The sequence below is a fragment of the Larimichthys crocea genome, chromosome XX (assembly GCF_000972845.2).
Source record: "Larimichthys crocea isolate SSNF chromosome XX, L_crocea_2.0, whole genome shotgun sequence".
Lineage (NCBI taxonomy): Eukaryota > Metazoa > Chordata > Actinopteri > Sciaenidae > Larimichthys > Larimichthys crocea.
In genome coordinates this window covers 9312817-9889532 of record NC_040030.1, presented here as the reverse complement: position 1 = coordinate 9889532, position 576716 = coordinate 9312817, and the positions used below count along the sequence as shown (strand labels likewise).

Here is a 576716-nt window from a genome sequence, read left to right as displayed (position 1 = left end):
CAGCCTAACGGAGGGGCCCTGGTGGCCCACGCCTACACATCCCAGCTCTCCTCTCTCTCCATGGGCCAGAGGCAGAGATTCGCCCAGGAGTTTGTCACCCTCGCTTTCAGTGAGGACTCATCCCAGGTGCGGCGTAGATATTGGTATTGATATCAGATTGATCCACAGATGTTGGCTGATATTTAAATGTATTTAAATTACACCACTGAACATGTTTTTCAGGCAGCTCACTACGTCATGGGAATTGTCCACGGAGAAGCAAGCTACCTGCCCGACTTCTTGGACTACTTCTCGACCAAGTTCCCCTCAGCTCCAGTCAAAATGGAAATACTGGGAAAGAAGGACATAGAAACCACCACTATGGCTAATTTCTACTCTCAGGTCAGTCACACACGCATCACTCTTCAGCTGTCTCTATCAAAATAAAGCTGTAGGTACAAAGAACACGAAGCAAATGGTGAGCTCAAGTTCAAGTTAGCAAGGGCCAAGTACCTCCAAGCCTCTTATTTTCTATCATCTGTGTGTATACATTTTTTTTTGGCTGAATATAGAGTATCACAACTGTCCCAGGACCTGTCGACAGTTATGTGATTCATTCAATCAACGGTTGTCTGATGTGAAAGTACCAGAAGTTTGTCGTCTTCTGACACAAGGGCCACACCGTAGGTGGAGTGCAACAGGAAAAGATGATTGCACGATATGGTTACAACCATCTACACAGCGTTTTTTTTTTTGTTGTCGTTTTCAAACTTTCACACATGCAACAGGTTCACTACACACACGGCTGTTTCTGGTCAAAATGTGTCATGCTGCCGACTCTGGTATAGAGCAGGGAAAAGGTTTTGGCTCGAGACTCCGTAGCTCTGCATCTGTTTGTTACGTTTCTGAATGGTTTGACAGGAGCAACGTTCAAGAAAAATATCAGATGAGGGTGTGCCACAACACACAGTGCATAGAGACTTGACTGGAGGTTCAAGTTCAGCATGGACCAAAAATATGGATGGTGGAGAGGTATTGCCAGTTCACCTCCTGGGCATTGCTGAGGAGCAAGGCACTGAACCTCCCTAACTGCTCGCAGGGCGCTCCTCAGGGGGACTGCCCATCACTCCACCATCTCTCTCCACATAGCATGTCTATGAGCCCTTGTACTGCATAGCAGAGAGTGAGAATATGTGTGTAAAGAGAAACAGATACAGATATACCTCACCTTGTTATCCTCGAAAACACAGATTCACAAAGAAGAAAGGCTGATAATAATAGAGGATAAGAAACACAGGAGATTTAGATATAGTACAAGGTGGGAGAGGATGAAGGGATGCTGGGGGAAGGCGAGAAATCAATTGAAGGAAAAGGACCCAGATGACTACTGTGTGCGGCTGAAGAAGTTGCATTGTTGAGATTTTTAACCATCTGGTTGAAGCATCTGCCTCCATCTGTCCAGCATTAAACAGCTTTTGGCATGTCTGATTTCTCTGAGTAAATGACAACATTAACGACGACGAGTTGGGCACGCTGCACAGGTGGGCGCGGATCTCAAGAGAGGAAGTCAACAACGTATTTAGAGAGCGACAGCAAAAGGTGAAAGGTACGGGGCATGACCGAAGATGAGAAGAGAATAGGACACAAGTAACAAAAGGTAGCAGGAAGTGTGAGGTGACCGCTCGAAAAAAAAGGCGTTTATCTTTTCTTTTGAAAAAAGCAGAAGCTGTAGTCGGACACAACCTTTTTGGGGCTAACTGGAAAAACAAGAAGTGTGTGTGTTGCTGGTTGTGTCTGGATTGTCTACTCAGAGCACAGCGACACAGCCAGACCTCTTCATTTACAGTTTCTCCCATGTCTATAGTTCAGTAATGAAAAGCCTTTTGTTGCCTCAAACCTCCTGAGTGGCTTTGTATAGAGATACTGCCTGATCTTTTTCAAAGTGAGTGCAGACAGCACCAGCTACCAAACTGTGTGAATGTGAGTGTGTGTGTGTGTAGAGCAGTTTATGCTCTGTATCGCTCTCCTTCCGGCTATTTTTTATCGTTATGAAATATTCATAATGTTATTCTGTGTTTTTGTTTCTGTTTTGGCCAGTCCTGCTTCAACAAACACATCCTTGATCTCCGCGTCTTTCTGAATAAATTCAATCCAGATAGGGAATTAATTAAACATCTAAACTATCCGTTGTCTAAATCGAGTTTTTTTCCCCTGCAAACCTGTGTCCCGAACTGTCCCTTTAAGAGTAGTGTTCCTTGCAGGGCTAACGTCATTGTCCACTGGTCTTGTTAATTTTTCCCCCTCCCTCCTAGCTCTCAGCAGTGACCTTGGGAAGTAGACATACAGTCTGCACAGACACAGATGTGAGCATGCACACTGTGCACACTATATATATACACACACAGCACAGGTGTACACACACAGATTAATGATTTCTCTTTACACGTTTTTTTCTGCGCCTTTCTTTCTCTTCATCTCCTGTTTTTTTTTTTTGTGTCTCCCTCCCTCTGTGTTAGTCTCTCTCTTTCATCCCTCCACTCTGCTTCTGGCTCTGTTGTTTGGTTCTAGCTGAAAACGACTGGACGGATGTGTGAAGGGGGAAAAAACAACAAGAAATTTGAAACGGCTTGCAAAGTTGTGTGCGTGTCAATTTTGCTTAGCTTCTTCTCAGTATTGCTTTTCTCATGTGGGCTGCTGGATAATCACTCAACTCTCCATGTCTGCATATATTGTAATCGCTAACAACCTGTGTGTGTGTGTGTGTGTGCATGTGTGTGTGCGTGTGCGTGTGTGTGACGTGATGTTCAGAATCTGACTGCAGGTGTCAAAGTTGCTTTGCTGCTGCATGTGCGCAGTTTGTATTCAGCACCTGACTGAAGGCATTTTCAGTGGTGCTAAGGATTATGGAAGATTACAGCACTCCATTTTCTCAGGGCAAGTACAGCCTGACAGTCAATACATGAGGTGCTTCAACGCCGAGGTAATTTAGTTTTTTTCTGTCGAGTCATTGAGTGTAATAATATCAGAAGATTAATACAAAGCAAAAGAACAGACTGCTGCCGTTTAATGATATGTTAATCTGAGCTCATGTCTCTGAGCTCACAACAAAGGGCATAACAGACTAATTAAAAAACTTATATATGGAGATGTATGTTATATTATATACAAAGAATTCTGTTGTAATTTTAATCATAACTTTTATAACTTTAGTATATAATCTAACAAACTATTAGATGATATAATCTAACAGGATTTGGCGCACCCTGGCATTGCCTGCAGTGGACATATTAACCTACGACACCAGCAGTTCTCATTTACATTTATTTATTAGAAGTCTTTTTATCCTGCTCAGCTGAAAGAAAATGTGTTTTACCGGAATAAAAAATAAGAAAAGCAGTTTTCACAAAACAAATTTCCACCTACAACAAAGCTCTATCTAATAAAATCTTGAAAAACCTTCATGCATCCAATGAATTCTTGTATAAAACATTTATTTTAACACCTGTGTATTATGTAAGATGATGACACTGTAGCATAACATAAAATATTTGCTTTAATTTGGGTCTGGAGTATTAATAAACAAGAAAATGTGGATTTTGTTGAGTTATAAATAAAAAAATATTTAAAAGTTAAGCTCCAAATGAACAAATGGAAGAACGAACACCAGCTACCATGGTGGTTTTATTAAGCGTGGCCATGTTAGGATATCATAAGAAAGACTAACGCTAGCTCTTGTGGGAAATCCCCACAAACCTTCAGAACTCTCCATTTGACAAAAACACAAGTTTCATTTGTATATCAGTTGACAGTTCAGTTTCGGGTTAAACATCAACACATCCACTTTTATCTTCTCTGACTCCATCTCCGGCCTTCACCACCGTAGGCGTTCTGCTCCTACATGTTTCGTATACTCTAACCTGGAGGCAGCACTGTAGCACGCGGCCTCGAAACCAGTCTCCAACACAGTGTTTACAAAACAAGCCTAGACTTTGACGTTGCATCCTGGCGTCCCCACTGCAGCATTAAAAAAAAAGCGTGCTTAAGCTTTGACACAGTCCCGGTGTCAACATGGACTTAAATGGAGAGGGAAAGCAACCGTTACATTATATTAATTCAAAGCGTGTTTGTGTATTCACATGCCTGCGTTGTGTGGGTAAGCCGAGGGAGAGATTATGTAAGAAAAGTTTTGAATAGCGATTGTGTGTGAGGCATCAACCAGTAGCCAGAAGCTCTGTTGTGACGCAAGCACAGTAATAGACTAATAGACTTAGTACCCCGGAGACTGTCTGGACATAATGATTTGGAAAGCGTGACACAGAGAGCTGAGAAAGAGAAGGAGATAGGCTTACAGAGGTCAGGGCGAGGTCAGATGGAGTAGTGAGACAGCGCCATGACATGAACTCAGCCAGAGAGAGTGAAGGATGTGTTGAGGTGAAGAGGGAAAGTTGTTATAGAATTAACAAGTGGTCACAGCGGCCGGGCCAGAGACGGAAAAGAGACCAGGAAGAGAGAGCTGTTTGATCTAATAGACTTCCCACCGGGGACGTGGGTATTATGAGGGAAAGAGGCAGAGGAGGAGATGGAGAGGCTTACGGAGACAAGAGAAAAATAGATCATCTGAGTGAAACGGCAAGAGTAAAGTAGAGAGGGAGTGAGATGATGTGTGAGACTTCAAGATCTTCAAGAACACTGCTTTTAGTTGAAGACAGTGACGGCGGCGGAGAAATGACAGTGATGATAATTATATATAATAATGTCGGCTTCTTTAATCTTGCGAATTTGTGGACCTGGAGTACCAAATAAGATTCAGTACTGTAAATGAAAGATAGAGAAGATTGAGAAAAGAAAATGCGTCCCAAATTTTTATTGTTCGAGTATTTATGTTGTTGTGCAGCTGTTTCTTGCTTTTTAAATGAAGCTTATTATCAGGCTTAGCAATAAAACAAACAAGTAAACATGATGTTGGTAATCTCTACCCATTGAGTGCGTGTTTACGCGCACGTACACGGAGGTGAAGAAGGACCAGAGCATCTTGAACAGCACCACTCGGAGGAAGTTTGTGACATTTCCTGTTTCCTTCTGTTTGCCTTCACTTATTATAGACAAGCTGTGCTAGTGTGTGTGTCTGCTGGTGTGTGTTTGAGTGTGTGCGTAAATCACTGGCTGTTAAATTTATCTGTTTATTCAAGGCACAGGAAGTGTTTCCTAATACTGGGACTGTCCTCTTTGTTGGGGTTATTCTGCTGTTAAATTATGCATACACACTCGGATACGAACAGAAAATAGACACACAATTACAAGTATGCAGGAAGATAAATGCACACACACACACACATACACATGCTGGCTTTGTGCACACATGTCATGCTTACAAGGATTTGTGTGCTTCCACAAACACACTTTCCTCTCAGTATGTAGGTCATTGACTCAGTGAGACTATTTAAAGTTGTGATGTGTTTACGCGTGCGAGTATTTCAAGCTATTAGTCATCATCGTCTTATAAGGATATCACACAGCGTCGCGGCACAGATGCAGTGAAATGAAGTGAGCAAACAAACACACGTGACTTGGCCCATCAACGCATGATAAACTGATTTATTTAGTTAATTTGTCGTAGATAGAAAGTAAAGTCCAAAAGGCATGTAATTAGACCAATTTGCAAGTGAGCATCTAGTGGCTCAGGAGCTTAGTCTTTTTAATTTTTCTTTTTCATAACAAAGACACACAATAACACACTGAGTGACAGGAAATTAATCAACAACAATTCTGTTAATCAGTCTTTCAAGTCGTTTATCAAAGATAAATGTCCTACAAGCTTCTGAAATATGCAGATGTGATGCTTTTCTCTGTTTTTTAAAATTCACTTTAGATGAAATATCTTTGGTTTGTTCAAACAAAACAGATCTTAAGATGTCACTTTGGGCTATGGCACTTTTTTGTGAAGAAAAAAAAACAGATCATAAATTAGATCAGACTCATTGATAATTAACATATTAATACTTGTCAAATTCATTATTATGTTTGAGATAGAACAATAAATAATATTTATTTACTATTAACTCCCAAATATTGATCTATATCAGCTTTAAAAATCCAGTGTCAGTCAGGTTATAGTTTCAACAAATATTATTATTGTTTGCTAAACATTTCACTGGCTAAAGCTCATTATGAAGACCATGTCTGCCTGATTAGCCGTGTCACTCAATACTGTCTGTTGTGATGAGTCGTCACTTTTAGAGTCCCATAATCCCAGTTTTATGGTCAGTTATCACTAATAGATCATTTTGAAATAGTGGGTAAACACAGGTGTCACCAGTGATGCTAATTAAGGTCTGGTTCCATTCAGGTCAAACAGAGTCGGGGTGCTGCTGAGCTGCATGTTGCTTCACTGGAACGTCTCCGCTGCGCTAAAAGGAACGGAGCCATAATTAGCATCACTGGAAACACCTGTGTTGACCCGACTCTTTCATGTCAAAATGGCCGCTGTGAAAAAAGGTCTATTATCCAGCCTGCATAAATAACCCGGGCGAACATGTCCTCACTAAAAGAAACACACACACACACACACACCTGAGAGCCGTTGTGATCTACAGATCTTGTACGTTGGCCTCTGAGCAGCTGTTCCTGGGATTTAGTGCCTTGCTCAAGGACACACCCGGGAGCTGCCGAGCACATTCCCCTTCGGTCTTTTTCCAATGCGTTGTTCTCATCTTCATTACTTTACCTCCCTCCACCTCCCATCCTCTCTAACCTGCCCTCAGCTCTCCTCCTCCCTCCGTCCCTCCGCCTCCGTCCTTTTTTTTTTTTGTCTCTTTAACATCTTTGCCTTTTTAATCTCATCTGGTGTCTCCTTCCCTATTGTCCCCTCTTCTCCTTCACCACTTTGTTCCTTTTGTCCTTACTCTCTCTTTTACCTTCCAAATCATGTTATCCTCATTTTCACCCGCTTACTCTCGTCTCACCTCACTCCCCTTTGAGTTATTTCCATCCTCCCCTCCGTTTTCCCTCTCTTTCTCTCCTCTTCCCCTCCTGCATTTGTTTTTTTTCCCCTCTTTCACAGCTTGTCTTCCTAAACTTCCTCTCACCACTTCTCTCCATCTGTCTTTGTTCTCCTCATTCTTTTTCTCCCGTGAATCCTCGCTCTCTCCTCCTTCTCCTCCGTCTCTCTTCCCTCGCTCGCTCTCTTTATCTCTGCCTTGTTGTCAAGTGGTGACTCACTAGAGGCGAGCAGCCAAGGATCTGGCCAACACACACACACACACACACACACACACACACACACATCCTGATCAGCCAGGAGTACAGCATGCAGGCCACATGCTGCACGTACTGCACACACAAAGACACTGTTGAGAGCCAAGGGTATGGGACACGGGTTAGACACACACACACACACTATGCTCTGTCAGCCAAGTGAAGAGCAGCAAACAGTCTGTTGAGTAACACCGGTGGAGCAGAAACATCAAGTGAAACCTCCAATACACACACACACACACACACACACACACACACACACACAGACACTGTCTATTTTGACACCCAGTAGTGATTAACAGCTTCCATGTCAGTGTCTAGTTTCATGTTCCTCTGCCCCCCCTGTTGTCTTGCAGTCAAACAATATTAACTGTTAGAAACATCTCTACATTACACCGCAACCTGTTAGCATGTTAGTTATGCTTCTTATTTTTCGTTTGTTTGTAGTGAATCTAGGAAGAAACTGTTCCCTCAATTCCCTCAATAATACCTCCATATATATTTAAAAAGACATAAAAAGGAAGAACTGTCCCTCTGTTGTAATTTCATCAGAGTAGATCTCACACATGGCCACATAGAACAATGGTTCCCAAACAAGTGGCAACCTCCGTGGCTATGAATAAAACAATCTCCAGTGGTCACAAGCAGACATTGTTTTATTTTAACGTATCACAGGCAAATAGGGTTGGGAATCACCGTCCTAAAAGACAAAGAATATTAAGCGTATTTGTTAATATTCAGGATGACCTTAGAAGGGGAAATTAAACCAGGACATGCCACAACTACAGGGGAATTTAGGCTCCATAACGACAATAGAAACGCTGTGTAATGTTATGTCTTGCCCTGTAGTGGTTGTTGTTAGCCTCTATTATTATCTGAGCTTAAGCAAAGGGAGTTGAACTGTGCACAAAGTTTACTAGGGTTAGAGGTTAGAGGAGAAACCTGAATTGAAATGTATACTCTCTTTTGTGAGGCTCTCTTTAAAGAACATTTAAATACTGAGGATGTAATAAAATGTTTGTTGCTGTGTTTTTATTCGCCCGCACCTCTTTCATATGAATAAAACTAGATTTCGCCCCAGACTTGCCCGCTGTTGTGTTAAAATGACATTATAATAACGTTGCGTTTCTCCTGTGCTCGCTGCAGGTGAAGAAAACGTACAGCAATGGTACATACAGAGCCGGAGCAATGAGACAGATCAGCTTGGTGGGAGCCGTGGATGAGGAGGTCGGGGATTATTTCCCAGAATTCCTCGGCATGCTGGAGGAGTCAACCTTCCTGAAGGTGAGTAAGGACGGGATGAATATGGCAGCAATGCTAATCAGTAGCAGAACCGGCAGCTGGATGGTGAAGGGGAAAGTGACAGAGGTGTAGATGATCTCAGAAATATATATTTAAAAAACCCCAAAATAGATTAATTTGAAAACATATTATATTATCAAAATAGTTCGAATTGAAATAAACTATTAGGTGCACTAAAATGTAACCGCGAGATAGTAAACCAAGGTAAAATTAACAGGAAATATTAGGAAGGGAAGTGCAGATCAGGAGTCTCTCTTTTCAACCAAATTAGCTCTGGTTTTTGAAATGTAATATAAATAATCTTCTTATTAGGAATAAACCTTCTGTGTGAACTGAACACAGCTGAATAAAGTCGGCCTATGCTGCTGTGTTTTTAACGGTGATACTTTGAGAGCCAGATATTTTCTGAGGTGGTTTGCAGATTAAAAAGTAAAAACAACAAACTGTTAAAGCTTTAGTAGGAACCTTCAGGAAACTTGTCGCACTTGAACTTAAATGATATTTTTGTCATTTGTCAACAAATCCTGTGAGGAGCTATTTTCAGCACAGGATTTTCACCCATTCTGTGGTCTAGTGAAGACAGGAGGTATATGTGGGATTAACTCAAAATAAATGACAGTAATCACGTTCGTGGTAATGGAGAAACGAGTCAGCCAGTTCAATTGTTTGTGTTTTTAATGGAGCAACAATGGAGCTGAGAAATAAGCTTCATAATTAGCCTTTGGATACACAGACAATACTTTTCATTTGTTTACAATAAGAAAAATATATAATATTATACACAAGACTTACTCAATTTGTACTTCAGTGAAAACGTGTTTTGGGCAGCTGTAATTTTTTGAGAAAAGAAAATGGCAAAAGGTTAGTTTATTTATTATTATGTTAATGTCCCTCATTTGTCTGGCAAGTTAATATTTTCTCTTCCATCTCCGCAGTACTTTCGGCTTCAAAGTTAAACATACGTTTCCTCTCCTCACAAAATTCAGCTTCATTGTGTGTTGTATATTTGATTCAAAGAGTCTAAACAAAACTCAGCCAGGCTTCCTCTGATTGTTACAGTAACATCTCTCTCTGTGTCCGAGGATTAGTCTGGAGGCTCAGTTGGCTGACACTGTGCACACACAGCACTCTCTCCCTGAAATATAAAGCAGGCTTTGGTTACTCCAGGCACAATTTATTTGCTCGTTCCTCATAAATATTTATTCTTAATGTCCGGTAATGCAGCTATAAACGACCAAATATTTTTGATTGCATTCACACAGCTGATTTTAGAAATGCCACAAACTGAACAGATGGAGAGATACCGCGAGACACAAACATCAACAGCACACCTAATACTCTCAGTGGTGGCTGGCAAAGAGAAGGCGTTAAGTGGTGTTTCAGAGTGATTAGTTGCAGCTTCTCTTTCTCTTTTTCTTCTCTTTTTAAAAAAGAAACAGACCACCACAACACCGTGTTTACTGCTGTCCCTGAAATGTTTGCTATTCTGTGTTGACACTTCTCAAATCCGCTGCATGCCAGCGCGGAGGAGTGCCGCCATATGTCGAATATCAAAAGACGTACATCCTCTGGTGCTTCCTATCTGTCGAGGGCTCTGATTGTGCAACTTCCAAAGCATTTCAGGGAACCAGTGTCAAGTTTTGCTACCGCAAGATCATAAAATACTTGATGAATCGGTTAATAACACGCTGCTTTGATTCTTTTCCCTCATGGTCTCTCTTTTGTCTGTCTGTCTGTCTGTCTGCAGCGGACTCTCCCATGGGGAACGTTCTCCAGCCTGAGGCTGATGAATCCCACAGAGAGCGACGACGGTCCTATAATGTGGGTCAGACCAGGAGAACAGATGATACCTGTAGCTGATATACCAAAGTCACCTTTTAAAAGAAAGCGGTGAGTCCAGCAGCAAACAGTACACAAATACATAAATAGACACATGCACACACACACACACACACACACACATAAACATAAACATAAACATACATACACACATAAATGACTGCAGCCAATATTTTCGATCCTCTTGCACTGCAGTGAGACAGAGACAGAATTAGCAGGGATTTTTGTCTCTGTGAATGTTGTTTGTACTGGCTACAAGTCTCAGCGGTGTGTGTGTGTGTGTGTGTGTGTGTGTGTGTGTGTACCTTATTGAGCCAGCTGTACAGCCCACAAAGAGTGATTATGGAAAAACAGCACCATAACACACTCAACACATTTGAAGCGGCCGCCGCAACGGCAGCACGACGCTTTGTTGTAGCTGAGAAGTGCCGGATGAAGCAATTACACCCTCTCTGTTTGTCTCTGTCACAGTGTCATTGTTGCTTACACATAAGCTCTCTCTCTCTCTCACACACAAACATGATTTTTGTGATAGAGCCCATGTGTGTAGAGAGAGTGTGTGTGTGTGTGTGTGCGTTGTTTTGTGTGGTATGTGGCTCACCACTCAGATGAGATCATCGTTATGTTAATAGAGTCGACATCAGACGCTACTTCACATGGCAACCGGCCAAGCACGGGACAACGCACACACCGCACACATTCCCTCCATGCAGCAGTTATTCCTCTCTTGTCTCTGTTGATCGGTTGGTGTGATGTTAGAGCTGAAGCGATAAGTCAATGACAGAAAAAACAGTTTTGCTCATCAAGTAATCGCCATTTTTTTTAATGCATAAAAAACAAATATTTGCTGGTTATATCATTGACTGAATATCTTTGGGGTGCTGAAACAATTTTATAACCCAACAGATTAATACAAATAAACACTAGTCGCAGCTGTGTTTGATTATAGCCTCCAAATTCAACCAAACAAATCTGCGTTCACTCAGATTTTTCTAGTTGAATAAAAGGGCACAATAATGGAAGTAATAGTCACTTTATTATTATTCATCCCGCCTGTCTACAGCCTGTAAATCATACGTGCATACACATGTCATGCATCAGTTGGCGTTGGAGGGTGTCTGGACGTTGTTTGAAAGGCTTTCAGGAAAGCGTGTAAACGTTTGCGTGCTGTCAGAAACACTCGTGTGACAGCTGGGGCTGAAAGAATCTTGTTTTTATACAGACACAGATGGATGGATAGATGGAGACGGAGAGGTGGTTAAACAATTCCCCTCTCTTCTTTCATTCTTGTCCCGTCTCATCCCGTCACTTGATGAGAAATTACCCCGAGACGCGAATACAAAGTGACATCCACACAGCAAGGTGCGCTTTTCTCAGACGTCACCTCCTTTTGGCTCTCAGATCTCTTCTCAGTTTCTCATTTACCTCCTCCTTCAAACTTCCTTTTCTTTCCTCCACTCATGCCTCATTCCTCTGCCCTTGTCCTCCTGCTGCCTCGTAATACCTTCCCCCGTCTTTCTTTCCTGATTTCTCTTCCGATGTGTCTTTTGCTTCCTCCTCTTGACCTCTCTCTGCTGCTTTAAGTTGATTTATGGCAGCGTTGCTGTGCTGTTGTTTTCAGGAACTCTGAAAGTGTGTTTTAAAGAAAGTAAATATGCCATGGCAGTGCAAGTGTTTTTGTTTATGTCTGTCTGTGTGTATAAAGAAAAAGACATAAAAACAGTGTGACAGACACAGAGGAGGACATGTTGTTATCTGCAGTGAGACCGTATAACGTGTTGAAGGAAGGATGGCTGCTTGCGTACTCAGCTACTTTTTCTTGGCGCTTTCAGTGAAAAGGTCAAGCTGTTATGCATTTCTGACAGCACCGAAGACTCAAAGTCTGAGAATTCAGCTTGATTATAGTGGTCAGACGTTGAAAATAAACCAAAATATTTCAGCTTTTAGTCAAAGAGAGCCAGAGATTTACAATAATTGCATAGTAACAGCAGCAGCCTTGGCCAGCAGCAGTCACAAACAGGACGCGGGCCTGACGCAGAACACGCTGTTCCTGTTTAGATACAAACTGCATGACGGATGACATCGGGAGCCGCATGGCTGTCAGCCTGCTCAGTCTCAAGTAGAACAGAAACGATCAGTCGATTAATCAATCGACAGATGATTACTATGCCGCTGTTTCACGATCACTTAATAATTGGAGTCTCTTTTAAAGGACCAGCGTGTAAGTATTTAAATATATCCAATATAAATAAATTCATTCACCAACATTCGAATAGCATCAAAAAACTATGAGATCACTGGAATTGAACTTAAAACAAGTTGTGCATGTTTTCGATATCAGCCTGCAGTCAACATTCATGAGTGCGAAACAGGAGTGCCCCTTTTTTCTCTGGTTCTTGAATCAGTCAACACTAAATCATCTTGGTTTTAAATAAATCTGCCTCCTGTATAAACTATCTGTAGCTGAAAAGAGTCGGCCTATGTTGCTGTATCTTAATATGATATGAGATCTGTTGGATGAAACAAGACACTTAAATCTCCCTTCAGTCAAAAATGTGTTTAGCTCTATGAGTTCAAGACTTGATGAGCTTGTTTGTGGTCGCTCATATCGCAACTAGTTTGAAAGCCAATCACGGTCCAGAATGCAACTTAGACTGTGCGATGTGGAAACTTGAAGCCCCCCCCAGTAAACATACACTACAAATTAAGACTTAATATTTTCTATTATTTGGTTAAAAAACTGTATTGGACACAAATGATTCTTCAAAGTTGAGTATTTCATGTCTTGTTTAAAGATGTCTGTCATCTTCTAAACTAAACAAATCAATTATAAATCATCAAATCAACAGAGATAATCATTGGCACACGTTTCCTGTAGATAAGTGTGCGAAACATAAATGTGATGTACAACCTCTTCAGGAGTGTGCGCTGCAGCTTTAAGATGTACATTAACAGTGTTCGTCGTCAGAGATCGTGGTTCCCTCTCCCTCCTTTTTATTACTGCCTTGTCCTTCTCCTCCCGCCTCTCTCCTCCTGTTACCCTCCTTTATCTCCTCTCTCTTTTTCCACACCACTCCTCGATCTCCCACTCATCTCCTCCCTCCCACTTTATTTGCCCATAAATGCACAGGAATCCGTCCTGACTTGGTGCAGTACACACACACGAGCACGCCGCATACTGACATAGTACACGGTGTAAGAAGAGCCGGAGCTCAGTTAGAGACGGTAGACTTTCACTCTGGATGTGCACATTCAGCACTCCTCCTCCCTTTACACCCTCTTCTTTTCAGTGTTTCACTTACCAGCTCTCCTGGTTTTACATTCATTACTGTCAGCCTGCAGTCAGCCCTGACACACTGTGCTCTGTGTGAGTGTGTACTATTTTACTCCGCTTCTTTCTTTCTTCTCTTCCCACCAGATCTCCTGCCTCTCTCCTCTTATCTCCAAATGAATGAATGCGCAATTAGGCGTTGAGCACCGGTAGTCGTGTTGCTTTTCTGTCTGTGTGTGTGAGACGCTCTCGAAGGAATCTCTCGCAGACCCTGTGTGTGTGTGTTTATACTCCTGTTTGAATCTGACTGCAGCTACAGTGTGAGTCACTGATCCAGTACTGAGCTGACTGCAGTACTCCTATTGTTTGGCAACATGGCTTCTTGCACACACACTGGGAGGCTGAGGGGTAAATGATCCATGTGTGCACGTATGTGTACCTACTCCATTTTTACTCTCCATTATTTTATTATTTCTTTCCACATTTCTGATTTTTCATTCTCATTTTCCTGCTACTAGAATTTTGTGTTTAGAATTTAAATAGATAGTATATTGGCCACGCAAGGAAAGTAATTTGTGGCACCGGCAAACATAGAAACACAAAATGATTTGCCTCAGAAGAAGAATATGTTTGTCTAAAGATAGAAATGTGTAATGTGTAACATGTCTAGAATACACCACAGGGATGTTTTATAATGTCCACACAATGTCCAATGTGTGTTTTCATCCTCTACATCACAACCATTGTCAGGATGCAGCTAACGATTATATTAATTATGGATTAATTTCTTTTTTATAGATTAAAAAAATTAATTAAATTAATGAATTAATTAGCTTCATCATTTAGCCAATAAAGTGTGAGAAAATGGTTTCAAAAAAACCTGTTGGTTTGTAGTTCACCTGGTAGAGCGTGCGCTCCATGTACAAAGGCTCAGTGCTTGCTGCATCGGCTCGGGGTTTGAATCCAACCTGTGGTCCTTTGCTGCATGTCATCCTCTCCCCTGAATTTCCTGTCACTATTAAAGAAAGGTTCAAAAGCCCAGAATCATCTTAAAATAGCAGTTGTATTAAAACATCTTTAGTTCTCTTCGTTACACCAACAGATCAAAACACAAAGATATTCAATTATAAAACAGCTCATTCTCACATTTAAGAAACTGAAACCAACAGTAGTCTGTCAGTTAGGATTACTGTATCACAGCTGCTTGAACAATTCTTGGATCCTTATGGACGAGTACAGACCTAAAAAAATCAATGGAACTGATGTCAGAAATTGCATCATATGGACACATGAAGGGGAAAACTTTAAGAGGGCATGGTGATCGTATCTTTGCTATATAGACCTCTGGGACACTGAAGATCTAGCATTGAATGTCTATTTGTGTTTATTTTTAGAGGATGTTAATTTATCACTGGCTTTATATATATTTTTGTACTATATGTTGGATATACTATATTTATATTTACTTATGCCAAGTTTAATTTTTATGTCATTGCTACGAAGTAGAGCTGAAACACTTTTTGTTTACATTATTTGCTGATGAATATATCAGAAGTCTTATTCTGGCTTTGAAATGTGAATAGTTGCAGATTTTCGTACTTTTCTGTGACATAAAAGTGAATATTTTTGATTTTCTGAGTTTTAATATGACAAAAACAAATACATTTGAATATGTAAACGCGGGCCCTTTTTCTGAAATTAAAAGACCGACCATTAATAATCAGCTGACTAATTCTTAAAGATAATCATCAGTTGCAGCTGTACTGAAAATGTCACCTGAATACACAAGAAGAGTGTTTTTCTTTATTTTTTATCCATACTAGTGCACTAGGTTTTCATCCTCTGCTCCTCGTGTCACACTGTGGCGCCTGGATTACATCAACGTCAACCAAGATAACAACAATTGCAGCAGATAGAGCCACCCGGTGCTTTCATTTTGCCACAGCAGACAGGAAACAAAGCAATAAACAAAGCTGGGAAGTGAGCTGCCTTTAGTAATTTTCTACTTTCTTTAGACAGCAGGGAAGCAGAGACGGGGGAGAATCATGTGGACACATCTTGTGTGATTTTTAACCTTGCGCTCTGCTGTTTGTTCATTTATCTCCTTTCGTAGCTCCACCAATGAGGTAAAGAACCTGCTGCAGTCGCTACCCAGGGCCAGCGAGCCCAGAGAGATGCTGTTTGAGGACCGGACTCGGGCCCATGCTGATCACATCGGTCAGGGCTTCGAACGTCAAACCACGGCAGCCGTGGGGGTGCTGAAGGCTGTAGGGGCAGGAGGAGAAAGGTAGGAAGCGAAGCAACATATGATACGGTGTGTTTTAGAAACAACACACACTCACCAACAGATACAGTGTAATCCTTCTTACTGTGTCCTCGCCCTCCCTCCCTCCTTCACTTGTTTTCAGCTCAGAGCCTCCTCGTGTAACCAAAGACGTCGTGTGTTTCCACGCTGGTGATTTCCCTCATGTAGTTCAGAGGCTGCAGTTGGATCTACACGAACCTCCGCTGTCTCAGGTGTTACATTACACACAAACACACACACACAACAAACACACTCATACAGGAGCTCATATATTAGATTCACCCCAGTGAAGTCATCCCTATTACGTATGGGTTGTTCACTGTTATGTCACTTTAATATAACACTTGCTGTCTAACACTGGGTAAGGTGTTGTAACCTCAAACACAAGTAGAGTTAAGATAATCTGATGTTGGATACTGCCACCTGGTGGAGAGAGGTTGAACTTTAGGAAGTTAGACAAATGGTCTGGAGCAAAGACTTTAAATATTTTAAATATAGAACATGTATTTTTGTTAAGTTTACTCCGCTCGGCGTCAGTATTATTTTACAGGGAATCCTTGATTATGTAAAAATGAACAGGAAGATCAGTTCAGCATTAAACAGTCGATACAGTCTGTTGATCAAGTGCACTGGTGAAGCAGCAGTCGTCTCACAGAAAGAAGTTTCCTGGTTCGAAGCTTGGCTGTGGCTCTCCTCAGGTACCCGTGTCCAAAGACCTGCACTTATCAGGTTAATTAGTGTCTCTATGTGCCCTGTGATGAACTGTCGACTTGTCCAGGATGTGCCCCACTTCTTGCCCAAAGTCACCTGGGATAGGCTCCAACCCCACAGTGACCCTGATGAGGATAAGTGATTACAGATAACGGATGCATTGATGGATGGATTTTAAAGCCTGTTGACTAGTTTGAGTTTGTAGGTGTTTGTTTAACTTATTCTAGAGAGTGGACGTGAGAATATCGCAGGCTATTTGAAGCTGCAAGGATGTCCAGGAGATGTAAAATATAACAGGAATTCAAATGTTGTGAGCTTCAAAATAGATCTCTGTGTCAAAAGATGGAGGTTTCATTTTGAAGTGTGCCTCCTCATTTCTTCACCCTCTGTCTTTGCAGTGTGTGCAGTGGGTGGACGATGCCAAACTAAACCAGCTGCGTCGCGAGGGCATCCGCTACGCCCGCATCCGCCTCTGCCACGATGACATCTATTTCATCCCTCGCAACGTGGTCCACCAGTTCAAGACCGTTTCGTCCGTCTGCAGCCTGGCATGGCACATCCGCTTAAAACAATACCATCAGGGAGAGGGGAAAGAGGAGGAGGAGCAGGAGGAGGAGGAGGAGGAGGTGAAGGAAGAAGAGGAAGAGGTTGAGTTAAAGGAGAAAGAGGAAGAAACAGTGCTGGAAAAAGAGGAAGAAGAGGAGAGGAGGAGAGAAAAGAAGGAAGTCAAGGAAAGGATAAAAGAGGAGGCCGAGGAGGTTGATGTGGCAGGAAACAGGACGTTGCCGGCTGTAAAAAAGGAGGAACCACATCCACCTCTCTCGTCTCAGCCTGCTCCCTCAGCGGACTCTAATGTGAGCAGTGCTAGAGACAAAGAGGAGGAGACAGCAGGAGGGAAACCCAAACAGCAGGTTTCACCACCTGCAAAGGTGAAAGCAGAACTTTCAGCACCTCCTCTGTGCAAGACTAAATCCCCTTCACCTCTCCCCCCCGCCCCCGCCTCTCATCCTCCTCACCAGGACACAAAACCCAAAGCGGTGTCATCAAAGCATCATCATCATCACCACCACCATTACCATTATTCGAACGCCAGAACAACACCTTCCAGTACAAGTTCCCCCTCTTCAGCTCCTAAATCTCCCATCTCAAAGTCTTCCTCTCCTTTGTCGCCCGCAGCTCTGCGCTCCTCTTTTGCTGCTCCCAATCCATCTCCTATCTCTTCTCTATCTTCCTCTGTCTCGACCTCCGCTACATCTTCCCTGACCAGTCCCAAACGTGCAGCTGACTCTTTCTCCACACTCCCACCACCTCCTCCTGCCGTGTCTTCAGCGTCCCAGCTGCCTTCCTCTTCTAAGTCAGACCAACCGAGAGACTCCCATCGGCTAAAGCCAGACGTCCCTTCGGATATTCTGGTGTCATGCGGGTTACCCGCCACGGACGTTCAAACACACACCTCTGCGAGCTCACAAGCCGACACACGGACACACACAGTGGCTCGAATGCCGACAGACTCGTGGACGCACCAGGACAAATGGACTCGTGTTGCAGACTCCAGGACGTCTATGGAGCCACAGACACATCCGCCGCCAGACACCGGGAGGCCAGGGATGTACATGCAGCAATACACACCCCAGCATCTCCCTCCACCTCCTCCTCCTCCTCCTCACCACCACCACCCTCACATGCTTCCGCCGTCTTTCCCACCTCTCCTGCCACACTCCCATCTTCCTCACAGGCCTCCGATCCTCCCCCCGAGTTCGCCTCTCCCCGCACAGGCCCAGACTCTGAACTCTTATCTCAGTCAGAAAGCGCCGCCGCATTCGATTCACATAAGCCAGCTTCACCTGCATCCGCCGCACCAACCGAACATCACCACGCAGTCTCAGCCGTATTACCAGCCTCCTCTAATGGGCTGCCCGTCGCAACCGAACACTCCCCACAGCAGCTCCCAGTCTCTCCCTCCTCACCTGTCTCACCATCACCAGTACATGAACCCGCACGCCAAAACCTTCTACCCCTCACAGCACCCCCACTTCCCCTCTCACCACTTCCTGCCTCCTCAGTCTTTCCTCTCTCAACCGCCCGGCTCTTACCCGCTACAACCGCAATACCAACCCTCAGCGCCACCTTTCCCTCATCCCCCGCCTCCCCCTTCCTCTTCGCCGCCTCCTCTACCACCTCCGCCTCCACCTCAGCCTTCTCCCTCTGTCCACTCCCCTTCCCCACAGCATGAGGAGGAGCATAAACAGATTTTATAGTAAGTTTTTTTTTGTACATAAGGATGCTGTTTTTAAATGACTGTAAATGTACAAGGGTTTATTTTGGTTGTGTTGTTGTAAAACGATGTAAAAAAAAAAAAAAAAGGAAATAAGGAGGAAGATGGTTTGAACACAGTAGTTTATAAAGCAGAGTCGGACTTTAGTCACCCCCAGACCTCTTGACTGGACTTGTTTAGGTTGTACTGATGCTTTGGTTGTGCTTGGGTTCAAAAACGTTGAAGAAATGATTGCGTTTATCGGTCGTATTACTTTTTCCAATTTTGTCTTTTTTTAATTCAGGCTCGAGGTTGTCTGAGAAAACTGCTGTCTGGTTCTGTTTTTATTTTATTTTTAAATGAGCATAACCTTGAAATATCAGAATATCAGAGGTAGGAAGGAGAAAAAAAAGGGTTCTGCAGACTTTGTGTCAGATATTTATATAAAAAAAGGTCAGGACGACGACCTTTTTGTGAAACTTGCAGCTAATGCTTCCATTTTGTGGCTTTTTTTTCTAGTGTATTCTTTGTGCCCAGGACTGTTTATGTAAAAAATGATGGGTCAAACCTCGATATTATACAATACTTTAATGTATTGACGTAATATTGCTACATTTTCTTTATCATATCGTATTGATACATCTTAATTAATACAGTCTATTGCAGTACTATTCCCTAATATTGTATTTTGAGCAATACTGCTCTGCAATAATCTGCTGAATTTAAATGCAAATGCATTTTCCATCATGGCATGGTGACAAAAAGTCCGTATTTTTATTCTGATTCAAAGTTACTGATAAAAAGCCAGTAACGTCCTGTTGACTCCTGTTCACTGAGACGTAATTAACAGGCATCTGAAGTGATTTTTCTAACGAGTTCCAGTGTTCAAGAATAATATGAGTGCAGTTTTTAGTGCCACTAGACAAAAGAAACCCCTGTGTCATAATCAGTAATAGTACAACGATTAGAATAAAAAGTAAAGAGTCACAATTTAAAGGAGTGCTTTGGCATTTTGGGAAATGAGTCATAACATATTATTATATCTGAAGTGTAAACATAAAGCTGGATCTGGATCTAACCTAAGCTAACCCACTGCTGCGGCCGGCTTCGTGTCAGAATGGTAAAACACTTATCCCAAAATGTCGGACTACTCCTTTAAAGCATCACGATTATCTTGTACCTGTAGCCCTCAACGTCTGTGGCGGAGCTCTTAGTGTAATTTCGCTGCGTTGGATGTGCACCAGTGTCCTAATTTTGGAAACCGAGCACTTGCTGGTCAGCCAAGGACGAATTCGACCCAGCCAAGGCTGCTGCTGCACAGACGGGCCTTCAGAGTCTCAGGAAAACAAAACACAAATATTTTAGTCTCCGAAAAAAAACAAAATATTTGTTACCTTTTAGGCTTTATGGTACTTGTTCAGGGTCATTGAATTAACATTATATTAGTACCTATGCAGCTACATTAAGAGCTCGCCATGAGTTAACTTTAGATCTCACAGCATCTGGATACGAACAGATCGAGCAGAGCAATATCAAGACTTTCCAAACGTGACTCATTACAGCACTTTGAAACATGGAGATATCAAGCAGCTAATGTTATAGAAGATACTTCATGAACGGCAGATTATCTCAGATTACCAACAATGTCAGGTTCTTCCAAGGTGATTAAACATTCAGGCCTGAGCACTTCTTTTTATTTGTATTCTTTACAGTTAGTGCTCAAAGACAAACAGAAGGTACACTGTTGAGAGTTCATTCCCAAAGCACTATTTATCTTTTTACCTGAAGTCCAGTTTCTCTACAGTGTGGAGCATCCTTGTCTGTTAAAATGTTTTATTTATCAACCAGGGACTGGAGTGACCTCTTGTGTTTTTAAAAAGTACAATAAATTATTAACAATGAAGAGTATATGTTTCTCCAAATGGCGAATTATCTGATTTCAGAGTCAAACTCTTTCTGCCTCAGAGCTCGTCCCACACCTGTGGGACTTTGATGTTGAGAAAATTGATGTCTTGATTTTTAACGTCAAATATTTGGAGTACAGCCCACTTGCTAATGTAGCCCACAACGTTTCCCCAGTGCCTGTCCTTAACTGTGAACTACTAAATGGTCCAGAGCCATCCAGAGAATGAGTTCTGTCCTTTTTCACGGGAGTTTTTAGGAGTTACATTTTAAATTTTTACTGAAAATGAAAATGCCTTAAATTGGTATATAAAAGCCGCTGTAAACTCCAAATATCCGCGGCGCAAGTTGGGATGAGCCAAACTTCAGCAGCTCAGCGGATCCCCAAAAAGCAGGCTTGTGTTTTTTTTTTTTTTTTATGATTAGTCTCACCGACGGGCTGGAAAATCTTTAAAAACATTAAAACATAAAACTCTCTTCAGGACTTTATTTCAGAGACAGAACTCTTCACTTTGTGGCTTTGGGGAGAGCAAGGTGATAATGAAGCACTTGATGCCAGTTACAAGGCGCTCTGCAGCTCTTTTTATGCTTTTGGTTTCAGATGTTACACACGAAAAAAAAACCCTGACAGGAACTTATATATATTTTTTGTACAAATGTGACAAAATTATGGTTGAAAACAAAACAAGTCTTCAGGGGCTAGTGTTGTTTTCACAGAGTTTATTTATCTCAAGGTTTTCGGTTTGTTTGTTTTCTATTTTGTTTCTGTGATTTTTAACTGTCAGCACTGTAGTGTACATAAGAAGTTTTGTAAAGAGGAAAAAAAACTTGTAGTGTGGTTTCTACTTTAAATATGAGCCTAGCTAATAAAAGGTTCAATGTATGGAAAATGTTGATGTTTCCTGTTGTGGTGGTCTGTCTTCTAAAAGATTTTGGGAAAACATTTGTAGTCAAATAGGGAAAGAAAATATCTGAGGTTTAAAGATGCTCTGTGGAGTTTTTGACCACTAGTAGCACTGTGGAGCAAATTTTTTTTAACAAGCAGGGCCCTGTTTAGTCTGTCCGTGGGCGGCTGTGGCGCAGGAGGTAGTGCCAAAAACTGCGGCTTCACGTCACAGCTTTGGAAGTTGCCGCTTGGTTGCAGCTTGCACAACAACGGCAACAAAAAAAAGAAGAAGGCTGCTTGCGACAAAGACGACCTGCATGATTACAAATATAAAAATTTAGGTTTTGCATTTGTTTTCGGAGGAAATGCACTCCACACGTTTATGTTTTAAACATAACTTTTTATTGTTTACCTCACAGGGCGGCTTTAAACAACCAAAGCCAAACACAATACTGACATATTACATGCATAGTATATATACGTATATACATTATATGTGTAATCAGTTATTAGGTTTAGGGGTCAATCACTTTTTCACATAGGGGCAAGTAGGTTTGGATAGCTTTTTATCTCTTAATAAATGAAATCATCGTTTTAAAAACTGCATGTATCTGTCTGATATTAAAATATTAAAAATTAGAAATCAGGAAGGTGTAAATACGTTTTCACAGTCGCGTTTCTAAATGTTTTCTGGCTGAAAACAGCTGCTTGCTGTGGCCAAAATAAGACGCTTTAAAGCTGCAGAGCTCAGGGAAACCTATCTGATCTGTTATTAAAATAAAATATTGATTATTACTGGTGTAAGATTTATGTCATGTCAATACTAGAAATACCTTTTCTACCAATTTGCTTGCACCTCAGACCACTTAAAACCTTTTATGTTTGGATGGTGGTTGGTTAATAACCAAACAAACTATAGGCTGCCTTCACCTTTGTCTAATGTATACCTGCCTTTGTTTTCTCTCTCTGTATTGCCGTTATATAAGCCACCCACTCACTGCAGTCTGCAGCAATGAGCTCAGCACTTTTACCAGGCGAGATGCGAGCAGACGTCTCACACACACCACAATGCAGCAGCCTCATAATTCAGGGCCGGTGTTTGTCAGGTCAAATACACCTCACAGCAGCCTTTTGGCCTTTCTTTTCATCCCATCGTGCACTCTCACACACGGCAGGAATGCCAGAGGAGCTCCGCTGACCTTTACAGTGAGTGGGAGTGAGGCAGGAAGTTGAAGCCGAGACAAAGAGTTTTTTTTTTTTGGAGGGAATACTCGGAAAAACTTCATGGAACCACGTGAGTGTGTTCGCACAGACTGTGAAGTCTTTGAGGAAACACTACTGACTCAGTCACATCATATTATTAATTATCCATAAACAGTACTTAAGTTGTGCTTTTACTATTTTTTCTGCCCCATAAAACACTGGGCAGATGTTTTATTTGATTCAGAAGCAGTGGTGGAAGACAGAATCAAATTGAAGTACCAATGCAATGATGTGAAATACTGATGCATCGATGCATTTAACTAGTTTGGAATTACTACTTTATATACTGTACAGTTAGTTTAGGCCCTCCAATAGGGTCACAAGATTTTTTTAGGGGTTGGATTTGTCCAATATTTGCTCTTTTTGTGAAATATTGGATAACTTTACCTCAACAACAGTTATAAAGATGAAGCCATGTGAAAAGTTGTTTCTGGCGGAGCGTCTGAAAAGTGACGCCAACTACTAGACAATAAAGCATTTTTGTAAAGGGCCACAAGCTAAACAAGTTGGGAACAACTAATCTAATCCTGAGCAAAGCGTTTTATCTGTTTATAGTTACTAGAACTATCAAAGTAATGGAGTGGAAGTATAAAATCACTTTTTGAATTGTACCAGCAGCGCTTCAGTTGAGTGCCGGCTGAAGTAAATTTACAACGTGTGAGGAATTACATGCATGTAATGATTACAAGCTCAACTAGCCGTATCACATTAAGCACTCAGGCTGTTATTTCACGGTGTTTTTGTTTCTTTTGAGCACTCCTAACCTCCATGTACAGTAGACAGTGTTAAAAGGTTGTGGTGTCTGACTCAAGCTGTTTCCACTGTGGAAACTGGCTTCAGGTTAGCCTTCAGGAAATGTGTCCAGTACTGTGCTTTTTTGTTAATAATTTCTATCCATAGTTTCAGTTCCTCTAGTGAAGACAGCATCAGGACAGGAAAACTGGAAACATTGAATCGGATACAGCAAAATATCTGCACATTAAAATGATAAAATAAGTACTGATGTTTTAACGTAGACTGAAAAGACAAAGACTTCAGTGTCTGTGTGTTAAAAGGGCACACACACACACACACACACACACACGCACTGCTGTTGGCTCTGTGGTTGCTTCATAGTTCATTTTAGGTCACGTCCCAGCAGGATTTTCCCCACAACCACTTCGTTTTGCATAGTCTGTAACTAATGGCGAACCTTCTGTACACTTAAATGTGAATTCATATCATTATCACGACTACGACTGCTATTTTAATTTAATTATGAGACAAACAGACGCAGTTTAATGTACAGAAACCGTTTATTTTTTTTAAACAAGACATGCATTTATTATCAAACACCCTCGATCTCGAAACGCATAATCCTTCTCATTTCTACAATCGTGCAAAACAACGCAAAGAATGTATTCGAAATACTGACGAACAATCAAAATGGCACAAAACAAACGTCACTCGTGCACAGTGTCAACTGCACCGTAGAGCTGGAATATGAAACAACGGTGGTGGAAAGTATTTTTGAAGAGCGAGCTCTGTCTTAATTCTGAATATCACTTTGGTCAGCAGATATAACTCACGTCAAGGGTTTGCTCCTTGTGAACTTTGTACCTAATAAGAGCTTACTGATTTTCATAGAGCACATGATGATTTACATGGTACAAAAGAGACTTTGTATTGCTCGCCTGTGGGACAAATTCAGATACAAAGTTGTTCCAGGATGTCTTTTATGTGGAGAACAATTTCTTTAATTATCGACTCCTTTATGCGCTCGCAGCCAAAATCAAGCTGGCGTCATGAACGACTTGGAAAATAATATTCAGCCAGCTACTCTCCACCACACCATACCTAAAGCATGACTAATGTTTACACTCCACGATTCTGGTACCAAGAGTGATCGTTAATGTTATGCAGCTTAAATAAAGGAAGTGAAGATTCGCCAAAATAACATTTGGTTCCTCTGGTTCTTTAGAAAAGCAGCTGTGTTAGCTTATGTACAGTGAAAAATAAACACTAGAAAACAATACTGAACATCTCGAGTTCAAAAAGCAAACATTAGAGGACGTTAATGTTTCTTCCAGTGTCGGCTTCACAGTAGTTATACATATAAGTTGATCCCCTTAGAGTATTTTTTGTCTTTATGAAGAAATATATATTGATCATGGATTGAGACGGATTTGATAGCAGCTCTTGGGTTGCGCAGAGTTCCTGCCCTGTTGAAGCCCTTACAGCAAACTCCACTGAGGTCTGACCACACTATCATTTTCATTTTTACACAAAGTCTCTCATTCTTAACATGAATAGCAACGTCTGAGAACCTGAATCCAGTCTGGAAACAAAATCAGGCCAAAAGAAAAGCTCAAATTTCACAAAGTTATGGTCATACAAGCACAAATCTATCCTCAACAATCATGACGGAATGATTCATGTCGAGGTTTGCACCAAGCGTTTTTACGCCTCTCTCCTCTCAGGGAAGATGTTCAGCCCCAGCTCCACCAGCGCCCCCAGTAACATGGTCCACAGTGGTATGCACACGAACGTCAGCTTGACGTCCGCCAGCTTCTCCAGCTTGGCGCACAGCGTCAGGCAGAAGCCCAGCTTGAGCAGCATGGCCGTCAGGTACCAGGCACGCAGACGCAAGTCTGGGGAGCCGTTGCGCGGGTCGTAACCGGGCTTGCAGCGGCCTGCCATCTTAATGGCGAGCATGAGGATGAGGATGCCGTCAAAGACCCAGACAGGGAGGAAGATGAGGAACCAGTTCCACTGCACCTGCAGGAGGGAGATTATGTCCGTTACATAGTCAAGACTTTTATTAACTATTTCTGTCAGTGTGATGGATCATTTATAGCTTTGGAGAGAAGATGGTGAACTTCCTGAACCCTGGGACTGATCATATATAAATGAAACACAGTGGGGACGATTTTAAACAAAGATGCTGATTTTCATTTATATGCCGACGATACAATTATTTATTGCAGTGTGTGAAATTCTGCTGAAGCTGTTATGCTTTTAGAGGAAACCTTGTCTCAACTGAAACTTGTTCTTAATGCTGACAAGACAAAGTTGTTTACTAATGCCAAGAGTAGACCACAGAATATTCCTTCAGCTGTCACTCTTGAAGGAAAAGTGGTCAACTTTTATAATTACCTGATTCTAATTGACTCTTTGACTTTTAAGCCACTTGTACAGCTGCTTGCTTAAAAAACGACGACTTAGATTAGGTTTTTATTTCAGAAACAAGCTGTGTTTCTCTTTTAATGTAAAAAAAAAGAGACTCGTTGCTGCAACGAATGGGGGGTCTTTTGTATATGTAGGCATCGACACAGGAAGACTGGGGATCAGTGATTCCTGAAGGGAACCACACTACTCTTATAACACCGGGATAACGGCATTATAACTAATATGAAAGGAATGAAAAGGATAGTAGCATATCAAATTATTGCAGAAAACTTCATTCAGTGTAGCGCTGTTTATAGATCAGTGCTTTGCATCTGATATTTGATTTATCATATCGAGATCTCGATTTAATTAGGCCGTTATCTCGGAAAAACAAAGTCTCGTTATCTCAAGAAAATTAACTTATGGGAAAAAAAATGAATACATGACCACTCAGGGCTTCCGTACTAACTCAGAGGGGACCTCAAAGATCTGATTTCTTTGGACGACATTGAAGGACCTGGAGACTGAATCGTGGGGACGTTGTTGCTTAAATTGATACACTTTTTATTATTTTTTCTAGATTGCTGTGTTTTAATATCATCCGTGTGTTTTGCATCTGTTTTAATCGACTTATTCTTAGTTTGTGCTGCTGTTTGTCTCAGCCAGGACTCACTATCTTAATGGGTCCTGTTTAAATAAATAAAATAAATAAGCTGTAGCTGTACATAACTAAAACACAAGATGAACACCAGGGCACTTTCTTGCTTGGCCCCCAAGCTGCAAGTTCAGCCTCAATAAATAAAAGAAACTTGTTGCACTTTGTTGCATTTATTAATGTTTTCCTCTTAAAATGTGAAGGACTGTTGCATCTCCTCAGATCATCAGAGTTTGACCAAACAGCTAGAAACAGTCCTGATGAACACTTACCTTCCCGTCCAGTTTGAGGACCAGCATGATGAGGAAGACCAGGGTGAAGACCCAGGTCAACAAGACCCTCTGAGCCAGAGACATCTCACTGACTGGAGACAGAGAGACAGACAACACACAGACAGAGGCCGGACAGGAGAAGACAGATGATGATTGTTACAAGGAAAACTGAGATAGCGACGTTTAAATAGCAGCTAGATACAATTCAAGGTGTGGCAGTGTTGGCTACAGTAAACAGCATGTCACTCACACAGGCTGGAGTCAATATAAAGTATAAATATAAAAGTATTTGTCCTTTATCGTGACTTAGCTCGTTACCATGACAGCTAGCTTTTACAAGACCAATTTAGCATTTGAGCTAACCCTGTTTTATTGACTTACTTACTTCACTGCGTTTCTAGCTCGTTGGACAGCATGTTCGTCTCTACTTCTACTTTTTTTGGCGTCCACCAAAACTCAAAGTTTTAGTAATAATTCACATAATTATCAGCGGACGTGTCCGGTAACGACAACAGACAGACCGAGCGGTTTTTTGTTTTTTTTGTCCAGGTCCGTTATCTCTGTTTTGTCCCGCCCCCTTTGTGAAAGCCTATTGGTCCCCTGTTGGCTACGTCACGCTTGGGTTTAAACGTCAATCACTCTGCGGTGTGGCCGTAAAGTTTTTGCAAAAGCGCAAGCACGTTGTAGTGAGTTTTAACCGCCACTAGAGGTAAGTAAAGCTCTTTCTATTAACTCCCCGACGCTTGTGTTTACACGCGATTTACTGCGCCACAACATAAAAACAGCGACTTTGTGTTGTCGTGTTTATTGTTTTGTTTTTTTAAATCGTTAATTTAACGCGAGCGAACACTCGTTTCTTTTTCTCCTCGTTTACCCAACCGCCCATAACGGTTATTTGCTTAATGTGCAACTGCGCGTTTACACGGTGGCTTACGGGCAGATGAGGGGGGTTGAAGTTGTATTTTCACAGTGAGAGAGAGAGAGAGAGAGAGAAAGGGAAAAGCTACTGCTCCAAACATCGGTGAGCAGAGATTCAGCATCTCTTCCCAAAGACAGCGCACATACGAGGCTCGCTAGTTAATGCAGCGTTTAAAATCTTAATCCTTTTTTTTTTGTTTTTGTTTTTTTGTGGAAACGCTAGTTTGGTGGTGTCCGCGGACACAAACCTCGCTGTGTCAAAAGAAAAGGTAAGGACCGAGCGGCTTGCATGGCATGTTTGGACACCAGATAACCAGGATTTGAGAATTAGGGTCAGCTGTGTGGGCTCTTTGTGCCTGCCGGTAGCTTAGCCGACTGTGTAGCATGATATGAGCTAGCTAGGAGAAGCAGCAGCAGGAGGTGGTGGAGGAGAAAACACCGTGTCTGCATCTACATGGAGGCTAGCTGCAAGATTAGCTGTCTCTCTTGCACAGCTCATGTCCTTTTTAAATGGGGTGAGACACACAGTAACGTCAGGTATCTGCTCATTTTCTGTACTGTACTGCACTGCTGCAGCATTTCCCCTCTCCTATCACACTCTAGCCTGTCTCACAGTGGGTTTTTAAAGCCAGGTGCTTGAATTCCTTGAAAATGCTTGAATTTCAATTCAGTGTTTTCAAGGTTGTGAAAATTTTTTGTGTGATGTCTATTTGTCGCTGTTATTGCGCTATGGTAGTTACACAATACACCGCTCACAAGCTGAGAATACAAGCCAATTCACAATTAGTTAAAAATCAAAACAGTCACTCTACCACCATATGAAATAATGCTAATTAGACCCATATTATTATGCCATACAGTGGCACCGCTGCGCTTACCATGACCATCATGGCAAACACAACTACTGTAGTAGGCTACCTATTTAAAGGTGCTGGAAAAATGGAAAAACTGGTGCTTGAAAAGTGCTTGAATTTGTTCATGAAAAAGGCGTGGGAACCCTGTAAAGCATTAATCTCAATCAACAAATGCCACCCATGCAGTAAAGATTGTCATGCACTAATTAAATTGATCACAAAGACACTAGATTGCCTGGGTTTCATCAGAGGTGGCTGCCCCCTTAAAGTATAAGAAACATTGCATGTGTGGGAAGATGTCGTGTTGCTTGTCTTTCCACAGACCCCGTGTTTGGGACCCTGAGGGCTTTACCGCCTCGGCTGGACAGCTTCCTGGAGGAAAGAAGCCTGCAGTACTGATTAAAAAGCCAGCTGATTGTTTTCCCACTTACTCATTTCATCTGTCAAATGTCAGAGAATGGTGAAAAATGCCAAAGGGTGACGCCAAAATCCCGTGTGTAAATCTTGGCATTTTTAGTGGCTGGAAGCTAAACTCTACTCCACCCTATTTCCATTACATTTGTTGTCATGCTGTACTCGTGTTATTCCACTTCTGCTGCACCCTGTCCTCTTTCTCAATTCATCTCTCATTCTGCTGGATCGATTATACTCCCTTTTATAACCAGTGTTGGTTTTCTCTACCTATCTTGTGTCCCCGAAGGAGGAGGTCAGGCTCACAGTTTGGCAGGCCGACTTGATTATCCAACATGGTTTTACCGTCCAGACAGCCTATCTGTTCCAGTGTCTGACTAACGCTGTCATCACTCACCCAGATTTTTCCACTGGAATCATAATGTGACCCCCCCGCCTGATTTAACCTTCCTCACAGAGTCCTGTACAAATCCATAACAGTAACATGACAGCCAAATACAAACTGTCAAACTGTTGTTTGTGCATAAAATATGGAGAACGAGCAGGACAGACTATGTTTTAGTCATAATCCCTGTTAGAAAACAGCAGAAATGACTCACTGCAGTGTTTTCTACTGCTGCGGCTGTTTTAGACATGACTGTGTTTGGACCGTAGCCAATATTTAACAGGTTTGTCTCACCTGCAGCACTTTCTAAAAAAAATCAAACACCTGGACTATCAACTGCTGTGTAACGACAAAGCAGACCTTTAATTGAGTTTAGGCTGTGTGGATTCATGTCACGTGCAGCTTTCCTCTCGGGCACGGTGCAAAATGAACTTTTTTTGTCGACTGAGTGAATATTTAAATTTTGCCAGCCTCTCAATAGATCGCCGTTGTTGGTTTTTTTAGGTGGTGAGTGAAGCAAATCTACCAGCCACGTGTGTGTTGGCTGATGCAAATTTTGTGCCGTGCTCTCAGGAAACTTGGTGATTTTTATCTAGAGCAAGTTGTAACACATGCCACAGTAGTTTACTGACACTTCACTTTACTCATTTGTCAGTGAGACTGTCAGGTGTAAGAAGCTTTATGGTGCCCTTGAGCAAGGCATTTTAATGGAGCACGGTAGCAAACAGCAGGAAGCTGTGGTTGCGAAAGCACTCAGCAAAAATCTGCAAACAGCTCTTGTGTTTGTTGTTCTTTGATTCCATCACACCCTTCCCACCCCTCACTTGTAGCTGCTTCTCGTATGTTGACAGGACCAGCGTTGCGTTAACACCCAGCTGCCTGCCTGGGATATCTAAACACACACCTGCATGCACACACACACACATGTTGTTTGAGACATCGATTGATTGATAGGCTATACGGAGGGTAGTACTTGTTGGTCAAGGTGGCTGTGCAGCAGCATTTGGATTTACATGCATTTGCACAAAGTGAATTGTGGTTGAGTGACTGCCTGATTGAGTGTCTTGATGTGTGTAACTGTAGCATCCACACACCCAAACTGTTGACTATTGTCTAACCATTGTGGTCCTTTTGTATTTCTTTGTATCATTTGTTCTCTTTGTCTTTTAATTTATTCTGTCTCTCATGCTCGCTCTTTCTCTCTCTTTGAGGAGCACTCCGACGATGCTGTGTGTATTGTGCAGCTCGAATCTGCCTGCAGAGCCAGTTACATCATCAGCTGCAATACAGTTACATCACATACTCGACTGCCATATCATCTTACTGTATGTTAAGAGCTGCAGAACGGCCCGTAGTGATATAGCTGTTGCAGCGTTGGGCTCACAGAGAAAGGTCAAGTGGCTTTCCAGTTGCGGGAGAGCCGTCACATTACGAGTTCGGCTGTGCCGCAGCAGAATGACAGGTTGCGTTAATGATAACATGGAGAGTGTTTTGTTAGGATAAGACATTGCTGCTCAGGTCTCTAAAGCACAGACAGGATGAGAAGTCTACACCAGATGCATTTTCACCTGATCACGCTTTTGTTAAATGTAGAACACAGATATTTTGACATGTCACTGTATGAAGAATTACACATGTGAACAAGAAAATGAATGATGGATGAATTTAGGGCCGATCCGTCCACCATCATCTTGATTTAATCGATTAGTTGTTTGTCCATAAAATGTCAGAAAGTAGTCCTAAATGGTTCAACACTTTTTCCCAAAGCTCAAGGTGACGTCCTCAAATGTCCACAACATATTTAGGACTAAAGAAATTCACATTTGAGAAGCTGAAATCAGAGAATTTGTACCTCAAAATGATTATTGAATTATCAAACTATCCATCCATCCATTTTCTGTAACCGCGTATCTGCATCATGGTCGCGGGGGGGAGCCTATCCCAGCTGACATTGGGTGAGAGTCACCAGCTTCTCGCAGGACACACAGAGAGACACGATTCACACTCACATTCACACCTACAGACAATTGAGTCACCAGTTAACCTGTTAAGTGCAACCAGGAAGCGTCTTGCTGTGAAGTGATAACCACTGCACCACTGCCCATTATCAAACTAGTTGGCAATTAATCCGTTAATTGACTCATTATTGCAGCTCTGTTTAGCTGTTTCAGTTTCAGTGTCCTGGTATTGTGCATGCTGGTTCTCTGTATAATCATCTGACCTGTGGCTGTTTTTCACACATTATGTTACCACCTTAGTTTCCCCTTCAGGCTAAATCCTGCAGACTTGTCCTTTTGTAACTGCAGGTACAGACATAAATAACAAGTCAGACTTTTAGATATGCACTTCCCTAATACGGGTGTTTTAAATGATTTGATTAGCTAATAGGAGTGTGACGAAGACGTGACTCAGACACAGTCCCCATATGCCCACACAGTCTTGAGAAGAAGAAGTCTAATCAGCCAGAAGAGATGTGTAGAGCCTTTTAGTTGACCTTTTTACTCTAATCAACTCTTTGGTATTTTACTTTTAATTCATACTGGATTCAGAAAATCTTCCATAACTCACATCTGGACTCACAAACCGTCGGCCTGGTTGCACTTGCGGTTGCGTTTTTGATGAGTAGCATTCGCCCTCTTCCTTTCACATAAGGAGGTCATTGCATGAATCCTTGTGGTTGTGATACTATCCATGTTTCCACTTTACTAAAGACCGTGTTTGTATGACAGATTAATCTGTCAGCCGTCACTTCGACATGACGTAGACTTTCCAACTGTAAAGAAGTAGGACGGCCGTCACGTGATTTGTGTGCAGCGTCTCTCACTCAAATTTTAACGGCAGGATGATGCATTTATATTGAAATGTCATTATCTTTTGTTAATTCTGTGATATCTTCCCAAACATAACACACCAATGTGTCCATAGAGCTGACCGAGGGTCATGCCAACCTGTGCTGCCCTGAGGAAGAACTTCAGGAGATGAGTTACCTGCCGTGTTAGCCTGTCATTATCAGGAACTCTGAAGGATAATTGCTGATGATGAGGATGTTGGGGATAATTTTGATGATGAAAGTGTGAGAGGATGATGATTATGATGGTGGTGGCTGGTCTCCTGACTTTCCACAAGAGCTACATTGTTAGAGAAAGTGGACTGTTTGGGTCTTTTGCTGCCTGCTGTTATTCATTATTGTTTCTGAGAATTCATACTGTGTACAGAGGCGACCTGTGTGTGCGTGCGTGTGTGTGTGTGTTTGAATCTCAGCAAGAGACACATGCTGCTTTTAAGCCTCATTATGCAGCCTCATCATGTGGACACCAGCCAAAGCCCCAAATTACACAGTGGTCAGAAAGCACACACACACACACACAGACTGTGGAAACCCCTTCACATATGAAATTAGATGTAGTTATCAGACTTTGACTGACTGGCTTTAAAAGTATGCAAGCCACACACACACACACACAGTCTTTCTCTCTCTCACACACACACAGACACACACTGTTGTTGTTGCTTTGAACCTCAAATGTGATCGTCCCAGACCAGAGTCTTGACCGTCTCTCTCTCTCTCTCTTCGTCTCTTTTCCAAACTTCCAGCTCCTGTCCTAATTTGGCTGCAAGGACGAAACACCCGTAAGCTACACGGCCTGACCAGAGGTGAGTGCAGTCTCCCTGTTTGTGAGTGTGCGCGCAGTCATTGTGTGTTTACTAGTTTGTAGCCCCACCAAAACTCCACAGTCTGTTTTTGTTTGAGCGCCGCATGCTTCAACAACCCCTGTTCTGTTGCTATGAGGGTGTCAGCTGTCTACATACATGCATGCACACAAACACACACACATGCACTCGTGCACACACACTCACACACACACACCAGTAGTTCATGAGTACTGCTCATTATGTCTGAAAGAGAAAGACAGATGGAAAAATTGGAGAATGTGAAAAAAAAAAGGACATACTTCCCCTCTGAGGAGAGCACTCGGGGCTTTTTTTAGTGTGTGTGGACTGAAATGAAGCCAGTCTACAATCAGCAGAAAAGTGTGTTTGTACAACTCAGTTCCTTCAGTTTGTCTGTGGTTACTGGTTCGCTATCCAACAAATGCCCACACAGACACACACTGAGGTTCTCCACGTTCATACTACATGTTACCAATGTGTCCAGAAATGTGTTTTTTTTTATTGTCACACATTACACAAAGCTACCTAATGTTACACACACACAAATATAAGAGCAGACTGGTGACTGAATGTGTCAGATATGTTGCAGCGACATGCTCGGATTAGAATGCAAAACAGGTTCAATGGGATTTTTATGATGCTCAGCTCAAACTATAGAATGAGATGTATTTAATGCTCTCCCTGAAGAGAAACGTCTGTGTCTCTTATGTGATTTATATCTTGTTGACTTATTTTGTCTTTAGATGATTCTAAGTGGATCATTATAAGACATTTGAGTTGTGTTTAATCCTCATTTTGTCACCGCAGACCAATTTTTGGTTGTCTTTTGATGTTCAGTTTTAGTGCCTGATTGATTGCCTGAACGATCAATGATGTGACTGATTGGATGGATCTCCGTCTTGCAGTTCTACATTTAAATTTCCCTTATTATAAACTGCAGTGAGTTCATTTTGATATTATTGCATAGTATTTTACATGTGGTCTTGACTGAGATTTCTGTCCACTGCAGAACAGACACTTTATATACATTCATAGTAAAGAATGTGTTGAGAACAGACACTTTATATACATTCATAGTAAAGAATGTGTTGGGTCAGTGTGCACGTTTGTGGCCGTACAGTTAATCCGTACACTATGTTCTGTAAAATTAAGTAATATCATATGAGACGGAGTGATGTCGTATCACAGCCGTGCTGTTATTCAGTCCTAGGTAAGAGGCTGCAGGCCGAGCGCTGATATTCAGTACAACATCACAACCTCAAGCATGATATTACTTTTATGCAACAGTTCTGCAAGCGCTTTATTCACATAAAAACAAATGTTTAATAAAGTCTCTTCAGCACCAAGCAGGGAACCAGTTAAACAATCTTTATGAATTACATTAATGCTGAATTGACAAGAAGACTGTCGACATACAACTTCTTTTATCTGGTGATTCCAGGGTGAGGAGTTTTCACCAATAATACACGGTATAAAGAATGGACAGAGTTGCTAACATCAGTATGCAGTAAATGTATTCCCCTTGTGTGTAAAATATACCTGTAAAGTGGAGTGATACATGTCGTGCTCTATATCAGCACCCATGCAATGACTCGTGTCCAATCAAATTACTTCGGTCGGAACTAACTGCTGTATAACAGTAAATAACTAATGAACTAACTAGCCGTAGTGTGTGTGTTGCTATATGATCAAGCCCCGTATAGGTCAAGTGTAGTGTCATTTGGTGTTATTTGAGATTGTCAGGGATTCACCCTACGTGACGGAAAACATGATCCCCCCCGTCTCCCACCACTCTTACATGTCATACACTCACTCTGAGAATCCCCCTGACACCTTCGACCCTTCATCGTCGATTGAGCAGCCTCATATTTCCTTTAGGCATGCACACACACACTTACTTAAACACACACACACACACACACACACACACACACACACACACACACACACACGTGCCCCCTCAGCCCAGCTCAGAGATGTAACCTGCGCCCATCATGAAATATAAAACAGCCAGAGAGAGAGGGAGCGGCTAGTGTTACACATCACGAGTTACCAGACTCATGAAGGAGGTCTCTCCTCTCATGTTCATGTTTTCATTCGACATCCCAGAGAAACATTACACCAGACAGAAAACCAGCAGTCATAAACAAATGTTTTCCACTCAAATCTGTCCTGACATCTTCTCCGTTATCTTCTGTTCCTGTAATATGCCCGTCTGAAAACCAGCATTCTGCTTAAATCTGATAGAGATCAGTGCCGGAGGAGTTTTCAGGCTTATTGCTTCAATTTTCCATATCTGACTGCCGCTTCCTACTATTTCCGGCCAAAATTATCAGCTTAGTTTTAACATACTGTGGATAAATAAGCAAAGCAATCTGCTTTCCACAAGTGGATTTGTTTAAAAGGCCTCCTATTCATCTGTTTTGTTGTGGCTCTCTTGCTGATTTTGTGTTTTTAGTTGTGGCTTTTCCATCAGCCTAGAAAGTCGCCTGCCTGTGAACTATAAATGGAGGCCTTCAGCAGCCAGCGAGACATTTTCACTGCTATCTAAGCTTTCCATATAGAAAGCAACCTCCCACCACTAAATTTAAAACCGTGACCCATTTCAAAGTTTACCCGGCTTGTAAATCGTGATGCTGCTGCAGCCGATGGAGGGACGAAGGGACGTATACAATTACACATCACAGGGTTTAGGAAACATACACTGCACCGACTGACCTTAATGTGTTTCTCCTATGCTCTGCTGAACTTAAGGTACTTGGATACAAGATACAGGAAAAGCACGCCCTTGTGTTTTCAAAATACTTTTGATTAAAGTACCATCGAGCTTCAAGAGGTCAAGTTGATGCTGGAGACACAAAGTCATCTGAAGGGTCTCGCTTTCAAAACATTTTACCAAATGTTGGATTTGGGACGGACCAACGGTTGTGTATCAATGTAGCCCGATCTCTTCTTCCTGTATCCGCTTCCCTGTACCTATCAGTTAATATTGACACCCCCTCCTTTTCTTTACACCATTGTTACTTCCTGCTCTGATTAATTACTGTGAAGTGGATGTGGACTAGCGCATTGAAACACTTTATTCATTTGCTCTTTGATGTAGTACAACCACTCGTTTTCCCTGAAGCTTAATAGACCTAATATTGACTAAAGGTTTAATAATTTATGGTAATAATTTCAGCTAAAGTGAGCTGCTTCCACTATAGTATGCTGTGGGAAACCCTGTATAGAAAACATGATATAAAGAACTAAAACACATGCTCATGCTTTACCCGCTAGATAACATATTTGCCCTTTATCTCAGAGATTCGTTAGTCAGAGTTTCACAAACAAGATAGTTTAACAACTTAGAACTGAGTGCAAAATGTAATCGGTTATTGGAAACCAACCCAAGTCGTTTGCAATAATGTGAGTCAGACTGGAAACAAAAAGAGTTTGTGTCAGAGTACCTATAAAGTATCAAAATAAGAGTCAAGATGATTGCAGCCAGGTTATAACCAATTACCTTTTAATGTTATTTATTGTATTGCTGAGAAACATCATAAAAAATGTCTTCACGCATACACAACTTCAACATACACACCTATTTTCCATTAGACACACTCTAACTCACCACATCCTCGCTCTCAACACTCATTACTCTGTTGTGATTTTGTGTTTGTGCTGGAAAGATCCAGTGAAGTTTAAGATGGTTATACATGTGCAAGGACAGAAGTTAAAACTAAAACTATACTTCCTCATTGCGTTGGGTTGCTCAGACATACCAATATGTGTTTATCTTTGCCCTTGAAACTATGACGTGTTTATATTTCTGTCAAACCAAAAGAAGTGGTTTTAAATGTCATAAATTCAACCCCCCAGTGTTAGTGTAAACATTATTTTTCCACTGGATTACTGATGCATACTAATATATAGTTATTTTGACCCATCTTTATGTATAGTATTTTTAAATCTAAATGACTTCTACCTCTATTTTAAATCCTAAGAAACTGAGTATCTAGGCTAGTTGTCCTGACCATCCTGAGCTTCAGGACAGATAACGTTTTCTGATATCTTGCTTTGAGGAATATAAACATGTTTTCTTTTCTTCAAAACTCTCTCACAGTTCTCAGATGTGAAATATCTAAACGTTTGCAATTGGCAAAAATCCAACAACCAACAACCAAGCCAACAACAATCCACCGACGACTACTCACATTAACATTCGTACAGTAGCTGCAGGAGACACATGGCTAATTGAACACAACCATTTCCTGCTCACACAGCGACGCACACACAAAAAGAGTCCCCGTTTGAACTGTGGCCTACATAATACACACTGTGTTACTTTATTCTTTATGTGGATCCTCATAAGTAGCTACACACTACACTTCCCGGTATCCACACATCTAAACATAACATGTAAAACATGACATACACACGGAAAAGTCTCAGTAAGAACAAGTTCAGGATGAGTAAAGTCCATCAAATTGCATTAGTAGTTGTTCAGGTCAGTTAATTATTTTTTTAATAATTGTTTTACTGTGTGCTTCAGTGAGTGTTTAACTTGGTAACTCCCAGTTAACCTGCCCCTGTAGTGTGACTATATTTGGTTGTTTACTATAACAGATATTCCTAAAGAAACTCATAAGATTGTAGGTTAACCTTTCCTCTGAGCCACGCGTGGCATGACTGGCATGCACTCTCTTTATACTCAGCCTCTCACCCAACAGACAGTGCACTGCAAGCCTCGCAGGTTTAGCTATTTGTAGCACAGACGGATCTTTTTTGGCTGCACCCGACCAGACTGCCGAGCAGTAATCTAGATGACAGAAGACTGGTGCCTTATAGAGGCAAGAAAAGAGGAACATCTTCTAATGCATGCTGCTACTCTTATTTTCATAACTTTTTCATATATTTTCATATCTGCTCATGTCTAGAGTGTCTCTTGAACCTGAATATTAAAGCCTTTGAGTCATAAACACAGTTAATTATCATTACTAATAACATGTCTGGCACTTAAACATACTTTTAGTTTAAGCTCCATACAAAACAAGTCTGATCTCATATCCAGTCGTAGTAATAGTCGGAATTAAGATTGAAAGTGCTGCCACTACTCCTTCCCTGCACTGCCAGTGCTAGTTTTACCAGATTTAATTTTATTTAAAGTTAAATTATAGTCACAACCTTAATGCTGTCTTTTTTGGGATTGTACCAGCCGATTTCACTCAACAAGAGATGACTCTATCCAGGTGAAAAGATGGTGGAACTGGCACTAAAAAGTTTGACATTTATCAATCACAGTATTAAATACCCGTCAAATTACATAATAAAAACTCAAAGGATCATGTATGAAGTTGTTTCACAACATTCAAGCCATTTGAATGTTCTCTCTCTTCATAACAGGAACCGTGCCTTAATGCCAACGCGTTGACTGACATTTAAATGCTCATAATGTAACTAATGTAATGTTTTTACAGCTAAATTTGAACTGTTTTGAACTCAGCGTTTTCTTACTTTTAGAGTAGTCATCCAGTCTAAATTTGAATAACCGTTTAATCAACAGCAAAAATTAGAAACATCCCTTATCATAGGTAAATATTGAAAAGGGTAGCGGGCCGAGGCAACTGCCCAGGGGCACGCCGTACTGAGAGACATATTTATGGAGGAGTTTTCTAGATCCCAAGTAGACTGGAAAATGCAGAATTGCTTATGTTTACAGATTTATAATCTGAAATGAATGAACATTGGAGCAAATAACGTTCAAATTAAAGTTTTTTTTCATGTTTCTGGCTGACAGAGGCTGAGGGGAAAAAAAGGTAAACCTTGACAAATCTGTCCTCCGGTATTAGGAGGCTGTCTCAGGCTTTATAATATTCTTTTTAGATGTTGGGTCATGATAAACATGTGGATCAACCCCAGAGAGAAAAGATAAAGAACTTGAGGACTTCTTCCACTTCATTTAATGCAGACACCTGGTTCTCTATGCCTCTAAAGAAATAATCCAAAACCTTCTGTACATCTGCTTACAGTACTTTAGGTCTGGCTTTGGGAGTTATGGTTTCACTTACTATAGCCACCACATTGTCATCACTGAACCCAACAGGGACAGCTTTGCTTTGAGCATAATTGGCTGTGTGTGTATGTGGTAAAGACAGGTTGCAGATGTTTGCCCAGCATGAGTTGCAATACATTTAGGTTGACTTATTCACCATCTGAATTAAATTACAAATAGGGGCAGTGTCTTTTTTCAGTGGGCATGAATCTGACAGCCAGTCTCCAGTAAAGCCACCAAGGACAAATATTTCTTTACAGAAATCTGTTCCTTTAAGCACACAACATATTGCACACAGCCAAGATGGACCTCCAAACCCTCTCTTTCTGTAAATGTGTCATGATATCGGGTTAGAAGTGTAGTCTCAAATCTTGAGACGCTCACACTGAGCCTCAGCTGTTTTCTTTTCAATGTCTATGTCCTGTGACCAAAATATACATGTACTGTCTGACTGTGTGTGTGTGTGTCTGTTGTCTAGGCTCTGTTCCCTAAATACCCTTCAGCAAACCACAGTGTATTTTAGGAGCACTGTGACTGTGTGGTTTTGGAAAAAGTATGTTAGGACAGAACTCCATTTCTATTCCTCCTTGTTATGTTTTCCATCATAAATAACAACCAAGCAGTTTACGGCTAATCCTGCCCTATTAGGCAATGATAGGTGTACGTGTCTGTGTGTGTGTGTTTTTTGTCTGATAATATGTGTGAATCAGTGCTGGCATCACACTGAGGGATTTTGAGGTTTTTAACAGGGAGGATCTGCCTGCTTTTCTTGTCTCTGGGTAGGGCTGTTTTCATGTCTTAATGCTGTCACAGAGTCTGATTTAAAAACCCAAAACAATGCTGTTTGTGGCTCGACCCCACTAATGACGGGTTGTCGCTCCCATAGGTTTGTCTGTCTTGATAAATGTCTGTTTTTATTCGCTCCTCGTCAGGCTCGCCATTGTTGTTTTGTGGTTGCACAGTCTGAGAGTTTGTTCACAGCAGGAGTTGTTAGCAGTCGATGCTCTGCAGTAAGCCATTTTTGTTGTGGACTTGCATCGCTATAGATTTTGCCTGTCTAATCACATCTTTGTCTGCTCATATGCGTATAAAAGGGAAAAAGATCAAATAAACGTAAAGTAAAAATGCTAAACTTTCTCTGGTTCCAGCTGGGAGAAGTGCACGTATTTCCTCTTACAAAGCTATTTAAAAACCTAACATTTCACAGTGTCTTTTGGATGGAGATCTGAAACATAATGAACAGGTTAATTAATAATCAAAATAGTTAGAAGTTGTAGCACCATAATTATTAAAAATGAGTCGCTGTAGACGTTTACATTTGTGGATTTCTTTTAGGCTTTTTATGGCATCCGAGCTGCTTTCCTCCAATGCTATGTAAGAGTGTTAACACCAGTCATCTGTCACATGAAATTAATATTTAAAACCCTCATTATTCTTCTCATTGCAGAGCTGAATAGTTTAATTCTCTGTAAGTGTGTGACTGTAGGTTTAGGATGGGTTTGTTTTACTATTGTCAATGACCTTAGCAGAGGAAGAATGGGTTTCTCTCTCACAGTCCATATGGTGTTTTCTCCTTGCATACACTCTGTACATTACTTCTTATTATGTCTTCCACCAGCTCTATCGCTGAACTTTGGGTAATTTAAAGTAGGGCTGTATATCCAAACAAAACAGTCCAGTAAAGCATAGTATGCTATGTTTAGAATATCTTCCGCTTTACGTTGCCATCAGAAAGCCCTTCGTAACAGGAAACTGAAGCAGTTAATTGCTCTCTCCAAAGACACCAGACTTCATTGACAAAAGCGTCAGTTTTACCTCACAGAGTTGCTGGTCTACTGCTGCCTTGGTCGGCAGTAACTAACATCTTAAAACACTGAAGTCATGCGTGCATATCATGCAGCTTTGGACCAGCAACTTCCATGTTCTGCGAGGTAAAATTACATTTTTTTGGCAATGAAGTCTGACAAGAGCATAAATCAACATAAACGCTTGAGTTTCCAGTTGGAAAGAGCTGTGTGACGGCGATATACGGTGGCAAAAATATTCCAAATACAGCATATGCCTAGACACCTAGACATCTAGTCGTTTTATTTTTTATTAGGTTTGCCTTAGGTGACTGAAATCCGCTTTGTTGCTGCCCCCGTCCACATCAGTACATTGCTTAGCGTCCATGCTGGGACTCCTGCCTGCTTCTCCAGGCTGGAGGCGTGTCAACAACCGCTGTTTGCTGTAGGTAGTAATCTACGCACTGTGGACAAGTTCCTCATATAACGACACTTCAAATAACCCAAACTAACCCCATTTAAGTTTAAGTGCTGACCATGCTGCCTTTGAGTTTATTTGCATGTATAGCACACAAGCAGTGTGTGCTGTTCTGTGTGGTTCACCAGTGAAAGATGGAGGGAGGAGTGACGACCGTAATCTTAGACAAAGACAAGCAAGAGACTTTCTTCCTATTGCTAAAAATATCTGTCGTTGCCTCTCTCTAACACATGCACGCGCACACACACGCACAAATATAAATGCTTTTACACCCATGCCTCTGCAAACTTACAAGCAGCATGCATGCAGCATTTATGGTCAGGGGTGCTGGGTTTTCTGCAGATGTGTGCATCACTCAGCTAGTGGTTTGCTATGTCCGTTCGTGTGTATGTGTGTGTGTTCACACTTGGCTCAGAGTAGAACATTTTCTCCCCTTCCTGCTTTTGAACTTTTCACATTCTTGACACACTCTGAGCTCGGACTCACTCTACCATCGCTTTGAACATGAGGACACATGCACTAATATATTTATATGTTTATCACATCGAAGTGTTGCGGTTTGGTTGCTTGCAGAGGAAGCTGTCAATCAGTCTTTTTTTTTTTTTTTGTAAAACTCAAAAACAGCAACGTGTCTAAACACAAAAATGTCTGTACGTAACTTCACTGGAAAGGATGATACGCAACTCTTGAAATGCACGCGTCAGGGATGGCATGCCTTGCAGAGTGACAAGCCTTCACATGCAAAGCAGGATGTCTTCACTCTGCTGAGTCAAATTTAAGTTGAGTGCATGTATGAGAGTGCAGAAACAAAGAGAAAAATGTCAAGTTATAAAAGCAAAGGGGATATGCCATTAATGACTCCCAGTCAAAACTTGTATTTTTTTATTTTATTTGATTTTTTTTTTTGCAATATCGCACTGGACTGTGTAATGTTTCATGATGACCAAAGCTCCTGCTGCGCCCCGAGGCGGCCTGGCCTTCATCACTCTCCTTCTATCTGCTCTTCTAAGCCTCCCACTCATGCAGCAGGACAACGCTGCACTTATGAAGCAGGGAAATAGAAAAGAGACACAAAGAGACTGAAAGACAGAGGGAAGGAAGAGAGAAGAGGGAAAGAGAGTGGCTAACCACAAAGCTCCCAACCGCATCGCCTTCTCCTCCTCTTCCTCCTCCACCGCCAGCTGAAGTTTTAATGTTTTAACCTATACAAGCAATCACAGACATACTTTGAATCAAGCTGTTTTAAATAATATCTCCTGCTGTGTTGTTCTAAGCGTCAACTTGTGGATCCAGTAAAACCCTGTCTGCTCTGGTCATTTATTTTTTCTTTAACCACAACAAACAAGCTCACATCACCTCCATCACCAGGAGATCCTGTTTCAAAGACAACTTCACTGTAATAACACACTGACTGTAACACTGGCACACTCACGGATGTACGCTGGCTCGCTGTCATGAGGACTTTCCGTCAGTGATCCAGATATTGATCATCAAAAGTTGATAGTGAGGCGACATATGGTTTACTTTGGTTGTTCACAAGTGTTGCGTAGTTTCTTTGGTGTGATTACCAGCATTTTTTGGGGTATATAAAGAAAGTTTAGTGTCAAAGTTGACAAAAACATCCCAACTCCAGGTCGACTTGCTTTTTTTTGGCTCTTTCAACCATATCTTCTGTGTCTTCTGTGAGTAAGTAGACCTTTGAGTTAGGATGTTTTTGTCTAAAGATATTTTTGTTTCTCAGTGTAAAAGATTGTAGTTGTAATTTTCTTGCATAGACATACATTCACTTTAATGCACTTGTATAATTACACTGCACGTGTGTGTTCAGCAACGCTTTGTCTCATCATTATATGATAGATTGAACTGTGTGTCTGTGCATGTGTGTCTTTATGAATGTTTCCAATCATTCACATGCCCAAGAGAGCCGAGAGGCATGCCCAAAATGTTTCTCGGAAAGGGCGTACGTCTGTGTGTGTGTGTGTGCGCGCATGCATGAGTGTGATTCAGTGATAAGAATCAGGCTCTAACTCAACAGTATCACAGCGATAATTTTTCTCATCCCAGCTCCTTGGAAGACTGTGTCTGTTCATGTTGTAAGATTGGCGTCAAGGGAGACGGCGTGTTTTAAAAATGACTGATGTTATTATTAATGAGACCATAAGATGTGTGTTTGTTTTTATGTGGTAGGAAAAGGCAAAGTGAACGCCCTCCCGCAAATCTGCATAATCACACATCTGTCTGTGTAGTTATGTGTGTGTGTGTGTGTTCCCCTCCCCTTCTCCTTCGTCAGTGGTCATGACACACCTTCCTACCTGGTATATAGACCTCAGTCCTCCTCCCTCTCTCCTCATTACTGCGTCACTCACACAGCTCTCTCTCTGTCTCTCTCTCTCTCGCTGTGTGTTTTCAGTCTAAGATGCCCTAGGCCGGGAGAAGGGAAATGTAAATGGCTTCCAAAGTAAAAGATGCTGTGGTGTGGTACCAGAAAAAGGTAAGACGCTGTACCTTTCTTTTGAATTTGCCCGCTGGCTTGGTTTTTGCATGTCACAAAATATGACTTTTCTACATTTTAGCCGCATATTTTCTCTAAAAGATTCATACTCCATGGGAAATTAAAACGGATAACATGCAATTGAATTATGCTTTAAATATTGCATCTAGGCTTTGGGAAATGAATAGTCACTCTAGAGAGCCTTGCTTCACATTAGAGGGTGTAGTTTGTTATTTTTGAGTTTAATAAGCAGTCTGCTCCTGCTGTAAAATCATTACGGCCTCTGAATGTTGCTGAGTAAGCATGTGTTCACGCATGTGGATGTGCACCAATATATGAAATACCTAAAGATGAGGGACTCCGACAAAACAAAATTTAATTAAAACAACTTTGAAACATCAAATAAAGCTAAAGAGTGCAGAGAAGAAGAAAGGGGCACAATGCATGAAGGTTTCTCACAAACAGGAAAAATAAAAGTCAGATGTCATGACCTGAATATGCTCATCTAATATTGGGTTGTAGATGGTCTTACATGCTAAAAAATCTAGTTGTAGTCTGATTTAGCTGCTTGTTAAGTATTCAAACCACAAAGAGTTCCTATTTGATGAGATGCTGAGTGATTAAATTAAGGTCGTATTTAAACATAGAAGACAAAAACCTCACGCTCTGCCAAGAAATAGGTATGTATAAATAATGCAACATGAAGATTGTTTTTATACAATTCATGCAGTTCCTTTTATTGCACACTGATAAATTGTATTTGTATTTTTTTTATTAAAGAATTGCAAACACAATTTGTAAACAAACTGTTATCAGTGCTGCTTCTAAATGAGCCCAAAGATATATCTCGTGTACGTCCTTGTTGTTGACATTGATTTATTGGTATAGCGCTGAGATAATTGTTTTTTTGGGGAGTTTTTTTGTCCCTTTTGGAACACAAAATGACAAAATAAATTGAGATATTTGGGTGTGCAGACTCTTTTTGATGCGCAGTATTTTGGCAGTGACCTTCTAAGTGCCATCAGCGGCAGAGTCGGCCCGTTTGGCACAGTGTGACACCGGCCTGGTGTTGTGTGTCTTCTTGTTCCATGGTCTCAGATATCAGATCCTACTGCTGGACTCCAGCCCCCCCTCCTGCAGATCTCAGCTTACAAACCCGTCTGTCTCTCGGGGCTCTCTGTCCTTACAAACCTGTCTGTCTGTCATCATGGGCCCCCGTCTGTCTCTTCTCAGGCTGCCTGTTTTTTTTCTCCACGACCTCTCTGACTCCACATTTGTCTTTTTGTTGTTGTCTTTCATCTCTCTTTCTCTCTCTCTCTGCTTGCACCTGGTAGATGATCTGAACGTGAGCTTTCATTCGAAACAGATCACACTGAAGATGACTCATATGAGGAGTCACAGACTTTAATTATAGGTCTAAACTTTAAACACTGTTGTGTGAGAGAAACTGCTATTGTCAGATGAAAATCACAGATTTCCCCAGCTTTGCTTCTTTATTTTAGTTCTTAAATCAGTCTAAATCTAATTGCAGGTAACATTATAAAGATTTTAAATCTTCGATTAGGCCTTTTAATTTCAGCAGATCCATTAGATCTGTCAAAGAAACTGATTAGAAGCATAAAATCAGTGTTTTCTTTAATTTTCCATGCACAGATAGGTGTGTGTGCCTTAGCTTGTTTGGGCAGAGACGCACCAGTGACAACTGCTGAGTCATGAATGAATAAAGCCCCTTTTTAAGAAGCAGATCACACCTGTCCTCCGGGCTTCACTGTCTCTGACGTCTTGTTTTTTCCTTATTGTAAATGAGATGAACCACAGAAGTCGAGTTCATAACAAGGGCTTTCTTGTCCTTGCCGTTTGAGTCACCAGGCGAGGATGATTTTATTTATCTCCAATGATTCAAATATCTCCATCGGCCCCGTGATTCACTGGCTGACAAATAATCACAGCAGATGAGCCTTGAAGGGCAAAGACGGGCTCATTGCAGCTATTATATTCCGCCGAGCTCAGCAATGGCTTTGCTAAAAATACAAGAGAGAGCAACAGATAGTCTTTAGTTTGGACTTAAGCAAACACCTGAAACTCTGCCAAATAAACAGAGGCTGCCCTTAGGAGAGTACTAAGGTGTGTGTATTTTTAAAGGACTGCGGCGTCTCACAAGCCTCACATGGTTTGTTGGTTATGTATTACTGATCAGGACGGCTTAAGCTGCATTGTGGATAAAGTCTGAGATACTTCTCGTTTTTTAATCCTCAAGTTTATCTAAAAACTTTTTGGACAGATGGATGTGGTTTTCATCACACAGAGAAGATATTTTCTCACTTTGCAGTTCGTTTTGGTTTTAGTGGTTCAGATTTTTACATTTCTGCGTCATTACAGCGTATGCATGTAATTTCCCCCTGTGGTGCTCGCAGTATATGACATTTAAGAAAGTCACTGTTGGTTGTGATAATCCACAAAACATGTTGACAACATTAGAACTTTCTAATTAATTAAAATGAAGCTTTGAACACTGCTCATTTTTACCTGATTTTGACACCTAATTTCATAAACTTGTCGATGTTTTTAATCATTTTAATCTTTATGCCCCACCAGCCCCACATATTGCGAACCAGTGTCAGAAAGACAAAGAGCTGAATCAATACATGTAGTGCATGGACATGAAGAAATAACAGGTTTTAGGTTTGAGAGGTCCAGACTAACCTCCTTACCCTCGGCTCTCCATCTTCTACAGGTTCAGACAGAGGCCGACATGATGCACCGTATATTTCTATATCACGTCTGCCCGTAAATAGACACCGTGTTATATTTGTGTGGAAGCTGCCCCTTTTTTCTCGACACAGTGCCATGCCAAATATCACTGTAAAGATGCATGCAGCCATGTAGTCTATATCTGTCAGAGAGCCAGACAGACTTCCTTGTTTTTGTTTTTTTTAATGTCTGACACATCGTGCTCGCTATTGCCAAGTAAGAAGCCCATTGCCAGCTTCCTGTGGCAGCTTAGAAACATGCACAGTAATAAATCGGCTTAGCGCTTGTGTGTGGGGCAGCTTTAAGGCCTATTTTAAGTGACACAACTTCATATCCTTAGTATGTTGGGCGAGATCTATGGCTCTTCATGACTTCATAAGATCAGTATGTTTTTAGAGAGAGCATGGCTATATTTACAGTAGACACCGCATAAATAATCAAGAAGCTTCATCAGTTAATCATATATAATATTTATATGATCGATATTTATGGTTATATGGTTGTAGGACACACACGAGTCGTGCCGTTACCTGCTGTATTTTCCTTTCCATCAACATGAATAATGACAAAAGGCCTACACCAACAAAAACCAAAGGCAACAGCTGCTACTCAGCGAGATAATCATAATCAGTCTCTCCTCTCAGAACGTTCTCTAAAATATGTTTGTCAGTCCAGATAAAGACCAATCATCTGCTCTGGTTTCCACGCTTTGTTTCTTCTTGACTTTCCCACAAAACATAAATGGAAGAGGATGAGCTACATTTATTTGATCTAGTCTTCTAGTTATTATTATTAATACAATAGCAATATTATATCTAAAATGAGTCTATTTAGAATTAGAAATGAGTAAATATTATGAGAAGTGATTAATCGTCAGTTTTCTAGTGTTTTAGGAAGCTGTGATTGTTTTTTTTTTTTTCTGTTCATTTTCTGACTTGAATAGACAATAATGAAATCATGGATAATCATCACTAATGAAAATAATTGTTAGTTGCAGCCCTAAGCTGGTTATGCTTGTTCCACCATCTCAAATAAAAGGAGTTGCTGCTCTTCTCAAGTTAATTTGATAGTAAAGGTTTAGACTGTTGCTCACAAAACGAGACAGATGAAGACATCAGGTTGAGTTTTGGGAAACTGTGATTATTTGTATTAATTTTCCAACATCGTATAGACAAAACCACTAATTGCTCTATCGAAAACATGATCAGTAGACTAATCACTACTGAAAGTAGTTGTTGGTTGCAACCCTAGGCCATATTTATGCTTATGATCAGATTTTCTGTAAAAATCCTGAAGCTTGAATGATTTGTCAATTATTCGATTAGTTGATTGACAGAAAAATTTATGCTGATAATCCTTTTATTGTTTAAACCAAACACTCCTTATTTCTTCATCTTTCCTTGTCTTATGTGACTGTTGGTCAAATAAAAAGCAAAATAAAATATCAATATACCTTTTTGGAAATTAGGATCAGGTTTTTCACAATGTTCTGACATTTCATAGACTAAAGATTTATTAAGAAAGCAGTCAGCAGATTCATTGATTATGAAAGTAATCATTAGGTGCAGCTCTAAACTGAATATTTCATCGTTGAACCCAGTTCAAACTGCACAAAAAGCCCCTGAAAGCTTCCTTTGGTTGTCGTGTGAAGTTCAGCAGGCAGAGTGAAAAACCTCTCCACTCACTTGGTAAAAATCCTGTGTGTGTGTCTGACTGCTGAAAGGAGATTTTCCCATCACACACACACACACACCTGTCTGAGCTGAAAATAGACCTTACACACACTCTACAGCAACACCTCGCTCTCGCTCTCTCTGTGTTGCCATGGTCACACCTGAAAACACAGCAGAAGGTTAATCTGCACGTCACGACCAGCTGTCTGAAACTCGTTCATTCAGTCCTTTAAACTTTCTTTGTGTTCATTCACACACCATTTTTTCTTGTAGGAAATTGCGTATTTAATGACGTTTTATTGAAGTTTTGAGTTTCATCTTTGAAAATAGTTGTGCGTCATGGTTACCATTTATTTTTTAGGACATGGTTCTCTCTAGCTTCTCCCCACAGTCCAAAGACATGAACTTAATAGATTGGTCAGTGACTCTAAAGGGTAAATGTGAGTGTGAATGGTTGTTTGTCTCAGAAAATGGATGGATAGATGGAAAATAATCAGGTACAGCCTTAATTTTGGTTTACATACACACACAATAAACTCTACCTAGAGCCAGTGCTCAGTTGGTCCATTTTGGGCTACTGTAGAAACATGGTGGAGTACCCACAGCGTCTGTCAATCTAAAAGGCTCATTGTAAAGTAACAAAAACATAATGATTCTGATTTTCACGTCATAATTCACTCATGAAAGCATAGTTATGAATGTTCTATTCCGTTATTCATTATTCCTTTATTACTTATACACTGACTGGACCTTTTTTCTGGTTTCAGGTCTTTGAAATGTAACTTATTGACTCAGTCAGTCACATACCACTCTGAAATAAGAGTACACACACCAGCAGTGTCTCTCACATACCACTCATGGTAAATCTTTGTGTCAATGGTGACCACACCTACGATGAAAGGTGATTCCTACAAATAGGTGAGGGTTTTTCCGTCACAGCCTGGTTTACAGCAGAGAGTACTGAGGTTTTCTCTTCTTCGAAGGAAGTACATTAATGACAATATAGGAAGACAAATAGATTAACCAGGATGTTCAGCACTTGTTTGGCTGTTTTGTTGATGTGTTACAGCATTTTACAGCCAGTAGCTTTACATAATTAGAAATTAAAATTGTATTGCTCTCCAGTGAGCCGCATTTGCAGTGCCAACTCAACTTTGAAAAGGTTGTACTGCTACAAGAATGTTTTCATTATGAGTAAACGGCCATTAAAAGTTCCCCAAGAATGCTAATTTTCGTGACGCTCGAGCTTGCATTTTTTCCTTGGTAAAACATGTCTGCATTTGACATTTTAAGGTCGCAGAAATGAACCGTAAACACAACGCATTGCAGTTTATACAGCAAACCTGTTACAGTAGCAGTTTATTTACACATGCAGCAAACCCAGAGCAACATTGGCATACATTTGAGGTCGTGTTTCTGTCCAGCTGATGATTGCAAGTCCAATATTTACTTTCCAACATTGTTTAAGATCTCCATCAACTCCTGAAATGATCCGGTATGGTCACCAGGCACAAAACTTCCGAGTTTGTGAAGCTTTTTCTCTGAAAGCAGCACTGAGAGAGCGAACCAAAACATTTAAGTCATGAGCCGTGAAATCAAAACAGTTCAGTACATCATGCTCATCCTGTACCTGATAATCAGGTTTGTGTTATCTATATTAACAGGTAGCAGTAATGAACAGTGTAGATCATTCACAGCTGATATGTGTGTTAATGTGTTAAACCTTACAAATGTGTGTCATCGTGACTTAAACACACACCCTAACGCCCCTGTACATCTTCAAATCAGCATCTATCAGTGTGCGCGTGTGTAACACCCCCTCCATTGCAGAGGCAGTTGTTATATAACTCTGGTGCTTCGCCGACATAATCCCCTTCTTTGCCTCTCCCCGGATCGTCCCTCCATCCGTCGTCATGGTGACCCCAGCTCTGCCGCAGCAGGCACACTTGGCCTCGTCATCTTCCCTTCTGGTGCACTCTCAGCACTTGATTTGCTTGTCAAATCGATGAAGGCTGTGATTTCGCCCGGCGAAATCGTTGTAGATTAACGCGCCATGCGATCAATGCAGAGAATATTTAACACCTGGTGGTTACTGAAGCGACCTTTGATTTCATTTTGAATTTTTAGCATTAAAAGACCAAAAAAACAAAAAAAAACAAAGCGTGAGTGTTTTGTTGCCTAAGAACTAATTTGTTTTGAGAGGAGGTGATGGGTATACAGATAGTGATGTAAGGATGAGGGTTTGTGTGTTTGGATAAGAGGATTTCTAGTGCCGATAATCCCGCTCTCAGATCTCAGTTATCTCATTACATGATGTAACAAGGGATATGTGTGTGTCTAAATTATTTCTTTCCATATCTGCTCTCTCTCCTTATCTACACCCTCTCTGTTTCTTTATCTTTCTATTGCGTAGTCTGGTCATGTTTGTCCTCTGGCTGTCCTCTCCAATCTGTCTGTGTGTGTGTGTGTATGTGTGTGTGTATTTTTATTGGTTGAGTGAGGTGGAAAATTAGCTGTCAGCCCAAATGTCACACAGTAAATCAGTCAGTCAGATGTCAGATTTAATGCTATCAGGTGCTCAGAACAGGCTATTTGTTCTTAGCTTCTGGAGCCAGGTTTGTCATTAAATTACAGCCTGATTATAATGTCAGAATTTTAAGTTTACTTTGCTAAATGAACAAAGTTTTAATCTACAATCTGTAAAACTGACTTTTCTTCTGTTTTACATGGCTCAAACAAAGAAAAACTGAAATATTCCTGTGCGTAGCTTATTTAAATTAGTATATTTGTCACCATAATGTGAAAAAAGAGACATTGAAAGTCCATTTTGTAGCTTTTCTGTAGCTTTCAAGTTCATCCTCATGTAAAATGAAGCTGCTTTTCTAAAAAAAAGAAAAGGGAAAAAAAAAAGAAATTGAGTTTGAATTTCTGTTTTCAACGTCAAGAATGAACTTTCAAACTTAATAAAACTTAGTCTATTTAACTGTTAAAGATAAAATAAGTTCAATTAAAATTAAATTCAGTTATTGTTTGTATGGGTGTCATGCTACATACTGCAGTAGTATTTTTAAAAAACTTCAAAATAAAAGCTCAAAGTTGCACAACACAACCCATGTTAAGATCCAGGCCGTACACGGGCATGTAATGTGGGACGATGTGTCGCACTGCCTGACCCACATCTCATGCTGGTATCTGGTGGTTAACACAGTGATATTAGTGAGTGACCTTTATAAAGAAAACATGCCAAGTATCCATGTCTGCCGTGTTTATAACATGATATAAGATATAAAAACACGGATTGGAAAAAGAAAGAAAAGACGAGTCCATTAAGTAACTCTCTAACCGATCATAATTTCTGCCTCTTCATGTTTTTCTGTCCTCATCTTTGGCCTCTCTAATCCCGTTTTTCTATCCATGTTTAATGAAGCTTCATTAAAGATGCAGTTTCCACTGGTGAGCTCGCGGGGTGACCCAGACACTCGCATATACACACTGATCTGCTGAAGTCAGAGCATCAGCTGATCCTCTTAAGTCTCCGGAAAGCACACACTCTGTATAAAAAGCGACCAAATTCTGTGACTTCAGCCCTCCAGCGCTCTTTCTCTGTTCGCTTTTAACCGTCAAAGCTGAGTATTATCTGCTGTTTTGTGCGTGTGGATTAAAAAGTCTCTGGCAGGGTGATATTTATACAGTTTGACCTTGGGGTGTGTTTGTTTTGTGCGTTCATGTGTGTTCCCAGGTCAGATGTCTGGTACAAATCCACAGATCATTGTCGCTTTAATGTCTCTCTGTCATGCTACGCTCACACGTATAACATCTGTCAGAGCTACATAAGCTCGACATTAACCACTCCACTGGCCTCACACGTGCTGCATGCATTTCCCTAGAATCAAACCCTCCCCCCACTTCCCCATGTGAGTGTGTCTGAGTGTGTGTGTTTGTGACATTGATAAATACTGGCTGTGTTAAACTGTCAGAGACGTTTTTTATAAACTGGCCTCTAGTTGAACCTGACCTTTTTGGACCAGTTTCACAGGCTCTTCATTCCACTTTAGGACAAGAAAGGAAAAGTGAAGACAGACATGTCAGGACAGTAAACAGGAGAGGACAGAAGAGCATGTATTATACTGTAGATACAGACTGTTGGTTCTTGTTTGTGGTCTGAAGTTTGGGTGCTTCAACTTCACTCTCAGCCAAACACATGTCTAGAGGAGATCCCGGTGTTCAAATGTGGCCTTAATAATAAGAAATATGTGGGAATGTAATGCTGAACACTCAGTAATGTGTGAACTTGAAGTGTTACTATTCAAAAAGAAATACAAAAAGACACAAGACATGTAGAATATTTCCACTTGACGAAATGGTGCCACCATAAAAACATGGAGTCTTTGGTTGAATGTTTAACTCAGTGTAAACATCATATATTGATCTCCAATGACAACTTTACATATACATCAAAAGGTGTGACATAATATGAACTTTTAAAAGCTACTTAAGGAGTATGTAAAAATAGAAAGATGGGTAAAGTTTTACTGTGGTAATTTATCACCGTTCATTTAACGATTCAGATTTTTTTTTTATGACACTGTGACGGCTCCAATTTTGAAGCTTTAACTCCCACGCAACCATAGTGATTTGTTTTTTGCTCTTCTCAATCTTTAAATCGGTTGTTATTGGGATATAATCTGGTTTAAATAATGATAATAAAGCAGCTTTGTAAGGAAAGGGAAGTCCACTTTGATTTCAAGGAGACAAAGCAATGGAACGTTTAGTTTTACATTGATATAAAAGATCCTTTATAGAGAAAATCATTGTTTTTATCCACAACATTCGCTGCTCGGCGATATTTGTTAAAGAGAAGTGAAGCTTTTTACTGCGTCAAAGAAAACTTTATTGTGGATCATTCTTCCTTTTTCTTAAGAAGATGTCTGCAGGGCATCTACAAACTAAAACCTTGCCTCTGCTTTTTTGTTTACTCAAGCTGTTCTCACGGTTTCATCATTAATCCTTTCTGTTTGTTTGTTTTTCCAGATTGGCGCCTACGACCAGCAGATATGGGAGAAATCAGTGGAGCAGCGAGAAATAAAGGTGCGTTTGATTTATTGTTTGCTCCACCTTTCTGTTTTTTTTGTTGTTTTTTTTACCGTTTGTGTTCTGCTTATTTAAAAATCTCTCCGTATTCTGTATTTTACTTGTCAAGTTTCTTTTTTTCCACTCCTCCATCTTCCTCTCTTCCTTTTTGTTCAGTTTTCTCTCACCATGCTGTTCTTTTCCAGTGTTTTTCTTTTAACACTTTCCTCTCTACCTTCCTGGCTGGGTGTCACCTGCCCGTCTCCCCTTTCTTCATCTCCATCCCTTCTTCTCCAATACATCTTTTCCTCCTCCTCCTCTCTACAGTTTATTTCTCTGGTGAGTACACAGCAGGGAGGACGTCCCTCGCGTTGTCCCACAGTGCACGTCCGCTCACCCACGCTGTAGTCTGCTAGACTGTGATTGGTTGGTTTGGTCGCTCAGTTCAGTTTCCACAACAAATCCCGGTGTGTTTTTATTAGCCCCACTGTGCGTTCACACTGTAGCTGCACAGCTTTGTGACTGGCTGCAGGAAGACGTTGTTTCCTAACATGAACTGAGCAGCTGGGGTGCGAACACAGCTGGATTAGCATGAGGGTGACAGCAAGTGGACAGAAACTTCGTCCTCTGAGCAGACAGTTCTGCTCTCAGACTTCTTGAAGGTCAGCTCAGATTAAATTAAAGATTCACGAAAGACAAAACTGTTACATCACAAAATGCGCTGAAGGTCACGGCTGCATTTTTGTGATGAGTTGGCGCCGTTCGTTCTTTCGGGAATAGACATAACAGATTCAGGTGGGGCGGCACATGTCCACAGCAGAAATATATGCTGCATAGTCAGCTTGAAATCAACAATTTTCTTTTAATTCTCATATTTTATCCCTTTGAATCCTACATGATCACACCCAAAAACACTCACCAAAACATGGCAACGCTGATGTACAGGTATAGTACAGAATATAATGAGAATGAGAGTTTCAGACCATGAACTAACCACAAGGAAGTAGCAGGAAGGGGAGACACAGCAGGTATTGTTACAGAAAAAGAAAACATGACGTTTAGGAGGTTGTTCTCTTTCATAGTCACCAGTTTCAGTTTGGTTGGAGGTTCAGGTGTTTTTCTAGTAGCAGCTAATGTAGCTTTGAGCCTCAGAAAGAGATGCGAGGCAGGCTGTAGAGGTCTGATAAGCTCACTTCACATTTTCAAACTTGTAGTCTCCCAACTCCAAACGACGCTGACTCAAGTGACTTGAGGTGTCGGCTGCCTCTGGAGCCACAAAAGGTTTTACAGAACTTTTTATTTTCTTCCTCTTTACAGCACAGAGTGAGATGATAGATGTCCGGCTCTCAGGTTGTTAAGTGGTATGCAGACCTCGTTTGTGGGTTAAAATTAGAGGTCAACAGGATGATGTTGTGTGTGTGCATGCCTTGAAGCGACTCCCTCTTTAGTCGAGAGCTGTGGTCATTAGAGCCTCATCACCTGTCTGCTACGACCTCTCACCCTTGACCCCTAAAGAGGACAACTCCATCCCTCCCTTCTCAGATTTCACGAGGGATTTTCTGACAGCCAGCGTTCACAGGGTGCGATTCGAGGACCCGATAAGGCTTCTTAAAGTGTTTTTTTAGCGCAGGGTTACGTTTAGTTTTTAATTTGCTTTGTTCTAAGTTAACGATACCTCCCTCCTTCCCTCCTATTGCACCTCTCGTCCTGTAAACAGAGAGGTGAGAGTCACTCTCTTTAATGAGCTCAATGTTCGCACACAAACACAGCACTGGGACCTTGGCTCTTCATCTGTCAAATTGGTTTCCCAGAGTATTCTTGGCATGGTCTGAGTACAAGGCAGGTCACCACCTCAAACCTGTAATGTGTTAATTATACTGTTTATAGCGTCATGAAAAATGAGATAAGCAGTTGTTCTCCATACAAGCCATCTGTAAAATGTGCAGCTGTTTTTAGCAGCAACTTCTTCTCCTAATATCGACTATTTTGTCATCTGTGCTTTTGGTTTTAGAGAAGATGCAGCTGCTCCTTTATGCCGTCATCACACTCATTCATATCTTCAATTTCTGACGAACAAATGTACAATCTGAATTTAACCGAAGCATAGTTGATGTAATAATAATATAATGATAATAATAACAGAATGGATTAGGACTTGAAATGGACCTGATCTACAGTCTGTCACTGATGTTTTAGTGAGGAAAAACACTGTAAAGCTCTGCTGAAGAAAACCAGTCACCGCCTGCTGGCACAAACATAAAACTACAATATATTTTGCTGCTTTAAACAGTTAAAATCCATTTAAATATGTATTTTAGAAATGTAGCAAAGAGTGCAACAGAACATTAAACATCAACATGACAAGCAGCCTTTAATAAGGAATGTAAAGAGCCATTTTCTCCTGAAGTCGCACTAATCAGTCAAATGAATGTCTGGAATTTCTACATGTTGGTGCAGTCAGTGACCGAGGCAACATCATAACTTGTAGCTGGAGGAGAAACTAGTTTATAAAGATAAGGGGCTATGAATAGCTCCGAGATACGAGAGCTGTGGCCAGACGAGATGTTTGTGAAGGACTTTACTGCTGCGGTAAATCTAGTGCCAAGAGGGAAGCTATTGATCGGCTCCTTTTAGCCCTGCATGGACACACACACATATACTGAACATGTTCGGTTGTTGGTTGTACTATTTAAAGATAAGAGGCTCCATCAAGCCTCTTTATCAGACCATGGACTGATAACACACAACCTGATTGACCCGTATGTAAATATTAACATAAACCACCATCATATTCAAGTGTACACCTTTGTGTCATTTCACAGTACTGCTGAACATGAGTTGCATTTTTAAAAATGAACAGTATTTCAAACCGTTTAAAGGATTTCCTCTTGTGTACTGATAAGAAACAACTTGATTATTGTGTAATGTAGTGCTAACACCACACCGGATTTTGAGTGCTGATATCAAAGTCGTACTTTTTTGTACACTAGTTTGGAAAATGCAAATGTTTTACCACAAAATCCCTTTTTATTTGCCTAGTCAGACATAATTTAACGTGTGTGTGTGTGTGTGTGTGTGTATATACATCAAACACAAAAATACACAGTACGAGCCACCATATACATGATTGCTAATCAAAATATTTGCAAAAAAATATAGAAATCAAATATTTTCCATGTATATTTGATTATTTTTCAATACATGGAAACTGTGTGTGTGTGTACACAGTGGACTGTGGTCAAGTCTATGATTACCCAGAGTCATTGATATGAAACCTCAAGTTTAAACTGTTGTCAGGCTGGTTTGTTGCTGACATTGTTGTACTTGACCACACACATACACACACACACACACACACACACACACACACACACTTCACTGCACATTCATTTGTATTTACCGTCCCTGTTATTACTCACACAAAAAGGCTGTCATGTGTGACTGTATTTACAGTCACTTTTTAAAAAAGTTTTAGTGCAGTTTGTCATCGCAGCTGACAAAGACACACAGACACACACGCACGCACGCACGCACACGCACGCACGCACACACACACACACACACACACACGCACACACACACACACACACAGATAGTGTATGCATCATAGGAGGAAGTGGCTCCCTGGCACAGGAAGCGAGTGTGCCACAGAGGAGCGTTACCCCCAGAGTCATAAACTGCACAAACCACCAACGTTAAAACTATCACAGCAAACCTCAGGGGGGGTGAATGACTGCTTTAACCACCGGTTTGAAACGAGGGAGCCGGTTTAACAGACTGAAAAGTCTCCAGGGATGTTCTACTGGTTTTCTTCTATCCTCTGAATCTTTTAACAAACACAAAGCTGCAGAAGCGACTCCACACTGAGCCCGGCTTTTCTCCCAGACTCCAGATGTTGAGGTTAAAGTAGTAGTGTGTGTGTAGGATAGAGCCAGAACGCACGGTGTGCCTCCTCAAACACTTAACATGTGTGTGTTTACAGAGGCATAAAGTGCACGAGAAGCCTCCTGTAGTTGAGTTGCTGTAGATGTGCGTCGGTGTGTATGTGACTATATTAATTTCTCTCTTTGTTTCCGTCTTTGTGTGACTTTGTGTCTCTCTGTCTCCCCCTGCAGGGCTTGAGGAACAAGCCAAAGAAGACAGGACATGTCAAACCAGACCTTATAGACGTGGACTTGGTTAGAGGTGAGAAAAAAGTGTGTGTGTGTGCACGCGGAAACGTTCTTTCCATCAAGCTAATTAGATTAGATAAAGCTAAAACCATCACACATTGTCCCCTCAGTGGCATGGACATACAGTAAAACTCACACACACACGAACCTGAGATGCCAGCGTCGCCGAGCCAACCTCCTGTCAGCGCTAATCCTCGCTCTTTCTGTCTTCATCTCTCTATCTGCGCTCTCATCTCTTCGTATCTGTCTCATATTCATCACACTTTCAATTATTCATCAAATCAGTCACGTTTATCCTCATTGTTGTGTCGCCGCGCAGGAAGAGGCGAGGATAATCAAGAAAGAAACGGAGGAGAGGAGATGAACAGAAAGAGGGGAGGGTGGGAGGAAGTGAGAGAAAGATGGAAAAAAGACAAAAGGGGGAGGAAGAGGAAGAGGAGAAGAAACAAACACGCTGCTCTAATGTGTCTCCGGGATGTATTAAGTTTTATTCTTGCCGCAGGCTTAATTAGCTCCTTTCATTAAACTGAGTGTACAGTGTGTACTTACTCTGTTCCTCCGCAGGTTCGGCGTTCGCCAAGGCCAAACCAGAGAGTCCGTGGACGTCTCTGACCAGGAAGGGCATCGTCAGGGTCGTCTTCTTCCCGTTCTTTTACCGATGGTGGATCCAGGTCACCTCCAGAGCCATTTTCCTCTTACTGCTGGCTCTCTATCTGCTGCAAGGTGAGCACGGGTGTTGTAGTGCACCAAAGTCTGTTTATTAAACATGAGAAATAAGTCATGCTTCATTTGATTTTACATCTACAGTTCCTGGTTTGAACAGCGTCCAATGAGGTTCAGTTACATCAAACATTTACTGATTGGTCTGCTCTCAAGGCTGATGTTCAACAGCTGCTATTGCTTTTTCTTTAAATACATCTTGTGGGCGTGAGTGTTCCCAGGTTACGCCTACAGAGGTGCACACACTCGCTGCATAAACACTTGAACAGTGTTTTCCACCACACTACACCACCTACGTCATGGCAGCCTTTTCATGACGACTGTTTTCATCTCTCTCTCCAACCCTCCACCCTTCCTGCTCACTTCCTTCACATACCACATCAAAACACACACACCTTAAGTCCAACCCTTTTAGCTTGTTTTGTTTGACTTTCTTCATCACATTCAGGTGTAAATCCATATTAATGAAAAGAGTAACACCTGGCCACTGACTCCAAGCAGCAAATTCATTTAAATGGACAGTGTTTGGATGCCAGCAAGACCCTCGTCAGGTGGAAAAAAAAAGAAAAAAGAAAGAAGAAGAAGCTGCAGAGTTTAAACCGTAACCTTGACGTGGTCAGTCTATTTTCTGTCTCTCCCGCAGTGGCAGCAGCAGTCCTGTACGTGACCATCCCTCAGCCTCATGGGATACCGGCCACCGAGGTGTTTGGAGCCATCTGGCTCATGTTGCTTCTGGGCACCGTCCACTGTCAGATCGTCTCCACCAGGACCCCAAAACCTGTCTCCAGCGGCGGGGGGAAGAGACGCAGGTAACGGCACGGAAGAGATCAGGGGGAAATATGATGTGATGGAGGCAGTAAGTCGAAGAAAAAAGGATGAAACATGTCAAGGGAATGCAGAAAATAAAAAATTACAGAGCTGCAGAGAGGGAAAGAAGGGGAGGAGAGATCAAGGGAAGGACAGAATAAGAAAAGCAGGAATAGATGCTGCACCCAGAAAGTCCCTTTTGGTTAACAAGGGAGACTCCAAAAGAGATAACAAGCATGAAGAGGGTGAGGGAAAAAGTTGTGGAGACGAATGAATACGTCTTTTGTTGCTGGGTTGCATTTTTCCTTGTTTGATTCTGCCAAGTTCTCAGTCAGCTTCTTTCACTGTAAATCAAACTGAAGCATTTTTATGATGGAGAGAGTTTCTGTCAGCGTCAACGCCCATCAGCCTTTCCTCAGACTTTATGGAAATCTTTGTAAATCTATGTAAATTTGACAGTTCAAAAGATGTTTTAAAGGCAAGAATTGGGACCAACATATGAAAAAAGCCTTTGTATTGTATCTAGAGTACGTGTTTACCGCCTGCCAGGCAGAAAATGAGTCATTTCAGATATAAACCATCAAATTAAGCAAGTCATTTAATTGATAATACATTTCCTTAATGGGTGTGTTGTGAAATCTCTCCATGATAAATCTGATGTCTCTGGTTCAAGACAAATGGGATTCACTGTGTGTGAAAGTAGAAAGTAGTTCGCTTTACTCAGTGTGTTCTTTGTAGTTTTTAGATTTGTGATTTTTCTCTTGTTTGAAAGCTTGTCAGTGTGTGGCTGCTGTTTCTGGGTCAAAACGATGTAAAGACAATTTTCAGACTCTTTGAAAGAAAATTGGACCATGCCACAGTTTTGGAAAGGGTTTTATGCGAGGGGACGGTGTCCTGTCCTGAATCAACCTGGGTCATCGTTCATTCAAAGAAAGGGAAGAAATCATAAAGAGGTTTTTTTTTTTTTTTATCTGTCTTTCTCTTCCTTATAGACAGTTCATGAGAAATCATTCTCAAGGGAATCTTAGTGATACCTACCTTACATGCCTGGAGGTCACAAACTACATTCAGCTGTAGCAGTAAAATACATCAGCCAGACCAGAGGTTATTGTAGTTTGGGTTTTTTTATCAGTTATAGATGAACGATGTTTATCCTGCCTTTTTAATCTGGAAACCAAACGACAAGTCCTGTCCTTCTCCTTTACAGTATGTCCTTTATTAATAACCAAATATTACAGGAGCAGTTCTGCAAAAATCCAACTTTTATGTTAATATCCTGCAAAAGTAGACATTAAATTCAAATTTCATAAAAGGATATCAAATTAAAATCCGGAACATTTCTATAATTTTCTTTATATAAAACTGATAGAATTAAGTGTCTGGGATATTAATACATAAAACTAATGATCATGTCTTAAGATATATTTTTTTCTTAATATTGGAATGCTATTTATGAAGTTTTTATTAAAATACTTTTGCAGAATAACAACCTAAAAAAGGATTTGTTTTGCAGAGTTTGTCTTTTAATTGTATCAGTCTCTGTGTCCAGCGGTTACCTGAGTTTTAGGTACCAGAGCTGCATTAGTAGTGCTTTGTTTTTTAAACGTCAGCCTCTGTAAAGTTGAAAATCCTTTTCACTGATTTAAAAAAAATGCAAGAAAGAAAATGCAGCCAGGTTCCCGGTGGATGCACTGCTGTAGTTTAAAGTCACCCGGTCCGCTCTAAGTCTCTCTCCACCCCTCTATTCTTTCCAAACTGAAGGAAGTTGAGGAAGGCATCTCAGATGGAGGTGCATAGGGAAGGCGACGGGTCTAGCACTACCGATAACACACAGGAGGGGGCGCCACACTCCCACTCAGCCAGCACCACATACAGCCTGGGCGCTCTCTTCCAAGATTTCTGGCATGATATCTGTAAAGCTGGGTGTGTATTTTCGTTTCCCATCTTCCTAAACCGAGATGATGTACAAAGACAGGGCTGGGGTTCACTTCACAACGTGGTTAAAGTTATCAGTTTAAATGAATATTTTATGGTAAAACCACTAAATTCCCAATCTGGAAGTTATGTGTCCAACCAGTGAATAAACATACTTCATGTCATCAACTTAAATTGTGAACTGAAGCCCAGCCCGGCCTCAGACCTAACCTGGGCTTCTTCAGCTGCAACATCACTCCCTCTCTTCTAGTTAACTTGAATCTTTTCAGAAAATAATGATCATTTTGTCCAGTTGGTGTACTGCTGACCGCACAACTATTGATTCCTGAGCTTCGGCATCACTGTTTTCAGCGATGAATGGAGGGATTTTGCAGCTGATCTCCACCAGAAATCCACTTAAAAGCTCCATTTTTATCTTTTTATGTCTGTAGTTTGAATGCTTCTACTTCGAGCTTTCAGCAGACTGCAACAGTGTGGAACGTTTCCGAGCACTAATTAACTCTTGATTTGGCGACTTCATCTATTGATTATCTGCCACAATCAGTGCAAGACACTTTTAGACCACTATTAATCGTCTGACTCACTTGTTTAATTTAAGAATTCATATTTTGAGATTACCAGTGACACTTTTATGATCAGTGTTTTTTTCAAATTTTATCCCTAATCCATTAATTTATTAACTTATTCAGTGTTTTAAACACTGTCTCAATATTTGGCATTAATTTTGTATGAATGTTCCACATTGCTGTGTGAATGCATCCTCTTAGTATCATTTATCTCACCGCATGTCTGCTTCTTCTGAGACTGAACATCATGATAAACTCGCCACCATGCCGTGTTTTTATCTAAACATCTGTCTCGATCTATACACGTCTGTCTCTTTCTATCGATCTCTCCTGCTCTCCCCCCTACTCGCTACATTTCCTCTCCTGCTTCAGATCTAAGAAGTCGAAGCTGTCCATTGACAAGTCGACAGAGACTGACAACGGCTACGTGTCTCTGGATGGCAGGGTGACCAATCGCAGCAGTGAGGAGGGGCTCCAGCTCCACGAGCAGCGAAGCGACCCGCTGAACAGAGCTGACGAGGTGTGCTGGAACTCTCACGCCAAGCCGACACACACTCACACACCCCGCAGCACGGGACTGATCCTGGCAAGCGGCAATAAGGTGATCCATCGAACTGTAGACAGGATTAATAGATGGATTAATTGATTGATTATTTTGGTACCAGACAGCGCCGTAACATGTCCGTCTCTGCAGGATTTGGCTGATGTGTGTTCTTGTGTCTTTTAGGAGCCAGCATCTGATGAGGCGTCCAGCGAGGAGGACCCTGAAGCATCCTACAGCACCCTCCGGAGGGGAGTTGAAAGGATGAACAGTGACTCTACGCTGAGAAACCGCAAGAATACACACCACTACAAGAAACACTACGCTGTGGAGGTGAACACACACACACACACACACACACAGAAGGCGACGTGTTAACTTCTCAAAGTTAAGTTTAATCGATTCACGTTAGGAAAGATGCAAACAAACCACCCTGCTTTGTCTGTCAGGATGTCCCCAAGTCCGGCACCAGCTGCAGCTCCAGATGTTCCAGCCTGAGGACTCAGGACTCGGAAAGCACTCGACATGAGTCCGAGACCGAGGACCTGATGTGGGAAGACTTCCTGCACTGTGCCGAGTGCAGATCATCCTGCACCTCAGAGACGGGTCAGAAGAAAACACAACTTTACATTAGAACCACTACAACAACAAGACATTTAAACGTCCCTGTAGATGATATGTCGGCTGTTTTAAACTAATACTGTGACTCCTTTTCTTCACAGAGGGAGAAGGCGGAGGGACACCAGTCTGTCCTCCTGCTAAAAAGGAGTACAGAGACGACCCCTTCCATCAGGTCTGTGAACCCTCAAACATGTAAACAAATGTAAAGCACAGCGTCTTATAGAGAAGCTTTCAGGTTAAGTCAAACGTGTGAACCCAGCTGTTTTCTGAGCTGCAGATCGCCAAGACATTTGATTGATTACTCTTCACCCCATTTGAATATTATAATAATAAGTTTATTTAGTATAGCACTTTTTCAAAATAACCAACACTAAAGCATGAGCAAGAACTGAACATGGCTGCTTTTTAAAAGAATGTAGGTCTACAAGGAGAACGTTTCATAGTGTTGGAGCACGGGTCAGAAGATCTAAGTGACCTTCTTGTGATGTAAAGATGGACCCTGTCATACATGTATTCTGGTGGTTCTGTATCCAGCTACATGAGAAAAGAAGAACTTTAAAATGAAACTTGATGCGAGGCCAGTGTATAGCAGATAATACTACAGAGCAGAGTGGTTTGTAATCAGTTTTTTCCTTCAGGGTCATGTTCCCTGGCTGCACAGCTCCAACCCCGGTCTGGAGAGAGTGAGCGCCATCGTGTGGGAGGGAAATGAGTGCAAGAAGGCCGACATGTCCGTCCTGGAGATCAGCGGCATGATCATGAACAGAGTGAGTTACTAAAGGGATACATACCATTCATGTTTCACCTACTTCCACTCACAGCCACTTCAATAGGTACATTTACTTCTCACACAGGTGAACCTCTACACTCCTGGTATCGGTTACCAGGTCTTTGGAAACATGGTCGCAGTGACGCTCGGCCTCACACCTTTTGCGTACAGGTACTGCTGACATAACATGACTCATCAATATGTGTCTGTGCCTTTAAAAAAAAACTGAACTTGAACGTTAATGTTTTTACTTCCTGCAGGCTGTCTCAGTACTGCGACTTGGATCAGCTGACCACGCTCACAGCCAATGAGCTGCTGGCTGTAGCAATGGGAGGCGGGTGTGGATCAGACGCCTCGGTCATCACCATGGTGACGCTCAGCTTCCTGGTGCGCGTCTGCCTTATATGGCTCTTCTTCTTCCTGCTCAGCGTCGCAGAGAGGACCTACAAACAGGTGGGACGACGGCTTTGTGAATTATCGGTTTTAATGGCCGCGAGAGTCTGAATCTGTGTCGTCATTCAATCGACGATGTGCCGTGTGTGTTTCAGAGGCTGCTGTTTGCCAAGCTGTTTGGTCACCTGACTTCAGCCCGCAGAGCCAGGAAGTCTGAAGTCCCTCATTTCAGACTGAAGAAAGTTCAAAACATCAAGATGTGGCTATCGCTACGCTCCTACCTCAAGGTGCCTCACTCACTGTTGATTTTGCCCTTAATTGCTGTTTAACATTCGGGGGGTTGGGACACGTTCAGAGCTATAATGAAGTGAACTTCTGTTTGATTTGCAGAGGCGGGGTCCTCAGCGCTCAGTAGATGTGATTGTGTCGTCTGCCTTCCTGCTCACTCTGTCCGTCGTCTTCATCTGCTGCGCCCAGGTAATGTCACAGTGTGTCCACATTTAGCCACTGTTAGCTCAGGAGTGCCCACATTATGAGTTTATAACTCTGTATAAATAATCAGGCCAAGTCTTTTGTCACTGAAGTTTCAACCGATAGTCTTCTCCTTTTAATGACAGGGACTGATTTGAATGTTATCACACATGTAGAAACAACTACATTTTTATTTTATGCAGCTCTCCAAATGAACGGCATGTTCGTCTGCTGTCTATCGATCTTCTCCGCTTCAGTGCTATGAACAGTACTGCACGTGTGTCTCCTCATCAGAGCAAACCAGCTGAGCTGTGGGATTTATAGTAAATATGATTACTGTAAACCGCACAGCTAAGCAGGTGGACGTTCGCCCTGTGAAACGGAAAGACTAATTTAGGAGGCGTCGGGATGTTTGCAACACTGAAACAGAGCGGAGGAGGAGATCAATGGATAGACAGACAGCGTGACACTTCAGTTCAGTTCATCCTGCTCACTTGTCCAAGTTGTAAATGAAACTTTCAGCCTGATTCTAATCCACAGGCAGACGACGCTGAAGAGAAACTGCAGGGAAGAGACGGCGCGATGCATAAACAGGCGTTTCTCCTCTCACTGTTGATTTTGAGCGATTATTGATAATATTCATGAGCCCTTGTTATTTAAAGACATCAGTTCACAGAAGATTGTACTTCAGTGACAAAAGACTGAAATAAATTGTCTTGTTATCACGGGAAAAAATTAGCTTTGTTATCTCGATAACAGAATTCAAACAATGATTACAAGCACGGCCATTCTCAGCTTCCATACATCAGAAAGTCTTGATGTCTAAGCCTGAGTAAAAGACAACATATACTGAAACGTTAGACTGGCTAATGTACTTTCACGTCTTCCTCCAGCTGCTGCACGTCCATGAAACGTTCCTGGAGTGTCACTATAACTGGGAGCTGGTGATCTGGTGCTCCAGTCTGTCTCTGTTCCTGCTCAGGTTCGTCACTCTGGGCTCCGAGACGAGCAAGAAGTACAGCAATACCTCCATACTGCTCACTGAACAGGTACACACACGCACAGAAAACACGTTTAGCCACACACACACACTGCAGACGGGGTCGCCAAACACTGACCAACAACTGATCCGTCGCGTGTTTCACAGATCAACTTGTATCTGAAGATGGAGAAGAAGCCAAACAAGAAAGAGGAACTGACACTGGTCAACAACGTCTTAAAACTGGCTACCAAACTACTCAAGGTTCTTTAACGCTCTCATTTTCACGATTCTTCACGCTCTTTTTGTTCTAATGCAAACTTCTAAATGACTGTGTGTGTTCTCTCTGTCTCACTCCAGGAGCTGGACACTCCTTTCAGGTTGTATGGTTTGACTATGAACCCTCTGCTCTACAACATCACCCAGGTGGTCATCCTGTCTGCGGTGTCGGGAGTCATATCTGACCTATTAGGGTTTAACCTGAAGGTAACTGATGTGTTACATAGATTGGAAATATGACACTGGAAGCTTGGCTTTATCTCTTTTTTTTATCATTTTACTTTGAAAAGTTAACTTCTTTTACTTGTAATGAACAATATTTTATTACACATTGCACGTTTAAAAGATCAGACACAGGCAGAAGGTTTGTGTATTAATGCTGTTTGTTTTTCTTTCTGTTCTCAGCTGTGGAAGATCAAATCGTGACAGTGAACGGAGACACGGCATTGACCTTCACACTCACTGACTGAAAAGACTGAACGCGCGACATATCGGAGTGCTTTGACCTTCAACGTTCCCACTTTGTGCAATTCACAAACTATTTATTTACCCACTCAGTGTTTTTACTTTTAGGGTTTATTTGAATTGTAGTTTGTTTTTATTTTTGTGCTCCACGACACAAAAACCATGCTATATTTGACCTGTCTACATCAAGTGTTAGTATTATTATAAGCATAAATTATATGTTTAACGTGATGGTCTAGGTTCTCAGCTGAAGTTTTCATTCACAAATCTGAAGGCAAAGAATTGAGACACCGACAGGGCAAGAATCATTTTGTCATTTTTGTGTTTTGTTTGCTTAAACTGAAAGTTTTTGTTATTTATATGTTGAGTACATTTCGAAAACTTCGAACTCTGTTACAACCTTAAATCCCATTTTCAAAGTACATATGTTACTCCACCGGTTTTCTTCCAGCAACAAAGACAAACTGTCCAGTTTTATTACAACCTGATGCTTAAGTTGTAGAAAATTTAAACCACAAAGTATATTGTGATCCAGCTACAGTTACAATGATGTTTATTAACTCAAATCTGGCTGGTTTGGTGCAGAAAATCCACCGCTAAAATTAAAAGAGACGTTAAGTTCCAGGTTAACAAGAATGTAAAGAGTTTAATTTACCTCTATAACCCATTCATACCCACTCCAAGATGTAATAATTACATTTAGATATCTGTTAACACGACAACGACATCAGGACTGCAGAGAAACAATCATACAGCTAGTGGAGATGACAGAACATTGATACAGATGTGGAAGTACAGTCTCATTAAATTTAAAAAAACCTTTTTATCCTTATTTTTGTCCACGTCGGTGGGTTTGACAGTATTTCCAGCAATATGTACGCAGGTAGTAACACGATATTTTCATACATCTGTTAAAACGCACAGGAAATTTGGTTTAAACGCAGATTAGGACATTGTTCTATCCCTGCACGTGAACGTCTGCAGAAAGTGGTGCAATCCCACAATGCAACGCCACATTTTATACATAATTGACAAAGATTCATAAGTGTCAGAAATATAATTTTACTGCTCCCTTTAGAGCAAACTGAGTGTGGAATACATAGAAAACTGACTAAGCAGACACAGACTGAGTCTAGAAGTGGCCTCTATTTTTAGGAACATTTTGGGTTTTTTAGCTCTTCTGACAAAAAAGGTGAAATTTTCAGTTCAGTTGAAGAACAAATCAGTGTAACTTCACTTAATCCTGCGTATCATAACAGCATGAAGAGTTAAACTCCAGATTTTCCACCAACTATTAACTCCCAGAGCTCATTAGACATTTCCCAGTGATCAAAGCGAGAGTCAGTCAACCTGTCGGGTTTCTAAAAGCTGCAGTTAAAACATGAATGAAGATATGCACTTTAAAAAAAAAAAAACAGATTTTAAAATGGAAGAAAAAGAAGTTACATCTTGTTTCAATGTCGAGATATTTTTTCTTTTTAGTACCTCACCTGCTTGACACGACGTGTGTGTGTGTTTGCTGTTCAAGCGAATGTTAGAACTTAAAAACAGTATCGACAATTCACATCGCTCTCATGGAAAAGAAAAAAAAAAGTCTACATGGTACAGAAAGTTATCATGCCCGCAGAAAACATCCTAAATGTTGTCTCAGTTAATGTGTTAGCATTTCTTTTTTTTGCTGACTGGAACTAAATTCATTCATACAAAAAGCTATCATAATCATCTTTAGTGTGTTTGAGGAGGAAGACCAAAGTGCTTATTTCACTGTTTGTTTGTTGTTGTTTTTTGTTTCTGCTGGAAAAAGAATGTATTTGCAGCATTATGCTTTAAGATTTGTTTCCCTTTGGAAATATTTTATTTTATTTTTTGCTCTTTCATTGTTCATTTGTAAAGGTTGTTTCTCACGCTCGTTGGAAAGGCGAGGCACGTTATACTGTGTTTTTAAAAAGGAACAAAGTTTGAAATGTATGTATGAACATAAATCTAGGTAAAAGGACTCCATGTTGTGATTCTGTTTTCAAAGAGTCTGAATATTTAGATTTTTTTTTTTTTTTGTGAACTGGTCTGTCCACAAGGTCTACATTTTTATAAGAAAAATAAAAAAAATTGATGTTGACTCGCTGATTCTTTTGTCTTTTGTCTTTCATGGCAAACTTTCAGTATACACTTTATAAATAAAGTGTGAAACACATTGTTAATTTAAAGAATAAATATTTGAATGGTTGCCAGCGAGTCTAACACAACACTGACGACTGACAAACATACATACATGACAGGGAAGGGGTCTAATTCAGTAGTGGAATGTAACTCAAGTAATGTTCCTCAAATTTATACTTTGGTCAGTTACTAAAGATGTGTGTAATTTCTTTATTTGAAAAATATTTAATATACTACAAGTAAAACATGCAAATACTTTCCTCGGTGAGGAAGAAAGTTAAGAAGAACAAGGAGGAGGAGGAAAAAGGAAGGGAAGAAGTAAGTGAATAAAACAAAGTGACAGTTTCAAAAAAAACTTTTTTTTTATTAGAACAATACAGCAGATATAAAGGTCTATTGCAATCAAACACTCCCATCAGAACGGAACATGTGCTTCAACAGACAATATGCGCTCCCCAAAGAGGAATAAATTAATAGAAACTAGATCAAATAAAAACAGAAGATGAAGAAAAGAAAAAAAAGAAAAGAAACAGAAAATGTGATGCACAGAGAAGATGACGATCACTCCAATCATAATTTCTTGTTTAGAAAAAGCCATCGTCACATAGAAACCCGCAAACTTTGTGTGTGGGCGCCACATTTTGTTATTTTCAGGAACTCGCTTTTTTTTTCTTCAGATCTTTAGAGAAAATTTTGTTATTTTTCCACATGATCTGTGGCTGAATGAGAGAAACAAATGATAAATACCAGAAACAAATGATAAATATCAGAAGAGAATAAAGTGAAATTAAAGCTTGCAATAATAATAATAATAATAATAATAATACCGAGAACAGCAGTGGATAAATTAAAAATACAATCCAATCAAAAAGAAACACGTGTTTTCAGGCAGAGTATCGTTGATCTGTGAGGAGGTGAATCTTATCAAGCGTCACAGACGAGGAAGACGACGATGAACTGCGTCTGCGTCTGTTTTACCAAATATGTGACTCCTCCTCTGGGGATTTGTTTATAAAAATATCTTTTAATGAACCATTGAAGGGAAGAAACATACATTGGTGATATGGAAATAAGTTTTAAAATCATGGACTTTAAATTTGGTTTTAAGCACAAACGTCTGAGCACAGGACAAGCGATCTGCCGTCTCCTCGTTTATATTTCAAGATCTTCAGGTCAGAAAAAACGACTCTGAGTCCTGAAGTCGCCGTGTGTTTGATAAGATTCAGATGTTGTGCCTTATATTTCCTCCTCGCCTCCACCTCTGCCTCTCATCCTTGCATATACAGACTACATGAAGCGCTTCCCTCCGGCTGCAGTATTACTGTGTTATTCTCTCCGTCGCCTTTCACTGCAGGAGGAAGTGTAGATATAACACCTCTCCATCCTTAATTGATTTATCATCTAACATATTTATTTATTCTTGCCATCGTATTGTAACATCATTTTTTTTGTTCTTTTTTAATATATATTTCATACAAATCTATAACCCAAAATTTAGAAATCTTATTTACATGGAAAAGTTTTTTTTTTTGTTTTTTTTTACTTTTAAAAGTGACTAGTAACCCCTCGCCCACCCTGGTTCCCAACATCTCCCCCTGCTACCTTCACAATCATGGAAGAAATCCACTCATCTCTTTCCTTGTTTTCATTTTTGAATGCTAAAGTATGAAAACAGCATTCAGCAAAAAAAACAAAAAAACAAAAACAAAACAAAAAACACCCCCAAATTTTTTTAAAGCCATAATTACGCTTTTCAAATCAAACCATTAAAACTCAACACAGAAGAAAATGTTGGATTATTAAAGGGAGGTTTTGAACGCCTCGCCCCTCCTCCGAAAACAAACAGAGAGTTTATAAAACCCCGTCTTTAAAGTGGTTTTATAGTCGACAGAGCTGGAGGAGATGGGGATGGACAGACGGACAAAGGAGACAGAATGAGAACAAAACACCCTTGTCAGTCTTTTTTAACAGCGCCCCCTGGGAGGACATCCTGTGTATTACGCACACAAACACACACCAGACAAGTCACTTCTTCCGTCTTCAGTCTCGAAGGGGGAGAGCTCGTGTGTGTGCATGTCTTCTAGGTTTGCATGTGCAAGTGTGTGTGTGTGAACCAGTGCCTCCCCTGTTGTAAAATGCGTGTGAGTGAATGAGTGTGTGTGTGTGTTAGAGAGTGCCGTCGTCGGCGCAGCCCGCTCCCGCCGTGTAGCGAAACTCCTGCAGGTTGGAGACGCCGTGGAAATGAACGAAAGCCCCCGCGACCACCAAGATGTGGAACAGCTGGTGGGAGTGGAACTAGGAAAAGACGAGCAGAGAGGAAACAAAAAGAGAAAATTAGACGGTGTGTGACAGAAACTGGGGGACATAAAGAGAGAAAAATGTGAAGAAGAAAGTGCTACAACATTGTGTTGGTGTGTGTGTTTGTCACTTACCCAGATGTCACACTTGCCAGGGAAGAACCTCTCAGGGATGCGAGCAGCGTACAGACAGGCGCCGGTGATGTAGAGCGTCGCCATGAGCAGCAGCCAGCCCATCTGACCCATTGTGGTGGCTTTGATCAGACCCTCGCTGATGACGAAGTGCAGGGTGGGAACCACGCCGCTCAGACCCAGACCCACAAACACCCCTGAACACAGACACAGATCATGAACATTTAAAACCAGCATAACTGAAGTAGATTTTTTTCCTTCTCGATACTGATTCTGACACCTGCGTATGATCTGATACAAAAAAAACAAAGAGAATGAATGCCGTAAACTTTCTCTCATTATCTAGTTTCACAGTCAAAGTGACATTTATCTAGCTCATGCTGATGTTAGACTACCAGAAATAAACTCTACTTTGCCCTACTCTGCCTCTGATTGGCTAAAACTCAACGCCTTTGTTGGTTTTGGGTTGGTTAGATCGGTTTTGGGGGGGAAGAGGTGAACAGGACACTGTCCCACTTGGAGGTATTTCTAACACAGCTATCACAACAACTCAGAGTCACATGATGAACAGTATCTTTGTGGCTCTATTGCTAACATAAACGACTGATCAGAGCGGCTTTAAAGCACAAACTAAAAGGTGAATATCGTTACGGTCTCTCTACCTGCTCTGACTCCTCTGTATTGCGGCGTGGCGAAGAAGTCGCACTGCGAGACAGTGATGGCGGACAATCCCAGCACGCACACCACTAACAGGTAGATGAAGCAGGGCTGAGGGGAGCAGTAGAAGGAGTAGTACAACCAGGGGACGAACGATCCCATGATCAGGAAGGCGATCCCGCTGTAGTCCAACCTGCACAGAAACACAGAGTGGATTATAGACACAGTGGGACTGTAAGCTCATCGTGAAGCCTGTGTGTTCACAGCATGTGCGTCTTACTTGGAGAAGACTCTGGAGACGCCTTCAGAGTGGCAGTAGACTGTGTGGAAGAGCCAAGAGAAGGAGAGGCAGAGGATGGCCCCGAGGAAAAACATCCCGATCACCACCTTCTCCTGGACCGGAGCCACGAACGACATGTTAGGCCTGAACATGTACATCAGACCCAGAAAGAGGAAGAACAAACATCCTGCAGAGAGCAAATGCAAGAAGAGACGAGGGCACAGAGTGAGAATTAAAAATGAATCAAGCCTGTCCCTGAGTTAATCAGAAATAAACATGTCGGCATGTGTTCGGCTTTGGCAACTAATTCTCTCTAATAATGCCAAGACACACAAAACAGGATGAAGAGTATTCAGTAATACTACACTACTACTTCAGGGTGAAGTACCTCTGTTTAACCACTAGGTGGGAGCAGAAACTTACTCAAGTCCAGACACTTAAAGGCTCTTAAAGCAGTTAAAGATAAATGGTGAGTACAGAAATAATAAAGAGCTTTAAACCAAAGTTTGTTTTCTCACTTTTCCCAAATGCCAAACAAATTATCCAAGGAAACACAAACTAATCTTCTTAGCAGCAAAAGAAATAACAGTCATTATTCAGCAGTTACAGTCTTCAGATCAAAAACAGTCCACAAATTTAGTTAGGAGGAAAAACACATTTAGGAGTGCAAATGTTTTGGTTTATTACATCGTGAGTGATTATAGAAAGACTTAGCTCGAGGATATTCCTCTGTAAAACTGAAGAAGAGTCGATACTACACACACACTTACCAAACCAGAAAGTTTAGTAAATCCAACTAATGAGTTCACAAGAAATCAGAAGTAATTCCCTGGAGTTTGATGAAGTGCTTATAAAAGTAAATATTTCTGGGTTGTGCTACATGATGTTGTTATAAACCCGCCTGATTTACCGAAGACGAACTAAAACAAAACTTGAGTGAAGAAACAGAAACAAAGAGTACGACTTCTTTCTTTCATCACAACGTTTTTGTGAAGTTCTTGAAGAACTTCGTGTGTGCTACCTAGCAGATGTGTCCAGATGTTTCCCGTCTCCGTGTGGATTCTGAAGATGCTCTTGAAGCAGGCGCGGAACGAAGGCATGGGCGGCCTGTGGCCGTGAAGCAGGAAGTCGTTGTCCTTCAGCCAATCGGGGAGCACGTCGTGAGGTATGACGCGCCACCTGCCCTCCCACACCTGAAGGACACAGACAGGAGCGTCACATTGAAGTCTAGAAAAACAACCTAAAGGCCAAATGGAAGATGTTAATGGTAAAAAGCAGTAGGTCGTTTACTAGTTGCGTGTGTGTGTGTGTGTGTGTGTGTAAGAGGGAAGTACGGCATGTAATCACGAGTGTGTGTAGCGAAGGTGTCAGATGAACAGTATCGGGGTCGAGTGATGTAAATAAATAAACTGAAGCCTGATATGGAAAAACACCTCTGATGGAGAGAAAGAACCCTGACAGACTCTCTCCAGTGATTCATCTCCCTAATTTGCAACCTGCTGGTTGCAATTTCAGCAGACTGTGTGTGTGTGTGTGTGTGTGTGTGTGTGTGTGTGTGTGTGTATGTGTGTTAGTGTGTGTGTATTAAGCTCATACGAGTTCACATTCCAGCAGTGGCTTCTTTCAGTCACACACTTTAATTTCATAATCATCGTAAATATGTTTTGACACATAGTTGGTTAAGAAAACTGTTACAGGGATTAAAATGGCTTCTGGGAATTTGTTGTGTAATCCGTCAAAACATGACAATGTCCTCTGAGTTTCTGGCGAAGTAAAAAGCAGAAGAAGAAACCAATAATGTGCTTTTTTTAAATTATTATTAACTTGCGTTCTCAAAATGGCTGATTTCTGCAAGAACCTGACTGACTGCTGTATTTTGGACATTTTCCAGGTTGGCTTGTGTTCAAATTCACAAATGAGAGATAAGTTAGGCCATAAAAAAAGAAACAAATGATAAACCAGAGCATATGTTTGTTCATTGTGTTTTTATGGTTTTATTGGTTTCTTTTACAATGCTGTTTTTATCCTGTGAGTGTGTGTGTGTTCATTTACCTTGTGTACGAACTCCTCCATCCTCTCCATGGCATGGTGAGCCTGCAGGAGCGGAGTCATTCCCATGAAACCTTCATCACTGCTCTTCTCATCCTCTTCCTCCTTCCGCTCCTTCTCCTCCTTTCCTTCTCTCCCTCTGTCGTCCTCCTCGTTTATTCTTCTGTCGTCATCGCAGTCCGGGACACACTGACGGGAGAAGAAGACACAGTGTTAGGACGGGTTGTTTTAATCACTTCAGAAGTGTGTGTGTGTCCTTATCGGCGTTATCGATCCCATAACGCTGCCTTTCACATGCAAATAAAAAGTCACTGTGACAAGGCAAGGGAACTTCCTGCCAGGTTCTTCATGGATCATTTTGCATAACCTGCTGCTGACGGGTGACAAACAAACACGTATTCGACTCGACATGATCACACAAAGTGTTGTAGTTGTGTCCTGCGGTGCACCGTGTGTTGTATTTTTACACCCCACAGCATTCAGGTTGTTTCTTTTAAGATGCCCGTGAGCAACAGATCGGTTCTTCGTCTCTCTTTTGTTTTGACTTACAACAAAGATGCTGTCACTGTGTCACGCTGTGTCTGCTGCGAGGTGTCGAATTAAAATGGCGACAAGGTGCTCATCTCCTCCAACAAATCTTCTCACGCTTACCAGATTAAAATAATTAGAGAGACAAAGAAATACTGAAAGATTTTAGAATAAACATCATCTTGTACATTTTTGATTACTTTCAATCATTTTAATCCTCTCATAACCTCTCAGATGTATCCTGTGGGATAGTTCAGATGGTGATGAAGTGAAGTGAAGTAAAACTTAACACACGACATATTTTAAGACAAAAAAAAGCTCATTTTTGATTATCGTCGACACAGTCTGTCTAATCTTCCATTTATAAATGCAAGATTAGACAGACAGTGTGAATTCAATTCAACACAATAGCTGTCACAGCTGGGGAGCCGGGCGCAGAATTAATATGGCCAGTGCTTTGTGATAAATACACAGTCATTTATCATAAGTGACGCGCAAACAAACACACACAGAGTCGAGCGCGCGCACACATGCTTAAAGACAGTGGTGTTGTGAGTGGATTCAGGTGGACGGAAGTGATTACACGTGACAAAGAGGTGAAAAAAAATGCATGCAAGCACAAAATATGTTTTGTTTTTTTTTAAACACGCCATGTTCTGATGGAGTGATTAGAAAAGATGCTTCTATTTGTCCCTGAGGAGGAAGAGAAGAAGCGCGACAAACGGAAGAGACAAAGGTGAGAAAATTACAGAAAAAAAAGCAGCACGACTGAGACAGACGAGAACTGTTTGTATATATAATGCATGACTAACCAATTTTTAAAGACCCACCAGCAACGCACACCCAAACTACATGGAGTGTAGTACATGCTTTGTGTGTGTGTGCTGTCTATGACGTGGACATTTACATGTGTCACGCGTCTCACACACTCAAACTCTGTGGACAGCGAACGAGTTTTAGGTTCCTAAAGTTGGAGTTTAAGTCTGACATCTGCCCGTCTGCTCACGAGTGTGTAGACTGTGCTTAATCATGCATGAGGATGAATCTCAGTCTGCTGCTGCTGCGTACAGTAACACACACAAACACACACATACAGTTTTAATCACACCTGAAGGCAAAATCACATTGTCATAAATCCAATGTTTTGACGTTGAGATAAAGGTGACACCTGACATCGATTGTGTGTGTGTGTGTAGCATCAGTGATTGAGTACACTATATGAGCAGAGGGTACCTGGGTGACTGCCAAGCGGTCACGTGTGCTCTCTGCGGTCTTTGTGTGTGTCAGTAATAGCCTCTCATGTGTGTCCATGCATGCGTGTAATGTTGGCGCGAGCTTAAATCCAGATGCTGCCGGTCTTGCTCTGGATTGTGAGGTTACTCTTGAAGGGTGTGTGTGTGTGTGTGTGTGTGTGTGTGTGTGTGTGTGTGTGTGTGTGTGTGTGTGTGTGTGTGTGTGCAGGGGGGACAACGCAGTGTCCTCCAAGTGTACTCACACATTCACACCTGCATAGATGATACTGAGCTAAAATAAGCACGCGATACACACATAACATGCGGACTGCTATTTCACACTATACACACACACACACATACATAGTGACACTCGCTTTAGTTAACACACACTGTATGAAAAAGGTGGAGATGGATGGGAGGCATTTAGCCTACAACCTGTACGTTGAAGTGATTTATGATCGGCTACCTTCTCACTACAAACCAGCTTTTTACTGTACAGTCACATGCTGTTGTTCGTTTTTGCCAAGTCAGGTTTGTGAGAAGGAGAACGAGGGAGTGTGTGACTGCGAAAATGACTCTCTGCACTAATCGCTGAACTAGTCTAGATTAGCAAAAAATAGGATCACATGACCTCGTGACATCCTTATTCTTGTTGGTGGTAAACCAAAGCAGAAAGTATATGCAGAATTTACTCTTGCTATGATAATCATGGCATGTCAAACAAATCACGTCCCAAAAAAAAGAAACAAAGCCGATGCAACAGAACCAGAAATAGTGTTTTTAATTTCACACTTTCTTCTTCTTGGTGCCTACATTTCCCACAACTCCACTGCCAACAGTTCAGTGGCAGATTAGAGTTGATTTGAAGCTCGTAGTGCCGAGCGTAGCTTGCCTCAACAAAGATGAAGAGTGGCCGACAGAGGTCTTGTAAACTTTTTGGCATTTTCAGATTGTTTTGTTTATCAAACTTGTCAGTTCATCAAATTTCTCGCAGATCCCTCTGGAGCCACAAAATGCTTCATAAAACTTATATTTAAAGTTTTTTCACTGGGGTTTGAGAAAAGTCTTCTACCTCTTAAGCAAAATACAATACAATACAATACAATACAATGCACTTCTGACAGCTGGCTCTAGAGACCCATAGTTTTCACTGAACAGACATGCAGTTATTTAAAACCGTTCTGAATGATTGTTGTTTGTCTGTCTGTTGGCATCCGACTGCCTTTGTACGACATGAAACACAGAGTGTTGCACTGCAAAGAGGAAGCTGTGGGAGTTTGCAGATATCTGAAGCAGAAAAATACTGAAAATGTCCAGCTGCCAAACTAAAGAAATGAAACAAGAAACTGATTTTTTCCTGTGAAACATCTGTGCGGCGTCACTAAATTCAATCCAGACTGTGAAAGCCGCAGTCTTGAGGTTTAGCAGCAGGTGATGCAGAGAGCCTGGCTGCAAGCTGCTCAGCTGAAGTCACTGTAATCAGATCTAATAACAACTACAGACAGGAGGACTGTAGGAGTGAAGAAGTAGTTTCTTGGAAACGTGGGCTATCCCTAACACACTAATGCGCTTACAGTTCAGCACTCACACATTAGACGAATGTAGTCTGCCACACGTGACTCAAGCTGCCCGGCCTCCAACAACTCATCACGGCAGAGGCTAAGGAGTCAAATTTCGCTCGGTGTGAAAGTGTGTGCGCGTGTGGTTGAGGACATGATCCCGTCCTCGGCTCCAAGAGCTCACTCAGCAACGGTCATCGTGCATGACTAAAACAGTCTGGAGGTCCGCACAGTTCAGGCTGCTCGGCGAGCTATAGTCACGTGTGTTGGGTAAGCATTATCTCAATTGTTGTCATACTTCAGCAGAACGCTGTTCCTGTTTTTCCTGGGAAGAGATTCCCCGGAAGACTCCTGAGGGAACTCCAAAATGTACTTCACAAGCTCACACTGTCCATATCTGTTTCTTATTACACTCATATGGCTGTTATGACCTCAATACAGACGCAGAGAGATAATACAGAAGGTCTACAACCATTATTTTCTCAATTAATCAATCAATCATGTGTGTCAGTTTGTGTCTGCCTAACTAACCTTATCAGTATGTTGCAGATGCACCGTAAATTTTGATGGCACGATTAGATGAGTTCATGAATCTGGAGGGTTTTTCTTTATTTAAATGTTCATCTGTACTCTTCTTTAGTTGGCAATGTGGAGGTAGAGGAAGAGTGAATGTTGTTTTTCTCTTGTGGAGTAAGCAGGTAACATATGCTAATGATTTAAGACCGTCAATTTACCAATTATAAAGGAGCCTCAAAAACAAAAACAAAAAAAAGGAAATTGTCGTTTGAGTGTTCTAACTTTGTCTCAAAAGCCTGGACAAAATAAGCAGACGGATATTTAGTCTGATTTCTCCACTATTATAGAGTGCATGTTTTGGATTTCTTTGCTTTAGGTAGTCTTAAGTCTTTTGTAGTATGGTTTTGAAATGGTTCAGAAATGTATGTGCAGCATAACGAATGCTGCACATACATTTCTGATCTTCTATCAAGCAAAGAAAACTTCGGTTAATTAATTTATATAAAAGTTAAAAACAATTCACTAAATTCAAAGTGTGTAAATGTGGCACAAAATAGTGGCGTGTATGTAACTTTGGGGACACAAGTTTCAACTCAAGATGAAAGGAAAACTAAGGTAAAGATTTAGCTTTGCGCTAAAAACACAACAGCGGAACGAGGAAATCCCTCGAGTCGGCCGTCTGCTCAAGATTAAATGAGGCAGTTTTTCTTAAAAGCCCCCGCAGACCAATCTCTCCCTCTGTCTCTCACACACACACACACAAAAACATATATGTAGCTCCCCTCAGACTCATTAACAATTCTGTATGTAGACCTGGCTAATGACTTTCACCTGACTAATGACTGTTCAAATGCGCACACACCTGAAACCCTGTGTGTGTTAGGTAGTATCCACCACTCTAATTAGTTGCGTTGAGCTCTACAGCTAGATAAGAAAGTGAGGAAGAAAAACCTCGGTTTTCCAGTGAAACATGGAACTTTACGCCCAATGTAAACAGAGTCACATGTTAGCAGTTTGGTAGAGGGTGGGATGCAGGAAACGGCTGCCAACCAACGAGATTCAGCTTGAAACTCTGCTGACCAATGACAGCGGCGTCTAAACTTCTGACCAAAGAGGGAAGAGCTCACCCTTGTACACCGTAACCCTTTGCACGGCACAGACGGAGCGAGATTCGACATGTGACTCACACATGGACAGTGCTCTCTGAGGACCTGAAACAATTTGGAAGAGACGACCCTCAAAAAACAGACAGTATGTTCCAAACACACTCACACACACGCCTGACTCTTAAAAAAAACAAGACACTGTGCCACGAGACAAACAGTTCTCTCTGTTCTGGCCCGTGACCATGAGGAGGGCATGACAAATCTGCATTAGCACGGCAACAAAGTAACACAGATTTTTATCACACTGCTCACAGTTGGAGGGCTTAAATCAAGGATCCTCATTGTCTGAAGCCACTTCAAAGTTTTTTTTTTTGTAATTGGCAGAATGGACGTCAAACTGGGACAAGGTAGCACCTGCGGTGTTGGGAGATTTTAAAAGCCTGTGTGAGTGTGTTGTTACCTCAAATTACTCCATGTAAACTCACCTTTACCTTACCGATTTCCTTTATCCTATCGTTAAGATGATTAGGGTAATAGGTAAACATTTGGGGATATATGCTTTTGCGCTTTTTTTGTCAGGATTGAACAAAAAGATTGAGCCGGTTAGCTTAGTGTAAAAACAAGAGGAAACAGCTTCGGCTCTGCCCAATAGTAGCAAAATCCTGACAAATAAACAGAGTATGGACTTGGCCAGTCTGAACCAGTTGCCAGGCAACTAGCGAAGCCTCCAGGAAATTACTGGTCCCAGCCAATAAACGGTGCATAACCCGCCATAAACATGGCACATTGTCTCTATAATTCAGGGTTTGTATGAATTAAACAAATATAGATACACAGTAGGCAGATTTTGTTACTTAGGCTAGCTGTTACCCAGTTTCCAGTCGTCATGCTAAGCTAAGCAGCTGCTGGCTGTAGCTTTATATTAACCACGCAGACACGATCGTCTCGTCCAACTCTAAGCAAGAAAGTCAATACCCCAAACTATTCCTTTAAGATCTGGTTCTTGCAAATGAAGCTGCACCGCGATAACTGAGAAATGTCTAGAATACTTCAGACAATCAGTGTGATTTATTAGCCCACACCGTAAACCTTTTTTTTTTTTCAGTTTATTCCTTAAACCGATCTGCGATCGTATGACAGGTACAATAAGAGGAAGTGACACTGGATGTCAGATCCACCTGAGCCTGAACGTCAGTGCATAACACTGGCACAAAGAGAGGATGTGCTGAGGACAAAACCTCAGAGCATTGTTCACTGTTTATTGGTGTTCCCCTTGTTTTGTTGTTTGGAGTTTTTTGGCTAAGATTCCTCTCTGAGTGTACAGTATGTGTTTGAGGTGCATGTTTACAGTACATGTTGTCTCCAAAAAAACAAAGAGGTCTATTCATTCTTTGGTAAAACATAAGAAAAAGGAACAGGATAACATGATCAGACTTTAAGTGTTTGTTTTTTGAGCTATCTACCTCTCTGCAGGATCTCCACTCTCCTGAAAATCTCATTTTCATTAGTTGCATTAGCACAAACTCTCAATTGAAACCGACTCACCTGACAGCTAATGCCATCTAAAACTCCTCCAAGTCTTAATTACCTAGATTGAATTAAGCAATCTGTAAAAAAAAACAAAAAACACTCAATTTAACTTTAACAACTCTAAAAGTTTGGCACTTTTAAACTATACTGTTCATTTTAGAGGCAACGTTATGACATTTTCACTGTAACTGTTTGAAACTGTTCTGAGCACCAAATTCTCGTAACAAATATTTCCTACTCAAGTATTAGGGCTGGATTGTTGGCAGGTAAACAGCTATTGTTTCAAAAATTCTTTTCTGTGACTGTGGGGTGTGATCAGGAACACACGCAAATACCAGAACCTCATAGGGAAGTTCAAAAAGGTCTGAAAAACAGGAAACTTGGAAAAAAAAATGAATAAAATTATGAAAAATTAGTTGCATTCTTGAAAAACTAAATAATCCCTGTAGTCATCGGCTAAGACATAAAATATAGGTCAATCCGCCAGATTCAGAGACACAGACGCTTCAAATCTGATGGCAAACAGGATGTGTGATGCCAACCTCAGAGCTATACGACACACCCACAAACACATTTCAAGACGCACACTAACACCTACCGTAAACGCTCAAAAATTCAAAAGGCGGCCTGCGGCGTGCTACAGACAGCCTGCACCCGCTCCTCGGTGTGAGGGGGGCCCCTTGCGTCCTCTCAGGTATCGGTGTTGTGTTTCAGCAGGTAAAAAGGCCGCACACGAACCACACGCACGCAGACAATATACACACCAACACTATTGTGTTTCACCTCAACGGCTCTATGCTGATTGCCTTTCACACTGAACAACAGACCGACTGCTTTGTCTGTACACACACACACACACACACACACACACACACACACACAGTCTAAACAGGAATACAAGTGATGCCACTGATGGGGAGTGTGCCACATTTGTTTGATCAGGTTGCCTAATCACGCTGATTTTATTTATTTTTTTTGGTTAATGTGCTTCCTTTCCTTCCAGGAAGGCGTCTGAATAGAGACATAACATGCCTATTTTTAGAGGCTGTGATTCTCGCACGCATTCAATATCCACATTACTTTCGACTCAGAGTGGAACTCAAACTGAACATCAGGCAAAGCTGAGCCAACCCCCGATCATAATGCACTGTTAATTACTATCGCACAGGATGACTCATCACAGAGTCTGAAAAAGCCTTGAAGGTGGCGAGGGTGTCGATAATAAGCAGAGGGTGAAAACCTTGAGAAAACAAAGTTCCGAGAACCCGCTGGTACAACCCAAGAAACTGATCACATGCTCCTTTCTGCCCCTGAGCAAGGCACTCAACATCCATCTGCTCTGGCTATGACGCAGAAGTTTGTTTTTAACTTTGATCTACACCGTGTTGGTCTGTCCCTCTGTCAATGACACATATTGTGTTCTTTTCTTTTTTTTTTATGTAAACAAGTTCACAAATTTTCATGCCTGTTTGCATTTCCGTGAAAGTTTAAAAATGTGTCATTGTTTTACATACTTATTTGTATACGTATTTATCTATGAACACCAACACACACAGTGAAACTCTCACATGTTCTTTCTGCTGAATGTTGAATCTACTTTTTTTAACTGTGGTAACTGGTGCCAAGACGTGCACACACACAAAACACACACAGAACACAACAGACAGTGATTGAGTGATTAAACCACAATATTAATTACTGTTTGTAATGAACATGGGGGTGTGTGTGTGGTGTATGACTCACATCTACATCTGTGTGTATCTTTGCAAACATAGTGTAAAAGCATATAGTGTATGTTATTATACAGACACACTGTACTGTCAGCATTTGTTGCAGCTAACGACAGCTTTTTAATTATTAAATTGAGGGTGTGTGTTTTGGTGGATAGTTTTACTGTGTGACCGGTCGACCCATACCACGCCACATGGCTCTGAACCAACCAGATGTCAGCATTTCCGTGTGTGTCGGATACTCACCCCATTGTGTGAGGGGCACTCTGAGGCGCTGAGGTGACTCGTTGAAGGACCTGAGGTGGGCGTGTCTCGTTTCTCCCGGGAACTCACGGGATCTGTAGGCGTGCTATCTGTCGTGTGTTCGACAAGGTTTGAAGTTCTGTGGCGCAGCACGAAGGCCGGGCCTTCGGCCCCGCTCGTCTCTCCTCCGTCCAGCTTGAAACGCTGGACCGACCTCCACAGACAGAAGACTTGATGGATTGATGGAGTTGACCAGATCCGGATGAGACCAAACCTGGTCGGACCAAACAGGAATAGGTTGAACAGGATGAAGAGGACAAAAATGGAGCAGATGGGACAGGATGACAGTACGAGATAGATGACCAACCTGGACTAAACAGAGGAGACTGTCTTTGGCCTGGATTATATCCTCAGTCAGGCCTTGATGGGACGAAGCTGGAGAGAGACAGAAAGAGAGAAGGAGAGGGAGGAAGAAAGATGGAGAAAAAAGTTAGTCACCGTGATTTTGTTTATCCTCAAATTCAAAAAATGCAAACAAAACAAAATCAAAACAAAACAAAATCAAAACAAAACAGGATCACAGTTAAAACACCACATCTATATCCAGGAAAACAGGTTGAACGTTACTTAAAATCTAAGCAATTAAACACAGTATATAAATCACAGCCGAAGCATTAGGAAGCCTGACTGCCCAGACAGTGGAGACATTATCTGGTAGTTAAAAGGCCACAAGTTCAATCTCCGTACAAGACAAACTATCCTACACTGTACTTCAGTTCATTCAGTCTGAATTAAGAGACAAAGATGATGTTGGTCGTTGCTTCATCTCTATCAATTCAAAAAGTGAATCCATGGTATCAAGGTCTTAAAATACTGGATCCTATCACTGGCAGCCGGTTAGGAGCTGCCAACTTGCTGTCATGGAGAGTTGCTTAGCGACGCAAGGTGTCAAGGACAGGAACAAGAGATGCACACAGGAAGTAGATGTGTTCCCTGTTGAGAACTTACAATGCCTGTCTTCTTCATCTGTCTCTGAACATTTCAGCGTCTCGTGGGGAAATACAAAACCTTATCACTTCATTTTAAATTATTCCTGCTTGACAAACTGTTAAAGTGAAGAGCAAGGTGGGAAATTTACACCAAAATCAAATCATGTCAAAATCCAGTAATTGCTGCTACGTTAGTCGAAGCCGCTGCTGCACCTGTCATGATTGGGAGGTCATACTCAGCCCTGATACCACCTTGACAAGTACAACTGCTAAAATGTCAAATATGTTCTGGTGTAACCTGAAATACCTGAAATCCAGTACCTGTTATTGAATGTTTGCAACACTACAGCTACACTGTTTTAGAAATTCTCATGATTGCAACTAGCGCTGGGCGATTGGACGAATATATCGGTTGTTTTATTGGGCTATTTTATACACTTTATTTTGTTAATTAAATGGTCTGCCTCCGAATGAGAGGAAATGCAGTGTTAAGACAGAATATTTTCACATCTAACTCTGTGAATTTATTTTCACTAAACCTGAGTTGGTGACTGTTGGAACAGTGGAAAGACTAACAAAGACAGATTAGATTAGTTTTAATAAAGTGTTTTTTACAATGAGTTAACAAAATAAGTAAATTAAGCTAGTCTTATTTTGTAAGAGGAGGAATTGAGATCGAGGTTGATTGTACTTTTCTGTTTAGTAAGTAAGTAAAAAATATTTCCTTTCTTGATGTTTTGTTTACTTATTGGAAGACACACATACCTGTGCGAATGTGTTGGCAACTGTCGGTTGCCGTGCTGTTAAAATTGGGATATTTTAACCTAATGTAACAGAGTAAAAGTGAGCTTGCTAAATATGTGAGGACCTTAACCACGACCTAACCTTGGAGCAAACACGACCAGTAAAAACAGACCTCCAAAAATAGTCCTTGGTTTGGAAGATTTACTTTTCTCTCCTTGTGCAGACGTTCAGCCTTCATGAGGATAAATATTCTCGTGTGTACCCGACCTAGACTCATTCATATTTGCATGTTTTTAACACAGCTTGTTTCCAAACACTCACATGATGACCAAAGCGTTAATGTTGCATAAATGATAAGAAGTGCAGCTGCACGTTCATATCAGCATGTCTTACACTGCTGAGATCAGTTTTCTCTCTCTCAGCTGTGTGTCACACACACACACACACACGCACACACACACACACACACACACACACACACAGCACTCCAGAGGGGCCGAGTCGATGTGAATATGCCCTCGAGCACACCACTTCATTTAAACCATCTCCCTGTGCTACCACAAACACACATTAGAGGATTACACACTCAAGGGGAAAAAACAACACAAAGGCATGCACATACACACCTGAGCATGCACTGGTAAACACACACACACACACACACACACACACACACACATACATACACAGACTACTAAAGACATTTGTAAGAGGCTGATGTCAGTATTGCTTTTGCAGATTCTCTACTCTGACATCAACAGGATCAAAATAACTAGTAGTGTGTACTGTACTGTGTGTGTACATACATAAATTATCATTTTGAAATCTGTTTTATTCGTCCATCCAGACTTTATATATAATATATATCTGATTCATGTAAGGCCAGAACAGAGAGGATACAGACAGAAGTGTGAACATGGCATTAACTCTGCAGGATATTGTATATAATTAACACACACACACACAATTACTGTATAAAGACAATGTATAGTGTCAAAATAATTATAATCTCTACAATTACTCTATAATGAGTATAATTAAATAATTTTAAATGACCCTACGAATCAAAGCAGTCCTTCAAATAAGTATAATAAGCCTCTTTGAGGCTAGCTACTACTATATTATAACAATATTATAGTCTAACAAATATTATAAACAACCTTGTACAGTGTATAGAAGATTCAAACATATTTTCCATTTTTTATAGTATTGTATTGTGACAAGTTCCTCTTATCCAACACATTTCATTGTATTGTTGACCCTGTGTTAACCTGAATATGATAAATAAACCTGAAACGTCTGACATTGAGGACACTGGTTATTTACTTGCTTCAGTTACTCTACATATATTCCCATGAGCTACAACTGCTTACCTGGTGAAATTTGTTTATCAGGTAGAATAAAATGTCTGGAGACATTTTCTGTTCACCTTATCGTTAATTACACGCTGCAGCAACAACGAAAGGAGGAGCAGCTTTCTACAGATGAAAAACACATATGTGGGTTTTTCCTAGGGAAGGATAGCTATTACAGAGAAGTAGCTTCAAACCGCAACTGTTGGTGAGAACAGAAGGGACGAGCAAACAGACAAAGAGTGAAAAAAAAAGAAAAGACAACACAAAAGAGATGGCCAGAGAAAATCTGTAGAGGAGCCACACAGGGGGTTTATAACCCGATGACATCGACCAACAGACAGTAACGCTATTCCATGCTGCAGAGATGAGAGAGAAGACGGTTTGAGCTGTGCTGAAATGACTGGCCTGTGGGCAGGTCCCCTAATCGAAATAAAAACACTTCTACACGCTGAGATTGCCCAATCAATCTCTCCGCTTTGCCTCCCTCCTCTTTCTCCCCAATTGACAATTTTTCTGAAAATTACACCGACGCTCTTTATGAGTAACTGCGCCCTCATTTTCTGTCATGATGAAAAGTGAGATTTCATGCCGGGTCTTCATTATCCTGGGAATAAGAGGAATAAACTACTTTTTTTTTTTCCTTTTTAATTTCCAGCTGTAGTCGATTCCCAAGGTAACAGTCTTGTGGCCTGATTGTCACACAAGAACAAACAGCTCTCCTGACAAATGAAACAGCTAAAAGTTTTGTTCTGTGTGGGCCTGATAAGAGTCTGGAAACAGTGGAAGTGGATTATTATTTACCTTTGCGTACACAGAAACCAGAAACAACCTCAACAACGACAATCTTCTGGAGATTTGACTTGACTGTCAGCACTGTTTTTCATATTATATATACACAAGGGTGAGTCAAAAACAAAGCACACTCACTCACTGGAGCTGCCAAAGAGCCAACTGGATGACCACAGAACAGACTGACCCCACACTGAGATAAAAACACTAACTATGATGGAACATGGAGGAAAAAACTGTTTCACACATGCACACCAAATGGGGCTTCCCAGGGCCCGAGCCAACTTCAAATGTATACGCTCCAACTCTGAGAGAGCTGACACATTATGTCTATAGACAACAGGATGCAAAATGACTCATCAAGTTGTTTTTCGTGCCGGATAACTGTATGATCACAATTTTCTTGGCTCATAGAAGCTTTGTGAATGTCGTATACGCCCATACCCCCCCTCCCTCGTATGAGGCTCAATTGTTTTCTACAATCAGGCTCCATGAAACAAACCGATCATGCAGACAAGTTTACCATCTGCAACAAAAACGTCAAACTGAGAGCAGCACAGAGGGTAAAACTGGTGGCGCAGCAGCCTGAAGGAACCAGACACGCGATCTGCCGGGTAAACATGGGTCAAGATAGAGATTAAGCAATACTCTGAACTGGGCCAGAGTTTCTACTGGACTGCCCTTGAACACTTCCCTTTCTTTCTTTCATGGACTCCGCCTCAGCTTGTCAACCATAACAAGGTTGTGCACTGTCAGCTATATAGAAATAGTCTTTTGGTTCCTCTTTTTAACTTTTAATATTTTATTCTTGACATTTTGAACCAGCTCGGAGGCTTATACAGAAAACGCCATACATAATAATAAATGCCAGACATAATCGCTCCTTAACTATGGACGCTATTGAGCTTTTAAAATGGATGTTATTGATTTGACCGGGAGGTCAATACGAGCATTACTGTGAGTGTGTGCATCCACTACAGCTGATAAGACAGCATGTGTCCTGCAGGCTGTGATGGCATGTTCTGAGTCTGCAATTTTAAAACCACAGCGATTCTGTCACAACATGAGGGGACAACATTGATCTGTAAACATGAGTATCAATGATGTGACCCTTGATCTTAGTAAAACGAAGTCTTCATGGTGTAGGTTGTGGATGGATATTTGTGTTCTGCTTCGCTGGAAACGTTCTTCAGCTCTGACTTTGTACTTTGCAGCGTGTTTTTAGTTTTCAGTCATACAGTACATCTTATCTGCACTGTGCATGTTGCTGCATGTTCCTCATCTGATGCACTGGATCTAAAGCCAGGGTTCATTACAGTCTCATACGGCTGCTGCTGGTATCCAGCCCAAACCCCCAGGGGACAAATATATTTTTCCTTGCATTCCTTGTAAATGAAAGACTTAAAAAGGAATATTTTGACATATTTAGAAACACGATTATTATTATTTTTTCTTTCTTGCTGAGGGTTGGATGAGAAGTTTGACACCACTCGTACATATGCCTTGTAGAAATTACACTTAGTTTTTTTGTATACATTAAATAAATGAGATGTGACATAATTAGTGAACTTTAGAGGTCGAACCAGAGCTAGCTGTTTCCCCCTGTTTCCAGTCTTTATGCTAAGCTAAGCTAAGATAACCGACTGCTGGCTGCAGCTTCATATTTACCACATTAGTGGTGAGAGTGGTGTCTATATTCTCATCTGTGTCTCAGCAATATCATGGCCAATGTAAGCCATCCACACATTGGGTGTACCAGTCAGGAATATAAAAAATGTGGGCTGGTATAAATGATGTATAATTACACTGGCCATCTTTAACCATCTTTCATCCACACATTGGTCATCCATCTCTCGGTCCAGAGCAATACGCTATAACACGACGACTATAAGATGGATGATTATGATGGTTATTACAGTTGGTAAAGGCATTCGTCATCCTCAGAGAGATGACCTATCTGGCTTTTATCTAGCGACACCATCGATTCCACTTTATTACATATGTCTATAACTAAAAATCTAATTTCTTTGCTGCACTTAGAGATTAATACTAACAACTCCAAACAGGTTAGGTTGGCATGCAAACAATCGACACAGGCATGAAAAATGTGTCCAACACTCCCTCACGCTCATTGTCACCATCCTTCTCTCTGTCTCGCTCTCGCTTCCTCTGTCTCTTTCTCTATAACACACCAACACACGCATGCACGCAGAAGCAGAAGACAGCTGACTGCACTCTAAAGTAGTCATTGTCACTGTAGAGCCGTGAAGAGGTGGCTCCAAAGAAATCAATCCTGGCAACCTGACAGACAAACCCGACAGGAACTCGGGTGAAAAGAGGAAAAAACAAACACGCAGACTGACTGAAGGAAAGAAAGAAAACAATATCTGAAAACCCCGAAAAGAAATGTCAATGGGAATTGATTTGTTCTCTTGTTTTTTTTCTCCTCAAGGGAAAGAGTGAGTGGTGAAGCTGGGCAGCAGCTGTAAAAAAAAAAGTAAAAGTGGAATGAAAAAGAAGCAGAAGTACCCACTTCTGGGTCTTTAACTATGGATTGGGGACCCACTTTAGGTTAAGGGCCCATCTGTCATGGTCGTGACTGTACTATAAAATCCCAAATACATCACTTTGTGTGTAAATTATGTGTAATAGGGGAGGGGGGCTTTGACAGGTGACCTAAATGATGGCGAATGCTGCCTGAATATGAAACAAACACACTCGGGCACGGAGCCAGGGGAGAGAAAATGTGTTTTATGAGGAACTTCACTGCACATGATGGAAGTGGGTGAAAGTATAACTCCTGCTAACTAAAAAGGAGAAAGAGAGAGAGAGAGTGAGAGAGAGAGATGTTAAAGGAGGACAGAAGAAATGACTCACAAAACCTGCTTTGCAACATCATCTCATGGCTGTGTGACACATTTGGGTTTGTGGGTATTTGTGTAATGACACACGAAGTCGTAGGTCATAGACTGTTTGAAGGAAAGTGGTGTGCTCCTTTACAAATCTAGGGGAAAGGTCAAACCGTACAGAACAGTAAAAGTACTGTGTAACTGATCCATAAAGTGAAATCAGACAATGACCAGCTGAGGAAGAGTCACATTTTACAAACATCTCTGATTAACTGGAGAATTTTCAGCATTATTTCATATTTTAATCAGCACTGTCTTATTATTTGGAGCTTTCTTTTATCCAAGCTAGAGATGCAAAAGTAAAAGCTTCCTCTGTTTTCGCCTGATATTTTCCTCCTGTGAGTGTTTCACCTAAATCTCTGTATTAAGTACCTATTAGCTAGCAGCTCTTGGATGCTGAGAGGACTAATTAGAGCTTTATTTCACACAGGTGAGCTGGAAAGGCAAGACAAGTTAAAACCATAACTTTAAGTCACATAAACACTGTTGGCTGGAACGGGAAACTCATTAGAGAGGCTTAGCATATAAAGTCAAACCTCATTCCTCTTACTTTTCCTGTTTTTAAGCTATTTACTGCACGTTACAAAGCTAAAATAAAGACTTTTGACATACAGTATAGGACGTTTACACAGCTCCACAGTAACGTTACAGTATCCCTGTTCCTCTTTCCCTATGGAGTCCTAGTTCTTGGTGTCGTGGCTGTCAGGCACCATGCCTTTTTCGCCCACAATGTGTGCTCACTGTCTGAGTCACTTCGTCAGATATGGCCTGTGGCCTGTCACCTGCTATGTCATTACTCGCTCTGTGACACGAATACACACACACACACACACACACACACACACGCACACACGCACACACGCACACACACACACACACACACACACACACAGAAAAAGATAGCCACAAAACAAACATTGTGCTAGATTTCTCCATCTGTCACACACATATTTGTACTATATATGGGGGACATTATAATCAGAATAATTCTAATAATAATAATAATAATAATAATAATACAAGCTGATATGGTGAACATGTTGCCGTTGCTTATTTACACATCCAGCAGTTACCGAGCAACATTAGCATTTATTTAGGGTCGTGTTTCTGGATACCTGATCAATCAAAGTCCAACATTTACTCTCTTTTAGCTCCATTTTTGGTCTCTACCAACTCGTAGGGCACATATCTGGCTGCCAGCTGCTAATTGCTTGTCGCTAACTCTGTCTGCCTTCTGTTTTGGTGCTGAGCAGGTAAAGTACAGTGAGTTTTGAGAGCATTTCTCAAAACAGCTGCATGCTACAGCTGAAATAAGCCAGTGGAGGTGAACCAGAACAATGAAGTTGCTGAAACTCGCTATAAAGCTTCGTAACGAGCTGCAGATTCAGGTGATAACTCTCTGCACAGTAGTGTCATCATTACACTTTTCACATTGACGCTTCATTTCTCTCACGTCATAAAAATATAAAATATAGACGCTTTAAAGTCAAAATTAAATCAGTCTTTCAGCAGGTAAGATTTTTGACTGATGTGCTACATTTAACAAACTGAACGTGTGTTTACTCTTGCGTAAACAATGAGGTGAGGCCATCTACGAAATCCTACTTGGCCGTGACTTTCTCTGACCTCAGACCTGTTTTTTTTTCAGATAACAGTCAACAGGAGACACGCGATGTTTAAAACAGGTTACACAGGTCTGCCCGTCTGAAAACAGTCCCAACAGGTTTACAGATTTCTATCTTTTGTTTACTCATCAAAAGTTGCAATGTGCTGCAGACCACAGATATACGCAGCAACGCTTTTATAATAAGAGCCTTTACAAATCTCACATTTCGTCTTTTCTTCCACTCGTTCAATATAATGACGTCACTTTGTAATTTAAAGAAGCCACGACTTAAAGGATCGGTCAACAAAACGAGCACTTCGACCTTCGACAGGGAGCACAATCTTTTTTCTTCTTAACATTGGTCCAAAAGCCACGAACACGTTACATAAGATAACAACTTTACAACACGTTTTTTTGTACATTTGGCCATTAAGCAACACGCTAAAGTCGACTCACTCCTGACCTGCTGTCTTTGACTATTTGCTAAGTCAAACACAAAGATACACACCTTGAGAAGTCAGGGTGGGTGTGGGATGGTAGTGATGCGTTTTGGTTGAAGGCACTTTCCTTTAAATTGTCAATACCTTGAGCCCTGATCTTGCTTATTCAGGCAGAAAAAACAAGTAGTATTGATGTCAATAACTTACTCTTAGGATTCTTTTCTTATTTTTGTCCCAGTTGGTTTGTCCCTAAAAAGCAATTAAACCTGTACGATATGAGCCTCTATACGAAAACAACCTCAAAACCTTTTTATCTCATGGAAAGAGAAAAATTAAAATGATGAGTTTAATTCAGTACTGAACGCTCAATATCAAATTTAGAACATTAATCAATGACAATGAATGAAAAAGAAGACCTTCTGGCCAGTTACGGTTTTCTATCCATCAGCTAACATCAAACTCTTCATTCAGGGGTGCAGTTCACTTTACTATGCTTTATGCTGTGTGTGTTCCTGTGACGGGGAGCTGGTGAATAGGCCTCCCTTTGTATTTAGGACAGCTTTACAATGATGCAAACCTGCTGTCGGAGACCACATGACTGCTTTTACTGTTCACTGGGACTATGTGGTCGCAGTGAGACCTGCACTTAAACATAACCACACACAAACACGCCGGCCCTACCATGATATTAGTGAGAACACGCCTTTAATTCTCTGTCTCCGTGCAGCTACACCTCAAATCTAGTGAGTGCAAAAGCTTGCGGGTGGGGTTTGCTTCATGACAAAATTGATGGCAGAGACGTCAAACTATTTGCAAGCTAGTTTGGCATGTTTTCTAGTTGTCTTTTAACCTGCATGAACCAACTGGCAGTACAAATGAATGAATAACATAAAGAATATTATTACTATTACGCGTTATATCGAGGTTTTCTGTGTACGCGTGTGTGCCCTGGTGACCACCCAGTCCTGGTACAGCAGTGAGTTACCGATGCGGCTGCCAACAGTCTTATGATGGACAGATAAACAAAGAGAACCAGTGTGAAGTGAACCACACACCCTTGTTCTCTCACTCACAGCATACACAAACAGGCAGCCATGTAGCACAGTTACTACCAAGGCAAAACAACACATGCGCCTGACAGACACGGTGGAAGGTGGAAATATTTTAGCATGATAAATATTTAATCCATAATCCACAGGTAAGAAACAGGCTAAAAACTACATATCCCCACAACACGCTGTCCCTAAGACATTTCTAATTTCATCAGGAGACAAGAGAAAAATACAATGACTGATTACACACGCTCAACATATAAGCGACATTCAGGTGCCCTTCGATAGAGGCGATGGACCAATTCATCATAGTCAACCGTTTGGCTTGATGTGAAATAAACTCAGGCTAACACATGACCTGTGTAACAGTCTGTCACACACATTTTAAACACTAACTGAACATTTAACATCTATACCTCCCAACTTGTTGTGTTAGCCCCTTTTTTAAGCTCTACTGCATAAGTCTTGATACGACAAGAGGGTGACATGAAGGCAACTAATACCACCAGATGACACAAAATTTTACACACTGGACCTTTAAGAGGTGGCTTACCCAAAATAAGAGGTATTATTTGAAAATATTATTCAACCATGGATCCATGTGCAAAAGCAGAACAATCTATTGTTATCTATTCTATCTTTTATTTATCTTTTTTTATAAAGTTATCAACTCAGCTCACAGCTCTTGGCGGTTTGTGGCTGGTGAAGGCTGATAAATCAATCAACTAAAAGAGAGAATCCGTGAACATACCAAACTGTCCGGAAAACTGTGTAAACATTCCTGGATCCCCACTACACAATGCCAAGGCTAACATGTAAACCGGCTAAATGCTGCCCAAATTACCACCCAAGACATTCAAAGACGCTGCTCTTTGTCTCTAAATGGTACCGTACCACCGATCATCTGAAAAACAGGGCAGACACAAAACCACAACAAGGTCAGTGCGCCGTTAGTCCTGCTGGTGAAAACAGTACAACCAAACGCAGCGGTTTCCAAGTACTGGGTGGTAATCCAAAGGTGGGTCACATGGAGATAAAAATAGGGTCTCTTAATGTTCTGATGAAAAGGCAACCTAAAGCTACTAACTATATTAAGATACCAGCGTCTTCTCATTGCAACACGAGACAGCCACTGCAGAATATTTAGGCTGAAACTCGTTTTATTCAGATTCAAATCGCCTAAATGCGAGTTTCTCTCAGCTTTTTTGTCTTGGTGGGAAATTGGGTTGGTGCTTCTAGTAAAGACAGATTGACTGAGGTTATCTCAGATATTTATTTAAACTTCCTTTGCTCCTGTGTTTTACTCACAAGAGTTCTTATTGTTGGGTAAAGGCAGGAACATCCTGTACGACCTTGTGCTTTGGATAAACTTAATTACTCACATATACACACACGTGTCTATCAACTAATGAATTTGCTAACACGGACATATTTACAAACCAGCATGCATGTAAAAAAGCTGCTAGAGCTAACATGCATACACAGACACAAACATATTATTTTCCGTTAAGGTTGTTTATGGTCAGCGTTCAGGGCGTGTGATGCTTCTTGTGCCCATGGACAAAGTAATTAACGCGGGACAAGCTTATTTAGCAGGGCGTATTTCGAACGTTGTCATGTGTGTGTGTGTGCATGTTCACTTAGGCAACGACATAACAACATAATTCATTTGAGGAAAAAGGCGTGTTTTGTTCGTTTTTGTTTTGTACACCACACACGCACACAGGCTTGTTTTGAGAGTTATGAGGGAAGGAAAGAAAACACAGACGAGGAAGAAGAGAGAGAGAGAGGCAGCTACTCTGTCTTATGATCAATCAATTTTGCACTGACAGTTCTCAACTATTCTTAGAAGCTATGTTAAACCGCTCTCCTGCCTGGCACTGTCAAAGAATGACTCCAAATTATACATTAAAATCTCTAGAGAGTTGTACTTCCATTAAAAAATATAAATATATATGACGTATTCCTCAATAGCCATGTCTTGCAGGGTGAAACTCGGTGCACTCGTCAGCTCAAAGAAGTCCTGAACTCATTCTTTGTATAACTGCAAATCAATATCTTCAGCAGGAAATTACAGCTAATTTTCTGCTTACATGATTTTCAGATAAATGAATGTGGTAAGCTTACTACGCGCACGGTGCACTGCTTTGCATCTGTATGTGACTTTGACACATAAGTTCACTGACATGCACAAGTGCAACTTGAGAATGACAGCGATGGGTTTGTGTAATTATAATTACAGATCACAGTTTTGAGTTTCTTTCTGACGCTGTCAAGTTGCAAACTTGCACTTGGAAATAATGAAACTGTAAAGTCCCAAAGGGTCGAACTGCACAAGAAAGGTGCTGATTAAAAATGCAAAATGGGTTGCAACGCAAACCAAGACGCTGCTCCATGAAATATCCATGGGCTAATCTCAAGATAGCGTGCGTGTGTGTGTGTCTGTGTGTACATATAAAGTTTAGTTTCAAGACAAATAGACTATCAGCTGCCCGGGCCATAAAATATTTATGAGATGACCTCATGCTTCCACACAGTCAGAAGAACACTGAAATGGGATGGGCACACATGCACGCACTGAAAGGTATTTAACACAAAAAGATGATGAGCTTCCTCAATATTTCTAGCCGATGATGCAGAAATCATAATTTTTATCAATATTAGCTGGTTAATAATAGCGAAAAATATCAGCCTCTTCTCCACAGACTTATATAAAGCAGACAGATCAAGGCTTCAAGTGTTTGAGGCTCAACTACAGGAAATTAACTTACACTACCCTGTATAGAAACATATTTTCTTTAAGAAATAATAACTGCATGGTACAAATAGTGACAACATAGCAACCAAAAACAAAATGTGTTAAGAGACCAGCCAAGCTGAGCCAAAGCAGGACTGTCAGGTGATAAAAATAAATTAGCAATCTACCTGCATCTTGTTACTAATGAGTTATTAAATTTCTTGAACCCATTCACACACACACACAAAGAAAAATAGCCGCATATTGAGCCCCACAGTAAACAGTCCAGAGGAGTCAACATAACACTGGCGAGCAAAGCAAAGACAAAGAAACCCAAAACTCCAGGCAGACTCCCTTCTTGTTGACAATCCGTATATATATATACACACTTCCAAAAGACACAACAAAAGAAAACGTGTTTGATTTGCTTTGACCCTCAAGCTGTTGCAGAAATGCTTCAACCTTAAACATGCCTCGGGCTGTGTTGTCAAAGGTAAAAATAAGAAGCTGGCTGCAGCCTATCATCGACAGACCCTGGTGATGGTTTGTTTACACCGAGGCTAGCCGAGCTGAGCTGGCTAGTCCCGGCTAACAACAGCTGCTAAACCCGAAAGAAGCCAGATAACTCTTTAACAGGGCTGTGACAGCTCAACACGTCCACCTATATGCCTTCAAACACGCCAAATACTGCCTGTATGTGAGTGATAATGTCTCCTACAGAGAGAGAGAGAGGCTGTGCTTTCTTGCTGGTTAGCAGATTATGCCTCTCTCTCTCTGTCTCTTTCTCTCTCTGTTGTTTTGACAGCCAGAATTAGCTGGATAGCAAAGCTGCTAGCTGGCAGGTTACACACACACACAGACGTTACGTTGTTAAAAAAAAAAAAAAAGTCCAGGGGTGAATTCAACAGTCTGAAACAAGACAGGAACAACAAACAGGAGCCTATGTCAGGTGTATTACTCACCGGGTGCTGGTGTCTAAAGCAGGAATCCGTCCTCCGGTGGTGTAACACAGTTAAACACAGAGTTGTAGTCGCTGCTTTGCTCCTCTCTCTCTCTCTCTCTACTCTGAAACCGTTTCTGACTGTCGCTAGTCCAGACTGGACTCAGCAGCAGCAGCAGCGACGACGTCGGAGGGAGGCAATCACCGGAGTGACGCTGCTCGCATGACGACCGACAGCCAATCAGGAGGGCTCAACGACGAAAACCATGGTGACCGACCAGGAACAGGAAGAGCGTGTTTTTGGAATTGTGCAACGTTGTTGTAGTTTTTTAACAACTTTCAGCTTAAAGTGTTTAAAATGAGCCCGAAACTAATATTTTTTAACATGTTGTGAAATATACAATGCGAGTTGTGCCATTCTGTGTTTAATATAATACGTGTATGTACGTGTAGACAAGCAGTGTTTGAGTTAGTGTTAGAAACTCGTTTGGCAAGCACATGCCATGTGGAGATTTTTTTTTTTTTTTTACCCGCCTAGAGTGTTTGATATGCTTTAATTCAAAAACCAAAGAAACATTAAATATTCCACACAAATTAGACATAACTATTTGTTTTCGATTAATTTATCAAGTGCCTTATTTTTGTGATTCAAAAAGAAAATGTATTAATAAGTGAAATAAAATGAGCAAACATTTGGCATTTTTACTTGCCATATGATTAATTGACTTGCAAACTTGTCTATAGGCTAAGTTATTCTGTATTCGGTCATATATCCTCAACACACTATCAGCAAAGTGTTATAGAGTTTGAATAAAACAGGTTCAGGTAGTGTGACAGTTTAACTCCACCCCCATTTCTGAGATTACTTCATACTGAGAATCACACCACCACTGAATCACCTGCCCTTGCTGCTCCCATTAACTGCAAAGAACATATCCATGGGCGTACCCTGCAAAAACACACACACACACGCATTCACACAACTCTGATTGTATGATCATTCAAATGGATTATTGTGATGCAAAGGCTCTGGCAGCCAAATGAGTTGCTACACTCAGAGCACAGTTCAGTGCAGTTTCACCAGTCTGGTTCATCAGGTCCACAACAATTTCGCCACTAAACAAGTTCAGCAACTTTTCAACAGATCTCTGTTTGTTTTCTGGGGAGGAGATGCATCAGAAATACCATTTAGAAGAGGTGACTAAAAACCTTGCTGCCATTGCTGTGCTAATGCAATAACTATCTCTTCAGTATGTGATGTCACCTCAGCACTTTGGCCTGATTATTGTTTTGTGCTCTTTGGGCAATAAGTCTAATCTTATCACATCTGAACTGACTGATAAGACTAAAACAAGTTTATAATGTAGTAAAAAAATATATAGTTGTTCATGATATACAGATAAGATTAGAATGATACTGGGTGTGGCTGCCCTACTCACTCTACAGATTTACAACACAAAGAAAATTATAATATTTTTGAGATTTCTGACAACATGTCACATAGCTTATTACTCACATAACGACATGAAAATGACTTTTACATAAATCTTTATTTACTCAACACACTGCTTTTTGCTGGCTGGCATACACTTCGTCTCCCTCTGTCTTTCTTTCTAACAAATCCACTCTCACAGTTCAAATTATTGATTTTTTGAAAGTACATTGAAAGCACATCAAAAAACCGAACGAGTGTTTCCTTTTAAAACAGTCACTCTGAGGAATTTGTCTCTTTGTTTCTGCTGGGAAAACCAGATGACGCACGATGACTAACAATTGGCCAGATATCGGAAAAGAAAACTCTCAGCATCATAGTCACTATCATTTCTCAGTATGTCTCTAGATTTAAAAAAAGTGTCATCAAATTGCATCACCCCTGATTGCCAAACACTAGTTCACATATTGCTTTTCAGGGAGCCTTATTCAGCAGATGATCTGATATACTTTGGGAAGTGCCGGTTACTAAAGAGGAGACCTCCAGCTCGACAGGCCTCTAGTGAACTCACAGTGTTGGCGGCGTACACTGCAGATGGGGGGGTATCACAGTTTGTTTGCGTAACTTTGATTTCTGATTGCTCCATGTCCACATTGCTAACCGACATTCAAATGTTCTGTCCTTGCTTTATCTGTGTGGGGATATGTGTGCCAACTCCTCCTTGTGTAATGTGGCCATTTAGATTATCTGTTGCTGCTGCTACCAACTGGAGCAACAAAGCAGGCTTGGCTGTAAGTGTTGGCTTTTTCTGTCTCTGAAACACACACTGAATAAAAATATGAAATGCTGGAATATCCCTATTGCAACCTTTTTGCTTAGCGCACACCATATCTGATGTCTAGTTTAGACACTAGAGAATTATTTGCAGCATTTGCAAGTATTTAAATGACTTGAGCACCCATATTGCATGTATGCACCCTACAAAAAACATTTAAACCTTTAAAAATAGATTAACAGCTTTTACAATAATTAAAAATTGAGGATAGCAACAAAGAAATGCATTTGCAGGTCACTTAATTCTTCTCTACCTTATTATTAATTTACCTAATTTCCTTTAAATTACAACTTTCCATTAGCTGGCAGTGATGTGTGAAAGTGTCAACAGGTAGGCCACACCTGACACCTGTATATTTCTTTTTAAATATTGTAAATTAAACGTGTTTATTCATTTAAAACCATAATTTCACCTGTGTGTCTTCTGTAAAAGAGTGTGGCAACTGAGAAGCTACAGTGATGACATCTACGGCAATACTAGCCTGAATGTAGCAAACAAGACCAAATCTAAATCTAATACACACACGCACGTATGCTCAAACAGAGTGTGATGGGAGAGAAGAACATTTTAACACCCACCACACCTCATTCTCTCAATGACAGGTCATGGAAAAATGTTATCACGGCTATATTTAATGATCAGTTAAGCAGAGTTAGAACATTGTATAAATTGTGTAATCTTGTTGCAGTCCATGCATGTGGTGTATTGCTTAAAAAGCAATGAAGGATATGTAGTTTTCATTTAATGGTATTGGGGCCAAAGTGACTCTTTGGACTGAATTCCTTAACTCCATTAATGGAATTAATTTTAACGTGACAGTGTTTAATACTTTCATTTTGCAGTTTCATGAGTGTGTTTTTACAATGAAAAGCAACCTAAACACCTTGATGAAGCAACCCAGATTTACATTTTGTTTGATCAACAGCCACAGACGGCAAACTCTAACAAAACCCATTTGATCCTGTATCAACCGCATGTGTTGCATCATTGCGTTTCAGGTGTGTGCAGCAGAAACCAGTGATTCAAACACTAACATAGCAACATGTACATTCAGTGAGCTGATTTCTGCAGGTGTGTGTGATAAATAAGGAGTATTGGATCCCAGATGTAAAAGTTAAGAATTAGGATGAATAAAGTGTCACCGATATGAGAAATAAACGTAACTCACAGTGCATGTACTGAATATAGCCAGAAGATTGAAGAAGATTAGATATTCTGTTTTAGCAGGACTGAGCGCTTCATTCTGCTCCAGACAAAGCTTGTAGAAAGCATATGGATGAATGGGCTTACAGACAAATGGCTGAGCGTTTGTGTTGGACTTTGTCTTTGAGCTCCGTTTGTGTGTGTGTGTTTCAAAATGAAAAAGAGAGCAGTCGACACAACAGAATATGAACGTATATATACTCTGTGTATGTGTGTGTGTGTGTCAAAGAGAAAATCAGGCTGTGTCTTCTTTACTTTAGCTAATCCAGATCAGAGAGTTCGCCTACGGATGTCTTAAGTACAGCAGCTGCTGGCTAATCTACACACACACACACACACACACACACACACACACACACACACACACACACACACACACACACACACCATGTGCACCCATTGCACGTTTTGCTTCTGGCATAATGTACAGCTACAGCGAGTAGAGCGATCAAAAGTGTCTTTGTCTCAGTGAGACAGCATTGTGAAGCACAGTAAGTAGTATCTGCTGTAGCCTGCTGACATCCTTACAGATTTTTACACTAAGAGTGACTTGTTATGGGGAACAACATGCTCTGTATAGCTGAGGAACTTCATTTTTTTGTAGACATTGATCTATTTTTAGGTTGTTTTTATCCAGAATGCTCTCCAGGCTTGGTGGTTTTCCCCAGCCGGACACAGAAGGAGCGGAAACCAGAGCTCCATCTCCTCGTCCCCTGCTACATGATCTCATTGGTCAAAAATCAGAAAATATATTAAGATGAATTGTTTGAGACATTCTTGTAGAAGAGCAATTCATGCCACTGAGCAGGTTTGGCTTCATCAGGCAGTCAAACACTAAAAAGTCCTGCAGGTAAGAGCCACAGGGTCAGATCAGGACTCGTCTGGGTCTCGTTAAAGCCATCCTTGAACACTGTACTCATGTTCCAGGCCAGTTTGCCATACAGATATGCAGAGACACTCTTTGGCCTTTTAAAGATCCCAGTGGCTACATGTTTCGTCCCACTCGGCTGCTTTGCTGTCTCCAGGAGGAGCAGAGTCAAAGCTGTGGCGAGGAAGATAAGGGAAATGTTTATAATGAAGTCTAAGCTGCAGGACAGCTGCAGCTCACCAAACACCTGAGGAGACACGAGTCCAACTCCAAGATGAGAGTGGCGGGTGAGACAAAATGAGAAAATCTGAATTTTGAAAACTATTAAATGCCTCCTTAGCGACTCTGGCTTAAAGCGGGAAGAAATAAATTTGGGATTTAGAAAGGGATCTTATCCCCTGACATTTTTTGTCCCTGAGAATGATGCAAAATGTAAAAGACTGACTGAAGGCACAGAAGCTGCAGGTAGACTGATGGATTAGTCAGCAAAACTCATTATCATATGTCAGTCACTATATGTCAGACTTAAAAAAACTGGCAATATAACAATGAGAAAAAACTTGAAGCATCCTCACAAGAGCAAGAAAAGGTCCTCCAAAAGATAATACGACTTTTTGTTTGTTTGTTTTAGAGATGAGCAAAATCAAATTAGCAGCATTGCAGCAGCAGATGGCTGTCAGGTGAAAAGGATTAGAGAAACCACCGGGTTACACTTTCACTGGTCTAATCTTCAGCTAATTCACACATACACGTGTACATACACACACACACACACTTCACGCCACTCTCAGACATACATAAACTATCAATGAATCATTAATACTCGTCTTTGTAAGAATAATCAACAGCAGCAGTTTTGTTCATGATAAGAACATTTAACACAACACACACATGCTAAAGAGTTGTGTATCAGGTGAGGAGGATTACACACACACACACACACAGTACTGTAGGTCAGTCATGCTGCTCTGGTCAGTCTAATTGAATTATCTGTGAGCAGCTAAAAGTAATGGGATTGTTAGGTAGGTCACTGTTCAGACGTGCTTAGCCATGACTGTGCACTTGACATTTAAGTGCTAAAAGTTGTTAGAGGTTGTTTAGCTCCCAGAGCATTTTATAGAGCTACAGAAGAGCTGTAGTCACATAAAGTAACCACAACAGAGTGCAGTGCGAATGAAGCTGAGAGAGTTAAAGGCAGCCTGGCGTCACTGGAGCAGATGTTTGTCCATTTGACGAGATCAAAGATCTCATAAGGGAAATGAAGATGAAATGAGAAAGAACAATGAGAATAAGAAGAGATGAACGTGATAAATGAATGCAATTAAAGAAATAAAAAATCTGCTAATGAATCAACTGTGAAAAATCACGAACAACTTTACCAACATACATAATATTTTACTTTTTTATGCGAGAAAACAATACATATAGATTTATATATAAACACAATGTGATTTAGTATTAAACATGAAAACATTCTGCTCATGTCAGTACTGTAATACTGATATGATTGGCCAACATGGATACAGAGGTAATGTCTTACTTTTTGAGTTGAAAAACTGCTCTTATTGATCTTGAAGAATGAGTTTGAGGATTGATTTAAATGTAAGAGATGGAGCCTAGAGTTTGTGGATTACTGTCATCTTCAATAAGTAAATATATAATGTATCTGGGAAGTGCACACTGTATTGCTCACTGTTGCAAAATAGAAAAATATGAATTATGCATAATAATACATAAAGAATATAATTGAATTTAATCTGTGATTCCCATTTATTACATTTTATTTGATTGTTCCAATGACATACCAGTGAGCCTTAATCAATACGGAAAACATTTATGTTAACATACTAATCATACAATTTTTATGATTTCTCCAGAATAAGTGAATTTTATTATATAAATATCTAGAAATGGTCATCGTAGTTTACAGTGGATAGTATTAGTGTCAGGATTTATTCAGAGGCCTTGTCACCCGAACAAAAGACACAAAACATTTCGGCTGACTTTTAGTTTAAGCTTTTCATTTATTATGGCTATAGCAAGAATTTTTTCATAACTTCCTTGGAGAGTTTTGGAGTTTATTTCTTGCAACATTCTATAATTTTATGCTGTGAGACAAAGTAATTACGAAGCCATTCACCAAACTCAGCTGAGTGTTGATTGTAAAAGCCAATTCTGCATCACTGTCACAGATGTTTAGTATAAGAGATTTAATTCTATGAAAGGTTTACTTCATACAAAAATACTGTACATTTCAATAAAAAAATGGACATTTAGCCAGTGCTCCAGGCTAGATTGAACTATATTAGTTGGTTTGTTTCATTCATGTTCACCTCCTTTTATACTAACTGGGGATGTTTTATTTCATTTATAATTTTGGTAAGTCAGTTTCTTGTGCTTCATTGCTTCCCTTTTTAGCAACTGCAGCATCATTTCCCTTCCTCTGAATGACAAAGACTTGTCTGTAGATGTCAGAGCAAACAGAATCAAAGTGTTGGCCGGGGTGAGACTTTTACAAAAGAACTGCAGCAGACTCAAAAACAGAACAACACCTCATTGTCGAAGACTACTTTATCAAAAGAATACACAATAATACTCATGTATAAAACATAGAAAACAGAGAATTAAAAACAATAATAAAATATACCTTCTTTTCTGATCTACTTTTTTCTTTTTCTTTTTTAAAAAAGTAGCACATTATAAATTGCAGTCCTTTCTGTTTTTCCACGTTCAAACATTCAGTTCTTCCAAAGCATGTTCAGTCCTCTTCTGTCCACTTTGTCCTCTTCATGATTGAGTCTATCGATTGGATTACATTATACGTTTACAATAATCTCAACCCAACCCATACAAATTGGAAAATTCATGGCATAACTATTAGAAAATATAAAAATTTGTGGCACAACTGCCAAAATCGACACCACAGGGCTTTCTGTTGACTTAACAAGTTGCATAACGACATGACGAGACATAACGAGATGAAGAGTTCCACTCACAGTGAACGTGTCTCTTAGTGCGTGTTCATTAAGGCAGATACAGAACATTAATCTCACTAATGGAGGTTTTGCTCACTTCACTGTCAGATGAAGGTCACAGAGCCGGAGCTGCTTGTTTAAATGGTCGAGGTTGTCAAGATGGCTGAAACCGGCAAGCCTCATTAACCTGCACAGACACACTTGTCAGCTCACAGGTACTGGAAATCTGCTTTAACACCAGTACTTACACCGAGACAAATGGATAGAGTCCTGTTAGTCATTTGTCCTTCTTGACTCGAAGATTAAGTGTTTTTACTGCACTTTACTGCATTTTATGAACAGAAATCTACAGCTGGAAAATACCCGTTTTTGAGTTTCCCAGTCAGCTGTGTGGCACGTCTCCTGAATTTTGTTGCAAAATAATCAACCAAAGTTCATGTAACTTCTTCCCTTTTTCCCCCTCCATTCACCCCTTTTCTGTTTTCCACACCCTATAAGTGATTCCTCTTCTACTCGTCTGTTTTATGCATTTCTGGTGTTTTCTGCAAGTGTGTTTGAACTCATGTACTCTTGCACGGTTAAAAAGGTCAAAAGTTCTTTCAAAGAGACACGATAACAACACTCAAATAGCTCCAAGAGTGTTATGAGTCCAAACTGTGCCTCAAGCCTCTTTAAATAACAATCAGAGTTGTATGTTTATTTATTATTTAATTATATATTTATTTCATCTCTCATATCTTTGTTATCACACTAGATGCATGTGTCCCTCCTTTTCAGGATCCAGTTGTTCCACTTTCTAGGTCCATTTATCCTTGATGTCCTTCCTTGTTCGTCCATTCTGTTTCCTTCAGGGTTGTGATCAGGATATTATACAGGAACAGCAGAACGTGATGATAGAGCGGTGAGAAACGGGAAGCTCTGTTAAAAAATTGGTTGTCTGTCCGAAAACAATGGAAGAAAGCACATCCCTCCTTGCTTCCGAGCTTCCCTTCCATCTCTTCTTCTTCCCTATCTATCTCTACATCACTGTGCTGAAAAGAATAGCCACACAGTTGTTCTTCATGTGAAAAGGCAGGAGGTTTATAAATGGAGGAGGTAAGGAAACTGGTCAGAAAATTGAACATGTGTGTCGTAATTTATCCTGAACAAAACCCTGAAAATTCACCCTCCTGTCTTCTATCCTTCACCCTCCACCTCCCTCTCTATCTACTCTCCCCCGCCTCCTTTCTCGCCCCCTTCCAGTGCTATTTACACACAAACTGATCCACGAGAGACGTGCAGCGTTTGCACTTGACGTAGCAGCACCAGTGGAACTTGCAGTGGCAGCGCTCGTGCTTGTAGGTCTTGAACTGGTCGTATCCTCGCCCGCAGCACATGAGCTCGCAGCCGTCCATGCCCTCCGAGGTTTTGTTGCAGAGGCGGCCCTGTGTGCCCAGCGAGCCTGTGGTCTCGTTGCGGAGGCAGTAGTCAGGGCTTGGGTCGATGTAGACCAGGTCCTCTGGGGTTGGGGTGTTGAAGCGCTTGTCTACCAGCTCCAGCTTGCCCTAGTAGAGACAAAGTGAAGAGAGAGTAAGTTGGTATCAGATTTAGGATAGTTTTCAAGGGGAATGTTGTTGAATATTCTGTTCATGAAAATCCTCTGTGAGTTCAGTACCTTGCGTCCAATGCGCATGGCAGCCGCACTGTCGTATTTCTCCTTCAGGAACTCGCCGACACGGCGGAAGTCGGCCAGCTGGAGCCAACAAGTCTTCAGACTGCAGGACCCTGAGACACCGTGACACTTACAGGCCACATTTGCAAGGTTGTAGACCGCCTGTTAGAGAGAAAAAGACAGAAATGTTAGATAGATATGGTAGGTTTCCTTTACATGACTAACTCATTGTTATCTTATCTATACAGGGAGATATAAACATTCAGTCCCATTCATCTCTAGATAAAAATAATCAGCTGTCAGTGTTGAAACTGCCTACTTTTAGGTTTAGAAGAAGACAGTTTAGAATTTATATGAAATGCTTCACTCTCGACTTCCTTTAAAAGAAACATAGAAAGGGGAAAAAATGTAAAATGTACTTGATGTGAAATCAAATGAATTTCTCATCAAACTGTCTTGCAGACCTGATCCAACCTCTGTACCAGTATTTCTAGACTCTGGTTAACGCTGTTTGAATGTACAACGTGTAGATCTGCTGTATTTGCTGCTACGCTGCCTCCATCTAGTGGTAAAAATGTGTAAGCACTCTCTTTAATGTCCTTTGGAAAAATCAAGATAAATCCACATAATGGATATTAAAACAATTATAATTCAGTGCTGCCCTACAGAGCCAAAATGCACACAACCTATCTGATCAAAATAAAGTTAGGACCAGAACTGTCCTTTAACAATATAAAACAATATTATTAAACGTTACAAATATATAATTTCAGTAAAAGAAGCTTAGCAAAGTAAAAACCAAACCACTGGTCTGAAAACTATGACATTTGTTGAATAGACATAGTGGTAATTATGCTTGCTAAACCAAAACGCTAAACTAGTTTGACTTGGCTCAGCAGAGTATAGCAGCAACTGCCACCTAGTGTAATTCATGTGATTTGGTGAAGTTAAGTTGCCTGAAAACACAATAAATTAAGGTTTTACAGCTTTTCTATCTGTTACACTCAATTCTTTAAGGCTACTGCTGCCAAATTAAATGTGAAGGGGGAAAATGAATAATGGCTGAAAGGAGAGACACCGAATTATACATGCATTGCTACACCTCCTGAGGGACTCTAAAATTATCTTCACACAGCAATAAAGCCAGAAAGATTCCCGTCTCCAGTTTTCTGTTACCACTGTGCGCTGGTGCAAAACCTCCTCCTGTTTAAATGTGCGGTAAAATAGATAACCAAACGGCAAAAATGCAAAGAAAAGAAAAACAAAGAAAGGATTTTTGCTCCATATGCACCGTTCTCCGACATCGGCTGTCGATACTACTCCACCAAACTAAAACAAACATCTGACTGAGAATAGAAGGCAGAGGAAATGTGGCTCTATTGTAAATCCACTTTCCCACACAGTTCCTACATAGAAAGCAGTAATTTTAAAGAATACATGTGAGGAAAACTATAACATGACATATTATTAGTTTAGGTATAACGTCAGTAGCTTTCAGGGTTATAATAGAGAGATGACAGGGTAGATACACTTGTGTTCCATTTATTACTTTATTTTCAGGACACTGAGCGCCAAAAATTCTCTCATTTAAATGACTGAAGACAAACACAGCGGCTAAATGTCTAGAAATATAAATATGGAGAAAATTGTACTCAAGATCATGCACAATCCAGCCATAACGCCTTATTCGAACCAAAAAACTGAACAATCATTCAAGATCTTAGTCAAATTATCCCATTATCTTCATGCATTTTCCCTGTTTCTTCGCTATAAGTGTTTGCGAACACATTTAACACTTGGATATGTAAAAAAACAGAGCAGGAAGTACAAGATTTATGGTCCAAGCAGCAGTGAACATTAGGGGGAGCTCTTCACCCACGCAGCTTCACCACGTCAGAGGCCGCACTCAATAAACAAGTCACATAACACACCCCTCGTCAACACACACATATGAATTATATTATAATTATATGTCGCTAATCATGCATTGTGTTATGTTTGCACCAATGCCACTGAGACATATTCCCACACATCAACATGCTGTACTTGCTGAATCAACTGTTTTCCCAAATACCCACCTCCTGACATTGCCTGATCCCAATTACCTCCTCACCTCTGTTAACCCTTGTATCCCAAACACCCCCGACCCCCAACCTCCCACCTCTTGCTCCCATGTCCTCTACTTTACTACCCAGCAGGCATAGCACTCGGCACCCTCCAATCCTGTGATTCAACCCCCGTGACCCCCTCAGACAGAGGACACTGGAGGACAATGACATTCTGTGGAGGCAGAGGTCTTTTTTTTTTTCTTTTTTCTATTTTAGGGTTTCTGTTTCTGGTAGTTTCTCCCATTTAGCAAAAGCATGAATTAAAACAGAAAATAAAAACTTTTTAAACTGCTTAAATATTTCTCTTTATACGTCTCTATTGTTCACACTGAGAGAGGAGTTTATGGGAGGTTAAGGATTAGTTTCATACATACAACAGCAGGAGGAAATCCTTATATTTTATGACTTGTACTTATTTTACGAGCCTTCGTGTTTCCTCAGATCCCCCACTGTGAGGTTTATTAGAGATTTAGAACCACGATAATAAGAAAATTAGGGATGCAGCTCTTTTTTTATCTATAGCCCCACAGTATGTTAACATTTCCAAGGATATAAAGGAGGCAAAATCAGAGGGAGTTTATGAGCAACAGCCTAAAACAGATCTATTTCAGTTTACTCTACTCTTTTCCCTCTATGTCGTCTTTTATTTTATCACTCACTATGTTTTCTGTGTCTGTGTGTGTCCAGCATCATACTGAGCTATTTGGTGGGTCATGCCTGCTGGGCGCAGTGATACTGGACCTGATGAAAACACACTCACACACACGGACATGCACACACAAACCCACACACACGCGGTCAATCATCCGTGGTGGAGACACGGTCTCAGTGTCAGGCACAATAGTTTCTGCTCAGACAGGGTTAGGGGTTAGGAGCCGTGTGTGTGTGTGTGTGTGTGTGTGTGTGTGTGTGTGTGTGTGTGTGTGTGTGTGTAGTACTAGAATGGGGCAGAAATAGAGAAAATAGCCCACCCTTTGTGACAGGATAAGCAGTGAATGAGGGGGACACAGATAAGGACACATTTTTATGTTTATGTTTTATTGTCATTTTGTGATGCTGTTTGTCTAATGTATCCAGACTTTCACTTTAATTGTTTGTCTGGTCATTCAAAGCAGCAGCTTTCAAATAAACAAACAGTTTCCTAGATCCATATTCTACATATATACATATATTTGTGACGTGTCTTCCACTCTGAACACACAGCATCTATTGCTCGTCCCTCCTCCGCTGCTCTCCTTAAAGTTTCAAGTTTTCCCCTCTTAAATAATTTTTTTGGGGGGGTTCCTTATCTGAACTATGGGTTTGTACGCTGTACAGATTGTAAAGCCCTTTCAGCCAAGCCTAGTGCAACTTATAAGTAATTAAACACATTTAGTATCTTTACAAACCCACTGCTCTTGAGCAGAATTAAATATACGGCTGTGTGTTGGGTACCCAACAAGCAGTGTTTAATGATATTTCACAACTGAGGACCAAAGTGGAGTTATATGCTTAGAGTAACACATTCTTCAGCTTTTCTTTGGATCCAAACATACAAAAAAATGCTCTGTTTAGTCTGGTCATTGTTAAATTAAGCAACAAAGTGATCCACAGTTTGATGGATAAATCTTTAAAAGATAAACTTCTGTGTTCAGAGCAGAGACGGCACAAGTGGCCTCTTATTGTCTTTAGACCGGGAATGTACATCTAGTTGTTTTGGTCTTTGTGACAAGCTCTGCCTCATTAGATTTGTGTGAAACAGAGACAGTGGACCTAGGTGGCCATGTGTAATATATATATATATATATATATATATGTGTGTGTGTGTGTGTGTGTGTGTGTGTGTGTGGTGGTCTTTTGAGGGTCGGGGGACTGTGACGGAGGTCCATCCCTCACCCTGCGTCTCTGTCTCTAGACGCTTGTACACACAGACACACACAGACGACCATGTTGTCCGCCTTGCACACAAATCAAATGAAGCTGAGCACACACACACACACACACACACAAACACACACACACACACACACACAGCAAGCGGCACGCCCCTGTCACCTCCACAAAAGCCCTGCGGTTTGCCTTGCTCAACCAAGCAAGACAAATCCCGCTTAGGACAAACCGGCGTGTCCACGAAAGAAAAAGAGAGTGAGAGAGAAAAAGAGAGAGGAAGGGATGAAGAGGAAAAGGGGAGCTGTCTTCCTCTCCTCCTTTTCATCTCTCTCTTCTCCTCTCTTCCGTTTCGATGGACAGGCAACAATGAAAACGAGGGATCAAACAAGAGAGAGGAGGAAAAGTCATTCAAAGGCGTGTGTATGTCACAGAAAAGCAGAGGAACTGTGTGTGTGTGTGTGTGTGTGTGTGTGTGTGTATGCTGTAGCAGTAGATCTGCCTCTCTCATACACTTTCCTATAGCCCCAATGGGACCCTCAGCAGAAACACAACCTCTCCAGACCCTCACCTTTGACCCCTGATACACACACTCAAACCAGGCTCACTGTCTCTCACACAAATCACACACACACACACACACACACACACTCTCTCAGCGTCTCTGTCTTGCAAACAGCTTAAACAAAGCTCCTCTAACTGAAGATAAACACACTCTCCTGATCCAGTGTGTACCAGAATGGGCAAATGGACCTTTTATGAGAGAAATGTGTGTGTGTGTGTACAGCTCAGTCGAAGGTGAAAGCTTTCTGTTAGTGCATCTCATTTCATGCTCTCCTCACTTGTAAGCATTCCCAAACAACTTTAGCTCAAGTATCAAGTATAAAACTTCTAACTGTTGCTGTACGGCAACCAGAGCAGGTCAGAAAACCTCAGAAAACATCCATCCAGCAGGTTTCACCTTTACAATCTCAACATGCAATTAGGCATGTTATTGTCCATTGTGCTGAAGCGTTTATGTGTGTTTTAGCTTATGTGCGAGTGTGTGTGTTTCTTCACTGGAATGTGCATTGACCTGCCGACCTAGCCAGACTCCAAGGGCGTTAGCAGTTATACCATTTGGACCCTCCCAATAAATAACTTACACACACACACTCACAAATACTGCCAGGTCAGGCAATTGGGGGCCACCTTGACTCACACACACATTCCTTACAGACATACAGATATAGTGTGGGGTTAAAAATTTTCCCGTCTAGAGCTCTAAACTTTAGTTTCATGCTGAAACTTTAAGTATCAAGTACATGTGTGTGTTTGTCTGCCGTACCTGTCTTCCTGCTTCATTGTTCTGCAGGTTCATCAGTGTCCGGGCATGCTCTGCAGAACCACGTGGGTAATTCTTCTCCCTCTCCCTGGCGTCCACAAACTCCCGGGCAAATCGGTAGCCGTAGTGCACGTTGTCGCCGCAGCCACCCCACAGCCAATCACGAGGCAGGTCGCGGGGTCGGGCGGCGCGGCTGCAGCCGCAGGTGGAGAGCTCGCCCTCACGGCACGCCCGGCTGATGGCGTTGACCACGCCGGCTGCGCTGATGGAGTAAGTGAAGGCTGTTTCTCTGGAGCCTGATGGAGAGAAGTAAACAGATTTAAGCATTTTTCGTATTTGGTAACACTTAAACTCATATCTAAAACTCTTCAAACATTTAACATACACACACAATAAACTATGTTTTGTCGTCATGCTTTTGTATTTACGACTGTGGTGAATGTGTGTGTTCAGTGACAGGAAACATGGTTAACTGCTCAGGTTAAACCCCCCAACACACACACACACACAGCCCCACACCCAACTGACCTAACAATAGACAATAGATGTGATTTTAGGCTCTAACTCTGTACCTGGTTAAACTCAACAACTTTAAATACCAGCTCAGTGATCCATAATACATGTGCATTAGTAAGTTTTGGCTTTTGGGTATACCTGTCCTAGTTGTGGCTAGTCAACCTTAAAAGGTGACTTCACACAGATTAAAACATGTCCTCTCACTCTCCTCTATCTAACATTCAGTTTAATGTGCTCCGGTTTTGGGATGCAAACAGTGTTCCTGTTATTCTGTGTCAACAGTTTTCATTGGAACTACTTTCTACTTAATAAATAGTCTCTATAAAAACTGTTGACAGTGTGTTCTGCGGATTATGCAGAGTAGAAAGAACACATTTTCAGGAAAGGCATGTCACTGCTAAATGCAATTTTTCACTGCAGTGAGCACCACCAACAAAATCCCTTACAGTGTATTGGGGTAAAAGGTAGAAAATATCAAATCTTGGACAATTTAATTCAAACTATCTGCATGAGCAGTGATAGAAGAATTATTCAGATCTTTTACTTGAGTAAAAGTAACAACAGTGCAGTGTAAAAATACAAATCTAGTAGCTCCAGATAAAATATAATAGTGGCCCATTTCAGAATCATACATAATATGTTAGTCGATTATAATCATTGATGCATTGATGTGTTCATCACTTCAACGTTGTAGACATGTTAAGGTTGAACCATAAAGCTTGATGATGCGTTCTGACTGAATCAGCTTCAAAGGAAAACACCTGTACTCAATGTCTTGTCTGTTCCTGCCCTGATGTATCACATTCAACAGACGAGTCCATATTAATGATTTCTGCTCACTCTCTCACTAACACCATTTTATTTCCATTTTACACTCTGGAATACACAACACAGCCTGCATGTCTATTCTCCGCATTAATACACAAACCTTTTAGAAGAATAAAGGACAAAGACGATGGCCCGACAGGTAGGAGGTTAAGTGCTCTGAAGCTGAACATTTACATGTGAACAGCAAACGGCCTGATGGTATTTCTGGTTCAGGCTGCATACAAAGACCACAGAGACGTTTCATTTTATTCAAATTCAGTATTTGACGTTTTCAAGGGTGAAATTTATACATTAAATGTACTTATTCTAAATGCATGTTTGGTCTGCTAAGTGACGAGTTTCATTATCTCAAACACAATGGTATATATATATTTAGCTTTCACTATGATACTCCTGCAGTGTTGTTACAGAAAACTGATTTTTAATACTGACTTTATAGCGACTTTGTCCTTTAATATTCCTGTTATAGAACTCTGTTAAAAGTGTGTGGTGGGCCTCTACTAATTAGTGATGTTTTTATTATATTAAAAGTTATTATGTTTTATATTTTAGGCCATTATGTTTTATTCAGATTATTTTAAACATCAGCTGAAGGACAACAGATAAAAACACTTCAATTTTAGATTAATTAAGTTACAGTTTTAAGTATATATTTAGTTAGGTAACTAAATCTGCAGCAATGTCTAGAGCAATCTATAAGATTATCATATGTATGTAGTGTGTCCTTGGGATGTAGTGGAGTAGATATATAAAGTAATAGAAAATAGAAATACTCTTTTTAGTACAAGTACATTTACTCCCACTTTGAAATCTAGTGACGTTACAGGAAATACTTTAATTACTTTTCTTTGTCACAGTATCGCTCTATGATACTTCATAGAATGACTTTAGTCTGGAATCAACACCGACCAGCCAGACAGGCAGGTATGCATGCAGGGCCGAGGCGTGTGAGCGCTTCATTCAGGTTTTAGGAGCAGTGTCAGTCAGGATGCTCGTACATATTATGCAGCAGGATAAAGACACACACACACACACACACACACACACACACACACACATAGAGGCCGAGTGGTTTTATGAGACTGCGGAGCCCAGACTTCAAATAGCAGGTCCGGATCTGCCGGCTCGGTGTCAGCTCATCAGCGCATTTCAAAAGAGGAGCCGCGGGACAATGGACCGACTAACACCTCCGTATAAACCTGGAGATAGACTGACTGTCAATAGAGAGACAGGCAGAGAGGGACGGAGACAGAGAAAGAGCAGCAAACACCTCGACTGACTGCCCGCAGCGGATTTGACACTTACTTGTTGATGAGAGCTTTCCCACATCGCCCGCTGGGAATTAGACGCACATGATACTGATCCAGGATCTGAGCTGCTGCTGGATATTTACCAAAAATGCTGCATGTAGATGACGCGTTTTTTTTTTTTTTTTTTTTTTTTTTTTTTTTTTTTTTTTTTTTGCTCTTATAATTGTCTAGTTTTTATGCGTCGACTGCGTCTGTTTGCGCATGCGTAAAGGTGGAAATGAGACGCGAACTGTTTTAATCTTTCCCGCAGATTCCGTCTAACAACCACAGGAAAAATGAATATCTTAAATATTATGAATTTTACAATTAAAAGTATTTTATTTTATTACTGTAAGTCTCTCTGAAGTATTTTAGGAAACTACACTCCAATTAAAGTTTAATTTCATGTCCAAAGTAACTATACTCTGCTTCAAGTTACATTATAGACTACTGTTCATCTCATATTCCTATATAAACAATGACATGTGCTACAGTGTGTTGTTATTTCAGCCTGTTATTTGACTGACCTCAGATGACCCCTTCTGTTCTGTCAAACAACCCCGATCTGTATGACTCGTCCAAACACTTGTTGTGTTAATAATCATCATAACAGTCCAGTCAAAGTGAAGGAGATGAGCTGGTGCATCACTGCCACCATCTAGTAAAGTGTGCGGTTTAATAGTGACAAACTTGATTGTATACTTTGTTTTCAGGATGAACCTGTTTGTGTCGCCTGTCATAAACACTACCTGCCAAACAAAGTGAACGGTAACTTGTTGTTTTTGCATGCCTGATGAAGTCACTACCACAGCTCCCCCACAAAACTTCAAAACACAAGATTACAACGTCACTCTCTGATAGACTGACTGATGTCTCATCAAAATGTAAACTCACCAATCTGCATGACCCGTCCAAACACAGACGTGTTGTCCACAGTGCTGCAGTTCCATCTCCTCTGCCTAAACTGGTACTGGCACTCCTTGATGCCTGTCTTGGCTCCATCTCCAATGTAGATCATGTGGTCCTGGTACAGCTGGCACAGCTTCCTCTGGCCCTGCAGACCGCACAGCAGCACAGGAGAGATTAGCAGAGATTAGCACGTTAATGGTTTGATACTTCAACAGCCCCTGTTGGGGAAATTCTTTTCTTTATTTGACCACTGGTAGGAAGATCTTGCATTGCCCCTTTTATTGATGCTGATGTAGATCCACAAAAGCCCCCAAATAAGCTTCTATTCCTGCAAAATCTAACCATCACTGAATTCAAGTTATGAAGGTGGTAAAAGTCTAAAGCAGGCAGACAGGAACTTACCTGAGAGAGACCAGACAGCTGACTGCAGAGAGGCTGAGCTCCGATGATGTACATCTCTGGCCGCTGGATTGGGGTCAGAGCTAGTGACCTAAGAGACAGAGGCCATATTAAATCTAAATTCAAACCAATAAACTCTGTCTGTTAAGCTGGCAGGATTTCTGTGATCTACGACTCTCTCTTAGAGAGGAGGTCGGCGCTGTGGAGGACAAAGTTCAGACACAAGTTTATTAGTACAACCGGCCTATAAAGTGTAGATAAATAGACTCTTCTGGGGTTCATCACTGCAAACACTCTCCTTGTGTTTCATTTGCTGTCCTCTGTCCTGTTCGCCTCCAACAAATTTACCTTAATCATACATTTTGATTCACTTTTGCTTTAATATAAATGACAGTCTGTGCACACACACAGAAAATATGACAAAGGTGTCCCTTGTATGGCCATAAAAGCTCCCCAAACAAGGGGAAATCAAACTGTGAGACGATATAAGAGGATTTAATTCTGTGATTGGATTGATGAGCATGCAACAATCTAAATATATTTCATTGCTCTATTCGGATTGTGCATAAACTGACAGGATCATCCATTGACTTACACACTCCATCCACCACATTGCCACAAAAGGAACTCAGTAGTGTTGGTGCATAGTTGTCTTGTAAGTCAAGAACCAATTGAAGGCCCTATGGGCGCAGCAGCAGGCCGCCATGCAGTGCCATTTGGGGCTCAGCCAGGGTAAATATTGTGACAGAGCCTTCACATTTGTTCCATTCACTGTTCGGGCTCTACCACAGGACTGGAACATCACCCCCAAAACACACACACACACACAAGTGGCAACACAAAGTCTGTAGCTCACATTTTTTTCCCATTTGTCATCTTATCAGGAGCATTCATGCAAAAACATATATGTAGGATGTGATGAGAATGTAAACTTTTACACGTGGCATTAGTCAGATGAAGCGCTACAAGATATAAAACTTTAAAATCTCTTGCTCTATCGGGTCATAGTTCATCCGCCACCACACCACTGAGCATATCTTTAAAAAAGAAATCAATGCACCACCGGCGATCATTCTGTTACTCACCACCATGAGTTGGCATCCACCACCAGCAGTTGGGAGCTGCAGGCGAGGAAGGCGGCTGCCAGGAGCAGATGTCGCACGGCACCGGTTCGCCTTCTCCGGACAGGCCTGTTGTCCATGATCAGCCGCGCCACCGCCACACAGCCGGTGCTGGGGAAAGTGCTCTGCTGTTGAGACATGGGCAAGAAATAAAGAGGCGTCCTGCACAGTCCAGTCGGGTTTTGGGGGGATCTGGACACAATCCCTGCAGCACAGTGAGTCCAACTCACGAGTGTCCTGAGTTTTTGCCCCAGTTTTTTTTGTGTGTGTATTTTCTTGTGGTCCACTTGGCTTTCACCCTGTCCTCTCCTTTCCTTCCAGTCTTTTTAAGACTATAAAAACAAAACTGCCATTAAAATGATGAAAATGTCAACAAAAAGGACAAAATTTATAATCCACAGGTAGTTTCACTGTGAGGGTCGATGGTTGATCTGAAATCACGGCAGTATCTCCACCCTAAAAGGTCAGAGGCTGTCTGTGAATCCAGTACTGCTTAAATCTCCAATTCAAAGTCGTGCGTAAAATGGTTTGGTTCCAGTTTTTACGCAAAATGCGAGGCGAGTTCTCCCTCTTCTCTTTGTCTCAAAAAAGACACAAACCAAACAAAGCTACGATGTATAAAGTGCGATCTCTCTGTGGTCTTGAGGAAAGATTAACAAGGAAATTAAACGCTAATTGAGCAGCAAAGCGACTGTTCCTTTCCCTTCCTGTCCCCTTACGGCCACTCCACATCTCCCTCTTTCTCTCTGTCTTTCTCTCCACTTTACACTCCTCCTCTTCTCACCCCCACTTCACCTCAGACCCCCCGCCCCTCTCCTCCTCAACCCACCCGCGCCCTCGCCTTCCCTGGACATACATTGCGCGCGCATGTGCATGTGCGCAGAGTTCACCAAATGGTTATTGGACGCGTCTAAATGCAGAGCCAAGACTGGAAACACCTGTGGTGTTGCGTTGAAAGGCTTTGGATGTAAACGAACGGGGCAAAATCACTTGTGACCTGGTGGATTATGGGAAATTATTCACAGTGCAGTTGTTCATCATTTCTATCTGACCAGTGATCAGTGAACCGTCCATCCAGGGACCTCCCATTACGGCCGTTTACAAGCACATAAAAGTGGAATTTGAGATACGTATGTTTATGCATACAGTCAATAAAGTGGATGAATATGACAATAATAGTGTTTTAAAGTAGAAAAGAATAAAATATAATCTATTAGAGGTATGAAGGAGAGAGCTGAGAGACATTGTGAGTCACGAGAATGAGCGATGGGGGTTGAACCTTTCGCAAAACCAGAATCAACCCCAAAAAGTTCACATGCGTCAAATTCCTTTTATTAACTGAAGTGAATAATTTGTTTGAATAAAAGGTGAGTGCTCCAAAATCGTCTAATCCCCTCTTCTTTGGTCTGCGAATATAAAGGGCAACACACCACAACCCCCGCCTCCCCCACAGACACACACACACACATACATACAAACATATTTACGCACGAACACACAAATACACACGCAGACGGTCAGGAGTCCTGAAAAGTCCTGGAGTAAAGAAAGGGCGTGTTGAAGCGAGCTCTCCTCAATTCATATCCCGGTCAAAGACAAACTGCGGCTGGGTCGGTGGGCGGTGAACCTGCCGAGGAACAGGCTCTTTGATCTGAGTCAATGCTTCTTAAAAGAGTGCGTCCACAACCAAAGGTGGACGCAGGGGGGAGATTATTAGTCTGGGGCCTCAACCAAGAATGGTTTGGTCAAGTAAGAAAATGGTCACAAAGTTCACCAATAACCACAGAAATGTCAAACAATATTATGGTCTTGAACTACCGTCTTGTTTTGCTCACACAAACGTCATTTTGCGTGCGTAAACATAGTCAAATGACAGAGAGGACACCGTTGTGTGGATTAGCAGTTTTCCACTGATGAAAGTCACTCTAAAGTCCTACATGAGTTTATTTGAGCATTATATGTCATTATATGTTTAATCTTCAGATCAGACCAGTCTTTATAGGATTTCTGTGGGTGTTTCTCATAGTGGAGAGTCGGATGTCCCTCGTCTCTGCATGATAATAGACCCGCAACAATTTAACCAGAGACCGCACACCTTTCATCTCCCGGGGCCCCTAAACTTCCACACCACGCACGCACACACGCACACACACACACTGAAGTGATCTAACTGGCTGCCTTCAATATACATCTGATTGATATTCTGCTGTGGGCGGGTACTGGGTCAAAGTCAGGTTGAGCGAGTGAATAAACAATGAGACATACTGGGGAACAGAAATGTAATTAGAATATGTGACGACACTAAAACTGGTCCAACCGATCACTCAGTGAGTGACCCTGAGGCTGACTTTAAATATTTTATTTCGGATGTTGTTCCTCTTCTTGTTTGTCCACTTTTGGAAAACTTCGCATGTTAGAGGAGGCGATGCACCTTGTGTGGCCGGTGCAAGGCCATTAAATGCTGGGGGTGTTACTATGACAACGTCGCCCTCATCCGGTAAAACACAGACATTTATTTCTGTCGATATAATTTACTTAAGTTTATGTACTCGTAGTATTTACATGCTATGCTACATTATACTACTCCAGTACATTTTGGAGGCACATATTGTGTTTATGTTTTTACTCTGGTACATGTATTTTACAACTTTAGTTACTACAGATTTAGGTTATGAATAGACAATCTTAACAAGTAAATTGTGGTATATGATTGTACAGTAAACTACCAGCAATTAGACAGTTAGAACCATCATTATCCTCTGCAGCATGAATATGATGAACACATTAATGCACCACCACTTATAATCCAGGAATATAGTATTCTTTTCCATTGAAAACACTATAAAAACATATTGTAAATATATGTAAATTGTTAAACCAGCTTGCTTTCTAATTTGTGGTCCACCAAAAAATCAGCAGTGTCTAGTTGGAGATGACGGATGACATGTTTTAGGTGTCTGTAAGTTGTTAGCAGTTCCAGCAAAGAAAACCTCTGATCCATTAAATTACTAAATGTTCCAAAGAGATAAAACTGTCCAATATTTAAATAAATTAAATAATACAAATAAAATAGAAAAACAAACCACAGATAAGAGAAAAATCCAGGGACTGAATCACAGTTTGTGTTGCAGAACCTTGTTTTTTCTTCTTTTCTACCACTTTTGTCAATTCATTTGTTATTACTGGACTAAACTGTACAGTATATAAGTAGTAGTAGTATAGTGTATATATAAGTAGTAGTAGTTTCACCAGCTATAATAGTACAGTAAGAAAGTACTGATGCATTAGTTTCAATCTAATAATATCATGTAATAATATATTGCAGTCACAGGGGACAGTTTTGAACAAGTACTTTGACTTTGATATTTTAAGTACATTTTGCTGCCATACTTTTACATCTGTAGGACTCTGAATGAAGGACTTTTATTTATAAAGAGTATTTTCTAGTTCTACGAAAGTGAAGAATCAGAATACTTCTTCCACTACTGTCTTCAAACACAAATTTGGTCCTATTTGTGCATCACATGAAGAGTCACAATGTTAAAATTCAACATTGGACATTCAGAAACTTAATACACCCAGCATTCATTTCAGCTCAGCATACAGGATGTCTTTGTATTCATCTATCTTGTTTTCACAGTGGTATGTCCCAGTGTGTTTAACCTCCCTGGACAGTGTCCTGTTTTGTAGCAGCTGGAATATTCAGCATAATGAAAGGCCAGGGCGCAGCAGTGACTCATGATAATGACACACCAATCAGCAGCAGCCCTGTTGTTAAAGGTTCTGACACTATGGCGCCCCCTAGTGTAAATTGCACAAATTCTGACTATAGACAAACTTTGCCACTGGCTCTTCTTTTCATGCACGGTCCTTTAAGCTGAAGGGTAAAGGTTAAAGTAAGGCTGATGATGTTTTTCCATTGTATCTTTACTTTGGTTACATTTATATAAATAGGTGTCTCCTCTCGAGGATTCAGCTGATTAAAACATACTGATTGTCTCATCATGTGGGAACTAAATAGAAACAGGCCAACAGTTTATTCTGGGACATGTCCCAGAGAGCCAGAAATGCTGGACTGTAGCAGCCACACTGCTCTAGCTGGTTTAACTGGTAACTTGTGATGTGCCTGTTGAAACACAAGGAGGAGCAGTTCAGCCACAGTACACTCCATGCACTTCCAAAAGAAAGAGGGGTAAACTGAGGCAGGGAGGGGTGAGGACAGGAGACAAAACTTGGACCAAGTGAGATGAAGAAAGAAAGAGGTAGGAGGGAAAACAGAGAGGGTGAAAGAGAGAGGGAGTGTCCAAGTAATAGATACACAGAGACAGGGAGAGAAACAGAGGGAGTGAGAGAGGACTTGTCCCTAGAGGATATGAGCAATAGCCATGCAACAGGGAGCAATGCCTGAGAAAGTCGGCAGCTTCTCTCTGGATTAACAGCAGCCTCACTCTTTATTGCCTACAGTGCCAGACTACAGCGAGCGAACCAGCCAGCTCTGTCCTGCAGGGAAACCAGCTGCGGTCGGCTGATGAAGCCTGAGCTGATCCCCTGGAAACTGCTTGTGCCAAAATGCTAAATATCAATTTTTTGGAAATGACTGTCACTTGAAAATTGATTACCCTCTGGTTAAAAAGACAAAAAACGAAGAGAGAGAAAGGATGCATATGATGCTCTTACCTGAAAGGAAAATCAGTCTCCACCCTAACACATAAAAACATCTATTTTTTTCGGAAGATGTTGACATTTTTAGGCAAAATTAGATTTAATCAGGTATGACACATTAACCCTTTTAAGGTGCTTAATGAGCTGGTTTCTCTAAAGGATACAACGTATAAAGGTTAAACCTGAGCCTCCTCCATGATGAGACGTTCAGACATTCAGGCAGTCCCCTGCAACTTCTTGTCAGAAATTTCCTAGTTTGTCAAAATACAATTTCCCAAAATTGCAATGGAGTATGTATTCAGATCTTTTACAACAGCAAAAGTAGCAATACTGCAGCATCAAACACAAAAACTAAAAGTCTTGCTTCAAAATATCAGCTGAATAAAATTGGACAACTGGCAGGATAAAACTAAATCATTCAGAAAAAAGCCCCCTTTTGATTGTTATACTATATGATTATATTATTAACTGAGCTAATAATCTTATATACTGTTGGGTAGTATAATATATGACAGTGCACTGTAGTTTGTAAGGTTGTTGTATGTTTTGTACAGTTTCTAAATAAAAAAGAAGTAGAATATTCACTTCTGAAATGTTTTGAAGTAAAAGTATCTAGTTGTCAAATAGTAAAAAAGAAGAAATAAAAATACTTTGAGTATTGTACTATTGAACTTGAGTAAATGTACTTAGTTACATGCCACCACTGCCAACCAACTATAAATCATCCCCACATTACAAACCCACAAACCCAAACACACAACAACTACTTAATAGATGGTTTACATGTATTGTTTGGTTTACTTATTCTCTCTGTTGTGTCATATTATTCAGTGACAGCAATAAATACATTTTCATATCAGCACTCTTTCATCATACCCACTGCTCAGAACACACATGGGAATACATGGCGTCTATACGCAGACATATGGACACATTTGTAAGAGCCCAAGAGCGCAAAACTACAAATGCAACCACAGAAAGCTCATGGGATGATGAAACTACCTGCTCCGATACTGTGCCGTCTCTATCTATGTGTCTCTTCTTTTGTCTGTTCCTTTTCCAAAAACGCACATATGTACAGACACATGCGCAGCAACAAACTGCCAAATGCAGCTGGCTGCGGGGAAATTTACTGCGTATTTTGTCCTCACACACACATGCACACACACACACCCATGGGGGAATTGCTGTGGGACTTGGAAGCAGCTGAGAGAGGCTTTGGAGAGGCCTTGGGCTTTATATGTGTCTCTTTGTTTTTTCAGTTTACATGTGTGGTTGCATGTACGGCTGCTTGTGGAAACTCATCCTCTTTCTGGTTCTCACCCCTTTTCCCTCTTCTCGTCCTCGTCACGCTCGCTCTCCCCCTCTCCTCTTTCACCCGCTACATCCCCCCACCGACTCTGTCCATCTCCTCCCTTCTTCCCTCCATCCATCCTTCTGTCAGCTGGCAGAAGATGAGTCATGCCTCTAGCTTGGAGGCAAAAACTCTCCCCCCTCTCTCTAAATATATCTTCACTACACTTCTCCTCCCCAGTCTTTCTACGTATCTTTCTCCCTCCTTCTCTCAGCCTCGCTCGCACTTCTCTCAGCCCTGTATTGCCATCTGTTTCTCCACATCTCTCTGCTTTGTTCCGTCGCTCTACTGCCGAGCTCGTTCCTCCTTTTCCTCTCTCAATTTCTCTGTTTCTCTCTGTCAGTCTCAAAGTCAGATTCATCAGCTATTTGTGTTTCTATCTTCCTCTCCTTTTCCTTCTCTCTCTCTCTCCGACAGTGCACCCAGCTGTTCTCACACTCCCTCGTCTCTTAGCTGTGATGATGTGATTTGTGATTTATTGTATATTCACTCACTTGTCATATGTATATTTGATATGTCTTGATATGTCTGGTCACCAAAAGATATATAATAATATAGATCTTGTTTTGATATAGTAGGTAAATGTTCAGGTTTTCTTAGCATGTTATGTTGTTCTTGTTCTCTGCATTGTCAATAAGAAGGCTGCAATAAAAGCTACTCCTCTGTGTTTGTCAGCTGTAAGATCTAGAGTATCATGTAAAAGCAAGGTATGCCAATTTGGGTTATTTTTATGTTGTAGCTCGTGTTGTAAACAAAGCTATTTTAGACAAGCTGAAACTAAAAAACGCTTTGATCCATTTAATCTGGTTGAAGAATATGGTGAGGGTCTAAAATAATGAATTGTTACTGATCAACCATGTTTGGCACCTCAGTGGAAACGAAGCAACCAAGAAAGCTCTGGCTGGCCTCGTTTGGCACTGGATTGGAACTCTGGAAGAGGCTGAATCCCTGATCAGGAAGCCCAGGGAGAAGCCACTGAGGCTGGGCTAGATGCCCTGCTTTTCCCCTGGTGCCCTGGTGCTCTGTTGGTCAAACGGCCTCCCGTTCCCTTCCTTGGAGAAATGAACACACACGTGCGTGCACGCACACACACACTGAAACATGTATGAACACATTACAAGCATGCAGAGAGACATTAACAAACACTCACACATACCAATACTCATATTTTGCTTGCTACATCACTCGCCATTATAATACACATGCTCTCATACACACATGCTTCCAGTAGGTAAATAGATGTCACACACGCCTTGCCAAACCGATTCTCAACTGGTAAAGAGATACACGTAAGAATCGACACACACATGCACCTACGATGTGAATCAGAGCAGCTTTCATCAGGGGATGAACGGTGCTAGTCTGGCCTGATTTGATGCTTCTCTCTGTCTCTCTCTCTCACACACACACACAAGCATGGACAATTTTGCAAAATGTTTAATTTTTTACTGTTATTTGTGTTCTTTGTCGTAAACATAGATTAATTTAATCACAGGCTGGTTGTAGTTATCAGTACAAACACTCAAATCACACATACAAATAACACACATTTTAGTACTGCAAAAATGGAACAATGTTGGATAGGACGGTCAAATGTATGTTTGATTTATTTGTTGTCAGTCTTTCATTTTCGATGCCAAACATTTTGAAAGGATTTCATCAGGGTTGTTCTGTGCACTTTATTGGCCTCGAGTGACTACGAGAAATACCTGACAACTCACTGGACTCAATTACTGACAGATATGACATCAATAAAACGCACAGGGACTACATTTGGACTTAATGTAGGAGTGCAGCTGGTGAGTAAAAACATAATCTTTTACAGCATATTCAGTCTGCGATGAGTCATCTTTCCCTCGACGGTTTGCTCACTTGCTGCTCTTTATGCATGTCATGCAGCATTGTCGATATTTTATCGTTTTTTCTGAGTACTGCTTTAAAGGAATTATGACTCAGATGTGTCTTGGTCATGGTCGGTCGGTTTCACACATTTGAAAAGAGAGAATGTTATCTGTGAGTCTGAAGGAGCATAGTTAAGATGGGAAAGCCTCTTGAAAATGCTGATATCTCTCCTAGATGAATAAATGACATTTAGATTTTTATGATTTTATATTTTAGATGTTTTGTTGATTATCTTTAACACATTTCCACCAATCTCACATTTACAAATTTTGTAGTTTGAACATATTATTTATAATCATAAATCTCACATGAATTTGAAGGGACGATGCCTGATTTAAAGTTGTCTGAATCAGAGTTTTTGCTTATTTATTTTGTTCAAATTTAAAGGATTTCAACTATATCAGAGAAGACCAGGCTCTTGATGATTTTATACCTATCTCCATTGGTGGAATGTAACATAAAGTACATTTACTCGAGTACTGCAATTAAGTAAAATTCTCTGCCTGTCAAACAAAATTGTGCTGGTTATTTTTCATTTTTCTTATATAAGTTGGTCACAAAGAGTCACAAAGCTGAAAACAGGTCTGTCTTTCTGAGCCTGTGAAAAGTAGACTTTTTAAAGATACATAGTTGTCATAGGACAGTGACACTGTAAACATATGGTAATCTTATAGAATATGATGCATTGATGTTGATTAAACTATGCAGCACTATATAAAGAAATTAAAAAATAGCTCAAAATGAAACAATTACAGCAGTAAAATACATACACATACATTACAGCAGCAATATTAATCCAATAAGACCATATATAATAGTAAAAGACCATTTTGCTGCATAATTAGTATTACTTTTTCTGGTATTACTACTTTGAAGTAAACTAAAGTAAAGTTTTGACTGCAGGACTTTTACTTGTTGTGGAGTATTTTGCTGTTTTATTGCTACATTTACTGAAGTAAATGATCATAATACTTCTTCCACTATTGCCCATCTCAATCCGAAATCAAATGCATTGTCCTGAGTGAGGGTATGCCACAGGTGACACTCAAATAACAGACTGAAAACTTAAAATAGTTGCTGATTAAATCCCTGGATTATACTTTGTGTCAAAAGAGGACTCGGTCGTAGTCTCTTTCAAACTTGACTGTTCTTGTTCTCGCACATTAAACTCGATTTAAGGAATCTTGCCGACAGTTCTGGTAACGACACGTGTTCGTCCACATCAAAAAACCTTGCCTGGTGCAATTTCTATGATTAGAAATGAGCTGGTTTTCCACCTTCATGGTTTCCCGCACAAACACAGACACACCAGCCCGATAAACACACACCTTCACACACATACACACACAAACAACAATGTGCAACCCATTCATGCCAACAGATGACAGAGCGCATTGAGAAAATGCCAAAATGCTGACTACTGAGGGAGAGAGAGCATGCGGCTGAAAAATCTCCTATGTCAGACTGCAGAGCTGGCAGAAAAGAAAAGCATTGTTCAGGACACACATACACAAACACTCATACACACCTAGGCAGCCTGTGTGGTGCAAAAATTGGAGCAGAGCGCTAGTGCATAACACACATGTACACACACACACTCACACATTCAGCCTGTGAGGTGTTTTGGCGAGACGAGAGCAGAGACGAGACGTCAGGGAGAGGAAAGGCAAAGTGAACAAAAGAGAAGAAAGAGAAAGAAAGAAGACAAAAAAATGAAGGGTGGATAGATGGAGAGACTGATGCACGGAGAAAAAGGAGGCTTGCATCTCCTGGCAGTGACCTCCTGCTGTCTCCCTCTGTGCACATCTGCTCTCCTTCTCTTTTCTACCTCCATCATCTATATTCTTTTTTCAGCCACTTATCTTTCTCTCTTGAGCCTCTCTTACTGTCTCTCTTCTTTCTGTTTTTTTGACGCTGACTAATACCTTGCCATTTGTTCTCAATGTCAACCTATTTATTGTCATCCTGACCGACATCTCGTCGTCCTCTAGTTGGTGACATTTCAGGAGTCATATGAGGATGAAAAAAGGGGGGAAGAAATGGGAAGGAAGGCAGAGAGAGAGAGAGAGAGAGAGAGAGAGAGAGAGAGAGCTAAAGCTGCATACCAAGATAATTATGGATATGCATCAAAGACACTTTGTTTGCTAATTTATGATGCAATTTGCACAGAAAACATTGAATTAAAGAGGTGGATGGAGAAACATCGGCAACAAGGACTATAAAGTCTGAAGAGAGCTGGATAAGATGATGAGATGATGACGGAGCAAGAATGTTATCATTCATGGCCAACAAAATACTCGAATAACAGAACATTTTTCGGATCTAATGCTATTTGTTTTCTGTACCTTCCAAAATGGTTACAAATCATGTCGTTAAAAAACACTCTTACATGAGACACAAAAAATGTTCTTCTTTTCAAAGAAGTTTGTGGTTTGCATTACAAGAAGTAGGTAATAATGAAACATCGCAGTTTGGTTAAAATGAGTAATGTATGTAAGTAATGAGTAAGTATAGGGGACCTTCATCGTCATGGTTACATTCACAGCCACGTGGTTAAGGTAAAGAAATGACTGTGGTCATCCTTCAAAAATGAACCCCAAAAACGTTGATCTAGAAACGGAAAATGAACAGTTATCTAAGCCTTGATCCATCCACCATGACCTTCTGCGGCCGGTGAAAAAATCATATAGGGATGAACTTTGTTGCTTTTATAACAATGTCACCTGACTAGAGGACTTTGTTGCTATTTTCAAGATTTCTCCTGCGGCGTGATGCTGAAGGTCCCAATATCAGTCAGAAAAAGTTAAACGTATAAGCTTAATGGGACCGACAGACAAATGATTATAATTATTTCACACCACAGACTGTATGATTTTATCTACCAACTGTCGAAACTATTTGTCCCACACTGAAAAAGACCTGCAGGTCAGTTTTTGATGCTGAAATCATACAAACAGTATACTTGTCCTAATAATCGTAATGTGTGTCCCTACCTTCAGGTGGCGCTGGATGCTTGGTGACACAGAGCAAGTTGGCAATAGATAATGTGACTTTCAGACATACCACTGAAGCATACCACTGATGTTTGTATTGCTACCTCATGAATAAATAATCCCGCTAGAATTTTTGAAAACTCTTTTGCTCTGTCCTCTGCGACTGTACACTGAATGCCTGCTGAACCAGAGCGGCGAGCAGAGCACAAATCGCATTGTGCCTGAAAGGACTATACGTAAGTGGTAACAAGCTTGGTAGTTTTGTCCCGTTTGTACTATCAAGTTGTTCACCAAATCTGAACTAAATGCAAAAACTTGCATATATTACTGCTGATCGAATCCACTAATCATGCCGACTTCATTGAAGCGAATTGTGGGACCAGTCACTAAAGGGGCCAGTATACTCAGACAGAACTTGTTACCGTTTACAATGTGGTCGTACAAAATGATGTACCAGTTCTGAGCGAGCCTAGCCCGACTGGAACACACAGAAGGGTTGAAAAACAATGCGAAAGCAAAGAGAGAGTGCAGACAGAGGAGCTTTGAAGGCAGGTATACACACACACACACACACATGCACACACACACACAGGCCATGTTTCACTACTGCACAGGTGAAGCCCCGGTGAAGCAAGGAAACACCTGAAGGAACATAAAAGATTCATCACTTACAGTGTGCAGCGAGACGGCACATACACACACACACACACACAAACAAAGGCTTAGTGTATCTCAGGGCTTTGTTACTGTCTGCTTTCTCTTCCATATGTTGGCGTGTGCATGGATACTTCATGTTTTTTTGTGTGTGTTTGCATGAGAGAGAGAGAATCTACAGAGTCATGGTAGTACCCATTCAGGAAGGTGTCGTCTTTCAGGGGGGGGGACGTGTTGACACATGCCCACGTAACCCTGGCAACTAACAATCGCTGCGGGTGCAGATGAAGCACCTTGTCGAGGCGAGCAATTATCCAGTTAGAGCCCTCCCCTGAATCATCAAATAAAGACAACACACACACACACACACTTCAAGCACATGGTGGGTCACATGATGATGAATTTTGGGAGACACATGCATGCCAAATCTCACTCCCGACATCCAATCTCACCTCTGTTTCAACGTTTCTCCTCCTCTTTCTTTACCCTCCAGCCCATTTTTCTAACCTCCATTTTAATATTCAGAAACAGCATGTGGCTCTGCCCTCTCTCCATCTCTCCACTGAGACACACTCTAAAAATACTCTTCCTCCATTTTCTCTGACCCATTCCTTATTTTACCCCTCTCACTTCCCTCATCCATCCATCCATCCATCCATCCGTCCATACATCCATCCATCTCTTTCTCCTCTCTTGCACAGTGTGAGTGCTAGCTAGGGCCCAGCAGGTTTTCTAAGAGAGGTATGACACACCACAACAGTGCACACACACATAGGTAGACACACACACACACACACTAGCTGTGATATGAGACAGACAGAGGGAGGCAGAAAAACAGAAAAAAAATGCATGCTGAGCAAATACACACACATACACACTGAGACACACACAGACGGGTCATGCAGAGAGAGACTCAGCTACTGCTGCTGAAGAGAAAGCCTGTGGCATACAGACCCACCTCTCTCTGTTTTTACATCCTTCCATCTATTTCTCTATGCACTTCTTTCTCTTTCACTTTGTCATTCTCTCTGTTACTAATCTTGCCTGTCGTCATCTTGCAAACGGTGGAGCTGGATGGCAATGACACACACTTTTGGTATTAAAAAGTTTGCTAATAACCTCCTACACAACAGTCTGGCTGGCAGTTTTTTAAAGCCACATCGGTCTGGGTTTTATTTTCCATTTTGAACCCAGCAAACATTTCGAAGGCAACTGCGTGCATGGCAAAGAATCAGTGTACAATTTTGGTTTAACAGAAAATTTGGGTGAGGCTAATCACATTATGGTTTATGACTAAGCTAAGTTTTTGGTCCCAGGAGGTTTGTCCAGCAAATAGACAAAGCACAGACACAATTTAGCCATGTCTAGCTGGGAGCTGCTGTTAAGCCCCCATTCTGTTTATACTTCAAGGTGTTTGCAGTATCATTATAAAACTTGGTATTCACGTCAGGATCCCTATTTTCTAAATGCATGACACACTCTGCGCCTGAGTACCAAGGACGTAGGTGCTGGCAGCCACAGGGGACAGTGCGGTTAACTGCTTTGTTTTTGCCCTTGATGAAGTTACAGGATATGAGTTTAAAAGCAGAGCGGGACATTAAAAATAGTCAACAGACAATGCTCTGCAAGTGTTTAGTCACTTTTAAAACATTTGTTTTCCCTAATCCTGCCTGTGTAGCAATCCTGCTATATAAAGAGTCTATAAATTGGCCTTAATTTGTACTAATCACATTAAGAATATCTTAAATTGATGGTAAACTTCTGAGAGCTTGTGAGTGACCTTCAACATATGCATTCAATAAAAAGTACATATTCTGATGTTAAATTAATTGTGATACATTTTCATTTGTCCTCAATCTAAAGAAGAACTTGGTAGTAGACCCAAACCATTAGAATAGCATGAACTACACAATATCTTTTTACATAGTAATTTACCAATGCATAATCATTTTGCATCTTCGACAACCGCTGCATTATTCCTGTGGTTATGGAAAGGTTTGTAATCATCATGTCCCCTCCAGGAAGAGAGACATATTTTGATGTATGTTTATCTGACACATATGCCAAGGCTTAGTCACTTCTTATTACCGTACATACGAGGACTTATGTTGCCATATATGGACCTTGTTATTCATGCCAATAATGTGTGGAAAGAGGGTATGAAAAGTTGGGATGAGGTCCAATTATATGAAGTTGGGGAGAAGATGGTTGTGAGGTAGAGAGTGATTAAAAAAGTGGGCATTTTGTGCAAAAAAGGCTTTGGAAATACTCAGTTAATTAGTCTAACTCAGCTGCTGGCAACTCAAGACTTGTGGATTTTTCTCCCTATCACTTCTAATGGAAACATGCTAGGAAGGGATCTTTTAATTGCCAGTATGAACAGGAGTGATGATTACTGCAAGCTGGGGATTGTATGAGGTACTTAAAGCCAGTGTATTACCTACAGTAGACAGCAGACAGATATCCCTGGCCACCTCAAAAAAACTAAAACAAATATCCGTTTAAGCATACACAATATTAAGAATATTTTTGCAGCTTTACCAGACAGCTTTTTTTCTTTGGCACTAACTGTAAAACTTCGCTATTCCTGCACATCATGTGATCCCTGTCTATGATGCTCCAACACAGCTGTCTTTCTCAAAGGAAACTTCTTGGTGTCACTATTTTGCAGCATAGACTGCAAGCCAGACACAGCTGTCAAAGCTGGGTACACAAAATAACCAAGCAAGAAGAGCATCATAGTTTAGTCCGTGAAGTTTGCCCAGAGAGCAGCCGGTTTCAGTGACATTTCAGACCAGTCTGTTTGCCAGATTAGCCACCGCAGCATGACGTCATGTTGTGTTTCTCCAAAAGTTGATTCTGGCTCAACTTCACTCCCCATCGCCGCAGCCTAAAAGCACAAACCCCGCTCAAATTAATGGGAAAGCTGCGTTCTCACTGCAGTGCCTGATTTGGTCTGAACTGGCCCTTACAGTGGCACAACAAGGAGAACAAAAGCACGCACATTTATGAATGTAACGTTTGATTTCAGTCTAATCTTGCAACTTTCTGACCTGAACAGCTGTAATAATATAGTGTGCAGCTCAGTTGGAAGTTAGAGTTAGTGCCAAAGAAAAAAGCTGTCTGAAAGCGAGGTAAAGTGGTGAAAATATTCTAAATATAGTGTACACTTAGAGCGATCTTGATTTTTTTTGTGGCAAAAATAGGTTTTTCTGCTGACCCTGTCCACAGCAGTGCATATCTCTGCTGGGATCCCTGTCTGCTTCTCCAAGCTGGGGATCCATTGGCCGCTGTCTACTGTAGATAATACACAGACTATGCATAAGCACCTCAAACAACCCCACTTCAAATGACTTGAACTATCCTTTTAAGACAGACTTTGAAAATCCAAACCTATCCTCAAGGAGAAGGAGACGAACAGAGCGGATGAGAGGGAGAAGCATTATAAAGGAGAGTTCCTGTCAGTTGTGCACGGCTGCCTCCTTCCATGTTAAAATGCCTGTTTCTGCAGCTCCTCTCCCGATCTGTTATCCTTACCTGATCACTGTTGCCTCTCTCCCTCTTTTCTACCTCTATGTTTCTCATCAGCTCTTCCTCTCTCTCTCTCTCTCTCTCTCTTCCTCCTTTACTCTTTCTCAACCGCTCTGCCACACTCCACTGGCTTCAGCAAACAGCTCCCCTGTCATATTATCTTGCACACAGAAGCCTCCACAGTGAGAGCGAGAGATACAAACATATAGAAAATATACTGTTTACATGCAAAACCACATATGCGACATATGTTCAGTCTGTCTAGGCACAGACATAGATGAAAACTGAGACACTCACATGAGCTTAGACTACTCGGGGGATGAAAGTTAAACCTTTCAACAACAAGGGTGTTTTTTTAAATGATACATTAAATAAGCAATTTTAGCGACATAATACTGAGAGTTGACATCAGCTGAGACTAAAATGAGTCTTCAAGTATCAAAACATAAGCAATGCCAGATGTGAGACAACGGCTTCAAAGTGTTTATTTTGGTCCTTTACAGATCATTTTATCACAATTGTCATTTAAGGACACTCTCTCCCTTCAAAATATATAGAGCACCTTTATGTGAACACAATGTATTTACATGCAGATGCAACTTTTTTTTTTTTTTACAGATTTCAAATTAAACAGTGGGACGTAATATAGTTTTATTACTACTGTGTGTTGACAAAGTGTGATCTTGTGTCTTGAGGCTTTGGCAACACTTATGCCAAAATACCGAGCCAATAAAAGCATGTTGGAAACAATGTAGAACAAATGCGCAAAAATCTCTTTTAATTAATTTCAAACATTACTGAGTCATACATGAGTTGTGTTTTGTTTTATTGCAGTTTTTTTTTTTTGTCAGCCAAAACGTTGAGAGGCTTATCCTCTCAACGTCTGAGTGATGAAATGTTGATTGATGGTCTCTGGAAATGTAAATTTATACTGCAATAAAAGTGTGTGAAAGAGGAGATCTGATGGTGGGGAGGCTGTTTACAAGAGGACAAAGGACGTTATAGTGTGTCCTGCGGCTGTTCTGGAGACTCTTTACTTGTACGTCTAAAAACAACAATAACAACAAAAACACGGCAATAAAAAAATATTAAATGTTCATGCCAAGTAAGTGGACTAAACAGGGCTTTTCCAGTTGGCCTGCCTGTGTTTCCTGTGTGGTCCGCTCAAAGGGTTAAAGCCCAAAGTGAACTGAATTGTAAGAAGTTGGTTTCCAAGGGAAACTGTTCGCACCGTTCCAGCTGAGGCGGGACAAACCAACTGCCCTGACACGGAGGGGGTAGGGGTGATCTGCTACGATTGCGAATTAATTCAACACCGCGTCGCTTATTAAATATTAACACAGTTAATATCGCGCGTTGTCGCTGCGATACATCGCTGACAGTGGCGTTGTTTGTCGTCGAAGCCGTTTCGCGACACGAAAAGATGAATGTTGTGACTTGCCTCCACCCCTCCCGTACGGCTAGAGTGCCGGGGTCCCTGCCAAGTCGGTTTGAAAAGAGCAGACAAAGGCTTTGAGCTCAGGACGCCCCTCTCTCTCTCTCACTCTGCTCTACAAAGCCAACCTAGCTCTATCTTTTTTTTCTTCTTCTTCTTCTGCTTTTATATCATGGAAATGTTTTCTAATAGGTGGCGTTAAGAGTGCTGGCTTTATTTTTTTTTCCCACTTTCTTATTCTGAAATGTACGACCGTCTGGATCCCCGCTCGGCCGAGAGAGGACGGCTTTTTGTAGGTATAATACAAGGAAGCGTCGTCTGAGAGAGGGAGCGAGAGGGGGAAGCATTGACGCTTTTTCCTCCTCTCCTCCTCCTTCTTCCTTTCGCCCCCTTCTCCTCCTCTTTTTTGGCGGAGAGAGGGTAGAGGCAGGAATAAACGCTTTTTTTTTTTGTTTTTTCTCTTTTCTCTTTTCTTTTTTAAATGCATTTGAATCCTACTGCGCAACCAGACCGGATCACGTGGGGTTTGGAGAGAGTTGGATCGATTTTGCACAGTTCAATGTGAGAAAAAGAAAGAGAAACAAACAACTCCTATTTCTTTTTTTTTTTGGGAGGTGGGGGGTACTTCTGTGGATAACTGGGACTGTTGATACTTTTGCATAATTGCAACAGAAGGGGTGGTGTTTGAGTGTGTTTTTTTTTCAGCCTTGGAGGTGTGGAGTATTAATTCTTATATGCCTGGGGTTTGAAAAACAATGGAGACGCACATTTCGTGCCTCTTCCCGGAAATTTTGGCCATGATTTTCAGCTATCTGGACGTGAGGGACAAAGGCAGGGTAGCCCAAGTGTGTATCGCTTGGAGGGACGCATCCTACCACAAGTCAGTGTGGAGGGGGGTGGAGGCCAAGCTGCACCTCCGCCGGGCCAATCCCTCCCTGTTCCCCAGCCTCCAGGCCAGGGGCATCCGGAGGGTCCAGATCCTGTCCCTGCGCCGCAGCTTGAGCTATGTGATCCAGGGAATGCCTAACATAGAGTCCCTCAATCTGTCCGGCTGCTACAACCTCACGGATAACGGGCTGGGTCATGCATTTGTGCAGGAGATCCCATCACTTAGGGTTTTGAACCTGAGTCTGTGCAAGCAGATCACAGACTCCAGTCTTGGCAGGATAGCTCAGTATCTGAAGAACCTGGAGGTGCTGGAGCTTGGTGGCTGCAGCAACATCACCAACACTGGGCTTCTGTTGATAGCCTGGGGCCTCCACCGGCTCAAGAGCCTCAATCTGAGGTCTTGCAGGCATGTTTCGGACGTGGGGATTGGACATTTGGCGGGCATGACCCGCAGCGCGGCGGAGGGCTGCTTGAACCTGGAGTATCTGACTCTCCAGGACTGTCAGAAACTAACGGACCTGTCACTCAAACACATTTCCAAGGGGCTGACCAAGCTCCGGGTACTGAATCTGAGCTTCTGCGGGGGGATCTCAGACGCAGGTATGATCCACCTCTCCCACATGGCATCCCTGTGGAGCCTCAACCTACGCTCCTGTGACAACATCAGCGACACAGGGACCATGCACCTCGCCATGGGTACCCTAAGGCTCTCCGGGCTTGACGTTTCCTTCTGCGATAAGATAGGGGACCAGACCCTGGCTTACATTGCCCAGGGGCTGTACCAGCTCAAGTCTCTGTCGCTGTGCTCGTGTCACATCTCTGACGACGGGATAAACCGGATGGTGAGGCAGATGCACGAGCTGCGGACCCTGAACATTGGACAGTGTGTGCGCATCACGGACAAAGGGCTGGAGCTCATAGCTGACCACCTGACCCAGCTGGCAGGCATCGACCTGTATGGATGTACCAAGATCACCAAGAGGGGACTGGAGAGGATCACACAGCTCCCCTGCCTTAAAGTGTTGAACCTGGGACTCTGGCAGATGACAGAGAGTGAGAAAGTGAGGTGATTGGAAATGTGTTGTTTCTGTTCTTTTTTTTCTTTTTCTTTTTTTTTGTTTGTTTTTTGGATGGGGACAGAGGGGGGCAGGGGGATAGATGGGCGGGTAAATTTCTTTTATGATTTAAAAGAAAGAGAGAAGAACCTCCCTTTTCCCTCCTGTGTGCTTGTGCAAGGTGTGCTTTTCCCATGTGACCAGGATTTTATGTTCAAATGTTTTTCTTTCTGTTGGCCTTGCAGGATTTCAATTAGTGTTTTTGATATGATTTTAATATTCTGCCTGGTAGGAAGCAATTAAAACTTTTTGTTATGAGCTCATAAAAAGAAAACCCTGTTTAACAATTGTTTTGATCTCATATTGAGTTTTAATGTCTCCTAAATTCTGACATTGGACTGGAATAACTTCAATGCGAATCAGCTTGTTTCACACATTTTCATTTCAAAGTGTCATTTAAATAATCCGCTTCATTTACTTCCAGAATATCCCTGAAGTGAAACTTGCATCCATTTTTAAAGCAAAAAGAGGTGTTAAAACTTGAATATGAGACTTTTATTTTCAGTGAGTCTGGATTTGAGACATTCACGACTAATCTCCGCTACAGCCATCACGCCTAAAAACATTTGGCTACCTCGTATGTGGTTGTTTTCAAAGGGTGTATACTGTTAAAGAAGAAGAAGAAGAAGAAAAAAACAGAAGGAAAGCGAAAATGAGAGACTGGGAGAAAATGTGCCTAAAGGGACTGTGTCTGCCCCCTCCCCCATCCCCTCCCTACCTCCCTCCTCCATGAGCAGAGCTGGAGAAAGGAGACCAGGACACAATCTAACTACCTTTTGTTAATTTACCCCCATAAACAGCAACAATTTCCCTGCAGAGGGGAACGAGAGAGAAAGGGAGAGAGCGAGCTGTAAAATCTATTCAGATTTCAAGAGGGCGACGCTTTATGCAAAACAAAAAAAAAGAAGAAGAAAGAAGAAACAACAAAAAAAAATATGAACCCGCTTGTGTGCAAGAGCTTTTTTTTATTGTTTGTTTTCTTACATTTTTTTTAAGGGATAAAGTCCAACTTTAATGCCCTTTTGGAGACATGTGTTCAGGCTTTGACGCAAATAAAGGAGGCAGGATGATCAGCTTGCCCTTAGAAGAAATACCTACAGTCATCCTATAATAATACTATAGAGAGATATGGGCTTATTACAGATATGTTCTTTTTGGTCTGTTATAGGGATGTTTGGTGTTTTTTGTAAGGGGATGCTGTTGGACACAAATGTCAGTGGATGTTGCTCAGAGCGTCGTACTTCAAATTGAAGTGATTTCTATATCTTATACCCTTTATTGATCGAAACGAATCAGGGTTTGTCTCATGGCTTTATTTTCCCACGTTAATGCCAACACAGGTCGCATTCATATTCATGTTGCTCTCACCGGTAAGAGAGAGAGAGAGAACGAGAGAGGTAGAGGGAGAAGAGAGAGGAGGGTAGGGATATCTTTTTTTCCCCCCTCTTTTTCTCCATCTCTCCCTGAATAAAAATACCCTGAATCCATTTTGAGACATGCTTAGAATAAGGAGCAATCGATTATTTTTCTCTTTCTCTCTCTCCATCTCGGGTTACAAGCTGGATGCGTCTCTCTCTCTCTCTCTCTATCTCTCTTTCTCTCACACATGCACGCGCGCACACAGGGGCCTGTGTGTGTGCGCGGGCGTTTTAATGTAATGCAATGACCTGCTAGAAAAATTAATATACGGATGTGCGTCCTGCTGAAAAAGCTGTGTGTGTTTGAAAAATAAAAAAGATGTACTGTATATTATGTGTTTGTAAAGAAGAAAAAAAATGCAGAATCCCAAAATTAAATTGTTTTATATTCTTACGGTTAAAACAATTAAAGATATTTATATAATGAACGAAAAAGAACAGTGTGGACTACTTTTTGTGTAGGTGTAGCACTTCATTGTTGTCATCATTCTTGTCTGTCTGTAAAAAAAAAACATCCACAAGGTAATTTGTCAGTCCTACACTAATATTGTCCTTTTAACACAATAAGAGCTTTTATTTTAATGCTTTTGCTTCTAATAACCACCCACACACTTCTGAGCATTGTCCATGATGAGTCCTGTCTTGCTTCTCAAAAGGGCTGAAAAAAAAAAATCTGTTGTGTTGTTTTATTATTTACGAGTAGATTCAAAATGGATGCTTGCCGTCTTGATTTGGCTGCAGTGCCTGTGTAATTAATTATCACCAGGGCGTTTATTATAGGAAGCTGTTCTACCCTGCTGATTTTTTTAATCATCAACGTCTGTTTTTTATCCTCAAATGCAGCAACAAAAAAAACAAGGTGTTCAAGCTCAACCGGTCTCAAGTCTTGAAGGTTTCTAAAGCGCAAAAAAAGGGTTGTGTTTGGTGGATTTCATGGCTTAAACTGAAGGTTTTGGGTATTAGTTTTGGTTATTTTTGCAGTGTTTTATTTCACATGTGGCAGAGCTGCCTCTGTGCGGTTGCATGTGCGGAGTAATGAGATCTAAAGTTGGTTAGAGCAGATTTCCCTCTTTCTGCTTTCCATCAGGACGTGTCCTGTGTGTGAAGTGACACCACACACACACACAGGATTGCCAGACCAGTCAGTAGCCATTGTCTGTCTTTAGAAGTTAGGAAGGCAGGTTTTGGTGGGGGATTTTTTTTTCCTTCTTTTCCTCTCTTTCTCCTCCTCTTGTTCAGTCACGCATACCAGATCCTAGACCAGGCAGGAGACCCCCCTCGCCAACACACACTCCCCCTTCTCTCCCCCCTACAACCACACACACACATACACACTTTTTAGCATTCCACACCATCATTCAAAGCATTTAAGCATTCTCTCTCTCCTGACTCTCTGTCCATGGGGATTTGGGGATAAAGGCTAGTAGAGGGATTGTTGACCACAGGGACAGAAAGAAAGAGGACAGACAGAGAGAGAATGTCAGTGTTTGCTGTTTCTTAAGTTTGCTTTAGCTGGCCTTTGGTCTTGCGCAATAACACTGCAACGAGTGCACACTGAGATGTGAAAGATTGTGGCATTTTGTGCTGCTTTATTCTGGAAACATCTTCAAACTCCATGTGAAAACCACAGAAAGAATAATATGTAGACATAGCGTGGATTTTGTATTTTACCAACAAACATGGTTTATCTGTAGGTGAGCTGGTTTGGTTGAATCCTGAATGCCTGCAGCAAGGCAGTAAAACAAGGACAAGTGAACTCAAAAGGAAAGTGGCGTGACGTAATAAATTGGAGCTTGAATGCTGATAATTGAAGAGAGAGGTGGGAGGCGTACAACATAGCCGATTGTTCCTTTATCATTTGACATTTGGGTCTGCAGACCTTTCCCGACAGATACAGGAGACTTACCGTGACAAGGTCATATCACGCATTTTCAACTGAAAGGTCTGCAGGCTGAAATGAAGACTGACAAAGATACAATCAACTGCATTCAAATGATAATGTGATACTTTATTAATCCCCATAGGGAAAATCTCTTTTTGTCTGCCACCCTCCACAGGGAGGTCAGAGGTCAGGCTCAGCTCCAGAAGCCCACTGCTGGAGCTACTGGGGATTCTGTGTCTTGCTCTAGGATACATCAGCAGGGTGGAGGGTTGTCATATTTTAGGTCACCTTGCCTCCCCGTCTACCCTTGCAGTTAGTCCGTGAGTCCTTGGAGGTGCTGCAGGCCACCTGTGAAGCACCCGTTTCTAAAACGCTAAGGCTCTTTCTAGACTGAAACAATTCCACCGAACAATCAGTGAGGGGAATGCAAACGCTGTCCCTTATTGTGTAAGTTGCAGTCTCAATTTGCATTTTGAATAGAGAGCTGAGTGTGAATTAAGCTCTGGAGTTTCACTGCTTGGTGTTGAGCATTATGTAGTTACAGAGCATGATATATTACTCTGTTGTATACACTGCAAGTTAACTTTGCATTGTATGGAACAAACTATGGAAAAAAATACTGAACACAGGTGCAATATTGTTATTGCCCTTAAACATAATTTGCAAGAAAAATATCACTGCAAATCACCAATTTCGTAGCTACTTTGAGCATCCTAGTACGGAAAGAAACCACTTTCCTGCAGACGTATTTCAGTTTTTACGTTGTCTACTCGAATTATTTGTAGTTTTCAGAATGAAACCACCTAAATCACATAAGAAATGTTTGACATTTTGGGATGGGCTAGTTTCTTGATGATCTGTCTGTCAATATGTCAGGTTGGAGCCAGGAGATGTTAGCTTAGCTTAGCATAAACACTTAAAGCAAAGGGAAACGGCTAACCTGGCTCTGTCTTAAGGGTGAAAAAAATCAGCCTTTCCACTCTACAACTACATTTTGTCTGATTTGTTTGATCTGTATGAAAAACTCAAGTGTTCTCTGGTTGTCTGGTAACATCACGGTGATGACAAAACTCCCAGGAAGTGACTGCAACTTGAAATAGGAAGAAAGAAATAGTCAAGCAGGGGAATCAGCCCTCGTAAAACCACAACTTGTCACTTTCACGCTGTAGTGCTCGGATATAACATGTTAATTATTGAGCTTTAAAGGTGCTGGTATGCAGATTTTGTTGCATTTGGACAGAGCCAGGGTAGCAGTTTCCTCCCCTGGTCCGAGTCGTTATGCTAAGCTAAGCTAACCAGCTGCTGGCTGTAGCTTCAGATTAATGGAAAAATGTGTGGGTGGTCTTCTTGTCTAACTCTTAGCAAGAGTCTCAGACAGTGAATAAGTAAAGACACACTTCTTTGTCCAGGTCTTACAACTATAGTGTCATGTGTAAAAGTCCACAAACTTAACACAATGGGTGACCGACATATTTAACAAAATGTTTTGACATGATTCACATGGCTAACAAAGAGAAATCAAGAACTGGTGGATGAGACTGAAAGCTGTCGTGGTTCCCCTGCGTGGGCTACTTCCTCGTGTGGATGAATTCTCCAACAGATTGAGCAAGGCACTAACACTGCCAGCTTCAAGGTTCATTTTTCCTGTGTAACTCAAAGGTTTCATTGTGGCAGTCATGCAAAAAATGTGTGCTCACATTGCACTGTAAGGCAGCTGGGATCAAAGCAGTCGCCAAATGGCTTTATGTTAAGAATATATCTTGACTCTCTCTTCAAACCCACGTATCCTTCCTATCTGCATGATTGACATCTCCCAGACAAGTTCATTCAAAAGCTTACAGGCACCAAAAGTAGACAAAGGCCCACATTTCTGCCCCATATAGGTCACCGACAAATCTTTTCAAGCTATAAACGCTGCTTTCGCATTTGAACTTTGGTTTGTGAGCGAGTGTGCGTCAGGGCCTGTGAGTTGTAAAAAGTTGAACTGTGACTCGTCACGTTGTGCTCTGAACCACATTTCCTGCCAGGCAGAGAGGAACAGCAGTGTGTGTATATGTGTGTGTGTGTTTTACTGCTATCATTAAAGGAATAGTTCACCATTAAAAGGGGAACTGGGGTTCTTCACAACAAAGCAGCAGGGGTATTAGCAACAGAGTGTTACTGCCCTCCCCCACATCTCTCTGTCTTTGGCTCCAACTCCTTGTCTGCTACGTTGTCTGTCTGTCTGACTGTCTTTCTGGCCAGTTTTAGGTCTCTGCCTGTCTATTACTTGACTTGAATCCCTGTCTTTTTCCTTCCTAACTTTGATGCTTCCTTCATCTCCACCTGCCTACTTTCCACTGTCGTTGTCCCTCTTTTTCACTGACTCATTACTCAACATAGTCTTCTTTACCCCTTCCCTTCCACCTTGTACTTTAATTCTTTCTCCCTTTCATGCCCATGCTCTCCCTCTTCTCCCGCCCCCCCAACTCACCATTTCCATTTCTACCCTCCACCTCCCCTCCTTCCTCCTCTCTGCGGCACCTGGTGTTGAGGTGTCGCTGAGGTACAGTAGACGACTCTTTGAAGTCCCAGGGGCCCTCGGGGGGCTGTGTCTGTGTGTCAGGAAACTTTTTTTTTTTTTTTTTATCAGCAGCTCCAGTCAAGAACATTTGGCATTGCTTTTGATTTGGGTGTCTCTAATGTTGAAACGACCTTTCCTGTAAGCGTTCATACACGTGTGTGTACTGTTCCTGATTATGCAGAACAGGGGGATTTAAATCCCTATTGCTGTTCCCTTTTTGTTTTTCTTAATCAAAGATGGGCATTTAAAGGGATAGTTCAGTTTTTTTAAAACTTGGAATAAGTTTAATTGGGTCTAAACTATATATTTTTATCCGTATAAAATGATTTGATTGAGCCCTTTCCGATATTAAAAGCAATTAGAAGAAAGAACATGTTATGGTCATATTGTAACTTACTGGGTTTAGTGCTGGCACAGTCGGAGAGAGGAGGAGGGAGGAGCAGAGGGGAAAAAAACACCTCTGTCCTGAAGTCCACTATAGTCAGCACCCAACCTGGAGAGAGAGAAAGAGAGAGGACGTTAAGGCAGAGAAAGAAGAGAGAGAGAGGGAAAAGCAGGAAAAGTGGTTAAAAAAAGAAGAGAAAGGAAAAAGAAACGAAGGAGAAACAGATGAGAAAAAGTGAGGTTGGTGAGAAAGAGAGGGAGAGGGGAGAGAGAGAGAGGAATCTGTGAGTCACTGTTAACTGTGGGCTGCTAGAAGTCGGCTAGCCATGTTAAAATACCGTCTGGGCACGCACACACACACACACACACACACACCCACCCACACACCAAACTCTTCCAAAATATAGAAATCTGCCTAAAATTCAACAATGGTTGGCACAACACACGCATACGCACACACACACACACATTAAAACTTTATGCAAAAATCCTGCTTCTGCCTTTCTGAGAGATTTCACTGCCCAACAGACCAGCTAATTATTTTCAGTTGGACATCAGGCACGCACACACCTCTGCTGCACATTCCTCAGAAAGTAATGAGCTGCTTTTCTACAAAGGTAAGAATTTAGGCGAAGGTCAAAAACAACTCTTTCCATTTCTGAAAGTCGAACTTCAGCACAAAAGGGGCGAACAGTGACATCATCCAAACCCTAAATGATTAGTTATTGATGATTTTCCTCTAAAAAAAAAAAGAAGTGGGTGTATTACAATTAGCTCTTGGTTTATACTAAAACAATCCTGGCCAGAGGATTAGACTCCTCTTGAAACATGCAGCACATGCAACATGATTCTCCTTCTTCAATTGTCTCTTCGACTATCATTTTCACCAACACTTTACTAACACTAGCAATTAATCTCATGATTACTTCTTTGATTACTTGATTAATATTTTAGTAAATTAGGCTAACTTTCAGAAAATAGTAAGAGTCCACAGCCATGATGCTCGTTGGTGCTGAAGCCTACTTAGGCACAGTGCTGCTTTGAGCTAATGTAATGCAAAAATGCTCACAATGACAATGCTAACATGATGTTTATCTGTTTACCATGACAACCATCTTTGCAGGTAGTATGCTAACATTTGCCGATTACCATGTAGCACAAAGTACAGCTGAGGCTGATGGGAACATCTTTAGTTCTGCAATTACACATTTGATTTGATGATGGGGTCAGGGGTTCACCAATGTTATTACAGTCCATTGTGAGTTGGACATGAATGTTTGTAGCAAATTTGATGGGAATCCATTCAATAGCTGTTAAGATTTCATGAAAGCTGAAAATGTCAACCTCGTGGTGGCGCTGGATGAAAGGTCAGGGGATGAATAAAGTTAAATTTAATGGCAATCCATCCATAGTTCCAGTTGGAACCAAACCAAACAACTAAACGACATCCCTAGAGTTACACAGCTAACAAGTACCATCAAGTATAATCTATGATTGTTTGTTTCTGTGACAGTCAAAATCCAAATATGTTCAAATTTATATATATAGAACAAAGAAAAACTGAAAATTCTCACATTTGAGGAGCTGGAACCAGTGAACATCAAGCATTTCTACTTGGTAAATGACTGAAACGATTCATCACTTATCCAAACGTAATTGTTTCGGCACTACTTTGGTGTATTTTTCAGCATCTAGACTAGAGAACCCATCACTCATTAGCTCCTTTGGGTGTTCAACTGTTTATTAATTTATCACATACTGTTATCAGGTCATTTACTGCTGTAGGCCCTTTGCTCATTAGGCAACAAATGCATATATTAATACATTTTCTATCTCTTACGCTAGTATTATGGCTATATTAGTCATTATATTTGCTATTATGAGATCCTACAGTTTTGCGTTAAGAAATCATCATGTTGTTGCATATTATACACTTAGCATTACCCATTCTTGGCAGTTTTCCTTGATCAATGAAGATTGGAAAAGAAATCAACACACTAAATCTTTAATCTGAATACATACACTTCATTCCCAATCAAACCATGGACATTGTTGCTGAATTTTTTATAAAAGCCTCAGCAATTACAATGGGAGACTGAGAATTATGCAGCATGTGATGTTGACTTCTGCTCCATATTCCTGCTTCATTCGACAATACCCAGCGGAGAAAGAAAGAGGAGAGGACAGACAGGGAGAGAGAGAAAGAGAGAGGGGGATGACATGTGGGTTCATTTTGGGTTTCTTTGTCTCGATGCGAAACCAACGTGAAGCTCTGACAGAAATGTGACAGATACCTGCAATGTCAAAAACCGGCAGGCTCGCACACATTCTAATTTGTCAGGTGAGATAGTGTTTTGGTAGCGTGGGAGGTGTGGTGCGCTCGCGTGTGCATCGTGTCTGTGCACGTGTGATTGAAAGTGTACGTGCATAATGCATGTGCATAGACACTCAGTTGTGTCTTTGCCTCTCTGCCGGCTCTCTGTACCTTCCTGTCAGTTCAGCTTGTCATTCAGGCATCAATGAAGAGAAACTTTTTCTTTCTCTTTACTTTGTTTAAAATTTGTCATGCTTTTCTCAAACAGGGGAAATGGGCAGAAAGGGAGACAGAAAACTGCAGCAACAGTCGAGCAAGGTTTTTATCACATGTTTGACAGGAAACGTTGTGCATTGGAACAGAGAGATTTCACCACGTTAACAAGGATGATTTTTCCGAGCTTTTTTTGGGTAGATGTTAGGCGTGTTTGGAGGGCAACAGCGAGGAGGAAAGACAAGAAGCAGGTGGAAGGAAAATGTGATAAGAGATTGAAGTTGTATTCCTGACTAAACCTTTACTATTGGACTATTTAAACAACAAATGATGTTCATCTTTTTCACATCTTTCATTTTGAAAGGAAATTATTTGACGATGAGGATCAATCATAACCTGAGATAAGCTATGGGCCACTAGCTGGAAACTTTGAGATATAATATATAGAGATATATATAAAAAAAGGTGTCTTGTATCATGGTATGTAGACTATACAGGGCTATGACATATTTCAGTTGTATCATGGTATGTAGACTATACAGGGCTATGACATATTTCAGTTGGTTGTGCATTTGCACCATGAATATTGACAGCATATCTCCCAACGCAGGCTCTCAACTGCTGCCATGGAAACAGTCATACAAAAAATTAGGAAATTACAAATTTCAGTTCGACTTTAAATTGGAATGTCATTTGAGAACAATGTGCAACATAATTTGCCAGGATTTTTATTAGGTTTTCATGTAAATATTTGAATAATCTTTGGTTCTCTTGGAGGGCCAAAAATATCAGCAGAAAACCAAATCAGATTATTATTGGGCTGAAAAAGCGACATGACCAAGCTTGTACCTAAGCAACATTTCCTACACACATTTAAGCCTCATGGTGAACAAAATGAAGCTTGAAGTGATTCAAGCACAAGGGAATTTATAGAAATTAGAGCCCAAACAGGTCTGAACTTGTTTGCACCTGCACTGAATTTGATTGAGCCGAGAGTCAGGTCATTTCCAGTTCAATTCAATTAACCCAGGAAGTGGACATGCAAACCATAAGAAAATCCCCATCAAAAGGTTATTTAATATTCAATCTATAAAGGCATTATTGAGACAGAGTAGAGGTCTTATCTCCCAGTAAATGAATTACAGTTTCAATTTGCATGTTGAGTGAATTGAACTGAAAGTGCTTTAGACCTAGAGCGTCCACCAGAGCTGTGGTGTGCCTGCTGATTACCTGGCTGCCAATTCAGGATTTGGCAAAAGCTAGATTCACACAGTGTAGATATAAGATGTCTATGGCACAGGGTCGAGGTGACAGATCTATAAAATGAGAAAATATTCTTACAGTTTGCATTAATCCCATTTTATTGCTGGAGCTATGAAAAGTCACGGTATCACCAAATGACTACAATTCTTCCAAGAGGAACATGAATGTGTGAATTTTATGGCAACCCAGTCCATCCGATAGCCATTGAGATATTTCAGGTGACATGTATGGAAGCAACAAAAGGCTGTAAGGTTTTTAATCTCCTTACTGATTGGAATATGTATAGCATATTTTACTACTTTAAATCATCTGAATTCATCTAGTTATAACTCCCCATTTTCACATCCCCATTAATTGTTGTGGCATTTCAAAAACATGATCATATTTCAATAAATTTTTTTAATGGTTCACAAACTCAGATCAAAGGTCACAAACTAGTGCTATCAGGTTAATCTCTGTCAGTTGATCCAAGAAAAAAACGATAATTTAATTTTCTTAATTGGAAAGAATCATGAAACTGGAAAGAGAAAAAGAAACCTCTACAATGGTTTAGAAATTTTCCAAACTTAAACTGACCTGGAAATCTCAAAGACGGAAAGTCAAACAACGTAAACTGAGAGCTGTTAGAGCTGCTGTGACCTGCACGCCGCCATCAGTATTTATTTTTTATGTTTTGTATGTCCGTATATATATATCCCCTTTTTTCTTTTTCTTTGCACAGACTTGTTGAAGCCACAGCTCCTTCATTTAATTTATATGTGTAGCTGCATGTTGTGTTAACTGACAATAAAGTTGAATTAAATTAAAACGATGTAACCTCGGACAGATGGTTTTGAAAATAAAATTCAAATCATTATGACATTTCTTTGCTTCCTTACATGTGTTTTAATTTCCATCAAGCATTTTGAGTGTGCAGTATACATTAAATTCAGCGCGTGTGTTGAAGGCTGCACGCAGATGTGTGCCAGCAGCTAAAGTTTCCTCACTGTGGAGTGGCGCACACCTCATCTTTCCACTGCTGCTTCGACAGATGTGATCGGACTTGAGAAAACCTGCAGTACCGGGATTGTTTGCTACTTGAACACAGCGTGTCTCTAATACTGAGTCGAGTGAGTCATGGTTGGAAAGTCAGACCTGATTTTTATTTTGTCTCAGAGAAAGACAGAGAAGCGTGAAGTAACAACCAGCCAACAAACCAACAAAATAACCCTGATTGTGGATACAGAGGGAAGAAGAGGCAAAGGAGCAAGAAAATGAGGTAGTGACATACAGCATATGATTGCAGCCTTAACGGAGTGAAAGAGAAAAGAGTGAAATAATGAGTGTTTTAAAAAAACAACAACAGACAAATATAGAGAGGCATGGAGAAAGAGATGTGGGAGGCGGAGTGAAAGAAGATAAAGAGTGAACCTGAGGATGGAATACAAAGAGGGGTTGTGTGTGTATGTGTCTGTGTGCACCAGGTGTGTATCTGCCGTCCCCAAGGTCCTTCTAGCTGTCTTCTCCTATTGATTAGTTCATATTGATCTGGCCTGGCACATATACTCTGACACACACAAACGCAAGCATGGCTGACTTGATTTAGCCGGGCTTTGACACAGGGGGACATGAGGGTACATTGTTAACACATATGAAAGCGTGCACACACACTCGCACACACAAACCTCCTATCATTTCACCTCTTAAAATGACCATCTTCCCTCTGACTCACACGCACACACACACACGCACACACTTGTCAAACAGAAAACACTCATTCTGCCTATTTGCTCATGTGCATTGGCTGTCTGGCAAACAGCAGCAGAGACAATGGGAGTGGATGAGACAGACTGAAAACTCTGTGTCATCATACAAACCTGATGAACCAGCTGACATATGTTACAGTTTTAGATGTTACACAGATCAGTTCAGCTAGGAAGAAGCTAACCCTAAATTTAACGTGGCTTTAATCAATATTTTTATATTAACAATCGATCACATGACTACTTTTATGTGAAAGGTGATCTCTTGAAAATCTACAGAGAATTATCACGCAACTGCAGCTCCCCTATGAGCTTTAAATGCACCATTAGTATCCACACTAGCTCATCACAGCCTGCTACTTCACTGTTTTCTCTCTCTCTCTCATATGTGGTGTTGCCACTGTATCGTGTTTTTCTTACCAGATGCTTTCTAAATTTTGTTTTACACTCTAGCTCCCTCTCGTACCCTCTGAGTGTAGGCGAGATTCTTTGTTGTGACATCAACAATGGAGGATGTCCTTTCCTTTTGAGATCTTTTCATCAGCAACCAAACAGAGGGATGTCTGCACTTCATCATTTGACCATGTCGTGGTTTTGCAGGATGTCATTTCTTGATGTCTGTATCGTGCAAGTGATGATTCTATTGTCTTCGGTGGTAGCCCAGACACGTTGAACGAACTGCATATCCAAACCGCTTTGCAAATTCAAAAAACACAAGTGCATCAACAACAAAAAAACACGAATGCAAAAGCCACAGCAACAACGACAGCAGTTGTGTTGTGACTTTTGGATTTCTGTTTTCTGTTAATGTGTCATTGTTTTGTTTTTTTTGTGGAAATTTGCAAAGCGTAGATGTGCAGTTTGTTTGACAAGGTGGGCCACCATGGTCTGCAGTGTTTTCACCAATAACCAGATAGCCTACTATTCATAAGTTTTTACAATAAACACATATAGTTAGCAACTAGGTTGTGAGTCTCTTGCAGCTAAATAGCCAGATATTTTCCTCAGGTGTGGGTAGAGACCAAAAACAGAGCTAAAAGGAGAACTTTAATAAGGTTGCCAAGAACTCAACTCCAAATGAGTGCTAATGGTGCTCTGTGTCTGCTAGATGTCTAAATGTGCATCTGTTTGGTAACAACTTACCCATATCAACTAAATAGACAATAAAATCTGTGGTTATTACATGTTTCATTTCATCACTCAGCATTTTAGCCAAAGTTTTGTGCTGCGTGATGTTCTAAAGCTGCTTTTGCCAAAATCTTTTAGGTCACGAAACATTTTCAGCATGAGAGAAACAAACATTAGCTGTCAACTACAGACAATTGTAGTAAGAGCAGCCTAAAGGCATCAGCACAAAAGTAGCAGGTTTGTGATTGGAGGGTCAGTGGTGCAAATCCCCAGACTGGCTTGGAAAGTGCAGGTGAGGTGAATGAGTCACTCCTCCTTCACTTAAAAGGAGAAAAGAAAGAAATACGTGCAGTCAAGTCAAGGTGCCCTTGAGCAAGACACCTCACCTCCAACTGCTCCTGTGCTGCTCAGCAGCAGCTGCAGACGAAGACTGTGTTTGTTCAGGGCAACTCCCACTGTGACTGCACAGAGCTGTGTGAAGGTGAAGCGGGGTGAGGCTGATGTATATATTTGTGTATGCTCTTTGTTTACAATGATGAGAAGGGCGGGAAATAATGTGGAATACGTGAAATTACCATTAAAACAATGGAGACACTGCATGCTCATCAACAGCCCTCTAATAAGGAGGTTTTACCTGTCGTGACCAGAATGATGCAAGATGGGACCCATTGGCAGGCGTCCTGACACATATCAATATGTATACGCACATTTATATACACCACACACAGATACAGTCTCACATCTTTTTTTTTACTTGTCCTTCATCCAGGCTCTGAGCTAGACTTCCTTTTTCCCCCTTTGTCTCTGAATCAGAAGAAACGTCACTGTCTGTCTCTGCCTTTAGTCTTTTGTGTGCATGCAGACACACACGCACACACACAAATACAGTACGTGCACAGACACACAAACACCTGCACCCACATACACACACACACACACACAGACTGCCTTCTGCTGCTGTGATGGCTCCGAGCTGTCAAAACATCCTTGCTTTCTCTCCTCTCTCTCACCAAAGCAGCCTGACTGAGCTTGTCTATGCAGGTTCACAGAGACTGTTGTCTATCCGCCCTCTTTCTTTCTTTCTTTCTTTCTTTCTTTCTTTCTTTCTTTCTTTCCTTTTCGTTCCTTTTCCCTACACAGGGATCTGCATATACATTAAAAAATGTACATGGGTGCTGTTCCAGTGTTCTATCATTCAAATGTGCTATTATACATCATGTATAATAGTTTATACAGGCTTTAGTGTCCACACTAATCTGCAAATGAATGCAGATATCAGTTATCTAGGCTACACTGAAACATTGGCCATTGCCCAGAGAGGCTGAATCATCGTCAGATGATAGCTGATAGGGCCTGAGATTGTGTCCACACCGAAGCAGGTAAATAAAAAAATAAAAATGCAGCTTACATGTGAAATAAACTTGTTGGGTGGACAAAAGATTGACTGCCTACGTGGACATGTTCACATATATGCAGTGAGCACACGTATGGTCCACCCGTTTAGTCCACTCGGTCATAAACCTCCACTTTGGATCCTTGCAGACATGGGTAGATGATAAAATCTGCACCCAAATATGCAAGTCCGACAATGCAATGCTGTTTACAAGTCACAACAAGCATTTTCAGGTTGTTTTTGAAAACCTGTCCATCTACACTGAAGCAGCAAAACTGTCCCATCATGTTCTCCACCTGTATTGTGCTTCAATATAGTTAAACTCAAAGTGTAGTTGTTCTTTTTGACATATTTAATGATTTTATGGCAGCTCATAGATGCTACCACACACATTAATAACACCTGTGTTGTTTGATTGGCTAAGAAAACACAAACTCATCCCATCAAATATAAGACAGACAATACATTTGCTGCACCCAAACTATATAACACATCCAATTCTAGCAGGTCCAGTAGTCTACAGCTAATGTAGAGTACACTGTTGCATTTGTCCTATATACAGCTTTCTGGGGAAAAAACATTTTCTCCTCCTTATCTACTGGTCCGTTTGCTGTATATTTGCCTCTCCTCCTTTTACACTCTCTTTTTTCCTCCCTTTTCCTCCTCCACACACACAGACACACACACAGAGTGCTGTGTGTTTGGCCTGCAGGGCGTGCACAGCGGGGAGGAATCAACCGTATGGCAGACATGAGGACTGAGCCAAATCTGGCTCGTACACATGGTGTGTGGCCATGCTGCCCTGTGTGTGCATGTGTGTCGCTGAAGGCAGCCTGCACTTAAATATATATCAGGGGCAGTGGTTGCCTAAAGGTGAAAGTTGTGCGGTTTTCACTGGAAGGCTGCCAAATGAATGAATGAAAACCACTCTCCATTACCTCGCCAGCTACCGTCACCGTGCCCTTGAGCAAGGCTCTTAAGCTGCGCACCAGAAATGGTGATAAAAAACCCTCATTGCACAGAAAACTCTGTGCTACACATCTATGGCAAGTACAGTAGGTCAAAGTCTGACTTAGGAAGTCAATCTGTAAACGGTGTTGGATGTTTAAAGCTGGCTAGTTTAGTTTACGCTTGTTTTCTCTTGGTGGTTTATTTTAAGCATGTATGATACAAGCATGGGGTCTAAATTCAAACAAACTCGAAATATTCTTAAAAATTGGGCTTAATTATTGTTAAGTTAAATACGTTTCTGCATTTTTATGTCTATAACGTCTATGTTGTGTATTTCAATATACTGTGTATGTGACCATGACGAGTGTGCATGTGCATGCAATGTCGAAACATCTCTCATGTCAGTGAAAACAGGAGCAGCGTGCGTTCATGCATGCGTATCCATGTCCGTGTCATCGTACGCTGCCTGCATGAAAATATGCATGTCATTTAATTGTACACACATGCATGTGTACGTTGTGTTTGCTGCCCGCATACAAACACACACATTAAGTGCATGTGTGTGAGAGCGTCTTGGCTTGTGGTGGTTTTGTTAGTGCATGAAAATCATTTATTCATGTGTGTTTTGCATGCATGCTCTGATACATACTCTTTGCTTCTGTGTGTAGCTAAATGTTAAGCTATCATGTCTGTATTTTTTAATACTAAATTGTTTATGTTCCCCCTTTATACCTCTCCAACCCTCTTTTTTACCCCCCTCTCCTCTCTCCAACTCCCCTTAATATCTGTGTCCCTTCATCTTTTTCCTCTCACGACTCCTGTTTTGCGTAGAGATTAACCCACTGCGCAGCATTTCTCACTCTGTGTGTGTCTGTGTGCGAAGGAGGGTTTTTAAAAATGCATATATTCTATAAGAGGGAGGAGGAAACAGAGCGTGGTGAAAAGAAAAATACAGCCTCTGTGTGTGTTGTGTCAGTTGAGTTGACATCTGATCTTGCTGAGTATGGTAAAGAAGAAAGTGCTGAAAGTACTCTGTGTGTGGGGGGATCCTATGTGTGTGTGTGTGTGTGTGTTTTGTGGCCTGTATGTGTCCTCATTTCTGTGTGGGTGGTAAGAGGAGGGAGTAAGGGAATAGGGTGTGTGTGAGTGCACTTAGTTTAAGTGTCAGCATGCCTTAGTTTGTGTGTGTGTGTGTGTGTGTGTGTGTGTGTGTGTGTGTGTGTGACAAGCAGAGAGAAAAGAGGGGGAGTCAGAGTGAAACAGAGGCTGAGAGATAGATGGCAGGGAGAGTGATGAGGGAGGGAAGAAGCCGAAGAGGAATGAAGGAGGGGGAAACAAGGAGAAATATTTGAGTGATTTTGGAATAAAGAGAGAAGAAAGGAAGTCAGCACAGAAAGAGAAGTCTGTTTTTCTTCTTATCTTTCTTCCTTATTCCTATTTATGTTTCAGTATTCTTCAGTACGACATAAATGTTATATGAACAGTGTATGTTATGAATGAATGTTAAATCAAACCTCCCTTTTCTTGATTCTCAGTGTCCTTGTGTGTATTTTATGTTTCGTGTTTTGTGTCCTTGGTGTATGGTTACATCAATAGGCAAGTGTCTCCCTGAAGGAAATCTATCAATATTTCATTCCATAACTGCTGAAAATGCAAGATCGACAAGCCAGAAAAAAGTCGAGGGGAGAGGAGCTCGGCTGTAACCAGAAAGTCATAACAACTGAATACAGATCCAAAAGCAGGGCGGGAGACGGAGCAGGTGTACTGAAACTGACTTTACTTTGTCAAAGGGCAAGTTTACAGACATCGGATTCGTAGGGGTAAGGCAGGCAAGAGTCAGAAGGTTGACAATGGGTCAATCCGAACAGGTAACAGCAGAACTAAGGCACAAACTCTAAGGTAATTATAGCAACCTATGACCTGTTTCCACCCCAGAAACTTTTCCAGGAGCCCCTTTTTAGGGAACTCAGAAACTATATCTTAATTTTGGAATCAAGCACCAGTTTCAGGTTTCTGGGTTGTACTTTATGCACCATAAAAAGTTCTTGCTAAAATAATCAAGGAACTCTTGGAGTGGGGTTTTAAGTACTGGCCTTTGCTGACTGGTCAAACACAAGACTGAATCAGAAGATTAGCCAAAAACAAAAGACATGATCAGACAATATCTAATTTAGAGACACACATCTTGATGATTTTCTTGCATCTCTCTTTCTACCTTTGCGTCTTTTCTCTTCATCATCCATTAAAACATCACAGAGGCACATCACATTGTGTCTCAAACAAAGTTGTCACTACCAATCCATTTTAGCCTAATTTGCCTAATCCTCACAGTCCCTCAGATGTGGTGGTAAAGCAGAAATGGGATGTTCTGTGGGTTCTATGGGCTCAGCCAATAGATGACTCCTCAGTATGCTTCATATTAAGTGTTTGTCAGGTTGTTTGACAGTATCTGAAACTCCCTCCACCCACTTTTTTTCCTGACAGCAGACCCAGAGATGTCTGACAACACATCATAGTTTGTTCTAAGAATACTTAAACCTTAAAGCTGTATATATGCTTGATGCAAAAGGATTGGAGTTACAGGTATTTCACCATATCCCACTGCAATGGATTTCCAGTGGAGATGGCTTTTCTAGATGTTACTGAAAATGTAAAGACCAGTGAGTTTTTAAGTTCTTCAACTTCCTTCAGATATCCTTAACGTGAAGGAGAAACACAAGCAACGAAAGCAGACCAATCACAGTTCTCATGCTCTATGTCATAGCCTACAATGAAAGGCTATGTAGCTACACTGCAACTTTTGTGTCACTATTTTGCAGCTCAGAAAGTGAGCCAGACACAGATGGAGAAGGTGGGTCCATGAAATAAAACAAGCCAGAATACAACAGAGATTATCATAGTTTAGTCAATGAACTAATTTTTAGTGACATTTCAGGCTGACTGTGAAGGGGTTTGATCGGTCCGATTGGCCACCGCAGCGCCACGTCAAGTTGCATTTCTCCAAAAGTTGAATCTGGTTCAGCTTCTCCTTCGGTGTGTTTTTTTTTTGGCGCCCCAAAATGCACTATCCCGACTCAAAGGAATGGGAAAACCGCAGCCCCAGATTTGAAGATGAGATGAAGATGGGGAGGACGAACCAGTGGCTGTCCCACCTACACAAATTGTTGGTCTATGATTACCTATTAATCAGATAATACAGGTCATTTCTCTGCTGAGTTACGCTGGATGCAGTTGTTATTCCTCTCTATATTCTTAACTAAAAAGGGAAGACATGAAAGACACAGGGAGCTCTGTGTTAACGAGGTTAATACATCTACTGACATAGGACTTCAATTAAAGCTCAGACACACACACACACACACACGGCCACCGTGCAGACAAGCCTATTGATTTTTGTGGTAACACTGTCCTGTCACCACATACAGTGCTAGTCTACCTCTGTGACCTCCCCTCCCTCACCCACCTCCTCTCCTCTTTTCTCCTCCCATACATGTGTAAATGTGACACTTGACACCTCTCACCTGCCCCTCACCTCTCTGCTCCCCTTTTCTTACCAGCTCTCATTACTATCTCTACTTCCCTTTATCCTACTGCTCATACCTTCCTTCCTTATTCTCTTCCTTCGATGCTCATTTCAGCTCCACCTCCTCCTCTTTCCCTTCCATGCACCATTTTCCTTTTTTCTCTTAAACATATTGTTGTCAAGATGAGAGAGACGGTGATTGGAGACACAGGAGGGTGGGCTTTAGTTTTACCAGTGCTCCACACATTAAAAAAAAAGCCACATATAACACAGCAGCAGCTACATACGCAGATAAAAAAGAACAAATAAGAGTGTCTCACAAATCCCCCAGAGAGTGAAGTAGAGGAAGAAACAGAGATTTCCTGCTGTGTTTAGAAGCTTTGGCAATACTACTCAACAGTCATGCCAATACATGAACAGAAAAGAACAAGAGAGGAAGAAAAGAGGGAAATACAGATATGAAGAGGAACAAAAGGAGAGAGAACACAATAAAAAATAACAAAGAAAATGGCTAAAAAAATACAAATACAATATATTCCAAAAATCTTAATTACAACCAAGATTAGGTTTACTGGATTATGTCTTAATATAGTCTAAAATCACCAGTAAATGGGGAAAGTACAGAGTTTGCACACTATATGTTTCAGTACATGTAACCTGAAGAGGTAAAGCTATATAGTAATTCACAAGGAATACATACAAGAGTAAAAACCATAAAAGACAACAACAAAAAAACTACTGGTGTGGTCTTGACCACCACATAGTACATTATATACATTTGCATTCTTTGCAACTGACTTCTAATTCACTTCTAATCTAATTCTGCAAGTCAAGCTTTATGCAGATGACACATCTTTGTATGTCCACAATGCTAGACAGCCGTTCAAGCTTTCTATTTATTGTTTCTATGATTTAATGAAGTCACTGAATTAATAATATTTAATGTAGATTTCAAAGACCCTATCCACATAGAGCCTACACATGCCTGTGTGCACTGTAGCACCACATCTCTACATATATTGCTTTGGAAATAGTGAAAGAACAAGAGTGAGAGAGCAAACAGAGAAATATAAATGTTGCTATATTGATATGTTGTACATGAAGAGGGCTAAGATTGAATGTGTAGGAAGAGATATCAAGCAACAACACACACTCTTTTTACATATGTTAGTACCGACCACCCATATAGAACACACACACACACACACACACACACACACACACACACACACACACACACACACACACACACACACACACACACTCCTGTCTCTGAAGCTATTCATATTTAAAGAGTGGGTCTTTTAAGTGAACACAGCATGGAATAGAGGATCACAGCACACACAGAAAAGAAGGCAGACAGTGTGTCTCTGTAGGCAGGTATTCACTCAAAAAGCTTAACCCTGGTCACATTGCAGCTTTACTTACAACAGTAAGCAGTTAGTTTTACATGATCATTTCATACCAAAATAAATACAAAAACCAAGAATATTGACTATAATATGTGTGTGTTATTGTTTGTACGGGTCAAACTTTACATACATCAACACTTGTTCCTGTTCTGCTGTTGATCAGTGCTGCTTGCTAAAAGTAAATCATTACTGACTGAGATTTCAAGATTTAGATTTCAGTCTGGCTACATGCTTAAAATAAAAAATGTGAATCTAAGAATGAATCGTGCTCTTCAGTAATGACGCTTCTCACTGTAGTTTACATTTGTGTGGATGAATGATGTGAATAAATGATTCAAACAATCAGTCTTATTAATATCTGTAACAGATCTGAGGGCCTGGTGAAAAAGTCACTTAGCACATCTGGATCTGTTGAGTGTCCACAGAGGAGGAGTTAAAGTGAGGGAGCGGGGGAGGGAAGGAGGGAATAAATTAGAGGAGTGTTTTGCAGCGCCTAAGGTCTCCAGGATCCCTCACCCTGCCAACTCCTCCTCCTCCAACTCTCTCCTTCTCTCCTTTCCTCTCTCCAGTGAGAGGAAAACTCCTCCATTCCCTGCATTCCTGTCACATTCCAGCTCTGGGTTTACCTTCTTTACCTCCTCTCTCTCTACATCAACATCACCTCCTCCACCACCTCCTCTTTCGCCCATGGCTGTCTGTCTGCTTGTCTCCACTTCTTTCCCTCTATCCTGTCTTCTCTTCCCTCTCTCTCGCTCTCTCTCCCTCCATATCTCCCCTCCACCCCTCCCCCCTCTCCCTCCCTCCCTCCTCACTCACTCTTTCCCAGCATGCTCCAGTGGGCCAGTGGAGGCAGGGGGCTCGCCTGAACCCTCCACCCCCAGCAGGGGCCCTCCAGCTCAGCCTTGCTGGCTGGCAGGCTCCCTGGCACACCTCCAGCATGCACACACACACACACACACACACACACACAGCTCTTTTTCTTCTCGGCTTGCTTGCTGTCTCTTTTTGGCATCTTTCTATCAGCCTCTCTTGCCTTCAGTCTTTCTTCTTTTCTTTTTCCCTCCTCTCATTTATCTCTTATATCATCTCAAGTCTAAATTTAGTAATGTTAGATGTGCATCTCTGTTGTTCATCTTTGTCATTTTAGTGCTACAAGATTGTCCTCAAAGATGACAAGCGCTTTACTGTAAAAAAGAGTATTTTCCTCATAATTATTATTTTTTGTCTAATTTTTAACAATGTACACATCTAAAAAGTGAGAAAAGGGGGAGAAAAGGTGGTTGTAGCTACATGAATTCGCTCTAGCTCATGACACATCATATTCTATAAATACTTTTTTTGTGCAGGCATTATACAGGAAAAGCGGCAAGCTATAGTGTAACATTTCCATGTAAGACAGTCTGGGAATTTGCTAGCTCAGGACTTAGTAAGATTTCTGTAAATCTTTCATCATGACTCTTGTGGGAACAAAAACTAAAACTTCTCTACTACAGCATACAGATGCTCACAACATTTCTATTTTCAGGGGCCAGCAAGGTAACCTGATCACAAAGGGATTGAAATTTATAGGCAATAAAGAAGAAAAAAGAAGAAACCATTAAATATAAAGAAACATGTAGCATCAGGTGTTTGATCAATAAGTCACCAAATCTCACTACAACTGAAAACTATGTTTCACTGTAGTTTCTGATCATTAAAACACCAAATGAAGGAACGTATTTAGATAAAAAATAACCTTCCTCTCTCTAGTAGGGATGCAGAGATAAATGATAAGGACACTGAAACTGCTCTGTCTATGTTTACTGTTGATTTTCACTCGAATATATCACTAATCTGTATATGCAAATGTGTGAAATGATCCGTCACTTATGATATCAACATGTGTTTGTACAAAAAAATGAGGTCCATCTTCAATGTTGAAATGGGAGATTGTTGACACACACAAAGAAAAACATAAATCAGAAAGTAACTGTATGATTCACCGATATAATAACCAAAGAACTCTCTTTTGCCTTTTTTTTTTTTTGACAAATGTGCCAAAAAGATCACATGAAACATTGATGGGAGAGAGAGAGAGAGAGAAAGAGAGAGAGAGAGAGAGAGGCCCTCAGTAATTTGGTATTTCCTTTTTAGACAGGGGGGGAATGGTCACTGCCCTTGTTTTCAGTAGTGCACACGCACACACACATACACACAAATACACACAGCTCCTTTAATGACCCTTACATCCGGCCTTAGGCTCTCGGGCCCAAGAGAGAGAGAAAAGAGAAAAGAGATAGATAGATAGATAGATAGATAGATAGATAGATAGATAGATGTTGCCTGGCTAGCTCAGTCAGTAGAGCATGAGACTCTTAATCTCAGGGTTGGGCGTTGATGTTTTAGGGTTGAACACTTCAGATTAAACTCTGAAAGGATCCACACGAAACTACATAACTGCATCCAAACTAGACCACCAATACAATCCATCATTGCAACACTCGAGTCCAGAACTTTTAAATGATGACTTAACAGATCTAAGGATACATTCATTTGTGAGTCACGTTATACTAGAGGCCAGTTTCAAAGCCCATGTTAGGCTGGTGTTTTTGGGAAAAGGAAGCATAAAGTTTTGTGATACCAAATGATTGTTTTCATGATGGTACTGAACTATCCTAGATGATTTTGAATTCTGACCCATTTTCCTCTCTTGTCAAGCCCGGCTAGCTCAGTCGGTAGAGCATGAGACTCTTAATCTCAGGGTCGTGGGTTCGAGCCCCACGTTGGGCGAGGGAGCTTTTGTATAGCATGGTGAACATTCCTTCCTTCCGTTCCTGAGGTTGAACTCCCCCATGTGTTTCAGAGGGCCCCTTACTCAAAATATAATCATTAATGTGCTGCTACTTTGAAAGCTGACAGTGATCAGTAATACAGATGCATGTCATCGGTAATACAGATGCATAGTCATCACAGTTAGAAAACAAAACCTTTGTTACATGTTGTTATGTTGAAACAAGCGAGACATTGCTCATTATATTAAAAATATTTCTAATTTTAACCATGAGGTTTTATCAGGAGACTTATTAACAACTACACGATGGCTGAAGTTTAAAGGCATGAACGAAACAAACGAGAACAAGCTGATACCAAATATATGGTTTTTCATGTCAATCTATAAACCTGGAAACATATACTGTCTACTCTACACTAATGTTGTGAAGTCCTGACAGACCTCCCTCGTAGTTGTCAGGATGGCCGAGCGGTCTAAGGCGCCAGACTCAAGGATTCACTCCTTCCATAGCAATGGGACTTCTGGTCTCCAGATGGAGGCGTGGGTTCAAATCCCACTCCTGACAAACTAATTTTCGTTTGTACTGCATTAACTTGAATGGCTTAATTAACTGTACAACTAACTACAGAGTTGTCAGCTCAATTTTCTCTTGTGACAAGGTGAAAATCTTTAGTAAACATGCATAGATGGATTGATTGATTAGCTGGGAGTTGAGCTGTAAATTCTAGACAGGTATGCACTGAGGGTCAGAGGTGAGGGTTCACATACACACACACACACACAAACACACACAAAGCTATGGGAGTTCAACTGGAGGTTAGACCTTCAGGCTCCACGGCTCAAAGAGAGACAGAGGGAGAGAATTCATAAGTAGCTGATTCAGCGTGCTATTCACTGGTGTGATCACTGCAGATGCAGGAGAAAAAGGGAAGTAGGAATTTTTCAATATAATGAATAAAGGGGTACAAAATGAAAAACAGAGACTAATGGTGTAAAATGTGGTAGTTTAGCGGGAAATGATTTTGTCATGGAAGACAAAAAGAAAGACAGCAAGTACTGAGTGAGTAATAATGACTCCTTTACAGCTCAAGCGACAGCTGAAGATGTTACTATGTCTCCAGACTGTCTCTCGTACAAACACTAACACACAGGGCCCTGACCTTGCTGATGGCAGCTGTTGACGTCACTCTCTGCCCCATCCGGAGATACAAACTCTCCACTATGCACACACACACTGGATAAATAGGATTATACAGAGAATAAATCCAGGCCAAACCCCAAAATGATGCATAATACATACAACTACATATTAAAGTCTATTTATTTATTTGACCCTAAATTAGTCAAACATACTTAAATTCAATCTGATCAAGAAACAGCTCCATTAATAACTGTTAAAAGCACAAGATGACATTCTGTACCTGATATATTTTTACTGCATTAAAACTCTGCACTGAACATTTGAATGAAGAACGTGACAATGAGTCTTAGTACCTGTTTTTTTTCTGTATTACCGCTTCATTCTACAGTTAAGTTACCTGATACACTAACATGTATTTCAGGATCATTATGAAATTGTTTATTGAATTGGCCAAGACTGGATTGAAGGTATTTCACATCATTCCAAAAACTCCCTCACCCAACGTGGGGCTCGAACCCACAACCCTGAGATTAAGAGTCATGGTCTACCGACTGAGCTAGCCAGGCTTAAAAAGTAGAGGAAACACGTATGATTTCGAAATCCTTTACAATTTCTTGGTTTTGTAATAGCTCGGCGGATGATGATTACATTGGTGGTCTAGTTGGGCTGTAGTTGCGTGTGGATCATTTTGGAGTTTAATTGCTGAAGTGCTAAACCTTAAAACACTAACGCCCAGCGTGGGGCTCGAACCCACGACCCTGAGATTAAGAGTCTCATGCTCTACCGACTGAGCTAGCCGGGCCTGAAACCATAAAAAAATGGGTCCAATTTCAGAATCCTTTACAATTTCTCTGTTTTATAATTCCTACCATCATGAAAAACAATAATTGGGTATCCTCACAAAACTTGCTTCACCCAAAACGCCAGTATTTGGTGTGTCAACTAATGTGAGCCATTTTTTCTGCAATGACGGATTGTATTGTTGGTCTAGTTTTGTGTGGATCATTTAGGAGTTTACCTGCTAAACTGCTCAAGCTTAAAACACCAACGCCCAACGTGGGGCTCGAACCCACGACCCTGAGATTAAGAGTCTCATGCTCTACCGACTGAGCTAGCCGGGCTTGAAAATAAGAAAAAAATGGGTCTGACTTTCAGAATCTAGCCAGGCCATGGTAAACATTTTATCTTTTACTTACTGCGAGATTGCTCATTATAAAACAAAATAATTCTCATTAAAATGTGATGATTTGTCAGGACATTTTTATCATAAAGTACATGCAGAAATAAAAGATATGTCAGGAGTGGGATTTGAACCCATGCCTCCATGTGGAGACCAGAAGTCCCATTGCTTAGGAAGGAGTGAATCCTTGAGTCTGGCGCCTTAGACCGCTCGGCCATCCTGACAAGCTCAGCTCTAAGGTCTCAAAATTTAGGTTTCCAGGTTTATAGATTGACCTGACTCTACCGACTAAGCTAGCCGGACTATAAAGCAATGAGTCATACTACAAAAAAAGAAAAATATCAGGTCATGAGACAGGTTTATCATTCAAAGTTGCCGGATTTAATCAGGAGACTATCCAACAGATTATCTATAATTATAAAGACAAAAGGTTCTCACAAGCTACATGGCTGAAGATGAATGAGATGTGACAGAACAAGCTGTCTCTGAAGGACTTTGGTTTGGTTAATTCTCTCATCTATAAAACAGCAGCAGTTTTATCCAACACAGTGACTGCATATGAATAACAGCCACATACATGTTAAAGGAGAGCAACTTAAGTTCCAAAAGTAAAACTCATCAGCTCATTCAAAGGCACTAAGAAGGTTACTAGGATTTAAAAAACTCAAAGGAAGGCAGAGTGGACAGTAATGTTACAAAGCACGGTGGGCCTTTTAATAAAAATGATTACGTTGGTGAGTAGTAGGTCAATCTTAAAAGCACTTCTGTGACTTCTGTGATCTTATTTATGTTTTATGTATTTACTTAAGATTTTATACCTTGCCACACATCCAGAAATTTTACAGCAATGCTGGCAGATCAGATGAAGTCTGAACATTTAGGTACCAACTCAGCTCAGTTGCTTTATGAACGTAATACAAAGAAATGTTGCATTATTTACTGCAGGTAGTTCAATATAATTAATTAAGCTTTAAGGGTTAATGCAAATACATCTGAGACCTGTAGACAAAAACAAAATGCACTCTGTCAGGAGTGGGATTTGAACCCACGCCTCCATGTGGAGACCAGAAGTCCCTTTGCTTCGGAAGGAGTGAAACCTTGAGTCTGGCGCCTTAGACCGCTCGGCCATCCTGACAAGCTGATTTCCAAAGTCTGAATATGGCAGAAATGGAACAAAAATATTTATGACAGGAGCTTTAACAGTGTTCTTGCTGAAATGAGTTACTGTAACTGTAATGATCTATCTATCTATCTATCTATCTATCTATCTATCTATCTATCTAATAGACAAATGGATGCACTGATGAATGAATGAAAACACTGATAGGTGAAGGATGGTTGAAGGATGGAGGAGGGGTTTTGACGTCTTTGATCCTCCCAGCAGAAATAATCAACAAAGCCCTGGAGCAGGCCATCTAGGCCTAAATATGTGTGTGCGTCTGTTTGGTGCGTGTGTGTGTGTGTGTGCGCCGTGGGGTTTTGTGGCTACATGCCAAGACCAGCTCCCACCAGGAGATAGATCAAAGACTCTCTCTCCTCTTTTTCTCTCTACCTCTATCGACCTCTCTCGCTCATATTTCTCACACTCCCCCCCGCCTCCCCTTCCCTTCCCTCTCTCGCTCTCTCCCTCTAGAAAACTCTCGTTATTGCTTTTCTTGATTTCTTCAGCATTCTCTCACTTTTGTTTCACCTGAGAGCAGAGAGATGAGAACAGTTCCCTGTGCAAAACGGAAAAGAAAAGAAAAAGAAAAAAGACGAACAGAGCAAAGCAACAAAGAGAAGAAAAAGAAGTAAAAGAAAATGTAAAAAAATGCTGCTTGGACACACACACACACACACACACACACACACACCTGCCAGAACAATTGCTCCTATGACAACCTGGCACACCAAGAGGGCTTTGAAGCACAGGTCAGTAGTGTGTGTGTGTGTGTGTGTGTGTGTGTGTGTGTGAGTGTGTGTGTGATAGCGTGTTTCAGGCTGTTCTTCTTGTTTCGCTTTAAACTGGACAAATCTCATGACAACACTTAAATTTCACACGCACAGTTCAGATTGAATTAGCCCATTAAAAAAAGAAGAAGAAAAAAGCCACACACCACACAGAACGTCTGCTGTTTCAAATTAAAAGCTCCACTGAGATTGAATTTTCTTATCACTGATGTTTCAAAATAAAGCACTGTTGTTAATCCACTAATCAAATCTAAGGCGTGCTTTACCATTGGTTCACAGTCTGGTCCAGATCATTATGTCCTAACTGAGACAATGTTTGTGGCCTTTTCGCATAACGCTGTGTTCACGATACAGTGTGTACTGCTGCAGTGCCCTTGTGCCCAATGCATGAAAGACTTATAGTACTTAGCTTGGCTCAGGCTCCAAAAACACCAGATCCTACATTTCCCATAATGCAGCTCAACACTGTCTCTTCATTAGAGCTTCCTTGCCTGTAAAATGCTCATGTCCTTCAAACTCCATGCCCCCAATTTGTCACACACGCTATCTGTTATAAATTTATACTCTCCAAGCCCGAGCCTGATGACGTCTTTAGGGGTTACTTTTTCAGAAAACTCCCTGCAGAGCTACAGAACAGGCTAATTTGTACTCGGCTATGACAAGTGAGCTGATCTTGATATTGAAAATCGGTGGTATGCCACAACCTGCCCTCTAAATCCATGTTGAAGTTCAATACTGTATCTCTAATACTGAGAGGAGTAGAATTTGAGGTTTGAGGGGCTAAATGTTCACACCAGTACTTTAAAAATATATTAATTCAATAAAAATTTGTAAGGTGAAGACACTGGATTGCATTTTTTCTGGTTTGCATCAGGGCTGGGGACCTTTGTTGCATTCAATACGGCTCAAAACATGAAAAACCCTTAAATACCAAAACCAACCAGTGTTAGAATGACATTCAACCCTGCTTAGTCATGAATTTAGGTTGGACAACATAATGATGCACTTAGATCAGGATGTAAATCATTGTATTTGTATTATTTTTTATTTTATTTTTTAAGAGTCAGATTAATAATAATGTGGTAGTGTTAAAAATGTACTTTCACACTTACATGACAGCTGCTGCTGCAAAATGCAAAACAAAGTCACAGTCAAAGACGTGTATGTTTAATGGAATAGCAGCATCTCACGGCAGCTTGTGATGCTCACAGTAAGCGTCAGCGCTCTTGAACGTTCTCCTGGATGCTGTTTGCGCTGCGTTGTTACTGATCTGGGAACTGAATCTCATTTGCACTCTGTGTATGTCTGCATTGTGCATAACATCATCAGCTAAATGTCTAAAAATGTAAATGTAATTGTGGAGATAACGTTATTTTTCCTATCGAGACTCACAGAATGCTGCGCTTACATGAGCCAAGCCCATCGCTGTTTGTCATTAAACCAACTCACAGGGACTTCGCAAACAAGGACTAAACTTCCTCTCTGTATCTCTTTTTCCTCTATCCATCTTTTTTCATGTCAGCAGCAGCTTGCAGGTTGGACATATTTTCTCTCTTTCTTTCTGTCATTCTTCATATGCAAATAGGCAACTTAATCTCACTCCCACAATCCCAATCAGTCCCTTCTCTCTTTTCTGTCCTCCTTTACACCATCCCTGCTCTCCTGTCTTGTCCCATATTACCTCTTTAGCTCTGTCATTCAGCTTTCTCTCTCTCTCTTTCTCTCTCTCTCTCTCTCTCTATATCCCTCTGGACCCCCTTTCCTCCCATCGTTCCCTCTTTCTCTCCACCATCTTTCCTAGCTCTCTTTGCCATCCATCCCTCTCTGCCGTGTTTTTTCTCCCTCATACACACACTCTCTCTCTCTCTAGCACTAGTCATTCTACTTATAGCCTCGCCATAAATCAACCTGTCATTCTCCGTCATGCTCGCTGGATCTCACTGGGGCTCACACACACACACACACACACACACACACACACACACACACACACACACACACACACACACACACACACACACACACACACACGGTAAGGGATAGCGATTCGAGCCCACACATACACAAGCTCAAACACAGGCACAGACATACAAAAGCTGGCAAATATTAAGACTCACACATCACACAAATTGCAAATACAGTACACGTGTATAGACTCTTCAGTGCAAAGAAAATGTAGACCATCCAAAGACACTCAAGATTGATTGAGAGGAAAACAGAGATGTAGGTAAAGGTAACAGAGAAATGCCCACCTGTCCTTGTACCACACACACACACACACACACACACACACACGCACACACACACACACACACACACACACAAACACACAGCAGCTGAAATAATGTCCATAGCCCTCCAGGCTCCGGCTTTGCCCAACCATCTCCTTAAATTCACCTCCTCCTCCTCCTCTGTCTCTGTTCTGTGTAAAATACGATTTATTGTTATGGATTACATGATTTTGCCTAATGATAACTGTAGATATTTTATAGTTTTTTAAACATTTCCTTATTTTTATGTAGCACATCACAATGCTGTCTACATTGCCTGTACTGATTGCTACCTTTCGCTGAGTGATAAAGTAATTGAGACAGTAAAGTGGCAGAATGATGTTGAATTATTGAGGTGTGTTTTTTTAGCAAGAAGCTGTCCTTGTGTTTCTATTTTGCTCATGACATGAAAATAGTTGTGATACAGTAACTAATACATTTCTTTTGAAACATAAAGCCAATCAGATTCAGTTTTATTAACCACATTTATTTTGCCTCAATATTCATTTTCAGCCTCCTACATCCTGGAAGATGTATTTTTTTAACCATTTATAGGCATTTTGCTGATTCGCCCATGCCCTCCACCAAAGAGCACCATCTCTTGAAGCCAAGTAAATTTAGCCTGATATAACAAATCACATATTTGCCTCAAGGGGCTTTAAAATGTGTACAGCAGACAACACCCTCTATCTTCTTAGACCGTTGATCTGGATTGGGAAAGAAACTCTGAAGAAACTTCAGGAAGAGCAACAGACAATGGATCCCTCCCCCAGTGAAGCACATAATGAGACACCTTGACTTTTTAAAAAATATTTAACCAAAGCTAACCAATCATTTTGTAAGCCTAAACCAACAATACATGGGTTGTAACACATGAACTCCAGTCTCTGGTGTCTAAGTCCTGTTCTTTGTCTGCCAAATCCTCCACCATGGCCTCCTCCCTATGATTTCTCTGTATAATAAGGATGTCACACTTTCTGGATCGGAAAAAACATTTCAGGCAATTTGATACAATTCCACCAATTCCAATTCCTCCACATCACATTTGGCAATGGAAATTAGCAGCGTATAAATGTACTGTGTAACAGATAGAGTTGTTCTTTCCACATTTGCCTCTTTTTGCTACTGACTTCAAATTTTCTCTGCTTTCCTTTCTCGTCTGTATCAGACTCTCCTCTTTTCTTGTTTTTTTTCTACCCAGATCAACATCTCCTCTTCGTTCTCCCCTTCTACCTCTTCCCCGTCTCCTAGCTCTCCATGACCAATGCAAGAGCCTCATAAAGACCCTTAGGAGTCAGAGGATTTCATGGGGCTTTGTGTGTCAGTCTGTGTGTATGTGTTAGTGGAAGACAGCACATGTGGCATGCAAGGTCACGTAATCCTGTGGCCTCCAGATACTGTTATTGACACACACACACAGTGCTCTATGACCTGCACTGACCTTGCATGCACAGATTGTGCATGAACACGCACACACGCAGATGTCCTCGTACAACCTACAATGCCCTCAGTCTTATCAAGAATACAAACAGTAGAACAGATACTTTCTGGTTCAAACTTGACCTGAATGCTACATTTCTGTGTCTGTTTTGTAGGATTGGACTGGTTTTATTCTATATTGTTTTTAATTGTCAACAAAAAACAAAACTTAGAATAGATTAATCCTAACAGGTATTTCCTGTGTAACCAAACCCTGATTATTCTTCTGTGCCACAGAGCTCCATTGTTGTCCAAAAACTATTAAAAAGACATCAGTGAGCCACACTGTTGCCCTGGGTGACATATTTCTTCATTATGATAAACATGGGAACTGTAGTGTGGTTCCAAACCTCCAATTCACCACCCTCATCTCCGATTTGTTCTGCGATTGGTCTGCTTTTGGGGCTATTAACCGCTGTTTTTGCCAATTTGAGTAACAATTGACCAATCAGAGCTTAGTTGGCATATTGTCTTCCTACAATGCTACCAAGCTACACTAATCATAAAACATGCATAATTACACACAAATAGTAACTGCAGAATCAACATATTTGAGCATCAAATGTATATTATGTTCAACGGTATTCAGATCATTAAATTACTGAAGAAAGTACTGCTGTGAAAATATCCACTACAATTAAAAGTGTGTTAGTATTTATGTTGTTAATTTTAACTACTTTATATATTGTTGGGTAGATTATTTTACAGCAATGCATCATGGCCTATAACATCATCATGTGTTTAGCATCCTGGGAGAACCATATATCTCTAAAACGTCACATTTTAATAAGAAAAACAGCCCTGTTTCAGCTTTGTGACAATACATTTTCCAGCCAATCTTAGAGGAATTTTAAATACTTTATTCATCTTTTGAAGTTGGAGAATTTTCTAAATCCACAAAGAAACGCTTAATCCTTCAGTTTATCACAAACATTCAACTTCAAAATCACCAAATGAGACAGGCATACAAATGTAACCTGCAAAGTGATGACTAACAGTCAAAGGTAGAGGATTAAAAAAATAAAAATACAGTATTTCTGAGATGTAGTGAAGTAGAAATATAAAGTTCCATAAAATGGAAAGACTTCCTTAAAGTACAAGTATCTTGAATTTGTATTTCAGTACACTACAACAAGTGCTCAATCTCACTCCACCATTGGTTAGGGGTAATCTGCAGCAGGAAGTAGTCCAACACACACTGGTTACTCCTGGTAATGTTTGCCAAAAAACTACAGTCCCCTGCTGATTTATGAAATTACTGAGCTTTAAAAAAATATTTAACTATGTATGTGACATAGGTATTTTTTTTAGTCAGGATCAATGGGCTTGACGATGAAGGCCACAGACAGAAAGCACTGAAAGACGGACAAGGGCTGTTCATGGGATTTGTTGACTAGAACCAAATACCAGCCTCATCCTCTAAATGTAGAACATGCAGTGCAAAAGAAAAAACACAAGCACACACAGACAAAGACATAAATACACTGATATAGATTTCCAAGGTCGCATTTCAGTATGTATCTTATACAAGTCCTTCTCTCTGTCTCTGCGCTCCACTGCTCTCCCTTCTCTTCCTCCTCCTCCTCCTCCTCCTCCTCTGTATTCTTCTCTCCTCCTCCCTTTATCTCTTGCCACTGTCTTCCTCACACACACACACACACATGCAAACACGTGTGCGCACACACACACACACACACACACACACACACACACACACACACACACAGTCTCTCCAGAGATGTGTCCATTGCTCTGACCTCTCCCTCATGGGAGAGCTGGCTGTCTGCCCGGCTCTCTCTTTTTCTCTTGCTGCCTCACACTTTCTGCTTTTGCTCTGTATCTTACTTCTTTTTCTTCTCTTTGTATCTCTCTATCTATCGATCTATCTTATTTTTCTAATCTCCTTTTGTCCATACGCCCCCCCCCCCCTCTCATCCTCCCCTCTGTTGCATGTCTCCCCTGCTCTTGCATCCTCTTATCTCTTCATCCTCTCTCCACTCGATTCCTCACTTCTTCTCATATTCCCTCTTCTCTTTCTAATGCTCTCTCCTCTTCCTACACCTCCTCTTCTCATTCCCTCCTTTAGTGTTTCTTTCTAGGCTTCCAGGGTGTTGTCGCGGCTGCAGGGCTCTGCCTGGGGCTTCTCGCCCAGCTCATGCTGCCTCTCTCTGGGCATGGTGCCCACAGAGGGTAGGCAAAGCTGAAGGGAAAGCTGTAGGGGTCTGTGTGTGTGTGTGTGTGCGTGTGTGTGTGCGCGCTTGCGTGCGTGTGTGTGTATGTGTGTTTGTCTGTATCCAGTGATGGGGAAAGAGGGTGGCAAGAAAGTGAAGAACGAAGGAAGGGTAGAGGTTGAAAGAAAATGAGAAGGGGGTTGTTGACAGAGGCAGAGAAAGAGAGAGACTGTTAGAGAAAGAGGAAACAGCAGACAAGAACAGATTTCTGTTGAGTCACGCTTTGCTGGCTGGAGTGTGATCGTAGCTACAACATTGTGTGTGTGTGTATTTGTGTGTGTGTGTATTTGTGTATTTGTGTGTGTGTGCATGAGACACAGAGGGAGGTTTTGTTTTTCCTCTATTACAGTAAACTCTGTGGCAACGTGCAAAACTCTGCTTTAAAACAACCTGGGTCTTGTATTGTTAGCTTTGGCCATCATTTCTACTGGTTAAAATAAAAGGCTTAAACTAATGATTATGAACAATGAGCCCAAGGTGATGCTGGTTTGTCCAACCAAAACTCAAAAATCCAATCAAATATTGAGCTAAATATAATCAAAGTCTAAGTATATATTCTCATTTGAGAGCTAGAACCAGTGAATTTGTGCCATTCTGGTTTTAAAAATAGATGATAAAATGATCTAAATAGCTGATCTGATGATAGCCGAACTTTTGTCTAAATCAAAAAATCATCTTATCTAATCAGCTTTAGTCTAGCCATATTATCTAAACCACTTCATTAGTATCTGAAAATGTAAAATCTGTCATTGTGCGCAAAACTATAGAAATTAGTGAAGGCAGAAATGAACAAAGATGGTCAAAAATAAATGGTGAATAGATGGTAAAACTCATAATATATTATTGCCCTGCTGTTGGATTAGTTTTTAGGGATGTTATTGTGTTCTGAGATCTCAGCAATTATATTTTGTGATTTCTACTTATGGGCGTGAAGGCCAAAACTACAAAAATAAGAACCAAGTTGTAATAGACCATAATTATCCTTTAAAATTCCTGAATCATTATGCTTGGTATGAGCATGACCAACAAGAGCCACTGTGTGCGTCAGCGTGTTTGTGTCTGAAAATGATGCTGACAGCACACGCACAACCCGCACACACACACACACACACACACACACACACACACACACAGTGACAGAGAGAGCATCAGCACACCTGAACCCAGCTGCATGCAGAGAACAACAATTCCCCTGCTGGTCACTAATGGTGCAGCCCTGCTGGAGTGGAAGCAAATGGCCTGGACCCAACCAAGCATGGGGAGGGGGTGGAGAGGAGTGTGGTAGTGGTCAGATGGAGGGAGAAAGAAAGTGAGGAAAAGTGAGATAATGGGAAGAAATATAGCAGTGCCTCGTGAAATTAATTTGGCGAAAAAAAAACCCCCAAAATAAAAGTCTTTACATGAAAGATGGAGAGAAATGAAGAATGACGTGGGGGGAGAGTGTTTAAAATGTCACCTCTCATCATTTATCTCCTGACTTTTTACCTCCAAACCTTCTCTTTCCTTCACTTTTCCTCTCTTGTCTATACACTTACTCCCTAGTCCTCCTCACTCCCTCTCCACCTCTCACCCTGTCACTCCTTCCTCTTATCTCTCTCCTTCTCCTGTCAGCAGTGAGTTTCAGTGATGTAGCGCCCTCTGTCTGTGTCCAATGTTACTACAGGAGTACATTATTAAACTTCAACAATCCTGATCAAAGGAAATATAACATTTGAGTTCACCAGTTACAAACGAGAGTTGTAGTATATTTTTTTCTTTTTGTTATGTAGATGTATAAATAATGTGACTGATGACGGCAAAGTCTTGTAAGCGCATGTAAAAAGGTGTGGCATGCCATGGAAATACAGATTTAGTCATAAAATACTTAATTTTAAAGAGGTAAATGCTAAGTAGCAAGAAGTTTAAGTTGCTGTTGCTGAAAAAGAAACACTGGCAATATAATATGCCCTTGTAGAGAGAAAGTTCATTCTTGACTTTGGAAAAAGTAGTTTGACAAAATACTCTAAGCTCAAGGTTAACTTAGCTGCTCTGTCATTGTATGCCACCATTTGTTTGTTTTTTATAACATGCAACACGAGATAAAAAAATAAAAATAAATCACACGTTTCTAAATTAATGATTTTGAATGAAACACAAACAAAAATAATGCACTGTCTAATAGAACTAGATCTGTTAATGGCTGTAATGATTTATGTTCAGAGTGACAGTTTAATGTCCATAAGGCCCTGCTGTCACGGTCTCATGTATACAGAATGTCCTTGCACCAATGCCAACAAGACAGATCCCTGTACATTTATTGAATATAATGAATAACACAATTCTGATCTCGATTCAAGCAGCGTGCACATTTGACAGACGACGTAGCAGCACAGCAGCAACAGCAGACGCTCATCTGAAATATATGCTGCTCCATGTGTTAAAATATGCAGGATGAAATTCAGGAGATACGGCAGCGCAGAAGTGTTTTTAACCCTTTTGTATCCAAAGATTAGCGGATTGTAGAAGCTTTTTCAGCAGCTGTCCAGTTTAGCCACACTCTGATAGTAGTTGCTGAAGGATTGGAGAGCATTGTTGTTTCAGCGTTCAGACTTTAAATCCCAGACTCAAACAGATTTTGTTTCTCTACCACCATCATCTATCTCATTGATTCAAACACAACACAGACAGAGATTCAGCAGATTTATGAAAAGGATGCTTGTTTGAGGCTCTGAGAAATGCCAAGTGCTCTCTCTTGCTGAGACAAAACAAACTCTGATGTTATTAAAGACAAGGGTGGAAAGAGTGCTAAAATAGCTTCCTCAAGTAGCAGGGCTGTTCACTTTACTCACATCAAGGCAGTGATCCCCTCAGAACAACCTACCCTCCAGGAAATGAGTAGTGGACAATTCTGCAAACCCAGGATTTTGTCATTTTTTAAATTTGTTAGTCCAGGATGCATCCAGAGATGTTATATTCTAGCCTTACAATAAAATGTAAAAAAAATTATCTACCTACATTTTACTTTTAATAAGCTGGTTAGGGATATTGTATAGCCTGAAATATGGACAAATATTACTTAAAACTCATAATTTTTACATAATCTTTCATACTCCATCAAAACATTGAGGCACTATGAGCAGAAGAACACAAAATGACATTGTGACACTGCTACGTCACCAGAAAACCACAAGAGCCTTTTTTCTTTTTGTCTGAATTTAGCTTAATTTTGTTGATTTAATATTCACTACCGTATCTTTTTAGGGCAGTGATGATTGACTGGAGGTATATACATTTAATTTGCTTTGATAAATTATCATATCATGTACATTTTCCATTCAATCACCTGGACAAGAGGGCAGCATCTAGGAGTTTCAAATTAGGTTGGGTTTTCAACAGGGTAAACTAGAGAGTGCACTGTTTCTTAAATTAAAGTAGACTTACTGACTTCAAAATACACGCAAAAACTACTAAGTTACACCAAAGTGATTACTTGTAATTGCTTATTTTCTTTCCCCACCGATTAAAGAAACACTTTCATCATTCCAGGATTTATGTGATCAACTGCAGTCCATGCTGGATGTTCAGTGTACAGTGTAAAGGAGCTCAGCATCATAAAACCACAGTGAAACAGAACAGACATAGGTGAAACAGCAACAGTGTCATCGCTACAGAAAAAGCTCATTTGGCAAAGAGCCTATGTCCTCTTTTAACGCAATGCAGTGCTCTGCACCTGTCAGGCCAATCTACAGCAACCTCAGCTACAGTCCGTACACTTATTAATAAATCATTTCAGCCAATCAGTGATGGATGTGTTTTGAAGAACAAAAAAATGTGTGTGTTTGTGGATCAATGTTGTCTGCCTCTATCTCTTTTTTTTTTCCAGACAGCTGACTAATGTTTCGTCGATTCATCTGCTGCACACACACACCGACATGAGATGTGGGAGAGATAAAGCAGAGAGGATGGTCAGAGGAGAGAAATGAGAGAAAGGAGACAAAAAAGAGACAAATAAAGGATTGACAACAGATGATTGAAAAAAGAACGAGAGCTAGAGAGAATAGGAGAGTGGTTATAGCTTGCAATCAGAAACAAGATAGTGGGAATAGATTTAATTTGATGCTCTCTCTCTTCTTCTTCTTTTGTGTGTGTGTTGACAGATTTGGTATTGCTTCAGTTTGGAGACTGGCTACAGAAAAACACACTCAGTAATTATCTAGAAAGAGCACCTGGGCACTGGGAATCTCATTATATTATAACCAACCCTCCAACACACACGGGAGAGGAGAAAAAAAAAGGAAAGAAAAAGAGTGGAATCAGACCAGAAAGGGAGATAGTTGAGGGAAGAAGAGAGACAAAAGATGAGAAAAGAAATCAGAAGAATTCAAGCACAGCCAAACCACAGAGAAACCTTTCAAGTTGCTAATGTGTTTGCTTAAAACTCTGTTGTAAGAATTTCTGGATCAGACATGATATTATATGTGGAATGACTCGCAAACAATAAAACTCAGGGATTTTGAAGAATAATTTGCTGTTTCTCTATCAGTCTTTATTTCATGCGGTCTATTCAGAGACCTTTATTGATACATTTCTCCACACCCTGTTGTAAAGCAGGAGTGACTGTAAAGTGATCAAAACGAGGCGTGCTTGACAAAACCACAAATAAGATGAACGTTTCAACTGAATTTACTCATTTTGTTTCTACTCTCTCCATCAATGTTCTTTGATCTGTTGTAGTAGCAGACAATGACCAGTAAGAGGCAGCGTTTCCTCTCATCTGACTGACCAAAGATGTTCTCCATCGCTGTTTTATTGCCATCATCATTCTCTCTTTCTCTCTGTGTCTGGACTTCAATTTTCATCTACCCTTATTTCAACCCTCTCATTCCACACACACACACGGACTGCTCACTATCACCTGTTTTTGCCCAACTGCGTTGCCTCTGCAATGAGTATGCTCACCCTGCGTAAATGTGTGAGTCAGTGGCTGTGTGTGTGTGTGTGTGCTGTCATTGCTGTGTTTTGACTTACCAACAGTGATAATGTGAAATGATTTACAATGGGTCAACACAGTGAGAGAGACCAAGACACAAAGTCAACGCCCAGAACCCTGTCACGCCATCTAAGAACATGTAGTAGGAAGTATTTAACCATAAAAACATGTAACGTTATACCATCGAACAAAAGTCACTGATACAAAACAGAAGGCATATCAAATTACACTAAATACTTGAATAGTTCGACATAGCTCAGTAAAGGTGAGGAGTTTGATGTGTTTGTCAGCTGTCTCCGAATCCAGCGACTTTTACAGGATGATTCAGCAGAACCAAGGGTACACAGACTACGTTGATTTGTTGTCAACATTATGCCAGAGATAGGTTTCGAGGCTCATGGTAGGCACTGGTGTTTTTGGCTGAGGCGAGCAGCAAGTTTTGTGACGATACCGAATGATTGTTTTTCAGGATGGTCGGTAATTATAAAACAGAGAAGTTGTAAAGGATTCCGAAATCGGAGCCATTTTTTCTTGATTTCAAGCCCGGCTAGCTCAGTCGGTAGAGCATGAGACTCTTAATCTCAGGGTCGTGGGTTCGAGCCCCACGTTGGGCGTTGGTGTTTTAAGGTTGAGCAGTTCAGCAGGTAAACTCCGAAAGGAGCCACACGAAACTAGAACACCAATACAATCCATCATTGCAGAAAAAATGGCTGACATTAGTTGACACACAATTCTAAAGGACAACAACACACCAATCAGCTGTCTCCCCGAATCCAGTGACTTTTACAGGATGATTCAGCAGAACCAAGGGTACACAGACTACGTTGATTTCTTGTCAACATTATGCCAGAGACAGGGTTCGAGGCTCATGGTAGGCACTAGGGTTTTGGGTAAGGCAAGCAGCAAGTTTTGTGACGATACCGAATGATTGTTTTTCAGGATGGTCGGTAATTATAAAACAGAGAAATTGTAAAGGATTCCGAAATCTGAGCCATTTTTTCTTGTTTTCAAGCCCGGCTAGCTCAGTCGGTAGAGCATGAGACTCTTAATCTCAGGGTCGTGGGTTCGAGCCCCACGTTGGGCGTTGGTGATTTAAGGTTGAGCAGTTCAGCGGGTAAACTCCGAAAGCAGCCACACGAAACTAGAACACCAATACAATCCATCATTGCAGAAAAAATGGCTGACATTAGTTGACACACAATTCTAAAGGATAACAACACACCAATCAGCTGTCTCTGAATCCAGTCATTTTTACAGGATGATTCAGCAGAACCAAGGGTACACAGACTACGTTGATTTGTTGTCAACATTATGCCAGAGACAGGGTTCGAGGCTCATGATAGGCACTAGGGTTTTGGGTGAGGCAAGCAGCAAGTTTTGTGACGATACCGAATGATTGTTTTTCAGGATGGTCGGTAATTATAAAACAGAGAAGTTGTAAAGGATTCCGAAATCGGAGCCATTTTTTCTTGATTTCAAGCCCGGCTAGCTCAGTCGGTAGAGCATGAGACTCTTAATCTCAGGGTCGTGGGTTCGAGCCCCACGTTGGGCGTTGGTGTTTTAAGGTTGAGCAGTTCAGCAGGTAAACTCCGAAAGGAGCCACACGAAACTAGAACACCAATACAATCCATCATTGCAGAAAAAATGGCTGACATTAGTTGACACACAATTCTAAAGGACAACAACACACCAATCAGCTGTCTCCGAATCCAGTGACTTTTACAGGATGATTCAGCAGAACCAAGGGTACACAGACTACGTTGATTTGTTGTCAACATTATGCCAGAGACAGGGTTCGAGGCTCATGGTAGGCACTAGGGTTTTGGGTGAGGCAAGCAGCAAGTTTTGTGACGATACCGAATGATTGTTTTTCAGGATGGTCGGGAATTATAAAACAGAGAAGTTGTAAAGGATTCCGAAATCGGAGCCATTTTTTCTTGATTTCAAGCCCGGCTAGCTCAGTCGGTAGAGCATGAGACTCTTAATCTCAGGGTCGTGGGTTCGAGCCCCACGTTGGGCGTTGGTGTTTTAAGGTTGAGCAGTTCAGCAGGTAAACTCCGAAAGGAGCCACACGAAACTAGAACACCAATACAATCCATCATTGCAGAAAAAATGGCTGACATTAGTTGACACACAATTCTAAAGGACAACAACACACCAATCAGCTGTCTCCGAATCCAGTGACAGTACACAGACTACGTTGATTTGTTGTCAACATTATGCCAGAGACAGGGTTCGAGGCTCATGATAGGCACTAGGGTTTTGGGTGAGACAAGCAGCCAGTTTTGTGAGGTTTTGGGCTTTAGCACAAGCGAAGTTTGTGTTGCACTTTGTGAGGTTTTGGGCTTTAGCACAAGCGAAGTTTGTGTTGCACAGGTAAGAGAATAAACTTGTATAAGACACTACACAATTGCAACCAAACTAGACAAAAACTACCAACTAAATAAACCAACGACAAATCCTCATGAGATTTTCTTTCGTGTTTTACCTCTGAATATTATCCATAAAAGTCCATAATTGTTGCTTTCTTAATTAAGACATTATTATTACAATAGTCCTAATAATGCAATGTAAAATTTATGGTGAGGTGGAAAATCGGAAAGAGAGATAGAAAAAGCTGAAGAGATCAGGCTTCCCGTTGGGCACACGCTAAATAAGATTCTTGCCCCCATCTGTTCGAGTTTGTGTTCATCTATGTGTGCACGTTTGAGTGAATTAGACAGCTTTCCAACCCAGTGCAGGTGTGCTGTTGATAGTTTTATCAGTACTAGATCAGGGCTACTGAGAGGAGCAGAGTAGGGAGGAGAGGAAAGGGGAGATGGGAGGAGAGAGAAAGTCTGATTCTGTAATATCTTGGTGTTTATATGGGCTGTTCCATTCCTGACCCCTTATAGCAAGAAGCAGAGCCAAAAGACTGAATACATGCTCTCCACTTTATGTGATAACATCTTAGTGTTCATCTAATATTCTACATCTTACACTGAAATACAATGTATTCATTCATTCATTCATTAATGAATTAAGTCCATGTCCTGAACAACTGTAACAATGGTTCACAAATAGTTCAGGCCCTAAGAACATACACTCAGGTGCCAGTTTGACAATTACATCTAATTTAAACTACTTAATCTACCCTCTGACCTAAATGAGAGATGAGGATGGACAAAGTATTGGAAGGGGTTTTCCATATACAACAATGCAATACAACAGCACCACAAACAAAATGTCCATATTGTTATACATATACTTCAACAGATTCAACAAAACAGTCCTTTGTGAAGTTTTAATTCATAGAAGGCCTGTTGATCCACAATGGACCTAATAAAGTGGGCAGTGAGAGTATTTAGAGAATACATAAAAACAGGCCTTTCAGCTCTCCACTTGACACAGCTACAGTTAACAGCACAGTCAGATAAAAATATAGTAATAAATATTAAAATGTATTTAAATTGTTTATTGTCAATTCAAAGTTACTTCTGTGCTCTTAACAATATTATGTGAATAAAATAGTTATAAGGACACCAATAAAACATGTCATCATTATGATTCACAAAGAAAATTTATTGTTGTCATTATCAGTCTGGAATACTGGATTTATCAATTAAGTCAACAGCCTTTCCTTTAGTTTTTGACCAATGCTCTGTAATTCAGGCCCCTCTGGTCTGATGCTGTGTGTCTTGTGGCCGTTTGGTCTGTGACTGTCCCCTTGTACCAGCCTGCCGGATTTATAAAATGGTTTCAGGCTCTATAAAGTGCCCAATAAACCACTTTTACTATTAGTGTAGGACACTGTTAGCATAGAGCTTGTGACCGCTACCACTGACCATACACACACTCACAAAAAACACACAAACACACAAGCAGGGACGGTCACATACTTCCTGGTCAGACACATTTGAGGGTTGTTGGAGTCAGGACCTCTGCCAAACTCTAACCCCATGTCACCCCACCCTGCCGCCCCAATGACATCACTACATAACCCCGAACCACCGGCCCAATAAGGCCTAAAACACGCACACACACACACAGACACACACGTGCCTCCGCCGCGAGTGCAGAAAGCACAGACACTGTAACAAATACCACAGGGTCACATTTTGGGTGAACACATACATGCAGAAATGCACAGGATTTGACCATAATGACTACTGCATGGCCACACTGCATTGTTAAGACACACACACACAAATGGAGAAGCTTAAGTGCAGGCTGCTGCCTCTGAGTCAAGTCGTCAACTTGTATTACAGTACGCTTTCAAGTGGCTGAAACATTTTAGCCAATATTAAGAAGGCCAATCATAAAAAATAAAGTATTTATCCATCGGCAACTTGTCTCTATTATTATAGCATGTACAAAAAAGTCTCATGATTGATTAATCTGATGATTATTTTCTCATCTCATTGATTAATCATTTGGTCAACAAAATGTCGGAAAATCGTGAAAAATAGTGATCAAAAGTTTCCAAAGTTGTGGCGTGTGCAAAACCCACAGAGCGAAAGGGATAGAGAGAGAGAGACAGAGAGAGAGAGAGAGAGAGAGAGAGAGAGAGAGAGAGAGAGAGATTGAATTTACAAATCATGCAAGTAAGAGAAAAGCAGCAAATGCTTGCTTAGTAGTCGACTTAAACAATCAATCTGTTTTCAAAATAGTTACAGATTAATTTTCTGTGCATATATTAATTGTTTCCACCCCATTTACAATATAAATAAAAAAACAATCAAACCTGGAGTAACACCTTCGTGAAAACGTTTACGCGACTTCTCCCATAGAACAAATAGCTGCAAACAACACACACACAAGCTGGCCAATGTCACACACTGTCCTGGGAGGAAATTCCCAGGATTCAAGTCATCCAATCAGAGACCAGCATTTATAATACGGGCTCTTCAACTGGAGAGCTGGAGAGGCTATCCTCTTCACATGGACCACCATCTGCGTGTGTGTGTTTAGTCATTAGTGCTCCCAGTGGGTTAAAATACACACATGTTACACACTCATGTAATGCATCCAGTGTTAGACACCCCCCCCCTCCTCAGACACTTGAAATGCACACACACATTTGCAGACAGAAACACACTTAATGGTGTGTCTAAGTGTCCCATTTTAAGCTGCTTTCATGCTGATTTTTCACTTTGTGAAATGTGCACTTAACGGCCACTTTCACAGTGTTGTTAAATCAGAAAGTATTCCCTTATTTCCAAATCCATTGTGTCTGAACATGTGGGACACACACTCAGACTTTACAATACACTCTTGAATGACCTTGAGTATCCATTGATGCTTGCAGACATCCCATCTTCTCAAATATCTGGTGTGGAGACATGCATACACACACACACTTACTCCTTCCCTAATTACAGAGCCCTGAGGGACGGGACACTCAAGCAGCACTTCAGTGTTTGGTTAAAGAAAAGGTCTTTCTCACCCTTTAGAGGGCAGACAGACAGAAAAAAACAAAACAGAAAATGTTCAGAATACAGATTTGATGATGCTAAACACATTTATGAATCCTTTAACTGTCCTCATTAGAAACAAATCATTACTTAGTGTAAAACCATATGTTTCCTTATTCATAACAACCTTTACACCAACTCAGACAACCAAGGCATGCTTGAGTTTATCTAATGGGATTTGAAAGAGCAATATAAGCCCCAAAACTGTTCACTCTGACGCAAGATTTTTATGCGACAATGGTAAAATGGTAATTGTGTACAACATTAACAAAAAGTAAAATTCTGACAAACATCGCATCATCCGACATGAAACAGGGTGAAGTGAACGACAGGCAGAAAAGAAAAGAGAGAAAAATGTCATGACTGAAGCAGCGAGAGGGAGGGCAGAGAAAGAACAGAAGTGGACTTGGTAGACAGGGAGGGAGGAGGAAGAGAGATTATCTCTCTCTAATGGCTAACTTGTTGACAGCAACACTTTTCACCACCTCTATCTACACATCTAACATTACTATCTACCCTCCACACACACACACACACACACACACACACACACACACACACACACACACACACACACACACACACACAGACAGACACTTCCTCTCCTCTTGCAGGGTTTATCAGCCTTGGCTGTCAGTCCACTCCACAGCTCAGGTGGGTTTCAGACTCTAAAACTATGAAAAAGAGCAAAAGCGAACCAGAGATGTCACCGCCAGAGATGACCTCAGCTGTCTGCCAGCTCCTCTGCAGCCATCACATCACATCTGTTATTGTGTTTGCATTTTCTATTATGTTAATGTTTGCTTTTTTAAAGCGTGCATTCCTGTGTTACTATGTCTCCCTGCTGAAAACAGGCTGAATTTCCTTTTTATGAATGTTTTTGGCTCTACTGAGAAAGACATCTCAATGATATTCCTTGATTAAATTATGCTACAAAATTGTGTTTTCATGATGACACTGCTTTTTTGCTACATGTGTACGGGACAGACAGATTTGTTTCTAGATCCAACCAAATCCTGAGCTCTCCAACTTAAACTAGAAAAACTTAAGTTCAGACACAATTTCTAATTAGTTTAGGATCTAAGAGTGTTTTATAGAGGACCTGGGGTCAGAGGTCGCTGTTTAGCCTTAATGGGTCTACTGATCTGTGGATGATTGCCAGAGAAAACACACACAAGCACAACTTCTAAATGAAAATCGCCAGACTTAAATGAACAAATACAACATGTACATGCATATTGTTAGTTTCATTCAGACATAAAAATTATTTATAGTGACGGAAAAAGTCCATAATCTAAACACACAGAAAACAGGTAATATCTTATTACAGTTTGTGTGGTGTCTGTACAAAAAACCCACCACTTTAATGTCACAAATGTGTCTGCACAGCTGACCTCTGACCCACAGCTGCCACCTCCCGAACACATCCACAAGTCATATAATAAAATGCTTCTACAGGCCAATAACCTAATGTGTAGAGCACCCCCCTCCTGCTCCCCTGTCACCAAGTTAATTTTGTGTTTATGAAACTTTCAAATTAAAGTGAACTTGTGTCCGGAGTCACAGTCAGACTTTAGATGCCATACAGCCTCTGGCACAGATGAAGGCAGCGCAACTTTTCTATATACTGAGAGAAACATTTGTGCAACATTTCGACCAAAATAGTCTTGGTCTCCACCGCAAAGCGAGAGGGCTGCCTTCATTTAGGCCAATGGGGTTGGCAGATCTCTCTCTCTCTCTCTCTCTCTCTCTCTCTCTCTCACACACACACACAGCATTTCACCACTGTCATATGGGAGCCAAAGTCATGAAATAAACCCATTCTGTAAGTAGACTATGACAACGGAAACATTGTGGGGACAAAACGTCTACAAGTTCAAGTGGAGCAAAGTCCGAAAAGCCAAGTTTAAAATAACTTTTTCACATTGACTTCAGATGTGTTGTTCAGTATGTCCTGTTCAGAGCGCGCAAACTAACTCACTACAGTGGGTGTTAAAGTTCAAATCTATCTATTTAAATCCTGCAAACTGACTGAACTTATCACAACTGTCAGGACAAAGGTGATAGAGTAAAAAACACTGTCAGAAAAACACACGAGAAAATCTCATTAGGGTTAATAAAATAAATCACACCTCTTAAATCTCTATTACAGACGTCTATAAAGTGTTTATATCTGTGTTGTATTTATTTGAGTGTGAATTTCAGATGCAATGACCCTCCTGTACTTTGTGGTATCCATTTAAAACAAATGAATGAATTTCTTCTTACCTGGTCTGCTGTGCTCAAATCCAGCTGTTGCCCAGCTCTCCAGGAAAAAGTTTCTCGTTCCACCAACCGCAGCGCTCAAGTCCGAAAAGTGTGACTCTCTGCCCGGCTTCAAAGCTGCAGACAGATCGGTGTCTTTTCTTTTTTTCTTTTCTTTTTTTTTTTTTAGAGGGAAACCCCTTCAGTCAGACACCACAGCAGCTCGCTGTAGAGCGTTCGCTGTGGCATACAAATTCTTCCAAGTAACACTTCTTTTCCTTGCTCGATCACACCAAAGTCCTTGTCTGAGTCCCAGAAAGTCGATTTAAAGTGTATAGAAGTAAAAAACGTCCTCCGGCAATCCGTGGACCTGTCAGTACCGCCACAGAAGTCCCAACTTGTTGGAAATGTAGAAATAAAGTCAGGAATAAGTGACATACGCTCTTTGTTGTGCACGACTGTGTGCGCGGTGTCCTCAGCAACAGGTGTCAGAAATAAAGTGAGATTTCTTCATGGCCATCACAAGTTTCCAAACGCTCTCCAACTAATTACGCACGGAGGGAAAAGGAGGAGGAGGAGGAGGAGAAGGAGGAGGGGGAGGAGGAGGGAGAGGGTGCTCTCCAAAGTTTTTACGCGTCGAGTAACAGAACGAGAAGTTTGAGCCGCCGAAGCAAACAGAGAGAGAGAGAGAGAGAGAGAGAGTGAAACAAAGAGCTCCAGAAGTTCACTCTGTTTTTGTGTCTTTGTGCCGTGAGACGAGTCTCCTCTGCTCTGCTCTGATGTGGAAATCCGCCTGCCCACCGGTGGAGAGAGAGAGAGAGAGAGAGAGAGAGAGGAGGGAGAGAGAAAGTTGTTTTACGCAGACAGAGACAGAAGGAAATGTGTGTCTCTTGACCATCCACCAGACAACAGAGATGAATCGTGGGGATAAAAGTATGTGTCAGGAGTGGGATTTGAACCCACGCCTCCATTTGGAGACCAGAAGTCCCTTTGCTCAGGAAGGTGTCAAGCCTTGAGTCTGGCGCCTTAGACCGCTCGGCCATCCTGACAACAGACGCGTTAATGTCGCCCACACTCAGTCTGGACTTTGCAGAAACTCGGAGTCCTTTGACTTATTCTGACTTATTATGGAGCATCTGATCTGTAGAATCATTAAATGTGGCAAGAGGGTAAATCCTGATAATCGATGAATGATTGGTCAACATAAATCAAACCAACCTGGAGCTACCGAGTAATGAAAGAAAAAAAAACATCTTATGGAATTGTAGGATTAAAGAAGATACAAGCACTCACTCATGAAATTATTGTTCCAGTTGGTAAAAGCTATTTAGTTCAGTGTGGAAGACACTGCACGTACATGGGTGAATCTTGTCAGTAAAAGCTGTGTCAGGAGTGGGATTTGAACCCACGCCTCCATTTGGAGACCAGAAGTCCCTTTGCTAAGGAAGGTCCTTTAGTCCTTGAGTCTGGCGCCTTAGACCACTCGGCCACCCTGACAACTGAATCAGAAGCAAATAAAGAAGAGACACTAATTCGTCCTTCTTGCTTAAAATAATTTTGTGTCAGTGACGACAGATTCAAAATGGTGTTTGATCTGCATTTAAACTTTGCTGCTTCATATTGCTTCTAAAAGACCAAACAACTTATTTTAATGTCAAACATCTGCTGACTGACAATCAGCTCGATACATCTCACCTGTGCAGCTGGTAGGACAGTCACTTTGGTCACTTTTCTTGTAAATAGTAATAGTCGTGTAACATTTTTAGAACAGGGATGTGTTACTGATCAGGTTATCTGAAAGCATCTAATCTAATCCGAAAAGTTTTCCCTAATTTTGTTCAGACTGGAGGATGTGGATGATATTGTAGACTGCTGTGTGTAGATACTGACCTGCTTTACACCTATTTTATCAGTCAACAATGATGAAACCTGCAGGTAAAAGCTATGTCAGGAGTGGGATTTGAACCCACGCCTCCATTTGGAGACCAGAAGTCCCTTTGCTCAGGAAGGTGTCAAGCCTTGAGTCTGGCGCCTTAGACCACTCGGCCATCCTGACAACAGATGTACAAAGTAAATCCTGATAACATTTGGTCAACATAAATCAAACCAACCTGGAGCTACCAAGTAATGAATGAAAAAACATGCCTGTGGTTATGTCTTCTTTGATTTTTTTAACATCTTTCTCAGATAAACCAACCAGTAAAACTCACAGTATTACACACAATTCATCAGTAAATTCAACATGTTTAAAGAGTTGAGGGACACCCAGTTTATTAAAAGTCCAGCATGAGTTTGCAAAGTTAGTTGACGGTTGTCAGGACGGCCGAGCGGTTTAAGGCACCAGACACAATGCGATTTCTTATCTCCAACTAGAGGTGTGTGTTCAAATCCCACTCCTGACAGAAGTGTTACCTGCAGGTTTCATCAATGTTGTTGTCAATTGACAAAATAGGAATGAACCTACACTTGTATCTTGTCTTAAAAGCACTTACATGACTTTCACTTATTGTTAAAAATGTCATGTCTCTTATAGAGACCATTTTATATCAGTGATAAGAGATTAAAAATGGTGTTTAATGTATATACTGACTTTGCTGCCTCATATTGCTAAGTCAAAATAACTTTAATGCCAAACATCTGCTAACGGACAATCAGCTTAATAGATCTCACCTAAACAGCGGGTGGAAAGTTACTTAAATGATGTTTGCATGATTTTGTTCAGATTGTAGACTGCTGCATGTAGGCACTCAGGTCAAAACTTCCTTTACACCTATTTCATAAATCAGTGTTGATGAAACCTGCAGGAAGAAAGTTTGTCAGGAGTGGGATTTGAACCCACGCCTCCATTTGGAGACCAGAAGTCCCTTTGCTCAGGAAGGAATAAACCCTTGAGTCTGGCGCCTTAGACCACTCGGCCATCCTGACAAGTGACAACCACCACTTTGTCAAACTCAATCTGCACTTTACACAAATGTTACACTGATTCCTTAATTGACAAATCTCACCTGTGCAGCTGATTCCTATAGTAAAGGATGATTGTTGCATGATTTTGTTTGTAGACTGCTGAATGTAGGAAACCTGTTTTACACCTATTTCTTAGGTCTCTTTGGTCAGGAAAGTGTCAAGCCTCGAGTCTGGCACTGTAGACCACTCGGCCTTCCTGACAACTGAAAGCTAACCCAATCTGAATTTTTCAAAACATCTTCTGCCATGTTGGATTTTCTGTTGGCACTGGTATTATTATGCAGCGAAGACACCCATAGCTCAATGTGAACCTGAATCTTATCTCTCCCTGTCACTTGGCATGGCAGCCTGGGAGATTTTTTTTTTTCTCTGAAAGCAATAAAAGTCACAGAAATGGACAGATGGACGGAGGTGGAAAGGAAGATAAAGAAAATGTCTTCGGTGTTGGTGGATGTTTGGACTGCCAGTGGCTAACAGCTTATTTTAGCAGCTCCACTCCTCTCACATTGTTTTTATTTCCTCTCAAAAGTTTTTCCTACCGCTCACTGCCTCCTTCTGTCCTTTCCATCTTGCCAGTTCTCTCCATCTACACCTCCCTCCCCTCGTTCCTCCAGTCATCCCACCTACAGCTCAGTAATTCATTTACTTTGAAAACCATTTGAATTTGTGTGCAAAAAAAGTAAACATCCAAAACAAACAAGAAACAAGTTTATGCCTTCAAACCACAACTGGAATCATTAATTATTAAGCTTGAAAACATGTAATATAGACTGAATGTTTTAAGCAGAGCTGCTGTTTGTTTTGGTCTCAGCCCTCCCTCTCCTCTCATCTCCTCCTCTCTCTGTTTTCTCTCTCTCTCCATCACCCTCTCCTTCTTTTTCTTTTCAGTCATGTGTGATGTGATGTGTGATGATTGAAACCACATCTACCCAAAGCCAATGCAAGCCTGCCCCACTTCCTCTGCAGTCACTCAATTTTTATTTCTCCTCTCGGTCTCCTGTGTGTCTCAGTCCTCGACTATATATACCGTATATACACAGTATATATGGAAAGACTGTAAGTAGATATATTTTACTGCTGCGCACATGTTCAAACGTTATCTCAAGGACATCTGTGTTTTTTGTGCCGTGAACCACCAATATCAGCAGGATCTTATCGACAATCTCTGCAAATAAAGGTGCTGTCAGTCTCCGCCCACCTGGTGCCCCCCGCAGGATAAAACAAACATCATGTCATGTCTCATCTTTACACATACTAATAGTATACAGTTAGTATTGTGTATGATTTTTTTATAGTATATGACATAATCGATCTACTGTCTGGTTTATGTTTGAATTTATTGATTGTTTTCACTGTCAATAATAGACACAAGTTAAACATGTAGAGCATGGGTATTTGTTACAGTCTGAAGTAATCGTACAACAAAATAAAAAAGAGAAAGGAAACAGAGAATGAGAAGTATACTAACAGGAAATGAGAATGATTGTGCTTTTGGACCTTAATCAAACTGTGACTTTGGGAAGCGACAATTGAACTTTATAAAACGAAAACAAAATGTTCTTCCAAAGATTGGATTATTTTTTTCCCCCCTTTGTTTTGTTTTGTTTTGTTTTGTTTTCCAGGCTGTTTCACTGCCATCCACAATTTGTTTTACAGTAATGTTTTCCAGAGTCCATCAACAGTACCCTTAAAAAAACAAGGTTAGTTAGGATGTACTTGTGACTTTTCCAGTGCAAATAGACAAATAGACAATAGCAGTATGTGAAATCAGTATGAAATTGGGACATGTTTGATTTTAATCCTCAGTTCCAGAGGAAGCAAAAGCTTCAGGTTAAAAAGCTACAACTTGTACATTCCACTTCTTCTTCTTTCCAAATACGCAATTTCACATGATAGATTTCTAAGATTTCCAAATGTCAACAGCTTAAGTGTTATGCTGTTCTAAAAACAGATCTTACATATTTCCTTCTTTGATTCATATTGTTGGTATTTAAGTATGTAATAGTTTTGCAAACTTCTTGTTCTGTAACAGCTGAAAAAAGTTCTGCTGTATGAGCTACAACACAGACGAGATGAATGAAGAAGATGAAATGATGTCTGGTGCTCAGTGAATTGTGCCTCCACTCATTCCTATCTATCTCTCCCTCCCTCGCTCTCTTTCTCCGTCACATAAATCACGGAGTCATACATGCGTATCTCTTCCTCCTCCTCTTTCTCGCTCTGTCCATCCCGCCTGTCTCCCTCCACTGGCTTTTATTAGGACAGTAGATGGAGAAAGCAGAACTGATCCGATCTACACAAACCTGGGTACTGACACACGTACAAAGCGTTGCCATATGTGAAGGTAAATACCAGCGCATATGCTACATTTACAGACTGTCAAGAAGTCGCTTCTCAGTGTGTCTGATGTGTTTTATTGTGTGAAAAAACAGAGCGACCCAAATGGCCTGATGATGTTTTGAAAATTCTTCACAGGGAAGTCAAAGGTCAGGTCAGGACCGAGGTTCAAGGTCAGTCGAACTGGGTGGGTCTGTTAAACCAGATTTTCTAGTTGAACAGAGTCCAACAATGCTGAGCTGCTGCCATGTGCAAGATGCAAACATTAATGAAGCGTGTGTATGTGTGTGTGTGTCAGGCACTTTCTTTCATGTGTTCCTGTGCGTTAATCTGCAACAGATGAGTAAATATCAGTTTTTAACACAGACATGCACAGCATCCACAGCTGTAAAGTGCAACATACACATTAATGCAGCAGTAATATGCTTACAAAGACATCATACATAATTTCCTGCAGGTTGAGTACTTCTACTTTTGATACTTTAAGTAAATTTAGCTAATATTCAGGTTGTTAAAGCAGGACATTTACGTGTAGTGGAGTATTTTCAGTGTGGTATTAGTACATTTACTGAAGTAAAGGATCTAAATACTTGTTCCACTGCTGCTATTTAGTACCAAAGACTTTTAAAGTTACTAAAAACTGTCCACAGTATTCTGACATAAATCCAGGCTGCTGGATACAAAGCATTTTTCGATGAGGTGGACATTTAATGAAATCATAATGGTGTGACTGGACTGTGTGTGCGTGTGGTGAAGAAGCAGAACAGGATGAGGCCTGGGTTATGGAATAATGTCATTATTGTGGGCGGATAGATAAATAAACCACAAGTGACAAGATATGAAGCACAATTTAGTCTTCGTGTGAAAGAGTTAGATATAAAGAGCGAAGGAAAAGAGGGCAAGGAAAGGTCAGAAGAAACAAGGACTTCTAACAGAAGGAAAGATGTTTCAAACTCTTTGTACTCAGTCATCTACAAACCTTTTTACCTTAAGTTTTTACCTTCTTCCAACCTTTTAAATATCATTCAAGCAACATGAGAAAGAGGAGTGACATCGCTCCATCTCAAGGGGTCCAAAATCAAAAGGTTTGTGTACTTCAGCTCTCACCTGTCAAATATCAGATGGAAACAATGTGTCCAGATAGATGAAATGACAGACAGAATCATTTCACAATAAAATTAAGATAAATCCATATTTTATTCCATTCTCTCATTCCGATTTTCAATCCACAACAAAGTCACAAGTCCCAGTCGTCACCATTCCCAATGACAAAAAAATTATCAGTATAAAACAGACGACAAAATACTGGATTTACAACACGAGCTCATATCTGAGAGAGTTTCATTCCAAAATAAGAAGCATTTGTCAGATTGTACACACACTTCATGGTTATTAAAGCTGTTGAACTGTTTCAAACTGGTAACATTTGAGGAACCTGCACAGAAAAAACAGACATGTTTTGCAATGAAACTCCTCATTTACACCCATGTGGCTTGGATTTTTTTTAATACGTAGCTTAGGGGCTGAAAATGAGACCTCTTTTTTTTCTGTTCACAAAAGCCTTTCAATGGTGTAGAATCAGATGCGAGTGTTCAGTGTAAATCCCCATCTTTAGGTTTTGTGTCCACCAGGTATTTCTTTTCAGGGAGCAGCGCTAAACAGTTGCATGTGGGAAACACCACTCATGGCTTCAGCACTCACTACAGTACAAGACTAAGAAAAAGAAACCCATCAGAGGGGGCTTTTGATTGAAGTTGAAACAATCTGAACCTCTAGTGCTCTGTGTGTAAGCATTTAAATCATGCTAAGGCTGCCAGCGCTGTGGAAAACATGCATCAGAAGAGTGTCATTTCCACTGTAAACAACAAGAAACTGATTTGAAGAAAATGTTCCCGGTGGACACAGAACCTCATGTAGGTGCAATATACGTTCCCAATAACAGTCACCGGTTTATGGAACTGTGGTTACTTGGGAAAAAAAACTAATAAAACAAAATTTTTGACACATTATGTAACATACCAACCAATACATCATTAAACAAGATTAGTGTTTTATATATATTACCAAAGGCAAAAAAATATAGAGCAATTATTTTATATTTCCTCCATCCCAAGACAAAAACAAACAAACAACAGAAACAAAAGATGTTTCAATAAGGGAAACATGTTAACTGTAAAGGGATTGTCACAAAAGGGTAAGTGAGCTAGTTTCAGCATGGACACCGTAACTGAACAAAGAAACACAAAACATCTATACTCGCATGTTTTAATAAAGGGAGTATTGCGATATTTATTGTAGTTTGTGCCTTTCATCAATCACAGAAAAAAAAATGGATGAAAGTTTCATGTTCCCCTGACGAAAGCTGTGTTTCTGTTAATTAAAATTCTCTCTATACAATTTACATGTAGACTATGTAGAGACTTACTGCTGACAGAAACTGCAAGCTGGGATTTCATCAGATATTACACACAAAAAAAACAAGACAAGAAATAGGAAAAAAAAGACTAAAAGTTAAAAAGATAGCAGCAAATGACGTAAAGAATCAAAGGCAGCTGAAATAAACAAACTTTTGTAACTGAACCAATCAAATAACAATGTGGTAACAGCGTGTAAGTCTGTCATCAGAAACAACCTGGCAACCTTAACTCACTCTAACCCTTTTGATGCAGTCTGAAAATCTTTTTCCCTCCATAAAAACACATCAAGTCATGATTGCAAATCCAAATGCTGATTGCCTGGAAAGACACAAGATGGCCGCTGCAAAGTGTCACAGATGGCATGTGCAGTGAAGGCTCCTTCTGTTTCGGAGTAGTTAGGAAAATACGTGTTTAAAGTCTCAACAAACATCAACTATTTCCAATTAACGTGCATGCCAACAAAGCACTTTTAACTGAAAATGAACAGTATTTCCCTCAGCTGGCACTGTTTCTTCAAAATTATAGCGACTAAAGACACCGTGGATTAATATTTTTCAGTATTTTTCTTTTGTAGATCCCCTGTTGTGAAGAAGAGCAGGTGGATGAGAAAGTCTTCATCTTCATGTCCAACATTGTGATTTTTTTGTGTGTATCGGGCGATTATGTTGGCTTTCTGGAGACTTCTGAAGGTCCTGTGTATGTGGCCGAGTGTTAAATGTTTGCTTGCTCTGCTTGCTAATTCATGTATGTGCGTCAGCTTATTTACGTTTTAGTTGGTGCGTGTGCATTCGTGTGTCAGCAGCTGTCCTCCAGCGCGTTGACGACTTGTTCCAAAATGTCGGGGCATCGGTCGGCAATCTGCTGCAGGACCTGGTTGGCATATTCCTGGAGCTCCGCCCCCTCTCTTTCGCACAGCGCTAACTCCGCCTCCAACTAAGAGAGAGAGAGAAAGACACAGAAAGAGGGGAGAGAGTTCAGATAATTTGTACACTAGGATCAAGTGATGCAGCCAACATAGTAACATTTAAAGGAATAGTTTGACATTTTGGAAAACAGGAGTTAAGCTACACAAGAAGATCGATGCCACTGGCCTCAGCGTGTCATCGAGCCACACTTTAGGACCGCCCACAAAATCCTGGACTGAAAACTGGTGAAAAACCTCTTAAAAAAATATATTGCTTTTTGTTTTACACTTGGCCAATATCTTACATTAGTTTAATTTGCACAGTGAACCTTTTAGGTGCTGGTAGGAGAATTTTGTTTTGCACAGATCCAGGTTCCAGGATATCCCCTGTTTCTGATTTAATGCTAAGCTAACTGACAGCTTGCTGTAGCTTCATATTAAAGGAAGAAATGAGAGTATATCAATCTTCTCATCAAGCACTTGCAAAAAAAAAAGCAAGTAAGCTTATTTCCCAAAATGTAGAACTGTTCCTTTAAATTCCACACTGCTATGTTGTTGTTTTAAGTTGTGAAAGACAAGAAAGGCAAAGAAGGAAAGATAAAAGAGTTTCTAAATTTGATATGAGTCAAGAACAGGCAGAAATGGATGATCAAGAAGCATGTTTAAGGTGACACACACACACACACACACACACACACACACACACACACACGCACGCATGCATATCAGACTGTAATCTGAAAACACCACAGTGTAGTTCTTTCTGCCGGTACAGAGTGGAACATTTCTGTGAGAGAGCGCCGATGTTATTTTCTTTGGCTGCAGCCGAGCTGAGACGTCAAACCTAACTGACTTAATGACCAATACATCTGTATCAATAAGAGCACCGCTCAAACAGTCATGTAACATAAGCCCACAGTTATGTTGGTGTGTGTGTGTGTATATGAGGCCTGGGTCAGATATTGGCAAAATATTTCCTCGTTAAGTCTTAACCTCTTCCCTCTGCTCTCATCTGTAAGCCAGCAAACCTCAGTGGCATTTTATATTACAGTGGTTTTTTCGTGTGTAAAACTGCAGTAAGTAATAATACTATTAATGATTAATGAAATGTGACTAATAAATCACAGGAAAACATAGTCTCTTATCCATATATTATGTTGTTGAATTATTTAATGGAGAGTATGTAACAATTTATTATATAGTGTTCTAAATATATGGTCAGTTTTCACACTGTGTATGTGTATTTATATTGGATTAAATGCTGTTAATAGTAATATTAACACTTGCATGTGCAGAGACTGAAAGGAGTCTAATGAGCAACGTTATCATATTGCATTTGGGGGAATGTAGGATGTGTTAGGAAGCTTTGGGTCACACTAGGGTATACCAGTCAGGATTGCAACAATTCTAATCAATATTTATGAACAATTTAACTTAAAAATTGCCTAACTTTATTCAAGTGCAATAGTTTGGTTTGGTAATATGAATATGGTCATTTTTAAGTTACTAAAAAAATAAATAACAATTGTTAGACTGAGTTCTTGTTTTTTTATGCAATAAAACAGCTTTGTTTACTGAATAACTTAATTTACCCATTTGAGAATACTGATATTATCCTTGCAGTCTGTAATTTGACAGACAGAACGAACGAGTGAGAGACAGAGGTAAAGGATGAGATGAGAGAATACAATTGATGGCGAAGAAATATTTTATTATCCACATCCATAATATCCAAATATCCTCCAGCCAATATCCTCGTTTTTTATGTGAGGCATAAACATCTATTAACATATTTCCTACCAGTCAGTTTATGTGTGTTTGCAGGTAATTTAACTTAATGGCTTTACATTTTAATTGCAATCCCTCAGAAAAACACGGCAGTAAAGATAAGGCTGTAAGACGACTGAGAAGAGATAAATGGTTTAGTATGTGTCTCTTGTCTTGTGCTCTCTGACGCAGCCTTGACCCACACCAGAGAAAGACACTTGAAAAGGAGTTTTAAAAATCAAGATTAAATGGGTCAAACACAGTGCTAATACTGCCATGAATGAATATAGAAAATATGAGAAATACTGTCAGGATATTACGTTTCAGCGCGGTCTGCCTATAAAGTTTTAATAAGGGAATCAAAGACATAACGGCTTTTATCTGGATTCACCTGAATTAATGTACTAAATGAAAATCAATGACCTTGTGAAATCTTTCAAAAAATAGCACACCACTCCTGCTTGCTGTTTGTGTCTGTGTAGTACTACTATGTCTAATTATGCTATATCACATTATGCTATGTTGTGGACATCAGCATTCAGTGGCTACAGGCTGCTTTTATGCAAAACCAGCGTTGAGGCTTAAATGAAAATTCAGGTGTTTTACAACCTGAATATTTTTTTAATTTTGACCATGGAGCTGCTGGTTCTTATAATATTGTACTCACTAAATTCAGTGCTGACATCTCTAAACATAGCAACACTATAAGACTCTTTGAGAATAAGGTTCCCTGGGGCAGAAAACACGAGTTGTAAAACAGGTTTTAGACATAATCCCAGTGAATCAGTGTTTTTGATTTGTGACCCTTTAAAATGAACCAGCGTCTTTCAGCGTTTTCCTTCTCACAGACTGAAACAAATTATTTTGTCTAAATATCTTTTTCATCCTAAAGAAGTCAAACTGAAACGTCGGATAAAAATATAAACCCTGCAATCAGAAAGGTCCTGACCCTCAGATTGAGAACCACAGATCTAAACCACTTATTTGGTAATAAAATCAAAAGTGAGACCACCTGAAAGCTGCGTGTGTGTACACTCATGGTGCAGGTTTAAAACCTGGCTGACTTCTTGCCCTAATGGACTTTATAGCAAAGCTGCCACATCTGTAAATCTGTAAATCACTGCAATCAACATGGTGAGAACACTACTCCCATAACTGATATGAATGATGGCCAAAAGTAAAAAAACAAACAAAAAAACCCCACTTTTCCTCAGAAAGTCATCATAACGTAATCCTCCGCAGAGGAACAAGTCCACACGTAGCTAAGCAATAAACCTAGTGTCTTGTTACTTTCACTCTATATGGCCTGAAGAAATTAAATATAAACAATGCTGCATGATACAGTTTCCAGTTATGAGGTAGAAGTTTGGATGTTGTGGTTTTAAGCTCCATGATCACGTCTCATGCAATCACAGTGTGTGGTCAGAGAGAAATGTAGACGGAATAATGTAAGTGGGCAGAGAGTTAGTGTTTCTAGATTCATGACTTCTGTAAGTGTGTTTGACTCTGTGTGTGTGTGCGTCTCACAGATGCATTAGTGTAGGTGTTGTGCAGTGAATGTGGCTGTGTCTTTCATATGATAGGTGTGTGTAAATGCACAGCATGAGGCTAACGTGTGTTGCAAGCTCAAGTTCTGATTTAGTGAGTGACATAGAGGATTGTGGGAAAGAGAGAGATATAAGAGAAGTAAGGCGTGAGACGTGTGTGTCTGTGTGTGTGCGCGTGTGTGTGTGAGAGAGAGAGGTTTGTTGAAGATGATTTTTACTGCAGCCATTAAAGCTCCATTATCGTGATGGATCATTATCTGCCTTATCAGGGGCCTGGAGACACACACAGACACACACACACACAGTCGAGGCCTCACACTTGTGCAGGAAGATATACATGCACACACAGGTTATCAGTCTGAGAATGAGGATTAGGGTAAAATGTGTGTGTGTGTGTGCGCGTGCACTGACCCGTTGACACACATTGCAGGGCTTGAACCTCTTTTCAGAGGAATGCTAATGTTTTCTAAGGAAACCATAACTCAGCGGATGGAGATTCACAGAGAGCGGGCGAGAGAAACATACGACAAACGTATGATCTAAACCGAGTCCATTAGTCCATCCTTGTGCAGGTCAACTGCCTGGTGCAGACGCACCTCTTAAAAAGTTACCCTTTTTTATGTAAAGATGATTCGAAGGTCAGAGGTCTGTTTTTATCAGAAATCTGTCTCTGTCCACTTCATGGCTGTGCATTTTAAACGGTTAACTCCACCTTGTTTTGACTGGCTTAACGGAAATGATGTTCAATGAATCACAAGGTCCATGTCACTATAGATCAGGGCTGCTTACAGTGAGGCCCACTGACCCACTTCCTTAAACAACTGTTCCAAGTGCTGCATAAATAATAGTTACTCCTACAGCTGACTTGAGAATGTAGTTCTGTTTCCGTTTTACGAAGAAACAAGAGAAGTTATTCTGCCATTTAAGAAATAAGGAATTTCGAGGGCCAAGAACAACTACAGAAAGTTTGAGACTTTTCACTTGAATTATTTTAACGCAAAGAAGCCATTTTATCTGAATGAAAACCTTAACTGTGAAAAACAGAAGCAAAATAGTTTTTTTCCTACATTCCCTTCTTATTCATGGGGCACTTTTTCACGCTTACTACAAATTCCAACCAACCTTGGTACATAAAATAGCTGGATAACAATAAAAAGATGTTCATTAGCTTTTAAATATTCCAAACTGCTTTCCAATAATTGCACAATTGCGTGAACTTTAGCATGCGGCAGCTAAAAGACAAAAGTGACAGAGCAGCACTGCCAAGTAGGAAATGTGGAAGGCAAGAAAACAGAAACTGGGGTGAAAAGGTCGACACTTTCTGAAAAAATTTATGACAGATTTAAACAAATCCAGCAGCAAGGCATGGGAGAAGGGTCAGGGCAGAAAAACCTGGAGGGCATCGTTTGACCTTATATTCTACAGCAATAGCATACAGAGTTGGAGTAAAGATACAATCAGGAGGTTTAAAAGGGCTCCAGACTCCTCACCAACAGCCCTGAGCAGTGGTATAGAAAAACCATTATGACTAAGAGCAAAGGGATAAAGTATAATAGGCCTATATTGACTATTATAATCCCTGTCTCTCTGCCTGTCTCTATTTAAACCATTAGGTTCTTACAGGCTTACACTGTATGTAAAGTGCTTTATAGGTTGGCTGTCTGTACAGCGCCAAGCCCAAAAGCGTCTGAGGCATGTGACCAAATGTGCGTGAATGTGTGTGCCCGGTCGTAGCCCGGTATAGTTGTAGTCCAGGCCGCTCAGCTAACGAGCTGCAGTGGGAATAGAGCTTGAGGACTTGTACCTAAAACTGCTCCTGGAGGACTTAAACATACTGCACTCTTTTTAGCACTAACAGCTGAATAAAAAATACAAGGCAAGTGTGTATTGTGGGCAACATCACTTGGTAATTTTTTACTGTAACAGGTTATTTAATCAGCCAAATTGACTATAGGAACATATTCATATTTACAGGCTCAGCCTCTGGGAGCTGTTAGTTAGGAAGGTACAGAGGATTAAACACACATTCAAGGAATTGGATTTGGAAACTGTGCCTTGCTCATGAGCCTTTGTGTACAACTCCCCATCCAGCATTTTATTAAAGTCTATGAGTTCAATTCTCCAACATTCACTTTAGCACCTACTAATGCAAGTCAAGAGAGAGGTGGCCTTGTGAATATGGTGACTGTAGTGGAATACCTTCATAGAGAAAAGGGCTTATAAAGGATATAAAAAAAGACTTAAACCTTAAACTGGCCCTCTAGGAGTAATTACACATGGCTGGACTTACAGCACTAATAGCTGCAGAAATAAACAGCAGAAACAGACTCCAGCGTTTGATGTGTATAGGTGTAACCTCCCAGTAGGTCGATTTAAAAAGATGGAAGTAATTTAGTTGATTCTGATTCACAGTGTTAAGGGTGTATATGTGTTTTTTTTAGGCTTGGTTTATGTATTTGAATGGCAGCGATGCAGTAAATAAAGAAAATACAACCAAGAAGTGCAACACAAGGAATCCTGAGATGTGTGAGAGGGTTAAAAAAAACAAAACCCTACTAGTTTACCTGAATGTAAACTAAACTGCAAGTCTGTGGCAAATGATTAAATTTGGGAGCATAACTGAGAGAAAAACAGATATATGTACACTTATTATGTAAAATGCTAAACCTATTCAAATCAAGGCAGAGTTAGAAAATAGAAGAAGTACCTTTTATCCGGTTGGAACTGTATTGCTAGCCCATAAGTCTTCTTGATATCCTTAAATATTCATCTCAAATGTAAGATTTGCTCAAAGTCATTTAAAAGGCTGAAGGCTAGTGAAGAAAGATTGAAGAAAGAAGATCAATAATTAATGCTAATTGTTTAAGGGAGCCATAATCTCCGATATGATCATTAAATACATTTCCATATGGAGAAATATATGTTAAAAAACTAATAAAAAAGAACAAGATGACCAACTACAATGTATCCTCATTGTCTTTTACAACCTTTTCTTTGAATTCCCCTGTTCACTTTGTCTACATTACAAAGCCAAAACTCTCACGTTAACCTAGAAAAACACATTTTCTGTGTAAATCTGAATGTTTGGCTATGTGACACGGTGCGTGCGTGGCATTTGTACACTTTAAAGTGCCTCGAATTGATCGACTCCTTGAAGTATGTTCAGTGTTTGTAAAAGTCACAATGATTTTATGGCTGTCCTGATATAAATTCCTCCAGCATGGCCATGTGGCAGTAAAAGGAACTTGAACTTGTCAAAGGAAACGTCTGCAGCAATAACGCAGAAAGAAACACGTGAAGCCGGACAATGGCAGCCATTGTGAGCAAAGATTTAACGGCTTCAGATAGAGACAAGAGAAGTGTGAGAGTGGAGCGCATTTAATTTAAGTCTGTGGCCTACCCCTGCCACCATCACCAGTTTTTCTTCCAGTTACAGACAACAGAGGGCGGAGAGACAGAAAGATGGAAGACGGAGCGGGAGCTGAAAGACTGCTCGAGTTAGAGAGAATTAGAAAGAAAGCGGGACACAGACTAATTAAAATTGAGTTACGACAGCAAATAAACAAATAAGAAATGGAGTAAGAGAAGACTAGCTCAGACAGAAAGATTTAAAGGAATAGAGAAAAAGGAAGAATAGAGGACAAGATAACCAGAGACAGAGGGAAAGATCAAGGAAGAAAAAGACAAATGCATGTAAAAAAAAAAAAGAAAGTAAGAAAAAGGTCGACTGGTAAAGCCATTATGTGTGGATTCAATAAATCTGCATAAAAACCCAGCAGTTTGCCTGTTATGACTAGCGGAGGACTGCATGTACATGTGTACAGTATGTGGCTGTGAAATGGGCAATGAGGGTCGGACATGTGTGTGGGTGCGTCTGACTGTCTCTCCTTTTGTCTGTGCTTCTGAGTGTGTGTTCGCTGTGTGACTAATGGTCGTTGAGGACCTCTGTGTCGTATTTAGAGAGAAAACAATCATCCTTGGAGCAGGAAGCAGAGCTGCCTAATGAAAGCCCAGAGAGACCCCAAACCACAAGGCAGCACAAATGGATGGGTCTGAATCTCTGCTCTTTACAACTCCCAGCCCTCTCTACTCCACCTCCTCCACCCTCTGTCCTTCCCTCAGTCCAGTCTTACAATTTCATTTGCACACGGACAAAACAGCTTTTCTTTTGTGATATCTCAAGGTAAAAAAGAGCTGAGTTCTTTCTCAGGTTTTTTTGAGGCACAGGTCAAAATGTCTTCCCAAGTATATTACATATTATATAAGTATAAGCTGATAATTAAAATGATTTGAACATCATCCTTGGAAAACTGTGCTAGTAGTGCTTTTTATCGAGCAAAGTCCTTTCAACGTAGAGAGCTACTGATTAAATATTCAAGTTGTGTGGCCGTGCAAAGCCTGCCTGGCACTGTCAAGCTTATTTTTTTTATTGTTAGAGGCTCTTACCAGGTCAACACTGAAGGAGTGGATATTTCTTTTATTTCAGGTTTAGTCTTTATGGCACCAGTACTAAAGTAAGAAATCCAAGTCAAGTCAACATTTTCTATAAATCTAGGCTGACGCAAGTCCAAGTTTATGACTATGTCTATGACTCACTGTGAATCAGACAATTAAAACAACAATAATTACACTTTTACATCTTTTGAAATCACTGGGGATGTTTCACATGCACACAATCAGTCAGTACCATTGTAATACTTTCAGTTAACCTCTCCATTATCAGCTGTGATGTGAAGTTCCAGTCCCACCCATTCCTGTTTTTGCATCTCCTGTCAATCAAAATACACCCAATCAGTGACCCCGTAGCCATGAGAGGCCATCACAGACCTTGTAGTCTGTCAGTCTGTGAAAGGGCATCAGGCTTCAGAGCTGAAACAACAATGATTACGTACATTTGAAAGCTAAAGAGTAATTATCCAGAATGATCCAACTTTGACCACATATCAGAATGACTATTGTACAGTGAGTCTCACTGCTAGTATCTCCACATAATGGCCTTTAATGGTAGTCTGCTCTGGTTTTCTCGTCTCCATAAAAATGAAATGATCGCTCTCAGATCTTTATTACGTTGAAACTGTTTTATAGTGTTTTGATATCAGCGTGGATTCAAAGAGTTGAGTTTAAAGTCACTGTGGCTGCAGCAGCATACTAGTGTTGTTTTCTCATATTGGAAGTTTGTTATAAAGCTATTTGAGTCACTTCAGTTGACTGAAAAGCCTCCAGGCCTTGGAAACCTGTTGTATAACTTCAGAAATGTATCTACGGTAAGCCAGAGAGAAAAAGTACATACTCCCCTCTTCCTCACCGAGAAACCTTCTATTTGGATATTACATTGTAACAACAATGACATTTGAAGTCTGTAATTGTGCAGTATTTTCCTTCATTACAATGAGTTGTAGAGTTGTAAATATGTGGACTCAGTTTTCACTGAGGTTTCTCCAGTTTGAGTTGGCTCGAAAACACTTGCAGTCACTCACTGGGAGCCGTTTTTAGTTTTAGCAGATAGAGGGTCATGGGCTGACAATTCATGCTGGATTCATAATAGCAGCGATATAATGTCAGGCTCAGCCAATAACACTTCATCCATTTTTTTTAGAATACCAAACACACGCAAATGTACGCGTGCATAGACTCAAATAGATTCGCAGTCACATGCACACTCGTTTATACGTTTATGCATCCAAACACACAATGTGTAAAACACGTCTTGATAGCTTTTCCGCATAATAAAAACATATACAGATACAAACGTATACACACGTAGGCGCGTACACACAAACAGCCAGTTCTTATAGCTTCACACTTCAGGCCAGAGAGAGTGACTTCCTGTGTGTGTGTGTGTGTGTGTGTGTGTGGATTACGATGCCAGTTCTCTTCAGTGCTCATTAGAGACGTCATTGAGCCATAAAGGTTATTATTATGACTATGGCACAGAAAACAGCTCTTTTAGTGAAACCTCACTTTTGGAATCAGTGTTACTTTTTGTAGTTCAGCTGAGGTTAAAGAGAGACATGGAAACAAATACACGGGAACAGACGACCAGAAAAATATCTTCAGCAAATCCATCATTTGAAAGCTTACCTTCAAACCCTCAAAAATTTACTTTCGTTAGGGGTCAGACCAAGCAAACGTCAGACATTCAAATGTCAAATTCAACGAAAATGACCAGCAGTTGGTGGCAATTAAACATCCTGTTACCAAGTTCATTTTTCATTTGGTAATTTAATGTTTAACTGTCACATCTAATCATACAGGTTCAAACATGGTTAAATGTACTTCTGGAAGCTCATGCAACTAATAAATGTAATTAAAAGTAGTGTTAAATGGGTATTATGCACTAAAGGCTTAATCAGAGCAGTAATACAGACACACTTTTAAGGGAAAAACAGCATCTGCAAAGCGTCATTTCACTCAGTCACTTAACATAGTAACTGTTGATATGTAAACATGTAACAGTTACATAAAGTACATACAGAAAAATTACATTTTGGTTGTGTTGGCCAAAAACGATCTCAATGAAAGATAAGTAATCAGGCCAGGGCTGTCAGGCTCTATGAATGCTAGAAAGACAGTCTCTATGAACGCTAACATGCAGCAGGTATAAGCATACTAATCAGCGTTTGCTAATTAGCGCTCAACACAAAGTACGAGTTACACCTAATCTTCTGCGGTACATAAATGTGAGTACCAAATGTCATGGCAATCTGTCCAACAGTTGGCAATAGGCTTTTTACTCAAAACCACAAGTGTCAACTTCATGGTGGCACTAGAGGAAAAATCAGCGGAGAAAATTGGAAAAGATTCTTTGGGGACGAGAGGCCAAAATCAAATGTCTGTATCAGAATCATGGCGATTCAGCTAATTTTGGACCAAAGTGGTGGACTGACTGACATTACCACCCAAAGTACCATACTGCTGAAAAACCTGATTTATTATGAATTTCTTTTTTTCCTCTGTATGTTTCAATAGCTACAGAAATGTAAATGGCACCGAAGAGGTTTAAACGTGACTAAACCAGAGGATGACATACAGACATCTAAGGCTGCATCTAAACCAAGATTATTCAAATGTAGCAAACATTAGCACATATTAAGGAGGACTTTAACAATATGTTTCATTGTTGAATTGCCCAATAAAAGGCTTTTGATCTGATTCCCATGATGGATTAAAACAATTCCATGCATTTTGGTTAAAACCCACTGACTGATGACAAGCTGTGGTTGTCCTGTTGTGATAATATCTTTGTATTATGTATTGTACTGTAAGGAAAATCTTTTGTTCTGTTACATCTGCTGTTGAAAAACAACCCAAAACATGTGGAGAAAAACTCCAATTTTATTTTAAAAAGTCAGAAATTAAACTTTTTAAATAAAGCCACCTTGAGGCACTCCTTACTTTAGCTGCTTTGAGAGTGCAGTGTCAGTTGAGAACTTCATATTGCAGCCTAAAAAATGCAGTATGTTGTTTTTCTTAGAGATTTTCACATACTTCAGGTCTTCCGTTACTGACAAATCTATCTTCAGTAGTGTAATCAGTTTAACTTATCAGCACAGAAACCAAGGATTTCACTCTGTGAAGCTTGAATTTACTGCCTTGTTTCTTGCTCTCAACCAGTTATCTGTACTGGGAGGAGCCCAGTTGATAAATCCTAAAGACTGACTTTTTATCACACCCTTTCCTTTAACATGCGAGTCAAACTTCTTCGTCGGCTCCATTTTATCAGAACAGAAGAGAGTTACAACAGAAACCATTTAGTGAAATGTGTAAGCTGGTTACAGAAGCAGACTGTCAGGTAAACAAGACTCCGATGGTCATTCATGATTGTTGTTCCCTCATGTTAATGCATGTGTGGGTGTTTCCATGTGTGTCTGTGTTTGTGCGTCTGACCATGTGTGTTTTACATGCTATTTTAGTATGATCCTAATGGCTTTACAGAGTGCCAGGCATTTTAACAGAGCCAGGGAGAGGCTTGTAAAACACACACACACACTCACCACAAGACAGAGAAGAGAGGCTGGCACACTGGAACATGGTCGTCTGGAGGGAGTCTGTGTGTGAGTGTGTGTGTGCATTAAGAGGGTCAGCCAGGGTGATGGTGACACATGATGAAGGAAAACGAGAAACACGGGCCCGAATGAAAGACAGGCAGTGTGTGTCTGCGATTGTGTGTAGGCAGGGTCGGGGTCTAAAGCAGACACATGGCGCCAAGTGGCACTGCCCGGGTATGGGTGGGTTTGGACAGAGAAGGAAGGAGAGGCAAAAAGATTCAAACTGTGATGTTGTTAAGGGAAACATGTCACCAAAAACAGAGGAAACTTTTAAAAAAGCTAGCTCTAACACCTACACTGACACGGAGCAAGTGAGAGTGAAAGGGAATGGTGATGGAGGCGGTTTAGAGGCGAAAAGTAAAGATAGGTGAATGGTCTTCCTTTCGAGAAGGAACGAAGTTTAGAGAGTGATGGCAGAAATGGAAGAGAACGAATGCGAGGAAAAGAAAAAAATTGAGAGTTTTCACCCAGAAAACCAAAACCTCAGAATGAAAGAAGCATCCTTGTTGCTGTGCGAGTATTATAATTAACTGTTTTTTTTCCACCCAGCTTTGACCAAACAATTCAATGAACATTCTAAAATAACTCTTTTTGGGGTTAGGACAATCTCACATATGCCAAAAGCAAAGTATTTATGTCATTCTTCAAACAATGACTGAAATAATTTTTTTTTTAAATCTCTAATAAAGCCTAAATAGGGTCTTAGACCACAGTGCCATTTTTGTGAAATTGAGATGACCAAATCATACAAGAGTGTTTTAGATAATTTAATACGTTTTCCTGCCTTTCTTCCTTCATCCAGTCACAAATTCAGGGTGCAGGGACTGAAAACTCACTTAACAGGATTGTTATTTTATGCTATGTTATGCTTTAATATGCAATGATATGCTCTGTTATGTTACGTTATGTTGTATGGCAATGCAATGCAGGCATTTAAAAATCAATTTGCACTAACATCCGCAGTAGAGACACTTAAAACAACTATTTTACCCTAAAAATAATAGCTTCAATGGCACCTCTTTTGCTTCCACGCTGTGCCGTGAGAATGCCTATTCTAGCCCTTGGACTAAGGGGGTACGATTGCCCACAAGTAGTGATGTGCGTAATGATTTACGGTACTACATCAAACACCACCAACAATGGACATCATGGCTGAAGCATGAACTGATGAGAAGAGAAAAGTGGGACAGAGTAAGAGGCCGGACAACCATAGTTTCTCCCTCACGCTAGGAAGGAGAGGGCGAGGGTGAGAGCGACGATGTGGTCGCAATCAGCAACTATGATACATGCCATTAAATCCTACATGCTGGTCTTTTAACTTAAAAAAAAAGGCACAGACAATGTTTTCTGTGTTGGACTGCCTCACTTAATGAATGAATAAAATGTGCAAAGGAAACTAAACAAAATACTGTGGTATATCTTGAATATGTGTTGAAGTATGAGTGATTTGTGGTGAATACATTAGTCTATTAATCTATTTTTTTCCTCAGTTGTAAATTTTGCTTGGATGTGTTCATGAGTGCAATTTGTTTTAAATGTTTTTTAATATATTTTTTAATGTTTTTATAAACATAAGGTAGGAATAAAATACTGCGGGGCAGTTAGTTGGTCGTCTAAAACAATTCAATCTTGTTAGATAAGCATTGATGGCAGCCCACACAATCGGTTATAATTCAGAGTAAGGTTTTCTTTTGAAAATCTGTATCCCCGGCCACTGGACCACAGTTTCCTGTCTGCATTTTTTGTGTGAAAACAGGCTGATGATGAAAAATACGTAAAATAATGGAGTGTCCATGAAAGTCGCCCAGGCCATTTCTCTGCGCCGTTAATATACACAGTGATTAAATGACTGAGTTAATTCAGTATATTCAAAGTTTATTTAAAGTGACACCATACTATGCTGTGCCATATCTGAAGCACTCAGGCTAAACAGAGACATTTCCCAGCATTAAGACGTACAATAGGGCTTTCATGAGGACTGTAGGAAACTAGTCCTGCTGTACCCTAACCACACACTCTGTCACATTGCTCTGTGCTCTGAGTGTGTGTGTGTGTGTGTGTGTGTGTGTGTGTATGTGTGTCTAGAGTTACCGCTTTTCAATGTATACCACATGTAGCGACCGTGTATCGCCTGATACGTTTTCAATATGGAGAAAAAGACAGAGAAAGAGTGAGAGAGAGGAAGCCATAGACAGCCACAACATTTTTTAAATTTAATAATATACTGTTTATATTCAATATCTGAAAACACAAGTGGTTACCGTGACAACGGCACTAAAGTGCAGTGCGCAGGTTAGCCAGCCTTACCTCGAAATTTCCCTAAGCCTCACCTTTTCTTTCTTTACCCTCACTTCCCTTTTCCTTGCTCTCCTCCTACTCTCAGATGACAACTCTTTCGACAGTTAAATGAATATACTCTTCATCTCCCCTCCTTGCTCCATATATGAACCAAACCTCCTCCTCCTCCTCCTCCTGCTCCTGCTGCCAAAAGCTCCAAGCAGAGTTTACTCCCTGTAAAATAAAACGTCTGAAAACAGTATTTGTTCCGCAGCCAGGAGCTTGTCGTCAGGTGACCCGCTAGAGTAAATCTTTTCAATAATGTCAAAGACAGTGCCAAAATCCTGCCAGGCCGACCGGTGTGTGCCATACTCCTACACACACATTTGCACAGTTATAGAAACATACGCATACACACACACACACACACACACAGTGAGAACAATCTTATAAACTCACAGACGTCATCACATGTATAAGCAAGCACACAGAAACACACACACACACACATACTCAGTGGCTAATTTTAGGAATTAGGATGAATTGGGAGTGACAAAATGTCCTCACTTCTTTTCCATATTTTTCAAAAAAAGTATATATTTGCTCCTGTCACAAACACACACAGTTAGAAGCGAGGATTGACTTTTCTTTGCATGATTTTTTCCCCTCATCCTTCAGAAACACACACACTAATCCACACAAACTGTCTCACCTGTTCCTGCGTCATGCTGTGCAGCTGTGTATGCCAGGAGGCGGAGTCAGAGCGGTGATAGGCAGGGGGCGGGGCAAAGTCCTGCAATATGATTGGGTCCCGCTCCTGACACAGTGAGGTCAGGTGGCTGATGTACAGCTTCAGTTTGCTGCGATTTTGATTGAGATCCAGGAGAGGAGAGAGAATCTGGTGCAGGGAGGAAAAAAAATAGAGATTAATTCACTCATTTTATTGCACATTTTTTTGTTAAATGAATTCAAACAGTAAATAGAGTGCACTATATGGGAAACAGACAGTAATCTGTAGCACCCAGCAAAGTCTCTTGGCCAGGTCAGTAGTGCACAGTTTAGCTCATTGTACAAACTGCATGCAACACCAAACACGTTACTGGAAATGAAAAATGAGAGCCGGGCTGATTCAAACATAGAGATGAAAACAGACATGGAAATGGAGAGATGTAGTAAAAAAAACATTTGTATTTGTATATTTACATGCACACCAGAAACCTGAATACTGCAAGAAATTAGTGCTCAGTCTGGTTAAATGCAGTTGGTCAGTATTTAGTTTTCCCAAAAGCATATTTCTACTATGTTGTATTTGAGGAACCTGTTGACTGATATAAAAGCTGCTGCTTTAAAATACAATTTTAAATAAACTGTTTAGACAGAGTTAATCCTAGGTTTAGTTAATTATATTTCTCTGTATGTTTTCTGACCGGATGAAAGAAACCAGGTATCTTATTTACACGATTATTCAAGGTTACTGTAGGTAAGGTTGCTGTTTGTGAAGCTTCAGGTCAGGACTGAAATCTTGTGCCTTGTTTTAATATATTTTAATAAAACGAGAGAGATGAGAGAGAGGCAGAGAAGATGAGAAGAGACAAGTCTAGAACCAAACCTTTTGGCCAAACAAATTGGCTTTCTACCAATTTTTTTTGCTGGAACAATCTTGTTTTTAACACTAATCATGACTCAATCACTGTTACACAACTTAATTTCTGCATTGTGGTGGCAAAAAACACTAAAGAGAAGTGGAAAACAGGATGTATATATATTCATACGTGAGGGGTGTACGTGACTAGACAGAGGATAGAGGCAAGGAAACTTCCCTGTTGCCTAAGAGTGAAAGATGTCTGTCTTGTTGGTCACGAACCAAATACCAAATACGGTTTTAGTACGTTTAGATCAGTTCTGTGGTTAGGTGTGTGTGTGTGTGTGTGGAAAATAGCTGAGAGCAAAATGATCAGCAACATTTAAGGTACAATGAAGCATATAAGAATAACAAGTAAATTAATGGTTATACAAGTCATTTCCCTCAGATCTACTTTGTTTATAGAGAATTCATCCAGATTGCAGAGTTAACATCTTTGATCAAACTGAGAGACGTGCAAATCTGATTTCACATATTAGTCATCTGGCCAGTGCATGAGCGTGGGAATGAGGAACTAAACAAATATACACACATTTTGGAGGTACAAGGCAAGACACCCAAACTCACAAGAGACACAAACTCACACAGATAACACACACTACTCTCCTTGGGGAATTGCAGGATTTAAGTGCAGAGGAAGCATGTTAAGAGTGCTGATAGTGTGTTTGTGTATGTATGTGTTGGTAAAGTATATTCAGTGCTAGCGGCGTCTGTCCACACCTGGCGCTCCCATGCTCATCATCACTCGACACACACACACACACACACACACACACACACACACACACACACACACAAAAGTTTTAACGGCAGGATCCAGTCAGTGCAGTAAAGTTTTTCTCTTTATCTGTAAAGAGCATCTCAGCAGGATACATGAATTTCCATGTGATGTAATCGCAGGTTTTCATTTGACATTTATTCTGCAATTAATTTAGACAGAGTCGCATACACCGACTCTGAGGAATATTATGTAACCATAGCAACCACACCGATGCTCCATGCCATGTCAGCTGATTAGCTAAAGCTAAGTTAAACCGACTATAAACACATGACGCTTTTAAAGACGGTGTCTCTTTTCACTTTGCACAGGTGAAACAGAAAACTATTTTATCCACATAATAAAAAGGCCCACCTCAGTGTACACTACATTAGCTGACTACGGATAAGTACCTCATGTAACCCCACTTCAAAATACCTGAAATAGCATTGTAACATATTTTCTAAACCTGAAAGCCAGCCTCAGCTGTAAAAACAGTGAAATAGCAAACTGCAAATTTCATACCTTATAAAACTCAACATGGAAATCCAACATTCATTATTCTATAACTTTATTTGTTTGAGTATACTGGCAAACAAATGAAAGAACTAGATGTAGGGGATTTTTCTGGAGGAAAAAAAAAATCTTATTGCACGCTCTTCAGCAGTAATAAGAAAACAATGAAAGCTGACAGTAAATCAAAGTAACTGTCACTTCTGATGCTGATTTCTTAGCTTATTTACTGCAAACACACACACACACACACACACACACACACACACACACACACACACACACACACACACACTTACTTTTTCCAGACCCACTCCATTGGTGTGTTCAAGAGCAGCTAAACCACCTCCCTGGCACGGCAACTGTTTGTTTTTTACATGCACACACAGACAGTCTATATATACACTCCTATATAGACTGTGTGAGTGCACAGACACACAAGCAGCCTGCACCACGGGAAAAAACACACACACGCGCATATACACGTACACTCATACAGGGTCGTTATCAAAGTTAGTACCAGTTACAGTATTTTCCAGTGAGGACCTGCCAGTACGTTACAGCCCATTTCGAAATACATCGCTGAACATTTCCCTCAGGAGGAGAGAGTGAGAGGGAAAGATAAGCAAACAGAAAATGATGGAGGTAAAGGCTCAGGAGATCTTACACATTCTGAATTTCAAAAACACCTCTGCTGCCGTATGTTACGATGTATGCTGGCAGTGGTGACGCAACAATGACTTTATCCCTCCAACATTGTGGTGTCATATCACAATATGTGAACACGTCTCTTAAAATCTGGCTCTACTGCTTTAAAAACATACTCAACATATGTGCAACAGCTGTTCGCTCACACTTTCTAATCCAGACTATTCTGTCAGAAAGCTTGAAAAAATGACTGTCCACACTTTCCAGACTTGCAGCGGAGCTCTGCGGATCAAATACAAGACAAATGAGAAACAGACAGAAAGAATGGAAGGAATGATGGCGATATAAGGAAGACATTTAGAGAGAAATAACACCACCGGTGCTTTCTTTTCCTTTTCGAGAAATATTTAACGACTAACGGAAACAAATGTCTAAAAATATGCCTGAATTTACCCCAGTAATAACAATGTGAAATATGAAAAAAACACTGAACTCAGAAAGTCTTTGCAGCTCTCAGTCTTAAAAGAATTTACTGATTTTATTAAGGTGTACAGTGCGAATGTAGATACATGTTTTTATTGTATTACACAACCTACAATACTCAGCATATGCAATGTGTGCGTTTAATGAGCCCACAGTGTTTTCCAGTGTCTTACTGTACTATGAAACAATCCCTAAGGAGACATAATTTTATACAGCACTGTGTGTGTCAGAGTGTGTGTGTTTGTGCCTCTTTATTAGCCTCCCATGTCTCCCTACCAGACTCTTACTGTACTATGAAACAACTCCAAAGAGAGACATTCAGCTCGCCTCATTCATTCACTGGCTGCATTTTTTAAAAACCTTCTATGGCCACATTATATGATAAAATCTGGATTTCTCTTCTACCACAGATTCCTTCAGAGACCGTATACATTCATGCACACAAGCACAAATACACGATTTGACCAAGAACAGCATCTATGGAGGAGCTAGGATTTCAATGCAGAGCACTTTGACAGTGTTGGAATCATATCACTATAAAAACTTGGCCAGTAAATAATCTCAAATAAAAGCTCTTTGATGTGAAACACACATTGCCTACATACCTACAAAGCTTGGCCCTGTTTTATTTCCAACAGCTACATTACAGAGTGAAGAGCAAATGGCCAACAAATCAGACTGCTGTTGTACAGAGCAGAACTCTTCTTAGCCAAAACAATTAGTCAGTCAACAGAATTAATCTGAAAATATTTTGATGATCCATAAATTGTTTGAGTCACTTGTCAAGCAAAAGCATTTACTAATTTTAGCTTGACAAATGTGAATTTAGCTGGACAAAAAAAACAAGTTTAAATAACACCAACACACTGGCCCAAAAAAGGTTTTTTCAATAAGCTCACATTGTGAAAGAACTGTGCTATGACGCGTTTCTCCATCACACTGAGTCCAAAAACGAATCACTGAATCGTTTTATCACCTTAAAATAGTAATAGTTAGAAGCTTGGACGGGTCTACGATTTTATTTTTTTGACTTAATGTGAACAGATGTTAATGTGAAAAATTGTTAGAGGTCCCCTTTAAGGCTTTTCATACACTTTACTGTTGTAGGATGAGGAACTTGGATGCAGTTTACCCACTTTATCAGGTATTTATTCTTTTTGTGCATATGAACACTTGTGCTGCATGTTTCCCCCTACAAAACACCACATTGCACTTATTGTTAATTACACAAGAGAGAATGTCAAGTTATGAAAAAACACTGAATTTATTTGATGGAAATTAACATTTACACTTCATCCTTGTCTTTTTTCACTGATGCATCTAATACCACTAAAGACCATTAAGAATTCAAAATACTATAAAAATGTCCTCAACAATGCTCGGTGTGTGTTAAGAGTGCTCTCCTGTGTTTCTCTGCTACAGTTGTTTCTGAAGCATTTCATGATCCAACTGCAGGACAGAATTCCCTTATTGAAAGAGACACAATCACTCACTGTTCTGATGTAATGCACTATAGCGAAATACCTGCCTTGCGCACCAAGGAGAAGTGTGTCTATATTGAACACGTGTGTGTGCAACCACTCATGAAGACGGAAAGAAAAAGAGAGTGTCAGCTGTGTACGTGCTGGCAGGCCCGCCTCTCTCAGCAGGGAGGTGCTACCGCTAATTAATAACCAGGGTCAAACTTAGATCCGTTAGTGAACCTTTGGGCTTTTAGCATCCCAATGGGAAATCCCACTGGAGGAACTGAGTTGTGCTAAAAGCAGCATGTGCTACTCATATGTGGTGCTGCCTGCACTGTCCTGTCAGAAGATCAAACTAGTACATCCCTTAATAATGTGAAGCCAAACTTAAAAGATACTTTCAGCATTGAAACTGTGTTTCAAAACTTTAAGTCACAATTATCAGATCAGGTTATCAGATTATTTACGAAAGCATCTAGATTCATAAAAGCAAAAGTGAAATTTGTTTTAAGTCTACATTAGATGCGTTAACATTTGTAGCAGTGTGTTGTTGTTCTTGTCAGGGGAAGGGTCAAGAGAATAAAACAAATCCTTTTATCATTCCTATGAAAAAAACATATTTTACTGTGCATTTTGGCAAAGCAGCAGCTTTCATAAAACAGCCACTACATCCTGGGATGTCGATTAGCTCAGTTGGTGGAGCATGTGCCCCATGTACGAAGCCTTGCCGCAGCAGCCCAGTGTTCGAATCCGACCTGCGGCCCTTTACTGCATGTCATTCCCCATCTCTCTCTCCGCACAGTTCTGTCACTCTTCAGCTATCTCTACCAAAAATGAAGCTTTAAAAAAGCCAAACTATCTACTACTACTATCCACTACATCCCACACAAAGAGTAGGTTCAGCAGAGAGATTATCATGTTGTGAAAAAAAGCATAAAGACACAGGAAGCATCTGAGCCAAAAGAGAAACTGATGCACTGACTGATGGGAGGATCAGACCAAAAGATGTTAGGAATGAGAGAGATGAAGTTGAAATATGTCCAGAGAAATCATCAAAGCTATTAATGAAGGTAGAAGAAAGCAATGATAGATTCAAGAGTGAATGTTAACGAAAGGATGGAAGAAATGAACATGATGGAAATGAACCAACAAAAGAAGTGAAGTGAATCACTACACCAGAACCAGATCACGAACTCACGGATGAAAAAAAAAGAATGGAAGAAGAACGATGAGGACATCCAAACGTGATCGGAAAGAGGACGCTCACCCTTCTGTACAAAATGGCGGACCGAGAGAGAGAAAGAAGGCATGTAATTCGCTAGGCCCAAATGCCCTCCTCATCGTCCTATCGGTTAGTTCAGTCCAACCGCAGCGTGAGTTTGGAAAAAGCAGGGAGTTAGTTTGTCAAAGCAATTGTAGACATAGTTAGCGTCAAATGTTAGAAAATTTTAACTTCTTGAACAAAATATTAGCTAGAAACAAATATATATATAGCTAGTGGTATAAATACATACACCCAACTTGCTGGAAAGTTTTCTTGAACTTGTTAATAAAAATAAGAAAATTTAGAAATGTTATTTTAGGGCATGCTGTTATCCACATATCAGTTTTAAGTGGTGTGCCGAGGCTGGGACATTTAGAGGTGCCAGGAGAAGGCTCACTGTCCTGGGCAGAGCTCTTACCTGGTCTGGGGAGGGCTTGTGATTGTTGGGCTGCTCTGAGTTTGGAGAGGAGACCTTCAGGTGGTCGTCCTCATAGTTGTCCGCCATCAGCTTCATCCGGTTTTGAGTCTGCAGACATAGAAAGAGAGTCACAAACAATTAGATCTGTTTGATACTCACAGCAAAACAAATAACATTCATGTATGAGGAAGCGCCAAAAAAGCAGTAAGTGTGTTTGTGATCAGAGGAAAACTATAGCCTTGAATTCCTCCAGGAGTTAATTTGCAGAGAGGAAGAAGACAAAAGGAGTGTTGGATGACTGCCATGAGCTTTGACTTTGCTAACACACTCAAGATTGGCCAATGACGGAAAGAAGTCCATGTCTGTTTGAGTTTGAAATGAAAGGTTGGTTCTGCTTGTATTTAAAGAGGACAATAATGATATGTATTTTCATATTTGAACTGCACACACATGTACACATACCCTTTGACCTGCCACCTGTTGTGTAGCTTGTTAACCGCTGCAGAAAAATAACAGGCTTGCTAACTTGCCACTTGGGATAAGATCCATAAAGACTAAGACAAATACTAGACTGCAGACACACACAAAGACCTGTAAAAACTGTCCATGTGCTGTACACACAAAGCACACACATGTTCAGGAGCACTTTGCCGTACAAATATACAGTGTGTAGACTTTTGTCCTTTGGCTTCCCCATTTCTTCTCCCTTTCTTTCCTCCGTCATTCTCATCTCTCCGATCTTTGCTCTGCCATAATCTCTTTGCTCTCCTCCCTACCATCCTTTATCTTCTCCTCTTCTCCTTTCCTTTTTCTTCCTCTCTTGTGCCATCTGTTTCACATATTATAGTTACACTTCAAGCTTTACAGTAGGCCTGGAAAAGAGTGAGGGAGTGAGAAAGAGAAAAGCGAGGGAGGGAGTCAGTCTAAATCTGTCAGTCATGTACAATCTAAATCCCCTTAGCCTCTCACTGAGCCCCACAAGGAACAGGGCTTAAGCAGGCCCGACTAAGGTTGTGTATACGTGTGTGCGGTGTGTGTGTGTTTGACAGAAACTGAGAGAAATATGTGAATGCCAACTTTCATATGTGTTTGAAAGCTAAATGAAAGAGGGCATTTTCAAATGTGTGTCTGTGTGAGCAGGAGATAATGGTACTAAACTAAGTGTGTATGCAGAACCACATAAGTGTGTGTGTGTGTGTGTGTGTCTACAGGTGCAGCAGAGACTACATGCTCTGTACTTATGTGGTTTCAAGATGAACTGTTTACTTTCCATGTTTGTTTTAAATACGTGTGTGTTTATTTTTTGTGTGCTGTCTTTATAAAACAAGGAAATGAATAATGTGTGTTTGCACACCAGGGGAGACTCTCTTCAACTTGACACACGCACACACACACACACAGACACACACACACACACACACAGACACACACACACACAGACACACACACACACACACACACAGACACACACGGCTGTGGAGTGATGTTTATTTGTCTCCGTTGGTCTCTTTCTCTCCTCCACACAGCGTCCTTAAGCATGTTAACTGCCACCATTTTTATTATTTATTGACTTTGTATTCCACAAGTTATTCTTTCAACCCACAACTTCAACAGTTTCTTGCATGTTCTTCAAGTGATAATACTTTATATTAACCATCATTAACACATGATGAAGTGAGTTTGGTAATTGTTAATTACTAAATATTGGTTTACTGTTTACTAATCATTAATAATGCTATATTTTTTTTTTATTGCCACTGTCAATGTCCAGATACCAGTATTTCAACACTAAAACATGAAAGTGGAATGATGTTTATTTGTCTCTGTCTGCTTCTCCTCTACATGACATCCTTAACTATATAAACCATTTTAATGTGTTCTCTGAATGGAAATGTGCGAGACAGTGCGTCACAAAAATGTAAAAAAGAAAAAAAAAATACCAGTGAAATACCAACACTGAACTGAAACTCTGATATGCATGCTGTCAAAGTTTAGGTGTGCTGCAAGGTTGCACAACTTGACAATTTTTTCTTAACTGTATGTTAACACTACACTTGTAGACGGTACAATTTTCCCCGGCTGCTCACAGTAATAAATCCCTTTCCATATTCACTAAAAATCTCCTCAATATGACATGTTGTTAAGGTTAAAATGTGAGACAATGTTGCAGAACTGAACAAAATGCCAACGCCCAACGTATCACTTGAACCCACGACCCTGAGATTAAGGGTCTCATGCTCTACCAACTGACCAACAAACTTATGTCACCTGTGTTTACGCTTAGGACTGCCAAGTCATCATGTAAAAGCTCAGTGACGGTGGATTGGTGTGCATCAACCTGTGTAATATTTTTTTCTGGATTGTACTTGTGATCTAATTTGGTTACAGTTGTGTAGTTTCTTGTGGATACTTTAGGAGTTTAATCTCTGAAATGCTCGACCCTAAAAGAGCATCGCCCAACGTGGGGCTCGAACCCACGACCCTGAGATTAAGAGTCTCATGCTCTACCGACTGAGCTAGCCGGGCTACATTTGAACAAAAAATGGATCAAGTTCCGAGGTTGGACTTTTAGGTCACGTCTTCTCATATGATTTACATTGAAAGTTCATAAGTTAACAAGTTTACTTTAATGGGTCCAATCTTGGGGCTGAATTAACTTGTCAAAACAATATCAGGAGTGGGGTTTGAACCCACGTCTCCATTCAGAGACCAGAAAGCCCTTTGCTGAAGAAGGAGCCAAACCTTGAGTCTGGCACCTTAGATCACCCAGCCATCCCGACCACTGACAACTTAAGTTCAGTCTGGACTTCACAACTTTTTGAACACGAATTATGGGTTTCTGGGTCCATGAACAACAACCACAGATGTTGCAGATTCAGGTGGCGGAGTCAACATTCTTTAGTCTGTCTATGTTCATTCATCACACTGAGTTCCACAAGTTCAAAAGAAAGTGATCAGATGAGCAGAGAGAGTAGTAAAAGACTATTGCCCAACATATAGCACAAACCCACAAACCTGAGATTAATTTAGTCTCATGATCTTCCTACCTAGTGACAATGGTACTGTTAGATCATCAGTCTGCAGTAATGAAACCTACAGGTTTGAACCACACTTGCATCTGGAGAAAACTGGAAAAAACTCCCATTTCTCAAGAAGGAGTTGGTACTCAGACATGGCACTTCGGCTGACTAGGAAATTCTGACAACTGAAATTCAGAATTCAGTGAAGGGAATAACACTGTACAACAACCACAGATGTCCTGAGTTCAGGTGACAAACAGTCTGTGCTCATCCACAACATATCCGAGGGAAAGTGGTTTGATGAGTAGAGTAAGTAGTACAAAAGTCTCCCGCCCAACGTGGGGCTCGAACCCACGACCCTGAGATTAAGAGTCTCATGCTCTACCGACTGAGCTAGCCGGGCTACAGCTAAGCAAAAAATGGATCAAGTTCCGAGGCTGGACTTTTAGGTCACATCTTCTCATATGATTCACATTAAACGTTCATAAGTTAACAAGTTTACTTTAATGGGTCCAATCTTGGGGCTGAATTAACTTTTCAAAACAATATCAGGAGTGGGGTTTGAACTCACATCTCCATTCAGAGACCAGAAAGCCCTTTGCTGAACAAGGAACCAAACCTTGAGTCTGGCACCTTAGATCACCCAGCCATCCTGACCACTGACAACTTAAGTTCAGTCTTTTTGAACACGAATTATGGGTTTCCGGGTCCATGAACAACAACCACAGATGTTGCAGATTCAGGTGGCAGAGTCAACATTCTTTAGTCTGTCTACGTTCATTCATCACACTGAGTTCCACAAATTCAAAAGAAAGTGATCAGATGAGCAGACAGAGTAGTAAAAGACTATTGCCCAACATATAGCACAAACCCACAAACCTGAGATTAAATTAGTCTCATAATCTTCCTACTTAGTGAGAATGGTACTGTTACATCATCAGTCTGCAGTAATGAAACCTACAGGTTTGAACCACACTTGCATCTGGAGAACAAAACTCTCATTTCTCAAGAAGGAGTTGGTACTCAGACACTTCGGATGACTAGGAAATTCTGACAACTGAAATTAAGATTCCGGGAAGGGAATAACACTGTACAACAACCACAGATGTCCTGAGTTCAGGTGCTGATCCACAACATATCAGAGGGAAAGTGGTTTGATGAGTAGAGTAAGTCGTACAAAAGTCTCTCGCCCAACGTGGGGCTCGAACCCACGACCCTGAGATTAAGAGTCTCATGCTCTACCGACTGAGCTAGCCGGGCCTGGTGGAAGACAAAAACTTATGTCTGATACCCGGGCCGCATTAACTCACATGGCTCGAAACCATTGACTGTTGGGCTGGATTTCTGGGACGACTCTTATCACACCATGCATAAAAGGTATACAGATAACAAATTCTATAGCAAGTCATAAAGCTATAGTGATGAAACCAGGTTTGGATCTCATGCGCTACTTTTCTGCATTTAATAATTGGTATGAACATTAATATTGTTGCTTACTTGTCTTATAAGGAGTCATAGGAAGAAAAACAAAGCCTTGAAGTAATTTCCCTTTTAAAGGACTTAATTCAGTTTAAGTTTGTAAAACACATGCATCACAGCTGTCCTCTGCCTCTCTAAACTGTCACCAGACATGGCTTTATGCTTGCTACACTGCCCAAGTCCACTGTTGCCCCATGTACCACCTTCTTCTGCCTTCTTTAGTTCTGCTGCAGCTACAATATCTTTCCTTCTTTTCATGTTAGAGCGTTCTGAATAATAATAAAGTTCCTCCATTTCTTCCTCTTCTTGTCTTTATCTCTCAGCTCTCTTGTACACAGCATTTTCTGACGTCTTGTAACAAAATGTACCTAACACTCCTAACACTCTGTTGTCCTTCTTTCTCCCCTTCTATAATAGTCAGAGCTTCTTTTAAAAAAAAAATGATTTTAAGTCTCTTTCTCTCCTCTATAAGCATTATATTTTTTTCTCACTCTTGCTTTTTCTCCCTCTTGACTTTTGAGCTCCTTAACATGCCCCTGTATCCGTGACTAATTCTGTCTCCTAGTCTTTTTCTCCCTCCTCTCTGCAACATGTCCTCATTTTCATATCTTTCCCTTTCTTCTCTTGTTCTCATTGTTTTCTTTCTCACTTGCTTCTTTCGTCTTATTAGTTTGCATTTCATTGTTTGCTCCCTTTGTTCTTTTTGCCTTTTCCACTTTGTACTGATTACAACAGTCTCGATAAAACACACATGCATTTAAGGTCTGGAGCTGAAACCAACAACATCAGAATATATGTTCTCCATGTGGCCAAATAAATCATATTCAATCTAAACTCAACAGAATTCAGCTGCATTTAAAACAAAGAAGTTATAAAACATGAATAATTCATTCCAATCTAATCACTACGATTGTTTGATTTGCTCAAGCTTGATACGGCCTGGTAAAACCTGCTGTTGAATTAAATGTGCAGTCCAGACAATGACGACACAATGTCACGTGGAGTAAATGGTACTGTACAAAGAAAATAGAAAGAAGATCTGGGAGCTATTGGAACTAAATAGCAATAATGTGTGCTGGCTGTCATGCACAACAGCTGTTTGCTCACCAGCTACAGAAGTTCACCAAGCTTTTGGATCGAAATGATTCACTGAAACGCACAGATTAATTATTACTCTCCCTCGGTCTGTCCTCCATACATATTTAATATTGTTGAACCCAAAACACTAAACCCCTAAAACCACGAACTAGTGAAGACAAAAAGGAGGAAGTGCAGGAAATAATACGAAAAGAAAAGAAAGAAAGCGGTAAGGACAAATGTGGCAAGGTGAGTAAAGGTGAGGGGAGAAGAAAGGTGAGAGGGGAAAGCAGAACAAACTGAGGAAAGGAAGCAATTAACGCCTCCCCCTCCCCATGCTCATCTCTCATTTTCCTTGCTGGCCTTTCTTTACATCTCCCCCTTTTCTCTAATTGTCAGGAATGCTGACCTCACTTGTTTCTGTGCCAACTCCCTTTCTCACTTAATCAAATCGTCACACCATTATTTCACTCTTCCTCCCTCATTGTTCCCTTCTTCTTCTCCCCTCCATCTATCCTTCCCACGGCTCTCTGCTGTAACCCACTGACAGCGGGCAGAATAAGAAACAAATGAACATGGAGTGATGTGAGCGGGGGGAAAAAACTGCTGAGTCATGCTCGGAAGAAAATAATTTCATCGTGATAAGGCTCTGGGGAATATTAGATTAGATTATTGTTTCGTCTTTCCCTCCAGCGGCGAAAGAAGACCCTTTGTTGATATCTGTGCAATTATCAATAATGAAAAGTTGCTGAGTCATGGTTGGACAAGAACTACTTCATCGCGATACAGAATTAGATTAGTTCCTTTGCCCTATTTCTCCGCCAAGAGGAATAAGTTGTTGATAAGTGGAAATTACAGTTGACAATGAAAAGTGGAGTTGAGCACTGAGGGGAATTATTTCAGCCCGATAAGTGTCTACGGAGTAATAAATTAGATTACACCCGCTTTTTTTTTCTCACTTTTGACAGTAACAGGAGAAGCCAAGACAATTATAAACAAATCATGATGAACAGTTAAGAGAGTAAAGGGGGAAATAAAATTAATAAAAGAGAGAAAAGAAAAGAGAAGACCACCAAAAAACTGTAACATTAAGGAAGTTTTTAGACATACATGAACATGTATATAATCAGTGATAACAATAATTATTAACTAAGTAGCAGACAAACCCCTTTACAACTGCATTTACTTACTAGATTCACATCACACATTCATCTGTTCAAGTTTCAGAAAGGGGGTGAAGGTGTTATTTCCACCATTTAAACGTGTTTTTTTTTCTTTTTAAACGTTCACAGTCTTTTTTCAACATTTTTTTTCCGTGTTTCTGCAATGTCATTTAAGACTGTTGTGGTTGCGATAAAAAATAACACCTAACCAGGGACTTGGAAAATAACAAACCATCATTTTACTGAGCTATCTGAAACCATTAATATGAAGAGCCAAAGTCTTAAAAGTGCCCATGTTAGAGCCCAGGCTCACAGGTGTGGAACAATGGCCAAGGCTGCGGCCACACATACACCACCTGTAAATGTTAACCACATGTGTCTCTTGCAGGGGCAGATGGTGGTATATTCCTCACCTTCCCCCTCTACTCTTGTTCCATTTCATAAACTATTACAATCACTACCTCCTCTCTGTGCTTTCACACACTCTTTACTACAACATCTCTCTCTCTCTCATGGTTTATGTCTGTCTCTCCACCGTACTGCTGAAGAAATTTAAAATGAGAATAACAAGTGAAGAGGAAGGAGACTGTGAGAAAGACAAGAGGAGAAGGAGAGTGATGAGAGCTGAGGTCACCTTGATCTACAGCCTCTTGCCTACACTGCAGCTGGAGGTCAAAGGGCAAAACCCAGGAAACACTTTCAGGGACACACATGTGTTCTTCAACACACATGTGGGTTTTGTGCATCACTTATGCATCTCTCTTGTAGCCACCAATTTATCAGTCTCCTCTGACTGAATGTTTGTACTGATATGCTTAAATGCTCCTTTATATAAAGGGTTAGGGTTATCTCTATGTGGTCAACTATCTACCTGCTATCTGGCAGAAGTTTGCAAATATTTGAAACTGCAGCAAATATTATATATAATAGTATATCTCTGATTATATATATATAAAAAAAGTAATTCTACATGTCTGTATCTACATCAGCCCAACAGTTCTTGCATTGTACTACTGTATTTGTTCAAAATAAAACAGTAGTCTATTTTTGTTCCCCAGAGAACTGAATTTTAATCAATAGGGCTGATTATACACTTTGATTGGATCCTCTAAATTTAACCAGCTCCATGGCTCTGCAACATAGATTACAGTGGTGTTTTGAACCTAATTTTGGATCAGACGTCAGCAATATTTTAAGCACTAGCAAAGCTACCGCCCAGTCAAAAAACAGACCCTGACCACTGATTGACCAAGTGATGGCCGTCAAAATACACTTCAAAGAAACCACATTTTATTACGAAACTTTTTTTTTTTTTAAATACTGCTTTCACCATAACATATTAGGCGTTTAAAACTCAAAGAATCATTTTCTTCATTACAGATTTCTACTGTAATTTCATATTCTGTCTCTGTACATCTGTCAGGCAGGTTATCAGTGGCAAAGTGTGTGTGTATGTGTGTAAGGAGCGAGCTAAAAATACAACACCAACCTCAACTCACTCGATGGTTACACTGCAAACACACACACACACACACACACACACACAGACGGGAATATTGAGGAAGTCTCGGCTGTGATCCATCATTGAGGGACTGAAAATTATGACACCACAGAGAGAAAAAGAGAGAGACACCAAGAGGGGAGTAAAACCACTCACACCCTTGCACACAGACACACACAGACACACACACACACACACACACACACAGCAGCAGCAGCAGCAGACAGTAGAGTCTCTGTGTTGTCAGTAACCACCTTCGAGACCCTGAGGTGTCATAAATGACTTCAAATAGGAGGGAGAGAGACGGAGGGATGAGGGAGGAAGAGAGAGGAGAGTGATGCATGTTATAATGACTTCATCTGAGACAGCCATTCACTAACACCCCCTGCTTTTTCTCTTAAACACCAGTTCAGACTATCTTTGACACATATACACACGCACACGCACATGATATTTCTTAAGCATGCAACATCTATCTTACTGAATCCCTTTGAGCTTAATATTATCCATTAAGTGGATTTTTGGCAATATTCAATAACTGGAAATGTTTAGCAACAAGAGCATTGTTGCATCCTATCTATTTGAGCAGTTTCGAGGATGACAACTCCATTATTATTATTTTAACGGCAGTTTGGTTTCACAGTTTATGAATCAAAGGAAATAAAAAGGTAACACAAAGCTCTTCTCGTGCTTAGTCATAAGGTGTGTGTCTGCGTGTGTGTGTGTGTGTGTGTGTGTGTGAGACTGTTGGTCTCACATAAGCAGAAATAAAAAGAAACCTATCTAGAGTTAGTGATTTAGGAGACGATCTCATGAAGGTACGGAAGGCTGAATATGAGCTGAGATATATGCTGAATATATGTGATAAAGTAATAAAGTAAGGGCCCTTTTCTCCTGTATTATTACAAATATTAGACACAATCATAACAAAAGGAATAACAACAGATACATTTTCAAAATAACTATTTGCATCATCAGAGTTTGATTGATTAAATCCATACAAATTGGAAAGTGCCTTATCAGTTAATTATTTTCATTGCATTCATGTGTGGAGGCAGCCAATAAAAAGTCAACCAGCTAAAAAAAGGCCTCCATGATTTTTAAGATAATATACCTCTGACTTTTGTCCTTATTCTTATGTATTACATCATTTATCAATGTTGTTGCAGGGAAATCATCTGCTTTTGCACTCTAAGCTAGCCTAAATTTGAGCATCACACAAATGCCACGTGGGAGAAATGAATAAAAATTTTTTTAGGAGGACCAGATATGGATACAAGGTGAGAAGAAACTAGACAGATGTAGAGAAGTACAGTAAAGAAGAAATTCACCAAACTCCCAGTAGACTCATCCACTAAGGGGTTGGTTAATTCACTAGACCCACGAGAACCTTTACTGCATATGAGTGTGTCTCTGAGTGTGTGAATAGACCTCTGTGTAGAACCACAGAGGCATTTGGTCATGTTTATATCCTTGTTTTTGGCCTGGGTGACTGTGTACATATCGGTATGTGTGTGGACAACTCTGTGAAGGTGTATCCATACCAGCGGCGTGACGTGTAAGCTTGTGTGTGTTCGTGTGTGTGTATCTGTGGACAGAAAATGTAAATAAATACAAAATTCATATGAAAGTGTTGTCACCGGAGATTTGCAGAACATTTGAACTCTGTGTGTGTTTGTGAGTGTGCCGAGTGTGGGAGGGGTAAGTTAATCCTAAATTTACCCTTGGTGGTCGGAGGACTGTGGTTACATCTGGACTCAGTTTCTCTCTGGATTTCTTGTTTTCTTTGCTCCCCTCGTCATTGCCACCTCACCTGTGCTCTCCTTTATTTTTTTACTTTCCCCCCTCCGTCTCTACTCCTCTCATTTAAATAACTGACCAGAAATCTTTCCCGTTCTTCACTTGGATGTCAAAGTCTGTGTGTGTGTGTGTGTGCACAGTAATCCTACCTGCTGTTTGAGCTGATGAACCAGACTATCCTTTTCCCTCTTCAGAGCTGCCACCTCTTCCTGGGTTTTCTTCTTCTTGGATGAGGAGAGCTCTAGCAGGGCGATGTTGGCGTCTTTCTCACTTATGGCTGCCAGCAGCGCCTCTTGCCTGTACAGAGAACAATCATATATTTTGTTAGCAATACGAGATGGTGATATTGCACATTGATATGGCAGCGAGAGCGAACTGACTGAATTTCTGAACTTTGAAGACTCATAAATGATGGTGGTAGTGGTGTAAAAGATGCTGGTGAATGCAGTTTCAGCTTTTCCTTGCTCAATCATCACTAAAGAGACGCTATAAAAGATTGGTCAACCAAAATTACAAGAAAAACAACAATTTTTACCATTTCCATCACGTGGCATCTAGCCATACAAATTGTTTGGGATTTATTTTCCCAGATTTTGAGATGGATGACAGATATGCCTCCACCCAATATGATGATGTTTGTGGTGCTCATAATATTAAAAAAAACAGCATTTAAACTATTCAACATCCTTCTCTTGAAATCTCATGAAATTTTCTGTGGAGTATCCAGAGTTAAAGGGTGTAAAATGTCCCTGTTAAACTTTTTGAAATGTCATTTTGCAACTTTATGAGCGCCACAAAAAAATTCCAGTCACCTCCCTTGTAATCTGGGTGGAGACAGAAATCCCAGAGATGAATATCTCGAAATCTGGACAAAGGAAACCAAAATGATCTGCATGGCTAGATACTCATTTGGGTGAGCTTTAATGTGATGGTGAACCCATGGCATTTCAACAAGTGGAGGGAAGTCCTCTTAATTGGAACACCACTGATTTAGGAGCACAAAATTGTTATATTTTTGCAAAAATATGGGGCTTCCTGGTGGTCAACTATAACGCATACCATGCAATCAAGATGATTTCCAGTTTGTTCATGGTGTAGACCTTTATGGCATACAGTATGTTCACTCTTTCTCCCTTGTTTCTCTGCATACCATCTACTATCCAAAAAAAGCAAACAATTGCATAAAATAATCTTTTGGCATTGCTGCTTTTACTTTATCAAACATCTCGCTCTAATAGTGAAAAATGTACAGAGTAGAGAGCTTGAAGGGGCACGACACTGGGGCAAGACACTGTGTCTTGCTCATGGACAGTTCCGCAGGGCATGTACTGGAAAAGTGGTGACTTGAAGCCAACTGGCTTCCATTAAAGTGCTGATAGCACAGTTTATTTGGTTACAAAGCTACACAAATTATAATGAATCACATTGTATTTAACTACCTTTAACTTTATGAACAGACACACATATAAATGCCTCCCGCTTGCTGTTCCCGTACAGGTATCTACAGCTATCTAGTCTGTGTCTGTCTTTCCAGCCCTCTTGTCTCTATCTATCTCTTCCCGCTGTCTGGATGGTCGGGCTGACAGATAGATAGCATTCCATGTGGTTAGGAAGCAACAAGCCGCATCCCATCTATCCCATCAGCCACAGATTTGGCCGAGCCTCTTCTTAGGACACCCAAGGCTCCGATTTCTTGGAATTCTCTCAGTTTCCAGAGAGAATCTAAATCACAATCCCACAGGGCTCAGCGATTGGCCACGCATACAATCACACATGCACACAAACACACACAAAGATGCAGACTTGCATATAAAAGAACAAATATGCTCCTTTTTCATCCATCTCTCTGAATCTTCCATACATTGTATTTTTATGTAGCAACACACACGCATACAGATACGGTGGTCTGTTGAGGAATGCAGTGATGAGAGTGTCTAAATGAAGACAGATTACATGTTTGGACTGTTTGGTTCTGTGCAAAGACCCACAGATTCTTCGGTCAACCTCACTAACCACACTGTCAGTGTGCAAGTGCCTCATCATGCATCAGGACTGAAACAATGCTGTCAGGAGCAGTCACTGAGAGAGCTGAGAGTGGGGTTGGTAGATCAATTCCCTGGGCACGTCTGGGCAACTCTTTAAGTTAAAGACTTCTCTTCTTCTGAAAAAGGATGCAACATTTTGTACCTTTATATTAAAAGATATGATACAGTATATCTTAATAATTCTCTTATTTCTTTGTAATAAATTGTAGAAATATATTTTTACAACACAATCAAAACCAATGAGCATTCAAGGGCTTATGGTACTTTTCCTAACTAAAATTAGAAAAACAAATAAATCCCCCCAAAAATGACAACCTTAAATTCGTAACTATGCACTGATATGTTTTAAAATGTTTTGATACCGGTGCCACTATAATACCCGAGTATCAAATACTGATACAAAACTTTTTGAAGTCCATCTTCTCATATGCATCCATGTTTAACTTTGTCTTGATGCACAGTAGACAAAAGACTTTGGTCTGAATAAAATTAATTGTTAAAGTAGCATAATTATTAAAAATATCTGATAAAAGAATGAATAAACAAGAATAAGATGATGAATGAATTCTGTGCTTGAGATACATTTCAATTGGTGCCCAAAAGAAGTATTGGAGTTTGATACCTTATTTGTATCCTTGATGTATTCACTTATTGAACCAGTGTTTATACTGTACATACACATTTAATTTATGTCTGTTATTCTCTTTGTCTTCATTAGTTTCAGTTTCATTTCTTTTCTTCCAGATTGTGAGTCACTGGGACACTGTCACAGTCTTTCCCCGCCCTTTTTCATATAAACACTGGTGCACACACATCCTGAATTTCTCTCGCACACACACACACATACAGAGAAAGGCTAATGGAACATTAGTCTTGTTAAAGCTAACAGTGCGTCTAGTTTTATACCATATCTGAGAGTTACCTGCCAGCACATGGCACTTATAAACCCTGGTGATAAAATGATATTTATTCCAGATGCACTCGTCTCATTCTGGGCCTCTCAATGATTCGCCCTTCATCTCTGTCTAATATACACACACACACTTAAAACACTCTGCTTGGCCTTCTCAGCTTGCATAGCTAAACACATGCTTATAGCAAGTGCTGGTTGTGGCTACTGCTGTTGCTATGTGATCATTAAAATTTGTTTCAAGTGCAGCTCTCTTTGGCCAAATCTTTAGATAATTCAACTGTCAAAGGGCACTTAAAAAAACATAGTATGTTCTCAGCTCGGCTGGCAATGTGTCCTTACCGCTGAAAGTAACAAAGGCGATGCAGCCAGCACAGTGAGGAAGAAAGGTTCCCAGTGGATATGCAGCTTTAGATCTGTAACTTTCCTTTCAAGTTCTCCCTTTCTGGAGCAATATGAAGAGCACAGCAGGATAAAAGAAGGTCTCCTAACAGTGAGCAAAGAATAAATCTTGTTCTTACACTCAGATTCTCTTTATTCTTGATACATCTTTTGCCCTAAATGTTGGTGGTAATTTTACACTGCACACCCCAGAGAATACTTATATATATTCGTCTCACTTTGTGTTGATGAAATTCGATGAGATGTTACTCTGTTCTTTGACTCTTCAGTCATGGCATCTGTTGCTAGATGGCATCACTATAACGCAGCCTCCTTATTTATGTCAACGAGACCAATGTGAAGCTCCGGCAAAAAAAAAAAAAAAGCATGGATTGTTAAACCTGGCTCAACTTTTGTCGCAGACGCTGTCCAGTGATGCAGCGCGGAGTCAGAAATGTACAAGGCCACATTCCTGGAAGATTACTTTGTAATGTGAACAGAGTATGTCTACAATTTACCTCATAATAAGTGAGACAGAGGATAAAATGACTGTTTCTGTGATAACTTTGAAGAGCTTTAAAATCAGGTTGTATATTATTATTAACTTCTCAGCAATCTGATGACCCTTAAAATTTATGTCTTCTGCCTAGTTCTTCTTTTATTGTGCAAACCCTACGAACGGACATGAACTTTGATACTGGACGATTCTTCAAAAGAAGTTCAATAACAACAATTTAAAATAAATGTTATTTTTTCCTAAAATGTCTTTGCATGACAGTTACAGGTTAGGGAAAAATCATGGTTAAGGCAAATAAATTGTGGTTAAAGTCAGGCAACTTAAACATAAGAGCTTGTGGTTATGGTTAAAAAAAGTGCTAACATTTATCTTATGTCTGGTACAGGATGCAAATTTAGGTCTCTGCATTGAAGTTAGACGTGCAGCACTCCTATCCATCACTCCAACCTACTCCACACCCTTATTTTCCTCCACACTATATAAAGGTTGCAATGCTTTCTACACTGGCACTGAACGTGGCATTGGATGTAAATTAAAAGGTGCCGAATCGCTGCAAAAAAGCACCGTAAAAGCACATAGACAGACGGGTGGTAATGGTTATTTTAGGATTTAGATTTAGGTTATCTAAAATTTTAAGTTTCCATCAATGCTATATTCTCTCCACCTATGTGCCTCCCTGCAATTCTCATCCCTTCACCTCCTCGTCCCTCCATCCCTCCTCCTCACTCCTTCTATCTCTTCACCTCTTCTCTCCCTCTCCATCTGTAAAGAAGACAAGAGGCATTCTTTCCGTCGTTCGGCGGTCGTGTGCCATGATGTCATCGCCGTGGCGACAAGGCAGACAGTAAGCAGATACACACCAACGCACCAGGCACCTGACCCCAACCCTAACACACACACATGCGGGGGGCTCTCTCCTTCCTAAAACCACTTAAGGCCCCTCACTTTATCAGAAACACTAATGCCTGGTCTTAGATCATTCGCATATTTCTACACACACACACCAAAGCAGCTTCCCGTGTGTGCTGCGTTATCTCTTTCATACTGTCACCCACTACTGCAATCTACTGCGTGTGTGGGTGTGTGTGTTCAAGTGACAGTTGTATGTCTGTGTTTATGACAGCATGTCTTTCTGTAGGTGTGTATGTGCTCATAAGGATGTACTCATGTGTATTTCAGTGTGTGTCAATGTTCACAAGTTGTCTGTGTGTATTCAGGGCTTTATCCTGTGCATATATGTGTGTAAGAGTTAAGTGTGTGTGTCCCCATGTGTGTGTGTAAAGTAGATTCAGTCCAGTGTGACATTGGCCAGTCTCTGTCTAAGACAAACACAGAGCTATTTTAGAAATAATCCCCCCTCTCTGCTCTCTGTTTCTGACTGAACAAAGCAGCTCTCCATTGTTTTCTGTGACACTGTCTGCTCTGGTTACACAAGAGTCGGCTTATAGGACGCCAGAGTTTACTCTTTAACCCCTGCAGGACGTGGTGCGTGTCAAGCTTGACCCTGTTTCCCTCTACATGTCGGACTTTAAAGAACTAGATTATAAGACTTTTTAATGTTACCTAGCCTGAGGATGGTTTTTCAAAACTTACTCCACCCTCATCGACCAATTTCAGGAAACTGAATGTGTTTTGAGTGAAATCAGCAGATTCACTTGGCTGGCGACAGGGGATTTAGAAAAATGTGATAATTATATTTACTGTAATCATGCTGCATGCTTTAATGAATGAGTTTTGGTGTACTTATATTTCACTTCATTCACATATATTGACAAAAACAAAGAAACAACCTGAAATCTGCCTTATTAAGGGATTATGCAGCAGTTCATGAGGACTGGATCTGCTCTCATTTATACCATCAGATCTAGACAGGGCACGTCCGAGATGTGTGATTTTAAGATCAAAGAAGCTGCAAATCAGCAATGAAATGACAGCACTAATGGGGCTGCAGTCATTTTACTGATAATGTAGCTCTGCATCTGTGGATTTCATCAGCTGAAATATATACAGCATCAATGCATTGCACATCATAGTTTTGATTTAATATTAGGTGTATTTCAGAGTTAGAGATGTGGCCATCTGGATACAAGCTGAGGTCAGATGAGCCACAGCTGGGTCGCCTGGGGGAGGTAAAAAGCGTTTAAAACATGCAAAACACCTGATGAGCCTGTATGTACAACGCTGAGGGGATATGTCAACGAGTACCACAAGATGTGCACCGTATGGTAAGCACAGAGTCTAAGCTTGAAGTATATGCACTTGATCTGACAGCTGATGGAACATTTGTAGATTTTGGTCGGTACTTAAATGGAAACTTAAGTTTCGCCAGGGTGGCAAACTCAGTAGAGATTTTCTACACAGAAAGAAGAAGGAGAAGTGAGAACAAAAAGGTGTGGTTTTAAAGAGAGAACAGAGGAGGAGGAGAGATGAGAGAGATGCAGGAGGGCACAGCTGGCTCTCAGTGGTAGCTAATGCTGCCTGGAGGCACACACACACACATGTACTATAAAAAAATGGATTTAAAAAAAAACTGATAGAGAGTCTCTTTCTTTCTTTTATCTTTATTTTCACTTCTTAAATTCTTTCTGCTTAAAAGTTTTTTGTTAATTAATCAGATGGCTTTTGGTTCACACACACAAACACACACATCCATGACTCTTTGATGCACTGTGCATACTATGCGTGTACGCATGGATGTAAAATCAAATCCATTTCTAATTCCTTCTTCTGTCTTAGTCTCTGTAGAAATGTCATTTTTCTCTCCCTCTCTCTCTCTCTCTCACACACACACATATACACAGAGCTACTAGTTTAGTTTCGGAGTCTCTAGAGTGGGGCCCTGCAGTGTAGTATTTCTCTCCCAGCTGACAGGTTCTGTCCTGGGGCAGATAACCAGCGAGCGCTGGGCCCCCTATTCTCATCTGCTCTGTGCTGCTGACTCCCTCATTCTCTCTCTCTTTCACACACACACACACACACACACACACTTATTTTTGAGGTGTGAACTGCTGCTATGCATCACAACTCAAAATACTGAGGAAAGAATTGGAGTATGCAACAGAGTAAAAAAAAAAAAAAAGAAGCCGGAGGGCCTCTCTTTTAAGTTTCATATGCCGTTTAACATACGTTAAATATACAACATACAGTATATATATATCTGTACCCTTAAAGTAAGTGTTCTTCATGTCGACTGCCTCTAGCAGCATCACTCATAGACACACATACACACACACAGTTATTGGTTTATAGGCCTACAAGAGAAAACACAGGGCAATGAATACACACATCAGTGCAGGTTTTATGAAACATTTGTTAGTGCTGGCCTGCCATGTGTCCAGCATCAAATCAAAGACAGCCAATAAAGCTTTGGTTTGTAGTAAACCATTTTACTGCTGCTCTCTCCCTCCTTCGAAAGCGCCAACACAAAGTTTCACTTCACTAGATTATAACAGAAGTTATTAGAGAAAATGATCGACACCTTCCCTGGTTGTTATGCGCATTCAAGACTTTGAAATTATTCTCGAGGGCTACTTCACGCCAAATACAACAAAGGGATAATGGCACTTTAAAAGTGCAGAATAATGATAAAAAATGATTATCGGGAATTACAGTCAGGAATGTCTTCTGGGCTTTTATGCAAAAACCAAAATGTGTTTACTGATCTGGAAAGTTTACTTGTTTATTGAGACTATAAGAAACTGAAAAGACCAGAAGTACTGCTGATTTGGTATAATGTACAATAACACACTGAGAACAGCAAGATTTTTGGCAAGATCTTTTTTAAAAAGCTGTGTGTATGTGTGTGTGTGTGTCTTAAGCTATAGTGGAAGTGGGTCAGAGACACTGGATATGAATGATTTAGTATGGAGAGAGAAGATGGGACGAGAGACCATTAGAGAGAATTGGAAAAAGTGAGAGAGAGCGAGAAAGAGAGTTAGGAAAATGGGTTAAAGCTGGTGCACAGGATAAGAGTTTGTGTGTGTTTGAGAGGCAGAGAAAAGCTCCCCTCAAGGAGCTGTTGTACATCAGAGAGGCTTACAGAAAGACAGCGAGAAGGCTTACACACACTAACACACACACACACACACACACACATGGAAAGAAACAGCATTGACAGGGAAGGGAATAAAATAACTGGAGGATTTGGAGGGAAAACAAATCAAAGAGACGCGAAGGGAGAGAGAAAGGGGGAGAGAGGGAGAGGAATGGGAAGGGGAGGCAGAGAGACAAAGGCGGTAAGAAAGGGATAGAGAGAGAGAGAGAGAGAGAGAGAGAGAGAGAGAGGGCAGGTGGGACTACTGCATGACAGAATGAGGATCTGTTCTTGACACATTTCCCCCTTTTTTCTCTTAAAAAAAAACCACTCTCCTCTCGCTCCCTTACCACGCTCTTCTCTCATTTAAAAACACACTGTGACCAATAAGAAAGGTGTAAAAATACATTATCCATGGTTCGCGGGAGTTTGCCCTTTCCATGAGACCACACACATATATTTTGAGAAGTGTGACTAAAGATGCAGCTTTGTCTTCACTGTGGTTCTTTACAGTAAATCCATTTCTACGCTACGCTACAGAGACCAAGACATCTGCTTACAATCTGTCGACACAAACTCACTCCTGTAACGCTAACCAGTCACAGTAATGGACACCTGCGACTCCCAAATGTTTATGAAAGAGGATCTTTCAAAACATTTTTGATTTATTTGACAATGTGAGAGTGACAAATGTGTTTCTGTCAATCTAACGTATCTATAGAGGCTCCCTGTGGTGCGGCTCTACTTTCCTGTCTATTAAGTATATAAAGACAAATAAGGTGACTTGAAAGCAACTTCACACCTTTTTTAGACACAGAAAACTCAAGTTTTCAAACCAAGTGCTTGTTGCATTAATTCCAGAAATGCCTTTGAAAAAAGACTGTCGAAAAGTTTGTAATTTTATTCCTATTCGCATGTTTTGTATCTTTCACCTTTCTGGGAAATATTCCCAGAAAATCCGCAAAAGATAATTCATATGAGTTAGTTTTTACATCCACTAAGGTTATGCAAATATTATGAGCTGGACACATCAAGATAAACAGTGACATTCATACCTCAAATTATGGAAAATACAGCAAACGTGATAGAAATATGTTTGTTTTATTTATTAATTTGAGGAAGGTACGTCTCCTCATCGTTCCACGCAGATCTACGTAATGTTTTCGTTTGCCACTATTTGCTGTCTCTCAAGTGGAGCTTTAAACTCATGCCTCGTCCATGTCATGATTTATTCACAAAGTCTGTTTCCACTGCACTTCATCATATCTTGATTTTATTAATACACCACTGTTTCATCCTCAGCCAAACATAAAAAAAATTAAAATGAACATTTTACACATGCATACTTTTTTTATTTTTACAGGTTTCAAACCATGCTGTTGTGATTTTCTTGACCTTTCAGGCAACTGTTGGCTTCCATTCATTTCCACGCAATCCACAAATCATAAGCAGACTCTGGGAAGTGAAATATGTCATGACCTTGCCCTTATACAACCCCTGGCAAAAAAAACCCCCCTGGAATCACCAGTCTTGGAGGATGTTTATTCAGTTGTTTTTTAATTTTGTAGAAAAAAAGCAGGTCACAGACATGACACAAAACTAAAGTCATTTCAAATGGCAACTTTCTGGTTTTAAGAAACACTAAAAGAAACCAAGAAAAAAAAACTGTGGTAGTCACTTACAGTTACTTTTTTAGACCAAGCAAAGGGAAAAAATATGAAATCACTCAATTCCGAGGAAAAAATGATGGAATCATGAAAAACAAACAAACAGAAGATCACTTCAACACACCACTAGTACTTTGATGCACCACCTCTGGCTTTTATAACAGCTTGCCGTCTCTAAGGCATGGACTTAATGAGTAACAAACAGTACTCTTCATCAATCTGGCTCCAACTTTCTCTGATTGCTGCTGCCAGATCAGCTTTGCAGGTTGGAGCCTTGTCATGGACCATTTTCTTCAACTTTCTCTACCACAGATTTTCAATTGGATTGAGATCCGGACTATTTGCAGGCACAGATTTTCAATTGGATTGAGATCCGGACTATTTGCAGGCCATGAAATTGACCTTATGTGTCTTCCTTCAAGGAATGTTTTCACAGTTTTTGCTCTATGATGCATTATCATCTTGAAAAATGATTTCACCATTCCCAAACATCCTTTCAATTGATGGGATAAGAAAAGTGTCCATCATCACCACCTTGCCCAATGCAGATTCGCGATTCATCACTGAATATGACTTTCATTAAGTCACCCACAGTCCACGATTGCTTTTCCTTAGCCCATTGTAACCTCGTTTTTTTCTGTTTAGGTGTTAATGATGGCTTTCGTTTAGCTTTTCTCTTCTGTGCTTTTCTGTATTTCCTTTAGGCGATTTCTTACAGTTCAGTCACAGATGTTGACTCCAGTTTCCCCCCATTTGTTCCTCATTTGTTTTGCTGTGCATTTTCTGTATTCAAGACATATTGCCTTAAGTTTTCTGTCTTGACGCTTTGATGTCTTCCTTGGTCTACCAGTATGCTTGCCTTTAACAACCTTCCCATGTTGTTTGTACTTGGTCCAGATTTTAGACACAGATGTGAACAACCAACATCTTTTGCAACATTGCGTGATGATTTATCCTCTTTAAGGAGTTTGATAATCCTCTCCTTTGTTTCAATTGACATCTCTCGTGTTGGAGCCATGATTCATGTCAATCCACTTGGTGCAACAGCTCTCCAAGGTGTGATCTCTCCTTTTTAACTGCAGAATAACGAGCATATGTAATCTGATTCAGGGGTTCGTTTTGGGAAAGAAAATTTACAGGGTGATTCCATAATTTTTTCCTCGGTCGCTTGGTCTTAAAAAAGTAACTGTTAGTGACTACCACAATTCTTTTTCTTGATTTCTTTGAGTGTTTCTTAAAGCCAGAAAGTTGCCATTTAAAATGACTTTAGTTTTGTGTCATGTCTGTGATCTGCTTTTTTTCTACAAAATTAAACAACTGAATGAAGACTGGTGATTCCATCATTTTTGCCAGAGGTTGTATCAGCATTGCCAACGAGAGTGTAACTCTGACAAAAATAAATGCAGCCACAAATGATGATGATGACCAACAGTTGCCTGGAGGGTAAACCCCCAGCACCTCCAAACTCTGCTGCATGAATTCAGTGTGAGTAAGGTACTAATACTTCAAACTGTGGTATTGTCCTTTAAGTCTATCTTTTACCAAGTGTGACTACATGAACAAGCAAAAACAGCTTTGCTAATTCTGTCTCATTGCAATTCAATACTTCACAGGGGAAACTACACGCTGCACAGCAATGCTTCAGTAATGAATTTCACAAATTTTGCAAAAGACTATAAAATGATGATTATTTTCATTATATTTAGCAGCTAACTTAGACACTTTGAGGGCAAAATAAAAACCAGATGATTGACTTCAGAGTTTGGCTGAAACATAATCCATTGTTTCGTTTAATTTATCTTGTACGTTTATGTGCTCACTTTTTATTCTTCACTTGTGTGAATTCGCTGACTTGAATGCCTGTGAGCCAACTTTCCCATTAAGGAGAATAAAGTCTTAAAATGGAAACAGCTTCTTTACATTGTGCAGTAATTTATAACCAAGATCATACTGTTGATGTCAGAGCCATCGGGTTATAATTTTGTCCATTTCTCGCTCCATCTGATGTCTTTCTTGCTCAACATCTAGTCAATCTTGTCAATAGCCTGACCTGTTCTCCTCTGTCTACTAAAGTTTTATTATTTCAGGAATAGAAATATAATTGTTTGGCGCCCGTAACATACAATCAGAGGCTTTTTAAAAAAGAGCATGTTTTGTTTTCTACTTTTTGATATGTTTTCCTTCTTCATTGCTCCCTCTCCCTCTTTAATTGCTGTTTAATGATCTGTTTGATGGCCTGGCACGCACAACCTGTAATCAGCCGAGGAAAACAGGCGAATTTAGGTTTTGCCGCATCCTTTTTTCCTTTATCTGCTCTTTCTCTCCACTTGTTTCTTTTCATTCTGATGTCTTTGGTTCTCATCCATCTTTGTGTAAATTTTGCTCTTGTTCTCAGCTCCTTCTACTTGTTTTAAATCCTCTTCTTATTCAGTGCATTTAATTGGTGTGAGAGCTCTGTAATACATATACAGATTACACATGAAATTACAACAGAGAAGAGTCAGAACTATAAAAGGAGACTCTCTATTTCTCCGCTGTATGGCTTCAGAGACTCTCACAAAACCCTGTTATTTGAATACAACTTCTAACTGCAGCACGTCTTTTATTGCTTCTATTTTCCTGATTCAATCTCTCTCTTAGTCTGTCACAGGGGAGGAGAAAAAAAAAATCAAAAAGCAAAGAGGAAGACAGCCAGAGTCAGAGCGAAGAGGGCAAGAAAGGCAAGTACAGAGAGTGCCAGAAAAATGGAGAGAAAAGAGGCGAAGAGTGGGGCGCCCTCATATGAGCTTGTAAGACTAAGTGTCAAAACTGCATGCCCTTTTTTTGTCATACTAAGCTCTCAACATGTCTGTCATACACACACAGCAAATACACACACATACACAGATTTTCTTGGCACACTGTGGATTAATCTCATTGCTGTCTGAGGGGATCAAAGTGCTTGTCTCTGGCTTATGGCAGCACACCATAAACATGTATGGAGGATGTATTTTTATTTTACGCATGCATGTCTGTCTGTGCGTGCATGTGTGTGTGTGTGTGTGTGTACACATCTCTAAGCATTCCTCTGGGAGCAAAAGCTTCTAAGCAGTCATGCTGCCTCATCTGGTTTTGTAAGTGGCTCTGTGTGTGTGCGTCTCATTTCTGAAGGCAACATGTACTTCTAACGTTACTGATGGCAAAGCTGCTGCTGTGTGTGTGTGTCTGCATGTGTGTGTGTGTTTTTTTTTTTTTTACACGTGCAGTCATATTGTTAGTGATGGCTTTCCAGCTGTGAGGAGCAGAGCTGTCGTTCCATTTGAAAATAAGATCTTTGACTACACGCACACAAGCAGAGGGATGCAAACACACACATACATATACACACACAAACACAAACCGTTGATTAGTTTCAGCATGTAGTGACAACAGCGAAGACACAGACAGGCAGATTGTGAGAAATACAGCCTGCCAGAGAGAAATCAGGCGATAATGACGTTTCCAGACAGATGTAGGCTGAGAATGCAGAGATGGATGGAAAGAGGTAAGGAGGAAAGGAAGATAGGAAGAAAGGATGCAAAGGATAAGAGATGAAAACAGGTTTAAAAAAAGGGAGGAAGTGGGGGAGAAGGAATGCCAGAGCGAGGGATGGAGTGAAGAAGGGATGACAGGAATGAAGGTAGGGATGCAGAGGGAGGTTTGAGGGTAGGAGAGACGCTGGGTGGAAGATAAAACAAAGAACAGAGCAGCAAAGGTGAAATAAATTGAATTTATAGTGTTCACCTTGAGGCATCAGCCAAGGCTCTCGCTGCAGGAGGCTGAAGACAGCGCAGCAACTTGGTGTTTCTGCAGACTTTCTTTATAGTCTAATAGTGCATGTGGTGCAAAACTGTGTTTGTGTGTAAACAGACTCACTGCTTCATTTTGCTATTCTTTTGGGCTTATAGAAGATCCCGTTCCAGTGAATCCAAATAGATTTTGGCATTGCTGGAAGTTTTACCCAGAACATTTCAGTGAATCATAACACATCACCTGATTTGTCACAGCCTGAGGCAGCCTCCCCCACGCAGGGAACGCTGCTAAAATATCATGTTTTATTTCCCCACCAAAGCAAACACAAGTAATGTGACTCACTTTGTTGCCTGTTGCTGGAATCATTGACCATTTGCACTGGCGAAAGAAATAAAATGTCAAAAGTGCATCGCCACCCTTGTTTTTCTACAGCAGAGAGTCTTTTCATTGTGACGCCTCTGTGTTTTCTTTTGTAATGAATGGCCTTCATAAAGGTTACAATCTCCATAACAACCCTGCAAATAAACAGAAATCAGTCTCTCGCTGTTTTATGTTTGAGAACATTTGCTGCAAAAGATGAATTCTGATTTTAATGCTCATAAAAATCCTATATGCAATAATTCTTGCCTGGTAAAAATAATGACCTATAAATTAGTCGACAATTTTGTGCATATGTTGTGAAAGGACACTGCATGAATGCAAGGGAGGAGAACATAACGTAATTGGTTATACATTCAGTATATAAATGTAGTCTGAAAGATTGATGGATGAACGGAAGGAACGAGGGAGACGGAGATGGAGGAAATATAATTTCTTCGGGTATCACGCAGTTTTGTTGGCGCAACTAAGTTGTTGTTGGACAGCTGTCTTTCTCCTCTTCTCATTTTTGCTTTCCCTTCTTTTCTCTCCACCATAAAAACATTTCTGCCTCTGTTCTTTCATTTTATTATCCTCCTACTGCCCCTCCCCCGCCAAACGAGATTTATAAGTCTCGCCCTGACCTTTTTACTCGTTTTACTTCTCCTTGTTTTGTGTTTTCTGCTCTCCTGTCCATCTTTTTACCTCCTCTCATCTGTTATTTTTTCCTCTCATCTTCCAGATTATTCTGATATCAAATCCAAACTGTCAGCGATATTCACACTAATTCAATTGACTATTTAGAAATCGAGAAATATTTGCTGTCACACATTCTAAATTAATTTACACGCATGTTTTTGGATGTGGGTGCCTTGACAAGTATAACACATAAAGAATGTTTTTAAACTGAAGCACAGAAATCATTTCTTTATTTTTGCTTTGTCACATGATATCCATGCAAGACCTAAAACTGATATATTTTGTCTACTTTTCAAAGACAACTTCTATAGTGGACCTATGAATCTGCAATGTTATGAGTCAAATATAAAATGATCCAAACCACAACCATGGCTGTAAACCCTGTTTAATGTTTGATCCTGAGGGACTCCATCTTTCAGACCAAGGCGCCAAACTACTGTTTGAGAAAAGTCTCTACTAATTCAATCACTATGGATGCAATATCACAATAAATCATGTGCGAAAGGACGTGTTTTCCATAATTGTGAGAGAGGAATGTGAGGAAATTTGTTGAATTTCTTGGGCGTGTTCTTGCCCTGAGCCGAATCTCTCAGGCAAAGCAAATGACATGGTTGAAAACTGCTGTTTGAGCAAAGCTGCTGTGAATTCACTGGAGAGAAAAGAGGAGAGATGGTTGCATATATTTACAGTAAACTGTGAGATTCCAACTGTTACAGATGTTTAATTGCAGTGTGGGTGACAAGATGTGTTTTAATCACATTGAGCCACATAAGTGGTAACATTTTTCAAAGTAATCATCACGGCAAATTAGGGAAAAAAGTTGCAAAAAGCTGAAATTATCCTTTTTTTATAACCTACCCTTAAACAGGGAGGAGTTTTTCTTCATCCAAATCGAAGGTCTAAGGATTGATGGTCTTGTATGCAGTACAGATTTCTAAAAACTAAACAAAATCTTTTGTATGTGAGTCTTACATTAATCAAGTCTTGTCGGACATGGACTGTATCGTAAGTTACACCTCAAAATTCCATATACCTGTACCACAGAGACATGCAGGTGTGTGTGAAACAGCAGTACAGTGAAGTAGAGATGTGTGTTAACTGTCAGTAAAGCAGAACAGTGAAGAGCAAGATAGGTTTTAATTCATCCAGATTGGGATTTCAGGCCTGACACCCCACTGTTACACACACACCGTCAGCACATTCCTACAGCTGGCTGTGACACACACACACATACACAGACACACACACACACAGACACCTGCATACTTCAAACTGTACATACGACACACAAGCCCACAAGCACACATGAGACTGGGAAGAAAACGAGTGTGTGCATATTTAGTGTATATCGCAAAGAAAATATGTCTGTGTGTTTTACGAGTGTGTGCATACGTGTGAAGGTCGCTGCAGATGATTTATCAGTGGGAAAAAAAAACGCATGTTGGAGCCCTGCAGGGCAGATGTGTGCATCTGTGTGTAGTTCTATTTGTGTATTTTCTATCTCTCTATTAGTGTGCATTAACATGTATGCATGTCATTAATATGTATTTGCATGTTTGTGGATGTTGCATGTGGTTTTATGTGCATAATATACATGCAAATGTGTGTTTTTTTTTTTTACCAAAGATATATATTCTATTGTGTTCATCCAACACACGCACAAACACCCACACACACACTAACAATATACATCAGGGACTGAAAGTTAGCATAGTGTTGGAGTAAAGAAGATATATACGACCAGATGGTGAAAACTTTGGCACAAAGACAGATAGATGCTCATACAGCTATGTTACAGTGTGTGTGTGTGTGTGTGTGTGTGTGTGTGTGTGTGTGTGAAGTAATAATAGAAGGAAAAGGAAGAAACGAGAGAAGGTGAGAAAGCGAGACAGATTGTCGTATTCCATCTGTAGCTGGTGTATATTTCTGCATGGGAGTTGAGAGTGTGTGCATGTGTGTTAATATATTCAATGTCTGTCCCAGAAACCTCTGCAACATGCCGTATCATATATCAGGTCTTACTGTAACATTAAAACCTTACACCGAAGTAAAACTGGGCAACAAATCAGACATCAAACCCGGAGGAGTTACGACAGCCTGTGTGTACAGAGACAGTTTCATGTGCATTACACCAAGATATATGGACACACAGGACGCAGCCACCTTAAACTTCTCATGTTTTACATGTGGGAGAAAGCCAGAAACAAATGACGTATTTGCTGACCAAACCCTAATGTCTTGTGAAAAATATGAGCAATGGCGTAATGGACATAACTCACAGCAGGACAGCTAGCAGCTACCTGAAACATCTAAACTTTCCACTGAGAGGGAACAGGCACAAAAATACACAATATCCCAAATATGTGGAAGGAATATCTAACTGCATCCTGAAAAATATCATATATTATGCAAAGGCAGAGCATGAAAATGTTGTATTTTTCAGTAAGTTGTCAAATAATGACATATAAATGCAACACTTCTTCATAAACACATGTAGGTAATTCATAGGAGCCTTTAAAGGAAGAATTTCCAGTGTGTTCTGGCTGAGAAAACTGGTACTTTTGATAGTAGAGTACAGGTGGAAACAATAGAAAAAGCAAGTGATATGGAAGTGCCGATGCTGACCGCTGTGTGAAACAATCAATAAATAATATCTTAAAAACAATCAATATTGATGGGCTAGAAATATTGTTTGACCACAGAAAGGGAAAAGGAATAACATTCTCTTCTGTAAGGCTCCTGCCAGAGATTTTACGACTTAAACTGAAGGAAAAAAGGGCGTTTATTTACTTGGTAATGTACTAATATGTGATACAAATGTAATGTACAACCCTGATTCCGAATAAAAAGCTTGGACACTGTAAAAGGTAAATAAAAAAACCTAAGAAGTGGCTTGGCCGCACTCTTACTACGAAGCTGTGCTGCGCATGCAGAATGTGGCTTGGCATTTTCTTCCTGAAATAAGCAAGGCACCCCTGAGAAAGACTGGATGTCTGAATGGAGGAAAAGGTTGCTCCAAAACCTGTATGTACCTTTCAGCATTAATGGTGGCTTCACAGTTGTGCAAGTTATACATGCCACAGGCATTAACACCCCCCCGATACCTTCACAGATGCTGGCTTTTGAACTTTGCGCTGGTAACAATCTGGATGGTTCTATTCATTTTTAGGCCGAAGGACTAAACGTCCACGATTTCCAAAAGCAATCATAAATGTGGACTCGTAAACCACAACATAATTTTCCACTTTCTGTCAGTCCATCTCAGATGAGCTCAGGCCCAGAGCAGTCAGCAGCATTTCTGGATGTTGTTGATATATGGGTTTCGCTTTGCATCGCTCTGCGATTTGAGTCTTAATTTGGATTTATGCATGCATCGACAAACTGTGTTTACGGTTTTCTGAAGTGTAGTAATACTCATACATGCAGTGCTGCCTGAGCGATTGAAGGTCACGGGCATTCAATGTTCAGTGTCTCAGAATCAGGGTTGTAACATCCGGGGTGCAAAGGTGCCTCCTGAAAAAGTGATTCGTGGAGACACTGTAGTATTAAAATTTACCAAATTCTGAGGTTACACAACTTCTTTTGGAGTTGGTGCGTTCGGGACTTAACCTCATGTTCAACAGAAAAGGTCAAATAAATAATTTGCAGTCACATACTGAATGTATTAGTCATAGATATTTGTCTCATGATGGAACATATAAAGTGCAGTCATGTATCTGGCAGCAGAGTTTAGATTTGGTCTCTGTACAGTTAGTATGATCTGTGTATGGAAACACAGCACAGTTCAGATTTGGGACAAAGTGGTGACTTATAGTGATGTTAACCACAACTAAACCACATAATTTGCCTTTGGGACAGTGGAGTTAAATGATAGCGCAGATTGAAATGCCCACTGGAGACTCTTAAATCTAATCATGCACGTTTGTAGGGTGCTTTGTGTGTATGTATGTGTGAGTTTGTTTTTATTGTGCATCTACAGTACATGGAGTAAAGATGCATGTGCGTGTGTCTATTCGTGAGTGCCTGTTCATAAATCTTCATCATGGTGGCTGTGTTTTCTTAAAAGCAACACTGGACAAGTCAGACGTCAATAAATCAATCGTAGCATGCTTGCACACGCGCACACTCCCACATGCATATTCACGTACGAAAATAAGGCCCGCATTCTGAAGCGGTGATGCTTGTTATAATCACATGGGTCGTTAGCACGGCGATAAAATGGCCAATAACTTGCTCACCTGGCCTGTGAATGGACATGCTGCTGGACACACACACACTCTCTCTGTCTCTCGCTCTCTCAAAAACAAAGAAATGCAAAGCTGGTAGAAAACGCAGAGGACACAGCGCAGCAAAATTAAATCACAGCGCATGCCCTCATTCTCCCATAATGCCACAGTAAAAGATAGTCCCACAGCGTGTTTAAACAGGCAGGACATGCTAACACGGACATTATCCTTGGCTTCTATTTCAGCCCAAAGCGTCGTTCCACTAAATTAGCCCTTGTTGTAAGGTCTCAGTGAGGATGTAAAACAGCAGAAAATACAGGGAATCGTCGGACTGCTGGACTCCTCTCAGCTGCATTTAAAGTGCAAACCCATCTATTAAAATTACATTAAATTTACACCGAGTTACAGTGTGTGCATGAGTGTGTGCGGGTTCCTGTGTATGTAATCAATCACATGAAGAGCCAGACAGCAGTACATGGTTATTGCATTAACACACTACTTATTTCTATTGCTTTAAAGTGCAGAGAGAAAGGGAGAGGAGATAAAAGAGGGAGAGGAGAAAGTAAGAGGAGAGAGAGAGTTGATGAGGTGTCGGGTAAAGATCATGTCAATGTGACCGCCGACTACCTTCCTGGAACACTGAAGCAACATGGGAAACTACTGGAGATATCATAAGAGTTGCTAATTTCAGGCAAAGTGTTGAAGGTCGTGTCTGAGTTTTAGAAATGAGAGCAACCAACGACTGATTATGAAACGTTATACTGTAAACACTGTAAGTGAAGGTCAAACTCTACCAGAGAATAAACACTATGTAGAATTTGTTGTCAAACACATGCACATTATAATGTTGAGAGTTTGCTAAAAAGCTTCATATTTTATTTTTAGCTGTGGAAAGCAATGTCAGTCTGAAGGTCCACCACTTTGGTCCAGACAGAAATATCTCAACAGCTATTAGATGTATTGCCATGACTCTGTGCAGAGATTCATCATTCCCACACGATGATCCGACTGATTTTGATGATCCCCCGACTTCCTCTTCCACCACAAGACTGACATTTTTATTATCTACTGAAATATCTTAATGAATATCGGATGGCTTGCCATTAAATTTCTTACTCATTCATGTTCCCCTTTAGGATGAATTACAATAACTTGCTAAACTAAGATGACAACCAGGGTTAACATTACCTGCTAAACATTAAGCATTTTGCTCAAAACACCACAGTAAAAGTACAAACTTACAGCAATGCTAACAGAGCCCTTGATTTGTAGTCTTGCTTTTATATCACTGTGAAACATTTGATTGTGTGTTCAAATGTAAAGCCTTGATCATATTTCGGTACGGACATGGATGGAGACAGCTGTTGACTTGCATGTGAACAGTGCATGCAGCGTTTCCCTACATCTTTCAATTCTGTGTACACAGATATGTTCCACACAAATGTCCTATAAAACATGACAGAAGAAGAGCACCCATGGTCTGTCCGATTAAGTCAAGAAAAGAATATACACTTCACAAAACAAGCCTTGGTTCTCTAGCACGTGCAGCTGTCACACTTGTAGTGCATAAAGTCTGCGTGCTCACAAATTCTGGAGGACCAGTGTACTGTATCGTTGACCTGGAGTAACAATCTCTCACTAGAACCACAGGGCCAAGAAAAACTGAATACAGTTTCATTATGTCCATAAAACTCTCTCCTGTAGCATCATCCCCTTCTACAGTGCCTGTCCAACTCGATGTGTTCCAAACACTCATATTTTTGAAATAATAAAAAAAAAGAATGTATTTCTTCAGTATTCCTTTGAGAAAAAAAAAAAAAAAAAAATCAGTGACTATCCACAGCATTTAGGAGTGCTGCAATTTCACGTCATTTCAATTTCACAATTTTTTATTGATACTTTCAGGGGGAACAAATAAAATTCCATTTGAGTGGAATATTGCAAAACTTGAGCATGTAAAACAAAAACTATGCACGGCCTCAGATTACTGTGGATAAGAGGCAGAATATGTTTTGCTGTGACTTGGGTGAATGAACTCATTAAAAGACATAATGAGTGCGTATAGATCCGCACAAAAGGAAATGGATTTAGCGAGACAAATATGTAGGCAGACTGACAAAAGGGCATTTTCTACAGTGTGTTTGTGTCTTGGCAAATTTCCAACCCAGTTTACATCATTCGATGTTAATGTTCAGCTGGTTTACATATTAACATAAATAAAAGTAATAAAATATGTGTGTTTCTGTATTCTTACTTCATCTCCAGGACCTCCTCCAGGTGCTTCCGCCTCTCAGCCCGCAGAGCGGTCAGGTGACCTTCCTTCTCGGCCAGTGAGAGTTGAGTTGATGACAGCTTGGCTTTCATCACCTCCAGTTCCTGTTTCACCTTCTCCATGGCAACCAGCAGGTCCTCGACCTGTCACACACACACACACACACACACACACACACACACACACACACACACACACACACACACACACGTACTGTAAGACATTTATTCTTCTTCTATTTTCTGTTTTTATGGCTACTACCTTTTTTATTTTTTATTTTGCCTCAATGTGATATTTTGTTTATTTTTTTACTTCAAATTTTTCATTCATTTTTGTTTTCCACTGTTGTCTTGATCTTTCCCTCTGTCTGAGAATCAGCTACTGTGCTTTTAAAATATAATTCAGAAATTTCACTGTTTTTACATGAAATGCTCAACATCAAACAAATCATTTTTCATCTCTGTGTTTTTCGTTTCTCTCTTTATGTTGGTTCTCCTTCTCGTCTCTGAAATATATTTTATCTAAGTCTCTCTTGGGGTGTATATCAGTTTGTCAGTTTAATGTCTGTGAGGTCCAAGTGTCAAGGTCACTGTATTTCTCATGGTGGGACAATCTGGCTTGCCTCCTCACACAAACAAACATACATCGAACAGATGTACCCACAGAAAGACAGCAGCACACACTTGCATGTTTTCTCTTTGGATAGTTCCACTGTTTTCTAGTTATATACTACCAGTGTCTAGTGGTAGAAAGAAAGAAAGGAGAGCAAGAACATCAAGCAAAAGACAGAAGAAAAAAAGAGTACCTGAGAGAGAGAAAGCCACACAGATATACAGTCGTCCCTCGCTATATCGCGGTTCACTTTTCGCGGACTCGTTTCGCAGATTTTTTTAGTGTCATTTTGTATGCTTTTTTTTACAGCGTACTGCACAGTATGAACGCGCATTGTGTTCTGCGTCCTAAATTGGCTAAGGGAGAACCGCACATGTGTTCTGCGTCCTGATTAACTAAGGGAGTACTGTACAAAATGCGTGTAAAAAGGTGTATAAAAGTGTGTGGTTAGGGGTTTTACGGCCTTAAAACATGTATAATAATTGTAAAACTTACTTCGCGGATTTCGTTTATTGCGGGTTATTTTTAGAACGTATCCCCCGCGATAAACGAGAGACCACTGTATTCATTTCCTCTAAAAAAAAATAAATAGCATCAGCAGAAATCAAAAAGTAAAGAAACCCTGAGGATGAGCTGAATCTGAAAGCAGAGAGAAGTCTAAACCTAGACAAAAAAGAGATGGAAAAAAGATGGAGAATGACAAAGGAGAGGACAGAAACAATAATATAATAATAACAATTATTATTGATTGCTGGTAAAAGACTGCGTACATGAATGAATGAATGAATGAATGGTCTGATATGGAAGAAGTAACTTTTTGTACATGTTCCATGAAAGCTGCACCAGTCTACAAGGATGGAAAGTAACTAAATACTGTACTTAAGTACAATTTTGAGGTGCTTGAGTCCTTACAATGAATAATCTTACTTTCTAACAATAATATGTCAATAGAAGTCAACTGTTTCTTTAATTTTCAGGAATAATGTGACATTTTTCTTAATTCTAAGTAGCTTGATCGGTACATAGTTATTCTTTTTTCTTTTAAGATCTGCATACTCATTTCTGAAACTGCTGAAATAATAGACCTGAATAGCTAGACTAGACTTTTTTTGTCTTAACTTGTCAAAAAGACTTAAGACTCAATAATTAAACGTCATTTTTTGCAGCCACAATATGATTTGAGACCTGTTCTAAATAATGAGTACTATGTTTTGCTGGACTTTCATTCTATTTTTACTTCAGCAAAAAATCTGAGCACCTTTTTTACTGCTGTCAGTTTTGTAGCCAACACGTAAAGCATACCAGAGGCAGTAAGAGGAGAATTTGTGTTCAACTACCCATCATGCTGTTAAATAAAAATGTGTGAAGAACAATAAAACTTAATGGTGAAGACATGAATGGACGATGATACAGGATAGTGAGTGAGGATTTGTGATGATTGTTTACCTTTGACCACCTAAAGCCGGTTGTGGTGAACTCATGCATTGGAATGTGAGAGAGCTGCATACAAAAAGAGCAGAGAGAGAAAGAAAGATGGGATGGGATGGGATGGGAGAGAGAAAACAGAGAAAGGGAAAGGAATGACAGCAGTGGGGGAGGAGAAGAAAGGGAGACAAAATGGGGGCAAGAGAGAGTATGAGTCAGAAATAAAAGCAAGGAAAGGAAAGGGGAAAGAGCAAAGGTAGAGAGGAGGGAAAAAGGGACAAAAAGGACAAGCAGGGTGAAGGAGGGAGGAATCAAAGGAGAGTGGAAGAGAGAAACAGGCCACAAACAAAGGTAATTAGAAGAAGAAAGGAGGGAGATAAGATTAAAACAACATGCATGCAGGAAGGAAAAACAGAGAAAAAGGAGAGGAGAAAGAAAGAACTTGTAAAAATTCTCAAGTGAAAAGATAAAGTGCACAGCAAAAGGGGAGAGAGAGAAAACAAAGGAAACAATGCTAAGCACGTGAAATAGACTGAAATAAAAAGATAAAGTACAGGCAAAATACTGAGCAGTCAGAAATACAGGCAGCATTAAAAATACAATTCAGAGAGGAGAGGAGACGAGACGAGACGAGACAAGAGAGAGGAGAGGAGAGGAGAGGAGAGGAGAGGCGGAGGAGAGGAGAGGAGACGAGACGAGACAAGACGAGACAAGAGAGAGGAGAGGAGAGAGAGGAGAGGAGAGGAGTAAAGTGGGGGAGAGATGAGAGTAAAATATGGACAGAGAGGAGTAAAGGAGGAGAGGTGGTGAGAGAATAGGAAAGGAAAGAAGAGAGAATAAGAAGAGGAGAGGAGAGAAGGAAATGAGTAATGGAGGTGACAGATGAGAGTAAAATGAGGACTGAGGAATGAAGACATAGGAGGCAAAGGAAGAGAGGAAGACCTTTGGCCGACATCAGAGATGTAGAGATTGAAGGATGGAGGGATGCAGGGAGGGGTGAGGAGTGACAAGGCCCGGCTGGAAAAGAAAGAAAGAGCTGGAGGAGGAGGACATCAACCCCTTCAGTCGTCTAAGTGTGTGTGTGTTTGTGTGTGGGTGTGTGTTTGTGCAGCAATAACTTTATTTTAAGATGAAGAAAGGACGGAGAAGGGGCACTGAGTTCAAGAATTAAAATTGTCTGGTTAATAAAAGACGGAAAAGCTGGAGAAGAGAACGTCTGTCTTTAGTTTGGTCTCTGAAGAGACAGATGGAGTGTGTCACACTGTTGACTCATTTCTCTGTCACACAGATGCGCGCACACACACACACACACACACACACACACATGCGCGCACACACACACACTCATCACAAAACACACACACACACACACACACCTTTTTTCACATACAGTAGTGACTCATGTCTAGCAGAAAACTTTAGTATATTTTCATGTGGTCTTGGTCAACCATCCATGGGACAGTCCCTTACACACACACACACACACACACACACACACACACACACACACACACACACACACACACACGCATGTTGTCAATATACGGCTGCATACTTAAGGTGTGTGTGTGTGTCTACTAATTTGTAGTCAGGGTGTGCGTGTGTGTAAATGTGCCTGGTTTGGCTGCATTTGCATGTGTGTGTGTGCCAACATTATAATAAGCAATGTGTGCGCCTTTGAACAGGCCGTCCTCATTAGGGAAGGAAATTGTCTCTCCCTCTGTCATCATTTTATAAATCATTATGTGAAAGGTTAATTGCAGTGACGCAGTTGTAAAACGGGAACACAAAAATATTTATTTACAATTTACTCATGTATTTAGAGACACGTTTCCAGTTAGAAAACTAAAGTCGCGTCCATCTGGCTCCTGCTGAATGCAATGTTGTGCTGCGCCGGTGCACTGTTTAAATAGCAGTTAGCACTTCTTTCCGCCATGTTTATGTGTGGGTGTGTGTGTATGTGTGTGTTGGGAGGAATATGTGTATGTATGTTGTGTATTACCATACTGTCTGTGAGCACCACATGCACACACGTGCATGTGTGTCTGTGCTGAAAGGCTGAGTTAGTGTTGTTGATGTTGGGTGAGGACTGCATTGAGTGTTTGGCTGCCGTCTCCACTCGTTCACCACACGCTGACGTTTCTACTCCTTCCTTCTTCACTGAAGCATTTTAACACGGGGACGCTCTCCAGCACCCTGTCCTGTTCTAAATGGTCTCAGTTCTGTCTAATTAAAGCTGCCACTTGTAGCATTTTGAAGCATTTCAATACGTCGCTGCCAAATTAAAGGTGATAGGTTGGGACAATCACAGTACACAAATTAAATCAGTCAACTCCAGGAAGATAAACATGTTGGAAGCGATTTTTTCCCCAATCTTTCCATAACTTGTTCCAATCAACCCAAAGCCTTAGGCCTGATGGCTCTGACAGAGGACCCAAAACTACTGTATCACCTTTTTTAAACAAGAAAAAAAAACACACAGGAATGAAACTAGAAACTAAAAGTCCCTTTGGTGTAAACTTGTTTGTATTCTCACTAAATCTGAAGAACCATGAAGATTAGGCAAATTAGTCTGATAATGGATTAAAAAATGATGGCAACATTTACACAGACTACATATTATTTTCTTTGTAGTTACTGTGAATATAATGAAGACTCTAAACTCCAGAACATTCCTGAGTGTTTCATGGTTATTTATTTCTGTATAAATAGCAAATAAAGTTTCATTTCTCTTGTTCACTCGATTTGTTCACCCTATCACCATTCCCTCTTTTGTCCACTTGTGCTCATTTACATACACTTTGCCTCTTTATCTTGCTTTTTTTAAGCCAAATTACATACCTTTGTGGCAGCCAGTGCTTGTTGTTATCTATGAGAATTAAGCTGCACACAAACTGCACAGAGCCTTATGGCCCTTTCACAAAACTGGATCACCGGTGTGTTTCTGAAAATCCTGAACTGTTCAACCCAAGTACATGCTTGTATTGCAACCCCAGGAGGAAAGCTCTGACTTGGAAACACGTTTCCAACCAAGGAGACATATAAGATGTGTTTTAACAACTTACTAGAAAGGCTAGTGCTAGTGTAAGCTTTCCAGCATGGGACAAATGAATCTTTGTTGCTGGTAATATCACTCCCCTGTCCCCTGCGACTGTGCGTGGAAGCAAATGGCATTGTGTCCGAACGGGCAAGAATTGTGTTTGATAAACAAACTCTGCAATGTCTAAATGCAGTTTAGGTTCCTAGATTTCTAAAATGGTTTCCTGCCCCCAGAAAAATTGGAAACAAATTTCAGCAAATGCTGCAAAACAACATATGTTTGCGTTTAGGAAACAAAAGCTGTCTAGTGGCTGTTGTAGTTATCATTTTTATCCATCAGTAGCAAAGGAAATCAAGTGACACAGAGCTACAAAGTCTGCAAACAGAAGAGGTCAGGGTGGTTGGATATATCAACAAAACAAAAAAATGTTTGTTTCCTGATTCCTATCACCATGGCCACAATTGTTTTCCAGCCATTCTCCTGGACAATTTGGTCAGCTTGCAGGAGATATGTGTGATTCTGTGTTACATATTCTACATAAACATATTCTGTACCTGCTTGTTCATCAACTTCACAGAGACAAATATCCGCATCCAAAATGCTATTTCTGTTTGGTTGCATCATCAGATCAAGAAAAATCCAAGCATCGTGTCATGTGTGTAAGTCTAAACATCTTTTCCTGTAGTACTTTGCATCTTTGAAACTTCAGGATCTTGGCTAGAATTTCAAAGGTTCTGTGATTTTGAATGAGTTTGAGCCTAATTTTACATGGCAATAACAAGCAATTTGCCCTCGCCTGTCCATCTTACTTCCATCGACTTGTCTTTGCTTCTGGTTTGTCTTTCTTCTATTACATTTGTCTATCTAGATCTTATTCTGCTGTGTGTTCCACTGATTAACATTAACCATGTAAGAGGGTGTCAGCAGTAAAACGTATGTTTGCATGCCTGTCTTTATGTGTCTGTCCAGAAGCAGCCTGGTAAGTAAAGGCCAGAGAGGACGGCCAACATTTAGAGGCAGTAATAACAATGGAGTCCAGCCGTTTTGCCAACAGCTACAACGACCCATGTTTTTTCTGCGCAGTTTTCGTCTCTACAGCCCACGCTGTTTTTTCCCACTTGTCAAAACTCATCCAGGCTCTGAGGAACATTTCCCATCTCTATGGCCTCGTTAAGTCACTGGTACCAAGGGAAACGACACACTCCCACTGGTCTGAGGTTGAATCCACTGAACCCTTCCCTTCTGAGGCTCGCTTAATGCCACTATGAGCTTTCCTACTGTCTCAATATAGATAAAAGAGATTACAAATTAGAGTGGTCGGCTTGCGCTCCGTTTAAGAAGAAGCTGTTTGTATGTTGCTGGCTAAAGCGGACAAAATACAAGCTGTTCTTTAAATAGGGATGTATTTACCTCTCGTCCAAATGAGGAGTGACTGGACAAACACACACACACACACACACACACACACACACACACACACACATAGAGCCACACCTGAATGAGCTCAGTTGGCACAGGGCATGTGTGTTGCTGCTGCCATTAGCCACTATTGGCACAGCAATGTTTAGCTATGTCAAAAAGAGTTTTTATGTTGACCTAAAGATGTTTGTCTATGTGTGTTTTCGTGTGCGTCTGTCTAAATGTCTCACAAAGACAGAAAAATGAAGGAAATCCTCTGAAGTGAGGACATTTGTGTAAATAAATGGCTGATAGGGGTTGAGTTTTGAGGAAAGGTTTGGGTCACACAATTTACTGCCTGGGGGTAAGGATTCATCTTAGACGTGCAGTATGTGTATTTGCTGCAGGGAGAGACAGTACCTGTTTCTCGGACTGTGTGCGAGCCTGCTCCTCCTGGGCTAGCACCACCTCCCTCTCCGCCGTGATCTGAACGCTCTCCCTCAGCGCCTCCTCCAGCTCCTCAATGCGTTCTTCCTTCTGGCGTAGGGTGTCCTACAGAGTGAGAGTATGCAATGTAAAGAGAGCACAAACTGTTGGACGATTATTTAGGAACAACACTCAAAAGTCTGTGAGTAATTTGCCAGTTAGCATTTATACACATTAAGTATAGCTAAATGATGGGAACGCGAATATCCAAGATTTGTACCAGTCCATCAAAAAGTTGTGGAGATAAAACATGGTGGCGCCAGAGGAAAATATCAGGGGATCAATAAAGTCAATAGGCTTCATGTGTGTCTGTACAAAATATAATTTCCAATAGTTTTTGATATATTTCAGTCTGGACCAAAGTGAAGAACATCCATCCCTTGAGCTGCTAACATGGCTAAAAATACCAGACATTTGAAGGTTCCTGCTTCTCAGTCAGGATTTATTTGCTTGACATCATTGCAGCTTGATTATCTTTGGATCTAGCTATTTAGGCCTGGGATGTTGTGATGACCACTTTCTTACATTTTAATAGATCAGACATAATTCTTAAATGCAGCACTAGAGAGTTGTAATAAACAGTATCATAATATATTACTGGGAGTTTTCTAGTCCTGGGTCATTAAATGGTTTCCAAAAATATTATTTTAGGCATGCTTTTAATCAAAATGTACACTAGCCAGAAAATCAATTGATATACTCATATACAGTACAAAACTTTCCTTGATCTAACATCTTTCATATCTGACAGACTGTGTATCACATCAGTTTCCCTGTCACATTCTGCTAAACATGTCCCCAGAGTGAAAACTTTGGACACTCCTCATTCCAGTTTGCTGCTCCCAGTGACTGAAGTAAGCTGCAAACGATTCGCAAATTAGATAATCTGATCTCCATCTGCCTCTGAGGAGTCTCAGGAATTCCCAATCACACATTAAGCTGTTCCTGAGTAAAATCACTACATGAACTCTCCCCTGAATTCCCATAAAGAACCATGTGTCCCCTTGCCTGGCAACTGACTTTCCTGGATAAATTAGAGCTGAATGAATAACTGATGGAGACAGAGCAGGAGGCAGAGGATGAGACATTACAGTGGCCATGAACAAACCTCGAGGACATCTCCAACATATGTGCTGCAAATGTGAATCCTGTTCCAAATCCAACATTACTTGGTGTCTAACTATGCAGACTGCAATGCATTTTAATTGGATTAAATCTTCTTATTGTATTGAATTAGATTTATGGTCTGAATTATACTCACATTCCATTTACAGCCTTCAGTGCTGGTTAAACTATGCAGAATGGCTTACAATTGACACACACTAGTTATGGTTGTAACCACTGCGGTCTCATAAGTCTGAGTGAGTCACATAGCCATCAGCTCATCTCCTAACCGCACACAACTTCCAAAAGTCCTTAAACCAAAAATCAATCATAGCTAGAGGGAACATACGTTTTTTTGCACAAACAGACACACATAGAGTACAGTACACACACACACACACACACACACACACACACATGCAGAAAGAGTGTTTTCATCTGCCTCTAATCAGAGAGACCACTGAGGTTAACGATTACTGGAAGAGAAGAGGGAGGAGGAAGAGGAGGACAGACGAGGAAATAAAGAAAAAAAAAAGAAGAAAAGAAAGTCCGGGAAAGTTTAAGGAAAATTAAGGGCGAAAAAGAAATTAAAGGCAGAAGTGTGGAGGTAAAAGAAAACAAGAAATATAAAGAAAAAAAAGCCACACATGGTTGTTCATCTCGTGGTCACTCGACACCTCAGCAGACAATTAGGAGATGCTCTCACACCACAGGAAGTATTTTGAAACCCACAGCATTCACTACATAGTTTAGTGTGTGGGTCCCTTGAGTCTCCTCTAATCACCTCTCCTCCTCACCTCCTTTCTCCCCTTCACTTCTATGACCATTTTCCTCCTCTCCATCTTCCATCTGCTCTCCCTGTCAATCATCCTCGTCCCTGAGCGAGCGCTGCATTGTATGTGTGTGTGTGTGTGTATGTGTATGTGTGTGACAGCGAGTGTGTTTGACATTGCCTCAGGCTGCTCCCTGTCACAATTGTCACGTTATGATGAAGCATTGTTGTGATAGCAGACAATATTCAAGGTAGGACAGAGAGAAGGAGAGAAACTTTTTCTGTCTCACACGCCACCACCTCATCACCCTCCTTTAACTTCCTCCTCTACCTCCTCCCTCTACCTCCTCGCTCCTCTCCCTCCCTCCATACCTTTATCTGCTGGGAGCTTTCATTCAGATTGTCCTCTCTCTTCTTGGCGTCCTCCATCAGCTGGGCATTCCTGCTCTTCTCCAGCTGTTCCTTGTGTTTCAGGTTGGCCACCTTCTTCGACTGGTCCTTCATCTGCCTGCACACACACACACACACACACACAATATACAATGTAATTCAAAGTCAATGCATCACCTACAAACTGTATCTCTACACGCTCTCTGGAGACATGAGTCATGCTACATTGCGCAAAGTTTTGGAAATCTCATCTCTCAGTGCAGTAATTATGTGTTTCACTACACAGCTTAATAAAATCATAATCATCTCTGAACTGATGACACAAACACAAGTGTCAAGAGAATAAATGTAGTTTTGACTTTTGTTATTTTTTAAATGGGAACATTTTTATATTTTTGTGACAAATTAGATTCCTGTATGTCTAAAGCACTCTGGTAATTGTTTTCACTGCTCCCTGCTGTCAGTCTGTTTGGAGTTCATAAAGAATATGCTATTAGTAGTAGTTATAATGTAAATGCACACAGAAAACGAGTTACATCACTGTCATTTGGACGACAAACATTTTAACATTAGAAAGCTGGTTTAAAAAGTAGATTTAAGTCTGTGTAAAGTAAGAATAAATGTGTATTCAGAGTTTTTTAGAGCAAAGAAGAAACCCAGCCATATTTGAATGCTTTAAAATATCGACAAGTTTATGAAATTAGGTAAAAATGAGCAGTGTTCTCAGCTCCAGGACTGTGGGGGCGTGTCCGCTGAATGTGCTGAAGCCACGCCCACACGTGGGAGCAGTCAAGCAGCAATTCTGAAGCGACTGAAACGTGTCAGATGAGTTCAAAAAATGACATGACTAACTTTGAAACACTCTGAGCGAGATGAATTAATCTCTATCTCAGTGTTGGGGGTGCAGGGGTATGCTCAGGGTGGCCTCAGTGTGTCATCAAGCCACCCTTTAAGACCGCCCACAAAATCCTGGACTGAACACTGGTGAAAAACTGTTTTAAACTCTAACTCCAACATATTTAATGTATATCGACCCCACATGTATGCACACACACACTAATTGTGTGTGTGTGTGTGTCCTGTCTTTTGCATGTCTCGTGCACTTCGCTTATTTGGCCTGTGTTTTCCCTGCTGGCAGGGAGAGATAATTATAAATCAATAGTACAAGGACAGTAGAGACAGGTTAGGGAAGTATCATTTGGATAAGGAACGTCCTGTTCATTACTGAGCAGAAAACCAAAAAAGGCCGTTATGATATTATCTGTATCAGTGGGTAGGTGTCCGAGACAGCCCATTAAAAAAAAAATGTATAAGAACCAACTGTTAGAGCTCCACAGGGAGCCTTTTCTCTGTAACCCCTTTTTGTGTGTTGCACTGTTAAACTTTGATACTTTAAATCCAGTCTTCCTTATTAAAGGGTTTTTTAAAAAAAAATTCCCATAACACACACGGCGACAACATTCAAACTGCACCTATATTCACAATTCCTGGCAGGACACACAAGTGCAGATGATATTTAATATATAAAGTATGTATAAAAAAAACAAATGTATTCAGGACTTCTGTTATTGCCATTAAGATGATACTGCAAGACAATCTGATTAACTAATCTGTGCAATCCAATGCCATAATGAAATCCCTTAGGACCAATATAATATAAAGATCAATAGAGGAATTCAGTAAAAAGCTATGAATTAATGACTAGATGACATTTGAGATTTCTCCATGGTGGGAAGCCCTGTCCACGGAGGGATTACTGGGTGTCGGGAAGCAGAGTTTAAATCATCATCTGGGGAATGAGAGAAAGAGAGCAAGAGAAAAAGAGTGAGAGAGAGAGAGAGATTCCTCATGGGAGCAGCAGGGTTGGGAGATGGAGAAAGGTTTAATCCCTGTTTAAGCTGTCTGGAAGCCATTGTGGCTCTGTCACAGACCTATCGGCTATCACACCAGCTTGACTTGATAACGACCTTTCATACCTTCCATACACCCACAGCTAATACCAGTAAGGTTTAACACTGTCTACTGAATCATGACACAGATAAAAGAGAAGTCAAACACAGAGGACAAATCTGGAGGCACACACATGTAGGCGCAGATCCAACAAAGACACTCGCAAGACTAAACTGCTGACTAACACGTTAGAAATTGATCAAACTCAATAAAAGTCTTTTGGCTTTGCGTGAGTCTTCTGTGTGTTTGCATTTTTGAAAAATATTCAGTACGCTACGTCTGCCTGCGCTGTGCAAATGTTTATGCATGTGTGTGCATTCCTGTTTGTCTAACTTTTTTACAGGCTCGTAGATAAATCCATTTTCTTCACTTCCATTGCTGCAGCTGCCAGTAAAAGAGCTGACCTGCAGTGATGGGAAGCAAACTCACATCGGCAGCAAGGCATGTGCACTCATGGGAAATCATTTTTACAAGCCGTACACTGCGTATTTTGTTCCATATGGTGTAAACAGGTTTCAATCGTCACATGACCTTTGACCTTAGTCTGTGCACCACAAAGCTCCGAGCTTAAATGCATGCCTTTGCAATGTTACAATCTCACAGTATGTAGTTTCACTTCTTTTATTTACACTGCTTTACTCCTTTGAGTGCAATCTTCTGTCTGTAAAAAGTTTATTTGTTCACATCTTGAGTGATATGTGCATGTTCTAATGTCTAAATACCACCTCTCTTTCATCTTTCCTGTCTGTCTAAGTCATAAACTACCTGCTAAACTAACCTTAAGTAATGGGAGTAATCCATCAAATAGCTTTTACATCAGTATCACTGCCAGAAGAGTTGAGAAATGATATTGGCAGAGGATGGTAACATAAAATTCTCAATGTGTTTGCTAAAAGGTCCAGGGGGCCCAATTCCAAAACCGTCCAGATATATTTGGGAAGCTGGAAGAAAACTTTAAATGCGAAGATGGAGCCAAAACTGCTCTGCAGCACCTGGTGATTCAATGCTCTCAGAATAATAATCAGTGGTTTAAGCTGCGTGTGCACACGTGTGGTTTTCGACTTGTATTGTTTTTGCGTGCATTTTAAAGACCTACACATTGCATCGTTAACACATTCAAATTGGGTTCAAATGTTAAACAGGAAAGCAGATGAAGTCAGCGTGGAGTCAGATGCATAACGGTGTTTTTTTTTTGTCTCCTTTGTTCGATGCTGATTTTCAGTTTGCATCCCGAATGTGGAATAATTTGAATATTTGGGATCAATTTTGTGCTCTACGCCCTGTGTGAGTGTGTAACAGGTCATAAACAGGCAGGAATGTTCCTATTGGAGGATTTCCAGGAAGCTTAAACCATCTGGTTAGCTCTCTGAGGTTTCCCCCCTTCATGCTACATTTATTGTACGTATGCGAGTGTATGTGGAATAGACTTTTAGTTTGAAATGTTTCCTATTGACTTAACACTAATTTCCCGTTTACACTCCCTCTCTTTCCTCTTTTGCCAATGCTAAACTCTTGTTTTTGCTCGAGCCTTGTTTGAATGTATCACTTCTTAGCACGTAGATCATTTGCATGTGTAACTATCACACATTTGCATCAGACCACAGCATGTTCCTCCTCCTCCTCCTCCTCCTCCTTTCATTGGAATTTTTTTGCTCACCAAAACCAACACTGCTCTTTCCCTCCACTTATTTGTCCCCATTTTTTTCATCTCACACATCTCTCAATTATTTCTGTAAAAGGCAATCACTTATTTGCCTCAGACCAATGTGTGAGTTCACAGCCCCCCTTTTCCTTTCTGTCTTCTCCATACTCACTCTCTCTCCAAATACAACATTACTCTTTCCTCTGGATGAAATATTCTCATCAGACCATGGACCATTTCTTCTCTCCTTTCCTCTCCCTGATTCCTTCCACTCCCTCTTTTGTCACTTGCATCTCCTGTGCTTTACTCTCCCTCTGACTACTCCAAGCCATCACAAACTCTCACAAATTCGTCTTAATAATTATTTCTCATCTGCATATGGATATCTAATTTATCATGACATTAATCATCTGTATCCTGTTATCAGCTGGTAATAGCTATTAGCTGTCAACAACATCTGCACAAGGGAAATCATAATATATACTGTATAAAAGGCAGGAGAAAAGAGAATTTTCCCATGGCTTATGATAATGTATCACATTAATACTATTATGTAACTGAAATGTTGCGACACTGGTTCAAACTTTACAGCGTACACACTGCGTCAACCATTTCCCTCTCTATCCTGCCAATCTATGTGACATAGATACAGCTTTTAAAAAGTTGCAGTTACAAATCAATATGTTTGATTAAACACTAAAAGACTTTCATTACACTCGTCGATTTGAGGAGCAGAAGTTGCCCGGTGAACTTAATGGCTCGGCTCAGTGGAGGCAAAGTGCCATTTGAAGCTGTTTTAATATGTAAAATACTTCCTTCCCTCTGAAAACGCTTTCAACAACTGCTGCAAAACCGCTGGGTGAGGCGGAATCACAGGAGAGTTCACTTTACCCACAACGCTGTAAACACCACATACAAATGTGCAGTGAAACCACGTCCGCACACACACACAAACGTACACTCACTGACACATGGCCTAAGCCCACATGAAGACACAAATTTACCCAAAACTGTGCTGATAGTGGGAAGACACACTCACACACACACACATAGTTGGTGCTGTCAACTGTTCCAAACACAACCTGCTTTGTATTACAGACCCTCAGTCGGACCACACACATACACACATATTTGAAACACACAGTCGTGCATGCAACAGCACGTAACATAACAACACGAGGACATTTTCCAACCTTTGCACATTAAAAGACGTGCAAACATGGTGCCACATACAGTAAACATATGCTAACCTGTGCTGTAAACAGAACCGAACATTCTTGTTGACGGTATTTTAAACTGTCTAAATTATACAAATATCATCATGTACTGACTGTACACATGCTCATCTATACTACTATACTCTGTACAGACAGAGAATAGCCTTCATTAAAACTTAAAGTTGTAAAAAATATATATATCGAGTAATGCTGTACAAATGAAAAACACACACATAAACACACAATCTCATAAAGTTCAGTAAACCTCAAAGTCTCCAAACTACATTTTTTTAAATCTCCCTCATTAGCATGCTGCTGATATTCAGGGACCCACATTAAGGTAATATTAATATTACATTTGGAGTCCTGTATAAATATTTGATCAGAAATGCTCAGGGGCCTCATGTATGTTTACTGCACATAGTTCACCCAACATTAACATCAAGGATTTCCTTTTAACGAGTTGGAATTCAGTATTTCCTTTGAAAATACAGGAAATATTGGTTTGGTTTCCTAAGCCCATAAAAACTATAAAACATTAAAAAGAAAAAAAAAAAAAAAGAAAGATCAAAAACATAATAGTTGAGTCTTGAAAACTGTCTGTACCGAAGAAAAACTTACAGTACAAGGAGGGCATTTTGGAGGAATAAAGAAAGAAATACTTATGTTGTTGTTTGCGGAATGGCTGTAGAAAATCCCTCAGGCAGAGAAGCAAATTTGTGAGGTAAATAAGGAGGAAAGGCAGCTAAGACCCGTGTGTATGTGTGCAAACATCCACAGTGTGGGTTACTGGAAACTAGCCGCAAAAAAAACACTATAATACAACAGCGGACAGAATGAAATGTCTTTTTTAATAGCATCTGTCCTTATGAAAATAAATCACATTTACGGCATGTATCCACATTTCAGAACTAACAATACAACTAAAGGCAAAGTGTTTAGATAATAGTAATAGTATAAGCTTGTGACAGAGAGCTGCAGTTGATGTTGGCAGTATCTTTGTTTAACATGGAGAACAACAAAGTCCCTGATTTAAACACTGACACTCTGTTCTTTAGCTCGTGTTCATCTTTTGATCTGAACTCTAGATTATATTGTAGAAGAGTCAACAGCACAAGAAGATTACTATGTTTCAGTACTTACAGTATGCTGTTAACTGTACGCATGAAATACAGCATTCTAATGTTCTGCTTTGGTTTCTGGATCTTTAATAGCTAAAAAAACATACTTGGTTACTAAAACATGAGAAAATAATGAAATTTTAATGTGTGTGATGTATTCATAAAGCTTGCTTTATTTGAACCAAAATAAATCATCTATATCATCTATGTCATACGTAGACTGACCTTATTCAGCTATGGAGAGTTCACGCCGCAGGCAGGTTTATTCCCAATAAAAAGATTATTTATTTTTCATGTTGTGTCAAGAACCAGGGCTAATTTGGGGAAAAAGCAGTACTCTTGACCCACACTTACTTTACCTCTACTTACTATTTTGCCATCACATTTTAGCTTGTGACTAATTGTGGAAGCATGCGTGTGGTATGTGCAAGAATGTGGGCTAATATTGAAACAAAATATTATAGAAAATGCTTATTTTGTATTACATTCCAGCTGTCTCATAGTTTGTTTTCATTTTAAATATTGCAGTATTTTGATGGTATAATATATCTTCAAAATTTAGTGCTGGTGGTACCTCTATAAGTAGGCCTATTTACATTTATTTATTTTATTCATTTAGTTATTTGAGTTTCAAACATATCTCAAACATCAAGTCACAATGTAGGATAATATACTGCTCATATAAATAAATTACTTTTAGGCAAACAAAAGGAATATTTATTTGTTAGTAATTAGCCCTGAAATATTTCATTATTTGGTCTAGTAACATTATTCTATTGTTGTTTACATATTTTATCGCCTTCAGCAAATGTGGCAAGCTCAGTTTGTGGCAAAGCAAACAGTTACAAATCAATAGTTGTCTACATATTGGGTTTTAAAAAGGTTAGAAGAAAAGAAAATATGTGTAAAAGGAGAGGTAAAGGAGGCTGATTTTGCAGAAGAAGAGTTATAATAATTTACAAAACAAACTGTAATAGGATAAAAAGCATAATTTACAGTGAGCAGCCACAGAAAGCTGTACTGTAGATCTTTCTATTTTCTGAATACTGAAACAAAAAGCGTGTTTTGTATTTTCCCTCAGTGCTGCAAATACTGTTTGTGTGTGTGTATGCAGGTATTTTAATTAGATAACTCTCAGCAGTCATCCCCACTGTAGCGCTGTCACCTATTAGCTGGAAAAGTCCTTATTGCATGTGTGTTTGTCTGTGGAAGACAGAAAAAACAATGTGCATGTCTGTGTGTGTGTGCCTGCTTGTTGTCACCCATTAGCTGACAAATCCCTGCACCACCTCAATGCTCAGTGCCATACAGGACCTCAAAGGGATTACACACATACTCACACACACACAAACACACAAAAAAAACAATGCAATTCTTTTTTAAGCTACAGAAACCTTGATGTCAGACATTTGGCAGTGGATGAGGAGTTCCTCAGCTCACGAACAAAACAACCAAAAGAAAAAAAGACAAGATGAAGAAAAAAAAAACACAAAAGAGGACAGAAGAAGAAAAAGAAGTCTTCTGCCGTCTACCAGACAGCATGGCAATGCTAACTTTTTCTTTTGTTTTTTTTTCCCCCTCTAGAGTTGAATCACAAAACCCCAGAACAACAGTGATGAAAAAGCTGACAAGACAGCAGGGGGAACAGTGGCTCTGGAAGTTGAAACAGAAAGAAAAAAAACAGTAGAGAAGGAGCTGGCACAGGGGAGACCTTTACAGCAGAGCAGAGCGCACAAAACACTCAGACCACCAGATTTATGCAGGAAACAGAAGGGATAAGTGGTTATTATGTGGTCGATCACAATGTGTAGGTCAGAGAAATTTCAATATGACTTTGATATGTCTGTTAGAAAAGACCAAATTCAGACTTGCATGCTGAAATCTCATTACAGAGTCACCTCCTGAGCACAGATAGGACTATTTAAAAGTCAAAAAAGAAAAAGATGGAGTTTTTTTAAGGATATGAAGGATATTTTACAGAGTGGTACCTAAATAAATCGTTATGTAGACATTCCTATTCACCTGATGACAGCAAAATTATATTTATCTGTAAAATATAGAGCTACAGCCAGCATCCAGTTATCTTAGCTTAACATAAGACTGGAAACGGGGGGGTGGGATCCACCTGCCAGTACCTGTTAAACGTTTTTTCTCATGCCATCATCTCTTTTGTTTAATCCCTAATAAAACTGAAGTGTAAAAACCACAAACAGCAGTTTTATGGATGGTTATTTGCCGGACTATTTCTTGGCTAAGAGCAACGACCTCTTGGAGTTTCTGATTACCTAGCAACCTCATGCAATGACAACAACACATAACATGTTAGTAAGTGAGCTTTAGAGGTGCTGGTAGACTAATTTCTTATACCTTTGGACAGAACCAGGCATAAAACATATTTATGTGTGAGTATGAGATTGGTGTCAATCTTCTCCTCTAACTCTCAACAAGAAAAAAGATAAAGCCCATTTTTCAGTGGGCTATTCCTTTAAACCCACAACTTAATTGTCTGTTTGCAACATTCGTGGCAGTTTCGGGACCTAATATAAAAGGCCATAAAAGGCTGTGAAACCTTTGTTGAAAATTCAAAATTGTGTCAGGAAAAAGTGTCAGGAACAAAATGTGGAGTGATTTCTCTGTAAGAGCCACAAGGCCACAAAAAACAGTAACAAAACTTAGAAGAACTCTGAGCAAAAGTTCACAGCTGTCCAAGCTGATGACGGAGACACATTGCTTGAACATTTTTTTCCTGTTTGCTGTGGTAGCTTGAAATTTGAACTTGTAGTATCTTGACAGGATTAGCAGGGTGCTATAATGGAGGGTGCAAGAAAGAAACAAAAATGTTTCCTCTTCAAAGAGGCGGTGATGTGGCAGAGAAAGAGAGGAGTGAAAGTCAAGATGTCTCCTTCAAAGACAGACTGACATGATGAGAATGATTAAAAACAGAGTTTATGACAGAGTGAAGGAGATGAGAGAGTGTCTCGATGCAAGGACAAGCAGTATGACAACGAAGGAGAGCACGATGAGGGAGGGAGAGAGAGAGACTGGCGAAAGAAGAAAAATAGGAGTGCAGTACTAACCTTGAGGCAAGACTGGGTCGAGCAGGAGACAGCGTTGCATTGTAAAGATAAAAGAAAGGGAAAAAAGACGGAGAAGGAGAGGGAAAGGTGAGAGGGAATACAGGAGTTGAGTGCTAGGTTAGCCAGCTTGATCACTATTCAAAGAGGTAAGAGATGAGAGACAGAGGAACTGACAGAGATACAGCTGGAGAGAAATAATTAACCATACGGGCAGACACATAAACAGAGAGACAGGCATGACCAAGCAAACAGCGAGGCAGGCAGACAGACAGTAACATAGACAGGCATCGGTATTAAGGCTTATTATGAGAGGTCTGCTCACCTAACCTGACCTCTACAAACGTTTAAGGTCACATACACACACACACAGCAGCGAAACTGCAATCACAAACCATATAAAGCGAGCAATTAGCCAATAAAAGCATGAGCTCAGAGCGGGTTCACTATGAATTATTTCTTCTTGAATGGTTTTCATACTGCAGATGACTTCTTTCGCTTCCCGCTGGGGCCACTTGAAATGTACGCAGCTTGTGGATTTGTGGAGAAGCCTCCACCAGAAGGCACATGGCATGAGATCATTAAGATATGAAATTTGAAGAAAACTCACTTCCTACATTGGTTGACCCTCAAAGTATTCCACACAATCATTCCTCATGTGTTTGGTTGAACTGGCAGAGCACAAAACTCCAGGGTGAGCTTATGCCTGGGAACGCACGCTAATGACGGCATGCCAGAGACAAATTGTCCATTACAGAACAATATAACACGCAATAAACTTCTCTAATTTCCCATTACTCAGGTTTATACTCTACATCTCTCTAAATCTCCTTCATTTTTCTCTCTATTTCTTTCTTTTCCAGTCTTTTCTGTCAGTTTCATTTCCCTCTCTCCACCATGTTGTCAGTTTTTCTTGTCTTTCTCTCTGCCTCCATCCCCACCCGTTATTTCATCTCTCTCTCTCTCTCTCTCTCTCTCTGTTTTTCTCCCTCCACCACCACACCTTCCTTTCCCCTTTACTCTCTCTTTCTCTCTTTTCCACTCTTCTGTCCAAATCCTTTATTTTGGCCTTCATGGCAGATTTTCAGCTCCATTTCCCCTCAGTGTGAAGTCACTCAGTCTGCTCCAATTACCATCCTAGTTACTGAAATAAATAACCTGGTACCATTACAGCTGGATTTAAACTACAGGGGAAAGAGGGAGGGTTGATTTTTACCCTTGTTTAACCCACATCTGATCTTTTCATTAGTAATGTTCCCGCTGTTCACTCGTAGCCCAGGGTGAGCCTTGGTGCCAAGCTAAGAATTGGCCACAGGCAAATGTATCCTCCTCTGACGTACCTGCTAGCTCGAGGCTATGTCTTATAGTTCACAGCAGGGTGTGGTAGCCCTGGGATAAAGCCATCATTAAAACACTCTGGGGTACAGGGTCAGTGCTTGCAGGTTAAAAAAAGCCTAGTTGCTAAAAATGTCTTATTATAAACTTAAACACGGTATGTTTGTTAATCTATAGATTTCTGAACAGCCAGTAAAAGAGAATTCTTCCATTAAGTGCATATTTAAGACTGTAGTTAAATGAAAGCCACATATAAAAGTCAGCTGAATTCAGGATTTTTAAGCAACCTATGGAGCTTAAATCAGCTTAATTAGCTGGCAAAATCTGTCAAGGACCTAATATTTCCAGGGTTCCCAAGCCTTTTTAAACATCAAATTAAGGACTTTCCAGTCCCAATTTCCCTTAAATCAAGGACCCAACATGTCATACATGCCACTTCACCCAACATGGTTAAAATGCCACATAACCGTCACACTTTCTTGTGGTAGGTGGCATGGTGAAACTATGACGCAACTGTGGGAGACGAAGCCTGTTTACTAACATTAAGTGAAAAAAATTGGCAAAAGAACTTAAATTTCTATTCTTGCACAAAATAAATCAATTCAAGCCCTTTCAATGATCATTTGTGTCTATTTTCAAAAGCTTTTCAAAGGCTTTGATTCCCCCCCTCAAATTCACAAAGGATTTTAAGGAAATGTGAGAACCATGTATTTCAAATATAAGATTTTTGAGTATTAAATCTGCTAATAATATAATTGTTGCCTGCAGTATGTCTGGGATTTAAAAGATGTAGCAACAGTAACTAAGTAAGGGGGGGCGGGGCTTACATAACCGTGAGTTCTGCCCTTTTCATGACTGTTTCACCATGTCAACACCTAACCACAGCCAGGGATAGTTTCTCTCATCACACATCTAACAGCTAAATGAAACCACTAAATGAGAGGATGTAAAAAGTATCATACATCCTTACACTCTCTAATATAACCTTTACAAACCACTTACTTTCCAGTAATGACTGTTAGTGGGCCAGTGTGTAAAAGGGAAAGTTAAATTTTCCTCATAAAAATCTACTTAATCTTAATTTTACTATTAGGATCGTGTTCTCAAACATACAGTACTAAGACTAGATTTAATACCTGTCCGGTTTCCTAAGAGCAGCCTGCGAAGTTCAGATATTAAATATCAGTAGAGGAGAAGCTTTTATTTTATTGTAATCCACAGGGAGAATGAAACATCTCTCAAATACATATGATATCAGAGCGTAAGAGCTCAACCATCTGTGATTTTAAATGGTTATAAAGTTATATTACAATGTTATCCACAAAGCTAGTACTGCTGTAAATCTGCATTTGTGGCTACTGGCAGACTAAACACACACACACACACACACACGCATACGTGAACAGACGCGTATGGTTAAAACCCAGCAGTTTGAAGTCAGCAGGTGCTGAATTATTAATAGTCTAGTATTTCTATTGGCCAGACGGAGGCACAGTGAGGAAACACTGAATCTCCCTAAAATCATTAGCAACCATTAGTTTTATAGTCAAACTACTAAACACAGACAGAAAGAAAGAGAGAGACAGAGAGAGAAGAAACTGGAGGAAAAGATTAAAGAGAGAAGGCGCAGACAGACAGCATATGATAGCTCAGAAATCAAAGGCGTTGGGAGGCGTACAGACAAACAGAGGGACCAGTATCCACAAACAGCTCTTATCTGTCTTAACCCTCGAAGAAAAACTTAACTCTGACTAAGATATAACCTCTGCAGATTTTAACCTTATTATTTAACTGACTTACTCCTGAGGCTTCACACAGAAATACTCATAAACAGAAACACAGGCAAAGCAGACTGAAACATTCAGGGAGACAGGTAAACACAGAGGCAGGCAGACAGGCATGCAGGCAGACAGATATTTAGAGATAGACAGAGAGAAAATATATATCAAGACTAGCCAATGAGGTAGATAGTGTAGATAGGCAGAGACAGACAGGTTAAGCCAAAATTACACAAACAGATAGAAAGTAGTTAGAAAAAGACAAACCATTCCTATTAGCGTAAAGGAAAAAAAAAAAACGGAGTAAACTGTCCAGACTCCTAATGAAAAGAAAATAGTGAGTTATACCCTGCAAGTCAGGCATCCTCGGCTGAAAGTTAAACAAAAGTGAAGCGTGAAAACAGAGCCACTAAATGAAAGAGTTGCATCATTGACAGGAACAGAAGCTCAAAGAGTTTTCAGGCTGCATAGCAGAGACTCTGGTGCCAAACTGTGCCCTCATTTTACAAACTTTTGGGAGCAGTTTGGCTTGTCATACTGCAATATAACAGATGACAAAAAAACTTTTGTGCTGATGCACAGATGTGTAACAGCACAACTGGTGCTGATAACTGCACTTTAAGGGGATTTTCTTTAAATGTACACTTAGTCCAAATAAGCCACATTAGGTCTGGTGATTCAACGAATGCTGCAACTCTTTAATGGGGATTATTAGTGAACATACTCAGCTTTGTTCCATGTGGAAAAAAAGCTTGCAAACATGAGAAATCTCTTGACTGTTTACCTTTTGATTTGATTTTTTTAAATGATACTATGTGAAAAAAAGGAATTTAGGGTTGCAAATAATACATTATTTTCTCAATTATTCAAAATATGTATGAAAAATGCAAATGAGTGTATGCAAATTACTTGTTTCAATTTAATATTGCAAGAAAAGCAAATTCTCAGTTTTGAGAGGCCGGAAACTCAGGTTTTGCAATGAAATGTTTATTCTTACATACTGTGTGTGTCAGACACTGTCAGACAACATTACAATCTCAATGAAAGAACCTATCTATGTGTATGAATCAGCTACATCAGTGGTTCGAGGTTCAGTCCCCAATGGGGGAAAAAATTGAGAAAAATTGTCTATCAAATTCATTTTTGAAGCGATAACTTTTCCACATGGGACCGGTTGCTTTCATGGTGCTTTCATATCCCGTCCTCCAACAAGCAAAGTGAGTTTTGTCGTGCAGCTGTGTAAATTGACTGACAGGACCACCAGCCACTCACGTGCCCAGGTAGTCCCACACCAGCTCCCCCATAGGCTGCTGAGCACCAGCGGGGGGAGGGGCTTGTTTTCGCGACTGCTGAGAACGCCACAGATGGGAAGCAGAGGGGTTTCTGGGTTGTGATGGGTGTGCAAGCACGCACACAAACAAACATAAATGCACTCACACAGATGCAGAATCACATGAATGTATACATATGCATACACACATGTGAATAAGGTAAAGATGGTGGAAGAAATGAAGCCAAAAATGGAAGAGGAAAAGGGGAGGAAAGAAGGGAGAGGAAAGGGTGAGAAAAAGGGAAAACTAATGGATTAGTAATGCAGGGAAGAACCAAAGACTCCAACAGAATGCAGGTTGAGACTTAATGGAAAATGGACAACAAAGTGGAGTCCAATCTAAAATTAAAAGATCAACAGTTAAAGTCTCTGTTGTTTTCTGATTTAGGTGACTAGAGGAAAGAGGAAGATGCAGTAATCTTTTAGAAATTCAGTTTTCAAAAATGTTCTTTTCACCTTTCACTATATATTTGCCATCACTCTGTATCATTCTCTTTATCCTCGTCTCTCACCTCTCCAGTTCGTGGATCTTTTTCTCCTTGTCGTTCTTTTCATTCTCCATCTCCCTCAGGATCTCCAGAAGTCGTTCCACCTCGGATTGAGCCTTCCCAGCTTCCTCTTTGCGCTGGGCTACTTCCTGCTCCAGGCAGGAGATGCGTTCGCAGAGTTCAGCGCTGGCCTGGGAATCTGCTGCTGCACTCTGAGCCTGGAACAGAAATTAATTATTATAAATAAACCGAGCGTTAGCTTTCAGAATTATGCATGCACGATTTGATGAAAAGGTCAAATTAAAAATGAATATGCCAATAACAACGTGTGTTGAGGATGGGTTGGATGAATCTGACTTAACAAACCAGTCTTCTAGAGACTAGATACAAGATTTATACACTTTTACTGTATATAGCACACCTTTGTTTTAGACACACTGCATCCAGATCATCAGGAAGATTGTAAAAATGTTTAAAGTAGAGACACTTAACATAATGAGGCCTCATCAGTTGTGATAAAATCAAAGTAATTAAGTGGAGGAATATCAAGCCGGGCTAATACAAACAAAATGACTTGAAATATGCAAAACATTTATTGCTTCTTTGTTTCTGTGTAAAGCTACAAGTATTAATCAGTTTAAAACATATAACATTTGTTTAGCCATGTTTATTTTTTAAATAAACTCAATAGAATTTGCTCCACTTTGTCAAAAGAATTTTCCTCAAGATAACTTTGTTTTTGTAAACTGTGGTGACACAAAAACCTTTGCATGTCTCAGGATATAAAATGATAAAAAATCAGTTAGCACTAACTTCTTATAAAAAAAAAAACTGTAAAAACTAGTAAACAATACAACAATTCTCCAGCCACACTGCCGTCTACGTCAGGCTGTACGTCTGCAGTGTGGCGCTTTGAGCTAAATGTAACCATCAGCATACTAACATGCTCACCATGACAGTGCCAACACGATGATGCTTCATGGGCGTGATGGTTACCATGTTCTCCACCCTAATTAGCGTATTTCTAGCATTTAGTAATTAGCACTAAACTCAGTACAGCTGAAGCTGCATTAAAAATGTGCGAGCTATTCAGTTACAGTGTTTTAGTCTAGCTCACTGCTGGTGTCTGGAGTTTTAGTTGGTTTCACAAACACTTTTATACTGATTTATGTCAAGATTATCATGAGCATGAAAAGTGTGTGAAGTACATAAAGTTTCAGTGTCTTTCTTCTTTTTGCTGCTTTTCTCAGCTTCACAGAAGACGTAGAAAACGAGAAAAAGAAACAAACGAAATGAAACAAAGAAAAAAGTTATAACCAGCTTAGAGGTTAGAACAGCTGTGTGTGTTTCCCAGAAGCAAATGTTGCTCTTGGGACAGATTGACTTTGTGTGTGTGTGTGCACACGCCTTGGTCGCACAATACATAAACCTTATTAGTTTTGGAAGTGCACAACAGTTTTTACAGGTCTTTATGTGGAGAGGAAATGTTTGGGTGTCTGATGATATTATAAGAAGATCTGGGTGGAGAGAAGAGAAAGAGAAAAAGAGAGAGAGAGAGAGAGAGAGAGAGAGAGAGAGAAAGACAAATAAGAAAAAAAAACATCACGTACACAGTGTCACATGCTCAGTGTCAATCAGTTCACACACTTCAAGTCTTCAGTCTTTTTTCCATCCATAGGAACAGAAAGAGACTAAGAAATAAACTCTGATGAGAGAAACAACAGAGATTCTCTGACACACACACACACACACACACACAGAGGGTGTGGTGGTGCTGCTGCTGTCTTCTCCACTCTGTGAAAATGACTGTAAGGCTGTCAGCAAGCCGTCACACACACACCATTTTATGGGCTGCTGTGTGGGAGAGAATATGTGATATGCAAACACATGCGCGCGCACAAACACACACGCTCTCACACACACACACAGCCAGTCATCTGTCTTGGAAAACAGTTAAGGGAAAACAAGGAAGGGGAGAAAGAGGCGAGGGGCTTTAGTTTAAAATCCTTTTTGTGTTCAGTTGTGTTTGGGTCTGAACAGAGTTTCAGATTATGGATGTTTTAAATTGGTTATGTTGTTCATCTACTGTATCATGAACATCATTAACCTTAAAAATAGTTGGTAGAATCATTTTAGTTCACTGGTTTTTATGTAACCTACAGCATCTAATTCAGATGCTTCTATAATCCCTTATTTCACACACGTTCAGCTAAAACTAAATGTACACTAGAAGACAAATATTCTAATTAAAGTTATTCATTTTAACCTTCTTGAGTTGGTTCTCTAGTTTCACACACTCCTCTCTCTTCTGCTCCAGGTTGATCTCCAGACTCTTCAGCCTGTTGTCCTTCTTTAGAGTGGATGAAGCCAAAGAGGAAGCCTTTTCCTTCAGATCCAACACTGAAGTCTGAAAGAAACAGACACACAGAGTGATGAAGGGAGTCAACACGACAACTTCTTAGAGCTGGACAGTGTGCAGCTCTACTGAAGTGACACAGGTGTCTTTTTTTCTATTTTTTAAAACTTTTCCACTATTTGATTGTTTACCAAATTTATTTACTTTATTTATTTTTTGGCCAACTTGAGGATTTGTTTAAAATAAATCATCTGATGCCTCCTGTCTCTTGTTCATTTGGGGATTCTATGAAAGGTATATGAATCATCCTCCCTACACTGTTATGAGACTGACTCTGTCCCATGTTCTTCAAAACCTTTTCCCATGACCTGTCTCTTTTCTCACTCTTCCAGCTCAATCCCTCCATCCGTGAAGTCTCTCTCCCTTTCTTTTCTGGTCTTTTCCTCTTTTGGTAGGGCCGGTGAAACACAAACCAACGGGACCAGAAGAAGAGACACTCAGACGTGTAATTTTACCCTTGACTGACAATACCAACTCCAGACTACACGGGTCATCATGTTTGACTGGGCTTTGGTCAGAGAAACCTTGCTACTTTCTCTGATTATATTTAGGCACATATATATTGCTGTTGTCAGACAAACCCCACATCTGCGTTCAGCAGTGTAGAAAGGAATGCTTGTTTTCTCCGTGACTTTTCCCATGTATTTCTCAAATTATATAATGAGACTGTAACAGGTTTTATGAGCCCGCAATCACTAAAATTAGCTGAAGAGTTTATGTTAAAAAAAAAAAGAAGGCAGAAATTACTTTTGACATGTGCATTGATTTTTGGATGTATTTTCTCCTTTTAAAAAGATTTTTTTGAATACATGTATTCTCTTTCTTACTGAGAGATAAATGAGGAAATCAGCACCACCAAATAATAAGATGAGGACAGCAGACAGTTAGCTTACCTTAGCTTAGCCTGCCAATATCTTTAAAGCTCAGAAATTAACCAGGTATCTGGTTTTGTTTACTTCTCATAAAACTGAAATGTAAAATCAATTTGTGGTTTTATGGGGACTACCTGTTGGTTTCACATTTTACGTATAAACAGGACAGCGGTATCAATCTTCTCATCGAACTCTCGGCAAAAAGATAATAAAACCCAAAATGTCAAATTTCTTGAAATAAAATGATGCTACAAAGTCACTGTTTGTCCTGACACAGCTGAGGACAAACTGCATTTGTATTGCATGTTGGTGTGTGTTTACACGTGCACTTGTGAAATGTATCAATCTGTATTGAGACAAACACACCTTTTAATGTAATAAATCCTGGCTAACTAATTATAGTATAACCAGTTAACGATAACTGGCCAGTTGGACTTCTCTAAGCTAAATATGGTTTAAACCCTACTCTCATCAGTTTCAGATTTGGTGCCATATTTGTTGACATTTTAGTTCTGGTTTGACATCTGACCCTGTTTTCATCCACAGTTTGATTCTACAACTGACTTCTTATTTGACTCTTTGAGTAACTTGTAAACACTAGGTTTACACCTGTTTATGCCTCCTGAGGGACAGCGTGTTAAAATACATTGTTTTGCTAAATTTTGGTTTTCCTGAAGAGGTTAATTGTTACTTTCCTACTGTGCTGTCTAACCGCTGCAGGAGGAATGAAGCAATGACAGTGCTTAAAAATGCTTTGTCATCCTTTGTCAATCCCTCTGTCTCCGCTGTGGTGCTTTATATGAATCACAAAGGAAGAAGAATTTAGCACGAATCACTGTTTTCATTGGTTGTGAAGCATATTGTTGTCAAGGAAATGTGACTGTTTATCGCTGTTGTCCTTCAGTGTGAGGACTCTGTGAGGACCTGTTCTATAGAGATAGATCAATCACGATTCCTTGACAGGGAGGCAGAGAGAGTGTTTTTCTGTGTGGTCACATGTGTCTTCTCTACCTCACGGTCAGCCAGGTCAGCCTGCAGCTGGGAGACTTTCTCCCTCAAGTCCTTAAGCTCCTTCTTGCTGGACTCCATCTCGTCACCCTTTTCTCTTTCCTCCCTCTCCCGCTGCTCCTTCAACCGCTCAATGATTCGCTCCTGGACAGTAAGGAGGAGGAGAGGAATGAGGAATGGAAGATGGAACACAGAAAGAGTCCAACAGTTATTCACAGTCACTCAATATCAAGTTTCTATACTAATAACACTCACGTTAAACTTTATGTAGATGGCAGCTTTGACAGGATCTAACAGCCAACAGTGATTTTAGACACGTAATACATTCTGGCAGTAGATGTAATATTCACAACCACTAAAACACTACAGACGCTCTCCAAGCTACAGAAAAACACACCCGCCAATTCAAGAAAAAGTAAAAAAAGTTCACTCACACAAAAGTAGCACAAAAAAGCCCAAAGAGTGTATGTGCTGTGCTGTGTGTGCATGTTCTTGTACTGTAGCTCTATCTTTGTGAGGACTGATTAAGAGCGATTTAAAGTGAGGAGATTTTTTCACAGGTTCTCACTCCTTTAAAAATCTGTATTAAGACTAAGATTTGGTTTAAAGTTTGCGGTATTATTCTACAGATTATTTCCTTCATTAATGGATTAATCGTTTGTCTATCAAATTTAAAAAAAAAAAAAAAAATTGGGAAAATTCCTAGAGGTGAAGGAGCAAATCATCAATGACATTTGAGAGGCTGGAACCAGTGAATGTTTGGCAAAAAAAAAATATATATATAAATAAATAATTGATTACCAGAGTAATAGGAACAGCTGGTGATTCATTTGGGCACTAAGTGATGAAGAGCCAATTCTTTAATCTCTATTAAGAATTTAGTTTTTTAAGATTAAGGTCGGAAAACAGATTTAAGGTCACAATCTGCTAGCTTTCCGTTCTGTGTCTGTGCTGGAAGAAATCTGGTGGTTTGACACAGCGCTGGCACTGTAAAATGGGAAACACAGTGGATCAAATCGAGCCACACAACACTAACTTGTTATTCCAGCCATGATTTGTGTTGTCAGGTAAAGTTAAATGACTTGCCCACAGACATTCAGCTTACTTTCTGGTTTGCCAAGATATCCTGTTGCTGTGATGTTAGCTGTGGTAGCAGGAGAGTTTTGAGTGCTGTGTTTTAAGGTTTGATTGCTCACATTTGTTACATTACTCATTGTGTCACAGTTTGCTCTATATCATGGCATTTATCATGATGTTGGAGTTCTCCAGGATCACTTACTCACCTTAAAGAAAAGGGTTTAGGAAAGTAGTTTTAATGGTTAAAATTAGCACTGAAGATGTTATGCATAACACTGAAGCATAGCACAGGGTAAAATACTTATTTCTGTTTTGCTTTGAAACGTGTGTGACGTGTGAGAGGAATGATACAATAAAGAAAGCGAGCGATGGAAAAACAGAGAGGAAGAAGGAGAAAAATTAAGGATATCCACGGGCACCAAAACAAAGAGAAAAGAGGGAAAAATCATTTGAGTTTAGTTAAAGTCATCGGCCACCTTTTGCCTGCCAACACTCACACATCTAACTGACACCCTGAATATTAGTCACTGGACAATTAATAGGCTCGTTTCCTCTGCGTGTGTGCGTGCGTGTAAAGGAGATTAGGTTGGTAACACAATCGTACTTTACAGTACGAAAATAAATTCTCATCAAACACTTTAAAGTGGTCCGCTGGGGTAAGTGTCAATGATTCGTTTCCCAGAATCAAGGTCGAGTCCTGACTGTGGAATAACAGATCATTAAATGGGCGGTTGAGGGTTCAATTCCCATGCTCGGGACTGTTTTAAGGCTTTGGTACCTGACAATTTAGACCAGGACAGTGTGGCTGTTGGTTTTTCATGTTGGATGGTTTCTATTCTTTTATGAATACAGGCTGTGAAAGATTTAATAATGAAACAGCCAATGTGATTATTGGTTCATTTCCATTCATCCAGAGTCATCTGGTCATTGCGTGGGTGGTCGGCAGTGTTGCTCATGGTGGTTTTATTAATGTAACCTTTCTCTGTGATTGACCTGAGGTTGACCAGGATTAAGTATGTGTGTGTGCATGTGTGTGTGTGTTTATACCTTCTCAGCAAGAGCCTCCTCCAGTGTTCCCAGTGCTGTGTCAGTGTTTGAGGTGTCTGTCTGTAAAGACTTGACTCTGTCTTTCAGGCCGCCCAGCTGTTTCTCTTTATCCCTCAGCTGATCCTGCAGGTTCTCTATCTACAGAGAGAGAAAAGGAGAGAAAACCCTTATAAATAGTTGTTTATGATGCATTATTCACTTAAATCATCAAAGAACGATCTTGTGTTGGCAAGTGTCTTGGCTCTCAAACACTGTAGCAACTGTTTGTAACGAGAGCCCAGACAATACTGGATTTCTGCAGACGAACGCCAAATATAACACTTAACTCAGCTGAAAATTTGTTTTCATAAAAACAAACAACAACAATAAATATAACAAAATATCTGTGAATACAACTCAAAGACACAAAACTGCAGCTTACAAAATAAAATAACTTAATGTCTGCATTTTATTTCATGTTTCCTTCCTCCTTTAAAATACTTCTGCACCTAAAATTTCTGTTTCTTGCAATCCAGACTGCTGTAACAGCAACAAATACATCACTGATAAGTGAAAATTGTCTTACAATATCAGTATGGCCAATGTAACCATCAGCCTCTACAACTGTATTTGTAACAAGACGATTTTGATCATTTATTTGATGTTTTTTCATTAAGATCATCACCACTGATTTAAAGTGAATCGAAAAATGAAACAAATCTAACAGTCTAATAAAGTAATTAGATTACACATACTCAAACATTTGTCTGCCTCATTCTAAAAGCAACAATCATTAAAAGGCTGCTGATAATATATTGTATATTACATATATATTGTGCCACTGGACTGCTCAGAATCTATGCAGCACCTAACGGTTAAAGGAGCCCTTTTTCCACGCATTAGTGTCACTGAGTATGTTTCTCTGACAGTCAGTAAACAAACATACACACAGCTTCACTTCCACTGTGATCCTTTGTGCTGCTGTGATTCAATCTGGAGATTTTCAACCAGTCAAAATGGAGGCGCTCTGCTGTCAAATACAAACTCTCCTCCCTAACTTCCTAACTTTACCACCTTTAACCCTTTCACCAAACACACAGTCTCCTTTTTACCTCCACCTCCTTCTCCCTGCCTCCTCATATTTCCTCTCACAGTGATTTGGTAGCGGATTAATTTTCTGTAAAGCACAAAATCAGCAGAAAACACCGAAGGACTCACTCGTCCCCTGAGCCCACAATGAGCGTGTGTATATATTCATGCGCGTGCATGTATGTGTGTAAGAGAGATTATAGACAAAGATAAGGAGTTATGTCAACTTTGTGGTATTCATTAAAAAATGGATGGAACAAAAGGTTGAACTAACGAACTGAGGAAAAGGAGAGATGAGAAGCTTATGTAATGCGGTGTTGAGGGTGAACTCGAGCTGTAAAAATCACAAAATGTTAGTCGCACTCTCTTTCTGTCTGTCTGTCCGTCTTTCCTCAGCTTTGCCAGAGAGAAAGGAAATCGAGCGATTGACAACCCGTCACCAAAAAGAAAAGAAAAAAAGTCAGATTGGTATGTAACCTCTGACTCCACTGCAGGTGAGATGCACACGTTTACAGTACCACAGAGATTGTGTGTGCGTTCATACAGTAAAACATTTCCAGCGCCTCATTAATCAACTGCTCACCTGACAGCTTGACTGACAACTCCTCCTCACACACACACACACACTTGACATTGAGAGCCAGGGAGTCTCTTTGATGCCGTCTGCACTTCCTGAAGCTGACAACTGCTGGATGCTGCATATACAGTATTTACAAACCCACACACACACGCACACACACACTCAATGCCTGCCAATTTTAGACCTAAAGTCATCTGTGATAATGAACAGGAACACGTTTAACAAAACAAAAACCGGCTGACGCTCCTCCTCCTATGTCCCTCACAGAAAATTACATTTAACAACAAAGAGACAGGGATGATGGGAGATCAGAAGAATGCCTTTAAAATTAATTCTTTGCACTCACTGTAATTTTCTTCACTGCTAATATATAATGACAGGTAAAAACATGAGGAAACACAGAAGAGGAGTAGGATGAGGGGGACAAAGTGGAAACAGAAAGTATTTTCTTTTTTTTTTTTCACATGCAAAAAGGAAAGAAATGAGGAAATCATGAGTGCAGATTTGATATATATGGAGTCAGCAGCATCTCTGTCTCCTTCTCAGACTGGACTGTATTCTATTTGAAGATGGCAGAGGTCATCATTTATTGAACAGGAGGAACTCATTAGTATGCAACTGATTTCAAACACACTCTGTCTCTCTCCTCCCCCTCCCTGTCCTGCTTTATGTCTGTCTGCTTGATTGTCTCTATCAATTATCTGCTCACACTCGCCTTTTTTTTTTTTTTAGAAGTGACAACCGGAGGTACGGAGAGAAAAAAGGGGAGGAGGTTGAGACCCAAAAGGCTGGTAATGGAAGAGTTTAACTGGATTCTTGATTTTTTAATTTGTTACCCTTCATCCATCCAACCATCCATCTAAAATCAGTGTGGGTCTATGAGTGTGTGTGTGTGTGTGTGTGTGTGCACCAGATAGCAAAGACAGGAGCTCACTCCTGCCCATCCATCTAACTAACTGATGGCGTTACCATAGAGATACACACATACAAATGTACTGAAAAGTGGCCAAAAAAAGCACCTGAAACTCTGGCTGCCTGGACAGTATACATGTCTGTCTGTGTATCTTTCTGTCTGCCTGCTCACCTGTCTGTCAGTTAGTCCATGCGACACCCTGGTTCAGCTCCAAAACTACACACTGTCTTACACCCCCATCTAGTGGTTGTACTATGACATGACAACATCACGTTCTGTGTGTTTGCTGCTTTCAATGAATTGCATGCGTCATCCATGAATAAATCATCTAAATAAAAGCTCTTTTACCCTCTTGTAATCACTATTTCAATACAGCCTGTTGAATTGTTTTTTTCTTTTACCTTCTTCTGCAGCACATTAACTTTGCGTTCCTTGACGTCCAGCATGTCTTTGAGGTCGGTGATCTCTCCATGCTGAGTACTTTTCTCCTCCGTCAGCTCTGATATCTGTTGACTCTTTTTAGAAAGGAGAGATTCCTTTTCTTCTAGACGCAGACGAAGCGCATCCACCTGTGCACACACACACACAATTAAAAGTCAGTGAAATAAATATCTATAAACCAAAGATTTATTTTCTTGAGATAAATAATGGTACCATTACATTTAGCAACAAGTACTAGTAGAAGAGTAACTGTACCTCGGTCTGTAGTATAGCGGCTCTCTGTTCCTTGGCAGTGAGTGACTCCTTGAGTACATCCACGTGTTGTTTACTGTCAGAAAACTGATTGTTTAGAGTTTCCAGTTTGGTCCTGAAAGCCAACAGCTCACTGTCCTTACGACTCAGGTCCTGTTTAGCCTGTTCTATCTGAGTAACGCACATATGACATGAGGAGAGAGGGGGAGATAAAAAGAAGAAAGAGCCAGTTACAGCGTGTACAGTGTGTATTGCGAGTGTCTTTCTACAGTGGCTACTGTGTTACTTTTTGCTCAGGAAGCTGTGAGTTTGATCAAGACACATTTAGGACTATAGGACAATCGTTGGTTCTAATTTCCCTCCTGGAAAGCAAACAACAGTTAGGCACATCTCAGCAGTCATGCAGCATCACACACTACACTATATATACTGTACTTCCCAACTACATTTTGTACTGTACAAGAAAGGCAGGGTCAATTCTTTTAGTTATCACAAAATCATTTTAAAAAATGGTTTCTTTGGCCTCCTTCTCCTTTACCTGCCTGCCTGTCTAATGCTAGATGAAGTACTAGTTAGCATTTAAGGAAGGATTTTAGGGATTGGGGGGGGGCTCCCTAGTAAACAACAATTTTGTGTTCACCTTTTCAAAGACAGTTCTTCAAGTTGATACTGTTCAATATGTTTTAGGATTATTTACAAGCATAAAGAGTCATTTGAATGTAGGAACTAAAACTCAGCTTTTCTCAGAGATGTTTGTGGCCCCTGATTTAGAAAAATCCTAGATCTGCCCCTGCTTTGGCATCTCAATGACTGGACGTGTATTTGTGTTGCGAATTTAACATAACAGATAAAAAGAATGGACCCAAACCACACAGGGAAATCAGTAATACAGTATAAAAACCTCTGCATACTAATCCAAGTCACTAGTTAAGAGGAAACCTCATGCAAGAAGAAAGAGAAGCAGGTTATAGATATGCATGAATTAGCAAAGCAGGGCTGGATTCTCAGCTTTAAGTCTGTAACTGTACAGCTCAGACTGCTAGAAACAACTATTACTGCGACTGATCATAGATGGAAATGGGAAGTAAAGATCTCCTAACCAGTTCACATTAAAGCACATAAAATCATAAGAAAACAAAGGGACGATAGCATGTGACAGAATGACAAAATGTATTTCAACAAAGTGGATTTACCGTTTTACTTTACTACTCTCAAAATTAATCAAGATTTGGTGTTTGCTGCTTTGAGTGAGCAGCGAGAACAGAGAGTTATAGTTGCTCACTGCTGTCTGAACACAGTCACAGTACAGGGATACCACTGAGAATCTACTAAAGCAGCAGCTATTAGTCAACCTGGGAGATAGAAACGTCAGGAAGTGGGAGATAGAAATAGAAACAGCAAGAAACGTAAGAAAGAAAGAAAGAAAGAAAGAAAGAAAGGAGCACAGAGCTGTCTCTCTTACTGCAGACACCTCCCGCTGGAGCTCATTGGCTCGTTGCCTTAGCTCCTCCTTCTCTGATTGGCTGTGCGTTAGCTCTTCCTTCAGCTGCTCAACCTGGCAGGAGAGGGGTGCGTCACCATGACCAAAACAAATCAGCCACCACATTCGTTGGCCATAGACTCTGACCTCATGCGGCATATCTAAACACCTCACATGCTGCAATAATGCATGAAAATACCTACTGTATCTTACCCTGCATCAGTACCATACATGAGTGTCAGGGAGTGGCACAGTTTTAATGCCCTTTAATTTTAATGCCCTCCATGTCATAAAGTTTGACATGAAGGGCTTCGTACTAGTCGTTAATAGGTGTTCCTGTAAAAACTTGATTTTCTCAAGTTTCCAGGACCCAAGGGGCACGCAAAATGGCTGTGTGCATTTCTCTGTGGATTGAGCATTTACAGACTTTCACAGTATTTATATAACACCTAGAACTATGTTACAATTCAAATATGGGACCTTTAAAGCTGTTGCTTCAGAGCTGCACAGCTAGTCGTAAATACATTTTAAGACAGCAAACATGTTGATAATGTGAGTCATTTAGAGGATTACTATAATCATATCAGAATTTATGCTGACAAAAATCAGAGCAAGAAAATATACTGTCTTTCTCAAATATGAGCTACAAAAACAAATACATTTCGAGTCAAACAAGCAAAAGAAAAAAACAAACTACTGACTTCCCGAACTGTCTCGTCTCCCCCCAACATGACAGAAGTAGTGGTTTGTTTTAATGAGCGTGGCTCCCACAGTAACCTTTTTGTTCTTGACATTCAAGTTGTATCCGTCAAGTATAAAAAAAAAAGTTGAGTTACTTCTCAGTAAAATCCTGCAATCTTTCAAAACACTGAAAGAAAAAATGTTGAGACAAGCAGAAGATGAGGTGTGTGTGCACGTGTGTGTGTGTGTGACTCTGTCACCTTGTTCTTCATGAACTTGGAGTGGGATCTGTACACCTCCATCTGTTTGATCTCCTCCTCCCTCTCCTCGCTGCTCAGAGCACCATTGGACTTGAGCATGTTCACCTCCTCCTCCAGCTCTCTAATGCCGCGCTCCATTGAGCTGATCTTCGCATCCTGGCAGGACATCAACATGTTCATGTTAAAAGGAAAGACCGGGTGTGATTTACTGTACCTGGGATATAAATATTATCAGAAAATGAAATGTATTCCTTTGGTGTTTCTGACACATGAGCAGAGCTGGAAGTTCAATCAAAGAAAGTCCATATGAAAGTTAACTTCAGGTAGACTGAGGAACTAAGGAATGACTCAGACTGTACATGTTGTAGGCAGGAAAGGATAAGACTGAAAAAACTGAATTTACAACCTTGATCTAAACCATCTGGTTTAAAGAAGTGTAAACATGAACATTATGAAGTAGACGACAAAGAACTATGTGAACATGTCTGCATTTGTCACCCTTTAACAATATTTACGAGGCTACTTCCTGCAACAACTTCCCGTTAATGCTATAATTTTGCAGTGAGAGCTGTATTGAGTTTGTGTTTAAATATCCAAAGTGCATGTTTATAACAGATATCAAAAGCAGTAACTGCTTCATAGTGTTTACTTTGGGTTATGTATCATGATTCATAATATCGAAAAAAAACAGCAGTATTATTACCCTTATTAATAATAAATATAGTCCCACAATACTAGTTATTTGAGGCTGATATCTGATATTAATATATCAGCTGACAGCAAATCTTTTAACATGAACAATCTTCATACATATCCCTAAAATGTGTTTTTAGACATGTATCATACTATGGGCTTATGGTGATTCTGATTTGATATAAAGACACACATTTACATGAAATAATCATCAACGCATTTACCTTCATTTCGATGACTGTCTGCAAGGCCTTGGTCTTAGTTGATTCTGGAGCTGCTTCGTATCTCCTGTGCAGCTCCTGAGGGACACAGACACCATGATGGTCAGCAGATGGAGACAGAGAGAGGGGCACAGGGGGATGGAGCGAGGGATGAGGAGGAGAAGGTCGTGGGGCAGGACAAGAAGCGACAGCAACTGACTGAAAGGGATGGAGGGAGGGATGGGGAGGAGAAGGTCGTGGGGCAGGACAAGAAGGGACAGCAACTGACTGAAAGGGATGGAGGGAGGGATGAGGAGGAGAAGGTCGTAGAGCAGGAAAGGGATGGAGGGAGGGATGAGGAGGAGAAGATCGTAGAGCGGGAAAGGGATGGAGGGAGGGCTGGATGGCGGGTGTAGGTCGTGGATCGGGAACAGGGAAGGACGGCGAGCGCTGGAGGGAAGGATGGACAGAGGAGGCGATGACAAAAGAGGGATAGTGGGGAGGACAAGATGAGGGAAGGACGACGGGATGGACGGAGTGTCGATGGGAAGAAGGGGAAGGTACAGGGAAGGAGGGAGAGGGAGTCAGTGGATGATGGCGCGAGGGGGAGAAATGAGTGGACGGTTGGAAGGGGGGAGAAACGTGGAAAGGAGGCGGAATAGGAATAGAGGGAGAAACGGGAAAAGAGGGAGAGATGGGGAGGGAAGGGGAGAGCAGTTTCCCTCTCGCAGAGGCATTGGCTTTTAGCCTCCTTGGGTCGATCCGTCCATCCCACATCCTTCAGACTGTGAGGAACGCCACAAGCTGAGCTCAAACTGAGATCAAATCTGACAGCCCGAAATGGCGCTAATTTGATTAATTAGTTCCCAGCATTAATGCTCAGAGGGTCAAAAGAAATTTAAAGTGGTGTAGAATATTAAAAAGTCCAAATTAGAACAAATAATTCAGTTCAAATAAAGAATTCCGGTGTTATGGCTTTAAAATTTAACTACAGAGAACCAGTTTCAATCTCCTACAGCAGCATCCTATCAGAAAACAATATCTAACACACATAACTAATAAAAACCCTGCAAGACCTTGATAGATCTACACTAGATTTCTCTTTCTAAAATTCCCAAAATTCTCCACAAAAAAAAATCCAGTCAAATTTCTAATTTACTGAGCTCCACACAATGGAAATCCTATCTGTCTCGCTGCTGTTACCACATCACATCTCACGAGTCAAATGAAGTAAGAGTAGGATGAGGGAATGAAGGGGGAGTGTAGATGTAAAGGCACAAAAAGAAGCAGAAAGGACAGAGGATGAGTATGAGAGAGGGAGGGAATGAAAGCAGAGGGGAGGACATAGCAGTGATACGCATCACTGCTTTTCTTTGGAGAAAATACACTTAGAGGCTGACAAAGACAGTTAATGTATGAGCCAGGGAGCACAAAAACACACATATGTGAAAGGAATAGTAGGGTGCCATCGCTTAAGGCGCTTACATAGTCACACTGTACACACACAGATTTCTTGTTTGATAATCACTTCCTTTTACAGAAAAAATTACAACTGATTCAGCCATTTCAAAAGTATGGAAAGATAGAAAGGCCGTAATGATTCAATCTTATGAGCAAAAGGATTTAGAATAGTTCATCACTACTGAATAAGATAACATCAGCCGCCATTGATCCCCAGAGAGGCACAAGGGCGGAAATAATCACAGATGAATGGAGAAAATAAATAAATAATAAATAAATAATAAGAGATAGAGGTATATCAATAGAAATAAAATAGAAACTACACAAGAGTAATCTTTTATTTACTAGGAGCATGCATGCTAACAAAGCTTCCCACTACAACTAATACAACAACCTATGAATACAACATTGAAAGTAACTGTTAATTCACATTTGGAATAGTTGTTACTTTCATTGTACTTTTCACCTCCCTATAAAAAAACATATTTTTTAGGGGAGGGGATCATTAGGGGCTAATTAAAAAGGTCAACAGTGTATGCATACAGTTTAGGGACCTTATATTAAAATTAAACAAAAACAACACATTTATACTGCATGCAGAAGGCAGTTGCATGGGATTAGCATAAAGTCGGCATGTCTGTTAAGAGGAGACTTGAGATATCTTGAAGAGAGACCCCTTTCCTTTCCATTGCCAAAATTTAGCCTAACTTTTTACCATTATTTAGACACATATTTACCAATGATGTCTAGTTTCATATGATACAAGACACCATCTTCACTTTTGCTTTAAAATAAAGCCTGCTGCAGCCTTTGAAAGACAGTAATTTAAGCTGAGGACATCAGCACTGCGCAGCATAGAAGAGGTCAGTCATACTTTCTGAGGTGATACTAGTTCTTCCTAGCATGATAGCCAGTCTATAGCCCTTTTGTGAATCCAGTTTGCTTGTAGTTAGATTTGATGGTACTTAGGTTTCACTCAGTTTAAATTTAAGTCAATTAATTGAAGAAAAAAAATAGGCATTTATATTGTTTCCATAGGGAAGTCTCACTTTTACTGCTGAACCTTGGCACTCCACTAGGAACACTTTTGAAAGATTTGGACAATCTTGCTTTCTTTTTAGCTGCAGGACGTAGCAAGGCCTGTTAATTAGTGAAATGAACAATGTCCAATAAGAAGTGTCAGCACTTCAGCGGGAAGTCTGTGAGACAAATGCGCAATAGACACTTCTACATTATTTACTACTGTGAGTTTTTCACTTTAACCTGCAGTGAAAATATTTTCCCAGATATTGCATAATCTGATTCCAGCTTTCCAGAGGTGTTTTCTGCGTTGCAATTAACAGTTTGTTTGTTGTCAAACACTGTCAAAAAAAAAAGCATAAAAGCTGTGCAGCACACTGATGCAATGCGAAGCAACATGAGCCATTAAACCTTTTCTGGAAAAGATGACTCTCAGTCATTTGCTGCCTATAATACATTTAATGATGAATCACTGTGCATGTGTGTGTGTGTGTGTGTGTTTTTCCCTCACAGCTATAGCCGATGGTGCTGAACAGTTGCCTGCCTAGTGACTCTTGGAAAGTTAATGGTTAAAGATAGATATTATTATCAGACATACATATGTTGTATCGTGTTTTCCCTTTAAAATCAAAAGGTAAAAACACCATCTATCCTTCTATCTATTTATGCCATTTACTTATTACTTCAATCATTGTTCAAAGTATTTTGGACTCTTTATAAATAAAACATGTGTGTTATTGCATAGTTATTGCTTCTGAAAATAAAGTATTAATAAATTAATTATTGCAAAGCATCAATGGTATTGTGTACACTGTCTACACTTTATTATTTGTTGTCCATTAACAACATCTTACCACTTGAGGGAGCTGTTGTATGAAACAACAAACACGGTGATGAGAATTACAACAGAGTGAGATGTTAGAAAAGAGACAAAGCGAGCATGAGAGAATAGACAAAAGAATAAAGTGTGTGTTGATGTTTCTGTGTTGTATTAAAACTACATTATGAGCCAAAAGTGGAAGTAGCCAAGGGCCTTTCCTGGATATGACATGGTTTGATTTGCACACACTCACATCTGGCTGTACACAAAGACACACTCCCTCACACATGGGAGTGCTTGAAAACATTTTGTTTCTTCTTTACCAGTTACATAGACAAACACACACACCTCTCTGAGTTGTAGCATCTCCTTATCTTTTTGCTCCAGTAGGCCCTCCAGCTGGTGGATGGTCATCTCAGCATCGGCCAGTCGCCTTGTTCGTTCATGGTCCTCCTCGGTTGCCCGTGACGACAGGCCTTTACTCTGCAACATTTCCAGTAACTTCTTTATGGATTCATCCCTGTTAGAAACAGATAGATTGAAAAAGTTCAAATGGGAGCAAGACATCCCTGAAATCATGTATCTTAGTAAAATTTAATATTGCTGTTTATCTTTACCTGGCAGTTAATGTGTGTTTCTGTGTGTCTATCCTCAGCTCCATTTCTTCCACAGTCTTCCTCAGGAGGAAGAGCTCTTTGACCTGCCGCTCATACTCGCCATGGAGGCGCAGGAAGTTCTCCTCTGTCATTTCCTGAGGCGGGATGGACTGATTTCCGAGGAGACCAGACTCTGAGTAATCGGATTGGAAAAGCTGGTTGAGATCTCGCTGGATTCTGAGCTCATCTTGTAAAGCCTGGATGGTGCACTGAAAATGCTGGAAGGAGAGAAACAAGTTCAATTTAGAGTTTTAAATGCGAGGGTTGGATGTTGTGGTGAAGCGGCTGAGAAACAGGGCTATAAAACATTTGCAGAGGTTGTTAATCAGCAATATCGACTTAACTTTTATTGTGTCAGAAGCTGAGATTTTGGGCTTTCCAGGTTTATAGCCCATATGATGGCTAGATTATTGACCAGACACTGCAGGAGACTGCCCAACAACCCTTGCGCCTGGCTGCTCAAGGCTTTTAGTTCAATGTGGTCAAGTGGCTTGTGGTAATTTGATTGTAAAAACGTGTTGTGGTGTTGTGACATTGGGCGCTGCTTGGGGGCATCTGCTGCAGTATTCATAGAAAGGATACCATTTTTCCATCTTCTTTTATGGATTTTTTTCCTTTTGTTTCACAGAGACAGCTCAAGAGAGGCAGGGAATGGGAAGAGAGAGAGAAGGGGGTGACATACGGCACCAAACAGCAAGAACTCCGGGCCGCAATCAGAAGTTGGGCTGTTGTGTTAAAAACTAATCCATTAGTATTTGGGAGGGACGCTCTTCAAGGTGAGCTTCTAAGACCACCCATTCCGAAACTAAATTTCTCTGAACTGCTCAACCTTAAAAGGCCAACGCCCAACGTGGGGCTCGAACCCACGACCCTGAGATTAAGAGTCTCATGCTCTACCGACTGAGCTAGCCGGGCTTGAAAAGACAGAAGAAATCAGTAAAATCAGAGAGAGAGAAACTGGCTGACAGCATGCAACACCTGTATGTCATCTTGTGTGAGTGAGCTTGTTATTAAAGTGTGTTGGCAGCTTAGAATCACTACCATCATGGCTGAGGAAGACATCAGAGGACTACCCCTGAGAGAGAAGAGTTTAAACCGTCTGTGTGTGTTGTCACTATGATGTTCCCAGGCTTCTTAAAAATGCGTCACATATGACCAGAACAAGAGCCAGGTCACTGCCACATGAGTCAGGGAGTATTTTAAGAGGTAAAAAAAATAAATACAGGTTGCAAAGTGCTGAGAGAGAAAGTGCATGAAAGTGGGCAGGAGATTAGAAAAGAAAAGAAACAAAGAAAGTAAAGCGGTTAAATAAAAGACAGAGATGCCATCGCTCCCTTGCAGCTATCGTTAATCAACACTGACGAGGGAAAGAAGGAGATTAAAGGTAAAGGGAAAGAGACAGATGAGGGAGACAAAACAACTCTTAGATTCAGGAAGAGAAAGGAGAAGAGAAAAAGAAAAGCAGACAGGGATCACAAATACACTGTATGCTCGCACAAGCAGACACTCTAAAGAAACAAGATGACAGGTAATTATATAATATCAAAGCAACTGTCTTTTATGATAGCGCTGCTTTATGTAGCTTGACAGCCAGCACAGCACATCTCCTGCTTTGTCTTGTCCACTTCATTTTTCTATTTCAAGTGAGAAAAATGTAAAATATATATATATAATCCACAAACATTTTTTTATATTTAATCCTCTTCTCTCCTTATTGTACCACATTGTGTGTTTGTGTAGGTGAGTGGGCTGGTCTGCTGCTGACTCATACAATAGCTCCTCACATACGCATGTTGATGGCTGACTCTGACATTCGTAGGACTTTCCTTAAGAAGAAGAAGAAGAAGCATCCTCTTCATATCATAAATATTCCCTCTATGGTTTGATCCATCTGTCTCCATGCCAAATATGATTCTTCTCTCAGACATGCAAACACTGACCCACCCAAACGCTGAAAATGTGCAAGAGTTTGCACAAAATTTCACTTCTCACAAATCTCACAAGCTTTGGTTAGTACATAAAGACAAAGTTGATTTACCAACGAAGATTTTAATTTCTGATTATTTGTCCTGAGCACTATCTAAAGAAAAATACAAACAGATTATTTGTCCTGAGCACTATCTAAAGAAAAATACAAACACGTATGGATTCCAATTTCCCCAATGTGAGAATTTGCAGCTTTACTATAACTACTTAATGCTTTTGGATTTTTTGAGTCTTGCTGAGATAAAATAAGCAACTGATTACAACTACTTGGCCACTGGAATTGGCTTATGTTGTAATTTTCTTGAATAAAACCTTTATTTCTGCTAATGTTTCATTTTATTCTTTAGTTTAAATTAAAATATCAGGATTGCCTCTAAATTTGCTTACATGTTTACACGGTTTCTTTCCAATTCCTTCTGAAGTTTAAATGTATGTACCATATATATAAGTTCTTGTCCCTTTGTCTAAGCAATTAATACATTGATAGTAAAAGTAATCAGCGGATTAATTGATGTATGTTATGAACATAAACAGTATGTATACAGAACAAACTATATGTGTGCCACAAGGACAGACAGAGACAGAGACACACACACACATGCTCATTACAGTAATGCGAATAGAAAAGAATATATTTTGTGTGCTTTTTAGAGATAGCAGAAATACACACGCATGCCTGCAGCCATCATTATATACTGCAAACATTCAGAAAGACACACACACACACACACACATACACATACACAGACATCAAGCATCCAAAAGTATGTTGGAGTTGCAGAAATAAATGTGCATACACACACAAAGCAGACACAGAAATGCAAATCAGTATGTTTCTGCATGAAATGAAAAGCAAATACAGTACGAACACACACACAACTTCAAAAGGTTACATATAAAGAATACAGAATCACACATACACAGACACGCACAAACACAGGCTTGTGCCAGTAACTCCCCCCCAACACACACACACAGCTGGAATGTAGAGCAGAGAAATGCCAGACCACGAAAGAGAGCGAGAGAGACGGAAAAGAGGGAGTGAAATATAGAAAGGAAGCAGGCAGAAAGAAACGAAAACAGAGGGAGATAAGGAGAAGGCAGCGAGAGAAAAGTTAGAGGAAACAGTGTGTTAATTGTGTCCAGCAGAAATACAGTAAAAGGAGAGAGCGAGATAGAGGGTCAGAATACAAGTTGTGTTTTTCTTCTCAGTTTCTGCTGAGTCATTCTTTGACTCCTTCACCTTTGACCCTGTCAAACACTTCCTGACAGAGGGGGCCGAAAGGGTCAGCCGCCACTCAAAACAGAGACAGAAATGCAAACACTGGAAACATGCACACATATACTGCACACATTTACATGTACAGTACATCATGTTACACTTGCAACAACACTTAAAGTAAAACACATAGAGGAATCTTATATTGAAAATAAGGTAATGATATTTCATCACTATGTTTACACTGCAGTTTGTAGTTTACTTTCACGTTCAAATGATAAACTATCAGGAAAGAGAGACAAATTTAAACCGTGTACAAATGTGACAAACACACAAACAAGAACACAAATCAAGATGACGAATCTTCCCTTCAGATATCTGAGGGAGGGACGGATTAATTTATCAAGCTGATGTAAACAAGTGCAAGATGGAAAATGATCTTGATCCCAGTGATGTTCAACAAATCGAAACTTGTGAGTTTGATTAAACAGTCTTCATATTTTCTTACTAGGAACATTTGGAAGTCCTGTGGCATATTGCAGGATGACAAGGTATACACACTGGAGTACAGCAGACTATACTGTATCAGCGGAGACAGTGTGTCAACTCTTCAAATTTCACGAGGACTGCAAACACTGTGGAAACCACAATCTGCAGAAACCACTGTGACGATTACATGCACTTTAGTAATCAGGTTAGTCAGAAAACAGATTTTAAAGCTTTAGCAAACCTGCAGGTAGAGATCAATTAAGGAGTTTTAATTATTTAGGTTTCTATCACTACAACATTAGCAGCAACTCTGGTTATGAAATAAATAAATCCTTAACAAGTTGCTAATAAGAAGAGTCATCAGAATCCATTTGTATTTTGTCTGTTTTTTTCAATTTAGCCAACATCAGGAACAAATGATTACAATAAAACACTACTATCAGCTGTGCTCAGTTCTTGTTTCCCAACATTTGAACTTTTAAGTAACACACTGGTTTGCTTCATGACCACAAAGCTGACCTGAAATGGATGCAAAATTATCAGAATCAGAATCGAATGTCTCTTGAATGAAGTCACAACCTCCACTCAGTTCAGTACAGCAGTGGTTACAAATGTTTTTTTGCCTTTACCACTTACAGGAATCACCACAATACAGCAAGTGTCAAAATAGTTTTTAGTTGCATGGGGGTTCTAAATGTGACCTCATGATCTGATCATGACGCTTCTTCAGCTGAATAGTTGGATTAAAAAAGGGCTTCTCACAGCTAGTTGGAATATACTGGCAGTGTTGGGAAGTAACCGATTGCATGTAATCAGATTACAACTTACAATTTATTAATAAACTATTTATTAACTATTAAAAATGTGTAATACTTACACTGTCAGCAATTATTTGATCACATTTTTGATTATGTCTTTAAAACATGCCAATTTTAAAATTATGATAACCAATGTTTTATTAGCCGTCTGAGGTCTATAGATCTTGATGGGGTAAATATTATGTTAGTCCACTGGTCAAATGCACTCTGAATGGTCGACAGACACAACCCAAAGCATCATGGGACTGCAAGTGGACAGCTAACAACCATACTAACGATAACAATGGTTTTCAACTTGGAAAAATTGATAAATGATCACAGGAGATTGGTGGTATTTGATCTGATCACCTGTAAATGCTGAATAAAAAAGCAAAATGAATTTTTGTATATTAATGATATTCAAACAGAAAAAAGGAATATTTATAGTACATTTCTTAAATATAAAGCAATCTGACCTTGATTATTTGATATGTTACTGTATCTTTAGAACCAGAAAAACATACACTCAAGAGAAGAGAAGAGAAGAGAAGAGAAGAGAAGAGAAGAGAAGAGAAGACAAGAGAAGACAAGAGAAGACAAGAGAAGAGAAGAGAATATGGTGACAATTTTTCCATCCACTCGTCATCCCCTCCCCCTAGGCCGCTGCTCATCTGTCGTTCAATATTAACCATCTCTCCGTTATTACTCCTCCGTCTCATCCCTCGCTTATTCTGCGTTCGCCGGGTGAGTCACGCTTACCCCATCTTCCAAACAGACACACACTGTGACAGAAACACAAACACAAACACACACACACACACAGTGCACGATAATGCCTACACGCACACATAATGTTAGAGGCAGCGGTCATGCTGTTTGTGTGTGTGTGTGTGTGTAATGACCGTGAGCTGTTTGAAAGCATCGCCCACTCAGGCATCAGACAACAAGCAGATTAACGCTCTCTGTCTTTTTCCTCTGAGGATAAAGGTGGAGGATGTAGAAGATAATGAAGAGGAGGAATGAGTGGAAGAAACACTAGAAAATCCTGTTTTTTTGAAAGGAGAGCGAGCTGATGGAAGAAAATAGTATCAGGGTGTATAAAAAGGTATGCATTAAAACACAAGAGTAAGAAAAGAATGGGTATGGATGAAAAGAGAGGAAGAGGGAAAGAATAAAAGACAGAGGAAAGGGGAAAAGGCGACAGTGAAGTCTTGACCCTAATGAGTCACTGTGAGATGCAACATCAGGGTCAGTAGTGGGTATAAAGAGTGAGAGGAGAGGAGAAAAGAAGAAGAATCAGTGCAGCTGTCGCATTTATTTAACACAAACACATTACAGTTGGATAGACTTAGAGAAAGACTGGTATATATGGATAGATTTTAGATGCAGAGTAAAAAGAAAGCAGCAGAAGAAAAAGGGGAGTGACTGCCCTGTACTGCAATTCTGTTCATTCCTCACCAAGTCTTCCCAAACTCACTCCTTATATGGAAAGACATGGCTACCACAGGCCTCCACTCACAAATGCAGGGAGAGAAAGTGGAGAAAGTGAAGAGAGAAAATCACAGCCTTGTAGGACAGGAGGGGAAAACTAACCCGCTCTCTCCTTTCAGTTTCAAATCTCTGCGTTTCTTTCCACTATAAAATGAACACTGACCCTTTGTGGAAAAAAAAGAGCAGAAGGAAAATAAGTGTTCTCCCTCTCTCTGTGCATTAAAGTTAAAGTTTATAAGACTCCCGAGCTTGGAAGGCTCCTCCTCTTTGCTCTGCCTCGTCCTCCTCTCTTTCTCAGCTAGGTTCACTCCAAGAATCTTACACTTTCTAATCCATTCATTGCTACTCCCCTACCTCCCAACCTCCCTCCGTCCATCTGCTTTTTTCTCCCCTGCCATCATTCCCTGTATTTACCTTACTCTCTCTTCCTCTCCATCCCTCTCTCTTTCTCTCTCTCACCTATCTCTTCTTCCTGACTAAATAAACACACAGGTTTGTGGACCATCTGTTACCGATGAGCGTTCATGTGTGAAAAACACACACACAAAACACGCCCAATACATGAACGCACACACAAACACACACACAGAAATAATAGTCGCATTAAATTAAGTATTAGTTTGGATTGATCTCCTAAAAAAATGGGGGACAGTCAGTGTCAGAGACATGTACATGAACTTGTACACACACATATACAGTATGCTGGCATGAGCACACACAGAGGCACACAAGAGAGGAATAATGAGTCATGGGTTGATGAGCAGAGGATGTGCAGACTGCAGGCAACAGAAGGAGGAAGGCACGGTAGGCAGAAACCAAGAGATGATTGTCAGTGTATTTTAAAGAATGTAGTATCGTGTATCAAAGGCAAGTTGGGGGAAAAAAATGGCTTTTTAATATTTTGCTGAGCATGCTTGTCTTCTCCAGGACTGTCCTGCACCATATTCATCCAGTCAAACACATTCACACTCAGATCTGCACAGTCCAGCTTCAGTCTCTCCACAGCTGACTGTAGAACAGCCAGAGTTTAAAAGAAAAACTCACACACGGGCAATTTCAGGCTCTGTTGTCTCTTTCTTTGGTTATTTCATTAAGTCTGAATGACCAGCCATTTTACCAAACATCTAATGAAAGGATGGGTTCCTAAATGATCACTGTGTCTTCATCTGATAGACACAAAAACATAAAAATCTGTCAGACCTGACAAACTTGGGTCTCATTTGTTGTAGTTTTGGCCATCATTGTATCTCAAATAACAACATAAGAACACCCAGCATTGTGCTTTGCTCTTGTACAGTTTCTATTTTTAATTCTCTTCTCATTTTAGTTTTATATAGCTCTTATTATTTCTTTTTTTATATATTTATCTGTACTTCTGTTCTCGTCCTGCTCCAACCGTCGCATTCCCCTTCTGGGATCAATAAAGGCTTATATTATCCTATCTTATCTTAGCGTACTTATCCAGATCATTTCTGAGAACTGGAAACACAACACGGCAAAAAAAGAAATCAGAACGGGGATGAAACATAAACAATCATACAGATTAGTTTAACCATCAGATTAGTTCAAATTATTTGCAGTGTCAAACAAACTAAAACTATCTGCCATGTTCAAACACACAAACACAAAATGTGCATGCTTCCCAATCCAAACTTGAGCTTCTAATAGTTAGTTAGTGATTATCACCAACATCTAAAAAAATAAAATAAAAAATCTAAATTGGTCTAAAAGTCCAAAATCTAAAGTCCACTAGACAGAGACATACAAATGATTTCAGGACATCCTGATCTTCTTATCATAAGTTGAGTGAAATGATTGGTCTAATATCCAATGACTAAGTCAGCTGACTGGCCTCATCAAGGAACTGAGAAGAGACAGCAGAGATTGCACAGATGTAGATTGAGAGTTGAAAAGCGTGACTCTTTAGGAATGTACAAAATGTTTGCAGAATCCTTGCGACAGCGTATGTGCGTGCATGTGTGTGTCTTCAGCCTTTTCACTTTGACTTTCTTTCGATAAATCCTTCCCCTCCTCTTCCTCTGCCTCATCTGTAACTCCCTTTCAAGAGATTTATCCAAGTTTCACTTTTTAAACACAAACACCCAGCAGCAGTTTCACCAAAAGAAAAGCTACATTTCAATTCAGATTAAATGTTAATCTCTGAATTCTCTCAAACCTTTGTGTAATTCTGTGCTACCTGTTCACTTGCTATGGTTACGACTGATAAACTCCCCAAAGAAAGAGAAATCAGCATTATCACCAATTTTCCAAATTCTCTTCTTTCTCCATCCCTAACTCCTCTCTTTAAATCAGTCTGTCTGTCATCTTTCCATCCACCCTCCCTTTCTTTACCCGGTTCTCTCCCATCACATCAACATCCATCAGTCTTTCCATTTCTCCACATTGCATCTGCTGTTTTCAGCTCAATTCGTCCGTGCCATACATTCATCTTTCCTCCTTTCCTCCCTCCTCCTGGCACTTGTCCCCAGGGCTTCAGTTTGATCTATCCTTCTTATCCACTTTCCTAATTTCCTCCTTCTTCCAGTCGACGTTTTACACATCTTTACATCTCGATCCATCTTGGTGATCCATTCCTCTCCATCCACCCCCACCTCCCGCCGTCTCTCTCTCTTTTACTCAGGTCTATGCTGGTGCACAGATTGCCAGGCAAAGCATTTTTTGCAGCCAGCTGGCAAAGAAACTTCTGCTGGCAACATTTTTTTCTGTACAGTAAATGGAAATCTCACGCAGGAAACACTTGGCACCGTCCATTTCTATTGGATTCGAACAAATCTGAACCCATGAGGACAAGCTTAATGCCAGCTTGGCATAATGAAATTAGAAATGGAAGATGCTCAGTTCAAATCCAGGTATAATAACACTAAGTGCTGAGCGGTGATTAGAATTCTTTACTCAATCAGCACATAAAGTGATTTACAGTTTATTTACAGTAAAATATCTGTGATGTGTTTTATCGCTGCCTTTTGTCTTTCATTCAGAACTGTAGTTCCTTATTTAGTGTGCTCATCTACAAACAAGTGAACAAATGTCTTTGGTTATGATTAACTTGTGGTGTGATGATTTAACATTTCCATGGAAAATATCAGACTTCTGATGGCACCACACATTAACCTCAAGGCCTGATTTACTGCTCATAGATCGGAAAATATACTCAAGTGCCAGTCTGTGTCTCCGTCTCTGTCTTTCTCTTACTCTGACGGTTTGATCACAAGAAACGAAAAAGACAGAAGGATGACAGGGGTAAGGGAGAGAAGAGAGGAAAGATCTCATCTTTCTATCGCTGTCATTCCACCCTCGACCTAAGGGAAATTGCCACCCAGGTGTAACGGGCACTGTGTTCACCTGCCTGTTCCGATTAACCTCCTCACACGCACACAATCACACTGAGAGAAAGAGCTGACAAACCCACAGATCTTTTACCAGTGTTGTGTAGGTTTGCCACTCTAATTTGAAGAAGAACAACACAGATTCTCTGGGTTAAAGAAATGTATATGTTTTCCTTTTATACTTTTATTTGATAGAAACAGCTGGAAGGAGGCAGCGAGAGAGAGGGGACAAACCTGGGAGTTCATAGCAATGAGCTAACCATACATGGGACACACACTCCAGCAGCTGAACCCATATACACATATATTTTTGACAATTTAGTTCCTCTACCAATATGATGATATAATCTCCCTGAACCGGTATCAGCCCATAAAACCCTTCTAACAAACTAAGAGCTATCACACTGAGATTCATGTAAGAGGAGAGAAGTTTTCTCCCTCTCTGACAGACGCACAAACTCTATTTCCAACCAGCACCTTGAGTATTAGGTTAAATAATTGAGGAGAATGCAAACACTGCAGCAGAAAAAGTACAACAGCCGCTTTCTCCAACACACACGCATAAATAAAACCTCTGACGTCATACCACTGAACCTACCATTTCTATAAAACATGCTGAAACTGTTGCAAGCAAACAAAAACAAAGGTGCTGGATAAACATAGAAATTGTACACGCAGTAAACCTGCACAGAAACATACATGCATGTCTGCCTCCGTGTGCACATATTGTATACACACGTGCAAACAAACATACGCAATGATAAACATGCAGGCAACTGTGCAATTTCCACACACACAAACACCTTTGTGTATACAAAAAGATCAATTGTCCTGACACACACGTATAAGCCTGTCAACAAACACGCAAGGACACAGATTCCTTCCTGGTACAGTACTCTCTCTGTCTCTTTCTCTCGATTACAAACAAACACAGCTGGCAACCAGTTTCCCTAAAAAAATGTGTTCAAATTAAACTGATCAGTCACGCAGATACAAAAATACAGTATGTGTATGTGTACATGCACAAACACACGCTCACGTACACACAGAAACACCTGATGTATGGGAATAAACACAGCCCTCAAACATGTACGCTGTCTCACACAGTGCTGATGTCACATGGCTCGCCTGGAGTACAGTAGATGATAGATTGGATCTAGCAGCCCCAGAAACTGACAGACAGAGTGGTTATTGTTCAGCTGGTATGATTCAGCCCTGGTGCAAACCAGAGTGCAAGAAGCTCTCTTCAAAAACTTCTTAAATGAATTTAGGAAATTTGTTAAAGTGTGTCTCTCAATATGACACGAAACGTTGCTTTCTGCTCGAGCGTGCATATTTGTTAAATGCAAACTGACCACTGTTAGGAGTGCAGACGGTCCAAGAGGAAAAAAAAAGAGACAGAAAGAGACAAAAGCTGTGAGTGTTTTTGTGTAAGAAAGAAAGAAGAAAAGGAGAGAAAGAAAAAAGAAGGTAAAGCGTTTCTTTAGCATTCCAGACATTCCTTCATCTTTTTCTTCTTTTCTGTTCTTCTCTTTCTTTCGCCGTGAAACATTGTACATACCTGCTGTGATCAAAGAGGTGGAACAAATTGGGTGAACTCGCTCGCACACACGCACGCACACACACACACACACACAGAACAGCAGAACAACAGAAACCAAAGAAAGGCAGTGCACTAAAAGTGACAAAGGAGACAGACAACACTGTCTACAATATTAGGCTGAATACAACAGCATGCATCCGTGCTCAGATCATTAGATTCATAAGACCAGGGTGTGTCCTCTCTTTTGAATTCAGCTCTGTGGCAAAACTGCTCCACAGGCCCAGATGGAGAGCGAGGAGACGGTGCCCGAAAGTGGGAGTGAAATGGTGACAGAGAAAACGGGAGACCAGTGAGAAAGAGATGGAGAGTTTGGTGACAATGAGTGGAAGGTGTGGCAAGAGGAAATTGCTGCAGGCAACACAAGCGAAAGCAACCGGCAGTATAGAGAAAGAGAATAATAATTTAAAGCACAGCAGGGAGGCTCTCATAGTAATCTGACTGAGAAATGAAAAATGCTTTGCCGTTTTTAATTCACTTTCCTGCAGACAGAAAATAATTATGTGAAACCAAATCTTTCTCCCGAAGAACTGTGAGCAAGCTTGAGAGAGGTTCCCTTATGTCACTTTTAGTGAGAAGCATCACACACACACACACATACCAGGCTGTCTGACATGAACATGCAGAATTTGCTTTCCTGATGTCACATAACACAATGCTTGTATTCAATGCTGTCACCGCATGTACAACCAACCTGCAAAATTGCTCAGTTCGATCTTAAAGCTGCACTAATAGATATTTTTCAACAGTAATTATGCATCAGATTTCTTTATGTAAAAAGGTGTCGCTATAGTGACAAAGCCAGAGGGAACTACCACCGCTCTACCGCTCTGTGGAGTCTTTTAGACTCTTTCAACTCAATGTCCCTGCCCACAACTTTACTGTTTGTTATTTATCTGCTAGCAGCATGGTTTCAATAAACTGTACTCTCTTTCCAGCATCAAACAGCTGAAACACAAAGTTAACAACCAGCTGGTGAAAACATATCTACCAGCTCTGGAACATGATATTCCCATAGAAGTTGGTGAATACCAAATGAATGCTAAAAGGAGAATGCATATTGAACTGACATCTGTCAGGTGGCCAGAGACACAAGAGACTTATAAATGTTAATGTTGTTCCACATCTGCTGGATGTTTAAATAGGCAACAGTTTGCTAACACAATCACCATATTAACATTAGAAGGTAAATATATATCAGCGTTGTGTTTATAGGATGAAGTTCCCAGAGCCTGAAGTGACACTTCAAATTGTTTATTTTGTCCAGCACAGAGTCAAAAACAAAAAGATATTTGACTTATAACTTATAAAAGAGCTAATTAATAGTGCTGGAACAGGTAGATGTTTGGCCTGTTGTTAAAAGAAATGGCTTAAATCAATAAATGATTGTTATAATTGTTATTGATTTATTTTCAGACAATGCAATATACAAGAGAACATGTGCTTTTAAGTATGACAATGTAACTTATTATACCATCATTTGTTGGATCTTGTTTACAAAGATCTGTGCCTAACAAGTACAAACATGAGATTAAGAATGTCTGTTATTCCTGTTTTAAATCTATTGTGACACATTGTAAAATACAGGAGAAAAGGATTCATCGAGAAGGAGTACAGAGATAAAGACAGAGGTGGCCGGAAGAGAGGTGACGATAGTGGGCTGAGCATGAAGGAAGAGGGTGAACAAGTGAGGAAGCATGGAAGAAAAAAAAGGAGGGAGGGAGAGAGGGAGGATGTAGGGTGGAGACGAGATGTGCATTCCTCAGCAGGGGCGTGACGGAGCGTGCATGTGTGTGTGTCTGCACTGGGAGGTAACTTAATTCGATTTTTAACACAAAGATGATGGCAAAGACACAGAAAGAGAGAAAGAGAGAGAGGGAGAGAGGAGGGAAGGTAGGAGGGAGGGAGAGAAGCGAGAGCTGACTCACCATGTGCTGACAGAAATAGAAGGAGAGAAGGAGAATGAGTAAGAAGACAGAAAAAAGAAACGAGGGGACGGAGGAGAAGGGAAGAGAAGAAAAGTGACGGGATAATGAAAGCAGGGAATGAAAAGGATGCCTTTGGTTACGAGGGTGTGATTTATCTGGAGGAAAGAAAGGGGATGAAAGTGAAAGAGGTTAAGAAAGAAAGAGTGTGCATCACACACACATTTCCACACATGAGAGATCAGAAAATATTCTTACATGTCTCAACACGTGTGTTCACTCCCAATAACAGCACGCGTACATGCCCAAGGAGAGAGTGTGTGTAAAAACGTGGGTGCATGAATTATTTTTTCAGCGGTGGCAGGAGGTCAAATACACGATGGATTTATCATCTTATCATCTGTTCCTTTGTTCTCTCGCACACGGCACACATACGTTTAGACCCAGAGATTTATGGATGCGCACACACAAGCATAATCCACACACACACAAACTCACCAAACTGGCTATAAATTTTCTTAGAGAGTGATTTAATATCTGGTTATGTAATTTCACAACCTGAAGGCCTGAAACACACACACACACACACACATATGCGGTGAGAAGAGCAGCAGGTTACGGACAGAATGTAAAATGTGATTTTTTTTTTTCTTAAATTGGGAATAAATGTGGCGACAACTGAGCACTTTGTGCACCATTTTCAAGATGACAGCGTGTGAAATGACTCACTGTGAGGCAGTGAGGACTGCGAGCAAGTCATCTCTTGTATAATACTCCGGCCTCCCGCCAGACTAGCTGTGTCTCTGTCTCATCCAGATGGCTTCTGAACCAACAGACAACTGGGAGTCCCAAACCAAGCAGCATGCTTCATATGATTACCCGTCTTCAAGGCCGTTTTTACAGGAGCAAGACAGATCCACCAGAACGGTCCACACATTTATCAGTGTATGCTCCCCAAAGTGCCAGTCCATAAATTTTTATACAAAAACTGAGTAGAACAACTAAATCTCAGCCAGTAAAGGATAAACCTTATCCAGAGCAAAAACAAAAGATTGGTAGGAAGGTAATTTCTTCAAACTTCGATTTTCTAGGTCCTGGATTAGCTGCGATGTCAATAAAATGAACTCAACCCTGGTCAGGATTATAGTGCTTTCACTCAGCAACAAGCAAAGATTGTCCACAGTTAGAAACACACATTTTTCGCACACACAGGTGCCTTTTTCTTACCTGTGTTTCCTCCTGGACCACTCTGTACTGCTCCTTCCACACGGCCATCTTTGTGGCTTCGTCCTTCCTCAGCGCCCTTTCTTTCTTCAGCTCTGGACTCCAAAATGTCTTAATGGAGTTCATGGAGGAGCTCAGCTTAGACTCTTTAGCCTCCAGCTAAAAGAAATCAACATCAGACATTGTAACTCTCGCTTTAATACATGTTTATTTGTATTGATTTGGACATTAGAAATCCTTGATCAATGATTACTTGCCTACATATATTATTTATTCAATTTACTGGCTTTTAGTTTGTCCTTATGGTTACAATCTTTCTTTTCAATTTAAAGTGGCAGAATTCCCAGAGGAACACACGAGTACCCAAACAGCAAAATAAGATATGTAAAATAAATGGATTACTCACTTCTCTGCGTAGTAGTTCGTTTTCTCTCAGCACTTCTCTTAACTGTGTCTGCAGGTCTGACATTGCACCATCTCTCACCTAGTAACACACACACACACAGTATAAGTTTTTAAATGTTTGACACCAGAAAATTCATTTTTGTTCAAGTCTTACAATATAAACATTTTCAGCTGTCAGTACTAAAAGCAAACTTCTCCTTCTGATAGCCACCGCTGATGCAGACAAATCATTCACAAATATTAGGAATCAAATATGAAAAAAAAGACCATAAACATGCATGAATATATTTAGGATTTACACAAAGAGGATACTTTACAACCACTTTTTCAAGATACATTGGGTATTTGGATAGAGAATTTCTTCATATAGTACGCAAGTAACCGCAGCATAGTCAAGAATTAAGAATATGTTCATTTTTAAAAAAAGAACAGAGCACAGAGCATCTACTGTAAGTGAAAAGGTAGAATAAGTTTGAAATGTTTAAAATATTAAGAATTACTAAGAATTCTATTGTTTATTATTATTCATTTATTATGAATTACTTAGAATATTAGAATCCTCACAATAAATGTAACATACAGTGTGTGAATGTGACATACAACAGAGGCTTTAGAGAGCTATGGAGAGATGAAGGACATATTTTTTGTGTAAGAAATAATTATAAACAAGTGAAGGAGGGAGGTATGGGAGAGGAAGGAGAGCTTTGTCTTGGAGAGATGAGTTCTGAGGTTATGACTAATGGTGCAGAGTGGGTGGGAGGGCAGACCTTAGTCTATTTAAACGTACTGTATGAATACCCACAGTTGAAGCATGACTTAAAAATAAAATATTAACCTTTAAACAGTTTTTTGAATTTAGCTTAAATACCCAGAACTACCCACCTCCTCTCCTACACTGAACAGGAGGATAACTCGCATGTGGCAAAACATTTTGTTTGCAATTGTGCAATTGATACCATCTTTTATCTCAGCACACATTCCTCGTCTGTTTATTCTAAACTTCATTTGGGTATGTACTGGACTATTTCTTGGTCAAGACCAGCGACTTCCTAGAGTCTTGTCATCACCATGAGGGTGCCAGGCAAGCAGCAGAGACTTAGGGAAGTGACTTCAAGTTTTTTTTTTACACTTAACTTAAACAAACAAGATATAATGTGTTAATAAGAGCATGTTAAATGTGCTCCAGCTTCATATTGAATGGACAGATATGAGATTAATCTCCGAGAAATACAATTAAATAAGAAATCACTACAACGTCTCACCTGTCTCATTGAGTGGGGCACAGTAGCCGCCTGTGAGGGCTGGTTCTGCATTTCCCCTCCAAATGCGATTGCATCACTGGGCACTCCTCCTCCAGTGTTTATATTAGGACTGCTCCCCATGATGGCCGCTCTCACCCCATAGGGGACCCTGGCCCCAGCCCTGCCCAGGGTCATGGTGCTTTTAGGCAATGAGGGATTAAGCCCACTGCCCAGGCTTCCAATGCCGACTGGGTCTTCGATGGTGTCAGTGAAGTACATTGGACCCCCCGTAGCGTAGGCAGCATTTAAAGACTGAATATTCTCCATTGACAGGGTTTTACCGGAGCCAGTGAGTCCACCGGCTGAGGTGCTGCTGCTGTTTCGCCGGTGTCCAAGACGTGGGGAGCGAGGGAGGCGTGGGGAGCGCCCAGGACTCCCGGACACTGACCCATTCCCATTGGATCCAACAACATCTAGCTTTGAGACGGAACGGGAGCTACCATACATGGTAAGAGAATATGGTGGGTATACTGTAGAGACGAAAGAGTGTCTGGTACAAATGAATAAATCAGGTGAATCAAAAATACATGCTCAAAATGACACAGAAACTCAGAAAATGTAAGATGGATGTCCGAAAAAATCTGAAATGGCTGAAAACACGAAGGCCCGTCAATCTTTTATTGTAGTCCCTTGAGACTTGAACTATCCCGATGCAGTGTTGACATAGCTGTGATCAAGACCTTTCCAACACCCTCACTGTAATCAGTGGGCTTTGTTAGAGAGCAGTAATCGATGGGGCTTTCCTTTAGATAAAGGCAGCCGGTTAATCCACAAGGCCAGGGATGCTGGGATCACCTAAAAAGAAAGGGAGAAAGAGAGTTAATGATCAGTGAAATAAAGATATACTGCACTTAACGTACAAAGGAATACATTAGATTTTTACTGGGTGATGGATCTGATTAACCTGTTTTTGAACTATAGATTTAGAAGGACTTTGTGCACTGCTATAAGGCAGAAAAGGTAGCCAAATATAACTTTATTTGAACTGATCAATTAATCATAAAAGTTATAAATTAAGTAAAACTACCAAACATGGGGCAGTGTTTAGCTCAGATGGTAGATCTGTGGCTCTTTCCGGCATGTCATTCCCTGTCACTATTCAGCTGTGTCTATACAATAAAGCTTGGAAAGGCCAAAATAAATAAACTACCAAACATTTAAAGACCTTATCACAGTTAAAGATTTGGTCACTTTTCTTAATTTTATTTCAACATAAATTGAATCCGTTCGGATTACAAAACATTATTTAATCTGGCAACTTGCAGTAGGCACTTGACGTTTGACATTTTATAGACTAAATGATATTTTTATATTTCAAAAGGTAAGAGAAGCCTCCAAGTCATCTTAACAGCCAGAATAAAACTGCCATAAATGTCATTATACATTAACAGGTTAAATAAATAGCGCACTAAACAAAATGTCAGTATGTTACTGATGCGTGTACTGTAGAATGATATCATTAGGTTTTGAAATTTACAGGGTTCAAAATGGTAAAGAACAAGACTAAGGCTCTACAGCAAAGCTATTGGCTCTACAAAGCTGTAAAGAAGCAAAGTACTGGACACATTTTGATCGGATGATGGTGATAGATGAAAAGCCAGGGGTTCAAAAAGACTATGGATATCTCCAATAAACTGCTTGATCATTCATAATAATTAATAAGCCATATTACTCTAAACTGCAAATGTCAACCTGCTAGTGCAAGAGAAGTAAGCCAAATCACTAAAGTAGATTTTATCCTTTGGGGAACATGATGTACCAAACTTTGTGCCAATCCATCTTGTAGATGTAGAGATAGTTCACTGGGTAAGTAAAATCTGGACTTGTTTGACACTTTAATTATTAAAAATTAAAAGACAGATGATCAAGTCAAGACAAATTATCCTCTGGACACTGTACAATATCATGGCAATCCAGCCAATATTTGATGAGTTATGTCTGCACCAAAGTAGTGGACCGGTAGACCGACATTGCCATTTTAAAAGCCATACCATCACCATGGGAGCGCTAGACATTTAAAAACAGACGTTATAAAACATAAATGTATCTTATTAACTAGGTCATATATATCTAGGTCATGAATGTCATGCTGTATGTTCCCTCTCTTCCACTCATCATAGACTGACATGTACACACAAATGCAGTAAGTGAAAAATATGTATGGCTGATACTTTCAGTTTACACAGTCGAAAAGCTTTGGTTTCATTTAAACTCTGCTACAGGCACAAGCATCAGCCGGTGTGTCACTTCATATGATCACACAGACTGCTTTGTCTCTCCGCCAAACCTTTTTCTTTTTCCTAACCCCTCTAGTCATCACATCAAAGTTACTGTTCTGCAGCTGTAATAAACTGGTTATCAGCAAATAACGTTAAATCAGCCAAAATCCTGCTGAATGAATAACACGTACTAAAATAGATTAATCTGTTTTTTTTCTTTTAGTCAGTCAATTAAATCTCGTTATTAATCCATTTCATTCTGCAATAATAATGTGGGAAGTAAATATAAAACTAAAAAAAGATGACTAAATGCTCTTCTGCTCTATTAATGAAATATGAATCAGACTGGATAGACATTTTATGGGCTACGTTAATAAATGGATGGATATGAAGCCAACATGTAAAGTGCTACGTTTCAAATGAAGCAGCAACCCCATGAAATAGTGTTTTGTCATGCTCTTACAACCTTGCAATCGTCTGTCCGTCTGTGTGTGTGTGTGTGTTGGATGAAATAAATGACCTAAATACTGAAACTGATTAAGTCAGTCAGGTCAAAGTAAGCTTGTAATTAACAGTGTAAAAATAATGAAAAATGTCATTCTTGTGACTCTTCTGTGCGCTCAGTTTAAAGTGACATTATGTAACTTCCCTACCATAAAATAAAAGACTTTAAATCATGCTACACTGACTTGTAATCATCTCTGTCATGTCTGGAAGGGCTGAGCTCTCCCTCAACTTTCTGTGATTTACAAAGTTTCCTGATGGACAGTAAATTACTGCAAGCAATAGCTGCTGTTTGCTAATATTAGGTCAGTTTTTTAGCCGGACTTCCTAGACTGTGAGCTCCGAGCACCAGGGGAGTGTTTGTACCACAGGCATTTAGGACCACCGGGAGGAGGATTTCAGGACAGTGGATGCAGACGCTGGAATGGGCGCCAGGATCAGAATCAGAGCTAAGCAACATAACCGGGCTCCGCGGAGACAGAGCATAGCAGATGCGAAGAGACCGAAGAGGACGATGGAAGCTGAGAAGGGAAAAAAGAGAGTGACTGAGGGTAAATCTGGGACTGACTTTTAGTGGTTGATGCCAAGCTGGGCTTCTTGCTGTTGGACTAGTGAGTAATACAAGCTGGCTGCTACAGTATGTCTTGTGTTGTTGCAGACAAACTTTCTGTTTCAGACAAACTTTCAGTGTATAATTAAGTTTAGTAGTATAATAGTATAAATATAATTAAGCGATCTGGGGTAAATGCACTAAAATATATAATTATATCTAACATCAGGTGTTATGTCTAAAAAAAGTTACTGCATCAGATGAAGACATTACATTTACAGCTACTTAAAAACAACGGCAATCAATCAGTATCTTTAAAGACAGTGATGTCATCCTCAAGTCAGTGGACACATGACCCATTGGACTCACACATGATCATTGGCCACATGATCCACACTCTGTCCTTACTAGAATGACCTAAAGTGAACTAAATTGCTTCAAAAGAATGAAAGCTTCTGTCTTTCTATAACACAGGATTATTTCTAGAGTGCAGAAATATTTATGGAGGGATTTAGGCTTCTGCATTTACTCTGGAGCTATAAAGAGAAGATTTAAACTGGTGCTTAGCAAGTACAGTAAGGCAGATATTATACACACCTCTGAAATATCTTCCCCTCTACATGTGGCTTCTTGCAAATCGCTAACTACAAAAAGTAACCTTTCATTTTAAGTTTGATTAACTGTGCGGCCCTTTAGTCAACCCGTAGTTTGGGTCCTGACCCAGGCCTTTAACAGCCCTTGAGTGGTGTGTCTTTCCAACTGATGTTCTGCTGGGCACAGATCTCTGGCCAACGAGATGTTACTGACAACCAGTGCGCACACATCTGCTCTGTCTTCCCTCAAGCCAAAAGCACACACCTGGACAGAAACAGGCCAGGATCCTGCTTTCTTGCACAGACACACACATTTACACACAGTATATGCTCTCAGGCAAACGCACGCACATGGAGAAAGAACTGTGCACATGTGCTGATGATCATAAAGATAATCATAGCAACATACTACATACAAAACACCACGGATTCACAGATGAACACACATCAGCTCAGTGGCCGTGAGTGATCACGAATAACACACATCTAATGCTTCATTTGAGGCCAATATGAGACTGCAGAGACAGAGTGTGTGTGTGTGTGTGTGTTCAGGGCTTTCCTCCACCTCCCCTCTGGGCCTACTGACCTGTAGATAATGTACATGTTATGTCCCAATTCTCTCTATAATGCAAAATAAACGTCTAGCCCCTTATTAGGCCTTTATTACAGCATTATCTAACACACACATGACCTACCTCTGCTCTTATGTTGTGCACTTAGTGGTTACAGGGTTATGAGCCTTGTTCAAACTCATCTCTGCTCGGTTGCAGAAAAGAACAATCATTTCTCCCACTCATAACGTCAAGCCCTCCTCTGTGGCTGTAGGGCAGCAACAATCCAAGTATCACAATTGAGCTATAACATTATTTTTCCTGGGACATTCCTTTCTGAAAGAGGTACAGGATAATAAATACACCTATCCTCCCACTTCTGAACTGCTTATCTTTTTTTAGGGTCGTGTGAAGCTAGAACCTATCCCAGCATGCACTGGGCAAGCACACCCTGGACCAGTCAGCAGTCTATCATATGGCTAAACACACTTCTTTTTATTTTTATTGGCTTGAGGACTTCATGGAAACCACAACACACAACATGTTGTGTTTTCTACAGTTCGAGTCGAAGGGTCACATGAATAAACCACCAATGTGTCCCAACCAGTTTGGAATGTATCTGTGGTGGTTTTAGACTCTAGGAGGGCCGAGGGTCAGGGACAGAAAACACCACTGAGAGTCAGATTTAAATATAAACAACCTCAAGTCTATGATCAAAATCAAATGAATCGACCAACTGTGGCAAGAATGTTTTTAATGAAACTATACTTTCAAATGAACTTCCAGGAAGAATTATTAGGTAAAAGGAAAAACAATACAGAAATACCAACGCCGCTGGAAACAAACACACTAACGAACACACCTATGACGCAGTTGGCATCACAAGGTCGAGGAAGCACTGGCATATGACCGTCCAAGAGGCCAACAGGCTTATCCTTCACTCTTGCCCTTTCACACCAGTGTGAAAAGCAACATGATAAGAAATCTCTGTGAAACACCGCTACACTGAGTAGTCAGTCATACCCATAACTAGTCTGGCAATGTTTATTTTTATTATCTATAATCTGCAAATTATTTTCTTGATTAATCCTTTGATCAAAACCATTTTCCAGAACCCAAAGTGACATCCTCAGATGTGTGCGCTCTATATTTTTATAAATCAAAACTGCTACTGATTAATTTTCTGTCAGTTCACTATTTATCATATGCTGTACTGCAAATATTCAACCACAAAATGTCCAACTGCAACCACAGTACATCCTGGAACGGATCCTGAAACAGACTCAGGAGTGCACCTGAGAACCAAAATAACCTCATCCCCTTTCTGTCCACAAACACTCCACAGGAAACACCAGTGCACACAACGCCCTGTGTTTCATCCTCCCTGTACAGTCACTAACAGCCGTTCTGCATGTCTCATCTTTCCTTCACAAACTCAGTGTTGTCTTAGGCCTCATAAAATCCTAGAATCTCACACTAGGCTACCAAGAAAGTCTTCATGGTTGAACGCCAAGTACTGTACTTGTATATGTGCAGATAACCAGTATGAGCCGGCACAGCAGAGAAACAGACTTCAAGACTTTTGTAGTTATTCTCCCAACATGGTGGCAGATAAAGAAGCAACATATTTTCACATTTTGAGTTAATATGGAGAACTTATTAGCAAACAGTTGCCTGTTTACGTTATGTTGTGTGTCCACGTGCTGGTCTATACCTTCACCACCGAATTGCTAATTTTATACATGTGCTCCTTGGTGATGGGCCGGTGGCCAGTAATGGAGATTTTAGAACAGTAAGGTTGTGGGCTGAAGAAACCAAAACAACAAGCTGAAAAACACTACAAAGGAACTACAGAGTGAGGTGATGTTTTATGGGTTGGTCACTATGAGCAAACCCCTAGTCATATGATCCATTGTCAATATTAAAATACTGATTCTAGTGGCGTCACCTTCATCACCAACATCACCTTTAAATATATGAATAAAACTATAGAGCTTAGAATAGGGCCAAGCAGACATGAGGAGGTTTTTAGTTTTCTATTCTGTGAGAGGATGATGTTTGATTAACATACTTACACCTGTTTATTCCTCATTTTCCCATCGCTCTTTCTTCTACCTCTAATCTTTTCCCTCTCCAACTCTCACTTGTCTTCAGGATGCTGTCACTTCCTCTCACTGCCTCTACTCTTTCTCCATCAGCATTCCTGAAGGTGTTCGGCATGTTCTATTTATGTGACAACCCCACATCCATCTGTCACACTGCACAATGCAACACACATACACACCACTCAACCTATACTTAGCCGGCTGGTGTTTCAGCATGGGAGTTTGTCTCTCGCCTTGGTATCTGGGCTCATAAAAACACATTATACTCATCCCGAATATTATTATTCTCCATTACTCTCTGTTCCTGTCAGGCTCGTTGTGATATGATGTGTGCTGTGTGGGGTTACACATCTCACTGAAAGTCAACTCGACAGCCGCTCTGAAGGGGAGAGCCGTACTCGTTCCGCAACTAATCTGTCTGAAGATTTAAGAGGTAGACCCATCGTTCACCAGATCTGGCTTTTTTTAAACCCTCACAGCTGCTTTATCATGCCAATAATAACATTACCTAGCTGAAAATCTGATTATTTGTCGTAGGAGTGCAACAGTAAGGGGAACAGTAAATAAAACTCTTAAGAACCAACTTGGGAGTAATTTGCTCAGTGTGAGTAAGACACATTTATCAAGGCACTTAATCCTACTTACAGTGAAGTTTAAATGTAACTTTTGAGAGCAACTCTCAAGTGATTGCGTTGTTAATTATGCACTGAGCAGAGACAAGGATTTACCCTCCATCTGACAGAAACATCTGTCATCAATCTGTGGCAATTGCCATGTTGAATTAACAATCTAATATATTCATAATATATAAATACACAAATGAGGATACATTGTTAGGATATTGGCTGGCATGGAAACTTGAGCAGGAAAGAAATTGTGCTAGTATACGAGGTACATCCGAGAAATCACTGACGCAGTGAAGATGCATGGAAAATGTCTGGTTTGCACTCCTGTTAACTGCAAAAAAATAAAAATGTGGTGTAGGATTATATCAAATGTTCAAATCAAATGCAAACAACAGGCTTTATGTCCCAATCCTGAATTAGATTTACTGATTCAGCTAACATACCTGTTCATCATGTCAGTTATTTTGTACAGTCACATCACAGCATGTCTCACTCGTCTCTATATTGTTGTAATCTACTCTAAACCAACTTCACTGACCCCTGGAGCTGAGCTAAGTTTTTAAGTCTTAGACATGTAATAAATCACTTTCATTCTTGATCTTAAACAAGTGCTACTGACTTTAGTTCCTACATTTCACGACTTCATGTATTTTGGGTTTACAAGAACTCATCGAGCACTGCCGTGTAATGCATAGCTCACGCAGTGCCGCCTTTTGGTTTTGAGTAACGGGTCATTAGTGGTTTGGCTTAGTACCACATACAGACACAAGATATTGTCTCCGTGTCAGGGCATGATATTGATGACAAACTATTATGACACTTTTGTGCTGATTTGTGCATTTCTAAGTGAATTGCAACACATCTAAAAACTATTTCTGCAGGATTTATGTGATAATTTGTAGAGGAAAAAACACAAAAAAGGGTTGTTATTTTTTGGTTTTGGTTCAGAGCTTCTTTTTTTTCTTCTTTCAGACGGTGTGCTACACCGTCCTCACAAGCAGAAAAATCTATTAATCCTGCAAACAAGATACTGAAATAGCCAAACGGCAAGGGTTTTTTTTCAATCAACTGAGCAGCCCAATTACACTTGGGAGAAAATATTAGGCAGAAGATGTCTGGGAAAGATACAGATTTTAGCTCACCGCAGTGTCTGTACTACTTGTAACCTCACTCTCTGCCACCAGTCCCATCAGCGATAAGACATATAATATGGTTCAGACACTGGAAAGCACAACACTGATAAGGGACTGATAGCATCAGCTGCAGTCTATTGTGTGCCACAGGAAATTAATCCGAGACGCAGGCTGGGCAAACAAATCGCGCATACAATCTGACGTCCACGCACACTATGACTCACACAAATCCATGTATATGCACAAAAATACAGCGTTGTCATGCACATGTAAACACACACGGCACACTTATCTAATCTGGGCTGCTGCCTATATGACTAAATATGGAAAACGAACCGTTGAGACTTGACAATTGTCACAAAGGCAAAAAAAAAGCTCATTCAGGAGTGTGAAGTGGTTAATGGAAGAGAAAATGAGAGTGGAACCCCTCCAGGCTTCTCCTGTAAAGAGGAATGTGCTCCTACAGTCAACTTGCCAAGTTAAATAAAGATGAAGGGCGTTGAGAAGGTGACCTAACCCCCTCCCTCCATCTACCTCCATATATTTATCTAATAAACAAGACATCAAAGATTAGGCCCTGTGATAAAAGTAAGTTCTGGGGTGTTAATTTGAAAGAGTTAACTGTCTTTCCTCCTGTTGCAAACTGTTGAGCCCCGAAGGCAAAAGTTTCTACCTTTGATGTTGAACCTGGAGACAGGGGAGCCGCACAAGAGTTCAGAGAGGTAAGGGTGAGGTTGTGCATAAATCATTATCGAAAAAAACAAAACAAAAAGAAAATAGTGAAATGAGATTTACCCACGCTTGGCCTGAGGTTTGCAGTGCCTGGACATTTAAAAAATGTCAAGTGTTTACAATAATCTCAGTGGAAGGAAGCGGCTCAGTTCCCTGACTCTGTGTTCCCGGAGAAGGGGCGGTGCTGAGAAATAGAGGCTGTGGGCGGAACACGGAGGAAATCACGGCGGCGTCCCCACCAGCTCCACCCTCCACCCTCCACCCTCCCAATGGGCATTGCAAAACACACGCAGCATATTTTTTCACCTCCTATCTTTCTTTCTTTCTTTTTTGTCAACGCGATCATATCTATATAAAGTTTGATTTGCTTTGCAAACAGTGTCTCTTGATCCTGGTCTCGGTGGCGTGGCTTTTGCATGCGGTCTGTCACAGCTGGCAAAGACATGGCTGTTCTGTTGACAGTCCTGTGCAACTAATGACAGGATTTAAAAAGAAAAAAGAAAGAAAAAAAACATTATTTTTTATTTAGTTGTCTTGAAAGAGTTGAGAAGACAAACAACCGAGCTGCAGAAATGATGCGAGATGTTAGAAATATGAAAACACACCCATGGGAATATTATAGCAAGAGATTAAAGTTAATGTTGACTAACGGAGGCACACTTCAAGTCCCTCGGGGAATATTAGTGATACCGCTATAAAGTACAATGAGGTCACTAAAGTGGCGCTGTAAAAGAATATTACAGCAATTATGTGGCTTTTTGAAACTACAAGGCTGTCAGCAGCACTTCAACACACGCAGTGAACAGATTGATAATCGCATTTAGAGGCACAGGGACGAGACATGCTGTTATTAGGCTGTTATTCCGGCGGAAAGCCTCAGGGTGTACAGCTACAATTGGTTCAAAACGAGAGGACGCCTTGTTGATTGGTTTTTTTTTTTATTGTCGTTTGTCCTGCAAGAAAACAAATATAGAAAATGTGTCATAATGCCCTCCCCGGCGGATATTTCACAAGGTCCTCACAGCTGACCTGAAACCGCTGCGCCTCAAAAGCAGCCATCAAATTTTAATTATTGCCGTGCTCCTTTTATTCCCACACACACGCACACACAAACAAAGACATGTGAGGTTGGCCGTGGACATGTAACATACATACACACAGTAGGGCCTGTGTAATAAAACATGCATGTGTACACGCACACAGTCGGACTGCCAGCTAAGTTCAAATACTCACTGCGGCTGTGTTTACGTTGCTGCCCCCTCGGTTGTGAAATAAGCCAAAGAAAGGCCAGTCACAGTCACATCTCCTCCTCAGCTCTCCTGCTGCTGTCAAACCTCAAAGTGACGTTTCGTAACGTAACCGACGGTCAGCCGAGGTGAAACGCTTTTCTCTTTCGGGGCTGTCTCTCTCTCTCTTTCCCCCACCTCTTGTCTTGAGACTGTCTCGCTGCCTCTCCTGTCTATCTTTCCCTCCTTTCCCGTTTTTTTTCGCCAGCTCCTCCACTGGTGGCTTCCCCTAACTGCTCGGGCGCTCCCGTGACGTCACGACGGTGGAGCTGTGGAGCGCGCGCCCCCGTCACGTACCAACCAACCCACCCTCCCTCTCTCCTCCGCTCCGCGTGCATGATATTTATTAAAGTCGCGATTAAATAAAATAATTAAATTTTTTCCATTTTAATATTACCTTATCGTGTTGTTCATCACACACACACACACACACACATATATATTATAACATAACATACAACACACACACACACACACACACATATATATATATATAATATATATATACACATACATACACACACCACACACACACACATATATATATATATATATATATATTCCGACATACATACACACACACACACACACATCCATATATATATATATATTAACTAAATGTAAACACACACACACACACACACATATATATATATATGTATATGTATATAGTGACTATGACTGATGTATATAGTTAATATTCTATGTATATATTATATACCATATGATATATATATATATATATATACATAGCCAGCATTTTTTTTATTTATGTGTTAGATTATTATTATTAATAGATAAATGTAATTTTAACTTTATATACAGCTATGTACCGGGCAGTTCTAATCTATAATAGTAGATCACATGTTTATTGGAAAACTTTTCATCTGTAAAGTGACAAATAAGGCTGTCAGATAAATGTAGTGGAGTGAAATAAACAGAAATACTCAAGCAAAGTAGAAGTAGAATTGTACAGTACAGAAAAATACATTTCTTCTGCATAAATGCATTTGGTTACTTTGGTTTATACCATAAATCTATATTTTCACAATCTGAAAACATAGACAGTGTATGTGGATAACTGATTGATGATGAAATAATTCAACAGTTCAGATAACATGATTTATTAGCTTTAGCATCTTTATTTAATACCAGCAAGGAGACATTATACCTTATCTCAGTTATCTGTGCCAGATTATTTCTGCCTGGATTTTCTTCTCTGTGGGAAAAGACGGTCTTTTGTCATTTAATATTCCTGAACCACAGTAATGGGATATTTCTTGATTTCATCACATGATGGATTTGTATTGATGGAGTATTTTGTTTATTTAGCTGTGAGAGGACCACAATGAGGAGACAAGGACTGGGCGTTAGATTCAAATAGGGGGTCAGTGACCATGAGCTGTGTGTATGGATTCATATGGTTCAAGTGTAGAAATGTCATAAACCTTAAATGTTTAACCAGAAATCTGTATTGTATTCAGTACGTTTAGTTTGTAGTCATCATTTATACTTGATTTCCTCACTCCCATCTTTTTAGAGTGATGCTTCTATGTTCTTTCTGCAACCATGCATTGGACCGATGGCATGTTGACATTTAGGAGTCAGTCTGTTTGATGAGTGAATGACCTACATATAATATGTAACTAAGGTTTGTGGTATATTTCATAACTGGTCACCCTGGCCTTGTAGGCCTTTTTTCTGTCTCATCCCCAAGAAATTTTTCCAACTAGACAATGACCAAAGGGACACACACACACACAGACACACACACACACACATACAGAGTGGCCCAGTTCCCAGGGCGCCAGTCAGTCAGACAGCTGAGGTATAAATAGTCAGCTGGCTAAAGTTTCCCTTGAGAGAAAAGCTCCAGGAGTGGTAGACCAGCGCTCCCTTCTGAAAGATACAAAACTTTTACTGGTGGCTTCTATGTATTTTGTCAGCATAAAAAATGACTTAAAGGACCCTCCTTTGCTAATCATAACAGTGCCCATGAGGAAGGCATATGACACCCATCAATGAAATCTAAGGAAACAGAAGAAAAAACATAATCTGAGAAGCATTTGTTTTTAAAGACCTTTATTATGCTGTACAATACATATGTTGCATAGTACGCAGCACATAAACACCTGATTTTGAAGCTCTTTATCAGATATGTTTTGGCCAAGCAGGCCAGACAGATGATGGATGCCTTCAAAAAAAAAGCATGCATTTAGAAAAAAAAAATACTGGTATGTGAAAGTCAAAGTGATCAACACATCAAATAACACATGCTGTATGCTCACAAATGTATACTAAAATTCAAAGAAGTAACTGATTAATATGGTTGTTGTTACTTTGCATAAAGTGAGAAAAAGTATGTATTCTATAATTTCAACTGCATTTTGGAGCCTAATATTAAACCAATTATAGGGAAAATCATGAAAAATGCCCAAATGAATTAATTTAAGGTACATGTTTTGTTCAACCAACACTTAAAAACCAATAGATATTTAGTTTATTATCACATAAGCTTGTGAGGACAAGTACATATTTACATTTGAGAAGCTTGAACCAGAGACTTTCTGGCAATTTCTTAATTATCTAATTTTATTGTTGTGTAGATTGACTAATTCATGTATTCACAAATCGTTTTAAGTATTTCTGAGTGCCATAGTTGAAACTTGGTTCCTATGATGTCATTGTCCATTCCTTGTTTCCTTTTACAGAAGCATCTCTGAGAAACAGACCAGAACACTGGTTAAGCAATTGTGCCATCCCATGGTTAGACACATGTATTGCATCTCACAGGTGTGATTTCAAGCATGTCATCATCTCCATAGATACCCAAAATTGGGTAGAGCTTTGGTCTGCTACCAAACAGACCAGTCATAGAATAGAGAAAAGATTGTAGGGGTGTTGTGGTCTCACTGAAGGCACATCCTGTATAAGAGTAGATCAGAGTCCTGGTGTCCACATCATAAAAGGAGACCTCTCCCTTCTCATAATCGACAAACACACCAACTGTTTGGGGCCCTTGGCTTAGTTCCAGGCTTGGTTCCATAAAATGACCAAGATATTCCTCTTGGAATTGGCTGGTGATTTTAGTAAATGTCCAGCATCCATTCTCAGGCAGAGGACAGCCGAATACCTGCCTGTTAACGGTCTCTTTGACCACTCCCAAGACACAGCATGTACTCCCACTAATCTGAACCTCATAGTAAAACCTGCCTGAGGAAAAACCATCTTTCCCAAGGACAAAGGGATTATATTCAAACCTTTTCCTGAATAAAGTAGGAAAAAACAGTCTGCCTTTGTGATATCTCACTTGTTTCCCATCCTCAGACACCGTGAGTTTGGAATTGGCTGCGTAGGGGTCCAGAGTCACATCCACCGCATCGCACTGCTGGATCATCAGCAACTTGTCCCGAGGAGGATTCCACACTTCCCTAATAAACTCATCTGTCATCGGTTTTTCAGCTGCATAAAGTTGTGCTGTGGCCTCACATCCGTCTGAAAGCCTGACCTCGTGAATAAGCATCTCCATCTCATTACTGAGTATCTTTTCCATCTGACCCACTGCTTTTTTCACCATCCCTATGCAGGTCTGTTGACTGATCTCAGAGATGTCTAGTCTAAAGGGAGGGGTGGAGTGAGATGAAGGATCAATTTGGTCCCTTGTGTGTGCAGGAGAGGAGAGAGAATGATAGCTCTGCAGGAGATGTAGGTGGTCCTCAGTTTGTAAAAGTTGCTCCATTTCGGATCTTTTCCTCCTCAGTTCACTGACTTCTTGTTCCAGCTGTGTCACATAGTCTTTAGCCTGCCTCTCTGCTGCTTTCTGCTTCTCCTGGACCAACTCATTCAGCTCAGCTGCTCTTTTTTGTAGAGAGACCACAAGCGCATTGAAAACCTCAGCAATTTCTGCTATTTGTTTCTCTGACTCTTCCTTGCCCTGTTCAATTGAGTGTTTGATCATCTCAATACTACAGGATTTAGTGTTTTCCATCGCTTTTATCTCTGATGTTAAATTGACCAGCTCGGCTTTCCTCTGTCTGGACGCATGCTCTAACGGGACGGTTTTATGCGTTGCATGGTCATCTTTCAAGCACATGAAACACACACACATCTGGTCTTCCTGACAGAAGAGCTCAAACATCTTGTCGTGCTTCTGACACACCCTGTCCTGCAGGTTTGACACAGGGTCGATCAGCTGGTGCTTCTTAAGTGTTGTGACTCTCTGATGAGGCTCCAGGTGATGCTGGCAGAATGAGGTCAAACACACCAGGCACGTCTTCTGGGCCTTGAGCTTCAGCCCACAGCAGATGTCACAGGGAACTTCCCCTGGTTTGGCAAGGATGTCATATTCACCTGTTACCCTCATTTTGTTGAAATGCTCCACCATATCTCTGAACTCTGTGTTGACCTGAAGCTGTGGTCTTTTTCTGAACTTCTTCTGACAAAGCGGACACTGTGTTGGGTTTTTGCTGGCCCAATAACCTGTGATACAAGTCTTGCAGTAGTTGTGTCCACATGGTGTAGAGACGGGCTCAGTGAACACATCCAGGCAGATTGAACACCTGAACTGCTCTTCACACAGGATGTTCATGGCTGAAGCTATGTCTGGATAAGAGGAGAGGATTTGATGATTAAGATTTTTTATTTCAAATCCTAAAAATATGTTAATCAAATGGGTTGCTTACATTTTTGACGACCATTTCCCTATCTAGGAAGTTGGGTTTTCAAAATTATTTTTACCTCTGTCAATTTGACTGTTTGTAGCCAATTCAATAACAGAATATGCAGATCAGAGCATGAAGGCAACACAAGGATGTGTAGAGGTGTGAAAATATTAGTTTCAATCAACATATAGAGTCAGATATATAGTCTCAAGTACTACAACTCTACAAGTTACTTACAAATTCCATGGCACTTGTACTTATTTGAGAATTTCCTTTTTATGCAATGTTACATTTCTACTCCAATACAACAAGTGGTGAATATTGTACTTTTTAATTTGCCACATTTGTCTGACAGCTTTAGTTATAGTTACCTCACAAACTGTGATACTTGTACTGTCCAGTGAAAACCACCACATTTGATGATACTGGATAGGATTTTTTCTGGTAAACTGAAGGATTAAATGAGTTCTTTAATGGGTTGAGAAAATTCTCATTCTTCTTAAGATAACTATTCTTTTTTTTAAATAAATCAAATTAACTTTATCTTGAAAATGTAATGTCACAAAGCAGAGAAAAGGGCCGTTTTTATGATCCCAGCTGATATGCAAGACATGTCCAGAATTATAGTCTATGAATGTTTACATATTCAAAAATAAACTATTGTTTATTAACATAATGTAAAGACATTATAAGGGCGAAAGGGAAGAAGTGAGTAAGTAGATCTCTTTCTTGCTCGTGATATTCAAGCTTCCTGTTTGATCAGTGAAACAAGTAAGTGAACAATGAAATTATGAAATTTGTAATTATTCGAACTGATTAAATACAGAAAATACTGAAGAGCTTTCCACCGTCAAACACAGCCCAGATCGTCTAGCACTGGGATCGGTGCTATTTTTGATCATTACTGAAGACGCATTTCTTTTTAAAGCTATATTTAGCACATCCTTATCTAAGTATAATGACACTGAACTTTACCTGTCGAGATGCCTGTTTGTTGTTTGTAGTCTGTCTGTTGTCTGTGTGTTTGTCTGTCTGTCTGAAAAAAAGGTTCCTCTTGGGCGTGTAGTTAAGTTTCATTTCTACAGAATGACACATGATCCCTCCCTTCCTCTTCCGCTCCCCCTCCTCCCCTTGGAAAGAGTTCCTCAAAGCAGTATTTGCCTCTTTTTTTATTTTTAAGTAGGAAAAAAAAGGCAGAATCTGTTGACAATAAATGTTACAAATGTATTGTTTTTTTAAAATATTTTTTCTTTTATTTTTCTTTTCTTTCTTTTTTTTATTGTGGTATTTTACTTTATTTTAAAGTTGCTGTTTTTTGTTTGTTTGTTTGTTTGTTTGTTTGTTTGTTTGTTTGTTTGTTTGTTTTACAATAACCCAAACGCCAATAACATTCATAGGTTTAATGCTATAAAAAGACAAACCGTGTGTGTGTGTGTGTGTGTGTGTGTGTGTGTGTGTGTGTGTGTGTGTGTGTGTGTTTGATGTGTGTCCATATGTGGTTTTATGTGTGTTTGGGTGTCAGAAGTGGAGTCAAGCCAGCAGCCACCCGGAAGAAGACAGTTCTTTTGATTTATCTTTAGTCAATATTATATAGTTTTATTATTATAATTTTGTGTAGATCGACTAAATGACAAATTCACAAATCGTTTCAGCTCTAAAAACAATGTATAAAAGACTGCCACAGATAAAACTGAGTTCTTATGATGCCACTGTCCACTCCTTCTTTCCTTTTATAGTAGCATCTGATAAACATAGAAACAGAGCAGAACACTGGTTAAACAATAGTGCCATCTCCTGGTTAGACATGGGATGTGTTGCATCTCACAGGTGTGATTTCAAGTATGTCATCACCTCCAGAGATGCCCAAAACAGGGTAGAGCTTTGGTCTGTTGCTTAAGGGAGTGCCAGTCATAGAATAGAGAAAAGCTTTTGGGGATGTTGTGGTCTCACTGAAGGCACATCCTGTATAAGAGTAGATCAGAGTCCTGGTGTCCACGTCATAAAAGGAGACCTCTCCCTTCTCGTAATCAACAAACACACCAACTGTTTGGGGCCCTTGCTTCAGTTTCAGAGGAGGTTCAAGAAAATGACCAAGATATTCCTCTTTGAATTGGTTGGTGGTTTTAGTAAATGTCCAGCATCCATTCTCAGGCACAGGACAGGTGTATCCCTCCCTGCTAATGGACTCTTTGGCCACTCCCAAGACATAGCCTATATTTCTACTAACCCGAACCTCATAGTAAAACCTGCCTGAGGAAAAACCATCTTTCCCAAGGACAAAGGGATTAAATTCAAATCCTCTCCTGAATAAAATAGGAAAAAACAGTCCGCCTTTGTGATATCTCACTTGTTTCCCATCCTCAGACACCGCGAGTTTGGAATTGGCTGTGTAGGGGTCCAGAGTCACATCCACCGCATCACACTGCTGGATCATCAGCAACTCGTCCCGAGGAGGATTCCAGACTTCCCTAATAAACTCATCTGTCATCGGTTTTTCAGCTGCATAAAGTTGTGCTGTGGCCTCACATCCGTCTGAAAGCCTGACCTCGTGAATAAGCATCTCCATCTCATTACTGAGTATCTTTTCCATCTGACCCACTGCTTTTTTCACTATCTCTACATAAGTCTGTTGACTGATCTCAGGGACGTCTGGTCTAAAGGGAGAGGTGAGGTGAGATGGACGATCAACTTGGACCCTTGTGTGTGCAGGAGAGGAGAGAGGCTGATAGCTCTGTAGGAGATGTAGGTGGTCCTCAGTTTGTAAAAGTTGCTCCAATTCATCTCTTTTCCTCCTCAGTTCACTGACTTCTTGTTCCAGCTGTGTCACATTGTCTTTAGCCTGCCTCTCTGCTGCTTTCTGCAGCTTCTCCTGGACCAACTCATTCAACTCAGGCACTCTTCTTTGTAGAGAGACCACAAGAGCATTGAAAACCTCAGCAATTTCTGCTATTTGTTTCTCTGACTCTTCTTTGCCCTGTTTAATTGAACATTCGAATATTTCAATAGACCGGGATTTCACGTTTTCCATCGCTTTTATCTCTGATGTTAAATTGACCAGCTCGGCTTTCCTCTGTCTGGACGCATGCTCTAACGGGACGGCTTTATGCGTTGCATGGTCATCTTTCAAGCACACGAAACACACACACATCTGGTCTTCCTGACAGAAGAGCTCAAACATCTTGTCGTGCTTCTGACACACCCTGTCCTGCAGGTTTGACACAGGGTCGATCAGCTGGTGCTTCTTAAGTGTTGTGACTCTCTGATGAGGCTCCAGGTGATGCTGGCAGAATGAGGTCAAACACACCAGGCACGTCTTCTGGGCCTTGAGCTTCAGCCCACAGCAGATGTCACAGGGAACTTCCCCTGGTTTGGCAAGGATGTCATATTCACCCGTTACCCTCATTTTGTTGAAATGCTCCACCATATCTCTGAACTCTGTGTTGACCTGAAGCTCTGGTCTTTTTCTGAACTTCTTCTGACAGAGCGGACACTGTGTCGGGTTTTTGCTGGCCCAATAATCTGTGATACAAGTCTTGCAGTAGTTGTGTCCACATGGTGTAGAGACGGGCTCAGTGAACACATCCAGGCAGATTGAACACCTGAACTGCTCTTCACACGGGATGTTCATGGCTGAAGCCATGTCTGGATAAGAGAAGAGGATTTGATGATTAAGTTTTTGTTTTTTTCAATCCTAAAAATATCCTAAAAATATTAATCAAATAGGTTGCTTACATTTTTGACAGACTTTCAAAATAATTTTTTACCTCTATCAAATTGAATAGAATATGAACAGAATATGCAGATCAGAGCATGAAGGCAACACAAGGATGCACATGACTTGATGATTAAGAGTTTTAATTTCAAATTTTCAAATTTTAATTTCAAATTTCAAGTCAATCCAGTATGCCCCTGAAAGTGAATTCTAATAAACACTTTCAAGCAACTTATGTAGTTTTGGTGAAGGCTAAAAATAAGCTTTACTCAATGGCTTTATTTTGTTATTTTATTATGGTGGTATTATATGTCTTTAATCAATAGCTGACATAATAGAGATGACAAAAAAATGACATGTAACAAAGGTTCATGTCCTTGACACCAAGACCCCCACTTAAACTATGTGTTACTTTATCAACTTCATTGGATTTCTCCCTTGCAATTCAAACACGTGCAGTCAATTCAAAAGTCATTCTTGTGGCCACAGCAGTGCACACGAGCAAACATCTGCAGTGATGCGTCATCAGTCAGCATTTTTACTGCCAGAATGACTGGGAGAACTGACTTCAGTTTAATGGTATTTTATTGTACTTTTTATGCAACTTTATATTTCTACCATGTCTCTATGTCCAGAATTATAGCCCATGAATGTTTAAACATTCAAAAAATAAACTGGATTTTATCAACATAAGACATCACAATGACCAAAGGGAAGAAGTGTATACATAAAACTGCTGGTTCAAATTCAAGCTTCTAGTTTGATCAGTAAACAACCTTTGAGCTCAACAAACAGAGTAAATAAAGGTATAATCATGAAATTTGTAATTATTTGACCTGATTAAATACAAGAAATATTCTTTCCACTGTCAAACACAGCCCAGGTAGTTTAGCATTAGGATCTGTGATACTACATTATTGAAGACACATTGTTTGATTCTTTGTAGTTATATATAGCACATTCTCATCTAAGTATAAAGAAAGAGGAAGATCAGAAAACGAGCTTGAACTTTACCTGCCGAGATGTCTGTCTGTCTGTCTGCGTGTTTGTCCGAAAAAAGTTTCCTCGTAGGCGTGTAGTTTCATTTCTTGGAAATGACACATGATCCCTCCTTTCCTCTTCTTCTCCTCCTCCTCTCCATGGAAAAAGTTACTCAAAGCAGCATTTGCCTCTTGAAACGTAACAACAAACCAGCCAACAAGGGAACAATACTACTACCAAATTGTAGCTGCAACTAAGCACACAAATAAGCATGCCTTTATTACTATACCTACTACTAATTTCATATAGACATTTCCCCTTTCTGACTCATATTAAACTTCTATGAACTCTCTTGATGCTTTGATAAAGAAGGCTTTTTCAGCACTGACCGACTTCCAGAGATTCATCAGGTCTTGTCATGTCCTTCATAGGATTTTCCTGTGATTACTTCAATGTTGAAAATCAACCACATCAAAAGAGAAGAGACAAAGTGCAGATCAAGGGCACATGTATCATAGAAACTGAAATACTTTGCAGTATTTTATTATCAGATACATTTTCTTACATTTTCCTTTATTTGCTGTAAAGTTAGCCAACACAGAGTCATCTGCACATCATTAAAATGATCCAAAACAATAAAGAAGATGAGCAGGTTCATCATAATAATAAAACAAAGGCTCCTTTTTTAAAACTTGTGTTTTATTTGTTGAATGTGTTTGCTGAAGTGAGCAGCTGTTAGATGAGGGCTGCTTTTATGTTCTTGACATCTCTTGGACACAAGATGTCACCATTACCTAATAAAAGCTTGGTAAAGGACTATCACTATAAGCAGGATTACAATATATTTTACCATATATGTACATATTTTTTTAAAACAAATGTGTTAATGTGTTAAAAATCATAAAATAAGTTAGTACTGACTCGTAACACATAACAGCTCTGTTAAAAATAAATGGTTGCACAGCTAAAATAGACATAAAATAAATGTGAGGTCCACTGTATATACAGTATGTATGCATGTTATTAGCTATGGTGAGTGTGTCTGTGTGGTAGTGCAACCTAAAATGTGTCAGTGAATGCGCATCATAAGCCAAGGGAAGTATCCAGTGCTCTGCATGCCGAAGGTACTGATGAAGAAGTTGAGGACTGTGGTGATGAAGACTATGATGGTTGTTACGTTGTTCAAGTAATCCAAACGATTCTGCAGGGCGCTGTTATTCAGGTCCCGACGGCCTGTGACACACACACACACACACATACACAGTAGAGAAAGAGAGGGTTCAAACTGCTCTAGGACACACAGAGGGACTTGCAGTTTGTCCATGATGCACTACATTTTGATTCCCTTAAAATGAATGGACAAAATAAAATGAGATTTCACTTCTTTTCTTCAAACACTGACATCTTCATATGCACGTTGACACACACACACATACACACACACGCACACTTGCTTGTGACAGTAGGTCCACTTCCTGTCCACACTGTTACTTTGCATTCACTCGTTTACAATAAGTATAGCACAGACTTCTGTTGAATCACTACATTTATTTAGCTTTCTGGGGGAGAGTGTACGTACATATTAGAGGGATGTCTCTTATTTATTTATATTACCCTGTTTTTGTCTGGTATAGAACCTCAAGATCATTTTCTGTGTCAAAGAAGTTTTTAAAATAAATTATATAGAATAAAATGCATGTAAAGTGTAAAACAGTTTGAAATACACATAATGAAACACATGCAAATACAATAATGAATATTTACATAGATATTCAGTTGGTTAAAGTGAAAACATTTTAGTTGGATTACAGTGTGAGTCATTTTTCAAAACACAAATTAACATGATATACTGCATGTGAAATGTTCGTCTCAACTTTATAGAAAAAGAGTTTTTAACTTCAACTTTAAATCAACATGTTTAAGTGTGTGTGAAAATATTGTATGTGCATGCATGTTGTAGTAGTGTGTTTGATATGTGAGTGCGTGTGAGGTTTTGAGTGTGTGTGTGTGTGTGTATGTGTGTGTGTCAGAAGTGGAGTCGAGCCAGCAGCCACCGGAAGAAGCCAGTTCTTTTGGATCCGAAGAAGCTGACGAAGAAGTTTATCACGGTGGTGACAAAGATGACGCCTGTAGCGAGGTTGTTCAGGTAGTCGAGTCGTTTCTGATTGGACACCACATTCAGGTCCCTGCGGGCTACAACATACACACACACACAAACAGACAGACACACAAACAGACACACAAACACACAATTTCAAACATTTCAAACACATCCACCCACATACCACACATACAATTGGTGCACTCATACTTACATACACTCGCAACGACTCCATACAAACAAACATACAGTAATGTACCCATACAAACAGCAATATAGGTCACCCACTCTCCAGCCTCTGTTTAGTTTATGTGACATTTTGACCAGACTTATATTAACAATATTTTGTTTATGTTCATTAAATAAATTCCACATAACAGATGTAATCCCCTCACTTAACAAATACAATTTAATATTGCCCTCTAGCAAAGACCCCCAGCTGTTCCAATTAAAGCAAATTGCTCGGTGGCAGACCCTGAGAACATCTTGTAGATTAATAAAATGTAGACATGGAGTCAGTTTTAATGATTGAAAATTATAAGAAATACTATGTGCTTTCTTTCCAAGAGTACTGATGCCACTGTTTATTGCTATGGAAATAAACAGTATTTTTCTCTGCAGTTATACATAAATGGATAAAGATTAATTTGCTAATATATCCTCTTTGTAGGATTTCGAGCACCCGCTTTGGCGCCATCTAATGGCAACTTCTCAAGAGTTTCACGTACAAATTCACTTTTTGTGTATGAATGTACATACAGTGTGTGAATGTGCCTGCTAAGGCTGTTTCACAGAATGAAACGCTGAAGCAGCCATCGCAGGAAGCAGCTGCGTTGTGTGCCGAAGGCGGATTTGATGATGTTGATGATGAGGGTGAGGAAGATGATGCCGGTGGTCAGATTGTTCAGGAAGTTTAACAACCGTTGATAAGATGGGAGGAGGGTGAACTCAACACGAGCTACACACACACACACACACACACACATGCATACATTACACACACAGACAAGAACACAAGCACACAGAGAGAAACACACACACACACACACACACACATCTAGTTGGTCCCTTGGCCCAGTCCATTCATACTGAATAAAATCAAATCAGAATACAATAATGCTGTAGTTGATTAGTTTTTTGAGTAAGTTTGTGTGTGTGTGTGTGTGTATGTGTGTGTGTGTGTGTGTGTGTGTGTGTGGTCCTACATTGAATGTGTCAAAATCTTTCCCTACTTTCCAAAAACATACACATATTCGAGTCATTCCCTACATCAGAAAGTCAGAAATGCATCCTGGCAAAGAGGCCGGTGCGCTCCATCCCGAAGACGGAGATGAAGATGTTGGTGACAAAGATGAGGAAGATGATGATGGTTGTGGTGTTGTTCAGGCTGTCCAGGCGCTTCTGGTTGGATTCTTCGTTGACGTCTCGCCTAGCTGCAACAAGCACACACATGTACACACACACACACACCAGAAATAACAAACTACACAAGCTTTTTGTTCATGCTACACGGAGAATGTATTGCTTTCTCTTTATAACAGACAAAAATGTGACTGGACTTCAATCTTAGCTGCCTCTATTTTCACAACAAATCAGTGTGTCATTATTAGAGTGTTAATATGATTGGTTAAAAACATGGAGGATGGATTTTTGAAGAGGTCAGCTCATGTGATTGGCTCACCAATGATGATGATAAGGACTCCAGCCACTATCTGGAGAGCCAAGGAGAAGGAGATGAGAGTCAGGACAGCAATGTAGTACCTGAGGAGGAAAGTATAAAAGAAAAATATACAGTAAATGTGATCATTTTGATAAAAGTATGGATTAGGAATGTTGCAGTGAGACTTTGGGGACAAATATCTTCTTTAAAAACTAAATGCAACCTGTACCTGTATCCAGCTCCTTGTTCGATGACAGTTTTCATGTGTGTGATGTTAGCCAGGAACAGAGCGATATCCAGCATGCCCTCAGCTGCCGTCTTCTTCGTGGCATACAGGTTCATGTTCAGATTTGTGGTTGAACCTCCCTGAAATGGTCAGATACAGGTTTCAGATTTGCACTTGTACTTTAAGCTTTTGAAACTGACCAGGAGAGGGCAGCAATGACCAAGAATATCACCAACAGGCTACATCCAGAGGACAAATGCATAGTCTGGCCAATAAAATTAAGCATGCTCATTCTTTTGTTTATTTATTCTCACAACCAAATACAAGCCAGAAAAGTGATTGATGAGAGAGAGCAAGAAATTGACTTAATCGGACAGCGCTTTTATCATAGCTTAGTAATTGAACACTACATGCGTCTTTGTAACTGTTGTTTTCATCATACCAAATTTAGTCTCATGACCCACTCAGCTGTTTTCAAGGAGGGCTAAGATAAGCATTTCTTTTTATTTTGGTGGTTTGAAAACAGAAAATTCCTAATTTTTCTCGTGGTTCATTTATCATGAGAGCTCTAACTGCAGCTCATTTTCCAGTGATTGGAGGTAGTTGTTTTTGGAATGATATAGCGATTTGTGTTTGTGTGTAAATTCTCCTATCTTCCAAGAACAGTAATTTAATAGAGAAGCAGGGTGATAACGGGTGATTTACATTTTTTTCTAGCTTGAAACTTTCACAATTTCCAAAAAAAGAAATAGTGCATGAGGTAGGAGAAGAAAACCTTCAACATCATTACATAAAGCCTTAATGTATGACTCACAGCACATGTCAGTTTAAATGTTTCTAAATCTAGTTATTGTGCTGCTATAGCGCATGGGCTACACATGGACATATTGGATTACTTAACACTGAGCTGTAGATTAAGGTATTCTGTCCACAAGTGGATCATTTTACCCGAGGCTGTGTCAGTGTAGTTTGAATCAGTGCAGTCTGTTTTTCTTTAGGCTGCACAGAAAGCAGAGATGTGTTTAAGAAAGACATAGATCACATACATGAAGTCGATCATGTGCTCTCGGGACACATTGTACTTTATGAGCTCATTCTGCTGTAATGCGTTTTGCTGCTCCAAAACAAACAGAGCGTTGACACTGTACATGTACAGCAATTGTTCAACCCTGCAGCTTTTCTGTGTGTGCTGCCTCTATTTTTATATGGTACTGTGTCCTATGCACTGGTGTCTTCTGTCGCCCCACACTCAATAAAAGGAAGTTTCTGCATTATGTTTTCAATATGTGCAACTAACTGAGCAGAAACCGCCTAACAATCTCAAAATGAAGTGAACTCTCCCACTTTTTGGGTGTTGAAAACCGTCTCCAAGAAGCAACACCCTAAAAGTCTGAGGTAATTACTAAAGTCTTACTTGTAATGAACTTGTATATTGTACAGCAACAGAACAGCCCAAACCATGCTTTTGTGTCAGATCAGACAAAATACATAAATGTGAGTATAGTTATTGTGAATGTGATGGATGGTATTATCATGGTTTTATTGTGGTGCATCATTGTACTATAAAAACTGTGCATGATGCTGATATACCACATGTCACTTTGCAAAGAAGCAAAATGATTTACGAAAGTTCGGTAGACCATCAACACTTCTTTAAAGCTACCGTGCATTTCATTTCAAACATCGTGGAATTGATGCCCCCTAGTGGTAGAAACATTCACTGTAAGACCACTTTTCACTGTCTTATTTACAAACAAAAACAGAATAATTTCAGCAATGCTATTATTATATAAAAATCCTAGACATACTGTCTTTAATAGATTCTGCGTTTTTTTATTGTAAATACTGATCTTGCTGGTATGTAGCAGTGAAACAGGTAAAAGCATGATATGTTAGAGCAGTGCAAAGGTTATAGTATGCTTCCAAGTAGCTGTTTGTTGGCTCATTGAACATCCGAGTGAAACACCATGAATGAATGAGGATAGTCTGAAAGTGTGCACCACTATCCTTATCTTGTCTTTTGAAACTTGGCCATTCTAAACAGATATGTTTGAATAAAGCTTTGGAAGAACTTGTTCATTTGAAGCATACTGAACCCTTAACAGTCAACACTGCTGCTATGTCTTTAGTTGCTATACATGCACACAAGGACGTGCAGTGTTCTAATGGACTGAGATCATGTGACTTGGTTTCCTCCTCGTACTCTGACAGCGCTAGCTCTTGCAAACTTCTATGTAACTAACCAACGGCAAGAACCAAAACACCACAAAACTACTGTTCAGCTCAGCCAGTGTGTTTACATCCACTTCCCTCTCAACCATGACTCTGTTGGCAGGCTTCCTTCTGCGGCGAGACAGCGATTTGGCGGCTTCACTTTGGTAACAAATAACAAGTTTTCATTGACTTAGTCTATGTTTTATCAGAACTGTGCCATGATTTCTGGAACAAGATGTTGATGTTGACATTTTTGGATGTAGGTTTTGGACTCTTTGAGTGCCACAAACCAAAACTAAAACAAACTGTCTCTCGCCGTAAGAGGAAAAGTATGTTTTTCTGGTATTTTCGGATAACCTGCACCTAATTCCAGGGTTTAATTTTAAATCTAATTAAGCATATTGTCTGTGGTCCTGTCCTGATGTTGTGATCCCCGTCAAATTAGAACCCGTGTTTTGTATTTTTTGTGCTGGAAATCTTGATTTCATTTTCCATACGGTGTGTGTTACTGTACAGTTTGATCCAGTCTGGGTTAATCTCCAAGAAAGTATGAAGCAATTCCTAGAACTGGAAGACTGTCAAAACACTATGAACACATGCATTATAACCCTTTGTATGTTTTTCTGCATGCACGAGAGAGGCAAAGAGAGAGAGAACTGGAGAGAAAAAGGAGAGAAAGAAGGAGAAAAGCAGAGGAAATTAAATAAAAAAGACGGACATAGAGAAACAGGGGGAAAGTTAGAGAAAATGTATGTATATGTATTGGCCTGTTTCCATCTTTTCTCCTTAGGGGACTCATGTGGCCACACTTTATCAACATGAGCCTTGGGCAGGCTGCCAAAACACACATACACCCACACACACGCGCACCCGTGCACACACACACACACATCACAATCAAAACATTGGAATGGCTTACGTACAGTTTTATGGGCCATGTGTGTTCACTTAGTGTGATGTCTCTCTAAATGTACTGACTGTGCTTTTATCACATTTAATCTGCACTTATCATGATTTATTAAAATGTGTACATAAAGTATCATTTGATCCTTTGTTTCAGTGGACAGGTAGGGCAGTGTCAGATCCTTATTTACAGCACCGTTCTGGAGAAGGGGTTGCAGGAGGTCAGCAGGGTTACAAACATTCACTCTCAGAAGCTGTGAATTACAACCATTTGGCCTCATTGATGCTCAGTCACGAATGTCTACAGTTGACTGCCCAGCTCAGATTTTGCTTTTGAGGAAGTTTTTTTCTTGTTCTCTTTGCTCGTCTGCGAGGAACTATAAATTATAACTTTCCTAATCATTCATTGGCTGACTTTGTTATTAAAGCTTTAACAGATAGCTGCAGCACATTAGTGTCTGGGCTAGCTGAATATTATCCAGTCGTACTGTCTAAAGCAGGTTTGAAGGCTTCACTCTGAGCCGCTCTGAGTCTATAATACTGCAATAAAAATGTTTTTTTCCTCCCTTAATTGTTTAGGATTAAAAATACTGTACCTGCACAAGGGAAACTGCAACACAGCACCTGCAATGAATTTATGGATGTACATACGCTTCACTGCATCGCTGTTTTTGCTCTGTCTCAGTGTTGTTATCTCGCAGAGTATTAAGATATTAATAATGCTTACATCATAAAACATTTATCAAAAACATCTATTATTTGAGACTCCCTGCTGAAAACATCTGACACAAGGATGCCATTCAAGAATCTACACAGCTCGCATGATAATATTTTTGGCTGAACGCAGCTAGCTATGACTAGAAATGATAAAGTTTGCCTACTAACATGTTTTTAAAAGCTTGTTTTTATGTAACAGTGTATTCCAGTGTATTGATTGATATGATCATCTCCAGAGTAGGAAGGTGTTCATGTGGATCGTTTAGGAGTTTAATCTCTGAACTTGTGTAATTGTGTCTCAACTAATGTTCCACTTTTTTTCTGCAATGATGGATTGTATTGGTGGTCTACATTGGTTTGGAGTTGTGTAATTCTGTGTGGATCCTTTAGGAGTTTAACTGCTGAACTGCTCAAGCTTAAAACACCAACGCCCAACGTGGGGCTCGAACCCACGACCCTGAGATTAAGAGTCTCATGCTCTACCGACTGAGCTAGCCGGGCTTGAAATCAAGAAAAAATGGCTCCGATTTCGGAATCCTTTACAATTTCTCTGTTATATAATTCCCTACCATCGTGAAAAACAATAATTCGGTATCGTCACAAAACTTGCTGCTTGCTTCACGCAACACACCAGTGTTTTGTGGGAATTATGTGTCAACTAATGTTTGCCATTTTTAAGAGTCTCATGCTCTACCGACTGAGCTAGCCGGGCTTGGAAAGACCAGAAAAAAATAGCTTGACCTGACTACACACTCAGTTTCTCAGTTGCCCTGCCCGGTAGCATGACTTTTGCATTATGCAACCAACCATATAATTGCCATGCTTAGAAAGAGGCCCTGTCTAAGCGATGATGGCTTGTATTGGTGGTCTAGTTTGGTTGCAGTTGTGTAGTTTCATGTGGATCCTTTAGGAGTTTAATCTCTAAAGTGTTTAAAGGGCTAAAGTGCTTAGGATTCATCCTGTGTATGCCATGAATATCTGTACCAAATTTCATGGCCATCCATCCAGTAGTTGTTGAGACATTTCAGTAAAAAACACCTTCATGGTGGCAGTACAAGAAAAATCAGTCTTTAGGGTACATAAAACTAATAGATAATAGACTAATTTTGCAATATGTAATACAACTCCCTACACAGTATTGAGCTGCATAAGTAAAATGTATTTCTGTCCTCAAAGGTTCCCTTTTTTCCAAGTTGATTTGGGATGTATGGTATTTATATAGTAAACTTCCCAGGAATCCAGAGTCCCTGTAAAACCCTTATTCCTGAAACTCACTGATCCACAACCCCGGGCACAGGCCCATATCACACAATGTGTACATTCCTACATCTGAACATACCAGTCTTCAAAAGAAACACACATTCATGTATATCCTTATAAGGCACACACACAAGAATGTCGCTCCACATGCACAGGTATACTCACGTGCCACCAGTACACACAAAAACATGCCTACAAAACTGTACTTGGAAACTGCGTCTTTACATTTCTAACTGCACATAAACACACACACACACACACACACAGACACACACACACACAGACAGACACACACACACACACACAGACACACACACACACACACACACACACACACACACACACACATCAGACCTCATGGGAGGCCCCCCCCCTACCTCGACCTCACAGGAAGTGCACCTCCCCTGGACTCCAATTGGTTGCTTTAATAGCCAATAGGAAGCGAAGCCCAACTAGGAGTGGAGCTCTGGTTTTCTTTTAGTATCTTATTTTTGCCTTCTGTCTGTCTCTCATCGCTCTGTATGTATGTCTGTCCCAGTGCTGGACTTCTTTTTTTTTTTTCTTTCCCCTTCTGCATTTTTTTTTCCAAAGCTCTCTCTGCCTGAAGGCATCATCTTTCTGTTTGGTTTTTATGTAACTGCCATTTAGGGTGAGGGAGTAGGATGAAAAGCAGATGAAGAGAAACAGATAGTGACACAAAGAAGAAGAGTCAGCATTGACGGGAGGAAGAGAGGCAGTGACAAAGAGATGAGTTGTGTGTTTTCTCTTGCTGGCTTGCTGGCAGCAGAACAATGTCTGAGTTACTACTTACTTCGAATGATTTTGGTTGTAAATATGCCTCAGTTTTCTGCAGGCCTGAAGCCTCATAATTCAGTAACTAAGAAACATGGTTTGGTGTAAATGCACAATGATTATTTTCAAAGGATTTTAAAAGGACAAATCACAGTCAGTCGGGCCAATTTCCCTGAGCAGACTTGATACGTTATAATATTAAAGATTTAATTATGTAAAAACACATTTTCTCTGTTCAGTATTTCTCTGTATAATAGATTAAATTATTAATTGCGGAGTCCAACATTCTGACCATACAATATACTTGATGTTATGGAATGCACAAGCTGGCACATATGCACATTTCATGTTATGACAAGTGTTGGACGACATTACTACACTACTGTCTTCTTTTGTCTTTTTTATTAAGACAATATGATTAGAGAAATCAGTCCAGCTGCTGGTTTGTTTGGCTGCTTAAACATAAACTACTCTTCTCTGCTCTAGGTGTGTTGCTGCCACCAGTGTTTAATATAAATGTATATCATTTTAAATGGCACTCTGGGTGTGTATTATTAAAACAGAACTGCTATTACCGGCAATGATCACAGGTGTCGCCAAGCAAACCAGGACTGTCTCCAGGATTGTAACTTTACAACGTTACTCTCTTTGCATTATTCCCAACTGCAGCAGGCAACCAAAAAACTCAAGGACCAACTGTATGCTACCTGTCCAGCATCAAACAGCTAGTGAATGCACAGCTCAACATTTAGCAGCTCAACATTTTATTAAAGGGTCTCGATGGTTGAAATAGTAAGGGATTCGCTTGTTGTGAAACTACCAAACAGCACTCTATATAGTTATCTTTCAGAATCAAAAGCTTAAAACATCATCTAGGATTCAGTTGACCAACCAAACATCTGCTCTCGACATTCTCTGTTTGTTTGTTTTGGGGGACACGGGTCAGCATGTGAAATGCTGCGTTTCAGGTTATTTGTTTGTCTGTGTATGTGTGTGCTGATGATAGGTGGGGGGGCAGTGGGCATGCCGGTGAATGGACTCATTATGTTTAGAGACAAACAAACAGTGGACAAAACTCAACGCTTGCACACAACCGCGCAAAAAACTTAGAGTCAAGACATTTATTAGGTGAACTTTGACACGGAAAGAAACAGGGAAAGGGCTGTTATGTACACACACACACACACACAGACACACACACCATTTCTGTCGCCTCACACACACATGCAGTGAGTTTGAAACTTGACACTTGATCTCTGCACCATGGCCAACGATCATCCTGCTGAAAGGTCTGCAATTAGCAGAACTGGCATGAGAAAACACTCTTAAAATGTTGTGTGTATCCTATTAATAAATGTCAACACTGCATAATTTGAGGATGACGCTGTTCTTTCTGTTTTTTTGTTGGAAATGTGTTTATTAAGGTGCAAATGAGTAAATAAGTCAAATCCAGAGGCTACAGGTTACATTATTATCTGCCTCTCTAACAAACCTGTTCCCTGCTGTGCCCTTTATGTCCCAACTGAGTGAAGCCACATGTCATTTTTAACACACCTCTACGTCCTTTTTGATCCTTTTTGCTGCTTTTCCTGTCTTCCGTTCTTATGTACTATCACATAAACCATCGCTTTCATCTTTCACTCCACTTCCTGCGTTCTCCTTTGATAAAGATAACGATAAAGGCTTCAGTAGAGACGTAAAAAACGTGAATTGATGGGACAAAATTACATTCACACTTATCTTTACGGAGGATCAAACAGTACCTTTATTAGTACTAGAACTTTCTGTTTTCAATCAGTCACATTTCTGTATTCTAGCATTGTCTTTAAAAAAATAAAACTGTTGAGCAAATGAAAAAAAAAGACACCTATCTTAAACCACCTTTCTTTTAACCACGTTCTCTCTGTTTACTTCTTACATCTGTTTTTCTGCTGATCCTCCCCTGCCTCTCAGTGTCATCCTCCCATTATCCTTTGGAGGGCGAGCTGTTACACAGCAGGATGGACGCCATCCTCAGTAATTGCTGGGCAGGATGTAAACGGAAATCCATTAGTGTGTGTGTGTGTGTGTGTGTGTGTGTGTGTGTGTGTGTGTGTGTGTGTGTGTGTGTGTTTGTGAGATCCAATTTAAGTTTTAGACCTTGACAGCAAGGACATTTTGTCTGGTCGTCATTTCTTCAAAGGACTGTTTGAGGGACTTGTGGAGTTTTGTAGGATAATAAATTTTGTGTAAGGGTCAGAGATCAGCCTATAGTTGTGATGGTTAGGGTTAGGGTTAGGGGCTAGGGGGGTCTACACAAATATAAAAGTATAAACATGCGTGTCTGAGCTCCTTCAGTTCAAATTCATATTCATGTTTTGAAGCAAGTTTAGGTCAAATTTATTGACTGGTACAATCAATAAGAGAAAAGTATATATGGTCACAGTTTTGAGGTACTTTAATTGAATATTTCTGTTTTCTGCTGTGTTGTAGTGCTACTCCATTACATTTCATAGTTAAATATTATACTTTTTATTACTTAGTTACTTTAATATAAACATTTTACATAAAGTAGGCTACAACACATGTGATATGATAAGTGAATAAGATGCATTGTTACCAGTTAAACTGAACCTAACATTATATGAAATAATGAGCTGCACCTAGACAACAAGCTACAACATTAAATTACATGAATAATACAACAATATTCTGCATAATTAGTCAGTTTTTATGTACCTTTTTTAACACTGTTGTGCATCTAGATAACAGATCCTATATAACTTAATGTCCTTTAAATAAAAAAAAGTCTAACTATGTATAAAACATAAAGCTATTTCTGTCCGTATGTGTGTAAGAGATAGTAGCACTGAGAAAATTAACAACCCACACAACTTTGAACTTTGATCTCTCACCTCCAGTGGTGGGACAGCTGCCCACACACAGACTCACAATCTCAGGCCCAAGCAGAGAAAATAAGTGAGATTTAAGATGACACATGGAGACACAGAGTGGCTGCTACATTAGATCACATGTGTCTCCATTCATGTGTTTTTGTGTGTGTGTGTGTCTGCATTTGGACTTCCATCTGCCATCCGGGAGTAGGAGAGAAAGAGTGTCAGTAATCTAATATCAGTTGACTCTCTGGATTCCTGACCATAACCACATGGTGTAACCGAGTTTCCCATATCAATGACTCCAGCTGGCCCCTCCAGCCTTGCAGGGGCATCCTAAGGAAAGGGTCACACTTGGAAACACAGACAGATTTTATACAATATTGTAAAGCTTTTGTTGTGATATTGCCACACTGATGGTTAAACAAAAGAAAAATATCCCACAGTTTCTCTGTCTTGTTATTATTGCAGAAATATCAGGATTGTAATCACCAGTCAGACAATTCTACATGTTTTAAACCACCAACTATGCAGAACTCACAGCATTTAGAGAAAGGCCAAGTGTGTTCACTTTCAGGTTTACTTCGAATACACTGATTCAAATATTTTACCAAACTGTTGGCTTGTATTAAACCTGTCAGACTGCTTATGTTTCTTGCCCTGCCTGACTGTGACTAATTGGTTAAAGCACGTATTGAGGCTTTGTGTTGAAATATACCAGTTGTATAAACTGGCACTGTTTTTAGGAACAGCTGTCCATACCATGACGCAAACTTTGACTATGGCTACAGATACAGGTCGTGTATGTATGTTTATGGTGTGTGTTCATAGGTGTGTGTGTGTGTGTGTGTGTGAGTAGAGCCCATAAACACCTGGTTCTCCTCTGACGTTAGCCTGCTGGAAGACTCAATTGCATAAGAGGTTGGCGTATGTTGCGTACTGTTATAGCGTCACTTGGAATGCTAAATACCCTTGAAGAAATGTGTGCCAGATGTGTGAGCGAGTGTGTATGTGTGTCCTAATCTGGCTGTCAGAAGTTTGAGTGCCAGGTGAGTATGGGTGTGTGTATCACATGCCAATAATGTGTTCACCATCCTTCTCCTTGTTCTTAAACACGCACTACATGCTGTCATGGCAATATTGCAAACAAATACATAAACAGAACTGCCTTCTCTGGAGTGGCAACTTCAGGCATCATCACTTGAGTGTTGACAGGCAGGAATGATAAGTATGTACAGCCCGGAATACTCCACTGCTTCATAGCTCATTTAAATCTCTTGAATGTACAGCCCAGTCGCACTAGTGTCAAGGAGACTTCCTATAGATCTAATTATAATGACAGAAGATTTACATGAATAGCTTTAATGTATGACCTTGTACTGCAGCTTCTCTGCATGCTTGGACTTGGTAACTGTGTGTAAATGTTATAACCTTCCAAGAGAAACACAAGTGTGCACTTTACTCACAACAAAAGATGTGTACTGTAACTGTAGCTCACTTATGGTTAAGTAACCTTTTTGCCGCTGATCTCAGTTTTCACAAATAAGAACAAGTTTGCACACAGAGACGTGATTTCAGATTCAAAACGTTAAATATCGCCGGTTGGTTTTAGCATGTATTTGAGATAAGGAAACATATTTCACAGGGAGAAACCTCAGGAGGAGCAACACAGCAGGGACTCTGCTATAAGCATGGACAGAAATGCAAGCAGTGAAATGGTACGTCCTGTTTTTTGGTATTGTTTTCGAGGTCTGAATGTCATTTTCCTGTCCTTGATCCTGTTTACAGTCTTTGTGCTTGGATTGGCTAATCACTTCTTGGACCAGTCGCTCTGCTGAATGCACAGAGACGATATTGATCTTCTCATCTAATTCCCGGGCAACACAGCAAAGACGCACACTTTCTGTTTACATTTTTTTCTTGTGTAGCTTTTCTGACCAACATACAACATACAATTATTTATCACCACATGTCCTCTAGATACACCTCTAATTGTAGGCACACACCCCACAAATAGGAAGTAGACATATACTTCACACAATGGCTTATAAAAAGACCTCAGTCCCCTCCAGGATGATTTGTGGATTTGTAAAAACATGCTACTCATTGTTGAGTGTTTGCTTTAGGTTTTTATTGCAGGGAAGGTATGTTTGGAAAGTGGACGCACTGATGTCAAAGAGTCTTTGTGAGGACGAAAGCAGTAGCAATAGCTAGAATTCTTTGTGGCGTTTAACTTGCCGTAAAAGGTGCATGGTTGGTATGTACTCTGTGAGAGCATCATAAATACCTGAAATAACTTCTTGTAAATAACCCATACCAATACTATATACCTATTTATCTATTACTCTGGGTTCCAGGTACAATCTCCCAGAGTCACACCCCCCAATTATTTCACTAATTTTGGTGAAACTGGATTATTATTACATAATATTTTTATATTAGCGAGGTAAACTGACGTGAACTATAGCTGCTGTTAGCTACTGTTAGCTCAGTTTGTTAGCAGGGCTGCCAGGACTTTGAGCTCAGAGAGCCGAGGGACCACCGGAAAGAGGAGTTTTTTTTTCAGGCCCAGGCAGCAGGGCATTGCTAATGAAGTGAAGCTGGTGTGATGCCAAAACTTGGAGCTGTGCAAGCAGGCAATGGGACTGGGCTCAACAGCCTATATGGACATAATGGCAGAGGCAAAAAAGAACATCGATGGATGAAGTTTAAAAAAAAAAAGAAAAAGAGGAGAGATGCTGAAGTTGCATGACGAGTAAATCTGGGATTGTGAAATAAAAAGCTCAAAGACAGACGCTGCTTGGGCTTCTTGCTGTTGAACTAGTAGGTAATATTAGCTGGCTGCTATGTCTTGCATTGTTGCACTCGCTTAATATTTGGCTGTTAGCAAAGCTCTGAAACCGGGGATACTACATTTTAAAAATACTCTTTTCTACCCAATGTTGCTTTAAATCCCTTCTTTCAGGAGCTCAGAGGTCAACAACGAGTTGTTCATGGACCCCCCCCAGGGGTGAGACGTTCCCCTTAAAAGAATGTTGCCTCGAACACCATGCCACTCCACTCCTTTAGCACACAGGTCATTTTAAACTGGAATGGTCCATGAAGCAGTGTTAACAGCGTGAGATAGTGAAATGTCTCAGAAGGGAAAAAAAATTCTAGGAACATTTCAAAAATTCAGTTCTTGTGAAAACACAAGTTTACCAGTGGTCTTCACTGCAATGGTGCAGTGCTGCATTCTACACGATGACAAATGAGTGATGTTTACCTGCAAACGCACTTTACAGCAATGTCTAAAGAGCAGCAGGATTAGTTTTTGGTTTTGTTGTTGTTATGCAGCTTAATAGTTAAAGGTATGGAAACCCTCAAGGTGTCCTAGAAAGGGTGTGAGACGTTTGATTGCTTAACTGTTGCTACCTGCTTTGGTTATTGTTGCCTATCATCCTAAAATATCTTCGCTGTTCATTTTGATGGGCTTATTTTATGATCCAAATGTATGAACGCGATCACTCAATGATGATATACTACACTAACTGATTGTGGTCTATTCTCACAAAGATGACGAAATGCCCATTAATGTTACCTGATGATTTCAGAATATAAACACAGACTGAATCTATATTTCCAAACAAAATCAAGCAAGCATAAACAAGTGTTTTCTATTGCCTAAATATGCAGCTTATCCATTACAGACACATGCAGGCATTTGGAAAGTGTTATTCACTTTAGAGTCAAAACAACGAGTGTGTTTGAATTCAGAGAACAAAAGAAAAAGGAGCAGAAAAGTTCCCTTTGGTGGGAAAAACACCACAAAAGTGCAATTTTGGATTCCTATGTCAAAAAACAAAACAAAAGACGATAATATACACTCTATGGTTCCCATCGATTGGAGAAAATGTGGTATAGTGCCCTATAAGGATGCTCACGCTAACCCTGGCTAAGCTGTTTCACAATAAATGCAACATGACTTTCTGCACACTGGTGCCATTCTTATTTTTTTCACCCCTGTGCCTCAAACAGTCTGAGTCCACCCCTGGTGTACAATCTACTCTCTTTCACGATGTAGCAATGTAGACAATGGAAATTACCCTCTGTGAGTAATAAGCTAGAGTTTGAGTGGTGCCTCTGAGCTTAATCTCTATTAAATTAACCGTCTGACCCAGCAGATACTCAGCTGCTCGTTCATGTAAAGCTGAGCCAACAGTGCTGTTCAGTTCCCAGCTTTACAAGCAATGCAGTTTAGCTGTCATAACGTAATATGTAACAACAGTTTGTTTTCATTTTGTCATGCAGTCTTCAACCCTGAAAGAAATGTAACATTCGGTTGCAGAATCAGCCAAGTTGCACATTCTGATATTTATTTGGAAGTTATTATGTTTTCATTCTCTTCTCCTTCCAACTATTTCCTAAAAAAAATCAACTAACAGCTCGAAGGTGAAATGACTCACATGCATGAAGGAGAAAGAGCTGCTGTAGAATTAACACCTACAGCGACATAGCACTCCAAATAAAGCACAAATTTTCATCTAAAATCCACCGTGTGTCTGCCCGTGTGTTTTGTGTGCATTTGGCAAACTGTACGTATGAGAACAAAAATCAATGAAGCAGAAAAAGTGGCAAACCTATTAAATAGCCTAATCCCGTAAGTCACGTAAGCCTTTAAGTAGAATAACAACCACAGTGATTACACAGTGTGTGTCTGTTGTTTGGTTGAATCATGATTCATTGACCCAAAAAGTCAGTTTGCCACAATATGATCTTGATTTACAGTCACATTGTATCCAAAGCAAACAAGACAAGAAGCATGTGGGAGGGGCACACTAATGCAGGATGTGTGTGTGCGTGTGTGTACATATCATATACTGTAAATAGCTCTATTGTACTGTGCATGTGGTTATGTTTTGGAGTTGTGCCTTAGGTGCTGAGGTGTGGTGTGAACAGGTGTAATGAAAAGAATGTAAAACTCCTGAGATAAAAGATAGACACTTTAACGTATTTTCTTTGGCGTGTCACTTTCTCTCTCTGGCTGTTTGGAGTTTAAACCTCCCTCGGGCGTACAAGCTTTCAGGCCTGGGCCATGTGTGACATCGCAGGACATTCCTCCCAGCGGCTTCCTGGCTTTCATGACTCGGCCTTCATCACCATCCACAACACACACTTCCTTCCTTTGTGTTTGTGTGTATGTGGGCATTCCCGCTTCCCGAGTTCCACGAATGCTGCTGTTTTGTGCCTAGGCTGCATCCCAAAAGATGTTTAAAGAGACAGAGAGACAGATATAGACACTGCTCGGGACTGAAAATATATAAAAACAACAATAGCATGAAAAACCACCCACTAAATTCACACAACACGGAATATATGGAAACTCTGTGTATTATTAACAGATGAATTCTAATGAAGAATTAAGGGATTTTAAAACATCAACTGTGAGTCTGGAAGAAATTTAGGGATTTACTGGCATAAGGGGCATTATGCAAAAACGATGGCCTTTCATCAGTCATGAAGGGACAACACGAAAGATGCACCCAGCACCACTGCACCATTTAAAAGGCCATACTACACCCATCTCATCCCTCTGTCCGCATCAGTCATTTATCCCGCATCATACCTGCCGTTCCACTAATTTAATTTGCATGTAAATGGCACGGTGTAATAAATATTAAAAGTAACTGAGCCAAACTCCAGAGACCATCGTTAAAACTCCAGTGGCAGGAAGCTAACTTGGCTGTTTCGACATTCATCCCTGCCAACATTTTATTTGCTCAAGATGTGACAGGTGGAAATCTACTGAAGCTAAATGTTTTAAAAGTATAGCGCACACCTCTGTACACAACAGGAACCTGCAGATGAATGCCTGCTCAACCAGTTGGATATGATCGACCATGCAGCAAAAGCCGGCCTCTTTCTTGTCATATCTGACTCGAGTAAGTAAGTAAGATGTTACAAAGGTACACACACCTGGAGGAGGTGAAGTGTGACCTGTGTGTGACCTGAAAGAGGACTGGGAGACTCTTTGCAGTATGTAATGTACACAATGATGTATTATGCATGAACAAACATTTGCACACATAAATGTGCTCCCTAATTACAAAACAGTGACCTGTAAACGTGTCCTGATGATGCAATTGTACACATTGCTCAGTAAACATACTGAAGACGCTAACACGCTCACACAGCGTTCATTCCAATGACTTTATGACATAGCCTACGGAGGCCCTGAGAGGTAAGTGAAAATTAAAAAATTCTGGTGAAGTCCCATCTACATAGTTTTCTCTCATGGGTTTATGAATCAAGAACAGGTGAAAAAAGGTTAAAAAGAAAAAAACTTTCTAAGAGTTTATTATAGAAATGTTTCATCTCATAGAGAAAAAAAAGTTTACTTTCAGTTTTTTTTCACTGATGATTTGTAATACTCATTTTGGCCACAAGAGGCTGAAGTGTATCACTACCTCATGTTCAAATAGGACTAAAAGTTTTCAAGTTTGTTTCCAGTTTTAGCACAGACATTTACATAATACATTTCTAGCCAAACGAAGGACATGACAGTAATATTACATTACTTTCTAACAGACAATTTATGCACCTTGTGTTAAAACTAAAAACTGAAGAAAAAAAAACATGAATGCTTTTAGTCCTATTTAGAACATGGGATAGTTAATTAAATAAAGGAACTTACTATCATGGAAAAATCTTTTTTTTGTTCTGTTCTTAGAGGAGAGAAAACTAATTAAATCAGGTTCAGAAAATGGATCACCATATTTTTTTCTCCTCTCAAGGCTTCCGTATTTTACACACATAAAACACACCGTCCTATGCACTGATATTCTTCACTGTAAAAACTATACGGTCAATTGACGCCAGGGGTACGATGTATAGCTGATGTTCACAGAGTGTATAATCACAGTAAAGAACTTCGTCTACAGATTTTATGCAGCTGTTATCAGCACACGTATGCCTGAAGAAAGAGAGGAAGACAAACACTGTCTGTAGCTCCCTGGTTACCACATGAGTTTGTGTCGCTGTGGCAATGTGGTAATAATCAACATGGATCTAAGACCTCTGTGATCAAAGCAACTTCAACAGCCACCCGTGTAATTTCAGATAACCGCAAGACCGTGATGTACTACCACCGTTGGAAATTAAAGTGTTTAATCGTCATGATGGAAGTTTTCCACTGAGACAAACCTCTGAACATTAAGTGCCACGTCTGATTTCGGTTTTCAGTAGACACATCCCAACACATTAATCAGATTAAGGGGGATCTATTGAAATGGAATATAATAATCATTAGTATGTTTTCATTCGTGCATAATCACCCCCGTCGTTTTTAACTACTACTTTCTACTGGCTCTAAATAGGATCTATCCCATTTTTTTTTACAGGTTTTGCAGCCATCATAGCTTATCCCACATGCTTGGAAGAGAGTGAGGTGTGGAGTATTCAGTTGGTTGCAATCTGTAACTCTTCGCTATAGATGCCACAAAATACTACACAGTGGACCTTTAAGGAGGAGGTTAACAGAGTAATAAGCATCGTATAGCTAACAAAAGATGTAAGATGTAAGTAAATGTTTATGATGCAGTATGTCCATTTATCCATCCGATAGAACACTTTGGACCCAAAATCTACATCAAAATTCTACATTTGCAGATGAAATGCCTCTGAAACCTCAAGTCAAAGCGTTCAATCATCACTAAATTTCACTTGTAATACTAATGTACCGAGACACAGCTCACAGTTCTTTGGACTTAATTCTAATGTAAGCATGCTAACATGGTCACAATGAGGTTTATATGGACAGAAAATAAATTTGGACCTGATGATGGTGCTAAGTGAGAAGTCAGAGGGTCAAAGTTGTTACACATTATCCTCTGGGGACCATGAATGTCTGTGTCAGATTTTACAGCAATCCATCTGGGATATTTCAGTAGATAATAAAAATGTCAACCTGCTAGTGGAACTAGAGGGAGAGTCACAGGTTCACGAAAGTCAGTTGGATCCGTCCTCTGGGGACCATAAATATGTACAAAATTTAATTTAAAGATAAAATATGTAGAAAAAAATACATATGTATCTACTTAGAGATATATACATTTTCTACTCTTCAAGCTATTTTCCTCCTGAGAAGAGGTGAATGATGTCTTGGTGAAGTTATTACTGTTTATTTTCACTGAAGAGGTCAAAGTGTGGACACATACTCCTGAACGCGCAACACACACACACACACACTTTCTCTCCACATGCATAAATACAATGGATCAGTGAAAATGGCAAACCCTTGGTCACTTAGGACCTCAGAGGCTCCTTAACATGATGTGTGCCATGATGTTTGAACAGAGCAGGCTTACATAGACAGGATACTGAGAAAAAAATGCTGTGAAACATTTTATGAGTTCAGTCACGGGGGAAGTTTCAGAATAAAACGTGAGATTAGTGAAAGTAGTTTTCACTCCGCCTTTTAAAATGTATGGCATTTTGGTCAACAATTAAACAGCATAATAGAACAACACATTTTTCCATTTAATGACCTGCGAAATTTGTGTTGAAATGTGCAATGGCTTTCACATTAATTGAAAGTAGAGTGTGTATTGCCTTAAGACTCAGTCAATGCCTTTGTGGTTTTACACAGAGGACAATTAATAACAGAGTGCCTTTGTTTTCGTATTTAGCGTGATCTCACTGTGTTGAAATCAACAATAGTCCCATGAGCACCGCAGGCACCAGGGGACATCAGTGTCAGAGACTGGATGAGGTAAGACAGAACCTCACCCACCTCCCACACTCTTCACACTTTAAAACACATTTAAAACCACAGATGACCTCATGCCGTTACATCATTCTCCTGCATCAACAAAAATGCAATGGTTTTATAATGTGTACATAGTAGTAATCGTAATATAGCAGTATAGAGTGCAGTATATTATGCAAAGCTTGAAGGAATACAGATTTGTGTAATGTTTTAACATACTGCAACATTCAAAACCCTTTTAGCTCTGTTTTTGGTCTCCACCAACCGTTGTCTCTTTAGCGCTTAAATGTTCCACTATGTTCACCAGTTAGTTTTTTAGCGTACAGAGGGTTTTTAGAGCATGCATTAGAATAAAAAGTGATAATTCTTTGTGGATTTGACCCTTTTTACATTACACATAGTCAGTATTAATTAGAGCAGCTTTAAAGTTGTATTTTTACATTGTTTTTATTGGTTTATTGACGCCAAACAGACGTGTATCTCACCGGGACTACTGCACACACAGCTGGCAGTCATACAAGCCACATATTTACATGTTCACAAACATATACAGTACATATGTCAGCTGGACAGTTTATACATACACTCGTAAACTTACATGCAAGATTAAGCAGAGACATAAACGTCAGGGATCTTTCCCACACATACTTTATCTTATCCGATGACCTAGCACTCGTGCTGGAGGGAAGGAAAACATAGAGTGAGGTCTGTATTTACCCTTAGATCACCCCTCAATTTGGACATAAACACACACATACACATACTGGCAAACAGCCCGCTGCATAGCAACACATTTTATCAACAAACACGAGAGGTCCGATTCTGTTTGTGTGTCTCGGATTGTAGCCAAAATTACCTTTTTTTCCCCTTGATTTCTGCATGCCAAGTTACCTCTCCCTCTCTCTCTCTCTCTCTCCACCCTTTCTTTCTGTTCTTTCTATCAATCCACACTCTTTTCTTCCCTCGCATTTGCCTCTTAAAGGAGTAGTTGATGGAAATGAGCTCATGCACTTCCAAAAATTCAACGAGAAGACTGATATCAATCTTGACTCCCACCCCGCACAGCCTCTATAGCATTGTATATGTTTATGACATTGTACACGTTTATATCTATTTTTATGTTTATGCCTGTGGCCACATGTGTTTCTATATGTATCTGGCTGTGATCCAAGCGTAGTGCACAGAGTACATTAGACCTCTATAACAGCTTGAAATGGAGTGTATGGCATCTCAAACCACTGCAGTAAAATGTAAAGCTGCAAGTTGATAAGACAGACTCTAAATATAAATACATGTTCATGATATAAAAAAACTATTAAAAGGTTACATGTGTTTTTATGAGCAGGGTGTGTGTACAAAGCTACATGGAAAGTCTGCGGAAATATGTACTTAGATTTATACTTCGGGTATGCATTTGTGATTTACGTGTATTTCTGTGTGTTTGTGTTCATGTTTGAGTTATAGTGTCCCAACCGGGGAGCCTCAGTGCTAGAGAGGGGGTTTCCTGTTCTTTCTTGGCAGATATGACTGGAACAAGTGGATGCGGAACAAAGTGTGACACAACACTCTTTGGCTCTAAAGTTGCAGCTAGTGATTTATTTCATGTGTGACAATCAGCTCAAGGTTTTAAGGATGGTCTTTTAGTCAGTTTGACAAATAATATCTTCATGAAATATCATCAGACAGAGTCCAGAAAGTCTTCCACTGGTTAAAAAAAAACAACTTTTGAGTAGATGTTGGAGTCAAGATTTTAAATCCTAGTAATATTTGTGCTTTATATCTGCTGTGTTTCACTCTGCGACATAATAATTGTGGGTTTGTGTGTGAGAGAATGCAGGAGACGGACAGACTGGTGTGTATGTGTGCGTGTGAAAAATCTAATTGTTTATATATGGTGGGAAAGTTTCGTCTGGTATCACTCATCTTGGATCTTTTCGCACACACTCACCACTCTCTCAACACTCAGAAAATCACATTTCTGCGCACACGCGCACCCAAATAGCATCGGATTGAGCTCTTTTCTCATAAAGCTGTTTCAGATTCAAACCGAGTCAGCTGTCATTTCCCCCCGCAAAATGAAAAGAAAACACACACACACACACACCCACCCTCAACCCCCCCTTCCTTCCTCTTCACAGGGGATGAAGAGGAAGGAGAAAAATGAAAAGAGGAACAGAAAAAAAGAGAGAAGATGATGAAGAGAAATGTATGAGGGAAAAAGGAGAGACAGAACTGGAGTGAGAACAAAAAGCAAAGAAGGGGAGTGAGGATGAAAAGATATAAAGTACTGTACGAGCAACACACACACACACTTTTAAATCAAAGTCCTGAACATGTCCACAGAAACACACTGGAAAATATTATCTGTGTCTGTTTTGGCACTTCACCACCTTCTTTTCCAAAGTGGATAGTAAAAACAAATACACTTGAATTGAAATGTTTTAAAAACACAGGTGGGATGATTGTTATTTTCTAATAAACACAGCTGAAATACTTCTGCTTGGCAGTAATATCAAGAAGCCACTTCATCTGTATAGCCAGTTACACAATACAGGTGTTGACAGTGACACGCAATTCTGTTTCTGTTATCAGACGACCGTGGGAATAAAAACAATAATTTCACAAATAGGCCCTTAATCCAAATATGATACTGAGGTGTGTTGATCTATCCATTCAACCACACCTATAATCAGATGGTGGCAGTGATATAGCTTTTCATTGTTAGCCGACAGCTGTTGAAAGGGTTTTTAAGTGATGACACTTTTAGAAAATCAAGATTGATTTATTAAATATTTAATATTTATCTGCATGTGTGTGGATGCTGCCCCACACAGGTGCTGTTCACACCTCTTCTGAGGAGAAAGGTCAAGGGGTTAGATTCCTGGACCAGCAGGATAATTCTTGGCTGGGAAATTAAAGGGCAGCACGTCAGTCCCACCACTGAGATGCCCTTTAGCAAGCTTGGGCCCTTCCAGGTGTGTAGGTCTTTGGGCGAGCTAGTCTGAACTGAACACATTTAAACTCTCTCTCTCTCTGCACATTCTGATTCTCTCACCAAGCTCCAAAACACAGTTGATTGATTGATTGTACCTACCTAAGACAAATCTAGCAAGATTCTTGTATATATTTAAGATGAACAACAGTATCCTCTAGCTGCAGGGCTGTGCAATGTGTCAAATTTATTATTTTAATAGGGTTGTGTGTGTGTCTACATCCTCAGAATTGAGATGTCAATGTGCATTTTGATGACAACATTGCAACTGCTTTATTTTTCTTGCTCAACTGTCGTACATGTTGTCTCTTGTCTCTTTTTTTTATAAACCGCAACCCAAGCATGACAAAAAATGTTTGTGAGCACCAACAGTTTCCCAGCCTTGAAAACTAAACTAAAGTTTTTTTTTTTCATCCCTTTAACAAAGTCTTCAGTTTTCAGTCTTTAGAACAAGCAACAAAAATACTGAGCTTGTTGTCAACAGATTCATTTCCATGACGACATGAGGAAAGTCCACCTGCTGAAAGTAAATCTGATCACAAGTCAGACCTGAGACATATTCGGATGCTAACTGATCACAGCTTGGCACAATCTGTTTATCTGGACATTAGAGATCAGAGAACATGATCGACGTACTCATTCTGTGTTCTGTTTCTGTCAAAGCGCACACAGACATGAAACACACGTAACATAGGTTAGACTTGCAAAGCAAATATTACATTACACACTTATTACACAACAACAACACGTCATTTAAAGATGAGGCTCAGATGGGTCTCGGATGAAAGTTCCCGGAATCACACACACACACACACACACACACACACACACACACACACATTCTCGTACTTCACACCTACACTCAGAATGTGGCATTTGCCGTGTAGGGGCCAGGAAGGGGTTACACGCACTGACTCACACACACACACACACACACACACACACACACACACACACACACACACACACGTGCACGTAATGTCAAAAAGAGGCAGCAATGTATTCTGGGAGGTGAGATAAGTGGGAAGGTGATGAGAGAGACGGTAGTCATGGAGGGACACACAGTACCAGAACTGTAAAAAAAACAAACTCTTCCGGTAAACAATTAGAAAATTACAGGAAGAGCAACTCCCAAAAACACACTTAAATACAGTTGTGAACCTATTATTTTGATCTATCTATTAGTATGATTATCACTATTGTTGTTGGTATGAGTGACATGTAAGACCAGCCCTTTTGGAATCTGCAAATGTCACTCGATGGCCAGTTCAGGCTTGTTCCCATGGAAGAAATGACTTCTCTAAGATATAACTGTCATGCTTGCAGAGTTGCTGTGATTTCAAAATGACCATCCCTTTCCAGCGAAACAGAAACTGACAGAAACTTGCCTTCTTAAGAATTTGAACACACTTTTAGGCATATATAAACTTGTACTGCATAAAGGGTGGGTGTGGGAGGGAGTTGTTCTGGGTAAACGATCATACTATTTCTTTTTCCAGTGACTAAACAACATCCCCATTCTCACAGTTTTTACTCCAGCATCCAAGACAGATTTTAAGACTATATGCAGAAATAACAGAGAAAAGTTCCAATCCTTTTAATTTATTAAATCTGGTGATATTTTACATTCCTCTTATTTTCAGCAAATTCAGTAAAAAAAATAAAACCATGCTAAGAAGTAGTCCGTACACCCACACCTTGATATAGCTTATACCTCTGTGCCACAGACCTCCATTATTGTCCAAAAACTGATAAGCCACCTTGTTGCACGGGGTGACATATTCAGAGAGCTGGAATAACAAAGAATATGGCAGAATGGTATATGCCTAACTATGTTTCTATTCATTCATACCTCAGAATGAGCCTTTTATATCTACAGATGATCATGATCACTCCACCATGTTGCCACCATGTTTCTACAGTAGCCCAGAACGTGTTTTTCATGCATTCAGCAGCCATTGTAGTTTCTCTATGCCAGGAAGGACAGGGTGAGGTGAGGGGGTTGCAATTAGCACCTGCAACTGCTAGATGCCACTAAATCCTACACACTGCTCCTTTAAAGGTAACCCACACTAAACCCTGTAATTAAGAAAAATACCAGTGCACTACCAATAGGCTGAAAGGGTTAAGTTAGATGAACTTCTGATCACACCCATGATCATGTGTGGTCTGTTGTATTTGTGTCACCATCGGTTGGCAACCAAGCATGATTATTTTGCTGGTTACAGTTGAACTAAATATATGTTGAGATGTGTGTCCATTAAATATAATTAAAGACAACACTAGTCTTATGACTGTACAATGGCACTGGAGAACAGTACAGACGTACAATATTGGCGGTCTCTATTGTCAGGTTATTTCATTTTATTGATTATTAGAAGAACACTCAAAGCTGCTGTACACAAACTAATATTACAGATAAAATGGTGTTAAAAGCAACATTTAACCACTAAGACACCACCCTCTTTGACTTTGCAACATGGCTGCCATGCTTGGAGAGGCTGTGTGATTCCTGTTAGTTCTGTGTCATCCCTCCACGCCCTGTTGCTGCGCTCTATACATAGAGAGTGACTTGGAGGTGTAAAGCTTTCACACCATAGAAATAGATTCATCATGGCATGGCTTCACACAGACTCTGTGTGAAAACCTCATAAATCTAATTTCGGCTAATTACACGCTTTCTTCGCACTTGATCAGAAGCTATGCTGAGCGGATGATGAGAAGATGTCATGAACTCAGAGACGAAGAGAAACTCTTCAAAATCGGGCACATTATGAGCATCAAACTGTATTTACAGTCCTTTATATATTATATAATCCATATATAATACAGCTCATATGCAAATAGTACCTAAAGGGTAAGTCCAGGTAGTTTAGGTCAAGTTAATTTTATAATTAAAATCTCTTTTAGACAAAACATGTCATTCACAAAGCATGGCACACACCTTATCAATGTATTTACTAGTTTGTTAAATGACTCATCATACGATACTGCTAAGATTTGTAGGTGTGAAATTTAAAGGTCCAGTGTGTACTATTTAGCGGGCTCCATTTACAGAATATGACAGTAAGTTGAGCTTTTTATATCTGCAGACACAGCAGGCCCTCTTCCTGGGAGTCCACTGTGTTGAACTGCTATGTTTCTACAGTAGCCCAGAACAAACAAACAAACTAAACACTGGCTTTTAGAAAGGGCTTGCCGTGTTCTGTCGAGGATTCACACCACTAGACGCCACAAACTAAATAACAAGTGTTCTTCATCGATCTTTAGAAATGATGCAGTACAAAAGAAAAGAAAAAACGCCATTGAAAGTCACTATGAGCACATAGCCCACTCCATTCTGGAGCTTATAATCACATGACTTCCTCAACAGATAGAGATTCCTCTTCTCGTCCATGTTGGCCTACTGTAAAAGTTGAGATTGAGAAAGTTATTTCTTGATCTTGGAAACAGCAAAACAACTGGGCAACTATTTTTCTATTTTCTGCCATCTACAAACTAACAATGGCCAAAAGAAATCAAGTGATGCCAGCAAGCTTTAAGACTGTCCGCAGTACAAATATGACACTGTGGCTATAAATTGCCAGTGAAGTTAAACCACATCTAATTATACAACTAGTATTTCACAGAAGGATATCCATTTCATAATTATTATCACACTGCCTCTGACTCTTAATCTAACATATATCACACTGTTCCACCTGCTGCATCTTAAACCGTAAATTCACTAGCCATCCATCTGTCCGTTGAAACAGCATGGCGAAGACATATGAGTCGCATAATGTAGCGATGATAGCATTAATCACAAACCACTACAGTAAGCAGGCACTGACATACAGGATGTGTATCATGCTGAGAGAGCTATTTCTTAAACACACATGCACATGTACATATGCTCATTTCCGCTTTTCTGGGGTTCACACATTTCTCTTTTCTCATCTGTCAATGTATGATTAAACCACCAAGGTTGAAATAAATAGCTGTGGCGAGAACTTGGCATCCGTGACTGTAAACATTTACATTTTGAGCCACATGATATGATCACTACTGCCGCAGTTAGTGGCTTATGGTGGCCAAACGGTGCTATACATTCTCAGCTTACCCCGTGATTAAGGGTGCAAGGCCTTTGGCTCTGTCACCAGTCAAGGCGGTCTTTATCCTCAGTCACAATCCACGTTAGTCACTTTAACTCTTATTAATTGCTGCTAAAATATACACCAGGCTTCTGCTTCAGCTACTGTGACAGCTGTGTGCGGTTAAACTGACGCTACAAATAATCCCTATTACAGATGTACTGCACTTTGTGCTTCATAAATGGAAATATTGTTCAAGGTCTCTGTGATATACAAGCATGACTCATCCAAACATGATAGGCAAATCCAGGCACTGAAAGTGTTGTGTGCGTATTTGTGTGTGTGTGTGTGTGTGTGTGTGTGTGTGTGTGTGTGTGATGATTCCAGTGCAAACTGCTTTCAGTTAAATGAATGGACAGGAGCAGCATTCATGAGTGCTAAATTTAGAGGTGGTTAGCAAGCAGGCAAACAACCTTATTTTTGCTGCTACATAAATTTAAAGGTACAACTGCTGCGACTGTCATCCTGCTGACAGGAGGTGAAATTATAGATATGAGATTTTTTACTTAGCAGCTATTCTTTTGGGGGAAATTCACAACTGAAGTAGTTTTTTTCCCCCCACACAGTCAAGATTATACCTTACAGCTTACAAAAAGCATATTGGAAATGGTCTAAAAAGATCCAGACACATATTATGGTATATATAGTAACATTTACATGAAATGTAAAAGTAGATTTAGGGAAGAAACCCACTTTTAGTTACAGAAGAAATGCAAATTATATGTGCTGCTTGACCAGTTCTGAATTAAACTGAATACTGAGCAGCAATACTTAATTAACATAATTTAAAATTTTATTTAGGTTTCATTTAACCCACAATACAAACACAAACACTGTGATTATGTGTATTTAACCTGGACGGTTCTGAAGCAAATGGGTCTTTAACATATACACATATGCCCACTCAGCTACTATACGGCTTTTCTCCCACATCTTTTGCTGTCTCACTCATACAACCCCACACACACACACATCAACTCTCACATTTTTTTTTTAACACCCTTACACACACACACACACACACACACACACACACACACACACACACACACACTAAGCTTGTCTTGAGTTATAGCACTTTGTTCACTGGAGACTGGAGCTAAATATACCAGTAACTGATAGCCCTGCTGGTTGACTGGCAGGAATACTGCTAGCCCTGACACCGATACAGAAGATGATACAGACACCAGGGAGTGTGTGTGTGTGTGTGTGTGTGTATGCATGCGTGTGGGTGGGTTGTTAGGGGGCTGTGTCACAGTTGTGTTGGGGAGGCTGTCGGCATACCTATAACTGCAGTGAATGATGAGTGAGAGGATTATTTGTAGAAAGAAAGAAGTGCTATACTACCATGAGCAATGCCAAGCTATGGAAGCCAAGAACGGCTCTGCTTGCAATGCCGTTTTCTCAAGTTTGCAAGTTAATTATGTAATCTTTTTTCCTCATGATAACGGGTTAACTTATCTTGTTCTGTTGAGAAAACGATCACTGAAGTGATCACTCGCCTGTGAAGTTGCAAACCCCATTCTACAAAAATTCATCAAAACAGTCACAAAAGGCTGTTCCAAAAAGCAGCCTTCCAGAAATAACATATCAGCTCTTAAACCCTGCATTCACCTCTTTTTCTTGTGCATTAGTGAGTACCTGCTCTGTTGACCTTTTCTACATTAGAGGACTTTATTAGCCTTTGCACCCTGGCCCTAATTGATATTTGATGGATGTTGCGATCGTAACTTGCTCTCAGAATAGAGTACAGACACTGGGCCGAACCCGGAGAGCCACACAGCAACCCCCTCTGATCCTCAGCTCTCACGTAGACAGGACATACCACAGCTCTGCGGCAAAGCTAAGACAGGAGCAGCAATTCAGAGTTGTAGATAGAGCAGGACTGAGAGACAGGGAGATGAAAGAGTGAAGGGAAGAGGGCTTGAGAAAGAGGGGGAACATTGCTTAACAGACAGAAAGACGCATCTATATTCCAGGTTTACCATTCACATTTTACTTTCTTACTATTTCTGCCTCTACCTGCCTCTGTGGCTCTTCCTCTGTACCCTCTGTCTTTTTAGGTGCACTAACCTGCAGAGGGCCGCTGGCTGGCATGGTGGATCTCAGCGATGTCAGGTCGATGTCTCGGCCCTGCTCCCCTCTCTCAGTCTTCCCAAGTCCCTGCATAATAAGACCCGTAACGAGCAAGCAACAGAAGCACACACACACTCGCGCACCCGAGTGTTGCCCCCACAGCAGTGAAAATGCTAATGCGAGGATGGCAGTGGTCCTTATGAAAGGAAATTACCCTGAACGCCAGGCACCAAGCACCAGTCAAGGCCAGGGAGGACAGCAGAGGGACAAACAAACGCCTTATTCACCCCATCGTGGTCTCCCTCTCTCTCTCTCTTTCACTTTGTACTCTTTCAGCCTGTCTCTTTCTCCCTCCATTCTCCTGCTGTAACAAATCTAGGTTGTAAAAATGGTGGAAAAGAACCATCATACTGAAAACCAGGCAAATATTGTCCAAGTGTTGCCATATTTAAAGTTAGTCTTGTCTCCATCTATGATTCTATTTGATCAACCAACGCAAGCCAGTCCACACTAACTTGTGTCTATTTGTGCTTGTTTGCTCGACAAAAACATTCTGCTGTATTTCTGTTAAGTTAACTGAGGTCAGGCGTCTTCTCGTAAAAGCACTGAGGCTCCTCTGTTGGGAGCTCTGTAAACCAGGAGACCCCAGGCTCTGTAACAGGGACCCAAAGACACCATGTGCTTATAGGAGACACGCCAAGTGACATCAGAGACGGATATCTCATAGACAAGTACAATCAATACTGTCTGCATGGCAATAGAGGTGAGTAATAAATATGTTTTGCAAAGAAGTTAATGAAGTGACTGTAACATCCATTACTACAGCTAACAGTAGCAGCATAGGCTAATGGTCATTCCATTGGTGGAGTGCAAAACCCATTGAATCCTATTGAATAAGAATTTTATTAATATGATATAAATACCAAAACACTTTTGACATTTTGCGTGTCATTTAACAAATTAAAGACGCCACCTTTTATGAGTGTTGGATTATGAGTTACTTAGTCGCCGTGGTGACAATGCTGATTATTTCGATTAGGCAACAAAACTGCTTGGTTAGTTTAGCTGATTACGTTAAACACGTTTGTTAACTTAAAATGAGTCGCCCTAGACTTTTGTTTCACACAGGACACAAACAGTTGTACACCGGGAAGCCCAGTGTTTGTTTGACCCATCCATCCATCAATCCAAACTTCGGATGTGGATCTCGTTCTTTATGTCCCCTGACGTTATGCTTTATTCATTTGCCCTTTGGTGATTCCAGGCTAGTTTTACAGCTCATGATGTCAGCTTTTTATGTGCAAGAGGAAGAATGTGTTATCTCTTCTTTCCAAAGCCTAGCTTTAATGTAAAAGAAGCTAGAGATGTGAAAATGTAGAATGAAATACATTTACAGGACACAATTGGCTGAGAGCCTAAGATTAGACAGGAAACAGGACAGACCCGTCAGCATGACTACAACATTTAAAACCTTTAAAAAGCCTGACAGTGAATTAACACAGCACAAACAAATTCACATGAGACACATTTATATGTCTTATATGTGACTTATAGGTATGAGTTTTTCAGCACACACACACACCCACACGTCAGATCACCAGCATTGCACAAACAGAACGGAAAAGACAAGAGAATCAACTTGTCTTCTTTTCTCTCTCTCGTTCAAATACGCACACATGCAGAATGTCCTGAGGGGAACGATGGCTGTCAACAGTGATCAAACACACTGCTGGAAGCTCATAATCCTCCAAAAATGATCACTTCAATGACAGGAATTTCATTAGTTAAAGTGTACCTCAATAGAACATCAGACACACATGCACACACCCATACCCACACACAAAGCAAACCTTTATCCCTTATGAAGACTTATGCAATAGACATTGTTGTTTCAAATTACATTACTGTTTGTTAACTGTACACAATGTTATTTAATGTGAATCTCATATAGTATAATGTCAACTTTCTGGGTCATAGCTGAGCCTAAGGACTCTATGATATGAACTAACTGGACATATCTCCCGTTGCCAAGTCATATCTAAGGTTCGTCCTGTTTATTGGAATAGTGAACAACATGTGAGACGCATAAAATTATGAATTAGAGGTCTTACTTTGGTATTAATACTTCAATATGTTTTATATGGTTCTGGCGTCCAAATTGTTTATTAATTTCTGATAATGGACACCTTGTCTGGCATTATCCCTTATGTGTGTGTGTGTATTGGCATTCGTTTGGAACACTTATGGGTTTGAGCTGTCACTTTTCTCTCCAATAATGGATGTTTTCTCTCTTCAGGGCAAAAAAAAAAAAAAAGCTGAAGCATCTGCCGTTTCACTTCATTTTTGTTCTTCATACATTTGTGCATTAACAAGCTTCCAGGAACCTTCTGTCAGCTGATACTGTCTGAGAAGTTATTTTGTTTTTCTGGTTTTCCAGAATTACACTTTTGCCATCTTTCAGGGATTTTGGGTTTGTAACTATTCAGTGGTACATAATGGACTATTTGACTTGTGCGTGTATCCTTGGACTGTTTGAGCAACAGATTCCAAGTTAATCCCTAAATGAGAGGTTAAAAACAAGTTGGCCTGCCCGCAAGATTTCTTTTTTTTTTTTTTCACTTGAACGTTCGAATGAAAAAAAAGGAAACTTACATGACACACCACTTATTCTTTGGTTCCTAGAAACAGAGAGTCTTTAGAAAAGTGCATGTTTGCCTAGAAAGAATAAGTGCTGTGTAGATTAAACAGTTTAAGAGACATGATAAATGCCTTCTCATAAACAGCTTCTTTTTGACAGACAGCAGATGAAATGTATAATCCTGTTTTGGAAAACGTTCTGTAAACAGGGTAAAGTTGAACAGGTACTTTAGTGGGAAGGCTGTGGTTTGAAAAGAAGGAGTGTATCAACGGCATTCTTGACTGGTTTGTGCATGTATATGTGGAAGCTGAAACAGAAGCTGTAAAGCTCATACCTATAATTGATTTAATCCACAATAATATTTGTTTCTTTATATAAAGCCTTCAGGGCATTTGTGTCTCTTCTGTCCCTTGATGTAACAGTTTAGCCCGACTGTAAAAAGAATTGTGAAGAGGTGTTGCGAAACACAACCTGTTTAAGCTGTAAAGCTTTATGTTTAAAGAAATTGTCTTGAATAGGAATTACCTTTCATTTGTATGTAGAGGTTACTGAAGTTTAACTGTAGTTTAAATGCAGCAGAGGACAATCACTATAGTGACCATGCTCAGTGTAGCAGGAATACAGCCTCCAAAGCTCAGAGTCTGCATCTCTTTCTATATCTCCTGACATAGCCAGCCACAGTCTGCAGTCATAGGAGATGTTGCTTTTACAAGAGGGCACAGGGATTGGTCGGTTGTTGGTGACAAAAGCTGCCACCATATACGTCACCTACCTCCAGATCAGCCAATAGCAAAATTCAATTGAGATAGCTGGATTTTAACCAGTAGAGGGGGTTGCTATGTATATCTATAGTACAATATCTATGAATACTTTGCACTAAAATGTCAAAATCTGGACCTAATGCGACCAACACCATAACTAAACACCCATATACATTAAATGTTTGTTTGAGGGTTTAGTCACACTTCAATAAAGTGCTCTCCATGCAAGCAGATTTCAGTTGTGGTTATTTGAATCCATTAAAAGAGATGACTAATGTTTTCTGTGAGCACAAAGCTGCTGGGGAGAGGTAGATGAAATAATGGTATAATAAGTGGATACTTCCGGATGCAAATGGGTGACCTCAATCAAAACCTTGATGCTTGAATAATCATGTGCTGTTTTAAATTTACTCGCATAATGACTTCAGGCATGACACTAGTAATGAGGTGTTAATGAGGTGAAGTTACAAGCTGTCCTATTAAAGCGGTGGCATTTTAAAAAACACTATCACGTTCATACAAGCTTCGAACATATTTTCCTGCAAACAAGAACCTTTTAATTAAGCTGTTTAAGATGCAGTGTTTATATATTTAACATTTTCTAAAAAGACAAAGTTAATATGCAGCATGAAATCCATGTGGATGCCAACTTTTGCATGGAACTTTCAGCTTTAGCCTCTAGTGGTGCTCTTATCGTGTAGCTAGATAGACTGAAGAGATTATAAAGAGATAGATTAAATGAATTGGATTAAAATGGATGTCTCTGCTAATTATTTAATGCTTCCAGTTTATATTGGGAATTCTGGGATTACTGGACAGAGCTTCGCAGTTTGTGAAGTGAAAACCAACGTGGAAGTGTCTTAAACCTGTATTGGTTGTAATAAACAGCATTAGGCTTCACCAATGGCTGGAAAAATAAGTCAGACCGTGACTCTAAAGTTCTAGGTTCCCATTTTAAGGTAGTTAACTACAGCTAATGAAATGTGCTCCCAAAGGAAATGAGTGGTAATTTTACTGCTTGTTTCAATAGCAAAGTTATTGCAAACTGCATATTTGCTGTGTGAGAACGTAACGGTTGACAACCGAAGAAGAAGTAACTCTGTCAGGCTAAGCAAGCAGTCAATTGAGACATTCTCTAACAGTTCTGAGGCTTGTCCTGGACATGTTGCCAATGACTTGAGACTGGAGTTGGACATTTTCCAAATGACTTAAATCAGCTGTGTCCACACGTGACGCTTTGTATAATGATGGGACATATACAATGTCTGTCTTTGTCATTCTGTCTCTTTGTTGTGCTGTCCGTCTTTGTCTCGTTCATTTGTACTCTCGCTGTGTGTCACACTCTCTCTCTCACGCACACAAAGATAGGGCTTCAGCAGTTGAGTACCAGGCTGCGCTGACCTCTCGCTTTTCTACCTCTGTCTGTATACACATGCACATACAAACACACACTAACCAGACAGTGCCAGTCTCTCATTCTGGCGATGATAAAAGAGCTTTTATGCTCCAGGAATTTTCATCATAGTGATGTGCACACAGATGCACTTACAGACACACATACTGACTCAACAGGTAACTGACTCAACAGGTAACCCACTTCAAAGTGAAAAGAGCGACTTTGCACATCTAAGCTTCTCATACCGACTGATGCACAGTGTACACTATCAGAACAAACACTCACATGCCTGCACACACACACACACACACACACACACACACACACACACACACACACATAACAGACATGTAAAAACATATAATCACACCCACATTAACATGCAAATATACATAAGTGGAGGAGCAGGGTACCTTGAGATGAGGGTGTATCTAACAGCACAGATCAAAGCGCTACTTTGTATCACTGTCAGGCGAGCAGGTGCACATGTGCTTTCATGTATTTCACCTGCTCATTCATAGTGTGTGTGTGTGTGTGTGTGTGTGTTACAGGAACCAAACATGTAACATATTCTATTGCCAAAGCAGCCTGCACAGCCCGCAGAGATGCTGCTAAACAGCATTTTTCTTTGGAACACCTCAAATCAAGTGGTTAGTTAAAAAATATAAAAATGAAACCGTCGCCTAACTCTGTTGGCTTGTTTGTTTAATCCATACAAAAACCAAATGGTGAATACAACTACCAAACCAAAGAGTAATACGTTTTCAAATGTCAAACTACAGTATTTCTTTAAAGATAATCTGTAAGTGCAGATGTAGAAACTAAAAACGGAGAGCTCACTGTTGTAGGCTTATTACAGTCACTTTTATTTTTAAGGAAAAAAACGTCAACATTGCTTATGAAAGCAGCCCTGTTATGATGGAAAATAGGTCAACAATTGATTCTTGCTGATTTGAGTATATCCTGGACCCCTGCTGCACCCACTGAACCCTTTTACAAAATGAGCACCAATTTATGGAGATTGGATGTGTCCGCAAATAAAATTTGAATGACTCAGTCGCCGCAGGAGGGCTTTGATTACAAAAAAAGGGCTGACAAAAGTGAGAGAGACAGACTGCAAGCAAAATGAATCACACACGGACACAGACGTGTGTGCATGCATGATATTCAGCCATATTGAAACAAACTGCTTCCTTTTTCATATTGAAGATGGTTTTGTTGTACTCAAAATTACTCCTATTTCAGCATCAAAAATAGCCCTTTACAAACATTAAACACACACACTCTTGAATGTTTTCTTGTGCGTAAAATCATTACCTCCCAGGAGTACGTCACTTTTTTTTCTCCGGGAAACAGGAAGGCAGAACTCCAGATAATCCTAATAATTGTATTTGTTGTTGTTGTTTTAGTCTTAAATAATTACTAAATTATATATTAAAATATATATTTTCCACCCGTTGAATGCCCCTCCGAACTCCAATTTTGGTGATGGAGACTTGCCTGCTATTGTTGACCCACCTGCACCGTTTTTGCACTCTGTGGTTATTTTAACAAGGTGTAGCTGCCCAGGTTTCCTGTACGCTGGTATTTTGAACGAGAAGTGATGTAGTTTATCCTATTTTATTACCCTAATTACCAAATTTCAAGGCCATACAGTATTTTTGACAGGTGTGGTTTGCACATTGTGGCTTTGTATTTGTGCAGAATGTGGTATACAGCACATGCACACACACACTGGTGCAGAAGGGCAGACACATGCTAATAATGCCGAGTATTTTCCTCATTCTGGCATCAAAACCCCTCAACCACAAAGTACTGTATTTGCAAATATTAAGCTTTAACATGATTTAATAATAGTTATGTATTAAGACTAAACACCCACACACCATTTATATATATAACTAGTACACTTAACCCCACCCATCGGGAATTTTCAAACAAAAACATACAGAGAATTATTATTTGTGGTTATCTTTTGGCCCAAAGGCAAGCAATTATATTAAAATGCTATTAAAAACAAGTTAGACACATAGCCAAACAAAGTCTAAGACCTAATGGGACTTGATCAAAGTAATTTTACAAAGTATGTAATTATAATCTTTGCTTTTCTTTAATCACTGTCTGTTTAATCACATTTGTCCTTCTCTCTCCTCTTCTCTCCTTTCCTCTTTCCTCTTCCCTCCTCTCAGGCATTCCTTTCTTACATAATTACAGTACAGAACCAAACCACCATGTCATATTTAACCTACTCCTCAGCCCGCAGGGACAGAGAGAGCTCATTTATGTTAATTGCCTCCAATTTGGACTGTTACCAAGGGGAGTGAGAACATGTGTAGATATATTTTGTTTGGAATAATGGGTTTCTAACAAGTCTGAGGGGAGTTGTATAGAACCACGGAGTGACAGAGAAAATGAGAAGGTGGATTATAAAGGTTTACTGTAAGATCAGGTGAAATCTGTCTATCGAGATATTAACCGAGAATGACAGGCTGGGCTCTTTAGTGACACTATCTGGCAGAAGGGTGTACTGCTCAATGATTTGGCACTGAGATCCACAATGTTCAGTGCCACAGCAGACACCATGTCTTTATTTGCTATGTTAAGTTCCCTTTGTTATATTATACATACACTGAATGAACCTTCATCACTGCTGAAGATATATCTATGTATAATACTGCCCATATATCATCACTATAATGGTAATATTTGTGAGACGCACAACCATTAATCACATCTTTTCTTTATTCAGAATTTATTTAAGTCCAATATCTACATGCATGCAGTAGTCTAAGTTTCCAACTGAGTCAGATTTTTTGAGTATGGGAGGAAACAGGAGTAAATCTTCAGCAGCATGGGCAGAACATGGTCACTCCTAACAGAAAAGAGAGATCACAACCCCGAATCTTCAGCCCTTTTCTGTGAGGAAACCCTCACAGAAAAGGTTTCTTAATTATAAATGCAAATCAATAAAATAAAATAAACCCCTGTGAAAGCAAAGGAGATGAGGGGCTTCCTCATTATCCATCCATTTCTGTTTCTTCTGATGTAGAGGTGTTGACCACCCAAAGCACTTTAAAGGTACACACACACAAACACATTCACACACATACATTCACATATTGATGGTACAACCTTTACATGCAGTTTACGGTTCCATATTGTGCCCAAGGACGCTTCAATATGCAGACTGCAGGGGACCAAACAACCGATCATACTTGTTGTGTAAGTATAATAAACTGTTTGGACTTTTGCTGAAAATAAAACTTGACAGCTCTGGTGGAGCTCCAAATGATTTCACTGGGGCACCTTACCTGTCTGCGGTGTCAGAAGCACTGAAGGTTCAATGCCATTAGGTCCTCACGCTACATCAGAATATTTCAATAATTAATGACGATAGTGCCATTTGCATAATTGCGCACAGCACCCCTCATTTGAAGCCACACATATCACTCCTGCTACTCTGTTTTGGCTTGTGTATTTCATGTGCTGAAAGGAAAGCAGACTGTATTGTACAAACAATTGTGGGCAACTAAGTAAGGGTCAATTCTGAGTTGAGTCGACAGTTTAATCCACAGTTGATGATCCACAGTTCACTTTCAGCTCTCGTTCTATTAGAAAAATCCTGTTGAGTGATGAAATATTGACACAATTGTGTGTTTCATCATCTGCTGTTGCCAGGAGACAAAGTGAGGTTAGTTTCCTCACCTGCACACAGAACAGAAAATTAAAATTACAGTTACATACACCCAAGTATTGCATGTTTACAACCACCTTTATCGCAAGATGCATATACTAACACCGACACATGGAGAGAGAGCGAGAGCTGCATCAGAGAGAGAGAGGAAGTGACAGGTTTAGTGTTGCAACATGAGATATTTTAAAGCACATCCTCTGACACACACAGACACCCACATACATACGACACATACGACTGGCATACCAGTTGTAATTCAGCAGTTCAGACTTAAGTGAGGTTGGCACATGCAGTGCAGAGGAAGAAAGAAGAAACTAATCTATTTCCTCAGTTACCCCCCTCGGTAAATTCTGCTGAAGTGCCCTTGATCAGAGTGCTCAACCAGCTGCTTCCCTTGCTCATTTCAGTAGTGTGTGTGTGTGTGTGTGTGTGTGTGTGTGTGTGTGTGTGTGTGTGTGTGTCTGTGCATGTGTGCAAAGAAGAGATAGATCGGCATGAAATAAGTTGCCTGGATGTTTGCCTCAAACCAATGCTGGAAAGATGTATCCAGAGCAGTAGCATGTGGTTTGGACATTTCTCTGGCTAATTTAAATAGTTAAATAACTATCTGCATTTTTTAATAATTTCAACAATAACTGATAGTTCTCCCACAGCTGACACCCACAACCAGCATCCGATTTCTCACAAAGCCAGAGAGGTTGTGTATATTGGATATACGTATTCTTGTTCTGCAATGGTTGTCCATTATTTCAGATTATTTCTTTCACCTCACAAATTAATTAAGAGGTCTGTAACTGCCGACTTATCCAGGGTGTACCCTAATGAGGATAAGTGGTTACAGAAAATGGATGGATAAATAGATCCGATGTCTGTGAATGCATTCTGTAGAACTTGTCACTGACACACATGATAGACTGAGAGGACGACAAGACAGGAAGCAAATAAGTGTGTCAGAAAATAAATAATCTACCTGAGATTCTGAATTTAGATTTTCAGGTGTATAACAAGTCTTTGAATGTGTTTAAAGTCTGGTTAAAGTAGAAAGAAGTAATGAACCGAGCAAGACGGAAAGTAGAATAGGAAGAGAGAAAGATGGTGAAAGATCAGCACATAGAGAGAAGTGTCTCTGTGTTTATTTTAGAGAAAGACACACGGAGAGAGAAGTCTAATTTGCATACATGAGCAAAGTTTTGACAGGTTTTTTAACTTGTTGTAGCTCGTTAGGAAGGACAAGCAAGCCGGGTCAACAAGGGTCAGTCTATTTTAACATGCAATGACTGGTTTGCAGGGAAATACCATTATCTTTAGCACACATGGGGAAATCCGTAATGTTAAAACAGACTGACAGATATCTTAAAACATATATCTATTAACATTTTTTAGTGTAATATGAAAATTCGCTCACCTGGAAATGATTGATGACAGCTGAAGGGGCTGGAGAAGAGTTTGCATGATTGCATGCTTCATATGGGAGCGAGAACACACATGTACACACACTGCCATGTCAGCAGCCCTACTTTGCATATTACCCCTACACTACTATCAAGCCTCTTCTTTTGGAGACATGTACATATCTATACACACATATCCATGATTTCACAACCTTCTCTATAAACGCAAAGCATAAACAGTATTTTGAACAGATGTTTCTTCATCAAAAAGGTCAACTGAAAATAAATGAAATGTCTTACTTTTATCAGCGATGCATAAAGATGATACAACATATTTTTGTCAGTGAGTCAATATAGCCAAAGAGGGGAATTGGGCAAACAAACAAAAAATTCACTGAAAATGATAGAAGATGATTCTGTTTCTGTGTCAGAATGGGTAGATAATCCAGTGAATAACTTACAAACATGCATAAACATGCTTACAAAATCACACACAACAATCCGAAAACTGATCACAGATTTGTGTGGAAGCCGAAAAACGGGTTGGATACGGCAAAACTGACTGAAGTTTTGATTACAGCGTTCAATAGAAAGAGAGATGAAACAAGATGACTGGGGCACTGAGAAGGAATGACAACGGCAATGACACTTTGAGTTTTCTACTGAAGGCTTGCCAAGTCAGTGAGTAAAACTCTTTGTTGTCATCTCAGCTAATTAATTGCCACTGTTTGAGCTGTCAATCAACCTAACACAACCTGTTATTTCCTGAACATACAAGTCCTGTGACTGCTTGCAGTGCAACTTTAGCAGCCATTAAGAAATTCCAATGGACTCAAAAGCTACACATTTGGATTCAGTGCATTACACTGACATCCAAAGTGACTTGTATTGCAATGATTGCAGCACTGGAATAAGTTTCAGTTTCTTCTACATTGCTCAAATGCAGTATAACCAATGGCAACTCATTCCTGAGCTGGACAAAGATTTTTATCCGAGAAGTGTGATTCACTGCAAAGTGTGATTCAAGTGTGACATGTTCTGCTCTGTTGGGCATAGGGGAATTCCCACAGGAACGTAAATCTATCATTTAGGAAGTTGTGATAGTCATAAGATTGAAGGAATAAAACAAGATGAATGCAGCTGTCCCTCTTATTTGCGGCCCCAGTTCAGAGAAAACACAAAATAGAAGTCCTATTCCATTATTCCTTGCTGCAGTATTTAAACAATCAGCTTTGAACACTCATTTTTTCTGTGGAATGCGGTCTGGGTGTCTCCTACATGAGCCGAGAAAATTGAGGATTTATTACAGTGAAGCTCAGGCCACTTGTCACCTCAAATGAGGCCTTGTACTATGCAGCTACTTTGAGAGCAGTCGCCCTCGGGTGTAACTGCTGCATGCTCCACTTTCAGTCTTGTACACTTTGAACTTTGGGGCCCAAAATGGGTTGGTCTATGTAGGCCCACATTCTGGCTTCAGGTCAACCCAGGTACAGGTGAGTACAGAGATAGATAGAGGGAAACAGAGAGAGAGAGAGAGTAAAATAAATCACCCATTCTGACAGAGTAATTTTCAGTCAGGGGCAGTTTAACAGCTTTCTGAAGGAAGAGGTAGAGGTGTGTCAACATGTGTATGTGCGTGTGTTTGTGTATGTGTGTGTGTGAAGAGGCCAAACTCTTGTTGTCAATTCAAAAGACCTACATGCCTAGATGGTAACATCACACACACACACACTTAAACAGATGCAAGCTGCTGTCCAGGATTTCACTGCAAACAATAATTTGTGATGTCGTTGACATATAAATGTCAACATGAAACAATGTGATGCTGTTATATTCCACGCCAATCCTTTACAGACTTGTCAGTGAAGTCTTTATGGAGAGCGTCCAAATCTCACACAGTTTTTAAGGTAACGTATAAACCATACATTTAGCTCCAGGCAGCTGTCAATATATTATATGCATTACAGTATATTTGTGTGCTATCAAGAAGGTGTCTTTAGTCCTGGCTTGCTGTTGTTGTGGCAAGCTCGCATATGGTTTCACCGCCTTAAGCAAAGTGCAGGATAAACATGTGCAGCATGTGTGCACACAGGCAAAGGAGCAGCACAGCACACAAACACGCGTCATGCAACTTTTCAGGTCAGGAATCACGGACCCAAATTAAATGATTTGCTCCGGACTGAAACATACAGGATAGTATTAACCTCCTGGTAGTCATGTGAAGATGTGAAGATCCAAAACAGGAAGTCCATGACCCTGTTAGTTTCTGAGTATTTGAGAGTCGCAGGTATTCACTCTTATCACGCAAAATATCTTTATCGTTTTAGGAGTGTTTGCTGATTGCGTAGCAGCAATGCTGAGCAAATTATCTTGCTAATAATACCTGAAGCTTAGATAACAGCTGGATTTGATAAGATATTACAATGACTGTATACATTAGTCAGTACAGGCCAGAGTCATGACTTTTATGGCATTTTTTTTTACAAGGGTTACTTCTGCGAAAGAGCATATTTATGAGTTAGTTCACTAGTAAACATACAGTTTTGTTTTAGAGCTTAAGTGAGCCAGCTGGTGATGTGAAAGTCCTCACTGTTTCAAAAATGGTCATTATTCTAAACAAAGTAAGGATAATTACATGCCTACATTTTGATAAAGAATGTACGACATGGCTGTATTTAAAAATAATTTGGGACTCACTTTAATTTTATCAAATGAAAAAAACAATTAACTCTTTGCAAAATAAATCAAAGCCTTATAGGACATTTGATGAATAGGTGGTACGTCTCATACAGATCCCTATTTATGGAAATAGTTTCATTTATTCAAAGTTATGTCAGTGAGAAACTGTTACAGGATTGTGTGTTCATCTCAGGAGTCAAATAGTTTGGACGCCTGCAGTCAAATACAAACAGGAAGACCCGCAGAGAGAAAAGAACAATAGTGTGCATGTGTGTGATCAAAGGGTGTGGGATACTTTTGGATGGACCTGCAAAGTACAGGAACTCGTCCTCCTTTTTCATGGCTGATGATCATGTTTAAAACCATTGTCCTGTTTTAATCATTCATGCCTGAGGTGCTGCAGCTCAATATCAGGGTGTGTAGATCTGATAAACATAAAAAAAAAGTCAGATACTTAACTGTGGTTACAGTCTGCCGTGCAGTCTTTGATAACTGGCTTTAACCGTTGGAACCAAATCAAAAAATAGAGAAAGTATAGATGAACTAAAACCAGCCTATATGACCTCATACATGTCAGGTTATTCACTCCCTTTTGAAAAACTACAGTAATAAATTAGCGTAATCCAATATCAGCAATTGTTGATATTGATATATAACAATTCATTTCTGAGCACATATATGAAGAAATATGTCATGGTTTCATGAGGTGTGATGAAAGTGATGACGCGGGCGTCAAAGTGGGCAAGGTCACACTTACACGCACGCACGCACACACACACACACACACTGAGAGAGAGAGAGAGAGAGAGGGAGAGAGAGAGAGAGAGAGAGAGAGAGAGAGAGAGAGAGAGAGGTCAACATGCATCAGTCAGTCATGTTGAGTATGGATGCACCAAACATCAAACAAATAGATTAAGCACATGATGAACGACATGTGCTGGCTCACGCTGCAGCTGTTGACGAGCCCGGGATACTGGAGTTTACCTCTGGCGTCAACACCTCCAGAATAAACAAGAGTACTTCCGGTTTGACCTGTCAACATAAAATTCTTATTAGCGAACATTTTGCAGCATTTTTTTTTTTCTTCCAGTGGTACAGTTTCATTCTGTTTGGCTTCCACTTGACAACATGTTTATTTATTATTATGTGTTAATTTATTAAGTAATATGTATTTATCTTATTATATATATATATATAGTTTCCCTCATGCAATTATAGAAAAAGTAAGTAATATGTATTTATCTCATCTTATCTTATTTATTATATATATATGGTTTCCCTCATGCAATTATAGAAAAAGTAAGTAAACAAGGAGTCAAGAAGACCAGTTATTTATATATTATCTAAACATGCAATAATGCAAAACATGTGTGAAAGGTTGAGCGTTTCAACTCTCTGCAGCACACCAGAAAAACAAAGGTGAGAGATGTTTCCTGTCCTGTCTGGATTGGACACAGCAGGGACACAGCTGGATCTCTGTCAGATCAAACAGATGCAGACTGCTGTCCTTTGCCACAGGACAAATATGAAGTGTGGAGCGAGTAAATAGCGTGAGAGCTGCAGGATGTACTCACAAATACTCAGATTATGTAGCCCCTTTTCACTAGATTAAATTATGTGGGCTTATTATTACCTAATGGTCGTTTCACAATAAGCACACATGAGGGTGTTTTATTTTCAAAAAACCACCTCTCTTCCTGTATCATCCGGGTTAGTGGTGGTCGGCTTGACGCGGCACGTCTGTGTGAAAGCCCTGCCGTCGCCTTGTCGAGTCATCGCCAGAGAAGAGCGCAGAGCAGACGGATCCGCCGTCCGATGGCTTGAAAACGGGGGAATAACTGTGGATCACAGCGGATTTATTGCGCCACACAAGCCAAAGAGGCGGTTACTGGAGCGGGTTGGATGTTGATACGGATGAGGATTTAGCATCTTTGAGTAGAGACTGTTGCCGTTTTTTTGGTTGCAGTTGCAGACCCGGACACAGACAACACAGACACAGACAGAAAGAAGTACCAGAGCTGCCGCGACAGCAGCGAGCGAACTTGGCTTCTCTGCCCTCTGGGAGGTGTCAGTCTGTCGGCTGTGGCTCGCTGCACGTACCGCTCACCGCTTCGCCGCTCTCGGACCTTTTTTTTTTTTAATTTTTTTAATTTTTTAAGAGGGATAACGTTGTAGCTAAGTTATGCTTTTGTAAATAGCTTCATTTCTGGAGGTTTTCGGCAACCAACTGTGGCTTTAATGTGACGCACTATACTGACATTAGTGCTGTGTGTCGGAGCGGACCCCCTCTGCAGAGGAGTTAAAGGCTTTTAAATCAAGTTTTTACCTTTTATATTTCTACGGTACCAACACAACCAACACCAATGTAAGAGGTAATTGCATTTTTTTTTGTCTTATTATAATTCTTCCTCCAAGTCGTGACTGGTTGTTGCCTGTGTCTTGCTCTTTGCCTGTGGGTAAACTTAGCTGCATTGCCTCGTTTTTGTGGAGTTCCTCAACAGGCAGGCGAGCAGTGAACCCCACACTCACAAAGACGACTGTTCAAGACATTTAGCGTCAATGTGCACCCTTTCCAACACTGTTCGCAACTTATAACCAAATGCATGTTTCATATTCCAACACCGCCTCAACATACATTTAGCCACAAGTTAACCTATACCAATATTAACACCTATAACCACTCATGCCCGGGAGTTTTAATTGCTCCTGTGCTCATTTGAACAGGATGGACATCTTTATTTTCATTAGATTTAAATGAGCCAAACTTAACGACAAATATTTTACGTTTTAATGATATTTTTTGATGCTTTGTGTCTTAACACTAGCCTATTACTTCTATTTGCCTGGCCATGCTTGAATGTTTATATGTGCATTATATTGTAACACTCACCAAAACAAAAATACATTAATAAAAATGCATTAAAAGTAATAAACGATTAAAATGAATACATTTAAATGTTTGCGTGATACAGTGTCAGTTAGAAAAGCTTTAATTGGTCCGAGGCAGCACACCTGTGTTAATCAAGAGCTTACCTGTCACGCGCTAATCGGTTACAGTTCAAATTTAAATTTGTATCAATGTTGCGCACTTTAAACGGCTCTGTCTTTTTATTGCTGCGATGATACATTTGAATGACAATTAAAAATTTCTGTTCAGTTTTTCTGGCTGCCCTAACAACACCCCGTAGCCGTTGTGAAATCCCAATAAAAACATCTTTCTTCAATAAGCAACAACAACAAAAAGGCAGATGTTTTCACAGTGAAGCTTTTAATGAATTTCACCACAGTCCATCCCCATGGGATCATTTAAATTTAGATTTACCCCAAATTATAAATGATAAACAGCATGATATATCCATATACAGGCCACACTGGTCACACTGGGAGTGTGCAGTTGTCTACTTTGAATGATTGTTTTGTGACTTTGATGAAACACGCCCACTTCATTGAAAAATAGCTGCCTCATACATAAGTCATCAGTCTGGTCTTCTCAGTTTGTGTCATCGTATAGTCTTGATTTTATTACCCAATTGATTGTGCAGGGGAATTCACTGCAGTCAACACCAGTGCTGGAACCTGAGACATCTGGTTGACTCAGTGACTCTTAACCTCGAGGGCAGCCAAGTGCCATTAAATGCAAAATGGTGCCTGGGCTTGGTAATCATCAGAGATTGTACCGTTATACAATTGATGAAGCAGCACAGGACTGATTTTTATTGAAGGAAAGGTAGAAACAAGCGTTCTGCTTGGTGGCCCTAAGGCACATACCTACTGTGACCTCTGCAGTGCTAATCCTGCACTCATTTCCCCTAATTGGGACAACATACAGTAGCCTGTGGGGTTAAATTATTCTCTGGTGTTGTGTATGGTCACTAACAGTTGGGGCAAACTTAACTCTTGCCGACACACTTATAGTATGTTCAATTTCACCCGGTACAGTTTAAATCCCCATTCAGAGGGGATTTAATTGAAGAACCTTTTTAAAATGAAAAAGTGACAACCATCCTGCATGTTTCTCTGCCGATGAAACTTGTTTAAAAGAAGAATTAATGTACCGTGAATGATTTCTCTCTCAGCTGCTGTGCCTCTGTGTCATTTTCACGATAAGCCAATTTATCTGTAGGATTGTATGTGAGGCAACTTGCATGTCCTCTCTAACAGAGTGATGCACTTGTAACGCTCTCCTCAGATATGTATTTAGTATCTGTGCAGTGGTTCTATCTCTGTCACTCTGAGTGCCCCCCTCCCCTCTAACGCTAAGCTGCTGAATTGCCACAGAGTAGCCTAACCTTGAGGTCACCCGGGCTGTGGTGACTTTGGGCTAAATTTGGAACGTGGAGCAATTAGACTCACACTCCACTGCATCACTCCACTGCATTAACTAGACGGGGGCAAATTGGGAGGGTAAGATTGGGGATGGGATGCAGAGCTCGTACTTGTTAATGAGGTTTGTGCCCAAGTCAAATGTTCTCTGATAAATCCCAAACCAAGAGTGCAGGAGTCCAGAAACTGGAACCTGTTTTCTACTCTGAAACCTTGTTTTTTTTTCTTGTGCTGACCTAGTTTCACAGTTTTACCAACTAAATTGTTGACGAAATAAGGGTTTGATCTGCGCTTAGTGGTTGGAGTTTTGTCAAACGCTACCAAAATCGTGGCAGCATTTGAATGGTGTTCATTTCCCACCCTGCATCTGTCACTCATACCACTCATCACTAGCCAAATGGTGGTAAAATGTTAGGGTATCTGGCACCTTATATGTTCTACCAGCTACTCTGGCAGGGAACCAGGCATCATGTAGGGGTCCCTTGACATTGGTTGGGTCAGTTAAGTGAAAGCAGATGGAGAATTTTTTTTTAGATGTATAAAGAAAATATAGCTTCATCTTACAGCTTTCTTCTTTCTCTTTTTTTATTCCCAGTGACAAGAGCCGAAGCGGATCAAGCTGGGCCAGGCTTGGCCAGGCTAGGCCTACCTAGCCTTCTGTCTGGCCTCACCGGACGTGTCAGCAACTTCTACAGGGAGTCCTATCTTCAACGGGCTGTGAGGGCTTCAGCCTGTTCACAGACCTCCAGGTCAAGCTGTAACAGATTGGATTCCAAACATATTTTGACTTACCAGCCTTTGGGTGGCCATACTGGTCTGTTAGATCTCCAGTCCTTCCATGTCATGGTCGTCCCTCTCTGGATGTTGGCATCAGGATGGATTCAGGTGTTAATTTGACGTTTGTCACCTCATTGCAGTGCTTGCACCCCCCCTCATCTGACTGCCTTTCATCCCTTCCCTCGCCAATCTTTAAGCAAAAGCCCCATCCTCTTTCTTGGGGCTTCCCTGAGCCCTGTACAGAAGGGTCTTGTAGGAACTGTTGGTTGTCTTGTTGAAACAGTGGCAAAGAGGAAGTAGAGTTAATAAATCCTTGATTTGAAAAAAAAGAAGAAAGGAAATTGACAATGAAAATTGCTGCATTCAGTTAATTTTATCCATTTATTTACTGCACTCCCGTCCCCTTTGTATTTCCTGGAGTTTTTCAAAGGTTGGAGAGCCTGCATACTCACCCTTTAAACATAGGTTGGTCCGATTACTCACATGAAATAAGTCTTTATTTATACATCCAGAATTTCTCTTTTGTGGTCTGAGCCTCGGGGAGGAATGTCTGAAAGCAATAGCAGCACCAAAACGGTGATATTCATTGCCCCGGCCTCCCCTCCTCCCTCCGCCTCTCCCTGTCCATCACCCCAGACCCCCCACAAAAATGTGAACGGTTCTGCCAGTTCAGACTCGCAGGTGGTGGAGAAGCTCAGTGGACACCCTGAGGTTCAACGTAGGCGCCACACGATGGATAGAGACTCTAAAACAGCCGAGCACCGTTTCTTCCGCCGGAGTGTCATTTGTGACTCCAATGCCACAGCTTTGGACCTGCCCAGCAAAGCAGCTGTGATACTCACCTCACCCCCAGACTGTGAAGGATGTCCCATCTTCTTCCCTCTGCAGCCCTCTGGTCCTGGACCTGGGGCACAAGAGGTCGAAGGTGCGGAGGTCCCAAGAGCTCCCTACGTGCAAACGTCAACCCTTCAGCCTGGTCTTGGACTTGGTGGGGCAGTTGCAGAGGGGCATGTAGAAAATGCTGAGGAAGATTTAGTGGAGGGCAGTATCACGGTTGCTGTTCCCACTGGTAGCAGTGTTGAACATAGTGCAGATGGGACAGTAAAAGAACCCAGCCCGACAGTATTGGATGTTACCAACAAAACAGTAGACAAACAGCCGGAAATCATATTGCGTCCGAGAGGGTCAGAGAGCACACAACAGGTGGCGAAAGACATAAAAGCATCAGAACGCGTGGACGAGGGTAGCGTTAGTAGTCCGAGTGAGGAGAAAGAAAGGGAGACGGAGGAGGAGAGGGAGCTAGCAAAAGCACGGGCAGAGCAGAGGGAGGCTGAGAAACGAGTGCAAGAGGATATAGAGGAGGTGGAGACAAAAGCTGTGGGGACTTCACCAGATGGACGCTTCCTCAAATTTGACATCGAGATTGGAAGAGGGTCCTTTAAGACTGTGTACAAGGGTCTGGATACAGAGACTACTGTGGAAGTGGCGTGGTGTGAGCTCCAGGTGAGTCTAGATTTATAAAACCGTCACCTCCCCAGTGTCTATTCTCTGTGTCTTCCTGTTTATCTCCCCAGGTCTTTAATTAAATGTTATTTTGTGGTGGCGTTCATCCCTGAGGTGTCATTTTCACTGTCATTCAAATTTCCTCTAGGTGCTGAAATTAACCTCTTCTTTTTACTATTTTTGCCATGAGATCTTTGAGGTTACTGACATGTGAGAACTTCCTGCTCACTCGGATGCTTTCCTAGTATAAATGTTTGTGAAATGAGATCAGAGAGAGATATCTGATTGAGATACTGGTGCAGATTACATCCTGGCTGAATGTATTTTAGATAAAACATGACTAGTCCTGAAGTACAACTGTGGGAGAACATTTTATTTAGACGTTCTTATCAACAAGGTGTCTGTGTGTTATTTAAAGCAGCAACAGTTATGTAATTCATGCTTATAAACTTGCTTGTGCCTGTACCTCTAGCAGCTCCTTGGGAAGTTTTGTCAAAATCTTCTTGGTTTGTTTGATTTTGCATGACAGACTGACAGAAAAAGCTGACAAACTCGGAAGGTATGGTGTAACTCCTGCCTGTCACTGTAACACACTCATGTCTTTCATAATGACTCATAGTTTTGCTTCATCCTGGCAATCTGGTATTAACCGTTGACTCCTTAACATGTGTGAACGGATGCTGTGGTGCTACCACAAGTCGTATATGAGGGAGACGATACAGAACAATTGGGGCCTAAATAGAACTGTGAACGAGTGGGTTTGATTACCTGATTGCTGTAATATACCGGTAGTCAAACCACAATAAACCTGCCTGCTTCTGTAGAATGTAGGATGAATTTGTAGGACATATTCTCAAAGGTTAGAAAAGTTAGCCTATGATTAGAGACTTCCTCAACGAATCCCCAGACTGTGTGGGAAATTGAGGGTACTGAAAGTGAACCAATAACGCTCTTGCCTCTCTCACCTACTTGTCCTGGTTATGGTGCCCTTGAGCAGGTCAGATTACTTCCTAGCTGCTCCAGTATAGCTCCTCCTTTGCTATAACGAGCACCGGTAGCACTGGCCAGCTCCCAATCAAAGCTTCCACTTTCAGTCTGCAGATACATAAAGCTTAAGAAAAAAAAGAGGCTGCATCTTGTACACAGAGTGAAACATGAGACAGGATGGCACACAGTTCACCACAGGATGCTGTTGCTACATTATAGTGCACTGATGCAACTTCTGCAGTGTGTGTGTGTGTGTCAGAGAGAGAGAGAGAGAGTGAGAAAGAAAGACAGAAAGACAAAGTGTGAGGTTTAGAAGAGATGTCTGTTGGCGGGAGAGATGAGGCTGACGGAAGAAAAAAATTGAGCGTCTTTGCACCTCGTCTTGTTGATGAGTAGGCACAGAGCCAGAAGTGTTTGGAGATGTAGAATAACAGACTGAGCCAGTCATATGACATTCAGGGCACTGACTGAGCCAAAGAAGAACACAGCGATGTGGACTCACGTGGAACTGTTTGCCCTGATGAAATACTTGTTATTGTGCCAGAGAAGCAAATGTACAAGATTATCAAAATTATATTTAAAATTTTGTTATTCTGCAGAATGATACGGGGCACTTACTGAGAGTAAAGTGAAATATGTCAGAAATAAAGTAGAAAATAAATATTTTTTGACTAACATGCTAGGTCGCGCCCTTTAATTACTAATAAGTCAAAAGTCAAACAAGGTGAGACAGTGTAATCAAATGTTTTCTCTGCACGTGTTTTATGTTTCTCAGTGTGCGGTTATATCCTGTGGGAGCGCGCTTGTGTTTTTTCCTGTCATCTCCATCACAAGATGCTCATTGAGTCTCCCTGAATCCCAGGAGCTAAAATCAGCTTCGCCTGATGCCTTGCGTCTAGGAAACGCCGGCTTGTTTATCAGAAAACAAACATCTAGCCTCTGTCAAGCTCTGTCACACTTGCCTCTCTCATTCACTCTTGCTTGTTAAAAAGAGGAAGCCCCACTGCCAAGAATCAGCGGGGTCAAAAGGGTCACAACCAGGTCACATTCAGAAGTCATATATATTTTCATTACGATTTTAGAAAGACATTTGAGTAAATACTCAGAATAACCTGGCTGACACATGAGATGCTTTAATACAAGTGGATTATTTAACATACCCCAGATTACTGGAGTGAAACCTTCCATTAAACATAATATACTGCATGTGTTATATAAGAGTATTGAGGGCCTGTGGTGACTGGGCTATATGCATGCAGAGACAAGTACTCTTCTATAGAGCCTGACTATAATCCTGTGTGTGTGTGTATGTCAAAGATGACTGAGCAACTGCTGACATGGGGCAGAATGGTGGGAGTAAAGTTACACACTCACACACACACATGCGCACACACACACAACCAATCACATTCACTCACTGGGTGGGCACGGGAATTGGAGATCTGTGGGAGTCAGGATCATCTGGAACTTGTCGGTTTTCTGTACGTCCAAATGTGCGTATGTGTTTGGGGCGTCTTTAGCATCTGATCGAAAGCAGGTTACCTTCTGTTTCCAGGAGAATCCATAGATGGATGAAAGGAGGATGAGGTGGAGGGAACATGGAGGAGATGGAGTTTGCTTGCTAAGCTTTATTGATGATATTTTCTGAATAGATGGAGTGCCGAGAAGGAAGGTCACCCAGTAGCTTATCTTGAGGTGCCTTGTTAGGCTGAATGTCAGATGATGGATGGGGAAGAAGAGGCTGACGTAGTTCTCCTGGAATTAGAGAAAATGAAAAAAGAGGGATCAGTTTTAAATGTTACATATTCAGTTACAAATTAGCTTTAATTGACGACACTATGAACCACAGCCCATGAAATAGTGAAAGTGGTTAGCGATGTTTTTTATGATGGAAAGACGTCAAACGTTTGCTCGTCCCGTGTTACTTTTTTGATGTTAAGCCACTATACATTGAACATCTTTTGGTTTGGCACTGGTTTGACAGACAAACCGACTTGGCCTCAGCCTGAAATGAGGAAACAGCAGTGAGCTGTTAGGATGAAGCACACAATCAACACATAGTCCATGAAACAGAGACAAAGTTAAGAGTGTGAGTCAGCTACAAGGTAGTGAGAAGAGGTAAAAGAAAGGAGAACATATGGAGTGAAAGCAGAGAAATTAAGTAACTTAACAGGGCAGAGATGGAGGATGGAGAAAGGAGGGGTGAAGGTCAAAGTTCCTCAGTGTTGTGTCTAAAGCAATCACTAGGAGCCTGTCCAGCGTTCAACTGCCTTTCCTTCAGGGGGTATGACAGAGAAGTGAAGAGTGAAAAAGGAGGATTAGATTCAGATAAATTGCAAAAACACTAAAATTCAATTTTGGAGAACTTTTAAAGGACAGATGGAGGAGAAGATGAGGAGGAAGAGGATGAAATTAGCAGGAAAGTTTGGGAGCAGGAGTATGAGGAAGAGGGAGGTGCTCTTGGAGGGAGAGAATAGAGAAATGGAAAACATTGGGAGGAGGGAGGAAAAAGTGGAAGAGAAAAGACAAAAGAAATGAAAAGGGAGGAGGGGGAGGGAGAGGAGCAGAGCATAGAAACTCGGGACGAAAAGAAGAGGGGACCCCAAATCTGTGTGTGCATGACCTTAGGCTCTTAGCTCCACTAGCATTCAAAGACCTTGAAATTTCTCTCAACGGCAACACAAGGCGGATTAGCCCCCTCCCCACAAACACACACATACAAGGACACACGCATGCTTTGGGGGTTTCAAGGCTCTCCTTCAATAATTGTCGCTCAATCAGTGCCTTAAGGCAGGACTCTTCTGGCTTCTGCAAGCATTGCACCAGTTGTAGATTTTATTGTTTTAGACAACTTCATACTTTCTGTTGCTGCCTCACAGCGGCACATTGACATTTCAACTTGCTAAGTCATGTCACTGTAGTCTCTTGACATAGACAAAATGAGTCACATCTAACAGGGCTAATAAATATGGCTCACCGTGTCCAATTTTAGCATTGCAGCAGTTTGTTTAGAACGGTGACCCATTTAACCTGGCGCTGGCCTGAAAATTTGCCTATGTGCCGGTAAAAGGCCAGTAAGAGGGAGAAAAGATCATGTTGGAGGTAACGGAGGCACAAAATGAAGGAGAACAGGAGGTTGGATATTTGTCGCGATTCAGACATTTAAAGATGGTGTTATGTCCCAAAGGCGGTTTCACTGAACAAACGGTGCTCTGTTGCACTTCATCAGAGTATGAGCCTTAACAAACAAGACTTGCTTTTCCAAAGAAGATATTAGTTATGAGCATAAGCCTATAACATGCTGCATAGTCTCTAGGGTCAAGTGACACCAGAGTTGGCGAAATGGTACATGTAAATATTTTGAGTTGAAGATGATATATACTAGTACACATGTATAGAAGAGAGTAAAAGCAGCATTATGTATTTAACTGAAAGATAAATATCCACATATTACTCCAGGGCAGCAGAGCTGAGGTGAAACGGTTCGACTTTCCAGAGGTTCAGATTTCCCTGACAAAACAGCAAACTGCAGCTGTGTCAAGCCTTTCGACAAAGGCTGGTTCTCCCTGCTGATTGATTCTGAAGTTGCTATAAAGTAGTATTAGCCACCCCTCTAAAACACACACACACACGCACACACTCGGAAAAAGGAATGGAAACTGCGTTTTAACTGCAGTTTAAACATTTTCTCGTAAATGTTTTAAATGGTGGCTACAAATAATTCACTCAGTTCCTTTTCCTTATTAGCATTTTAGCTGATGCCTACGTGCATGTAAATGTGCAGTGAGTCTGTATATGAGTTCAAGTGCGTATGCAATGGGGGTTTGGCTGTGTGAGCCCTGGGGATTGTTAACTTATTCATTTGGCTGAGCTGAGCTGCAGATGAGCTCAACTGTTTAAAACATTTAAAAAAAAAAAAACACTTGGAAATGTTTTTTCCTGTGTTTTTAATGTGACAGACAGACGGGCAGATGTTTTTGTAGACGGAGTCGTTTATGAACCACCTGAAAAGACAATTTATAACTGGAATTACTCTTTTTTTTCTGCTGTAGTCAGGATGGAAAGTCTCCATCAGCCCATATACAGTTGTTGGTAATGGCTCGTAGGCCTGTGCAGATGAGCTATCAATCATCATGATAACATCACTCATAAAGCTGTTCTTCTCTCATAAATCCAGCTGCAAAATGGGGAATGTTACGCCTCAATTTAAGACTCTACTACTCACCATGAACAAAAAAAAGTTTTAGCCATGTAAGCTGCAGGGATAAAGGTTATCCAAGAGAAATTTTAGGACTTGGTGTCAAAGTAAGAGTGCACTAATCTCTAATAGCTAAACGTTTTACACACATTACACATACTCATGCTTGAACACATGCACGCAAGATGTGCAGTTCAGATATGTAAAGACCCTGAAGCCCAGCCGGTTGGATTTGTGATTGATGGGACAGGAAAATGCCGAGGGGCCGAGGTCGCCCGGTGTTCAGCTCTGATGTCAGATAATCCGGAGATGACAGAGGATAAAAAGAAGGCGCAGAGGGAATCTCTTTTTCATCCGCTTTATTGCTCATTGTCTCACTGTAACACACTCAGTCCACTGCCTCAGTTCATACTCGGGTTCTGTCTCACTCCATCCGTCTCTTTGTCATGTGTCAGTACCCAGCTGTGAGCAACAAAGGAAGGGAGACGGAGAAGCTGACACTTCCTCATATGCAAAACATCCTTGTACTTCCTTCCGTGTAATATATGTGGGTGTGTGTGTGCACCAGGGTTTCCCCTAATGTTGAATACGAAGGTCAGGCCACACTGCCTTTACAAAATTTGCAGGGCTAAAGTGTCACATGACAAGAGAGACAAATATGTGAGAGACAAATGCCAAATAGTTGAAAGTGTGACAAACAAAATGATCTTTCAAAGTAGTGTCCAGTGCGTGTCATTCAAATACAATTTTAAAAATACCGCATGTAGTCTAGACCTTCCACCCATGGGAGTGAAACATTTTATCACACACACATAAATCTCCTCGGATATGTGCACTAATAGTTTAGTTGACTGACCTTTCTCCTTCCCACTCCCTGTGTTTATTTAGAAAAAAACAGAAGTAAGTGTAATCCTGAACCCAGACTTTTGAGTGTGTGTGTGCAAGTCAGGGAGCTGAAGATGCTGAAGTGTTTTGGCACCTTCTTCTAAATAAAGAGAGCTGAGAGGCAGAGAGTGAAAGGTGCTTTAGGAACTGCTGAGAGTGTGTGTCTGGGATTGCATCACACTGCATGGATCTGTGCGAGTGTGTCTTGATAAGCATGTTTAGTGTAGTTCATAAATAATTATAGTGTAGCTTAATTGGAAACAGGGTGTGTGTGTTGACTCATGGAAAGGCACTTTATGCTCACAGCTCATGTAGGGATTGTGTGTATGGGTGTTTAGGGGTGAGTCGGGGACAGTGAATGCATCAGGCAGATGTTAGATGACTTGCACAGTGAGGCATGATGACATAGCTCTCTCTGTTTTTCTATTCTCTCTCACGTGCTTTTTTTTCTTCCTTGCTCTTTCCAATCAGATTCACTCCTCCCTCGTCTTTTTATCTCCTCCGTCTATTTCTGTTCTCGTCATTATTTTCCTTCTCATCTCTCTCTCTCTCTCTCTCTCTCCAATCTTTATCCCTTGCCCTGACATCAGTCTCATCTCCCTCCTTACATTTCACATAAAAGGAGGAGTGACGTTTTCTGTTTCTTCCTCCGCTGCTGCTTAGTCATTCACACCATCATTGACCTTTTTTATCGTATCCACATTGAAGATTTTTATCAAAATGTCTCTGTCTCTTGCTAGATACTACATTACTGAGAGATACAGCTGCAGAAACTTTGAATATTGTATGCATGTGTAGATAGACAGGACCTCCATTTGAACCCACAGGAGTACTACCCCACTATTACACCATTATATTCAGTACTGTCCTCGAGGAAGCCTGAATCTCTACTATAATTTAGACATACTGACTGTAGCCCAGTTTTTTTTTTTTTTTTTACCCGTGCATACGCACACAGTAGCCTGACTAAATGTGCAAGTGTGTGCCTGATTAGTGAAAAGAGGTTTATTGTTTTTTCGTGTTTTATAATTTTTGCCAAGAGACTGTTAAACAATACTGACATTGTGAAGAATAATCACTTCATGGAAATTCAGAGCCGCGATTGGCCGACAGCTGCAGATCAGTGGCAGGAGATTGGGTCACGTTGCTTTGAGCCTGGATTCAGCATAGACATCATACTCTTAATCCTAACTTTTTACTTCCTAGAAACTTCCTAGTTCAGCATGTCCCACACTAAGACATCATATCCTTCAAGGATACTTTATTTTCCTTTTGGTTTAATAAGTAGGAATTCAGTGTCTGGCTGAAGTGCTTATCATGTATAAAACAGCACTACCTTACCCAGTTCTCCCACACAGATCGAGAAGTGGCTCTGGTTGAAATGAAACCTTTGGCATTTCAATTTGTAGCCACTGGAATAAAATGATACATTTTTACTCATAAACTGAAGGGAAATGGTAAACAGACTGAATGACCAAGGAAGTGGGGATACGGTGAAGATAGATGCATAATAGTGTAGGTTTTTGTGGATTCGGTGGCTTCACCATACTTGTGCTCATCCGGGCTGCTGTTGACTTGCTCCTTGAGCTGCAGTAATGATGATGCATCACTAAAGACAAAGTGCGTATGGCATTTAGACTCCAAGCACCGTATATAAAGTCAGTTTTGAGAAATAATGTCATCAGTCAATATTAGTAAGATGGTATGAAAGAAGTATTTTATGTCTGGGTTTCTAATCCTGTGTTTCACTTTCATCAACATCAGTTTTCCTCTTTTTCACTTCTCAGTACATACAACATCTATTGCATGTCTGTCTGTCCTGAAAGTGGGATCTCGCCTCTTTTATTGAGGGTCTAAGGATAGCAGGTATCATATTCTGGATTGATTTTAAAGTCAATGAAGGCACATTTGTGCCACTTGGACGATATACAAAAATTGTCTTTCATATCTAAACCCCGTCACTGCTTCACATGGGTCAACACATGACATTTGTCCTCCTGACCTGGTTGAACACGGGTCGGATGACTCTGGGCTTTGGCTAACGGGCATCATTAGAGAACCTGATTAAATTCTAATCACATGACCTCAAACTGACTCATGACTAGCAAGAAAACAGCAAGAGGAAGGAACAAACAGTCGTAGACTAGTATCTCTGATAACAACAGATCAAACCAGTGGCTGCAGGGTTAAACACTCCTTCAATAGACCGGTACATCAAAGAAGTATAGGTGACTGGCCTCAGTCTAAAATAGACATAGTCTCTAAACTCGTCTGCATCAGCGTAAAGTGACCTGAGCTGCAGACCGAGGCACCTTGCCCTACGCCGCTGTGTCTTTTCTTTGTGTGTGTGTTTAGTCTGCCCTCGCTTTTGTCTGTGCATTGACTCTGCACAGACTGTTTTTGCTCTGTGTGCTGCTCAGTCTGCGTATAGAATGTCTGTGTGCACATGCAAGTGAGCTCCTGTTTCTTTCTTTGTGTTCACCTCTTATTGTGTGTGTGTGTGTGTGTGTGTGTGTGTGTGTGTGTGTGTTTGGGGAGGGGGTCTCCCTGATTTCATTGCATCCCACATTCCAATGATAGGATGTCATTCCTTAGTGGAATGAGGTGGGGGTGGCATGTGCATGCTGGAATGTCTACAGGCCTGTTACTCTGCGAGTAGACCTGCAAGAGCAGCTGATTAATCAACTAGTTGTCAGCTATTAAATTAATCTCCAGATATTTTGACAATTGATTTTTGCTGTGAGTCATATTTTTAATCTCTGTTTTCAGCATTCTTTAGACATCTTTGGCAGTAAACTGAATATCTTTAGGTGTTGGGGAAAAACAAGGTGTTCGTTGACATCGCCTTAGGCTTTTATAAACAATAATAATGGACATTTTATAGAGGGAACAACTCATCGATTAATTGAGAAAATAATTGATAGATGGAACAGTAATGAAAAAAAATCATTAGTTGCAACCCTATTTGTTTGTTTTCGTGATGAATGCTCTTTCCAAAAAGTCACTCGTCAGTTGAATTGCCTGTCTATTACTAGTATATCCTCCTCATTTCCTATTTTTTAACATATTTTGGACATTTTTGCCTTTTATATTAAAAGATAATAGTAGAGAGGAGACATGACAAGAGAAAGATTTGTCTGGCCTCAAACCGTGGATGCGTGTTACATGCTTACTGTTTTAAACTCCCAGGGTGCCATGCAGGACGCAGCCCCACCCATTGGATCTTCTCTGAATGAAGCTTAAATTTCTGTAGTTAATTATATTTTCTTTGTTCAACATGTTATCTAATGCTGGTCATGTTAGGCACCCAGTTGACATCTTGTAGGCTGGGTGTCTTGAGTTTTGGGGTTGTTGTTTTTTCCTAGAGAGACCAACCACACCCAAGCCCAGGATGTTTAGAGTATTACTGTAAAATCACAGCTTTCTGTCATTACACCCATCCAAAAATTTCTAATGCAGTGGAGCACTTACAGTCTGAACGACAGACGGACAGATGTATTATTTATGTTATTTATATGAAGAGAGTTGAAGTAAAACCATTTAATGCTGAAGATGCAAAAACAACAACGACAGAACCGGTTTTGGGTTCAACAGATTCACTCGCATCTTTAAATAGAACTGAAGAACATGGAGACAAAAAGAACAAAGTGTCTTATTGACGAGCTCTGTCTGTGTGCAACTGTGCATGTGTGTGCGTCTGTTTGTCGCTTTCTTTCTCTGTCTCAATCCCTCCCATTTTGTCTTTCTCTCTCTCTCCATCCTCCATGACCTTAACTAAAGCCTCTGGGGGGGAAAGGAGAAGAGACAGACAGAGACAGATAGAGGGAGCAAAGAGCAAGAAGAGATGTGATTTTTCCCTCATTTTTTTCTTCTCCTTTCTGTTCTATTAATAGCGTCCGGGTGTCATCTGCTGAGCCATAACTAGAGCAGAAATGAGTGGGGGACTGTGTGTGGCTACATGTGTCAAACTGGATGTGTGCCAGAGTCTGTTACTTGTGTGTGTAGTTTACAAATCTACATTTTCCACATGTAAGAAGACAAAGAATTCATCTAATGTAGGTTTGGAAAACAACTTTGAATTCAGCATAATTATAGTTGCTGATGGATTAATCACTGCAGAAATGGTTCAATGTTTTTTGAGATATTTTTTATATTCAACATGTTTCTGTGGCAATTACCTTGATTGATTGAAGTGTTTATTTCGAATATGCAAACAAAAATAAAAATAAGGCAAAACATTTAAACATAGAAATACATATTCTAAAAGGAGCAAGAAGAAGAATAACTTATAAACTCCCACCCCTTCTCTTTAAATAATGAGTGACAATACCAAGCTTCCTTGCAACTTGTTTAGATATACCTGATACTTATAGATAAATAGAATACATCCCTGACTGTTTTACAACCCCCCCCCCAAAAAAACAAAACAAAATAAAACCTGCATATACACTTAATACAATACACACACACACACACACACACACACACACACACACATGCACGAAGAGAATAAAAAAACAAACAAAGGAGACAATAACCTCATAACCCGTAGTGCTACCTAACACCTCCCTCCCTACCTTCAAGATGAAAATATGATGAGTTCAGCAAATGTTTATTAACTGTCCTTTAACAGCCTTTCATTCATTAGTAAAGCGTGGTTGGTGTTCTTGTGTAGCAATGTTTGATCATTATATGTTATGGGCACTTTTACTCCACTGACCCGTGTTGCCTTGAGCCGTTAACTTGTCGGCAGCATCACAGTTAGACTGGTCCAATGTTTACATTTTTGCAGGTAATATGAGTCTCCTCTGCATGTGTTGTGTCCCATTAATGCCATGTGTTACAAAGTCGGTTGAACTGGAGTTTCTCATCTTGACGGTCATTCATGATGACCGTCAGTTACTGGAGACACACACACACACACACACACACACACACATACATATACACACACACACACACAAAATCACACACACAAAATCACACGCACTGTGGTCAGTGAGGTAGGAAGTTCTCCCCACCAGATTAGGGGTCAATCCCTCATAAGCCACAGTCTGCATGATGTAATCACCACAGAGCAAGGTCACATGGATGGTATGCGATGCTCAGTGTTTGAATTGAATGGGAAAGCCCCTTCTGTCCTTTTTAATGCTGTGGTCGGGTGTGAGGATGAACAGCTGCATGATTTGCAAGAGTCATCCGCCACAAATGATTTTAATGTGTAATAAACCCGGATATTGTGGGACGGAGTAGACCGTTTGCCAACAGTACTTCAGAGTATCATGCCGGTATTATGTTGCTATTATAATATGAAATACTTTTCGAGTGTCCAGAGTGGTGGTCGATAAGCTGCGTGGTTTAAGGTTGAAGTCACTGAGTTCACTCAGATGATGAGATTCTGGATGCAGGCTGTGTTTGCCAGATTCAGCTGATAGCAGGTTTTTCGTTCCCTTGAAGTGTTGCATTTATCTGAGAAATTAGTTTTCTGTGATGAGATAGGAGAGAATGTGGGAATATTGCCTCATGGTCTTCTCTGGGAATCCAAAGGTCAAATGTTGATGTGTGATTCTTGCAGCAGAAATGATGTTAAAGTGTTAGTCTCCTTTTAAGGTAAGTTACGTGTATTTACAGTCTTTCTTGTTGTTTTTCTGGTAAATCATACCAGTAGACTGTAGTACAGCAAGGAACACAGTAGCTGTGAACATAAAAAAAAGGAATTTGATAACTTTTTTGCTCATTGAAAATGCTCATTTGATCTAAGCTAGACTGCTGAAGCCTCACATTAACATTACATGCAGTGGAATGGAGGGAGAGCTGAAGACAGAAAGTCCAAACCTATTGTTTAGACTAGAAAGCCGCTCTGCGATTTAGTAGATGATGACAGCTGAATGTTGGGTAATTAACTTGAATGTTTACCGCGGTTTTCACAACTAAATTAGGAGTTTGGATAATATGGTTAAATTGGGGACAAGATAAAAGTCCCCACACAACGATGTGACACACACACAGTTTCCACTTAGTAGAGTGACGCGATAACATTCTTTTAGTTCATTTAGCCAAAGTTAAGCCAGTTAATTTAGCAAAACCCTTTTGAAACATTGTTGTACCTTTCCTGAACTGACTACAGCAAAGAATCTTGACATAATGTCTTTATGAAACGTTTGAGTAGTTGACATTAAGTACTATTCTAGTGCTTTGGTTTTAGAGTTGTGCATGCTGGCTCACTGTGAATACAGCATCTTTAATAGTCATCCACCCCATATCATCAACTCTGCATCAGTTATGACCTGATTAGCATCAGGTGTGATGCCCCATTTAATTTACACACATAGAAACCAAACTCTCATTGGCACAACACATACAGCATACAACAGTACAGATCGTACATTTATGAAAGGAAAAACATCCCATAAGTAATGATTCATATTCAAAGGCTATTCCAAAGTAACTATGATAAAATAAAAATAAATTGTAACTATTAAATGCGGAACATTGTTAAACAAAATAAGACTTTGAGTTAACTTGTTCCTGAAGTCATACAGCTGAGTGCTAATGAGTTGTTATGATGACAGTATCCCACAGAAAGTTAATATTTTTGTTATAATACCTAGGCTATAACGCACGCGCAAGGCAAACAGTGTCCCACCCGTCTTTCCTGTTCACACAGACCTGTGCAGCCAACACACACACGCAACAAATTCTAACAAAACAAGGGTTGACGGAGAGGTCAGTTCTGTTTATTTACTGTTGTCCTTCCTTTGTGTGTGCAAATGTGTGTGTGGGTTGTGTTGTATTGTCTATCCATTGTGTTACAGGTGATAAACAGATCACCTCTATCAGCCTGTTATTAGGGTTGAATTGGTATGAAAAATACTGTTACCATACCATGTACAAAAAAAGAAGAAGAACATCATATTGAGAAATTATTTTAAAAAAGTGAAAGTGAAAAAAAAAACTGCTTGTTTGGGATTAGTATTGAAGGACGGTGCTGAGAAAGCACGAGAGACACAGGTGAAGGTGAAAGAAAGAAAGAAATCGAGAAACCGACATGTAGAGAAAGACAGAAAAGCAGAGTTATGCTGCTCTTTTGTCTGACCTGTATGGGCGGGACTGGGTCTTTTTTATAGTGTTTGTTTGAGGGATTTCTAGCGTGTGTGAGTGTGCGCGCGCGTTTGCCTGGCTTCATCTGAAAGCCTCCATTCATTCTCGCTTAATCAATATTTGATTGGAAATCTCTTCTTCTTCCTCTAGTGCAGAGATGTGTGTGTGTGTGTTTGGGGTGTGTAGATTATGACTAATGGAGTTACAGATAGTAAATACAGTCATGCCAGTAAACTAAAACTGGAATGTAGCAAAGATGTCTACTTACAGGGCGGCTGCTACTGTAATACAGCTTTATTTATTTTCTTTCTATTGATTAATCTTTTGATCATTTCTCCCATTCATTATTTAGTCTTTAAAATGTCACGTATAATTTTGCAGAGCGCAGGATGATGTTTTACCCAACTGCCCAAACCCCAAGGATATTGAATAGAAAATGATATGAAACTGAAGAATGTGGTTCAGACCAACAATTCTCTGTTCTTTTGTTTGATAAATGACTTTCAGTTTATTTCTGCACGATTACATATTCATTTGGTTTGTTTTTTTTGTCTCAGGAATTCAGTTTGTGTGTTTGCATGTGTGTCGATTGTATCAGTATTCAGTGTAACCGCTGATCTGTAAACAGTTACCCTTCTTCAGAAGAAGTTATAGAATAGTGCTGGTGAAGGGGAACACACAGCCTGACAACTCCAAAAAACAACAGCAGATAAACAAATATAGACGCAGGGAGAGAAATATCGGGCAGCAACTGTAGCAAAATCTCAATGAATGCAGTCCAGTGAGAAACAGATAATAAAATAGCCAGAGAGATAAGCATGAACAAAAGCTACACACAAGAGAGAGATAATGGCAAGAAGACAAGGGCTGAGAGACAGAGAGAGCTGAAGAAAAACAACCCGAAAAGACAGAATGATATTCACAGAGATAAATGCAGTGGACGGAGGGAGGTGGAAAGAAAGATGCAGACAATGTAAGAGAGGGGGACAGACAGAGAGAGTAAGTGAGGGTGACGCAGACAGGGAGAGTGAGACAGAAAGCTAATGGGAAGCTTTAGACGGTAATGGACTGTGGATCCCCTGTGGTCTGATAGTAGTCCCATTCAACCTGTGTACTTTGGGCATTGCTTGCTGCATTGTATATTCAATATCCAGATGCTCCACAGCCATGGGGCTTTTGCACAAGAGTACAGAGCAGCTCACACAACCATTCGTGGTAGTGCCTCAGTTTCGTTTTTGCAGAGAGGAGTTTGCGCGTTGCAATTAGCTCGTTGTGAAGTAAAGCATTCACCTGTTTTTCCTAAATTCCCGGAACAAAAGAGATCTTGGTGTCAGTATGCATGCATCACAGAGCCTCTGTGTCTATGTATCTGCCTGTAGTGTTTGTGTATTTGATGGCACATGGCCATGCATGCATGCATGCATAACTTAATTTGCAGAAGAACGGGTTAGGGTGTTGATCTTATCATATCTTTGGACGCTGAACAAGATTAGCTTAAGTTTTATAAATATGGGTGCAGCTTTGCATTGGCATGTGTTTTGATGTCCGCTGTTAAATACTTTATATATATATTAATGTGACAGCAAGAGAAGGTGAGAAAAAAAAGCAGACACGGGAAAAAAAAATAGAGTTGTAGTTGGTACTAAACCACACCACAGTCTACAGCACATCCGCACACTGTGGTCACTGCTCGTATGCACACACACACTTTGCACTGTGCTATTTCTGTACGTTAAGGAGCATAATTCATATATTGTGGTCAGCCAACAGCTATCTCAGTTACGTGAGCAGCCATCTACATAACTTTGATATACTTTTACACTGATCTGGTTCCTTCCAAGAGATTGATTGACACATGGCCATGACCGTCGTAAACCCTTTAGTTATGTTAATTTGCCATAATTGGCTCAATTAAAATTTAACAGCAGAGGGATATATTTCTCTGGCCTGGTGAGGATGTGAACAATACTCTCCACTGGAATAGATACTGTAGATATAGACGCTGCTTGAGAAACACTACAGGTCCTAATATGTTACTGTTATGAAATATGTTTGCTGTCATCACTGACTATGCTATGATTGGGTCTCAGTCTGGGAGATTATTCTGAATAAATGACTAATCTGCTGCATCTGTTTCTTAATATTTTTGTGGGAAATACATTTCTTCTGCTGACAAGATGGATATTTGCAACTACTTTACTTCTTTGAATTATTTATAAACTCCAGTAACAGCATAAGAAGATCATTTGTTGTTTTGTTTTTTTACAGATCCTGTGCAATTATGTTTGCAACAGAGCTTGGCTTTGTTTTTAAGATGGTTTAAGAGCCTGAAAAGGCTCAGAACTGCTGGCACGTTCCAGCACATTTTAGGGAGGATTTCACTTTAAACTCTTTGGAAGGCTTCCTTTTTGGTGAAACGGCGAATCTGCTGACTGCAGTGGTGGGGAATGTCCTTAATTAGCCCAAACATTGGGTCTGTTTCAGCTCAGTAGCTTGAAGCGGGCAAAGGGGGAGGATGAGAAGAAGTAGATACAAAAGGGGAAATGGGTAAAAAGGGAGGCAGCAGTGGGGAATGGAGACAGGAGAGACGGGGAATATAGGAAGCTGCCAAAAACTGCATTGAAACTACTTCTGATGCCTAGCACCTTTACACATCACCATGTGTATAACATGGCCTTGTGGAAAAAATTGCCTGTGTGTGTGGACACTTCACCAGGTTCATCCTTCTTTCACCGAAGTAGATTACTAAAAAAATCCACCTACGTGCTTTGGTTAAAATATTGAGCAATAGCCCAATGTGTTTATCTGTCTATTTATGAGTGTGTGAATGGAGCAACAGTTCCTTGGGACTGGCCTTCTCCCAATCCAAACAAGATAACCGAAAACCATATATTTGGTTGTCACGCTTCTGTCTCAACCTGTGAGAGATTATTTGATGTTTTTAATCTGCCACACTCATCTCTTGTCTTGGCACTCTCTTGTGTCAGACACTGTAATTTTTTAGTTGTTTTATCAATCTATTTATGGCCTCTTTCCATTTTGTCATAGATGTCTTTGTTATTTAAGGATTTATTTTCCCCTCATCAGCCGAAACAGGTAGCGCAGCATTTCTACCTCTTTAACAAAACAAAATGATGATCCCTTTTATTATATCCCGTCTTTGATATAACATGTAATAACAGCATGCACACACACACATACACACCTCCCTTTGTTAAGGGGGTTTGGCAAACCATAACTTGGCTTGTTGTTTGTCATTATGTTGCCAGCTATTAAATGTGTGTATTTCAAAAGACAGATGTGGCATACGGGTATGAACAGGTATGTGAAAATGTTTTTGTGGGTGTGTATTCATGAGCATATGTGCAGAAAACATAACCCATCATGTCTGTTCAGAGCAAGTTGTTTTGAGAAAGAAATATGACCAAACAAAAGATGTGCTAAGAATTATGGCTGTTACTTACAGCCAATATTGTATGCTGCAGATATTAGGCAGCATCAATAAAACAGCCCAACTGATTGATCGGCCTTACGTTGGTTTGTGACCTAGTGCATGCAGCTCTAATGCTGCAATGAGTAGTTGATTAATCAATCCGAATTTTTACTCATTCTCCAAGCAAAGAAAGCTAAATTCCCATAAAGGTGCTCTGTTTTTCTTTGACACATATTATAGTAGATGAAATCTTTGGGTTACAGACAAATTAAGAAATCTGAAGCCGTCACTTGGGCTTGTGGAAGATGCACATTTTTTTCATCATATACGTGTTTCATTTAGTTAGACACAGGAACACATCTCAACACATTGGACTGCTCTTTTGCATGTCTGTGAAGGTAATCGTAAAAATCCTAATTCGACAGGTTGAATCTTGACTGACAACTCACAAGGCTCCACTTAAAAATAACTTGTTATCTCATATGCTATGTCCTCACTGACACAGCCCTGAGGCAGGTACATACACCTGTCAGGGGAGGGGGATCTCATGCAGTTCTCAGGAACAGACTAAACATCAAGACATTTTCCATCTCCCAGCCCCATTCCCTTCTTTTGCTCTCTCCATATTTTAGGAGAGTCATTTCATCCATCCTCCAGACAACCGCAGTTTGACCCTGCTATTTTCTCAGTCTGGTGCACAATCATTTGTCCAGCTCTTTATTCTCTCGGTCACTCTGTTTGTCTCTCCTGTCTGCTTCTCTCTCTTTAACGGGATCTTCCTCCCCTCTCCTTGGCTGTCCATTTTTGTCTCTTGTTCTTTTCCTCAATCTTTCACTCCTTTTCCTGCTGTCGACTGTGTTATGCTGTTTGTCTCTGAACTCCTCCTCTGTGCTATCATTTTTCTCTGCCCCCCTCTCTCTCTCTTTCCTCTCTTTCTTTCTCTCTCTCTTTCTATAAATAGCAGTCTCGTGGGCTGGAGGTGTTAGCAGCAGCAACAGCAGCAGCAGCGCATGATTCATATTTTAGCTTTGGCTTTTTATTTACCTTCACTGGACCTCTTCTCTTCTCTTCTCTTCTCTTCTCTTCTCTTCTCTTCTCTTCTCTTCTCTTCTCTTCTCTTCTCTTCTCTTCTCACACGTGTAGGCATCTGGATCATATTCAAATTACTTTCACCCCAGTAAACTCTGTGTGTGTGTGTGCGTTGCCTGAATAGAGGCCATGAACAATCACAGCCTCCATTCATCAAGCAGTCTCCCCTTTAAACTCCCACAAAACCTTCCAACTGTGGTAAAACATAGAAGAAACTAGTTGTAAGGAAGCTCGACTTCTGACTGTGAGACACAAACCAGCAAGTCATTCTCAGCTTTTTGAAGAGAAAGAGCGAGACTTCTCTCTGCAGAGTTTACAGCTGAGTAAAGTTTATTTCTCCTACCTCCTTGACTGAAAGCGTGCACACACACACAGAGGTATATGGCAGAACAGTATGACACACAAAACCTGTTCAGAAGTGAAAGAGCTCTCTCTCTTTCTGTGTTGAGATCTGATCCATTAGCCTCAGCTGTAGCAACATGAAGGTTCAGTGTTAGACCAGAGGAATCTGTCTGCCATGTGGCTGAGAAGACTGAGAAGTTTTCTCTGCAAGCTATTGTCAGTTGTTTGTATTTGTGTGAGAAGTTTGTGCAGGAATACATTATTTATAATATATTCTTCTTCTTGCACACTGCTGCATATTTTGACATGTTACTGCCACCTGTTGATTTCAAAAGATTTTTGAAATTTTGGGGAGTCTCTCAAACATTGACAATATGCTATTTTTTTTTTTTTAAACTTATTCTGTAGCTGATATGGAGCATACGCAAGTTAGGCTATTATTGATGTATGATTTATTCATGAGGGTGATTCATCACTAACTCACCTTTAAAAAAAGACACCGGCTTGCAGGCTATTTCTGCCCTCATCATCATAGTGTGGCGGTGCAATATCTTAAACTTCACTCCCCTTAGGTAGGTTAGGTTTGATATGTGACGTCCTGAGAAATTCTTGTGCTCATCTGTATGTGATGGGTGACTTTAACTGCTGCTGATGGGGACTTGTTTATGATTTCTGTATTTATAGGCTGTTTTGACCTATTCTGAATTATAGAATATAGTTTACGTCTCTCTGCAGAGTATACTGTGCCCCGCTTAGGTTGGCTGTGTCATATCATACTATGATGTTTGGTTTTGTGTGGAGATTTGATGAAGTTATTATACTATGATGTTTGGTTTTGTGTGGAGATTTGATGAAGTTATTGACTTATTATTATTAGTTAAGTTAAGATGGACTCTATTGATCCCAGGTCAAAATGCTCACACCCTGCTGGCTCAACTAGGAGAGTGTGTGCGCCCCATGTATGAAAGGCTGAGTCCTTCCTGCAGTGACCCTTTTTCAACTCCAGCCTGTGGTCCTCTGCTGACATGAAGGAGTTGTAGTCCGTTGCTGCTATACATTTCTTTGCAACTTAACAATATATTTTTTTGTTTTTTGTTAAGATTTATTATGTTCCATTTAGACAAATACTCATCACAAGCAATCAAGCAACAATTTGTAATTGTGGAGCTGTAATTCAAGTGTTTGGTATCTGTTATTGATTGACTAATTGTTTCACTGCTATCATAATTCATGATTGCGACTGACTTTTTGAAGAGCACTGGTTGATTGACTGATTTATTTATTTTTTTTCATTAGGTCTGTATTTGCACTACAGCCTGACTTCATCTTAATAAATGCTCCTCATAGCAGATATTAAAAACACGGATGACTTTCACAGTGACTGCAAATACTAAAGCTTACACACACAACTATGCAAATATATCTATATACAGTCAAATACATGCACACAGAGAGTATTATAATACACATGCAACCACTCACATCTATGCACACACACACACACACACACACACACACACACACACACACACACACACACACACACAGGGAGACAGATTGAGGATACCATGAATAGAGAGGTCCGAGGTCAGTGCTTGGGGTCACTTAAGGGGTCTATCGGGGGGAGACCTTTGAATGATGATAGATTGGCAGAGACAAATAGGAGAAGAAGAAAGGGGGAAGAAGAAGAAGAAAAAAAAAAGGAGGGCACCTCACGCAACGCATGAATCATATCTGATGTCCTGTGCTGACTTCACAGGATGTGAGCATGCAATCTCATAGTCACTTCTGGTATGTGTGTGTTTGTGCGTGTGTGTGTGTGTGTGTGTGTGCGTGTGCGCGTGCACATCCAACCCCTCATCACTCTTCTTTATCTCGATTTGGCCCTTTGTTGAACAGATGAGTCAAATGGTTTGGTTTTCAGTAAGGAACATTAAAGCATTGGTGAATTTGGTTGAGTTTGTCCATATTTAGAGGGTCAGTTTAAATTGGTATTTCTGATTCAGTGGTTAGAATTTTGAAAATTAAGGACTGATTCACTGTTTATAATACCTCTTACTCTCCTCCTCCTCTTCTGCCCTCACCTCTTACTTACTTACTTATTTACTTATCCTTTATTTCCACTCCTTTTCCCTTTAGCTCATGAGATCACCACCATGGCAGCTATTGGCAGCAATACTGGTTCTTTGTTGTTTATTGAACCATCAAATACAGAAAGTGTCTAGTTCAACAGTGAGCGGGTGACTCCTGGTTAACAGTTAGACACGTGTACCTGTCACACCCAAACTTGTTAAAAGGTATTTTTATGACAGCGTTATCTAATAATATGAATCTTAGAAATCTAGATAATAACAGTGTAACGTACAGAATCACAACAGCAGCTGTCAGTGAACTATGTCAGTGCACCAATAAAAACTTTTCACTGGGACTGTGAACAGAATTAGTAACACACCTTTTCATTATTGATATATCAAACTTGTATGCAACTATAAAATGCATTAGTGCCACATGGAAACATGTGACTGGTTGTCTTTTGGATCAGGAAGTTGAGCGTTGCACTAAGCCATCAGGTTTATTGGTTTGATTCCCTCACTAAAATAAGTTCCAGGAAAAAAAAAAGTATTAAAAAGATACTTCTACATCTATAAATGTGCAATATTTGTTGTTCTAATGCACTATGTGGTAACAGGCCAGCTGATCGGCAGGTGAATCATGGTGGTGGTGATGTTGCCAGATGGTAGCAAAGCAGGCCTAGTTAGAAGTTTGATTTCCCGTGCTCGTGATGTTTGAAGAGAGTCCCATTTGTGAGCGGCAGCAAGTGTCACACAATGTTTTCACAAGTGCGAGTATCTCACACTGTAACTGTGTCAGAAAATAACTGACACACACTACAAACTGTGTGTTTTTCAGGTTTTCGTCAGATAAATTAATGATTTACTGCAGACTTCCAACCACAACATTCGCACACACGGATGCTGCTGTATGTGTTGGCACAGCACTCGGCGCGGACAGGTGTGGGAAATCTTTTGAAGCTGTATTCCTGATGAATGCTATCATAGTACACACATTTCTCTCTTCTCTCTTGGGATTTGCACCTGAATGAATCCAAACCGCTGCCAGTCGTCACATAATGTGCCCTCAGAAGCCGTTTATGCAGGCCGCCAGTTATGACGAAGCTGCCTTATCAAAAACCAAATGTAGTCATCAATGCAAACATCCTGCTAGAGCAGCACATCCTCTGTTGCCCGTACATGGGTTATGCTGCCTGAGCTTTACACTGCGCAGTACCACATTTGCCTCATACACTGCCTGACTTGAACTTTCTAACCCACTTTCTTTATCCCTCCCTGTTTTTCTGACCCCTCATAAACCTCCAGCAGCGTGATGTAACGCGTGTTTGTGTATGTGCACACGTGCTGTTGTGTGTTTTTTTTATCTCGCTCAGAAAGTCTAGCAGAGACAGTTGTGTTGACATTATCAACTCTTTCTCTGTTCTTACCCTCCTCTCCTTCTCACTGGAAGTTTTCAAGATTCCTCTTTTGCTTTGTTTTGCTATTTTAGTCTGTGTGTGTGTGTGTGTGTGTGTGTGTGTGTGTGTGTGTGCATACTTGTGTGTATTTGGACCATAGTGACCTTTGTCTTTTGCACATTAATTAATGATTTAGTTATATATCTGTCATACGGAAATAATCTTTGCACTTTTCATTTGCATGCATCCACTAGTTGTGTAACAAAAATGACATCAGATGTTAGAGATATTTATCCTTGTTACGTCATCATTTAAAGGTCTAATCGGCAAACAAGTATTACTTGGATCTAAAATTAAAAAGATTACTTGATTAATAGAAAAATCCATTCTGCAATTTAAGAGAGACATTCTTTATTTTAACCGTACATATTGTAGGCCAAATGATTTTCTGATTAACTGAGAAAATATTCAGACTAAACACTCTTAGTTAGTTAGTTTCAGCCCTATGTAACTTAAGCACTCTTACATAAACAGCATTTACCTGTTGGTACAGTAATTAAAACAGACAGGGACTGTCGCACACCATGCATACTGCTAGTTGTTAAATGCATTACATTCAACAGTTGGTCCCTGGAACAGCTGCTCAAATGTCGCTAAGATATGGTTGCCCATCGTTCATCAAACCAGCAACGTTCATCGTCCTACTGGTCTTACCTTCCGGCAGTCGGTGCTGTGCTTCCAAGAAATCTGACATGAAAAGAAAGAAAAGAAAAGCCTTATTCAGTGTCTCTGTCTTTCTTCGCCTGACCCTTATGTCATCTTATATTTCATTGTATAGTTATTTTCAGAAATGATTGTGTTAACCCAGGCTTGGAAATCATATTGTCATCGCTCATTGTTCCCAAGAAAGAAACATCTTTTCTCACATACACACTGATACTTTATTCAGGTGTAAAATAGGTTATGGGCACAAAGAAACTTTTTGTTATGGATCCTGTATGTGTGCTTCTTTGTGAGTTTGCACACGGTGTATGGATCTTTTTTTTTTCTGTGAGCGTGTGTGCACGTACACACTTGTGTTTGTCTGCGCGTGCACAGTGACAGCAGATAGCAACTTTGTACTGTATTGTACAGGTCTTTGTAAAGCTAATTGTAGCCAGATGTACTGTGTGATTAATTACAGGGTCTCTGTTAAGAGGCGACAGAGCTGTACATTATTGTAATTATCCGGCTTCTCCACATAAAGTCTGCCAACCATTACACTAAAGCAGGGGCAGCTGGAATAGCAAAAGTTGCTTGTTTCTTAAGCTTTGGGTCAGGACCCAAAAATGGGTCACAGGTTCAACTCTGGTGGGAGCTATAAATGTTTGTGTTAAGGTAACTTTTAAAGTCAGAGCAACATTCAAGAGAACAAATGAACCATTTCTGATATGCTCAGTGAATGTTCAAACATTCTTTTTTATATTTTAAAAAGAAAATAGAGTATGTGAGCAGATGGTACAGTGAAAGCAGCTATATAATAAGAAGAAACCTTTTCAAGTCAAAGAAAAAAAAAGTTGATTTTGCGTCTTATTATTTTAAACAGTGTTAGCCAAGTTAGTCTGAACAGATGTAAGAACAACCGTCAGTTTCTGAATAAACCTTTTAAAAGGTGTCTTTGTTAAAAGTTTTAATCACTGCTCTTTGTATAATAGTTTGCTCTGGAAAACGGTTGACGCATTGTGTGTGAATCGGTGTAGTAGTTCTCATTAGTGAGACCTCGTTGTCATCATTACACTTATATTTCCTGAGAATGAGTCTCATTATGAAGTTATACAATTCTGCTTTTGTCTCAATTGACAGCTCATTATCTGAGCTGTCTTCCCTCCCACCTCCTCTCATCTGCACCCTCCTCTCTGCCCTCACCTCCTCAAATCCTCCAACATCCCCCCCTACTACCTCCCTTTTTTTTTCAGCTCTCCTTCTCACTTCTTGTGCTCTTTCTTCTGCTCCTGATCAGCCATTAACATCTGTCGCCCTGCTACTTTCCTCTCATCTTCTTCCTCTCCTCACCTCTTCTTCTGCTCTGCTCCCATCTGTCCTCCTCCCTCTCTCCCCTCCTATTTTTACTTTCCCCTATTTCTCTCGCTTTCATCCTCTCTTCTCTTCTGCCCTTAAGCCCACTTCTCAACTAATGCTGCTACTTTCTCTCCCCACTTCTCTTACTCGTCAAATCAAAAATGTACAAGCCCTGCAGTAAAATTCCCATTCAGCGAAACAAAATCTATACTGGGAGAAGTGGGTTTCTGTCCAGCAGCATCACCACTTCTGTCCTGTCCAACATGCTTGTGAAGCAGTGTTTTTCCGTGACAAAGGCAGTGTGTGTTTTCTAGTTGATGGAAGTGTTAGACTGACTCAGTCCTTGTGACATTGACATCTCTGTCTCTCAGCGAGGCTTTACTGAGACAGACAGGCACCTCTGCAGTAACCCTACACCATGAGTGCATGAGTGTGTGTGTGTGTGTGTATGTGTGCGCGTAAGTGATGTTCTCACAATTATTGCATCATTGTGTCATATAATCCGACCTCCATTTCTGCCTCCCTTGTCTTTTCTCCTCTCTCCTTTGTCTCCGTCTAAATCTGCTGGAGTTTGCACAGTTGGCTACACTTCAGCTGTTGAGGAAACTGCTATTGTTACCAAAACCATACCTCTTGTCTAGTTTCCTTGACATTTTGCTGTTAAATGTCACTATTCAAATACCCAAGTGATTACGTATGTTGTAAGGTGTTTTCTTGGTGTGAGATATCCGGCATTGTATGGAACATTTGTGCATTGTGTGTGTCATCCCAACAGGAAAGACTTCGGAGGACAAATATGCCCATTTCCTCATCCTGTAACCTCACTTCCGTCTTCACTTCTGCTCTCACCCCTCCTCTTTGCTTTCCACCCCCGTTTTGTCGGTCATGTGTCTGCATCTGTATAAACTACATAATCATTACGTTTGTCATGTCTTTGTTAGTAAAAAGGAAGAAAAGGAAAGTAAATACTTCTGTCGCGTGGTCTGTGCCATTTGCATGTGTGTGTTTATTCAAATGTAGCCACTGTTTATAATGCCTCAGATGTTAACATGTGCACTGTTTTTGACATTCTTACCTCACATGCACGTGCTTCAAATCATGTGCGAGTGCCTGAAAAGTACGAGAAAAACTAGGTTAATGTCTCATAACAGTGTGTGCTTTAACAGTAATGGACACTCATCTGGAACAAATTAACCCCAAAACCTGCATGTAACAGAAACACACACACACACACACACACTGCTGGACGTTTTTTGGAGCCTGCCCAGTTGTCTGTCACAGATTACTTCAGTTTCTTGCACACGGCTCTATCGGTAGCCTGTATCTGTTTAACTTCTCTGGTTACCCCGTCAGAGCTGAAGCCTAAAATCAGTTCCTCTCCCTCGTCTCAACTAACCAGCTGCAGAGGAAATATAGGCCACAGCGAGGGGAGGAAAAGGGCAGAGAGACATAGACGGGATCATTGAAGGGGGCATAGAGATATGGAGAGAGGGGAGGGGGAAGATGGTTGACCAAGTTTGTTGTTTTAACTTTTTATTTTTCTCATCATCACGTCATATTCACCTCTTTTATTCCACTCGGTCTAGCTTTCCTCTCATCTCACTGACATGAGCTAATCCTCCTTTTATGTCTATTGAATAGATGGGACTTTGTCTTTGCGACTTGTTTTTTTTTTTTTCCACACATACACGTCGGTTTGTGCAGTGTGTGTCTGTGTGTGTGTGTATCCTTTCAGGGTTTTTTGTCAATCTGTTGACAACCTTGGGGGGCTTGTGGAGGAGTTAGTGATGAGACCAAAGCACAAACACCACACACATCCCTGATATAGTGCGTGTAATATTCTTAGAGCGTGTTTGTGCCAAAGCAACACTGTATACATGTAAACAGACGGTTGGTTACTCTCACTAAGGTGGTTGTTAGGGGGACAGAGCGTAAATGTGGTGTGCTTTTAAATATTCAACACATCGTTTTAATTGCTCGCTTTTACTCTCCTCTCTGTTTGTGACTTAAAAATCTGTTTTATGTAAAAACTCCCCAAATGTTGAGCATTCCTGTACCTGAAGGGAAGTATTGGGGCTTCCCTGTGGCGCAGTGGTAAGGGCACGTTTCAAGCTCTATGTTTCAAAAGGCATACATGCAAAACGATAGCATCTTGAAGTGCGAGGCGAGAGTTCTAAAGTAACAAAGAGGTGGAAGTACAATATCAGCAGTCTTAATTAAAGCCACCATGTGCAGTTTTTATAACAATAATAAAAATCATATTGAGTGCATCCTTGATCTTTGATGCCCAACAAAAAAAAATCATAAATAATCAAAAATAAATCATTTGCAAAGCAAATTTTTTTTGTTTTTTCTTGTGTTGCTTCGTTCTTCAGTGCGTTACTGTCAGTTAGTGAAATAGGAGGAGCTGAGATACCTGCAGAATTGGGACCCACTCATTAAAACATTGCTCCATATAGCTAGTGGTTAGTGCTTTTAATAAAATATTATTTCTCCATATGTTTGTTATGGCTTTCTAGCTTTGTTAATTTCGTCAATCTTATATGCTGCACCAGTTTTTCAGGCCACTAACGATGTAGGACTGAGACTCTGGGATCAATCTGTTAATACTCCTTGTATGAAGCAGATACTGTTTTTTTTCTAAGTAAAGCAAAAATGGTGGAATGGCTCCGTCACCTCTGAAGTCTCCACTGGTCCAAAAATCCTCTTTCATGTCTATAATCTGTTCTGCCTCTTTTACTACTGTACCTTTTCATGTCTATAATCTGTTCTGCCTCTTTTACTACTGTACCTTCTCACTTTCTAAATAAAGAATACCAAAGGTGAGTGGACAACATTACCATTTAAAAAATCTTTCTGTAAGCTTTTCCCCACAGTAGCTGATCGCTTCAGTCGAACATCCATATTGTTTGCAGCTATACACTCTAAACACAGAGTACTGCTATGTGATTGGATGCCGATAGCTGTTGATGCTCTTTAAAGTGAAACCTGAGAAGGGCTAAAGTTCAGCCCGGGCGTTAATAGTGGAGGCCTCGATTTAATGGAGTGTAAAGGGATAGTGCTCGCAGATTATGTAATAGTTTTATCTGGGACAGTCCTCGTCCTCTCTATGGTCTATCCCTCTGTTAGATCATCACTTACTGTGACAGTGTAAGGATCTCGCTATACAACGTCATTTTCACCCTGTGGAGACGTACAAAGAAACACACACCATATAGCAACATGTAGATGTGGATATATAATGTTTCTTGTCGTCCGTTTGCCATTTTTGTAAGCTTGAGCAGAGATTTTATCCGCAAACCTCTCGCAGTATATGGGATGTTGCTTTAAAGCCATATTTGCTCACTAGCGCTGTGTTTTTGGCATTGTAACACATTGACATGTAGATTTAAAGATCTGTGATCTGTTTGTTTATGATGTGTTAACAGAGAGGCAGATGGATGCACACTATATTAAGACTGCAACCTTTTGCAAATGTACTAACTCCCCTATTCACACACGCACGCACACACAGGAAACTTAGAACATGCAGAAAAAACATATATGCTCTTAAAAAGCCAATAAACACAACTGCTTTATTCACACTTGTTGTACGCGCCGCATGGCCTCCTCCACAAAAGGGGTCAAATCCTTTTAAAAGTTCAAAGACTTCTGGAACCCTTCAAGGCAGACAGGATAGCTGATATGTGACACCCAGCAAATGTCCCGAGTTTCAAATTAATCTTCGTTATATAGTTCAAAGAGCATTTTACTGCCTAATCAATCAAACAAGAGACATGAAATGCACAGCAGTTTTACTGCATTCCACTTGGTTTTCAAGGAATTTGGAGGGACGTTGTACGTTTAGCAAAAATTTCCTCAGAGAATAACTTTTCAATGATAATTTTCAAGTGTCCCAAGTTCATGTTAAGGGTTAATAATTTCCCTAAATCCTTCAAACTTTCATTCTGGACTATTCCAAACTTTCAATATTAGATTACTGATGATAATCTTCTTTTAATACTAATGTGATAATGAAACTGACGCAAATAATAATGAAAAAAAAGCCTTTTGAGACCAATGTTGGCTCTTTTCATTCCTTCCCTGTTTGAGCAACAAAGGAGGGCATTGTTGGTTGTTAATCATTTCAATAAAAAAAACAAATCAATGAATAGAGCTTTATTAAAGTCCTGGATATTGGAACAGGTTGGTTCAGCTGATTTGGGCATCAGATTGGTATTAGATTATGATCTGAATGAGAGATTGTGTTCTGTAAATTGAAGGTTACCGGTTCAGACTCGTTTTAAGCGCTGAGTCTTACAACTCCTTGTTATTACAGCACTTTACATGGAAAATGTCATTATTTAAAGCCTGTTTTGTCCTCAAGCTGTCTCTGTGAACTTTGGAAGCCTGGCATGTCATCGTTTTTACTCATTAACTCCAAATTTGGGATTATTCCTGGTATAATGTGATTCTTTGTGCATGGCGTGCTTCTCTGTTAAGGATTAACACTTTAGAGAGGAAGAACTTTACACCAGAAGTTCCACTCATTATCCTCAGATTTCCTCTCATTAGGATCAAGATGACTGGATTGAGCGTGGGCGAGACAGGCCATTTTTTTTTTGGATATGCATCCTGCTTGTATTTTGGGGGAATCCCATGAATGGAAAAGAGCAGAGAGTAAAATAGTAAAGGAGAGTAGTGGAAAGGAAAGATGAGAGAGGAGCAGTGAGGACACGAGGAAGAGGAGGGGAGATGAGGCGTGACCAGCAGACCAGAGGGTAATGACTGCACTGGCACATGGTGTGTGTATCGGGTGTGTGTGTGTGTGTGTGTGTGTGTGTGTGTGTGTGTGTGTGTGTGTGTGCGTGTGTGTGTGTGTTGATGCACAGCCAGGCACAGAGAGATGAGACAATAGGGTGCACAGTGAGTGGCAGGCTGAGATGGCACCTATTGTTAACACACGAGTACACAACATGTGCATGCACACACACAGATTGGGGTTGTTATTGAACCCATCCTGATGAATGGGTTTGTTTATAGTGCAAGTCACACAAAGTCAGACAAAGAAAAAAAAAAACATCAATATGTCCCCCTGTCACTGTTCTATAAAGCCCCCCCCTCCCAAAAAAAAAAAAAATTTAATTAATAATTTACATAATGTTCATTCCAAATGCAAACATAAGCAAAACCATAGTGTATGTATCTTACCACATTTCCTGCAGGAACAACTGATTTTTCAGCCGCAACTAGGTCAGATTACAATACGCACACATGTACGCACAGACACATGGCCCTGGTTACTGCAATATGTAGAGCGGTGATTGATGGGAAACCAAAAACCACCTAAATGGGAAGAAAAAAAGGACGGGAGCAGTGAGACCGAGTGAGCGAGGCAGTTGGAATGAGAAAGGGGGGAAAGAGCGCAAACACAAAGGGAATATACGAGGAGGGTGTGAACAACTGAACTCAAATCTTAGAGTTTCCGTCGTTGAAATGTCTGTTTAACTGATCAGATTGTTCTCCATCACTTTCTCTCCCCCTCTGACTTTTACGGGAACTTATTCATCCTCTTTTCAATCATTTTTATTCATAGCAGATGCTCTCTCTCTCTCTCTCTCCCTCTCCCTCTCCCTCTCCCTCTCCCTCTCTCTCTCCCTCATCCTCTCCCCTCTCCCGCTCCCTCTCCCCGCCTCGCCTCTCTCTCTCTTCTCTTCCGTCTCTCTCTCTCTCATATGCTGGCTAACCGTAACAAGCTGTGGTAAAGGTTTTGGAGAGGCTTTGGTTTGTGTGTGCAAGAAATTTGTATATATGTGTGTCTTTTTGTGCACACGTTAATGAGGTGTGTGTGTGTGTGTGTGCTGCAGGGGGTTTGTGGTTCTTTGCAGGAGAGTGTTTCCAGACTGTGGGGGGTTACATACTAATGGAACACACAGACCTTTTTTTCATGCACACACACACACACACACACACACACACACACACACACACACACACACACACACACACACACCGTGAGCCCCTATGCACCACTACCACCACCACTGCACTGTAGGTCTTTTATTGTATGTAGAGACGAATCAGCTCATTCACCAAAGCCAGCTTAATGTAATAACGATTTGCAGGTCCTGATTTTTCTTTCAAGTTACAGACTGGCATTCTTCAAAATTTGGGTCAGGACTCAAAGGTTGATCAGAGGGACATTGAAATGGGTCAACAACACATTCTGACGAAACTGGGCTGAAAAGTTTAGGCCTATAATTCATTTAGGTTTCCAGAAAGGGTGGCTTGATTGTGGCTGCTGCCTGCCAGTTGTTTTTCTTTGTGTAATAAAAATAATGATTTGATGTTTGCTGATAATGATTTGCAGGCATAAATATTGTTGGCTTATCATTTTTGCCTCTCATTGTATTCTTCATACAAGCTTGTACAAAGTTTGTTTTAGGGCGCAGCTGCAGACTTTGGAGACAGTCTTTGTCATCATCTGGTTTTAAAGCAAATCCCACTAAATGCTTTCAGCATTAAAAGACTACTATGAACAGGCTTTCAGAGATTATTTACTTTGTTCTTCACTTGGTTTTTAATTAAATTGATTACTTCTTGAGCCGTGTCCAAACACCAGGGTTTGATTCTCACATCTGAGTAGTATCATGTTAGTCTGACCATCTTTACACACAGAGCTGACTTAGATGATCAGGGCAGGGAAATTCTTCACATGCTACCATTTCTGTTTGTTATTTCATAGTTTGAGGACCTGGAGTATTGTTCATGGATGTTAAGTTGTAACGTTTTGAGAGATCTCAGTCACGAGATGAGTCCTTTGTCTGGTGCCATTAGGAGGTCATTTGTAACTTTGACTAGTGCGGTCTCTGTGCTATGATGCGCTCTAAAGTTTTAGCAAATATGATCTTCTTCTTCTCAGTGCACAGATACAAGCACATACATGCTAAAATTCTTTGGATCCTGCAGCTATTTATCTAGATTAACCGGAAAAGTTTTGTTGGGAATCCCAAGGAATCACCTGACAGGTAGGATCGTAAACCGTGATAGGCCCTTCAGGTCTTCCTCTATTCTAAAACCTAGTTCCCTGGTGAAACAGTAAACATTTCAGATGACATGTGATTTGTTTCCCTTATGTAAACATGTTTAAGTTGCTGTTATATAACTGAAGGCCTGAGAAGCAGATAATCTTTGGACAGAGACAATCATATGCAATTATTTATGCTATATTTAGGCTTCCACTGTCCCCAGGAGAAATTAGGCACTTTGGACAACATCCTGTGAGTTTTGCACTCTGAAACTGAAGTTACCTAACAGCATTAACATTTGTTGTAGTACACTCAGGTTTACCATGTCAGTCTGTTTATTGTCTGACTTTTCTGGCGCTCGCTGTGTTGTCTTCTGTTGCAACCTCCATCCATCTGGTGCTGCACACTCGCCGGGGTGCAACAGACCAGAGAAGACCAGAGCAGATGATCGCTGAGTGTTAAAGCGCAGTAGGATGTCCAGACTAGACAAGTTGATCAGAGGGTGTCAGCTTTCATCTTCTCTGCAGGAAGCTGCATAATGCTTTAACACTGCTGATTCTGTTTCTGCCCGCCTGTCTGGCTGCCTACTTTTATGCGGGTGTAAGTGTGTGTGCGTGTGTTCACGTGTGTCCTCAGTTGGCTGTTACAGAACAGAAATAGGGCAGGCAGACTTAGAGCTGTCACTAGCGTCGGGATGTATAGGTGGCTTCTTTCAAGTCCTCAGATTGGCGAAAGCAAGATAGCGAGAAAGCGAAGCTGGGCTTAGAGAGTGAGCAGTACTCTTGTCAAAAAAGAAGTGTGTGTGTGTGTGGGTGTGTGTGTGTGTGTGTCAGATAAGAGGCTGCAGATTTGAGTGTATATGCTCGTCTTGCTTAGGCGTGTTTGCGTGAGGCTTTGTGAATGAGAGAGAGAGTAGGAGGGTGTATTTGACTCTGGCAAACTCAAGTCTCATGATGTTTTCAAGGTTGGAGCAGAAAAGACAGGATAGAGTGAACAAAAACCACCACTCTGAACAGGAAGACTTGTATACATTTATTTTAGATATGCATTTACTGTGTCTTACAAAGCCTCTACTGTATGTACAAGAGTTATCTGTGCATTTGTACAGTAAAATGAAGAAGGAAACATTAATAATGTATTAGGAAGCCCCCTTTGGACTTGCTGTCTGCTTTCTCTGCTCACATCTATGGACACACACACACTCAGTAAGAGAGAGAGAGAGAGTGAAGTGATCTTTTAGTGCCCTGAGGGAGGTGTCGGACAGTGATATGGGTGGTCAGGGTCTTTTCTAAGTGCTGCTGGGAAATGGAATGTTGGCTTCCAGTCAGTCAGGTGACCTGCGTCTATTGTCATATGACGATAACGGGGTCACGTGATCATAATGTGAAAATGAATGAGACAAAGGTGGGTGTGAGGTTTGGTAAGCACACGCATGGATGTTTAAGTGTGCTAATGGGCCATCATCAGTGAAGTGGTTGCTGCAGGATGAAGGGATAAGCTGTCCTAACACACACACACACGTACACACACATTAATGCACTTAGAAACACACTGAAGCTTTCAGACTTTCTATCTGTGCATGTGTGTGTATAAGTCATAAGGATATAGATGAGGCCTCAGGTTATATATGAGATCACCTTAGTAAATTGTCTTTATCTCCGAAGAAGCTTGTGAGGTTTTTAATAGCTTTTATAACATTTAAAACTCACTCACTCTTTGCCAGAATCTTCTGTGCTGAAATGCTTGAACTATCAAAGTAGGAATAGCCTACTACCCGAATATTTAAATATCTCCCAGACTCAATAGTGCCTCCATTTCTCTGAATTTGGGGATTTGGTGGCACTGTAGCTTTAAAAAAAAAGACACAGATTCACAACATTTTGTCTGTGTATCTCAAAGATTAGTACTCAGAATATAGTGGGATTTATTGAATGAAACATTTGAATTGGAGCCACGGTGCCCCACATTGCACCTCTTTTTAAAACTGGTTGCCATGGTAACAGGCCTGATAACATTGGTGGGAGTAGGTGCTGAACCTCAAACGTTGTGATCTTGCGTCACCTTAAAAACACTGTTCTTTAAAATGCCACTTAAAAATAAACCTCTGACGTTTCTTTGTTGCTCGTCCGCGTGTCGCCCATTCTGTCATCTATACTTAAACAAAAACACACAGCCTTTGTGTCAGTCCTGCTGCTCTTTCCATGTTTGTCTGCATACCAGTAATTCCATCCTCCAACACGGTCATAGGCATTTTAAAATGTGTTGGATGTCATGAATTCCTCTCAAAGCACATATTTCTGTTTGTTCCAAGTTGATTGAAACATCTCTTTCATATTTGTTGTCTTATCTTTCTTTCCACATATCTGGTGCAACCTGCTTGTAACTGCAGGTTATCGGATAATAACATGCACAACATAACCATTTAGAGTCACGAGGGACGTTCTAACCGTTAAATTCCTCAAATTAAGCGTTGACGTTTTGTCACCTTATTTTATCATTGTCAGGCAGCTTTGATTTAGTTTATTTTTGGGGCAGTGATGTGCTGAATGTGTCAGTTATGGTTAGACACAGAGCTGCTGAAGAAACTGGAAACGCGTTCAGACTAAACAAATAAACACATACATACATGCCCGCCCACTAAAAGTAGCCAACACAAACCCTGCATCTGAGCTAATTCTTCAAGTAAAAAAATAATGCCTACAATGAAATAAAAATTTGATTTTAGGAGGTTTTTCTTCACTCTAAATAATAAAAGCTGACATTTAAACAAACACACAGCGAAAGCTGCACAACACGTTTACACACATGCACTCACTCACACTTCTTTACAAGATCTGACCCGCCCACACTGCCCTTTACATCTGTTTATTGAAGTATCAGTGGTAAAGCAGGAATGCCCATTAAACCGTTGTATACATGTGTGTAAGACTTTTCTAAGACGTTGGCCTTCCTCAGTATTGAAGAAGAATGTAGACTGTAACCTTAGCTTGTCTCGGTCAAGCTCTCGCTGGGTGGCTGCGACCACTAAAAAGACTAAAAAGTGTTATAAACTACAACTCACATCCAAACAAGAAAAATATAAAGGACACAAGAAATAACGTGTGCACATAATAAGTTTATAGCTGAAGTTGTGTATTTCAGGAAAGAATTGGGAATTGTTTATTGGTGGGGAAGCCAGTGAGGGATCACAGGAAGTCATCTCTCACAGAATATGATTTATGATTTTATAAACCCAACTATTAATAAATCCATCTAGTCAATAATCAACAAATCTTTAGCACCCCTACACCCAATAGTTAGTCTGCAGATGTAGTTTAGTTTGTATTAGTGAGGACTGATTACAGAAGCAGAGAGACATGGCTGTCATGAGTAAACAGGGGAGAGATGACAAGGATCACAGTAAAGGGGGAAAAATGTCAAATTAAAGCAAGAGCACATACACTCTCATAGTTTACCTAAATGTACCTACTGTATAAAGTCATATCAGTTTATTTATGAATCACTTTTTTTAATCCTGTTTGTCAAAGCACCTCACAGAGAACTGAAATGTGTTCTGCACTGATAAAAAGACGACACATCAAAATACACTCACTCTAATGGATGTTTGTTGATGAAAGGACTATTGTTCTGTTCACATCCAAATCCCTCTCTAGTGTTGTATTTTAATGTCAGGTGGCAGAATTTTCTGATAGTACCTGGTTTCATATTTCATCTGCTTTTACATGGTGCAGCTTACATGGTGCATCAGTGTTAGATGTAAAAGATGTATCAGGTTGTCAAAGCATAGTTGTGCGTGTTTCATCCTTTTTGTTAATTTACTTTCCTCTCCTCTCCTCAACCCCCCTTTTCAATTACTCTGATTGTAATTACACTCTCCATAATAGCGTCCCACTATTAATAGAATTGTTTTGGGTAAACGCTTCTTCCTTGTAGATTTCCTGATGAACGTGTTTCCTTTAGATTTTATGTATGTATGACTAACTTTTCCTCCTCTGTCCTGTGTGCAGGATCGCAAGCTGTCCAAGTCGGAGCGTCAGCGCTTCAAAGAAGAGGCCGGGATGTTGAAGGGTCTCCAGCATCCTAACATTGTCCGTTTCTATGACTCCTGGGAGGGCCCATGCAAAGGAAAGAAATGTATTGTTCTGGTCACTGAGCTCATGACATCTGGAACACTTAAAACGTGAGTGCACGAGAGAGAAAATGTAAGATGTTAATTTAGTGACCTGGGGAAAAGAAAAACAGCGTTTAGCTATCCAAATAACTTGGACACACAGATCAATAGGTGTGACTGGAAGGTTTGAAGCACTCAGTCACTGTAAGCAAAAGACACTGCCAACAGTTTAGGGAATGAAATGAGAAAAATAGGATCTGGTAAGTAACTTATTGGCATGGAACTGCATTTACAGTATTGTTTGTATTTTATCATGTGCTCCACTATCTGCCTAAACACATGCACACACATACAAACACCTCCGTTCCCCTTTGCTTCTGATGAGCACCGTCGTTTTTGCTTTATTTCCAACTGTTCAAACGGTCTTTCACCTTGCATCCCAGCAGTATTTCAGAGTGCAGCTGTTAGCGGGTCAGCTAGTGTCTGACTTACTACATGTACTGTGTGTGTGTGTGTGTGTGTGTGTGTGTGTGTGTGTGTGTTATGTGCAGTATGCATGTGACTGACTGAGTGCTTGTCTATGTATCCATGTGATGCATGTTCTAAAATAAGGTGTCATTCTATTTAAGCATCAAATAACTTGTTAAAGCTCAGGAATGGGGACCCTCCCAACTATGTGTGTTACAAACTATACATATGTGGTTAATATGTCAGTACCGGGGGCGTCTGTCGGTCTCTGCCTCACCCCTCCTCCCCGGACCTCACTGTGGTGAATTGATGCATCTGTGGCTGTCATTGTCCACACTCTGACAGCACATCACTCTGTATAGTTTAGATGTATGTCTGTGAATGTGAATGTGATCGCTGAGCCCCCGACACAATAAAAGGCTAAATGTGGGGCGTGTGGCGCACGGCTTACCCTGTGCGGTGCATCCTGGGACATCGGCCCACCTGCCAGCTGCTGCTGCTTCTGCTGCAGATTCCTCTCATTTCTGACAGAGAGACAGACAGACAGAGGGGGAGGCGTGTGAGGCAGACTGAGGGGAGGGCTGGTTGGATGACCAGTCTGATATACAGTTAGTTTTAGACAGAATGAGGGAGACAGGAAGTCAAACAGTCTGATAAGCTGATAGTGAGACGACACGCAAACAGTCAGAACAGTGGATGAATAAATATGTCCGGTTTAAAGGCAGCTAGGCAGAGTGACAAACAAATGAACCACCTGTGACCACAGAGTGAGAGAGTATTAATCCAGCAGCACAGCACTACCAAGGACAGTAGCGCCCTCCACTGGAAGACTGAAAAAAAGCTTCTTAAATCTGTCAAGAAATGCAGAAGCTTAGCAGACTCTCTCCAGCCTGCATATATCCAACATGTTAAACAGTAAAATGAAGTGAGTTTAACAAAGTTTTCCAACATGTTCTCCTATGTAGTGTGTAAAAACAAGAGATACAGGGAATCAAAATTACTTAAAATGTTTTAGGTAATATGAAAGAGGGATTTTAAATATTCAGATATAAGACCTTTGACAGAATAAGTCACCAGAATGCAAACACTGATGCTGAACAAGCAAAGTATGTCTGATAATGGGGGGAGTATTACTTAGATCATCCATCATTAAGCATGCAAAATATGGCTACATCTGGCGATTATTGTCATTGTTGATTAATCTGTTCATTGTATTGTTTGATCTATAAAATCTCAGAGAATAGTGGAATGCCAATGGCCTCAGAGGTCATGTCTTCTTCATCATCTTTACCAAAAAACAACACTTAAATTAGTAATTTTGTATCAGTCGACTGATCAAATAATTAGCTCCTGTAGCTCCACATAATGTAGGCAGGAGTTAATTTCTTCTTTTTTTTAAGTGCATGTGTAATGCATGCATGTACATATATGAACAGGAACAAAGCAACACAGCGATTTGGCTGCGATCCAGATGAAGACTTAGAAAGGAGAAGGGACTGTTGTACACTGCGGTGGTGGAAAAAGAAAGAGATGATGAGAGGGAGGACTGATAGGGAAGGAGGGAGATGGTGAGGATGGAAATACTGACCAGCGTGGGTTCAGGGTATTCGAGGCTCCTTATCTTGGTGTGCGCATGAGTGTGTGTGTGTGTGTGTGTGTGTGTGTGTGACAGAGAAAGAAGCACAGAGGCATGGGTTTGTGCTGCTGCTATTGCAAATGTGTATGAATACGTGTGTGTACTGTGTTTGTGTGCATATATACTGTTCACACACTTTATATACAGTATACGTCTGCATATTTCTCTATCTGTATTAACGTGTTGAAAAGAGAGCACGGTTGAGAGATTGTACGTGTAGGAGAGATGTGCATCGTCAGTCCAGCATCGCACGGCACAGGGTTTAACGTTTCTGTCAACACTGTTCTGACTTCAGAAAGGGAGAGAATGAAAGCAGAGGAGACGGGCGAGGGAGAGGAGTGCTGGTAGGTGAAGGGAATGGTAGTACAGAGGGAGGAACAGTAGAAGAGAAGCATGAAGAGAAGTAGAAGAAAAGTGAGAGCGAAGGAACAGGGGTGGATGGGAGGAAAAGGGAGAGGCGTTGAAAGGTTTTGGTTTAAACACTTTAAACAAGTTAGGCACATGTACGTATTGTGGTATGCTCATGTATAAAATCCCCAGTCTGTTAATATGTTCTGTGCCCTGAAGGCGAACTGCTTATGAAAATATGTGAATCCACCCAGATATTTTAAATTCCTCTGTGTCTAATGATGTAGAAAAATGGTGGGAGCCTATATAAAAGACAAAATCATCATAAAGAGTTTTATCGTTGCTCTAGTCGTATAAAAGTCACAAAGGCACTGCTGTATCAAAAGATATAATATGATAACATGTATCGCTAAACATTTTACAAAGACCAATCTAATCAACTCTTGTCATCTTATGATGCTGTGATTGTGCGTGAAGCTTTATTAACTATTTTGATAATCATTAAAGCTTTATTACCTTCAGCAAAAATGGCAAACATTAAGTAGTTCCACTTTCTCATTTTTGGCTTTTCTCTTATGTGGTAGTGAAGTTATTTTTTTGAAGACATGAACTTCTGAAATTCTGATCAGCATTTTTCATTCTTTTCTGTGGAGCAAACAATAAAATGATTACTGAAGGAAATAATCTGCAGCTAAATTTTATTATGCATATCATTGTTAGTTGCGGTGTGGTCATACGCTTGTGTATATACACAGCGTTGTTGCCATGGAATGGGCTAAGAATGATACTTTAGGACGGTACTTGATATTATCTCGCTTCACCACTGGATAATGAGTGCAGTCTACTCTAGTAAAGACACAGGGTCACGACTAAAACACTGGAGCTTCTATCAGCAGCCTGGATCTGACTCAGAGCAGACTGGTCTGTGATGCTGAGTCCAGAGTTGTCAGTTAAGACCGACCTGCAGCCCCTGCATTATTAGAGCAGCCGTTGACAGTCAGGATCTGCGTGTAAGTGAAGCTGCCACTGATGCTGGAGCCAGACTCACTGATGCTGCTCTTCAGCGAGTGAGCTGTCTGGGCTAGGAGGGCAACAACATTCTTTGCAGGGTCACTCTGCGGTTCAGTCAGCTGCCAGTAGCATGGGAAGATTTAGTTAGAGCTAAGTTTAAAGCTTGGACATTGATTTAATTCCAGCAAACCGATCAAGGACGAAATAATTTTGAGCTCTAAGGACCAAAGTGCTTAAACAAATAACAAAAATTTGTTCAAAATAAGATTATTCTGCCTGCTGTGGTACAGTGAACGTTGCACATAAAAGCAGAATTAAACAAATCAAAAGGTCACATAAGTCCCCAGCTGATAACAGAAAGTGGGAAACACTTTGCTTAGCAATCAAACATTGATTTGATTAAATGAGCTAATCAGGAGTGAGTTCATAAAGCACTTGAAGACATTTTAACAGACGCCTTGCATCTAATTTAATCAATAAAAATAAAACCTGCCTGAAAGTGAATTAGATGTTTAATCTGGAAATACTGCGGTGCAGCTCACTTAAATCTCAATAATCCTGTGGGGCCACAGAGTCCCCCAGTTTCCTCCCACATTCCAAAGACATACAAACCAGGTGGACTCCAGATCATCTATAGGTGTAGGTCTGTGTTAGTGCTGTGATGGCCTGGCGATCTGTCAAGGGGGTTCCACCCAGTGTATGCTGGGACAGGATCCAGACTCTCATAACTCAAAGACAATGATCAACTCCCACTTAGAAACCACACTAAAATGTCTGTGATGATTTGGATTAGCATGGCTACTGTTGTTTCATTAGTAGTTGGTAAAAATATGACATTTACATGAGGGTGGGATAGGATGTTTTTGCTTTATGTGGTGTAAAAATGACCAACATTCATGGTTATGGAATATTTAAATAATTTGCATACTGGCTGTTCATTATTGACTTTGCGTCTGTCATTGTCTAGAGCTAGCTTTTCTGTCAGTGTGTGTTTTTGTGCACACATTCATGTTTGCCTGAGTATTTATGATGTATCTCTATAAGCTGGAATTGTCTGACAGTAATCCACTTTTGTTGTGTAAGCTTTCATCTTTAATTGAAGCATTATCCGTCTCTCCGTCGCTCTTATCCGGCTATCATCTGCCTCTCCATGCCTTGCTTTGGAATAATTAATTCCACCACAGATGGATGGATGGTGTCCTGTAATAATATTAGTGAGGTGACATCCTCAAACGTCTTGTTTTGTCCACAAAGATATGAACTTATTCACAAATGGTGTAAAGTTGAAATCAGAAAATATGGACATTTTTCCATTAAAAAAAAAATTACACAAAGTGATTGATCAATTACAAAATAGTGGAATTTAATTCAATAGTTAACAACTAATCTATGAAATGACTAATTGTTGCAGCTCTCGTAGGTTTGAACCTGATGCTGTCCGTATGTTTTTGTACACTTTCTCTTGCTGTGTTGAATGACACGCTCTCTTATGTGTGATCTCTTTGTCCTGCAGCTACCTGAAGCGTTTCAAAGTGATGAAAATCAAGGTTCTGCGTTCCTGGTGCAGACAGATCCTCAAAGGCCTCCACTTCCTGCACACCAGAGCCCCGCCCATCATTCACAGGGACCTGAAATGTGACAACATCTTCATCACGGGGCCCACAGGCTCTGTGAAGATCGGGGATCTGGGTTTAGCAACGCTAAAGAGGGCCTCCTTTGCCAAGAGTGTCATAGGTAGGAAAATGAGTGTACTCACTGTAGACACAAACTTATTTACCTTTTGCTTGCACACATGCCTGTCTGTAGTCAGACATAACGTTGTGCACTAGAATTAAATGTGTAGACTTGTCAAGGTGGAGAAAGTGAAACAACTGACTGAATTTATGTGAGTTTGCCATAACAATAACCGCTTTACACACACACGTCCCCACACGCGGTCTTCATATAAGCAAAGACGCGAACACAGACACATTCTGCACCGCTACACACGCCTACTTTAGATTCATTTTACTGCTTCTAAAATGTCTGCTTGTAAAAGCAAACCGCAGGTATTTGAAATATGAAATGCACTGGTGGCTGGTGTGAAATGCACACCAGCCAGTCTGCTAGTAAGCTAGGATTAATCTGTCTGCAGATGTGATGGCTGCACAACACACACACACACACAACAAAGATACTCCCCAAACACACACCCTGCATGTATTACGCACTTATACACATAAATTCAAGTGGAGTAAAGAGCGCCTGCTGTGCTCCAAATAATAACTTGGCAGCAGTCTAGTTGTGTAGTTAACCACTGGTATTCTGGTACTCACACACATTCTCACACATCTACATGAATGTGCATATTCTCATGCACTTGATGGTTGAGGAGGATATGCTTTGTAAATCTCACAGTTGCTCTGTAGTAATTAGGCAGACCTCAAGTATTTGGACACTTGCAGAAATCCACAGACGCATAAACAAGGCTAGTATGTGGTACCAACAAGGTTTCCAGCTGTGTGTAGGGAATGTTTTATGGTTTAAGTCATCTACTCACCATAATCATTTTAGTATGTGTTACTCAAATGTCCAATGTTTATTTATCACTTAAATCTCATGAGATCTGGTCAGTGGTGATACTGATTGTGGGAAATACACAAAGACTGAGTAAGTACACAAATATCCTTCACACACTTGAAAAATATTGAAAGCAACTAATGTGTCGATTGCCTTTGGAGCAATGATGGCATGCAAGTATTTCTTCTTATATATGCAGTGTTTCTCAGAGGATATTTGAAAAAGTATTACATCTAAATTACATAACCTTTTAAGATGTTGAAATGAAAGATCTAAAATCCCAGCACAATCTAAAAGTTCCTCATTTTCCTTTCATTAGGAACTCCAGAGTTCATGGCTCCAGAGATGTACGAGGAGAAGTACGATGAATCTGTAGACGTGTACGCCTTTGGGATGTGTATGCTGGAGATGGCTACCTCAGAGTACCCCTACTCTGAATGTCAGAATGCCGCCCAGATCTACAGGCGGGTCACAAGTGTAAGTCTGCATTTCCTGGGCAGTGTGGGTGTGGCAGAAAGAGTGAAATTATTTCCTATGAATGCCTCTGTGCACTGTGAATGATGGTGGGCAATCATGTGTTGTATCTAACGGTCTCTAATCTCCATCCTCCTCCATCCGGCTTTCTCTGCCACTCCCTCCCCATACTTGTTTACTTGCTGTATTAATAAGTTTGGCATGAGCCACAGGAGATCCAGTCATATGACTGTGTTTTTGCACTGATCAGTCTCTCTCACACATTCTCCCTCCCTCCTCACCTCTCTCTTTCTTGCTCTGTCAAGCAAAAGTGAAAAAAAAGAAGTGGGAAGACATTTTTTCTTCTTCACCACTAGAGAGCAATACCTGTCATATCAGGTCAAAACAAATGTTGTTGTGCTGGCCCTGAGCAACACACCATAAGGCTGAATTTTCCGAGAGAAAGCTGAAAGTAAAAGCAAAGAAATGAGAAACATAAATGAGGAAAATATCTTGTATAAAAGCAAAAAATGAAATCAAATTTCAAAGACATTTTACAGGACTTGAAATGAAGAAACTCTTTCAGGATGCATTTATTGACAGACTAAAACATGTCTGATTGAAAAGCTCCTAATTCGTTTTTAGTTTTTGTAACATGTCCAACATTTGCTAAAATTTAGATGACAGTCGGCTGGGAAACTGAAAAAAAAAAACACAGAGGGGACAGCAGATGCAATCAGAGGCTGTTTTAAGTTGAGAGCTGCTGAGGACACACACACACACACACATATAGGCAGATGAGAGCTGTCCCCCCTCCTTTCCTCACGGGACTGAGTTCAGCTTTGTGCAGGGTGACAGTGATGGTTAATGGACCAGAGGAATTTACTAGAAATCTCTCCCCCTCTTTTTTCCTCCCTCTATCCTCCCATAGTGCCTCCATTATCGCTCTGATCTCCCCACATCTGTCTGTCCTATCCCATCGTTTATTTCAATCGAAGCTTTATTGGAAACATCAAATAATTTTATGCGGGCACATTTTTATTTACCTTATTTAATTACAATTTTTGCAAAAACATTCATTTTAAACTGAATAAGGATTAGTACCATTATCCCTAAAAATTTGGCTGGGACAGAAAGGCAGCACTGTTTATAGCTTATGGAAGCAACATCCCCCTCAGCTAAAACACACATTTCTGTCTAACATTAAAAGTTAATGGTGACATAAGTAGCACAGCAGTGAAAGGGTTTTCAATGTGTACACCAGAAATAAAAACGGATGCGTTCCATTTTCTGTTTTAGATGATTATAATCGGACAAAGGCTGCAAAAGAACTTGTGTTTTTATATTGTTTATATTCTATATGCCTTAATTTCTATTCATTTTGAGTTCAAATTTTCAGCTCAGTAATGGAATTGATAAAAATGCTTTCAGTGGCCATCTGTGCTATCTGACTGGCAAATTCAAATTGAAGGGATTTGGATTAAGATTGCCTCCCTGCCTCTAAGCACCACTGTGAGAGAAAACCAGTCTTATATCTATTTGTCTTCCGTCATCTTTTCTGTCTCTGAATCTCTCAATTTAATTTAAGAAGCTTCATGCGCAGAATAAATTCAGAAAGAAGATTTCAATCCATATGTCCGTCTGGCCCTCTGTCTTTTCCCTCCCTGTGAAATCACATCTCCAGTTTGATCGAACCATATTTGATTATCGTTGTGACCTCAGGCTTTGGGTTCACAACTTTTGTTGTTTGTGTTTAAGTTGATAGCAGTAATTTCACACACTGACTTTTTTTTTTTATTCAGGAAGCACAACATGTAGTCCGTCAAGCAGCTTCACTTGTCTGTATGTGTTATTGTCACACACAACACACACACATACACACACAACCTTGTGACAACCCCAGGGTGCACAAATCACCTGCTTCCTTTCATTTCACTGCCTAATCCATCCGTACAGCTTTCACCCCTCCATCTCTCCCTATGTCAGTGCTCACAAAGTTAGAAACCTCAGTTAACTGATCTGTCTGCTGGGCCCCAAAGAATGCTTTTGGTGCCCGAAAAATGGCTTCATGGGTCACAAGTAGACATTATTATATCATTATATGGGCTAGTGTGTTCAATTTAGTGGCATCTAGCAATGTATTTGGTGACTGAAACCACGAGTATCCAGTATAATCTTGATATATTTCATACAGTGTTTGAGGCCCCTTGTATTGTTTTGTATGACTGTAATGCAGCAGGTTTTGTGGGAATATACGTTATGGTTCATCTTAAAATATCTTGATTTGCAATGTTGTTGACATACCTCATGGAACATTCCTTACCTCCAATCAGCCTTGTTAAACTGAAATCGTGCTTTCTCTCTCCTTCATCCTCCCTTTCTCTGTCAGACTTAATATCATTATTTCCTCCATCAGTCCTAACTTTGTTTGGCCCTGGAATCTCAAAACAGCTGTGTGTGTGAGAGCGGGAGAGAGGGAGAGAGACACACACAGAAAGAGAGAGATGGGGGGGGGTTGTTATATAATGGTGAACTGGGGGGTTGCAGGGGAGAAAGGCCAAGAAAGGAGGAAGGAAGGAAAACGGGGCTGGAGGAAAGGGGCAGAAGGAGGTGGTCATTTGCTGGCAAAACAGGTTGAGATAAAGTGTCAGTAAGTCTTTCTGTGTGTTAGTTAGCCAGAACTATTCCCAAGACATCTGTCAGTCAAACAGGTCTCTAGTCTGCTTTTCTCAGTACTTTCTGGGTAAGTTACTCCTTGTGTTTTGTTTTGTGAGCGCTCTCAATCTCTCTTTAGTTTGTGTGTTTGATCGATTCTGTGTGATTTTAGGAAAGCGATATCTGCTTGAAAAAGTTTTGATGTGTGGTAATTACTTAAAAGTCTTGTTGGTTATTTCGTTATCTGATTTTATCAACCGCATTTCCTGTTCGCTCTGCTATACTAGGAGATTTTACACTGACAAACATTCAAACATTTGATAACATGTTTTACTAGAAACTATCCTCCATACATGTGATAGAGAAATGCTATTTTTTCTTATTTATTTAGGATTGAGTTTCAGCCCCTTTACCTCAGTCTCTATTTGGTTCCCCCATTAACATGTTTGAACAAATGGGCTGGTCATTAGGATGCCTTCTGGGGAGCCGTGAACTGAGCTGAACTTCTGTTCAGTGTTCGGCTTCTGAATGGTGCACCTAAAATGTGAACGGTCTTAAGAGGTTCTTTGTTCCTAGTTACTTGTGAGTGCCAAGTACTAGTACCTCGTATCACAAAACACTCGAACCTTTATGATTTGATTTTTAATTTGATAGGGATAATGCAATTTAACATGTCTTGTCCCTTGTTGGGCTTTTACACATAGTGTAATCAAAACTTTCAGTATCATAAAACCACAGTATACTACAGATATGGAAATAAAGTACAACTCACTTACTGTAGCACAGACCATCAGCAGACATACAAATATAGACCACAATACACCACAGCTATCAAACTACATCAAAGTACACACCACAGTGTCATACGTTGTCTTTTAACTGTTTTCGCTGGGTGCAGTTGCTTCTTTTTTTTCTACTGCAAACAGAGTTGTATTTTCCAAGTCCTCAGAGATGCCTTTTCATACTGCCAAACTTCAGAATGGGTCCCTGCTGGTGCCTTTTATTAGTGTTATCCATCAAAAGGGTCTCTGGTTGTCTTAATTGGCGCTGAGCAGCTGTGATTCATTATTTATTCCTGGGAAGATATCTGGGTTTATGTGGGAATTATCCCTGAACGGTCTCTTACTGTAGGACCTCTGTCTATCAAATGTTCAACCTTTATATGACCTTGTTACAGCAAAATGTTGTGTTAGCGTGGCTCAACGAATTGAATTTCAGAATTTAATTTAATTAGGGTTAGTCAGTCATTCATTCAGTCAGTCAGTTCATCCTGCAGTTTATAATAGGAATTTGTTAGTTTAATATTTACAGTTAGTTTCATATTTCAGACTATACCCTTATTTTATTTCTCCTATTTTCGATGTTTCTTTTCTGAAGAATGAATTTTGCATTCCATACAGAGGCAAAACAAAACCAGCAAGCCAACATAAGTCTGTTTTCTGCAACATAATGACGTGTTCTAACATTCAGAAATTCAGAGAATCCTTAAGAAAGAACACGGGGTGCTTTAATTTCTCCTCAAAAATCCAGAAAGCTTATATACCTGATTTTTTCGTGAACAACTCTGTGTCTATTCTGTAAAAGGTTCCTCGTCTTCACTGCTCTTCTCTCTGTGCGTGCAGGGAGTGAAGCCTGGCAGTTTTGACAAGGTAGCCATTCCTGAGGTGAAGGAAATTATAGAGGGCTGCATCAGAACGAACAAAGATGAGAGGTGAGACACACACACACACACACACACACACACACAGTCCACACACATCTTTTTTTGGTTGTTATAGATGGACTGTATTGTGACACCATGAGATTCATAGACAACGTGCATTTAATTATATACTTTATTAAAATAGATCACAATCGCACATTGAGCATCTGTGTGACCTCACCTAATCCTGTTTGCAATCATAGCTCCTTGGTCAGAAATAAGAAGTCCTCTGTTCTCCCAAAACATTTGCTTTACCCATTTGTCAACAGTTTAGAAATTTAACCAAACCTGAGCCTTCTCCCTCTCTTGCACTTTCTTATTTTTCTTCATGCCCTCTCCTTATTGTCCAAATTCCTTTCTTCTTTTACTCTCTCATCAAAGACACCTAACTGTGTTTATTTTCTTTTTTAAGAACTATCATAAGTCTTAGCCCACAAACTAAATAACACAATATGAAATTTATCTCAAAAGCTGTCCCGTGACTCATGTCAACATGTTTTGATTCCCAACCGATAAATTAAATGCCACATCTATCCAATTACCTTATCAGTGCACCTCACAAGGCATTGCTGTTCTTGAAATTGGCATCAAGTATCAAGAAATAAATCTCTTTTTTTGGTCTCTTTCTGATTCTAGGTATGCTATAAAGATCCTGTTGAACCATGCGTTCTTCCAGGAAGACACCGGGGTCAGGGTTGAATTAGCAGAGGAGGATGATGGGGAAATGATTGCCATCAAACTCTGGCTCAGGATAGAAGACGTCAAGAAGCTCAAAGGCAAGAATCATTTTATGTTTTCACTGAATTCAATTTTTTATACATAAAAGAAAGAAACTTAACCCATAAACATATTTCATATTTGTCATAATTTGGCAATGATTGCTGAAAAATAAAAGCTGTTATTTTGGCGACTAACATTACATTTATACCATAGATTTGAATTACTCCCAAGAAAACAGAGAGGCAGCTGCATGATCAGGCATTTGTTACATGTTTTGCAGGCAAATACAAAGACAACGAAGCCATCGAGTTTTCCTTTGACTTGAACAAGGATGTCCCTGAAGATGTGGCCCAGGAAATGGTATGTACAATTATGGCAGGTGGTGGTGCAAGTAGTAGAAGGAAGTCATTGATGAGAGCAAGAGAGAATAGACAGAAGGGAAGGCTGTTGGTTAGAAATAACTACATGACATGAAGACATGGAAAGTCAGGGATTTATGCATGAAATGACAAAGGGTCAGAGTTTTTACGCTTGTTTTAAAATTCCACAGGTTGAGTCTGGCTATGTTGCTGAGGGCGACCATAAGACCATGGCGAAGGCTATTAAGGACCGTGTGTCTCTGATCCGGAGGAAGAGAGAACAGAGGCAGCTGGTACGAGAGGAACAGGAGAAGAGAAAACTGGAGACTGAACAGCAACTACAGCAGCAGCAGCAACAACAACAACAACAACAACAGCAGCAGCAGCAACAGCAGCAACAGCAGCAGCAACAGCAGCAACAGCAGCAACAACAGCAGCAACAACTCCAACAAGAGGCACTTAAATCTTCACACACACAGGTTCGTAAGCATAGATTAATGTTTGTCAGATCAAATCAGTTCTTAATAAATCAGTTTGCATGTATATTGTTTAGTGTCTTTGTAACATTGATCAGGAGTAAATAAGGATGTTTTTAAGGATTGTCTTTAACATTCATGCATCACTTCCACCTGAAGAGAGTCCACATGGTCCCTTTTTCAGTTGTGGAATTTTGTATCTGACTGTGGAGTCATGCACTTTGTGTTTGTTTGTCTGCAGGCAGAGGCAGAGGAGACTGAAGTGGAGCCACAGCAGCTTCACTATCAGCAGACCGGCATCTCGCATACATGTAAGACAAACTACAAAAGCACACGCAGTTGTAATCATCATGCATCATCACATTCTGTACATTTTTCTATTTTCTCTTTAAATATTTCAGCCAGCTAAAGTCTGTGAACACCAATGGCTTCATGTATAGCAATATGTTTTATGCATACTTTAATAAGATCTCAGATTTTTTCCATGGTTACAGGTCATGTTTGATTCAAACACAAACCCCAGACCCTACTTAGGTTTCAAAAAACATATTCACATATTATAAATTGAGATTACCTCCTGCACATCCATCACTAAAAAACATGTGACACATTACTGAGTATATCTCACAAAATCTTTGCTGGGGAGACACCCATCATCATCATCATGAACCAAGTAGGCCATTCCCGTATCATATTGTCACTGTCTTCCTGTAAATCCGGGGCAGCTATTGTTGAGTTACCTTTCATATGCGGCGCACAATTTCCAGTCATCCTGTTGTAAATTGAAAACACACTCGATCTATGAATTCTTCCTTCCTGTAATTGTATGCTATTGAAGTTGTTGCGCCCTTTATAAACAGCCCAGGCTCCCCTATGGCTGATGTTTTTTTCAAACCAGCAGGAAAATTACTTTCATTTTTGTAAGTAATTACTCAATTGGGACTGCTAAAGTCATTACTTTAAGACGTCATTTATCAGACCATAGAGAATGAGAAGAATAAGGAGAGACGGGACAAACGGTCACCCTGTCTTTCTGTCTCTCTCTCTCTCAGCTGAAGGAGGTATGGACAGTGGCCAAGGTTCCTCAGTTTTCTCCTCAGACTCCCCCCACCTGGGTCAGCTGACCATGTCCTACAGCTGCCCCCCCTCCAGCCAGCCCCCTTCGCAACCCCAAACCCCTTACCCCTCCACCCCCTCCGCTAACCCGCAGCAGCACCCAGGCTATGCCCAGCCGCCGCAGCCAATGGTGAGTTTGCGCTGTCATCCAAATGACGCACGTGTAGGTTTCTCTTGCACTTGTGAGGACGAGGTCACGTTTAACACATCTGTGAGTGGCACCCGAGCTCACAGGTGTGCTGAAAATGACTCGTCAGTTTGAAGTGAGCATTGTGTTGTGTATTTGGAGTGAGTTGGAATAAAGGTTGCAGTGTTTGTGAATAGTAGGATTTGGGGTATTTGTTGAACTAAATGCACATAATAGTGTTGTTGATGGGTCTGAGGTGATCACCTTCAACCTGAAGAAGAAGAGAACTAGAAGGTGTTTACTTGACTTAAACAATCAGTTAGTTGATGTTTGTCAGTCTGATCTCAGCCAGTAGAGCTGTGGTAGTCAACAGTTGGATTTCATCATGTGGCAGCTAACTATTCATTTTTTTGTTTTTGTTGTATTTCATCTTAGAAGTATTTAAGTAACTCTTCAGCCTCCCACTTTTCATCAATGCTGTAATTTTATCAACCAGTTGCCTCTTTCTTTCTCCTCCCCTCAATCCTTCTTGTTCTGTATATTCAAACCTATATGTTTTTTAATGCTCCCTCATCTGTTGTTTGTTCATTTTCTGTTATTTTTGGTACAGTTGTAATCTTGAATATTTCTTTGTTCTCAAATTTTTTAAACATATTCTATATATTGATCGGCATATTTGCTTAGAAACACATCAACCTCCCATGCTTTTTACATTGTTCATGCAGAAGCATCATATTCAGGAATGAATAACGAATAAGTACAAAGATTTTCACATGTCTATTCCAAAGCAACTTAGAATAAGTTCCATTAAACTGAGGAATAAGAGTTTGATGTCATCACAGAGTGCAAATATAGACAACTAAAAGCGTGTTCATTGCTACAGTACAATCGCTTTTTTAATTTAAAAATGAGAAGTATGCAACTTTTGTTGGTTTGCCTGTCTGTTCACTGTTGAAAAATGATGTAAAATAGTGTTGACTGAGCATGGTTTCCACATCTCTCCTATGGCCTGTGATTTTTATTTAGCTTCCTTCATTCACTCAGGGGATGTTTGACAAGCAGACCTGCTGTTTTTACCCATAATCCTCAATGGCTGACCTTTCAGCAGCAGATGAGTCAGATTCCTTACACTGAAGGGTGCCTTATAAGTACTTACTAATGGAGGGGCGAGCATTTCTCGTTTAATTTCCCAGCCCAGTCTTTTCTATCTGGTGACCTTTTGACTACGAATGTTCCAGTTTACCAGCAGCTATACTGATTTAGTGTCCAACTGGATGATCACTGATTAAATTATGGTTTTGACTTATTTTTAGAAGTAACATAACATGTCTTAGAAGGCTTATTTCCTCATAAGGGTCATTTCTTGGAGACCAGTTTATCTTATTACTACTTAATTCAATTGAAAAATCATTCTTGCCTTTTATTTAATATTTTGTTTATTTAGTTATTTTGTCTTTACTTTTATTATGTTTCTTTTTGTCACTGTATTTCTTTATATTATTTTGCTATTTGTGTTTTTTTACATTTCAATTCAACAGTATGATACAGAACATGTAAAGCTTTCACTCTATTTATGAATTGTTTGTTGCAACAGTTACTCCTACAAAATCATTGATCTTCCCTTTTTTTCTAAATTCTTGAATAATTTAGGATCTGTAAACTTTATTAAGTTCTGTCAGAAATAACATGAAGTTTTAATGCAAAGCTGTGTCTAACTATCACTATTTATTTGGTAACTTTTGTAATCATATAATTGATTTTCATTACTTCATCCTTTTCTTTTGTTATCTTTTAATTTTGCTGCTGTTTTCTATGTCTAGGTAATTTTTTATGTTTTTAATTTCTTTGTGTTTGTTTTTCATGTTTATCCCACCTTCTTCCATCACCCCTCCCTGGCCTACAGCCTGCGTTGCGCCGTCGTCGAAGTCGTAGCATGTCTGTTTGCGTCCCCCCCTCCTCTTACTCATTTTCCTATGCCCTTCCACTCCTGGCTGTTCCTCCAAAGCAGCCCTCCACCCCTCCTCCAGACCTGTCCTCCTCATCCTCCTATACCACCACTTCCCCCTGCATGCCTCTCGCACCTGAGAGGGACACATTCGCCGGGCGCCTCTCCAAGGCCCTGGAGACAGTGCTACCCCTCCACACTGCCTCCTCTCTGCCCAGGGCCAGGCAACGGAGGGCCAGCCTACCTGCTCTGTTCTCCACCCCTGTAGGTTCACAATCGTAATCTCCAAAGGCCACAGTGGTGGTGAGAATCAGAGAGGAAGAGAGAGGCAGAAAGATTAGGGATATGGGCCACACCGGTGTCTGAAAAAGTTTTTATTTTTATTTTGTAACTCCAGAAGAATGCTTACCATCATTGTACATGGAAAGCAGTGGCAAAATCAATGTGCTGTATAAACCAGTAACTTCTTTAACTGTTGGACCGAGGATTGTTAATGAACCAGCTTGTATCACTCATGTTGATGCAGCACAGTTTTTTGTTACAGCTTTGTTCCTTGTAGAACCAAACGAGAACACTGAATTTATTTGCTGATGAACAGATGCAAGATGAGACACACACAAAAAATCGTGAACAGGTTGAGCACCACTGCAGCTTTCCCAGCGTCCTTTACTGAATATATGTATGATATGTACCATATCAGTAGCATCCGTCCTCTTAATAGTTAAGATATTAACAAGATCTTTAATAAGAGCTAACTGTGTAGCAAGAGGGGTTAAATTGAGTGGGCTGAGCCAATACTAAACGTTAGCTTGAAATCTAATCATATATTATGAAGTTGGTATAAAAATCCTACATCTATATTCTGAATTTAAAGCATTTTAAGTGACACATTTATCTTGAGTAAGTATACTGGTATGACCTTTATTCAGACTTGGTTTGCTTTCAGACACTGCTGTGAGTCTGTTATTCTACTTATCTACCTCTCTTTAACTCTCTTTCTCCCATTTTTAGACCACTATGCATTTCTTTAAAATACAGATTGACTGGCTTTAGCTTTAACTTTCTTCTATGATACAAATGTCTTAATATCATGTGCTTCTGCCATCAAGAAAACCGCTCATTTGACAGGCAAAATTATCAAAGTGGTTTTAAGGTATTTTGAGGCCTCAGAAGAGGAAGAAGCCGACAGTAGAAAGATGACAGGAAATGAGGAGGGAGAGATTAAATTGCAAAAGAATGTGTCTTATGGCAGCGTCCCCCTTTTTACAAGTAAAAGACAACATGCTAAACACCAATCTTGTCTAGACGGTTTTAAAAAAAATCATCAGCATCACAACATGAATCAGTCTTCTTGCCCCTTGTTGTTTTGATATTCATTCCTGAACAAAAGGGCTAACACAATTTATTATTCAAGCACAGGCTGCAGCCAAACTCCTCATTAAGATTTTGTCATAAGGATTACACATTATTGAAGTTGCAACTGCTTAGTTACTGAACATTTTGCAGAGAGAAGCTCTGTGATTAAATCCCGTTTTCCTGACTGCAGATGACTCAGGATATTATTGCGATTAGATCCAGCATTTGGCCTTTCTTCTCTTTGTATTCACTGCTTCACTGCGTGTCTACCTGTGAGCTCTGGCTGTATCTACCACTTTTGCTGTATCAGTTGGCTGGTTGTCTTTGTGCTGTACCAGTCTGTCACTTGTCACTTTTCCATCTGTCTGCTTTACTGCAGCTCTGCATCTTTACATTACCTGTTGACTTCATCATTTTTTTATTTTTATTTTTTTTTACAGCTGTTGTTTTGTGTTGTCTTAACCACATCATCATGTTTCTAATGTGAAGAGAGAATATATGTCCCTTTTTTTTCTCTTGGTATTCTCCTGAAATTGTGCTCTTTAACACACTATTTTCTCCATTCCATGTGGGTCTTTGCTGTGGTTCTCTCTCTCATTTTCTGAGTCTCATTCTTAAATCCATTGTATCTCATTGTCGCAGCAGCATTCAATGCCGCACCCCTACAGTGGAGGAGCAGGAGGAGGAGGAGCAGGAGGGAGCATCCCCCTCTCAACTCTCCCAGACCCCACTACTATTTTCTTCCCCTCAATCCCTGAGCGGCCCATTTCCTTCTCACCTCCTCCCACTGGGCCTCCTAAGGCCTACAACTCTCAGAGACGCAAGAGCACGTCCATTCTGGAGGCGCATACCCGACATTTCCAGCCTGCCTACACTCGCTATGGGAGCAGCCTACATCCCTTTTCGGGCATGGAGGGTGTAGAGCCCCCATCTCTCTACATGGTAAATCCTGGTTTTGCAGCAGCTGCTCAAAGACTTGGTGTTGGGGAGCCGCTGCATCTCCCAGGACAATCGGACCCAAGCATGTACGGCTATAAAGACATGAGAGCAGAGCATGAGGAAGCAGTGAGGAGATTAAGTCTTAACCAAGCTGCCTTATTGGACCATTATGAAGCAATGGCATATGGAGGATACCCAATGACTGCACATCAGCTTGGCCACTTGAGTTTCCATCAGCAGAGACAAGCAGCAGCTGCAGCTGCTAGTTTGGTGTTTGATCCTGTTCCACCACCGCAACCAGGGTTCTTGCACCCACACATCATGCAAAGAATGAGTGCACACAGCCCAATCCCTACACCTTTACCTCCCATGAATGTGTCCACCGGTGGTTCTGTTCCTTCTTCATCATCTGATGGATGCTATCCTCCACCACAGCATGCTTCCACTTCTGCTTTCCCTATTTCCGCTCCTCCGGTAATGGCTGACGCCCCACCATCAAGTGGCAGCGTGTTTGAGTTCCATTTAGCTGCTGCCGCTGCAGCTGCTGCCGGAGACCCAAGCCTCCTGGCATCCAGACTTTTCCGGGCCCGAAGGAGCTCCATGGACCTCCCCCTGGATGACAGCCCCGGAACCGGATCAGGTGGTTCAGGCACGTACAGCCGTCTACAACCAGTGACAGAAGAGCTGTACACATATGTCAGTCCCGAGCTTCCCTTACCTCCAGGAAGTCTTCTTCTTCACCACACAGGTTTAACCGTAAAAGACAGAAGCCCAGAACCTTCTAGTGACTCTTTGGCTTCCTCTGATGCCGGGGAGTTCCAGTCACCTCCTCCCCCACCTCTCCTCCCTCCATTCGACTCCTCAGCCGCTCAGTCCATCCCTCACTCATCCTCCGCTGCGCTCTACGATTCATCCGCCGGAGTGTTTCCCATAGATCCCCAGGGACACCCACCCTCCATGCAGAGCTTTCTCCCTCCCACCCCATCCTCCGAGCTTCCGCTTGGGGGAGTCTCATCAACTCAGCTGGAGTCTCTGATCCAGAGTGCCTGGGCCCGGCATGGCGGGGTGGTACCAGCCCAACCCGATATGACATACCATGAGTCATTGTTGGCCATGCAGGCCGCTAACCCCACTCTGGTACTGAGTTTAGACCATAAAAACACCCCTAGACCTCTGGGTCAATTACTAGTTGAAATTACACAAGTTGCTTTTTTAGTGAAGATTCACAACCAGCTGGTAACATATCATAAAGCCACATTATGGCTTTTAATGCTCTTATCCCATCTCATAGATTGTAACATTGGAAATGCAATTAATACATTTATTTTTCATGACTTTGTACCCAGGAGGTAATTTGCCAGTCAGGTATTATTATAAAACAACTAACTTAGATAACTAAGAAAAGAATGTAATCAATCAAGTGGAGTGAATCCTTCTATAAAAAGCAGCTGAATTCACTTATAACAGTAATTTGATCCAGAGGCCATTATACCAGTCCCTGTTTTGTTTTTATTACCCTACCGACCCAGGAGCCCCAGCTGATGCACTTGTCATCATATAGTCTTAAGTTTTAATCCCCTCTGGTCACATTAACACTCCAGAGTGAGTCTCACGGTCTGCCTTCTCACATTATTTACTGCCTGACTTTAGTTGGCACCACTGCATTAAAGACTTATCGATGAGAGTACGACCCAGAGCACATCTGGGTACAACCAAAACAATAAACATTGTATTATTGTTAGTCAAGTAATAATTGTTTTTTTAAAGCAACATTCAGAAGGTAGTCTCTGAGACAAACTCCGGCGTACAAGCAAGCAGTCTAAGCTCCCCTTCTTTCTGTGTTTATGTTGTGTTTTTTATTTTTTTATTTGTCAATATAAGTAAGTAAAATTTTGTCTGTATGTTCATATATGAATATATATGAGAAATGTGTGTTTGTAAGAGTATACTATATGTGTGGTATACTTGAATTTTTCCTCGTACAAATCCAAAGTCCATTTGGTTCTAAGACAACATTAAGTACCTTAAATGGTGAGCCTTGTGTATATATTAAAAACACCAACACATTGAATAGTATGTTATTAAAAGGGCATTATTGAAGTTTGATGAAGCTGCAGGACTTTGTTGATTTGTACAGACAAACGCACAAACATACAACAAAAAACGGGGGCTTAGACAAACTGAGCAATGTAACCATGCAGATAGACATTTCATTTGTATATTTTAGACTTTTTCTGTTATTTTGTGTAAAGATCTTGGCTTTAAGTCAGGTCTTTATTATAGCATATTGTGTTGTTATTTCCTGAGCAGACTGGAAATCAACTTCCTACGCAAGGTTCAAAGGTCACAGTTCAAATTCATTAAACCCTTAGAATGCTGATGTTATTAGTGTCACCTTTACTTTTTTCATTATTTACTTTGAACCACTATGATCATCGGTCTCTCTTCCCATTTCTTCAATCTTTATCTGTTATTATATGTGTTTTTCTTCCAGTGTCCTTTGAGCTTAAGTTCTCTATCTTTCTATAAATTTTATTTATTAGATATCTGTGCTGTGAAAGTCTTTATTGTGTTTTGGTGACGGCTTATGATGTTAGAAAAAGGTACGTAGCTGTGTCCGGTGCAATATACTTGTGTAAGCTCCCACCACACTTTGTGAGGGCGGGCTTCATGACAAGTAGCAAGTTGCAAACAGCCTTCTAAGGGTTCAGTCCATAGAATGGGGATTACTGTCGTATGTCGCTGTCCTGTAGTGCTGTAAACTATTTGAAGAAGACAGGAAGGAAAACCTTGCTTGCTTACTAAAAATGTAAAATCTCTTGTACATTGTCAAATTTGCAGGTAATTCAATGTTTACCCTGCAACTTGCCATACCAATCAGACTTAAGGAAAATAAAAATCATTGTTTACCCAATATAGAGTCCAACAGAGGTGCTATTTATGACAGGTCATACAGTCTCAGGATGAAAACTTATTTGACTTAGAAATTTTATTAATGTCATTAAACACATAAAAAGCACACATGACAGAAGAGTTTCATGCTTTTGGTTGAGTTGGTCATCATAATCATGAAGAAAGGTGAAGTCTGTGTTGGGTATTTTTTAGGGGAAACAGTGGTGAGTTGTTTTCAATCTTTATATTTAAGATCAGTGATTTAGTTTAGTGTTTGGTGTCAGTATTCCGGCTTCTCCTCTGTGGTTCATTGGCTTGTTATTGCAACCAATCATTTAGGGTCTGACCTGCATGTTAAGAAAACCCCTGTACTTACACCCTGCCTAACCCTAGTAATGTGCCTGTACTGTTGTACCTGCTACACTACAAGCTGTGTGTATGTGTATATGCATACCGTAGGTATTGGTGTGCATATATCTGTTGCCATAATAGATCAATGTGCGTATATGTCATCTGTGTGCATGTGTGCATACACAAGAAGAAAACTAGAACTGATCACTAGAGAACAGCGGAGGTACCTTGTGTTTGCACTCATGTATAATTTCTGGTCCACAAGCTACAAACATGTCCTGATTATTTCTTGTTTTTCTCTCCTTGCTGCCGATCTCTTCACTTCTCACCTCTCTCCTCCATCCTTTTTATATACCACAACATCGCATCTCTTCCTCTCTGTCCATCTTTCTGCCTGTCTTCCTTTGAATCTGTTTCTCAGCAGCAGGTTCAGACTCCCACCCCCCAGCCCTCTCCAGGACCCCCTCTGGTCTCTGCCACCACCCAGCCAGCTCCTCCTGGAACCTCCCAACAGGTAAGACAGCTCAACTCTCAAACTTTTAATGCCACATCCCCTACCACACAAAGATAAAATGCAAAAATAATACTATTTTGTGCTTATTCTGCAAAAGCTCGTCTGCTTTCTCTTTGAAGTCGTTGCCTTTCCTTCAAAGTAACCACTCCCACGGAGCTGGCACTTTACCCTGCAGTAATACCGCAGGTTTTTCTTTTTTTTTTTGAAGAGCTGTGTTTGCCCCCAGCACAAACCGCAGCTATGAACTCATTGTACCCCTAAACTGATATGATTGAGCATGAAATTGGATGTTAATCAGAGATCAAATGCTTCTTGTCAGAAAAACATGGAATGTATTAAGCTTTATTATGTGAACTAGCAAAATAAACATAAATACACTCACTGTGTTTACATAACCTTCACATTTTAAAATGTCATTTTGTAACACATGGTTTACATCTCATTTTGGAACTTACAAACTTCACGGAAGTTGTTAAATTGGTTAACAACCAACCAGGAAATTACAATAAAGGGGATATTATATAAGTAAATTTAATGAGATAAATTTCCAGCGGGTATTTTCCATATAATTTTGGTTCCTCATAACTGGGATTTGATGTTATCCCGGTTATTATAAGCAGGACATGACTGGGAACTTTGCTAGCTCAAAAGTATCAAACCTAAAAAGGATATTGGTATGCATGTAAATGTTTACATTTATATACTGTAATTTTCTCTCATCTTTCCTCTCTCTGTCTCCCACTCTTTCCCTTTGTCCAGGTTGTTTCATCCAATCAGAGCATCACAGCAGTTCAGAGCCCCACACACACATCTCTGCCGCAGGCGTCTGTACAGGTACATTATATACCTGTAGCACTGTTAATGAAATACATTTATATGGAATGCAATACTTCATAACACATTTAAAATGCACACGAGCTGACACTGGTTCTTCAAAAACAGGTGCTAACTGCTTATACATATAGTAATTATGCATGCTCAAAGCCAATCTGAAAAACACTGACTCATTAGTTTTCGTTAATACGCCTCAGGGATAGTTTGAGTTCCAAACAACTCTGTGGTCATTTTGTTTCCCACGGTCTCCCTACTGCGTTCATAAATCAAAACACATATTGCATGTGGGGAGAAAAAAACTGACGCACATATACAGTACTTAGAAAACACTCAGAGGTCATTTGATTAGACGTTTCTCTGACTCTTCAATTCGACTCTCAGGCAGTTATTTAATTACTTACTTTAATTAAATATGTCACTCAGCCACTGAGTGAGTCATGTTGTCACTTCACATTCTTGGTCTGTGTGTTATAATCGCATGGTTTGCACGGCATGAAGTGCTACTTTTTTCACTATAAACTTTTTGTCAGCTCAGATTGTTGATTCTGTTTTTCTTTCCATTCTCTGTTGCATGCTGCCTGCATTGATCACTGGGTTTGTTTATGTGTATGTTTGGTCATGGATGTGTATGTTTAGTTTTCTGACCTCAGTCCGTCTCCCAGTATAGAACATCTTTTTCTTCTGTACCAAGCTGCTCAGCTAGCTTTGGTTAAGGTACCATTATATATGACAGTATGTGTGGATATGCTGTACGTATGTGCTTGTGTGTGTCAATCCTAATGTGAAGTGTGTTTGGATGTGTGCATCTTTGTAAGTAACTCTGTATCTGTGTGATTGGTTTGGTTGGTGAATCTGTTTGACATCCCTCTTGTTTTTGTGCCTTTTGGATACAGCTCTGTTTTTTGTTGATGCTTCTCATCAGTAAATCTCCTCTCACCATACATCCTACTAGCTCCTACTAAACATCTGATTAAAAGCATGAATCAGCACATTTTTTATTAATGAACAGTTAAATGTGAAAATAGGTGAAGAATAATAAAAAGGTGTGTAGTATCTATATTCAGACAAGTATACAGTATGGTATTGTGTTAAAGAAACAAAAGAAGTATTTATGTTGTTTAGATTCTTTTCCACCTAAAGATTTATAGGTAGGAAGTATTCTGTAAATTGATATGTCATCTGCAAAGTGAGAAATGCAGTTAAGCTTATGCTTAACTTTCTTGTCGGCTATTATTTTTACCTTTTAGATATGTGTTATTACATAAATATACCAACACTTACAGTGGGGTGTAGTTGAAGGTATCCTGCAGATTTTTTTCTGACCGTAGCACCATGAAGCAGTTTGTTTATTTATTTATTTATTTTGATGGATCCCAACTTTGCTTGTCTCATGCACACGGTAACGTGAGTGACAGTGATTGCTGTAATAATACACACACAGCAATGTGCCAACAACAGCAGGGAGAGAGACAGCTGCTAGTAAACGTTGATGAATACAATGTCGGTTTCAAATTTTTAAGAAAAATTGCCTTTTGCAAAAGTTTTGTGAGGATCACATCTTTCAAGGACAGACACCAAAAGTTAGTTTATGAGAAATTTCACAGGGCACCTTTAAATCACCACACCATGTGTTCAGCTTTAGTTTTTCTCTATCTGAAAAGTTCATTTAGACTATTTTACAAGTTTGTTATTTATTTTTTTTTTGGAATCAGTTTTTGCATATCTTTCATCCAGGGCCTCATAACTTTGAATCTAACATCTTCCACCTGCTTGCCACCCTAGTTAAGATGAAATTATTTGTGTATGCATTGTCTCTAAATCATGACTTTTTTGCCTCAACATAACTCCTTAAATCACTTTGTAAAGTCTTAGTGTGAGGAAACAATTATAGGTCTGTGTCTGCATTTTTACATATGGTGCTCGTCTACATAGCACAAAGAATCTGCTTGCTCTTCCACTACCACACACTACTGTACCTTGTCTGTAGAGCTCGAAGTTGTTTGTGGTTGCATGATCTTAGAATCGTGTGTGTTTTACACAGTCGTCCTGTCGCAGAGTTTGTCGTTTCATTTGAGTTGTTGTCACTAACAGGCTTGATTAATGTTCCAGTTGTCTTGCTCGGAAAGTTGTTTGAGGGTCTCAGAGTCAGACGTGTCAGTAATGGGTCAGTGAACTAAGAATGGTTCTTTATCTTGATGTCTTAATTTTAACGTGATTTATCACGACACAGACTCACCAGCTAATGTTCATCTTTTTCATCAGTGAAGTCAGTTAAACTAAAGACCAGCTTTAGCTCACTGTTCCATTACCAAGGGGATTGACGCACCACATCTGATCACTTACCGGGTTTATCTACTTCCTCGTCCTCCCTGTGATGTTGCTGCCTCCCTTTTCTCACTTTTTTACTCCCCCCTGTCCTCTGCTTCCTCTACCTTCTTCTTTCTTCCTTTTTTTTTTCTTTCTGGCCCTTCCTCCTCTCCTCAGCCCAGTGTAACTCCATCTACCGTTTCCTTGGTGACCCTGCCCTCTCCGTCACCATCCCTCCCTGTCACCATGCCGACAGTGGTCGTGGCGTCCCCTCCCTCTCCTCTGTCACTCTCTGTTGGGGTGGTGCCTACTATTATTTCTCCTCCTTCTCCTCCTCCTCCTTCTCCTCCTCCTCCACCTGTGCCCACACCTGCGCCTCTGCCACTGGCAGCCGTGGTGCCAATCATCAGTGTAGTCACCGCCCCGCCTGATACTCCCATGGAAGCCCGTCCCCAGGTACTGGACAGTCAAACCCACCAAGCGGATGTCTTGTCCTTGTTCACTGTGCTCACATTTTCTAAAGTTGAATGCCATAGGCTGTTGCTTGAAATCACTTTGTTGACCCTTGGATTTTTAACATTGTTTATGTGGTTCGAGATATGTATTTGTTAGGGAAGACAGGAGGGAAGCTTTCTAGAATGCATGTTCTGTACTGGGCCTAATGCAAGATCATTTTTGCAGTCTTATCTAAAACGTTCCTATTTTTTTCTGGGTGGTTTGCTCATACAAGCAATTCAAGTCGGATTCACCAGACTCTCATAACATAAGCGCATATGTAAGATTCACCTTTTCCTCCATGTGTGGGGAAAGTTTCCTTCACCAAAAAAAGTAGAATTTGAAGATGCAGAGCTTCAAATCCTGCTGTCATACATCAAATTCTGCCATTCCAGAGTGATATTAGAGGACCTGCCTTTCTGAAGCCAAGCAGTCCATGACTAATATGAGAGGCGGTATTGTTTCATGGAGGTATTAGATAAGAAAACATTATAGCCTACAGTAGGTGGTGTTCACAGTCAGACAGAAGATGATCCTGGACAGCCACGTTAATAAAGAGAGTGTTGGAGTTAGATTACTGAAATGTGAGTTTCTGTGCTGAAATATGCCAGTAAAAATTCAGTCTAAAAAGCCATGATAGTGATGATATTGCAAAGAGAATATCAATTTTGTATTGAGTTTGTTTTAGTTATATTTAATTTTTAGTCAAAGTATCATATTTGAACTACATTTTTGTTCAGAATAAGCCATTTTGATTCTTTAGTCAGGAGGACGGCAGACTATCTATACACAATACATGACCTGTCTGGACCACTCTCAAATTACTTGTTTGTAATACTTCCAGATATCAATGTATTCGTTTGAATGGTTCTTGCATGAGGCCCAATATTCTGCATACCCTGCAATAAGAGTTTGAATGGCAGCGATACTAGAGCTGCATTCTGAACATCAGTTGATGTCTCAAATCTTGGGTATTTGACACTTGTATGTGGTGCTTACAAATAAAGAGAGTCATCATGATACTGTTGATTTATTTATGTAGAATAACTAGTTTGGTGTTCTGTGTTGGATAACTTTCGTGGCTTGCCTACGAGTGGAGCATCACTGATACCGTATACCACAATCAAGGAGTTGTTGTTGGAGAGGTTTCTTTGGCTGTGTGTGTGGTTTCAAAGCAAGATTTAAAACAGCTGTGAAAGCTGCAACAGACAATTTTGATTGGTCCACAAATAAATGATGTCTAATTGAATCAATCAGTCACTGTATGCAGATTTTGTTTGGCCCAAGAGTTGCCTTAGTTGAACTCAGTTCTGACTTGGACCATGTTGTTTTTAAATCATGATTGAAAACTTTAATTAGGAGACGGGGTTGCATGTGTTATTGGAGATATCCTGTGCACGTAACGAATACAATTCAGTTTCTGTTCTTTTTTGTGGCAGTTCTTGCTTTGCTCCTTTTGTTCAATGCTCTAGTTATTTGGCCCAATTCTGATGTCTTCTGTCCTCATTACTCTTAAATCATGACCGTGCAATTTACTCAGTTTTCTTTCTTTCTTACTTTTGTGACACTTTGCTTATATTTTATGCTTTCCTGCTGACCCCTCATGTTTGGTGGTGACAGTGATCATATTGATTGTGTGTGTATGTGCTTTTTCACGTGTCTGTGTGTGTCTTTCAGTCTGCTTCTCAGTCTTCAGAGTTGTCCCAGTCCCAACTACAGCCACCTCAAGTTCTCTCATCTATAGAGAGGTAAAATGCACACACCAACACACACGCACACAGTTACTGAAGTGATGCCACATTCTTTAAACAAAATTAGTCAGTTTATATTTATGTCTTTTTATCTTATTAAATGTGCCCTCTATACCTCCTCTGTACCTCAGTGGCCACTCTGAGACTTCGGGTCTGAGCGACGGCAACGAGGGAGGAGGAGGAGGTCGCCATGAAGGTCGCTCCACCAAGCGACATCAGAGACGTTCAGTACGAAGTCGATCACGGCATGAGAAGCTCTCCAAGGCGAAACTCAATGTCCTCAATGTAATAGCACGCCCTCGAAATGAAGTCATAATTAAACAATAAATTCTCTTTTATGTTGTACCACTGTGGGTATTTATTGGTTGTTAAGGAGTTATGAGTTTCATTAAAAGTAATGAGAAACATCTAATCAAGATAATCATCTGTTTACTTTCTGTCTCCTTCTTTCTAATTGTATTTCCACATGTTTGTGTGCATCTAGATCTCCAACAGAGGAGACAGGGTAGCAGAGTGTCAGCTGGAGACCCACAACAGGAAGATGGTGACTTTCAGGTTTGACCTGGACGGAGACAACCCTGAGGAGATCGCCCAGATCATGGTACACACCATCTCTTCATTTTCTCCAACACTCTGATTCATCAACTCTCTCTGCAGCAATATGAACAGCTCTGTATAAAGGTTGGAATATGCTTCACAAGTGCCAGCATGTGTCATCCAAAACCACTGAAGTACATATAATTGCTGTGCTCTTGCCCTTTCATTGAGAGATTCATCACCAGGTTCCCACACAAGGGGGAAATTACACCTCTGTGCCAACGCTTGGAAAAGAAAGTATAAACCTGTCACATATTATACACATGTGTGTGTGTGTATGTCTGTGTCCAGGTCCAGAGCGAGTTTATTCTGGAGAGTGAGAGGGAGTCGTTCATTGAGCAGGTCAGAGAGGTGATAGAGAATGCTGATGAGAAGGGTCTGGAGAGAGACACAAACAGCCAGGTAAATAAAACACTGAGTCTGTCTGTCTTTCTTTCTTTCTTTCTTTCTTTCTTTCTTTCTTTCTTTCTTTCTTTCTTTCTTTCTTTCTTTCTTTCTTTTCAGATTTCCTTGTTTGTTAGTTTGGAGAGTTGCTGATGCATAGTTTACGTTGCTGGTGTGTCTAGTGCGTGTTTGCACATATTGTTGTCTTGTTGATCTACAGATGGCGGGTGATAAAGAGCAGCAGATTCCTGCTATATCTGTCCCCATGCCAGGTAATGATGAAAAATATAAAAAGCCTAACAATAACAACATCATTTTGAGTTCCTGTGGGACAACAGGGCAGCACCTATGTCCTCGAGCACAGGACTGAATTCCTACCAGATCTATAGACATTTTTTTTTTGCATCCACAAAGCTCTTATTCTCAGAGATTAATAAATATGTTGTGTATTGACATTCATCTCTTCCCAGACATCCCTCCCAGTGCAACCGCACAAGTGGTTCACTCAGCAGGTCGAAGGTTCATCGTCAGTCCTGTACCTGAAGCCAGGCTGAAGGAGCAAATGTTTCCCACCTCGCCTTCTCCTGCCCCTGCACCTCCTGTAGAAACAGGTCAGGCTTGTGTGTGTGACCTTTCAAGCTCAGCAAACAGTTCAGCTGTTTTCTTTTCCAAAAAGTATGATACAGCACTACACTAATGTTTCTTACCATGTTAGACTCCAGCATTAGAAGTTTGATAACATTTTGATTAAATATATTTTATCAAAAGGAAAGAAGTACAAAATAATTGTAATAGAAAAACAGGATTTTCCTTTTAATTTTAAACACACACAGATGCACACTAAATGACAGTACACTTTGCCACACGCACACACTTATCAGATTAAGCTGTAATGCTTTTAGAGGAAATTGCCCAAATGTTCTGTCCAAATGCAATAACCCACTGACGTTTATTGAAATTGATACCATTACCATGGTGGATAACTGGAATATAAAAAGCTGTATCTGATCTTCATTTGGATATTGTGGAATTTAAATATTATTCTATTTGAAAAATGTAAAAATACCTTTTGCATCATACTAGGCTGAAGGTAGCCACACTCATAAGTGGTTAACAATCCTCCCCTCTCCACACACTGAATATAACCTCGAATTACAGCTAAGTTACTGATGTAGCCGTCACAAGACAGCCTTCTTTGTAACCCAACGTTACATGGTATTTAAATCTATTCCAGACATCACAACAAGACTTTCATGTATACAATCAGTGTCAGTTCCCCTTTAACTACTGTACCTCCTGTTCTTGCACATATTACCTGTCCTATGTGGAAAATGAAACACAAGTCAGTGAAAACTAGTTAGGTCAAGGACTACAGGATGAACTGATTAAAAAAAGTGTTTCTTGTTTTTTCCAGTTCCCCCAGCTTCGGCTCCAGCTCCATCTCAGACTCCAGGTCAAGGTTTGACGTTGTCCCAGTCTGCTGGAGCAATCAGTTTGCAACAAGCCTTCTCTGAGCTCAGACAGAACCAGAATCAGTTTGATACTGGGCCCAGCACCGCCCCGGCTTCCATCCACTCCACCCATCCTCCTCTGCATCCTCTAGCAGCTTCTGTCCCCTCACAGGCTAGCACAGTCACTCCTACTGTGGATGCTACTGCTGGTCTTGTCCCTTCTAATATAATCCAGGCACAGGAGCAGGTCTTGGAGCCCTCTCTTCCTGCCCTTTCCACCTCCTCCACCCCCTCCTCTGTGCCCGCTGTCTGCCCTCCTTGTTCCTCCTCGCCTCCTCCTACTGTGGTGAATCAGTCCATCCTTCAGTCACAGGTACTTTCACAGCCAGGGATGCAGGCTGTGCCCCAACCTCAGGGACAGGTGCAGGTCCAGGGACAAGCACCAATTCAGCCCCAGGGTTTCATACCGCCTCCATCTCAAACTGTTTCTGCTGTCATTGCTACTTCAGTACCTTCCACTTTACCAACGGCGAGCATCCCCCCAACAATGCTCACCTCCCCTCCTCCCACTCAGACTGCTCCCAGTGTATCCTCCCCTCCCTCCTCCACTTTTACAGCCAGTGAAGTCTCCTCAGATCGCCAGTCAGTCTCTCCCACCACCTCCTCTACCCCTACCCTCTCCTCCACTGTCATCCCCACTACTGCCATCCCAGGCCCCCAGCTTGCTCCCTCTGCCGCCTCCCACCCCTCTCCCCCTCACTCCTCTTCCTCTGTTGTGGGGCTCCAACCAGTGACCACAAATGTTCCTTCGGTCCAACCAACTTTGGTCCACTCTCAGCCGCAGACAGCAGCCCTGCCTGGGCAGACGCACACACACTGTGGGGAATGCGATGCAAGGTAAGTGGTGGTTGATATTCAGCCTCTTTACTTTATTTACTTTTTACACCTGGATACCCACCTACATTTTTGTCATTGATATCTTTCTCAGGTGTGAGGGGTCCACTGAGTCCCAAGGCAAACCAGATGACATCCAAGCCCTGGAGAAGAAGCTGCGATCTCTCTTTATGGACCTGGGTGGAGGAGTTCCACCCACCCAGGGAGACATCTTAGCTGACCCTGCATCTGGAGGCTCAGCGGCAGGTACCTCATCCCCAATGGGCCCCTGCTCTACCTCCAGCACATCTGTTACCACACCTGGCTCCAGCCAGCCATCCAATCCCCCTCAGCCACCCTCCAGTCTAGCACTGGGGTCACCTGTTCCAATCCAGTGTCCGGGAACACCTATCTCCACCCCTACACAGATCGGTAGGTGGATGAATGTATTTCTGCTTATGTGTTTGTGTCGGCTAACCTTTGTTTTTAATAATGTTGCTTACTGATTTCCAGCATCTACAGTCATCCCTGCTTCATCCTTTGGCCAGACCACTCCATCCAAACCCACCTTATCCAGGGTACAGGTAAGTGATCCAGATTAGCTGTGGATGGCGTCATCACGTTTTTAGATCGAGTTAAACCATTTGTTGTTGTATTATTTATTAAATTCTGTCAAGCCCAGTTTTAGAAATTAAAGGAGTTCCAAGATGTTTCTACTCACTTTCTTTATAACTCATCTGGCATGTAAATTTCTTTTAACATTCTCCACAATGAGCATCATTCTTATAACCTCCTCTACAAATCTTTTTTCTCTCGTTTCTCCAACTCTGCCTTTTTCTCATCACCTCTCTGTCTCTGGGATTAGGCCAGTTCTCCTCCTTCAGAACTCCTGCCATCTTTCCCTGGACCTTGTCTAATACAGGTGTTTTTTTTTTTTGCTCATTTTTAGAGTTTCCAATGCAATGTAATGTTACTGAGCCTGTATTGCTTATGCTTGTGTGTAAATCAAGCTTCTGCTATGCAAAAAGACGTTGACTTTATAGTGAATTTTAAAAGCTAGCAAAATCATGAACCAATCCTACTTGAAAAGAAAAAGATTGCATTCTGAACAAGAGAAAACACATCAGAATAAATGACTCGACAAGGGGAAAGAATGTGACTTCAAATAGATGCATTCAGCTACCTAAAGGGCCTCTACTTTTGCAGACAGGCAGGCTGAATAACCAGGTACTTAAGGGCAGAAAGAACACTGAACTGACTTTAATTTCCAGACTGTTTTGTTGTGGCTGTGAATGCTGCCCTCCAAAAATAGACCTCCCATTTATCCACTGGAATAGCAAGATATGACTTGTAGCTCCTTTATAAAATCTGACCTGCCAAGTTGCAGACATTTACTTCTCATCCCTTATGTAACTCTCATGGGTGAGACTTGTCCTGTTTTATTAAGATTATCCTGCCGTAGTCAAAGCTCAGGCGGGATTCGATTTTGAATGATTTCTCTTTTTAATTGCAGCTAAAATGCCCAGGAGAATAAAATACCCTGTATGCCCTCTACATCGCCTAACCTGTGTTTGTGTGTGTGGTAGCACAGGAGAGAGCTCTGATTAGCTCCACTATTATGCCTTACATCAGACCAAACCTTTATGACAAAAATTTAAATGAGCTCATTTTGATTGAAATCATTGATTTAGACAAAAATTCATGCCTGCTGAATGTCGGTACGTGTGCTTTTGGCTGATCTGTGCTTTATTTGATCCAGTCATCTTCAGTCTGTGTGTTTGTGTTTGCTTATTTTTCTGCGTATATCATGTCTTTTTCCAGTCCCAGCAGCCTCTGGAGGACCTGGATGCTCAGTTGAGGAGAGCTCTGAGCCCAGAGACTGTTCCTGTCAGCACACACACACAGGTAAACGCATGTGTTTGGATATCGTCCTGTTAACTCATAATGTACAGGCTGTTCTAATTCAGTGACATTGTTCAACCTGTTTTTTCTCTCTCCGTGCTAATCCCAGGCTTCTCACAGTGGAATACCTTTAGTTGGACAAAGTATGTGTATTCATAAATCTTTTAATCTATATGTCTGCGTTTTGTCTGCCCGTATAATATTTGTAACGTCTGACTTTCAGTTCCCTTCTCTCTGGAAGAAGAAGCTGTGTCCTCTCCTGGTGCTGGAATTAAATTGGGAAGATTTCAGGTAAGATTTACCTCACGCATTTTCTTCACCATGGTAGACATATTTATATGTTCTTATAAACTTTTCTTACAGGTTGTGAACACATCTAGACTGTTTCTCTGTATATTTAAAATTGTTTAAGAATATCTTACAGGAGTAGCCTGAGAGTCTGTTCAGTAATATATTGGAAAAAGCTGGAAATGGATCTGTTTACACTATTTTACACATGTCCTTCCTTCAGGATATTAGTGTTCAGGCAGCTTCCTAACAATAAACCCTTCTACCCAAGAAAGCAGATCTGTTGTGTCAAATGATTTTAGTGAGGAAGAAAAAACGTGTTGAACAGTTTAAGACTCACGGCTAAGTAATGCTGTATTTCTCTTCTCACTGATAAGGTCTCACCAGCTGCTGAGGAGCCTACTGTCAACCACCCGGCCTGCACTGAATCATCCTCCACCACCTCGTCGTCCTCCTCGTCTTCTTCCTCCTCGTCCTCCTCCAGCCTCTCCAGCCCAGAGAATACACTGCACAAGGACTCCTCGTCTCCACTGAGAGACGGAGGAGGAGGACAAGGAGGAGATGTTGTAGATGGGCTCCCCAAAAGGACTCTGGGAGGGTCTCACCACCCCTCCCCCTTCACTTCACCCTGCCCCTCTCCTAAGCCCACCACTACCATCGGACGCTTCCAGGTATTTCCTGTTTTTGATCTTGTGGTGAAATGAGTCAGGGGTTTCTTTGCTACAGGCACTGCACAGACTGAAAAACAACCAGAAGCTTTTCTCTTTTGTTGGTCCCACCTTCGATTCACATATTATTTCATCCAGTATTTTACTCTTTTATATCAGGTTACCACCAACCCAGAGGCCCGTGTTGGTAGGTTCTCAGTAAGTCGCGCCCAGGAGCAGAGCCTCGAGTCCAGGCAGGCCCCCCCACCCGCTGCCCAGGCTTCCAACGGACCCAGTGATCCTGGGCAGTTTTTGAGTCCAGACTCCATTCATAAAACCTCACTGCCAAGTCTAAACAACAACTCCTTCAATAACTCCTACATCAGCAGTGACAACGACTCTGAATTTGAGGATGAAGACTTCAAGCGGGAAGTTAGCCGCCTCAGAGAAAAGTAAGTTATCTCTTCTTCTCTTCTCAAAAAAGAAAACAGAAACGACACTTCTGTTGCCCTATCAAGACTTTTTTGTTATTGAGGTTAACTGCTTTAAAGAAAACTAGACTTTGCTCTCGAATGTCTTCCTCCCTCTGTGCCCCCAAAAATAGTCTGCTGTGCTCTGCTTCTCTTTTCTCCTCTTCCTCTTTCCTCACCCTCTAGATTGAGGTCAAGAACTCACTTTCCTTCATAACTTCTTTCTCTTCTTCTTTTCTCTTTTCTTGAAAAGGGATGTTCAGAACTTCCTCGAAAACCAGTCTCACCTCCTCTCCCTATTTGCTTCCTCCCCTCATTGTCACTTTCGCTTTTGCCTGTTCCTCTTATTCTTGGTTTCTTCTCTCCACCACCAGACACATGCGTGAGATTCAGGCCCTCCACTCCCGCCAGAAGGACGAAATAGACAGTCTCTTTACCAAACTCGGGAAGGTAACCCACCTTGCTTACAATCAGTGCAGACACTATAAATGTCACATTACATACAGTATGCAGCAAGCAACCATTCTTTTCTCTCTGCGTCTCCGTGTAGGTTCCTCCAGCCGCAGTGCTCCCGCCAGTTATAACCTTGACTGGCAGGAGAAGACGACCAACCAAAAGCAAATCCTCCAAATCGTCCAGAACCAGCTCTACACACGGCAGCAAGAGTCCGTTACAGCCAGGTAGGCTCTTGTTTAAACCTTTATTATTAAAAGGTTGCTTCACCTAAAGACAAAAATCATTTCTTACTTCTAGTTGCAACTAGCCACAGTGCAGGATCTGAGATCTCTCCCTCCACCATGACACAATGGTGGAAATAGGCCAGCAACCCACAGTGATTGAACAGCCTTCATTGTAAATACCTTCTACCAAAGAAATGGTCACCATGAACAGTGATGAACAGTTTAATCAATAACTATCAGATAGCTTTCAGACATTGATGGTTCAAAGACAATGAATCCTAATGAGTTCCATGACTTTTCATCCAGCACCAACATGAGGTTTATTTTTTTTGTTTTCATGGATGGATTGCCATGAAATTAGTTTGTCAGACATTCATATCCCCCTGAGGATGAATTGTAACCGCTTATGTGATTTCCTTTTAATCTAGTGCCATCTTCAAGTCAAGTATTTCATTTGTCCATTACTTATAGCTTCTAGCTGCTAGCACGGATGTTTAGATATTTTTTGAATGTTGTGAGCAACACAAATAAAATTTCATTCACCTCACCAAAGCTTGATCAAATGAAACTAAAGATACCATCATATTCTTTTGTAATGTGGTTGAATTGGCCATTTCACCTTGCACCTCTGAACAGTACCAATCAAAATTTCCATCTTGATCCACTACACTGCAGAATGACCAAAAACTTTTACCCTAACGTTACACCGTCTTTGTTTGTATGCATTTGTGTGCACATATGTGTGTGTGTGTGTGTGTGTTTATCTGCTTGGTTACACGTGCATGTGGGCGCTGGAGCAGGCTCAGAGCCTGAACATTTCTGACTGCTTTCCCTGTCTGTCTTTCTTTGTGTGGTTGTGTGGTTGTTTATGTGAATGTCTGGGGGGTGACGGGTGTCTAATTTGTCCATTATCTTTGTGTGTGTGTGTGTGTGTGTATGTTTGCGTGTGTCTCTGGTCCCTGTGGTGCGTCATTCCTGCCCTGTCCTCTCCTGCCTATGCCTTGTGCTATCTCCAGGCAGCACTTTATCCGCCCAGAGCGTCCCCACCATGTACCCCGGCCAGCTGGCTCTGTTAGCCCCAGGAGGATTACCCGATTCGGCCAGCAGTACTCTGCTCCAACCACTCAAACCCTCTCCCTCCAGCAACAACCTGTGTTCGGCCTACACCAGCGAAGGGGCACTCTCTGTGCCCAGCCTGTGTGCTCCCACCCCAGGTAGGCATGTGGCTGTGAATCCTAGTCTGCAGCAGATCTCACAAGCTTCCCCCACAACATCAGAAATACTTTGCATACAGACAAACACAAATGCATGCAGGTGGTTTGTCTTCTCTCCCCCACAAAAAGTCACCACTCACATCTTTTTCTGTCTTTCTCTATCTGTGTCTCTCTGTGTGATGGCTAACTGTTACATTCTTCCTGTCTATTCCTCCACCTGTCTCTTTCCTCTCTTCTCACCTGTACATTTTCTGTCTCTCTTTTGTCATCTTGTTTTTCTCTGTTGTTGTTCTCTACTCTGATCTTCTTCACCTCTTCCTTTCTGTACACCTCCCTTTCCCTTCTCTACACTCTCCTTTTCTGTTTCCTTATCTCTTCTCTCTCCTCCTTTTCTTTCCCTCCTTCCTCTCTTCAGGCTGTGTAAAGTTCAGCTGGGGTTCGGAGCGTTTGGCCTTCAAGCCTGGCGGCAGGAGGACGCGCTTTCTGAGTACGCCCTGCTTGGCTCTTTGTGTGTAACGCTTTATTTCTTTGCACTTCTCTTTTTACCCGTCGTCCTTACTTACTTTTGTTCTTATTGTTTTACTCCTATATCTGTCAAGTCACGGTCGTCCTGTCTTCCCGTGGGTTTCCTTCTTTGATGGAGGAAGACCCTCTGCTTCTGATATCACCAGTGTCCTGCAGGAAACTGGTGTCTCCAAAAAAGTCAGCTTTTCACGCATTAGTAGAAAAACATTTATTTACCCAGGCGAAATCGACTGATCATGCAGGCTTATACTTTCACATTTTTTTACACCGTTCTCACTGCAGTTTTTGGGGTCTAAGTAATTTCCTTCAAACTAAATAACTAGCTTAAATTAGGGCCTTTTAACCTAGGTTTGCAGCCTTACGCAGAAAATTAGTACAATGACAAATACAGTCTTTCTTACATCCCATGGCATCATCTTCTCCCCACTCTTAGTCGTTCTCTTAATATTCTTTCTTTCTTTTCTTTGAAATAGTCTTCCTTGACAATCACGTCATCTCTTAATTTCACATTCAAGCTTCTTTGAATAACAGCATTGTCTAAAATAAAGGAATCATCATATCTGATAGACCAGACACAGAAAAAAATCCATGTGAAATGTACCTGCCAAAACACAAATCAGCAACCAGCGACACTGGTGACAGAGAACAGAGTTTCACTTGTCAGTCCTGGTTGATTTAGCGACACCCAGGGTCACTGGTCCATCTTGTTCCATTACTCTCATGTACAGATTTAAAAGTGGTCAGATTTATTTCTAATGTAATTTCTAAATATTCTGACTGTTGCTACAAAATGAAATAGTGTTTGGTTTCATGAAAATCTCAAGGATTATAACTTGGAAATGATTAGAAATGATTGCATGAACACAAGCTAGGTCCCTGGAAAAGTAAGTGGGTGAAGAGATACTTCGTAACAGCAGCTAAAACGGCTGTAGCTTTCATTGTAGCCATTCAGCTAATGCTCCAACCTGTTAACAGTCAAATAAGCTTCAAATCAAGTTCAAAGTTGCATTGCTACTTAAGCAGGCAGCAGCATTATGCATAAAAGAATCCAGCCAATTTTAGAAGTTAGAGATAGATAATACAGTTTTGCTTCTGCGTCGGTCTGCAAATCCTGGCTGCCTCCGTTTCTAATCTTTGCCTCTGTGAAAACAAGCAGACTAACAAGGAGAGACAAGTTGAGACCTGATGACTTGAGATTTTTTGCCATACAGTTTTGTTTTTTAATAGGAAATGTATTTTTTTCTTTTAATTAAACCTGAATAATTCATAATTCATTTAAGCACAGTTCTGTTCAAATACTGTGCATCAGTCTCTGTGTATTTATATTTTTCGTGATTAAGAAATGATTTCTCAAATCATATTACAATCATAATATGTAGCATTGGTTAAATGTGATGTGCTTGATGGAAGGGATGTTTATGAATGCTTCTGAACCCTCTGCAGCTCAAACCCTTTCTCTCCCTTCCTTACTTCTTTCGTCACTCCCTTTCCTCGCCCCCCTTCTCTCTCTCTCTCTCTCTCTCTCTCTCTCTCTCTCTCTCTCTCTCTCTCTCTCTCTCTCTCCCGTCTCCGCTCGCTCTCTCTTCTCTCTCTCTCTCTATCTATCTATCTATCTATCTATCTATCTATCTATCTATCTATCTATCTATCTATCTATCTATCTATCTAATCTATCGATCTATCTATTATCTATCTATCTATCTATCTATCTATCTATCTATCTATCTATCATCTATCTATCTATCTATCTATCTCTATCTCTCACCTCACCTCACCTGTTCCCTTATTACTGCACAGCCAGGAGGGGAGAGAGACAGACCTGGGTCTTACTGATCATAATTTATTGTTTATAAACAAGTAGCTCAAAAAGAAACAGATGTAACATTGGCATGAATGTTGCATATTTGTGATATATAGATTGAATTGAAGATTGAATTGCCATTCTGCCGCTAACCAAATCAGAAATGTGCGCAGCGGCTGGGAGTTCTGGAAAAAAAGTATTGTTATAGATATGAATCCTAATTTGGACCCAGTTCTGGTGCAACCCTGTGAGCTGTAGAGAGGACTCAGAACCAGGGGTTGGTTACCCAAAAGCATCTTTGAAACACAGTACACAGGCAAGACTTGAGACCTGAGGCAGTGTACAGGGACTTCACTGGGAGATTAGTTCACTAAACACAATGAGTATCTTCAAGAGCTTTGGTTACTAAGTGTTTATATTCCAGTATTGACTGGTGCGTTGCTACTACACTAACTGTCAACCAAGTGTGCTTAAAGTCGGTGTCTGCACTTCCTTAGAAGGTTGCCTACAAGTATCTTCAAGCATCTTTACTCAGTTGTTCGTGTGTATAAAGATCATCTGTGGTCAGCCTTTCTCACAGTGCAGAATACAGAACACACACCAAAAGACTGCACATGAATTCTTAACATCCCCGTCTAATGTCACTCTCCAGGGTTTTCATCCCAGTGTACTGTGTGACAAGTACTGATCAGTGTTAAGATGTTGTTGGGCAACTCAACCCCAAAGTGTTGTTCAGTGACTGCTTCACGTTGAAACAATCGTAGATGCGTTGTGTTTGGTTGTCGGGTGTTGTGGGCGGGGTTTAACTCTGACTCTCTCCCAATCCTCCAATTGTTGTCTTCCGGCCGCACAGGGAAGATGGTGAAAAAAGTCTGCCCCTGCAACCAGCTCTGTAGTAACTATCTCTCTTTTTGGTCTTCCGTCCCTCCATCCATCGCCTCCTCCATCCCCGCACTTGCTCTTCCAAGCCTTCCTCTTGCTCTCGAATGTCCTTTTAGATTTAAACTCTGACAGATTTGAGGGTCAGTTCACTTCAGTTGTTTCACCCCAGGTGCCTCACAGAAATGTCGTATGTTCGGGTTTGACATTTCAAAAATCAAAAACATCCAATTTGAGGACTGAAATGACTGAACTGACCTGCCATCAGAGATTCAAACTGACAGTGCATGCACCCACAAGCACACACACAACGCTAACACAGCTATTAGCCACTCTGCCCCTCCTCCCTTTCCTCTCCTCCCTCGTCATGGCTCTTGGTCTTGACTACATTGCCCAGAATCCCATGCTGCTGCAGTCAGTCATGACTCAGCGTCTCCTCATCCTTATTTTCCTCCATTTTATTTAGCATGACATGACAATTTTGGTCAGACCAACTGTATTAGTTTTTACCGGCTAATCCCTGCATATTATGTCTTTCCTTGTGTAATGTCTGCTCTGAACAGATTAATATCTCATAGCCAAGATCATTTTGTCAGCAAGGCTTTGGGGGTAGAAATCCACCACATCCTTGTAACATAACTGTAGTCTTGATTTAAGGTATAGTAAATGAATGATTATAAACACGGATATTCTCTTTCACCAGCCTGAATGATGTATTAAAATTATAATTTTTTTGAGAAACACATGCACAGTGTCAGGGCTGTGTCTGCAATACTGGAGGTCCAGTTTTAATTGAAGTGAAACCTTTTATTCTGAAATTCTGTGTCAATATCTGAACCAGCTGAGGGTAAAGCAAACTTATGACTGATGGCTTATTTAGCTTCCTCTTGGCTTAGTAGAAATACGAAGAAGTGCAGCCTCAGAACATGTCACAATTAAGGTATCATGTTCTGGTTTATGTTAACTAGAACAGAACTGCACTTACATGCAGACATCATGGCAAGTTTGCAGTGTGTGATTTATTTTCCTGCAGTGAATTTGTTCTGATGAGTTTGATGTTCAGGGCTGGCTCAAAGCAAAACTACCTGCTGATATGGAGCTTGAGTGCCATCTAATGGTAAAGGAAAAACAAACAAAATGGGATCAGAGGCAGAGTACCAACAGCAGGACCGGCTCACCACTGCTTCTTTCGTGTTGGAGCATCTTGTTAATGCTGCTGGGCATGTCACCTAGATTGACAGTATATGATATATTCTGAAACAGCCTCAGTATTTGTCATATTTGTTGACAAAAAATGCCCATTTTCTGTCTTAAAATGTGTCTCTAGCATCATAGTTTTCTCCGGTTCCCATCTTTCATTATTATTTCCATCATTACAACTAAACAGTATTATTCTATGACCATGTCGACTCTAAAACTCCGCCCCGGCCAGCCTCTGTCACCATGTAACGGCCCTTTCAATGGTCAAGCCAGGAAATGCATTCTCATTCATTTAGATAACATCAATTATCTTCTAGTTTGCGCAATATCTCACATCTTTTGCTATTGTCCTCTCTCTCTCTCTCTCTGCCTTCTTTCACAGGGACTAACAGCACCAATGCAGTGAGCGGTTCAGGTGGTTTGGGTCAGAGCCAGGGAGGTTCTCAGTGTCTGCCCCCCAACATGTCAGCCCCCCACCAGAGGAAAGGAACGTTCACCGATGACCTTCATAAACTGGTGGACAACTGGGCCAGGGATGCCATGAACCTCTCACAGGTTTACCACTGTTTTTTGATTTATGCAACTACAGCAGACATTGTTTTGACATAGAAAATGTTCCTTTAGCGGTTTGTGTGTTTTAGTTTACCAGACAAGAAGACCGATAGAGGAAAGAATCTGAACTCTAAATGGTAGTTTGTTAAAAGCCAAAGTGGCTGGGAGAGTAAACAGACCTCAGCCAAAACCTACTGGCATTTGGCTGATGATACGTTTCTCCTGTATGCATTTGGCACTTAAAGTGTTTGTATGGATCAAAACATCCGTTAAGTACAGAGGGAGGGAATACAAGTTAGTCTTGAGAAAATTTCAGTTTAATTAGTTGATCAAATATTCCAAAGTTTTAAGGGCAAGGACAGAAAACTAACTTTATTATAATAAGTCTCTGAGAACATCCATTAGTAGATAAAGCTGAACAGTGTACATTGTCCCATGCTACTTTTAAGATATGAAGAATGTTGTTAAAATTAGGACTTTGAACTTTCCTGCAGTGCCATTTCTTTGCCTCCATGTATCGATCCCTGAGGTTTAGGAATTAACTCTTTGTGTGTGATTAATGTTTGTGCTTGATATTGTACTGTAGAGATCAACTGAACTAAATATTAAACCTTTTTCAGGGGAAGAGGAGTGCCAAACAGCTGCAGCAGGCCCCAGCACAGGGACACAGCTACGAGGTCAGTTTAAAATGGCACTGCATCACATGGCGGATTAGCTGCTGTGACCTTCACATTCACAATAAGTACAGCAGACACAAAGCAGCTTCATTACATGCAAAAAGACAAAAGTCAAGTGTTAGCATGAGTAAACTTTTGTCTTTCTTCATTTAAAATATGCACCTCTCCAGGTTATCCAGTCAGCCAGTCTGGGCAGGAAGTACTCTGCTCCCAGCCAGCTGTGTACCAGCAGCATTGGAGGTTCAGCCCACCTCCCGACAAACCCCACCACCGCTACCTCTCTGGCCACCCGCAAGGGTTCCCTGTGCCACTCCCCTGCCTCCTCCACTCCACCTCAACCCCAGCCTCCCCAGTTCATTCACTACGCCCCCACCGCCGCCTACAGCGCGCAATGGTCTGGTCCGGCTCACGGCCTGTCAACCCCACACCAGGCTCCAGCACAGCCTGGGCCTCTACTTGTCAGCACTTCCCAGCCCCTGGGCCCCTATCCCGCTACGGTTGGTGGACAGGGCCAGATTCCCGGGCAGGGACCGCTCCAGGCTTTCCATCTGACCAACACTCTGCAGAAGTCAGTCAGCAACCCAGGAGGACCCAACCTGAGGACCACGTAGGGCTGGGGGTGAGGGCTGGTTTGAATTACGGCCCGACTGGACTGGACCGGAGTGTAATGCGCTTGATTGGCCGGAGAGGATGGAAGAACCAGAGTCTGGAGAGCGAGGAGTTTGACAAGACAGAAGCTGACCTGTTCAAGAGTAGAAAAGAAAAGCAGGAAGTGAGGAGGAGAGAAGGAATCAGGAATAGCGATGTGGCCAAACTCCACAGTTTTCATGACGCATCTTGCTGTCGCAGACACAAATGCAGTCACACAATCTCCCTTTCTGCAGTGTTTGACTGTGTTTGATTTGTGACAGCCAGCCAAATGCTCAAGGATAAAGGAAAAGACTCCTGTGTGTGCAATGTTAAAAGGCCAAAGAGGTTTCGACAGGGTGCAGGACTGGTGTTAATAACAGCTTGTTGTTGTTGTTGTGAGGTATTGTGTATAGGCACGTGTAGCTCGATGACACTTGTTCCATTTCATGCTCTAAATTGAGTGAACAAGTCTTTACAAGGCTGGTCACACCATCACCGTCATGAGATGGTGGAGGGAAGATGTTGGATCAGGTTGAGAAATGTGATGGCTAACTGTAGTCCTTGTGTCCACAAAAAAAAGATGTAACCGGCAGAGGGGATTATGGCTGGCCTTCACATTAAATGAAACACTTTATGAAGTTAAGCAGTGACAGCATCATTTTCCATCCCTTAGATTCATGCATCCGAGGAAGGCTGCTCATAGCAGCAGACAAAGGCCTTGAGAGCAGAATGGAGAGATATTTAAAACATCTTCAGTTCAGGGAGTGTTTTTTTCTTCAGTGTTTAGAATTTGGACATTTTATTTAACCATTAAAAGCACAAAAAAACAAATCCAAAACAAATCAAACGCACATTGAGAATTCGAAAGCCTGAAGCCGAGCTGACCTCGAGCCTGGTTTTAGAGTAGTCCAGCACTTGACCTGTCAGCTTGAGAGGAAATCGTGACAGCCGCTCCACTTGTTACCTTCTGTGTCTTGTTCCTCCCTTGTTTGTTTGTCCATCATCCAAACAGATGGAGAAGATAAAGTAGATGAAGAGCAGCAGGAGAGTGTTTGCGTTAAATAACGGTCAAACACCTCATCTGTTTCATGTTCCACTGCTTACTTCCGGGAACATAACTGGCTGCGTGTACCATCGCTAAAGTACTGGATGGACATGACAGATGCTTCTGCGCACCGAACGCCTCTTCACCGTCACGACTCCACCTCTTCCTCCATCCCTCTCTCTCCGCCTCTGTTTTGCCATTTAAAGCAATAACAGCAGAAACCTTTTAGAAAAGAAAAGCCCAAACATGAGAGAACTCAGCGTGAAAAAGTGGCCTTGTTATCATAATAATAGAGTTCCTGTACAGTTTGTGTCTGTTTATTTTTTAGAATGTCAGCTATGATGATTCCATTTTGTCGTTTTATTTTGTTTTGTTAGGTTTGTTTTGCTTGCTGCCCCCGAGCTAGCAATCTCACACAATGCATGGGACATTCATATGAACACACACACACACACACATCTGCATACACACACACACACCGTCATGCACAAGACTCATGTAAATACAAACACATTGTTGGAGGCATAGCAGCCATTTAACAGACATAGATTCACAGACTAATGCCTCAGTTCTCATTGTCATCATTAGATTGATTTCAACATTTGTGTTGAAATGATCGCAATGTACATTATTGTCATGATTATTGTTGTTAATGATTATTATTCTATTTAAAAAGAAACAAAAAACAAGAACGTGTTCTGTCAATGGACCTGTTATACGCGCACATCGGTGTACGATGTGGAAACACTGTGATTATTGTTGTTTATTATTAGCAAATGTTGTTGGACAACATTAGTTTTAGGGTGAAACGTCACAAATTAAAAAAAGAAAAAAAAGCATACATAGAATGGCTTTGGGGTCCTTTCGCTTTCAATTCACTGCTTTTCAGCAAATGGATTCTCATTGAATTGATTGAAAAATCCCTCTCCTCAATAATCGTCCTTACATCCAGTTACCGAGGACACGATCCAAAACCGATGCCTTACCGACAACAAATCAACTGCGGTTTCAGTTCATCTTCAGAGCTGATTGAATTGAAAGTCGAAACTGACCTCCGAGCCCGATTATAAAGACAAACCGGGGTGAACGGCAGGATAGTTGATATTTAGATAATAAAGTAATGCTAGCTATTTTTTTTCTTAATACAGTACTTATATATCAGACACTTTAAATAGCCCTCCTCTTCCCTTACTCCCCTGGTTTTGTTAGATGAATGTGAATGTATAAACCAATGGTGTCCATTTTAATGTACTTGAAAAAAAAAAAAAGTATGTCTTTTAATTTCTGCTTTCTTTCGCTTCTCCCGACCCCCCACCCCTCCTAGAGCCTCCAGGTAAATACTGGTGGTACTTACTAGTGCCTTGCATCCTTCCTGTTGCTTGTTTCGTTTGGGGAGGGGTTGGGTTAAAGTAAGCACACTTAACAACATGTGTGGAGAGTTTTGGGGTGTCACTTTGAAGACAGTGGTGATGATTTTGACCTGGTGTTAGTGGAGCAGGCATTCAATAGATGAAAATATAAAGGAGATGCAGTAATGTTGTTAGCTCTTACTGCGTGTGCTACAGCTGGTTTGTGGTTAATTCTCTTTGATTTCAACTAATTGAAAGTGTGTTTTCCCCCAAATAGGCAAGAATGGCTCCCCGTGAATGACAAAACAGAAAATCATAACTGTTAACCATATAACTTTGCTCTTTGAATTGACTGTGTCTAAAGCCCGGTTACACCACCAACGTGATAAAAGATTGAGAGAATGTGAGAGTTTATCAGTGCCATTTTTTTCAGGGTTTAAAATGTAGATATTGGGAAGAAAAGAAAAAAAAACGGGTGGCAATATTTTTTCAGTTAAGGAGGAAGTTGTTGAAGATTGTATTTGAAGCTTGGACCACTCTGTACTTTAAAGGCACTGGGCCAGGTGCAGGATACAGTCAGCTTAGGACGCATTGGTACAATGAAACTAAAGTTACTTTGTTTTAGTGTTGAAGTATCTCTAGTGTTATATAGACTTATGTTTTTACCAAAACTAATGATACTGTGGCCTCTGGATTAAGAAACTAAGTCTCCTGCCCTGGTTTTGAGCACAATTGTATTATTATTCAGTGAATAGTGAGTGCAGAGAAACAGTGTTTTGTTTCACAAATTTTACTATATGAGGCACATTTACTATAAACTTCACTTAGATTTGCAGTGAAATTGCTACAAAATGGTGAAAGGCCATCCTCAATCTGAGCGGCATGAATACAGAAGACATGATCACAAACCCGATTAGAATATTTACCACACAGAGTTTAGAGTTTGACACTCGACAACTCAGCTAATCAGCTTTATCAGGACTGTGTGGGTGTGTGGTTTGAATCAGATTTGATTGGCAGAGCCAAAAAAAAAACCCCATCAACTGTCATTAGATGCTGATTCAAATGTTGCTGAACCCTGACTGGTGCACAAACGTTTCTTTTTCCATCTGAGCCCTGCTCACTTTAAACCAATGAGAAGAGAACGTGTCCAGACCTTTGGCACAACATTTTTTTTTATATAGGTTCCCATCACTCATAATAAGAAACTGAGACTTTAAGTGTTAAGAGCAGCATAATAACCCATTATTATCCAATTTCTACCCCACTTGAAAAGATGTCTGCTATAGAATTGCTGCTATTGGGCAAAAAAAGCATGTGTGCAAAAGGTATGAATACTGTCTCATCCACTTCTCTTCCCACTGTGTGTCTGCACCATCAGGGTTTAACAGGTTTGAATCACAGAAATAAATTTATATATATTTATACCAAAAATTAAGAAAAACATTAAACATTATGAAGGCATCACAGTGCTAGAGGTGGTGTTGGTGGTGGTGATGATGATTGTACTGGTGGTGATGACGGTGGTTAAAGTGATAGTGATACTGGCGGTTTTAGATTCAACGCCTTTGACACCCTATCCTTTTTTTTCTCTTTTCATTTGTGTGTGCAAATGAAACATATCTGGTACAAACTTTGACATTCACTTATCATCTGTTTTGTTTTGTTTTGTGTTGCTGGGAATGGGTGTTCTGGATTCACATAAAAACATGAAATGGTTACTTTGTAAACTTCGAAGAAAAGAAGAAAAAAAAAACATCGCTTATGCCTGTTTTTTGGGGGGATATTTTCCATTTCTCCTGAATAATAATGCAACATTTTTACTACTAGGCAAGTTTGGTTGAAGCTGTGAATAATCATTGAGCCACTTTGCTTTTAATTCTGGTTATAAGAATTCTGTCGATGATGATCTGTTATAAGAAGTCAAACCTTTAATGATGCCACCAACTCTGTGCCATTTGACGTGTTGTCAGTGGAATGGAAACATCAGAGGTAAACAATTAAAAAAACTGAGTGTATTTACCTGATTTTACTCACTGGAGCTGGTTTGGTTGCCAGGCGACATCCTGGATTTTCACTTTGCGAATGCTCGAGCCTCAAATGATTTCCACAGTAGAAGTTTGATGATACTTTGCTGTGTCTCTACCACATAATGACTATGAAAAGAATGCCTACAGCAATGCAATATTATTTAAGGTTACAGTATGCTGTCAAGCTCTGAGGTTACAGTTGAGTTTGATAGTTACACCCCCACTGGAGGACTTTTTAAAGCTAAAGAGTTAAACTTCGGTGGGTGCAATTCTTGTGAAGTTGTTTTAGGGTGTTTTAGTGGAGGGCTCTTACTGTGAAAGGCTTTGAGAGTTATCCAGTGTGGGCACTCTTATTGTGAAGTTTCCTGAAGTTAAAGTGGAAAGTAGGCTTCTTTTTTTTTCTGGTGACACACATACAGTGTAGCAATAGTTGTTTTTAACTCACTTGCATTAGATTAAGTTTTTGCCTGTTCGGGACTTGCTAAGCTTTTATGCGTTTTACTGTAGAAGTGCCCACACAGTGCACACAAAAAAAAAAAAATCAGCTGATCCACACACACACACACACACACACACACACACACAGATTAATTTAGCGCATCTTCTTGCTTTTTCACGTAGCTCGCTCCTGTGGAATGATGCCGAGTCTCGAGCACAGCAACAGTTTCTTCTACAGGCTGTTACTGAACATGTTGATTTTGTTACCGGTCTCTCTGATGCTCTCATGTTTAATTTTTTTATTTTTATTTCTCACCTGTTTTTATCAGCTGTTTTAATGTCTCTTGCGGCACCTAACTAAAATCAGTGGTTTCATTTTTCTGTATCGTGTTTGACATTGTACAAAGTGGTTGGATTAAAAAAGAAAAAACACACACACATGGATGAATGAGAGAGAAAAAAACAACAAAAAAATACATGTAGGGAGTCATCGGCAGCCTTTAAAGGTATGTTTTGCACTAAGTATAGAGTGTTCAAGCTTCATATTAAAAAAAACGTTGCGCTTTGCGCTACAATACAATGAAATTTGTTACTTTATTTGTAAAAACTTAATAAATAAAAGTTGTTTAAATGAACTGAGTGACTGGACTTTAAATCAGCATGAAAATGAGATAACGTCATGTCTGCTGTTTGTTTTAATATCCGCAATACATTATCTTTTTAACAGACTTCTGGGTCACGATGAACCACAACAACTTCAAGGAGAGACAGATGAACAGAGAGGTACACGGTGACATAGACAGACAATCACAGCTATAACAACACAGCACTGATAAGTGTCATTATTTAGTTTTGTATGTTTGAGATATGTTAACTATTTTAATTATATATTTATATATTATTTCTATTTTTTATTATAAGCCATCAATAATGGAGTAATATTAAATGTGTCATACTGACGATAGTGTATAATATAATAATATTCAATGGAAAAAAATCTGTTTTGGTCAGAAAATAATACAAATTGATTGATATTTCAACACTTTAAAGTGCTTTACATCTGTCATAAAATTACATTAAAACAAGATACTGAAAGAAACGCAAGACAACATGTGAAGATGTATAAACAGGACTTAGAAAAGAAAACGCAGAAGAATAAGAATAGTGTAAGATATGAATAAATATTGTAGTTATAGTAATAGTTTAATTTAATTAAAGGCAGTGGTGAATAGTAAAGTTTTAAACCTTAAGTGCACTGGTTAAACGTGTGCTTAGAAATGAGCATCAAATGAAAAACCCTAACTCTACCTAAGCATCCTTTTTGTTGCAGTACTTGTCTTCTCCACACGGCTGCAGCACTTATCTTTATCAGCTGCATAACATAATATCACAGGCCTCCTTCCTGTTATCCAGACCACACTGAACAGCTTCTTGTTTGGAGGCCAATCAGGAAAAAGCTTGTTGTGAGGTGTGAATCTGTGCTTATTATCTGTCACCATGGTTACAATGAACATAACATGGTCAGGCCAGAGAAAAAGAGGCCCGAGGAAGGAAGAGAGGAAGGAAAATGAGACTTACCGGTACATTAAAACAATAAATTTCCATCATCCAGTTTTCCTGCTATGATATGAATACTGGCCTGCAAAAAATTTGACACTTTGGGTTTGGATTTTTAACCGGCATTGAGCATTTAAAATATCTTAATACTCCTAAATATTAACTTGTTTATTTTATTTTTTTATTTATTTTGCTTTTACTTGTCCTGGCAATAAAACAATTACAAGAAGATATTTAGAAATTTTATGGCATATAATTAACTTGATGAGCCTGAAGATAAAACACCACATTTCCTTAAAACTATCATTTTTTGCAGTGTAGGGCTTGGTTTTTTAGCCTACAGTGTATACAGTGAATGTAGAGGTTGTATTTTTCATGTTTAGTTTACTGTTGTTGCTGTTCTGGTCATGTTTGAGGCAAAAAAACAAACTTCCATTATAATATTTTTAGAATAATAAATGCTTTTCTGTTCTGTTAATGAGAGGATGGAGTTTAACCGTGACAACTATGAGGTGAAACCAAACCCACAACTTCACATGCACACAAACACAATGTTCACACCAGTCTCACATTCCCCCTTTAACACAGATCCTCCACATATATTTGGCTTCTTAAAGCTTAAAGCCAAATACATGCATTTAGATATTTAAAGTGTTAAGTATACTTTTCCAAGTGACAGATGGAGAGTGACATAAAAATATCACCCACCACATGCTGGTTAATTTGACTACGACTACAACTCATAATAGTATGAGGCTCTCCTGATTCATGTATGGATGCTACTTTTTTTTTCTTTTCTTTTTTTGCCTTAATCTTGCAGGAAACCGCCAACATTTAGGGTGTTGACTGGCTGACTGGCTATAATTTTGGCTGTTACCCTTCACTGAGTCCTGAGGAGGAGAATGACCTTGCTTACACCAGAAACAGAGGTGAATAATTAAGTAGCAGTCAGTCCAAGCGCCACTAAGCACTTAATGGAGCATTGAAGGAAGTCAGCCATGATCCTTACCTGATAGAGGTACACTGTTAATTCACTTAAATATTACATGAGGAGAAGATACTATATGAGTTTGGGAATAAAGTAAATAACTGAGCAAATCTAATGTTTTTTACAAATTAAATAAAAGAGCAGGGATTTATAAAAATGAGGTGAATTAAGCTACAAAATCAGCTTAAATGGGATTTTTTTGTGTGTACAGTACGTCTCACCTCCATCTATTCATTGCGATGTCGTGACCAATTAGTCGATTACATGACAGTGGCCTTTTTTTTTTCTATAGCAGTGTGAAATAAAAGGACACTCAGAGAGAAAGAGAGGGAGGGGGGAGAAATGGTGTTGAGCGAGAGAGAAAGATGGGGAGGGGGTCTTTAGATGTCATGTGTGTGGGAGAAGGTACACATGCACAGATTGCACACAGAAAGAACAGCCAGTTCTATGCTTCAGTTTATGTAAATGTTACGAGAATAGGTTGTGGACCATTTCGCTGTATGAATCTATATGCGCAAAGAAAACATCCGAATATTCCGAAAAACCCATGTTTCATTTGTCTGACCCGAGCTCACTTTTAAATGTATCATTTAAAGTTAAAGTTATCACGAGTCATCATCTCATAAAAGCTGAGAAGATTGGTGTCTTCTATGTGTCCACAACCTGAAACTGCATGCAGTCCTGAATTATTGGCTGTCAACCATCACAACACTCCTGCAGCCCAGTCAGTGGTCTACTGACAAAATATTTAAAATTAATCACACTGAAATGACTAATTCAAGGATTTAACAGTTACTGACAAAGGTTTAAAAAGCCCTTTGACAACAAAACTGACAACAAAACATGCTGATCAGGTATAATGGCCATGTTCACCAATTTAGTTTAGGATGCTTTTGCAGGTAGGATCATGAACCTAGTGTTGGGCACATTGAAAAAAAATGGGTAACATGAATGTCTGCACCAAATTACGCTGCAATTTTTTTCAGTAGTTGTTGAGTCATTTCAGCCTGCACCAAAGTGGTTAAGTGACATACATTGCCATCCAACCACAGTAAAAATAACACTTGTAGGGACAGTTTGGGTTTTTTGAAGTGGCGTTGTATGACGTACTCATACATAGCCGGTGTGTTACCTGCAAACAGAGCAAAGCACTGCAAAGCCAAGCCCAAGTGTATGCCACTTTATTTTGCAGATCAGATCTGTGCAGTAATATGCCATAGCTGGGCTCTGCGTAAATTCTACGGTTGAGACAATGTTGAGTCAATGGAAAGGACTGTCTAACTGCAAACCTAAAGATATGTAGACTCAGCTGTCTGTGATGAGAAAGAATCTTTTTAAAATACCCTTTTAAAATGACTTATCTAAACCACAAGTGAACCACTGGGACCGCAGATGATAACTCAGCCTGTGCTTCACAGCACCATGACTTTTGACACACACTGCAACCAGGTCAAACTTTGAAAACCCTGCTGAGTTATATAGCACACAACAGGAAATGGTCGCTTCTCTTTCAGGTTTAACCAGATTTAAAAGTTTTCTCACAATGTTAACTTAAAGAAACTGTATGAAAAACAAGAGCAATCTAAGCTGTATGGGAACAGACTTTTCTGTGAGACAGTGTTTATGGGAAATGCAGTCTTTAAATCAACATGTGACAATGATATATACTGTTTAACCATACATATGTAATCTTTCAAATAACCTACCCTGGGACTTTGTGAGTGCAATTTAAATATCTCCACTGTAAATTCTATTGTCTGTTATTGCATGGTGACATTCACTACATTTGTATCATATGTCGAAACTGGTTATTATTAAAGCGATGGAACCGACCACTGATCCCTCTAATATATACAAACATAGATAAATATCTATTATATAACCTTTTCGGGTGACTGAGAGTTTCCATATGGGCTTTCTGAAGGACTGTGTGTATACTTGTGTGTGTTTGTGTGTGTTTACTAAACACAAGTCACCCTTGAATTTCGTGTCCTTGCAAACACACCTTTAAGATTTGGTGTGTGATAGTTTGTTTAGTTTAAAATGAAACCACTGGCTTTTATACCCAATGGGTCATAGAAATCATATATAATATTAATATATTAACAAAATTTAGGAAAATAAATGGGTGAGACATAGCTTAGCTTACAGGTTGGGTTTGGCTTTTTCTCATTCACACAAACTTTGTTGGTACATGTACACAGATGTATGTATTCCTATTTGTTCCAACTCATCTTACTCATTAATTTGCTCATTAACATAATAGTCCGGCTACCTTCAGCTGCCCTTGAATGAAGCGTTTAACCTTTAACTGCAGCTGGACGGTGAGCCGGGTGGAGCAGGATGCTACTGAAGTGGAACACTTACGCTGATTTATGATCTGGGTAAATACAGGTTAGCACCGACTGTGCTCAATTTCTCAACCAAATTGATCGAGTGTCCAACAAGTCTTTGTTTTTTTCTCTTTCTTCTCTCGCTTTCTAAATGACTCTGAGGTGGAGAATCAAGGTGTAAGTCATTGTCTGCTGTTTTGCCATGATCCCAAAGGTGGTGATTAGAAATATTTAGAGGTAATGAAAGATGTATATTCTGCATGTGAGGGAGTAAAAATGTTCTTTTATTTTGAGATTAAGTGCGTTTTAATGGTGTGAGATCAATTCTAATTTGGTTCTCACATCGACATATGATACACCCCTCTCTCTCTCTTTGTCATCAACATAAAACACAGAAAAGGAAAAATAAAGAGCTGTATGTTGGATTATTTTATTCATTATTATTATTATTAAGGAAAGCCCCCATCCTCTTCCCCTATGCAGCTGCGATGATGTTGCAACCTTGCCGTGTTTAGTGTAATCATGTGGCTGTGTAAGCAGAGGCTGCAGGTTGGCGCTGGGTGATGTGGGCTCCTGAGTGGAGTCATTACAGGATCCTGCTGCTGTTTCTTTTGGCCCGAGAGCTGCTTTTCTCCCCCTCGTCTGTTTACACAGCCCAGATTAACATGCCACCGAGTTTTAAATGGTGCACCGGTTAGTCTGCGGACAGAGTGTTGTGTGCATGTGTCTGTGTGCATGTGTATTTTTGGTAAAAGTGCATGTCCACCTGTGCTTTAAGTGCTTTTCCCGTTCACATGAACATAGCCTACGTTTGTTCGTGTCACCCTAATGTAAGTTTGTGTGTGTATAAATAGACTGGAGGAGATGGATTGTATCTGAACACAAACAAACACTGTGTATCTCTATACAGACTATCAGGTCACCAGCCTGGAGTAGAAATGTTGCGTTGTCCTGCTTAAGTATCCTTGAGCGAGGCACAGTACATCTACCTGTTTTCTACATGGAAAAAGATCATCAGGTACTTGAATATATTCTATATTTGATATGAAAAGTGAGTTCAGGCGTACATGTAATGAAGGAAAACTGTGTTTTCCAGCTTTTGAAAATGCAGTTATAGTTATTGTAAAACTATAGAAACATACTTTTCTCCTCTTTCTAAAAGGAAACTTCCTTTTCTTCTTCTTTTTTTTCAGTTCTTCAACCTATTTACCATGGCAACAGTAACCAGGAAGGGGAAGCCCTCGCCATGTGAGACTGAGAACAACTCATCTTGATGTGACCTTACAGGTTTTACACTTCTCAGTAATCTCACAAGATTTGTTTTCACTGACCTCAAGTTCACCTTTATTATCTAATGATGTTACACAGAAAAATGTTATCACTACTTAACATTATAAATATTTTCATGCAGAGGCGTGTGCGCTCTAACAGTGCGCTTTGTGGTTTTTGAATCTACAGCTTCCTCGTTAAAATCAACTTCAAAGTGCGCTATAAAGGGCAAATTGCCAGCCGTAAACCATATCAGAAAAAGGTTGTGAAAGAGAAACGGAGAAGCTGCAGAATAAAAGTGCAGAAATAAATGAGCATCAGAATTCAGACGAATCGTCTTTTCCACTTTAAAGGCCTCGTGCTCTTTCCTGGAAAAGTGTAGCTCGGAATAGACTGACTACAATCATTGAATACAAATGAATGACGTATGATCAAGATGAATGTTTAGTTATAATGCAGGTTAATCCTGTATTTGTATTTCCTGGTATGAAGATATAGGCTTACAAACACACACATACACACTCACACACACACCCAGATGTAAGCAGGTTTCTCTGGTGAGCGTGTCCCTAAACAAAAACTCGCAAACTGGAAGAAAAACTCATGTCACTTATTTACGTAAGTTTTTGGTCGTCACATGTGGCCGATCTCACACACACACACACACACACACACGCACGCACACACATCCTCAGAATCTAGAAACTGATTGATATGTAGTGTGTTGTGTGCCAGTCTGCATTTAATATGTGCTTGCGTGTTTGTGAGCATGTTTACTGTTTCTGTATGTGCCAAAATATAGTTGTGTGTGTGTGTGTACACAGAAGCACTGTAGTGAGCTGTATTTTTCCAGGCGTGTGTGTGTGGTTGTTTTATGGTCCTGAGAACTTTAAGATACGATCTGGCCTTGACCAGTAGACTTTGCTATTATAAACCTGTTCCTTATTACAGTAGGAGGGACAGCATTGTGTGTGTGTGTGTGAGATGCACTCGGTAACAAAGGAGTACAGTTGCATATGTATGTGTTCTCTAAAGACAGAGTGCAGTTTGTCTGATCTGACACAGTGCGCTCTGTGGTTAATGCAGTGATCTGTACATTAGATTCAGTGTGCAGCAAATGCGAGTTGGCTCTGAAGTGAAAACACACACAGACGTCTGTGTAGCTGCTGAGTAGCCTTCTCTGCTGACAGTAAAAGCACTCAGTGTAATGTCCAGTTTTGTGAGTGGGCTGCTGTTGTATTGGTTTGGTTGTGAATTATTTCACTATGAATTAAAGATGATGGGAGTCCAATCTGCTGACAACAAAGACTCCCAATGTTTTCAACATGCTGACAAAGCTGCCTCAAATCTGCACTAAAAAGTCACGTTCAGGAGTCTGAGTTTACTTACTCATGTGGTGGTTATAGGTATAGAAATGTCAGTCTGTGGGCTGGTCTGTCCACGTCTTTGGTCCAAGCTTGAACAGCTCAACAACTCTGATGGATTGCCATGAAATTGTGTACATTCATGGTCCCCAGAGGATGAATCATGCTGGCTTTCGTGATCCCCTGACATTTCCTCTAGGGCCACCAGCAGGTTTTAGCTTTGAGTAAAACATTTCAACAGCTTTCTGTGAGTTGGTGCAAGTTCAATCTTAAGCGGTTTTAGTAAAGTTCTGGTTGAGGTTATGTAATTAGAACAGTAGATCCATCCATCCATCCATCCATCCATCCATCCATCCATCCATCCATCCATTATCTGTAACCGCTTATCCTCATCAGGGTCACTGTGGGGCGGGAGCCCTGCTAGGCAGGGTACACCCTGGACAGGTCGCCAGAGTATCACAGGGCACATAGAGACAAACAACCAATCATGCTCACATTCACACCTCACCGCACCACTTCACCACCGTCATCACCTGTTAAGTACACGTCTTTGGACTGTGGGAGGAAGCTGGAGTTCCTGGAGAGAACTCACACAGACATGGAGAACATGCAAACTCCACACAGAAAGGTCCCAGCTGAGGTTCGAATCAGTAACTGCTCTTTACATTTTGAACTATATTACTGTTGACACATGTTTGACTTTTTGCAGCCAATTAACAATTGTGAAAAGGTTAGGCTTCATCCAATTAATAATAGTACCTATTTTATTAGATTCAGCTCTAGTTCCCATTGTCTCATTTGTTCTTACTGGGTGTTCAAATAAATGTATAAAATGTTTTTTTTTTTTCTATCTATTTTACTATTTACTATTTATTTTTCCCTCTTATAAGAGTAGCACATCTCTAACATCTGTCTGTTAATGTGAGTCTGCAATATAAAAAAAAAGGCTGGAAACATTTGAACTATAATCACTGTTGTTTATTGGGTTTTTTTTTGTTTGTAGCTTTTTAACCACATCACATGTGTTTTCTCACACACATTCCCGTGCAGTAACTTAACATGTCTTGAGTTATTGACTACTAGAAGTATGCATGCATCACCTATAAACAAAACCTCACCACTGCAAAGTTTTCTAGATCAGTCACTGAAGCTGGCACAAAATAGATATATTCAATGATGATATATTCAATATTCAAAGTGAATTCACTTTCCACCACTGGTAACTGGCTGTCATATGTTCATAACAGACAAAACAGCAGAATAAGAATAACTACACAGAGTTTTAATATAATAACACTTTAGTTCTTTGTTCCTTTTAACTAACTGAAACACCCTAAACCACAAACACTTTCCGCCGACCCCTGCACACAAAAAGTGTCATGCACACACACACACACACACACACACACACACACACACACACACACACACACACACACACACACACACCCTCTCTCTCGTCTTGACGCTTCTTACTTCCACCCTCTCTCTCTCTCTCTCTCCCTCTCTCTCTCTCTCTCTCTCTCTCTCACGCTCGCGCTCTGTCCTGAGAGCCGCGCGCTGGCAGCTCGCAGCTCGCGCGGGGTCATATCTCGGTTGGTTTCTGTGCGGAACGTGCGCAGCCCTCGCGCGCTGTTACCTGCGACGGTGTTGGTTTATTCCCGTCTTTCCCGCCGTGTGTTAGACCTCCAGCCTTCACGCACACACGGGAGTTATTATTGTTTTGTGGTTTTATTGCGGGATTTTAACGCGGAGAACACTTGCTATTTAAAAGGGGGCGAGGTGGACTTCTGGGAAAGTGAGTATACTGTGTGAACCCGTCAAACTTCAAGAAAACTTTATTTATTTTATTTTATCATAGACGGATAGATAGATTATTGCATTAAATTTGCAAATTAGATTTGTTCTTAATTTTCCACACCATACTCCAGGATTTATTCCTACATTTTTTAAAGTGCTATATTGCGCACTAGTTGCCGTCGTGTAGACAGGAGGCAGACTTGAAGACTCTTAAAAACAAACACCATGATTTGCGCAGCAGGACCTCCAACTTGTGGTTTGGTTATCTGCCAGTGTGGCTGCTGGAGCAGACAAACCTGCAGCAGAGACACACACAGCACTCACTTTACACTTTTATAGTGCAGGGTGGTAATTTCCCCCGTTTGTGCCGCCAGTCTGCAGAATGCTGCTGCTGGTGTGTTATGTGTTCCAGTTGAAGCAGATTATGGGTGTTAATTTTCAGCCCCTGATATTTACTTACAATGTAAACCTGAGAGAAAGAGAGAGAGGGGAGATGGAGGCTGTACACTCGCTGGATTCATTCACCCCACTGCTCATGAAAATCTGACCAGAGGCTGAAGGAGAAACACTCAAGTTCCCATAACCACAGTCCATGTAACTACATTTTAAGAGGCATTAAACCACACTAAAGTGTAGCAGAAGAAAGAGTTAGTTAGAGACAGTTAGAGGCAGGGCACGGTGCATGGGTGTCATTCAATCCAAAGACATTTCCCTCTCCGCAGAGCCAAGTGGGACACAGACAACCATCCAGACAGAGGTATGGCTGTGATAGTTTTCACTTTATATCGTAAGGAAATGTTTTTTAAAAGTGGTTCTTTTCTGCTCTCAAAGCAGCGTGCCTGTATTCAGGTTCTTCTCCTGACTCGAATAGAAAGTTAAAATCAGTTTCATGTTGTGAGGTCAAGTAAATTTATGTCAAGAGCACTTTGGTCTTTGTGTGAATGTGCTTCACAGATAAATGACAAAGAAAACTAGATAATAAAAATGACAAACAGAGACTGCAGAGTGTTGTGTATAACTAAAGCCACCAGGCAGCAGCAGGTCATGGTTTATATTGCACAGCAACAAATACAATTTCCAGGAAGTAAAGCCTGAATCACTACAGAGTCATTACTATCCAAGCAGACAAACACATTACAGTTTTCATCTAAACACACTGAATACTCTGAATACTCTGATCATGACCTCGACTTCAACAAAGCACACCCACAGTACATCTTTAAAAAAGAAAACCCAAAAAGCAACCCTGAAAGCTCTGAGGGATGTTACTTTGCTTTCTTACGTTGCAACCAAAACTCTGAACCCATCACTGGAGCTGTAAAGTAAAATTCTCTGACTCTTTAATGCAGCAGATTTTATCGATGTCATTACAAGGCCGTGGAGCAAAGAAGAGCAAAAGTGTTGTTTTGGTTAATATAGTGATGTAGGTCACGAGGAAGCCTCAGCTTTACCCTGTTTGGCCCTGTACTACAAACCTACCTGATATGTGTGTCATATGTGTCATTCTATCTGTGTGTGTGTGTGTGTGTGTGTGTGTGTGTGTGAGAGAGAGAGAGACGGTGAGTCGGGGCATTTGAGTTCATAGTAGGATCAAATTTCTGTCTCAGCCACTTTACTGTAATTTGATTAGAATACTGTGTCTTGTTAGCTAGATGGTGAGCAGAGACACCTTGTCTGTTTGTCTGTCTGTGAGTTTACTGTATCTGTCCGCACATTGCAGCAAGGGGGTTGCCTTTATGTAATAGTGCCAGTAGATATACAGACAGGAAATGTAGAGACAGAGAGAGAGAGGTGTAAAATACAACAACAACCTGGGTCATAATCTAACTGTGGACACAGATTATACGGCACACTTCTTAACCAATAGACCACTGGATGTCCTAGCATTACATATTTTAACAAGGAGCCTTATAGTAAATTATTAAATAATAATAAACTTGTGCTTTTGTTACCTTAGAATGAGCCTTTTATATCTACAGGCACTGTGGGTTCTCTTCCATGGAGCCTGCCATGTTTCTACAGTAGCCCAGAACAGACAAAGCTTGGAAAAACACTGCTTCGAGATTAGGGCGTTTGGCTTTTATCATGCTTGGAAATGGGGTGAGTGCAAGGAGTTGCAGACCTCAACTATGCCTCTAGATGCCACTAAATCAAATGCAGTGATCCTTATGTCGCAAATGAAAATGGCTCTACCAGAACTTGTTAGATCAAGTGAGCATGTAGCCCTTGAGACGGTATAATCCCATTTGTTGTTACCCCCTCGTATTAAAAATTACCCATAGCTCCAGAAACACCTGCTGTTATTATTTTATAGTTATATTACATTTGATAACACACATGCACTCACCGATCATATTGATAATCAGGTAAATGTTTGTGGTTTTACTTTTTCTTTCATGCAAAAAGTCTTTCAGTTTAAAATAATCAAGTTGTTCATTTGCTCCAGGCTGCTCACTGAGGTTTTTTTTTTTTTTTTAAATCTGCTCTCACTGTCATAGAAGGAAAGGCCCAGGTGTAACTAATAACATTAACAATGGCTCTGTTCTGGGGTAAGCCATGACAGTGTGACAGTGAGCTGGCACACCAGCGCCATGAAACTGAAGCTAAATCCAAATTCAGCCCTTATTAATTTTATTATTTCATTTTCCGACTGTGACATGTCAAAATATTCTCTGGGGGGAAAAAAAGGTTAGTCACTTAGAACTGGAAAATCAACTCAGCAGAGCAAATTAAGTTTGTTACTTCAGGTGTTCATTTTGTTTCATGTTCTCTATCAGTGATTCTGCTCGCCTTCTTTTTGCAGATGCTGATTCGTTGGTGGTGGTTGCAGGGCGGTCTCTAGGTCCCAGCTGTCTGTCAAGGCTAACATGGAAAGAGAGGGATCATTTAGGAGGTTAGGACACATACACACACACACACACACACACACACACACACACACATAAACCTCAGCCAGCAGCTTCAATACTCTTTTCCCTTTTCTCTTCTTGTCCCTGTCCGCTAGGACACGCAAAGGTAGATGGAAGTGAAAAACACACACATACACTCACACGCATTCCTGAATTACCTCATTCATTCTCCCATTCATGCAAACATCCCCCTTATCCTCTTTTGTTTAGTAATTAGACCACAGCATTTTCTCTCTCAACTTTTCCTGTTGTTTCCGAGCCAAAAAAAGCCACCTAACGTTTTTCTTTCCAACAGCTTCCGTGAATTTACACAGATATATCCCTTTTTGTTTTTTTTAAGATTGTCTCTAGATGCTTTTTTGGACCTCAGTGTTTATTTTTAGTCTCTGTATCCCCTGCGTCTTTTTTATGCTCGGCATCATCCGTTCTTTGGGGGAAAACTTTTGACTCAAGTGTCTGTAGATCCAGTGACAACACTGTGCCTTTTCTGAGGGAATCTGGAAACTCATCCTCACTTTGACGCAAGGCGTGTTTGTGCGTGTGTGTGTGTGTGTGTGAGAGAGAGAGAGTGTCTTGTGAGTGTGTGTTTAAGCCCAGAGCTCCTGTTTCTCACACTGACCTATTTATGTGGAGTTGAACTAAGATCCAGGCTGACAGACAGACCTACAACACACACATGCGCACACACACCTTCTCTCCTCGTCCCTGCTGTATTTTTTTATTATTTTTTTTTTTTTACATGCCTCTGATTTTCCATCCCTTCTTTTTTTTCTCTTTCCTACTTTCCGTCTCTCCTCTTAGCACACTCTGTGTATTTTTATTCAGATTTTTGTCTCCAAATTCATTTAAATTTGATCATTTACTCATTAGAAATGTATTGAAAACAAATTAAGGTAAATGATTTCACACTAGACGGGGGTTTTCAGTGTTATCAGTGTGATAAATAAATACTCAACAGTGATAAGTGAATTAGGCCAACATGTAAAAATAGTGTGAGTACAACTTCTGTCTGTCCTGAGCCTCAGACCAAAAAAAGAGAGGTGGAGGAAGTGAAATGTGTGTCACCTTTAAGTCCTTCCTCTCCCTCTTGGAAGCTCTTGAACCTCAAAGGGTTCCTTTGTTCGCCGGGCACAAAAGCTCACCGGGTCACATGGTCACAGACTGGCACAGACTGGCAAAGGCAGAAAGAGAGAAGAGGCTAGAGAAGAATAGAAACAGGAGTGGAAGGGAAAGAAATGAAACAAGAACATTTATTTAAAAAACGAGTGAGATAGAGGCTCATGAGGACAGAAATACCTTTTCTCCTCCACTATCTTCATCCCTACTTTCATCCACCTGTCGTTCTGTTCAGTGTGACACACACACACACACTAATGGAGTGGGGATATGTGGTGCCGTTTCAGTTACTAGAGTAAGTACATAATGTGCATGTGTGTGTGTGTGTGTGTGTGTGTGCTGTTTAAAATGCTTGTTTAGTTTGAATAAATTAATATGTTTATTTATGTCTTTTTCATTCGTTGGACAGTAGAGACAATCATAGACTGTATAAAAGAAGTGGATGGAGCCACTTCACCCATTGGTTTGTGGACTACCATTTTGAAGCCTTGACCATCTTGTATTTTTGAGTGACCATATTTGAGTCACAAAAAAAAAAGCTGCTTGTTACCGAGGTGCTTTCAAAATTGACATTAACTTTGATATTTACTGTGTTGCTAGTTTTGACTAGGGGAAAAACAGGCTTAAAACAAAATATACGTACTCGAAAACTGAACAGCCGGCTCTTATACAATACAAATATACATATACGTATAGGCACACATATATTGTACAGCAGATAACACTTACCATCGACTGTACCTGACATTTAGCGGTTTCACACTAGTGTCATTGTCTTTGTCCTGAGTATCGGCTCTCAGACCACACTATACATTGTTCCTCTTCTTACTTTATTTTGTAGAAGTGAGAAGATTTACAGATGAAATAGGTCTGAGTTTATTTTAAGATTTTAAAAAGTGCCTAAACTCCCCCATTCTACCTTTTACTGCTGAAACTGAACTCATTTTCCTTTTTCATGGAGCAACCTCTGAATATTGAGTGCAACTTCTTTCACTTGCCTTCATTATGTTCACTTTGAAACTCCACTCCTTACTTACTTACTCTTTCTTTTCTGGTCTACTCTCACTTCACCCTTCTCCTGGTTTCTCTCCCTGCGTGTAGTTGTTTCTCTACTGCCTGTTTAGCAGTATAGTGTCTCAGCCTGTGTAAACATTAACAGATGGCTGATAAAAACTAATCACCCATCAATAAATGCTAATGCTGTCAGTCATTAAAATCAGGTAGAATCACAGTGGTGTGTGCACAGCAGTTGAACCTCACAGTTGTACCTCTTCTCTTTGGATTTTCTGCTGATTTTGAGTTTTTGTAGTTGTTCAGTATTTTATCTGGTTATTCTGGAGGAAGTCTCTCAAACAAAATCCACCGGACTTTCATTTCATCAACCAAAAAACTTACTTTCATTAGCATATGTGGAAAGTAAGGCAAGGCAAGTTTATTTGTATAGCACAATTCGTACACAAGGCAATTCATAGTGCTTTACAGAGGCAAGGAAACACATTTGACATTAAGACAAGCAATAGCAATAGAAATAAAAAATTAAAAAGAGAAGAAAATTTAATTAAAAAGAGAAGAAAAAATTTAATTAAAAACATCAGAATGTCATTTAAAATCATTAAAACATCAAATTTGAAAACAATTTAAAACATTAAACGAATCACAGGATTATGATTAATGATTAAATTCTTTAAAAGTTCTTTAAAAGAGCTCAGCCATAAGCACGTGAAAAGAGTAACGTTTTTAACCTGGATTTAAAAGTGCTAAGAGTTGACAAGTACAAGTACACTTGTCTCCACCACCATCACCTATTAACATAACAGACTGGACTTTGTGCTTATTTATTATTTCTCTGTCTGTTTTTTGGATTTCAAGGAGTCTCCACAACAAGCTGAGGTTGGGCAGCAGCTCGTCCTCCAGTCTGACAGATCTCTCACAGGCGAAAACCCCAGGAGGTGGCGGAGGAGGAGGAGGTGGAGGAGGAGGGGATAAGGGAGGAATGACTGGAGGATTGGCAGAGGAGGGCATCAGGGACAAAGGCACGCAGCAGAGAAGAGCCGGAGCCAACGCCACCTGGAACAGGTTAGATAGCGTGATTGACGGGTATAATTTTCTACAGCCTGAAGTGTTATTTTTCATATTTGACTGGATATTGATTGAATTTTTTTTGGGTCGCGCACCTTTATGTTTACATACAAACAATCTCTATATTTCTGTGTGTGTGTGTGTGTGTGTCCTTCTTCCTTGGCGGTACCACAACAGAAAGCTCTGTTGTGGCCATTATTCATGTTATAAATTCAAACCTTTAAACACACAAAAGCATCAACTCTATCTGTCTTTCTTGCCTCAGGGTCCATCGCGGTCTCTTTCTATGTGCACCCATCCTTCACTCCTCTTTTCATGCCATTCTTCCTCATAGATGCTTTGATTCTTTGATTCTCTCCCTCCCTTTTCTCTGGTTATTTTTAGATACATCTGACACTAGACAAATAAAGCTGGGGGGTTGGAAGTGAAGGTCTGCATAAATAACGTGCACTGTAACCTACAATTAAACAAGTTCACCCCCTCCTCTACATGTTTTATATTCTTTATTCATTCAGCCACTTTATGGCCTAAACACGGTTCACTCAAGGTTATTCTGCATGTGTGTATGTGTGTCTGCAAAATCAAATTTAAATAGCTGTGGCTCATTTCTACTGTATTTGCTGTAGTAGTACACTCTGGGATGTGTGTCTTCTGGATGTGTTTGCATTCAAGTGTGCGAGCTTTGAGCCTGGGTTTACGGTAGACGCTGCTAGTTATTTAAATGGTTATGACACTAAATTACAGCAACAGACAACAGTTTTTTATTTCTTTTTTTATTAAACACATGACAGACAATTGATCACTAAACTACAAACGCTCAACAGCCTGGACAGCCTGTGATCCCAAGTAGTAGTCATATACATCAGGCAAGTTACTACTCTATCTCCTATATGAGCAGAGAATTGTGCAAAGAAAATAATTTTAGGCAAATCTACAGTATGACTCGGTTTGAAATAATTCAGGATTCACATCAGTCTGTGTTCACTAAATGCTTCTGTGTGTGTTCATTTTTTACAGCATCCACAATGCAGTGATATCAGTTTTCCAGCGGAAGGATCTGGGGGAAAATGAACTCTACACACTTAATGAAGGTGTCAGGTTAGCTGTCCGTCTCTTTGTGTTTAATTTGTCAGTTTGTCCGACTTTCTCGCTTACTTTCACACCATTACACAGCGAATGTTACGCTCGAGCTGGTTTGTATTTTAGGAGGGGACTAAATTATAGTGTTTTCTTCTTCTTTCTTTTAATTTCCCGCCTTCTCTCTTGCTGTATCGTTGGCTTTGGAGAGCCACCCTTGCTCCCAAATAAACATAATTGCAGCGTGCTAAATTTAGTCTTTATTGAAACATTAACACATGTCCAGTAATCGGGCTGAATCAGGGGTTGTTGTTTCCCCTGCTGTCCTCAACTGAATCAGAAACACCTTGAAGTTGGTTCAAAAGGGAAATGACAGGGGAGGATACAGAGGGGTCGCTGCTGTAAGTTTAACTGCAGTGTAGCTGAGGGCAGATGAGACAGGACTGTCAAAACTGACTCCAGTCATTTACAGTAAATATTACTCTGCACAAACACACACTGTGCATGCACGTACAGTATACTGCACACAGAGTCTAAGGGTACTCTCTGGCCCAGGGTTGTGAAAGGATTTGAGCTGTTGTATCTAAAACTGAACAACATAAAAGCTTCACATTACATTGTAGAAACACAACAGTAGTCATGAGTCATAAGTCATTCTGTGTCTAGGAAGATGCCAATGTGCTTTTTTGAGTTAGATTTATATGTGGTTAAACATACAATGTTTGTGTGCCACAGAGATTAAAGTCAATTTTTCTCTTCCTGCAATAACAAGTTTGTTATCACACTAATATGTACCTGTGTTAACAGTTTATCGAGGTTAAATCCTGTTGTTGAAATGTTCAGATGTCCGCTCTTTGCTTTCTGTGTGAACAACATCATTTCTCATTTCCTGAGTCTGCTGCTGTTTAAACACCGCAGCTATCCAGTGCAGCTATCCATGCAACTAATTAGTTTTGGTTCATGTTTCAAATGTATTACTGATAGTGTGTGTGTCTGCACTTGTGTGCACTTGTGTTTTGTAGGCAGCTGCTGAAGACGGAGCTGGGCTCCTTCTTCACTGAGTACCTTCAGAACCAGCTGCTCACTAAAGGCATGGTCATACTGAGAGACAAGATTCGCTTCTATGAAGGTATACACACTCACCCACATAGCTAAAACTGAATTTGGGTAATTGTTTGGTTAGGAGGATAGATATATTCAGTGGAGGGAAGTTAATAAGATGTAAATTTATACAAATTGCCACCTTGAATAAAAGTCAAACTGATTAGACTTTAAGACAAAATTAGATTTTATTTTCGAATATATTCTAGAGTAAAGTGGCCAAAGAGATTTCCAGGTTAAGCAAAATCCTACAACATAATATAAGGTATTAGTCGATGGCATTGCAAAACTATTAAGACACTCGGTTTGTTGTGCCCTAAAATGATTTATTAACAATTCCTCCTGGCTTTGGTGAAGTGTTCACAGAGTCAGAGATGAATGTTGAGTTCTTATCGCAAGTCAAGTCAGAGGAAATAATAATTGACTAACATTCCAAATGCCGAGTTAACCCTTGACCTATCAGAAGTGTGAAAACATCTCTCCACCCTCCCTCTGCAGTACACACACACGCACACATGCACGCACACACACACATTGCGATAAATGTGTGACCTTAATTGAAGCAACTTTTCAAATTATAAAACACACAAACACATGCACATACACACACACACAGGAAGTGATACTTTATGCCAATTACAGAGCATCCATTGAGAAAGTTTAAAAAGAAAACAATTCACATGGGCCTAATAGTTGGTTAAATAAATAACAGCTCTGCCATGTCTAAGATTATGGATGTTATGTAAGACTGGCCTGAAATTAAGAACATCAACAACCTTTGCAATAATAACAAATCACATCAATTTCTCAGATAACATATTTCTAAATTATGATTCTGACAATTTGTTTAAAACATCATAACACATTATCTCTTCATGACTCCTGGCATGTCTTTGACTGTGGTTCTCTTCTGATTTGTCTTTCTGCTTCTTTGTCATAGGTCAGAAGTTACTGGACTCCCTGGCCGACACATGGGACTTCTTCTTCTGTGATGTTCTGTCCATGCTGCAGGCCATCTTCTATCCTGTACAGGTATACATAACACACACACATGCTCATATTCTCTTTATGAAGCTGGGTGTTGACGTGTGTGTGTCCTCAGGGAAAAGAGCCCTCAGTGCGTCAGTTGGCTCTTCTTCACTTCAGGAACATTATCACCCTCAACCTGAAACTGGATGAAGCTTTGTCTCGACCCCGAGCCAGAGTTCCTCCTTCTATCATACAGATGCTGCTAATACTGCAGGTACGTCTGTCTTTATCTTTTCCTTTTCATCCTCCTTTGCCTTGCAACCTCATTCACAAACACACACCCTCAGACACCGAGCTATCACAGACAAACATCCATGACTGATGTAGGGTGAGAGAAGAGGGTAAATTACAACAGATGGAGGAAAGAGGAGCAGAGGGTTACAGAGAGCTGTTTTTGCAAGGGGATCTCACAGGAAGTAATCTCAGTGTGAACACAGAGCACAGTAATCTTCCCATGGCCACTCAGTGCCCTTCTCACCCTGCCTGTGTCTGAAAATTTGTGTCATTGTTTGTCCGTGTGAAATATCCATGTTTACACTGTGCTATAAGACCCTTGTATCCTCATAGAAACAGGCAAAAATAAATTCAGCTTCAGACCTCATGAGCAAAAGTTAAATTTTTATATGCAAAAAATTTATGTGAAGGCTATAAGAAATGTGTCAAATGTACGTCTTATGAATTCAGTGATGAGAGCAAAGACATTTGTAGCTGCACATGCTTAACTGTCCATTACCTTCACTTCCTGTGGGAACAGGAAGAGAGTTGTTTACTTACAATTAAACTGTGGTGTCGCTCTACTTCTCAGACAACATGTACGATTTTTGAAGTTAAGACGCTGCTCGTTTCACAAAAGTTCACATCAGTTTCATCGGCCGTCTCGTCCATTGAGTGCACATGCAGTGTTTTCTAACCTGGAGGTCGGGAGCCTCACAAGGAGGTGCAACATGATTCTGTTTCTTATTGTATATAACGTTCACACTATTCTTCACAGTTATGCAGGTCTGGTTTAAATGAGTCCAAACACATTTCATGTCTAAATATTTAACTTAACTTTTTTTTTTTGGCTTTGAAAGCAAAGAGTAAATGTTTGACTAGGATTTACGTGAGCTTCAAGCTTATGTCTTTTTATTACTAAAACTGAACTAATAGACTAATAGACAAAATGTCTCTTCTGTGAACCTTTCAGATATTTTAGCAATGGTACAAGATCCATCCATGTGTTTTAGAGGAATATAAGAAAATGACTTCTGAAGGATTCTAAAAAACATTTATCATTGATGGTTTCCAAGTTTAGTGAGCATTAGTTAGCAACCTTTGGCTCTGATAGGGTGAAAGTGGCAAGTCTCTATCACTGCTACCAATCAAAGATTAACTTATGGCGTCTTCCCACTAACAGTCATCCTGTTAGACAATCTTCTTTTTATCCCTTGAAAGTTGGATATTTATTTATCCAGTGCACGATGTGGGTCAGGGAGTGAATGCAAGAGGATTAAATGTGCGTCTAGGAGTATGAACTCAGAGTCTGCTTCTGTGTGGGTTACTTTGGACATCATTGTAGTGACTCATTGACCCAAATAGGCTGCGTCCAAACACAGACAGAGAGAGAGTGAAAAAGACTCAAGAATAGAAAACAGGGTGTATTTCTTTTGTTTTTAATCTTTTCTCCATTGTGTACAGATGTATACTTGCCGATAAATTTTAATTGGTCTGTTTTTGTTAGTCCATGATGACTAACAAATCAACGGAAAGCAGAGACGAAGAAGGGAAAAAACAGGTAGAGTCGAAGATATCAAAGCAGACAGGAAAACAGGGTGGCTAAGACAAGAGGTTGAGTGTGAGAGATAAAATTTAAAGTGCTTGTTTTTGCTGCTTCTTGTTTCATCTGTTAGCAATTTCCCTTTCATTCTGTGACGCCAATTGACTGAAGTCTGGTCTATTTATGTGGTTTGTTTCTGTGCTGTGGGTTTGATGCATGGTCTCCATGATTCAGAGTTCTGAAACATGATTGATCTCTCCTTTGTTATTTGAAGAGTCTCGAGTGAGGTCTGGGCCATATGCATCAGTGTGAAAATTTGGATAGTGGAAGTGACTCAGACTGACTCCAACTTTTAAAAGGAGCAACAGTCAATTATTTTATGTCCTCAAACGGTCTGTAATTATGTTGAGGATTAGGTCACCTAACTAGATTAACCTTATAAACAGAAAAAACGTTGGTTTCTCTCTTCTCTCAGTTCATAACACATCACAACATTTGTTGAAATTTGTTTGCCGCTGATCTACTTAAAAACACACTAACATCAATTATACAGTAGCTGTAATGATTGTGTTTCCTAGAGACAGTGCAGAAATGACCCGAGCCCAGTGAAAAAGACAACCCATTTGCAACACACAGGGTAACCTTAGATTTGTGCAGAGTGAATCTAAGGTGAAGCTGGATGCGTACAAAGTTGTAAGCTTTCCTTCTCGGAGACAAACGCCCCTTTTATTCCTGTGAAAGACATTCGTTTGCAGCCTTTAAAGCTGATGAATTCACACAAAAATTATCACCCGACTTCATCCAATATCAGATTAGCCAGAATAAATAGAAACACAGCTGACAAAACTTGAAACAAAGGCAGGCAGGGAGATCTGGTCATAGAGAGAAAAGAGAGAAATTGCTTTTTTTTATTTTACTTAAATCTCTAAACATCACTGAGGGCTTGGCCTCATTTTCAATTAATGCACACAAAAAAACAGAACAGTTAAAAACACTGTTTGTTATAATGGTTTTAATTGACTTCTTAAAGTGTGTGTAGCACAAAAAGCGGTTTTCCCAATCGTAGTGTCTACAAACAGAACTTGAATGAGTCAAATAATAACTATGGGACCAATTAAATAATAATGTGGGGTTTGTATGTTCTCCCCATGGGTTCTTTCTGGGTACTCTGGCTTCCTCCCACAGTAAGACATGCAGTTAAAAGGCATATTGGTGACCTGTAGGTGTGAATGTGAGCATAAAAGGTTGTTGTGTTTGGCCTGTGATGAACTGGCAACTTGTTCAGGGTGTACCACACCTCTCGCCCCAATGCCAACTTGGATAGGCTCCAGCCCCTTGCTACCCTGATAAGGATAAGTGGTTACAGGAAGTGGATGGAAATGAATAGTGATATATATATGATGGCAAGTTGCCTTCAAGGGCCCAGTAAATGAACAGAAACCATTTTAATTACTTTTTAAACTTTTAAACTTGAACCTGAGCCCATAGCCTTATATGAAAACGGCCTGACTGGAAACCTAACACTGTGAGGGGAGCTGTTGGGTTTGAGTCAGGCAGCAGAACTCCACTTTCTCTGTCATTTAGCTCCTTATATTCTTACATCTTTTTTTATACCATTACCACAGAGGAAAGTAAGTTCTGTTTAGTCTGAGGACGTACATCATTTTCCGATAACCGCACAGGTCATTATTCAACTTGTTCTTTCTCCTCCAACAACTTCATTTGGTTTGTACAATCATCTTTCCAACTTGCACAAAACTGGAAGGCTGTTCGTGTCGGCTGTTTCTTGCCAACTTCTGCCTGTTGAGGTGGTGAAATTGAATCCAAAAATGACAAACATAATGGCATTCAAAGTTTACATTCTTTGCAGTGGGTTACATTTTTTACATTTGCATTCATTTTTCACTTTCCTCACAGAGAGTCTGTCTCTATTGAACCAGTTTCATGGGTGTGTTTTGTCTCGGTCTCTCTAAATTCAGCATTGAAGTTGGATGTTTTTCTTATCTGTGTATGTTTACACAAGTCTAAAATTGGGACCAAATTCACTCAACACTCTCAGCTGTTTTATTCATGTTGGCTTCCGACTGATTCTATAAAAGCATGGTGTGTCCCCTATTGGCAGCTGTCACCCCATTATGTTTTAAACAATCTTACAATTCAACTCAACAACTGGCTGAGTGTTTGATAAAATCACAGAAAACCAAATTGAACTCTTTCTTTCTTTCTTTCTTTTTTTCCCCCTGGAAATGTTTTCATGGCTTTTAAAGTTTCCATTGCTACCGGCCAAACAAGCAGCAATTACTGGCTAACACACACTAGTGTTTGTTTGTCTGATGCAGGGAGTCCATGAATCTAAAGGTGTAACAGACGATTACCTTCGTTTGGAGTCTCTCATCCAGAAGGTGGTCTCTCCCTACCTCGGGACTCATGGATTATATTCCAGAGATGGATCATCCAATTTGCACTGCTCCTCCTGCTTATTAGGTATGTGTGATAATGTACAAAAGTTCTTAGGTGAACTCCTCCCCCTGTACATTGTATTGTTTTTACATGTTTTTTATTAATTAGGTCATCAAAATTTTGAAGCAATTTTTCTCCACTTTCATTCTCTCTCCCAGAAAAGCGTTTGCAGTGGTCCTGGCCGTCCAAACCAGGCAACTCCCCCGTCGCCAAGAACCCAGTGGTACGCTCTAAGAGCTACAACGTTCCCATGCTGACTCCCGTGGTGGAGTACGATGTCGACTCCTCCTCAGGAGGTGGCACAGGTATCAGGCGACACTCCGTCTCTGAAATGACGTCCTGCTTGGAGGAGAACAGCTCTGTGGCTGAAGCCACGACTACTGCCACCAACAACACAAGCACATCCAGCTTTGGCGACCACTCTCCACCTTCCAAAGCCTCTGCTGCACTTTCAGGTACAACTTACACTGGTGATAAATAAGATTTCAAGGCTATTCTTCAAGGCATTGATTTTATTTTATACACACCTCACACCGTAGGACATAGGAAAGACTAAAAGCAAGCAGGTGAATAATAATGGACCTAATGAGGATGAAAGACAATTGTATGATCACATTTAATATACTGATCATTCACTGCTTTGACTCCTTTGACTTCTACTGTCCTCTGTGCAGACACTGTGACCTCCATCCAGAACCTCCGGCCCAGAGACGCAGACAGTCCCGCAGGTCTCCAGGCACATCATCACTCCCCCTGCATCCTCCCAGAGCCTTCCCCAGGCGAGGACACACACTGCACAGGCTCACTCGTGTCCGACTCCCCTGCGTCCTCCCGAGTACTGGCTCAAGACACAAGCTCCGGTCCAAGCCCTTCGTCCAGTCCTGAGATCATGATGGACCACGTCCCGGAGTCTTTAGACTCCGAGCCGGAGCACGACGGTATCTTTCTGGACTTCTCTAGACGTTGTTCTGGGGGGTCAACGCACAGCAGAGACAGCAACAGGCAGAGTGTGGCGTGACACACACACACACACATCTAAGGAGATACACACTGATGCAAGGACATGTGCAAACAATGCAGAGCCGGGACAGTTCCTCACACCCTGTGATGCCTCCTGCTGTTTTATGCAGACTGTAGATCATCAGGGATTCTTTCAAACTGAATTATTTTTTATAAGAGAAAAAAAAGTCTAACCTCACACTGATCTGTAACAATTTGGCACTTTTAAACCTCTCCGGTTCCAGTTGGAAACCAACGTAGGCCTCTCTGCGGAGCTATAATCGCACAAATCACGTAACCATCAAAATTTAGACTACAGACGAGTGGTTTCGCTCTCTCAGAGATGATTTCTTTTCTCTGTTTTTCTTGTGAATAAATACTCGGGGAAAAATGTTTTGCCAGTGATGATAACACATCCCAGGGGCAGGTGCCCATGCTGAAAAATGTTTTACCATCGTCATATATCTTTTTAAGATGAGGGCTATCGAAAAGCTTTAGCTGTGAAATTCAAACTATTAACATTTCATATGTAAAAGAAACTCTCCAGTTTTATTTTATTAATTGATGATTAAACTATTAATTTGGATTTTGTCTCACACTGAATCTCGAGTCTAAACCTGTTTTGCTTTCTGCTTCTCTACTACTCATAAAAAAAACCTTTTTTATGTTTTATCTTTTGTATATTGAGAGAGATGTTTACAAAGCAGTTCAAGCAGCGTAATGGTTCCAATACATCTCAACTTCATCTACATAAGATCAGTCACACATTCAGGCTCTCATTGTATATTTTGTAAGTATATTTTTCCTGGTGCTAATTTCAGTTTTTATTTGAAATCAAAGTTACTCTAGATTTTTATGTCAGAATTTATGGCTTTGTAGTTCAATCTTTGCAGCTTGCCAAGAAGATAACTGCCAACATTGTTTTGCCTGTATGCAACTTGGACCTTTTCCTCCTACTTCCTGTCAAACCGAAATCGGCACTGAAACTTGCCTTTGCGTCAGCTCAGAGGATGTGTGAGCCAGTGATTCATAAAAGAGTTTTTCATAAGGAAATGTTTCAGTCAAAATCAAACTGAAATTGTGTTAACAAAAGCCGTGTTGACACCAGGGGTAGTTTTAATTAGATTATTTTGATGGTTATCATGTTTTCAGATGTTCAGGAACATACAGGGATTTCCCCCCTGCTGAGGTAAGTTTAACCTGTACACCGGCTTATCTCTGCTCTCCTCACACTGTACTGGTGCTCATTTGAAATAGCAGAAAAACCATGTGTGAAGATTGTCACGCAACTACAGTATGTCCCCCCAGTCTGTTTACACATGGACAAACAAGCTTCAGTGTGAGTTTTCCTTGTTTACTGGAAAGAGAAAATAACATCCAGGCCACAAACACTTTCTGTTTATGAATGCATGCAGCCTTTTAAACAAATCTGACGTGTTGTGCTAAAAAAAAACATGGACCTAGGTTTCCAAACAATCTATGTGGCTTACCAAATAATCAAATTAACATTTTATTCTAAAAAAAAAAGACTTAAATTATAACCACAATGTTTGGATGAAAACTGAAATAACTGTATTTACTCTGCATGAATTTTGTTATAAAAGTTATCTCCTAATTTTGACCTAAAAGTGATTTAATCTGGGAATCTCTGGCAATATTTTGAATGCAGAAAAGGTTTGCAGACACTGCCACCTTGTGTCGCCTTTTCCACAGCGCAACGTGTGTTTGCATTGTACCCAGGAGAGGAAGGTGATGATGATACCAATTAAAGACACCTGTAAAACAGGAGGGGGAAAACAAAGAAACTCAATATGGAGGAGAAAAGAGAGGATGTATTTAAAAGAGTTTCCTTCAGAAATGTTAAAATAAAAGTAAAGCCGTGGAGAAAGAGTGTGGAAGATTTGGAGAACCAGCTGGATTTTCTGGAGCTGTGCAAACAGAGCAGGTTTTATTCTTATTTTTCCAACGTTCTCATTTCTCTTTCTTTTGTTTGTTTATTCATCACATTCAGTGATCATGTGTGAGTGGAAAAGTTTGTTTCATGAATGCCCCATAACCACCAGATTACTTCAGGTTCATTTGGATGATTACACTGGGGAACAATTAAAAAAAAATGTTCTGTTGAGTTAGATCTTGATGCTGATTAAAACTAAAATTGGCATGCTGATTCCAAAATTGCAGTCAGATTTTTTTTCTAGCACGTCAAGTTTTTACCCTCCAGATAAGCAAAATTCCACTGATTAGCTGAAGTAAGACTTGCCAGCTGATTACAATTGGACTCATCTACAGGTACGTGGCAAGCATGGGCATACCGTTGTAAGTTCTATTTGGTTTTATGCTGTTTTTGTAGTTTTCAAAGCTTGTGACTATTCCATCTTAGTGTTTTATTTCCATAGGTATATATTTCCTTTGTTCCAGATCATGTCTGCTCCTGCTACTTCTCGTCATGAATGCCTAAACAACCCTGACTCCTTTTGCTATATTTGTGATAGTTTCCATTCCAAGTCAGAGGAAAGCAAACATCAGTGCATTTGTCAAACAGGCATATTTTGCATATTTTAAAGTAAAACTCTGATCAAGACAAGCCATGGGCCCCTCACAAAGTGTGCAAGCAGTGTGTGGAGAGTTTACGGACATGGACCAAAGGAACACATGAAAAGTTGGCATTTGGTATCCCCATGGTTTGGCGAGAGAAAAAAGATCATTGCACAGACTGTTACTTTTGTTTAGTGAAAGCAAGCACATATCTGTTAAGTACAGTATTTTTAAGAAAATGGGGATCCTATAGAAAAACTGGTAAATCCAATATTACAACAAATGGATTACCGTTTAAAAAAAAAATAAAAAATTGTTGTTTGAGCTCAAAATTCACTATATTGGCTGCCATTAACAACAACACTGGGGGACACTTTTTGCTAAGTTAGGTCTGACAGCTGTTTAATTTTTGGCTGCAGAATCCAAAACTGATCACACACATCACATCTCCCTAAAATGTTTGAGTTTTCATTTTTTGTAATCAGTTATTTTGCAAAAAAAAGTTTATCTTTTGACATTATTCCCTTTATTTATAAGTAATAAATTAATAAAATATTTAACCTGAAATCATTCATAATCATGTCTACCAGTTTTTATTCTACCACTTGGGGGCGCCAACATTAAAATAAATTCTGCACACAGTGGCCTCGTTAGTATTCTTACTTTAAAGTAACTTTGATGTTAAATAAAGAGGTACTGAAGAGTGCAACGGGTTAAAGATAGTAAACAACTTGCAGTATTTGTACTTCTTAGATTTAGAAGGTTAGAATATTAAAAGTATATTTAAAGGTTAAAGTAGTTTTTTATTCATTTCTTATTTTCCATTAGAACTCTAAGTACATAAAAACAAGCACATTTATTTTCTCGTGTTTGGATATCCAACTCTAGATTGCTGTTGACAAGAAGAAACAAACACATTTCAAATGCAAGTGATATTTAATGGGTAACTCAGCGACATGAATCAAGTGTAAACAGTTAGCAGTGTTTGGCCTTGTAGTTAAAACCAGGCTACTAAATAAACACAACATTGTGCTGTCAACTGTTCGTACATTCTGGCTTTAAAGGTCTGGCATAAAAAATAAAATCACTTCAACAGTTGAGTACGAAAAACGATTCTACTGCTTCTCTCCGAAGCAGTTCTGAGAAGTGAAAATGTGAATGATCAAACCGATAAGCGTTCTCGTCCTGTGGTTTCAGAGCATCAAAGACGCCTGAAGCAGGAACAAAGCGCAGTATTTGCAGAGCACGAAGCTGAACCCAGCTCAACTTCTGACTGCATCTCACAGCTCTTCAGCTACAGTTTCTATTGGCATACAGTGGTTTGGAATTAATATCAAACAAAAATAGATTCCTTGTAATGTTTCTGTTTCATGTAGTTTTTGTTTGGCCAGAGTACATTCAGAAAAAAAAACTTTTCCTAGCACCAATCCTTGCAAATCACTACTCTGAATAACTTTCTAATTCTTCTATTACAGCTCACAGGATGTCCAGCTATGTGTCAACATGAAGCTTTATCGCGCTGTCTGCAGTCAAGCTTTCAAGGTTTGTGATTACTGACACACAAACATTGCCTACATTAATATCAAGAGTACTGGTCACTATAGTGATGTGGATCTGAAAACGAATTCTGGTCACATTTTTGCCTCTTGACGAGAAGGTTTACTCCAACTGAAGCGTGCAGGTTTCTTTTCAGTGGTTGATCCAGACTGGAGGAGTAAGCTTAGAAAACACTGCATCTGCCAGAAATCTTTTCTCCTCAGCTGAATGGTTTCTAAAGCTGCGTGGAGACTACAAAAACGCTTTTGACATCAATATGGACTTAAAATTCAAATGATCACTTTATAGACAATATTTAGCCGCAGAAAAGTCTAAATGTGACTTATGTGAATCTGGTACTAGTGTATTTTTTCTGCTAACTAATATTTTTCTGAGTGTTACACTGATAGAAATCGTGGGTTATCTAAATAGTATTTGACTTAAGTGTACTGTACTTGTAAAGACTGACATTTAACATCTGTGTTGAAATCAAATACCTGGTTCCTCATGAGCCATGAGGGGATTTTTCTTTTAAAGAACTACACATACCTAATCAGATTTTTTTTTTTTTATAGCGGAGCTGCTGTAGGTAGTATATCCCGCCGTGACAAACATTCAGTATGTAAACAGTACTGCGAAACATTTTTAATTTCCTATTTTCAGCTGGGATAAGCTGCATATGCGTTTCAGACTGAAATCCATCTATGTATGACGAGCTATGTTCTTCACTTTGTTACAGACACAAGTCAGCCCACAGATCGCTCCAGAGGATCAGTCGAAGACGTCTCCTTCCTGTGAAGCTATAAGGCGAGACTCCCCGTGATGCAGAGTGAAGAAAGATTCTGGTTTCAGTCCTTTCTGTTCCATGGCCTCTCTGAGACGAACCGGCGGGTCCATGTAGTACTGATGGAGGAGGAGGGATCATAGAAACAAGTGAGCATTAAAGACTTTTCTTTAGGATCATCATACTGGAGGTTCAGGAAGGATCATTTTAGCTCAGTGCTGCACATTTTTTGTCAGGTTGTCTCCAACTTTCCAAGTGTGGCAGCAAGCCAGAGATTTCATGAAACTGTGTTAGCTGCAGAAATAGTCATGCAGCTTAACAAACAATGACACCTTTGTTATGCTATGTTAACAGGCCATAATAGTGCTGGAGCACATTTTTACCTCTGTAGCCTCTCCCTGACCGGTCATTTCATTAGGTACACTTGTACAATCCTATAAATATGTGTTATGATTCCTCCTAGTGTATCAGGAGTACCTTTAACATCCGCTTAGCTATAACTAATGCAGTCTAATACAACAGTGTAATAAATCCTACCTTCATGAAGGTTATAATGTTCAGTTTGAGAGGCGGTGATTCATCTTTATGGTCATTTGAGGCTGCAGTCTGTGAGGTGTCAGAGAGGTGTTTCTTATTTAGCCCGGCCTCTCGGATAAAAATGTGGTGGACAAAATATTAGAAACACCTGTCAAAACCACAAATTGCAGCCTCAAGCGATTCCAATCAAAACCTCTAAAGCTGAGCATTAGAGCCCTTATGATGCGAGGATTAATTGCAGGACATGTTGTATTAAACTGCACTGGTTATAGCTGAGTGTATGTTAAGTGTATGAATTATAAGATGTTTTAAATGCATTTGTACAGAAACAAAGCAGACTCATCATAGCACAATGTCACATAGATATGCACAATACTAGTGTATGCTTCTGTGTTTTTAAAGGAGTAGTCTTACATCTATCCATGTAGTCTACACAGTAAAATGTGTTGAGTGAGCATTTCTATAGAAGCTTAGTCATGTTCATGTTAAGTGATGTATTGACCTATCAACAGCCCAGCTGGAGTGAGCAGATGATGCAGTTAACTATGTATAAAGACTGTAAAATGTGGAAAACAGCTAGCCTAAGTAAGTAATCGTGTACCCCTACCTCATAGGCGAGAGCAAAGGTTCCCCAGTGAATAGCCACGGACTGTTTGGCCTGAATGTCTTGGTGAATTTGAACAGCCTCTTCTGGGTCTACATGCTGTCCCTGCATTACATCCCTGGAAAACCAAAGAACATTCTAACATGTTAGAATTACATACAGTATAATATATAACAAGATAGGAATTTGATTTGTACAATATTTAAATGTGTACGTCTGCGTATGCTTCTATCCGTGTGTTGTCATTGTCTGCATGCATGTTGTACAGAACCTGGGCAGGTAAGCTCCGATGGGGATTGCTGCAAGGTCAAATGGTCCGAAACGTCGTCCTATCTCCTGGAAGGAAGAGCAGTAGCCGGTATCTCCAGCAAAGAAGAATCGATGTTCTGGACCCAGAATAGACCAGCTGCCCCATAAAGACTAAAAGAAAACATAGTTATGTACTGACTCAAATGACTCAATCACACCAGTAAAAAGTCAAATCTAATCAGCAAACTGCTGACAATTGTAATGAATTATTACCTTGTTATCATCTAGTGCGGTGCGCTTGCTCCAGTGCTGAGCGGGTGTGCAGACAAATGTGACGTCATCATGACCCGGGACACAGTTCTCCTCCCACCAGTCCAGCTCCATCACATTCTCACAGCCCATCTTCACCAGCCAGTCCATCAAACCCAGGGGCACGAACCTGTGAACCACACATTTGAACTTACTTAACATAAAAGGAACAGGTTGTGTGATTATTATTATTTTTTTCTTGTGTGCTGAATACATGAACTAGAATATAATTAGGCCTCATTGTCGACTATAGATCCATCACGCATACCAGCGTAGCTCCCCTCCAAAGCGTGCATTAAGGCTGGCCACAGATCCAGCATCCAGATGGTCATAATGAGAATGACTGATAACGACCGCATCGATCCTGGGCAGCTGTTAAAACATGAAACAGAAATATGAAGGAAGCAGCCAAAGAAACAAGGCCGGTGATGAATGTGTTTATCAGAAACAAAGAAATACTAAACCTGGTTCACAGTGCAGGGGGGGCCTCGGTATCTTTTGTGCCCCATGAACTGGAAAGGCGAGGCTCTTTGGCTGAAAATTGGGTCTGTCAGAATATTCAGCCCGTCCATTTCAACCAGAACTGTGGCATGACCCAGCCAGGTGACTCTCAGGCCTGGGCCAGAGTCAGAGAGGTCTGGGTTCTGGACAAAGTACGGTTCAATCACTGGGAGCTCACTGTCCAGAGCCTATTGTGGGAGACGAGGGGTTACAGAGGATGAGTATGCTTGGAAGAAAGGGAGAAAAGAAGAACAGAACCACATTATGAGGAATAAAATGGTTCTGTCTCATGACTTCGCCTGATCACACTTTTGAAAAATTACCCATTATCCCATCTAACCATAATAACAGTCATTGTTTTCTTCTCTCTGCAGATGTTACAGTGATGCACACAGAAGTTAAATGTTTTTGTTGCCGGCAATATCACAAGGACAGACAGCTGACACGAGATTCTGCTTTTGTTTTGAGAAGTGCACCAACTCCTGAGCTAAGCAGTTCTTCTATGCACATAGTTTACAAAGCTACAGTCTGGAACGTACATGTTCTTACAGGTTTTCAGGGACAAAAAAAAACCACAATGTGCAATTAAGGGGTTAAACATTTCTCTATCGCTGTGTGAAAGCAGCCTTTGAAGCCTGTTAAGCTCTCACTGAGCTCAGCAAGGTTTCCACTGGTAGCTATAGATACTGTGTGGGTTGTGAGAGTCGACAAAGGGCAATGTTCCTACTGACAGAGCTGAGAAAAATACTCTATATGAACTCTCTGACTACTGTGAAGATGATACAAGTAAAATCTTATTTGATCCATGACTTTTATACAAACAATGAGAGCTTGTTGTGCTCTGCTTGCTGTACTCTGTGTTCTACGAGGGTGAGTTTAGGGGGAGCTGTCCTTGATCAACCACTGTTAAATTAAAATATCATCCATCACTGATTTTAGATTACATATCTGACACTTATAATTTAGTGAAGCCAGATAAGGCCTGAGTGGAACAAAGCCAAAAGTTGTAGTTAATAGCAAACTGTGAAATCTAATAACCACCCACCTCTTTACTGGAGGGTACACTGCTGTTGTTTTTATCCAACAACAGGAACCTGAGCAGGGTGGTGTAGGAAGGGAACCGCCATGTGGGCCAGGGGTTGGTCCAGCGGCCATGTTTGTCCTTACAGGACTTTGTCACTTCCTCCTGTAATAAAAACGATTACTTTTTAGCCATTAAGGAAGGGTTCGTCAGGTTAAACACAACACAGTGGGAAGAGAGCACTAGGTAGAGCGGAAAGTAGTTTATGGAAATGAGGTTTGAGATGAGTTAAGGTGAAGGCGGGAGAGGTGGTGTGTGTTTCATGTAGAGGAGGAAGTTTTAGAGGACAGGAGGATGATGGGGAAGTGAGGCCTGTACCTCCAGACGGTAGTCCAGGCGGAAGCTCTTGCGGGATGAGCGAGAGGAGCTGCACTTCCTCGGGGACTGAGGATCCACCTCTCCACCCACGGCACCTCTCAGCTCTTCAGCATCCTGGAGTACGGGTGCAAAAACACACACATGATGGAGTCGATTAGCATTCTCCAAGCACCATTAACCACGTCAACCAATGACCATTAAGACGTCATTTTGTTACCTCACATTTTAGCTGTAGCTAGTAAAATGCTGGAGGTGAAAGATAAATTTGTAATTGTTTTTTGCTTCTTTATTATTTTATGCTAGTACGTCTACTACAGCTCTGGCAGGCTCACTTCTTTCCAACTCCAAACCCCCTGCTTTTTTTTTCCATTTTCAAACTTGTAGTCTTCTTGCTTGAGACAATTTATTGTGCAGCTCCCTCTCAGTAGCGCTCCAAAGATATGTAACCAGAGTTTGATGTGGAAAAAATCGGAGGAGTGTCCCTATCATAAGTCAAGAAACTCAACAGCAGTGAGAGTAAAAAAAACGTTTTGGCATGTCATGGTAGGAAAAGCACAGGTGTGACCAATAAAACTGATAACTGCATTCCACCGAGATTATCAGTAAGTGCTACTTGAATGCCTGTTCACTGGAAAAGCTTTACTGGGGCACTTGGGTGGAATTGAGCCATCGTTAAGGTTATTTGTTTGGGCTCTTCCTGCTATGACTCATGATAACGTTTCCAGCTTTTGATAGCAAATTCAAGAGTACATTTGGACAGCTAAGAACAGCAGGAACGCCTTTTCCAAAGACAGTTTAGAAACTGCTATTTCATTAAAAAGATGGTTCTCTCAAATAAGTCATTAACCTGTACCTGTCTGTACTGGTTGCACAGCAGACATTTTGCATTGTCAAAGGTGGAAAAACACAGGTGAACTTATGCCAGCTCAGTTTCAGTGATGGTGACAGTAAATCATCCTGCTATCAATGACAGCAGTCACAATAGAGGACCTCCCTTCAGTGGAATGCAGCAATCATTAATCGACCACTAGTTTCCTGTTATGACGTGTCAAAATGTCTGGCTGTGTAACCAGCTCATTACATACTAGTTTTAAGTCGGTACGGAGGCTGCTTACCTCAACCAGGCATTTATTCTCCTCCAGCGCTGCTTTGCCTGAAGGTGATGGCTTCTCCATGGGCGCACCACCACACCTAGCACACGCAAACACAAACACACACACTTTTAACCTGTACAGCATTGCTACAAAGTGCTTCAGTAGTTTGGCACTCAGACTGCTCTCCTGTTGCAACTGAGAGTCCCGTCGTTTTGCTTTGAAGGTGCACCAACCATCATTGATAATAAATGATGATAAACCTGACAGTTATAATAGTTTGAATATGGCACAGAAAGACGGTAGCAGCTTCACTGTATTCAAATGACTCTGCTATCAGGGGGTGACATTTTAGTGCTCCCACAGCGTCTCGCCCTCGTTTCAAAGCAAACCTAGCGAGACTTCCTAATACTGTGTCGCGGTTGACATTCATCGCATCTTTTACAATCTTGGCAGGAAAGATTGTGACACAAGTCGCCCGACGAGTGTGACAAATGAAAGTAAACAACAGAGACAGAGGTTTTTCTCTTGCGTAACACTTATTGGAAAGTAAATGGTGCGGTGATTCACGCACGGTATGAAAATAAAGAAGGTATTCCATGTTAAGAAATGCTACATACATACAACTATCAATGCAAAATGAATCCAGACTGTACTTATGTTTACACTTTCTAAACTCACACTGCTACTGTGCAACTTCCTTCTTGGTCAACATCCACCTCACACATGGTGGTGTAATATTAAACTCTGTGTTGAAGTACAGGTGCTTTTAGTTGAGCTGATCCAGGGGAAAACTAAATTTTATTTCCCCAATATGACATTTCAGGTAACACCTACATTTACTGGGCACAAGAACTGACGTTGGCGCCTACATACCCCAAAGCTAGAAAGCCTAAACACAGCCCTTCCTTATCCTGCCATTATCTACAGTACACACCCTTACTAACTACTATTCTACTCATGAATTATTACTTCGTGCATACACTTCATAAGAAATTGCACTTTAGGGTGGCCTTCAGTCCTGTATTGATTAAAGAGACTGGTAAGTTGGGTTCCTTTAGTGGCATGATATTATCAATGCAGTGATGCACCACAGTGCACTTGCCCTCTTTGGGTCAAACGCCGATACATTAAAAGCTACGGTGTGCTGATGATGCACTCAGCACTCATGAATGGACTTTGAGCCGCACACTACACGCAGACACTGGGACAACAATGGAGCTTTGTGGACGACAACCAAACAAAGATGTAAGCATGCCTGATGTGGACATGTAAGCAACGACAGAACACAACCTGAAATCCAGGAGTTCCCCTCTCCCTCTGTTGTCGAGCTCAAATAAATAAATCTTTCTATGGAGTTATCAGACAGGACTGTCTCCAAGTTCTTTGAAGGAGAACACAGGATGTGCACGCTATCTGTGGAGGTAAATCAATTTCCCCTTCATGAAAACAGTTCAAAGTCCCAAAGAGTGAGCGAAACCAGTCTCCAAATATCTTTAGACATCTTCAGCTATTTCCTGTTTGAAATATATGGCACAGACAGGAAAGACAACAACACTAATCTTGACAAACACAAGCAGTAGTTGGTATTAACTAGTTGTGGCAAAAACAATCCAGTGAATACAAAGCTCATATTTCAGCAGGAAACTACCCCAGTCAAAGGTGTCCTATGGGGGGAAATAGTAGTGATTGCATAAAAATGCCAGAGTACAATAAGGCCGAGTATCACAAGAGTCGTTGCACAACACAACACAGCAGTTGTTACTATTTTAAAGCAAACTTACCTGAAAACTTGAAGGCAACAGAAACACCACCGGTTGTTTTCTTAGCGAGGAGACATATTTGTTGCATTAGCGTCAGCCATACACTGTGTTAATGCGAGCCGGGTAACATTATTAAGAGCTATACGCTTCCCCCGAGCATGCCCAAACACACTTTACACGCTGATATAACGCAGCTTTCACACAGCCGGAGAGTGGAAAACTTAAAGAGTGCTGCAGCAGAGATGTGTTTGAGGCGGCGGGACGTGCAGTTTGTTTGCAGTAAGCGCGGTGAGCAGCATTAGTCTGCACCAGCACCAGCAGCAGCAGCAGCAGCTTCAGCTCGGGCTGTGACGTCGGTGCAAAAACCCTCAGACCACGTGACCGCGCCAGAAACTCTCCCTGTGACTGCGGGCTAAAAATAAAATAATAAAATAATAAAATAATAAAATAATAAAATAAATGTAGTGGAGTAAAATCAGTTATTTTTTTATAAATAAAATAAATAAAAAAAATACTTATAAAATTTAAAATAAATATTGCTTTTTATTCCCACTAGTACAAATACGTAATGGTAATGAAAATTGCCAGTAATAATACTAATACCAGTGCTTAACACATATAGTTAACATACAGCATATAGTTATTTATAACAAAGTTTTTTTTAAAAAGTTGGTTTATGTCAAGTCTCTTGTCTTTTACACAGACCTGGCCAATAAAGTTATTTTGATTCTTATTAATTAATTTAGGTAAGGATATTTAGACTTTTATTTCATTTGTTAACATATTTATTATTTAATTGCTAGTTTATTTATGTAATTTTGTCCCATCTATACTTGTAATAGGAATAATCACAATTCTTGTTTCACCCAGCTGGAAATGGATGATGCTTATACTGATGCCCAAATTAATCAGGATTTCCATTAAAAATACCCATGTTTGTTTGTTTTTCAATAATTCATACCCACTGTCATTCACTGCTAAAGTGCTGGTGTCAACATGTTGACATGTGTCCACCAGCACTGGTCAAAGAGGAAAAACTCACTGTTGACTCATTTCTACTTTGATCACTTGTTTTCTTGCAGACTTACCTTGCATTTCTGTCCCTGATCGGGGACACCTGGAGGGATTTTAATCCGAGCAGACAAACTACATTCAGACGCCATGTGTGTTTGCTGAATTTACATCTGCACAGCGGCAACAAATACGCAGACCTGCGCAGCACTGCCTCCATTTCAGCTCTTTGTACTGGACCATATTTGTTTAATACAGAACAACCAGAGGACACGGAGTTACACGCATGTTAAACTCTGAGGAAGTCCGGACAGAAAAAGTTGCTTCGACTTCCTGCCAGATGCTTTCAGGAACTCTCGGAAATTTGAAAATTCACAGCTCGACTTTGATGAAAAGTTTTATCATCGATATAAAAACTTTTAGAGGATTTGTTCTTTTTTTTTTTAATCGCACAAAAACGCTGTCCTGTTTGCTTGAGCTGAAGTTGATGGTCATGGTTTGGTAGTTTTTGCACAAAGAAAGCTGGAAAATGATCCAGTGTATGCACACATGGACTGTCAGGGAGAAACCCTACAAAATAAAGCCAGGGATCAGGATTGAGAAGCAGGTTAAGCTCTGCTCACTTAGATCAGGGTTTAACCCATTATGCTCTGTACAGATCATGGCATATTAAACACCTGATTTGACTGACATCACAATGTGTCAACATATGTCATTATTGTGGCCGATTCATGATGTTAATTTCCAGACTTTGACCCACACACTGCTGCTACTGGTTGCAGTAAACCTGTATTCATGTTTTATGAATCAACCCTCATCAAACGCACACAGTCACAAACAGAAGAAACGTATACAAGTGATACAGTGAGCATGTTTACTTTATATAGAAAAGCATAAGATCAGTAAAAAAAAAAAACACAGCAGGAGATATTCACACCAAACTGTGTGAATATCTCATCAGAAAGGCATGAATACAACATTTTCTTCAGCTAGTAACACTCTCAAAGTTCGGATTTACATTTTTTTTCTCCACAGTTTTTCTCTGAGCTATGCGATATTGACAAACAAAAAACAAAATGTAAATCACAAAAATATGTCACAACAATAACTTTAATCGGTTATCTGGTCAGGAACAAAAAATGCCAGAGTCCTGCTGAAAGATCATATCCGTGTGTGTGTGTGTGTGTTGTCTGTCCATGTCTCAGTGCTCCTTGTGGTCTCCGTCCTCCTCCAGTTTCCTGATCTCTGCCTTCAGGTGGTTGATGTTCTCTCTGCTGGCTTTTAGTTTGTCTTTCAGCTCTGTGATCTCCTGGCTGGTTCTCTTCTTTGCTGCTTCCATTTTCTCCTTTGTCCTCTGCTCCAGCTCACCGACTGCAGAGACACACACATACATACATGCATTAGCATCGTGCTTATCTCAAACTACATAAATGCTGCTTTTCTGCACAGAGGCACAAACTAAATTTTCCTTTATGAGGGGCACTGAAGTTCCAGTCAGAACTGGGTTTAAGAAAGCTAGTGTGTATTCACAAATACACGTGTTTTTAAATAACTATAAAAACACAAGTGTGTGTGTGTATACAGTGTGTGTACATACACTCTGTCTCATGCTTGTATGCTCCCAGGGTGAGTTGTCTTGACGTTGTCAGTAGCTGTTGCATCATGGCTGTGGGATCCTGGAAGATCTGAAAATGACACGAGTCCGGTGCATCTCAGTAAATATCCAATTTCACCCATTGCACAAAAATACTAATGCCATGTGGTCGAGAGTCAGTTTGAAAATGAACGTTCAACTATCATTTTTCATAGTGAAGGCCCATAAAATGATGCAGTACAGTAAACGTGGTCATGAAAACTGGCTTACCATTTCATCGTAGAATTCAGAGACAACTGTCTTCTTAGGCATGGCACTGGAGTCTGACTGGAATAACTTCAACAGGTGATACAGAGTCACCTAAGAAACCAAGCACAGGCAAATCAACATAAGCACTCATACAGGAAAGTTCAAAATTCAAACCTGCTTAATAACGATTATTATCATGCATTATCAGGCTCTTACAGATCTCTCATTGGGGTCAATGAAGAAGATCTTGATGATGATCTCAAACTCCCCCCAGCCCGTCTCTGTAATCTCATACGGAGGCTTAGTCACCACTGGAAGGAAGACAAACAGTGAGTTAGACTGATGAAGGGTCACGAGTTAAAACACCTGCCTGAATGCTTTTGTTGAGGTGTAATTACATTTACATTTTAGTCATTTAAGCTGACACTTTTATCCAAAGCAACTTACAGAGACTTACTTAATTAATCCCTCAACGGGGAAATTTTTTCACTGTTTTATTTACATGCATTTTTTTTAAAACCCAGAACACACACATGTAGTACAAGGGCTCATAGACATGCAATGTGGAGAGAAATGGTGGAGTGATGGGCAGCCCCCCTCAGGAGCGCCCTGCGAGCAGTTGCGGGGGTTCGGTGCCTTGCTCAAGGGCACCTAAGGTGTCCAGAGGGTGAGTCCATCTTCCATATTTTTGGTCCATGCTGGACTTGAGCCGGCCACCCTCCAGTTCCCAAGCCAAGTCCCTATGGACTGAGCTACTGCCGCCCCCAAATTCTTAAGTTCTTAAAAAGGAGTAGATTTATTATGTCCAGTTGTTGGTAGTGCTAGGAGAGAGGGTACTCTCTGAAGCTGGGTCTTTTTTAAAAAGGTAGAGAGGGGTTGGATTGTCTTGAGAGCCAGGCGCCGGGTGTACTCACCTCTCAGTGGGTTTCCGTAGCTCTCATGGAGCTTAAACTGGATTTTCTTCACATAAGCGGACATATCCTGGAAGAACAATGGTGTGCAATTAACATCTGAAAGTATAAAGTAGTCAAACATTTAAAGCAGCTGCAGACATCCCCCCTATCATAAGGAACATCAATTCAAGTCTGCACTTGTTTAAAATCGCCTTTTCCATCTGATTCAAGTGCACTGTCCTATTTTAACCTGTTTTTAATGTTGTATTCTTCTAATTTGATCTACTTTTATGGTTCTTTTGGTTTATATATATTGTTCTTAATAGATGGTTACTCGTTTACATATGTTGTTTTTGTTTGTTTGTATACTGGAGTATTGCAACAAAAAATAATTTCCCCCTGGGATTATTAAAGTATTTCTGATTTGCTGTCTACTCTCATTTATTGTAAGGTGACAGAAAGGAAATAAAATGAAATAAATGTGTTATTATTATTATGATGATGAGGTCTCACCTCGTTCCTGTACGGCTTCACGTACACGGACCACTGATGCGTGTGTCCATCCTCCTCTCTCTTCTTCCCAAAGTATCGGGCAACGTTCCCAAACACGATCGGCTTCACGATGGTGACTCCCTGCAGGTCACAGACACAGAGAGGCAGCAGGTGACTCACATGGATCCTTCTCGGATCGTTTCATTCACATTTTCTTTTTGTTTGTTTACGTTTTACAGACCGCTGTGTTACCTTAACTCGCCCCCCGGAATCTGGACCAAATTCAGTCATCTTTTTGAACATAGTACGGTGACAAGACGGTGAAGACGATCCCGTGGGACACTCTAGAGGACTCTTGTTGATCCACAAAGTGTGTCCACGCGTGTTAAAGCTGCCATTTAAGTGTTTGAAGCAGCCGCAGAGCTCATCGTCTCATCTGCACCCCGCCACACAAACAACCGCCGGAAGTGGAAAGTCTTAACGTTGTTCGACGGGAGCGCGACGTTGGGATAAAAAAGGTTCCGGCTGATGGAATAAATAATGTCGTGCCGTAGTGTATCACGAATAAATAATAATAAAAACAATAATAATATGCAGATTTTTCTAAATAATTTTCTACCTTGCCCTCTTATTCTGATAGCGTTATTCGCTCACCCTGCCTAATTTTGTCTAATTTAATCAGAAAGCACACTTCTCATTATAAATTCCCACCGTGCATACATAATGGCATCCTGATGATCAGAAATAATAACAAAAAAGTAAGCTTTATTATTAATCAGTTTAGTCAAAGGGTTTATAGATATATAAAGAACTGACCTATTTTTGTACACTTTGACTTACATATCTCTTGATATTTGGCAAAAAATGAACTTTATCTACAAATGGACCTTTTCCACAGCAGCCATTTAAACGCAGGCGTTACCAGTGACACTTATTAAGGTCCCATTCCACTCAGGTCAGAGTCAGCATGCTGATGTTCTGCAATAAATGTCAAGGAACACCAGACCTCATAGACCTTTTAAAACTAACAATTTAGTATTTTCAAAAACTTGTTTTCTGGTCAAGCAAATACTAGAAAACGTGGACAAAATTAATATTAAAATCTCATTTTCATCTGCCTGATTAGATTAATTATTCACAAAAAAAGCCACAAAACCAAACTGAACTTAGAAAGGTTTTATTTTTGAGACCAATAACCATTTGATTATTTTGGCTGCCATGTGCCTTTCCACATTGCTAGCAGTAGTACAGGATAACAGTACCTACTGGAAACAGACTACTTGACCCCTTAATAATCTAGAATACAAAAATTATTTAGATATCAGAGATATAAGGTAATTGCTAAAATTGTTCTCAAACCTTTTTCAAGCCTGTGTCCTATTCTCTTACTGGACAGGCGTGCACAGCTATGAACAATTACATTCACTGTTGGAAAAATCTCAACTGTAAATGACCAGCCATCCACTAAGCTATACTTTTCCTTTTCATGACAGACTGTTGGGCAGTCTGTTTGGGGTCACATACAGCTACATTTCTAAACATTTGATATTATCTATTACAGACAAGGAAAAAGTAGCTGAAGATCAGGTAACGACTGGTAATAAATGATCACCGTGCTATTAAACCATGCAAGTGAAATACTGAAAATTCACACAAAACATACTTTCCAACCATGTGAGGTCAAGCGTTGGTCAGGCTCGAGTCTGGGCCGTTTCTTCTTCTGTAGTGATGTCGACCTGCCAACACTTACCTTCAGCGCTGTGGAGAGAAGTCAGCACAAGGCAACTACAAAGTGACACCTGAGTATTTTTACTGAAAACCTTAACGATTAGACCTCATATGGACTACATTGACATTTTTGAGGGATTGTTCAAGGGAATTGGCATCAAGCGTTTCCCCATGTAAATGTGAAATATGCACTTTTCCCACATATTTTTGTACCAAACCCAATTTCACAATTTGCTTCATTACTCTTTTACAGAGTTTACAGGAGTATCGGAGCAAAGAGGTCAACACGTGTAAATATAAACACTCTTTTAACTATACTGTTAGAACACAATGCTGTTACAGTCTGATTGATATCTTTTCATTTCAGAGTGATTCTTGTGGCCATTACAATGACTAGATGAAGGTTAGGGTCCACAATTTCTTTTACAATCATCAAATACCTTTGGAGATGCGATACTTCAGGGGATAGTCATTTGAACCAATAAAACAGGTTTAAAATAAACAAAACATAAGAACAATCACCTTGACAAGTTAATAATCTCCAAAGAGACAACAGATCAACACAAGAGGATTCTTAAATTTTAACAATAGATGACGATATTGAGGACCATGTAGACAGCAACGTTAAAATCAGTATTTCTCAGTGATTTTGTGGCATTCATACAAGAAAATGTTTCTAAGTATACCGTCACTTTATCCATATTCCTTTGTTTTGAAATACAAAGCAATATGACAGTTTGTTTTTTCATTTCAGGTCTCATAACCCATATTCTGACAATAGGTCAAATATAGTGTTATTAAAAGGTTTTGATCGTAAAGCATAAAAAACATACATGTAATTCTGTGCTCATTTGCCAAAATGAGCATGTTAAACATTACAACTAAAAGCTCTGTATCCGTGTTGCTGTTCACTCTAAACAAAATGCAAGACATGGACATGATGGGTGGTGGATAAAATAGAAAAGATGTGTTGCATGAGGACAATATTTAACAAAAAGCATATCAATTTGTTCCTTATGTTCAAATGTTTACCTATGGTGTAGAACAGTGTTAAAAATAAACACACAAAAGCATAAGTGTGGAACCAGAATAAAAACGTTACCTAGAACGGCAAATTTTCAACAAAGGCTGCTTGAATGTACCGGATTACGAAATGTATTCAAATACTTGACATTAATGAAACAAAGACTTCAGAGACAATACGGCTGAGGATAATAGCTATTCAGTGTGATTACACACAAACAGAAACCACTTTATGAACAGTACTGTGTATTTTTTTGGTGTACAGTGTGTGTGGTCCAAAAAGCTGCATGCACATGTAGACCGACTAGCTCAAGGCCTATATATTCTCCCACCGACCATGCACAATAAAAGCACAATTCAAAAAAAGTACATTTGTTGAATATGCCTTACCTTGTAAAAGTTTTATCCATTTGAAGAAAAAAATAAAAGAAAATAACAAAAAAAAGGGACTTAAATACAGGATGCTATTTCCTAAAACATAAAGCTGCTTAAGAATACAGCTGAAAGTAAAAAAAAAAAACAAAAAAAAAAAATCTAAATGTAGACAAATTAATATGAAAAACAGTTTGAAGTCCAAAACATACATTTAATATAAATGAGCCAAACATGTAGAGGAATTCACTGAATGCATCGAGTACCTCAGTAAACATTTTTTATTACAACACCATCTAGTTTTTAATCAAAAGCAGAGAAACATTTACAAACATACTAACTATGAAAAGAATAAATGAGAATGAGAGGGAGGGGTAGGGAGAAAACATCAAATATGTACCCTATAAAAACTGATCTCTAAATCGAATGTACACAGTACAGCGAGCCAAGGAAAAATAAAAAAAAGTGGATGTAATGTTTGTGTCTAAGCAGGAATTGTGAGGGGCATTTTTATTATTTATTTGCAAAAAAAGCATCACAAGTAGTCATGTTCATGTCAAATAAAACATTGTAAAAATAAAAGAGCTGTTTGGAAAGTTTTTTCTTTCATCTTTAGTTACCACGAGTATAGATGTTTAGATAACATAGCCTTACACAGGTCAGGGTCTTCCATCCACTGCTCTTAGTCAGGCAGACAAGATGAACAGACAGAAAGAAGGATGGGTGGAGACGGAGAGGAGAGATGGAGGGGTGGAGGAGGAAGAGATGGTGGTTGTAATCCTTTCCGGTCATGCAGGGTGGGGAGGTGGTGGCGCACTGAAATTCATCCTCCTTTTCCTTCCATCCATCCTTGATCCTCGTTAGCTGAAAGGTGTCAAAACGAAGGGTGGAGTTTGGTTTCGAGGCAGCCCAACAGTGAACACTTTTCCCCTCCCTCACCATTCAACCTCTACACTACACATACATGGTGCACACCAGGGCTGGGTTCAATTCACCATCAGTTTGAGTCACAAGGTTGGAGTTCGTCCAACTATGGACCATTTTACTGAGGAACGGGGTGTGTAATCAAGAAAACTTTAAAATCTCTGAAAAAAACGGGGCATTTAATAGCAGAAATATTCATTTGTTTCTTTTAATGCTCAGCTGACTGTGTATTGCACCCAACCCTAGCACAGACACAGAAACATATCATGCAAACTTGAACAGGGAATATATCCAAATTTAAAATCTACCGGCACGTACACACACCAGAAAATTAAATGCTCAGTCGAGCCCATATCTAAATGCAATCTATCACTGTCGGATTTGAAACTGTTCATATGCACGTTACATGTAGCTCTTTAGATAGACAAGGATTGACATCCATATAGAAAGTGTGCATTTAAAGACTAGGGACAGTGAGGTTGCAAATTTTTGTTACAGATTGTCTACAGTGTACACTAAATTCACAAATTAAGGGATGGACATGAGGTAAACTGTTGAATCTAAACGGCAAAGCTATGCTGGACTGAACTGTGGACGTCTCAAATGAGCCTGAATTCATAGTGTGCCACTTATTTGTGTATATCTCTGTGGAATCAAAATGTTACATGCTGTACTGTGCTGTTAGGCAAAGACAACATAAACCTATCAATAATGTGAAGGGCTGTAAACTGACGACTTGAAGACTTGACTTCTCACCCTTTTATTTTAGATGTAAGTAAGCTTTAAAAGTATAAAACTATAATTGTTGAAGATATAGATATTGGTAGTTTAATTTAAATACCTCAACCGTAATTAAAAGAGTTAATTAATTAAAAGCCACTTCTTCTGATCTTTTCCCTTAAAGCTGACAGGTAGCATGAGTTATGGAGCTAAAAACACTGACACCTTAAAACCACTGTGACACATACCATAGAAACAGTGCAGGATTGGTTGTGACAACCAATTTCAGGAAATTAATCAATACAGGAGTGAAAAGGCACAGAAAGGACAAAAAAGTCGTAGATCAAAACACAAAACTACGAAGAGAAAGGCATGCATCTGCCTCGACCACAACAAGTGACAATTTGCCACAACCAGAAAAAAAAATGGCAATGTGATTTAGTATATCCCTTTATGGTCTATTAAATATATTGTCAGTGAATTAGCTGCAGTATTTTATACTTGAGAAATTGAGAAAGACAAAGTCCAGCATGCAGGGTACAAGAAACTGGGAATACAACCTCTTTCTCATAATTAGAAATGGCAGAGGCAATTAGCCAACAGTACCAATTAACAGAAAATCTATCCAATGAAATGACAATACTAACACAGAAAGTCATTTCAAATTTGCTAGGTGTGCCTATTAATTTAAAATTAAATAAAACATATGAAGTCTTGTTGACCCAAGGTTTAGCTTTACAGTGCGACTTAGAACTGGAATCTGCACCAAAAAGGCCTTATTTACAGCCAGGTCAAATGAGATCAGATGATTTTACATGGATCAAAAGGCTCAAATGCACGTTGAAAACTGCTCATACTATTGAATGGGTTTCGTTTTACATGGTGCATGGCTACAGATAAATACAGTTCATCCGACAATAACATTTTACACAACACAGTGGTCAAATGGTATTCCTTTGTCACACCATTATTTAAAAAGGGACTACAAAACCAGTACAAGTGGGAATGGGCATGGCTGAACTTTTGTCAACGGTCAAATTACATCAATATATCAGATGAACAAATATTTTGCCATATTATAAAATCTGAGTCAAACCAGGGTCAAGCAGTCCATCAAATACTTTTAACACCTTTATCTGCTGCAGAGCCCTCCAGGAAACAGCCCATGGTGTGATACTTACCATTTCAAATATTTTTTACAGATTACATTTAGACACCTGTGGGTATCGCCTTGTCATTGATCATCGTGTCTTCGGACAGGCTTGTAGAAAGGTACACTATTTCAATTACACAGCTGATTTGTTGACTACAGTAACGTGGGAACTCGATATTGCAATAGTCTTCAGCCAATTAACGTCAAAATTAGAATTTTATTTTATTTTACACCTTTCCTTCAGGGAGTCACACATAATATACAAGTTCCTTCAAGTATAACTGCCATCTTACTTAAATGGACGTGAATGCTTATTGCCGGCTCTGTTTGACCCTGGTTTAACACGAGAAAATAGTATGCTTGTTCAAAAAGGACATGAAGGCTGTGATCCCAAACACATATACACCTAAAGACAGACTGAAGAGATATCATAAAGAGTCAGTTCAGTCTGGTGCAATCAGTTTACATTACCTCATGGCAATATGAACAGATAAAACAGTGTTAGAGCATATCTGTGGATACAACAAACAGCCATACTACTATCAGGAATAAAAACAATGATTCCCTGATTACCATGCTCTAAGATATCAGACTGAATCCAAAGGTGGATGTTGATCTTTAGTCATTTCAATTATGCTCCAAGAAACATTTTGCTATATTTTGGCATCTACATATTACCAGAAGTTCTCAGTCCTTGTGTCCACTGGGGATCTCTCATCTAACAGAGGTAACAAAATGTGTGTAAGAGGAGATCGCGCTCATTGCTGTTGCAATACTACTTTTAAAATGCAGTGCTTGCTTAAAAAAAGAAAAGAAATAAAAGAAACAACTTTTTTAAAGTTTTACATATAGCTGTTAGCACTATGAAAACTTCTTTAACACAATCAGAAAATGTAATCTTTTCTAAAGAGGTTCCCAGTGGACACAAAGTCTTACTACTCAGTAAAAACTGTCGTGTAGGACAATTAAGTGGACGAGAGATTAGAAATATAACTAAAACCGTAGCACAACTCTACACTAATTATATCATAGGTAAATTACTGGGACAGATCCTAAGTTACATTTCTTTGGATTTTAGATTTTGCCTTCTTTCAGAATTCAGCAACTACACGAGCAAAACCACCCCAGGTAATATTTCTCAGTATGAGAGAAACAAAAACACTTTTGAAAAAAGTGCATGTACCAATAATTTGCCTCATGCAGAGAGTATATTTCCTGCTTTGAGTGCAACTAAATCAAGACTTGAGGTGTAAAATGTGAATGAAGTGTTAATTTATAACGCTCATTTAGAATTATGAGAAATATTATTTAGGGTGATGCGCAACTGTGCAGAGGTGATGAAGGCTCCATGCAACCTATTAGACTGCTCTAGATGGACTGATTTACACACAACACCACAGACATCTTAGTGTTTTGGGAGTAAAGGACATCAGAACGACACACAACATCGTTCAAACAACATATTTCAACTGCAGTTCCAAAACTTTACAAGTTAAAAGTTGTGTTGTCCAACACGCAAGTGACGCAATGGAAGAAAGCATCTTCCCACAAAAATTACAAAATTTGTGGAACCCTAACACCGAGAATCCATACAAAACACCAGAGAGTGTCAGAACAAGAGCCTAAAAATATTTAACTCATAATTTGAGACAACACACCATTGACATTGATATTATTATTCTATCCATGAGCCAGAAATACTTGCATGATCTCTTGCCAACTTCTTAGGATTTATCGTTTTAAAAATCAACACTACAGCCTAAACAGAAATCATTTCATGAACATACAAGAGTCACAAAAAACAAATATTAAAATTTAAATTACTATGTATTATTCAATGTCAAATAATTTGCTACGCTGACATTAAAATTGTTCAGGTTTTCAGGAAACATTGATTTTCTAATCATAGCTTTTGATTCCCCCAATTTATATTTCCATATTTCATGTAATCGACTGTTGCCAACAATATATCTGTAAGATCAATACAAGCACAATATCAAATTTTGTTTTTCCTTTGACCCTTGCCTCAAAAAAATATGACATTATCTGTACTAAGGGCATCAACATTTGGACAACACACTAACATCTACGTTGTGAGAACACGATATCAAAGGTATGAATATTTTTTCACTTCACCTCAATGTCTTAAATTGAGGTTCAATGTTTTAAAAGTGAGCAACACTCGGCTGCAAAACATTCAGTTTGATAAACGTAAAGTGCTGGGCAATATTACTGACATGCAAATATGGCACAATCACATTGTCAAAGATTTGATGTGTCCAAAAATCACCAGATAAGACACTTTAACTTTCTGTAATTTTAACATGACAGTGATATATATTCAAGTGATAATGGAAATATGTATACAACATTACTGTGAGTGGGACATTTACAAAGTATAGATTGGTCTACTATCGACAAGTTGAACAGTGTCATATTTTTTTTCCTTTCTAAAAACACAATCCAATCTGAAGAGACAGACCACACAAAATGCTACATCTGTACTAAGAACTGGGGAATATTTTGACATCTGAAACCAATAAAGCCAATCAGTCAATGAACTATTATTACAAGCACACTGACAAACCAACTCAGCAGTCAAAATTTCATATGACGAAGTGGCAATTACGTATTGAACCTTGATTTTCAAGCCTTTTTTGGTCCACTGGCCATAGTTGCTGGTAAAACAAAATATTTGTCAAAGGTGAGTCTACAAACATCTACAAGGAGCACAATGGTGCTGTTGCCATATCGTTCATGTTTCCTGCTGTCTCTAAAAGAATTCATTGTTTTATTTTGAAATTTGTTTGGCAGAATACAAAAAGTGGCTGACAAATTTTGCAGATTACCAACCATTAAGGCATGTAGACCAAAAAGTTAACAATACATCCACATCATAGGTCAATTTCCAATAACTATCAGTGTATTTTCTGATTTGGGGAGAACCACAGCATAGATTCAACTCATCAGCATCATGAATACATTAAGTGTGTATTACACACATTGTCTAAAAGACCAAATACACAATAAGACAACTGATCAACAGACAATTTTTTTTTTTTTTTTTTTTTTTAAAAGCAAAGCAAACTTACCTTACACCTACCTGAAACCAAGACTGAGTTTAAAAAGTCTTTTCTTGCTCAACTCATCGCTTCTCGTCTCCTTTCTATATTCCTTTAGATATTCATAGGAGGGACATTTAAATCAACACTTGCGTTTTAAGTTTTAACAATATTAAAAAGGCCTTGTTGGCCTTTGAAGGACTGCACTCATGTTGTACAAAAACAACAGTTCCTTGTTGTGTTCTGGGTGATAATACATCACACCCACTATACCCAATGTGTTTATGAGTCTTTAACACAAAGAGAAGAGTTGAGCAATCAAAGCAGACTTTTTAAAACTCAATTGGTGTTTTTCTTCTTCTGCCATGTAGTTCAGGTTAGTGGAGCCTGAACTAGACTGGCTTAGTCCAGGTCTTAGACAAACAGTGATGAAGAAGACAGAAGAGAGCATATGACAAAAACATATGAAAGTAACATCTCTTGTACCCACCTCCCTTGCTGTCTAGCGATGTCGGTACTCCCTCTCCCTCTCTCTTTCGCGGTCTCGGTCGCGGTCCCTCTCGCGATGGCGGTCCCGCTCCCTGCTGCGTTCTCTGTAATAGTCCTCATGCCGGTCACGACTGCGGGACTTGTGACGTCGGCTCTTTTCTCTAGAGCGGCTGTGGTCTCGTTCCCTGGAACGCTCTCGCCTGGCAGAGACAATTGGACTGTGTACCAGGGTTTCAAAGACTTAAAAACCAAATCTTCTAAGACCAATTCCAATTTGGAAGAAATTATTTAAATACAGTCAGCACGCATAACCAAAAATCAAATGGAAGGCAAAATCTGGCTGGTTTATATTATTTCTTACCTTCATGCTAAATTCCTAATATTTCTGACAAGTTATTTTATGCCTTCTTTGTACAACTTAAATATTAAAATATTGAAATTAAAGTCTTACCTGGAGGCAGAACCATAGCTTTTTGACTCAATGCCGTGGAGACAGTCCTGCAAGGAACTGATGAGGACTTTACAGCGGTCGTCTGCTGAAACTTTGGACTGCTTAATCAGACTGATGGCTGTCACCAAAGTCTCTATAGCGCTGCCATAGTCAGCTAAAGAGAACACAAGGTTGCATTAAACTTTAATTGGCTCCCAGTTTGTCTTGTTGGCAGAAAACCTGAGCACACCCACAACGAGTACTTGTATAGTATGTATTACTGTGTGTGTTACCTGCACTGGCATCAGACACTGCTCTTGATATGGCGCTGGAGGAGATAGCTCTGTTCCTGTTCATGATCTCCTCAAACTCTGCCTCGCTCAGGGGCGTCCGGGATGCCTCCATCTCCCTGCAAATGCACAAAAGGGTCATGGCACATGTAAGTTTGAGAGTTAAAATAGACAAAAATAATGCAAATTAGCTTCAACATAACGACTAAATATTACAAGAGAACATTATAAGAATTGCTGATCATTTGTTCCAGCTCCACCACCCATTCTTACCGGCCTCCAGGACCGTAGTCCCCTCTCTCATATGGAGGCGGGCGTCCATATGGGTCATTTGGTCCAGGGGGCCCTCGGCTGTCATTGGGGGGCATGTTGTTATTTCCAGGTGGGGGGAAGAACGCAGGGTTGACATGGGGTGCCGGGGGTGGTCCACCCGGTGGTGGACCTGGCATGTATGTGGAGGTGGAGCCAAAGCCATGGGGGGCCCAATTGGGCCTGGGGGGCGAGGAGGGAATGGTCCTGGGGGTGGAGGGCCCTGTTGAGGAGGTGGGGGACCAGGGGGAGGGCCGTAACCTGGAGGAGGAGGACCTGGGGGGAGGGGTCCCATTGGAGGCTGACCGAACTGACCAGGGAAGAGAACAGGGGGAGGAGGCCTGTCGCCACGATTTGGAGGACCAGCGAGAGGAGGGGGGAGACCCTGGCCAGGAGGTGGAGGTCCTGGAGGGCCAGGGGGACCAGGTGGACCGGGAGGGGGACGTGGGGGACCCTGCATCCCACCTAAAAAGTAAACACAAGGGACAAAACAGAAGCGTAAGAGACAAAGTTAAATCCAGTGAACTCTTCATCTACATCTTCATGTCTAGGTTACAGCAGGTAGAGCTCTTCCCAACGTTTTGAGTATGACGGTGAAATCACAAAGACTGGTTTAAAACATAAAACACATACTGGCTTGGCCATTTTTAAACAGCCAAGCTCTGATTTTAATATCCAGCAGGAGCCTGTGTTTTCCATGTTTTCCTTCAAATATAGATGCCCTGTAGGTACTTGAGAAAGTTCAAAGCAGGGACAATGACACAGACAGATAAGGAAGAGCAAGCCATGGCTACAGGGAACAACAAATGTCATAGACCACAAAATAATGCTGCAAAAGAAATCAGAAGGCAACAGAACAGATGATGAGACAAATGTTTCAACCAGAAGCCCTGCATTTAATTTCCTCAACACTCAATTGAAACGTTGCACTGCCAGAGTGAGCCCCAAGAGGTCAGCATGGCAAGACAGTGTATATACTGCAATTAGCGGATAGATTATTGAAAGCAAGGGCCACTTAAGAGATCTTATTTGAGGCATGTGAGTACTACATGGCTTTGTCAGTTGACACATTTTTGTTTTGTTTCAAGACTCCCACGCATCTGCGTGAAAGAATTTTATAGAAACTAAAAGGGATTAAAATGCTGTGTGTAACAGGGTAACGTCGTTAAAGACGATCGTTTCTCAATTCACTACAGGGGGTACTAAAGTACTCTATGTATTGTCCCCTAGGTTCAATATAAGTGTTATAAGTGTTATATATTGGAAAGTTTCGTTTGCTTTAGGCAGTGTGAATGTGGATGAGTTGTCAGGATGGTTTAAAACCATTTTGTGTAACAGTGAATCTAAACTGACCTCAAAAGAACAAACATCTTGTTCGAGTGCCTCTAAAATGTTTTGGTGTGAACACATCAAAATACTTACTCTGGCCTCATTTAGGGCCAACAGTATTTGATGGAAACTGTCTATTAAAAAGGGATTTAGAGAGTTCGGTGAGAAACTCAGCTCAGGACAGTTTCAATGGCACATCTCCTACCAATAAACAGCTGAGGGTTAGGATAAAAAAGGTGATCGATCAAATCAATCAGATCAATCGAGGTGTTTCACCTCTGCCACGCCAGCTCCCGTTCCTGCCCCCCGGCGGGAAGGGATTGAAACTCATATCCATCAGAGGGCCATCTTGGTGCCTAATCAGATCTGGTCTCATCCCCGAGCCTAATGGGGAAGAAAGCAAACCAATCACAACTCTTCCCTTATAAATGTCCCTCTACTAACTGAAGGCCTGTCACAGCCCAGCAGCACGGGGCACCAGCCACTAAGCGAAAGAAGAGATGTGAAAAGGGTGGGATGAAGGGGAAAAGACGCAAAAATGGGAGGAAAAAAAAAGAGAAAAAGCTGGCAACTCCCATTCTCTCCCACTACAAGTGTAAGGAGGCGAATACAAGATTTTTTGCGAGGAGTTTCAGGTTGGTCTTGCCAAATAAAAGCTTTGAGCAAAATGCTTGTCAAGGAATGGTGTCGGAAATTTCAGTGAGCAGAAAAATGCAGCCAGGGAAGGATTATTTGTTCAACTGGAGGTGAAGGAGGAGGGGGGCAAAGAAAGAACAAACCAGATGGGGAGGGAAACATGCAAAGACATATCCCCTGCCAGGAGAGATTGACTGGGTGAAAGCTCCCTCACAAGAAACACACTACAACTGACTAGCCTTGGTTCCATGCGGGGTGTGAGTAGTAGCATAGCCTGGACGGTGCTAACAAAGCAGCACTGCCAGACAGAAAGCAGAAGTATAATTAATCTCACTACGTTTTTTTTAGGCATTTGTCACACTATGATGATTACTTCGATCTATTGCTCTGTTAGATTATATTAAAGAAAAAATATCACCACATGAATGACAAGAGCCTGAAAACATGAAACTCAAAATATAATTGTATCTTTAACGAGTCTAAATCAGGAATCCAGATACATACACCTCCACAGGAGATAGAGCATGACCGCCGCCAGCACTGATTCCCATTAAACTTATTCATACACGTCACACATACTGCAGTGATACAACAGCGTGATTGATGACGTGTACATGTATCTTCAATGAATTCCCTTCTACTGCTGAGACTGGAAAATAATTTTATCAGTTTCAGTGACCAAAATAGACACTCTCACTCTTGCAGCAGTGACTGTTACTGCCATAAACTCACCTTGTTTGGCACAAGATTAATGTCACATTCAACAAGGTCCGATAACTCCTATGACTCAATGATTGCTGAAATGTCTAAATTAGGAGCTGGTGATTAATGGCAAATGTCAGTGGTTGAATTAACCTGCCAATGTTCTAATAACAAGAGGCTAAATCTGCTTGATATTCATTAAATGTGCATAGTTTTGAATTAGACCAGCTATCGCATAAACTCTTGTTACTTTAATTTACAAACTAACTATTCTATTCCTGAGTGTCCCCATCACACTGGCACAAATACTTGTTACCAGACTAACCAGGGAAGTGTGGTGGTGGCCCTCCAGGCCCAACGGGGCCAGGGAAGCGGTCTCCTCCGGGGCCAGGTGGTCCAGGGAACCTGCCTCTGCCTCGACCCATGGGGAAACCTCCACGAGGACCAGCACCAGGGGGACCGGCTTTACCTTCCCCAGACATCTGGCCTGACTGGGTACCTGTGATACGACGAGACGCAATACGTGTGATAATGTGTGTATCCTTGTACCAAATGTGTGCATGTGAGTGTACATGAAGTCCATTTATATATCTGTATTTATATATCTATATATTTACCTTCCCCAGACATCTGGCCTGACTGGGAACCTGTGATACGACGAGACGCAATATGTGTGATAATGTGTGTATACTTGTAAATGTGTGCATGTGAGTGTACATGAAGTCCATTTATATATCTGAATTTATACATCTATATATTTTCAGGGCCTCTTTAAACCCGCATAGTGACAAGCGTGCGAGTTGCTTGCAAGGATGAGTAAACTCTGACAAGTGTGCATCGTACCTTGACTGTTTCCTTCTCTGTAAGTCGCTTTGGATAAAAGCGTCTGCTAAATGACCAAATGTAAGTGTGTGCACGTGCCATACTTACTTTTGCGTGACTGCATCTCAAACTGACTCAGGGACTGTTTGTTGCACGGTGTGACGATGGGATTCTGACCATGAAGCTCCCTCTTTGACAACAGCTCCATTAACTTCCTGGATGATGCCTCTGAGCCCACGCACACCAGCGCAAACCTGTCACATGAATGCAGAGGGTGTACATAATCAGATTTGTGCAAATTAATGATTCAATGCAAGAATATGGTGGCGGTGCCTCCTTTTTGTGACCAGTGTCGTTCCCTGCTGATCTGGTGGATCAAGGATTTAACACTTAAAATGGAAAAAAAAAGAAAACACTACGCTCATATGCATTTCCACCAGTATAAATAACTTGAAAGCATTATTACCAGATATGCATAAACTGCCTCATCCAACATGGGATTGCATTCACTATCACAAGAAGTAATTATAAGCCGTAGCAGCCTGTGATTTAGTCCAACTGCGTCACACAGAGAATTAAGATCTCACCCTTTCGACTGGCCGTTGGCTCTGTTTTCAAAGAACTTGATCTCCAGCACATCTGTGATGCCTATCGACCGGATGGCTTCTGTCAGGTCCTCATCTGTCGTCCACTGCATGAAAGACGACAGCATTGTCATACATTTGCATTGGAATATTCCCTTTGATAGTTGTGTAATGTTTCACAAGTTGCAGATGAATGTGTCTCCATTAGACACGAGAATGCCGCGTTTACATAATGCCTGTACTAGAACATTTTTTCCTCCACATTAGATTGCAGTCAGAACTCTGATACCCACCCATGTGAGGTTTCCTATGTACAAGGCGATCCTTTTGCCTGTGTAAGTGTACACCACGTTGGGCGGGGCGCTCTTCCCTCCCTCTGTGCCACCTGGTGCAGGCAGTGCGTCCAGGTAATCACGGTCTTCTGGAGCGTCACCATTGTTGGCCGATGGGGATATTACATCGTCATACAGGTCAATCTGCTCGTGAACTGGGTAGTCGGCTTCCTGTTAAGTACAACAGCGTCAGTTCAGTTAAACTTGTCTAATACCCATCTCATCCATTAGTGTGACATTCAAAACATTCACTGTCAGAATATATACAGTTGTCCCTCACTATAACGCGGTTCACCTTTGGTGGTCTCGCAGATTTTTTGTCTAATTTTGCATGCTGTTTTTACAGCGTACTGTACAGTATGAACGCACATTGTGTTCTGCATCCTGATTAGCTAAGAGAGTACTGTACAAAATGCGTTGTATGTTCTGCACTCGGAAAAAAACACCTGCACCAAGGCCTTCAGAAGAAAAAGCCGTTACAGCGGAGCGGCACCAGGACAAAGAGGCACCGTCAGAAGAACTGTGAAATACGGTTTCATTTACTAATACAGTATTGTACTTATTTTTTGTTAAATCTGCGAAGGTTTGAACTTTGAGAGTGTTTAAATAAGAGAGAAATGTGAGAAAATGTTAATGCCTGTCTGAGAAAAGTGTATAAAAGTGTGTGGTTAGGGGTTTTACGGCCTTAAAACACGTATAATAATAGTAAAAAAATAAAGCTGATTACTTCGCGGATTTCGTCTATTGCGGGTTATTTTTAGAACGTATCCCCCGCGATAAACGAGGGACCACTGTACAGCCAGAATACATTGGATCAGCATTACCATCAAGTGTCCTGTGATCACAGCTGTTATGGTTTACTGTGATATAAATACAATTTAACTGAATAACTGAGGCGGTAGGAAATCCTGATGATTGATCTAATACGCAATAAATGTCCACAACTTGAGGAAAAGTGATTATTTTCATTTATCGACAATCATCAACTAGATCTCTTGCCTCACTCACTTCAATAAGGTCAGCAGCGTGCAAACTCTTGATGCTGACTGTGCACAGATCAGACATAAAGGCGAGCATTGTTTCGCACTTACATACATCAAGTACTCAAGTCGCACTCGTTTAAGATTGTATTCTTACATTACCTTAAATGCATTAGAGCCGGTGAGACTCTTATGTGCCGCCCAGCTGTTTAACAGGCTTGTTTAAAAATACTTTTAATCTGATTATCTTAAAAAAACACAAAGATTTCTTCCTGAGTGAACACACCTCAGCACTGTGTGCATTTAACCAGACACAATGCAGACAATTGATTGACTTGACATGCAACAGAGCAAGATACTGAGGACTACCACTGACTGAATGCACATAACCCAACTTAAAATAATCTAAGTGATGCTTTTGTTACACTTCTTTACTTTAGACATTACAACATGAGTCCACAGTTTATCTTGTTGACCCTCTGGTTGAATTATTCACGCAGAAGAAGCTCGTGCTGTGCAAGCACGAGAGGCTGAAAGCATCTCACACCATGGGAGCTCGAGCTGTTTAACCTTTCTTAATTATCTACAAATAATAAATATTTGCTTTTCTGTGTTGAGTTTTAAAGAGGAAAAAAAAGGGGCGTGTGCGTCAAGAGAAAACATTACATCTAAACATTACACGAAGCTAACAGCCAACGACAAAACAATAAACACATTTTAAAAACGAGTTCATACACATGACGTCTCATAGCTACGGCGTTTAAACGCAAGGTTCGCTTACATTAACAGAGAGCACATGATTTAGAAATTCAAACTAATATAATTATTTTAAGAGGAGCTAAAGCGAGCTAGCTCACGCAGTCTTGTTTGGCTCGCTAGCCCGCCACAGGAGGAGGCTCCTGTCGAGGCCTAAAATGAAACGCTACTATCGTTTCCACCAAAGAAATAAACTCATTTTGCACGTTGCACGTCGACTATTACACGCAGCATGCGTTATATTAAATGTAGACCACACCGCAGATGCGACATTTCGAGGCGGTAATTGTTGCTGAGGCTTGCAGCATGGTGAAAGGAGGAGGGAGGGCCCGGGAAGCTCGTCTGACCAGCCCCAATGCGCCACTCTCCGACCACAATAACAACCAGCTGTGTACCAAATATACAGAAAGCAGGCGCGTTTTGGTCGAAGTGTGCTGAAAGCGGGGTTAATACCTGGCTAAATTCCTCCTCTACGTCGGCGTAGATGTCGATGTGATCCACACCGTCCGCCATTTTCCTCTGACCCGTCTCTCTCCGCCCGGCGGTGCAGAGCAAAAAAAAAAGTGAGCCACAAACAATGAGAGCAGGGAGGGAAAGCGAGCGCCCCCACCGGCCTGCGTCACTAATTACAACACCTGCTGCAGACAGCCAGGGCCGCCGCCAGGAAAATTTGGGCCCCCATGACAAAAACATCAAATTGGCCCCCCCCTATATGCAAGGCAAGGCAAGTTTATTTGTATAGCACAATTCGTACACAAGGCAATTCATAGTGCTTTACAGAGGCAAGGAAAAACATTTGACATTAAGACAAGCAATAGCAATAGAAATAAAAAAATAAAAAGAGAAAAACATTTAATTAAAAACATCAGAATGTCATTTAAAATCATTAAAATAGCAATTTTGAAAACAACTTAAAACATTAAACGAATCACTGGATTATGATTAAAAATTCTTTAAAAGTTCTTTAAAAGAGCTCAGCCATAAGCACGTGAAAATAGAAACGTTTTTAACCTGGATTTAAAAGTGCTAAGAGTTGGGGCTGATTTCAGTCCTGCTGGTAGTTTGTTCCAGTTGTGAGCAGCATAACTGCTAAATGCTGCTTTACCGTGTCTGGTTTGAACTCTGTGCTCCACTATCTGACCTGAGTCAGTAGATCTCAGAGCCCTACTGGGTCTATATTCAACTAACTATGGAGCTGTTGTTACCACATCTCTAGGGCCTAACTATCCCATCAAAAGATTTACATAACTCTAATTAAAGGCTTGCAACTGTTTTGCGTCTTGTAGTTCAATACTAGTACTAGCACAATATTTACAGCTGGTGATTTGTACATGCATGCAAGTCTGTTTCTGTGGAACAAAACTCTCCCCCCTTTCTCTCTCTCTCTCTCTCTCCCTCTCTCTCTCTCTTACCATCTGTAAACATTCATGTCTCATTAATGCATGTTACTAACTAAACTTCCCCATCGTCCAGCAGGTTCTCGTGGATCATGGCTGCTGCTGTGATCCTGCACGACGTCCACTACACATATTATTACTGTCATTATTGCTACCATATCAGCTACTGTAATCATTTTATCATTCATTGTGATTCATTGTCATTTTATCAGTCATTGCAATATGTTTGTGTTGATTTGTTCTGTACACATTTGTTCTGTGTCTGTCCTGGGAGAGGGATCCCTTCTCTGTGGCTCTTCCTGAGGTTTCTTCCACATCTTTTCCCTGTTAAAGGTTTTTTGTGGGCAAGTTTTTCCTCACTCGAACCGAGGGTCTAAGGGCAGAGGGTGTCACTCCCTGTACAGATTGTAAAGCCCTCAGAGGCAAATGTACTTTGTGACTTTGGGCTATACAAATAAAATTTGATTTGATTTGATTTGAAGTCTGCATACAGTATGTAGTGCAGCTCACTATTTGATGCAAGATTAAAAGCCCCCATAAAAATGTGCTAAAGGCCATTTTTCTTTACAGTATCAATGTATTTTTATTGTACAATTTCATAATGGAAAATTCTCTTAACATTAATGAACGATAAAAAAAAAAAAGTGAACAAACTTAAAAGATATATAAAACTTTCAATCATAATAAATTAACATCATCCTCTCAAAACAATGAACATTTTTAACTTAGCTGCACATGTCAACAATATTTTTTGGGGCCCCTGTCAGTTGTGGGCCCTTGGAATTGTCCTAACTTTTCCCCCCTATACGGCGCCACTGCAGACAGCAACCAGCCAACATAACCAAGCACTAATGTGAGAAACATATACTTAATCTTATACTTAAACTAATATTAATACAAAATGTCATATATAACAGTAAAATATTTGACATGGACCATTGCAACGCATCTTTACTTATGAAATGTTAAGTAAAATTTGAGCAGAATACCTACACTCTTTTACTGTAGTGGAACATGTTCAGTGTGGTATTTTACTGTGGCTAATTTACTGTAAGTGAAAGATCTGAATACTTCTTCCACCACTGTTATCGTAGAAATATAACTTAATGTTATATAACTATATATATAACTTAGTTAGTGAGTAAAATAATATATACATATATATACACACTCTGCATCATATACTTCTGAATGTTGCAGTGAGGCACTTGTGTCAGTCTTTCCAGAATGCCACTTGTGTCACCTGTTACCAATGAATCTGTTTACCTGATCAACTTTCTCAGTCTTTTGTTGCCGTTGTCACCACTTTTTTGGAACATGTTGCAGGCATCAAATTCAGAATGAGTGTATATTTACAAAAAAACAATACAGTATATGAGTTTAAACCATAAACATCTTGTGTTTGTACTGTATAAAATTAGATATATCTCAAACAGGATTTGCAGATCAGTTTGTTTGCATTTACACAGCATCCCAACTTTTTTCTAATACAGTTGAAACAGTTAAACCGTGATTTTGTAGGAAGATTTCTTTCGTCACTCCTAAATGTAGCTGAAAAAGGTATAGGCCATCTGGCAGAAATGAGGACCTCCGAAGAGAATGACCTCAGTTCAGAACCCAGGTCAATTCTACCCAGCACACAAGTTAGCAACATTAGTTGCTTTTATCACTCGCAGAAAAACATACCAACAATTACCTATTGGCAAAATATAAAAAAATCTTGTTTACATTTGTAATTGTATGTCTTCTGCTCCCCCCAGGTGTCCTGGCAGCTTCTAGTCCAGTGTTGGCATCTGCTTTGTCTTCTGTTTGTTCCCTGGAGGAACTGCAGGCTCCATGTCGGTCTGACTCTGCTCTGGTGCTTCTTTTGAACCACATTTACACAGAATACACTCATAGCCACCAACAGGATTATAATCTGCTCACTGCTGGCTGCCACTTGTAGATGGATGAACAGCGGGAGGCTCCGAGGTCTGATGCAAATGCCCCCCCTTGGAGCTGTGAATCAGCCATACAAAGTGAATCAGCCATACAAAGACATTAACAATACTTAAAGCAATACTGTGAACGCTATTAGGGAGTATCTGTCACCATCAGACACTTGCAGTGTAAATTTACTGGAGAGAGGGGATCAATATTGTTATGACATTGATACATGTAGAAGTAATAGTCCTGATAAAATGTGAGTAGAAAAGATGAAAGCCCTTTAAGCAAGTACCAGTTGTAGTGTGTCCAAAAGCACTGGAAGTTGTGCAAAGTACCAAAGGATTTGGTTCAAAATCTCCATTGCACCACACAGGTGCATGGGGTGGACGAAAAGGTGCAAAAGAATCAGTTTCATTCAGCTGGCACTGTAAAACAAAGAGTTAACAGATGAGTACAAAGGAGGAGCTAGTGAGGACAGTTGAGAGCAGGAGATGCAGTAAATGTGTTATACAGTGAAAAGCAAGCAAGGACAATGATACAGAAAAGATGAAGTTAAGATCCATCACGCTCCCATTCTTCATTTCTTGAACTCCCATGTTAAAAGGTCCAGTGTGTAGAATTTATTGGCATCCAGTGGTGTAGTCACTGCATTGCAATCTCCTAACACCACCCTCGCCCTTACTAGTGTAAAAGAAGAAACCACGCTTGAAAGGCTGAGTCTAAAAAACACACCACATGCAAATGCATGAATTGCAACATTGTTGCAAAGTACGACAAGACCACTTGATGATTCACACCCTGGAGCTTTGTATTCCCAATGAAAGTGTCTGCTTAAACTTAAAACACTTACAACAGTCAAAATATCAGTGATAAAATTATGATTAAAAATCATCATTCTACTGGTTTTGGGAGTATTGTCAAATATTTTGGTGCTGTTTGATCAAAGACTGAGCAAAATAGAAAATGTTGTGCACACACTTCAAATAACAGTGATACACTGAATATCACTGTTTGACATGTCTAATCACATCTAAAATATATGTATATGTGATATTTAGTGTCCAAAGAATGTCTCTGTCAGTTTATTATTCAGTTCAATACTTGTGGAGATAGATGTTAAATGATTTAACATATTTAAAAAAAAATACTGAGTGACTTCTGAAATGACCACAGACTGCAGCAAGGCAAACCTTTGTCACAATTCAGTGAATAATGAATAGATATGGTGAATAAAAAATTCACTCCGTAGGATGTGCAGCAGATTTATTTTGATTTTCTGAAGTTTGAAATGTGTGGAAAGGGATTTGTTTCAATAAGTCACACCCTCTTTAATCAATCAAAATGTTATGCAGCAACTGAGTCATGACCTTAGATCATGCAAACTGAATTTTCATACACATCCATGCAGCTGATTATGACTTTGCATTTGTGGTGCCCCCTAGTAGCACCCGAACACGAGTTTGGTTTCTACTACTTGAGCCAGTTTTGATTTATGAGTGTTTATGTAAACTGAACTTAAAGATGCAGGTTTGAGAACCTATAATTTTTTAAAACCTTGTGGAACATCAAAAATTCACAAAAGTAACTTTTTTGGTCCTGATATATGATGTAACCAACTTGATGCTGACTGTTCAAATGTTGAAGCAGGAGTAGCAACAAACAGATTTGGACAAAATTCAAAATTTATCCAGGTGAAAACGTTTGTACAGATACATTTGTCTGGACCAACAGTATCCAGGAAAAAAGGTGTGAGGTGAAAAAAGAATTTGGTGTCTGAGAACGATGGTCTTATTGTTGTTGTTATAGCACCACCATCTGGGCAACTGGAACAATTTCCAACCTATCCGCTGAGTTTAGGAACTGTAGCTGTTACAGATTCTGATTTCCATTCCATTTTTAAAATCATTTTTATTACATTTTTATATTCATATGAATTTTATTGAACTCCATTGCAGTTACTTTCTTGGCACTGAGCCACCACCCTTTGAGATTTGCAAAAGATTCAGAGAAACTAACACTGCAAACAACCTTAATTGTAAAATATGATTTCTAGCAGCAACACTGATGTTACACGTTTACTATACTGTACAGTATATTGCTGTAGCCCTTCTCTCCACTCTCTCATTGAATCTTTAAAGTTTGTAGATGATGCATTCAGGATGATGAAGTTCAACGTGTGCATGCTTGCAGCTGCATATATAATATGCATGTTCCTCAATATTCAGTTCAATGATCAGGAAAATTAGACATTTTTCCTCCTGGATTTTCTTGTTGCATCATGTCACTCATAATACTCTCTTTATCGGCGCACGTCATAGCCACCACCTGAATCTCTTTTGTCCCTTTTCATTTTGAGATGCAAGGCGGTGTATGAGAAAGTAACTAATGGAAAAGTATCCATGGCAACAACAGCCCATTAACTTGCTTCCTTTGCAGTTTTCAGGTCAGATGTATATAATCAATAAATGCTCAAAAACCACATCAAAGGTCCGTCATTAGAGACTAAGTTTGTGGTTGTCATGAGCAAAATGTACATAATTAGGTACGTTTCGAAAAAAAAAATCCACTTGAGGTGTCCAGTGTCCAAACACGTATTGATTCATTACAATCTCCTCCTTTATATGAGAATAGGTGAAACATCAAAGTTGTCTGTCATCAGGAAACAAGTGCCGAGAAGGAGAGACAGGTGATGAAGAGCGAGGCAGAGAGAGATATAACAGAAGCTCCTCCACAGTCATTGGCGTTCTCCTACAGGGACAAAACAGAAAGAGATTTCACCTTGTGTTTCTACCACAACTGATGATTGATAAAAAAAAGGTACGCTTCAGTTGGAAAATACTATTTGCCGCAGGGCATAGGTTTTATAATGCAGGTTATTCATGGGCGAACCAATGAGAAACTGACCTGGGGGTGGTAGGCATGGCAGGACTCTGGGCGCCGGCGAATCTTCTGGGACCTCATCCTGTCACACTTCACTGAGGCATTATGTACAACGGGGTCAAGGAGCAGCAACAGGAACAGGAGAAGCTTCTCTTGAAGTCTCATTTAAATTTTAATATACAAAAGCTTTGAACTGCAAAATGACATTTTTCACAAATGCACCATAGCAAACACACACTGGGCCTCAGAGTTTGAGTGAGTGGGGCGAGCATGGCGCTTAATCAAAACACAATTATAGTGTTCGCAGGTGGGAAGCTGGTAAGACAGCTTATCTTTGCTGCAACATTAGCAACTCTGGCTTGTTGATCTTACACTCTGGGGAGCAAGAGAGGCAGTTTGCATACATAGAAAGTCAAAAAAGGCAGTAAACTGATTCAGCAAACTGAAGTACATTTTGGTCACTGCGGGTTGATAATCATATTGTTTTTTAAAAGGAAATGTGAGGTGCAGCTCGGTGCTATCTTTTTCTCTACTAACATGCCAAAGAGTTATGCACTACCAAATCTAAAAGAGCGTGGTCCTGCTCAGCAGCTCCCAGTGAATCAGCAGTCTGAGTGAATATTAAAGGAGCGTGGTGCTGCGATTAATTAAAAACAAGTACACCCTTACAATATATAATTTAGTATGTGTGCTAAGGTGAGATAATTTCTTGAGATGAATCAGCAAACCCCATGAATACCAAAACATCAAAGGATATATTTGACTTCCTTGGGCTGCATGGTGATGGGTGGGTATTGTCTGGAGCAGTCACAGTCTGCTTGCACCACCAGCATCAACAGGTTGCTCTCTGGTATCTGTTGCACCACAAACATCCTGACACAAACAAACACATGCACATGAAAAAATGAAAACCTCTCAATTAACATTTTGTCCAGTAGAGGACACCAAGCCAAGACAGCAAGACAGATTCAGGGTCCACGATGACTGTTGCATTGATAACAAATAAAAACAGTAAATATTGTTACTTACAAATAAAGAGAGATAAATGACAGCATCACATCAATATCAACTGAAAGCTGGCCTGAATAGGTAGGTCTTTATTTGACTTTTAAATATGGCAGGAGAGCTTGCATATCTAATATAACAAGGTACAGATATTGTACCTCTTTTGGCCTCATGAGGGCGTTCACACTCAACCCACGGTCACAAACCTGCTGAAATAATACAGAAACCACAACACCACAGCTCTCCCCTTCTCGTTTAAACAAACACATGCTGTGATCTGTCCCTCTCTCTCTCCTCTTCCCCCTCCTCTCGCCTCCGACTGTTTTTCCATCTCTGTCCTGTCTCCCACTCTCTCCCCTGTGTCTCCATATTTTCATTTACTTCTCTTAATACCCTTGCTCAGATTTCCAGTCTCTCTCTCTCTCACACACTCTACACATGCTTCTCGGTCTTCTTTCAGTAACCTTGTGTACCCCCGATCTAATTCAGTTCCTTTCTACTTGTTTCCCTCTTCCTGATACTCTTGTATAAACACACACTGCTCTCAGTATGCAGAGCAGAGCAAAGCCGTAGAAAATGGATTTTGGAAGGACAATTTAATATGACTGGTCTCGGGCTTAGAGAGGACTGCACTGCAGATTTGTGTGTGCGTGAGTGTGTGCTTACTTTTGGCAGCGTCCACACTTAATAATGCTGTTGGTCTCTTTGACTGACGGCTCGTAGACGAAGCTGGGGTACTCAGTGTCACACGGCTGCAGGATGTCCCCTTTCTTCTTATGAGCCGAGGCTAACGGAGAAATAGATATGGGTCATGTCTTCAGGTTGGGAATTAGAATAAGTTTGCTGGTGACTGACAGGATAAGTGTGTGTGACAGGAGAACTATTTAAAAGCTTCACACGTCAGCCATTTTTTGCTCTTTCTACCATGACTCTGTACTCCAAGCAAAATTGAATTTTGTGTCTGTGTAGAGGTAAAATGATGGCTTTGAAAGCAGAACAGAAGAGCCATAATGGCTTGTTGAATTTCACATTTGGATTGGGGCTATGCTTTCTGTCTGACCTCTGCAGAATTACATTAGTTTCAGTATGCCTATGCCTAGTTCTTGTTTTGAAGAACAAGCCAGTTACCCCCGTTCCCACTGAAAACTACTTACATAACACACACACCGAATTTTAATTTTGTTTGAAGTAGTACAAACACTACACCGCACGAAACACGGCTTAGAAAAAAATGGCACTGATCTTCCTCAAAAACACTACAAGACAGATACTCACACACGGTGAAAGATGTCTTGGCTGAATGGATGATGATGTGACAGTAGGAGGAAGAGTGGATGATTGACAGGTGGCACAATGAGGAGGGTGAATGTGCGATCGATGGAGAGACAGAGGCAGATGAGAGGTGAGAGGGTCACAGGAAGCAATGTTGTTATTCCACAATGGCGTCTCGACTGGTGATCAATGTAGCACACAGCTCACAGTTTTAAGTGGTATTGAACTACTGTAACATGTTTGCGGTGACTGGTAGCGACATGATGAAAGCGTAATGAGTTTTCTTTTGAGTGAGTGAAGGGTTGATGGTGAGTATTCTTAGCCCAGACTTCCTACATTAATGTCAATAATGTGCATGATTTATATGCATGGTTTATAAGGCAAACATTGCAGTAATCTAGATCAGCTCTGAAGGTTACAAAGATTTATGAGTCATACACTTCAAAGCACACATTGAAGGACATCTGTCTTCTTGCTTAGATGTATACAGTTTGACCTTTTAGAGCTCACCATCAGCGAAATGCTCCGTGTGCCAGAAGCCACAGATATTAAACTCCAGGAGGAACCTTGTGAAGAAGAGAGAGAGAGAGGAAGAGCGTGGACAGAGAGAGGGAGTCAATTAGGCGGCCAAAGCAGATTGCAGGCAGATTGCTACAGGTTTCAAAAACTGGGCCAGGACCCAAGGTTGTGTCATGGGAATATTAAAATAGGTCCTAAAGTTATTCAGCAGTAACTGGTAGCTGTTTTTTTAAACTGGATAACCAGACTGTTCTTTTGAATGAAGCTGCGGGATGCACCATGCCGCTTCAGCCTTACCGAATCCCTACAGTAAAAACTAAAGCTGTTAAAGCTTCCCATTATCCAGTTTGGGCTGATAACATTCAGGGAATCATTCAACGTTTTGGGAAATATTCTTATTGGTTTTCTTATGAATATAAAGCTACAGACAGTTAGCTTAGTTTAGTATAAAGAGAGGAAACAGCTCCATTCAGCCAGGCTCTATTCAGAAAAGGTCAGAAAATACGCCTACTCGCATCTCTAAACCTCGCTAATTAAAATGTTATTATGCCTCGTTTATTTAATCCATAAAAAGTGTAAAAACTGTAAAATAGGTGTTGCGATTTCATGAGTGAGTCATGTTGTCACTGAGAGAGATAGTTACTGACCCCTGTCAAGAAATAGTCCTGCATATAACGTCTTAAAAACCTTTTTGGAATTATAGCTGAGTGAAATTTAGTTTGTTTTAGCTTTGTTAGTTCGAGACAGAGCCAGGATAGTTGTTTCCCTGCATTTGCAATCTTTGTGCTACACTGGCTGACTGAAGCTTCATATTTACCATACAGAAATGAGAGTGGTATTGATCTTATCGAACTCTCAGCAAGAAAGCCAACAAACACAGTTCGCCAAAATGTCGAACTATAATGGTCTTTTGTTGTCAATCAAAAGAAAAACTTTCCACTGCTTTTACATACACACACACACAAAAAGTTAATTTATTGAATGGTGATATATAATAGTAAATTCTGGTTTCCCGTAGCAACACTTACAGTAGGAAGTTGGAGAGGAACCACTTGAGGGCTGAAGCCAAACCATAGAACGGCTGAAAAATTAGACAGATAAATTATAGTTACTGCAGAATTGATTTTTTTGTGTTGTTGTTGTTGTTCATAATATTGAATCCAGAGTGAACATAGTGTACATACACTTAGAAGAGGACGGGCGCTGCTGACTGAGTGCGAGTTCATCTTACACATGGCCTGGTAGTCGAACAAGGACACCCTGAGGAAACACACGCACACACAAAAGCACATGGTCTTGCTCTTCAGGAAGTATTTCACCGGCTTACATCGATTCCTTGACCCCCTGGAGACTATTACACACAGCGTTGTGGAGCTGAGCTTAACCTTTGAAAACCATCAAAACTCTGATCCCTAACTTAACTTAACAAAAGAAATAAATCTGAGAGAAAATCATCTCAGTGGTGGATTTATTTTCCTTTTTAAACAGTAGACCCAGCAAGTGTTCTGACATAGTCTTGTTGTATTATATTGTGCATACTGGGTCCTTATGCAGGTTGAAGCACAAGGACAAATAAATACACACATAAACTTGCAGATACATGCACGTACACTGTACAAACATAAACACACACACACAGCCACTGAAGTTCATGCATGCTCAAAACCAGTTATGTAATATGCTGTGTCAAATGAAGCATGACGAAATCTTTTAGCCGTTTAAAAATAGCGCATCACTCATGAGATTTCAAACATAAAAGACGCAGAAAAATCCAGAGCATTCAAAGAGGGTCAAAGGGGAGCAAAGAGGAAAAGCAGGGATATCTATACCACCAACGGGCAAATTAGTTAGACTCTGCACGTAGAGAGTACAACGCAGGAAAGACACTCGCAATAGCAATAAGAACAAAGCTTTTAAGTCTCTGTAATGACAGTAAAGCATGCCCTCTAGGCTATGGGTTTCTATTGCATACTAATGCTTGGCTTAGGTGTATAAGAATCAAAAAGTAAACAGAACACCTTTGCAAGCCGACCTCCTGGATAAGACAAGACTCAATAGCAACCACCTCTGTTTGTGACACAGCATGTGTAATCAAATTCATGAGCCAGATATAAATGCATGGCGTTATGAGCTTGAGACACCGGGATGCATAATATGGCGCTTGAAATTGCAACGTGGGGGCACCGAGTTTACATGCACATTGTCCTGTCAACCAGTCAGGCAACGACAACCAGACATTACCTTTTGAACATGCCCATTCTGATTAGTGTGGTCATCACTGATCCATCAATCTCGCCATAGAATCTTCCGGCCTATCAGAAAAGAGCAAAATGAAAGTGTCAAACGATCTGTGTGGTTAAACATGTTACATTCATATCATGATAAACTGCCAGAGGGAAAATCAAAGCCCAGTTTATTCCTTTTCACTTTCACCTCAGTGTGACCTGTATGATTAATTATGCATTGACTATGTTACGTATTCTGTGTAGTATCTTATCATATATGATGTTGTTATAGTGCATCCAGCACATGCACACAGGTACACCTATAAACCTTACTTATTAACACATCATATCTCTTCTGATTTATCCTTGGAACTCAGAACTTTATCAGTTTGGTTCAGTGCTGTTTGTTACTCCAGAACTGTATGTGGATGTTTAAACAACTCAATAAAAAGAGACAATAGCACAAAAACTCACTATCACTGTTAAACAGCAAATATACAGAGTGCATCGTTTCTTTGCTGCTCATGTTTGGTTGTGTTGTATAATTGTAAGCTGGGAATTGTTGTCTCTTGTCCTCTGTAGTGCTGTGCTGCTAAGACAGTTGCTGTGATACATGAGCACTGACTCATTTTACTGCACACAATTATTGTTGATAGTAACTGTGGGGAAAGGCTGAAATTTAAAAAAATGTTAATTTGTGAAAATATTCCATCTTGTCACTGCTGTTAGGTAAAAAAAAAAACATACAAATGTTTATAAAAGGTCATTCTAAACATTAACAACCAAGAAAGCTTATTTAAGTCAATGGAAAATAGAATTTAATTTATAATTTATGCTGTTGTTGTTGCCCTAATTATACGTGATAAAGATGATTATGATGTGATGATGAGGAATTTTAGACCTGTTCAGAGAACTGATAAAGCGTTCCTCAGGAACCTCTGCTGTCCCATGACCTTAGAGGGACTGGAGGTGTCGCTAGTGGAAAGTTCAATGACAATTTCTGAATTTACATCACGCCTGCAAGAACTTATGAAGCATGAATTGAGAGTCAATTCCTATAATATAAGCCAGTTTAGTTTATAATTAGTTTGCCCTGATTGAGCCTACGCTAATCTCACATCCCCATTTCAGAGAACATATCTGGTCTCCATTAAGTGGAACTCAGGACTTGTAAAATTGAAGAAATAATCATGCATTACAACCTTTCGGTTCTTCACAGTTGCATTTGTTCATTCATTGGTAGTTTAGTAGTTAATAAACTGTCACTTTACATGAATCAAATATTCTGCAGTAACCTTCAGATCAAGACTAAATGAATGAACTGGCTGATGAATCATATCACCCTTTTCAAGGGGGGTTCCCCCGAGGTGAATTTAATGTGAGTTAAACTTATTTAATGTGAACATGGGTTTCTTCTGATAGCAGGAAGTGGGTGTAAACTTAAATGCCTTTTAAGCCATGAAGCCATGTGTCGGTTGAACACAGTGTCCTGGCCAAAGACAGGATGTCTGCACTGTTGGTTAACAGTGGTTCACAGAATGAGAGTGATTGTGAGAGCTATAAATCTATTTTTAAATAACAGGCACACAATAATTTCTTGTTAGGTAATGAATGAATCGACAAGGGTAATAGCTCTAGACTAGAAAGTCTAGAAAGCAAATTTCTTTCTGTCGGTGTGTGTGTGTGTGTGTGTGTGTGTGTGTGTGTGTGTGTGTGTGTGTGAACTTACATCATTGCGCTGTTTAGAAATTAGGACAAAGCCATTATTGTCAATCACGTAACAGTCAATATCCTGAGATGAGAGACAGAGACAGCAATTACTTACATAAGTAAGTACAAATCTGTGTCAATTACCACCGACAAAGATAACAAGCACAATAATTCCTATGATTCAACCATGAGTGATGAAACGTCTCAAAAGGAAAACCACAATTTTTTACTTTTGTGGCCCCACTTTTGAACTCTCTGGCGCTTGAATACTAAGAAATTATACAGTTATGTCATGAAATCATACAAGCGTGAGAATTTACTTTTCACTTTTCAAAAAGTAAGATCCTCATGAGATACTCACAAAGTTGTCACACCGAAGAGGACACACCCCATCTACATTAGAGCACTAGAGGACAGACAGAGAGAGAAAGTAAAAGGTTTGTAATGTGTTTCACCATTGACAAGCAAGAGGAAGGAAAACACAGCAAATACAGATGATTGGATGTGTGATATGTGTTATTATCTGTCAAGTGTGTGTGTTTAGAGGAGGACATGTTTGTGTGTGTGTGAGGAGATGACTTGAACACATGCTCTGTCTGTGTTTTTATCTGTGAAGGTGTTAGGCTTAAACATGTGTCAGTGTAGACAAGTCCATGTGTACGTGTAAAAAAAAACCTAAAAAACTTGTTGGCGGTGCGAAGGTGTTAATTTGTGTGTGTCTACCTGCGATGTGCTGCTCTGATTGCAAGTTTGTGCATGTTTCATGCCTTGCGTTTTTCTGTGTGTAATCTGTTTTAAACGTGAGTGTGAAGCCGACTTCACAGAGCTCAGCAGGTGCTGAAGATGTTAAATTTGGGTCTGTGCGAAAAGGAAATGACGCATACTTACGTCTGTGTCATTTGGCTGAGAGGACATGAAAAGATAGCATGAAGAAAGAGAGATAAACATTACTTCAGTTAATGATGTGTAAGTCAATGCACTGACTAAACTGTCTCACTCTCTTGCTGTAGGTTTAATGGTGACAAAGCTATACATCTTCTCAGAGCAAGTTTCAATGGGGTTTTTATAAACCGGGTTCGGGGATAAGGGCCACGCCTCGTACTCGTTCAATTTCCGTTCTCCACGTACTTAAGCACTCCCTCTTCCTTCCACTCCTTCTTTGACGCCGCTGTCACATCCCACCCCCCCATACCCTCTTTCTTGCTTTGTCTCCCCTTTTCTCATCTCCATTCCTACACAGGAACCAGGGGCTCTAATCCTAGAGTCGCGAGAGAGAGAGACGGTTCCCCCACTCAGTGTCTCCATCCCCCCAGGTTCCTCCCAGGATACCTCCGGTCAACCTCAGGACCACTCTGCCAGTGGTCCCGCCTCATCCCTCCTTCCCTTCATCCCTCATCCCCCTCACCTTTCCTCCCCTCACCCCTTCCTCCCTCCCTTCATCCCTCGCCCTAACATCCCTCATCCTCCGACCCCCATCCCTTCATCCCTCAAACCCTCTAACCCTCTCTTTCCCTAAACCCTCCCACAGCATACCACCCACGCTTCCCGAACGTCACTCGTAATAAACATGTTCAAACTCCATCTGTACGGGCGTGGTCCTTGTTAGTGAAGGTTTTTTTAGGTTTTCAAGCAGGCCTGATAACAAATCAACATTTTAAATCAACATGCATTTAGGCGTTTGGTGCTTCTTCCATAATCTTAGGATTTATTTACTTCATACGAGCCTTTGCAGGTGGATAAAAGTTCTCAGTACTGCTGACAGTTTCCTTCATCAGTGAAAGGGTCATGAGTCAAAATGTCAACTGCTCTCCTCCTGACTTTATGGCTGCATCTCATGTCTTACAGTATGTGTGGATTCGTGTCTGTGGACAATATGTCTTTGGATTCATGGTCAGGCTATATAGAGCGTGTCGAAGTGTGAATGAGACTATCTATCATCCTTTTCAATCCTATTACAGCAAAATGTCAGTCTTTCTCTCCGCTTCCCATCCCCTCTGAAATAAACTACAATCCAGTGAGTGGACTGGCAAGAATGACGATTCTTCACCGCATGCTGTTGGCTTGATTGACACAATTTCCAGGAAATCCCTATGTCATCTGTTTCTGCTAATTATGCCAATATAGGTGTAGTCCTAAAGGACCAGTGTGTAGGATGTAGTGGCATCTAGTGGTGCAGTTGCTGATTGCACCCCCTTCGCCTCTACATCCTGGCATGAAGGAAAAGCTACAGTGGCAAAACACATGAAATATGCAAAAGTCTCTATCTAGAGGCAGTGTTTGGTTTGTCCATTTGGGCTACTGTAGAAACATAATAGTTCAACATGCGGACTCTGTGTAAGAGGACCTGTGGCGTCTTTAGACATAAAAGGTTTTAAGGTAATGAAAACAGGTGATTATATACTAATGAAAATATAGTTATATGTTTATATATTATATATTCCATTTAGGCCATATTGTGTAAATAGAGCTCTCTAAATCTTTCACACTAGATCTTTAAGACTCACTACTTAAACCCACAGGTCACAATGTTTATTGGAGTTTTTATTCCTCTATCCTGTTTGGCCAGAAATTGGGCCCAAAATGTAAATTTTATCCTGATTCTTGGTACTAGAAATAAAAGGCCTGGGGTCCTTGAAATAAAAAAAATGTTTATTTTGTTTGGAACATTGATTTGCTCAGCAAATTTACTTGCAAAAGGTATTATTATTTGTCTGTAAGACTGCTAGCTTGGTCTAATGAAGTGTCTCAAGTGTAAAAGGTTATGCATTGTAAATTTCAGGGAAAATCTTCTGTTACACTGCAATATTTCATGACTACAAAAAGGATTTTACCCTGATGGTTGCTCTAGAGAAACAGCAGATGGACTGATCAACTATCTTCACCATCCGCAATCCCACTTCTAATGAATTAACATCAAAACTGCCAAATTTGTTCATCACGGCTAATTGCCTTGGACCCTCTCGTTGTTTGAGAATATATCTACCTATAAGCAACAATTCTATGTCTCATCCCGCCTTTTTACCCCTGACATCAGAGACAGCTTTCTAAATCTGGGAAGCTCTCGCAGATCCTGTGTTGGTAAATGTGTTTCGTCTGGGAGCTCCAGGAGGAGGCAAGGTGATGGTGAGAGCATCAATTATCACTCTCATTCCCTGAAACCTCAATCAAAGAGTTTCTCACCGCGACAGCTTGTCTACACTTTTGAATTCAACGTGAGCAACTCACTACAGCATTATACACTATTCTATACTCTGCTTAGCTGTGCTATAATGCCTGATTTTTATAAATCACATTCCTGCTCCATTTCTGTCAGACAGAACATAGGGAATTATGAAAGCATGAAAAATATTCCTGTTTGCAAACCAATTTCTGTTTCTGCGAGTGCACTAATTACACTTATGTTTCATATTTCAGAGGTTGCAGTGCAGTGCTATCACAAACAATATGCAAGTAACAAATATGGCATTATAGAGGAAGGAAAAAAACAGCTGAGTTTTGTTCATGAGATAAAGAGCGTGCCAAGATGTGGACGGCAAAAAATCTATCATCTTTTGATTCTCGTTACCGTCACCTCAGTGCGTCTCCACACACTGTCAAACAAAATATAGCAGCAATGGAGAGACGTGTGGTTCCTTACAGTGCTTCACATTCACACTATATATTTAAATGTGATGTATCTTTTAAGGTGGGAACATAAGGTGTCGGTGTATAGTATTTACAGCTTTTGTCCCTTTCTCATGGATGTAGACACACACATACACAGACAGACACACACACTGAGACAGTAGACAAAGTAGAGTGTGGTGTACATTTATGTCAGAACATCTTTCCATTTACATCCTGACTGCTTCTTATTAGATGGGAGTTCATACTTCATTCCTACCCTCACTAATCCATAATTCATGTACTAATAACATCTTATTTTAAGGCAGTCAACCTTGTACTGTAGCAATAAGGTCAGACAGGGTTTCCCCTCACTTATGTAACTCTGCCCTTAAGATGTGAAGGAGTTCCTTGCAATTAAACTTTCTCTAAAACACATAAAGATAAGGCTAAATTGACGGTGTTAGCCATTTCAATTTTCCTTTAGTTAATTGTGAGTACTTTTTAATGCATGCATTAATCATTACTACTGTATAAACACAAGGACTTCAATAAAATGAGATATAATGACACCTTTACTGCACAGGCAACATATATGTAGATCCAGAGACACTGCACTGCATGTGTTTTTCACCAACTGGGCCAACATGCCACTTTCTTTGGCAAGAAGTCTTTTTGAGCAGAAGGTTGAAGCTGCCATGTGACTGGTTACTGCACTGCACCCGCATGTAGGTATTTCAATTAGGATTTACAGTAGGTACAGTATTTTCACCCCAGGAGGGAGCTGAACACTTTAAAATGGGTCACGGAGAGGATTTCACATGCAAACACACATGCACACATACATGGGTGGATACACATAAACGTACCCAGCAAGACACACACAAACACCACAACCCTATAAATAAAGATGCTTGACAGTGAGTCCATGACAGGAAGATAAGATGATTATGTAAGCTATCCGAGGAGGAGAGGGAGGGTTGAGGTGAGGAAATGAGGGAAGAAGGAGGAGGTATAGGAGATGAGAAAGGGAGGGGAGGACAGAAAGCGTTGAGCGCAATAAAGGGGGGGGAAGCGGAGAGAAAATTGAGAATTTAGTCAGGAGAAGAGAGAGTCGAAATGACTTTCTATACAGCATAAATCTAGTGGATAACAAGGCTACTACAAATGATACTAATGAGTTCTTGGTTGATGAATATGGACATAACAGCACCCTTGTGCACAGATGGTCATGCATATGGCCTCTGTCAACGTGACACACATTCACATTAACAGACACATGCACATATACACTACTCTCTTCGTCACACCTGCACAAAAACACACACACACAAAAAAAAACACACCTGGGGTCTGCTGAGCCTAGCTGTGGTAGCTATCAATCATTTAATGGCTAGCCAGCAGCCTTAATGCTCTTTTAACTGCTGTCATTTACGGCCACGGGAGCAGAGGAGGGGAACAGCCAAGCTATCAAACACCTGCTACAGCAAAAGGTGTTACGCTAAATTAAGCAAGTTTTTGTTGAAGAAAATGTTTTCTTGAAGAACCCAAAGGACGTTACAAGCCTCTACTGAAGGCAGCGCTGATAACATTCTCTGAGAGGCACACGAAAAACATCATCCGAAAAACAATTCTAATGACTTTCAAAATAATATTTTAAGCCTCTAACAGTGAGTGCAGTGATAAGGAAAACACTGCATTAAGCTTTGAATTAGACAAAGTTTAAATGCTGTAATTATCAACTAATGGAGCATAAAAAGAACCTATAATAATCCTTGACTCCTTGTCAGACAGTAATAAATGGTCTCTGAACAGCCCGGTGGTTTAACGGGATATACCTGAACACAGAATTATGGCCACAGGTTAAACCCCTGACACAGACAGGTGTGTATTCATCAGTTAGCTATGTCTTATATTGAGCAAGATATCGAACAGTGGCTTAATCAATCAGAAGAATTTGCTCTTTGGTTAATGCCTACAATGTAAATGTGACATTTTAAAGTCAAATCAGGAAGACAGCCTTTGACAATGGTGAAAAATCAAACCTACAACCTGACAAGTAAAAAGAAGGAGAAAAGACGTGATTCTTTCATCCGGAATGAAAAATAAACTACTTAAGGTTGCTGTATGAGAGCAGTCTGGTAAGAAATGAATGACTGAGAGAAAATGGATGGGTATGGGTGCACAGATGTTAACAATATTAGACTGATCAATTCAGGAGATTGAATAGGAGTCATTATCCGGGATGGTGGAGGAGGAGGATAGTATTATTCTACAGTAACTGAAGAACAGCATGATTGTGTAATTAGTATTCCACAAGCATTGTTCAGTATAACTGCCTTAACCATAAATACATCACACGTTTCTCATTAGTGCCAGTATGGCGCTGCAATTAACTTGTTTTATAGGGGACATTAAAAAACACAATAAAATAATATAACTCTAACATGGAAAATAATAATGCAATAATCACAGGGTTTAATTCTCAAGCAGTCCACAGTGGGACCTGACATTCATCAGTTTTTTTTTGTTGTTGTTGTTTTTTTTTCCACATGGCGACTCAAAGTTTTGACAGCAAAAAGTTATCCCTTAGCTGGAAGTCAACTTATAAAAGAGTTTTTTTTCTTTATTTATTCTTTTGTCACTGTCAAAATTCTTTTCTCTTCGTCCCTTAGATCTAAAATATAAAAGGATTCATTCAGTGAAAGGTCTGTCTCTGAACTTTGTTAATGGACTTTTGGTGGAATTCACAGAAATTTGGAAGAATGGTTATAGTGATTATTTGTTTTGAGATTGTATGTACTTACCTGTGCTGCAATGGCCCAGAATCTGGACTCCATCATGTCCAAAGTCACCTGGACACCGATGGCTGCAGAGAAACAGAGAAAGAGAGAGGGAGGTGAACAAAGCACAGTAAAATAAACCTTAACTTAAAAAGGATGTAGTTCAATGGATACACTGGAAGAGAAGGGAAGTAGAGAGGAGGAAGGTGAGTGAGGATGCAGTATATGAAAAGTGGAAGGGAAACACCTCTGCTAGACCAATGCTTTGGCTTTGAAACCCAAAGCGCCTCTCTCTCCATTGCAGACATTATTGGCACATGCAGAAAATGCCATGGCAACAACAGCAGACAGAAAACAATGAGCACCACCTGTGACTCCACGGTCTGTTCTTCTTTTTTTAATTTGAAGAACTCCAAATCAAAACCAAATCACACAGCATTTATCAGTGGATGGCGTTTGTCATAGAGGTGAATCTGTTAACGTGCGAGCGCAGCAGCTGTCCATATGATACAATTTGAATATCTTAATAATAATAAGTGGACCTAGTTTTTTAGTTTTTCATGTTTTATTGGTCAAACCTCTATTTACAAGGTCAAAATTCTGATGATGAAAATCATGTGATACAGTCCTTCACTCCTGTCTGATATGAAAACTGTACAGCAGTACTGTGAGCAAGTACTTTGCCAATAGTTTTGATGTAGTAGTAGTAATACCAGTAGGAGTATAACATATATATGTTACCATGAATCAATGACTTTATATAGCATCTTTCATACTGTGAGTGTAGCTTTAGTGACATAAAGAGATGTGTGATAAAACTTCACAATCAAATCAGTAACAAATAAGACAGGCATCAAATAGCAATAACAAATATGTGAAGGACAGTAGAATATGTGCAAGTTAAAAGTAGGTACCATAAACATATAAAATAAGAATAAAACAAAAAAGAAATGAGACAGTTATAGACATGTTGAATAAATCTATTTTCAACTGTCGTGCAGCCTTGTGCAGGGAATTCCATAATAGCTGAGACTTGAAGAGGCCCTGAAGCATTATGAAACGACAATGAATTGGTAATGTTGGCTGGTCCTAAACCATTAAGAGCCTTGTACATCAGAAAAAGAACCAAAAATCTAAAATGACTAAACCTCAAAATATACTGGGAGCCAGCGCAGGATGGGTTGTCGTAGACACCACTGCTGTGATAATATGGTCAGTTTAAGTATGGATTCCTTTAGAAGTAATGGTTGTATCAGCAGTAGCAGACCATAAACGGAGAGGGAAACTTTAATTCCAGCAGTTTAGAAGAAAAGAATGTTAATGATCCGATTAATGTCCCAGGGTGAGAGACTGTATCTCTCTCTGGACTCTCAGGCTTGGAGTAGTAGAGGACCTACTGTACAGATCATCTCTGCCTTCAGAACTCAATTTATGAAAATCCTTTAACATTAACTGGCCTTCTGAGCCTCAATACCGCTGTGTGAACGGACTATTCTTAGAGAGTGTGTGTCTGTGCACGCGTATGTGTGCAAGAATTAGTGTGTGTTTGTGTATGTTTCACACGCACGCATACACACACACACACATGCGGCAGCCGAGTGATTGCTTGTGTCAGCTTAGGGCTGTACGTCCATCAGCATTTTAGTCTGCATAAAGGAACTGTAATTGCATAAGTTCTCAGCACACATACTGATATGCCCGCCCACACACACACACACACACACCGAATATGCACACACAAACTGCGAGGGAAGATATGACACTTCATATTACCATCAAAGACTCAGCGTTTTCCTCCCAGTGTACTTTATACAGCCACACAGGGAAAGCCACTACGGTGCACACAATCCACAAAACACATATAAACATACATCCCTGTACACACACCCACATCCCCTCATATAGGCACCAGAGGAGGCACCACACACATGCGCGTCAGCATGTATGGTGATAAATACACACAGTAGAATAATTATTTAAGTTGAGTCAGGTCGCAAAAAGGTTTTATTATGAGGGAGATTACTTTATGGGTTGGTCATTTTTAGGTCTGGCTGGGAGGAGAAAAGACTGTAGACCTTTTTGTTGGCTAAAGGCAGATAGATGTGGTTAGATGTGTAAGTTCAACACAACTCAATTATGCTTCTAAATGCTATTAGCTGATGAATTATGGATCTGTGAGGGTAAGAATAAACCATGAGCTGTATGTATTCATGGGGATCAGTCCGGACGTTATTAGGAGAAGGCCCTAACATGTTTTGTTTTAGGGAGTGTGTGTCTCAGTCTGTGAGTGTCTGCATGCGTGTTTGGTTCGTGGGTCTATGTGTCATGGCTTCCGTCCAATCTCTTGGAAATTAGTCGTGATGCAGAATCGTGGCTGTAATCAGCCTGTAATCAGTCATGTAAACAGAAAAGTTTGTTTAGCTGATTGGGGATTTGTTTATCTGGTCAAACAGCTCATACGGCACCACGACGACTGTGCAAAAAAAGTGTTCAAATCTACTAATGCGTACGGACAACCAGAGAACTGTGTTGCTTTTGTAGAAATTCCAGCAACACAGTTTCATATGTGATCTGCCATTTTGTCACCCATAAAGAAGAAAATATCACATGTAAGGAAGCAGAATCAGTACCTGAAGAAAAAGCTCACTTGACTTGGAGTTCAAGTTTTTGTGCAGGTATTTAAACAACCTCTCTTCTCCTCAATACTCTTAGGGACCTTGAAGTCATCTCCCTCCACTATAATCTCAGATAAAGTGTTGGAAGGCCATTATGGAGGGCAGCAGTAATCTCCCTCCTTTCCCTCTCTGAGTTAGAGACCAAATCTAATTAAAACCATCACACTGATCCCTCTCTTGCTGTATCTGTGTGCATGTGGTAATAGAAGTTTTTTTTTATCTACAATGTGTGTGCACTGCCAGCAAGAATTACTGTGTGTGTTCAGTTTCCGTACAAGTGTATACACGTGAATATGTATGACCTTGAAAGTGTGTGTGTGCACACTTTCAATTGAGCTTGAATGTGTGTGTGTGTGTGTGTGTGTGCCGTATCTTGCACACTCACAGTCTGAGTTGCAATTAGCGTGAGCTGCCAATCACAGTGGAGTGCGCTTTCAACAGGAAATGAATTAATGAGGAAATAAATAAAAAAAACTGAAGCAACCAAGAGCCGGAGTTAATTGGTTATTATACTAACGAGATAGAGGGATGAGAGACGGAAGGGATGTGAACTGTGAACGAGGGGAAGAAAGAAAATACAAGAAAGTAAAAGGGGGACTGGAACAAGGGTAAACAGACTACAGGACGACAGAAACAAACATAGAGGGGAAGGAAGACATGGGAAAAAACTAATTGACACAGACAGAGACAAAGACATAACAGAACCTTTACTGCTTTGATGACATTGTATATTAGTCCAGTGAAGCTACGATCAGTCGTGATGCAGTCTTAGTCATAGTGGGTGTTCATGAAATTAATGAAGAGAAACTGTGAATGTTTAAACATGCAAAATGTTTATACTATGTGACTGCTAAACATTCACTGCCAAAGTATTTTATATGTTTTTCCAACAATATCCACTTATAACAACTAAAGCAACATTTCTATGGTTACAACAAGGCAGCTTAAACCAACCACCCTTTCCTAAGATGCTGTGGGATATAAGACTGTAGCACTAACGGCTGGAGAAAACCAGATAACAGAATACATGCAGCTATTAATCATACTTTTTAGGAACCTGGGGCTGCATATTCCTGCCAGTAAGCTTACAATAACTGAACAGAGAGACAAGAAGAAAAAGAAAAAGCGACCTTTTGCTAAATGGAGCAGTGGGAGTGTCAAGTGTTTGACAGAGTGTGAAGAAAGAGAAGATGGGGGAAGGATGGTGGAGGAAGAAGAAGAAGGAGATCTATCTATCTATCTATCTATCTATCTATCTATCTATCTATGATGAGGTGACTGTGCACTTCTATAAATGCCTGCGTGTGTTCGCACATTTTTGACATCATTTAATGTGCTTGACTCTGTGTGTATGTTGTGCTCAGATGGCACAGGAGGTCATTATGTGCTAAATGACCAGGGAGGAGAGCCGGTGTTGATGGTTCCCTTAGCAAGACCCTGGAGTCGAGGCTAAATATATAGACACACACACACACATACACACACATACACACAAAAACAGAGTCAATAAATTAAACTGGCACAAAGTCTCTGGGCACAGAGGGGACACTGAAAATAAGGTCACTAGTGAGGAGGTCATTTCATTCTTTTCTTATTTCTTTTTCACACACAGACACACGCGCACACACACACACACACACACACACACACACACACACACACACACACACACTGGACAGCACTCTGCTTGAGTGAGGGAATAAGTGAGAGCAGAGGAGAGTGCAAGACCAAAGGAATGAAGGGCACACACACATGAACACATGCACACACACACACACTGACCAAAAAACAGAAAGCACATGGGCTGCAGAAAGGACACACACACACACACACACACACACACACACACACACACACACACACAACGATAAAGGTCATCAACAGAGCACAGACATTGTAATCAAAGGAACAGATTAATTGATGTAATGGAGTCAGGTGGTCCAGGTGGAGAGACAATGATGGAAGGATGAAGAGGGACGAGTGGGAGGACAGGAAAAGGACAAGACGAAAGGGGGATGAAAGAGGATGAATTGATTTTATAATAATGTTATGAGGTGGAAACCCTTTTCATTTCGACCAACCGCAGCTATCAGTAATAGAGTGAGCAAGATCAAATGGCTGTGTGCATCAGACTATAGAGACAACAAGAGAAGTGGAGGTGGGAGGCGTAGAGAGGAAACCAAGGAGTTAGGGATAGTGTGTGTATGCTTTTAAGAATGTGTGAGCACTGGCTCTTAATTTAAAATTAACACCTACTTTTGAAAGACAGTTAAAGATGATTACCTTTGTAGCTTTGGACATCATTCCTATATATAATAATAATAAGACTGTACTCACCAAATGACAAGGTTTTAAGGTTTTGACCACACCCAGCTTCACTGATAACACCCAACCATGATGTCACAGTGTACTGATAGACACTGGAGTACATTTCTAGTCCACATGAACTCCAGTAGAAGTAGTGATTTAACTTCTTGACTCAATTCAAGTGTAAAAGTGTTCTCTTGGTTTCTATGTAAAGCTTACTGAAGCTGCGTCTGTCATGCATTATATGCACCGGTCTTTGCTGTCAAGGCATGCAATAATGCAAAAAATAAAAATAAATAAATGATAAATGGAATAGATACTTCCCCTCAAACGTATTAAAACTGATACAGGCTGTTTTAAAGATGAAGAGTAGAAAGTACCGAAAAGTCAGAAAAATAAACACTTCAGTTTTAGCCAAGCTTATGTGGAAGAGATAACAATGTTTTTACTGCTTCTGTTGATTCATGATTACTCAGAATACCTCAGAGAACTCATCAAAACTTGCTGTATTTCAGCTGGAGATTTTATTCTCCTCTAGAGGGAACAAGACACAATACTGTACAGCAAGGTTTTGTCATTTGAAAATTATTCAAACGTTGTTAACTGTTAAATGCCTGCACAAAACGATCTAGAAGAAGCATTTTCTTAGTTTGTTACCTACTCTTGCTCTTACTTACTGTTACTCTTGCTTTGTTTAGGTGTGGATTTTCCTAGTTACGCATTCAAAAGTCTAGTTATGCGTGTTCGCTATTAGAAAAGGTAACTGATTCAGAAAATCTAAAGTTTAGGTATAATGTGCCTAGGTTGAAATCTTCAAACTGTATTTTGTATTTGCACCAACTGTGGACAACAAGATTACTGTTTATCTGAACGAATGTCGAAGACTTATCATGTCTCTTTCATTACTGTGCACACATAGACAAAGACACAATCATACCACATGCACACAGATTATAGCTTTCTCACTTTGAAATGTCACTTGTGTTCTCTTTTATCTCTATCTCCCTCACAAACACATAATTACAGTTTTTATGGACAAATGTCAGACATTCTTCGGTGTGATGGAATAGAGTAAGAGGCAGTTCAGAACGTGCTTTTTCCTCTGCATTTCTCCCACCTCTATCTTCTCTGTCTTTCTTTCCATCCTCTTTAATGTGCGACTGTTTGACCTTGTGAAACTAAAACCTCCCACATTCTAATCTTAACCTCACTATTAATGTGTCGACATCTGTCATCTATACGCCTCGCATTGTAATCTGCATCGTCCTTCAATTGGACTTAATCATCATGCGCAAAACGAAACACGACTTAACAGCATTAAAGCTCAATACTGTGAAGAACAGCACATGGATAAGAAATGCAAACATAGCAATAATGCTGAGGACAGAATTTCAGTTGTGATTTAAAGGATATAATTCTGTTTCAAGTATATTATTCTATTGCTGTGATTTGCTGTTGATGAATTAGTGCAGGAAGATGATATTACACTGTGTCAGCAGTGTTCCTACTGCATCCCTTGAAATTGGTTTTGGCTAATAAGTAGACTCAACAGTATATGTAGCATTTGTCAAATTAAAAAAAAGTCTGCCAGTTTAAATCCCAAGTGCGTCTAGTGTGATTTGTGAATCACTCTTTTAAATCTTTAATTAACAGTCCAGATCCAAAACACATATACAGTAGAGTGGCAAAGCATTGGTCTCAGTGAAATAAACTGCCCAGGGTGCACAGATACATGATGATTCACTACATTGCAAAACATGCTACTCCCTTTAATTTATTTTATTTTGAAATTTTGAGAGGAAATTGTCTTTTTTTTATGTTTAATGGTCAGTTTAAAATACAATAACTGTCCCGCTACTATCCTCTCATTATTACCCTGTAATAATAAATAAGTCCAGCACAAATAGATACATTTGACAATTTAGATTTCCATCAAATTAGGTATTTCTTTCTTTTACTTTTTCAGTATTTGCTAATCGTTCACTGTAACTCAAAAAGCTCCATACTGTATCTATATTTTTTTAACAGTGTCGTCCTTTTTCTGACTAATCTACTATCCCACATCCAACATACTTTTCGTAGACCCTGACAAAATAAGAAAGTCGCCCCGCAAACACAGAACAGACTAACCTTTCAACTCAGATACCAAAATGACTGTTTGTGTTTCCTAAACGCTGCAGTGCTGTACTCAACAAAGCCTGAGCACATCCCATGACTTTCTGATGGAGAGTGTTCAATAAACTGATGTTGCCAGGCAACAAACACTGATCCAGCCAATGAAAGGAGTTATGGCAAATTCTAGTTGACTCCACAGAGAGAAAAAAAAAGAAAAAAGTTCAGCAACAGTTGATTATAATGATCGGTTTGAAGAGAAATCCTTGACGTCTGAATGCTCACCAGCAAACACACACAGCCACACAGTCTTCCACGCATGCACAGGCAACTGACGCACACACACCCATACAGAAAATCATTCAAATGTGCACCCAGTGAACCATTTAAACTTTAAAGACTCGCATGTATTGACACACACACAAAGACACACAAACCAAGATGGATGCACCTACGTCTGCGCACACAAGTTAGCACGTTCTGCTGGCTTTAACTTTTTACAACTGGTAATCATTTTGAATCTGACCTCTGACCTTAAACTTTTCAGCTTGGTTATGGTTGTTTTTTTTTTTTTGTGACAACTTCAAAAGAGATGCACAAGACCACACACACACACACACACCTCTGTGTTGAAGCTCCCCAACCTCAGAGGAGTCGCCAGAGGCTGCACTGACATCACGTTACCAAAGCAACAGGCAGAGTACTGGGATTGGACGAAAAGGATGATGACTCAACCTCCCTCCCTCATCATCCTCCTCTCTCACAATAATCTCTCTCTCTCTCTGTCTCTCTGTCTCTCTCTCTCTCTCTCTCTCTCTCTCTCTCTCTCTGTCTCTCACTTTCTCATGCGCAACTTTTTTGAACGTGGAGGATGCAGACGGAAGCACACGCACGGGCAGTGCCACATGATATTTTTCAATTAAAAGAAGGAAAACAGTGGCATGCGTGGGCTCGGACTAACTAGCTTTGAATTACACATAGAGGACATGCACTCACACAAAGACTAACAAACCGAATAAGGCTGCCTATTTGTGCTTAATATTCTGATAAGCAGGTACTGCATTCCCTGAGGAGCAAACACTAGATTATAAACATAGAAATGAGAATCATACTTAGTGATGTGTTTACAGATCTGTGTTGATAGGTTTCTGTTATTGTGAAATCCACTGACACAGCTAAAAAGATGGACAGAGGATCCTGTCACACTCTCTTAGCTGTTCAAAGGTGTCAAACCAGAAGTGATAGAGTGTTAAATAGATGGCCTGTTTTTTTTAAAAATGAAAATAAATTTTGTTGACATTGGGTATATGTGTGCGTGGACCTTCTAAGTCAGCAGAGCCTACCTTAAGTTAACCTAGTTTCACAGGCTTCTTAAGCAGGCCCGTTGGAGGCACGCTCACTAAATCATTCATAGTGGAGAGACAGGGAGAAACATGTTTCTGTGTGTGTGTGTGTGTGATAGTGAATAAAAAGTGAATGCAAAAGCGCAATGCTCTTTCTCCTGCGCTGAATGTTTACATGGCAGTTTACGCTCAGAACAAGGCGATTTCGTCACACATAAAAAAGAAATTAAAGTGGCAACATTTTGAGGCATTAATTTGGTGTGAAATTCAATTACCTACTCAATCTTTTATAATGTGAAAGGAGATCAACGTGGTGTTTGTGTGTGTGTGTTTCTGAGTGCAATCACCCCTCTTTCATTACCTCATTAATCCAGTTTAATTATGGCAGAACATAGGTATGTGAATTTTTGAACCTCGGCTGGAGCCTTAGCATGTTTGTCTCTATGTGCAACTTGTCCAGGGTGTAACCCTACACAAATGATTCTCGTCCAAAGTCAGCTGGGATAAGTTTCAGCCTCGGTTACAGATGGATGTATGGATTTCTTCCCAATACTTCAGTGCAGTATCTCCAGCTATGATGAGGTGACAAATTGTGGTTTTGGTTCAGATTTTTGTTCATGCAAAAAATAGAACGTGAGTGAAATTTACTGCTAGTAATACATTTTTACATTTTTGTTAAACAACCAAGGCGCAGTGAGTTAATTATAACTGTATTTGTCGACTTCATAAAATTGATATCGTGAATTTGCAGACAAACAACTGCCAGATTACACATCCATGCAATACTCGTTTAAGGAGCTTAAAAGGCGCAAAGTGCATTATTTCATGGAAATAGCCAGGATTGCTATTTCCCCCTGGCTTCACTCTACATACTAATGCACAACATGACCAACATTCTTATTAATCTTTCATTTCACTCTAAAAAAAAGAAGCAAATAACAATATTTCCAAAATTGTTAGACTATTTTTTGAAGGTGACAAATAACAATATTTCCAAAATTGTTAGACTATTTTTTGAAGGTGAAGGAAAGAAAATACATGGAAATATACAAAGAAATTGATATCTTCACCTCTCTCCTCCATTTTCTTTCTGTTCATTTATTTCAATGTTTTCTCCTTCGACTTCTGTCTGTCCTCTTCTGTTTCTGTCTCTCTCTAAAATGACAGGTGGTGCTTGCTCACCTCTCCCCTATTTATATCTCAATTATCCCTCTCTCCCTTTTTCACTCGATTCTTCTTTTGATCTCTTGTTGCTCATCTCTCTCCCTGTCTCTTTCATTTTATACCTTTCACCTTTTGTTGTTGTCTCTTTCCGTCAACCCCTTCTCTACCTTACACTTTCCTCTGGTTTTCCCTCCCTCACTCTTGCTCCTCCTATCTGACCCATGCCACCCTCTCTCTCTCTCACTCTCTCGCTCTCTCTTCCTCCCCTCTAGGAAATCCCTCTCTACCATCTGTCTGGCTGTGATGAATTCAGTGCCTTTCAGAACAAATCAACTTGGCCAAATTAATGAGACTCTCCAAGGGGATAAACTTTGTGTAAATGTGTGTGTTAGAGTGACTGTGTGCGCCTAAAATGCTTTATAATCCGTCGTATGCACCACTTAATTTATGCGGCAGTGACAGATAGCGTGTTACAGGGAAATACAACAGACAAGGCTGGCTGCACACAATGAGTATCTTAAAGCACTGCAGGTCAGGACCTCAGCTGAGCATGTTTATGGTCATCCACACATGTTAATTGCTGTTTTTTAATGGGCAAAACACTACATTCATGTTAAGCAGCATTAGGATGTAAAACTAGGATGTAGGGCAGCTGCTGACCAATGTTTTTTGGGGTCACCAATCAGCTGGCTAATGGTTACTACCCATGTTTGTATAATTTAGTGAAGCTGCTAGCACACACAACATACCTGAGATGAAGGGGGCAATGAGAAATGAAAGATTGATTGTGTTTCCACCTTTGCAAGAGATGTGTCGCACTTGCGGCAGTGAAGTGAAGTGTAACGAAACTTTAAAGTGTTTATTTCTCTCTGCTGTTGTCACAAAGAGAGAACCACAAAGAGCTGGCCCCACCTCTCACACATCACAGGCTCTCTAGATCTCTGTGCTGGAAAAAAGATGCACCATAGACAAATGTCTCAGTGTCTCCAATACTAACAGCAGAACTGATAATGTCAAGCTTATCGATACTACGGTCTACAATTTAGCTCCGGGAGTTTAATATCATGGTTTTGGTACCCTTCTCTAACTGCATCACAAGCCAAGTTTGGACTATATGGGATCACTTAGTTTGGCAACTAGATACAATTTTAGAGTGCTCAAGTGTTTGCTGATGGGGAGATATGAAGAGAGATGAAATAGTTAGTATTAATAATGTACATAAAAGTCATCGTACATATATTCATTAACTGCTGGATATATATGAAGGATATATATGAAGCTAAAATGTACCTTTAAGGCCCAATAATATACCTGAAAAAATATTTTTAACAGAAAGCATGAGATGACCCATCTCTTGTGAGTCCCCCAACTTTAATAAAGATTTGTCAGCATGGAAAGTCAGATAGTAATCAATTTTAAGTGTAAGCTACATCTGCTACAAGATATAAAATCAAAGAGAGTTTGATTTAATAGGAAATGCAGAAATAAAAATAAATGGAACAGAACTGATTTGTGACTTCAGTTCATCAAGAAGTCTTTTTCCATTTCATTTGGATTTTAAAGCAGTCCATTGGAATTACTGAGTGAAGCTATTTACTGTGATGGGCTAGAAAATGTTCTTATAAATAGTCCAATTTAATTACAAGACATTTAATGCAATAACATTTTTAGAAGTGATTTTAATCTAAGGAGGAAAACAAGAATACCAGAACAAAGGGCAAAAGCAATAGAAATACAATACTCTATTCAATGAAGCCTGTCTGGAAAACAGTGCTTCGAGACTTGAATTAAAACATGATTGATTTCAGATGGAGCAATCCTCATTGACCAGATTGACCAAAGGGCCATAAAACTGTCTGGTCAATATGAGACTGAATTACGGATGATAGAAAACACTGATATATGGGAACACAGACACCAAACCACTCTCGGATGGAACCATAGACATACAATCTTCTGTCCCTGAGTGTGTGTGTGGGTGTGTGTGTGTGTGTTAAGATGGATAGATCCCTGTAGTCACTTGCTCTGTGCAGGAACTAGTAGTTGTAGTGCTAAACGTGCCTGGCCAGACCTGATGTTAATACATAGACCAGAGCCAATTCATCTTCACTGACACTCACCCAATAGCACAGTAAATTACAGAACAAGGGAGGGGGGATTGGGGTGTTAAAACACAGAGAGAGATAGAGGTGAGGGAAGAGAACGAATTTGTAGAAAAGAAAAGAAGAAGGATGTTGCAGAGAGAGGAGAGACGATACATATCCATATAGTTGACACAGCAACTTATAATGAATGCAACAGAATGGGTTGAAATGTGTATATCATCAATATCAGAGGCAATGAACAGCAAGGAGTGCACGAATTTAATCATGTCTCCCAGATAATAAATAAACCAATATTCCTCCATAGGCAATGAAAATGCTGTCCATAGACTACAGTCAGGCAGACAGGTTAAAAAATGCACTTTCTTGCTCCAAAACACTGCCAGTAATCATTTTTCATAACACGTATTTCCTGCATCATTGATGGAACAGAACCAGCCATAAAAGTCGCCTTGGCAGAAGATGCTGGCACTAACAATGGATCCTCAAGCCATGAGGCCTCTTTGCCAGACACATAAACAGCTAAAAAAAAATAAAAAAAAGTGGACACATCCCTTGGAGGACCGAATAAATCAAGCTCACCTTGCGTTCTTATCTGGTGTTAAAAAGCTCTTCCCTCTCAATCACTGAACAAAGTCTCGCAGGAGCTGACTTAGAGGATTGGGCCAGTCTCAGTCTATATACTGATTTTTATAGAATTAAACTAACTTTTATTAACTTAATTTTACAGTCGGTGAGTTCATCATTTTTAATATATTGTGCTGACTTGAGAATTTATTTGACTACCATTGTAGATTCAGATGAATCTTTTTCACAAATGAAAAGTCAAAGTGGAGTGTGTCTTGGTTGCCAGAAACCTTTTTTCATCTATCATGGACTGCTCTCAGGTTACATCACAGACAGCTGTCGCTTCATCTGCTGCACACTCGAAGGTCATCCAAAAAAACAAAGACAAAGCTAAAACAGGCAGAATTTGGAGTGCAGTGACGGGACACAAAATCAAAGTGCTGCCACAGCGATTGCAGTGTCCACTCTCTCCAAAGCAATAACTCATCCAGTTACAAGAAAAATTCTCCTGCTGGCTATGTGTAGAGAGTCTAAGGCTAATGCAAACATGCATTTATTTCTTATTTAACCTCTGGACACAATGGCAGCATAAGGTAAAGTCAGAACACATCATTAATACTAGACTACCATTGTAGTTCCAGGTGAATCTTTTTCACAAATGAAAAGTCAAAGTGGAGTGTGTCTAGTAAAGAAGGAGGAGGACTTGGTTGCGAGAAACCTTGTAGCAACCAATAATGTAATAACGTCCAATAACGTAATAATTTTGGCAATTTTAAATGTAATAAAGCCAATAATGTAATAACTTGGCAATAATGTAATAAAGTTTTTGAGCCAATAAGGTTATAACATTTTGCCAATAATGTAATAAGTTATTACGTTATTGGCTGGTTATTACGTTATTGGCACAGCATTAAAAAAACGCCTTTGAAATGTAATAACTGCAGCCGATAATGTAATAATACATAAATAGGACTGCATTTCTTGGAAATAAAATGTTTTCTTGAGTTTTTATGCAGTTTGCTCATCAAAAATAGATATAGGGGATGGCATAGACGTCATATTCATTCATCAAGGGCACGTACTATGCAGCACACACTCTCCTTAATTATTACATTATCGGTTGGTACAAACCCTTTTTCATCTATCATGGACTGCTGTCAGGTTACATCACAGACAGCTGTCACTTCATCGGCTGCACACTCGAAGGTCATCGAAAAAAACAAAGTCAAAGCTAAAACAGGCAGAGTTTTGGGTGCAGTGACGAGACACAAAATCAAAGTGCTGCCACAGCGATTGCAGTGTCCACTCTCTCCAAAGCAATGACTCATTCAGTTACAAAAAAAAATTATTCTGCTGACTATGTGTAGAGAGCCTAAGGCTAATGCAAACATGCATTTATTTCTTATTTAACCACTGGCCACAATGGCAGCATAAGGTAAAATGAGAACACATCATTAATTCATAACAAAAATAATCACATAGCACAACAAAACTTGGGGTAAATAGTAAAATATATCAATTTGAGCTACTTGAAACAGTGCAGGCCTTTAAGCATTTTTACATATTTAATATAAAGCATCACTGAGCCTAGCACTAAATTCTCAGTAGCTGAAAGGTTGCGTAAGTATGTGCATATTAATTAGAGGACTAATTACCCCTTTGGGATAACACACACACACACGTTGTTGAGGTTATAAAAGCAGATGTTCTTTCTATTTAAAAAAAAACAAAATAAAACTTTTATGTGGAACGACATATTGCATCTTCACCGCTATTCCGGTTATTTTAGCCAATCACTATTTCATAACTACCATTGAAGAGTGTGTCCTATATAGCCAGCACTGGCAACAGCTACTGGCAGCTGAAACACATTTCTGTTTGCCAGGAAGTACATTCAAGACCCGTGAAGCCAGCACCGTGCCCACATTTGGACAGGAAACCAGAGGACTCATGTTCAGGTTGTATTTGTGTGTGTGTGTGTGTGTGTGTGCGTGAGTGTGTGTATTGGGCAGCTGACCAGTCTAGTGGTTTAATTGGCCTGTGCAAAGGCATGGAGCTGGCGACAGACAGTGATGTGTGCAAACTCAGGAAGGTGTACAGGTAGGTGCTGGTGAAGAGTAAATAGAAGGGCTGGATTATATGGCCTAAAGTCATTTCATAACATATTGTTACAGTTGTATTGGTAACTATTTTTAAATAAATGAGTGCACAATATTTCCTGTCTTATTCTCGTTTATTTCTTATTTATTAGTCCTGATATTTTACAATTTGACCAGTTTCCAGATTCTGGACTGTCTTGTCTCGTCTCAGGTCATTTAATACCCAATATTTACTGTCCTTAGAATTCTGTTCTATACAAATATATGCATTGCATTATATTTATACATACTAAATGCTTCACTGTGCTGGACGGGTGCTAGACAGGAAACACACAGTGGATATATGAGATGTTTTTTTCTTTTGCCGAAAACGTCTGCCTACTGAAGAAAGGTTGATGAGAGAGGTGTGAATGAACCAAAACAGTGAAGTTGGTGGTGGAGAGTTTAAGAATAATCTTTGGCTGAGTTCAGACACCAGCTGCAGAGAGTGCTTTTACCAGATAACAGTCAAGTTTAATTTTGGCCCGACAAGTTTTAGTTTAGACTCAGACTTAAAATTGGCCATAGGTGTGAATGTGAGAGTGAATGGTTGTGTGTCTCTATGTGTCGGGTGATAAGCTGGCGACTTGTCCAGGCTGTAGCTGGGATAGGCTCCAGCCCCACTGTGGGAACTTTTAGTTACCAATGGAATCAATGATGAATAATAAGAGCTGAAATTATATACCGCCATCGCTGTTGGACATTTTAACCTTAGTGCCGGCTATAAATGAGAAGCTGCTACCTGAATGTCTTGATTTTCACAAAACAGTCTGAATGGAGTGTTTTGAACAGATCTGACCATAGATTTGTTGAGTCACTCGCACAGGTGCGGCCAAATTTTTCACATTCACACACCCTCATATGCAGTCAAATGCTGCGCTGTGATGCCAAATGATTCACATGCTCATTGACACACTGTGCACACCATGTGTGTGTGTGTGTGTGTGTGTCAACTATGATTCAGTCCATGTAAGGAAGCAGCCAAGTAATTATATGCTGTGTGCAAACAAACACAAAGTCCCCTACCAGTTCATACCTCCTCTCCCTCCACACCCCTTTACGCCGCCAACCTCCCTCTCTCTGTGTCTGTTCTGATAAATTATCGCTGGTGTCTTCCAAAGGAACATTTGTTCTTTGTCACAATGACTTCCACTAATCAGAACACAAAGAACGTGCACTAACTTGCAGGACGTTGCGGTGGCTTCCATTCATTTCTTGAGGATCTCCCCTAACCCCATCATTTAACCTGAGAGTGTTTCACCTTGTGAGGAACAGCTTTTTTTTGTAAATAATGCAAGTGCACATACGTCAGTGTGTGCATATTCAGCCACATGCACAAACTCTACACACACACACAGATAAAGTGGCCGTTACGAGAGCTGCCACAGGAAATAGAATGAAAATAAAAGGCGAGCGAGGGAGACGTGAGAAGAAAAAAAAGGGAAAAAAAGAGGGAGGAGAAAAGCCCATGTGGCAGAGGGAGATTCTCATCTCCACTGAAATCAGCTGATCCCTCCCTCTCTCCCTCCCTCCACTGCTACAGCTTTCTGTCTCGCATCTCTCTTTCTGTCTCTCCTCTTTCAACTTCCCTTGGTAACTCCCTGTCCTCTGCCTCCCTCTTTCTCTTCCTCCATCCTACCTTTATCTTTTTTCAACCAACCTCTCTCTCTCTCTCTCTCTCTACTTTCTCCTTGCTTCCCTCCCTCCTACTCCCTTTTTCTCTCTCTCTCTCTCTCGGCTTTCACTCTTTCGTATTATCGCCCTCTGTATTCCACCTCCCTCATCCTCTCTCTGTCACAGTGGGAGAGCTGCAGGCAGACAGAGGCAGCATACACTAATGTTACTATATTTGACAAGGCAGGCACACACACACACACACATATTCTCCTGCCACATGCACGACTGAACACACATACGGAAAAGAAGAAGGGGAGGTGGGGGTACACACACACACACACACACACCGGAAAGATAGCCCTCAAGTGTACATGTGTGGATAAACACACACACACACACACACACACACACACAGACACACTCCAACGCGCGCTGTGTGCAGGAATCACAAACATAGCGACACAGAAGGGCGAGCGCATGACGCCAGCAACCTAACGCCGTTGTCTCTCTCTCTCCTCTCTCTCTCTCTCTCTCTCTCTCCCTCTCTCTCTCTCTCACACACACACACTCCGTCTCGCTCTTTTTCACACACACTCACGCCTCTCAGACACGCACAGCAGCGCACACAAGCCAGAGAACAGGACGGCGCTGGACGTATCATTCATATAGGGAATAGATCCGGAGGAAAGGATTAACTATCTCCATCCCTTTCCCCCTCCATGGACCTTATCCTCTCTTCCCTCCTCTTGTGTCTCTAAGCCTCTCTTCACCTCATTTTTTCCCCCTACAATCCCTCATTTTTTTTCTATACAATCCCTCCTTTTTCACAATTCATTGGTGGGTTGAAGGGGGAAGCTGGGGGGGATTGTCTCTATACAGAAAGGAGGATTATTCTCACATTATTCATTTGACCAGGATCTTGAATGCATGGATTTCTTCAACTGAAGAAGTGACTGTTTTGCTTCTATGTTTTGTTCTGCGAGAGATTTTTGAGATTTTGTCTTATTTTTAAAAAAAAAAATTTTTTGGGGGGGGGGGAGATGGCTGATGACAGAAAGCTATAAGGCTGGTGCTGTCTGAGATATCTGGTCAAAAGGTAAGTCTGTGGTGTTAGTTCTCCTCACTCACACACATATACACACTTAAATTCAACGTAACTGCTCCCTCGTCTCATTTTACGACTGGAATTAAAGATGTACTATGTCACACAAAGTAGACTGCCGATAGAGACAGACTTGCCTTTCTATTCTCACCAACAAACGGGCATTTTTGATGGGGCCAGAGGTGCATGCTGTGAGGAGGTGGATGCTGAAAATGTCAGCCTTTAACCTGTTTCCTGGACACACACACACACACAAACACACACACACACAATGTGGACATTCACTGGAATTTCATGGGCTGTGGTTTTGGGGCAAAAGCTTGCAGAGGTGGGCAGAGGGAGAAAGTGAGTATAGGCGTATGATTCAAGGAGTATTCCTGGAATTTTTTTGTTATTTATATTTTACAGCTAAGCACGAAAGAAGCATGTTGACAAAAACAGTAGACAATTAAAGTGACACATGTCTAAAAGACCTTAAAATAAACAATATGTTTGTTTGTATTGAAGAGTATAGTGCATCTATATTTTATTCCTGACACAAGCAACTTGATTTTAATAGAAACCAAAACCTCTTGATGCATAATCTGTTGAGATTTAGCCTAGCTATGGTTAGTAATGCTAATCCAAATATACCAGATGTATTAAAATTGTGTGGGACGATTAAACATTGCAGCTCATGTATTCCAGTGAAAGCTGCTCATCTAGCAAAAAATACACCAAAGAAGTTTCAGTGGCTTCCTGCTTTCATACCAAACCATGTTTTTATCAAGCTCTGCCTGGCTGACTGACAATAAAAACACCTTTTCCACCATATACTGTATATTAGGACTCAAAGTTGAATATTGAGAATCTGAAAAAGTTTTCAACGTGCAAATGTTTCATATTCATTTCTTCTGAAATTGATGTGTATGGTGGAAAAGTGTCTTTAAACCCCAAAGGAGTCATGTGACCTGCAGGTCCACACCACACACTAAAATTACAGTGCTACTGTATCTGTGGGGGCTGCACTGCCTTGACCTAATGATAATATACTAGCTGTATTCAGTTATACCTCCACTTTCATTATAATATAATTATCTTAATTGACTACTTTAATTTAAAGACAGCTACACTTATTTATTATAAATGTAATGTAAATGTGCACAGCAGTTTTGTCTGGCTGCCTTCAGTCTTGTCTTACTTCGTCTTCTTGTCTTACCTGTTTCTCTGACCTTCACAGTATCTTATGTAATTTTAATTCATTTGAAAGCCTTGATAGTTTCTATTACCTGGCGTTCCTGTGGACTGTCAGTCTGATGCCCACTGGGTAGTGTGCTGCATTTTTTTCTCCCCTTGTAAAACATGCTGTACACTCTTACCTTGTTTTTAAAAGCGGTGATATAAAAATGATTGACTTGCGAGAGCTGCACTGTGATTATACGATAATGCAGTGGGTGTGAGGCACTCCACCCTTATGTCCTCAATGCTCTTGTGCCTCTCCACATCAGTTACCAATTAATGGGAATTGTCTAAGTGTCCTCTAATATAGAGGCACTCTAACATAAACCTGGAGAAAACAATAATTATCAGCAGCCAGCTCTATGATTAGCGCTGCAGTTTGACATGTCTGCTATTGTAAATACATGGCTAACATCTGAGACCTCTAACCTCTGAAAACTGCTCACCAAATTATTTCAGATTGACGTGTCTAAGTGATGTAACTAAACAATAAATCTTAAAATCACAAATTACTATTTACTCAAAAGTACTGGATTCTTTTGGGGTTTTTCACTCTAAATGAACTTAGAGCATGTTACTGGTATGTTATATTATAAAGGCAATCTATCATAATTAAAATAGCATATTTACGTAACTAAAGTAATCATTCTCACTGAAGGCAGTACTGACTATCTCTGTCTCTTTAGCATGTTGTCCATCTAGTTTTCTTTCAGCAGCCTCTCCATTCCAATATGTGCCTGCCATGTGACACATCTCGCATGTGTGTGTGTGTTTGTAGACACATGCGCACTGTTACTGTACAACGTGTGTGTTTATGCACGGTGTGGGTCTGCATACCTACGTGCGTGTGTAATTATATATGTGCACATATTTTTGCAGCATGTTCCTGTCAACAGACATGCGGCTGTATTTGTCAAGCTATCGGCATGTGCTTAGGTGTGTGTGTGTGTGTGTGTGTTTGTGTTTAAGTGTGTCGTGTTCCAATCTCTCCCCTCTCCTATGTAAGAAAGCCATTAAAAATTCATTTAGGGGAGCTTGGCTGCCTCTCTCTGCCTTTGTTAGCAACCTGAGCTGCCAACACACACACACACACATGAAGACACAACAGCAGATATGCGCTCAACCCATTCAGTTATTCTGACTTTTTAATTTCTTTTTCCTCTCTATTGTATAATAGGTTTGTTTTGGCAAATGATCTGACATTGATAGATGCCTTGAATCAAATGCCACTGTGTGTCTGTGTGTGTGTGTGTGTGTGTGTGTGTGTGTGTGTGTGTGTAAAAAGGGAGTAAAGGGTAGAGCTGAAGGTGAACGATTGGGCTGTGTGTTTACAGCTGTGATATCACTCATTCAGCAGTCACACGCCCACATTCAGACACTCATATTGTCCCGCACACACTCGCGCACACACACACCTGCTTTCACACATGGATAGACGTCCTCTTGAGTGCAGGTGGATTTCAATTTGGCGGGCAAATTGGACAGAATTCCACCCATATTGAATAAAAACTATTAGTCAAGCCAAGTAGACATGTCACAGAAATGATAAAATAACGAGAAATAAATGGGCTCAAGGCGGCGAATCGGGCAAAGATGTTCACACATATGCAAGTTCTTACACACACACACACACATTGCACACACTCTCCTGTGCCAAGTACAGCAGGATTGAAGCTTCCCCACCAAGGTGGTCTGGTTGTGCCGTAGTAGATGCCTTCGTTGTAGGAAGGATTTATTTGTTAATTAACTAACTGCCTTTTGCACCAACATAACATTAAATGGCTGTTGTACACTGCTTATATACCTGAAGTTAGACTTTGTTTCACTTTGTCATAAGTAGATGGGAAGGTCTGAACTGGAGGAGGCCAAACACACATTTGTGTGGGTACTGTAGATTACAGAGACTTACAAGCAACATAAAGCGACAGTAATTTACATTTTATTTTATTTATTTTGTGATGGAGAGCGATGATCATAGTGGGAATACTTGTACTGGAAATTAATTTCCATAAAATACACGTTTGTCAAGTGTGAAGTGAATAAAGATAAGAATAAGCCTTTCATCTTTCTTCCACAATCTCTTACCAGCATCATAAACATGCGCGAGAAAACACAAGCAGCCCAAGTTGGCCAGCCACAGTTTGTGGCCTTTTCTTGTTATCTGAGCCCCCTGGGCGTGTGGGTTAAATTTCGGAGGAAATGCACGTCAAGGCTCTGCACGAATCCGCTGCAACACCCCGCAGAGTATATATCCAGCTTAAGTGCAGACAGGAAACAGTTAGTGGAATAAACAAATTGAAAATAAATAAATAAATAAAAATAGGATGGAAAGAGGAGAGGGCAGAGAAGAAGAGCCCAGAGGAGGGGAGGAGGTGTTACTTGATTCCCCAACATGCAGGCCACTTTGGCACCAGAGTATTTACATGTGTGTGGGCGAACGTGTGCGTGGGTGCATGTGTGGATTTTGGCTGCCCCTATGTCCAGGTCAAATCGGTAAAAAAAGCTTTCTGAGAATAGCCTGACACTCATTTAACATGATGGTAACTGATGGGTGAACAGTGACATGTGGCTGCACAGATGACCTTCTGCTACACCTCCAATACAACATCATTATATCACCAATGAGATGTGAATGAGAAGCTGCCAGACAACGATCAGTATTAGGCTATAAACTTGATATAAGCTCCGTTCAGCATTTTGTATCAATGCAGACATTTAGTATGACTTAGTGATTTTACTTTCTGCTCATAACAGTAACGTAATGTTTCCCAGCCAAACTGTTTAACTCCCCAAAATAAATCAAAATAAACACACACAAAGCAATGAATCATTTGACAAATAGCCAACATGCAAATAAATGCAACACTTAGAGTCCCGACGCTGAAAAAACAGGAATTAAAAATTGATTTCACACAGCGTGAAACTGCTGCAAAAAATATTTAATTTAATGAACAACTACAACAAAGGAAAAATAGCTTTCATTACAGTGTGTGAAAAAAACAAACATGTTTTGTTAAATGTTCGACAGTGTGTGAGTAAAATGATAAACAGCATGGAAATCTGAAACAGCAGCAAAAAAAATAAGGAATGCATTTGAAGCAGAGGGACAAATCTTCCCAAATTCTGAGAGATTCTTACATTTCTCATCTGTGCTTAGGAGTTTTTCAAACGAAGCTCATTCAAAAAGAACAACTCAAATTTCCCAGTAGAGCCTGGCTAATGTGACTTTAATCACATGCAGGAAATACATCTCGCGAATACCCTCTGTACTGTGTTCCTTTTGTCAAGGAGCGACAACGAGACAGAGGGAAGAGATAGAACGGCAGAGACGGGAAGGACAGAGAAGAACGGTGAATATTGAAAGATGAAGGTCATAAAGAGAGAGAAAAGACAGGAAGGTAGAGGAGAAAAGGGAGTGAGGAGGCATGATAAGCAGAGGGAATATAAAGAAAGAGCTGATGGATTAGACAAGTGTTTTATATTTTGCTCAGGGTCTGGAAGGTACTAATAGCAATAATGATAACACTAATAAAACCACCGGGACTTACATACACACACCAACACTCAAGAGGCTATGGAGGAGAATTTTAATGTCCTTTCTGTTGCACTCATATTTACCTCCCCTCTCCCTCTTGCATTTACTGCCTCGCCTATATTTTCCTTCTGTTCTTTCATCGCTGTCTCTCTCCCACACCTCCTTTCCCCATCGTCACCTCTCCTCCCGCTTCCCTCCTCGTCTCCTCCAGTTTCCAGTAACTCAGACTGAGCATAACCAGTTGTAAATAACTTGTTGACACTCTGAGCAGATTGATGAGCGTCACTTTTGGAAGTGACTCCAGCGACTGTCTGCTTGACTATATGCAGAGAAATGCGTCTGTCTATCTTCATCTAGACCCATCTATCACCTCTGTCCTTTTTTTCCACGCGACCACTTTATCCTCCTAACTGCTCTGGATGACTTTTGCTACAGGTGCACCTTTACATACTCACTGAACATGCATCCACAAATAAGTGCAAACGTGCGCACAAATGCACATCCACCCCCATTCAACTTTATGGCAAAATGAGCCGTGTAGGGGGAAAAAAGCCTGTTTGTGTTTTTCAGAGTTTTTCCCCACAAACGGCTAACCATTGAACAACAGCCTAATCTGATTAGCACGATATTTCACACACTGTTGATTGGGTCTTGATGATACTTTGGGAAAGGATGCATCTCACAGCAGCACTCCAGCGTTTTCAAAAATTACCCTGATTGGCCCAGGGGGTGCGAGTCAACAGCGTGCATCAGTCATGTGGTATTGTGAGGTTCCAAAGAGCTTTCTCCTATGATAATTTCCCACTTGTAAAAAAACTATTTTCACTGTAATGATTCAACAGTCACAAGAAGACTCATCTTTTTCTCAAGTGTGTGGGATATGTTTCATTACCCTGCTGTAAATGGAATGGGTCATTCAACTTTTTTTTTTGCATCAAGAGAAAAGTGGTTTTATGTCTCCATAACTGATCACCATATGAGTACAGCAATACAAAGTCATTTCCATGTTATTCAGAGGGGTCTATCACAGAGGTTTTCTGCAGGTTTGCAGTCCAATAGCCTGACATGAAAGTCTTGTCCAGTTGATTTCCTTTCTTTAAAATATTTGTTGAGGTGGGCCATATGCATTTTTGACCGAATATAATTTATGCAGCCAGTTAGACAACATCATCCCCACAAACCTTAGAATTTCAGGTACCCGATGTACTCTGGAGGTGACATGTTTGTCACTGTTTACTCAGCGGGTACTGGATTCAGTTTAGGTTTACTGTAGCTGTGTTACCTTTATTTATTCAGAGAAGAGTACAAAGAGTGTCAACAGCACCTTCTGCCCCGTGCTGCCTTGCTCAAGGGTAGTTTATCAGCATCGCACACTCAAACAATGTCTCTCTTTATTATTCTTCCCACTAATTCTCCTACTTTTCACTCTGTTTTTGTTCCCTTCATGTCTCTCTCTCTCTCTCTCTCTCTCTCTCTCTCTCTCTCTCTCTCTCTCTCCGTGTCAGTCTCTGTGCCAGACAGTAGCAGTAGGGGGTCTGTCTGTGGGAAAGACAAACTGATTGTGTAAACTGCTAAAGACACACACATCAATTATTTATGCCTATGGGGGGGGGGGGGCAGAAATGTGTGCAGCCTTTTAATGTATGTAAGGCAGTCTGAGTAATATGTGCAGGCACACAAACACACAGCGTCCTGCTGCTTTAGCATTCATTACTGCAGGCGTATATGTGTGTGTTAAGTCTGTTTAGCCTTTGGAAATATCAAATTGATGATGTGATGTTGCCTGAGAATTAGGATTTGCAAATGTTGCTTTTATTAATTCATGCTTATTGTGTCTTAGCAATCTATCTGTGTGGCTCACTCGTCTTCTCTCTCTCTCTGTGTCAGGTGTTTTGTTGTGGCTTTTCGCAGTCGCCGCCCTAGTGGAGACTGCAGGCATGGCGGCTTGACGCCCCCATAGCCCCGCCCCTCCGACAGAGGAAGGCTGCAGAGCTCTGTGTCATGCCCCCACACACCCGCCCCCCCGGGGGCATCGGTCTGCCCCCGCCAAGCTCTACCACCCACCACCTGGCCAGTCCTGGTGAGTTGACAAAAAACGGATCCAAAAAAACATGAGATGAAAAAATTAATAAATAAATAAATACTGCTCTGCTCCTACTCAACTCTGTTCTGCTCTATCTTATTCCATCTATTGTACTCCTAACTACACATGAAAGGACGAACACTGTCTGTTTTGACAGCTGCTAATGTTAGTATGCCCAGACACACGCCTAGACCCACACACACACACATACACAAAGGCTGTGGGCAATGAGCATGCAGTGGCCACGTGCCAGGTCCTCCAGTGAAATGCCACATTACTGTATGTATTAATACAGCAGCAGTCTGTGGAAACAAAGGCATGGGGAGGGAATGACAGTGGAGGGAGCTGCAGGTTGTTTGTCTGCCATTCCTTTCTTTCCTTGTCAATACATTATTCCCTTCCCTTTTCCTCTTCAATTTCTCATCTTTTCCGTGCTCTTCTTCTTTCCTCACATCCTTCCTCCCTCCTCTTCTTATTTTCTATCCACGTCGCCTCCAATGTTTCCCTCTCTCTCCCACCCCATAATCCATTCTCTCTTTCCCCATCTTATACCATGGTACACTCAGTCGAAAGAAGTCGGCTGGCATAACAACAGATACGACAGCACACACACAGTGTGTGTGTCTCTGTGTGTTGCTTAGACAGTGGACGAATCCCTCTCTGAGAGATTCCAGGCACTTCTGCGGCTAATAGGCAAACACGAATGCTCATTTCTGTGTTCTGTCCTTCTTTTGTTACACATCTGATATAACGCAAGCATGCACGCGTGAACACATGGTGCGATCTCTGCGGGAAATAAATTGCTTTGCAAAAAAAAAAGGAAAAAACGAGGATCTTTGTCTTCCTGTTAGAGTGGTATTATTGTTCCAGAGGTGTCTGGCAAAAAACGCCCCCACAAACTTCTGTGAAACACCGGGGACACTAAATAACAGGGCAACACTATCTGTCAGAACCTCCAGACACCCACACTGCACCTCTGAGTCGATAGATATACCTCCCTCTGAGCCATTCAGCCTCCCTCCATCTCAATCCCAGTACCTCATACCTCTTCCCTTGTCCCTGTCCTCTACCATTTCTTCATGCTTCCATCCATCTCTGTATTAAATTCAGTTTAATGTAACTGCATTATCTGTCTCAGTTCCCCTCTCTCAATGTATTTCATTAGGCTTTTATCATCATGAATATTACATTCAAATTGTTGCTAAAGTCTTTTAGATATACGAATCAAAAATGTTCTCAGTCAGTCATCATAAATGTTCTCCTGCAGCCTCATTGTCTCGTCCATGCAATTCCGGTCTTGGCATGAATGTAATACAATACTGCCAAAACAGTCTCCGTCTCTCAGTTTAATTCAATATTCTTTGTTGACACAAAATGTGATTTATCAATATTTCCAAGCGTTTTCGCTGTCTCTCCTCTTTGATTTTTCACTGTTTCTCTCTCTGCTTGCAAAGCTTGGCAGCTCTCTGATCTCCGCTATTAATCTTTGAGATCCTCACATGTTGTCATACACATGCAAACACATACTGAGTCACGGGAAGATGAGCGTAATAGTCATCAAGGGCGTGTGTTCCTCTAGAGCTGATGAAACTCGTTTAGAAATGGAATTTGAAAGACAGAGAGGACACAAAAGATGCACCTCGATCTATCAGTGCAAACAAGTGTCAACAGATCAACAAGAAAAATGGAGAGAGTCTCCAAGAAGTGTTAGTATTCTTCAGCATCAGCGGGTGCTGGCCATATTTTCAACTAATGACCATACAACTTTGATGAAACGTCGTAACCTACATGAGACAAAGAGTGGTGTGACATTTCTGAAAGGTTGTGGGGGATGCTTTATGGGTGTTTTTCAAATGTACAAAGCCAGTTTTATATTGTCAAGTATTTTTGTGCCAAATAATTAATAAATGTATTTCCACTGTAGTTGCCTGTATAATTTCTTTGTCCTTAAAGACACCTAAATTAGTCAAGTGGTTTTATAATCAGGAAAAATGCCTCTGCTTTCAGGAAAGATTCTCCTTTTAACTTTGTTTTCTTCATGAATGCAAATTCCAGAAACAAAAAGGGAGAGAGATGGAATATAAATACTGATTTTCAAAAATTAAGACCATGGGTTGCCCTGTGTGAAAGGGTTTCTACACTTCATCGGAGGTTTAAGTGTTTCAGATCAGTTCTAAGCCACTATACAGACGATCTTTGGCTGACCAGGTTGTGAAAAACCTCCTCTGCATGGTGTTCATTCTTTCTGTTTGGAAATAATGCAGCTCTAATATATTGGCAATCCAATACCTCTTTTAAATAAGCCATCACATCTGCAGTTTCAACATGTTAATAAATGGATTGGGGTGTAGATTCTCCACAGTATTTTCGAGAAAGTAAGTGATCTGGTACAGGGTATTCCTGATAAATTAAAGAGGTAAGAAGACAAGCGTCCTGCTGGAAGATTAACACCAAGCAGAAGAATTTGTTCACAACCTAGAAACCCCACAGCTGTTCTTATTAATGGCAGTAATCTATAAAACATTAGAAAATAATGTATCCTAAGTCCTACAAAGCCTTGTGAAAACATTTGAAATTAGACACTAAAAAGACAAAAAGATGACAGGGTTAAAAGAGTTTTAAAGTGATGGAGAAACCCGCAGAATTGACAATAAAGGCTTAAAGAGAGTAAAGAATATAAAATGTGAGTGACAGAGAGAGTGAGACAGAGGAAGCGAGGGAAAAAAAAAGATGGAAACAGCAGGGGGGCGGAGAGGAGGAGGCAGAGAGAGAGACGCGAGATCAAAGAGGCGTAGTGGAAGAGAGAAGACAGTGAGGACAAGAAAAGGATGGAGGAGGAGAGGCGAGAGCGGAGAACAGAGAGGTCTATGAGCGACACAGAAGACCATATGGTGCCTGCAGGCCTCCACGATCCTAGCAGACTGTCTCATTTGACACAACACACACACACACACATACAATTGCATTTGCACACAAGCGGGCATGAATTCATTCCTTTTCACACACGCGTACACACACATTGTAGCTTATCCATTTGTACTGTGTGTGTATGTGTTTATGCACCTCGTCGCAGTCCCAAACAAAGCCGGCAGATTAACTGGCCACATAGCTTCTAATCAAAAGACTGACAGAGAGAAAGAGAGGGTAAAAGGAGGGAGGATTTGGCTTTAAATGGAGACCTAATACCCTGACTGGGGTTAAAACATTTGGCTTGGCACGGGGCCATAATACAGTGACTTAGGGTTGTAGCATTATGTTTGGAGAACAGCTGTAATACAGTGCAATGACTAAGGGTTGGATCAGAGCCACGGTGGAGCTAAACTGGCTGTAACACAGTCAAAACGAGCTTTTCTGTGCGCCTGCAGCAGCTATCTGGTTGTGTAAATTGATTGGATACATTCCCTGTTTAACAGGCTAGTTTGATTTTAACTCTTTAAAGACATTCGTCAGCTGTGACTGGATGTACTGACGCATCAAATTCATCACTGGGTGGTTAGTAGCCGGTGGCACTTTTCAACCCTGCTGGGAAGTTGGGTTTGGCATGAAGCCACAGCAGTGTGTGTGTGTGTGTGTGTGTGCATGTGTGTAGCACTAGGTTTGGAGTGGAGCCTGATCCCCTTCACATAGTGTTATATGAGACTTGGAGTTAAATAAATACTGGATTGACAGCTTGTTGGCAAACTATCCAAAGCATCTGGCAAATTCCAGTACTCAATAATCAATAGCTATTTTAATGTAACTGACAGTTATTTCGAGGAGTAGGGCTCACAAGTACATCTAAACAACAAGCTCTCTTCACTGATGGACAACTTGAACATTTGAAATATTTAATTTCTCACCACAAATATCTATTTTTTTGTTTTTCTCAGAACACATACATATTCTCTTCTGACAGATTACTGTGGCGTTGACCCCTGACCTCCTTAGTGGCTTGTAATGTTTGTGATCTGGGAATTAAAGCATAGTTTGTTTGGGTGGGGACTTAATGTCACCTTGGCAACCAGCATCATCTAGGAATTAGAAGATTTATACCGCTGAGATGACCTTGAACTATCTCCGGCTGTCCACGATCAATGCATGCACGTGTAACCAAGCACAGTACACCAGGTTTATTTTCCCTTTTCTTTTGACCACAGTTTGGTCGGTGCAGGTACAACAGGAATGTGCCAGATGAAACACATAAATACATCGTGCTGGCCCACTTTCAAAGGACATTGGCAGGGATAAATCTGGATAATCCTCTGAACCGTAAACAGCACCACTCCAGTTGAGCATTTGCTTGAACGACACTGATACAGTATTACTCTCAAAGCAAGTCGAGTATGGATCCAGAGAGAGGCTGATAAGCTGTGATGATCATAGTAAGGGCCATTCCTGAGAAAAAAAAAGTACTTTACTCACCACGTAATCAAAGAAAATGGCCGATAATGTCCCCCGGATAATATAGCCATTTGAGATGTGCTCGATTTGTCTTAGTGAACACTCCACAAGGCTCTGAAAAGGGCATCCAATTAGAAAGATAAGAGATCTCAAGCACTTTACAAGCAAGTCTAATATTAGGATTAGAGCTGCTTCATCTCTATCTATCTATCTATCTATCTATCTATCTATCTATCTATCTATAGAAATGTGGTTTACAGGACATAAAACAACAAAATAACCAACTAAAAATTCACTGTTTGTGTGTATGTGTGCACGCTCAGGATCAATACCATCTGTCCATCCATCCCTTCTGAGGAATGAGTGGGCATACATTACGACCTGTCACACATCCAAGGCACAATCTATTCTATTCTAGTCACACCGATGCGGACGTGACATCAAAAGCCAAGCGTCCTTCATTTATTCTCTAAAATCTGAATGTGGTCAGCCTTGGACTGAGGCCCAGTTGTGCGGTCAGTAGAAAGCGATACGACATCCAACAAAGGAGACTGTGTTACAGTGAAATCTGTAGCCGTCGTTGGAGTGGGATTGCTAGAACCGTCCTCAAATTAGGCCTTCCCCGTAGTTTGTTTTCCACCACTTCTTTCTCCTCTGTTCCCATCGCTCCCTCTCTTTATCTTACCTGTCACTCTACCTAATTAACAGCCATTATCACAAAAACAATGTCAAAGCATGTCATACTTTCCCCATGGGCCATGGTTTTGTGTATGCGTGTGTGTGTGTGTGCCACTGCAAATTGATACAGATAGCATGAATTAGAGAGGCACATCAGCCTACATATTACCCACTCACCCCTCCAAGTCAAAATAATGATTCTGTCTTACCGATGCAGAATTCATCACAGGAGAAATGGACAGGGGGAGACAGAGTAGGTGGAAGAGAAATGAAGGACGACAGAGGGATAAGAGTAAACAGAGACGGGAGAATAAGATAAATATTGGAAGGAATTTTAGAGGATAAGAAATATAGTACATGTATAAAAAACAAGATTTTGGACAACAATCTCTCCTCTCCTCATCACACTGTCAGCAGGAGTACAGACTAAACCCCTCCACCCTGTTCCTGCTTAATCATCTTCTGCTGTATGTGTGTGTGTGTGTGTGTGTGTGTGTGTGTGTGAGACCATGACTTCCTGTGTGCGAGGACACGATTATGCGCGGCTGTGCCTGAGAGTCAGGCGGAAAGGTTGAGAGAAAAAAAAAAGATAATGTGGGTTAAATGATGGGATTTGATGTGAACGGCAAACTTCTCTCCCTATGCCTCCTCTCTTCTTTTCAACATCGTCCACAGCACTTGGTTGCTATGGTAACACAGCATTACCTTGTCAGTGTTGAAATAATGTGGTGGTACCGCTGGGACCTTGATATTATAGGTGTATGTGTGTTGTGTATTCTTTTATACTAAGAGGAGAAAAGAAAAGAAAAGAAAAGAAAAGAAAAGAAAAGCCATGCATATAGGGAGATGGTATAGTGTATAAACACACACAAACATTCAAGACTAGCACACACACAATGCACACAGACACACACACGCACATTGGCTGGCTATTTTCCATCTGCTAACTAAATGGGATCTTGGGTTACAGTGGAGATCAGACATGCACTGTAACAGGCTCTGACAAATTACACACTGGTGCTGCAGAACTGCAGGCTACACAGCAGTGTGTTGAGATTATACTGACAGAAGATAACAAATCATTTATGACAAATGACTCTACTCAAACCTGTGTGTGTTACTCAAACAGGTATATACATATCCATCATGTCTTCCAAGGCACACAGTTGATGCACACTGGCCTTTTTTTTTATTGATCTTGCTTTATTGTATTGACAACATTTTAGTGAAGATACTACTAGTATAAGCTAAATAGTAAAAAAGAAGTTGACCAAGTATATGTGATTGTTGATTAGGGCTGTTTTAATTGTCAAAGAATCCAAAAATCATTTCTTTGATGCATGGTTTAGTCTACAAAAAGTCAGAAAGTAGTGACTCATCATAGAAAACACCCAAGGTGAAAAGTCAGAAAGTAGTGACTCATCATAGAAAACACCCAAGGTGATGTCCTCAGATTGATTTTTTTGCCCAGTCATAGTTAAAAAACAAACAAAAAAAAACAGCAAATTGATACATTTAAAAAGCTGAAATCAGCAAATATTTGGTTGATTAATCGACTATTTGACCACTACTGTATGTTTTTTTTTGCTATGCAACATTTCCTCACTGAGGATATTCACAAGTTGTTATATATGTAAGTGAAGACATGTATGTATATATATATAATGTTGTATCAGGCCGTGTATGTGGTGTTTGGATTCACAAAAGTCAAATTGAAACACTGCTGTTGCAGCAGCATGATAGATTTGGGTCAGACTCCTGCACAAAGGACCATGTGAAAGATTAAAGAGTTAAGAAATGCAGGCAGACTGAGTGTGCTGCAGAGGACAGCTGGTCCTTCTAGTAATAAGATAGCAGCAAGTCTGTCGACTGCATGGAAAACTGCTTGGCCCTTGCTAACATGCAACTGGTCTCAGTAACTGAAGTGACTGTGCTGATGATATCATAGCTGGGTCCAGTGTCACCCAGGGGCCCCTGGATATAAACTTACAGACAGCTGAGGTCCTAGCCATGTTGTCTAGGAGACGCTGTCAAACATCACCACGTTTAACAGGATAAAAAAAAGTCATACGACACCAGAGTCCCTATGAAGTCAAAAAAGTACGACATGACATGTTTACAGTAGTTCAAAAAACATGGGCGTGTTTGAATGGATTTGTGTGCGTATGCTGCATAATACCATTATCCTGCAACTTTGTATGGATAGAGAAACCGAACAAGCACAAGCTCTTGCTTGACTACTAAGTACTGCAGGACACACACGTACAAATGAGTTCAGGTTTCAAGTAACAAACACACACTGACTGATCCCTACAATCAATGTGTCATTTGCACCAACCTTCAAATACACACATGCCCAGACAGACGGATAGATGTGCTGACTACCGTCCTCGCTAAAATCACATCAATTAATTTTTTAAAAAGCCAAAGACAGCAAGAATTCAAATGACTGATTAAATATTTCTAGGACAACTGATTATTAATATTGCTCAATTTTGGATGGCTTGGAGTGTAAATCATTTAAAAAGTGTTATCTGACAACTAGATGGGGGTGTTGGGAGTCTTATGGGCAATGCTGCTCTTAGAGTTGCCTCCGATGTCTTGCTTCAATCAAACAGGAACAGCTTGTTGCATTTTAATGCCTTACCTTAGTTTGTTTCCTTTTTGCTGAGAGCATTGCCAGGCTTCATTTGTCAGCACTTTTACGGCGTGTGTTTGGGGATTCTTATTAAAAATTTAGTCTGACGTCTGTTTGGACTGAATTAAACTGCACGGAACAACTTAAACTTATATGGACTGAACCTCCCTATCTTCCTGTGACTGAAGCTGAATATTTTCCTTTTGGTTTGGCTGCATGGAGCACTACAGCAGGGAGGATTAGGAGCGGCTAAAATAAGCCAAAACAACAACCACCTCCTCCACAAGAGCAGCTAAAACCACTCATAAATGTTGGAAGAGGGTGAGGGGTGTACAGTAAGAGAAGGAGAAGAGAGGAGAGGGGTGGTGGTGAGGAGAGAGGAAAGGAGAAGGGAAGTAAAAGAATACTTTAGCAAAATAAAGCTCATATCGTAGGCTGTGAGAGATGAATGGTGCAGAAAGATGACCGCAATTTGACACGAGGGAGAAGCACCAGAATACACAATTTCTCTCTCTTGGGTTCTCTTTCACTCTCTCAGTTGTATAACAGTGCTTCTACCTCTAAGCTACATTGTCCTCACAAATCTCCTGTACCTTTTCGAACCCGTTATGGGAAATTCACTGTGCAGCAAAAAAAAAAATCCTCATATATTCCTACTGAGCTGCTTCAGCGCTTCAATGAAGCATTTCCACGAAAAAGTAAGACAGCACAGGATGCTGCAGGATATGTTCAAATCTCTAAAGTTTTTCCAGTTTACTTTTTTCCAAAGATTAGAATTACTGTATTATGGAGCAGAGAGGATAAGGGGAGCATTTTATGTCAGTGTGTATTCTCTGAACTATAAAATGTAGTTTCTGGAGGTTTCAACAAAGTGCTGTGTACTGTAATAAAAATTCGAATGCTTGTGGAAAATTCACGTTTCGAGTAACAGGGATTAGAGAGGATTCTTCAGCCTGAAGTTTTGGATTTGAAAATTTTATCCAGGGGAGTTAAGAAGCATTAAAAAACACAACCCTTTAAATTCAGATTTAATCCAATTTACAGCAGAACAATTATATGTTTTTAAATCTAAATCGCAATTTTAAAGTGATGGAAAACACACTTACAGACTTCGTTGTTGAGCGTTAGATGAGAACATCGATACAGTACTATTCTCATGTCAGACAGAAACAGCTAGCCTGGCTCTCTGCAAAGCAAAGTTATCACACACAAAACAAAGAACACGTTGCGGTGTGGAGGGCTGTGTGCTGCACAATTTTGTGGCTGGGCAGAAATTTCTGGGACCCTGTCACCATGAAGTTGCCAGGCAACTATACATCGGAGCTGTTTCTCTTTGCATCCGGTGTTCATGCTGAGCTAAGATAAATGGCTGCATGTATTTCCCAAAATGTCAAACTATTCCTTTAACAATGTTTCGATGAGATTAAAGAGGCGATACATCTTTCTTCAATGATTCAGCCCTTCTCTTCATTCATCATTATTAGACTTAGGTTCACTGTCTATCCAGTGGTGAAACTGCAATTCGCCATATTCTGTTCCCACTGGAAGTCTATTTTCTGACTAGTTTAAAGGGAATAAATGATGATTTTAAATGGGACATATAAAGAATCCTCTCAACTATCCTTCTCGCTGCACCATTTCAAACTTCATATTTTATCAGTGATGAGATACAGAAGCCACCAGAAGGAAGCTGAGTTACTTTAGAAGACTGATGTGACTTTCATTATGCAATCACACATATCTTCTGATATCCGTTCTGTTTTTTTTTTTTTAAACACAGCACAATGTGGACTGGGCAGTAAAGGGCTGTTTCACAGGGTTTCATCACACCCGGAGGCAGGCGACCAGTATGTGTGGCAAAAGGGAATTAAGTCGTGAATGTGTGTGAGAGGAACGAGAGAGGACATGAAAGAGGAAGTAAATTTAGAGGAAAGCAGATGGACTAACAGAGAGAGAAAATACAACAACGGGGAGCGGGTGAGACAAAGTGTGATAAAAGGCAATGGCATGCTGGGAAATAGATGCTAATAATATGTAGATGATGCAAGTGATGAAATTTGCTGGTGACGCAAAAAGCCTTGTCAGGAAGTAAAAAGTGCTGTGTCTGTGTCTGGAGTTTAGACAGTAGTTTCCTTAATATCACGCTTTGTTGGTGCTTAACACACACGCATGCACGGCCGCACAAGCATATGCCCACACACACACACACACACACACACACACAAACACAGATACAGTGATGCTGATAAGGCTTTGGATGGAAATAAAGTCAGCCACTGTAACAAGACACTTTGGGAATACAGAGCAGCGCTGAGAGACTCCAAGTGAAAGAGAATGAGGAAGATAAAGAGACTCAAGAAGTGGGAGAGAGAGACTGACACATGCAAAGACAGACAGGCAGAGAAGCAAATAAATATGAAAAGGCTTGAAGTGACACACGCAAAGAAATCCAGGAAAATCTTATCTAAAAACAGAGAGGCCAAAAAAAACTTGAAGTGAATGAGGAAAACAAAGGGAAACAGAGATAATGAGCGGAGAAGATGAAATGACTGTAGTCTGCAGGAAAACAATGAGTCGAAAATGAAATAAAACAGAGGGAATTCCCCTCCAGACTGTCACTCAGACTGCTGAACAGGAACACAGAAAGACAAAGCCAAACGCACTCGCTCATAGACACACAAAGCCAAACACGCAGCTTCTTCTTGAAAGAGATGGTTCTGTGACTCTGCAGAATGAGACTAGACTATACCAAAAATACTAGACGCACACATACGGAGAAAACAGTTAGTATGGCCACGTTTTGGTTCTGCGATGATTCTGTCAGGTGGAATAAAGGGAGGATTTTCCAGGTTTCATAGTAGAAATCTTTTCCTGGATGTATAAGCAAACACAAAATTAGCAATTTATGATCTGACAAGCAGGCAGAGACATACCGCTGTGCAGTTTCTTGAAGTTTAAACATTCATTAAAAAACTTTGTTCTCTGGCATAAAAATGACGGAAATGGAAATTTCCTGTGTAATTCCAGCATTTAAATAGCATATCAAAACTGCTTCTGGCATAAGATGGTATTTCATTAAGCCTCAGCTGCTGTTTTCTGCCCCCCCACCACCTTCTCTTTTAAATCTTTCTCTGTTTTGCATTTTTTAGTCTGTAAAAAAAAAACGCTGCTGGAGGAATGGCCCAGGTTCCACTTTGTATCTTTCATGAATTTTTCAACATCTATCAAAAGAAAATGAATTGCAATAAATTGACAAAAAGCACCCCATCTCCTGTTTCATTCCCCTTTATACATCAATCTATTTCTCTCATTTATTCTGCAGGCCTGTATATCTGCACTGAAAAGATAATTCGAACGAAATAACCATGTTTCTTCTCTCTCTTTCCTCGTCTAGTCTTCCTCTGCGTCCTCTGCCTCCTGGCAGCGCTGCTTCCAGCAGCCTCCGCCTGCCCTCCTCCCTGTCTCTGCTACTCAGATGGCTTGGTGGACTGCGGGGGCCGGGGTCTCTCCTCCCTGCCTCCCCTCCACCTACTGCCTCCGGGGAGCCGCTCCCTCCTGCTCGCCAACAACAAGCTTGCCTTGCTGGGAGCCTCTGCCTTTGTCAACATCTCCTCTCTGGAGGTCTGTACACATTGTTTAGTGCTGAAGTGAAAGTTCTGAGCATGGTGTATGTGTTGATATGTTGTTATTTATAATAATGGCATGTGCAGTGTGCATACTGAATTTCCCCCAGGACAATAATCATACTGTAGGCGGAGTCTCATACAGAACAAACTGCAGGCAACCTCCGCTCTCAGTCTGAAAAGTTAAGAAAAGTTGACATTTCAAGGTTTTTAAGGTCTACTCTCCATTAGCATATTGTGTGCAAAGCACAGCCAAGTTGGTATTTAAAATATAAGATGGATAGCCACTGCGCCTGCCAAAAAGGCTTGATAAATACAACCTCATTAGTTCCAACCTCTGACTGCTGTTTACTTCCAACCTTAGACACAAACATTGTTATTTAGTACATCAAATAATGGATCAGATCAATTCACCGTCAATGCTTAATGAATTGGGAAACTTGTGAGAATCAAGTCTCAATTATTTCCTTCATAAAAATCAACAGTACTTTATATCACTGCATGATATATACACACACACACAAACACCTGAAAGGTCAACAACCTAATTAGGTGAATCTCCACATTGCTGAGCATGCATCTACTGTGAAGCTGTAAAAACAGAGTCAGTTTGTTCCATCAATAGGTTTTACACTCATCCTACCACTGCACTCAAGTTACTGTGAGTAGGAGTGTCAGCTTACGGTATAAAATGTGCATTAAAGTTCTGGAGCAGTTAATCTATTTTTAAAGATTCCTACAGGCCTTGTGCAGAAAGTCACTCAGAAAGGTTTTATTTTATTTTATTTTATTTCACTCTTTATTTTCAATAAGTGTCAAAAATGTTCTAAGTGAAAATATTAATGTTTTGTGTATTTCAGGAGTTGGACCTCTCTAATAACTACCTGGATAATTTACCTGGTGGATTATTCAGAGACATGTCCAACCTGACAAGACTGACTCTGCACAACAACTCACTAACAGTGATGGACAGAGAACTCTTCCAGGTAGGCACTGACCAATATACATCATCAAAGTAATTAATGAAACATTCCCTCTGAAACTGCATGAACACTCTTCTTTGTCTGAAATATACTGTGTAAGATTTACCAACAGATCAGTCAATAAACCAAAATGCTGACACTGTTTGAACTCCTGGGCGAGACTCCACAGACTCTGTTTAGGGAGTAGACCCAGCCTGTGAGGATATACATGACTGGGCTCCTGTCCAGGTGGTAAATTAGTAATAAACCATTTGCTCAACACTTTCATCCGCTTTTATCTGAACCAACGCAGTCAGCAGGGTGAGCTTGTGTCATAACTTCACTCGAGACCTTACTAAAACAAGATTAGTCCATCAAGTGTTGCAATGGTGCCTTTTGGCAACAGTGAAATAAGCCAATATTATTAATACGAGTGCCGCGTACAGTTCTGTAAGGTGTGAGGAAATATGAATAAACAAAGAGCTTGTTTTGATGTTTCTACAGGGTTTGGGCGGTCTTCAGAGACTGGATCTGTCTCTGAACGGTCTGTCCTCTGTCCCCCTTGGGCTACTGGACGAGCTGCAGAGCCTCAGGTAGACATCAACACACTCACATGTGTTTTAAGCTGACCATAATTTACCAATATATGGTTGAAGGACACAACTTTTCATCTATTTAAATCATTCTTCTGCTTGTTTTAAATCACAATTTGCTTGGAAACAACGACTGAATTTCGTGAAATAAAAAGACGATATAATCATATTATCAATACATATTTACAATGAACTTCAACCTGTGATAATATTGAATTATTGCCCAGGTGTGGTAGCGCAGCACACAAGAGTGAATTCTTCTCTTTTGTTTGAGTTAAGAGAATAAACTTCTTTTATTCTAATTATTTCATAGTTGGCTGTCTCTAGCCGGTAACAGGCTTCATGGTTTGGAGAGGGCAGCATTTGAGCCACTTGCCAACCTGCAACACCTGGAACTGGGACACAACCCCTGGGAATGTGACTGCAACCTCCGTGATTTCAAACACTGGATGGAGTGGCTGCTGTACAGAGGTAGATGTTTGATTCGTGTTCGAGGAGCTTCGAAAGGGGGCGTTTGATTTCAATTAGGGAATAGGACAAAAAGGGTGAATAAGTCATGAAGTAGTGGGCAGAAACTACAGAATGTAAGCTCACCTTAGAGTTGTGTGTTTCTGTTTGTGCATGCCTGTGCTTTTAGCATGGTAATATAACTGCAGCTGTGTGTGAATGCACATCACCATGCTCTTTGTGTGTTTATCCACGTGTCTCTGCAGGCTGTTAATACATCAGATAACCACAGCTGCTCTCCGCTCTCTCTTCATGTGTAAAAATCTACATTCACCTCAGCGCCTCGGGCCTCAGCTGCCCCGCTAATGAAGCATCTCTTCTCTTTTCTGCTCCATTCTCCTCCTTTGCTTCATTCTGCCCTCTTCTGCTTTGCTGGGCTCTACTCTCCAGCTCAGTTCGGTACACTTCAAACGCAGTCAGACACACGACGGACGGGATCATTTAATAATCCATCAGAGCAGCAGGAAAGAATTGCAGGGAGACTTTTTCATATTTGAACATGAAAGCATGACAGAAGCTGTTAAAAGGGTAGATGATGCACGATATGTGTTACAGAAAGTAAGACAAAGCACCCAACAAGTGTGAAATGTTTGGTGACAGCAGCCTGTGTTGACTTCTGTCTCTTGCGAACCTCTTTAAGCACACATATACAGCTGGGATATTTGGAGATACTTGGAGAGTGAGCTCTATTTGCAGAGAGGAAGCTTTTGTCACACTCAGATAAAAGCATCTGGGGGCTAAATAACACTTCCTTCATTCTGTCTTTGTATTATCCCCCTCCTTTATCTCGTTGTTTTGGCTGCTTTACGCATCTGAGGACGCAGATCAATGGCAACACGCGACGGAGACGGATACTATGCGTGGAGACAAATGCAGCATGATGATAACAAAGTAGATCCCCCACCCTTGGCGGCAGCCTGTGGGAATTAGTGACGTTATTTTTCTCTTCCACACTTACACTAGAGCTCTGAATCTGCTGAAGCTAGGCATGTCATCTCATGAATTATAGAAAGGCTTAGTTGAGGCTATCTCCAACTTCGTGTAGAGGGCACAGCAAACTGTGTGTGTGTGTGTGTGTGAAGTGATGTATGACTCATCCTTGTGTTGGTCCAACCACCCCCCTTCTCCGTCTTTTCCTCTCTCTCAGTTAATTGGCAGTGCTTTACAGGCATAAGGCATTTCATAAATGACCTCTCCCCATCCTCCTGTCTCTGCATCTCTTTCTTTCTCCGTCAGGCGGGAAAGTGGACGCGGTGGAGTGCACGCTACCGAAGGATCTGCGTGGGCGAGACATCCGCGGCGTTCCAGTGGAAATGTTCAACTACTGCCTCCAACTTGAAGATGAGAATGGAGGGGGAGGTGACGGTTCTCGTTCAGGACAAGGAGGCGTTCCTCCCTGCAGCAGGAATGCACTTAGCCCCAGTGGGGCAACACTGAGTTCTGACAACAGCAACGCTGGGGATGACTCCACTTCAAACACAGGAGGCGGAGAGGCCTCGTCAGATTGTGTCCGAGCCCGTTACCGACCTGTGAGCGTGCGCCGCGCAATCGGCACGGTGGTGATTGCAGGCGTTGTGTGCGGCATTGTTTGCATCATGATGGTTGCAGCCGCGGCTTACGGCTGCATCTATGCCTCGCTGATGGCCAAGTATCAGAGAGAGCTGAAGAAGAGGCAGCCATTGATGGGAGACGGTGAGGCAGATGGAGAGGATAGGGAGGAGAAACAGATCTCCTCCGTGGCCTAGAGGAGTGACAGGACGGGGGAGGGTTGGCATGTCAAAGGGTGAAGGTTGTAAGGGGTGAAAATTAAAAGGGCTCGAAGAGGAGAGAGATGGAAGAGCTTGTTTTATGCACACAGACAGTTATGGTATCTCTCCCTCTGACTCTCAAACTGACACCTTTCTCACACTTTTTGTCTTCCTTTCTTGGTCCTCTTTCTATTTTTAACCTTCTTCCTCTCTGTCCCACTCTCCAACACACTCGCTCACATACCTTATCTGTTCCCTGATTTTCTCCTTCATTTGGAGCCATTCTCACTGCGGTATTTGTTACCAATCATCCCTTCAACTCGCCTACCAACCACCTACTGCTGCTCTTGGCTGCTGCTGAATTTACCATAATATTGGCTGAGAGAAAAAAAAAGAAAAAAAAAACGATTTGGTACTCTCTTTAGTATGAAACATATCATTTAAGCTGTTGCAAGACACTCATGGTGTATAATCAGTCAGTATTTCTAAAACTGGATTGAATATTCAGGGATTCACAGTATATATGGTGTCGATTGGACCAATATTCACAAAGCTGAGAAGAATCTGTGGTATTAGGTAGTGCCCAGCTCTTATTTTGTTTGCAACTTTCTCCTCCTCAACCTCTCCAAAGCCAATAGTTCCTCAGAAAAAACAGGACTCCAGCCAAGATCCCTTCACCCTCGTCTGGTCTAATGCTCTGACATTCCCTTGAACCTCAAAGTCTCAAAGAGATGTCATTTATATAGTTAAAGCCTCTCTAGTGCTTTGTCGCAGAGGGATACTGGGATATTATTATGTTGATAGAAAATCAAACACAGAGTTTCCTGAGTCTAGTGTCTCTTAAATTGTGTCAAGAATGTTACAATATGAACAGGAAATCACTTTGATTGACAAAATGATCTTTCAAATTGATGAGGACAGAGACAATGGTTAGATATTCTCCCCTATTTGGACGGATCTCTCTCTCTGGATCTTCTCTGGACCAATAACATCCTCCAGGAGTCACAGACTGGAGCTGTGTATTCTACGATGACTCAGTTCAATGGGGGAAGCAAACCATTTTGACTGGAATTTGAATTTGCTGTATTTGTCACTGTTCCTCGGAATGAGGCTCTTGCTTACTTGATGCTTGGTAAAAGATTAGGATTTGTACCTGAACAGGTCAAAAGACTCTTATCATGGTGGGAAAAAAAAAGGTCAATACTACTATTTTCTTGTATTCCTTGGACTTCTAGCGTTGCTTCTAGGCTGGTTCAAGGGAGTATTTACAGTGGTTTTAATCAAGTTGCTGAGATTTACAAAAGGACCATAGACATCTGCTTAAAAGCAAATCTTCTTTGTTCGGAGCTGATTTTCAGACTGATTTCACCCCTCAGAGGGAAATGTTTGCTACTATGGCATGGAAGCACTATCTCAGAGAACCCTGTCTCCTGGCAAGGACTACAGAAATTCATCTAAAGGACTACAAACTTCAGACTCCTGCACTTTATTTCCCTGATCAGATCCCCTCTGGTCTCCCTCCTCCCTCCTCCCTTCCCTCTTTTTCTTTCTAAGATGGACGATTCGCCCAGAGGGATTATAACGAACATGGGATTAAACAAAAAGACGCTGCTATTTCCCTCCTCCTCCCCCTTTTCATCCCTTTATCTCTCCATCCATCTTTCCATCCAGTGCTATTTATGGAAGGTTTTTCATGCTTCCCTAAAGACGTCCACCTCCTTTCTTTCCTTTCATCCATCCTTGTTGTCCTAGTGTTTTTCCTGACAGGTCAGCAATATGCAATGGAAGTTGTGTCACCATAACATGAACATTATGCTACTGCCAAAGAGTCCTTCTGTTGTAAACTTAATTATTGTCACTTATTTGAGAGGAATCTGTTTGATTAGCTTTTTTTAATTTTTATCAGTGCATTTAAGAGAAGCTAGTCTGTTTGGTCTGCGTAGTCTTTTCATAAGCATCCTTTTCATTATGCCCTAAAATGTTATTTAATATTTAAGCTTTCACTTATGTGTTTTCAGTGACAAACAATCTCAGTAAAATATGGCTTTCATTGCATATTGCCTCCCTACAGGCGAGCTATTGTTCCCTCTCAATTTTTAATTGGCTGGAAATGAACTTATATTAATAGTGTGCTATCTTATACCCGGGTATGATGCAGATAAATATTATTATATTAGTCTCTAATATGGTGTGTTGGCCCAGCAATCCCCAAATGTTTTTGGACGTAACTGTTTATGGTTTTCTGTATCAATTCATGATGTTTGTCTTTTGTTGTGTTAATGACTTCTGTGTTTTGTTTTGTTTTGTTTTAGGTTTTAATATCTCTGCAATGTTTGTTTATCCGTCGTGTTCATTTAGTTGTGTTCGGTAGTTGGTGAAGTTTCTGCAAGAGGCATAGAAAGAGTTTGGCCATTGGCAGTGAAAAGGGCCCCATACTGCTGCCTCGTCTCTGAAATGTATCAGGGTGACATTATTTAGCAGAAGTCACATAGGCGACAGATAACCTTATCATTTTAATAGTATTTTCTTCATGTAGTGCTACAGGACCAATTTCATCTCCTACAAATAATAAACACAGTGCCCATATTCTCACTGGTTACTATTTCTACAACATCCAAACATGATAACTCGCATGGTTAAGATGTCGCAAATATTTGACAACTAAATCAAGCATGAAAAACCTTAGTGAAAGGTTATGGTCTTGGTTATATAATAAAGACGTCAACAGCAATGCCTTGTATGAGATAAAATATGAGATAAGAAAAAAACACTTAAACTCTTCTCGCCCTCCACATTTTGCTGCATTTATTATAAGTATTAGACTAAGTCTTGGATCAGAATAGTTGCATAGAAATAATATTTGTAGGAGATCGAGCTGGCAGGAAGTCAAGATGCACAAAAATCTGGAGTCCGGCCTATAAATGTATTGCAAATTAAGTCTAGACACACTTCAGCAACAATGGTCAGGTAAAAATTCCTTAGATATAAATTAAAATGAATTATTGCCATCTTCAGAGCTGTGTGAAAACAAAGTGATATTTTAAAATGACAAGTGTAAACATAGCCATGAATTTCACAGGGATTCTGGGGCAGTAACTGGAAAAAAAATAAATGCAATGGCTAAACTCTGTCTATGAATCTAGAAACACTGTCCTCTCACTCCCTGGTCTGCAGGTCTTGTGTTGTTGGTAGCTAAGTATCTTAGCTAGCTGAACCTGTTCCTATAGCCTGTGTGTGTAAAGAATAATAAATTCTAGTTTGTTACGTAAAAAGCTGCAGCAGCCATGATGACTGAGGGCCTCAAGGACTACATTGCCCTGAAATCTATGGTGTGTTGTGTTACTATGATGATTGTGATTATGACAATGATGATATGATGATGGTGATGAAGCATTTCTTGGTCAATATGCATTGATTTAAATAAAAACATATCACACATGTCAAATTTACATCCAGACCACTGACAAGCATTGAACGATAACTTCCCATTCTTTCAGAATTATCAAAAGCACAAAATAGAGTATATATCATGCTGGCTAGGAATTTGAAAATACACTATTACAGAGTAGATCTGGAAATTTTTCACATACGGTATTGGGAAATGACAGTAGACTAACATTTTTATAGCCTGGAATGAAGTTAAATCATATTTGCCAGTAAAACTAACTTCAAAAATGTGTTGTACTTTATAAACTTTGAAGTCAAATGAAGAGACGGAAATGGTTTGCCATGTACAAATTACATTTTTGAGTGAAGGAGGAAGCCGGAAAATATGACGGTGTGAGATTAAGGCAAGAACTCAAGTGGAATGAATACACAGGGTCAAATGAGATTACATATCAGTCATGATAACAGCTCATCTGTATACTGCATCTCATTTTCTCTGTCCTTTGTCCTCTCACCTTTCTCCATTTCTCACTTCCTCTCACTTATCTTGTCTCCATTTATCTTTCTGTCGCCTTTCCTCCCATCATTTTTTTAGTCTTTTCACCTCCTCTCGTCTTTGCCCTCTTTATCCTTTGCTCTGTTTGGTCTATTGTGTCGTTTTCACTCTGTCACTTCCCCCATCTTACCTCCTTTTAGGGTTTATCTTTATTCCAAGCTTCCTCTGCTCCTCCTCCATGTCAAATATGCTCTCTCTATCCTTTATCCTTTCCCCACTCCCGCTCTCTGATTTTTTTTACCCACTTATCTCTCTTTCTTTCAGTCTGCTTCTCTGTCAATGGGACCGTATTACATTTATTTACATATAGCCATTCCTGCCACAGAGATATGCTAATCCATTCCTGAGCCTTAGAGCAGTATAAGCATAGTCGTTTTTTGTAGTCACTGTTGACTGATTTTGGATCAGCCTCTGAAATACAAAATCCCTGGCCTTCATCACAGGAGGAGACATTAAATCTCCACCAAATCAGCGTGAAAGCCGAACACAACATTAGAAAACTGACCAGGTTCTCTTCAGACAAACACTGACACTCAGTGGTCAGAACTGAAACCACAATCTTTTCAGCTGATGACGGCAATGCAAATATGAATTATTATTTGCATTTAAAAGAAATTCTTACATTTCCACCAGTGAAACACAGCTCTGTTGCATAAATTAGCAGCTTTTTATCCACTGTGCTCCTCATAAAGTGAATGTGAATGAGCTATTTTTTGTGTTGTTTTGTTTACAGATTTACATTTCATTTTCTGATTTCACAGTATGCACATACACACTCTAGATCGAGGCATAGGTAATACAAGTATAGAAGTCACGTCAAAGGTAAGTACGGCACAGATTTTTGGTTGTATGTGTGTGTGCGCGCCCCTTGACGAGGCAGCTGTGAATATCACCCCTTGTGTTCAGAAGGTAAACGCAACCCTCGCTCACACAGACGCAGCAAGAAATAGATGTGAAGAGGAAGCGAGCGAACAAAGAACCAAGAGGGAGAGTGACACGACAGGGAAAAGAGAGTAACGAGGGGAGGAGAAAGCGTGGGGAAGGAAAAGGAGACAGGTCTGACAGCTCCGGAGGAGAGAGGCTAAGAAAAGAGAGATGTATGTGAGGGTTTAACAGGGTAAGGAAGAGTGTCAAAGGGTGAAACACTTTGAGTAGTGTATGCATGTGTGTGTGTGTGGGTGTCTTAAAGAAAGTCAGAGAGCAAGTCCATAAAACATTGATACATTGATTTTGTTAAAGTGAAGCAGCTGGTAGACAAGCTGTGCCACTTGACATGCAGTGACGCAACACTGACTGAAAACGGTGACGCCTGACCTCCTATAGGCGACAAATGTTTGCAGATGTACCATCATGACTTTCTTTTAAAAGGTGTAATAGTTATTTCAGATGTTACTGAGAATTTACAGGCACAGTTGGCTACGGCAGAGCTCTGGATTCGACATACTGTGACGTCAATGATTCCAAACAAGCAGAGAAAGCAAGAATGAAGCAGAACGGGGGAGGAAAAAAGAGAAAAAACTGTAAGAATGAGAGGCCGTGAGATTAAAAGAGCGACAGAAACACATCTATTTTGAACTCTCTCACTTCTTCCCGCTCTCCCTGTTTTCCATTTCCAAATATAACGTGATTTTCACACCTCAGACAATTTAGAAGAAAGCTGTGAAATACAGATAAGAGTGGATGTTTGTGTGAGTGTTTTGTCCAAGTGTGTATGGAGTGTTGTTCTGTCTGTCACCAAATGCATCCAGGAATACACTATGTGTATATGCGCGCGCATGCACACACACACACACACACACACACACGCTCTCAGGATGCAGCTCCAAAGAGTAATGTTTCACCTAGATAACTATGACTGATGAGTGTGTCATTCACAGATGGGCTTACCAGGCCGAAACACACAGTAACCAACACATCAGGAAATTAAAAGAAAGCCATAGACTGTGAACGATAAGACAAAATGCTCTGAAATACAGCTCACAAAATCTTTCCTCATGGAGAAACATCTTTAAAAAAACATTACACAGATAATCATCGGAGTGAAATTAGAGCTCAGGAGCTACTGAAGAATCCAGACACAACAAAGGTGAAATAATCTCCAAGCATCTCCAATCGCATGTTTACAATTAGAGTTGGACCAATACGTCCGCAGCCCGATATTATTGGCTGATATCAGTTTGAGGTTCATTCTTGACCTTGGAAACAAAGCAAGGTTCTATTTAGCATCTGTTCTGGACCTTTCTCTTATATCACAGAAAAGGTTTGTTGTCATGGGATTGTAGCTGTTCAAATTTACATTTTAAATCAGTGCACTCTCGCAACTTCTTGGCCATGTTAGTTTAAAAGCCAAACTTTATGACAGCTCTGTTTCTTACATGTACTGTTGTACTGTAAAGACTGTAAATCCGTACAATAATATTTAAACATCTTTATCTAAAAAACAATATTATCATCAGCTTTTTATCAATATCGAGTACTGATACCAGTGGTAGCCTCATATTCAGTACTGATCAAGTCTGGTTTTAATCGCAATTTTTGTCTACAGTGTTTATCCTGTTTGCAGAAATGTAAGCATTTGATTTACTTATGGATTCATACAGCTCACACAGTTTTTGTGTCCTCAGAAAAAACTTGTTATCTTATCCAGAACAACTCCAAATGAACAGAACAACGGAGTAAGTAACACCAAACAATGAATATGAACAAGCTGTTGTCTGTTCCAACGAAACAAAACAGCCAAAAATAAAATGTTTGAGGGTTTTCCTTGGAGTGAATTCCATTGTATACCCAATAAACATGGCAAAGTGTTACTGACAAAGCAGCACATCACAACCACAACACAATTTTACCAGTAATTACCATCCAATCAGCAAGTTCAAATGTCACCGCCAAATCAGTAAGTCAATTTTATCATGTGTGACAGCAAGCGAAGACAGAGAGAGGAGACAATGAAGAGACAGGAGATGTTTCAAACATGCAGGGGGAGAAAGCATTGCAAGTGCATGTGTAGAAAAAAAGATAAGAGAGAGGGAAAAGACACAGAGAGTGTGTGTGTGTGTGTGTGTGCGTGTGTGTGTGTGTGTGTGTGTGTGTGTGTGTGTAAACAAAAAAATGTCATCCTACCTCCAGCGATGGCAGTTTTCTTCCCCACCGTAACAGTGACAGCAGTGGTAGCAATTGCTATCCTCCCTGCTGGTTAGAGCAACATACACACACAATTAGCAAGAATTTACAGTACTGCATCAATACATGGACAGGTGGACGCATGCATATGTACATCACAAACACACAAATACTCCTTCCAAATGTGTAAACATGCATGAGCGTGCACAGGAACTGAAAAGGAAAATGTTCCCAGAATATTTCATGTTCTCGCATATATCATTTGTAGGTCTGTGAACACTAACAGTGATAGTGACAGCTGAAGTGTTAGTATAGCTATGCCAAAATGTGTTTGGAAATATGTGGGTGACAGATTTGACTTGGACCCACTAGGTAATATTTAATAAAAGTCATGCATTCATCTTCTGTGTGTCTATTCACGGCCTTCGTGCCACCTGATGCCAACTGTCACCGAGCCACAAATTCCAGCCAGATTAACAGTTTAAACGTTACGTAACACAGAGTATGAGAGCTAATCAGCTAAAACACTCATAACAGAAGGATTGTGTGTGTGTGTATGTCTGCCCCATGTTTATATCTCCACTATTTACTCCATTTTTTTTGCCTCCATGACAATCATGCATTCATAAAATTCTGCGATTTTGATGAAGGTGAGATTCCTTTGTTGTTTTGCCGTGGAGACTTGTCACATAATAACAGTAGTAACTGAACAACAGAGGTAACACAGCCGACAAACTCAATGAAACCAGACTTTTACTTCTCAACGAAAAATTCGTCAAAGAAAGATGAGATAATGACTCAGCACTATGCAAATTAACCAGACCCCTTTACTGGCTCCCTAAGAGAGGAGAGGAGGTTGCCATACTTTGATTGCATGCTCGTGCAGTGAAAGAGAGAGAGAGAGGAGAGAGGGAGAAAGAGAGAGAGAGAGGATTAATGTGACAGAGACAGAAAAACAGAAAACGACAGAGACTGTTAGGAAGAAATGGAAGACCACGGTACACATCATGCTTTGAGGTGAGGAGGAACAGAATGAGAATGAATAAAAAAAGGAGGCATGCCAAGTATAAGTAAAAGTTTTCCTCTACCCTCCTCCTCCTCCTCCTCCTCATCATCATCATCCTCATCATCATTCGCCTCCCTCCGTTTCCTCCCTCCCTCCTCCGCTTGGAGCTCCACCTCCTCTGCACTCAAGGTGGCGCTATAGTCAGCCTCATAGTCCCTGAATATATCTGAACACAACAAACTACATCTAACAACAACCTAAAACATATATGTAAATATATATATATAAGTCCATGGTTTTAAATGATGGCGATATGATAAAATGTTTCATTACGTGTAAATGTAATATGAAACATTTACCACCATCATGGAGTAAAGACTAAACTTGAACATCCTAATACTGCGCAGTATCTTTTATATTTAATGTCAAGATCATGCGCAGATTCAGTACATACCTGGACATACATGCGTATATACTTACTTCAAGTAAGTGAGGAAGTGGATATATACACACATCCTGTGCTCTGTCATAAGGAAGGGCAGTATTATCATCCTCATATTCAGTGAACGTACTGCATTTCAACAAAATTATATTTAAGTACGCACTATGTTGTAAAGATTACATTCAAATTCCTGTGCTTTGATGCTGTCTAAAGCACTTTGCTGTAAACATATTTTTTAGAGGATATAATTCGAGTGGAGCTAAACGAGAAATTAAATTCAGAGGCAGAGAAAGGCCGGGCTCAAAATCCCATCTGTTTACTGACTTTCATCTCACGACTAGATTTAAAAGGTGGAGTTAAGTGTTAGTATGATGTGATGATAAACATGATGACAGTAGCTGTTAATTTTGTCGCTCTCGAGCTGCTGATTATTCTTCACAGCAGCAAAGTTCCCAGAATAAGAGCTCTGGTAAAGAACAAACTTTAAAAAAAATAAATAAAAAATCAGTCACGAACTGAAACAAACAAATTAATGTTTAAACTTTCCAAACCTGTGTTGGATTCAAACTACATAAATATACAGAGAAGTAAACAGAAAGGAGCTGTTGTAGCCTGCAGGCTATAGAGAAATGAGCCTGTCACTGAGAGAAGTCTGGCTCAACCTGCTGAACGTGGCTGAGAAAATTGGAAATAAAACACTAGAAAGGGTGTTTCGTGAGCCTGTGTGTGTGTGTGTGTGTGTGTGTGTGTGTGCATTTGCTCAGTAAAGGTATGTCCTCTACCTCTAGTCTCTTGTCTGGGCATGTAGTATAGAAACTGTCCAGCTGGGTACTCAGCTGCTCTGCGATACCACTCTGGGAAATGGTCCAACGTGAACATATTCTCCTTGTCTGCGGAGGTCAGGAAAGACCTGGGGAGAGACAAAAATAAGCTTACACAAAAGAAAAATACTATCTACTGCCTAAAAATGATGACAACAGCAAAGAAGGAAAGAAGCAAGAATGAAAACAAGGACAAGCTAAAGTGGAAAACTAAAAGGAATTTAGAAATTTGGCAATAAGTGAGGAAAATAAAAATAGAATAATAATATCGTGAAGCAGTGAGATGAAGGAGGAAAAGAAGAAGCGTTAAGAAACAAGAAAGATGTTTAAGAGACACAATACTAGACAACTACATCGTCTGAGATGCTTTAAAATCCTAGACAGCAGCTGAGATACAAGGATTTACTGGAAAAGTGTAGTTTGGTTGTTATTAAATGTTCATATATCATCAAATATGAAATCTAACTGTACATTCTACCAAACAGGGTGACAATAAAATTTAAGGCACAACACAAAAAAAACAAATGTACAGTGTTAGCAACATTAACTGCTAATGCATTCATTCGTTTTAATCATTTGCATGACTGTAACTGGGATTTTTAACAGAAGATATTAATTGTACTGACCACCAGAGGGCGGACTCTCTCCTCACTGTAATTTCAGCTTTAATTCATGTTTTTAAGGACTATCACTCTCACATAGTCAGCACTTCTTCTTTTAACCCCATTTTTTAACCCCTTGGTTACCTGTAGGTATTTAAAGTTTTAATGTGATGATATATAATATAAAAATACTCACTTGCCAGTTCTTTTCTCAATACCAGTGTATCTCTGGAATCTCATCAGGCCCGAACGAGTCCCCAAGAACGCTGTCTCTATCCCCTCGTCCACACTGAAACCCGGAGAGAAACATTGGACAGAAAAATAGACAGAGGTGAAGCAGATAGAGTGAAAAAGCTAGTATTTGTAAAAAAAATTAAATTTTTAAAAAAAAAGTCCACATCTTAATTAAAAGAACATTCAAATTATGTGGGTTTGCATTTGTGTCAGTATTCACCCAGATGTGTTGAGCATTAGAGCTGTCCAGTAAGCTTCCATAGGAGCCGTGACCACAGCATCAAATAGAGTTTGTTCTATCAGCAGTGCATCACCTATAAAGAGACCAACGGGAATAACATATATGAATGGTAATGAATGGCAAGGGAAAAAGAAAGAGGAGGGCAGAAAATAAACATCAAGCATTGAATAAAGAAAACCGTTTCAAAATCACAAGACTGGATCAGTGTGTTCCATTTTTGTTTGTACAGTTCACGTGCAGAAAAATAATCTTGTTTTAACGTTTGGTTAGGTGCTTTAAGACTATTAAGTCTGGCCATTATTCTTGATTTTACTGTGATTTTGAAAACAAAACTTGAAAATATCATAAACTAAGATAGGGCTATGTTGTGTTTAAGGACTGCATGCTGTGTAAGTGTGTTCATTTCTTGTTTGACCTCTGCAAACACACACTATTCATTTACTGATAAGTTGCAGGGTTGAAGGTTGTTTTATTTTTCGATGAATCAAAAGATGATGAGGGTCCACTTACATTCCAGATCTGCATCTTTGCCTGTGAGGTATCGCTTCACAGCCTCTAGCTGCGTCAGCTTACGATGGTCTGGATCAATGTCTGTCTCACAGTAGGTCCTACAAGCGCACAGAAACGTACACTGACTGTAGTCATGTATTCACGAAGAGCTCCGAACACTTACACTGGTGGGAGTCCCATAACGTCTATATTCTGCTAGTTATACAGCACTCACCATTCGCTGGCTATGATCAGGTCTGGAGCCTCTAAGTCATGAAGACCTGACAAATAAAAATAAAAAAAATTGAAAAAGCCATGAGAGAGAGAGTATAGGAAAGGTACACACAAATACCAAGAAACTTAAAAAGACTTACCCTCCTCCACAGAGACATTTCCAATGAAGATATATTGTCCATATCCCTGAGTCAACACTATACCCAGACTGTCAAACATAGAGAAAATAACATTATTTTAGTACCTGTTATGCCAAAAGCAGAATGAATCAAGCACTTGTTACTTTTGTTATTTTCTCTATACAAGTAGAGGCCTTGCTTTGTTGGATAAGGTGAATAAAACCTTTTAAATACTGACAAAATGAGTTAAAAGACATCAGACAAACCTGAATGGTGTCTCATTGATGACGGTGTAGAAGTAATCATTTTTCAAGAACATCACTCGCCTCTGTGAGAGCCAGAAAGAATGCAGAGAGAAACAGCTCGTACTTAAAAGATGCACAAGGAAACAAAAACTTGGATAATATTAGAAAAGACAATAAAAACCCCACAGGAAGAAAAGGCTGTAAAAATCACAAAAACAAAACTACTCACTCCTTTATCGACTGAAGTTTTTACATCTAAGGACAACGTGCCAGTTTCTCCTTTAACCATGGCCGTCCTCAGCTGAAACACAGACGCCACACATTCAACACTGTGCTTGTTTCATCGTGTAATAACAGACGCCACACATTCAACACTGTGCTTGTTTCATCGTGTAATACTGTAGATCCTGAACAACACAACTCATACTGACATTCAAGACTCAAGATTCAAGGAGTTTTATTGTCATTACAACATGGGATGAAACAAAAATTGGTTTCCCCTGGTCCCGGAGCAGCCCAATATGAAATATAAAATATAAAAAAAAAAAAAAAAAAAAAAACAAAAAAAAAATAATATATTATATATATATAATATATATATATCTATAATATAATATATAAATATAGACATAGAATGAAAACTAGAAAAGTGCAAATTTCAATTTAGAGACACCAGATAATTAGTAAAAATGTACTTCTTTCTCCTCAGTGTTTTCCCATTCTACCTCTGACAGATCAACACTGTTATAGTTGGGTTTGGGCTTTAGCTTTTCCCCTCCTATACTGTACAGACACAAACACAAGTCTTCAGCAACCTATCACATGCTATTATGTATAAAGTGTCTCAGTTGCAATAAACACTGTATGATACAATCTTTGTCGTACCAGAGGTCGTAGGTCAGGATGAGACAAGATGTAGCGCGTTATTGGTGAGTGAGTAGGCATACCATGGACACCCAGCTGAAGAGACACATTAACATCACATTATGAATGCAGTGTCACTGATAATCTCTCGACACATTGTATATTATAGCTGGTTTACCTTGTATCTTGGCGCTAATCTCATCAGTTCTCTCAAAGCCACATCAGTCCCTACCACTCCGAGCAGAATCCCGTGAGACAGCTAAAAGGAAACACAGAACAGCTTCATATACATACAATTTTACATGATGTCTGTGAAAGGTAATGTTAGTGATGGTGATTAAAATGATTACATACAGTCTCTTTCTTCTTGCTGAACACAGGCATGGCCACCGAGGTCATCAGGAGCAGACTTTGGGCCTGAGTGTTGAACAGCTGTGGTACACGCATACACACAAACACAATGTAAACAACTGTAAAACTGAATTAAGTCGGAGGAGTTTATTCCTGTTGGCTCGAAGTGGAAAATGAAGTGAAATATATGGAGATGAATTGGAAGATGATGTGTAATTTAGTGAATCTAAATCGGTCTGAAGCAGAGGACATTAATTAGGCTAAACAAACGACCACAACTGTTCGGTGATGTAAATATAAGACAAATCAACATTATAGATACTTTAATACTGTATTTTATAAGGCTAACACTACTTAAAAAAAGCTACATTAAAGCTCTAAGTATGATTACCTTTTGTGTGCTTGGTAACTGAAGGTGGAGATGGAGATGAGGAAAGACAACAAGCATGAAATGGCAGTGAAAGATATGTCACGTGTGGTATACATGCAAAGATGCTGAAATAAAGGCAACTAGCCACAGATGCAGGAGGAAAAGAGAAACTGCAATTATTGAGGAAATGCAAATATTACTGCTTGAGCAACATAGTTGTTCAATGCATTGCTGGCTGGATGATATGACTTCTTGAGATGTGAAACCAAAGCACCACTAAGTAAAGTGTTAGAGTATGTGATAACTGTCTTTTACTGTCTTACCATCATTTGAATAGGATAGTACTGTATAGTTTGCTGTAAATTAGTTTCATTGGAGGATTATGTTGTCCATTTAAGTTAAAGTAATCAGTAATTTATTACGTTTTTCTACTTCAACACTGGCTGATAAATAGGCTATGTCTCAGTGTTGCAGTGTTTGATAGGTGGTTGTTACAGTGTTTATGGTGTCTGGGTGATCAGGTAGGCATAGTTGTTATAGGAGGTTTCACGTCATAACCTAGCTGCTATTAGTACTAGGTGGTTGCTAGACTGTGGCTAAGGTATTTTTGCAGACATTTCTAGAGCATGATGGCTACACATTTGTTATGGTGTTCTGTGTGGTTGCTAGGATGTTGCTGGGATGAATTAGATGAAGGGGGTTTCAGCACAGGCAAAGATGTGATTAAACTAGTTTAAAATGTTTTCATGACCAGCGACAGAGAGACCTTAAGTAATAGCACTGGCGTCCTAAATGAGTCTGACATTTTGATTGTGCATGCCAGATGATATTGACGCAGGATAATGAGAGAAGCAGACTGACCACACTGTCCATATAAGCCTCAGTCCAGATGATGTCGTGATCATGGTTGATGACCATTGGCCGACTGAGGACATGGAGGTACTCCATAACGTTTTCCTGGACGTCAGCCAGTGTGGAGACGTGTGTGTAATAACCTGCAGAACACACACAAATACACACACACACATAGCATATATCACCGATTAGTGTACTCGAATGGAAAAACTAGGACCCATAAATTTTAGAAAAGAAAATGTTGACCACATTATTTTTATCTGTCTTGCTTCTGGCCTTTGGGTATTATATTTAGTGCAGCATACTCATTTATCTGACTTCTGAAAATCTGGTATTCCCAGAAAACACTAAGCTGTTTTTAATGAAGACAACAGCTTGAATCTCCCATCAGTGCAAATGTGATTTTGTCGTTCTTTAAAACTTGGCTCATTTCTACAAGTGGGAGACAATGACGTCAATGGGATACCTGCAGTGAAGCTGCTCGGTGACAACATGCTACTAAAGCCTTGCCAGATATGAATATGAATATGTGAATGTGTGCAATTTATTTCCCCCCCTTTGTAACAAATACACAAGAGTGCTGCTGTTAAAATGATTAGTAGACCTGCTTACTCAACTAAAAATTAAAACTGTAGAAGAAGAACATTTTTGCAGGAGTGTAACAATAAGCGTGCTTGTCTGTTTATGACAGATACGCATTTTGTTGTTGGCAGAAGCAACTGCCAGTGTACGGAACAGAAGGGAGTGCACCTGTTACCCATTACACACACACACACACACACACACAGATATTTTTTGGCCAGCGATGTGTTTACAGAGTATCTATTCTGATAATCAGGTATTTAGTCAGGGGTTTTGATGTGCTCTGAGCAGTATAAAGCGATTATTTTCAGGTCTGAGCTGCTGCATGACCCCATGTTATTCACAAGAGGGCAGCACCTGATACCCAGTCCCATCCAGAACCACATGGGAACACGATAGACAGCCAACAGAGTTTCTTCCTTGCTGACAACATGACAATTGTAGCAGTTTTCATATCTATTATACATTGTTGCTGAATTACCTAAGCATCCTTTCCCAACTAGGAATTCAGAATAGCAACTTTTATGTTACAAACCAGATTCTTTGACCTTTAGACCTGTGATACATATGCCATTGGTTATTTACCCTTGTTGTTGCAAGCAATCCATTTAACATTTTCCGCAAATGTCATCTCTCGCCCAATCAGATAGGTGAACACTCGAACCTGGGGAGACAATAACGTATATAGTAAGATGTGGTAAACTAATTTGCCACCCGGAACAGTCTCATTTAAACAATGAATGATACTGTCTATGTGCTTACAGTACATTTAACTGGTAAATTTGTGTGTCATGTCATACCCGCCGTTCTGGCCAGTTAAACTCTTCAAAAACATCCTGGAAGTCCTCCATGGCTCCGTCTGTAATCAGCATGATGGCCTGATTACACAGGCTGCCCTGGCCCTGCGCTGCAGCCTAAACACACACACATATAATATGCTTTCATTGCTTGCAGTGCTGTATATTTTCAAGACCTAGCACTTGATTGGCACAAACCTCATTGAGGATCTTGAAAGATTCCTTCATAGCATTTTTCACTCTGCCTTCTCCTTTGACATGAAGCTCATCAACCAAAAG

General features: G+C 40.4%; 16 protein-coding genes and 19 non-coding genes across 71 annotated transcripts in view; 12 read left to right on the top strand and 23 right to left on the bottom strand.

The window, feature by feature from the left end:
* Positions 1-21707, top strand: part of LOC104924625 (round spermatid basic protein 1-like) — a 37676-nt gene extending 15969 nt beyond the window's left edge. Inside the window, exons 3-9 of the mRNA XM_027272119.1 lie at positions 1-126; positions 223-381; positions 8380-8517; positions 10283-10425; positions 15759-15932; positions 16054-16162; positions 17060-21707. The exon at positions 1-126 is cut by the window's left edge and continues 440 nt beyond it. Of these exons, the coding sequence (XP_027127920.1) occupies positions 1-126; positions 223-381; positions 8380-8517; positions 10283-10425; positions 15759-15932; positions 16054-16162; positions 17060-18919 (2709 nt within the window). The 3' untranslated portion in view covers positions 18920-21707. The remainder of the gene's footprint in view (positions 127-222; positions 382-8379; positions 8518-10282; positions 10426-15758; positions 15933-16053; positions 16163-17059) is intronic.
* Positions 21708-24246: 2539 nt separating this feature from the next.
* LOC104924613 (transmembrane protein 60) lies at positions 24247-27618 on the bottom strand. Of its 2 annotated transcripts, none has more exons than XM_019264024.2 (3): positions 27422-27618; positions 27041-27132; positions 24247-25723 (listed from the first exon to the last, which is right to left on the bottom strand). In XM_019264024.2, the coding sequence occupies exons 2-3, from the start codon at positions 27122-27124 to the stop codon at positions 25406-25408; spliced, it is 402 nt and encodes a 133-aa protein (XP_019119569.1). In that variant the 5' UTR covers positions 27125-27132; positions 27422-27618; the 3' UTR covers positions 24247-25405. The 2 variants fall into 2 exon arrangements, with proteins under 2 accessions (XP_019119569.1, XP_010736316.1); XM_010738014.3 differs by having other exon boundaries at positions 27426-27617.
* A 273-nt stretch (positions 27619-27891) lies between these two features.
* LOC104924624 (putative homeodomain transcription factor 2) lies at positions 27892-67861 on the top strand. 4 transcript variants are annotated; one of them, XM_027272099.1, is made up of 23 exons: positions 27992-28061; positions 28182-28227; positions 33203-33262; positions 43987-44067; positions 53523-53579; positions 53889-53900; positions 57677-57746; positions 58298-58456; positions 59097-59262; positions 61022-61183; positions 62134-62362; positions 62489-62635; positions 62752-62908; positions 63025-63095; positions 63562-63690; positions 63778-63863; positions 63953-64145; positions 64241-64372; positions 64476-64562; positions 65450-65605; positions 65704-65799; positions 65896-66021; positions 66220-67861. In XM_027272099.1, the coding sequence occupies exons 4-23, from the start codon at positions 44023-44025 to the stop codon at positions 66238-66240; spliced, it is 2301 nt and encodes a 766-aa protein (XP_027127900.1). In that variant the 5' UTR covers positions 27992-28061; positions 28182-28227; positions 33203-33262; positions 43987-44022; the 3' UTR covers positions 66241-67861. The 4 variants fall into 4 exon arrangements, with proteins under 4 accessions (XP_019119656.1, XP_019119658.1, XP_019119655.1 ...); XM_019264111.2 differs by having other exon boundaries at positions 27892-28227; positions 62134-62281; XM_019264113.2 differs by lacking the exon at positions 61022-61183 and having other exon boundaries at positions 27897-28227.
* A 1249-nt stretch (positions 67862-69110) lies between these two features.
* adipor2 (adiponectin receptor 2) lies at positions 69111-83006 on the bottom strand. The gene is made up of 8 exons (XM_019264028.2): positions 82987-83006; positions 82302-82572; positions 73855-74040; positions 72824-72995; positions 71803-71989; positions 71528-71715; positions 70869-71062; positions 69111-70731 (listed from the first exon to the last, which is right to left on the bottom strand). The coding sequence occupies exons 1-8, from the start codon at positions 83004-83006 to the stop codon at positions 70603-70605; spliced, it is 1347 nt and encodes a 448-aa protein (XP_019119573.1). The 3' UTR covers positions 69111-70602.
* A 19747-nt stretch (positions 83007-102753) lies between these two features.
* Positions 102754-180289, bottom strand: wnt5b (wingless-type MMTV integration site family, member 5b). 3 transcript variants are annotated; one of them, XM_019264124.2, is made up of 8 exons: positions 179615-180288; positions 139978-140073; positions 115148-115311; positions 114066-114153; positions 113649-113808; positions 110125-110417; positions 104827-104985; positions 102754-104716 (listed from the first exon to the last, which is right to left on the bottom strand). In XM_019264124.2, exons 3-8 carry the CDS (start codon positions 115261-115263, stop codon positions 104417-104419), a joined length of 1116 nt encoding a protein of 371 aa, XP_019119669.1. In that variant the 5' UTR covers positions 115264-115311; positions 139978-140073; positions 179615-180288; the 3' UTR covers positions 102754-104416. The 3 variants fall into 3 exon arrangements, with proteins under 3 accessions (XP_019119669.1, XP_019119670.1, XP_027127955.1); XM_019264125.2 differs by lacking the exon at positions 139978-140073 and having other exon boundaries at positions 179615-180289; XM_027272154.1 differs by lacking the exons at positions 139978-140073; positions 179615-180288 and having other exon boundaries at positions 115148-115930.
* Positions 131399-135575, top strand: fbxl14b (F-box and leucine-rich repeat protein 14b). Its single transcript, XM_027272153.1, has one exon. The coding sequence runs from the start codon at positions 132470-132472 to the stop codon at positions 133670-133672; it is 1203 nt and encodes a 400-aa protein (XP_027127954.1). The 5' UTR covers positions 131399-132469; the 3' UTR covers positions 133673-135575.
* On the top strand, positions 156600-156672 carry trnak-cuu (transfer RNA lysine (anticodon CUU)). Its single transcript has one exon. It is a non-coding gene; the product is annotated as a tRNA-Lys (tRNA).
* On the top strand, positions 157128-157238 carry trnal-caa (transfer RNA leucine (anticodon CAA)). The gene is made up of 2 exons: positions 157128-157165; positions 157193-157238. It is a non-coding gene; the product is annotated as a tRNA-Leu (tRNA).
* On the bottom strand, positions 158544-158616 carry trnak-cuu (transfer RNA lysine (anticodon CUU)). Its single transcript has one exon. It is a non-coding gene; the product is annotated as a tRNA-Lys (tRNA).
* trnak-cuu (transfer RNA lysine (anticodon CUU)) lies at positions 158863-158935 on the bottom strand. The gene has a single exon. It is a non-coding gene; the product is annotated as a tRNA-Lys (tRNA).
* trnal-caa (transfer RNA leucine (anticodon CAA)) lies at positions 159108-159218 on the bottom strand. The gene is made up of 2 exons: positions 159181-159218; positions 159108-159153 (listed from the first exon to the last, which is right to left on the bottom strand). It is a non-coding gene; the product is annotated as a tRNA-Leu (tRNA).
* On the bottom strand, positions 160019-160129 carry trnal-caa (transfer RNA leucine (anticodon CAA)). Its single transcript has 2 exons — positions 160092-160129; positions 160019-160064 (listed from the first exon to the last, which is right to left on the bottom strand). It is a non-coding gene; the product is annotated as a tRNA-Leu (tRNA).
* On the top strand, positions 172435-172507 carry trnak-cuu (transfer RNA lysine (anticodon CUU)). The gene has a single exon. It is a non-coding gene; the product is annotated as a tRNA-Lys (tRNA).
* On the top strand, positions 172905-172977 carry trnak-cuu (transfer RNA lysine (anticodon CUU)). Its single transcript has one exon. It is a non-coding gene; the product is annotated as a tRNA-Lys (tRNA).
* trnak-cuu (transfer RNA lysine (anticodon CUU)) lies at positions 173373-173445 on the top strand. Its single transcript has one exon. It is a non-coding gene; the product is annotated as a tRNA-Lys (tRNA).
* On the top strand, positions 173841-173913 carry trnak-cuu (transfer RNA lysine (anticodon CUU)). The gene has a single exon. It is a non-coding gene; the product is annotated as a tRNA-Lys (tRNA).
* Positions 180290-180528: 239 nt separating the features above from the next.
* trnal-caa (transfer RNA leucine (anticodon CAA)) lies at positions 180529-180639 on the bottom strand. Its single transcript has 2 exons — positions 180602-180639; positions 180529-180574 (listed from the first exon to the last, which is right to left on the bottom strand). It is a non-coding gene; the product is annotated as a tRNA-Leu (tRNA).
* Positions 180640-180974: 335 nt separating this feature from the next.
* On the bottom strand, positions 180975-181087 carry trnal-caa (transfer RNA leucine (anticodon CAA)). The gene is made up of 2 exons: positions 181050-181087; positions 180975-181020 (listed from the first exon to the last, which is right to left on the bottom strand). It is a non-coding gene; the product is annotated as a tRNA-Leu (tRNA).
* A 448-nt stretch (positions 181088-181535) lies between these two features.
* trnal-caa (transfer RNA leucine (anticodon CAA)) lies at positions 181536-181646 on the bottom strand. Its single transcript has 2 exons — positions 181609-181646; positions 181536-181581 (listed from the first exon to the last, which is right to left on the bottom strand). It is a non-coding gene; the product is annotated as a tRNA-Leu (tRNA).
* A 758-nt stretch (positions 181647-182404) lies between these two features.
* Positions 182405-182515, bottom strand: trnal-caa (transfer RNA leucine (anticodon CAA)). Its single transcript has 2 exons — positions 182478-182515; positions 182405-182450 (listed from the first exon to the last, which is right to left on the bottom strand). It is a non-coding gene; the product is annotated as a tRNA-Leu (tRNA).
* A 3554-nt stretch (positions 182516-186069) lies between these two features.
* Positions 186070-306401, bottom strand: LOC104934965 (ELKS/Rab6-interacting/CAST family member 1). 9 transcript variants are annotated; one of them, XM_027291944.1, is made up of 24 exons: positions 306095-306397; positions 295810-296643; positions 294549-294626; positions 294146-294301; positions 280026-280282; positions 279757-279928; positions 276132-276206; positions 275215-275370; positions 274256-274348; positions 272797-272964; positions 272502-272669; positions 269540-269677; positions 267419-267559; positions 265386-265526; positions 263144-263337; positions 262574-262684; positions 258192-258203; positions 249167-249302; positions 246853-246984; positions 239940-240100; positions 219229-219376; positions 209040-209147; positions 202564-202749; positions 186070-188241 (listed from the first exon to the last, which is right to left on the bottom strand). In XM_027291944.1, the coding sequence occupies exons 2-24, from the start codon at positions 296293-296295 to the stop codon at positions 188104-188106; spliced, it is 3555 nt and encodes a 1184-aa protein (XP_027147745.1). In that variant the 5' UTR covers positions 296296-296643; positions 306095-306397; the 3' UTR covers positions 186070-188103. The 9 variants fall into 9 exon arrangements, 6 of the variants coding, with proteins under 6 accessions (XP_027147745.1, XP_027147747.1, XP_027147746.1 ...); XR_003464317.1 differs by lacking the exon at positions 186070-188241 and adding an exon at positions 208625-208702 and having other exon boundaries at positions 202637-202749; positions 306095-306401; XM_027291946.1 differs by lacking the exon at positions 262574-262684 and having other exon boundaries at positions 306095-306396.
* Positions 211493-211565, bottom strand: trnak-cuu (transfer RNA lysine (anticodon CUU)). Its single transcript has one exon. It is a non-coding gene; the product is annotated as a tRNA-Lys (tRNA).
* trnak-cuu (transfer RNA lysine (anticodon CUU)) lies at positions 212390-212462 on the bottom strand. Its single transcript has one exon. It is a non-coding gene; the product is annotated as a tRNA-Lys (tRNA).
* Positions 213247-213319, bottom strand: trnak-cuu (transfer RNA lysine (anticodon CUU)). The gene has a single exon. It is a non-coding gene; the product is annotated as a tRNA-Lys (tRNA).
* Positions 280907-280979, bottom strand: trnak-cuu (transfer RNA lysine (anticodon CUU)). Its single transcript has one exon. It is a non-coding gene; the product is annotated as a tRNA-Lys (tRNA).
* A 1811-nt stretch (positions 306402-308212) lies between the features above and the next one.
* Positions 308213-315925, bottom strand: LOC104934963 (uncharacterized). Its single transcript, XM_010750743.3, has 3 exons — positions 315535-315925; positions 312609-314450; positions 308213-310824 (listed from the first exon to the last, which is right to left on the bottom strand). Exons 2-3 carry the CDS (start codon positions 314446-314448, stop codon positions 308915-308917), a joined length of 3750 nt encoding a protein of 1249 aa, XP_010749045.3. The 5' UTR covers positions 314449-314450; positions 315535-315925; the 3' UTR covers positions 308213-308914.
* LOC104934962 (ninjurin-2) lies at positions 312134-346470 on the bottom strand. 7 transcript variants are annotated; one of them, XM_027272256.1, is made up of 5 exons: positions 346192-346463; positions 319492-319628; positions 319284-319363; positions 317519-317694; positions 312134-312284 (listed from the first exon to the last, which is right to left on the bottom strand). In XM_027272256.1, exons 1-4 carry the CDS (start codon positions 346285-346287, stop codon positions 317528-317530), a joined length of 480 nt encoding a protein of 159 aa, XP_027128057.1. In that variant the 5' UTR covers positions 346288-346463; the 3' UTR covers positions 312134-312284; positions 317519-317527. The 7 variants fall into 7 exon arrangements, with proteins under 7 accessions (XP_027128057.1, XP_019120394.1, XP_019120395.1 ...); XM_019264850.2 differs by lacking the exons at positions 312134-312284; positions 317519-317694 and adding exons at positions 316656-316734; positions 318872-319035 and having other exon boundaries at positions 346192-346467; XM_019264851.2 differs by lacking the exon at positions 312134-312284 and adding an exon at positions 318872-319035 and having other exon boundaries at positions 317583-317694; positions 346192-346467.
* On the bottom strand, positions 323751-323823 carry trnak-cuu (transfer RNA lysine (anticodon CUU)). Its single transcript has one exon. It is a non-coding gene; the product is annotated as a tRNA-Lys (tRNA).
* A 14017-nt stretch (positions 346471-360487) lies between the features above and the next one.
* On the top strand, positions 360488-446773 carry wnk1b (WNK lysine deficient protein kinase 1b). 12 transcript variants are annotated; one of them, XM_027272308.1, is made up of 39 exons: positions 360491-361125; positions 363672-365356; positions 399933-400105; positions 405013-405233; positions 406378-406535; positions 410789-410877; positions 411505-411644; positions 411869-411948; positions 412139-412426; positions 412665-412734; positions 413476-413669; positions 415570-415875; positions 417613-419043; positions 421571-421663; positions 422423-422497; positions 424982-425260; positions 426977-427047; positions 427182-427335; positions 427535-427651; positions 427939-428049; positions 428252-428303; positions 428502-428642; positions 429446-430379; positions 430471-430787; positions 430869-430939; positions 431221-431277; positions 432177-432260; positions 432367-432400; positions 432481-432548; positions 432923-433216; positions 433373-433644; positions 434037-434112; positions 434213-434342; positions 435359-435556; positions 435972-436064; positions 438736-438777; positions 440344-440516; positions 441134-441190; positions 441361-446773. In XM_027272308.1, exons 2-39 carry the CDS (start codon positions 364400-364402, stop codon positions 441799-441801), a joined length of 8541 nt encoding a protein of 2846 aa, XP_027128109.1. In that variant the 5' UTR covers positions 360491-361125; positions 363672-364399; the 3' UTR covers positions 441802-446773. The 12 variants fall into 12 exon arrangements, with proteins under 12 accessions (XP_027128118.1, XP_027128109.1, XP_027128110.1 ...); XM_027272309.1 differs by having other exon boundaries at positions 417610-419043; positions 421574-421663; XM_027272310.1 differs by having other exon boundaries at positions 417610-419043; positions 435972-436043.
* Positions 446774-455732: 8959 nt separating this feature from the next.
* Positions 455733-471105, top strand: LOC104940542 (proline-rich protein 5). 4 transcript variants are annotated; one of them, XM_019264825.2, is made up of 11 exons: positions 455733-455991; positions 456716-456750; positions 458797-458886; positions 461888-462094; positions 463115-463195; positions 464197-464303; positions 465216-465307; positions 465378-465518; positions 469400-469544; positions 469679-469975; positions 470195-471105. In XM_019264825.2, the coding sequence occupies exons 3-11, from the start codon at positions 458861-458863 to the stop codon at positions 470536-470538; spliced, it is 1440 nt and encodes a 479-aa protein (XP_019120370.1). In that variant the 5' UTR covers positions 455733-455991; positions 456716-456750; positions 458797-458860; the 3' UTR covers positions 470539-471105. The 4 variants fall into 4 exon arrangements, with proteins under 4 accessions (XP_019120370.1, XP_027128302.1, XP_019120369.1 ...); XM_027272501.1 differs by having other exon boundaries at positions 461879-462094; XM_019264824.2 differs by lacking the exon at positions 456716-456750.
* A 3071-nt stretch (positions 471106-474176) lies between these two features.
* On the bottom strand, positions 474177-483152 carry napepld (N-acyl phosphatidylethanolamine phospholipase D). Of its 2 annotated transcripts, none has more exons than XM_019264854.2 (10): positions 482916-483152; positions 480089-480164; positions 478974-479087; positions 478620-478760; positions 477538-477762; positions 477342-477445; positions 477038-477203; positions 476787-476935; positions 476519-476633; positions 474177-475493 (listed from the first exon to the last, which is right to left on the bottom strand). In XM_019264854.2, exons 1-10 carry the CDS (start codon positions 483056-483058, stop codon positions 475362-475364), a joined length of 1365 nt encoding a protein of 454 aa, XP_019120399.2. In that variant the 5' UTR covers positions 483059-483152; the 3' UTR covers positions 474177-475361. The 2 variants fall into 2 exon arrangements, with proteins under 2 accessions (XP_019120399.2, XP_019120400.1); XM_019264855.2 differs by lacking the exon at positions 482916-483152 and adding an exon at positions 481849-482179.
* A 546-nt stretch (positions 483153-483698) lies between these two features.
* yeats4 (YEATS domain containing 4) lies at positions 483699-486556 on the bottom strand. The gene is made up of 7 exons (XM_019264836.2): positions 486319-486556; positions 486088-486207; positions 485596-485662; positions 484898-484992; positions 484703-484792; positions 484436-484523; positions 483699-484209 (listed from the first exon to the last, which is right to left on the bottom strand). Exons 1-7 carry the CDS (start codon positions 486367-486369, stop codon positions 484040-484042), a joined length of 681 nt encoding a protein of 226 aa, XP_019120381.1. The 5' UTR covers positions 486370-486556; the 3' UTR covers positions 483699-484039.
* Positions 486557-489382: 2826 nt separating this feature from the next.
* On the bottom strand, positions 489383-503302 carry cpsf6 (cleavage and polyadenylation specific factor 6). Its single transcript, XM_019264842.2, is given in 12 exon segments — positions 489383-490053; positions 495539-495737; positions 495989-496142; positions 496261-496376; positions 496531-496706; positions 496709-497031; positions 498172-498279; positions 499559-499732; positions 500164-500309; positions 500643-500746; positions 500933-501142; positions 503161-503302. Coding segments are annotated over 11 exon segments (1758 nt in total). The 5' UTR covers positions 503221-503302; the 3' UTR covers positions 489383-490053; positions 495539-495550.
* Positions 503303-508231: 4929 nt separating this feature from the next.
* cacna2d4a (calcium channel, voltage-dependent, alpha 2/delta subunit 4a) overlaps positions 508232-576716 on the bottom strand; it is an 86441-nt gene continuing 17956 nt past the window's right edge. The window contains exons 11-41 of the mRNA XM_027272152.1: positions 576636-576716; positions 576441-576554; positions 576226-576304; positions 575065-575198; positions 573837-573914; positions 573661-573741; positions 573490-573578; positions 573317-573401; positions 572848-572919; positions 572640-572701; positions 572395-572462; positions 572256-572301; positions 572042-572139; positions 571511-571604; positions 571253-571345; positions 570445-570543; positions 568606-568631; positions 568186-568254; positions 522052-522113; positions 516530-516544; positions 516003-516047; positions 515661-515723; positions 513948-514018; positions 512891-512966; positions 512735-512787; positions 511698-511753; positions 511191-511211; positions 510582-510702; positions 509668-509783; positions 508935-509017; positions 508232-508778 (exon numbers count right to left, since the gene is read on the bottom strand). The exon at positions 576636-576716 is cut by the window's right edge and continues 9 nt beyond it. Of these exons, the coding sequence (XP_027127953.1) occupies positions 508686-508778; positions 508935-509017; positions 509668-509783; positions 510582-510702; positions 511191-511211; positions 511698-511753; positions 512735-512787; positions 512891-512966; positions 513948-514018; positions 515661-515723; positions 516003-516047; positions 516530-516544; positions 522052-522113; positions 568186-568254; positions 568606-568631; positions 570445-570543; positions 571253-571345; positions 571511-571604; positions 572042-572139; positions 572256-572301; positions 572395-572462; positions 572640-572701; positions 572848-572919; positions 573317-573401; positions 573490-573578; positions 573661-573741; positions 573837-573914; positions 575065-575198; positions 576226-576304; positions 576441-576554; positions 576636-576716 (2343 nt within the window). The 3' untranslated portion in view covers positions 508232-508685. The remainder of the gene's footprint in view (positions 508779-508934; positions 509018-509667; positions 509784-510581; positions 510703-511190; positions 511212-511697; positions 511754-512734; positions 512788-512890; positions 512967-513947; positions 514019-515660; positions 515724-516002; positions 516048-516529; positions 516545-522051; positions 522114-568185; positions 568255-568605; positions 568632-570444; positions 570544-571252; positions 571346-571510; positions 571605-572041; positions 572140-572255; positions 572302-572394; positions 572463-572639; positions 572702-572847; positions 572920-573316; positions 573402-573489; positions 573579-573660; positions 573742-573836; positions 573915-575064; positions 575199-576225; positions 576305-576440; positions 576555-576635) is intronic.
* lrtm2a (leucine-rich repeats and transmembrane domains 2a) lies at positions 538140-564227 on the top strand. Of its 2 annotated transcripts, none has more exons than XM_027272150.1 (7): positions 538140-539148; positions 545795-545987; positions 557081-557307; positions 558170-558295; positions 558776-558864; positions 559178-559335; positions 560608-564227. In XM_027272150.1, the coding sequence occupies exons 2-7, from the start codon at positions 545909-545911 to the stop codon at positions 561114-561116; spliced, it is 1188 nt and encodes a 395-aa protein (XP_027127951.1). In that variant the 5' UTR covers positions 538140-539148; positions 545795-545908; the 3' UTR covers positions 561117-564227. The 2 variants fall into 2 exon arrangements, with proteins under 2 accessions (XP_027127951.1, XP_027127952.1); XM_027272151.1 differs by lacking the exon at positions 538140-539148 and adding an exon at positions 543273-543722.

Coding starts and splice junctions, on each gene's coding strand:
- LOC104924613 (XM_019264024.2), bottom strand. CDS start 27,124: ATGTCTCTGGCTCAGAGGGTCTTGTTGACCTGGGTCTTCACCCTGGTC. Junction 25,724..27,040: donor TCCTCAAACTGGACGGGAAG/GTAAGTGTTCAT, acceptor TCCCTCCTGCAG/GTGCAGTGGAACTGGTTCCT.
- LOC104924624 (XM_027272099.1), top strand. CDS start 44,023: ATGGCTTCCAAAGTAAAAGATGCTGTGGTGTGGTACCAGAAAAAG. Junction 61,184..62,133: donor CATGATATCTGTAAAGCTGG/GTGTGTATTTTC, acceptor CTCCTGCTTCAG/ATCTAAGAAGTCGAAGCTGT. Junction 62,636..62,751: donor AGAAACACTACGCTGTGGAG/GTGAACACACAC, acceptor TTTGTCTGTCAG/GATGTCCCCAAGTCCGGCAC.
- adipor2 (XM_019264028.2), bottom strand. CDS start 83,006: ATGTCTCCACTGTCTGGGCA. Junction 74,041..82,301: donor AGTGCCCCTCACACAATGGG/GTGAGTATCCGA, acceptor TTCTCCCGTCAG/TGTGTCCCGGACTGCGATGA. Junction 71,716..71,802: donor GTCTCCAGAGTCTTCTCCAA/GTAAGACGCACA, acceptor GTTTCTGTGCAG/GTTGGACTACAGCGGGATCG.
- wnt5b (XM_027272154.1), bottom strand. CDS start 115,323: ATGTCTCAACAGCAGAGCACTTTCCCCAGCACCGGCTGTGTGGCGGTG. Junction 104,986..110,124: donor ACAATGAAGCAGGAAGACAG/GTACGGCAGACA, acceptor TCTCTCTAACAG/GCGGTCTACAACCTTGCAAA. Junction 104,717..104,826: donor CCATGCGCATTGGACGCAAG/GTACTGAACTCA, acceptor TGTCTCTACTAG/GGCAAGCTGGAGCTGGTAGA.
- fbxl14b (XM_027272153.1), top strand. CDS start 132,470: ATGGAGACGCACATTTCGTGCCTCTTCCCGGAAATTTTGGCCATGATT.
- LOC104934965 (XM_027291944.1), bottom strand. CDS start 296,295: ATGTATGGTAGCTCCCGTTCCGTCTCAAAGCTAGATGTTGTTGGATCC. Junction 246,985..249,166: donor AAAGCTCCCAGCAGATAAAG/GTATGGAGGGAG, acceptor CTCACTCTGTAG/GACACCCTACGCCAGAAGGA. Junction 219,377..239,939: donor GAGGAGGTCCTGGAGATGAA/GTAAGAATACAG, acceptor TTCTCTGTACAG/GCAAGAGGCGCTGCTGGCAG.
- LOC104934963 (XM_010750743.3), bottom strand. CDS start 314,448: ATGGCTTCAGCCATGAACATCCCGTGTGAAGAGCAGTTCAGGTGTTCA. Junction 310,825..312,608: donor ATGCAACACATCCCATGTCT/AACCAGGAGATG, acceptor CAAAAATGTAAG/CAACCCATTTGATTAACATA.
- LOC104934962 (XM_019264846.2), bottom strand. CDS start 346,287: ATGCAGGGACTTGGGAAGACTGAGAGAGGGGAGCAGGGCCGAGACATC. Junction 319,364..319,491: donor GAACAAGGAGCTGGATACAG/GTACAGGTTGCA, acceptor TTTCCTCCTCAG/GTACTACATTGCTGTCCTGA. Junction 318,561..319,283: donor AGTCCTTATCATCATCATTG/GTGAGCCAATCA, acceptor GTGTGTGTGTAG/CTCGTGTTGAGTTCACCCTC.
- wnk1b (XM_027272307.1), top strand. CDS start 364,400: ATGTCTGAAAGCAATAGCAGCACCAAAACGGTGATATTCATTGCCCCG. Junction 434,343..435,358: donor CAAGAGTCCGTTACAGCCAG/GTAGGCTCTTGT, acceptor TGCTATCTCCAG/GCAGCACTTTATCCGCCCAG. Junction 435,557..435,971: donor CCTGTGTGCTCCCACCCCAG/GTAGGCATGTGG, acceptor TCCTCTCTTCAG/GCTGTGTAAAGTTCAGCTGG.
- LOC104940542 (XM_027272500.1), top strand. CDS start 458,861: ATGGAAAGAGAGGGATCATTTAGGAG. Junction 465,519..469,399: donor AGATGCTGCTAATACTGCAG/GTACGTCTGTCT, acceptor TGTCTGATGCAG/GGAGTCCATGAATCTAAAGG. Junction 469,545..469,678: donor CTGCTCCTCCTGCTTATTAG/GTATGTGTGATA, acceptor TCTCTCTCCCAG/AAAAGCGTTTGCAGTGGTCC.
- napepld (XM_019264854.2), bottom strand. CDS start 483,058: ATGGAGGCAGTGCTGCGCAGGTCTGCGTATTTGTTGCCGCTGTGCAGA. Junction 480,165..482,915: donor ATCAGGGACAGAAATGCAAG/GTAAGTCTGCAA, acceptor TGCGTGTGCTAG/GTGTGGTGGTGCGCCCATGG. Junction 475,494..476,518: donor CCTTTGCTCTCGCCTATGAG/GTAGGGGTACAC, acceptor CTCCTCCATCAG/TACTACATGGACCCGCCGGT.
- yeats4 (XM_019264836.2), bottom strand. CDS start 486,369: ATGTTCAAAAAGATGACTGAATTTGGTCCAGATTCCGGGGGGCGAGTT. Junction 485,663..486,087: donor TGAAGCCGTACAGGAACGAG/GTGAGACCTCAT, acceptor TTGTTCTTCCAG/GATATGTCCGCTTATGTGAA. Junction 484,793..484,897: donor TTGACCCCAATGAGAGATCT/GTAAGAGCCTGA, acceptor TTGGTTTCTTAG/GTGACTCTGTATCACCTGTT.
- lrtm2a (XM_027272150.1), top strand. CDS start 545,909: ATGCCCCCACACACCCGCCCCCCCGGGGGCATCGGTCTGCCCCCGCCA. Junction 558,865..559,177: donor GACGAGCTGCAGAGCCTCAG/GTAGACATCAAC, acceptor ATTATTTCATAG/TTGGCTGTCTCTAGCCGGTA. Junction 559,336..560,607: donor GGAGTGGCTGCTGTACAGAG/GTAGATGTTTGA, acceptor TTTCTCCGTCAG/GCGGGAAAGTGGACGCGGTG.